This window comes from Pristiophorus japonicus, chromosome 4 (genome assembly GCF_044704955.1).
Source record: "Pristiophorus japonicus isolate sPriJap1 chromosome 4, sPriJap1.hap1, whole genome shotgun sequence".
NCBI lineage: Eukaryota > Metazoa > Chordata > Chondrichthyes > Pristiophoridae > Pristiophorus > Pristiophorus japonicus.
This window is the reverse complement of record NC_091980.1, coordinates 255,893,669-256,470,384: the sequence shown is the minus strand read 5'-3', so window position 1 is coordinate 256,470,384 and position 576,716 is coordinate 255,893,669. Positions and strand designations below refer to the sequence as shown.

Genomic DNA, 576,716 nt, shown 5'->3' with positions numbered 1-576,716 from the left:
ACGTTAAAACAAAATCAATGTTGGCCTCACTATTTCATCATTTACCTCATCTTTTCTCTTAATCGTTTCAAACTTGATCGTGTTCTGCACTACGGGCCTTTCACCTTTTAAATAAAGTGTCACTGAGTGGAAACACAGCGTGGTGTAGATTTCCAACTTGCTGCCTGGGCGTAAACCTGAAATTAAAATCATGCCGCTCCAAAACGGGTGCTTAATCTGCATCGCCTGTTTATATTCAGGTGGCAAGTTGAAAATCCACCTCATGTTTCGTTCACCAATGAGTGACTCACATGGTAGCTGAGAACTGATGAAATTTATCCTAATAACACAGAAGTGTGGACTTCAATTCATAGTTATCCAGTTAAGTAGACATCTGCAACTGTTAGGGCACTAGGCTACTTATCGAAAAAACAACTGCTATATTGCCATTTCAAACAATATTATAAAATCATGTTAAGTCCTTTTTCAAACATTATTTTATAGATGATACACGGTCAGCTACTTTAAGATTACAAAATAAATCTGAAAGGACTGTACACAAGAAACCGTTAACCTTTACTGTGTTGATAGTTGCTAACTGTCACTTAGGCCGGGATTTTACTAACGGCGGGTCCGTGATGGGCGACGTTGGTGGTGGATCTTGACCCTGCTGCTGTCTCCACCCCGGTCTCTGAAATGAATTTCCATTGATAGGGCTTGTTAAGCCCGCCAGTGCGTTTCCCGGGCCAATTAGAGGAAGCGGGTCTGGCGATGTCTTTTGATGACATGTCATCAGCCAGTTTACTTAAAGGGACTATGGTCAACTTTAATTTGACATTTGTGCTGTCAGTGTTCTACAGCATTGAGGTGCTGCAAACATTGACAATCACTGCAGAAAGGCACAGGACTGCACCCAAGCTCTCCCATGACTCCCTCAATATGATAATGGAGGGAATCACAGCATGCAGGAAGGTCCTCTTCCCTTCCCATGGGTGGAAGAGATCAACACAGCATGGTTGCACATTGCAGAGGAGGGCACAAGCACGGATATGATCAGGAGGACCTGGGTGCAGTGCTGCAAACATTTCAATGATCTCAGATCGTGAAATGTTAGTCCAAAGCCACACTCAACCTCATCCTGCTGTGCCTCTCATCACATCGCCATCACTCTGGGGAGCAGGTTGGTGGTGTTTTTGTTGGTGCTGCTGATGTGCCTGGTGCTGCTGGTGTTGGGGCTGATCGTGGTAGGATTCTGAGTATCAAGTTGAGGGAGTATAAAAGGCACTGATGTTGATGGAATAGATGGCAGGTGAAGTAGAGATGAAAGAAGCGATCTGTCAATGGTGAGAGAGGTAATGAGGTCAGACTGAATGGAGACTTGTGTAAAGACTTGTTGCATGGATGAATCATTTGTGGAAATGCAGTGAAGAAGAACTTATGCCTGAGGGAAGATATCTCTGTAAGATGGGAACTTTTACTTTACATTTGTAGCTGTTAACTTAACAGCTGATTCAATGGCCACTGATCTCCCGCCTCAGCTTTACAGACATGGTTCATGGCCGCGTGGACCTCATGGGTGAGCACATAAAACCAAAAGGTGAACTCAAATGTATTCTTAATGATCTCTAAACAAGGTCATAATGACTTGAATTGGGTCCTCTGCCACAACATGTTGGGGCTGTTTATGCATGGTGGTGGTTTCACAGCGGGGAAATAAAACACTTTCCAACCCGACCCGCCACCGATCGTGCCGGTGACTCCCCACAAAATAGTAATTCTTGTTTTGTATTGCTAGACAATTGAGTGATATATTTGATTAATATGGCACCCAACCAGATAGCACCTACTAACATGTGACACTTCTTTCTAAAGAGCAGGTGGATAACCTTGAAATAGGTGAGAGGATGTAATGTCTGTAAGCTTGTAATGTTTGTAGTTCCACACTGTGGATGTTGACGTATTGTGTACTGCAACTGCAGAGTTAATAATTAAACAGAACCAGGCAGATTCCGGAGGCTTCCGAGAGAGCTGCCTGCCAGGTAGGAAGCTGTGTGTGCTGTGCTCTGTAAATATATCACATTTGGCGATGAGATGGGATTTTTCGGATGATTTAAAGCTTAAATTTTGTTGGGGAAGGATTCAGCCAGCCGACAGAGAGACTTTGGAAGTTTCTGTCTTTGGAAAAAACCTACAAAATCCGAGATATAATACAGCACACGATGTGAACAGCTAGAGATTAAAATGGCAGGTGTAATCAGACATTTGGGGGAATATAGACACGACCGGGAATGTTTTAAAGCGTATGTGGATCGGCTAGAAATAAATGATGCGATCAGAAGGAAGTTATTGACGATGGATGACTTGACTTTTGAGATTACTTGTCAGACAGCGAGGTCGATGGGCATAGCCGAACAATATTCCCGAGAATTAAATAATGATTCCGATCGTCAGTCAACCGAGGTAAATCACCTGCAGGTTCAAAGTAAAACATGGTGGGGGCCCAAAGTCTCAGAAATTAGAAATTCTACCAGAGCGTTGAATCGTGCTATAGGTGCCTGGGACAACACATTGCTCAAAGTTGTCCATACGTGAAGGCAGAGTGTTTCTTCTGCAGAAAGGCTGGGCATCTTGCGAAGGCATGCCGACTGAAGGGTAAACCAGCTTTCAAAGCTATGAGTCCAGCGTTCAAAGCTATGAGTAGAAATCCCAAGAGACTACATAGCATGGAAGAACAACAACAGGACGAGGAGATGTTAGAGTTACACGTCATCAGGAGCATGAGGTTAACGGACAGCGATTCGGAAAGCATCAAAATCCACATAGATGTTGCGGGATTCAAGAAACCAATGGAAATCGACACGGGTGCATCCGTGAGTGTAGTACCGGAGTCATTATACCGCGACAAATTGCGTGATTTTCACCTGAAGAAATCTAAGATAGAGCTGCGAGGCTACTCGGGAGAGAAAGTTCCTGTGGTAGATCGTATCACCGTACCGGTGAAATATAAAGATCAATTTCAGAACTTGCATCTAATAGTAGTGAAAGGAGACAAGTCTGCCTTGCTAGGAAGAAATTGGTTGAGCTCACTGAAGCTGGATTGGAGTAAGATTTTCTGTGTGAAAGCGAGATTTTCATCAACGGATGAGGTTATCAAGAAGTATCCGAAGGTGTTCTGCGAAACAGGCAGTCCGATCCAAGGCTTCAAGGCGAGTGTCAGGGTACAGAAGGACACTAGATTAGTTTACTACAAGCCACGTTCCATACCATATGCACTCAAGGAGAAAGTTGAGCAAGAACTCAAAAGACTAGAGACTGAGAACATTATTTGTAAGATAGATCGATGTAATTGGGCTACACCCATTGTTGTTGTACCTAAGTCCGATGGTAAGGTAAGATTGTGTGGTGATTATAAAGTAACCGTAAACTAAGTTCCAGAGGGTAATGTCCCCAATACATTGCCGAATATAGAAGATTTGTTCACAACACTGACAGGTGGTCAGATCTTCTCAAAACTGGATCTTACGAATGCCTACTTACAGCTTGAATTAGATGAAGAGTCCAAGTCATGTTTGACTATAAACACTCATCTAGACCTATATCAATTTAATAGGCTACCGTTTGGAGTGTCTTCCGCCTCTGCCATATTCCAAGGGGTGATGAACCAGATTTTGCAAGGTATTGAAGGGGTAGTATGTTATTTGGAAGACATACTAATTCAGCACCAAATAGGCAAATTCATAATAACATTTTGAATGAAGTCCTCAAACGGCTAGAGAAGCACAGAGTACGAGTGTCTGCTCGTAAGTGTGAGTTATTTAAAAACTCAGTGGAGTACTTAGGGTACAGAGTAGACAAAGATGGTTTACATCCAACCGTGGAAAAATTGGATGCAATTAGAAATGCACCCACTCCCAGGAATGTCACTGAACTTCGTTCATTCTTGGGTCTTTTGAACTATTATGGAAAGTGCCTACCAAATTCCTACATCCACTGACTGAACTTTTGAAAAGACAGGTCCATTGGAAGTGGTCAAAAGAATGCGATACAGCATTCAAGGAGTGTAAAAGCAAATTGGTAGAGAGCACCATGTTAGTTCACTATGACATATCTAAGGAGATTAAGCTAGCATGTGATGCCTCTCCGTATGGAGTTGGGACAGTGATCTCTCATGTATCACGTAGTGGGGAGGAGAGACCAATTGCTTTTGCTTCACGCACTCTCAGTGCCAGTGAGAGTAATTATGCGCAAATTGAAAGGGAAGCTTTGGTATTAATTTTTGGGGTCAAGAAGTTTCACAAATACTTGTATGGTCGTAAGTTGACCATCGTTGCAGACCATAAGCCCCTGACAGTAATCCTCCATCCAAAGTCCCCAGTTCCAACATTAGCTGCAGCCCGAATGCAGAGATGGGCTTTGATTTTGTCAGCATATACATATGTTATTGAATACAGATGATCAGCTGATCACAGTAATGCTGATGCAATGTTTAAATTGCCTTCCCCATCACAAGTTCCACCCGATAGGGAAGAAGTGTTTTATTTTTCATACATTGATGAACTGCCAGTCACAGCTGAAGAGATTGGTAGAGCAACCAAACGTGACCCAGTGATGTCAAAGGTGTATGAGTATATTGCAAATGGATGGCCAAACCAGGTAACATTCTTCATTCGTAGGAATGAATTATCAGTCGATAAAGATTGTATCATGTGGGCTGCAAGAGTGGTTATACCAAATAAATTCAGGTCCAAATTATTAGGAGAACTCCATGACCAGCATCTGGGAATGTGCTTGACCAAGAGTTTTGCACGCAGTTATTTATGGTGGCCAGGTCTTGATAAAGATATAGAGTACATCGTGAGTCAGTGTACGACATGACAATCGGTAAGCAAGCAACCACCGTCAGTACTATTACAGCCATGGAAATGGCCTCCCAGGGTGTGGCAAAGGCTACATATTGATTTTGCTGAGTTGGAAGGACAACAATTGTTCATTGTGATTGATAGCCATTCGAAGTGGGTTGAGGTGTTTCCAATGTGGAAAATAACAACAAGTAAAACATTGGACATTTTACGAAAATTATTTTCTTCATTTGGCCTCCCTGAAGAAATTGTTTCGGATAACGGACCACAATTTCGTTCAGAAGAATTTTCACAATTCACGAGCAAAAATGGTGTGAAACATACCAAGGTTCCACCATACCATCCTGCTTCGAATGGTGCAGCAGAGCGCACTGTACAAATTGTAAAACGTGCCCTCATAAAACAAATGTTAAATCCAAATCCAAGGAAATGACAGTTGTCATTGGATCACAAATTGGCTAATTTTTTGATTACATATCGAAATACTCCTCATACAACTACAGGTAGAACACCAGCAGAGTTGTTTCTCAAACGACAGCCACGAACTAGATTCTCATGGTTAAAGTCAAATTTGGCACAGTCCGTAGAAGAGACACAATTAAGACAGAAAGAGAATCATGATAGAGGTAGAGTAAAAGAGAGAAGTGTGAAATTAAACCAGGAGGTGAAAGTGAAGAACCATCACCATAAATGGGTAAAGTGGTTACCAGGAAGAGTGATGAAGATACGTGGTCCTCGCACATATTTGGCAAAGATGTTTGATAATGGATAGATTAGATTTGTTCATATTGATCATATTTTACCTACAGACATGGAAGGAGTTGAATGTGGGAATGATTCAATTATTTCTGACTCATCAGATAGTTTTGATACACCAGTAGCAAATCCTAAATCCAAAGTACTGGAAACAAATCCAGGAGAGAATCAGAATGAAAGTCTGAGTCCGAGTCAGGAAAGCAAAGAGCCTGAAGTTAGAGTGAGTTCAAATGAGAATCAGGGAAATTCCGTGGAGGATAACGTTCCTCAGGATGAGCCTCGAATGAGTTTAGATTCGACACCAAGTTTGGAAGATTCTGTTCGAGAGCGAAGATATCTTCATTGAAACAGAAAACAAGTGGTTAAGTTAAATTTGTAAATATGGAAAAAAATAAGTCTATATCCTGTGTTATGTATAAAAATGAAAGTTATGTATGATGTTTGTTATAATAACTTCTTCATTAAGGAGGGAGAAGTGTAATGTCTGTAAGCCTATAATGTTTGTAGCTCCACACTGTGGATGTGGACGTATTGTGTACTGCAACTGCAGAGTAAATAATAAACAAACCAGGCAGATTCCGGAGGCTTCTGAGAGAGCTGCCTGTCATGTAGGAAGGTGTTTATGCTGTGCTCTGTGAATATATCACAGAGGACAAAAGTGGCAAATTTATCAAACAGTTCGTCAGCACTGAGCTATATTGCCCTGCTGGTCTGTAATTAAATGACATGAGCCATAATTAGAGCTATTGGTCAAACTGTGGAATCAGTTACCATTCACTACATGACAAATAATAGTTTAATTCAGACAAGGTTAGAAATTCTTAATAATTTAAGAAGTTTTGAATGAAAGTCTTTGCAAGAAAAATATAGGATTTGCTATTTAATTTTACTGGATAATCATTCTAAAGATACACCAATGTGTTAATAGTCTGTGGACCAGGTAATAGTTATATTCTCAGTCAGAAGGTTACGAGTTCGAGTCTCACTCCAGAGACTTCGGCACATAATTTAGGCTGACACTAATTTTAATTAACAATTGACCCAGCATCAACCGCCGTTCGCAAAAGAGAGCACCAAACTTCTACCATCCTTTGTGTATAGAAATGTTTCCTAATTTCACCCCTGAAAGGTCTGGCTCTAACTTTTAGACTATGCCCCCCAATCCTAGACTCCTCAACCAGCGGAAATAGTTTCTCTCCATCTACCCTATCTGTTCCTCTTAATCTTGAAAACTTTGATCAAATCACCCCTTAACCTTCTAAATTCCAGGGAATACAACCATAGTTTGTGTAATCTCTCCTTTTAATTTAACCCTTGGAGTCCGGCTATCATTCTGGTAAACCTACACTCCACTCCCTCCAAGACCAATATATCCTTTCTAAGGTGTGGTGACCAGAACTGCTCACAGTACTCCAGGGTGCTGAAATTCACCGTCCCCGAAGGCCATCGATTGGCCACCGCGGTCGGATGATTTTCCCTGCCCGAGCCATATTCAGCTCGGAGGAGGTGGATTTGAGCAGTGTGCATTTCCGCCAGAAACGGCGTGGTGAAGCCACTGTAAAGGAGACATTTCAGCGGAGAGCTCTGCAGCATGCAGGCCGCTGGATAGCCACCAGGACCGGGATTTTCATCCGCAAAAAGGTGAGGCTTTTCCCAACAGTGCCCCCGCGAGGTATTCGAGTCGGTGCTCGAACGGGACACCGCTGGAGTGTTGCCGCGATCGGGAAATAGTTTTTCCCTTTGGTAGGGAAATAGTTTTATTAATTTTAGTATTTTTATTTAAGATTACAGCAACCATTGTATTTATCTTTTAATAGTTTTATTAATTGTTTTGGCTCCATTTAACCTGCTGAGTACTGCTCAGAGGTTTTCACATACTCTTGTACAACTTTCAGGTCTGACTCTTTAGTGAAGTCCTGTGGGCTGCAGCGACCTGCTTGGCAGGGTTCACCCTGAGGATGGCAGGAGTGTTGGGAGGGAAATGCCTGGTACACCTGCTCAGAAGCAGGGCGGCACACAGGAGAAGGCGTCGCTGTCAGCACCATACAGAGACAGGGAGCCATGATTCGTTCATTCTGCGCCAGACCAGTGTGCCCGCCGTCTTCACCTGCTTGAATCAGGATTGCGGTTGGCTGCTTGGGACAAGGGATATCCCCTGTCCACTTGGCTGCTCACTCCACTGCGGAACCCCAGGACAGCACCAGAGCATGCATACAATGCCGCTCATTGTGTCACCGGGTGCACCATCAAGCAGTGCATAGGCATCCTTAAACAGAGGTTCTGGACCACTCTGGTAGCACCTCACAGTACTCTCCTCAATGGGTCTCCATCATCCTCGTGATCTGCTGCATGCTGCACAACCTGGCCATCATGAGGGGACAGCCGCTGGAGGTCAAGCCAGCAGTACCACCTGAGGAAGAGGAGGCAGCGCAGGAGGAGGAGGAGGGGCAGGTGCAGGAGGAGGAGGAGGAGGGGCAGGTGCAGGAGGAGGAGGAGGAGGAGGAGGAGGGGCAGGTGCAGGAGGAGGGGCAGGTGGAGGAGGAGGAGGGGCAGGTGCAGGAGGAGGAGGAGGAGGGGCAGGTGCAGGAGGAGGAGGAGGCAGCGCAGGAGGAGGAGGAGGAGGAGGGGCAGGAGGAGGAGGAAGAGGAGGAGGCAGCACAGGAGGAGGAGGAGGAGGAGGGGCAGGTGCAGGTGCAGGAGGAGGAGGGGCAGGTGCAGGAGGAGGAGGAAGAGGGGCAGGTGCAGGAGGAGGAGGAGGAGGGGCAGGTGCAGGAGGAGGAGGGGCAGGTGCAGGAGGAGGAGGAGGAGGGGCAGGTGCAGGAGGAGGAGGAAGAGGAGGAGGCAGCACAGGAGGAGGAGGAGGAGGAGGGGCAGGTGCAGGAGGAGGAGGAGGAGGGGCAGGTGCAAGAGGAGGAGGAGGGGCAGGTGCAGGAGGAGGAGGAGGAGGAGGGGCAGGTGCAGGAGGAGGAGGAGGAGGGGCAGGTGCAGGAGGAGGAGGAAGAGGAGGAGGCAGCACAGGAGGAGGAGGAGGAGGAGGGGCAGGTGCAGGAGGAGGAGGAGGAGGGGCAGGTGCAGGAGGAGGAGGAGGAGGAGGGGCAGGTGCAGCAGGAGGAGGAGGAGGAGGGGCAGGTGCAGGAGGAGGAGGAGGAGGGGCAGGTGCAGGAGGAGGAGGAGGAGGGGCAGGTGCAGGAGGAGGAGGAGGAGGGGCAGGTGCAGGAGGAGGAGGAAGAGGAGGAGGCAGCACAGGAGGAGGTGCAGGAGAAGGAGGGGCAGGTGCAGGTGCAGGAGGAGGAGGGGCAGGTGCAGGAGGAGGAGGAGGAGGAGGAGGGGCAGGTGCAGGAGGAGGAGGGGCAGGTGCAGGAGGAGGAGGAGGAGGGGCAGGTGCAGGAGGAGGAGGAGGAGGAGGAGGGGCAGGTGCAGGAGGAGGAGGAGGAGGAGGGGCAGGTGCAGGTGCAGGAGGAGGAGGGGCAGGTGCAGGAGGAGGAGGAGGAGGAGGAGGGGCAGATGCAGGAGGAGGAGGAGGAGGAGGGGCAGGTGCAGGTGCAGGAGGAGGAGGGGCAGGTGCAGGAGGAGGAGGAGGAGGAGGAGGGGCAGGTGCAGGAGGAGGAGGAGGAGGAGGAGGGGCAGGTGCAGGAGGAGGAGGAGGAGGAGGGGCAGGTGCAGGTGCAGGAGGAGGAGGGGCAGGTGCAGGAGGAGGAGGAGGAGGAGGAGGGGCAGGTGCAGGAGGAGGAGGGGCAGGTGCAGGAGGAGGAGGAGGAGGAGGAGGGGCAGGTGCAGGAGGAGGAGGAGGAGTCAGCAGCAGCACCTGAGGAGGATCCCCGTCGCCCCAGAGCTAGGAGACGTCGACCCATCGCCACACTGGAAGGGCCGGGTACAAACTGGCCAGCACCCTCCTGGGAGGGCATGATCTTCCTCCATGCATTATGTACTGGCAGTCTGCCGGGTCTCCCCACGTAAGGAAACAATATTCTATTTCTGTCCTCCACACCGTCCATCAGTGTCTCCAGCTCCATATCAGTGAACCTGTTAGCTCTCCTTGCACTTCTTACACCAGCCATCCTTCCAACCTCCTTCCCCCCTCAGTGTCTTGCTGCAAATCCTGGCCTTTAAAAAGGCCAGGCAGCAGCTGACTCTTTAGAAACTCTTACCTGCATGCTGAATTTCTCAGTGGTGATAACTTTCAAATGAAGACAGCCACACCGCTGAAAAATCCACTTTGGAAGGGTTCATTAGCGCAGTAACCCATTTTTTCACTTTTGGAGCTGAATATGGGGTGGCCCAGCCCTGAAAATTTCAGTGCTAATGGCCACAAAAAGGTGGGGGGAACACTAGCTTTCCAGCGGTACTGAATTTCGGGCCCCAGATCTGCCTACTATTCATTTCAGTAACTATTGGAGCCTCACTATAATACTTGGTGGTACTGCTGTCCAATACTGAGCTGAATATGATTCTTTGATGGTGAGTCAGTGGCCGCATTCACACCTTGAGACAAATTTTATCTATTTTATTGTTTTGTGCTGCCAAATAAATATTCATGACAATGTTTTGAATATTTTTACCTAATTCTACGGCACCTTTGTACTGTTGTCCTGGGATTTTGTTAGAGAAGAAATTATGTGTAGAATATAATACATTTGGAATCCATTTCCTCTCTAAGATGGATGAATACATTTAGAAGTTTGGGAGAAAATAAATCACTCATCACTCTTTCACAACTTACTCTTTGGACACTTGGCTCATTGAAACAGGCATAAGTTGTTCAGTTATCCACACCTTGAGTACTGTGTGCAGGTCTGGTAGCTGTAAAACAAGGGAGACAGTCAAGCCCAGTAGGTAGTGCCACAAGGATGATCTCTAGTTTCTGAATTATGATGAAAGGCTAGAGACACTCGGGTTTTTTAATCTGGTAAGGAAATGTCAGAGAGGTGACAGTATAAAGGTATATCAGCTAGATATAGACATGGAAAAGTGTAATCCAAATACTACTTGAAATTAACTGTGTAGGACAAGAGGACACAGTTTCAAACCAGTAAAAGGTAAATTTAGGGCTGATGTCAGGAAGTTCTTCTTCACTCAGAGAGTGACAACACTTGGAATAGATTTCCAGGTAGAATAATGGAGGCAAAAACCCTGGGATCATTTAAGAAACAATTTGATGCAGCAAAGGTGAGGGGTGGGTGTAGGGTCTTTCTGGATGGGTAAATTAAGACGGGCTGAATGGCTTTCCTTATCCACAAGTATCACCACAGATCATCTTCTCCTCTGTGGCAAGGGAGTCAAATGAAATTCTGTAAGATGTGGTGTCAGTACTCCGGGGGAGTGTATTTGCTTTGCTCTCCCCCTCCCTCCAATGTTGCTCTGTAAATGAAGTGCACCTTGATAGAAACATAGAAACATAGAAAGTAGGTGCAGGAGTAGGCCATAAGGCCCTTCGAGCCTGCACCACCATTCAATATGATCATGGCCGATCCTGCAACTTCAGTACCCCATTCCTGCTTTTTCTCCATACACCTTGATCCTTTTAGCCGTAGGGATCACATCTAACTCCCTTTTGAATATATCTAACGAACTGGCCTCAACAACTTTCTGTGGTAGAGAATTCCACAGGTTCACAATTCTCTGAGTGAAGAAGTTTCTCCTCATCTCTGTCCTAAATAGCTTACCCCTTATCCTTAGACTGTGACCCCTGGTTCTGCACTTCCCCAACATTGGGAACATTCTTCCTGCATCTAACCTGTCCAATCCCATCAGAATTTTATATGTTTCTATGAGATCCCCTCTCATTCTTCTAAATTCCAGTGAATATAAGCCTAGACGATCCAGTCTTTCTTCATATGTCAATCCTGCCATCCCGGGAATCAGTCTGGTGAACCTTCGCTGCACTCCCTCGATAGCAAGAATGTACTTCCTCAGATTAGGAGACCAAAACTGCACACAATACTCAAGGTGTGGTCTCACCAAGGCCCTGTACAACTGCAGTAAGACCTCCCTGCTCCTATACTCAAATCCCCTCGCTATGAAGGCCAGCATGCCATTTGCCTTCTTTACTGCCTGCTGTACTTGCATGCCTACCTTCAAGGACTGATGTACCATGACACCCAGGTCTCGTTGTATCTCCCCTTTTACTAATCTTTCACCATTCAGATAATAATCTGCCTTCCTGTTTTTGCAATCAAAATGGATAACCTCACATTTATCCACATTATATTGCATCTGCCACGCATTTGCCCATTCACCTAACCTGTCCAAGTCCCCCTACAGCCTCCTAGCATCCTCCTCGCAGCTCGCACTGCCACCCAGCTTAGTGTCATCAGCAAACTTGGAGCTATTACATTCAATTCATTCGTCTAAATCATTAATGTATATTGTAAATAGCTGAGGTCCCAACACTGAATCCTGCGGCACCCCACTAGTCACTGCTTGCCATTCTGAAAAGGACCTGTTTATTCCCACTCTTTGCTTCCTGTCTGGCAACCAGTTCTCTATCCATTACCCCCAATACCATGTGCTTTAATTTTGAACATCAATCTTTTGTGTGGGACCTTGTCAAAAGCCTTTTGAAAGTCCAAATACACCACATCCATTGGTTCTCCCTTATCCATTCTACTAGTTACATCCTCAAAAAATTTCTGATCCTGTCACTGATTTCCAAATGAGCTGCTATTACATCTTTAATAATTGATTCCAATATTTTCCCCACTACCGATGTCAGGCTAACCAGTCTATAATTCCCTGTTTTCTCTCTTCCTCCTTTCTTAAAAAGTGGAGTTACATTAGCTATCCTCCAAACCATAGGAACTGAACCAGAGTCTATAGAATGTTGGAAAATGATTACCAATGCATCCACTATTTCTAAGGCCACTTCCTTCAGTACTCTGGGATGCAGACTATCGGGCCCTAGGGATTTATCGGTCTTCAGTATCTTCAATTTCCCTAACACCATTTCCTGACTAATAAGGATAAATGTGAGAGGGCACGTTGTCATCTTAATCTTAGACACAGGCAAAAGAAAATTTGTGCTATAAAATAAAAAGGAAACATATTTTGCCACAAAATAAATTCAGTAGAATCCAAGCCATTGATTGTCCCTTTTCTACAATAGAGAACCCACATAAAATTCCACTTTATCGTGGTTTGGTATGAGACTCCTAAATAGTGTTACTGAGAAAATCTCCGTTGTATTAAATCTCCTCAAATCATTAATTTTGTAAGCAAAGCAAATGCTGTTTTTTTACAAGATACAACCGAACCTTGTGAAAACAAAAATCATTTTGAATAAGTTTGTAGCATGCATTTACAGTGTTCCTTAATGATACTAAACACAAGCAAGAAAGCCTTTATTGAACTATATATAGCATAGTGTTCCCATGAGTCAGTCCATAAAGGGTAAACCACACCAAAGCAGAAATTGTTTAAAGTCTTATTTGATGTCATGTATAATTATTACTAAAGAAGATAAACTGTTAGGTTAGTTTAACTTTATCTTTTGGATGAGTTCAAGTTTCCGGATGGTGCAACGTGTGAGGCTGGCCAGGAGAGCATGGGAATAATTGAGTCTAGACGTAATAAAGGCATGGAGGGTTTCACAGCAGGTGAGCTGAGGGAGGGGCAGAGATGGAGGATTTTACAGTGATGGAGAGGATATGGCGTTGGAAGCTCAGCATGGGGTCACATAGGTTATGAATAGTCCGATTCAGCCTTAGACAGTGGCCAGGGAGAGGGATGAAGTTGGTACCTAGGGAATGGATTTCATGGCGGGGATCAAAGACGTTGGTTGAAATTTTCTGAGGGAAATTTGAAATATCTTGCAGCGGGTCGGGAACCCACCTTCATCCCACGCGCCTTTCCCTTGGGCAATTTGCCAGCACGGCAGCGACCCGAACGGCAGAGGTGGGCGAGCTAACTTAAATCATTATGAGGTACTTGTCAGAAGCTTAAGCACCTTTTTCACCCTACCTTTCTAATTTCACTGGATGAGCATGAGAACCACGCAGCTCGGGAGCCAAGTCGGTGAACCTGAGGAGGAAGTTGAGTGGCCATTGATCCGCTCAGAATGAAAAGTACAATAAATACTCCCACCTCACAGGTGGTCAATTTCATAAGGCAGACGCTGTTGCTGAATGCATTGCCAGCACAAATTTAGCTTTCTAGAGGTTGCAAGTGTTTCCAGCAAAGTCGGCATCCACTGACACCTCATTGGTAGAACCAATTACACCATTGACATATCTACTTGACCTGCCATCTATTTCATCAGCATGGGTGCTGTTTATACTGTCTCACCTTGGTCCTCCAATTCGGACCACGATGAGCCCTAACACCAGCAGCAGTAGGCACACCAGCAGCACCAACAACAATACCAACAGAGAGTATCTGCACTGGTGCTGGTAGTGCTTATGTCTGGTGATGAGGCTGGAGGCTCCTCTGAGAAGTCGTCTTCCTCTTCCTCCTGGACAGTGTGGGGGGGGGGGGTCTCTTGATGGACCTGTGGGAGATTAAAGTTAGATATGTTATATGAAGAATGGGTATCAATACCATTATGCACATGATGAACGTTCACTGGCTGCTGAATCAGTCCCCATATGAGTGACTGCTGTATGTCATGTGGCAGTATGATATGTAATTCTGTCACCAGCTTGCTGAGATGTCTCCCTCTCTCTGTCTCCCGCCACCAACTCCTCTGTGACTCCTGAGACTTCCAAGGCAGCCTCCTTTGCTTAAATTAGGGTGGCCAATGATGGAGGGCCACATCTGGTTATCTCCCTCTCCCTCTCCCTCTTATTGTGCGCTCTCTTCTCCTGCAAGGAGGAAAGAAGAGAAGGTTGAGTGAGAATGATGCAAAGAGTTTCAGGAACAAATTGGTTACATCTGTAGAGGGTGACTATGATGGAGTGTGGTGGCAATGCTAAGTGGCCTGTGTGTTGTTAATTGGTATAATTGCATTAGGATGAGGATGAGTGTGAGGGGTGGCTAGTTAGATGGGGATGTGATAATGTAGATAGAGAGAGGGATGGGTTGACATGCAAGGTATGTAATGTAAGTGTGAGTAATGATGTGCAGAAGCAGGTTTGGGAAAGCAGACTGGTGGGGATGTGATGACAGGCACAGCAGGATGAAGTTGAGTGTGACTTTGAACTCACCTTTCCTGAATCCTAATGAGATCATTGAAGCGCTTCCGGCACTGAACCCAGGTCCTCCTGACCATATCCTGCTGTTGACCTCCTCTGCTATTTGGAACCAGGCTAGTTTTATCTTCTGGCGAGGTCTCTTCCACCCATTAGAAGGGAAGAGGACCTCCCTGCGTGCTCTCACTCCCTCCGCAAGCATATGGAGGGATTCATCTGAGAACCTGGGTGCAGCCGTCTGTCTTAGTGCACTCATGTTTGGCACTCTTTGTAGCAGTCCAATTGTGCAGTGTGCTGCCTGCACACTCCTAGATGAACCTTCAAATGCAATGTGGCCATGGCTCGTTTAAATATCCCGGCTGAAAGCGTGTCATTGATGACATCATCAGACCCGCACCATTTAATAGGGCTGGGTAACACGCAGGACGGTCTTAATAGGCCCATTAACGGAAAGTCAATCTCAGGAGCGGCATGGTATGAAGAACGGGATCGCGACCTGCCACGGCAACCGCCCGCACCTGACCTGCCCAGGTTCAGAAAATTCTGGCCAATGGGCTTCGGTCCTCCCAATATTTAATTGGAGGAAATTTCTGCTTATCCAATACTGGATGCCAGACAAGCGTGACAAATCCTCAGGATATCTCAAACTGCGAAACAACCACTTTTAAAGTGCAGTAACTGTTACTATGTAGGCAACTTAGCAAGCTGTATTATGTTTACCTTCGCTGAGCTTGATAGAGTTCTATAGCTGCATGTATAGAATGAGCCCAGGATTTATTTTCTAAACTATTTATTACTGACAAAGGCAGCGTACACAGGGTACATGCATTGGCTTGCCTAGACACACTGATCTAGTGGATGGTATCATGCCTCGCTCTCTACCAGTAGGTTTGCTGTTTATGATAAATATGCTTATCTGCTTGATTTGTGTCACCAAGTTCTAGCAAACATTGACCATATTCCTAGACTGGGATTGATTCCAAACATTTCAAAGGGCTATATTTAGTGGAAATTTAATTAATGCTAATTTGATGTGAGTTGTCAAGCTGGAGTAATTATTTCCTAGAAAGAGGCTTTTGTTTAAGTGACTGAATAAAACATTGTGATATAAAGTTGCTGATCGTTAACTATCTGCGCAAGTATGGTTGCTACAGCACAGTATGAAGTATCTGGTACACATTCAATGGTCTGTAACAAGAAATTACCTTGTCTATCAAGTTGCAAGTTTCCAGAACCCTTCCACACTCCCACCACAGTCCAAGTTGGAGTGATTTTAAATTGCAGTGTTTATCATCAATAAAGAAGTGAAAGTTTCAGGGAAATTTTAATCCCCCAAAGAGTGGGCTTGGGTTGGGTAGGAAATTAAAATCTTAAAAAACTCAAAAGTGACCCCAACCTGCCTTGAACCCGGCCACTTCTGGTTTTAACAGAGGTGGAACGGGGCGGGGGACGGGGGTGGGGGACAACCAACCTACTCCCAGGAGGCGGATTGGGCATTTAAATATTATAATGAGGTTGCATGCCTCAGATTTAATCTCCATTTTAAATTTCACACTGGCCGGCCGGGTTTCCCTTTCCACTTACCTGCTGGATCCGGACTACCTGATTTCCCCCGATTGGACTGGAAGTGGGCGGGTTCGAGGCGAGTTGGTGTTATGGTTGAGTTTTTAAAGATTTTATTTTCCCACCCAACCCAAACACCGCCCCCCCGCCCCCCCGGAGCCATAACTTCCCAACTTCCCCTTCCCCTCCCCCGCCCCCCCTTCCCCCCCACCCCCTGGTCTTTCCAATCCCACCCTCCTCTTAGCTTACCTTGCTGCAGCCTCCGATCTCCCCACGACCCTTCCGATCTCCCCCCCGACCCTTCTGATCTCCATCTCCGACCCTTTCAATATCCCCCCCTCCGACCCTTCCGATCTCCCCCCGCAACCGTCCCCCTTCCACCCTTCCGATCTCCCCTCATCGACCTCCCCCCTCTGACCCTTTTAATCTCCCCCGCCTCCCCAATGCTTCCTATCTGCCCTCCGGCCTCCGATCTCCCCCGCCTTTCTGCTCCCCGGCTGCGGCCTGGTGCCAAAGGCTTTCACGCATGATAGCCGGCCAGCCTCTCAATCTGGTTGGCTGCGGCCAGGAAACAGAGAAAAAAAATGTTAATTAGGTCCTGCCATTAAATTTGGCAGGAACTGAGGGAAATGGGTTTCTCGAACACAAAACAGCACCCCCGCTCCCTCACCAATTCCAAGCTGAATGTGGGGAATATATGAAATAAAGTAATATGCTTGGAGTAAAAAGCAGGAGGAAAAGGAAAATAGTCCCTGCATTTGAAACTCAAAAAACAGAGAGGGAAGACCAACTGAGAATCTTTTAGTCATTCCTACATTTTTAGGTTTAACAACTTCATTTCCACAAATTACTAATTGACTACAAATAATTTTATATAAAGTATATGAAATAATTAGACACTAGAAAACTTCTTACAATTCTTTTTAAAACTGTGTATGTGTGAGCACACCATATTCATCTACATTTAGCACATGTGCAATTAAAAACAAAATTAAAAAAAATATATATTTTATAGCCCCAAATTTAAATAACTAATGAGAGGAACCATAACACCTGGAAGTGACCGTAAAACCTCTTCATTTGCAGTACTGGGAGAACCTTGGGAAATCAGTATGGCCACAGCCAGAGGTATTTGTTTGCCCAGACACACTAATCTGGTGGATGGTATCATACCTTTCCTGTACCTGGCAGCATTTACTTCCAGGTTTATCTGCCAGTGCGTTTGCTGTTCAATGATAAACACGCTTATTTGCTCGATTTGTGTAGCTCAGGTTTCACCTAGAGTACTGCGTATAGTTTTGGTCTCCTTATTTAAGGAAGGATATACTTGCATTGGAGGCAGTTCAGAGAAGGTTCACTAGGTTGATTCCTGGGATGAAGGGGTTGTCTTATGAGGAAAGGTTGAGCAGGCTGGGCCTATACTCATTGGCGTTTAGAAAAATGTGAGGTGATCTTATTGAAACATATAAGATTCTGAGGGGACTGGACAGGATAGATGCAGAGAGGATGTTTCCCCTCAAGGGGGAATCTCAAACTAGGCGGCATAGTTTTAGAATAAGTGGTTGCCCATTTAAGAAAGAGATGAGGAGGAATTTCTTCACTCAGAGGGTCATGAATCTTTAGAATTCTGTACCCCAGAAAGCTGTGGAGCCTGAGTCATTGAATATGTTCAAGGCTGAGATAGACAGATTCTTGAATTATAGAGGAGTCAATGGTTATGGGGAACAGGCAGGAAAGTGGAGTTGAGACCAAGATCAGATCAGCCATGATCTTATTGAATGGCAGAGCAGGCTCGAGGGGCCATATAGCTTACTTCTGCACCTATTTCTTATGTTCTTATTTCACCCTCCTGCTGGTGAAATATTCCTGTACTAGGTTTTGTCAGATGATTATAAATAAAAATTGTATTCATTGACTTGTCAGCTTGGTGTAGATTCAAAGCCAGGCCCCAAGGATGTAAGATGTTCCAATTAACAACATCGCTGAGACCTCCAATTGCATAATGGTTTGAATATCACATTTTTTTGATAACTTTTTTAAAGCAATTACAAGAAATATAAAAAATAAAAGCCCCAATTTTTGTAAATGGATTTATGGATTAATTAAAGCAACACATAGAGGAAACTATTGGCAGTATTGTAACACAAAACACTGAAGCAAACTGTGGATAAAGAGAAATAGCAATGACAGAGATTTCCCGCAACATGCAATCAAGAAGTAATAAGTCAGAACTAAGATCATAGAAGAATGTGAACACTTCAGTAAACTCCAGGGATTGCAAATTCATTGACCATAATTATACATCTTGAACCAGTACATGGTCAGACACTGAGAAGAATCACACCCAATCTGACTGTGACTATGAATATCTATATATGTACATTATGTGAGTGTGTCACAGGAAGAATTTGTTCGATTAAATGGTTCCGCTATTTTGCCGAGAGTTAGAAACAAGAAACAGTTTGTCTCAATGAATGTAATTGCAATATCTTTTTCATAAAATTAGTAATAACATATTACATGGAGTTGTCATGTTACAAAGGTGATATCATTCATCATAAAGGGTGGAAGACCCGGCACCAAGCTCATGGTCTACAGAGCAGTAGTGATACCCGCCCTCCTATATGCTTCAGAGACGTGGACTATGTACAGCAGGCACCTCAAAGCACTGGAGAAGTACCACCAATGCAGCCTCTGCAAGATCCTACAAATCGATTGGCAGGATAGATGCACCAACGTCAGTGTTCTCGCTCAGGCCAACATCCCCAGCATCAAAGAAATATAGAAACGTAGAAAATGGGTGCAGAAGTACGCTATTTGGCCCTTCGAGCCTGCACCACCATTCAATAAGATCATTCATCTCAGTACCCCTTTCCTGCTTTCTCTCCATACCCTTTGATCCCTTTAGCTGTAAGAACCATATCTAACTCCCTCTTGAATATATCTAACGAACTGGCATCAACAACATTCTGCGGTAGAGAATTCCACAGGTGAACAACTCTGTGAGTGAAGAAGTTTCTCCTCATCTCGGTCCTAAATGGCTTACTCCTTATCCTTAGACTGTGACCCCTGGTTCTGCACTTTCCCAGTATCGGGAACATTCTTCCTGCCTCTAACCTGTCCAGTCCCGTCAGAATTTTATGTTTCCATGAGATCCCTTCTCATTCTTTTAAACTCCAGTGAGTACAGGTCCAGTCGATACAGTCTCTCCTCGTATGTCAGTCCTGCCATCCCGGAAATCAGTCTGGTGAACCTTCGCTGCACTCCCTCAATAGCAAGAATGTTCTTCCTCAGATTAGGAGACCAAAACTGTACACAATATTCCAGGTGAGGCCTCATCCTGTACAACTGCAGTAAGACCTTCCTGCTCCTGTACTCAAATCTCCTCGCTATGAAGGCCAACATGCCATTTGCCTTCTTCATCGCATGCTGTACCTGCATGCTAACTTTCAATGACTGATGTATCATGACACCCAGGTCTCGTTGCACCTACCCTTTTCCTAATCTGTCGCCATTCAGATAATATTCTGCCTTCCTGTTTTTGCCACCAAAGTGGATAACCTCACATTTATCCACATTAAATTGCATCTGCCATGCATTTGCCCACTCACCTAACCTATCCAAGTCCCCCTGCAGCCTCTTAGCATCCTCCTCACAGCTCACACTGCCACCCAGCTTAATGTCATCTGCAAACTTGGAGATATTACACTCAATTCTTTCATTTAAATCATTAATGTATATTGTAAATAGCTGGGGTCCAAGCACTGAACCCTGCAGCACCCCACTAGTCACTGCCTGCCATTCTGAAAAGGACCCGTTTATCCCGACTCTCTGCTTCCTGTCTGCCAACCAGTTCTCTATCCACGTCAGTATATTACCCTCAGTACCATGTGCTTTGATTTTGCACACCAATCTCTTGTGTGGGACCTTGTCAAAAGCCTTTTGAAAATCCAAATACACCACATCCACTGGTTCTCCTTTGTCTACTCGACTAGTTACATCCTTAAAAAATTCTAGAAGATTTGTCAAGCATGATTTGCCTTTCATAAATCCATGCTGACTTGGACCGATCCTGTCACTGCTTTTCAAATGCGCTGCTATTTCATCTTTAATAATTGATTCCAACATTTTCCCCACTATCAATGTCAGGCCAATCAGCCTATACTTCCCTGTTTTCTCTCTCCCTCCTTTTTAAAAAAGTGGTGTTACATTAGCTACCCTCCAGTCCATAGGAACCGATCCAGAATCGATTGACTGTTGGAAAATGATCACCAATGCATCCACTATTTCTAGGGCCACTTCCTTAAGTACTCTGGGATACAGACTATCAGGCCCTGGGGATTTATTGGCCTTCAATCCCATCAATTTCCCTAACACAATTTCCTGACTAATAAGGATTTCCTTCAGTTCCTCCTTCTCGCTAGACCCTCGGTCCCCTAGTATTTCCGGAAGGTTATTTGTGTCTTCCTTCGTGAAGACAGAACCAAAGTATTTGTTCAATTGGTCTGCCATTTCTTTGTTCCCCATTATAAATTCACCTGATCCTGACTGCAAGGGACCTACGTTTGTCTTCACTAATCTTTTTCTCTTCACATATCTATAGAAGCTTTTGCAGTCAGTTTTTATGTTCCCAGCAAGCTTCCTCTCATACTCTATTTTCCCTTCCTAATTAAACCCTTTGTCCTCCTCTGCTGAATTCTAAGTTTCTCCCAGTCCTCAGGTTTGTTCCTTTATCTGGCCAATTTATATGCCTCTTCCTTGGATTGACCACGCTCGATCAGCTCCGATGGACGGGCCACATCGTCCGCATGCCTGATACTAGACTCCCAAAACAAATGCTGTACTCAGAGCTCTGACATGCCAAGCGAGTCCTATGTGGGGAGATAAAAGGCTTCAAGGATACCCTCAAAGCCTCCTTGATAAAGTGCAACATTCCTACCGACACGTGGGAATCCCTGGTCCAAGACTGCTCAAAGTGGAGGAGAAGCATCCAGGAAGGCGCCGAACACCCTGAGTCTCTTCGCAGGGAGCAAGTGAAATCCAAGTGCAAACAGCAGAAGGAGGGCACGACAACCCAAGCACCCCACCAACCTGTCCCTTCAAGCATCGTCTGCCCCACCTGTGACAGAGACTGTAGGTCCCGTATTGGACTCATCAGTCACCTGAGAATTCACATTAGTGTGGAAGCAAGTCATCTTCGACTCCGAGAGACTGCCTAAGAGAGAGAGATCATCCATCATATATCTCCATTGGATAGCTAGTTGGCTTCAAGACAGAAAGCAAAGAGTTGGAGTAAATGGTAGCTATTCACAGTGGCAGAAGGTGGGTAGTGGTGTTCCATAAGGATCAGTGCTGGGATCACTGTTGTTCACAATTTATATGAACAATTTTGAATTTAGAATCAAAAATCAATTTCTAAATTTGCAGATGACACCAAATTGGGGGGGGGGGGGCAATAATGAATACTGAGGAAGAATGTAACAAATTACAGGAGGACATTAATAAACTTGCATAATAGGCATATAATTGGCAAATGAAGTTCAACAGAGATAAATGTGAGGTATTACATTTTGGTAGGAAGAATAAGGAGGTCACTTGTTACTTGGAGAGCATGCGTCTAGGTGGGGTAGAGAAATAAAGGGATCTTGGAGTACAAATACATAAATCAATAAAAATTGGGACACAGGTTAACAAGGCCATAAAAAAGCAAACCAAGCACTAGGGTTTATTTCAAGAGGTATAGAATTGAAAAGTTGGGAAATTATGCTAAACCTGTATTGAACCTTGGTTAGACCACACTTCGAGTACTGTGTACAGTTCTGGTCGCCATATTCTAAAAAGGATATAGAGGCTCTGGAGAGGGTGCAGAGAAGACTTTCAAAGATGATACCAGAAATGCGAGGGTATACACATCAGGAAAGGATAAACAGGCTGGGTCTCTATTCTCTTGAAAAAAGAAGACTGAAGGATGACCTAATAGAGCTCTTTAAAATTATGAAAGCTTTTAATAGTCGATACAGGGAGAGGGGCCGAAATTGCCCTCCGCCCAAAATGGGGCGCACCTACTGATTTCGAAGGGTTCCGTCTGCCTCAATGCATGGGGCGGACAATCCGGAGAAATTCAGTTTTGTGGGGTTTTTTTGAGCAGGGCGGAATTGATCTCATCATCAGGGCAGATTGGAACGGCCGTCGCTCTGAGTCAACAGCGTCGCGCTGATGACATCGCTGACATGTCACAACGTCCTTCCCCTTTAGTGGCAAATACTGGGCCAACATGGAGGGTTTCGGCCAGGCCAGCGGTCTGGCACCCAAAAGGGGATGCCGGGCTGCCTGTTGGCAGTCTGGCCGACCCCATGGCCAGTATTGTTGGGCCGACCTAGCAGTCGGCCAACAATTAAAATAAAATGGCGGCCGTGGCATTGCGCCCTGCCCTTTAAGGGTGGACACGTCACCCAGCCACAAGAACTTCCCACAGGGAAAAGCTGTCAGTGGCAATTTCTCCCGAGGGGCAATTTCTCGCGAGGCAATTTCCCACGCGGGGCGGAAAGGGGGTGGCCGATGGTCAGTAAGGGGTCGACGGAGCAGCAATATGGGTGGAGCGGGGACATTCTCTGCCAGGAAAAGCAGAGAGGGGGCAATTTACAAAATGGCGGCCCTTCCGTGCCGACCGAGCAGGGAATGCTTACCGACCCATGGTCATCGCTTTCAGGCAGGCAGTCATGGCTTTTATAGAAAGGGTCAATTTTGGCCCCAGAATGTTTCCACTTTTGTGGAAGAGCATAACTAGAGGCCGTCAGTATAAGATAGTCACCAAGAAATTCAGTAGGGAATTCATAAGAAAATTCTTTACCCAAAGAGCAGTAAGAATGTGGAACTCACTACCACAGGGACTAGTTGAACTGAATAGATGCATTTAAGGGGAGACTAGACAAGCATATGAGGGAGAAGGGAATAGAGGGCTATGCTGATAGATTTAGATGAGGAAAGACGGGAGGAGGCTCGAGTGGAGCATAAACGCCAGCATGGACTGGTTGGGCCGAATGGCCTGTTTCTGTATCGCATGACTAAAAAAATGATTAAGAAAGGGAAGATAGACTATGAAAGTAAACTAGCACAAAATATAAAAACAGATAGCAAGAGTTTCTATAGGTATATAAAAAGGAAAAGAGTGGCTAAAGTAAATGTTGGTCCCTTAGAGGACGAGAACAGGGAATTAGTAATGGGGAACATGGAGATGGCAGAAACTCTAAACAAATATTTAGCATCAGTCTTTACAGTAGAGGACACTAACAATATCCCACACTGGATAGTCAAGGGGCTATAGGGAGGGAGGAACTTAACACAATCACAATCACTAAGGAGGTGGTACTCAGTAACATAATGGGACTAAAGGCAGATAAATCCCCTGGACCTGATGGCTTGCATCCTAGGGTCTTAAGAGAAGTAGCAGCAGGGATAGTGGTGCATTGGTTGTAATTTACCAAAATTCCCTAGATTCTGGGGAGGTCCCAGCAGATTGGAAAACTGCAAATGTAACGCCCTGATTTAAAAAAGGAGGCAGACAAAAAGCAGGAAACTATAGACCAGTTAGCCTCACATCTGTGGTTGGGAAAATGTTGGAGTCCATTATTAAAGAAGCAGTAAGCAGGACATTTGGAAAAGCATAATTCGGTCAGACAGAGTCAGCATGGATTTATGAAGGGGAAGTCATGTTTGACAAATTTGCTGGAATTCTTTGAGGATGTAACGAACAGGGTGGATAAAGGGGAACCAGTGGATGTGGTGTATTTGGACTTCCAGAAGGCATTTGACAAGGTGCCACATAAAAGGTTACTGCACAAGATAAAAGTTCACAAGGTTGGGGGTAATATATGAGTATGGATAGAGGATTGGCTAACTAACAGAGAACAGAGAGTTGGGTTAAATGGGTCATTCTTGGGTTGGCAATCAGTAACTAGTGGGGTGCCGCAGGGATCAGTGCTGGAACCCCAACTATTTACAATCTATATTAACGACTTGGAAGAAAGGACCGAGTGTAATGTAGCCAAATTTGCTGACAATACAAAGATGGGAGGAAAAGCTATGTGTGAGGAGGACACAAAAAATCTTCAAAAGGACATAGACTAAGTGAGTGGGCAAAAATTTGGCAGGTGGAATATAATGTTGGAAAGTATGAGGTCATGCACTTTGGCAGAAAAAAATTAAAGAGCAAGTTATTATTTAAATGGAGAAAAATTACAAAGTGCTGCAGTACAGTGGGAGCTGGGGGCACTTGTGCATGAAACACAAAAGGTTAGCATGCAGGTACAGCAAGTGATCAGGACTCCAATGGAATCATGGTCTTTATTGCAAAGGGGATGGAGTATAAAAGCAGTGAAGTCTTGCTACAGTTCTACAGGGTATTGGTGAGGCCACACCTGGAATACTGCGTGCAGTTTTGGTTTCCATATTTACGAAAGGATATACTTGCTTTGGAGGCAGTTCAGAGAAGGTTCACTTGGTTGATTCCAGGGATGAAGGGTTGACTTATGAGGAAAGGTTGAGGAGGTTGGGCCTCTACTCATTGGAATTCAGAAGAATGAGAGGTGATCTTATCAAAACGTATAAGATTATGAGGGGGTTTGACAAGGTGGATGCAGAGAGGATGTTTCCACTGATAGGGGAGACTAGAACTAGGGGGCATAATCTTAGAATAAAGGGCCGCCCATTTAAAACTGAGATGAGGAGGAATTTTTTCTCTGAGGGTTGTGAATCTGTGGAATTCGCTGCCTCAGTGAGCTGTGGAAACTGGGACATTGAATAAATTTAAGACAGAGATAGACAGTTTCTTAACGGATAAGGGATTAAGGGGTTATGGGGAGCGAGCAGGGAAGTGGACCTGAGTCCATGATCGGATCAGCCATGATCGTATTAAATGGCGGAGCAGGCTCGAGGGGCCAAATTTGCCTACTCCTGCTCCTATTTCTTATGTTCTTATATCCTATGTCATCCTATGTAACATTTCTGGAACTATGGACTGCAGTGTGAATAATACCAAGTGGCAGTTTGTTAATGAATTGGTTAGCAGATTCAACACAAGCTAAAATAAGAGATTTTGCATGTAGAATTGCAGCATATCGATGGGTCAAGCATGAACAGAACTCTTGTTTGCTTTTTGAAATCTTTGAATATTTAAACAGTTCTGTATTTCCCTTCCCGTTCCCTTTGTTTTGTTTCTTTTTAAATGCTGTTCATCTGTAATATCTTCCAGTTTTGACAAAGGATTTGCACCTGATACATGAAGCTGACTGACTGTGTTTCCAGCATAATTCTTAGATTTCCAGCATATGTTTATTTTTTGCTTTTTGTTTAATTACCGTTGCTATGCTGCTGTACGTGGGTTACACAGCCTTATGTTTTCTAATTTAATCATTGTGCTTAAACAGGGACTGTCCTTTTGCTCTGTACTTTCTTTCCATTACCAGTCTGTGCAATGTAGTCCATCAGAAAATTGATTAGATTCAACTAAACTTTGATATATTCCATAATTGAGACATAACTCTACTGTATATATGATTACAACATTTCATATGTTCATAGATTTACTCAGTCGATGTTATCCAGTATCACACGGGAGAAATGTAGTTATTATCTCTTGAGAGTAGACTTTTCAATAAAATCTTACCTTTAACTGAAGTCACAATAATCAGTATTTCGTAATTGTTTCTAATCAGTCCTACTATTCTGTTTTCTTTTGCTATTTCTCCTTTTCACAGAGGGAAAAATACAGTGGGTGCATGGGGTGAGTCACATGATCAGATCTCCTTCTACCTTCTCTGACCTTTGCACCGTCTGCAGGTTATTTCATTAGGTGTTGGCTGGGCTCCTTGCCCTCTCGTCTTTGTGATGTTTTCTTTTTTAAAAAACTGGTGAACACTTGTATAGTGTTCTGGCTGGCATGGCTCTGCTTCTCCTGTCAAATATGGCTCATGGACAAATACAGAGCTGACTCTGCTTTTGCTTAACTATTGTAAACTATAATGTAGATTGCTTACATGGGTCAGTCTGTAAAATACATGACAGTTACTTTTTAAACACAAACACATCTTATTTGTTGGATCTCTGATTTCACCAGCATGGACGTCTGTGCTGCAATTATAAACATACATCCTCTTACTATGAACTTTTTAAGATGAGACGATAATACAGTAAGGCTTCAGTGATTATGGATGATTAATGGGTGATTAATGAGCCAGTTTATGAAACAAACGGGTGCCCAGGACCTAGGTCATTGAGATCCACTGCCTGATAACAAGGGTGCATATATATAACTAAGCAAAGCTCTTCGCACTAGACAAAGTGGAGAGACGCAAAACAGGCTGAGCCTAGAACAATCTGCACATGACTAAATCTGACTGCGAAGTGGAGCAGGCTCTTCATGGATTCCCTCTTCAGGGCAACAGACTGTGTTTGTTATTGCTCTTTCTGTCACCCTATTAAGACATAAGCAAATGCAGCAGCTCATTACTTTTCACAGGTTATTCATTAAACACAAAACATTGTCGGTGCTGATCTAGTTCTGACCAGTTTCACCAGCTCCAGCTGGTGACATTGAAAATGGTCACATTACTGTCCTTACCGAATTGAATAATGCACCAAGAAACTAACTCCAGCCATGAGGTTCAGCCAAGTGAAGGATCTTCCCTCCCCTCAAACATTTAAAATCAATTGTAAAAAAACAAAATCCTAAATGAAACTGTTTGGTTTCTACCTCTGAAAATGAATTAACAATATAGAATGTAGTTTGGGCATTACATTTACCTTCACAACATGTAGCTTGACATACATTGACAAGCTGTTTCCACCACTCGTTTTCACTTCCCATATAGGCCTACAAAAAACGACCAACAAGTTCAAGAATAGTTAATACAGCCACAAAATGCTAACAACTCAAAACAACCCTAAATCTAGGCCATCATGTGAAAACAAGCAGTTACTTGGCCCCGATTTTAACACCAGGTGTACTCCCCGATCAGGCAGTTGGGTCTCAATGATGTCATTGGGCCGCAACATGCATATGTAAAGAAGGACCCTGTTGGCTCCGGGCGTGTATCTGTTCTGCCTGCTCAGGAGAGCACGTTAAAATTGCAGATGTTGCGATCATGGCGGCTTTCGGGCAGGTTAGAGCCAGGGTGATTTTAACTGCCCACCTGCCAGGCTTTTGCTGAGCGAGTAGGATTAAAATCAACCTCATGCCAAAGGGCCACAGGCTTGAAACATAAGCTGAGGGCTGTACCCAATAGATTTTTTTGCTAATATTGCAGGAAAGATAAAATGACAGTACACAAAAACACAGTTTGCATCAGTGATGGAATTTGATATTTTTGAAGGGCCTGTGAATGCTGAAAGGATGAGATTTATCTTTTGCGGGGATGAGGGTGTGAGAATATTCCCTCCCACCCCAGAAAATGTGGCTTTTTGACCGTTTACTTTGTGGAATTTTTAGTATTTGGAGTTTGGCGTAATTCTTCTTTTCAGCTAAAAATGATTGATCTTGGAAGGGTTACTGTTTTTTCAGTATGAAAATAAATGATGACCAAAGCAACAACCTTCACCCTCCCATGGCCAATGACAGTGCCTATTTAACAGGGTTAATGGTAGCATGGATCATCACACTATATACAGCAGAATGACTAACATGTCAACAGTAGTAAGTTACCAACATCAAAGCCAAGATTAAAGCGATCACAGTAAGATGACAAGCTCATGTAAATTAAGATATTACGGTCAGAGTCTTGAAAATCAATAAGCCGGAGAGACGCATAGGAAACTTATTCAGATTGTCAGGGGTGGTTGGAACCATGATAGAAAATTGTGGAATTTGCATGAGAAGAGCTTTCAGACATGATTTTTAGGTCTCCAAAGGACTGAGTGAGTAATTAGGGCCGAGAAGTCAATATCTTCACTGTAGGAGGATAGAAATGAGAGATAAATGGACGACTAGTAACATGGGGATGATAAGGCACAGTCGCAGATGAAGCAATGCTTGGGCCAGGGGCCTAACTCCCATATGGTGAGATGGGGGAGGTGCAGAAAAACAGAGATCTTCAGAACCTCACACTCACAAGTCAAATTGCAGAGTAAACCCAAGATTCAACTGAGAACACCAGGAAGAGGACAAAACCCACCTCCCCTTCCTTGAGCATAATACTTCAAAATGGGAGACCTTAGACAAGTAAAAGTAGTCTTGGATAGATGAAAGGATCGTATCATTTTCCCCCAAGTCAGCCATCTTTGGATTTTGTAGCAATAATAAAATCTCATTTATGTACAAGCAAATTGTACATTCTTTATCTTTTAATCTTAGATCCTGGATGGGGGAGTTTGCCCTTAAATGTTTCAAAGCCATTACAAAAAGTAATATTTTGCCTCAAGTAAGCATTTCCTCATGCCTCGCCCAATTCAAAAGTAGGGGAAATCATACTATTCAATTTAACTGAGATGAAAGGAGCTCGATTCAGCATTTTAACCCACTGAATAAAGTCAGGACTAAAATCAACCAAGTGATTCCACTCAACTCTGCTGAAGGTTTTCCAAGCATTTGTTATGAGACATCGCTAGGCAATAAAAAGGGAATACATTTTCTAAGAATATCTGAAGCATAGCAGTTCATTGGTGCTTCCGTCCAGATTGAAGCAGCTCAAACCTGCGGGTAAAGGTGAAGGGGTGGTATCTTGGCAACAATGGAAAGAAACCATAAACAGTCAATTTATTTCCCTCTCAAGCCCTGTTTAATCAAAATGTATAATGGTTTCACAAAGAATATATGTGAGTAAATGTATGCAATAAACTGCTATCTAACACGAATGCAGCATGTTTTTTTCTTTGTTTCCAAATGAGCCCTGTCATACTACATGGTGTTGACGGTGAACTTCTTTGCTCAGGGACATGCTACTGCTACAGGCAACATTGATTGAAGTCCAACCTTTAAAACTGCTTTCCACTATGCATGTTCCAGGTGCAGAGTGAATTCCTGCTGGTTACTGAGGATCAAAAAACAATGTGCATGCAGGAGTTGTTTCTGAAGTAAACTTTATTGTGTGTAAAGTATACACAATTAAAAGCTGCCTGAATAGACAAAGTAAGATGTGCTTAGGTCAGACCTGCCAACTTGCCTTAATTTCCATAATAATCACCTGCATTTTTAAATATCAAGCCACTTATTTCATTATTTAGTTTACTGGTATATTTTGCATCACATAGAATACATGAAGGAAAAAAGAAAAAAAAAAGATGCAGATACTGGAAATCGGAAACACAAATAGAAAATGCTGCAAACACTGAGCAGGTCAGGTAGCAACTGCGGAAAGGACAGAGGACTTAACCTTTGAGTGTAGCCCCTTCGTTAGAACTCAATAATGTATTACGGGTTTGTGATAACACAAAGAAACCAGGCGGGTAGTTAAAATTGTCCATGGGACATGCCTGCTGAGATCCCATTCTCTTCCCACAGGTTCCAATTTTAACCTGCTCTTCTGAGAGGCAGGGAAGGACACCAGCTGGAAACCGGCAGAGTTCTTCTTTAAATATGCAGATCAGGCTTCATCGGGGCCTGACTGCTACTTTAACTGGGGCAGCCATTGTGGCTTTTGCCAAGAGGAGTCGGGGCCAGAGGGGGTCCAAGAAGGCAAATCATTTAACTTTTTTTTTTACTTTCCTGGAGGAGTAGGACTGCTTATTCAGGCATCATAAGGGTCTTCCCTGGGTCTTCCCTGCCCCCCTACCTCCCCCCCCACCCACCGACTGATCGTGGGGCCCTCTCAACCCCCTCCCACAACTTACCCAAGTGCCAGGACTGTTCCTCGGCCTCCTGCTGCCCAATATTGTGCTCCTGCCACTTCCTGCCAGATTCAGGTGGGAGGCTGACTAATTGTATGCAGAGTTAAAATCTCCCTGATATCACGCCAGCCAGATCAGGGCAATTTGCTGCCTGACTCGCCCCTCACCCATAGTCAAAATTGGATTTAAAGTTTCTAATAGTCCGAGCTAATTTGTTTACACTTCATTTTCACAGTAGAAATATGACACCAGTGTTATTAGATGACACCGCTAAAAATTTAATTACACCACTATTGTCACCAAAAATCCAATGGGGAATTCAGAAAAAACTTCTTTACCCAGAGAGTGGTTGTAATGTGGAACTCGCTACCGCAGGGAATGGTTGGAGCACGGGTGTTCATTCCGAGGACCTTATTAATATTGGCTCAATGTTGTAAAAGACACTTTATTCCAGCATATGTAGTCAGTGTTGGGCATTTAAACTGTTGTGTTCATAAACACAATAAAAAAAAATAAGTCTGACAACTAAAGGAATGGCCTTTTGTTTGGTGCCTTATATAGAATCATAGATAGAATGATATGGCACAGAAGGAGACCATTCAGCCCAACGTGTCTGTGCCACTCACCTGCTCTTTGCCATAGCCCTGTGAATTTGTTCCCATCAAGTATATATTCAATTCCCTTTTGAAAATTAAATCTGCTTCCACCACCCTTTCAGGCAGTGCATTCTAGATCACTGTCGCATGTTGTCATTTGCCTTTTGGGTCTTTTCCCAATCACCTTCAATCTGTGTCCTCTGATTACCGACCCTTTTGCCACTAGAAACAACTTCTGCTTATTTACTTTTTCAAAATTGTTCATGATTTTGAACACCACTATCAAATTTCCTCTTAACCTTATCTGCTCTTTGTAGAATAACTCAGCTTATCCAGTCTCTCCACATATCTGATACCATTCCAGTAAATCTCTTCTGCACCCTTTCTAAGGCCTTGACATCCTTCCAAAAATGTGGTGCCCATTGGCATAACCGGTATTTTGTAAAGGTTTAGCATAACTTCCTTGCTTTTGTACTCTATTCCTCTATCAATATAGCCAAGAAGCCCATGTGCTTTTTAACAGCCTTCTCTTCTTGTCCTGCCATCTTCAAAGATTTGTGTACATGCATCCCCAGGTCACTCTGTTCCTGCACCCCCTTTAAAATTGCACCATTTAGTTCATGATGCCTCTCTTCATTCTTCCTACCAAAATTAATCACTTCATACTTCTCTGCATTAAATTGCATCTGACACGTGTCTACCCATTTCACCAGACTGTCTACGTCCTCCTTAAGTCTGTTACTATTCTTTTCATTGTTTACTGCATTTCCAAGTTTTGGGTCATCTGCAAACTTTGAAATGATACCCAAGTCTAGGTCATTAATATATATCAAAAAGAGCAGTGGTCCTAATACCATTGTATACCTCCCTCCTGTCTGTTTTTCATCCCTTAGCCAATTTTGTATCCATGCTGCCATTCTCCTTTTAATTCCATGGGCTTTAATTTTGCTGACAAGTCTATTATGTGGTACTTTGTCAAACGCCTTTTGAAAGTCTGCATACACAATATCAACCGTGCTCCCCTTATCAACCTCTCCTCTCCTTTATTTCATCAAAAAACTCGATCAAGTTAGTTAAACATGATTTGCCTTTAACAAATCTGTGCTAACTTTCAATTATTAGCTCATACTTTTCCAAGTGTCAATTAATTTTGTCCCGGATTATTGTCTCTAAAAGTTTCCCCACCACTGACATTAGGCTGATTGGTATGTAGTTGCTGGGTTTATTCCTTTTTTTATACAGGGCTGTAACATTTGCAATCCTCCAGTCCTCTGGCACCACCCCAATATCCAAGGAGGATTGAAAGATTGTGGCCAGAGCCTCTGCAATTTCCACCCTTACTTCCCTCAATAACCTAGAATGCATCCCATCCAAACCATGTGACTTTTCTACTTTGAGGACTGGCAACCGTTTAAGTATTTTGGTTATCTATTCATGGGATGTGAGCATCACTGGCAAGGCCGGCATTTATTGCCCATCCCTAATTGCCCTTGAGAAGGTGGTAGTGAGCCATCTTCTTGAACTGCTGCAGTCTATGTGTTGAAGGTACTCCCACAGTGCTGTATGTAGGGACTTCCAGGATTTTGATGAAGGAACTGCAATATATTTCCAAGTCAGGATGGTGTGTAACTTGGAGGGGAACCTGGAGGTGATGGTGTTCCCATGCGCCTGCTGCCCTTGTCCTTCTAGGTGGTAAAGTTTGCGGGTTTGGGAGGTGCTGTCGAAAAAGCCTTGGCTTTTGACTAGAGATAATAAGGGTCCTGGCTTGTCCAGGTTTTGATCTGCCGGGCAGTGACGGGTGATTGCTCACTCTCAAATGCTTCCATAACCATGGCTAGATTTGCGGGCTGCGCCATTTCCACCCTCGTGGTGGGCAATGGCAGCCTATTGAGAGCATCGGTGCAGTTTTCTGTGCTTGGCCTGTGGCGGATGGCGTAGTTGTATGCGGACAACGTGAGTGCCCATCTCTGTATGCAGGCCGATGCGTTGGTATTTATCCCTTTACTCTCGGAGAACAGGGATATAAGTGGCTTATGGTCAGTTTCCAATTCGAATTTTAGCCCAAACAGGTATTGATGCATTTTCTTAACCACGTAGACTCATGCTAACGCTTCTTTTTCAATCATGCTGTAGGCTCTCTCAGCCTTAGACAGACTCCTGGATGCATAAGCAACCGGTTGCAGCTTCCCGAAATCATTAGCTTGTTGCAATACACACCCGACGCCATATGATGACGCATCACATGCTGGTACCAAACGCTTACATGGATCATACAACACAAGCAATTTGTTTGAGCATAACAATTTTCTCGCTTTTACAAAGGCATTTTCTTGGCTTTTGCCCCAAACCCATTTGCCCCCTTTTCGTAGTAAGACATGTAGTGGTTCTAGCAGTCTGCAGAGACCTGGTAAGAAGTTACCAAAGTAGTTCAAGAGTCCCAGAAACAACCGCAGCTCCGTCACGTTCTGTGGCCTCGATACGTTCTCGATTGCCTCCGTCTTCGAGTTGGTGGGCCTGATGCCGTCCGCCACAATCCTCCTCCCCAGGAACTCTACTTCAGGCACCAAGAAAATGCACTTCGAGCGTTTTAACCTGAGCCCCACGTGGTTGAGTCGACTAAGAACCTCCTCCAGGTTCTGTAGGTGCTCGACTGTGTTCCGACCTGTGACCACGATGTTGTCCTGGAAGACCACTGTGTGCGGGACCGATTTCAGTAAACTTTCCATGTTTCTCTGGAGTATCGGCGCAGCTGATCGGATTCCAAACGGGCATCTGTTATAAACAAAAAAGGCTCTTGCGCATGTTGATGCAGGTGAGAGCCTGCGATGATTCCTCCAGTTCCTGCGTCATGTAGGCTGAAGTCAGATCCAGCGTCGTGAACGTCTTTCCTCCCGCCAGCATTGCAAAGAGGTCGTCGGTCTTTGGTAGTGGGTATTGGTTCTGCAGGGAGAAACGATTGATAGTTACTTTGTAATCGCCACAGATTCTGATGGTGCCATCTCCCTTGAGGACTGGGACAATAGGACTGGCCCACTTGCTGAACTCAATCGGTGAAATGATGCCCTCTCTTTGCAGCCAGTCTAGCTCAATCTCTACCCTTTCTCTCATCATGTACAGTACTGCTCTTGCCTTGTGATGGATGGGTTGCGCTCCCGGAATTAGGTGGATCTGCACTTTTGCTCCTTGGAATTTCCCGATGCCGGGTTCGAACAGCGAAGGAAATTTGTTTAAGATCTAGGCACACGAAGTGTCATCAGCGGGCGATAGTGCTCGGACATCGTCCCAGTTCCAGCGTATCTTTCCCAGCCAGCTGCTGCCGAGCAGCATGGACCCATTGCCTGATACCACCCAGAGTGGTAGCTTGTGCACCGCTCCATCGTAGGAGACCTTTACAGTAGTACTGCCGATTACAGGAATCAGTTCTTTCGTGTAAGTTCTTAGTTTCATGCAAACTGGAGTTAAGACTGGCCTTGAGGCCTTTGTTGCACCACAACCTTTCGAAAGTCTTTTTGCCCATGATGGACTGGCACCCGTGTCCAGCTCCATTGACACCGCGAGTCCATTTAGTTCAACATTCAGCATTATCGGAGGACAATTCGTGGTGAATGTGTGCACCCCATGTACCTCTGCCTCCTCTATCTGAGGCTCTGGTTCGTCGTAATCCTCCGTGGATCTGTCCTCCTCTACAACATGGTGGTTTGCATGTTTAACAGGCTTAGCAGCTCGCCTGCACATTCGTTGGAGGTGTCCCATTGTTCCACAGCCCTTGCAAACGTACTCTTTGAATTGGCATGAATGGAAACAATGATGACCCCTGCAGCGCCAACAAGGTTTTAATGGCCTTGCATTCATCACCCTTGATGGTGGACTCAGTCATCTGTGGACGTGCAGCTTCAGGTATGTGTGACCTGCCCTGTATGTTACGATTCGAAAACAACATCACTTTGTTCACAGTAATTGTAGCAGCACTTGTGTGCTGAAAGATTTGCATCGTATTGTCACTGGTGGCAATGAACGCCTGGGCAATCGCTATGGCCTTACTCAAGGTTGAGGTCTCTACAGTCAAAAGTTTGAGAAGTATGGTTTTGTGGCCAATGCCAAGTACGAAAAAGTCTCTGAGCATGTGTTCCAAATGTCTTTGAAATTCGCAATGTCCTGCAAGGCGTCCTAGCTCGGCAACATAACTCGTCACTTCCTGGCTTTCAGACCTTTTGTAGGTGTAGAACCGGTACCTCGCCATCAGAACGCTTTCCTTCGGGTTCAAATGCTCTCGGACCAGTGTGCACAAATCATCATATGATTCCTCCGTGGGTTTCGTTGGAGTGAGCAGATTCTTCATGAGGCCATACATTGGTGCCCCACAGATGATGAGGAGGATCGCCCTTCGTTTGGCAGTGCTCTCTTCCCCAGCTAGCTCATTGGCCATGAAGCATTGGTCGAGTCGCTCCACAAAGGTTTCCCAATTATCTCCCTCCGAAAATTTCTCCACTGTTCTCTGCATCTTTGGGTTCGCTATCTGTATCTCATCGGCAGTTGTTGTGTATGGAGAAAGTCAGACTGAACACTGTGAGCTCAAAGTAAAGTGTGAAAATCTTTTATTGCAGGTCTCCATCGTGCCTCTCCAACCTGTGAAGCCTCCTTAAATACCTGTGCTCCCAAGGGATTATGGGATCCCTTGGGACTCCATGGGATGAGCCCTCTGGTGGCTGTACAGAGTAAATAAAAGTCCACATATATAACAGAGCTAATACTGGACACATTATGTGCCCCCATAAAGGCACATCTCCAGTGAATGTTGAAATGATGCACAAGACACCAATGGCAAATGTTGTGTCATAAATTTTACTGCAACAAAGTCACAAAAACACCTCCACCAAAATAAAACAATATAATATACGTTATGTTGCAGGGCACTAAATAACAATGAAACTTTTTTACTGCTGCAAGTTTCGGCTCGGGCACACAAAACCCGTTGTGTAACACCTGACTTAACGCCAATGTTCCTCCAACTTACATTTTCACTGAAACTTGCAGTTAGTGACACAAATTATTTTCAGGCACTAACTTTAACGCGCCACCGCGATTAATGTCCCGAAATCCAAAAAGTCCCAAATCCAGCCAAAAGGGTTGTAAAATAACCAAGAAAGTGGGAGGCCTAGAGAATTGCAAGAAAATGGGAGAGCTGGAAATCCTGGTAGTTGGGTGTGGCATTAAAGTAGATTCGAAGATCAAGATATAGCTGAAGTCCAATCGTGTCCTTGTAGCTGCTTCAGTACATACCATGGAGTCTCAGGAGACATATCTGGACTGTACAGCCACCTAAGAACTCATGTTAAGAGTAGAAGCAAGTCTTCTTCGATTCCGAGGGACTGTCTCTGATGATGATGATCTAGGAGGAGAAATTCGGTCCCGTCTCTGTGGCGGCGTTAATCAAGGCGGAGCGGTACTTTTAGCGCCATGAAAATGTTTGCACCTCCCGTCCAGAAATTCGTCAGAATCAATCGAAGAGCTGACAGGGGCACTAAATCAGCCCTTGCACACCAGAGCTGAGGGGACGCTAATGAAAATGTTGGCGCTAAATTGCGTCTGCGTCGAACTCCGATTCAGATCCCGGGAAAAGCCGAGTCTTAAAGGCACGGCATAGTAATACACACATTTCAAGTTTTCAAAATCACTTTTTCTTAAGCTGAACTCTTATTTCTGTCCGCCGCTGCAAACTCAGAGGCTCACCACCGTGTTCTGTGTAAACATTGCACTGTCTGTGACCTCGTCCCTTTAAGTAGCCATCAGGTAACAACTCTGCAGGCCTGCACCAACTGTTTTTCCAGATGTTATTTTTGACAGCTGCTAAATGAGGCGGCCGCACCTAATTTTACGACCGGGGCGCAACCTGGGGCATTGCACCAGGAATACGTCATGATCGGAGTGATCATCAGCAGACAGGCGCTAATGGTTTGCGCCCCCTTTGAGCCTCTAATGAATTTTCGGTCGGGGCATTAAACGCTGCGCTCCCGGTCGGTAAACTCTTATGCTCCCATTAACACCCCCTCTGGCCACTAGCTGAGGCGTGAGGCAACCGAAAATCCAGCCCCTCATGTTTAAATGAGTGTTTGCATTAATCTACATATATCTCAAGGTATGGTTCTAACAGATTCAGCTGTTCTGATGTAGAGTTTATTCAATGAGGCAGCAGCACTAACAGCTCTTTCCAAACCCATTGAAACAGGGCAAACTAGCATATAAGTTACAGAAACACAAATAGAACTGAGTTGCCTGGGTTTTGTGGGTTGGATTGCTAGAGATTTGAGGACTGGAAATGGACCATGGACTGTAGTTTTCTGTGGAATGTTTTTACCAGAATTCTTGGGTATGGTCAATGTGACTTTTTAAGTGGTGTTCCAACATTTTTTGGAATGTGAATTATTATTAAGGGAAGCTAGATAAGAACGTGAGGGAGAAAGGAATAGAAGGACAAGTTGATAGGGTGAGATGAAGTAAGGTGGGTGGAGGCTCACATGGAGCATAAACATTGACATTTATTCCAAATTCCAGCATCCACAGTATTTTGCTTTTGTACTGACATAGATCTGTTGGGCCGAATGGCCTGCTACTGTGCTGTAAAATTCTATGTAATTTTATAAAAAATAAAAATATAAATTGGTAATTTGATACTACTAATTATTGTGAAAAATACCTATAATAAAGTGCCACTTACTTAGTTTCAGGTAATGAAGGTACAATTCTCTTTCTGTTGGCTGGAGTACATAGCAAAGTTAGCCAAGTATACACAAGAATAAGCTGAACAATACATTTCTAACTCCCATTATTTACTTGGCCTGCAGTCAGCGAGGCATAGCCAAGGTTTAGGCCAGTAGAGGACAAATAATCAGTGCTCAGTTACACAAAATCAAACACTCATTCTTCTTTGCTTCATATTCTCCACACGCCATAGGAGTCTGGCTTCTTTCCAATAGGATTGGGAATGTGTGTTTGACACGTATAAACTGCCACTGTACTGGTGCTGACACATGCCCAGCTGTTCCTGCTCCTTACAGAGGCAGGCCCTGCAGTCTGGGTCAGTTCAGTTTTCCCCAACTCCAACAATGGATCCATTGCTACCAACACCATTTACGTCTTGGACCTGGCTGCAGAGTGTCGGCTTTCTCCCGTCGGTGAATCATTGAGTTTCAATGGAAATCCTGCTTAGCCTGTCCTTTTCATTGTGTGCTTTTAAAAAAAAAAAAATTTTTTTTAAAGGAAGGGAAACCCTCTTCAGTCCCAGATTTTTGAATGGATACTGTAGCTGGATAAAGGCCTCTGAAGGATTTCAAGCACTGTAGAATTTGTAACAGCATGTTCTTCATTATATAGATGCTGGCAGAAGTTTGGTGTTTTAGATTAGGAGGCCTCAATAGCTGTTTAAAAAACCATAAAACCGGGACATCGTGTTGGTCTGTGCCTGCAATTTACTGATAATGAGTAAATAAAGGACTGGAAAATTCACTTGAAAAACTTGTTCCACATTGTTTTACCGGCTGTAAACCAGTCACTGGTTTTGCCAACTGAACGTATTTTTGCAGAAGGGACTTCGAACTTTTGCATTTTGCTTATTCTGATTTTCAATCATTCTAGTCAGCTGATTGTGTATTGAATTACAAGTGCCTATTCTGAAAATTTGCAGAAGGTATTTAGTATGGAAAGGATTGCGGTTACCTACTCATGGTCACTGATTACTAACCGCTAAAGGGGAAGGTTTCCATTTTTCACTAAATCTAACAAAGTCATAACCCCTTTTGTAATGACAGATTTATAATTTTGATACACAGAGAGAAAATGTTCCCTCTAAATTGAGACATGCACCAATAAATAATATAGATTATTGATCCATTTAAACTGACTCAACAACATATACCAACTACTAACTTTGATAAACGTTAAGTTTCCATCTTGAACTTTGTGAACCTTGTCATTGATTTTTTTTCCCCTTTAGGTGAAGGTGATCGCTCCCGAGTACTATGACAATCTGCCCCAGCACTCTTCCTGGGTTCGTGTGCTGTGGGACTTTGTTTTTGATGACAGCATTGGCCCTTACTCCAGGATTAAGAGGGAGTGCAAGCTGGTGAAAGATGACTGAATGACTGAGAGAAAATGAAAAAAAAAGAAAATCCTAGGATTCCTGGAAACCAGAAATAAAACCAAAACCGCTGAAAAAAAAACACACCAGGTTCATCAACATCTGTAAAGAGAAAAGACAAGTCAACAATTTGATTCAAAATGTTTATCAGACCCGACAGATCCACTGTGCATTTCCAGCATTTTTTGTTTATATGCAAGACAACTGATCTGTGCCCACAATGCCAAGAAAAATAGATCGGCATTATATAAGATCGATAACAAAACAAATTACATCAATTTGAGCACATTTGTAAAATAATTCTGATTCTATTGTTGACCCTGTGTTTTTTTACCACACAGAATATAATTAGATTTTCACAGGATGGTCCATTTTTAGTTTGGGTTGAATTTACTGGCTTCACACTGACATTAAACTTGTGTATAAATTGGGTGTCAAGACATGAAGTGACTCTGAAATGAAGCAGAGTGAGTCTCCCTCCTCTTGGGGTCTCACTATGGTGAATGTCGGATCCCGACTCTGGAGTCAGGCTGTATTTACACTGTAGCGTTGGTGTGAAGCAGCACCATTTAGTAGCAGCACTAGTGTTGTGCGAATGTACCTTTAGACTGTAGGCAGGTCCAGGAAAATGACAATTGTTTATGGGAAACCACTTTCTTAAGTTTTAGGCTCATGGAAAGGCACAAACAGATGCTAATGTTGTTGGAATAAAGTTAGCCAAGTGTCCAATGTTGTGACATTAAAGGCATCTTTTTCCCTCATTTGAAAACTCCAAGTCTGCAGAATCACATAATATGCTCAGATCAACTTGTTATATATATAAAAATGCATCAAGATGGGAATAAGTACATTCTGTGGGGTCCCTGGAGCCCAGAAATATCTGGAAAAGTAAACCCTACCACAGTGCTGTAAGATTTAACATCAGGGTTTGCAGTTAGGCTTCAGAAATCAGCTGCATTTTCTAGCACCAGTCTTGTGTGCCCTGCTGGAAAATCCATTTGATTGTAGTCAAAATGGCTTGCATGTGTTTTGTGCTGGAAAAATATAGCTAAAACATAATGGTTAGTTACCCCATCAGGCACAATGCACTTACAGTATCGCTGCCAAAGGTGGGCTGATTAATCTGCCATGCCTCCCCTGCCATATGTTCTTTTTGCATTAAAAAAAAACCTGTCCCATTAACACATAGTGAGGATCCAAACTTTACTACTGCTCTGTGTGCTGCGACTAACAAAACAAAATCAAAATGGCATTTTTGCTGTCATTAAACCTCCAATTTTTGCACACATCAGCACCTACTAACTGAAACTAATTTATCCACTATCCACTCCCACGCAAAACAAACCCTTTTGTCTCTGCACCACCCCAGGTTTTCTGACGAGTCACAGGCTTGTGTGTGAGTATGGAGGTTGTGATGCAGCTGTTCTTCACAGGCCCCATACAACCTAGCAGAAAACATACATCATAGAAGAAGAAATCTGAAAGTTAATTGCAACATCAGCTCATTGGAAGAGTTATCACAAAACACATGATCAGAATTAGCTAAAGCCTCATGCCTTTTGCTCTCATCAGCCAATGAGAATTGTCCTGATAACCCTTTGTTACAGACTGCTTTGACCAAATCATTTTTCAATGAAGCAATTGGTTTATTTCACTGACTAATGGAAGTATGGATGTAGATTATATGCTGACATTTGCTTTCAGAGGTATTTGAATATGCCTGCATACACATATATATGGTTTGTAGATCAAAAGAATTGAACTGACTCACTTGTGTATGTCATATTATCTTACATTTCACTCATCATTCAGTACTTTTTGTTGAGAAAATTCTATTAGCAGCTGTAGCATCGACAGGTATAGTTTGAATGACAATGCTTCAACCACCAGCTTGTTTTGGATGCATTTTGTTTTTTTTCCAATAGTGACTACATTACATCAGTGACTACACTTCAAAAGTACGTCATTGGCTTTAAAGCGCTTTGGGACATCCTGAGGTTGTGAAAGGCGCTGTATTAATGCAAGTCTTTCTTTTCTTTTACTACATTACTTCTCTGTCTCGATTCATACAGACTGTGAACGCTGTCTATTGCCTTAAATCAAGTGCAAAAAATGTAATTTGTGGGCATCGCCCTTTATGCTCTGCATGTCACATAAGTTAAATCAAGTGTAAGGTCTAAATTGCCTTTGATTTTACTTACATATTTATAATTTTATTTGGTATATATTTATTTAGCAGACCCTGGTGAATGGTTTCTACCATTTACTGCACCAAAGAGGGCGAACTAAAAGTGGTAAAGTCTGTCATGAGTAATGAGAATGCAAAGCATCAAATCTAGAAGGATTATTTCACAAATTACTGCTCCAGGGCCAAGAGAAAGTAGTCAGCTAGAATTTTTCAAGATGTTCTTATTAATATTTGATGTGGCTATTAGACTTGCCTGCAGCCTGCTAGAGGACTGTCTTGGTAGTTCTGGCTATACCAGGCTGGTCTTAAGTTTAAATCCAAGGCTTGACTGATGCTTTAATTAGAGGTTTTGCCAGTATCCAGGTGAACGGCTGTGCAGACAGATAATACACAGCACTTTTTACAAGAGAAGGAAACTTGCCCTGTAAGAAATGACTCCTGTCAGGTGATATCGAGCAGCATCAACCGCAGCCATATAATCTGTGACCTAGACCATGCTGACCCCATGGAAGTGAGAAAGCACCAAGGGTACAAAATAAAGAGTCTCTCCTACTGAAAATGGAACTATGCTATTTTGAGTATACAGGATGTTTGTATTCACACCCTCTGTTCTATTTTAATGCAACCATTAAACCATTTAAATGAAACAGGTTAACAACTGTTAAAATAGCACTGACATGGGATTAATACAAATACAATAACTAGTGTACTAAAAACAGTACAGGAGTGAGAAAATTAAACCCCTATGGGTAAATTCTGACTAATTATGTAATAAATAGAGAATAATTATCCTCTGATATAAGGCCATTTGAATATTGTTTGCGTTAAGTATTTCAAATTCCTATGAGGTATTCACTTATTACAATGACGGTCAGGGCTGGGAACTAAATATAAAAGGTTTCAAGGTCTACAGGAAAGATAGGAAAAATGGTAGAGAGGGAGGAGTTGCCTTAGTGATTGAGGATGAAATCGCTTCAATGATAAGAGAGGATATCACGAGAGGTAGCTGGCAGTGGAGACTTTATGGGTAGAATTAAGAACTAGGAAAGGATTTAAGACTGTAGTGGGAGTTGTGTACAGGCCCCCTGGTAGCAGCTGTGCAGTGGTAGATTGTATAAATGCAGAAATTAGACAAGCATGTAGAAAGACAAAGTGGTTTTAATGGGGGATTTTAACTTTCATATAGATTGGGATAAGCAGACTAGCACATATCAGAAAGGTAGTGAGTTTTTTGAGTGTGTCCGGGATAGTTTTCTGCAACAGTCCTAGAACCATCAAGAAGAATGCTATATTACATTTAGTAATGAGTAGTCAGCCAGATGTAGTTGACTGCCTAATGGTGTGTGAACATTTATCTAGTAGCGATCATAACATTATCATGTTCAAAGTAGTGTTTGAAAGTGAAAACGTGAAACAGCTATTAAGATTCTAGATTTAGGTAAGGCTGACTTCAATGCGATGAGACAGAGACAGTCCTCAGTAAACTAGGCAAATCAGTTAATGGGTAAAATGACAGAAGATCATTGGGAGGTGTTCAAAAAAGTTTTTAACGTGGTACAGAATCACTTTACACCCCTAAGGGACAAGAGCACTACTTGCCAAAAAACAGCCATGGATGACTAAAGAGGTAAGGGACAAAAATGCAACAAATAGCACAGATTCTGGTGAATGGGAAAGATACAAAGCACAGCAAAGGGTGAAAAAACAGATGGAGCGACAAAAGGGAGCATGAAAAGAAACTAGCAAGAGATATCAAAATCAACACAACAATTTTTACAGTTATATTAGGAAAAAGAGGGTGGCCAGGAGCAATTTTGGCCCGTTGAAAACTGATAATGGTGATATTGTCAATTAAAGTAAGTAAATGGCGGACATGTTGAATAATTACTTTGTGCTGGTATTTACAGTAGAGGAAGAGGTCAGCTTGCCGGAAATCCCAAGGAAACTAAGAATGAATCAGGATCAGGGACACACCAAAATTAACATTAAAAAATTAACAGTAATGAAGAAAATAATGGCACTAAAATGTGACAAATCTCCAGGACCAGGGTTTTAAAGGAAGTAGATGAGCACATTTCAGATGTACTAACTATAATCTTTCAAAGTTCTCTCGATTCGGGCACTGTTCCTTTAGATTGAAAAATTGCACATGTCACTCTGCTATTTAAGAAAGGTGCAAAGGGAAAGCAAAGGATTATAGACCAGTTAGCCTACCATCAGTTGTTGGGAAATTACTAGAGTCTATAATTAAGGATAAGGTCACTGAACACCTTGAAAATTCTCAGCTGGTCAGAGAGAGCCAGCATAGATTTGTAATGGGTAGGTCATGCCTGACAAACCTGATTGAATTTTTTGAAGAGGTGACTAAAGTAGTGGACAGGGGAATGAATGTCTATGGATGTTATTTACATGGACTTCCAGAAGGTATTTGATAAAGTCCCTCATAATACATTGTTAACTAAAGTTTAAGCCCATGGAACTGAGGGCAAATTATTGACCTAGTTAGGAAACTGGCTGAGCGGCAGGAGACAGAGAGTAGGGATAATGGGCAGGTACATTAATTGGCAGGATATGACTAGTGGTGTCCTGCAAGGATTTTGTTGCGGTCTCAACTATTCACCGTATTTATAACGTCTTAGATGATGGGATAGAAAGCCACATATCCAAATTTGCTGATGACACAAAGATAGGTGGCATTATAAGATGAATGCATAACATTACAAAGAGGTATTGATAGATTAAGCGGATGGGCTGTCAGCATTGAATCCCCAAGGATTTGTTGGACATTATCTGGACATTGCATTTTAATCCCCAAGGATTTGTTGGACATACCTTTCTCACCGCAGAAAAAGCTGGAAGCTGTTTGCCAACATTCTAAGTCATGTTGGACTTAGAATGATGGCAAATGGAATGATGGAATGATTGTAAATATGGACCTAAAAAGGATAGAACAGGATACTTTCTAAATGGTGAAAAGCTAAAAACAGTGGCAGTCCAAATAGACTTTGGGTTCCATGTACATAGATCATTCAAATGTCATGAACAGGTACAGAAAATAACCAAAAAGGTTAATAGAATGCTGGCCTTTATATCAAGAGGATGAGAATATAAGGGGGTAGAAGTTATGCTTCAGCTATACAAAGCCCTGTTTAGACCACACCTGGAGTACTGTGAGCAGTTCTGGGCTCCACACCTTAGGAAGGATATATTGACCTTGGAGGGATGCAGCGTAGATTTGCCAGAATGATAGCCGGACTCCAAGGGTTAAATTATGAGGAGAGATTACACAAACTAGGGTTGTATTCCCTGGAATTTAGAAGGTTAAGGGGTGATTTGATCAAAATTTCCGAAGTATTAAGGGGAACAGATAGAAACTACTTCCGCTGGTTGATGTGTCTGACAAGGGGACGTAGTATAAAAATTTTCAGCAGACCTTTCAGGAGTGAAATTAGGAAACATTTCGACACACAAAGGATGGTAGAAGTTTGGAACTCTCTTCTGCAAATGGAAATTGATGCTAGACCATTTGTTAATTTTAAATCTGAGATTGATAGATTGTTGTTAACCAAAGATATTAAGGGATATGGGCCAAAGGCAGGTATATGGAGTTTGGTCGCAGATCAGCCATAATTTCATTGAATGGAGGAACAGGCTTGAGGCTAAATGGCCCACTCCTGTTCCTATGTTCTATGTGGAGTAGATTAAATCCTGATGATTTTAAAGGGGCCTTGTGGTGCATTGAGTTAGCAATGGAACCGATTTCAAATATTATCCAGATAGGTGGAATGAAAGGGACCTTTTCCCTGTCAATTTTAAGGTCTTTGGTGAAGTGCGTTGGAACAGTCTCTATCCAGTTCCTAGCCGGAAACTGCCATAAATTAGCACAATTTGATGATGAACTGGCAATCTCAGTCAGAAAAGTCACCAGTCCTATTATAAGAAGTGAAAAAATCAAACTGGTACAATAGAAAGTGCTCTTTTGAGGTTAGCGGTTAAAGTGGATTATTGGAGCACAACAAAGGTAGCTTCATTCCGCATCTGAACCTGGGAATGTTTCATGTGAAGACTGGTGCCTAAGGTGGAAAATATGTTCCATTGCAAAGCATTGGTGTCCTTCAGTTGGAATGAGCACATCCATTTAGCACATTAGAAACAACATTTTCCACACATCAACAATAGGTTAGATACTTATTTGTAAAATACAGTAATTTAAAAATAGCACCAGCATCAATATTACAGTAAATATTGGGTATATGAGAATGCCTACAGTCAAATTAATCTCACCTGGAGATTCAGTTTACAATGGGCTAGCTGAGTTTTGATTTCAATTATATCTGCACCATCTCAACTTCTCAATCAGATTATTTGATTCCAATCTCCCCCACTGATCCACCTATACAACTCTTTTTGTTGGAAAATAAATAAACAGTTAAATCAAGTGCCCCTTGATCTGGGGGACACTCCAAACATTTTTCCAGGCCCTTTTTTTTTGTTGTTGTATTTTTTGTAGTTTTTTGGGGGGGCGCTAAAACACATATATATATACACAAGTTCCCCCTATAAAAGGGGAGGGGGACACTAAAACCCGGCAATTAAAACAAATTAAACTTTAAAACATATAAAATCAAATTAAAATTTGGTTGCCGGGGGTGACTATGCACTCCAGTCCCTCTGGCGCCCACCTCTCGCGGAAGGCCGCGAGCGTACCGGTGGACACCGCGTGCTCCATCTCCAAGGACACCCTGGCGTGGATGTACGCGCGGAAGAGAGGCAGGCAGTCAGGTTGAACGACCCCCTCGACTGCCCGCTGCCTGGGCCGGCTGATGACACCCTTGGCCGTGCCCAGGAGCAGTCCTACGAGGAGGCCCTCGGACCGACCCGCTCCCCTCCGCACAGGGTGCCCAAAGATCAGGAGTGTGGGACTGAAGTGCAGCCAGAAATTGAGGAGCAGCCCCTTTAAATAATGGAATAGTTTCCATACTCCATAATACTTCATATAAACATGGAACACGGACTCTTCCAGACTGCAGAAATTGCAGGCGGGCTGGTCCACCTATACAACTCTTTTAGGGGGGGGGACAAAATAAACATTAGATTGAGTGCCCCCCAATCTGGGGGACACTCCAGACACTTTTAACTGCCCTCTTTTTTCTTTTTTTTGTTTTTTTTTTATTTTTTTGGGGGGCATTAAAATTACATATTTTACAAGTGCCCCCTATAAAAGGGAGGGGAACACTAAAAACCCGGCAATTAAAACAAATTAAACTTTAAAACATGTAAAATCAAATTAAAATTTGGTTGCCGGGGGTGATAATGCACTCCAGTCCCTCCGGTGCCCACCTCTCATGGAAGGCCACGAGCGTACCGGTGGACACTGCGTGCTCCATCTCCAAGGACACCCGGATGTAGGCGCGGAAGAGAGGCAGGCAGTCAGGCTGAACGACCCCCTCGACCGCCCGCTGCCTGGACCGGCTGATGGCACCCTTGACCGTGCCCAGGAGCAGTCCTACGAGGAGGCCCTCGGACCTACCCGCTCCCCTCCGCACAGGGTGCTCAAAGATCAGGAGTGTGGGACTGAAGTGCAACCAGAAATTGAGGAGCAGCCCCTTTAAATAACGGAATAGGGGCTGCAACCTCGCACATTCGATCCCCTAAACATCTATGGGAAGGAGCATATCAATTTTAAGATTCTACAACATTTTGGCTGCGAAAAAGAGTTACCGAATACAGGAGGTGGGGCTAATCTCTGTGAAGCAAATTTGTGTATTAAGTATCCCAGACTGTCTGGGGGAACTATGCAGCACCAATTCACCCCCTAAGAGATAATCAAATTACCAGCCATTATCTAAACTACAGAACTCATCCAAATTATGCAAGAAGCCAATTACCCAATCAACCACTATGGAAATCATAGGCCCAACTAGATGGCCAGGAAACTGGACAATCCTAAAACAATGCAAAACCAGTGATAGCTCATAATCACACCCAAATCGAGTTACTGCTGACTAGCCCACCAAAAACACTGACAAAGGAGACATTTGAAAATCAATGGACAGAACAGTTTAAACAAAGCCCAAGAACTGATTTGGCGTGAAGATAAGGAAGCCTGTTTTAGTATAATTGAAGGCCTGTTCTGGCAGTTAGGGGTGCTTCTAGAGACACTATTGAGATAGCAATCTTGTTGCATAAGGTTAACACCAGCCTTGAAAAGTGGGACCCCAAAACATCGGCGAAAGGAATCTCTAAAACCCAGAAGGACAGTACCATGACAGCAAACAGGCTTTCAAAACGACTATCGGAAAGTTTCGGACCATCGCGACCAATCAAACAGTCAACCGGAACCAACCCGACAAAACCAAAGAAAAAACGAAGATGTTTCCACTCTACAAGCTGGTCCAATGCTACCAAGGGGTAAAACATTACCTAATGGAACTTTTAAGACTACCCTGACCAAGGAAAAGTGAATACTCACCCCACAGGTCCAATATGCACCTTACCACATCAGCGGACTCAGCCCAACTGAAGAAGTGATGCAGGTTGAAGTCCACAACAAGGTCCGGGGTACAGACTACAGAACCCGAACAACTAAGGCGAACTCCAGAGTTTGGAACAGGACCAGGACAACTAAGGCGAACCCCGGAGTTGGAACTGTCAAAAGGGAATTGGTGAGCATGGTCCCTGAAACCCCAGAGTTCTAACCTAGCTAGATAGTGAGTCTGGGAGGTTGGGTTTTTCTTACTGTTCCTACCTGTTGATGTTCTTGTGTGTTTTCCCCTTCCAGGTTTAGTGTATAAGTATTTTGGGAGGTGGGAGGACTGTGTTCTTTTAATCTGTTATATGTGTTATGTGTTCTTCCCAAATATAGAGCATTTGAGTTGCCATTTCTCCCCATTTGTACCTGATTACTGTGATTATTAAAAACGTGCTTTTTTACTCTGTTTGAACACAATAAAACCAGTTTTGCATCCTACCCAACTGACTCTGTCTCAGTTTCTCACAACCCCCAAATCAGTCCGCAGTCTAGAATCCAGGGTGTGGGGTGCCTCGAAAACGCCAAGGAGTCAGAGAAACCTGACCAAAACACCACCCCCTACAATTGTTTATTTGTCTATTTATAGAGGGGATTTTTTTTATCCAGTAGCTTTGTCTGAATAGAGGTGGGCAAGCTTGAGTCTATTCCTTGACATGGTTGTGCTGAGTTGTGTGAATCTCAGCCAAGCCATTAAGTGGAGCATTTCGTATTAGTGAGCTCAAATGAGCCCTGTTGGCCAGTCTTGGAGCAGTAAGGCTGTGAAAGGAGTGTTTGCTCCTCCAACTGAAGCAGATACTGACAAAAATCCTACTTAGAGAGGAAATGTTTTATTGTTCTGTTAACTAAATAAATATTTAAATATTTTCAGATGCATGTTAGCACTATATGTCTATAAACTATTCTGTTAAGATTAAGATGTGTTTTTTTAGTTAATGTAATGTCATGCCATCATTCCAATGTTTCTTATGGAAATGATATGGTTTAATGTTTGCTGTGCTTTTGTGTTTTTTATGCAAATTTTAAAATGGAAATTACATTTGAAATAAAATTGGTTGAGCACAAATTACTTGTGAAATGAATTGGCTTGGTTATTAAATATGGAGTGTACACAAATGGGAAAGAATCCTGGGGTACTCGGTGTTCACAAACAACAGGAGCCGACTCCCTTAACCTTAAACGAAAGAGTACTACTATTTCTCTGCAGTTGCATAACTGAAGATCGACATCGTATATAATTTACATGTGCCTTTTTTGTACTCTACCAACTACTCAATGCTCTTTGTTCAATATTCAAATGGTGCAGACTTCTAATTGTGCTCATTCTTTTATTTCCTTCATTTTGCCCTAAACAACGTTTCTGGAGATGGAACTTTCCACATCCTGAAATAGAATGACTTCCTGCGGCTATGTAGCACTGTTCTGGTTCCTTGTAGTTCACTGTCTGGCAGAACAGGAATGAGCTAATTATCTCTAAACAATTTAAAACAACTTGTAATGGGACAATGCGTCTAGATTGCCTCAGACATAAACCGTTCCCTAGTGGAGAGGACAAGAAGGTGATCAGTTCCTCGGCCTTTGGTCAATGTTGCTCTATAATAACCACCCGGTGTGTAAAAGCTGCCCAGAGAGTACTGCCTATCTATTTCCTATCCTCACCCATCAGGAGATAATCTGCCTCTCTCTGGTCTCCTGACCTGAAGTCGATGTCACAATGTGAGCAACAGTAGGTACAGACTTGCATTCCACCATTTCACAGGCAGTGTGTTTCTGCATTAAAAGATTTATCATTATGAGGTGAATTTGGATCGTGGCGGCCAATCAACTGCAACGTGCCGGTCACTTGATTCCGCTGCATGGCCGCCGCAAAACGGCAGTAACGGACTTTATCCGGACCCTGAATTTTGGCCCCAATGACTCTATTTACTCTATTTGAAGGGATAGCCACTAACTAAAACTAGGCAACAATGCCTTATATTTGTCATGCAGAGTCTATTCCTGAGGATCTCCTCATTATTTAAAGCGCCTCACTTCACAGCATCGTTGTGAGGTAACATTATAACTATACATAACCAGTACCAGCCAAATGAGAATCTGGAGCGGAATCAAATCTTATTTATTCTGTGACTATTCCTCCACAAACAGCAATCTTGTTACTCTCATTAAACCAATTGTGAATATAGGTCTAATGGATATAGATTGTGATCTGTTATAACTTTATTGGTATAAAAGAGAGCATTGATTAGCCAGTGTTTATGTAAACAGTTTCTATCCTAATAATAGTTGAAACTGGAAAAGAACCCTGTCCATTTTGCTTTACTTCCTGTCTCAGATTCATGTGGTGATGTTAACACAGAAGATTCGGCTTTTGGGTGTTATGTATAAATAAAGAGTCTGACTGGATACTGTGAGCTCAAAGTAAAGTGTGACATTAGTCTTTTATTGCAGGTCTCCAGAGTGCCTCTCCAGCCTGTGAGGCCTCCTTAAGTACAGGTGCTCCCAAGAGATTGTGGGACCCCGTGGGACTCCAGGGGATGAGCCCTCTGGTGGCTACACAAGGTATATACAGGTTTACATATATAACAGGTTTTGCCGAGCGGATAAATCCCTTTTATCTTGTACTAAAATAAATCCCCAGCAGCCCATTCAGAGTATAGGTGAGGCTCTGGATCCTTACCTTGGCAGCCCTGAGTATGACTGGCACCCAAGCTCAGACATCAGTTGTGAGTGAGCTTTTATTAGTTGTGAGTGGGCCAGGGAAGTGCACCATGACAGCAGGGCAGATGCTCAGGTCGTTAGTTCTGTGCTGGCCCTCACAGTGGCCTCAATTTTCCCCAGTATTTGCATCATTTCTTTTGGAGCAGGCTGCTTTTTCTGGCCTAACTTAAAAATCCCCAGTTTCCCCAATCAATTTGCACCAGCGTAACTCAGTTAGTTACGAATTTTTTAAGTCCGTTTTTTTTTCAGACAAATGGGGCGTAACCAGTCACCTATGCCACTTTCAGCCATTTAGTGAAGTTTGGCCAGCTGAGAGTTACTCCAGTTCTGATTAGGCCAATGTATGTGCCTGTCTTGAAAATTCTTCCCCGGAGTTGAGGAAATCGGCACAGGTAAGGAAAGCAGCGCAGCAGATGCTCGGACACACTAAAAGAATTGAAAAACACATAGCAGCAACTTACCTCCAACCCCACCCAAAGGCTCTCCGGTCCCATTCTCGTTCGCTGGTTCACACACACAGTCCGGTCCCATTCTCGGTCAGAGTAAGAGAGAGTGACAAACCGGTGACCGAGAAGACCAGACAGTTGGAGGTAAGTTGCTGCTGTGTTTTTCAATTCTTTTAATGTGTTGGGAGCTGGCTGTATGCTTCACTTTGCAGCCTCAGCTTGCATTGTGTCCTGATTACCATGGCAGCCTGATCTTTTTGGTGCAGGCCAAGGCTCCACCCCCAAAACTAAAGATCAGATTAGGCCAAGCCAAAATGAAGAGATCCAACGGGGAAACTTACTGTTGTGTATCTGTAAAGCATGCACTCCCATATTCCGTCACCAGGGAGTGCATCCCCTGAAGTCCCAAGGGATCTCAGCATCCCTTGGGAGCACTCTATATAAGCCAGCCCCTAAGGCCTGTTCCTCATTCTGGAGTGTCTTAATAAAGACTGAGGTCACTGTTACTTTAACCTCCCTGTGTGCAGTCTCATCTGTGTTAGGAACACAACAACTGGCGACGAGTATACGAATCCAACACAAAGATGCAGCAAACTGTGGGCATTCTGGAGAAGTTCTCGGAGGGTGAGGACTGGGAAGCCTATGTCGAATGGCTAGACCAGTACTTTGTAACCAATGAGCTGGACGGAGAAGGAAGCGCTGCAAAAAGGAGAGCGGTCCTCCTCACGGTCTGCGGGGCACCGACCTACAGCCTCATGAAGAATCTTCTGGCTCTGGTGAAACCCACAGATAAGTCATATGAGGAGCTGCATACACTGGTTCAAGAGCATCTTAACCCGAGGGAGAGCGTGCTGATGGCGAGGTATCGGTTCTACACATGCCAGCGATCTGAAGGTCAGGAATTGGCGAGCTATGTCGCTGAGCTAAGGTGACTTGCAGGACAATGTGAGTTTGATGGCTACCCGGAGCAAATGCTCAGAGACTTTTTTTTGCTGGGCATTGGCCACGAGACCATCATATGAAAACATGAGACACTGACCCTCAATAGGCCATTGCGATAGCACAGGCGTTTATGTCCACCAGTGATAACACCAAATAAATCTCTCAGCACACAAGTGCTAGCAATGTTCATAAATTAACTGGAACTGTGTTTGCGAGCAGAAATGTACAGGGCAGAAATCGCGAGTCTGCAACTGCCAGCAGGCCTCAGGTGACCCAGATGACTCAGAGTCCGCAACAAAGGATGAAAGCAAGGCAATTCACACCTTGCTGGTGTTGTGGAGGCTTCCATTCAGCCTATTCATGCCGCTTCAAAGGGTATGCTTGCAAGAGCTGTGGAACAATGGGGCACCTCCAATGAGCTTACAGACGAGCTGCTAGCTCTGCAAAACCTGTTAACCACCACGTGGCAGAGGAAGATCGGTTCATGGTGGATCAAAGCCTCAGAGAGAGGAGGCAGATGCTGAAGTACACAGAGTGCACACATTTTCGACGAAGTGTCCACTTATAATGCTAAATGTAAAATTCAATGTTTTACCCGTAGCCATGGAACTGGACACTGGCGCTAGGCAATCCATCATGAGTAAAAAGATGTTTGAGAGACTGTGGTGCAACAAGGCACCCAGACCAGCCCTGAGCCCCATCCACATGAAACTGAGAATGTACACCAAAGAGCTTATCACTGTCCTGGGTAGCGCCATGGTCAAGGTCACCTACAAAGGCATGGTGCACAAACTGCCACTCTGGATTGTCCCGGGCGATGGCCCCACACTGCTTGGAAGGAGCTGGCTGGGCAAAATCCGCTGGAACTGGGATGACATCCGAGCGCTATTACATGTCGATGAGGCCTCATGTACCCAGGTTCTTAACAAATTTCCTTCCCTTTTTGAGCCAGGCATTGGAAACTTTTCCGGGGCGAAGGTGCGGATCCATTTCGTCCCAGAGGCATGACCCATTCACCACAAGGCGTGAGCGGTACCTCACATGATGAGGGAGAGAGTGGAAATCGAGTTGGACAGGCTGCAACACGAGGGCATCATCTCCCCAGTGGAATTCAGCGAGTGGGCCAGCCCGATTGTTCCAGTACTCAAAGGTGATGGCAGGGTCAGGATTTGCGGCGATTATAAAGTAACTATTAATCGTTTCTCGCTACAGGACCAATACCCGCTACCTAAGGCAGATGACCTATTTGCGACGCTAGCAGGAGGCAAGATGTTCACCAAGCTCGACCTGACTTCGGCCTACATGACGCAGGAGCTGGAGGAGTCTTCGAAGGGCCTCATCTGCATCAACACGCACAAGGGACTGTTCATCTACAACAGATGCCCATTTGGAATTCGGTCGGCTGCAGCGATCTTCCAGAGAAACATGGAGAGCCTACTCAAGTCGGTACCACACATGGTGGTTTTTCAGGACGGCATATTGGTCACGGGTCAGGACACCGTCAAGCACCTACAAAACCTGGAGGAGGTCCTCCAGTGACTGGATCGCATAGGGTTGCGGCTGAAGAGGTCGAAATGCGTCTTAATGCAACAGAAGTGGAGTTTTTGGGGAGAAAGATCGCAGCGGACGGCATTCGGCCCACAGATGCCAAGGCAGAGGCTATCAGGAACACGCCCAGGCCACAGAACGTCACAGAGCTGTGGTCGTTCCTGGGACTCCTCAACTATTTTGGTAACTTCCTACCGGGGCTAAGCACCTTCTTAGAGTCCCTACATGTGTTATTGCGCAAAGGTGAGAACTGGGTATGGGGAAAAAAATGAAGTAATTGCTTTTGAGAAAGCCAGGAACATTTTATGCTCCAACAAGCTGCTTGTATTGTATAACCTGTGTAAAAGACTTGTGCTAGCATGTGATGCATCGCCGTGCGGAGTCGGGTGTGTATTACAACAAGCTAACGTTGCGGGGAAGTTGCAATCTGTCGCCGATGCCTCCAGGAGCTTGTCTAAGGCTGAGAGGGTCTACATTATGATTGAGAAAGAGGCTTTAGCGTGTGTGTTCGGGGTAAAGAAAATGCATCAGTGTCTGTTTGGCCTCAAATTTGAGCTGGAAACCGATCACAAGCCCCTCATATCCCTGTTAGCTGAAAACAGGGGGATAAATACTAATGCCTCAGCCCGCATACAAAGGTGGGCACTCGTGCCATCCGCTACAGGCCAGGCGCCGAGAACTGTGCGGATGCTCTCAGTCGGCTACCATTGCCCACCATGGGAGTGGAAATTGCGCAGCCTGCAAACCTGTTGATGGTGGCGCAGCCCGCAGACTTGTTGATGGTCATGGAAGTGTTTGAAAATAATAAATCACCTGTCATGGCCCGCCAGATTAGGACTTGGACCAGCCAAGATCCTCTGCTGTCCCTAGTAAAAAACTGTGTACTGCATGGGAGCTGGGCCAGCATCCCCGTTGAAATGCAAGAGCTAATCAAGCCGTTCCATTCAGGCAGACTGCTTGTTGTGGGGTAACTGTGTAGTGCTACCCAAAAAGGGCAGGGATCTCCACAGCACACACCCGGGTATAGTAATGATGAAAGCGATAGCCAGATCCCACATGTGGTGGCCCGGTATCGACTCTGACTTAGAGTCCTGTGTACGGCAATGCAGCATGTGTGCCCAGTTGAGCAAACCACCCAGAGAGGCACCACTAAGTTTGTGGTCCTGGCCCTCCAGACCATGGTCCAGGACCTATGTCGACTATGCGGGCCCGTTTCTCGGTAAAATGTTCCTGGTGGTGGTGGATGCTTTTTCAAAATGGATTGAATGTGAAATAATGTTGGGAAGCACCGCCACCACCACCATTGAAAGCCTGAGGGCCATGTTTGCCACCCATGGCCTGCCTGATATACTGGTCAGTGACAATGGGCCATGTTTCACCAGTGCCGAATTTAAAGAATTCATGACCCGCAATGGGATCAAACATGTCAACTCGGCCCCGTTTAAACCAGCCTCCAATGGGCAGACAGAGCGGGCAGTACAAACAATCAAACAGAGCCTTAAACGAGTCACAGAAGGCTCACTCCAAACCCGCCTGTCCTGAGTACTGCTCAACTACCGCACGAGACCCCACTCGCTCACAGGGGTGTCCCCGGCTGAACTACTCATGAAAAGGACACTTAAAACCAGACTCTCGCTGGTTCACCCCAACCTGCATGATCACGTAGAGAGCAGGCGGCAGCAACAAAATGTAAATGATTGTCGCGCCACTGTGTCACGGGAAATTGATCTGAATGACCCTGTGTATGTGCTAAACTATGGACATGGTCCCAAGTGGATCGCGGGCACGGTGATAGCTAAAGAAGGGAGTAGGGTGTTTGTCGTCAAACTAGACAATGGACAAATTTGCAGAAAGCACCTGGACCAAACGAGGCTGCGGTTCACAGACTACCCTGAACAACCCACAGCAGACACCACCTTTTTCGAGCCCACAACACACACTCAAAGGATCAACGACACCACACCGGACCAGGAAATCGAACCCATCACGCCAAACAGCCCAGCAAGGGCAGGCTCACCCAGCAGCCCTGCAGGGCCAACAACACGCCAGTCCAGCGAGGACACAGCCAACACACCAGAACAGACATTTGTACTGAGGCGGTCCACCAGGGAAAGAAAGGCTCCCGACCGCCTCACCTTGTAAATAGTTTTCACTTTGACTTTGGGGGGCAGAGTGATGTGTATCTGTAAAGCATGCACTCCCATGTTCCGCCACTAGGGAGTGCATCTCAGCATCCCTTGGGAGCACTGCATATAAACCAGCCCCTAAGGCCTGTTCCTCACTCTGGAGTGTCTTAACAAAGACTGAGGTCACTGTTACTTTAACTTCCTTGTGTGCAGCCTCATCTGTGTTAGGAACACAATACTTACAACACTTTTTTTTTGGCGTAATTGGGCCGCAAAAAATCGGGCGTAACTCTTCAAGTACGGCAAAAAAATGCTTTGGGGAAAATTGAGCCCTGTGTCACTGGAAGTAGCGAGGGGAGAAGACCTGCCCCGCTTGCTGCAACAGGACAGCATAGTGGGAGAAAGATACTGAAAGTGGATGAACTGGGGGAAGGACATTAGGAAATTTTAATCCAAAAATTCCCTCAAACAACAACACACAGTAGTTTTTCAAAGTTTACTTAACCCAATTTGTGCTCAACAATGAACAATTTTCTTACAATCATTGTTGAAATGGCTTGGTTTCATTCAACATTTGTCACCCCAATCAAAGATTTAATTTATCAAACATTAACCATTGTTTTCATTTATAAAGTGAAGTAATCTGAAGTGACAAGCATTCCTTGAACTCTTGACCTTCTGGGTGGGAGTCTAGCTTTTTTACTGTGACAACTCTTCATCTGTTTAGTACCTTTGATATTTTACTTTTATTCTCATATAAATTCTCTACATTACATTGGCGCTCTTAGGCTGAAAGAGCACAGAGACAACCCTTTGCACTCATTGCAAGTGTCAAGATGTGGGAGAGAAAGCCAGGGTGACTCACTCTCTGATGTTCCTCTACCACCAGAGGAGGAGGGTAATGCCCAATTGCAGCGTTGTACTTAATCCTGATTGTACAAAGCCAGAGATTGGGAACTCACCATGTGGAGAATTACGACACAAACAAATAAATCTGCATGCTGCTATCCATGACACAGCACACTAAAGCAACAAACTTCCCTACCACCACTTTCTCTCCGTTTTAGAACAATGAAATAGTAATTTTTTTGAGTAAGGCTCCTCACTGGAAAATGGACTAGTAAAAAATAATGTCATTAAATTAAAGAGCACACATAACTCAATTAAATGTTCCCCAAATGGAGACTTTCTATATGCAGTCTGTATATAGGAACATTTGAACAGGAGTATGCCATTAACCCCCTTGAGCCTGTTCCATCATTCAATCAGATCATGGCTGATCTGTACCTCAATTCCATAAAAAAAAATTATATTAATTCACAGGATGTGGGCATCGCTGGCAAGGCCAGCATTTATTGCCCATCCCTATTTGCCCTTGAGAAGGTGGTGGTGAGCTACCTTCTTGAACCACTGCAGTCCACGTGGCAAAGGTACACATTTATGTGCGTTTGCTCTAAATCCCTTGATACCCTTACCTAACAAAAATCTACTGAACTTAGTTTTAAACTTTTTATTGACAAAGCTTTTTGGGGAACGAGAGTTCCAGATTTTCACTACCCTTTGTGTCAAAAAATACTGATTTCACTCCTGAATGGCATAACTCTAATTTTAATATTATTCTCCCTTGTTCTTGATTCATCCATCCGAGGAAATAGTTTCTCTGTATCTACCCTATCATTTTAAATACTTCAATTAGATCACCCCTCAACCTTCTAAAGTCAAGGGAATACAAACCCAGTTTATGCAACCTGTCATCATAACTTAACCTTTTACGGCCCTTGTGAATTTGCACTGTACCTCCTCCAAGGTCAATATATCTTTTGAGATTTGATGCCCAAAACTGAACCAGGCGAGGTCTGACCAAGGCTCCATACCACTGAAGCACAACTTCCTCCCCTTTGTATTCCAACCCCCTTGAGATAAAGGCTAACAATCCATTAGCCTTTTTCATAATTTTTTGTACCAGAGCATAAGCTTTTCGAGATCTGTGTACATGGACACATAAATCTCTTTGTTCCTCCACAGCTCTTAATTGCTCACCATTAAGAAAATATTCTAGAGAAATTTGGAAAATTATGACTCGCCCATAAGCAATTTCTTCCCTATTTAATTTAATGCCCTGAGGTGGAAACCATCAGGTCCTAGAGATTTATTTATCTTAAGTCACATTATTTTCTCCATAACCCCTTTACCCATTATGTTATATAAAACCTTCAAATTCCTAACTTTGACATATTTTTAGGTTCCCATGTATCATTGGCATTTTAACCTCTTCCTCCACTGTGAAAAAAATACAAAGGCCGGAATTTTTCCAGTGCGGATTTGGGGGCGAGTCAGCAGTTAAAATCGCCAAAATTGCCAGCGCGTCGGGAACCTGCTGTCATCCCGCCAACTTCTGCATTTAACGAGAGCACGTTCCCTAGCGCACCACGGACCCACTTGGGCGAGGCTGGCGACCTCATTGAAGTACTTAAATGCTTGTTGAGATACCCTTAAGTCGCTTATTAATATCAGATTTTGGCTTTAACTTCTTGAGCATGGGATTCGCACACCTCTGGAACTTCGCCTGTGAAGGGGAGGCACAAGCTCAGTAGCCAATGTGTAATTCACAGCTGGAAAAAACACAAGGGGCTGGATTTTCAGTATGTTCATAGAATCATAAGGGCCGAAATTCATCACCTCACCGCCCGCTGCCGCCGACATTGCTCTTCTTGATCCGCCCAGTGCCACTTTCGGGGTGGCCTGGAGCAGGCGGGAAGGGAGAACCGCCAGGAGCTAACATCAGCGGACGGCCGGGTGGTACAACTGAGCTCCCGCCCGCCGAGCTCCCAGATTCCAGCGGGCGGGAGTCGGTGGGACTCGGCAGCAGTACAGGATGGACCACTGCATGGAGGCTGGTCTGTACCCAACGGTGAGTATGAAGAACCTGAAAAAAAGGTAAGTGAACACTTAAAACTTTTTTTCTCACAGCGACTTACCTGTATGGGGTCCCCTGGAGGTCTTCCACTAGTCTTTTAATTTTTTACTGCTGCATTTTTTTTTTCAGGTCTTTGACCCTCCATGGGCCCGACTCCATCCTCGGCAGCACTTGGTCAGCAAGCAACTCTGCCACCGAGAATGAGACCTCCTGCCCGCTGCCACCCAGATTGGTGGCATACATCATCCATTTGCCGTCCACCGACCTTCGAGGGACCTTGGCGATGAACATCCTGCTGAAAGCACCATTCGGTACCCCGGCGGCCATCGGCAGCACTTTGGGCGGCACTTGGGCGGGCAGAGGCCTTGATGAAAATTGGCCCCATAGAATCATAGAAATTTACAACACGGAAAGAAGCCATTTCGGTCCATCGTTTCTGCACCGGCTGACCAAGAGCTATCCAGCCGAATTCCACTTTCCAGCTCTTGGTCCGTAGCCCTGTAAGTGCACATCCAAGTATTTTTTAAATGTGGTGAGGGTTTCTGCCTCTACCACCCTTTCAGGCAGTGAGTTCCAGACCCCCAGTGCCCTCTGAGTGAAGACATTTCTCGTCATATCTCTTCTAAACTTCCCCCCAATTAATTTAAATTTATGCCCCCTGGTTGTTGACCCCATTGCCAAGGGAAACAGGTCCTTCCTATCCACTCTATCCAGGCCCCTCATAATTTTATACACCTCAATCAGGTCTCCCCTCAGCCTTCTCTGTTACAAAGAAAACAGATCCAGCATCTCCAATTTTTCCTCAAAGCCAAAATTCTCCAGTCCTGGCAACATTCTTGTAAATCTCCTCTGCACCCTTTCCTGCAATCACATCTTTCCTGTAATGTGGTGACCAGAACTGCACACAGTATTCCAGCTGCAGCCTAAACAGTGTTTTATACAGTTTAAGCATAATGTCCTTGCTCTTGTATTCCATGCCTCGACTAATAAAGGCAAGTATTCCATATGCCTTCTTAACCACCTTATCTACCTGGCCTGCTACCTTCAGGGATCTGTGGACCTGCACTCCAAGGTCCCTTTGTTCCTCCACACTTTTCAATGTTGTAGCATTTAATGTGTATTCCCTTGCCTTGTTAGACCTCACCAGATGCTTTACCTCACACTTATCTGGATTGAATTCCATTTGCCACTGCTCTGCCCACCTGACCCAGTACATTAATATCTTCCTGCAGTCCGCAGCTTTCTTCTTCATTATCAACCACACAGCCTATTTTAGTGTCATCTGCAAACTTCTTAATCATGCCCCAACATTCAACTCTAAATCATTGATATATACCACAAAAAGCAATGGAACCAGCACTGAGTCCTGCAGAACCCCACTGGATACAGCCTTCCAGTCACAAAAACACCATTAACCATTGCCTTTGCTTCTTGCCTCCGAGCCAATTTTGGATTCAACTTGCCACTTTGTCCTGGATCCCATGGGCTTTTACTTTTGTGACCAGTCTGCCATATGGGACATTATTAAAAGCTTTGCTAAAATCCATATACACTACATCCTACGCACTACCCCCATCGACCCTCCTGGTTACCTCCTCCAGAAATTCAATCAAGTTAGTCAGACACGACCTTCCCCTAACAAATCCATGCTGACTTGATTAATCCATGTCTTTCCAAATGAAGATTTATCCTGTCCCTCAAGAATTTTTCCAATAATTTTCCCACCATTGAGGTTAGGCTGACTGACCTGTAATTACTCGGTCTGTCCCTTTCTCCCTTTTTAAACAAAGTTACAACATTAGCAGTCCTCCAGTTCTCTGGCACTACACCTGTAGCCATAGAGATTTGGAAATGTTGCCGTCTCTGTTCGTGTCCCGGAGGGGTGGTAATGGTAGCGGAATGGTTTCTGGGCAGACGGCCAGCTTCCAGTGTCCTGCCGGGAAATAAGTTGCTGGTTTTGTGGGGGCGCTGAGCAGCACCGCCCGGGAGCTGACCCTCTAGTGCCCCATACCGTGCCGTAGTGGGACCAGAGCTGTCCCAGCAGCAGTGAGTGAAGTAATTAATGAATGAGGTAAGTTTGATTGTTTTGTTCATTTTTATTTTTGCGATTTATCCTAATGTGGGATGTTCAAGGTATTGGGAATGTTTTTGCGTGTTTTGTGGTGTTTTTTTTCCCAGGGAGGCCTCTCTTCGGGTGCTCTGAGACCTGCTCTTTGGCAACGGATTTTCATTTGCTCAGCCGACCTTGCGCCCTAAAAGAGGTGTAGAATGCCTCCCTTAGCGCTCCGCTTCACATTCAGGGGCCAGCTGCTAGATTTTGACGCTGCAGACGCAAACCATTTCCTGCTGCAAACTTTACCAACCCGCAGCCATTACCACCAGAAAAATCCTCTGTCTGAAAATCCAGCCCATAAGTACTGCCACATTACACCTGCTTCCTTGCCTAATGGCAGGCTCTTGCTGACAACATTTTGTGCAAAGATTTAGCTGTCAGGAGATTGCAGGTAATTTCTGCAACCTCGGAAGCCACTCTCACCACATTGCTAGTCACTATCAGAACATTGAAGGATTGTGCCTCTGATCTCTTCACCTGTCATCTATTTCATGGGTGCTGCTTATGCTATCTCACCTTGGACCTTAGAATCGGACCAAGATGAACCCCAGCACCAACAACACCAGCCACAACTGCAGCAGCAGCAACAACCACAACAATAGCCTTCTTCTCAACGACCTGATGCTTCACAGGAGAGAGGGAGTCAGCACAGGGGTGCACCGCACTGGAGGTGACACCCTCAACACAGGGTATACAAGCAGAGGATGAGCTTCCACAACATGACTGAGCAGCAGTGCTTCAGGAGGCTCAGACTATCTCGCGCAGATTGCTGGAACAAGTCACCTGGCCAAGAGGATCTGGTGGACATGCCTTACCAGTGGCTGTCAAAGTCACCACCGCCCTCAACAACTTTGCCTCAGGCTCCTTTCAGGGATCTGCAGCAGACATTTGCAGGATCTCTCAGTTGGCCGGCCACAGATACACCATCCAGGTGACCGGTGCCATGTTTCACAAGTCAGCCACTTATGTAAACTTTGCCACTGATGAAGCCAGTGTAAGTGAATGGGTGCTCGGCTTTGCAGCTCTGGCTGGCTTCCCACAGGTGCAGAACATCATCAACCAGGAGTGTTTGTGAACCACAAGGGCTGCCACTCCCTCAATGTGCAGCTTGTCTGCAAACATAAAAAGATCATCATGTATGTGTACACTAGATTCCCTGGCAACTGTCACGATTCTTTCGTGCTGCGCCAGTCCATCCTCCCTCAGCTCTTCGTACCTTCAAACAGACTTACCGGCTGGCTGCTTGGAGACCAGGGCTATCCACTGGACACGTGGCTGATGACACCCTTGAGGCGACCAAGTAATGAGGCCAAGGAGTGTTATAATGGCAGCCACATGTCCACCAGACGTGTCATAGAGCAAGCAATTGGCGTGACGAAGATGCGACTCAGATGTTTTGACAGACCTGGAGAAATCCTTCAGTATGCACCAGCCAGGGTCTCCAGAATCATCGTCATATGTTGCATGCTGCACAACATAGCACAGCGGCGAGGATTGGAGCTGCAGGAGCAGCAAGGCGCAGAGGATAAGGAACAAGTGGAAGACAAGGAGGAGGGTGAATCAGATGAGGAGATGGCTCCAGCAGCGGCGCATATTGCTGCCCAGGAGGCCCAGGATGGCTTCATAATAGCCAGATATACTTAACTAGCTCTAGTGAACCCATAGGGTTCCCAAATGCTGGACTAACTTCCCCCCACCACGCCCAACAACACTATGGGCTAGATTTTCCATTATTTTTGCATGCATACCGCCCATTTAACGTCCATTTTAATGCTGAAATGTGGTGTAACACCCATATAGCACCCATTTAGCCACAAAATGGAAAGTAACGGCTATTTCTCGGTCACTTATCGGCAAGCATTACATTCGGCATGTACGTAACGTAACGCCGCTAAAAAATAATACCGCCCGCCCACTTTTTTGGGCGGAAAGATCAGAATGGGTGAAACCAACGCCCAAAATATCGCCCAGTGTTACTTTTGGCACGCAATTAATGCTGATATTTAATAATACCACCCGGCCACTGTTTTTTGTCGTAAAGATCACATTTGCCGAAAGTAACGCTGAGAAAATCGGGCAGCGTTACTTTTAGCACCTCGCATACATCTCACCGACAATATCGCTCGCTGAAAAAACCGTTGTGAAAAAGATTCTCTGATCTGAACTAATCACAGCGGTATGGACGCCATTTTCTAAACCGCAAGTCGCTTCATTTAAAAGGCTGCTCTGCTTCAACTTCGGGGGAGTTTGGATGTACTCTGGAGGTCTTTTAATATGATGTGAACATCTGAACAAACAATTATCATACTGTGGACAATTGGAATTTACTTTAGGTATCTTAGTGAGAACATTTATTGTTTGTGAACAATTGGTGTAATACTGATAGTTATTGGAATGGGGCCTGTCATTTCTCAGCCTGTCTTGATGAGTATGCACATGCTGCAGAAGATATATTTGACAGCATTACGTGCCCAATGTAAGACGTGCCAGACTGATAAGGAGGCGAGACCTTACATCCCCTGCACTTACAGGGAGAAGCGGTCTTACCTCAACTTGTCTGATAACAACTGCGCTTTCACAAGGAGGTTATCAGTGAGATATGCCAGCTCATCAGGGAAGATCTGCAGCCTGCCAGCACCATCAGGACCACACTGCCATTCGAGGTCAAGGTCACTGCGGCACTTTCGTTCTATGCGTCAGGTTCCTTTCAGATCTCAGCTGGCGACATTTGCGCTATATCTCAGCATGCCACACATTGCTGCATTAGACTGGTCACTGAAGCCCTTTATGCACGCAGCATGGTCTTTATCAGCTTCCCCATGACCAGGGAGGCTCAGACTGAGATGGCTTTAGGATTTTACCAAATTGCTAACTTCCCCAATGTGCATCATCAAAACCATCATAGGCAGTCCCTCAAATCGAGGATGACTTGCTTCCATGCCAAAAAGTTCACAGGTGTTTCAATGAAGGACCTAAAATTCCATGCCCCGAACTAAATCTTGAAAGGTGGAATATAAAATTCTGACGGGATTGGACAGATTAGAGGCAGGAAGAATGTTTCCATCGCTGGGGAGTTCCAGAACCAGGGGTCACAGTCTAAGAATAAGGGGTAAGCCATTTAGGACCGAGATGAGGAGAAACTTCTTCACTCAGAGAGTGGTGAACCTGTGGAATTCCCTACCGCAGAGAGTTGTTGAGGCCAGTTCGTTAGATATATTCAAAAGGGAGTTAGATATGGCTCTTACGGCCAAAGGGATCAAGGGGTTTGGAGGGAAAGCAGGAAAGGGGTACTGAGGTTGAATGATCAGACATGATCTTTTTGAATGGCTATGCAGGCTCGAAGGGCTGAATGGCCTGTTCCTGCACCTAATTTCTATGATTCTATGTTTCTATGATGCTTGTGTGTGGAAGTTTTTAACGTGTGGTGGCCGTTGCACACCAGCCACCACATGGGGTTGACAAAGATAGGTCTTGGTCCAGTGGCAAGGATTAACCAAGATGAATGGAGACCAGCTTTGCTGCACGAACCTAGTGCGCACACATATCATAGTGTGGGCAGGCCCGTGCTGCCCCTGGGCCCTCGCCTCTTCTGGGCCCCGAACTCACGCCTCTCCTGGGCCCCGATCACATCTCTCTACAATCTCTCACCGCTCGTTCGCCCCAACCTCGCTGCTCCTGCTTTACCTGCCTACGCTCCAATCACCAACCTGGATATTGGTGGCGTCCCTCTTCGCTGCCGTCACTCTCCTGCTCCAGCACGTGCTGCTCCCTGGAGTGGTTTGCCGCCACGCTGCTCCTTCCGCTCCTCAGCCTGCTCTGATGGTGCTCACAGGACAGGGTCCACTCAGCCTGCTGGGCCAGGCCGCTATGCTGCTCTTTCCGCTCCCTGGCCTGTTCCGATGGTGCTCGCAGGCCGAGGGCCGCTCAGGGAGCAATGGACTGTACGCACATTGTGATGCCCGCACCTTTTCAAGATGCAGAGGTTTTTAGGAACCACAAGGGATTCCACTCCCTGAATGTGCAGCTCATTGTCAACCACCAGCAAAATTTCAAATGCCAAATTTCCGGGCAGCATCTATGATGCTCACATCTTGTGTAACAGCGCTGTATCTGACATGTTTACCAGTCAGCTACAAGGTCAATGCTGGATGCTTGGTGACAAAGGATATGGCCTTGTCACCTGGCTGATGACCCCCCTGCGTGACACCCACACTGAAACCGAGAAGCGATACAATGAGAGCCACAGAGCAACTCGCAATATCGTCGAGAAAATCATTGGAGTGCTTAAGCAGCGCTTTAGATGCCTGGACCACTCAGGAGGTGAGCTCCAATACCACCCTGAACAGGTAGCTCAATTTGTGTGGTGTGGTCAATGCTGCACAACTTGGCTATCAGGAAGGAACAAGAATTGCCAGAAGGGATTGACAGTCAATCTCAGGAGAGAGAGGAAGAGGAGGATGAGGAAGTGGACGCTAACCTCGGGCCAGACAATCAGGCTGATGCTGAAACCATGCCATCGCCCCCCTCTAGTCTGCAGGAAAGGGCCTGTGGTGGCTACATAGATGTAAGACTCTTATGTCAGCAGTTCATAAATGAGCGCTTTGCTTGAAAGAACTTTGTTGTTACTTACAAAGCTGCAACACTGCTGGGTGTGCAGGTCATACATCAATGATGTGCATCACCTTGGTGACTATTATGTCTGTAATGCACTTATGAATGACTCCACGAGGCAATGTGTTGTACTCAAACTGTAGAGACCTTGGTCCTTTATTTGTTACTGCAGAGTGAGGCACAAGCATGGTGAGCAACCTTTTATACTGGGCCCTGCACATCTATGCAGGTGACCCTCAGGTCTCCTACTGCAGTGCCCTCTGGTGGATAACCTCTGTCACAGGGGCAGGAAACCCCGGTCTCCACCAGTTGCATCCTCTAGTGGTGCCAGCATAGTATATACACAGTGTAAACCTTATTGAAAGTACATCAGGTAACAAGTCTCCATCTTATGCAACTATACAGTGACTACATTGAGAGTATATCTATAGTCTGCATATATAACAGTGACAGTTAAAGTTTAAGTTGATTCAAGTTAAGTGTAATTATACCCTTTCATGTTAAGGAATCACCCGTGTGTAACAGTGCAGCTATCTGAGACAAAGGTTGTGTTAAATAAAAAACATTCAATCCAATCATTTGTGTGAAATCATAATTATAACTGTAAAAAAACACCCCACCCTACCCCTGCCCCACCCCACAACAAATCTATAACATTTACATCATTCAATTGGTCAACATTTCCAGCAACACGGAACACAAATGCAAACCAGCAAGGCAGCCCCCTTGCCCATTCTCCTGACTCTCCCACCAAAATAGCACCAACAACATAAAAATATGCCCAAGACAACACCTGTGGCCATGTACCTCACAGTCCTTCCCCCTCCGCCCCCCCCACCCTGCTTCTCCTCCCCACCTCTACCTCTTCCCCTTCCCCTCCTGACTCCAAGCTGCCTGGCTGAGAAGCTCCTCAGGCGCTGTTTCATTGGAGGGGATAACGGCAGAACTGCTGCTTGGACGTATACGGGAGAGGACGGTCCCGAGGTGGGAACATGCTCCTAATCAGAAGCAAGATCTTCCTCCTGGCTCTCATGTGTCATTGGCAATGGGGGTGCGGCACCTTGGGGTGCAGTGTCGCGCTCCGGGACCACTGGGAGGCCTCTGCCACCAGTATTCCTGGCTATCAGCTCCAGGGCCTCCTCCATCCGCGGAACGTACTCTGCAATGGTGGTGGACATGTTGGCCAGCTGGAGGGATATGGTCCCCATTATCTGTTGGATCTGCTGACCTATGTCAACACTTCTCCTGGACAAGTGTACCATGTCCCTGCTCAGATCTGCCGCTCGTGGAGCAGACCTGCCACGTCAAACCAACCTCCGCTTGGTCGGCGCCGTCCTGGAGACACCTGGGGTGCCCTGTGGCAAGGTGCTTGGGCCCATTACCTCCACGGTGGATGTGGGAATGGCCTCAGGAGCACGAGATGTCATCGGTGTTGAATGGATTATGGAGGTTGGGTTGCAGGCTCCTCGAAGTCAGCACTGTCATCCTTTGAGAAGGGACCCAGCAGATGCACGGGCAAGAATCGGTGCTCCTCAGCACCAGATGGAGGAGAGTCCGGCAAGTCCATCCCCGCGTCCCCAGCTTCTGGGCTCGGTGTTCTTGCATGGGGCCGTGCTGCTGGCTGAGCTGCAAAACATAATTTAGGTTATTAGAGGAGAAGGGGCTGCTCGGGTCGCAAGGTGAGTTCCGCGCTACACACAGCATATGCACGACAAAAACAACACCGCTATCAAGATCATCACAGACATCACATTTCATGACCATTACCAAATTCTGCATTTCAATGATTCTCATGAGGACATCATTATTTAGAGAAGAATTTTATGATTCATCTATCATGTAATATTGGTCGGATGTGAGTGGGTGTGGCATCTATTGACTTTACAACACACAGTGGTGTATACGTTACTCACGTGGCATCACATCAGGCTCTGCTGCTGCTTGCGTGGCTGACCAGGGGTGGGTCCCCACTAGTGCCAGCACCCGCTCCTCGATGTCGGTGAGCTCGATGATGACTGGTGACCCCCCAACCATTCGCCTCTGCTCGGCCCTATTCCTCGAAAGCTTCTTCTGTAAAAGCAAACAACAGCACGACATGGCATGAGATCATTGCATGACATAATTGCTAGGTACTGTCACAGAGACTGATACAACACATAACCGACAGATGTAATCATGATTATAATGAAAATGATCATTCTTTACCTAAAGACGTGACCGCAGGCTTTGAGTACAACCTTCCCGGTATAAGTGCAAGATATCACATCTGATTTTAATCACTCATTACACTTACAATTTCAATTATATAAATATATAAGTACATGTAGATACATGTAATACTTTCTCTGGCAGATCCGACAAGGTCGTTCCATCGCTTGTGGCATTGGTTGCCCTCACGCACCTCGTTGGTTGCCGACGAAACCACCTCGGCTATCTCGGCCCATATCTTCTGGTAGGCCTTTGGGGTGGGCTTCCCACGCCCGCCCTGGGTCAATTGACCCCAGTGTGACTCGACTTGCTGCATGAGGGAGGTATTTGCCTTGTCCGAGAACATCCTTGCTCTTTTGCGTCCTCTCAATTGTTCCTCTCCCAGCTCACTGCTTTGGCCAGTGTCCTCAGTCTCCACAGCATGCTGGGTCGCCTCCTCCATCCCTTCCATGTTAAATATTATTTTTTCCACAAAAACTCGGTGCCAACTAACTTATTTGTGCTTGGTAGGCTTTTTGCTGCTGGTAAATCTCCCTCGTGCCTCCCACAACAGCCAAAGAAGCACACACCACACCCACACACATGTTCAGTCCCTCCCTGCTCCCTCTCTCTCTGTCTCTTATGCGCATGTAATGATGACCCCTGACCTCCTGAAAATTGGGAAATGAGCGTTGCCATGCCATTGCTATGGTCAGCAACACTTTACAGCAGAAAATCAAAAAAATGAAATGCTAACGCCCATTTCAGATCGCTTGCGGTAACGTCCATTTTCAAAAATGGAAAGTTAGGGTTTTGAAAATGGGCGATACTCCGGCGATCTCAAGACCCATTTTTACCACCCACGCTGCAAATAATGCCCATTTTTGGCTGATCTGCACAAAAGTGGAAAGTCTAGCCCTATAAAGCAGTCCTACCATGACCAAGCCATTCCTCTCACCCAAACCCCCATACTCGAGGTTAAGTAATGTCTCACCATTCACTCCAAGTGACAAAGCCACTTCCCAGTAGTAGGCAAAAATGAGCAAGATGGGAATGTTCCACCAAGAAATATATTTATGTGCGTCATAAATATAACTGAAACTTAAGATTAACAATTTTTCATCCAGGCATCTAGGATTGTGCCTTTTTTCTTTTCCGCGTGTTTCTACGAGGTGCAACCCCTGTGGCTTTAGCAGAGGTAGAGGCAGGCTGCGCACTTCCCTGCTGTGACTGCTTTGACACTTTTTGTAGTGTTTCTGCACCTTGTTACAAACTCACACGAGGCATGTATATATCAGACACAATCATTCTGTGACCTTCACTTTATTCCCAGGACCAAGGAGTGCTGACCCTGGGTGGGACCTCCCCTTTTATACCTGGAAACTCAGGTGAGGAGTATCTCCCACAAGCTCAAACCCTGTGGAAAGGGTGTGCATTTCAAGGGTACAGGTACAGTGTGCATGAGTTACAGTTACATAACTATTGTCATTGCAAGATGATGAAATACATGACATCACCTCCCCTCTTAAGTCTTTTAGTTTCAGAGGTTAAGTCTATCGGGTGGTCGACGCTCTCTCGTGGAGCGCCGCAGTTGTGGCTCTGTTGGCTGAGCCTCAGCATACGTCTCTGTCACTTGAGGTGATTCCGGCCTGTCCGGGCTGGCCGCCGGGACTGTGCATGCTGAGGGCTGTCTTTGTTGCTCATGCGCTGGCAGTGGTGTGGGTGCTATCTCATCATGCTTTTCTTCCTGTTCCTCCGTGTCTATGCTGAACCTTGTTTTTACTTGGTCCAAGTGTTTGCGGCATATCTGCCCACTGTTTAGTCTGACCACCATGACCCTGTTTCCTTCTTTGCCAATTACGGTGCCCTCAAGGCATTTGGGTCCCAAAGCATGGTTAAGAACAAATACCGGGTCATCTATTTCTATACACCTCCCCCTTGAGCCTCGATCATGGAGCTCGGTTTGGGACTGGCGCTTGCCCTCAACAATGTCTGCCAGGTCTGGGTGAATGAGGGACAGCCAAGTCTTGAGCTTCATGAGGAGTTCCGCTGGCGGGACTCCCGTGAGTGAGTGCGGCCGGGACCTGCAGGAGGCACGATAGGCAGTACTGAAGGGAGGATCGTTGGATGCGTAGCATGCCCTGCTTTATGACTTGGACCACCCGTTCCGCCTGGCCATTGGAAGCCGGCTTGATCTCATTGCCCGACATAAACTCATGGAATTCATGGCTGGTAAAACACGGGCCATTGTCGCTGACCAGGATGTCCGGCAAGCCGTGGGTCGCGAAAACCGTACGCAGACTCTCAACAGTGATGGATGTCGTGCACGAGTTCAATATGATGCACTCGATCCACTTCGAGCATGCATCGACAACGATCAGGAACATTTTCCCCATGAGTGGGCCCGCATAGTCTACATGAATGCGTGACCATGGCCCGGTGGACCAGGCCCACGGGCTGAATGGAGCCTCCCTGGGGGCATTGCCCAGCTGGGCACACATTGTGCACCTGCGAACCCAGTGTTCCAGGTCTGAGTCAATCCCCGGCCACCATACATGTGACCGGGCAATGGCCTTCGTTAACACGATGCCAGGATGCTCGCTGTGGAGTTCTCTGATGAACGCTTCCCTTCCTTTCTGGGGCATGACTACCCGGCTACCCCATAGCAGGCAGTTGGCTTGGATGGAGAGCTCATCCATCCGTCTCTGAACCGGCCTGACTTCCTCAGGGCACGCCCTGTGTGCGGGCGCCCAATTCCCAGTCAGGACACATTTCTTTGTCATGGATAGGAGGGAGTCCCTGTTGGTCCAGAGTTTGATCTGTCGGGCTGTGACGGGGGAGCCGGCAGTGTCAGAAGCCTCAACGGCCATGACCATCTCGGCGCTCTGCTCCGACACCCCCTCGGTGGTGGCCAGTGGGAGCCTGCTGAGTGTGTCAGCGCAAATTTCGGTGCCTGGCCGGTGCCGTATGGTGTAGTCATACGCAGCCAGCATGAGGGCCCATCGCTGTATGCGAGCTGACGTGTTAGCGTTGACAGCCTTGCTGTCGGACAACAGGGATGTTAACGGCTTGTGGTCCGTCTCTAGCTCGAACTGTCTACCGAAAAGGTACTGGTGCATCTTTTTCACATCGTACACACACGTGAGTGCCTCCTTCTCGACCATGCCGTATCCACGCTCTGCCTGGGAGAGCGACCTGGAGGCGTAAGCCACCGGTTGGAGTCGGCCGTCATCGTTACCCTGCTGCAACGCACACCCAACCCCGTAGGATGACGCATCGCATGTTAAAACCAGTCTTTTACAGGGGTCATACAAAGTCAACAGTTTGTTGGAACACAGCAGGTTCCTCGCCTTATTGAAAGCCCATTCTTGACAATCCCCCCAAAACCATTCACACCCTTTATGGAGGAGCATGTGTAACGGCTCCAACAATGTGCTTAAGTTTGGCAGAAAGTTCCCAAAATAGTTCAAAAGTCCCGGGAATGATTGCAACTCCGACGTGTTGCCGGGCCTGGGCGCCCGGCGAATCGCCTCAGTTTTCGATTCAGTGAGGTCAACAAGCATGTGCCATCTGTTGTTCATGGCAAGCATGTTCTCGTTAGACTGGTGCATTTGCTGCCCCATGTAGGTGGCCATCCTTTCCATGGAACACATTGTCGCCATCGCCTGCGAGATGGTGGTGTTCATGTTGGAGATGGAAGCCACCATTCTCTGAATATTTTCACAGATCACAGCTGCAAAAGCTGCCAGAGCCTCATGCAATTGTTGCTGGCCCTGCAAGATCACCCTCTTTCTCGATGGCCCCCGAGGTTTAGCATCTGCATGCAGCTCCGCAGAACAGGGAGCGTCCTGCACCCTCCGGAGAGGACTCTCCACTGCTGTCCCTGTCTACACCATTGGCTCCTGCTCACTTTTAGAGTGTGAAACACCAGGTGACAACACCTATCTATCTCACACAGGACCCACCAAGGTGTGCGTACCTGCGCTGGTGTTGGTTGCAAATGGGTCTGCTGACGGTGCACCCTCAGAGAATGGAGCTTCCTTCTGAGGAGTCATCTTCCTCCACTAGCTGGACAGTGGGAGGTGGGGGAGTGGCCGGGGGGGGGGGGGGACACTTGATGGATCTGTGGGAGAGTAAAGAGCTGAATTAGAAGTGTTATGATAAAAATGGGTAACGTTAGCATTCTGCACATGATGAAATTTCAATGGCTGCTGTGACCAGTCACAATGGGCTCAATTTTCCCAGGTCATTTGCGCTGTTTTTTTGATGTATTTATTTTTTTCAAAGTTTCCCCCTGCGATCTGCGCCGGCGTAACTGACTTAGTTATGATTTTTCTAGGCCAATTTTTTTTTATGTCATAGCGGACGTTCCCTCATGTCAGCGCCGGTTTTTGTAATTTTTTGCAGTTTGGCCAAAATGTTTTCCTCCTAGGTCAGCGTATCTGGCTACTCCCGAAAAACCTTCTGGGCATTTAAGAAAACCAGCGCACATTGACAAATCGGCGCTGAAAGACTCCATTGTTTTTAATCGAAGATTTTGGAGGGAGTCAAAAACACTGTCAAAATCAATAATAAAGTTCAACTTTTTTTTTACCTGTCAACGTAGTAAATGGAAGTTTGTTGGATTTCAGAAGTTTTCTCTTTTTTTACTCACTCACACGCTACCACCGAATGTCTTGAAGCAGGGCTGGCAGGTTGTAGCTTTGGCTGGAAGAATCGGCCCTGCGCCCGGACATAAGGGCTCGGGGCTCGGCTGGAAATCAAGCCCGGGGGGGGGAGGGGGGTGGCGGGGATGTGGGGCGGGGTGGGGGAAGAGAGTGAGAGTGAGGTTCCAATTGGAAGGCTTCTGCAGACAGAGCCCGGGGAGCGAGATGCCAATCGGAAGGCTTCTGCAGGTAGAGCCCGGGGAGCAAGGTGCCAATCGAAAGGCTTCTGCAGACTGAGCCTGCGGAGCGAGGAACTGATCAGAAGGCTTCTGAAAACTGCAATGAGTAGGGGAGTGGGGTGGGGGAAAGAGAGAAGAGGAGACGTCACAAGACTGCAATTAGTTAAGTGGGGTGGGGGCAGAGAGAGGAGAAGTCAAAAGACCTTGGGTGTGGTCCATCCATCCAGACCTTGGGGAGAGAGAGCTGTGAACCTGTCCTGCCTGTTTTCCTGCCGTTTTGAGTTTCTTTCAAAGGTAAACTTTAAGTATGGGGGCAATACTGACAATGCCATACCTTGTGCGAGCTTTCTGCATCAAGGTGCTACGTAGGAGACAATTGATTCAACGTCATCACATCAGGAACATCAGAGCCCATAGGGTGCTGGGCAGGAGGCCTTACCCATCTCGCATATACCGAGACAGGAGTTCGTACCTCCACCTGAGTGATGAAGACTGTGTTAGAAGGTTGTGTTTCCGCAAAGAAGTTGTAACTGAGATCTGTGAGTTGGTCAAAGCAGACCTGCAACCTAGAAGCATCAGGAGGATTGCTTTGTCAGTTAAAGTGAAGGTTACAGCTGCACTTTCATTCTATGCCTCCGGCTCATTTCAAGCTACAACTGGGGATGTGTGCGCCATCTCTCAACATGCAACACATGTCTGCATTCGCCAGGTGACAGCTGCACTGTATGCATGGAGGAATGACTTCATAAAATTCCCCATGACCGGCCAAGCAATGCATGACAGGGCTGTGGGCTTCTCCAGGGTTGCTGGCTTCCCAAAGGTACAGGGCTGCATTGATTGTACCCACATCAACTTGCGAGCATCTTTGGAGGATTCCAAGATGTACAGGAACAGAAAAAGCTTCCACTCCATTAATGTACAGCTCGTGTGTGACGACGTGCATCATATCATGTCAGTCGATGCAAGCTACCCTGGGAGCACCCATGATGCCAGAAGGGCAGAGCTGACTACTGGGAGACAAAGGGTACGGCCTCCCCACCAGGCTCATGACGCCCCTAGGTGTAAACCCAGATGGAAGCTGACCATGAATACATGTCGCACATTGTCATTTTTTATATCGGGATTTTGAAAAAGATGACATATACCAGTAGTTTGTAGTTTATTACAGGCATTATATCATTAAGGTAGTAAAGACACCCAAAAACTCAGGCAGCGCCAAAATGGTACTGAAGTAAAGTTTCTAAAATGAAAATACAGCTTCAGAGTAAAATTCTCACTGCTGCACACAAATAATCTCAGGGACGATTTAAACCTTCCATTTTACAATTTTTCCTCTCATTAGTTAAATTTTGTTGACTTTGGTTCTAAAAACAAAATAAGGTGATTGTAACTACAATTACATTGTACCAGATGGGCTGCAGCTTTGGAAAGCAGATTCTGTTCGGTACAAATGGCTGGTGGCTGAATAAATGATCAGCACATCTGGATTCCACTCTAATTGTTTTCACCACTGCAGCAAACCAATAAATCAGCATTAGACATCAATAGGTTTTATAAATATAGTAAGAGAAAGAGAGTGGTAATAAAGAATATGGCCCCATTAAAGACAGATGCAGGTGAGATTATAATAGACAATGAGGATATGGCAGACTTGTTAGCTGAGTACTTTAGCCGGAATCTTTACCTTGGAGTCAGATCAGGTGCATGCAGGCTGCATAGCGAGTCGGGAATCTGAAGATTTTAACAGCGCGTTTTGCACTGCGCATTTAACTTAATGGCCCCAATTAAAACAGTCATGCGAGTTTCCTGGTCTAATTAAATGGAGCGGGTCTGATGAAATCACCAATGACTTGCTTCCAGTGTGGATATTTAAAGCAGTCTTGCACACTTCTCATTTGAAGGTTGATTTAAGAGTGTAGAATGTGGTTTCGAGAGCTCTAAATTATGCAATAAGACTGACAAATCAGTGGGGCATGGAGACAAGGCAGAGGGCAGTGCCAGATTTCACCAATGCCTCCTTGGAAGTGCTGGTGCGGGCAGTAAGAGCACATAGGGAGATCCTCTTCCCTGGGGATGGACGAAAACGACCATCCAAAGATTGCAGAGGAGGTCAGTGCAATCCTGATGTGTGCGTCACCCCAACTCCATCACTCTGCCTTCCCAAGCCTACTCCTGCACATCACTCCTCACAACAACCTACCTTGCAGGTGCACCCATCCCGCTCTGTCTCATCATCATAGACGGTCCCTCGAACGAGGATGACTTGCTTCCACATGTGTTTCAATGAAGGACCTGATGTTCCAGTCCTGAACTCCAATTGAGGGGGTGGAAGATGCCTGTGCGTGGATTTTTTTAACGTGCGGTGACCATTGCACACCAGCCACCACACGGGCTTGACAGAGCTAGGCCTTTATCCAGTGACAAGGGTAAACCAGGACGACTGGAGACCTGCTCTGCTGCACGGACCTAGTGCGCACACATATCGCAGTGTGGGCTGGCCCGTGCTGCCCCTGGGCCCTCAGCTTTTCTGGGCCCTGTACCTTCACTTGCTGCACCTCCGCCACGATCTCTTGCCGCTCCTCCGCCACAAACATTCGCTGCACCTCTGCCGCGATCTCACTCCGCTCCTCCGCCACGATCTCTCGCCGCTACTCTAACACAAAAACATTCACCGCACTTTTGCCACGATCTCTCATCACTCCTACGCCACAATCTCTCGCAACTCCTCCTCTCTGTCTATTTACCTACTCACATCCCCATCTGACTAACCACCACTGTCACTCACCCTCATCCTAATGCAATCACAGCAAGTAACATCACAGAAGGCAACCATTTGGCAATGCCATGCTACTCCCTCATAGTCACTCTGTCCAGATGTAGCCCATCCATTCCTTACCCTCAATCCATCAGTCTCACTCAAAGGTCCCTCTTTTCCCTCCTTGCAGGAGAAGAGAGTGCACAACAAGAGGGAGAGGCAGAGAACCATTGGTGGCCCTTCAGTCTTCAGTAATTTGACACCAGCAGAGGAGCACGCCCTTGAAATCTCTGGAGTTGCAGAGCTGGTGGTGGGAGACGGAAAGAGGGGGACATCTCAGCAACCTGGTGACAGAATTACATGTCGTACAGCCACATGGCATACAACAGTTACTCATATGGGGCTCAATTTTGCACAAGCCTGTTTTCTGGCGTATTGCCAGAGTTACGCCTGTTTTTCTAGGGCAGAATTTGTCAAAGTTTCCCCGATCTATAATTCGAATTTGGCACCACGCAGCGTGTCCAGTCACCTCGGGGAGAGGAGCCTGCTGTCTGCGTCAAAAAACGAGGCCGCATCTTCTACGCATGCACGGGGGGAAAAAGTTACGTTTCTGACGTCGTTGCAATGGACATGCATGCGTAGTGCAGCGCTGAGTTGGCAGTCGGCCATTTTTAAAGAGCCAGTTGTGTGTGTTACAAGTGCTGCGTGAGAGCATTGGAAAAATCGCAACTGCAGCAGTACAAGATGTAACGTGGTGCAAGGACCAAGAATTTCTTACAGGATGAAGTGGAGGCATTAGTTATTGTGATTGAGAACAGATGGCAGGAGCTGGACACCAGCAAAGGTCACATAAATATTTCACCCAAAGAAATGAAGAAACGCTGGAACCAAGTTGCAGAAGATTACTGTGCAATGGTGAACACCCCGAGGTCTGGAGGCCAGTGCAAAAAGAAGTGGCAGGACCTTGGTCAAGTAATTAGTGAAAGTAATATTTTCATTTATTCAATGCAATTACAATTGTAAATGTGGCCATCTGTATATCTGTATGTCCCATCCAGTAGAAAGACACCCTCTCTAAAAAGTTATGTTTTCATCTTTGCAGAGGAAAGTGGCACACAACAAACAAAAAAGAACCCGAACAGGAAGAGGCCCAGCAAATCTGCACCCACTGACAGCCTTGGCAGAGAGGATCACTGCTTTGATGGCTCCTGCCTGGAGAAAAGCAACCACCATTGCATAAGCTGGGCCTCGAGGGAGAGGGTAAGTCCTGCAAATTCCACAGTCTGACTTTGCTATGTGTTAAGTACTACGCGGGCGAGCTATGCTTTGGTTCCTGGGGATGCCTCCATCAGCTACACTTCGATTGATGCAATGTGCTATCATTCATCATGGTCCTTCAAATCAGCCTGCTGCCTGGCCTGCACTGTGTGAGCTACTCATGTCACCCACCCCCTGCCCCCTCCTCTGCTGCTAACCATTTGTCTGTGTTCTGTTATATTTTGCAGAACTTGAGGCCAACCCCGACGATGTAGAAGAAAATTCAGACGAGGACCAGCCTGAACAGGATAACATCTTCGAATCCAACCCTCCAGACCAAGAACATGTGGGTGAGGGAGAGAGCTGGAGGAAGCCCCCACTGTTTTACTGATTTGGAGGAGGTGCCGCTCATTGCGGCGACAGCCCCTTCCATGATGAGTGGTTTGAGTGCTGGTGGGACATTCCATGGTTTCTCACCTTCTGAGGTTGCGGGTCCTAGTGGTGGGGTGCAGTGAGGAACACCCAGGGCCCCACCTACTGAGGTTGCAGGTCCCAGTGGTGGGGTGCAGTGAGGCACACCCAGAGCCCCACCTTCCAAGGTTGCGGGTCCCAGTGGTGTGGTGCAGTGAGGAACACCCAGGGCCCCACCTTCCGAGGTTGCAGGTCCCAGTGGTGGGATGCAGCGAGGCACACCCAGGGCCCCACCTTCCGAGGTTGTGGGTCCCAGTGGTGGGGTGCGAGCCGCGCTTTCCTGAAGTGCAGGATGTAACAGATGTGGTTCAGATGATGTCATTGAGTGCGGAGAACATTGAGCTTACCCGATCACTCCTGGACGCCATCAGTGGGGTGAGTGATGAGATAGTGGGACTGTCGGAGAAGTAACAGCAATAACACGAGAAATGGGAACGATGTCCGGGATCATCAGTGAGGGAATAATGACCATGAGGGAGGGAATGTCAGAGGTAGCTAATGCACTGTCAGTGACCATCAGGGAGGGAATGTCAGAGATAGTGCAAACAGTGTCACTGATCATGAGGGAGGGAATGTTGCAGGTAGTTGGGACAGATTTGCTCAACATGAGGGAGGGAATGTTGCAGGTAGTTGAGACACTGTCAGGGCGCATGAGGGACGGCATGTTGGAGTTAGCTGCTGCAATAAGGGAACATGCCCAGACCCCGCACCCATTGACAGAATCAACTATCACTCCCACTCCAATCCTCACACCAGCCTCTGAAGTGCCCAAAGCCAGGCCCTCCAACTTGCTGCCTGGGCCCTCCAACATTCCGCTTGGGCCCTCCAACATTCCGCCTGGGCCCTCCAACATTCCTACAGGCAGGGGTGGTGGTGTGTCCAAGACCAAGCGCAGCGGGCGGTCTTAGAATAAGGTGGAGGAGAGATGGGTGCAGCCTGTGCTGCTGCTGCTGTTGTTGTTATTATTATTATGCGTGTTACTGTTGTAACTGTTCTCAAATTAAAAGTTTTTTGTAAATTATGTAAATGTACAAGTTTAAAAGTTTGTAAGTGATCTTAAAGTTTTTAAGTGATCGTAAAGAGTGATCTTAAAGTAAAGTTTGATACAAGAATAATTTTATTAAACTTAAGTTAAGTACAAAAGAACTGTTTGTTAAACTTTTGAATAAAATATATTTTACATTAAAACTGAATCATTTCCATTATTTTTTCCATTCTTAACACAACTTTTGGAACTCATGAAGAATTAAAACAACTTTTGAAGTAAACAAGAATAATTTCCATCATTTGTTCCATTAACACAACACAATATTACGGAACAGCTCCAAGCAGTAAACATGTCCATGTGGAATAGTTGTCGCTGAGCCTTCAGGCAGCAGTAAAGTGTTCACGGATGAGCTGCTGGCGCAAGGCTCGAGCATCGTTAAAGGGGCCCTCCCTCCTCCACTGTCATGCTCCATCCTCAGGCACTTGCATGGCTTCCTCGTCCTCATCGTCCTCCTCCTGCTCGTCATCTGCATCTTCCGCATCATTATCATCAGCCACTCATCGCAGCTGGTTCTTCCACTACCAGGTGCTGCTGCCTCATGATGGCTAAGTTATGCAGCATGCAGCTCACAACAGTGAACTGACTGACAATCTCAGGGGAATACAGCAAGTAGCCTCCAGAATAGTCCAGGCATCGGAACCGCTGTATCAAGATGCCAATGGTTCTCTCAACCCAACCCTTCTGACTAAGAAGTGGGTATACAACCATGAGCCAGTCATCATTCCATAAAGATGCAAGTGCCCTGCTGGAAGTCAACCCAGTACATAGCAAGCATATACTAGTCTCCACGCTAAGATCATGCGTAACTGACCTGACAGGGGAGTAACCACCATAACCCCAAGGTGGTTCTCCCTGGATCAGGAAGGTATATGCTTGCTTTTTTGGAAATAGGAGGTGGGTGGGGTGGCTTGACCCATCCACCTCCACGGAGGTGTGTGGGGGACCTGACCCATCCACCTCCATGGCACGAACCTGGTATTGCAGTACTTCCAGGAACAGTGCATTGGCTCTAGGCCTTTTGGCTAAGAGCATTGGCGCAGAGTGATCCTTGGCGTGTGCAAGGTGACCTCTGGCGTTTGTGATTTGACAAAGAATTGGAACGATTGGCTACGAATTTCAAAAAAAAAAAAAAAAAAAATACTAGTCTCCACTGGGATTGCCTGAAGTGGAGCTTGAGCCCCTCACCTTCTGACTCAGAGGCGAGAGATCTACCACTAAGTCACAGACTCACTCCTCTCAAATATGGTAGTGCAGCCTAATTCCAGCTCACCATATTCTCCAAACATTGGTAGCATCATCTCATTGCAGAACCATCATACAACAAAATTACAAGGAATCTTTTAGTTTAAAGCCCAAATAATCTCAAATTAACCAATGTTACTATTTGTACAGTGATGGTACTTCATGTCACCAGTTTTTCACATACAAATGATTTACTTGAATTTAAAGAACCCAACAGAGTAGAGCCACTTTACCAGTGATTTATCGCCTCAGTGGATGGATAAACGATTCTCTGCACAGAAACTCAGTAGAAATGCTCTCATTAATCAAATTTACCTGTCAAGCGACAGCAGCAGTGCTAATGAGCTGTGAAGGGACATGACTGATCCAAGTCATCAGCCTCGTATTTTGAAACACAGAAATAGAATCATAGAAACTTACAGCACAGAAGGAGGCCATTCGGCCCATCGTGCCTGTGTCCACACTTCGAAAGAGCAGTCATGCTTAGTCCCACATCCCCACATTTTGTCCGTAACCTTGTCAGTTTCTCATCCTCAAGTACTTGTTCAACTCTCTTTTAAAATTATTTACGGAATCAGCTTCCACCACCTTTTCAGGGAGAGCATTCCAGATCCCGACAACTCTCTGAGTGAAAATACATTCTTTTCAACTCCCCGCGAGATCTTTTGCCAATTATTTTGAACCAATGACCTTTGATTATTGACCCACTTGCCAGAGGGAATAGCTTTTTTCTATCTACTCTATCAAAGCCTCTCATCATCTTGAAAACCTCTATTAGGTCATCGTCACCTCTTGTGTATTAAATAGTTAATGCATTTTCTTTATGGTTGACAAATTTTTACTACTTGAAGTTGAATATGGTAACAAGATATATGGCCTGAAATTGTGCTCCCTGATGTTGCTGTTGCAGTTGTGACACAAAGAAAGTGGAAGATCTGGAATTTCATCCTGCACTGATTCTGTGCCAGCATTGGACTTTCTCTTGATCCTGTGCCAGAAGTCTATGGCGCAAAGATCATTAAAATATGCACCGTAAGAGAATGTCCAGGCCTCTCCAAAGATTGGCTTTGTTTCATTGGCACAGTGCTAATCTGGTGTGCCAAAAAAGCTGAAACAGGGTCTAGTTGCTGGCACAGTAGCCCCCAGAATCTTATAGAGGCTGAAATTCCACTGGTATCCCACCTTAACTCAAGCAAACCAGCAGAACCCTGAAGGAAATGGCGGAAACACAGTTCAAATAAATTCTCTCAGAACAGTTAGCCAAATCTCTACCACTATGAAACATATAAGCCCTTGCTTCTCTGCAGGTCCAGTGGTTTTAATTTTAAAATTCTTACTCAGCTCCTCAGCCCCATCATTTAGATGGAGCACTAGGTTAAGTAACAGAAGACAGGCACCATACACTTTTATAAAGAGGAAGCACTGAGATAAGACATACTGACCACAGGTGCACTCGCTGTACTTGGAGATTACAATGGGTAGATTTTAGTTTAAGTGTATCTTGAGAGTTCACTTGGGCTATGTAGCGGCAGAGGAATGGATTGGCACCCATGATAATTACATAAGAAATAGGAGCAGGAGTAGACCATTTGGCCCCTCGAGCCTGCTCCGTCATTCAATAAGATCATAGCTGATCTGATCTAGGCTTCAACTCCACTTCCTGCCCACTCCCCGTAACCCTTGACTCCTTTATCCTCCAAAAATCTGTCTATCTCCACCTTAAATATATTCAATGACCCAGCCTCCACACCTCTCTGGAGTAGCGAAGTCCACAGATTCATGACCCTCTGAGAGAAGAAATTCCTCCTCATCTCTGTTTTAAATGGGCATCCCTTATTCTGAAACTATGTCCCCTAGTTCTAGATTCCACCATGAGGGGAAACATCCTCTCTGCATCTACCCTGTCAAGCCCCCTCATAATCTTATACGTTTCAGCAAGATTACCTCCCATTCTTCTAAACTCCAATGAGTACAGGTCTAACCTGCTCAACCTTTCTTCATACAACAACCCCTTTATCTAGTGAACCTTCTCTGAACTGCATCCAATGCAAGTAAAGCCTTCCTTAAATAAGGAGACCAAAACTGTACGCGGTACTCCAGGTGTGGTCTCACCAATGCCCTGTACAGTTGTAGTAGGACTTCCCTGCTTTTATGCTCCATACCCCTTGCAATAAAGGCCAACATTCCATTTGCCTTCCTAATTATTTGCTGTACCTGCATGCTAACATTTTGTGTTTCATGTACAAGGACCCCCAGATCCCTCTGTACCTCAGCATTTTGTAATCTCTCCCCATTTAAATACTAATTTGCTTTGTTATTTTTCCTTCCAATTATACTCCATCTGCCAAATTTTTGCCCACTTACTTAACCTATCTATATCCCTTTGCAGATTCTTTGTGTCTTCCTCACACTTACTTTCCCACCTATCTTTGTATCATCAGTAAATTTGGCTACATTACACTCGATCCCTTCATCCAAATCATTAATATAGATTGTAAATAGTTGAGGCCCCAGCACTGATCCCTGCGACACCCCACTAGTTACAATTTGCCAACCAGAAAATCACCTATCTATCCCGACTGTTTTCTGTTAGTTAGCCTATTAGTCTGTTAGTCTATCTATGCTAATATATTGCCCCCAACCCCGTGAGCTCTTATCTTGTGCAGTAATCTTTTTATGTGGCACCTTATCGAATGCCTTCTGGAAATCCAAATACACTACATCTATTAGTTCCCCTTTATCCACCCTGCTCATTACATCCTCAAAGAACTCCAGCAAATTTGTCAAACATGATTTCCCTTTCATAAAACCATGCTGACTCTGCCTGACTGTATTATGATTTTCCAAATGCCCTGCTACTGCTTCCTTAATAATAGACTCCAGCATTTTCCCGAAGACAGATGTTAGGCTAACTGGTCTATAGTTTCCTGCTCTCTGTCTCCCTCCTTTCTTAAATAGGGGCATTATATTTGTGGTTTTCCAATCCGCTGGGAACTCTCCAGAATCCAGGGAATTTTGGTAGATTAAGGGCAGACAGCAATGGTGGGGATAATGTTTTGGTTTACTTTATTGGACACGTGAGAACATAACTGGTTGTGCATTAGCTGGTACACATATTTAAATAAAAGGTCTTATTGATTAGAGCCTACATTAAGGCAATTGCCGTCAGCAACAGGCATGTCTTCCAGCTGTGTCTCAATGTCTTCTTCTGACAATAGTTGCATCTGGATCCTTTCTTCCACCTGTTCCATGACAACAGAATACAATGACCTTAGTGACCTTGGTATGGTTATAATACCATTCACTTCTTGATATGTCGAAGTTCCTGAACCCTGTTTTGACATTCTGATGGTATGTTGAACCAGAATCCTGGTGGCCACGTGTACTCACTGTATTGCTTTTCTGTTCTTGTCTGTGACTCTCTCTAGGGAATTAAGGGTCAGGGCTGTAGAGAATATCATCTGGGCCCCAAGTAGCCACCACCCAGTCTTTCTGCTTCTTGAAATAATGATGGCAACATAGATTGCTGCAAAGTGAAGAAGTCATGACTGGTTCTAACATAGGGAGCATTTACTTACTAAACTCTACATATATATTCATAGATCAGCTGCACATTAATGCGCTGAAATGCTTTTCTGTGTATGACGGCTGTGGAATTTGCGGATAGGGACCTGTAGGCCCCCTTCACTTTAGGAAACCTGCAACATGGAAAAATGACAGTGCTCTCTTGTGTTGTTGGATGTTTTCCACAGGGAAATTGATGAAGGAGTTAATCCTGACAAATAAAGTTCCTGTCACTTGTCACCTGCTTTATGGATCGGTGCACCGCTGGCTGAAAAATGTGGCATAAATCCCTTGCCGTTGCTCAAAAAGATTCAGTATTATAGAATTTTAAAGCTTTGCCCAACTTGACAGCTACTGGCAGTTCCATTAGCTGGATTCTATCTGAAGGTTTGACTCATGGAGATGGCACATTCCCATGACTGCCTCCCCAGTGAAGTGTAAGCAATGAAGGCAGATTTCCTGAGACATGCCCAGTTAGTTGGGTGAAGGTGAGTGCAGAAAGGTTATGTCAGACGTAAACACACCTCCTTACATTTTTTTCTACCTCTCTCAAACAAGCAAATAAGAAGTATACTTATCTGGATGCCCAGTTTAACAATTGTACTTGTGGTAATTTAAATAATAGCTGCCAAAAACTTACAGATGGAAAATCGAGGACTGCAAATACATGCATGAAATGAGTAAGTCACAACCAAAAGCAGAAACAAACTCCATCAAGAATTGCATTGAATAATGCAGCAAAGCACACTTCTACAGCTAAATGGCACATCCAAAGAATGCAAAATTCAAAATGGCTAACAGGGCCTTCTACGCAGCATCAATTTTAATGAGTACCCAGCGACCTCAGAAAATTGCCTATGCTGAATATGGGCAATGGTGACGTGAGAGATTGCATAGAAAATGCAATCACTGTCTGTTCTTAAATCGCTGCCCCGGTCCTATAGGGCCCAAGACCTGCTTGCCCAACAATACTCTTTGGTCACTGCTATACATCTGACTGCATAAGCAACCACTTGGTTCATTCAGTACATTTCTAAGTCCTCTTTTTATTCAAGTAAAGAGCTTGCATTTATATAGTGCCTCTCACAACCTTCGGATGTTCCAAAGTGCTTTACAGCCAACAAAGTGCTTTTGAAATGTAGTCACTGTTGTAATGTAGAGAAACGAGGCAGCCAATTTGCAAACCACTAGCTCCCACAAACAACAGAGGTAAATGATTAGATAATCTGCTTTTGTGGTGTTCATTGAGGGATAAATATTGCCAGTGTCATGTATGTAGACCATGTATACTAACTGTATAGTCACATAAGGTGTGCCACCAGAAGGCACTGCGATGGGAGACCTGAGTGTCACCTGCATAGGTGTGCAGGGCCCAGTATAAAAGGCTGCCTACCAGGCTTGTGCCTCACTCTGTAGTTACAATAAATGGGACTAAGGTCACAACAGCTCAAGTACAATACCAGACCTCGTGGAGTCATTCATAAGAGTATTAAAGACATAACAACTGGTGATGAGATTACGTACTTTCACGCAAAAATGACTAACGGTGCATTCGAAAAGTTCTCAGAGGGTGAAGATTGGGACGCCTTTACGGAGCGGCTCGACCAATATTTCGTAGCAAACGACCTGGCAGGCGATGATCCGGCCACGCTGGCAGATAAGTGCAGAGCTATCCTGTTGACCAGTTGTGGGCCCGCAGTCTATGGCCTCGTCAGGGACTTGCTTGCATCAGAGAAAACAACGACCAAGTCATACGAGGAGCTGAAAGTGCTAATTCGGGACCAACTCAAACCGAAGGAGAGCATCCTCATGGCCAGGCATCGATTTTATACACACCACCATCCCGAGGGCCAGGAAATGGCGAAGTACGTTGAAACGCTAGTTGAAAGAAGATGGATGGGGAAGGTTCATTGGAACTGGGAAGACTTCATCCCTCCAGCGATCGATGTCCCCCGTGCTCAGAGGCAGAGCAAGCCCCCACCTTCGGTTGGATCAGGCACCAGAGAGCAGATCCACGCAGCCCCCGAGGCACAGACCGCTCATCACGACTGTGCGGCGATGATCCGACCGAGACGACCCGAAAGCACCTTTCCGATTTCAATGGCAGGACTCCTGGGGAGGAAGATTGGATCCGAAGGCGCCCTCCCAGCTTCAGTGGCAGAATCCGTGGGAAAGAAGATCGCGATAGTCGACATAATGGACAGGGAAAAGATGGCGTCCAAACCACGAGATGCAGCGCTAATGGAACGACACGTGGTTCTACGCAAGGAAGACGATTGGGGTAAAAGTAGTAAGGCCAATTTAAAGGAGGCCAGAAACCCGCCATTTTTGAATGAACTGCTTGAAATTGGTAATCAATGTAAAAGTCCAGCTGCAACGAGCAAAATGTTGAGCGATGTCGGGTGCAAATTGCAATTAGCCAATGTAGCGGGCGAACACCTAACGGTCGTATACAGGTCCAGCGGGCTACCCAGTGCTGTAGCCTGCGTCCCCGGGACCAGAACGATGTATCATAAAGTGTCCCCACAGCTGACAGAAATAGACAAGCCACAGAGTAAACGATCCCCGGAGAGCAGAGGCACCGGTAGCGATACCCTGACTCAGATCGGTTTAACATTGCAGGCACCTGATGGCATGAACCGCCATGGGCCAGAAACAGTAAACTGCACCTATGCTCGCAGTTGGCAACTGTCGCCTACCACCCAAGTGGAAAAGGCGCAGCCCACAAATCCACTCGCCACCAGGGCAATGCCGGAGAGCGAAGGGTCACCCGCAACGGCTCCTCCGAACAGGACCTGGACCAGCCAGGATCCCAAACTAGAGAGTGCTCACAACCATGCCCTCAAAGAAAGCGAGTCAGCAGTCCCCTGCAAATTGCTAGACAAGACGAGGCAGCCCCACCGTCGCTTAGACGAAACGCTCACTCGCTCAGACCGCTTCCCAGGGACCAGCAGCGACACTGTGCAAATGAAAAGGACAGGGAGGTCACAGACACATCAGCTGTCTTTGGGCCTGCCCGACACTAGGAGTAACGGCAAGAGCCCTGAGCTCCGGCAACTCGAGCAAAATGAGCTTACCTCGCCCACAGACCCACTAACATGGGGCACTGTGCCGCCACCAGGCAACCTGGATCTCATCCGGCCGTGCTGGAACTAGACTGTCCTTGTGTACCTGTACTGATAGAGGTATACTGATGGATGTGGTGTATTTAGATTTCCAAAAGGCATTCGATGAGGTGCCACACAAAAGGTTACTACAGAAGATAAAGGTACGCGGAGTCAGTGGAAATGTATTAGCATGGATAGAGAATTGGCTGGCGAACAGAAAGCAGAGAGTCGGGATAAATGGGTCCTTTTCGGGTTGGAAATCAGTGGTTAGTGGTGTGCCACAGGGATCAGTGCTGGGACCACAACTGTTTACAATATACATAGATGACCTAGAAGAGGGGACAGAGTGTAGTGCAACAAAATTTGCAGATGACACTAAGATTAGTGGGAAAGCGGGTTGTGTAGAGGACTCAGAGAGACTGCAAGGAGATTTGGATAGGTTAAGCGAATAGGCTAAGGTTTGGCAGATGGAATACAATGTCAGAAAGTGTGAGGTCATCCACCTTGGGAAAAAAAACAGTAAAAGGGAATATTATTTGAATGGGGAGAAATTACAACATGCTGTGGTGCAAAGGGACCTGCGGGTCCTTGTGCATGAATCCCAAAAGGTTAGTTTGCAGGTGCAGCAGGTAATCAGGAAGGCAAATGGAATATTGGCCTTCATTGCGAAAGGGATGGAGTACAAAAGCAGGGAGGTGTTGCTGCAACTGTATAAGGTATTGGTAAGGTCGCACCTGGAGTACTGCATGCAGTTTTGGTCACCTTACTTAAGGAAGGATATACTAGCTTTGGAAGGGGTACAGAGACGATTCATTAGGCTGATTCCAGAAATGAGGGGGTTACCTTATGATGATTGATTGAGTAGACTGGGTCTTTATTCCTTGGAGTTCAGAAAGATGAGGGGTGATCTTATAGAAACATTTAAAATCATGAAAGGGATAGACAAGATAGAGGCAGAGAGGTTGTTTCCATTGGTGGGGGAGACTAGAACTAGGGGGCACAGCCTCAAAATACGAAGGAGCAAATTTCAAACCGAGTTGAGAAAAAATTTCTTCTCCCAGAGGGTTGTGAATCTGTGGAATTCTCTGCCCAAGGAAGCAGTTGAGGCTAGCTCATTGAATGTTTTCAAGTCAAAGATAGATAGATTTTTAACCAATAAGGGAATTAAGGGTTACGGGGAGAGGGCGGGTAAGTGGAGCTGAGTCCACGACCAGATCAGCCATGATCTTATTGAATGGCGGGGCAGGCTCGAGGGGCTAGATGGCCTACTCCTGTTCCTAATTCTTATGTTCTTATGTTCTTATGTTGATATACCTGTACTGATCATGTAAATGTACCACACAAAAAGAAACACAACTGTAATCCACCCAACAAATGTATCAAGATGTAAATGTAAAATCCATGTGATGAACTTGAATGTAACTTGCATGTAACGGGCCATTAGCATGATCTCTGTGTTCGGGGACCTCCACTGGCAACAAATCTCACTATCAACCCATCCAAGCTAGAAGCGACCCTCCAATGGTCAACCAGGAAGAGCAAAGCCCAGGTCACCGTCAATGTATGAGTCAATTTGCATTAAAGACTTGGAGGGAAGTGATGTCATGTTTGTAGACCATGTATACTAACTGTATAGTCACATAAGGTATGCCACCAGAGGGCACTGCAGTGGGAGACCTGAGGTTCACCTGCATAGGTGTGCAGGGCCCAGTATAAAAGGCTGCCCACCACGCTTGTGCCTCACTCTGGAGTTACAATAAATGGGACTAACGTCACAACAGCTCAAGTACAATACTAGACCTCGTGGAGTCATTCATAACAGTCAGGATACTAGAAGAACATCCCTGCTCTTCTTCAAACAGTGCCACAGGATCTTTTACAGTCATCTGAGAGGGCAGATGGGACCTCGGTTTAAAATCACATCCGAAAGATGGTAGAACAGTGCAGTCATCCCTCAGTACTGCGCTAAGGTGTTGAGCCTAGATTATGTGCTCAACTCCCTGGAATGATTTTTGAACCCATGACGTTCTGACTCAGAAGCGAGAGTGTTACCATTGAGCCAAGGCTGAAACCTTAAGTATAATCCAGTGTGCGTGTGTGTGTGTGTGTGTGTGTGTGTGGGGGGGGGGGGGGGGGCGGGGGAGGCAGCTTTCCCTGCTAAGTGCTGTTCTCAACCATCGTTCTGAGACTCACACACTTCCAACAGGGTTGATTAAACTTGCAACGCTGACTAATATTCCACTCCTTAACCCTACGACACTGAAGCCAATTGTAATGGGCCTATCCCAGGTCAGCTAACAATACAGACTAGGATAGAATCATAGAAAATTACAACATAGAAGGAGTCTGTCATGTATCCTACATGGTTACTGTTTGTATGATTACAAGGTGTGCCACCAGAGGGCACCGCAGTGGAAGACTTGTAGGTTACCTGTACAGGTGTGCCTGGCCTAGTATAAAAGGTGTGATCTTCACTCTGGAGTTATCAATAAAAGACTAAGGTCACTACAGTTCAAATAAAACACATTGCCTCTTGGAGTCATTATCAGAGCATCTAAAGACATAACAATTGGCGACGAGATTACGGACTTTCACGCGAAAATAGCTACCCTGGGTACGTTGCAGCAATTCGCCAATGGTGACAATTGGGACGCAATTGTGGAGAGGCTCGACCATTTCTTCACAGCAAACGACCTGGCAGGTGACACTGGCTGATAAGCGCAGAGCTATCCTGCTAACCAGTTGTGGGCCCACTGGCTATGGCCTCGTCAGGAACTTGCTGGCACTAGCGAAGACAACGACCAAGACTTATGAGGAGCTTATAACGCTGATCCAAGAGCAACTCAATCCCACTTAGAGCATGATCACAGCCAGACACCCTGTTTTACACCCACCGACAGCCCGAAGGCCAGGAAATCGCGAAATATGCTGCAGACCTCAGGAGGCTGGCGGCACTGTGTGATTTCAATAACCACCTCACCAAAGCGCTGCGGGACATTTTCGTTATTGGAATCAGCAATGAGGACTTTCTTCACAAGCTACTGTCTGCAGATACCACAGTCATACTGCAGAAGGCCATCTCTGTGAGCCAGGCATTCATGATCTCGACCTGCGGCTCTAGGCAGATGACTCATCCTCAGGATTCAAACCCGGTAAGTACTGTGCACAGAGTGGCGCCTTTTAGAGGCTGGACTGTAGAACGTGAACCTTCTCAAGGAAGAGAGAACAGGTCCTCGAGTCCCTTAACTCAGAGTCCGCCGAGGGGGGCTAACCGAGTAGCTCCATGCTGGCGTTGTGGAGGGAATCACAGGGCTCACCAGTGCCGTTTTAAAGACTATGTGTGTAAAGGCTGCAGCACAAAGGGCCACCTCCAGCGAATGTGTAAGAGAAATATGACTCACTGTGTTGATGAAGAGTCTGCAGATGGCCACAAATCCAGCGCGGATTATGAAACGATAGGCAGAGAGGCAGCCCAGTCTCACGGGGAGGTATATAGCATGTTTACCTGCACCATCGCGTATTCCCCGTTGAGGATGGAAGTCGGGATAAATGGCGTTCCAGTCTTCATGGAAGTGGACACGGGGGCAAGCCAGTCAGTAATGAATCAAGAAGCCTTTGAGAGGCTATGGGACAATCAAGCTGAACGACCCAACTTGGTCCCGGTTCAGGCAAAGCTGCGCACCTGCACCGATTAACTTATCCCAGTCATTGGTATTGCAGATGTTAAGGTACTCCATGATGGTGCAGTGCACAATTTACCTCTGTGGATTGTTGCAGGTGATGGACCAACGCTACTCAGACGAAGGTGGATGGAGAAGATCCATTGGAGTTGGGAAGACTTCACCCCTCCAGCGATCGATGTCCTCCGTGCTCAGAGGCAAAACAAGCCCTCACCTGAGGGTGGACACGGCCCCAGAGAGCAGACCAGCACGGCACCCGAGGCACAGACCACCCAGCACGACTGCGCGGAGATGATCCAGCTGAGACAACCCAAACGCACCTTCCAGGCTCCAGTGGCAGGACTCCGGAGGAAGAAAATCGGATCCAAAGGCGACTTCCCAGCTTCGGTGGCAGAACCCGTGGAAAAGAGGATCACCGCAGTCGACATCGTGGATGGAGGAAAGATGGCGCCCAAACCACGAGGTGATGCGCTGAAGAAAAAGATGGCCACGGCCAGACCACAAGGTGCAGCGCTGATGGAGCAACACGTGGCATCAAATGGAGAAGAGGATTGGGGTAAAGATAGAAAAGACCTGCAACCCACCACATTTAAAGGGACAGTTCCACATTTTCAAACAATGTAAGAGCAACTGTGAGTTAAATTTAAAATGTGCAATTGATGACCAGAATTGTGTACATGCAAAAAGCAAAGAGTCGTCTCAATGTAATAGCAACTGTGAGTTCGATGTAAGATGTGTAATTGATGATTAGTGTTGTGAACATGCAATAAACAAAGAAAAGGCATATGATCGGAGCTACAGGTTATTTACAATGAGTAATGAAACATTGTGCAATGCAAGGATTTCAACTGTATTCAGTCAATGCAGCGGGCAGGCACCCATCGGGAGCATACAGGTCCAGCGAGCTACTCAATGTAGTAGCCTGCATCCCTGGGACCAGAGTTTTGCACCATGGAGTGTGGCCACAAGCAGCCAATACATACGAGCTGCAGAGCAAGCGATCTCAGGAGGGCAACGGCACCGGTATCGATACCCTGCCCCTGATTAGCTACACCTCTTAGGCACCCGATGGCACCAACCACCACAAACCTGAAAGAGCAAACTGTACTAAGGGGCAGCCCCCAGACCCCATCGCCACCAAGATCAGACCTGGGAACGAAGGGTCACCCGTAACAGTTCTCTCAAATGGGACCGGGACCAGCCAGGATCCGAAACCAAACAACGCCCAGGCAAGCGAGTCAGCAGTTCCCTGTGCACTGCTAGATGACTGCTCCTCAGGGAGCAGCAGCGACCCAGGGCACAAAGAAAGGACAGGGAGGTCACAGGCATCGGTGAACCTGCCCGACGCTAGGAGCAACGGCAAAAGCCCCGAAAGCAGGCAACTTGAGCCAATTGGGTTCCCACTGCCAGCACTGGGCACCGCGCCACCACCAGGCTACCTGGACACCATCCAGCAGTTCTGGAACTAGCTTTTCCTTACGCACCTGTTACTGATCCCTAGTACAAATGAAGAATGTATCTCACCAGTCGAATGTACTTGCCTCACAACTGAACCACAAATGTAATGCTGTTAATGCAAACTTTTTTTTCTGGACTTGAATGTATATATATATGTAATGAGCCTGCGGCATGATCTCTATGTGGGGGGGCGGGGGTAGAGAATGGAGTGGTCATGGACACACAAACAGAAGCCACCAGCACCTCTGCCAACGAACATCAACCACTCACCCAAGATAGAAACGACCTGCCAAGTGTCAACCAGATAGAGCTAAGCCCAGAGCACAGTCAATGCAGAGGCGATTTGCACTAAAGGCTTGGGGGAGAGTGATGTCATGTACCCTACATGGCTACTGTTGGTACTATTATAAGATGTGCCACCAGAGGGCACCGCAGTGGGAGACTTGCAGGTTACCTGTACAGGTGTGCCTGGCCTAGTATAAAAGGCAGGCCACCATGTGTGATCCTTACTCTGGAGTTATCTATAAAGGACTAAGGTTAGTACAGTTCAAGTACAACACATTCCCTCGGGGAGTCATTATCAGAGCAACTAAAGACATAACAGAGTCCATGCGGCCCATCGTTTCTGTGCTGGTCAAAAAAGAGTTACCCAGCCTAATCCCATCTTCCAGCGCTAGGTCCGTAGCCCTGTAGGTTATGGCTCTTTAAGTGCACATCCAAGTACCTTTTAAATGTGATGAGGATTTTTGCCTCTACCGCCCTTTCAGGCAGTGAGTTCCAGCCTCCCACCACCCTCTGGGTGAAGAAGCTATGAACTGCTTAGTCGATATGACTCAGCTACTCGCTGGACAAACCGGTTGAGCAATCAGGAAAGCCGCACTTTATTTCTAATAAATAGTTGTATTTACCAATGCTACTGGTACAATGTCCACCAGCAACACTGAGTCAATCCTTTTTATGTTGTAGATATTAAAGGAACACAAGTTTCCTGTAAATAAATCCTCTTTTGTTGATAGCGAAACAGTTCCTATTTGCTTGTGAGAAACCTGTGTGACATTTGTAGACGCCAGAAAAACAAAGTGCAAAACAAAACAAAGCAAAGCCTGTTGTTGAGTGATAAGAAATAGTTCCATGGTCCCGAAAAAAGTAAAGCGATCCTTGCTGGATTCTGCTCGACAATGTAACCGTACACAAAGAGACAGGTCAAAGATTTAATGATAAGAATCAAATGTTAAAACTACAGGTTGGTTTACAAAACATAAAGGAAAGAAAAAATGATGTTTTAATTGAACTGCATCAAAGTTCATAAAAAGATTTCCATCACCAGAAAATAAGACGCAGCTGAAGATCTGAAAATAAACAATGGTCGTCAGGTGTTGTCACCTGCTTATTGTGTCAGCTGATCTCTCGTGACCTGGAGAAGGATTTATAACAGCAGGTAAGCACCTGAGTCATAGTCAACATCAACCTAAGCAACTCTAGTGATTATTACTTATTGGAAATGTTCACTAGTTCGTCTACTGAGCTCTGTAGCAGTTGCAGGTTCCTGGGGTGTTATGAAGTACAGTTATTGGTTATTCACATGCCAGGCATGATCAGCTATCTTCAGTCACTGTGGGTGCAACATTTGGATATGACTTTATTAAAATGCTATAAAATAGGAAAAGCAATTCTTCAGGCTGAAATGATACTGCACTATTGGTCTGAGACCCACCTGGAGAGAATTGTGCAAATGTGTGCAGAGCTCCATTCTTTAACTGGTATTTTTCCAGAGTTTGGTGGGAATAATTTAACATGTAAAGGACTCTGCATTAAGTTCATAAAATGTTCATGAAGTGTGACAGAGCACTTAGAATCTAGCAATACACTGCACTGGGGTTATATGTCACATGAGGAAAAGCCCGAGTGGTCTGAAATGATATCTCCGAAGGGTTCTGGTGCATTCTGAGTCAGATTGAAAACTGACTCTGGATTTATGCTGCCGTTTTCACATCAGTGCACACCTGAAACTATTAATGTGACAGTGGCTGCATTAGGCCAAGACAAATACAGAGCTTCACTCAAGCTGACATCATTAGTAACAAAAAAGGAAATCATGAACTACACTTCTCTTCAAAAAAAAAATCATTTTCTACATTCACAAAACTTACTTAAAAATAGCCTAAAGAAATATGACGTCCATATACATATCGTTTTCTTTAACAACTACTTTTGCTGCCATCAACAAAAGTTGTGATTCCCATGTGTGCAGTTTAAAGTAATGAGCTGGAATTGAGGGTAGCAGCTGTTGTTTTTGTGGTTCTAGTTTTCTGAATCTTTGAGTTCATCACACCGAAAACAATAGATGTTCTCATTGTTAATTAAACAGTTTTACTTTACCCTCTATCCACTACTGCAAGGATGTGTGAGAAAGTCAGAGATACAGGCTATTAACATTTATGGGAAAGTTGTGTCAGCTATCAACATCCATCTCTAAATATGTTCATAATCATATCAAGAACTCCTAATCCTTTTAATTCAGAAATGCTTATATTAGAAAATCATTGGAATTGATTGAAAGTGAGACTGCTTAGCAGTTTTCAGAGTTATCTGCAATTGATGAATGTCAGATCTTCACATATTCATTTAATGCTGTAGTGAGGTTTTCTAGTATAATAGACTGATTCAAAGTACATATACCATGGAGCTTTATACAAGACTGTGAATTGGAAGTGGTAAAATCGGTAAGACTAGAGGGTGACAAGGTGGGTTACTTATTGGAGAATCTAAATTAACATGTCAATTTATTTTTTAATGAGTTTTCTGCTTGGCTCAGATAAGGCAGAATTGCAAACACATTCCACTGAAGTCTGTTTTTTAAATTCTTCCAGCAAAGATAACTTTTACTGTACTTGATAGTCAATTTCATTTGTGAACGTAAAAGCCCGGATTTTGCAGTGGTATTGACGGTGAAACTGTCAGCGTTCGCTGTCATTAGTCTTCTGAAACTGGCCATAACTTCAGGCTTTAGTGCATGCAGAGATAAACATGAAAATCCTGAACTGCTCCACCACAGGCTGCACGGTGGAACACCCCACAGCTGACAATCAGTGAAATCACTTGGAACTGATGAAAACTTTCCCTTTTACATGCTAAAATCGCTGTTAAACATCCCATAAAAAGTTAAGCCTTGTTGAAAGAGCTGTAACTGGGGTTTTAATGGTGTATTGACTGATGGACAACCGTTCTGGCTTTGAAAAATTAATTTTATATTTGTGAAATGTCAAATTTCTCCATTATGATAAAAATGATTGGATTTAAAAAATATATTTTTGTTTATTTTTTAAGTTTGTTTATGATATCTCAGCTTTTACTTTAACTCCATGTGCATGTTCCAATCTTTATTTCACGCTCTATGATTTTTTAAAAGTGAGGATAAAAGCGACTTTTTATTTCCTGGTTTGCTATCTATGAGAATTCTTCAATACAGTTGGCTGCTTGGACAGTTTGATGACATTACTGCTGCTATATGCTGGAGATCCGCTTTTGAGAGCACGACAATGAAATTATAGTTGAGAAATTTTATATTTTCGCCACAGTGATTGCAAGATCTTTGTGGGTAGCTTTCTTCAAGGTCAACCTTCATCCCAGAAACTTTGGGGTCGATTTTCAGCAAGGCCTCCACCTGCCCAAGTGCCGCCCAAAGTGCCAGCGATGTACTAGACGGTACTTTGGGTGGGATATTCAGGAAGAAGGTCCCTCGAAGATCGGCGGGTGGCAAATGGAAGACGTACGCCGTCAATCTGGGTGGCAGCGGGCGGGAGGTCGCATTCTCGGCGGCAGAGGCGTTTGCCACCCAAGTGCCACCGAGGATGGACTCGGGTCCATGGAGGATCGAAGACCTGAAAAAAAACAAGAGCAAAAAATAAAAAAAGTATCCGAAGACCTTCAAGGGACCCCATACAGGTCAGTCGCTGTTGAAAAAAAGTATTAAAATGTTCACTTACCTTTTTTTCAGGTTCTTCATTCTCACCATCGGGGACAGACCAGCCTCCAGCCAGTGGTCCACACCCATTCTGCCGCTGAGTCTCGCTGACTCCCGCCCACAGGAATCTGGGAGCTCGTCGGGCGGGAGCTCAGTTGCGCCACTTGGCCGTACGCTGATGTCAGCAGGCGATTCCCGGCGCCTCTCCCCTCCTGCCCACTCCAGGCCACCCCAAAAGTGACACTGGGTGGATCGTCAGGAGGAATGTCAGAGGGAGTGGGCGGCAGTTGGCGGCAGCAGGCGGTGAGGTGCTGAAAATTGGCCCCTTTGTGATTCTCTCTTGGTCTTAAATTGATTATAGTCTCTGTTCTCCTTTCTCTTCTGCACCCATCATGATCCTGTCTGTTTTCCTTGTGATGACAATAGCTCAAAATCCCTTTATTCCATCATGATCAAACCTCAACTATACCATCCTACCATGATCCAATAAAACAAAGGTGGTCATCACTGGTATTCTGTTCAATCACCAAATATCATTTGAGCCATATTCTATTCTCAAGACCTTGCTTGCTTTTTGAACTAGACACAGAAAGAATTCAAGGTTATTACTGACATAATTTGTTTTTTTTATGACCATGGCGACTTTGAAATCATTGAATTGTCACACTTTAAATATGACTTCAATCTATTTAAATATCTTTGTAAATTTAATATGGGTGCCCAAAGCACATTTTTAAAGATATTTGTCTAGGATCTCTCAGATTTAACTATTTATTACTATGCTGCTGCTTTACGTGCCACCCTATATTAATGGTACATTTCAATAGCATAACCATACTGGTCAAAAGCAACTCAAGTAAATTCCCATCTGAGTGCTGTAGTTGACTACTTACTCAGAATTTAGAAACTATATTGGTTATAGAGACTCTGTTTTATACAGACACTTTGTGGTGTTTAATAAAGCCATCAGAGCAAAACTTAAAACATTTTTGAACATAATCTAAACCCATTCATTCATGAATTTTCTATCATTTGGTTGTTGTTTTCCATATGGACTATAGCCTCAATAAAATGAGATCACAGCTGTACTAAAATGACTGGCTGAAGACTTATTCTGCAGTGGAGCTAGCACAACGGTGCTAACGCAGCTAGTTTCACAGGGTAGTGCAGTAATACAATTACTTTGCAGTCAGCAAGGAAACTCGTGGGACTACGCCCGAATTTAATCGCTCCACCATTGGTGGTTGTGCCACCAGCTGCTTGGACCCTAAGCTCTGGAATTTCCACTTTAAGCTTCTCTGCATCTCTCTCCACCTTTAAGACACTCCTTAAAATCTACCTTTTCCTGTCCCAATATCTTCTTATGTGGCTCGGTGTTTGATAGCGTTCCTGTGAAGCGCCTTAGCACATTTTACTACATTAAAGCCATTATATATCACAAAGTCTGAGATCACAGTACATGGTGCAATAGCGTTTTATTATGCATTGCCTTTGCTACTGATGGTGGTATCTTAAACTCTTTAATAAAGGGGTGAGTTTTTAAATTGCAGGCCAGACTGACATTTAAACTCACTCAGCCAATTTTATTAAAGGTTGTTAATCCTCAGCTTGTCTATTACTTAGGATTACATAGGATATACATCACAGAAATAGGCCATTTGGCCCAACCAGTCCATGCTGCCATTTATGCTCCACTTGACCCTCCTCCCATCGTTCCTCATCTAACCCTATGAGCATAACCCTCTATTCCCTTCCCCCTCATATGCTTGTCTAGCCTCCCCTTAAATGCATCTATCCTATTCGCTTCAACCACTCCTTGTGGTAGCGAGTTCCACATTATCACCATTCTTTGGGTAAAGAAGTTTTTTCTGAATTCCCTATTTGGTTTCTTGGTGACTATCTTATATTGATGGCCTCTAGTTATGCTCTTCTCCACAAGTGAAAACACTCTCTCTGTATCTTTTATAATTTTAAAAACCTCTATTAGGTCACTCCTCAGCCTTCTCTTTTCAAGAGAAAAGAGACCAAGCCTGTTCATCCTTTCCTGATAGGTATACCCTCGTATTTCTGATATCATCCTCGTAAATCTTCTCTGCACTCTCTCCAGTGCCTCGACATCCTTTTTATAATATGGCGACCAGAACTGTACGCATTGTGACCAAACCAAGGTTCGATACAAGTTTAGCATAACTTCACTACTTTTCAATTCTATCCCTCTAGAAATAAACCCTAGAGCTTGGTTTGCTTTTTTATGGCCTTGCTAATCTGTGTCACTACTTTTAGTGAGTTTGTCATTACTTTTAGTGATTTAGAGCTCTGTGCAGCAGCAGTGGTCTTGGCTGATTGAGCAGTTAAACCGGCAGCACTCACTCCACATCACAGAAGTAGTACCTCACTCAAATGGATTGGCAGCAACTACGAAGTACACAGCCCACATCATTCCACCCTTTAAACCAAATGAGGCAATGTGGCACTGGAGGGAACAGTGGGCAAGCTAGAAGATGAAAGGAGCAGGAAATTAAGGAAACAATGCAACAACTTGCATTTATATTGCGCCTTTAATGTAGAAAAACATCCCATAGTGCTTCACAGGAGCGTAATCAGACAGAATTGACATCTAACTAAAGGATGTATTAGGAGGAAAAACTAAAAGCTTGTCAATAACAATTGAGAAAAGTTTCCTTTAAATAAATCTAGTGTAGTGCGTATGGAAAATGCTGTTTTGAGAACCATATGCTGGATAATCCCGAACCCAATGACAGCACTCAGTTAGTAACAGACTGTGAAGAAAATGAAAACTTGAATATTTCATTGTGTGTAAATTCTGTGGAAGAATGGTACCATAGTCCTGTAATGATTACATTACATAGGATATACGTCACAGAAACAGACCATTTGGCCCAACCAGTCCATGCCGGCGTTTATGCTCCACTTGAGCCTCCTCCTGTCTTTCCTTATCTAAATCTATCCACATAATCCTCTATTCCCTTCTCCCTCATATGCTTGTCTAGCCTCCCCTTAAATGCATCTATGCTATTCACTTCAACCGCTCCCTGTGGTAGCGAGTTCCACATTCTCACCACTCTTTGGGTAATGAAGTTTCTTTTGAATTCCCTATTTGATTTCTTGGTGACTCTTATGTTGATGGCCTCTAGTTATGCTCTTCCCCACAAGTGGAAGCACTCTCTCTATATCCACTCTATCAAAAACTTTCATAATTTTAAAGATCTTTATTGGGTCACCTCTCAACCTTCTTTTTCAAGAGAAAAGAGACCCAGCTTGTTCATCCTTTCCTGATATGTATATCCTCGCATTTCTGGTATCATCCTTGTAAATGTTCTCTGCACCCTCTCCAGTGCCTCTACATCCTTTTTATAATATGATGGCCAGAACAGTATCCAGTACTCTAAGTGTGGTCTAACCAAGGTTCGATACAGGTTTAGCATAACTTCCGTACTTTTCAATTCTATACTTCTAGAAATAAACCCTAGTGCTTGGTTTGCTTTTTTTTATGTCCTTGCTAACCTGCATCGCATCTTTTAGCGATTTGTGTATTTTTACTCTGAGATCCCTTTGTTCCTCTACCCCACCTTAACTCTGACCCTCCAAATCATAAGTGACCTCCCTATTCTTCCTACAAAAATGTAATACCTCACATTTATCTGTGTTGAACTTAATCTGCCAATTATATGCCCATTCTGCAAGTTTATTAATGTCCTCCTGTAATTTGTTGCATTCCTCCTCAGTATTGACTATCGCCTCCAATTTGGTGTTTTCCGCAAGTTTAGAAATTGTGTTTGAGTCCAAAGTCTAAATCGTTAATATAAATTCTGAACAGTGATCTCAGCACTGATCCTTGTTGAACACCACTACCCACTTTCTGCCACTGTGAATAGCTACCTTTTACCCCTACTCTCTGCTTTCTGTCTTGAAGCCAGCTAGCTGTTCATTCTGCTACTTGTCCCCTGACTTCGCATTCTCTGACCTTGTTCATCAGTCTATTATGGGGTACCTTATCGCATGCCCGATACAAGACTCCCAAAGCAAGCGCTCTACTCAGAACTCCTACACGGCAAGTGAGTCCCAGGTGGGCAGAGGAAACATTTCAAGAATACACTCAAAGCCTCCTTGATAACTAGTGGGGTGCCGCAGGGATCAGTGCTGGGACCCCAACTATTTACAATCTATATTAACTACTTGGAAGAAGGGTCCGAGTGTAATGTAGCCAAGTTTGCTGACAATACAAAGATGGGAGGAAAAGCAACGTGTGAGGAGGACACAAACAATCTGCAAAAGGACGTATACAGTCTAAGTGAGTGGGCAAAAATTTGGCAGATGGAGTATAATGTTGGAAAGTGTGAGGTCATGCACTTTGGCAGAAAAAATCAAAGAACAAGTTATTATTTAAATGGAGAAAGATTGCAAAATGCTGCAGTACAGCGAGACCTGGGGGTACTTGTGCATGAAACACAAAAGGATGGTATGCAGGTACAGCAAGTGATCAGGAAGGCCAATGGAATCTTGGCCTTTATTGCAAAGGGGTTGGAGTAGAAAAGCAGGGAAGTCTTACTACAGCTATATAAGGTATTGGTGAGGCCACACCTGGAATACTGCGTGCAGTTTTGGTTTCCATATTTATGAAAGGATATACTTGCTTTGGAGGCAGTTCAGAGAAGGTTCACTCGGTTAATTCCGGGGATGAGGGGGGTTTACTTATGAGGAAAGGTTGAGGAGGTTGGGCCTCTACTCATTGGAATTCAGAAGAATGAGAGGTGATCTTATCGAAAAGTATAAGTTTATGAGGGGGCTTGACAAGGTGGATGCAGAGAGGATGTTTCCACTGATGGGGGAGACTAGAACCAGAGGGCACAATCTTAGATTAAGGGGCCGCTCATTTAAAACAGAGATGAGGAGAAATTTCTTCTCTCAGAGGGTTGTAAATCTGTGGAATTCGCTACCTACAAGAGCTGTGGAAGTTGGGACATGGAATAAATTTATGACAGAATTCGACAGTTTCTTAAACAATAAGGGGATAAGGGGTTATGGGGAGCGGGCGGGGAAGTGGAGCTGACTCCATGATCAGATCAGCCATGATATTGAATGGCGGTGCAGGCTCGATGGCCTACTCCTGTTCCTATTTCTTATGTTATGTTCTTATAGTGTGCAACATCCCCACCGACACCTGGCCAAAGAACACTAAGTGGAGGAAGAGCATCCGAGAGGGCACTGAGTACCTCGAGTCTCATCGCTGAGAGCATGCAGAAAACAAGCGCAGACAGCGGAAGGAGCGTGAGGTAAACCAGATTCCCCACCCACCCTTTCCTTCAACGACTGTCTGTCCCACCTGCGACAGAGACTGTAATTCCAGAATTCGAGTGTTCAGTCACCTGAGAACTCACTTTTGGAGTGGAAGCAAATCTTCCTCGATTTCGAGGGACTGCCTATGATGATGACATTATCGAAGTCCTTTTTGAAAATCTAGATAAATTACATCTACTGCATTACCAGTGTCTACTCTCTCTGTTACCTGTTCAAAAAATTCAATGAAATTAGTCAAGCAAGACTTTCCCTTTTGAAATCCATGTTGACTATTCATTATTATATTTTTGGTTTCTAGATGTTCTTCTATTTTCTCCTTTAGTAGGGATTCCATTATTTTTCCTACCACCAATGTTAAACTGACTGGTCTATAATTCCCTGGACATGTTCTAACCCCCTTCTTAAATATAGGTATTACGTTAGCTCTCCGCCAGTTCCCTGGCACTACACCTTTTTCTAACGAATTATTAAATATGCGTAGTAAGTCCTCTGCTATCATTTCCCTAAATTATTTTAAAATGCGGGGATGGAATCTATCCGGACAAGAGGTTTTATCCTCTTTGAGTTTGATTAGTTTATTTAATATATCCCCTCTTTTTATTTTAAATGTACTTATCTCATTACTAATCTCATGATCCAATGTCATGTCCGCCTGTTCTAGCTCCCTGGTAAATAATGACGCAAAATAATTTAATATTTCTACCATCTCTCTATCGTTACCTGTGGTATTATCCTGTCGATCCCTTAATGGCCCTATTCCCATCCCAAACTTCCTCTTTTTAAATTGATGTGCCTCTAAAATATTTTACTATTTTGCTTTATATTCCTTGATAACTTAATTTCATAATTCCTCTTTGCCTTCCTAATTGTTTTTTTGACTTCTCTCCTAATCTTTTCATGTTCTCTCTTATCATGCGCTCCCCTGTTGTCGATGTACTTATTGTATGGGGCCGAAATTGCCCCTTTCCTTAAGGCCTGTTACCACCATAAATTGGTGGGCACGCTGCAGAGTGGAGTGACCACCGACAATTCATGGAATGGCCGCTGATAGCCCAATTGCCCTTCTGGGTTTCCCGGCGGTGCCCTGATCTACCCCCGACTGCTCCGCTGCTGCCAATCCGTGTTAAGTGCGTCATCACAGTGTGCACCGCCGATCTACCCCCCCCGGCCCCCGACGGCAAAATTCCACTCTGAAAATCTTCGACGTGCCTGGCGGTGCCAAAACAAGCTTTTTCTCAGTGGCCCAGTGGCCTTCTGCAATGGCGGTGCGGCTTCTCTTAAAGGGGAGGATGCACTGCTGCTGCCGTCATGTTTTTTTTTGTCGACCGACTGCCATGTCGGCCCAACAATTATGCCCCTGGGTATGGCCAGGCAGCCAACAGGCAGCCTGGCACCCCCTCTTGGGATTGGGGGTAGTGTGCTGACGTGGTTTGAGAACTGGTTGTCAGACAGGAAGCAAAGAGTAGGAGTAAATGGGTACTTTTCAGAATGGTAGGCAGTGACTAGTGGGGTACCGCAAGGTTCTGTGCTGGGGCCCCAGCTGTTTACATTGTACATTAATGATTTAGGTGAGGGGATTAAATGTAGTATCTCCAAATTTGCGGATGACACTAAGCTGGGTGGCAGTGTGAGCTGCGAGGAGGATGCTATGAGGCTGCAGAGTGACTTGGATAGGTTAGGTGAGTGGGCAAATGCATGGCAGATGAAGTATAATGTGGATAAATGTGAGGTTATCCACTTTGGTGGTAAAAACAGAGAGACAGACTATTATCTGAATGGTGACAGATTAGGAAAAGGGGAGGTGCAGCGAGACCTGGGTGTCATGGTACATCAGTCATTGAAGGTTGGCATGCAGTTACAGCAGACGGTTAAGAAAGTAAATGGTATGTTGGCCTTCATAGCGAGGGGATTTGAGTACAGGGGCAGGGAGGTGTTGCTACAGTTGTACAGGGCCTTGGTGAGGCCACACCTGGAGTATTGTGTACAGTTTTGGTCTCCTAACTTGAGGAAGGACATTCTTGCTATTGAGGGAGTGCAGCGAAGATTCACCAGACTGATTCCTGGGATTACGGGACTGACCTATCAAGAAAGACTGGATCAACTGGGCTTGTATTCACTGGAGTTCAGAAGAATGAGAGGGGACCTCATAGAAACATTTAAAATTCTGACGGGTTTAGACAGGTTAGATGCAGGAAGAATGTTCCCAATGTTGTGGAAGTCCAGAACCAGGGATCACAGTCTGAGGATAAGGGGTAAGCCATTTAGGACCGAGATGAGGAGAAACTTCTTCACCCAGAGAGTGGTGAACCTGTGGAATTCTCTACCACAGAAAGTAGTTGAGGCCAATTCACTAAATATATTCAAAAGGGAGCTAGATGAAGTCCTTACTACTAGGGGGATCAAGGGGTATGGCGAGAAAGCAGGAAGGGGGTACTGAAGTTGCATGTTCAGCCATGAACTCATTGAATGGCGGTGCAGGCTAGAAGGGCTGAATGGCCTACTCCTGCACCTATTTTCTATGTTTCTATGCATTGAGGCACAGAGCCTTCAGGCTTCTCTTTTTAACACACTTTGCTGTAATGTGGCCCTTTTTGTTTTTGCCTTGGGTTTCTCTGCACTCCACTTTTACTTTTCTTCTTTCTATCTTTTGCTTCTGTCCCTATTCTACTTCCCTCTGTCTCCCATCCCCCTGCCCTATTAGTTTATCCCCTCCCCAACAGCACTAGCAAACACTCCCCCTAGGACATTGGTTCTGGTCCTGCCCACTTGCAGATCGTCCGGTTTGTACTGGTCCCAGAACCAGTTCCAATGCCCCAGGAATTTGAATCCCTCCCTTCTGCACCACTCCTCAAGCCACATATTCATCTGAGCTATCCTGCGATTCCTACTCTGACTAGCATGTGGCACTGGTAACAATCCTGAGATTACTACTTTTGAGGTCCTACTTTTTAATTTAGCTCCTAGCTCCTTAAATTTGTCTTGTAGGACCTCATCCCATTTTTTACCGATATCGTTGGTACTTATATACACCACAACAACTGGCTGTTCACCCTCCCTCTTCAAAATGTCCTGCACCCGCTCCGAGACATCCTTGACCCTTGCACCAGGGAGGCAACATACCATCCTGGAGTCTCGGATGCGGCCGCAGAAATGTCTATCTATTCCCCTTACAATTGAATCCCCTATCACTATAGCTCTCCCACTCTTTTTCCTGCCCTCCTGTGCAGCAGAGCCACCCACGGTGACGCCGTGATGACATAATCGCAGCGGTCACTCTGCACCCCTCCACCACCGTATATCCGCCTCTCCAGTGTACTCACCGCCCCCATTAAAAGCGACTTGCGGATGCAAGTAAAAAAAAACAAAGAGCGGAATTTTGCTTAAGAGGCGACCTCAACCACCGTGGCGGTGAAAACACACAAGACGGGTGGAAGCACCCCGTTTCGGTCAGGGGGCAATTTCAGCCCCATGCCTCTTTCCTTATCCTCAATTGTTCTCTTTTAACTTTATTCATCCATGGCGTCTCATTAGTGTTTAGTTTATTCTTTCCTTTTAGTGGAATATATTGTTCCTGCACACTATTGAACATTGTTTTAAATGTTCCCCATTGCTGCTCTACATCATATTTTGCCAATATTGTTGCCCATTTTATTATCTTAAGTTCTACTGTTAGCCCTTCAAAATCAGCTTTTCTCCAATCTATTACCCTCTTTTTTGTCATAGTTATGTCCTTCTCTATTATCATCGTAAAGCATATTATATTATGGTCACTAATGCCAAGACGTTCCCCTACTTCTACTTCTCCTATCTGCTCTGGTTCATTCCGCATTACTAGATCCAATAGCGAATCCTCCCTTGTTGGGCTTTTCACATATTGGTTTAGAAAGGAGTCCTATAAACATTGTAGGGACTCCATTCCTTTATTCCGTCCAATTAATATCGGGGTATTTGAAATCCCCCATGATTATTATTCTATGTTTTTAACTCATTTCCGTAATTTGACTGCTTATTTCTTCCTCTACCTCTCTTCCACTATTCGGTGGTCTGTAGACTATACCTATTAGTGTGATTGATTCTTTATTATCTTTTATCTTTATCCACATGGATTCTATTTTTGTCTTGCTGAAAGCTGCGTCACATTTTTCTACTGCCATTGTTATCCCTAATAAGTACAGCTACTCCACCTCCCCTTTTTCCCTCTCTATCTTTTCTAAATATGTTATATGCTGCAATGTTTAATTCCCAGTCCTGATTTTTCTTTTGCCATGTCTCAGTAAGCTCTACTATGTCTGGTTCCTCGCAATGCATGATTACCTCCAGCTCCCCTATTTTATTATGGACACTGTGTACATTGCTTTACAGACAGTTGAATTCATTTTTAATAGGATTACCTCTCACTATATGTACAACCATCTTTTTAGACTCCTGTTCTATAACTCTATTTATTCCCTTGCCCTTATTTTATTTTTTCTATGCTCTCTTTGCCCATTTTGTTTATATTTAGACTGGTTTCATGTAGATCCCTCCCCCCTCCCCCATCTTACTAGTTTAAATCTGTTGATGGAGGCAATCGAGAACGCACCGAGGCCACAGAACGTGATGGAGCTGCGGTCGTTTCTGGGACTTCTGAACTATTTTGGTAACTTCTTCGCATCTACAACCACAAGGAACATTTTACCCAAGAACGGGCCTGCATAGTCGACATGGACCCTGGACCACGGTTTGGAGGGCCAATACCATAAACTTAGTGGCGCCTCCTTGGGTGCATTACTTAACTGCGAGCATGTGTTACATCTGTGCACGCAGGACTCTAAGTCCGCATCGATACCGGGCCACCACATGTGGGATCTGGCTATCGCTTTCATCATTACGATGCCTGGATGTGTACTGTAGAGGTCACTGATGAAGGTGTCTCTGCCCTTCTTGGGAACCACTACCCGATTACCCCACAGAAGGCAGTCTACCTGTACAGACATTTCATCTTGGCGACGCTGGAACGGCTTTATCTCTTCCTGCATTTCCAATGGGACACTGGACCTGCTCCCGTGAAGCACACAGCTTTTAACTAGGGACAATAAGGGGTCCTGGCTTGTCCATGTTCTTACCTGTCGGGCTGTGAAAGGTGATTGCTCACTCTCAAATGCTTCCATAACCATGACTAAATCTGCGGGCTGCGCCATTTCCACCCCCGTGGTGGGCAATGGCAGCCTACTGAGAGCATCGGCACAGTTTTCTGTTCCTGGCCTGTGGCGGATGGCATAGCTGTATGCAGACAATGTGAGCGCCCATCTCTAGATGTGGGCTGATGCATTAATATTTATCCCCTTACTCTCGGAAAACAGGGATATCAGTGGCTTATGGTCAGTTTCCAATTCAAATTTTAACCCAAACAGATATTGATGCATTTTCTTTACCCCATATACACACACTAACGCTTCTTTTTCAATCATACTGTAGACTCTCTCAGCCTTAGATAGACTCCTGGATGCATAAGCAACCGGTTGCAATTTCCTAAAATCATTAGCTTGTTGCAATACACACCCAACGCCATACGATGATGCATCACATGCTAGTACCAAACGCTTACATGGATCATACAACACAAGCAATTTGTTTGAGCATAACAATTTTGTAGCTTTTACAAAGGCATTTTCTTGGCTTTTGCCCCATACCCATTCATCTCCTTTATGCAGTAAGACTGCAGTGGTTCTAACAGTGTGCTGAGACCCGGGAAGAAGTTACCAAAATAGTTCAGGAGTCCTAGAAACGACCACAGTTCCGTCACGTTCTGTGGCCTCGGTGCGTTCTCGATTGCCTCCGTCTTTGAATCGGTGGGCCTGATGCCGTCCGCCATGATTCTTCTTCCCAGGAACTCCACTTCAGATACCAGGAAAACGCACTTCGAATGTTTTAACCTGAGCCCCACACGGTTGAGTCGTCTAAGAACCTCCTCCAGGTTCTGCAGACGCTCGCTTGTGTCCCGACCTGTAACCAAGATGTCCTGGAAGACCACCGTGCAAGGGATCGACTTCAGTAAGTTTTCCATGTTTCTCTGGAATATCGCTGCCGCTGATCGAATTCCAAATGGGCATCTGTTATAAATGAAGAGACCTTTGTGCAGGTTGATGCAAGTGAGGGCCTTCGATGATTCCTCCAGCTCTTGCATCATGTAGGCCAAGGTCAAATCCAGCTTCGTGAATGTCTTTCCTCCTGCCAGCGTAGCAAAAAGGTCGTCGGCTTTTGGTAGTGGGTATTGGTCTTGCAGGGAGAAATGGTTGATAGTTACTTTGTAATCACCACAGATTCTGACAGTGCCATCGCCCTTGAGGACAGGAATGATCGGACTGGCCCACTCGTTGAATTCGATCGGCGAAATGATGCCCTCTCATTGCAACCAGTCTAGCTCAATCTCTACTCTTTCTCTCATCATGTACGATACAGCTCTCGCCTTGTGATGGATGGGTCGCACCCCCGGAATTAGGTGGATCTGCACTTTTGCTCCTTGGAACTTCCTGATGCCTGGTTCGAACAGCAAAGGGAACTTGTTTAAGACCTGGGCACACAAAGTGTCATCAGCGGATGAGAGCGCTCGGACGTCATCCCAGTTCCAGCGTATCTTTCCCAGCTAGCACCTACTGAGCAGCGTGGAACCATCGCCTGGTACCACCCAGAGTGGTTGCTTGTGCACCGCTCCATCGTAGGAGACTTTTACAGTAGCACTGCTGATTACGAGAATCAGTTCCTTTATGTAAATTCTCAGTTTTGTGCGAATTGGAGTCAAGACTGGCCTTGAAGCCTTGCTGCACCACAATTTTTCAAAAGTCTTTTTTGCTCATAATGGACTGGCTCGCGCCCGTATCCAGTTCCATTGACACTGGGAATCCATTTAGTTCAACCTTCAGCATTATCGGGGGACAGTTTGGGGTGAATGTGTGCACGCCATATACCTCTGCCTCATCAGTCTGAGGCTCTGGTTTGTTGTGATCTGCCTTGCATCTGTCCTCCCCTGCAACATGGTGGTTTGCAGGATTTGCAGCTCGCCTGCATATACGTTGGAGGTGTCCCATTGTTCCACAGCCCTTGCAAACGTACCCTTTGAAGCAGCATGAATGGAAATGATGATCACCCCCGCAGCGCCAACAAGGTGTTAATGGCCTTGCATTCATCATCCTTGATGGTGGACATCTGCGGACGTGCAGCTGCAGGCATGTGGGGCCTGCCCTGTACGTTGCAATTTGAAAACATCACTTTGTTCACAGTACGTGTAGCAGCACTCATGTGCTGAGAGATTTGCTTAGTATTGTCACTGGTGGCAATGAACTCCTGGGCTATCACTACGGCCTTACTCAAAGTTGGGTTCTCTACAGTCAAAAGTTTGCGAAGTATCATTTCATGGCCAATACCAAGTACGAAAAAGTCTCTGAGCATGTGCTCCAAATGTCCTTCAAATTCGCAATGTCCTGCAAGGCATCTTAGCTCGGCGACATAGCTCACCACTTCCTGGCCTTCAGACCTTTTGTAGGTGTAGAACCGGTACCTCGCCATCAGAATGCTTTCCTTTGGGTTCAGATGCTCCCGGACCAGTGTGCACAAATCATCGTATGACTTCTCTCTGGGTTTCGCTGGAGCAAGCAGGTTTTTCATGAGGCCATATGTTGGTGCCCCACAGATGGTGAGGAGAATCGCCCTTCGTTTGGCTTCGTTTGCTTCTCCTTGCAGCTCGTTGGCCACGAAGTATTGGTTGAGGCACTCCACGAAGGTTTCCCAATCATCTCCCTCCGAGAATTTCTCCAGGATGCCCACTGTTCTTTGCATTGCTGGGTTCATCATTTGTATCTCATCGCCAGTTGTTATGTATGAATAAAGAGTCTGACTGGATACTGTGAGCTCAAAGTAAAGTGTGACCGTAGTCTTTTATTGCAGGTCTCCAAAGTGCCTCTCCAGCCTGTGAGCCCTCCTTAAGTACCTGTGCTCCCAAGGGATTATGGGATCTCTTGGGACTCCAGGGGATGAACCCTCCGGTTGCTGTACAAGGTAAATAAGAGTTTACATATATAACAAAATCCTTTGCCACCTCTCCATTTACCCTTTCCGCTAGGACACAGGTCCCATCCCGGTATAGCTAGAGCCCATTCTATCGGTACAGCTCCCATAAAAAGGAATCCCTCTTTCCCACAACAACCCTTTAGCCACGTGTTAATTCTCCTGATCTGTCTGCTTGTATGCTAATTTGCATGTGGCTGAGGCAATAACCCAGAGTTTATTACCCTCGAGGTCTTGCTTTTTAATTTAGAGCTTAACTTCTGATACTCTTTCAGCAGGACCTCCTTCTTGTTCTTACCTACGCTGTTTGTTCCAGCATGGATCACGACAATAGCCACCATGAGATGTCCCTTACCCTGGCACCAGGTAGGCAACACACCCTTCGGGATTCTCTTTCCTTTTCTGTCTGCAGAGGACACATTCTATCCCCCTAATTATAGAGTTCCCTATCACTACCACATTTCTATTCTGCCCCACCCCAACCCCCCTTGGATAGCCTTCTGAGCCATGGTGCCTTGGTCTGCATTGTGGCTATCCTCCTTGCATCTTTCTCTTTGACTTCACAGATAGCGAGTACATCGTACCTGTTGGACAGGACCAGTGTCTGCGGTACCTCCTTCTCAACCCTCTCCTAAATTCTCGCTACCCGGCTCCCTAACAGTCACACCCTCTCTTTCCTGAACCTGTGCTTTCCTCTGGGGTGTGATTGTAATCTGGATAAAACAGTCCTGAAATTCCTTCTTCTCCCTTATGTGTCGAGTGTTTCCAACTCACACTCCAGCTCAATGACTCTGAGTCGGATAGAGTCGAGATGGAGACATCTCCTGCAGACATGTTTGCTCGAGACAGTCTCGTTGTCCACAAACTCCCACATACTGCAGTCCGGACACACAATCTGCCCTGCCATATCTCTGTCTAGCCTTATTTTATTTATTGAATTTGTTAAAGTCTTTATTCAATGATTATTTGCAGTTATATTAATTAGTTCAGCTATAACTTTAATACAATAGTTTATAGTTTCTCACACCTAGTTTAAACCACAGACCTCGGTTAGTGAGAAAAGTGAGAAAAAAACATTAATACTCACCTATCACCTACCTGCTGTCCTTGTTTCTTTTGGAAATTGTTGAAGGTTTTGCCGCCATTGATACCTCCTCCAATTAGATCCTTCCCCCTCTTCACCGAATTCCCACTCTTTCCAAATTCCCAAATAAACCACTCTGTTTACATCCACTCCAGTAAAAACAAATAAATCAACAGTCATTTTGAAAATACAGGGCCAAATGTCCAGATGTCAGATGTGGAACATGTTAAAATCCAATGGGAAGATGTTTCACATGGAGAGTTCTCTGGCTGGAACGTCATCTGCGCACATGCTATGGTTTCTGGCTTTTGAACATTTATTCTTCTTTATTTTTATGTAATTTACCTTTTGTTGTAAATTATTCCGGATCTTTGGATCATCTGGTGTTGAAAGGGCAGTGGACAACCTGCTCACAGGGAATTGCCACAGCCCTTGGCGCAGTTCAGAGTGCAGAGGAGCAGAGCAGAGATGGAACCTATATTCATCCTCCTACTCCATGGCTCTGAACACTTGCTCTAAAGATCAGTGCATCAGCACCCACTCCCTCGTCCCTGCAGATCCCAGTATGTACAAAATGTGTTTACTATTCCAAAAAAACAAATTAGTTTCCAGTTGTTAGTCGACTAGGTAAGACATTGTGATGAGGACTTAGCATACCAAATATGGCAGATAATATGAGCCAGGAGTTGGGCTCGGGCTTTAAACAAAAAGGACAGAACCAGAACTAGAACTAGAAATCAAACCCAGGGTTTCAGCAAACCCCATGGGACACAATAAAAAAACTTTAAGGAAATAGATCTTTTATTCCTCATTTCACTTTAATTTCCACCTTTATTTTTAACTTGCCTGTTTCCTTCTCCAATTCATGGCTGTATCCATTCAATCACCTACTCTGCTCTGGCTGCTCATCTGTCAATTATTCTTGATCTCCCGCCAGCTCTCTACTGACTCTGTTGTTCTTCAGCTCACCAACGGACACACGTACATTGCTGCCATTAATGTGAGATTACAGGAGTTATTGCTGCTCGTATAACATTAGCTAAATTTTAACAGGAGTCAGGGATTTGCAGAATAACACACTACCTTTTCATACATTGATGTATGTGAGACTAACAACAGGACCATCCACACCTATACAGTTTGTTTGGCATATTTAATTTAAAGTAGCGAGGGATTATTAAAACACTAATCTAGAAAAACGCACAACATTAAACAGGTTCAATTATGAGCTTAAATGGGATCAATTTTAAAGATGGTGTTTTGGAATTCCAGCATGTTATGTAGATAAAGTATGATGAGTTTGTTTGAAATACAATAGATCGCGCAACTTTTCCAGTTGCATTACATGGCACCATCTGGTGTGTACTTTTTAAAGTGCAGTTGAATCTTTCTACTCACTTCTTCTGTAATGTAATTGATACATTATTTGAAAGAAGCAATGCTTTACTTAGAATATGGCTGAGTTTTTTTTTTACAAACTTCATGGTAATGTGGTCGAATACAGAGTCTTTCTAGCCATATGAAGATCATCTGCATCTTCTTCATTTAAAAAGCCTTTGTTTAACGCTGGCCCAGTGCCCAGTATGACAGAGATGTTGGCAATAAACACAAGCTCCAATTAGTTTCAGCAGACATGTACACAGTTTCACTGAAGTGTTTGCTTTTTATGACACAGAACCAAGTTGACACAAAACTCAGTGGAGTAAAAGAGACACTTAACAGTTCCAGCTGCACCTAGAACTCGGTTGAGCTAATTCTATCCAGATAACAAGTTTGTGAGGCGTTGCTTACATGGACATGCTGTTGGTAGTTCCAAACTCACTGAGTCATCGCTGTAGATCATAAGGTTGCTACATTGAATAACATCATTCTGATTAACTATATGTCAATAATATTCAAGTGTAATTTACATAGTTATGTACCATCTGTATTCTAACATGAACACAGAGACTGTTTTGCATTGATGTACCTTGTTTTAATAAGGTTTGCAAGATTCGTTGAGAAATCAGTTACCTTTGTCATATCACAACTTTTACAAGTTTCTGCCTTTTCAGTGATGCTACAAGGATCTCTTTGTTGGCAAAGAATTTTCAATACAGAGTCAAAAATACTGTGGTAACGTCTACTGGTAGAAATAACGGAAATTATTTACCTACAAAAAGCAAAAGGTATGTGTTTGTGTGTGTGTGTTTGTGTGTCTGTGTGTGTGTAAGCTCTTATCTATAAACATAATCTAGAAGTAATGTAAATCTTTAAATAAGCTAATAAAAAATTACAAAGGCTAACATAAAACAGATGTGCAATTTTTTTTGTAAAACCTAGAAAATAAGATTCACAAGTTGTATTAAAATCATTGAAAGTTTTTTTTGTTGTTTTGGAGAATTATTAAGACTTTTCATGTGAAGCAGATCCAAGGCAGCAAGCAGCAGAGCATGTTGAGTCTGCTAATCAATGAAGGGTTTAAAAGCGACCGTGACCATTCAGTGCATAGCTTCTTTCTTAGTCATCTTCCACACTATCCTCCACACAGCGGTCTCTCATCTTCCCAAATCCCTTTGAATACTTCCCACATTCCCGAGTGCAAAATTCATTACGTTGTACTGATTCTGCTCAATTCTTGTCTAATGGCTGAAAAACAATGAAAGCTGATATTAATGGGAAAGCTAATATACCATTTTACTGTTCTACAGCTATAGACAAGGAAATAGTCATTGATATTATTATTCAATATACTTCAGCAGCTGAGACCAATATTCAAGCCTCTAAGGTCACAAAGAAGTGACCAGTACATTATTGTTTGAAATATGTTCTGCAATACTAAGATTGAATTTTGAAAAAGTTGAAAGGAACCTTTAATTTTATGTAGTTTGAACTTAAAAATACTTAACACATCTGTCATGTGAACTTGATAAAATAGCTATTGTGATGGCAGGTAGTGCTTTGAAATTTGGACAACAGCAGGAGAGGAGATCCAGTTCTTCGTTGTTCCATTAAAGGGCAGCAATGAATCCCTGGAATTTTTTTCAAAGCTATGTTGCTGGCAATAGTGTTATCAAAATATAATAACGGCACAATTTAAAAAAAAAAAGAATGTATTCAAATCCTTGTTGAGGACCAGCCAAGAATTTATCATCAAGAATGTAACTAGTATAATGGACAAGGGAGAACCAGTGAATGTGGTGTATTTGGACTTTCAAAAGGCTTTTGACAAGGTCCCACATAAGAGATTGGTGTGCAAAATTAAAGCACATGGTATTGAGGGTAATGTACTGACGTGGATAGAGAACTGGTTGGCAGACAGGAAGCAGAGAGTCGGGATAAATGGGTCCTTCTCAGAATGGCAGTCAGTGACTAGTGGGGTGCTACAGGGCTCAGTGCTGGGACTCCAGCTCTTTACAATATACATCAATGATTTAGATGAAGGAATTGAGTGTAATATCTCCAAGTTTGCAGACGACACTAAGCTGGGTGGCGGTGTGAGCTGTGAGGAGGATGCTAAGAGGCTGCAGGGTGACTTGGACAGGTTAGGTGAGTAGGCAAATGCATGGCAGATGCAGTATAATGTGGATAAATGTGAGGTTATCCACTTTGGTGGCAAAAACATGAAGGCAAAATATTATCTGAATGGCGTAATCTATCTTTCCTTTCTTTATTTCTTTCTTAGTCATTCTTTGCTGTCGTTTAAAATTTTCCCAATCTTCTAGTTTCTCACTAACCTTGGCCACCTTATACGCATTGGTTTTTAATTTGATACTCTCCTTTATTCACACTACTGTATATAACTATCTTATCATGCTATACATGACTGTAACTAGATATGACCTGTAACCACAAGCATACTTTATCACCAGGGGTGCACTTGCAGGAGACACTGCATACCTGTTCCACACAGGTATATAAAGGCAGGTCTCAGGCAAGTGTGGCACTCGAGAGCTGTGAAATAAAGGTGCAGGTCCAGAGTGACCTTGACTTCAGAATGTGCCTCCAAATAATAACTTCACGGTGGGGCGGACAATAATCAAGGGAATAATGGAGGCATGTGAAAAAGGAACGGCAGTAATCATGGGGGATTTTAACCTACATATCGATTGGTCAAATCAAATCGCACGGGGTAGCCTGGAGGAGGAATTCATAGAATGCATACGGGATTGTTTCTTAGAACAGTATGTTACAGAACCTACAAGGGAGCAAGTTATCTTAGATCTGGTCCTGTGTAATGAGTCAGGAATAATAAACCACCTCCGAGTAAAAGATCCTCTCGGAATGAGTGATCACAGTATGGTTGAATTTGTAATACAGATTGAGGGTGAGGAAGTAGTGTCTCAAATGAGCATACTATGGCTTAAACAAAGGGGACTACAGTGGGATGAGGGCAGAGTTGGCTAAAGTAGACTGGGAACACAGACTAAACGGTGGCACAATTGAGGAACAGTGGAGGACTTTTAAGGAGCTCTTTCATAGTGCTCAACAAAAATATATTCCAGTGAAAAAGAAGGGCGGAAAGAGAAGGGATAACCAGCCGTGGATAACCAAGGAAATAAAGGAGAGTATCAAATTAAAAACCAATGCGTATAAGGTGGCCAAGGTTAGTGAGAAACTAGAAGATTGGGAAAATTTTAAACGACAGCAAAGAATGACTAAGAAAGAAATAAAGAAAGGAAAGATTGATTACGAAAGTAAACTTGCGCAAAACATAAAAACAGATAGTAAAAGCTTTTACCGATATATAAAACGGAAGAGAGTGACTAAAGTAAATGTTGGTCCCTTAGAAGATGAGAAGGGGGATTTAATAATGGGAAATGTGGAAATGGCTGAGACCTTAAACAATTATTTTGCTTCGGTCTTCACAGTGGAAGACACAAAAACCATGCCAAAAATTGCTGGTCACGGGAATGTGGGAAGGGAGGACGTTGAGACAATCACTATCACTAGGGGAGTAGTGCTGGTCAGGCTAATGGGACTCAAGGTAGACAAGTCCCCTGGTCCTGATGAAATGCATCCCAGGGTATTAAAAGAGATGGCGGAAGTTATAGCACATGAATTCGTTATAATCTACCAAAATTCTCTGGACTCTGGGGAGGTACCAGCGGATTGGAAAGCAGCTAATGTAACGCCTCTGTTTAAAAAAGGGGGCAGGCAAAAGGCAGGTAACTATAGGCCGGTTAGTTTAACATCTGTAGTGGGGAAAATGCTTGAAGCTATCATTAAGGAAGAAATCGCGGGACATCTAGATAGGAATAGTGCAATCAAGCAGACGCAACATGGATTCATGAAGGGGAAATCATGTTTAACCAATTTACTGGAATTCTTTGAGGATATAACGAGCATGGTGGATAGAGGTGTACCGATGGATGTGGTGTATTTAGATTTCCAAAAGGCACTCGATGAGGTGCCACATTACTGCAGAAGATAAAGATACGTGGAGTCAGAGGAAATGTATTAGCATGGATAGAGAATTGGCTGGCTAACAGAAAGCAGAGAGTCGGGATAAATGGGTCCTTTTCGGGTTGGAAATCGGTGGTTAGTGGTGCGCCACAGGGATCGGTGCTGGGACCACAACTGTTTACAATATACATAGATGACCTGGAAGAGGGGACAGAGTGTAGTGTAACAAAATTTGCAGATAACACAAAGATTAGTGGGAAAGCAGGTTGTGTAGAGGACACAGAGAGGCTGCAAAGAGATTTAGATAGGTTAAGTGAATGGGCTAAGGTTTGGCAGATGGAATACAATGTCGGAAAATGTGAGGTCATCCACCTTGGGAAAAAAAACAGTAAAAGGGAATATTATTTGAATGGGGAGAAATTACAACATGCTGCGGTGCAGAGGGACCTGGGGGTCCTTGTGCATGAATCCCAAAAAGTTAGTTTGCAGGTGCAGCAGATAATCAGGAAGGCGAATGGAATGTTGGCCTTCATTGCGAGAGGGATAGAGTACAAAAGCAGAGAGGTCCTGCTGCAACTATACAGGGTATTGGTGAGGCCGCACCTGGAGTACTGCGTGCAGTTTTGGTCACCTTACTTGAGGAAGGATATACCAGCTTTGGAGGGGATACAGAGACGATTCACTAGGCTGATTCCGGAGATGAGGGGGTTAACTTATGATGATAGATTGAGTAGACTGGGTCTTTACTCGTTGGAGTTCCGAAGGATGAGGGGTGATCTTATAGAAACATTTAAAATAAGAAAGGGATAGACAAGATAGAGGCAGGGAGGTTGTTTCCACTGGTCGGGGAGACTAGAACTAGGGGGCACAGCCTCAAAATACGGGGGAGCCAATTTAAAACCGAGTTGAGAAGGAATTTCTTCTCCCCGAGGGTTGTGAATCTGTGGAATTCTCTGCCCAAGGAAGCAGTTGAGGCTAGCTCATTGAATGTATTCAAATCACAGATAGATAGATTTTTAACCAATAAGGGAATTAAGGGTTATGGGGAGCGGGCGGGAAAGTGGAGCTGAGTCCACGGCCAGATCAGCCATGATCTTTTTGAATGGCGGAGCAGGCTCGAGGGGTTAGATGACCTACTCCTGTTCCTAATTCTTATGTTCTTTTGTTCGTGTAAGTCTGTACTGCAGAGTCAGGACTTTACAGTGCAATGAGTTACGGGATCACAGAATCCATAGAATGGCTACCAACGGCTCAGATGAGAAATATAATGCTGGAGACAATTGGGAGGACTTTATAGAAAGGCTGCAGCAAAGCTTTGTAATTAAAGACTGGTTGGGCGATGATAAGGCAGACAAGAGAAGAGCCCATCTCTTGACCAGCTGTGGCTCGAAAACATACGCCTTAATGAAAGACCTGCTGGCACCTGAGAAACCAGCAAGCAAGTCGTTTGAGGAGTTGAGTACACTGGTGAGAGTCCACCTGAAGCCAGCGAGCAGCCTACACATGGCCAGACACAGGTTCTACAACTACAGACGCTGTGTGTGGGCCAGAGCATACCCGACTTTGTGGCGGAACTTCGAAGGTTGGCTAGTTTATGTGAGTTCTCCGATGAACTAAGGAGAGAAGTACTGAGATACTTTTTTATTGAAGGAATTGGCCACGCAGGCATATTCCAAAAGCTTTTAGAGACCAAGAACTTGACCCTAGAGGCAGCAACACTGGTCGCACAGATAATCTTGGCAGAAGAAGAAACGAGGTTGATCTATACTGTGGGTACGACAACTAACGAAACATCGGAACAAGGGGTTCACAGCGTGAAACGAGCCGCTACCCCCACACACAAAGGCAGGAGAGCAGGCCTTTAACAGCAGGCAGTGGCGCCAGAAGCCATCAAGGGCCACATGAACGGCCGTTCACACCTCATCAACCCACAATGCGAGCAATCAACTACAGAGTGAGAGAAGCTCAAGAGAGATCAGCCAGACACAGCTCATCCTTCAGAAACAATGGAAGCGGTCTGTGCTGGTGATGTGTGGGAAGGCACTCAACAAGGGGGTGTTGATTTCAGCATGCTGTTTGCAGAAACTGTAACTATACAGGGCATCTGGCTCGCATGTGCAGAAAAACAGCAGCTCGGCTGGTATACGAATTGGAAGGGTCGGAAAGCGGACCAGAAGACGGTGGGGACAGTGCCCGGAACGCCGGGGTACAGTGGGTCAACACGATCAATGTCCACTGTTCTTACAACAAGACACCTCCAATAATGATGAGAGTCCTACTCAACGGGATACCCGTCAACATGGAACTGGATACGGGAGCTAGTCAATCTCTCATGAGCGTCCAACAATTTGAACAGCTGTGGCCGCACAAAAGCAACAGACCAAAACTCACAAGGATCGACACCAAACTAAGGACCTATACCAAAGAAATCATCCCAGTCCTTGGCAGCGCCATGCTCTCAGTCACACACAAAGGGACGATGAACCGACTTCCCCTGTGGATTGTCCCTGAAGATCTCCCAGCACTGTTGGGGAGAAGCTGGCTGGCAAAACTAAATTGGAAATGGGATGATGTTCACGCCATGTTGTCAGAGGAACGGACCTCCTGCTCAACAGTTCTAAGTCATTTTGAACATCTCTTTCAGCCAGGTGTGGGCACCTTCAAAGGGGCTAAAGTTAAAATCTACATCACACAGGATGCCAGACAGGTCCATCACAAGGCTAGAGCTGTACCTTATGTGATGAGGGAAAAGATTGAACACGAACTGGACCGGCTTCTGCGGGAAGGCATTATCTCACCCGTGGAATTTAGCGACTGGGTAAGTCCCATCGTTCCCGTCATGAAGCCTGATGGATCCGTACGAATCTGTGGGGATTACAAGTCTACCATAAACAGAGTCTCCCTGCAGGACCAATTACCGCTGCCCAGAGCGGAGGACCTATTTGCCACATTGGCTGGAGGTAAACTTTTCTCAAAACTAGATCTCACATCTGCATATATGACGCAAGAACTGACCAATGAGTCTAAGCTACTCATCACCATCAACACACATCAAGGCCTTTTTATGTACAATCGATGCCCATTCGGCATCAGGTCGGCAGCTGCTATATTCCAGCACAATATGGAGAGTCTGCTCAAGTCCATCCCAGGGACGGTTGTGTTTCAAGATGACATACTCATCACGGGCAGGGACACCGACTCCCATCTCCGCAATTTGAAGGAAGTACTAAGTCGATTGGATTGGGTAGGCCTAAGAGTTAAGAAATCCAAGTGTCTGTTTCTCGTGCCCGAGGTTGAATTTTTGGGCAGAAGGATTGCCGCTGATGGAATCCGCCCAACTGAATCCAAAACCGAAGCGATTCATCTGGCACCCAGGCCCCGGAATGTCTCGGAACTGCGCGCCTTTCTTGGGCTACTCAATTACTTTGGGAACTTTATGCAGAACTTGAGCACGCTGCTGGAGCCTCTCCACGTGCTACTCAGAAAGGGGTGCGATTGGTTTTGGGGGGATGCCCAAGAACGCGCTTTCAATAAGGCACGCAACCTTCTATGTTCCAACAGTGTTTTAGCCTTTTTTGACCCAGGTAAAAAGCTAGTTCTTACATGTGATGTGTCAGCGTACGGGGTCGGGTGCGTTTTACAGCATGTCAATGATGCGGGTAAATTACAACCCATTGCTTATGCCTCCAGGTCACTTTCGCGGGCGGAGCACGGGTACGGTATGGTTGAGAAAGAGGCGGTCGTGTGCATGTACGGCGTCAAAAAGATGCACCAATACCTTTTCGGGGCCAAGTTTGCGTTAGAAACCAACCACAAACCCCTCACGCCCCTACTATCTGAGTGCAAGCGAATAATCGGCAGCGCCTCGGCGCGCATTCAACGGTGGGCACTCATACTGGCATCTTACGATTACACCATAAGGCACAGACCAGGCACAGACAACTGTGCCGACGCGCTTAGCAGGCTACCCCTGGCGACCACGGAAGGGTCTGACGAACAGGACTGTGAGATGGTCATGGCAATCAATGCCTTTGAATTCACAGGTTCACCCATGACGGCTCGCCAAATCAGAGCCTGGACGACCAGCGACTCCACGTTATCCTTAGTCAAAAGATGTGTTTTAACTGGTGACTGGGCAGAGACCCGCGATGCCTGCCCCGAGGAGATCAAACCTTTCCATAGGCGCATGCATGAACTATCACTACAGGCAGACTGCCTGATGTGGGGCAGCCGAGTAGTTATGCCCTTACGAGGCAGAGAGGCGTTTGTCCGGGAGCTCCACCGCGAGCACCCGAGGATCATCCTTATGAAGGCCATAGCCAGATCCCACATCTGGTGGCATGGCATTGACGCGGACTTGGAGCTCTGCATCCGGCGGTGCACCATTTGTGCCCAACTCAGTAATGCCCCCAGGGAGGCCCCCCTAAGCCCCTGGCCCACCAAACCGTGGTCGCGGGTGCATGTCGACTATGCGGGCCAATTCATGGGCACAATGTTCCTCGTAGTCGGCGACGCATTTTCAAAGTGGATCGAATGCACCATTTTAAACTCGAGCACCACCTCCACCACTGTGGAGAGCCTGAGAACCATGTTTGCAACGCACGGAATTCCTGACATACTGGTCAGTGATAATGGTCCGTGCTTCACCAGCGCAGAATTTCAAGATTTTATAGTTGACCATGGCATAAATCACGTTAAGACGGCACCGTTCAAGCCGGCCTCCAATGGCCAGGCGGAGCGAGCAGTGCAAATCGTTAAACAAGGCATGCTAAAAATCCAAGGTCCCACACTGCAGAGCCGCCTGTCGCGACTGCTGCTGGCATACAGATCTCGTCCGCATTCGTTGACTGGGGTTTCCCCTGCACAACTATTGATCAAATGGACCTTAAAGACTGGGCTCTCATTAATCCTCCCAGACATGCATGAAATTGTTGAGGCAAAGTGCCGGAAGCTAACTGAGTACCATGACCGAAATTCGAGGGGGGAGGTGGAATGAGATAGGGGACAAAGTGTTTGTGCTAAACTATGGCAGGGGTCCCAAATGGCTTGCAGGGTCAGTAAAAGGCAAGGAAGGAAACAGGCTACTGGTTGTACAAATGGGCAATGGCCAAACCTGCCGGAGGCATGTAGACCAAGTAAAAAGTAGATTCACCAACAACACTGCAGAACCAGAGGCAGACTACAATGTGGAACTCACACCACACCTGGTGGACAGACAGAGGGAACAACCTGAGGAAAGGGCAGTCTCAACAGACAGCCCAGGCGAGATACCAGCAATCATACTGAATGAAACAGACAGCCCAGGCGAGATACCAGCAATCACACCGAAAGAAAAACAGGCACCAAGGCAAACAACTGAACCACAACTAAGACGCTCCACGCGAGAGCGTAGACCTCCTGAGAGACTGAATCTATAAAGACAATAAGACCTTGGGGGAGGGTGATGTCATGTATCTCACACTACTGTATATAACTGTATCTTAGCATGCTATACATGACTGTAACTAGATATGACCTGTAACCACAAGCATACTTTACCACCAGGGGTGCAATTGCAGGAGACACTGCATACCTGTTCCACACAGGTATATAAAAGCAGGTCTCAGGCAAATGTTGCACTCTAGAGCTGTGAAATAAAGGTGCAGGTCCAGAGTGACCTTGACTTCAGCATGTGCCTCATGTAAGTCTGTACTGCAGGGTCAGGACTTTACAGTAGCAGACTAGGAAAAGGAGAGGTGCAATGAGACCTGGGTGTCATGATACATCAATCATTGAAAGATGGCATGCAGGTACAGCAGGCGGTGAAGAAGGCAAATGGCTTCATAGGAGCAGGGAGGTCTTAATGCAGTTGTACAGGGCCTTGGTGAGGCCTCACCTGGAATATTGTGTTCAGTTTTGGTCTAATCTGAGGAAGGGTGTTCTTGCTATTGAGGGAATGCAGCAAAGGTTCACCAGACTGATTCCCGGGATGGCGGAACTGACGTATGAGAAGAGACTGGATCAACTGGGCCTGTATTCACTGGAGTTTAGAAGAATGAGAGGGGATCTCATAGAAACATATAAAATTCTGACGGGACTGGATAGGTTAAATGTAGGAAGAATGTTCCCAATGTTCGGGAAGTCCAGAACCAGGGGATACAGTCTAAGGATAAGGGGTAAGCCAGTTGGGACTGAGATGAGGAGAAACTTTTTCACTCAGAGAGTTGTTAACCTCTGGAATTCTGTACCGCAGAGAGTTGTTGATGCCAGTTCGTTAGATATATTCAAGAGGGAGTTAGATATGGCCCTGATGGCTAAAGGGATCAAGGGATATGGAGAGAAAGCAGAAAAGGGGTACTGAGGTGAATGATCAGCCATGATCTTATTGAATGGTGGTGTAGGCTCGAAGGGCTGAATGGCCTACTCCTGCACCTATTTTCTATGTTTCTAAGTACGAGAATTTCAGCTATGTTTTGTAAATTATGGGAAAACTGATCAAGTTTGGAGTCAGGAGCACAAATTTGCAAGCTGCAAGGGCCTATTAATACATCTTAAAGAAATAGATCATGACATGGAACCTAGCTAGGCCTCATGCTTGATGGCACCTTATTGTATATTACGGTCAACAACAAATATAATGCCTACCATCAATAATCTCTTCCTTCACCTTGTGCAACTCCTTTACGACTTCCTCCAGTATTTCCTGTGAGTTTAAGTTATAAAAATGCAAACTGATTTATACAAAGTGCCGGAAAGGTTCCTATCGGTACATCTTAACAGGGCAGTTCAAAATAAGATTTGTTATTATTCTGAACATTAAAATGTGAAATTATACTACAGGAAACTTGTTTTGTAGCCTCTTCAATATAAGTAGCCAGGGTACATACCTGCTTCAATCGATCAAAATCTAAGGCATCTGTGGCCACATCGTTACTGGTGCTGCCTCCTGCTTTCAGTCTACAGGATAGAGAACAAATAAAACACAGAAATTAAGTCTGGGTTCCAGTGCTAGTCAGATTTCAGTTACTGCAAGTCTGTGCAGCAGCAAGAGGCACCGGATTAGCATTCTCACAGGGAAGGCAAGGCAGTTATGATAAAGCCACATGGCTCGATGTCCTGTGCTATTGTGTAGGCTTCTGCAGTTGCAGACTAACCTGGGACTGGAGGGATCATCTTTGCACAAAATCTTTCCATCTATCCTACAAAAAGAGAGTGAATACAGTTCTGTTCAACCACCCCTCCCCGAAAGCCAAAAGAGTAGAATTCTGTAATTAACTGCTGCATGTAAAGGCTTCTTTTCTATCCATCTGTTCAATATGTATGTTTAGGTTTGAATACATTTCATATATTCCATTATCAAAGGAGAGTGATAGAAATAGGGGGCGGGGGGAGAAAAATGGCTGAATGTGAAAAATATACCAAGGAGATTGAAAGTAGTTGGTTTGTATCAGTGCTCCAGTTTCATTTGCTTTCAGCCCAAATATAAATGGGTTCAATTTTCCCCAATTATCTGCGCCATTTTTTTGGCATGCACAGTTATTTTTTGGAGTAAATTAAAATCTCCAAGTTTCCCCATGAATAATAAATCCCGAAGGATGAAGTTGATATTATACTTTCTCTCCATATTTCCATTATCAATTTTTATGATCACATATATAATGGGAGCTGCCTATGTGCACTTGTCACACTATAATTACACTCTTCCCCCAGTGGAGTGGCGACAGTGGCACTGCTGGCGGGAGGGTATAATTACAGCGTGACAAGTTTAAATAGCCAGTTTCCATTATAAATTTGAACATAGGAATTTATAACAGAAATAGAAGAATAAAGACAGAATGCTTTCATTTAAAAGAGGGACTGAATTATGTCTGTGCACCCTGGTCTAATTATTCCCCATCCTCTATCCCTGTTTCACCTGGACTACACTTGCTCTTTAGCCCAGATGTAATGCCATGGGTGATCAACTAATATAAAATAAATTACATCGGGAACTTTTCTGTATACTGGATTACATCTGGAATCAGGCACCAATGCCATCCCTTTTTAAAACAATAAAAATGTTAATCTTTCTCTAACTCAGTCACTTTATAAACACTAGGCAGCAGTGTGACTCAACTCTCCCTGCAATATTATCCAACTCTGGGTAAATGCCTCACCTCTGCTTGGCAGTTTCCCAGATGATCTGATTGAAACTGGAACTGTGTGTGTGTGTGTGTGTGTGTGTGTGTGTGTGTGTGAGTGTGTGTAGTAATAAGAGAGGCTATGTTCTCCGGTTGCAAAAGCACATCAGTGTAATAGTAGCACCGGGTCGCTTCAGCGTCAAGCACAAGTAACAATCTTTACATAGCGGCGAGCACAGACTGTCCTACTGGTCGCATCAACCGCGAGTAATGCACAGTTGTAAAGTTAGCATTTTGTACAGCGGGATTTACGGTACTAACAAGAATGTTAAACGATTTTCAATTGGACCATCCTCTAGAGTGGAGCTGGGAGCTGCAGAGTACCTGGAGAAGCTAATGAATTCATGTCAATGGAGTCATTTCTGCTGTACATATATATTGACGCCTTCTGGAAATTACTGAAATGCTATTTGGAACAAAGGGCTTACAGGAGTGATGACAGGAACAACTATGGTCCTCAAGTTCCTCACAAGTGTTAAAACTTCATGAATACTCAGTTGGGGTTGATGGAGCAACAACACCTGGTGCCACTGCTCAACATGCTTCTTACCAACAAATTCTTAAGCCTCAGCAAATTGTTGAAGTGAAAATAAATAGTTTTAATTGTGAGGGGGATATTTCTTTAATGCACAGATTATTTTGAATGTAGGAATAGGTTCTCAAATAGGGACTACACTGATCTTTGAAATATGAACTAATGGAATTTGCCAGTCAGGAGAGAGATGTCACATTTGGCTTATAAACCAGCTGAGCATAGGGCTAAGTGATTCAGGTGGCTGGATTATATACATTTTAGTTCTCTATAGCTGTATACATGTGCCTGCTATTTTCAACATGGTCTGGAGTTTTAAATAAGTGTTAATTATTTAATTTCATAGTCCTTTTAGTATAACTTCATTACTAAACAGGTCTTTGAATCCATATGAAACAGGGCATAATCTTCAGGTTGAATGCACACATGAAATAGCACATTGACGAACATTTGCATTGTCAGGGAAGAGCAAGTTGAAGCAAGCTGTTAAATAATGCAGTAGGCGTCAGTTCTGGATATCCAGCCTGCAGTTGGCAAGGAGATGTGCATCCATGAATGGATAAGCTGAAAAAGGAGTGAAACTGTTGCTTTTATTTATACCTAGAGGATGAAAGATGAGACTGCACAACATTCGTAGCTTCAGGACTCTTCGTCATTAATGCATTTCTAAAACAATAGAATGGAATTGGAAAAAGAATGAATGCAATATTCTTCTAACATCGAAATGCAAGAAGTATCATGTTCTTGAACTTAAAGACCAGCGACTATAAATGAATTTAAAGACCAGTAACTATAAACAACCAAAATGTGAAGCATCTACCCTGCTACATGCCTTAGATTTTCAGGCAGTGTGGGCACCGTAACTACTCAACCACTGAAATGCATCTGTACAGGAAACCACTTCAGTTAGTGTGAACACATGGATTGCCTGGCCATTGCACTGCGGCTAATATTAGGGGGGAGAAAAGAACAGAGACAACAAAGAACTTAAAGTACTTGGTTATGACTGTAATGAATTAAAAAAATACAGTAACTCTTCATCACTTCTCATTGAAACTTAAGTCTGGTAAAATTTGAATTCTGGAAATATTTGTTAATCTTTTCACCAGCACAAACCTTTAGAGGCTTCTTCACTTAAGAGAAAATTTATCCAAGTGCATTTTTCTTACTAATTCCTCAGTACTACCATTCTGTCGACAGTAGGTTTCTATTAACAGGGCATTTTTGTTTATAGTTGAGCTATCTCTGTGTAACTGCAGATAACTATGTACCTTTTTTGTCCATATTTCAGCAGTTACATATCCAATAAATACTTATGAATTTTACAAGTCCACTCAGTCTACACACAGATATTGCTGTAGTTATACAGTTGGAATCAATAAATACTCATACCATTTATGCACAGTGCAAAGATGCTTTGGGCTGGAAATTCGGCGAGTTTGCAATTGGGTCAGCGGAAATTTCGGTGACGTTTTGCGGCGGTGGTTTTCAAATACAGCTGGAGAGAGGACCACCACCGTGCAAGACCCGAAATAGCGGTTTTGCCAAAAATTTGGCTCTGTGCGCACCCTAATTATGCGCGAAAAATATCAACATGTAAAAAGCTGTGTTGCAGTCCTTGGAATAGCGGTAAGAATGAAGAACTGCAAAAAATGCAAGTTAAAGTTTTTATTTTTTTTAATTCTTTTGCAGCGATTCGATAGTTGTAAATGTTTTGTGAATTTTTGTTTGTTTGTTTTTTCCAATTTATTTTTAGGTGTTTTTCCGCCCTCCCAAGGCCCAACTCGCAGCGGTATCGGCCTCGTGCAACATCGATTTTTACCGCTGCGCAAATTAAAGCTTCCATTTACGGCCTGATAGCGATAACGAAGCGATAACGGTAATTTTGGCAAAAAAATACAGTTATCGCTGAGAACCAAATTTCTAGTCCTTTGTCTGCTGACTCCACTTGGGGTGGGAAAGAGTGCAAATTTGGGAGTCCAGTGGATGCACCACACACTGATGCATGTATCTGACATTGATGTGTGGTACATGGTAAACTATGGAACAATTGTTGAGACTAGCTGTGTGAAATCACCTTTTCCCGAAGACCTTGCTACCTGCATCATTTTTTGCCCTGATATGAAGTTTGTTGTTGCATACTGCACATGTGATGTTGGTGCAGTGCACAAAACAGCATGGCACCACAGCCTAAAACGCAGTCGAGCTATAGCATAATGCCGCCATCACCTCACCACGCAAACAACCAACTGTAGCCCCGCTTTGCCAGCAGCGCAGCTGGAAATGGCGCAGCATTGCTGCCCCTGGCAGCTCTCATACCTACGTACAGAGGTGGCTTTGATTGGTGTCTCTGCAGGCAAATCTGCCCCCAACTCTGGGTGAAAGTATAAACTTGCTGCTGGAGCCCAGAAATGTAATTTGTCACTCATTGGCCTCTGCATAGCTTCTGCAGCTGTTAGGGAGCGTCTAGCAGTCAGAAACAAAGCTGTGAACTGCAATGTTAACTGTGAATCCACCCTTCCATAAAGATAGGGTAAACTCCACAGCATCAGGAGCCTCAGGCTTCAAGAAGCAGTTCTGAAATATAAATGGGCCAGAAGACCCGAGAATAGTTGCCACAGTCTACCCAGTTGACGAGTAGTTCCAAAGCTAGAACAAGAGTAATTGTTTTTTATGCATGGAAAATCTTTCTTGCTCTTAACTGAAAATGATAACAACACCAAAAGAATCGTCATCACTTGTGTGAAGTGTGGTAGTGCTCATTATGGTGAGGGATACCAGTGCTGAGAAAATTGAATGTTTTCTCTTTTTCACAGTATTAGGCATTTGCAGTACAGGTGCACAGAGTATACTCTGCAAAGTGACCCTGATGCGCAATATCATAAGTTATACCCCATTTCTACAGGAAATATACAACAATTACATGAATCATGTATGTTGTTATTTTTGTTATGGTACCTGTCTGAAATACTGGACAAGTAAAGAAAGATGAAAGAACTTGCATTTATACATCACCTTTCACAACCTTGGGACGTCTCAAAATGCTTTACAGCCAATGAAGTACTTTTGAAGTGTAGTCACTGTGCAATGTTGGGAAGCATGGCAACCAATTTGTACACAGCAAAGTCCCAGAAACAATAATGAGATAATGACTCGATAACTTGTTTTTCTTAGTGACGTTGGTTGAGGGATAAATATTGGCCAGGACACCGGGAGAACCTTGCTGCTCTTCTATGAATAGTGCACTGGGACATTCACTTGAGAGGGCAGAGGGGACTCGGTTTAACGTCTCATCTGAAAGGCAGCACATCCAACAGTGCAGAGCTCCCTCAGTACTGCACTGAAATGCCAGCCTAGATTATGTGCTCAAGTCTCAGGAGTGGGACTTGAACCTATAACCTCTGACTCAGAGGCGAGAGCACTACCACTGAGCCAAGGCTGACACCAAATCTTGTTACTAGGATCACTAAGCTTTCCCTGCTCTCAAATGTCAGATTGTGAGCACATAATGTACCCGCTTAACACTACAAAGCAGGCATACAATGCCAGATAAGAGTGAGTTTCGTACCACTCCATGGGTCAGCTGTAAAACAGAATTTCATCTGCATTACCTTTAACCCATTCAAGCTCAGAGTTGCATAGTTGAATACTATTTCACATCAGCATGATGTCTGTCTTTATTTTCCAAAAGGTCAAAGTACAGTGTTTACACTCACGCGTGGGCCCAAGTTTCGAGCCGCGCCTAGAACGGCGCAATCCCGACCTGGACGCCCGTTTTTCGCGCCACAAAGTGCGCCGAAAAAAACCCTCCGTATTCTCCACCTCCCTGCAGGTCCTCTGGCCCTCGACGCAGCGCAGCACGAACTGTAGGGGGTGGAGCCAGGTCCCTGCGCTGAAAACAGTGCCGGGACCTCTGCACATGCACTTGCGTGCCCACTGTAGCGCGCAGTAGCTTCAGGCGCCCGAAACTGTGTGGGAGGGGCCCGAAGCACGCAGCCCCTAGCCCTGGCCGAATGGCCTCACTGGGGCTGCGTGAATAAGGCTCCTCCCACGGCCAGGTCCTGCTTCCTCCCGACCCGACTCGACACCCGCTTCCCGCCCCCTGCCCCCGGACCGGACCCGGCACCCACTCCCCCCACCCCCCATCCCCGGACCGGACCCGACACCCGCTCCCCCCCGCCCCCCCCCGCCTCCGGACTGGATCCGACCTGACCTCCCTCCCTCCCCCCGACCTGACCTCCCTCTCCCTCCCTCCCTCCCCCCGACCCGAACCGAACCGACCTCCCTCCCACCACCCCCCTGACCCGACCCAACGCCACCTACCTGTAAATCTGGTGCTGGGGACGGGCCCTGCCCGAAGTCTCGGGCCCGGCCCATTCAGCCTCCCTCCCCCTCCCCAATCTCCTTCTCCTCCCCTCCTCAATCTCCTTCTCCCCCCTGCAATCTCCATCTCCTTTCCCCCCCATCTCCCCTTTATCCCCTTCTCCCCCCCTCCCCCCTCCCTTCCCCTTCTCCCCCATCCCTCCCCCTTCTCCCCCATCCCTCCCCCTTCTCCCCCATCCCTCCCCCTGCTCCCCCCCTCTCTCCCTCCGCTCGCTGTCAGAAACACAGACACTGACAGACAGAGAATGAGAGACACATAGACAGACAGAGAGATAGAGACACTGACAGAGACACACTGAGGGGGGCATCCCAGCACGCTGTTGGAGGGCTCCCGGTGCTGCAGTCGGTAAGTAGAAAATGTTTTATTTATTGATTTAAAAAAATATATATTTCTTATTAATTTTTTTGATTGATTTATTGGTTGATTTATTGATGTATTTATCATTTATTATTGATGATGGCTCTTTATTTGTAAAACTGAAGTGTTTAATGTTTGTAAACTTCCCTTTAAACCCCCCCCCACCATTCCCTACGCCTGATTTGTAACCTACGCCTGATTTTCTAAAGTGTTGCCAAGGTTTTTTCGAGCGTACAAAAATCTTCACTTACTCCATTCTAAGTTAGTTTGGAGTAAGTTTTCACTCACAAAACTTTGAAATCAGGCGTAAGTGGCCGGACACGCCCCCTTTTGAAAAATAAATTCTGTTCCAAAGTGAAACTGTTCTAACTGACTAGAACTGGAGCAAACTAAATGACGAGAATTCCGATTTCTAAGATACTCCGTTCTACACCAGTTGCTCCTAAAAATCAGGAGCAAATCATGTGGAAACTTGGGGCCACTGTACCAACATATCTCCTCCAAAAATAACTTTTGATCGAATTCAGACAGCTTGCCAGGTGCAATTAACATCATTCCACAAACGTTAGATAGGGCCTCTCTGTATTTTTCCAAAATGGATACATATAGATGATAGTTCAGTTCTAACTGTGTATGCATACTCTGTATTATACAACATTTGTAATATTAAACCATTAAAAATGAACCTGCAGTCAAAATCTCAAAATTACATCTATCCCTTAAACTGCTCACCTTGAGATAGTTCCTGGCCTTTCGACAGAGTTGGCCCTTTCCCATGGCTTTTTACCAGCATCTGTTGAGAAACATTCACCTGAATTTAACAAATTTGTAGGACAGTCTGGATTGATGTTTTCAAGTCAAAGGTGCCGACGACAGAACTCCCTTAATTCAAAGAATCTGCTCAGTTACTGTAGATTTCTCAATAGAAATAAATGACTGGACATTTGTGCATTTTGTTTTAAAGAGCGCATCTTACTTTTGGCTTGTTGCTCTCCTTATGCAGAGCTGCTGCAACAAATGTTATTTTTCAGGAACTAAGAGGCTCACACCGTATTTTTCTTTCTATCCTGCTGACAGCCTCCAAAGCTGCCAGGTTCGAAGCATATGGTAACAGTGGGACAGCTGTCTATCAGGTGCTGATCCAGCCCAAACATGGGATTTGCATTGTGATAGATACAAATTCTGTGATCTCTATTTGCAGAAATATCAGAGCAATGTCTGCCAGAGTTCCAATAACAGTTTCATACACACTCAGCATTTCTACTGGGTAGATAAAACCCTGGGTCAAGTAGGTATTCAACCCCTAGTTACATAGGGCCCAATTTTGGCCATGACTTGCATCAATTTTTTTGGAGTAAGTTGTTTTTTCTGGCGTAAGTTAAAAAATGCCATTTTCCCCCCGAAAAATTGCTCCAGAGTAAGTCAGTTAGGTACGATTTTTTTTAAGTTCAGTTTTTTTTTCAAAAGGGGGTGTTCCCAGACACTTATGCCAGTTTTGGCCATTTATGTCACTTTGGCCAGCTAAAACTTACTCCAAATCGACTTAGGTCAGCGTAAAAACGTTGCGGGCAGTTAAGAAATCGGCACAGGTAAGTAAGGACCTGCACCCAAGCACCAAACATTCCAAATAAAAGTTAAAATAACTAAATAAAAATAAAGAATTCAGGTAAACAATTGATTCACAATTAAATATTTTAAGTAAATCCTACCTTGGGCCGGGGAAGGCAGCGGGCCGGCCTGTATGGGAGGCCATTCAGCGTGGGATAGGGGCAGCCGGCAAAGACGCATCGGGAGGCTGGTGGTGGGGGGGGGGGGGGGGGGTTGGAGGGAGGGAGGGAGAGGAAAGGCTGGGCTCCACGGCATCGGGAGGCAGGGAAAGGAAAGGCTGGGCTCGACGACATCTCGGGTGGGGTTCTGGCAGCCTGGGCTGCACTCAGACGCGGGCGACCATTCGGCCACGGCTAGGGGCGGCGAACATCGGGTCTTGCTGACAGCTTGCAGGACACGTTGAGAGAGCTAGGAGCATGCGCGTAGACTCCACTGCACATGCGGACAGCCGCTGGCAGTGTCTTCAGCGCAGGGCTGTAGCTTCGCCACCCCACTCCACCATGGACACCGCGCCAGGACCCGGGACACTCGGCAGAGGCACCAGGATATTAAGAAAGTTTTTTGGTGCTCTTTCCAGCGCACAAAGTCGGTGCAAAAAGGATCAGAGACCCAAAAAAACAGGTTGGCCAAAATTGGGCCCATAGAATTGCTCCATCATATTTATGTCAGTGTGGCCTCAAACCTGGCTTCATTCCAAAAGAGGTTTGGGCATGTGAAGAGCTTTTTTGTCCTCTGTACAAGTATACCAAGCTGCATTTTCCGAAAGGCATCATTTTAGCATTTATTCCTTGCCACCACTCAATACTGTTTCACGATCAAATATCAAAATATGCAACATTTTAAAAATAAATTATAACATCAAGCAACTTAACTCTTTTCATATCATTTTCTCCCTTTCTCTTGTTAGGGTTTTGATTCTCACTGGGGTACGGTTCAAAAATCTAGCCCACAAAACCTCGCTCAAGTGGCCATTTTTCATGTGTCTGCCCAGACGGTATGTTGAAAGGTTATTCAACCGTAGATGGCATCATAGCCAAACCCAATCCTATTCTCACCGATGCCCACACATATGCACATTCCAGCAATGGTCACTGGACAGTGATCAGGAGTGGGGAATCCTGGCTGATTATTCTCGTCTCTGTTGCAGGGAAACAGAGGTGAACTGTAACATTCTAACTGTTGCCATTGCTGAAATCAGCTCACTCAGCACAGGTGAGGAATTAAACGTACTTTTCAATGCACTGCACCACATGGTGCATTTACTCACTGGCCGTCAAGGGAGCTTCATTCCTTTGACCTTTCATAAATAAATACTAAAACTTGCCCTCCTTATGGCAGACAGACTCTATTAGATTAATGATTACGATCAGATCATGGACCATAAGATTCTGAGGCTCCACAATCACATCATAGTAATAATACTTTCATAAGACCTCCTGTTATATTTTCATTGTCAGTAATTTCTAAATTTTAACTAACTTTCAAAAACCTCACTAAACACTGAGGTGCACAGATGCCGAAGAATTTGATACTGTCAGAAATACATTAAAAGGGTTACATCCTCATTAGGAGTTGTGAATATTGTTTAAAAAATAAATAGGCAGCCATGGATGAGCTCGACTCTAGAAAGAGTCATGTGATCCTACCTCTAAAACAAGCAGAGTTATGGCATGACCAGGTAAGATTCAATAAAGGTACATATTGAGGGAATGTTAGAAAGGATGCAGAAGGGGACAAGAAGGGCCACAGTGGTGATAGTCCAAATAAGGAAAATAATAATAGGCCTTGAAAGTCATATACATGACAATTATCTTCAAACTCAAAGATAGGGGATGATGCTAAATGTTTCCTGCTATACTTCCAGTGTGTTTGGGAAAGGGGGGGGGGGGGCGAGCTCACCAAGGATGTAAATGAGAATATGGTGTGAAAATAACAATACTGCCCTCGTAAATACTTTCAGAACAAAAATTACTGGTACAGGAGAGACTGTCCGCAACTAAACCAAGTAGGAATAAAGAGACTTGCAAAGAACATAGAGGCAGCATTCAAAAGTCACTTAAACTTGATAGATGGGGTGGGGAAGGTGTACAGGGAGAAAAGTAAGCTTCAGATGAGACAGATAGCAAGGTAGACGAGGTTGCCAACACGTGGATAAAAATAACAATATCCAGAGTGACTTACACGAACTAGAGACCTGGAATAGGCAGACACTGGGAGAACATGAAAGGAGGTAAATTTGTAAGATGTATTGATAGGAATGCTAGAAGTATTAGAAATCAGATGACAGAAATGGAGGCTCTGGTGGCATTAGAGAACTACAATGTAGTGGTAATGATAGAAACATGGCCACGTCCAAAAGATGGGAACAAATTTAACATTCAAGCATATAGAATGTTCAGAAAGAGGTGGACAGAATGGAGGTGCTGTAGCTCTATACATTAGGAAGACCTGGAACGCAAATTAAGTTGATTCTGTGGGAGAGGGCAAGCTATAAAGTGAACTACTCTGGTTGGATACCTAAGTAATAAGATAAAAATCCAAGCTAACTCCAGGGGTATGATACCTAAGAAGGAGCATAATTTGTTGTATGAAGAGACAGGAAGGATATGCAAGAACAGCAAAGTAATTTTAATGGTAACCTTAATGGGAAAACGCAAGTGGATTAGAGTCAGAGTTGGTAAATGTAATGCATCACTGGTTCATGAATCTGTGTCAAAAGAAGCTACCAGAGGCAGAAGTTGCCACCCTGCAACACAAGAGTGTACAGGCAGCGAGGGAATGGGTGACCACCAGACAGACAAGGAAACATAGAACATAGAAACATAGAAAATAGGTGCAGGAGTAGGCCATTCGGCCCTTCGAGCCTGCACCACTATTCAATAAGATCATGGCTGATCGTTCCTTCAGTACCCCTTTCCTGCTTTCTCTCCATACCCCTTGATCCCTTTAGCCTTAAAGGCCATATCTAACTCCTTCTTGAATATATCCAATGAACTCGCATCAACAACTCTCTGTGGCAGGGAATTCCACAGGTTAACAACTCTCTGAGTGAAGAAGTTTCTCCTCATCTCAGTCATAAATGGTCTGCTCCTTATCCTAAGACTGTGTCCCTTGGTTCTGGACTTCCCCAACATCGGGAACATTCTTCCTGCATCTAACCTGTCCAGTCCCATCAGAATTTTAGATGTTTCTATGAGATCCCCTCTCATCCTTCTAAACTCTAGTGTATAAAGGCCCAGTTGCTCCAGTTTCTCCTCATATGTCAGTCCTGCCATCCCTGGAATCAGTCTGGTGAACCTTCGCTGCACTCCCTCAATAGCAAGAACGTCCTTCCTCAGGTTAGGAGACCAAAACTGAACAATATTTCAGGTGGGGCCTCACTAAGGCTCTGTACAACTGCAGTTAAACTTCCCTGCTCCTATACTCAAATCCCCTTGCTATGAAGGCCAACATACCATTTGCCTTCTTCGCCGCCTGCTGTACCTGCACGCCAACTTTCAAGGACTGATGAACCATGGCACCCAGGTACCGCTGCACCTCTCCTTTTCCTAATCTGCTGCTATTCAGATAATATTCTGCCTTCGTGTTTTTGCCCCCAAAGTGAATAACCTCACATTTATCCACATTATACTGCATCTGCCATGTATTTGCCCATTCGCCTAACCTGTCTAAGTCACCCTGCAGCCTCTTAGCGTCCTCCTCACAACTCACACCGCCACCCAGTTTAGTGTCATCTGCAAACTTGGAGATATTACACTCAATTCCATCATCGAAATCATTAATATATATTGTAAAGATTTGGGGTCCCAGCACTGAGCCCTGTGGCACTCCACTAGTCACTGCCTGCCATTCTGAAAAGGACCCGTTTATCCCGACTCTCTGCTTCCTGTCTGCCAGCCAGTTCTCTATCCATGTCAGTATATTACCCCCAATACCATGTGCTCTGATTTTGCACACCAATCTCTTGTGTGGGACCTTGTCAAAAGCCTTTTGAAAGTCCAAATACACCACATCCACTGGTTCTCCCTTGTCCACTCTACTAGTTACATTCTCAAAAAATTCCAGAAGATTTGTCAAGCATGATTTCCCTTTCATAAATCCATGCTGACTTGGAACAATCCTATCACTGCTTTCCAAATGTGCTGTTATTTCATCCTTAATGATTGATTCCAACATTTTCTCCACTACTGATGTCAGGCTAACCGGTCTATAATTACTAGCCTTGGAGGGGGTACAGAGACGATTCACTCGGCTGATTCTGGATATGAGGGGGTTACCTTATGATGATAGATTGAGTAGACTGGGTCTTTACTCGTTGGAGTTCAGAAGGATGAGGGGTGATCTTATAGAAACATTTAAAATAATGAAAGGGATAGACAAGATAGAGGCAGAGAGGTTGTTTCCATTGGTCGGGGAGACTAGAACTAGGGGGCACAGCCTCAAAATACGGGGAAGCCAATTTAAAACCGAGCCGAGAAGGAATTTCTTCTCCCAGAGGGTTGCGAATTTGTGGAATTCTCTGCCCAGGGAAGCAGTTGAGGCTAGTTCATTGAATGTATTCAAATCACAGATAGATAGATTTTTAACCAATAAGGCAATTAAGGATTATGGGGAGCGGGCGGGTAAGTGGAGCTGAGTCCACGGCCAGATCAGCCATGATCTTTTTAAATGGCGGAGCAGGCTCGAGGGACTAGATGGCCTACTCCTGTTCCTAATTCTTATGTTCTTATATTCTTATGTTATTACCCGTTTTCTCTCTCCCTCCTTTTTTAAAAAGTGATGTTACATTAGCAACCCTCCAGTCCATGGGAACTGATCCAGAGTCGATAGACTGCTGGAAAATGATCACCAATGCATCCACTATTTCTAGGGCCACTTCCTTAAGTACCCTGGGATGTAGACTATCAAACCCTGGGGATTTATTGGCCTTCAATCCCATCAATTTCACTAACACAATTTCCCGCCTAATAAGGATATCCTTCAGTTCCTCCTTCTCACTAAACCCTCGGTCCCTTAGTACATCCGGAAGGTTATTTGTGTCTTCCTTTGTGAAGACAGAACCAAAGTACTTGTTCAATTGGTCTGCCATTTCTTTGTTCCCCATTATAAATTCACCCGAATCCGACTGCAAGGGACCTATGTTTGTCTTCACTAATCTTTTTCTCTTCACATATCTATAGAAGCTTTTGCAGTCAGTTTTTATGTTTCCAGCAAGCTTCCCCCTCTTAATTAAACCCTTTGTCCTCCCCTGCTGAATCCTAAATTTCTCCCAGTCCTCCGGTTTGCTGCTTTTTCTGGCTAATTTGTATGCCTCTTCCTTGGATTTGACACTATCCTTAATTTCCTTTGTTAGCCATGGCTGAGCCACCTTTCCCGTTTTATTTTTACTCCAGACAGGGATGTACAATTGTTGAAGTTCGTCCATATGATCTTTAAAGGTTTGCCATTGGATTCATTGCACTAGTAGGTCCTGCAGGCAGATTTTATGGAGCTAGGAAAGAGATTAAAAAGCTGGACCTCAAAGGTAGTATTCTTCGGATTACTTCTGGTGGCACGAGCTATAGAATTAGTAGAATAGAACAGATGAATGAAAACCAGGCAGGTAGTGCAGGAGTCCCCTGAATGCATCTCACTCTCTAATTGGTGAGTACTGGTGAGTACAGCCAGAGCCAAGTCCACAGCACCACAGGTGGTTCAGCTGTACAGGCGGAAAAGGGAGGAGGAAGATCGGGAAAGCAATAGTGATAGGGGATTCAATAGTTGGGGGAACAGACAGGTGTTTCTGTGGTCACAGACGTGATTCCAGGATGGTATATTGTCTCCCTCGTGCCAGGGTCAAGGATATCACTGAGCGGCTGCAGAACATTCTGAGGGGAGAGGGTGACTAGCCAGAGGTTGTGGTCCATATCGGTATCAATGGCATAGGTAGAAAGAGGGATGAAGTCCTGCAGGCAGATTTTATGGACCTAGGAAAGAGCTTAAAAAGCTGGACCTCAAAAGGTAGTATTCTTCGGATTATTTCTGGTGGCACGAGCTACAGAATTAGTAGAATAGAACAGATGAATGCATGGCTGGAGAGATGGTTCAGGAGGGATGGATTTAGATACCTGGGACATTGGGACTGGTTCTGGGGAGGTGAGACATGTACAGGCCATTGCACCTCAACAGAGCTGGGACCAATGTCCTCGCGGAAGAATTCGCTAATGCTGTTGGGGAGGTATTAAACTAATTTGGCAGGGGGGTGACCAGGATGTCGCATTAAAAAGGAGAAACAAGGTGCACAAAGGATTGGGAGAGACAGATAGCACGAGAGTAAGAAATAGGTGGGGTCAGACCAAGAGAGAATACAAAAAGGTCTAAGATATGTTTGCAGTGCATGTGTATGAATGCATGAAGTGTGGTAAATAAAGTTGGTGAGTTGCAGGAGCAAATAGACGTATGGGAATATGATGTCGTAGCGATAACGGAGACCAGGCTCAAAAAAGGGCTGGATTGGATATAAGGTGTTCAGGAAAGATAGGGAAAGAAGGGAAGGAAAGAAAGGAGGTGGGGTGGCAGTATTGATTAAGGAGAAATTAACAGTGTTGGAGAGAGAGGATGGCCTGAAGGGTTGCATGACAGAATCTGTTTGGTTAGAGTTAAGAAACAATAAAAGTGCCATTACACTACTAGGTGTATTCTATAGGCCACCAACTAGTAGGAAGGATATAGTGGAGCAAATTTGCAGGAAAATTACAGGGAGGTGTAAGAACTATGGAGTAGTGATAATGGGGGACTTCAATTATCCTAATATAGACTGGGATAATAACAGTGTGAAGAGCAGAGAGGGGAAGAATTTCTGAAGTATGCCCAAGAGTTCTTTCTTGTACAGTATGTTTCTGACCCAACAATGAAAGAGGCATTGCTGGATCTGGTTCTGGGGAATGAGGTGGGTCAAGTGGAGCAAGTGTCAATAGGTGAACATTTCGGGAACAGTGATCACAGTATCATAAGGTTTAGATTAGCTATGGAAAAGGACAGGATGCAATCCAGAGTAAAAATACTTAATTGGAGGAAGGTCAATTTCAGTGGGTTGAGAGCGGATCTGGCCCGGGTAAATTGGAATCAGAGATTGGCAGGCTAAACTGTAATTGAACAATGGGCTGCCTTTAAAGTGGAGATGGTTCGGGTACAGTTAAGGTACATTTCCATGAGGGGGAAAGGTAGGGCACCTAAAGTCAGAGCTCACTGGATGATGAAAAAGACAGAGAGTAAGATGAAGCAGGAAAAGGGGGCTTATGACAGCTGTCAGGTTCAGATTACAAGTGAGAACCAGGTTGAATATAGAAAGTTCAGAGGGGAAGTGAAAAAGGAAATGAGAGGCAAAGAAAGATTATGAAAATAGATTGGCAACTAACATAAAAGGGAATCCAAAAGTCTTCTACAGGCTTATAAATAGTAAATGGGTAGTAAGAGAATGGGTGGGGCAGATTAAGGACCAAAAAGGAGACCTGTGCATGGAGGCAGAGGGCATGGCTAAGGTACTAAATGAGTACTTTGCATCTGTCTTTACCAAGGAAGATGCTGCCAAAGTCATAGTGAAAGAGGAGGTAGTTGAGATACTGGATGGGCTAAAATTGATAAGGAGGAGGTACTAGAAAGGCTGGTTGTACTTAAAGTAGATAAGTTACCAGGCCCAGATGGGATGCATACTAGGATGCTGCGGAAAGTAAAGGTGGAAATTGCAGAGGTACTGGCCATAATCTTCCAATCCTCTTTAAATACGGGGGTGGTGCCAGAGGACTAGAGAATTGCAAATGTTACACCCTTGTTCAAAAAAGGGTGTCAGGATAAACCCAGCAACTACAGGACAGCTAGTTTAGCCTCGGTAGCGGGGAAGCTTTTAGAAATGATAATCCAAGACAAAATTAACAGTCACTTGGACAAGTGTGGATTAATTAAGGAAAGCCAGCATGGAATTGTAAAGGTAAACCGTGTTTCACTAACTTGATTGGGTTTTTTGATGAGGTAACAGAGAGGGTTGATGAGGACAATACGGTTGACATGGTGTACATGGACTTTCAAAAGGCATCTGATAAAGTGCCACATAATAGGCTTGCCAGCAATGTTGAAGCCCATGGAATAAAAGGGACAGTGGCAATCATGAGGGGTCTAGACAGAGTAGATACAGAGAAGCTGTTCCAATTGGCAGAAGGGTTGAGAACCAGAGGGCACAGATTTAAGGTGATTGGCAGAAGCAGCAAAGGCAACATGAGGAAAAACTTTTTTATGCAGCGAGTGGTTAGGATCTGGAATTCACTGCCTGCAAGGGTGGTGGAGGCACATTCAATCGTGGCTTTCAAAAGGAAATTGGATAAGTACCTGAAAGGAAATTTTTTGCAGGGCTACAGGGAAAGAGTTGGGGTGTGGGAATAGCTGAAGTGCTATTACAGAGAGCCGGCAAGAGCTCATCGGGCTGAATAGCCTCCTTCTGTGCTGTAACCATTCTATGATTCTAGGCAGTGCTCATCTTGACCTGGTATTTGTAAATGACTCAGACAATGTACAAGAAATGTAACTCGTAGCACCCCGGGGGAATAGTGACCACAGAATGATCAAGTTCAATATGGTCTGAGAGTTATATTGAAGACCAGAAATCAGGTATATAACTTCAAAAAGGGTAAATTCAAAGAAATAAGTGAACAAATTACCAGCATGGATGGTGGAACAAGAAACCTTAATAGGTTTCAAAGAGAAACCAGAGACGTCCTCGTCATCAAATGAGATTCAGTGTTACCAGAAATGCACCAAGAGAATACTGTGGATAAGTTTTCTGCCTGAAACAGTTCCGAAGGCCGCGATTTTGCCTACTGGGTCAGGAGCGAGGTGGCCGACGTGGGATGGGTTCCAACCCCACTGCTGTCTCCTTGCTGGCTTCCCCCATGACTTTACCCTGATTGGGCTTGTTAAGCCCACCCAGCAAGGGTCTTGGCCAATTATAATGAAGTGGGTCTGATGTCATCATTTGATGATGCGTCAACAGCTAGTTTCTTTAAAGGGACCATAGCCAACTTTATTTTGACAGTTGTGCTGCTAGTGTTCTACAGCATTGAGCTGCTACAAACACTGACAATGACTGCACAAAGATACACGGCTGCATCCAGGCTCTCCCATGACTCATCACAGCACGTAGGGAGGTTCTCTTCCCTTCGAATTGGCGGCAGTGATCTCCACAGGAGACCAATGCAGCCTGGTTACACATTGTACAGGAGGGCACAAGCAGGGATGTCATCAGGAGGATCAGGCTGCAGTGACGGAAACCTTTCAATGATCTCAGTAGATCATGAAATGTTACTGCAAAGCCACACTCAACCTCATCCTGCTCTGCCACTCATCACATCCCCATCACTCTGCCTTCCCTACCCTACTCCTGCACATCCTTACTCACACCAACTTACCTTGCACCTCCACCCATCCCTCTCTCTCACTATCTACATTATTGCATCCCCGTCTCACTAGCCACCTTTCACACTCACCCGCGTCCTAGTCCAATCATACCAATTAACAACACACTTGGGTCTTTTAGCCAAAGTTCATGGAAAGTTTCTGGGCTAGAAATTGTGTAGCACCCCGTTTGGGGCGATAATATTTGCTGAAGTCGATGCGAACTTCTGGTTTAGTGCTCCAGGAAGGAGCGCTAAAGCCGGCAAGTGGGCTGGTAGCGGTGTTGCACTGCACAATGTCGAGTGCAGCGCTGCTGGATGACGTCATGATCTCCGGGACACAGGAGATTGTGGCGTGAGGGGTCATCGCTGCTGCAAAGCTCCACAGCAAATTCGCAGACATTTCACCATGCCTGGTCGCAGAGCTGGTTGCAACTTGTTATCGCCCCCTGGAGGCGCTAATGGGAGGTACCAATGGATTGAAACCTGAATAATATCATGCCCATATTCAGAAAGGGTGACAAAACAGACACAGACAACTGAAGACTCATTAGTCTAACTTCCATTCCATGCAAAACAATGGAATCGATAATGAGGAGTAAACTTGCAGATTATCACTGTAACAATAACCTAAGTAACAATAGTCAGCATGGATTCAGCAGGGAAGAATATTACCTGACCAACCTCCTTGACCTTTTTAGGAAATGACAACCCCAGTAGATCTAAGTAAGCCCTAAGACATGGTGTACCTAGATTTCAAGAAGGCATTTGGCAAAGTTCCAATGAATGGTTATTAGCTAAGCTCAAAGCATTCTTCTCTCGTTCAGTGTTCTTGCTCAGGCCAACATTCCCAGCATCGAAGCATTGATCACACTCGATCAGCTCCACTGGATGGGCCACATTGTCTGCATGCCTGATGCGAGGCTCCCAAAACAAGCGCTCTACTCAGAGCTCCGACACCTCAAGCGAGCCCAAGGTTGGCAGAGGAAACACTTCAAGGACACCCTCAAAGTCTCCCTAAGAAAGTGCAACATCCCCATCGACACCGGGGAATCCCAAGACCACCCAAAAATGGAGGAAAAGTATCCGGGAAGGCGCTGAACACCTCGAGTCTCTTTGCCGAGAGCAAGCTGAAGCCAAGCGTCGGCAGTGGAAGGAGCACGTGGCAATCCAGGCACTTCACACACCCGTTCCTTCAACCACTGTCTGCCCCACCTGTGACAGAGACTATAGGTCCCACATTGGACTCTTCAGTCACCTGAGAACTCATTTTTAGTGTGGAAGCAAGTCATCCTTGACTCCAAGGGACTGCCTAAGAAGATGATTAGAGATTCAGGATAAACTGACTGAATGGATAAGGAAACAATAAGTTAAATGAGTGATATCTGTGTCGGGTGGAATTATTGAGTGAGTGCCAAGGGCTCAGTGCTCGGACCACTGCTGTTTCTAATTTGCATAAATGATCTGGTTCTGAAACTCAATGCAAAGTGGTCAAATTTGTAGATGATACTAAAGTAGGTGGGGCAGTGTAGGTGACAACTCAGAAATGACAGTGTGAGTTGGATAGATTATGGATTTGGGCTGAAATTGGCTAATGAAACACAATATAGACAAATGCAAAGTACTGCACATAGAAAGAAACTTTAGATGACACATGTGCTGTATAAATGGTGTTGAGATAACTAAGGAAAAAGCTGAAAGAGACACAGGATTCATACTCAACTCAACACTTACTATGTCTAACCAAGGCTGCGCAGAAATCAACAAAGCCAGTAGAATGTTAAACTGTATAGAAAAAACAGTAAAACAGGTCAAAGTCAGAACCAAACTGTATATTGCTTGGTCAGAATGCACTTTGTGTACTGCGGCTATCTCTGGTCGCTGAGACACAAGGGCGATATTCAGGTGCTGCACGCAGTGTAGAGAAGAGCCACAAGACTGATGAAAGGTCTAATTTATGAAGAAAGATGGAAAAACCTTTGGCTTTTCAGCCTGTAGAAGAGGCATCCAAGAAGTTATCTTGTAGAGGGTTATAAGATAGTTAAGAGAATGGAAAAAGTACATTGTTAAATAGCAAGAGTTGAACAAGGGGGCATAGATTCAAACTGGTAAATGGGAAAACTAGGACAAATGTCAGGAAGTTCTGTTTTACACAAAGAACAATCAACTATGGAGCAGATGCCCAGAAAGTATCATGGAGCCAAAACCCATGGAATATTTTAGAAAACAATTGGATGCTGATATGGGGGGAACTTTAGGATCTTTCTGGATGGACGAATTAAGATGCAGCAGTTATAATGGGTGACTTTAATATGCACATAGATTGGGCGAGCCAAACTGGAAGCAATACGGTGGAGGAGGATTTCCTGGAGTGCATAAGGGATGGTTTTCTAGACCAATATGTCGAGGAACCAACTAGGGGGGAGGCCATCTTAGACTGGGTGTTGTGTAATGAGAGAGAATTAATTAGCAATCTCATTGTGCGAGGCCCCTTGGGGAAGAGTGACCATAATATGGTGGAATTCTGCATTAGGATGGAGAATGAAACAGTTAATTCAGAGACCATGGTCCAGAACTTAAAGAAGGGTAACTTTGAAGGTATGAGGCGTGAATTGGCTAGGATAGATTGGCGAATGATACTTAAGGGGTTGACTGTGGATGGGCAATGGCAGACATTTAGAGACCGCATGGATGAACTACAACAATTGTACATTCCTGTCTGGCGTAAAAATAAAAAAGGGAAGGTGGCTCAACCGTGGCTATCAAGAAAAATCAGGGATAGTATTAAAGCCAAGGAAGTGGCATACAAATTGGCCAGAAATAGCAGCGAACCCGGGGACTGGGAGAAATTTAGAACTCAGCAGAGGAGGACAAAGGGTTTGATTAGGGCAGGGAAAATGGAGTACGAGAAGAAGCTTGCAGGGAACATTAAGGCGGATTGCAAAAGTTTCTATAGGTATGTAAAGAGAAAAAGGTTAGTAAAGACAAACGTAGGTCCCCTGCAGTCAGAATCAGGGGACGTCATAACGGGGAACAAAGAAATGGCAGACCAATTGAACAAGTACTTTGGTTCGGTATTCACTAAGGAGGACACCAACAACCTTCCGGATATAAAAGGGGTCGGAGGGTCTAGTAAGGAGGAGGAACTGAGGGAAATCTTTATTAGTCGTGAAATTGTGTTGGGGAAATTGATGGGATTGAAGGCTGATAAATCCCCAGGGCATGATGGACTGCATCCCAGAGTACTTAAGGAGGTGATCTTGGAAATAGCGGATGCATTGACAGTCATTTTCCAACATTCCATTGACTCTGGATCAGTTCCTATCGAGTGGAGGGTAGCCAATGTAACCCCACTTTTTAAAAAAGGAGGGAGAGAAAAAACAGGGAATTATAGACCGGTCAGCCTGACCTCAGTAGTGGGTAAAATGATGGAATCAATTATTAAGGATGTCATAGCAGCGCATTTGGAAAATGGTGACATGATAGGTCCAAGTCAGCATGGATTTGTGAAAGGGAAATCATGCTTGACAAATCTTCTGGCATTTTTTGAGGATGCTTCCAGTAAAGTGGACAAAGGAGAACCAGTTGATGTGGTATATTTGGACTTTCAGAAGGCTTTCGACAAGGTCCCACACAAGAGATTAATGTGCAAAGTTAAAGCACATGGGATTGGGGGTAGTGTGCTGACATGGATTGAGAACTGGTTGTCAGACAGGAAGCAAAGAGTAGGAGTAAATGGGTACTTTTCAGAATGGCAGGCAGTGACTAGTGGGGTACCGCAAGGTTCTGTGCTGGGGCACCAGCTGTTTACATTGTACATTAATGATTTAGACGAGGGGATTAAATGTAGTATCTCCAAATTTGCAGATGTCACTAAGTTGGGTGGCAGTGTGAGCTGCGAGGAGGATGCTATGAGGCTGCAGAGTGACTTGGATAGGTTAGGTGAGTGGGCAAATGCATGGCAGATGAAGTATAATGTGGATAAATGTGAGGTTATCCACTTTGGTGGTAAAAACAGAGACACAGACTATTATCTGAATGGTGACAGATTAGGAAAAGGGGAGGTGCAACGAGACCTGGGTGTCATGGTACATCAGTCATTGAAGGTTGGCATGCAGGTACAGCAGGCGGTTAAGAAAGCAAATGGCATGTTGGCCTTCATAGCGAGGGGATTTGAGTACAGGGGCAGGGAGGTGTTACTACAGTTGTACAGGGCCTTGCTGAGGCCACACCTGCAGTATTGTGTAGAGTTTTGGTCTCCTAACTTGAGGAAGGACATTCTTGCTATTGAGGGAGTGCAGCGAAGATTCACCAGACTGATTCCCGGGATGGTGGGACTGACCTATCAAGAAAGACTGGATCAACTGGGCTTGTATTCACTGGAGTTCAGAAGAATGAGAGGAGACCTCATAGAAATGTTTAAAATTCTGACGGGTTTAGACAGGTTAGATGCAGGAAGAATGTTCCCGATGTTGGGGAAGTCCAGAACCAGGGATCATAGTCTAAGGATAAGGGGTAAGCCATTTAGGACCGAGATGAGGAGAAACTTCTTCACCCAGAGAGTGGTGAACCTGTGGAATTCTCTACCACAGAAAGTAGTTGAGGCCAATTCACTAAATATATTCAAAAGGGAGTTAGATGAAGTCCTTACTACTCGGGGGATCAAGGGGTATGGCGAGAAAGCAGGAAGGGGGTACTGAAGTTGCATGTTCAGCCATGAACTCATTGAATGGCGGTGCAGGCTAGAAGGGCTGAATGGCCTACTCCTGCACCTATTTTCTATGTTTCTATGTTTCTAAGATGGGTTAAATAGTCGTCCTCATGCATATGATCTTTGTGATCCTCCTCCACAGAACACAGCTTCCTTAAACAGTCACAACCCTGCCCCCACTTACAGACACAGTCTGTGTGGAATTAACACATGTAACATTTCCGAAAGGTCTGTGACCTCCTGCCCTTCAAATTATCTGCATATTCATATTTCCACAAAGAATAGATTACAGACTTCACCTGTTGAATTCTGCAAACCAAGACCTCGTGAACTGGGTGAAGGTGAAGAGCTTGCATCCTCCTGATTAAAATAATAATAGTAATAATACTAATTATTATGACTTCTCTCGTAAAAAAAATACAGTGTTCTATTATTCCTTTTTTGTTAACTTATGCAAATGGTGATTCAGAGTATTCTACCGTGTAGTTACGCATGTCCTTTTGTCAATTAGATACAACACTGCTTTCTGGAACATGTCAGTGATACAATTGCCTGCATATTTGCAGCATTAGCTTGCTTAAATACAATTATTTAAATCTGACTTGGAAGTTATTACAAGCTTATGAATGCAATCAATCTAAAAGCTGATTACACACATTCTGGCTTTCCTCCTCTTTTTTGTCACTTGGTTTATCTGTTTGTAGGGCAGCTTTCCTCCTGAAAAAAGAAAAAAAAACACACACACTTTAGTCTTGTGTTGTAGTTAACAATAATTAGTCTAGTTGAAATATACACGTTCATGCAACTTTTGGGAGCTTTTTTTTGCTCAAAGATGATAGTGCTGGTGAACTGAAATTTTCCCCATTTTTTGCAACAAGTACAATCCTTACCTACATGATGGAAACCATTCTAATTTTGTTGGCATGTGCGGTTTGTCGACAAAAGCACGAATAGTCGGCAGATTTTGGTTTCAGTTCTGCCGCACCTCTCCTTTTCAGGGTTGTTTCAATCTTTTTCCCCATATTGATAGTCACACTTGGAATCTGCTCGACCAATTTGTCAGCTTTTTGTGGCTTCTCAAACCAACATTGAAATAAAATTTATAAGAAACTATTTTTGTTTGCCCGAAGCTACTACTCACCAACTAGATAGAGTCAATCAAACCAGGAAATAGCAATGCCTCGGGGGGTGGGGGGAGGGGGGAAGTCACAACAATCCTCAAGTGTAGCCGAAGCCATACAGAATCCTCAGAGCTGTAGATAGATGGCATCATCCGCCTCTTCTCAAAGGACAACTGAAGACGAAAAGACTCCAATCCCACAAGATAACGCATGTGCAATGCCACTCTTCGGTCTGTCCTCCGCACTATTTCAGCAGATTTACCCTCACTGCAACGTGAAGATAAGGGCCTGGCGACATACGTGGTAATGAAGGAAGGTCTTCAATTCAGTTAGGGACTTCAAATAACTTGTCAAATTAAGCTCGTCGGAGTTTCTGTTGACATCGATATAAAAGGTAAGTACTTGGTATTAATGTGCAGAGAAGGGACTGGGACTTGACTTTTTTGTCGATATAAGCGAGATGTCGACATTTTGGCCTGTAATTTGCGGTCAGCGGCGAAGCATAGGCATTCACCGCTGGCCCCGAAGTAAGCTTCCCACAAAGATCTCACGATCTCTGTGGTGAGAAGTTTGGCTTTTCCAACGTGCAGTCGAAATCAACGTAGTATAGTCAGAATCCCATAGTGATGTCAACAAGCTGTCTAAGCAGCCAATCACAATGCAGAATTCCCACAGACAGAGAACCAGGAAATAGAAATCACTAATAATCAATCACTCTTTAAAACATTTGCAGAGAGCAAAATAAAGATTGGGATAGATAAATTTTTGGACTCTAGGGAAATCAAGAGATGCGGAGATTGGGTGGGAAAATGGAGTTGAGGTTGATGATCAGCCATGATCTTATTGAATGGCAGAGCAGGCTTGAGGGGCCGTATGGCCTATTCTTGCTCCTATTTCTTATGTTCTTATGTACACATTGGGTAAAGGTAGAAGCTGAAATATTAAAAACAAACTTTTTAAAAAAGTTTTAAATTAATTTTAAAATGAATCATTTTTAACTTAATGGACAAATTTGACAATACACCAATATAAAATTAATTTTTCAGGGTCAGAACGGCTGTTTATCAGTAGTTATTACTCAGATCGCCATTAAAAGCCCAGTTACACCTCGTTTAAATGGGTCTAACTTTTTAATGGGGTTTCCAACAGTGATTTTTTTGGGAAATGGGGAAGTTTTCGTCAGATCAGCCATTTCACTTTTTTTTTGGAGGGGAAGGGGGCGGGGGAAGGGGGCAGTGCACAGCGCAGCCTGTCAAGGAGCAGTGAATGACAGACCACAACGTCAGGATTTCCGCCTTCGGCTGTGCAAGTGCTAAATCCTGAAGTTGCGGTCAATTTCAAAGTCGAAATGACAGCGGATGCTGCCAGTTTGCCATCATTAGGACTGCAAGTTCCGGGCCAATGGGTTGGACTATATCCACATCAAATTGTTCTAACTCAGAAACTGAATGCAATAATCCACTTGTAGACAGATTTGTGTGCTCCTTTGGAAGGGGCTTAGTGAGTTGCAGTGAATGGTGAGACATAAGGGTACCCCTGCAATGGTGATGAGTGTGAAAGGAATGGCTTGGGCATTGTAAGGATGCTTTATGGTGTTGGTGTGGGGTCGTGCCAACTTGGCGCATTATGTGGCAGCCAGGGTGTACAGCATCAAGTCAAGTAAATCTGGCCATGGAGAGGCCACACCTGGCCTCCCAGGCAGAAATGTGGTCGGGTGCTCTCTGTCCTGTGCAGCATCAGTTGATTTCGGAGAAGATTGGTGTTGTTGTTGGTGCTGCTGGCGTGCCTGGTGCTGCTGGTGTTGGACTTGATCGTGGTGGGATTCTGAGGACCAAGGTAAGAGAGTATAAAGGGCACTCATGCTGATGGAATAGATGGCAGGTGAAGTAGAGATGACAGATGCAATCTGTCAATGGTGAGAGAGGTCATGAGGTCAGACTGGATGGAGACTTGTGTAAAGACTTGTAGCATGGTGAATTGTTTATGGAAATGTGGCTGAGGGAAGATATCTCTGTAAGGTGGAGGCTTTTACTTTACATTTGAAGCTGTCAACTCAACATCTGGTTCAATCACCACTGAACTGCCGTCTCAGCTTGACAGACCAGCGCGGACCCAATGGGCGAGCTGTCAAATGCAAAAGGTAAGCAGAAAATCATTCTTACGTGGCTCTAAACAAGCCACTAATTATATGAATTTGGTCGCCCACTGCGGCCTGTCGGATCTGCTCAGCGCTGACAGACCTGACATTGGGAAAGGGGTGTGGTGGTGGGTCAACAGCGAATTCCCGACCCACTGTCAAAAATATCAAATTTCCCACCGACCTGCCACCAATTCAGCCCGCTGACCCCCCGGAAAATTCCGGCCTTTGTGTTTGTTAATTGCATCCTGTATTATGGACTCTAGACAGTCACCCACAACGAAGGTAAGACTAACTGGCCAATCGTTTCCTGGCCTATCTCCGCCCTTCCTTGAATAGGGGTGTAACATTTTCCACTCTCCAGTGCTTTCACTCAATTCACTTTCAAAAGACACTTTGGAAATTATGAATTGTGCTTCTGTTCCCTCCTCCCTAACCTCCTTCAATATTCTCGGCTGCATACAATCTGGCCCTGGGGACCTCCCATTAACTTTTTCCATCCAGTTTTCTTTTGAACAGTGATCTTCAGTACCCTTTGTCAGGCACTCCTAAAGTCCTACTTTCACTTTCTGCGGTAAAATAAGAGACAAAATATTTATTATCATCCCCACCATCCCTTTACACCCACATCAAGATGGCACTCTTCATAAGAACATAAGAAATAGGACCAGGACTAGGCCATTTGGCTCCTCAAGCCTGCTCCACCATTTAATAAGATCATAGCTGATCTGATCATGGACTCAGCTCGACTTCCCTGCCTGCTCCCCATAACCTTTTATTCCCTTTTCGCTCAAAAATCTGTCTATCTCCGCCTTAAATATATTCAATGACCCAGCCTTCACAGCTCTCTGGGGCAGAGAATTCCATAGATTTACAACTCTCGGAGAAGAAATTCCTTCTCATCTCAGTTTTAAATGGGCGGCCCTTTATTCTGAGACCATGTCCCCTAGTTTTAGTTTCCCCTATGAGTGGAAATATCCTCTGCATTGTCGAGCCCCCTCATTATCTTATGTTTCAATAAGATCACCTGAACTCCAATGAGTATAGGGCCAAACTACTCAACCTATCTTCATAATTCAACCCCCTCATCTTCAGAATCAACCTAGTGAACCTTCTCTGAACAGCCTCCAATGCAAGTATATCCTTCCTTAAATACGGAGACCAAAACTGTCGCAGTACTCCAGGTGTGGCCTCACCAATAATCTGTACACTTGTAGCAGTACATCTCTGCTTTTATACTCTATCCCCTTTGCAATAAAGGTCAACATTCCATTTGCCTTCCTGATCACTTGCTGTACCTGCATACTAACCTTTTGTATTTCATGCACAATGACCTCCAGGTCCCTCTGTACTGCAGCACTTTGCAATTTTTCTCCATTTAAATTATAATTTGCTTTTCTATTTTTTCTGCCAAAGTGGATAATCTCACATTTTCCCACATTATATTCCATCTGCCAAATTTTTGCCCACTCACTTAGCTTGTCTATATCCCTTTGCAGATTTTTTTGTGTCCTCCTCACAATTTGCTTTCCCACCCATCTTTGTATCATCAGCAAACTTGGTTACATTACACTCGGTCCCTTCATCCAAGTCATTAATATAGATTGTAAATAATTGAGGCCCCAGCACCGATCCCTGCAGCACCTCACTAGTTACCGTTTGCCAACTGGAAAATGACCCATTTATCCCCACTCTCTGTTTTCTGTTAGTTAGCCAATCCTTTAACCATGCTAATATATTACCCCAACCCCATGAACTTTTATCTTGTGCAGTAACCTTTTCTGTGGCACCTTATCGAATGTCTTCTGGAAATCCAAATACACCACATCCACTGGTTCCCCCTTATCCACCCTGCTTGTTACAATCCTCAAAGAACTCCAGCAAATTTGTCAAACATGATTTCCCTTTCATAAAACCAGGCTGACTCTGCTTGATTGAATTATGCTTTTCCAAATGGCCTGCTACTGCTTCCTTCATAATGGACTCCAGCATTTTCCCAATGACAGATGTTAGGCTAACTGGTCTATAGTTTCCTGCTTTCTGTCTGCCTCCTTTTTAAATATGGGTGTTACATTTGCAGTTTTCCAATCCACTGGGACCTCCCCAGAATCTAGGGAATTTTGGTAGATTACAACCAATGCATCCACTATCTCTGCAGCCACTTCTTTTAAGACCCTAGGATGTTAGCCATCAGGTCTAGTCTGCCTTTAGTCCCATTTACCGAGTACCACTTCTTTAGTGATAGTGATTCTATTAAATTCCTCCTTTCCTATAGCCCCTTGATTATCCACTATTGGGATGTTTTTAGTGTCTTCTACTGTGAAGACCGATGCAAAAATATTTATTCAACGTCTCTGGCATTTCCCTGTTCACCATTATTAATTCCCCAGTCTCATCCTCCAGGGAACCAACATTTACTTTAGCCACTCGTTTCCTTTTTACGTACCTGCAGAAACTCTTACTATCTGTTTTTATATTTCGTGCTAGTTTACTTTCATAATCTATCTTCCCTCTCTTTATTATTTTTTTAGTCGTTCTTTACTGGCTTTTAAAAGTTTCCCAATCCTCTGGTCTCCCACTAGTTTTGGCCATATTGTGCGCCCTTGTTTTCAATTTGATACCATCCCTTATTTCCTTAGTTAGCCACGGATGGTTATCCTATTTCTTACAGTCTTTCCTTCTCATTGGGATATATTTTTGTTGCGAGTTATGAAATATCTCCTTAAATCTCTGCCACTCTAAATGGTCCCACACTTCTTTGGCTATCTTTTTTTGTGTGCTTGTAAACACCTGTCCTATTTTCTTTTACGTTAATTGCCTGCTTTATTTCATGCTCCTTCTTAACCATCCTAACGATCCTAATCTCTCTTTTTGCCACATTTCTACACTTCTCATAATTTGTTTCGACCCCATTTTTATTCTACTGTCTCTATTTATCCTTGGAATCTCAGTCTTCCATGCATGCTTGTTACTCCTAGTCATATTGTATTTTACCTGTACCTTATAAAACTTATATTTAAATATCTCCCACCATTAGCCGACATTTTTTCGAACCAATTAATTCCAGCAGGATTCACTTTCATAACATGATGGACCACATGATATTTTACTGCTATATATTTATTTTTTAAATTGTCTAGTCTATAGCACATTGGTTTAGGACATACCGTCACTGGCCTAGCACATACCGTCTTGCTAGCAGTTTATTCATTTCATCCATCAGTCCTCCTCCTCCCCCGGATGCTGCTGCCCCACAGCTGTTTCGATTGGCCTCACTCTTTGAAGCTCCCCCAGGACTGGAACTTCCTGAACCGTCATCAGGCTGCAGAGAAGTTTAAAAATGAAGATCAATTCTTCAAATTTTGGAATAATCTGCATTTATTACACAAATTGAATATTAACTCTTCATTTTACAAAATATTATTGCCTCAAGGTACGAAGAAAGAAAGCTGAGATTTTAATTTTCAATAGATCTCAGGTTAGTACAGAATTGTCGTCATTCTTTTAGCCAACCATGGCTTGAAATCATATTTGCAGAGCTGAAAGTGCAAACTCTGTCCAGTATCCAACATGTTAACATTCCAGTATCTTCAACATTTTTGGCCTGGATAAGAACAGTGAGTTTTTACCAAAAGTAAATCCTTGTTCTTAATTGCACAGGTACTTTCAACATAATGTACAGACTCAGGAAAGAAAGGCTGCTGGAGGACTGGAGGGTTGCTAATGCTATACCAGTATTCAAGAAAGGGGAGAGAAATAAATCAGAAAACTACAGCCTAACATTGGTGGTGGGGAAGTTATTGGAAATCATTATCAGGGACAAAATAAAATTTAATTTGGAAAGGCATGGGTTAATCAAGGAGAGCCAGCATGAATTTGTTAAAGGCAAATCATGTATGACTAACTTGACTGAATTTTCTGATGAAGCAACAGATGAGATTGATCAAGGAAGTGCAGTAGACCTTGTATATATGGACTTTCGGAAGGCATTCGACAAAGTGCCACACAGAAGGGTTATTAAGAAGGTGGAAGCCAATGGAATTAAGGGGAAAGTGGCAGTATGGATAAAAAAAACTGGCTCAGTGACAGGAAGCAAAGGGTGGTGGTGGATGGATATCTTTCAGACTGGGAGGTGGTTTACAATGGTGTTCAAGAGTCCATTACTCTTTGCAATTTTTATAAATGACCTAGACTCGGGTGTAGGGAGCAGCATATTAAAGTTGGCAGATAATGCGAAACTTGGTAAAGTAGTAGATCATTTTGAGGATAGTTATAGACCAGGATGACATAGACAGAATGGTGAAATAGGCAGGAGCATGGCAAATGTAGTTCAATGTGGAGAAGTGTGAAGTGATGCACTTTGGGAGGACTAATATGGAAAGACAGTATATTATGAATGGCATGATTTTGAAATGTGTCGATGAGCAGAGACCTTGACGTCCATATACACAAATCCTTAAAGATGGCAGAGCAAGTTGATAAGATGGTTAAAAAGCATTTGGGTTACTTGCGTTTATAAATACAGGAACATAATATAAAAGCAAAGGGATCATGCTGCAACTTTATAAATCACTGGTTAGACCTCAGCTGGAGTACAGTGGACAATTCTGGGCACCACACTTCAGGAAAGATGTAAAGGCCTTAGAAAGGGTACAGAGGTTTACCAGGATGTTACCAGGGATGAGGGACTTTAGTTATAAGGAGAAGTTGAAAAAGTTAGGATATTTCTCCTTGGAACAGAGAAGGTTAAGAGGTGACCTTATAGAGGTTTTCAAAATGATGCAAGGTTTCGATAGAAAAGATAGAGAAAAATTATTCCTTCTGGTGAATGATCAATAACTAGAGGTGATAGATTCAAAATCATTGGCAAAAGATCTAGAGGGGAGACGAGGAGAAATTTTTTCACAGAGAATTTTCGGGATCTGATGGAAGTTCATAAATTTGTGCACAGCAAGCTCCCACAAGCAGCAATGTGATAATGATCAGATAATCTGTTTTTGTTATGTTGATTAGGGAAGGCAGACAACCTTATGACTAATAATGCCTGTTACACAAGATCTGTCAATTAGTTTAGAGACTTGCTTCCATGAATTGTAGGCACCATGTAAATGCAAACTTTTAGTCACGAACACTATATTATTAACAAAAAATATTTACAGATTTCCCTTTCTAAGAGACTAAATGGCATTGCACTGAATTTGTCATTCTTGGGGCTAGAATTTCAGGTTTTAGCAATTTCGCCCGTTTTTGGGCGATAATCGCGGCAAAACATTTTTTTGTAGCGCTGGGGTACCGTTACTGCCAGAGCTCGCAAAATTTGCCAAATGGTGAAGAGCGATAGCGATAGCAATAAATCCAGCGTTGCACTACAGAATTTGCGACTGAAAAAAAACTGGACCTTCTGCACATGCGGGAATTTTTGGGGGGTTTTTGTTGCCATTTTTTTCTTCTTTCCATGCTTCTGGTCAGCTGTCAGGGATTGCCCTTGCATGCGCAGTATACCCAGGGCTGAATCAGCTATTTTTAGATTGCATTCCTGATGGAAGGAGATGGGAGCAGGCAGCAAGCCAGAAAGTTTAACAATGAGGCCAATGAGGCCCTTGTCACTGCTGTGTAGAGGAGATGGGCGGAATTAAACAGGAGGGGTGCAAGTAAACCCTCTCAGTGGTTTTTTGTCACATTTGGATCAGCATCGCTGAGGAGGTATCTTGTATCGCCGACATCCGACGGACCTACACCCAGTGCTGCAAGAGGTTCAATGACCATTGCAGGGTCGTCAGAGTAATATTTTTATTGATGCACTCCTTCATTACTTAATTATAAATCTGACACATGTTGGTATAGGTAGGCTTAGTGTTGCACCTTATTTGCCACGAATGATCTTTACACATTATTAAGATTCCTTTCTGAGATCTTAAAAGATGTTTCTGGACTTCAATGTTTTTCTCACGAACCACGTGCAACTTCCAGGACCATTAAAAAACGGACTGTATTAAATGCACATAATATGGTATAAGTGCTTTGATGGCTATGTGTGTGTGCCACAAGAGCAGATGGGCTATCTGGTAACCATTCACATTGTCATTTTTGCAGGGAAAGATGTCCCACAACTGCTGGGAGCAGCGATGGACAGGCGGCGGTCCACAGAGAACCATGCCTCCGACAGACCTCGAGGAGCGAGTGGCCAGTCTGATGGCCTCAGAGAGGGCAACTGCCCATGGGGGTGCTGAGCCCCCATTCGAAAGTGAGGGTAAGTCCTGCAAAATCCTTGGGCTGGGTTGGGGCAATGTGATGTAGCGTCCCTGGACTAGGATTGGGGCAATGTGATGAAGTGTCTGTGGACTAGGGTTGGGACAATGTAATGCAGTGTCTCTGGACTACATGTAATGGAGTAGCGGCAGTCCTTCAAATGAGCCTGTGCTATGTGACCTTACTCATGTCACCCTGCCGCCTCCTCTGCTGCTGTCTGTTGTTTTCTATTTCCAGATGAGGAGTCGCATGCGCCACATCCTCCAATGGAAGCCTCCACCTCAGGCCATCATGTGGGGGACGAGACAGATGAGGATGAGGACTTTAAGGAGAGGAGCAGACTGCGCAGGCTATTCCGGGGGTGGGGGGGTGTGCCCAAGCACTCGTGTAGGGGAGGACGAAAACCCCTCATTTTACCCAGAAGGAAAAGAGCTGTGGGATCTGTCTGTGCTGCAGCAGGCCAGTGTCCTGGAAGGAACAGGGAACCCAGAACCAGATGTGGATTGAAACCGAGATGGTGTGGCCTTGGCAGGGCAGTGATTGGACGGGGGAGGACACCAGTGGAACAGAGTCACTCGAAAACTCGGGACTGACTCATCACTGATAACGGGGCTATTGTCTCCCCCACGTTTACACTATGGAGGGATATTAGGCTGGCCTTAAGAAAACTAGGGAACCCAAAACAAACCAAAGGACTACACAATAGCTACAGGAGGCCCACACGCTGCCAACCCAATTAACACCTACTCAACCCTTGATTAGGTTAACATCAGGGATGGCCAGTGGAAAAACACCCGCGAAATCCAACACTGCTGCATTTTTCAAAAATCACAAGCCCGTCAATGGGAAGGATTTATTTCAGCATGAAAGTCTGGCTGGATAACTGGATATAAGAAGGGGTTTCTGCCCCGACAAGTTGTTCCGTTCTCGTGTTCCAGCAAGCAGTCAGCCTTTTGACACAGAAGGAAGACCAGTGTCCAAAGACACCGAAGACAGAAGAAGCAAACCACCATCCCGAGACGGCATTAGTTCAGCCTCCTTTCGCTACTGGAGACTGAACCTTTTCTTTTTCCACAAGGATCTTCCCCTGAGAGCTGGACTCAGGTAGATCCACAGCAACAACAAGACGCAACAACAACCAAGTTTCCAAGAAAATCACAACCGAAAAAGTAACTTCAAGATCCTGAAGATAGCACAAAGAGAACCCCGAAACCGCGTTTTGACCTGGAAAGACTGTAGAGGCTGTGGTGAGTATAATCTCTGGTCCCCAGAACTCCCTACTCAGTTAGGTCAGGAAGGTGGGAGGTTGGGCATTGCACTGCTGTTAAACTTGTGTAAAAATTTTTGTTGTGTCCGTTTAGTGGGATTTAGGGGGATTGTTTTGTTGGTGTATTGCTGTTTATTGAGATACACCTTGTCAAATAAATTGGAAGCTTAAAGTTCCTCTTGGAATCGCCTCATCTCGGTTCTGTTGTATCCTGATCGTGAGTCTTGTGTCAGAACAGTGTAAGCGAAGCCAGGAGTGCCTCGAAAACACTCAACTGTGTGCCACAGGCTAGGGAAGAAAGGGGTTAGGAGCATTTGACACTCACAGGTGCCTCACAGGCTAGTCATAAGCTGTGGGGACGCACGAGTCTCAAAACCTGCTTCATAAGCTGTGGACACAGCCCCTTCAGGAGTGTTCTTGCAGCACTCAGGGTACCTCTCAGGCCAGGCATAAGCTGTGAGGGCAGAAGCCCAGAGAGAAACACCCAAGGCACAACACTCTCCAGAACCCCTTGCAACTCGACACCTCTTTTTCCTCTGGACAGCACCTCATCCGAGGAAGAGACATTCTCGGGCTTTCAGCCATCCAAGGCCCAGAGTACAAGTGGTGTGCAACAATGCACTACCGGGGTTGAAACCCGTATGTCGTCTCTCCGGAGAATGAGTTGGCAAAGCCGGTCTGCTGACAGGCAGGCAGACACACACCTGGACATAGTGGGACTGTCCAGGGAGAGCGTCCAGCTCACTCAACAGCTCCTCGAGGTTTTGGGTAGGATTCCTGCAGCATCGTGGCACTGTCTGCGACCATCACGGAGGTCGGGTCACAGATTGTCCATGCGAGCCGCGAAACCAGCGAAGCTGTCAATGCCCACGCGCAATTGATGTCCTCCATCTTTAACACTGCAGTTCCCAGTGTCACACCCAGATCCACATCACCTGTGAGTGGCGAGGCCGAGCAAGAGGCTCGCCACTCAGAGGGGGGGGAGGGGGGGGCGGGAGGAGCTGTAGGTAAAAGACGTTCGGTGCAGGGGTTGTTGTTTCGTTGTTGTTGCTATTTTGTAAAAGTTTTAAAAGTTTCCCAATTCTGTTAAGTTATAAAAGTTCACAATAATGTTTAATAAATGTTATTCCAGTTTCCCAATTACATTTACAATGTTTATTAAATTCTTTTGTTCACTTTAACCATTCCTGTGTTGTGTCTGATTTGCAGAATAAGCGGAGGAATCGTCAACATGGTGGGATAGAGTGGCCAGGCAACGACCAAATGTGCCGTCCACTCTTCAAGCAAAGCACTGAATTATGAGCTGCTGACGTAAAGCTTTTGCAGTGGCGAAAGCTCCACGAGACCGCCCCTGTGGTAGTGGCATGGGTTTCTCATCAGGCTCCTCGTCCTTGTGCTCCTCCTCCTCCTCCTCTCTCTCCTGAGGTGGTCCTGCAGTCCCCATAGCAAATCTTGTTCCCTCATGATGGCTAAATTGTGTAGCATGCAGCACACCACAATGTGATGCATGATACAGAGGCCTGCTGAGGGGAGTATTGCAGGCTGCCTTCAGAGCGGTCCAGACATCGGAAGTGCTGCTTGAGCACGCCAATTGTCTGTTCGATGATGTTGCATGTGGCTGCATGGCTCTCATTATAGCGATGCTCGGCTTCTGTCTGAGGGTTCCGGAGGGGGGGGGTCATGAACCAGGTGGCGAGGCCGCAACCTTTGTACCCGAGCATCCAGCTCTGGCCTTGTGGTTGATGCTCGAACAGGCATGAGACACTGCTCTCACGCAAGATGAAAGCATCATGAATGCTCCCTGGATATTGGGCATTGACTGCCATGATACATTGAGTATGGTCGCAGACAATCTGTACGTTCATGGAGTGGAATTCCTTTCAATTTTGGTAAACCTTTGGATTGTGTAAAGGTGCTCGCAGGGTGATGTGCGTAGTCAATAGCATCCTGAACCTTGGGGAAGCCAGCAATTCATCCAAAACCTACAACCCTCTTATTCTGGGCCTCCTTGGTCATTGGGAAGTTTATGAAGTCTATCCTGTGTGCGTAAATGCAATAGTCACCAGGTGAATGCAGCAATGTGTAGCATACTGCCAGATGGAGCATATGTCCCCTGTTGGTGCCTGAAAGGAGCCAGAGGCATAGAAGGCAAGTGCGGTGTAGTCCTGTTGCCGCTGGTAGGCTGTAGGTCTGCTTTTATGAGCTGGCATAGCTCTGTGACCACCTCTTTTCAGAAGCGCAGCCTTCTAATACACTGTGCCTCAGAGAGCTGCAGGTATGAGCGCTGTTCCCTGTAAACTCGTGGAGGGTAAGGCCTCCTCCCCATACGTCTGCGACCTCTTCGATTACGCTTAAAATGATCATCAATAAGCCTTCTGCCAGCTCGACGCTACACAGAAAAAGCAGCTAGGAATAATGGCTGACATAGTACAGTCCCCATTTAAAAAAAAAATGTCCTTAAATATCATTAAAATGAACAATAATCTCACATAAAACTTCACGGTGTAAAATGAGCCAAGTCCTTTTATGCACTGAACTTCTGCTCCGTTTTCAAGATGGTGCGGTTAGTGCCGGGTGCACCCTGGGTCCTACTGCTTTTTTCTGCCCGGGGCGATAGCGCAGCGTTGCATGCCGATTGACGTCATCCAAACGCTGAAAATATCGGGCGGGCGCTAAGTTTTAATGCTGCTGCAAAACCACTGCCGATATTTCTGCCCGGGCGCAAAATGTTGTGCAACTCGTTTAGCGCCAAAAAAAGTAGTTTTTGCACTTCGCCCAGGCGGAAAACCGTCGCAAACCTGTTGAAAATTGAGCCCAAAGAGTTATTCATTAACAAAAAAAAACTAATCAACTACAAATTTTATCACCTCACAATTACTTCAACAGGCACATCCTGTATATAATATGCATTACACTTTAAGTATAATATTCATTACACTTTCCCTGAAAATTTACTTAAGTTACTGGTTAGTCTTTCAGCATAAATTAAATATTGGTTAAAATAAATGAAGTTGAATAGAGTTTAATTCCATTATTTAATATAATTGGTTTGAATATTTTCCATTGACAAAGGTGGTCAGTCAAGTATAGACTGACAGGTTTCCTGTCCATTTCTATTGGAGGGACACAAGAGTCTAGTCTCCTTTTTGGCACTACAAATTCACTCAAAATGCACCATGAGGACATTTTCAAAGAGAATGATGTGACTGCATCACCCGTTCATCAGCACAGCTCAAAAGATTCCTAGTAGTTTTACGCAGCACAAAAGTGTATATAAGAAAAGTAAGACTCCTACCCGACTAGTTTTCCTCAGTTTGGCTCCAGCGAGTGCTGCTGCTAGTCCTGAAGCTGAGAGTCCATCATCACCTCTAGCTCCAGGGCTTCCACAAGCTGGCAATGGAGGAGGAGGAGGAGGGGGTGGTCCACCTCCAGAAGGTGGTGGAGGCCCTGGTGGCGGTGGAGGTGGTGGGGGACCACCAGCAGGAGGTGGCGGGGGGCATGGAGGTTGTGTTGGGGATCCTCCAGGAGGAACGGAGGGAACTGAAATAAAAGCAAAAATAAATTCAAGCACAGGGTTAGTCCACTTCAAGAACATCACCGATGTGAAAAAAGGTCAGAATGTTATCAAACGCTGTTAAAACAAGTAAATGTTTAATTAGATCGATACATTAAAAATGTTAATGTTTCATTACACTTTCCCTGAAAATTTACTTAAGTTACTGGTTAGTCTTTCAGCATAAATTAAATATTGGTTAAAATAAATGAAGTTGAATAGAGTTTAATTCCATTATTTAATCTAATTGGTTTGAATATTTTCCATTGACAAAGGTGGTTAGTTTATGTACTTTCCCTTCTAGTAAGGGCCATTTTAAAGGACTAACATAATAGATTTTTAAAAAACCATTTGCTTGCTTTATGTTCGCACCTTAAAATACTCTCTTTCCCTCTCTATCACCATTTAAATAAAGAATAAAGCAAAATAGAATGTCATCTTCAGGTACAAAACAAGCCCTACTGAGTGAAATCTGCCAAGTTCTGATAATTATAAAACAAACCTGCTTGTCTGACTTTGCATTAGACTTTATAATAACCTGCAATTCAGATTTCAGATGTTTTATTAGAAGGACAACAGGGAGAAAGCAGGCAACATATGTACTGAGTGACACCCCAAAATTAAAATGATCTTTTTAAATAAACTTTTAACATATATGTATCTTCTATTAAACTAGTCCTTTAAAATTTTGTACACGTCAACAGGCATCTAAAAATGAAATATTTCTACATTCAAACCAAGCAAAGAAAGGATAGAAAATAAAGCTAGAGATGCTATCAGCAAAAATACACACACATGTCGCATGATGCCAGCACGACATCACTTACCCGACTGGGTAATGGCAGTTGAAATAACTGATGTCATGGGAGATGGGGTCTTCTTGGACACTGCTGCCTCAGAGAAAGCAGCATAAAATGGAGGAGACGTAACGAAGTGTGAGGTGGACTTGTAAAGCTGCTGTGCAGGGAGTGGAGATGAAGGTGGTAGCTGAGGGTGGATTTGGGAACTGGAAGGACTACTCAAGACTGACACGTGAGATACAGGGGTAGTTTCTAAACAGAATGTGAAAGAACCCTCGGTACTTTTTATTGGAGGCCTAGAGGAGGCCAGGTTAGTTGTTGCTAGAAAATGATCTTCCTCTTGACCATTCTGGATTGCATCAGCTGGAGTTACCCGGACCACAGAATCCATAGGTCTTTTAATCTTGCCATCACGCACATGAATTACAGGAAGAGCAACCGGAATTATAGGCTGAGGTCCACCAGCCCTGTGGGGAGGAGAGGTGATCATCACAGGAGGAGATGGAGGAAGAGGAGAAAATGTAGTTGATGAATGACAGACAGGTTTAGGATGCAAAGGTGGAGGGTGAGAAGGTGCAGGAGGAGGGGATAATGGCATCTGCTTAGCACGTTGACTCATGGACCCACGGTTTGGTTGCACAGGAGAGAAAGCAGAACTGAGGGAAGCAGATAATTGCGATGCAGAGGGTCTAAGAGGAGGAGATTGAGTGTCTGTACTGCTGGATGGTAACTGGCAGGGATCATCGGCAAGCACTGCTTTAGGAGAAGCTGTGGAATCGAAGGACGTGGCTCTGGCATAAGACGGAGGAGGGGCAGCACCAGCAGATACGGTCACACTGTAGTTACTATATTCAGGTGGAGGAGATTGGCTATGGGAAGGGGAGGGAGCAACTTTGATCTGAAGGGTAGAAACTAAGCAACAGAAGAAAAAGAGAAGAAACAGTAAGTAGAATATATTATCAAAAAAGTGAAGCACAACTGAAGTTTAATGTATTCTATAATAATTATGTTGATGAAAATCATGCTGCCAGAGAGAGATGGAAATATTGCTTTTCCCACAATATTTTCACTGTAAAATATTTACTTTTTGTGGGAAATTATGCTCTCAAATGAAAAATGTTGTTGAAAAATTAAACTGTTTAGTGTTAATGGGTAGAGAATAAAACAATAGCATGTATTCAATACAAAGTATATTCCATTTTGTTGGTTAAGAATGGCCTAATTATGTAGCAGTTAAGATGCACACTTCACACTGACATGTGGACCATGACTTTGGGCTCCGGTTGAGGAGAATACTTAAACTTGTCTAAAATGAATGAGAAGAATTCCATCGGCTGTTTTTAGGTGGGTATCTGAACATACAGGAAAGTGGACTCTGCATCTGCCTTGATCCATGGTGTTCACTGTTATCATTTTATTTATGGTAAATGCTGATATTAGAAGCTTTGACAGAATCCATTATCATATTATCCATTCTCTCAGTGAGAGGAAAATGGCAAGGATGCGAATGGCTGCTAAAAGTGACAGGAAATAAAGTGGGATGGGATTGAGGGGTGGGAGAGATCCTAAACTGGGCCCCCCACCAGAACATATTGAGGACTGTATGAGTTACACTGCATCACATGTAGTGGGAGAGCCTGAAGGATATAGTGCCTGTATTCTCTGGACTTGTATGACACAAACACATTTTAACATGATACAAGTACACAACTCTTCGTTCCATCTCTCACAGACCCATTTACCATGGTGCAGTTCTTTGATAATGGTCTGGTGGATGAGTTTATACTAATGTAGTGTCAAGTGTTGCCTCATATTATTATATTTTACATTACACCCTACTTCCCTCCCATAATTACCCCCCAGTCCTCTGCAACATAGTTCCCCCACATCTTTGTCGTTCAGATGTAGTAGCAAAATTGGTGAATAGACTTTGTGACAAAAATCATGTTGCGAATTCACTCTGATTTGTTGTATGCACCAACAGAGATACCTAATACGTATAGTCAAATCTTTCCTGATTATTTTGACTTTTCCTTCGCTGGCAGGAGTGGACAGCAGATTTTCCTATAAATCACCACATGTTCTCTGACCCTGCAGACTGTCAACTAGGATTCAACTGACCATATGGTAATTGGATACTTATCAATCACTTTTGAACTGGATACGCCTTTGTGATGATGACAAATGTCCTTGCAGTCAAATATAAACCATGTCCTATGCTGTTGAATCATGCCAAATAACTAAACTATCTGGTGGCCTACATGCTTTGCATGCTGGTGATGACAATCCTCTAAAGTGGCTGGAATTATATCATTCCTGCCATGATCAGCAATTGGTGCGATACTCCACAGAGCAGTGCAGTACAGGTGACATGTCCTTGAATATTTTTTGTTTTGTTTTGAATAAACTAATGAACCATGTGTCAAAAACCCTTAATTTAAAAAAAATGATAAGCAAAAGAACATAGATCCAAAAGTTGCATTCTTAGGGAGGAAAGGGCCTTTGGACTTGTTTTCAGTTTCAATCACAAACACATGGACAGACAGACCATTTGCATTTCAAGCTTCAGAGGAAGTACTTGCACCAGTAGTTTTTGCATATGGTACCATGTACCATTAGTTATATCTTTTAAGGGAAATGTGGATTAACATTTAAATCAGAGGAAAATTAAGGGCGACAGGGAAAGAGTAGGGCAGTGAGATTAGTTTAGGATTGCTGCAGCAAAAAGCCAGCACAAGCATGATGGACCCAATGACCTTCTCTGTGCTGCAAATTTCTATGGTTCTATGTATACTAGGAACCAGATTAGTAGAAACATTCAAGTAGCACAAGTTGAATCTTGATAATTGCATAACTATTTTGCTTGGAAAGCAATGCATTAATAAAGATCATATTCAGATAAAGACTGAAGCATTGATCTGTTTGCATTTATCCAGTTTGAACTGTATAATTCACATTGTCCAAACATCTCTTCTCAGTGCATGCAATCACAATCAGATTGCAAGTTCCAGTGATGTGTTGGCTATTTGCCATCTTTGTTTAATGAAATCTTCTCAGGACCATGGCAGGGTAAGAGTATCACGCACAAAATCAAACACATTCTTATTTATTTGGGAGGTACATGAGGAGGAGGAGAAGACTCTTTCCTATTCAAGATGTTGTGCAGGGTGACCTGCTCTAAGGTCTCTGTCAGTGCTGTCCTACAAAAGGCATCTGGCTGTATTTGGGGTGACATCTTTCAATCCTTTATTCATTCCTCTGTGTATCTCACTGAATGATTCAAAAATGATTTGCATGTTTCCTTTGGATGGAAGGAATGTAATAAAATACAATTTTTTTAATTCTCACCCGTTTGCAGATATACAATAACTACCTTTGCCATAGGCCTATCCATTATAAGTTTAAATATATGCAAGCCAGCTGTGCTTTTGTGGGATGTGAACACTTGTTAAAATCATTCACAGGGCAACTTTAGCATAATATGGAAGATGCCAAGAAATAGGTTCATTAGGTCATTATCAATTGGACATAATATTCAATAATGCGGTTGCTGAATATAGTAGCACTTCAAAGAACGTATAGTGACGAGAAAATTAACTCTCCAAATTAAAAAAACCTATCATTTTTGAAGGTGTTGATTGACCTGCTATAACGCAGTAACATTGATAGCACAACTTATTGGTTTACGTACACACTGACGGTTGTACAGATATTCTATTATTAGTGTTCTCTCACCGACAGTGATATCTCCCTCCCAATGCCAATGTTCGAACACTGAATTTAGTGGTACTCTATGCTGTCATGTAGTAACACTAACTCTTCTGCTGTGTACTAGCATAGACAGTAACACTGCCATCTGCTGCCACATGCTAAGACTGACAGTAATATAACCCTACTGGTATAGAAACATAGAAACATTGAAAATAGGTGCAGGATAGGCCATTCAGCCCTTCGAGCCTGCACCACCATTCAATAAGATCATGGCTGATCATTCCCTCAGTACCCCTTTCCTGCTTTCTCTCCATACCCCTTGATCCCTTTAGCCATAAGGGCCATATCTAACTCCCTCTTGAATATATCCAATGAACTGGCATCAACAACTCTCTGCGGCAGGGAATTCCGTAGGTTAACAACTTTCTGAGCGAAGAAGTTTCTCCTCATCTCAGTCCTAAATGGCCTGCCCCTTATCCTAAGACTATGTCCCCTGGTTCTGGACTTCCCCCAACATCAGGAACACTCTTCCCGCATCTAACCTGTCCAGTTCCATCAGAATCTTATACGTTTCTATGAGATCCCCTCTCATCCTTTTAAACTCCAGTGAATAAAGGCCCAGTTGATCCAGTCTCTCCTCATATGACAGTCCAGCCATCCATGGAATCAGTCTGGTGAACCTTCGTTGCACTCCCTCAATAGCAAGAACATCCTTCCTTAGATTAGGAGACCAAAACTGTACAAAATATTCCAGGTGAGGCCTCACTAAGGCCCTGTACAACTGCAGTAAGACCTCCCTGCTCCTCTACTCAAATCCCCTAGCTATGAAGGCCAACATACCATTTGTCTTCTTCACCGCCTGCTGTACCTGCATGCCCATTTTCAGTGACTGATGAACCATGACACTCAGGTCTCATTGCACCTCCCCTTTTCCTAATCTGCCACCATCCAGATAATATTCTGCCTTTGTGTTTTTGCCCCCAAAATGGATAACCTCACATTTATCCACATTATACTGCATCTGCCATGCATTTGCCCACTCACCTAACCTGTCTAAGTCACCCTGCAACCTCTTAGCGTCCTCCTTGCAGCTCACACTGCCACCCAGTTTAGTGTTATCCGTAAATTTGGAGATATTACACTCAATTCCTTCATCTAAATCGTTAATGTATATTGTAAAGAGCTGGGGTCCCAGCACTGAGCTCTGCGGCACTCCACTAGTCACTGCCTGCCATTTGAAAAGGACCCGTTTACCCCGACTCTCTGCTTCCTGTCTGCTAACCAGTTCTCTATCCATGTCAGTACATTACCTCCAATACCACGAGCTTTGATTTTGCACACCAATCTCTTGTGCGGGACCTTGTCAAAAGTCCAAATACACCACATCCACTGGTTCTCCCTTGTCCACTCTACCAGTTACATCCTCAAAAAATTCCAGAAGATTCGTCAAGCATGATTTCCCTTTCATAAATCCATGCTGACTTGGTCCAATCCTGTCACTGCTGTCCAAATGCGCTGCTATTTCATCCTCAATGATTGATTCCAACATTTTCCCCACTACTGATGTCAGGCTAACCAGTTTATAATTACACGTTTTCTCTCCCTCCTTTTTTTTTAAAAAAGTGGTGTTACATTAGCTACCCTCCAGTCCATAGGAACTGATCCAAAGTTGATAGATTGCTGGAAAATGATCACCAATGCATCCACTATTTCTAGGGCCACTTCCTTAAGTACTCTGGGATGCAGACTATCAGGTCCCGGGGATTTATCGACCTTCAATCCCATCAATTTCCCTAACACAATTTCCCGCCTAATAAGGATATCCTTCAGTTCCTCCTTCTCACTAGACCTACTGTCCTCTAGTACAATCGGGAGGTTATTTGTGTCTTCCTTCCTAGAACCGAAGTATTTGTTCAATTGGTCTGCCATTTCTTTGTTCCCCATTATAAATTCACCTAAATCCGACTGCAAGGGACCTACGTTTGTCTTCACTAATCTTTTTCTCTTCACATATTTATAGAAGCTTTTGCAGTCAGTTTTTATGTTCCCTGCAAGCTTCCTCTCGTACTCTATTTTCCTCCTCTTAATTAAACCCTTAGTCTTCCTCTGTTGAATTCAAAATTTCTCCCAGTCCTCAGGTTTATTACTTTTTCTAGCCAAATTATATGCCTCTTTCTTGGCTTTAACACTATTCTTAATTTCCCTTGTTAGCCATGGTTGAGCCACCTTCCCATTTTTATTTTTACTCCTGACAGGGATGTACAATTGCTGAAGTTCATCCATGTGATCTTTAAAGGTTTGCCATTGCTTATCCACTGTCAACCCTTTAAGTATCCTTTGCCAGTCTATTCTAGCCAATTCATGCCTCATACCGTCGAAGTTACCTTTCCTTAAGTTCAGGACCCTAGGTTCTGAATTAACTGTGTCACTCTCCATCTTAATAAAGATTTCTAACATATTATGGTCACTCTTCCCCAAGGGGCCTCGCACAAGATTGCTAATTAGACCCTTCTCATTACACATCACCCAGTCTAGGGTGGCCAGCTCTCTAGTTGGTTCCTCGACATATTAGTCTAGAAAACCATCCCTAATACACTCCAGGAAATCCTCCTCCATCGCATTGCTACCAGTTTGGTTAGCCCAATCAATATGTAGATTAAAGTCGCCCATGATAACTGCTGTACCTTTATTGGACACATCTCTTATTTCTTGTTTGATGCTGTCCCCAACCTCACTACTACTGTTTGGTGGTCTGTACACAACTCCCACTAGCGTTTTCTGCCCTTTGGAATTCCGCAGCTCCACCCATACCGATTCCACATCATCCAGGCTAATGTCCCTCCTTACTATTGCATTCATTTCCTCTTTAACCAGCATGCCACCCCACCTCCTTTTCCTTTCTGTCTAGCCTTTCTAAATGTTGAATACCCCTGGATGTTGAGTTCCCAGCCTTGGTCACCCTGGAGCCATGTCTCCGTGATGCCAATACCCATTAACTGTTATCTGCACAGTTAATTCGTCCACCTTATTCCAAATACTCCTCGCATTGAGGCACAGAGCCTTCAGGATTGTCTTTTTAACACACTTTGCCCCTTTAGAATTTTGCTGTAATGTGGCCCTTTTTGTTTTTTGCCTTGGGTTTCTCTGCCCTCCAATTTTACTATTCTCCTTTCTATCTTTTGCTTCTGACTCCATTTTATTTCCCTCTGTCTCCCTGCATAGATTCCCATCCCCCTGCCATATTAGTTTAACTCCTCCCCAACAGCACTAGCAAACATTCCCCCTAGGACATTGGTTCCGGTCCTTCCTGTATGACCAATGCTGATAGTAATATAACACTGACAGTAACATTACCATGTTCATGCGCACTAACACGAATAGCTTTACTGCCCAATTGGTGCACAGAAACACTGACAGTAATAATATTTGTATTGGTATTTGTATCCCGCACCGTTACCTCTGGTGACCCCAAGGATCTATCCTGAGCCCTCTCCTATTTCTCATCTACATGCTGCTCCTCGGCACCATCATCCGAAAACACAGCGTCAGTTTCCACATGTACGCTGACGACACCCAGCTCTACCTCACCATCACATCTCTTGACCCCTCCACTGTCTCTAAATTGTCACACAGCTTGTTTGATATCCAGTACTGAATGAGCAGAAATTTCCTCCAACTAAATATTGGGAAGACTGAAGATATTGGCCTAGATTTTCGCCGACTTTGTAACCAGGTTTTCGCCGCGACTTGACCCTCGGCGGCGAAAACCCGGTCGGCGGGATCCTCGGTGACTTCTTGGCGGCGGCGCTTTCACGTACCGCCGGGGAGAGGAGCGCCAACGTGCAATGCCGCAGATTGCGTTTGTATCGCACTTTCGGCTCTCTTGGGACCCATACACCACACCCAGAATACCGACAGGTGCAGCCCTGCCAGCAGCGGTAAGTAAGACCTGCAAAAAAGTAAGTTAAAGTTTTTATTTTTAAATTATTTCTCAGCGATTTAGTAGTTAAGGGTTTTTTGAATGTTCTGTGAATGTTTATTGAAGGATTTTTGCAATTTTTCCCCCCCTCTCCCAAGGCCTCTCTCGCAGCGCTACCAGCCCCAGACTAACATTGTCGAAACTCGCGGTTTGCGCCGCGAATCCTCGTGCAACGCCAACTTTACCGGCGCAGATGTAAAGGCCGAAAGTTAGGCCTAAAAACGGTAGCACAGTGAAAACGGTAATTTTGGCGTAAAACGACTGTAAACCGAAAATCTAGCCCAATGTCTTCAGTCCCCACCATAAACTCCGTTCCCTAGCCACTGTCTCCATCCCTCTCCCTGGCAACTGTCTGAGGATGAATCAGACTGTTTGCAACCTTGGTGTCATATTTGACCCTGAGATGAGCTTCTGACCACATATCCGCGCCATCACCAAGACCACCTATTTCCACCTCTAGAACATCGTCCCACTCCGCCCCTGCCTCAGCTCATCTGCTGCTGACACTCTCATCCAAGCCTTTGTTATCGCTAGACCTGGCTATTCCAATGCACTCCTGGCAGGAATCCCATCTTCCACCCTACGTAAACTTGAGGTCATCCAAAACTCTGCTGCCCGTGTCCTAACTGATGACATGTCCTGTTCAACTGTCACCCCTACATTGGCTCCCAGTTAAGCAATGCCTCAATTTTAAAATTCTCATCTTTGTTTTCAAATCGCTTCAAAGCCTCACCCCTCCCTATCTGTGTAACTTCCTCCAGCCCTTCAACCCTCAGAGATATCTGCACTCCTCCAATTCTGGCTTCTTGAGCATTCCTGATTTTAATCGCTCCACTATGAGTGACCATGTCTTCAGCTGCCTAGGCCCTAAAGCTCTGGAATTCCTTCCCTAAATCTCTCCACCTCTCTCCTTAAAACCTACCTCTTTGCAGCCCTAATATCTCCATATGTGGCACGGTGTCAAATTTTGTTTGATAATGCTCCTGTGAAACGTCTTGGGATACTTTACTATGTTAAAGGCGCTATATAAATACAATTTGTTATTGTTATATGCCCATTAACAGTCCTAAAAACACACAGTAATATTGCTCCACTGTAGTATAAAGATAGCAATATTGGGGGTGAAATTCAGCTTTGGCAGATGCACAATACGGGCGGTAACTGATTGGCCCTCGTTCTATACTCTACCCAATTTTCCTTTACAATGACCATAGTAAGCTGCTCCACTGGTGTCTGTTTTGCACCCCAACCATAGTTGAAATTTTCCCTCTCTGGTTACGAAATTTGACTTGGGTGGAATTATTTTGTGGGCCCAGGAGATGCATTCCTATTCCTCCTCAATCCACAAAAATAAAAGTTTAAAAATGTCTTCAGCATTTTTCTGAGCAGCCTCCAGCGGTCCTTTAAAGGATGGCTGGTCAGGCTGCTCAATGTGTGATACAACTGGGCCGAGCATGCACACCACAAGCTCCGCCCATTTGTACCTGAATTTCAATCAGGGTCCTACAGCTGGCATAGAAACCAAGTTTGCATCTTGAAGCAGCAGTACCAGCAGTACTCCCGATTCTGGCGGCTGGGCTGGTCACCCATTTACAAGCCTGCCTGAGCATTGCATCAGGTGGGCCTTGGGCATCAAAGGGGGGGCTGAAATGACACTCCGTCCCCCCACACCACACCCCTGCAATTTGAACTGCTGGCTGCTCGATTTTCAGGAGGAAGAGTGGGTGGCCATTAATTGAATTTCTCCCCCCTTGCCTCTATTAACAGTCCTGTCTATGTGAACATATATTATTTGAACTCAATATAATTCTGACCCAAAACTTTAGAATACATTCTCCTTGAGGTTTACCATTTTAACATTGCTCCATAAAGGTTCTTTAAGGAAGTTGGCTAAAAGTGTTGAAGCTCAGGATTGGCACCATGCCCGAATCTGTCACTAAAAAACTCACCAGACATGGATGTTCGTCGCTCTCTCTCCATCTGCTCATGTCGTTGTTCCATTAGTTGCCTAAAGAAGTTTTTCAAAACAGTTACTGCAATACTTCATTTTAATATTCATGTGAGTCAAACCTCTTCATTTTTTTAAAGAATAAAGAAATTTTAGCTCATCATTGAAACGAGACAGATAACATTAATCACAAAATGAAAATCTGAACATATATTATTCAAGAGTGTTATAAGTGGTAGATGAATATTTTATATTACCACTTAAACTCACTGCCTTGAGAATTATCAAAGAGAGAAAAATTCAACTTTTCAACTCATAATAAAAGCTGTTAGAGATTGTTTCCATTTAAAATCATGGGGAAATGATGGTAACACCATATTGTACTTCAAAGCTAAGATAGTTCTATTTTGTTCTTTATACCCATTTTGAGGAAGATACAAATGTTGTGTCTACAATTCCAGTCATGTGGCTAACAGCACAGGCTAGATTTCCATCTTCAGTGTTTGGGCGATAATCTGGTGAAGCAGATCGCCCACTTGGTGTAGAATCTGCCCGATTTTCAATCAATTGAAAACAAAATGGGTGGAATTTTCATTACCTTGGCGGGTCTGGTGTGGGCAGTGGCCATGTCGGATGCTGACCCTGTTGCTGGCTCTATCCCACTGTTGAAATGAACTTACCTTAACAGGGCCTATTAAGCCCATCCAGCATGTTACGCAGCCCAATGAGATGGAGCAGGTCTGGGGACATAATCCATGATGGGTTTTCAGCCTGGATCTTTAAAGGAACTATGACGACATTAGATTTGAAGTTCCATCTAACATAGTGCTGTCAGTGCACTACAGCATTAGATTGCTGCAAACACTGACAATGACTGCACAGAGGCAGAGGGCTGCACCCAGGTTCTCTGATGGCTCCCTCAATATGCTTATGGAGAGAGTCAGAGCACACAGGGAAATCCTCTTCCCTTCCGATGGACGGAAGAGACCTCCCCAGAAGACCAAGACAGCCTGGTTGCAGATTGCGGAGGAGTTCACAAGGAGAGATATGTTCAGGAGGAACTGGGTGCAGTGGGCAAATGTTTCAATTATCTCCTTAGATCAGGAAATGTTAGTACAAAGCCACACAACCTCATCCTGCTGAGCCTCTCATCACATCCCCATCACTCTGCCTTCCCTACCCTACTCCTGCAAATCCTTACTCACACCAACATACCATGCATCTCCACCCATCCCTCTTGTCCTATATGCACTATCACATACCCATCTCACCAGCCACCCCTCACACTCACCCTCATCCTAGTGCAATCATACCAATGAACAACACACAAGGGTAGCCACTTGGGAGTTTTATCCAATGTTTATGTAAAGTTTCTGTTAATGTGGTGTCAAATATAAAAATCTTTCATTTCTACACTTTCCGGTCATGGGCAATTTGTGTGCATCTTTGGAAGTGGCCAGTGAATGGTGAGACAGAACGGTATTGAGTGATATTGAGTGTGAAAGGAATGGCTTGGTCATTGTAGGGATGCTTTATGGTGTTGGTGTGGGGTGGTGCCAACCTGGCACATCATGTGGCTGCCAGAGTGTACAGTGTCAAGTGAAGTAAATCTGGCGGTGGTGAGGCCATCCTGGCCTCCTGGGCAGCAATGTGGTTAGGTACTGATGCCCTGTGTCCTGTATAGCATCAGATGATTGTCGGTAAGGTTGGTGGTGTTGTTGTTGGTGCTGCTGGTGTGCCTGGTGCTGCTGGTGTTGAGGCTGATCATGGTAGGATTCTGAGGACCAAGGTGAGAGAGTATAAAGGACACCCATGCTGATGGTGTAGATGGCAGGTGAAGTAGAGTTGACAGAAAAGATCTGTCAATTGAGAGAGAGGCAATGAGGTCAGGCTGGATGGAGACTTGTGTAAAGACTTGTAGCATGGTGAATATGTTGTGTAGATGCAGTGAGGTAGAATTTGTGGCTAAGGAAAGATGTCTCCAAGGTGGGAGCTTTTACTGAACATTTGAAGCTGTCAACTCAACAACTGATTCAATGGCCACTGAACTCCTGCCACAGCTTGACAGATGTGGTTCACGATCAGCCTGGACCCCATGGCGAGCAGTCAAATGCAGAAGGTGAGTTGAAATTCATTCTTAAATGGCTCTAAACAAGCCACTAGTTACCTGAATTGGGTCCCCGCTGTGAACCTGTCGCTGCGTGCTGAGTCTGCTCAGGGCTGACAGACCCGACATTGGGGAAAGGGGTGTGGTGGCGGATTCCTGACCCACTGTGGAAAAAAAAAAAATTTTCCCACCTCATCTGCCGCTTCTGCTGATACCTCGCAAAATCCAGCACCTAGTTTTCAGTGCGTTAGGAATTCACAACAGCAAAACTGACCATAATTTAGCACACATGTGTCTCACTTATAGTTCACCAGGGCAGATGGTGAGAAAAATGGAAATAGTAAACTGCTGTAGTCATAGATTTCTCTTCTGGGTTTGGATTAAGGCATGTGATTACAGCATAGTGTCGGGAACTTTGCTCTGCAGTTAATCACTAGCCAACCTGGGAATGCTGCACGGTGCACTGGGCATAAAAAGTTGACAAATGCTCCGTTTTCCAACACAGAATCCTCAGGTTGATCATCAGAAAATTAACCATAAATAATACTTTAAAATACACAGTAGTGTCAGGTTGTTAGCAGTAAAGTCATGATGTTAGTTATTCTCGAACTCGAGTCTAAGGGAAGTTTTTTGTAGATCAGGTGGGATAACAAGTGCAGCCAAAGACAATTGTAACAAGGACATACATTTCACATCTCCATACTATTGCTGGAGCACAGAAAGACTGAGAAATTATACTTGGGTGACAACAGGCAAGTCATAGATTTTCTATACCTCTAACCATGGGCTAGTAGACCTGGTTCAACATGTGAGGCAGATGCTGCATTTGAATTTCTGCATTTAACGTTGAACGATTATTCTTTGAAAATTAAATACTGGAAATGTTTTTATAATATTTATCAACATGAGTAAATATTTATGGATACATTTTAAAAATTGTATTGTTGTTAATGCTGACAATATGTAATATATTATCAAATATTTTCCACCCCAGCATGTTTGTTGTTAAATCACTTTACTTATTTCCACTTTCCTGCAGCTGTATCATATTACATCGGATTACTTAGGAAATACGACACAGAAACAGGCCATTCGGCCCAACCAGTCCATGTCGGCGTTTACGCTCTACTCGGGCCTCCTCCTGTCTTTCCTCATCTAAATCTATCAGCATAGTCCTCTATTCCCTTCTCCCTCATATACTTGTCTAGCCTCCCCTTAAATGCATCTATACTATTCGCTTCAACCACTCCCTGTGGTAGTGAGTTCCACATTCTCACCACTCTTTGGGTATCAGCCATTTTCTAAACTACAATCTAACCTTGGCTGCCAAATAGTTTGGGACTGTTCTATTGCTACTGTACAAGGATTTATTTCAGCTTCTTCTCTGCAGTCTGCATCTTTTAAATGTAGAAAGTACAAAACAAGACTTTCAGTAAGTATTTCGTAAACTCTAACACCCTGAATGAATAGATTTTAATTGCAAAATCACTTATTTCTGTTAAGACTTACTATTTTGTGGTCACATTGCTCATGCAATGAAAAATACTGAGGTTTAAAGCACAGCTAAATACAGCAGGAATTTTTTAAACCAATTAGAATATTTAAAAGCAATTGATGTGGTGCAGCAGCTCATCTTGCTTCAATGTGCTGTGCCACCAAGTGGAAATATATCAGTTTGAAACTGCAATCTAGTGACCTCCTAATCTTATGTTGTTGGGGGAAAGTGCCATCGTGGGGAGCAGGTGCAGTCATGCTCTGTGTTACTGAGGGATAAAGTCACTATCACTGAGCCAGAGAGGCCAGAAAGGTTTTAGGAAGCGAAAAGCTCCTCATGCGCCTGATCACAATCCAGTCACCCATGACTGAAGTTAAGCCAGCAAGTGAGGGGAGGATCGAGTTCAGCTGGGAGCTTTACCACAAATCAGATAACCTTCCACACTTACTGCCAAGGCTCGCACACGAATAATGGCTCCTGGGGTGGGATGCTGCTGCCCCTGAAATCATACCCTAGCAAGGGAGATAGTGCCTTCAGGAGAACATGAATCGGGGAAAATTGAGAAGATCAGAGAGAAAATAAATAATTAAAAAGGGAGTAATGCCTGAGGATTGGAAAGCACTTAATGTAATGCTAATCTTTAAAAAGGGGCATAAGAGTATTGCATTCTTGGATCTCCTTATTGTTTTCATTCTAGATATTTTGTTCCATGTTTCAGACTCCTCTGTTAACTGAGCTTAGTTCCTTCTGGCCAGAATTAATGTTTTAATTTACTTAGATAGTTGAATAAATTTGTTATATTCTCAGGGAATGAATGAAGAACCTACTTAAGGTTATTTCATTTCCTGGTTTTATCCAATGCTTTTGAATGATTCAAGGATGTAGGCTACGCTGACCAGGTTACATTTATTGCCCATCCCTAGAAACGCTGACAAGATGGATTTTCTGCCTGAACTTGTGGTGATGGTACTTCCACGATGGTGTCTGGTAGGGGAGTGGTGATGATGGACCGACTTATCGGGGAATGGGTGGAAATGTTGCAACAATATTGTTGCTCTTCTCGGTGGTAAAGGTTGCAGGGAGGGAGGTGCTATCAAAGTATCCTTGGTGAGTTGCTGCAGTGCATCCTGTGGATTATACATACAGCAGCCACAGTGCGCTGTTGATAGAGGAGGTGGATAGCAGCAGGAGTGGAGAAGGCTCAAGCGAGATATTATTCAAATGTTCAAAATCATTAAGGAACAGATAAATTAAATCCTGATATGTTCTGGATTGCCATAAACTCTAGAACCATGGGACATGTGTCTGTGTATCTTTGAATGTTAAGGTTATATGGCTGTTGGCGCAGTTTTCTGTTTGTTGTTATGTGAAGTTTAGAATGTTTTTCTTGATGATGTTTTAGTTATTTGTCTTGGGTGGCCAAGACAACAGGCCCAAGCAAGAGAGGGTAGCAGATGGGAGTGAGAAACCAATGAATAAGGATGGAGCCTAACTAACAGGCCTAAGCAAGAGCTGGAGTAGGCAAGTAAAAGAGCAGCAATGGTAGAGCTGAGCCAAAGTGTACAGAAATACTGTAATAAATGTTTTTGAAATAGTTTGTACGTTTTAAAATTAGTTTGTAGCATACAGTTCTGTGAAGTTACAAGTTCTCTGCTCAGTAAAGGAGATGTTTCAGCCAACAGGAGTCAGGGTAAAACCACAACAGCACCACCCAGTGGCTGGAGAGCTGTAACTAGACCGTATGATATGAGTTTTCTCCATTATAAATATGGACTGACTTTTTGTACTGCCCTTTTTCTGTCTTTCTACACCTGCATCCTCTCGACACCATCCCCGATGCCTCCCGCCCAAAACCGGAAGCGGAAGTGGGCCCTGGACCGGAAGTGGGACCCGCAACCAGTCTGACCATGTTGTTCCTCAGTCTGTGGGCAGCAAGGAGAGAAGCGGTGGGGCGGGGCAGGAAGAGAGATAGCTGAGCCGCAAACCACTGAGCCCCGAGCCTTCGACCGGGCCCCGAGCCTCCCGTTGAGCTGTGGTGAGGGAGAACAGTGGCGGTGGCAGCAGGGGAAAAGAGAGAGAGCCTGGGAGTGGGGGGGGATCAGAGTGGAGAGAGGTTCTTTCAACCCCCTTCACACCCGATTTCTTGGAAAGCTCGGTGCGCGTGTTACAAGGGACATCATTGGAGTGGATGAAATCCAAAAGTCACAACACTGTCACTATTCACTTCATATCCAATAAACCTGTTAACAATCTGCACACAATGCCCCATCTATGGCGGGGGTGGGAGGGTAAGGTCACACACCTATGCTGGGGTAAGGGATTTCAGCTGGCGGAGGCAGCACTTGCGCTGGTGTAAGATACTTCGGCTGGGGGAGGGATGCACTTGCGCTCGTGCACGGGACTTCGGCTGGAACTTGGTGGCTTTTGGGGAGATCTATCCTCTTTGGCTTCTGAAGTCAAAATGGATTGAATTACAAATTGGAAAATCAGTCAGAACTTGGGCTGGGCAGTTCCAGTTATACATACCAGAGGAACTTCAGCGTGTGGCTTATCCACCAAGGGGATAAATCAGCAATAGGTCATGTTGGTCCCTTAGAAGATGAGAAGGGGGATTTAATAATGGGAAATGTGGAAATGGCTGAGATCCTAAACAATTATTTTGCTTCGGTCTTCACAGTGGAAGACACAGAAACCATGCCAGAAATTGCTGGTCACAGGAATGTGGGAAGGGAGGACCTGGAGACAATCACTATCACTAGGGGGGTAGTGCTGGACAGGCTAATGGGACTCAAGGTAGACAAGTCCCCTGGTCCTGATGAAATGCATCCCAGGGTATTAAAAGAGATGGTGGAAGTTATAGCAGATGCATTCGTTATAATCTACCAAAATTCTCTGGACTCTGGGGAGGTACCAGCGGATTGGAAAGCAGCTAATGTAACGCCTCTGTTTAAAAAAGGAGGCAGACAAAAGGCAGGTAACTATAGGCCGGTTAGTTTAACATCTGTAGTGGGGAAAATGCTTGAAGCTATCATTAAGGAAGAAATAGCGGGACATCTAGATAGGAATAGTGTAATCAAGCAGACGCAACATGGATTCATGAAGGGGAAATCATGTTTAACTAATTTACTGAAATTCTTTGAGGATATAACGAGCATGGTGGATAGAGGTGTACCGATGGATGTGGTGTATTTAGATTTTCAAAAGGCATTCGATAAGGTGCCACACAAAAGGTTACTGCAGAAGATAAAGGTACGCGGGGTCAGTGGAAATGTATTAGCATGGATAGAGAATTGGCTGGCTAACAGAAAGCAGAGAGTCAGGATAAATGGGTCCTTTTCGGGTTGGAAATCGGTGGGTCGTGGTGTGCCACAGGGATCGGTGCTGGGACCACAACTGTTTACAATATACATAGATGACCTGGAAGAGGGGACAGAGTGTATTGTAACAAAATTTGCAGATGACACAAAGATTAGTGGGAAAGCGGGTTGTGTAGAGGACACAGAGAGGCTGCAAAGAGATTTAGATAGGTTAAGCGAATGGGCTAAGGTTTGGCAGATGGAATACAATGTCAGAAAGTGTGAGGTCATCCACCTTGGGGAAAAAAAGCAAAAAAAGGGAATACTATTTGAATGGGGAGAAATTACAACATGCTGCAGTGAAGAGGGACCTGGGGGTCCTTGTGCATGAATCCCAAAAAGTTAGTTTGCAGGTGCAGCAGGTAATCAGGAAGGCGAATGGAATGTTGGCCTTCATTGCGAGAGGGATGGAGTACAAAAGCAGGGAGATCCTTCTGCAACTGTATAGGGTATTGGTGAGGCCGCACCTGGAGTACTGTGTGCAGTTTTGGTCGCCTTACTTAAGGAAGGATATACTGGCTTTGGAGGGGGTACAGAGACGATTCACTAGGCTGATTCCGGAGATGAGGGGGTTACCTTATGATGATAGATTGAGTAGACTGGGTCTTTACTCGTTGGAGTTCAGAAGGATGAGCGGTGATCTTCTAGAAACATTTAAAATAATGAAAGGGATAGACAAGATAGAGGCAGAGAGGTTGTTTCCACTGGTCGGGGAGACTAGAACTAGGGGGCACAGCCTCAAAATACGGGGGAGCCAATTTAAAACCGAGTTGAGAAGGAATTTCTTCTCCCAGAGGGTTGTGAATCTGTGGAATTCTCTGCTCAAGGAAGCAGTTGAGGCTAGCTCATTGAATGTATTCAAGTCACAGATAGATAGATTTTTAACTAATAGGGAATTAAGGGTTATGGGGAGCGGGCGGGTAAGTGGAGCCGAGTCCACGGTCAGATCAGCCATGATCTTGTTGAATGGCGGAGCAGGCTCGAGGGGCTAGATGGCCTATTTCCTGTTCCTAATTCTTATGTTCTTATGTTCATGTGATAATGGAGAGCCATTCAGAGGCAAGGCAGCCATTTTGGCAGTACAAATAAATGCATCCTTATAAACTTATAAATACTGACAGATAAAAGGCAAGATAATCCCGACAACAGCAGGAAACTATAGACCAGTTAGCCTAACATCTGTGGTTGGGAAGATGTTGGAGTCCATTATTAAAAAAGTAGCAGGACATTTGGAAAAGCAAAATTCGGTCAGGCAGAGTCAGCATGGATTTATGAAGGGGAAGTCATGTTTGACAAATTTGTTAGAATTCTTTGAGGATGTAATGAACAGAGTGGATAAAGGGGAACCACTGGATGTGGTGTATTTGGACTTCCAGAAGGCATTTGACAAGGTGCCACATAAAAGGTTACTGCACGATAAAAGTTCACGGGGTTGGGGGTAATATATTAGCATGGAGAGAGGATTGGCTAACGAACAGAAAACAGAGAGTAGGGATAAATGGTTCATTCTCGGGTTGGTAATCAGTAATAAGTGGGGTGCCGCAGGGATTAGTGCTGGGACCCCAACTATTTACAAACTATATTAACGACTTGGAGGAAGGGACCGAGTGTAACATAGCCAAGTTTGCTGACGATACAAAGATGGGAGAAAAAGCAATGTGTGAGGAGGACACAAAAAAATCTTCAAAAGAACATCGACAGGCTAAGTGAGTGGGTAAAAATTTGGCAGATGGAGTATAATGTTGGAAAGTGTGAGGTCATGCACTTTGGCAGAAAAAAATCAAAGAGCAAGTTATTATTTAAATGGAGAAAGATTGCAAAGTGCCGCAGTACAGCGGGACCTGGGGGTACTTGTGCATGAAACACAAAAGAAGGTTAGTATGCAGGTACAGCAAGTGATCAGGAAGGCCAATGGAATCTTGGCCTTTATTGCAAAGGGGATAGAGTATAAAAGCAGGGAAGTCTTGCTACAGCTATACAGGGTATTGGTGAGGCCACACCTGGAATAATGCATGCAGTTTTGGTTTCCATATTTACGAAAGGATATACTTGCTTTGGAGGCAGTTCAGAGAAGGTTCACAAGGTTGATTCCGGAGATGAGGGGGTTGACTTATGAGGAAAGGTTGAGTAGGTTGGGCCTCTACTCATTGGAATTCAGAAGAATGAGAGGTGATCTTATCGAAGCGTCTAAGATTTTGAGGGGGCTTGACAGGGTGGATGCAGAGAGGATGTTTCCACTGATAGGGGAGACTAGAACTAGAGGACATAATCTTAAAACTGAGATGAGGAGAAGTTTCTTCTCTCAAAGGATTGTGGATCTGTAGAATTCACTGCCTCAGAGAGCTGTGGAAGCTGGGGCATCGAATAAATTTAAGACAGAAATGGACAGGTTCTTAAATGATAAGGGAATAAGGGGTTATGGAGAGCAGGCAGGGAAGTGGACCCGAGTCCATGATCGGATCAGCCATGATCGTATTAAATGGCGGAGCCTTATGGCCTACTCCTGTTCCTATTTCTTATGTTCTTATTTGTGGACAGGACATGCGCAGCATTCACAAGATATTTAATATAATAAACCGCTTTGGGACATTTTACTACGTTAAAGGTACTATTTAAATGCAAGTTGTTGTTGTTATAATACATGTAGCATGCTGATCCACTTATACAATGGGCCCAAGTTTTCCACATGATTTGCGCCTGATTTTTAGGAGCAACTGGTAGAGAACGGACTATCTTAGAATTCGCAATTCTCCACATTTTTTTTTCTGCAGTTCTAGTCAGGTAGAACAGTTCTACTTTGGAACAGAATTTTTTCTTCAAAAGGGGGCGTGTCCGGCCACTGACGCCTGATTTGAAAGTTTCCACAGTGAAAATGTACTCCAAACTAAAGTAGAATGGAGCAAGTGAAGATTTTTGTAGAACTGAAAAAACCTGTTCTACACATTAAAAAATCAGGCGCAGGTTACAAATCAGGTGTCCAGAACGAGGTGGGGGGAGAGGGGGGGGAAGGGAACTCATTAAATTCTACAATCAATCCTTATTTATACTTATATAAATATTATACAAATAAATCCAACCTGAATAAACATTTATAAGCAAAGAAAAGATTAAATAAATCATCTTCCTACCTGTGTGAAAGTGCTTCAGCCAGGAAGAATGGTGCAACAAGCCTCACAAAACGAGGCAGCCGACCGAACGCGGGCAGGGGCAGGGGAGGAGGGAGCCGACCGAACGCGGGCGAGCGGGGGGTGGGGGGGTGGAGGGAAGGGAAGGGAGCCGACGTACGCGGGGGGGGGGAGGGAGCCGACCGAACGCGGGCGGGCGGGGGGTGGGGGGGTGGAGGGAAGGGAAGGGAGCCGACGTACGCAGGGGGGGGGGGCGGAGGGAGGGAGCCGACCGAACACGGGCGGGAGGGAGGGAGCCGACCGAACGCGGGGAGGGGGGGGAAGGGAATGGAGCCGTTCCAGACGGCTGGCGGGAAAGAGAGAAGGCTGCAGGAAGCCTCAGAAATTGAGGAGCCATTTCCCGACGACAAAAGGGGGAGGTCGTCGGGAAACGGCTGCCTCAACTTTCTGAGGCTTCCTGCACCCTTCTCACTGCTACAAGAAGCCTCTGTGCTGATGGCAATGTACTTTTATTAAAAAATGTTCCAAAACTAAACAGCTACAAAGAACTACAAAAATGGCCGAGTGCCAATGTTTTTTTTCACACTGAGCAGGCGCGAACGCTCCAACGCGCACGTGCAGCATTGCCGGCAGGAAAAAAAACTAATTTAAATAGTACCCGCCCCCTCCCACTTACAAAATCGGCGCGAGTGTAGGCTCCGCCCCCCTGGGCGCCACGCCAAGTAGACAAGAAGCTGCAAAGCGCTCCAGAATCGCTCGTTTTTTTTCCGGCGCCGTTTTAGGCGCGAAAAACGGATGCCCAGCTCAGAGGGGCGCCCGTTTTTTATCATGTGGAAACTTGGGCCCATAGGTCTGTATTTACTAAATGTTAATCCAGTGATGTGCTCAAAATAGGATTTGTACTAGTCTTAGTGTTAAAAATGAAATTAAGGTATGTGGTATTACAGAGAACATTGACTATGTCCCATTAGGATGAATATGGAACCTCTTACCCCTGTCTTTGGTGTGATTTGGAACTCTCCAAGAACATTTTGACTCACTGTCTCCAGTTACCATTTAGGTAGGTGTTTTGTATGTAGCTATGGAGGTATCTAGGTATTTATGCATGAAAATGGATGCATATGTAAGTTGATTTCTCAGACATTATTTATACATTCAACAAATTTACAGGACAACAGCAGAATTGACAGGCTGATCATATTCGTACTTTATTTTTCTGTTCTTTCAGCTAGAGTTTTGTGAAAAGACTAAGATGTAACATTATCTTTATAATGGAATATTTAAAAAAATAGTACCAATGTCATTAAAGTGCCTAGTGTTCTATGTTCACTAGCCGAAAGGCGAGAGATTTCCATTCTGTATGCTCTAGTTTTGTGATTTGATTGCAACAGAGCAAGATTTTCCCTTCTGTGAAGTTATGTCATATAATGGGTTGTGGCTACAGGAAGAATTTTCTAAACTAATTTTAATAAAGATGAAGCAAAACAAAAAGAATTGTATTAAATTCCACCCTTCTCCCATGCTTTGTACTGTTGCATCCGTGTGGCTGACACCATAAGGAGTGAGATATTACAGTTAAATAAATGCCTAAAGGCAACAAAATTTATTTGTGATAAACAGAAAAAAAAAAGACGGCAAAAAATTCTAAACAATTATCTCCGAGAGAATAATATCCCATTCTGCACAAATTGGACTTCTCATCCAAATGAAGAAAGACTGGATCGACTAGGCTTATATTCACGGGAATTTAGAAGAATGAGAGGGGATCTCATAGAAGCATATAAAATTCTGACGGGATTGGACAGGTTAGATGCAGGAAGAATGTTCCCGATGTTAGGGAAGTCCAGAACCAGGGGTCACAGTCTAAGGATAAGGGGTAAGCCATATAGGACCGAGATGAGGAGAAACTTCTTCACTCAGAGAATTGTGAACCTGTGGAATTCTCTACCACAGAAAGTTGTTGAGTCCAGTTTGTTGGATATATTCAAAAGGGAATTAGATGTGGCCCTTACGGCTAAAGGGATCAGGGGGTATGCTCCTGCACCTATTTTCTTTGTTTCTATGTTTCTAAAAGGGAAAATCTCATTCTTGCTAAGCTCCCTCCAGTAAAACAGATTTCAACTGTACTAAATTTGAGATTGCAACATGCATTATTTTTTAAACCAACGTTTGTGCTGCTGAAATTCAAAAACATTCTAATATTGGCTGCACTTACAAAATGATTTCCTCAACTCTGGGTCCCATCTTGGTGCTCTCTTCCCTCCCTCTGTTAGGGTAAGGAAGGGCTGAAGCTTCTACAAATACTTTTTATGTGCCAGATAAGGTTGGTATTTGGTCTAATAATAGAAATCTTACTACTAGTCTCAACTAAAAGTGCAGCTTGCATCGCAGTCATAGGAATGTCACCATTTGGCTCGCATAAACTATCAGCTGTTTTGAAGATGTCATTAGTAATGGCCACACAGTGTGTCATCAGCTGCCTAATCTCACAGTGAATGCCAAACAGCGGGCCTTTTTACTAGGGAGAGATGAGGGGAGAATATTCCCTGGCACAGTCTTTTTGCCTTCAGTAATCATGGGCTCAACCTGATAATGTTATTTGCACAGGCTGTACTTGTGTTATCTATACTAACATACATCTGAAAATGACTGTTGGCATGCTGTAGTACCAAAGCCAGTTTATATTTGAGAGAGTAATGACTTAAAGGAATACCCCACAATAAATCCCTGTAATGGTATTAGCATTTAATATTTGTTTGTAAAATACGTATTACCATCTCAGGTGGCTGGCTTCTCAATTCTGCTGCCATGACCAGCAGATTTCTGAATCAAAGCGCTTGCTTTGGGACCCAACAAGCCGTGCTGCTCACGGAAAATAATGATTAGCACAACAGTGGGGGGCTGGGAGCTGAAGCAAAGTGAAAAATGCCACAGTTAGTGTCAGCTATGGCAGCGTTCTCGTCTCTGAGTCAGAAGGTTGTGGGTTCAAGTCCACTCCAGAGACTTGAGCACAAAAATCTAGGCTGACACTCCAGTGCAGTGCTGAGGGAGTGCTGCATTGTCAGACGTGCCGTTTTTCGGATGAGACATTAAACCGATCTGCCCCATCTGCTCTCTCGGGTGGACATGAAAGATATCATGGCACTACTTTGAAGAATAGCAGGGAAGATATACCCGGTGTCCTGGCCAATATTTATCCCTCAATCAACATAACAAAAAAAATATTATCTGGTCATTATCACATTACTGTTTGTGGGAGCTTGATGTGCACAAATTAGCTGCCATGCTTCCTACATTACAACAGTGATACTTCAAAAGTACTTAATTGTAAAAGTAAAAGCACTTTGGGACGTCTGATTGTTGTGAAAGGCACTATATAAATGCAAGTTTTTCTATTTATTTTTAGCCTTCAAATATAGTAGAATTGGTCCTGATTAGTAGAGTGAATAAGTGATTAAACATTTTGAAAATTACATATAGAGCTGTATTTTACTGCTGAAGATTCAAGGAAAAGCCCATTGCAGGATTGAAGAACCTGAGATAATCATTTTAGATTATAGAGCAGGATGTACAAAGGAGAAGATAGTGCCCGCAATATGGGAAAGTCAGAAAGCCTTTTCCCAAAAAGAACATTAAATCAATCCTATATTGGCCAGGGTGAGCTACAGACCTTTAAGATAATTTAGAAATTGTTTTATTTGTAAAATTTAGATTTATAAATTCTCATCTTTTATTTTAAGTTGTGCAATTCTCAATTTGCAGCAGTGTTAAATTTCCTTATTGGTAACATGAGTGATGCGTTGCTTGTTTAAATATATCTTTTGCAGAAACTTGAACTATTTTCCACATGGGCACAAGGTTACTTAAGCATCACTGTTTATTACAAAATAGGCAAATCACGTGAACAGTGATATTTTAGAAAATGTCTAAAATGCCTTTTACCTTCTCTGTACTTCCTGATCTTCTGGGGGAGGCCCATTCTGGACCTGAACTTGGCGTTGCACTGTGGGACCTAGAAGATCAGATCAAGATGTTAATCTCTATCTTCAGTTCTACACTTCACCGTAACCCTACAGAAACGTAAAACAAGTTTGCAAATCTTTTAATATTCCATTTTCAAAATACCATAGCCCCGATTTTAAAAGGAGCACACGAGCCCCAAAGCAGTTGGCACACCCGTGGAGACCCTGCTGATCTTAATGACAATGCCTCGCTTGCTAAAAGTTCCCATAGCCTTGCCCAACATCCGGCTAGATCCGCTATCTGGCTGATGGTCAGCAGCGGGCCGTAGCCAAGGTGGCCCCTGGCAGTCAGTGAGAGGAGTTGTTCCGGGGCGATCAGGGGTGTCCAATGAGATAGGGGCAGGCTGGAGTTAGGGAGCCCCAAGGACTTCCTGCAGGGCCTGGGGGAGCACTCCTGCTCCTTCTGGACCACAAGGAGTTCTAAACTTACCTTGGCTGCTTCTGGCCAATCGTCCCCTCACACCGTGTTCTGCTGCCGGGCTGCAGACAATGCGAAACACCCCCTGATATGAGTTAAACTTACAATGTGCCGCCGATTACGTCATCGGGCCGTGACTTTTAGATATTAAGTAGGGCTCCACCTTCCTTTAGCAGAAGTCTTGTCAATTGCATGATTCACCATTATAAAAGTTATGGCTGGTCGGAGCCAGGAGCTAAATTTAAAAATGTTCATCTCTCCAATGCACCAATTTCACTGGGTGATGGAGCTTAAAATTCTGGCCCATTAATTAAGACCAATTCTTAGGTTTGGTCCATCTCTGAAATTAAAAGCAGTACTAACCCATAAACAGAGGTATTGCTTGAAACTGACATTGGCCCATCAGGACAAAAGCTATCGGTTTAACAGTCAACTAATAACATATCATGACTGGTCTGAAGTAAGATTCAATACATTTCAATGCCAATGGGCTGGATTTTTCGGTGAGGTCCGCCTCTGTTTTCATCCCAAGTGAGCTCTTCTGGGTGGGCGGTCAGCTTCCAGCGCCCCGCAAGGGTTTTCGGGGCTGGTTTTGCGGGGGCCCGGAGCAGTACCGCCCGGAAGAGTTGAGCTGGTGTGCAATGCCCCTGGTTACGACATCAGCTTACTTTTGGACACCCGCTTGACCCGTACGTCCCACAGCGTGTCCTGCTAGGACCGCCTGAAAAAGCGGGCGGTCCAACCTATACCGGCTGCAGTGAGGTAACTAATGTCCACCTCAGGTAAATGTGTTTGTTTTTTCTTTTTTTATTTGCGATTTATGTTGTGCTGGCGAGGGCTATGGATTGGGAATGTTTTTGCTGGGTTTTTTTCAAGTTTTTTTTCTCCCCAGGCCTCTCTTAGAGCGCTCCCAGGCTGGCTCTTTAGCTCGGGATTTTCCCATGCTCAACCGGCCTAGTGCCCGAAGAGAGGTATACAACACCTCCCTTAGCGCTCCGCCCCACACTCAGGGCTCAGCTGCCCAATTTTGATGACTGAGGTGCAAATTGTTCCAGTGCGCAAACTTTACCGCCCCGAAATCAGCAAAGCCGAAAATCTAACGCAAATGTGTTAACATTTCCGAGGTTCAAAATGTAGGAAAGATTCTTTAACAATCTATCTAACTTCTCATCTTGAATTAGAAACCTACAATCAGTCTCAGTTTAAAAAATACAATAACAACCCTTGCATTCACATAGATTATGAAAATATAACATACTCTATGGAAAATTTATGTATTCATAGTCAGTGCTGGGGAATTTTTTTCATACAGTTTTAACATGAAACACAGTCAGGTCAGGTACAGCATGGATCAAATACAGAGTAAGGTTTTCCCTACTCTGCACCAACCTTTACACAAACCGGAGAAGAACACCTCCTATTACACTAACATGAATCTTAACGATATCCCACACTAACTATCCTTGTAGTCTCTGAATGAGATTGCCAATTTAGTGCTGGATTGTGGGCCCTTCAGTGCTGAGGATTCACATCTAGCAGGAATTGCATTGAGACTACCCAAACGCATTTTATATAAGGTGCTGACAGCTGGCAAAGAGAGAAGATGTTCATCATATCACTGTGGGGTGGATTCCAACCAAGGTCCCAGACAGGAATGGATAAGGAGCCAACCACTACTCAATTCTGTCCCCAGCACTATATTGTTAAATTACACACCAGTGATTTACAACTGATGTTTTTATTGTAATTCTAAAGCCTGTGGATTTTAATCTTTCAGGAAAATTGCAGATTCTGAAAATGTCTTTCAATATTTGAAAAAGTAAAATGATTAAAACGCATTTAAACATCAGAAAACTGGCCAGTATTTTCAAACACTATCCAGGTTTTACCTTCATCACAACATTCTAGTGTTTTTCAGATTTCTGTCTTCATTTTGATCTTGATTCTATGCAGAAAGATATTAGCATTTAGACCTAGCAATTGGATTTGAAACTGACTATGGCTATGCCAATCGAACACAATGACAAAGGAATAATCTGCTTTAATGGAAAATCTAAAAGCTATCCATTAAGTTGCAATCCCATGCTCTTTCCCCATACCCTGCATTGTTTTTCTTTTTCAACTGTTTATACACTTCCATTTGGAAAGCTTTTATGGATTCTGTTCCACCACTGTTTCGGGTAGGATTTTCCATGTCCTCACAACCCTCTGTGTAAACAAAAAGTAATATTCTCCCTTTGTTCTCTCCACGATGATCTTAAATTTACCTTGCTGACTCATTGACAGGGGAAATAGTTTTTCCCTATTTACCTGATCAAAACCTTTCAAAATTTTGAACACTTCTATCACATCTTATTTATTTTGATGAAATAACCTCACTTCCTCTAGTCTCTCCTCACAACCAAAGCCTCTCATCCCTGGTACCATTTAGGCAAATCTCCATCCAAATCACCCCCTCCATGGTCATCACATCCTAAAGTAGACTGATAAAAAAACTGTACAAAATATTCTAACTGTGGCCTAACTAATGAGTTGTACAGGTTTAGTATTATCTCTTTTCTTTTGTACTCAATGCTGCTATTTATAAAACATGCGATTCCATATGCTTTAAAAAAAAACAGCTTTTTGAACTTATCCTCCCACTTTTAAAGATTGGTGTATCTGAATCCTTGAGCCTCACAGCTCTCTTACTCATTTTAAGGTTTTCATGTTCTCTTAAAATCACGAGCAGTCACTGACACAGTGAGCCACAGTTCCTATTTTTTTATGCTATATATAAATTTTGATATTATGCCCACTATATCCAAATTCAAAACATTTATATAAAAGAGCAATAGGCGTAACATTGACCGCTGGGTTTATTTATATTTAAATTAAACTGCTATTTACCTCTGGCCAATGTGAAAAGATAATCCATTAACCACTACTCTCCATTTTCTGGACTTCCAGAAAGCATTTGATAAGGTTCCACATAAGAGACTGTTAGCTAAAATTAAAGCGCATGGAATTGAAGGCAAATTATTGATCTAATTATGCGGTGGAAGACAGAGAGTAGGGATAATGGACATGTACTGGAATTGGAAGTGACTAATGGTGCCCCACAATGATTTCTGCTGAGGCCTTAACTATTCACTATATTTGGAGCCATATGTCCAAGTTTGCTGATGACACGAAAATTGGTAATATTGGGCTCAATTTGTCCCAATTATGCGTGCCGCTTTTTTGGGGTGCACCGTTTTTTTTGGAGTAACTTAAAATCTCTAAGTTTCCCCAAAGTTTCTGTGCTAGCGTAATTCACTTAGGTAGGATTTTTTTAGGCTACGATTTTTTTACCTCATTGGGGACGTAACCTGCTGCCCGCACCAATTCTGGCCATTTAAGCAAGTTTGGCCAGCTCCGATTTACTCCAATTTTTCTGGAAAACCTTTCTGGGCAGTTGACAAAATCGGCGTAGGTAAGTGAATCACCACAGCAGATGCAGTTCCATGGCCGGGACAGCAGCAGTAGAGAGGGAGAGAGAGGGGGAGAGGGGAGACGGGGGAAAGGAGAGAGAGGAGTTGGGGGGGGGGGGAAGGAGGGGGGGTTAGGAGTGGCAACCGGCACCGGCAAGGAAGGGAAGGGAAGCCTTTTGGCCAGAGTTAGGAGAGGCACTGGCATCGGGAGGAGGGAGGCCTTCCAGCCAGGGTTAGGAGCAGCACCGGGCACCAGGGGGGAGAGACTTTTGGCATAAACTCTTTAATAATTTAATGCTGGAATGCTGCTGCAATGTGCAAGGTGCTTGCGCAGGTTGCTGTGAGCTGGCCAGAATGTGTTGTTTCACTTTCCAGCCTCAGCCCGTAGTGCGTTCCTCGTTACCCTGGCAACCTGATCTTTTTGGCGCAGATCTTAGGCTCCACCCCCAAAGCTAAAGGACAAGCTATGTGGCGCTAAAATGAACAATCCAAATGGGGAAAGTTGGATGATTTTTTTTTTGACGTAGTTGGCCCCCCAAAAAACAGGTGTAACTCTTCAAGTACGCCAAAAAATGGCATTGGGGAAAATTGAGCCCATAGTATATAGTGTAGACAGGAGCATAAAATTATAAAGAGACATTGATAGATTAAGTGAGTGAGCAAAACTGTGGCAAATGGACTTCAATGCAGGAAGTGTGAGGTTATCCATTTTGGAGCAAAAAAGGATGGATTGATTACTTTTTAAATGGTGAAAAGCTATGAACAGTAGAGGTTCTAAGAGATTTAGGAGACCATGTACACAGACCACTAAAATGTAATAGTCAGGTACAAAAAAATAAATCATGAAGGCTAACGGAATGTTAGTCTTTTTAATGAGAGGGCTAGAATATAAAGGGAGGGAAAGTTTTGTTACAGCTATACCAAGCCCTGGTTAGACCACATCTGGAGCACTGTGTACAGTTTTGGGCACCACACCTTAGAAAGGATATATTGATCTTGGAAGGAGCACAGTGCAGATTCACGAGAACATAAAATAGGTTTGTATTCCCTGGAATACAGAAGGTTAAGACATGATTTGAATTGAGGTGTTTAGGATTTGGAAAATAATTGAAAGGGTAGATAGAGAGAAACTTTTTCCACTGATGGCGAGTCTAGGGCAAGGGAATATAATGTTAAAATCAGAGTCAAGCCTTTCAGGAGAAATGTTCAGAAACACTTCACGCAAATGTTAGAAGTGTGGAACTCTCTCCCACAAAAAGCAGCAGATGCTAGATCAATTAATAATTTTAAAGCTGAGTTTTGCTAGCCAAGGGTATAAAAGCATATGGAGCCAAGGAAAGTGGTGAAGTTAAAGTACAGATCAACATGATCTCAATGAATGGTGGAACAGGCCCGAGGGGCTAAATGGTCTACTCCTGTTCCTATGTTCTGTCCTTTAACCAAATTCCTATTCATATCACCGCATTCCCTTTAGTACACAGTGCATTAATTTTTATCAATGAGCCTTCAAAAGTCTCTTCATTAAACCATATACACTGCAGTCAAATGTTAGTAACAATGAGACTCTTATAACCTATTACTGACTGCATTTAATTCAGCAAATAGTCTTTTTGATATGTGCATATGTCCTTCTCATTTTCTCACTCCAGACTTGAGCACATAATCTAGACTAACATTTCAGTGCAGACTGAAGGTAAGGTGCATTGCTGGAGGTGTCGTCTTTAAACAGAGATTCTGTCTGTTGGCTCAGGTGGACATAAAAAAATCCCATTGCAATATTCAAAGGGAAAGGAAGTACTCCACGTGTCCTTGCCAACATTTATCCCTCCAACAACATCACCGAAACAGATTAACTGTCATTTAGCCCATTGGCGTGTGTGCTTGGTTGCCTCATGCAAATTGGCTGCCATGTTTGCGTGCATAAGAGTGATGACACATTCTTTCTATCTTATATAATGTAAAAATGTTATACTTACATGATATTTGCACAGAGAGGAGTCACGGTTTGCTATAAATAACAGGTACACGTGTTTGTTGGATGGATCAGTATGAAATAAGTAACAAGCTGACAATAAGTGGAATATTACTTGACAGTTTAATTTATGCCCAGAGTTATTAGTAACATTACCTGATCATGTCCTTTGACCAGCAGCCCAATTATTATAATGGCCCGGATTTTGCAGTTGTAATGAAGGCAGCATTCGCCATCATTACTCTGTGAAATTGACAGCAACTTCTGGCGTCTGCAGATGCACAGTAATACGTCCTTACTATACAGTATAAATGCACACAAGGCCCATACTTGAGAGAAGGTCAGTCTGTGACCTGTCCTTTATTTCATAGCAGTCAAGTGCAGGAAGTGGGTGGAGCTTCCCCTTTTCTATCTGAAGGTCTAGGTTAGGAGTGTCTCCCACAAGTTCAACATCTAGTGGTCATTGTTCTCAGTGTACAACTTAGGTCGGTTTATACATGGGTTACAATGCTGGTTGAATACATGACACACAGCTAAATGCGGAAATTCATAAGTTACTGTCAGTGATTCCCTGCTCCTGCACAGGGTGCGTTATTGCAGTCTTCGCAGATGGAAATCTTACAAATCACCTGAATTGACACAAACTTCCACTTTTAACGCTCTAATCTCGCTGTGAAAATCACCAAAAAAGTTATCATAAAAGCAAAACACTGCGGATGCTGGAAATCTGAAATAAAAACAGAAATGCTGGAAATACTCAGGCAGCAATGTTTCGGATCGCAAGGGTCATCGACCTAAAAAGTTAACTCTGTTTCTCTCTCCACAGATACTGCCTGACCTGTGGAGTATTTCTAGCATTTTCTGTTTTTATTCCCGAAAAAGTTAAGCCTTGTTGAATGAGGTGTAACTCGCATTTTTACGGCAAACTGTCATAAGTCATAACAACAACCTCTCTGGCCCTGAAAAACTAATTTTACATTTGTGGAATGTTAATATTTCTCCATTATGATTTTTTAACGTTTGTTTATAATATTTCAGCTTATAGAAACATAGAAACATAGAAAATAGGTGCAGGAGTAGGCCATTCGGCCCTTCTAGCCTGCACCGCCATTCAATGAGTTCATGGCTGAACATTCAACTTCAGTACCCCATTCCTGCTTTCTCGCCATACCCCTTGATCCCCCTAGCAGTAAGGACCTCATCTAACTCCTTTTTGAATATATTTAGTGAATTGGCCTCAACAACTTTCTGTGGTAGAGAATTCCACAGGTTCACCACTCTCTGGGTGAAGAAGTTCCTCCGCATCTCGGTCCTAAATGGCTTACCCCTTATCCTTAGACTGTGACCCCTGGTTCTGGACTTCCCCAACATTGGGAACATTCTTCCTGCATCTAACCTGTCTAACCCCGTCAGAATTTTATATGTTTCTATGAGGTCCCCTCTCATTCTTCTGAACTCCAGTGAATACAAGCCCAGTTGATCCAGTCTTTCTTGATAGGTCAGTCCCGCCATCCCGGGAATCAGTCTGGTGAACCTTCGCTGCACTCCCTCAATAGCAAGAATGTCCTTCCTCAGGTTAGGAGACCAAAACTGTACACAATACTCCAGGTGTGGCCTCACCAATGCCCTGTACAACTGTAGCAACACCTCCCTGCCCCTGTACTCAAATCCCCTTCCTGGTTTGCTGTCTGTGAGAATTCTTCAATGTGTTTGGCTGCTTAGCCAGTGTCATGACATTACTGTTGCTAGACCCTGGAGATCCGCTATAGTTGGCACCAGAATTAAATTAACGCTGAGAAAAATGAAATCCATGCCACAGAAATTACTGGATCTTTGCAAGCAGCTCTCTTCAAGGTCAGTGGTAAATGCCGTCACTTTGAGTCAATGCAGATGCACCGCGAGCTAATGGGTGCATTGGCGAGGATTCCGCCGAGCATGGATGCACTTGCTTTGCATGTGGTGGAGGCCGCCTCAACATTTGCATTTGGAATGGGCAATAAATGCTGGCCTTGCCAGCAATGCCCACATCCCATGAATGGCAATCGCTGTTGCTTAAACTCTCATTCATCATTATCTCTGGACGAGTTTGTGCCATTACACCTCTCATCAAAAAACACTTTGGCTTGCTGCTTCTGCCTTTTCTCTTCACCCCACCACCTTCCCCCTCCCCGCCCCCCTCCCCTGCCCCCACTCAATCCTTCCCCTCTCCTGCTCAAGCCCTTTTAAAGGACTCTGGTAAAGTCTACTGCTATACCAAAGCTCATCGGGAAGGTAATGAAGTCCATTCTGCATGTGTAGAGAGCCTGTGTGATGTCACGGATGCAGCGATGTGCTGTGAATTGTGAGACGCAGCGTATGTCCCCTGATGCAGCTGAGAAGCAGCTGGAGGCATAGAAGGTGAGTGCTACCGTGACCTTCACTGTAACGGACAGCGCAGTCCTGGTGCCGATGTGAGGTTGCAGTTCTTCCTGCAGGAGATGGCCTAGCTCTATAACGACCTCCTTTTGGAAGTGCAGTGTTCTGACGCACTGTTCGTCGGACATGTCCAGGTATGAGCGTTGCCGCTAGTAAAGCAGTGGGGGTAAGGCCTCCTGTCCCGACATCTAGCAGCTCTCCTCCTTTTGCCGCCAACATGTCCAACAGCCCTTCTCTCTTCACACCGCCTTGCGAGAGCGTATTGAATGTGCGCTGGCAAGCAAGTAATGCCTCCATTAAAGTTTCACAAATAAGTTTCTCTCAAGCTGATCTGGTATGTCTGTCTGCCGCTACAAACTTGGAGGCTCACCACCATGCTGTGTGTAAACGTTGCACTGACTGTGACCCCTGAGGGAAGCACTTCCTCATCCCTTTAAGTAGCAACCAGTTAACGACTCTGAAAGCCTGTACCGACTGTTTTTCCAGACGTTGCACTTGGAAGCCATTAATTTTCCGACGCAAGCGTGGGTGTGCATCAGGAATACGTCATGATCGGAGTGATTGTCAGCAGGCAGATGCTACTGGTTTGCTCCCCCAGTGAGCCTCTAATTAATTTTCTGTCGGGGCACTAAACGCTGCGCTCCCAGTTGGTAACCTCTTACGCTCCCATTAACACTCCCTCTGGCCGCTAACTGAGGCGTTAGGCAACTGAAAATCCAACCGATTGAATTTGCAGAGCTATGCTAATTGATACTTGCTCATCATCTGCTCAATCACCATGACAACAACAACTTGCTTTCGTATAGCAGTAGACTTTATCAGAGTCCTTTACAAGGGCTTGAGCAGGAAAGGGGAAGGATTGTGTGGCACACGAGTGGCGGGGGGGGGGGGGAGGTGGTGGGGTGAAGAGAAAAGGCAGAAGCAGCAAGCCAAAGTCTTTTTTGATGAGAGGTGTAATGGCACAAACTCATCCAGAGATAACGATGAGTGAGAGTTTAAGCAACAGCGGTTGCCATTCATGGGATGTGGGTGTTGCTGGCAAGGCCAGCATTTATTGCCCATTCCTAATTGCCCTTTGGAAGGTTGTGGTGAGCTGCCTTCTTGAATCGCTGCAGTCTGTGTGGTGACAGTTCTCCCACTGTGCTGTTAGGGAGAGAGTTCCAGGATATTGACCCAGTGACGATGAAGGAATAGCAATATATTTCCAATTCAGGATGGTGTGTGACTTGGAGGGCAACTTGCAGGTGATGGTGTTCACATGCGCCTGCAGCCCTTGTCCCCCTAGGTAGTAGACGTTGCAGGTTTGGCAGGTGCTGTTGAAGAGCCTTGGCAAGTCACTGCTGTGCATCTTATAGATGGTACACACTGCAGTCACGGTGCGCCGGTGGTTTAAGGAGTGAATGTTTAAGGTGGTGGATGGGATGCCAATCAAGCGGATTATTTTGTCCTGGATGTTATTGGAGCTTCTTAGAATCATAGAAGTTTACGGCACAGAAGGAGGCCATTCAGCCCAGTGTCTGTGCCGTGTCTTGAGTGTTGTTGTTGGAGTTGCACTCATCCAGGCAAGTGGAGAGTATTCCATCACACTCCTGACTTGTGCCTTGTAGATGGCGGAAAGGCTTTAAGGAGTCATGAGTTGAGACACTCGTGGTAGAATACCCAGCGTCTGATCTGTTCTTATAGCCAGAGTACTTATGTGGCTGGTCCAGTTCTGGTCAATGTTGAGCCCAGGATGTTGATGGTGGGGAATTCAATGAGGGTAATATTGTTGAGCATCAAGAGAAGGTGGTTAGACTCTCTGTTGTTGGAAATGGTCATTGCCTGACACTTGTGTGGCGCAAATGTTACTTGCCACTTATCAGCCCAAGTTTGAATGTTGTCCAGGTCTTGCTGCATGTGGGCACGGACTGCATCCTTATCTGAGGAGTTGTGAATGGTACTGAACACTGTGCAATCATCAGCAAAAATCCCCACTTTTGAACTTATATTGGTGGGATGGTCATTGATGAAGCAGCTGAAGATAGTTAGGCCTAATACACTGCCCTGAAGAACACCTGCAGCAATGTCCTGGGACTGTGATGATTGGCCAAAAAAAGGGCATTTGAAAAGTGTCTGGAGTGTCCCCCAGATTGGGGGGCACTTGATCTAACTGTCTATTTTGTCCCCCCCCCCAAAAGAGTTGTGATGATTGGCCTCCAACAACTACAACCATCTTCCTTTGTGCTAGGTATAACTCCAGCCAGTGGAGAGTTTTCCCCGATTCCCATTGACTTCAGATTTAGTAGGGCTGCTTGATCAAATGCTGCCTTGGTGTTTAGGACAGCCACTCTCACCTCAACTTTGGAATTCAGCTCTTTTGTTTATGTTTGAACCAAGGTTGTAATGATGTCAGAGTCAAGCGGACCTGGCAGAACCCAAACTGAGCACCAGTGAGCAAGTTATTGATGAGTAAGTGCCGCTTTATAGCACTGCCGACAACACCTTCCATCACTTTGCTTTTGATTGCGAGTAGGCTGATGGGCTGGTAATTGGCCGGATTGGATTTGTCCTGCTTTTTGTGGATAGGACGTACCTGGGTAATGTTCCACTTTGTTGTGAAAATACCAGTGTTGCAGCTGTACTGGATTGGCCTGGCTAGAAAACAGTTACAGGCGCCGCTAGTTCTGGAGAACAAGTCTTCAGCATTACAGCTGGGATGTTGTTGGAGCCCATAGCCTTTGTTGGGATATATAGCTGGATAATTTGGCTCAGATAAGATAGGCCAAAAATTTTGAGGAGTTTGAAAATGAGGACAAGAACCTTCAACTCAATATGTTGGAATTAGGGGGTTATTGCAGCTCAAGCTGTAATGGGTGGGATCTTGTGTGTTGCGGGACCTGAATGTGGAGTTCTGGATTAAATAGGCTTTATGTAAGATGTAAAGAGGAGACTGGAGGTGAAAAAGGTGGGGTTGAAGACTTTAGCCATGGAGGGAGAAAAATACAGATGCAAGTAGTCAATGTTCCAGGAGATTGAAAAATGCGGTCTTGGTCACTGATTGGATGTGAGGTAGGAATTTCAGCTCAGCGTTGAGCAGAAATCTAAGGATGACCACCTGATTGAGACGCAGTGAGTAGCAGGGTAGTTCATGAAGCTGGGGCCAGAGGCATGTTATGTTGGAGAAACCTAAAAGAGCCCCTTCAATAGTGCCCATGTTGCAATGAAGAAAATTCTGTCAGATTCATGCCCTGATTTCAGAAAGACAATTAGATTGTATGTGAAACAATCAATTCAACGAGAACACTTTTATTTCCTTTTCCAAGTTGACCGTGGTTCCCGTTTTGTTTTATTCCCTATTTTTAATTATTTCTTTTCATTTTTGTTCTTAGTATTTCTTAAATTTAATTTTTTTTAATTATTTGCTTTTAAACAAGTTACTTTCTTCTTTTTTGGGATAAGAACATAAGAACATAAGAAATAGGAACAGGAGTAGGCCATACAGCCTCTCGAGTCTGCTCCGCCATTCAATAAGATCATCGCTGATCTGATCATGGACTCGGCTCCACTTCCCTGCCCGTGCCCCATAACCCCTTATCCCCTTATTGTTTAAGAAACTGTCTATTTCTGTCTTAAATTTATTCAATGTCCCGGCTTCCACAGCTCCGTGAAGCAGCGAATTCCACAGATTTACAACCCACTGAGAGAAGAAATTTCTCCTCGTCTCAGTTTTAAATGGGCAGCCCCTTATTCCAAGATCATGCCCTCTAGTTCTAGTCTCCCCATCAGTGGAAACTCTGAATCCATCTTGTCAAATCCCCTCATAATCTTATACGTTTCGATTCGATCACCTCTCATTCTTCTGAATTCTAATGAGTAGAGGCCCAAACTACTCAACCTTTTCTCATAAGTCAAAACCCCTCATCCCCGGAATCAACCTAGTGAACCTTCTCTGAACTGCCTCCAAAGCAAGTATATCCTTTCGTAAATATGGAAACCAAAACTGCACGCAGTATTCTAGGTGTGGCCTCAGCAATACCCTGTATAGCTGTTGCAAGACTTCCCTGCTTTTATACTCCATCCCCTTTGCAACAAAGACCAAGATTCCATTGGCCTTCCTGATCACTTGCTGTACCTGCATACTATCCTTTTGCGTTTCATGCACAAGTAACCCCAGGTCCTGCTGTACTGCAGCACTTTGCAATTTTTCTCCATTTAAATAATAACTTGCTCTTTGGCAGAAAAAAATCAAAGTGCATGACCTCACACTTTCCAACATTATACTCCATCTGCCAAATTTTTGCCCACTCACTTAGCCTGTCTATGTCCTTTTGCAGATTTTTTGTGTCCTCCTCACACATTGCTTTTCCTCCCATTTTTGTATCATCAGCAAACTTGGCTATGTTACACTCAGTCCCTTCTTCCAAGTCAATAATATAGATTGTAAATAGTTGGGGTCCCAGCACTGATCCCTGCGGCACCCCACTGGTTACTGATTGCCAACCCGAGGATGAACTGTTTATCCCGATTCTCTGTTTTCTGTTTGTTAGCCAATCCTCTATCCATGCTCATATATTACCCTCAACCCCGTGAACTTTTATCTTGTACAGTAGCCTTTTATGTGGCACCTTGTCAAATGCCTTCTGGAAGTCCAAATACACCACATCCACTGGTTCCCTTTTATCCACCTTGTTCGTTACATCCTCAAATAATTCCAGCAAATTTATCAAATATGACTTCCCCTTCATAAATCCATGCTGACTCTGCCTAACTGAATTTTGTTTTTCCAAATGTCCTGCTACTGCTTCTTTAATAATGGACTCCAACATTTTCCCAACCACAGATGTTAGGCTAACTAGTCTATATAGTTTCCTGCTTTTTGTCTGCCTCCTTTTTTAAATAGGGGCATTACATTTGCAGTTTTCCAATCTGCTGGGACTGCCCCAGAATCCAGGGCATTTTGGTAAATTACAAGCAATGCAGCCACAATCCCTGCCGCTACTTCTCTTAAGACCTTAGGATGCAAGGAATCAGGTCCAGGGGATTTATCTGCCTTTAGTCCCATTCTCTTACTGAGTACCACCTCCTTAGCGATTGTGATTGTGTTAAGTTCCGCCCCCCCCCTAGAGCCCCTTGACTATCCACTGTTGGAATATTGTTAGTGTCCTCTACCGTAAAGACTGATACAAAATATTTGTTCAGAGCTTCTGCCAACTCCATGTTCCCCATTACTAATTCCCTGGTCTCGTCCTCTAAGGGACCAACATTTACTTTAACCACTCTTTTCCTTTTTATATACCTATAGAAATTCTTGCTATCTGTTTTTATATTTCCTGCTAGTTTACTTTCATAGTCTATTCTCTACTTAATCATTTTCTGCTGGCTTTTAAAAGCTTCTCAATCTTCTGTCCTCCCACTAGTTTTGGCCACTTTGTATGCCCTTGTTTTTAATTGGATACCGTCCTTTATTTCTTTAGGTGGTGGGACAGGACTCCCATCTGCCGTACCTGGCCCTCACCCTCACAGATTTGAAAGGGTCAAACTAATTAGAATATTATTGATGGAGTGGTATTCCTACCTGCCTTAGAGAGCCGAATTTTGCAACTACTGCACGATTTGCCTGCAGACAGCAGCTTGAACGGGCAGTCTGCTTCTCTTTGTAAATAATATTGAGGGCCATTTCTGAACCCAAAGATTATGTTGGTGTCTGGTGGTCAATCTATTGCCTGGTGATTAAATGCACTCGCTAGGGGGAGGGATGGAATTTTGAAAACCCATGCTGCCTGCCTTAGTAAGGCTGTTCTGCGTTAACATGATGGCGTTGCTTGTGTGAAGTATTGCTATGGCAGTAAAAATGGAGTGACATCATAGATCAGATTTGTAACTTATGATGTCACTCTGTCGTTACTGCCTAGTTATTATATGCTCGCCCATATTTGGGTGGGTGCTTCTGCAGTCTATGGGATGGTAGGTGCAAGTGCACAATGGAGTATGGATCTAGCAAAGTGGCCCCACCAGTGATTCCGCCCTTGCTCGCTGCATATTTGCTGGTAAACCAGCAGATTGCAATGGATAATTCACCCTCGTGTTTTACAATCAGATAGAGAGAGAGAGAGAGCGAGAGAGAGAGAGCAAGAGAGAGTAGAAAATAAACAGAAATAAAGAGAGGGAATCACAAAGAATTAGATGAGTGGAAGGCAAACAATTAGAAAGTGGGACGAAATCAGAGACACACAAGAAAACAAGGTAATAGAATTTAATTTTTAGTTATATTCATGAGCAATATCATAGGAAATCAACTACAGATAGTAACTTCCAAAAATGGATGAGGAGGGGATGAAGATCAGTCTGACTAAAAAGTAATGAATTTGTCATCAAAAGTTTTTAAGAATATTTACATATCTTCATAGAATCATACAACACAGAAGGAGGCCATTCAACCCGTTGTTCCTGTGCCAGAGCTTTGAAAGACCTATCCAATTAGTCCCACTCCTCCGCTCTTTAACCATAGCCCTGCAAAATTTTCCATGAAATTCTAAATATATATCCAATTCTCTTTTTTGAAAGTTACTATTGAATCGACTTCCATGACCCTTCCAGGCAATGCATTCTGGATTACAACAACTTGCTGCATAAAAAAAATTCTTCTCATCTCCCCCTGGCTTTTTTACCAATGATCTTAAATCTGTGTTTTCTGGTTACCAACCCTCCTGCCAGTGGAAACAGTTCCTCTCCATCGACTATCAAAACCCTTTATAATTTTGAACACCTTTATTAAATCTCCTCTTAACCTTCTCTGCTCTAAGGAGAACAATTCCAGCTTCTCTAGTCTATCCACATAACTGAAGTCCCTCATCCCCGATACCATTCTGGTAAATCTCCTCTGCACCCTCTACAAGGCCTTGACATCCTTCCTAAAGTTTGGTGCCCAGAATCGGACGCAATTACTCCAGCTGAGGTCTAACCAGTGATTTATAAAAGATTTACCATAACTTCCTTGCTTTTGTACTCTACACCACTATTTTTAAAGCCAAGGATCTCAAGTTTGGTGTGCAAAATCAAAGTGCATGTTATTGGGGGTAATGTACTGACGTGGTTAGAGAATTGGTTGGCAGACAGGAAGCAGAGAGTCGGGATAAACAGGTCCTTTTCAGAATGGCAGGCATGACAAGTGGAGTGCCGCAGGGCTCAGTGCTGGGACCCCAGCTCTTTACAATATACATTAACGATTTAGATGAAGGAATTGAGTGTAATATCTCCAAGTTTGCGGATGACACTAAACTGGGTGGCGGTGTGAGCTGTGAGGAGGATGCTAAGAGGCTATAGGGTGACTTGGACAGATTAGGTGAGTGGGCAAATGCAGTATAATATGGATAAATGTGAGGTTATCCATTTTGGGGGCAAAAACACAAAGGCAGAATATTATCTAGATGGCGGCAGATTAGGAAAAGGGGAGGTGCAATGAGACCTGGGTGTCATGATTCATCAGTCACTGAAAGTGGGCATGCAGGTACAGCAGGCGGTGAAGAAGGCAAAAGGTATGTTGGCCTTCATAGCTAGGGGATTTGAGTATAGGAGCAGGGAGGTCTTATTGAAGTTGTACAGGGTCTTAGTGAGGCCTCACCTGGAATATTGTGTTCAGTTTTGGTCTTCTAATCTGAGGAAGGACGTTCTTGCTATTGAGGGAGTGCAGCGAAGGTTCACCAGACTGATTTCAGGGATGGTTGGACTATCATATGAGGAGAGACTGGATCAACTGGGCCTTTATACACTGGAGTTTAGAAGAATGAGAGGGGATATCACAGAAACGTATAAGTTTCTGACGGGACTGGACCAGGTCAGATGAGGGAAGAATGTTCCCGATGTTGGGGAAGTCTTAGGATAAGGGGTCGGCCATTTAGGACTGAGATGAGGAGAAACGTCTTCACTCAGAGAGTTGTTAACCTATGGAATTCCCTGCCGCAGAGAGTTGTTGATGCCAGTTCATTGGATATATTTGAGGGGGAGTTAGATATGGCCTTTACGGCTAAGGGGATCAAGGGGTATGGAGAGAAAGCAGGAAAGGGGTACTGAGGGAATGATCAGCCATGATCTTATTGAATGGCGGTGCAGACTCGAAGGGCCGAATGGCCTACACCTGCATGTATTTTCTATGTTTCTAAGGGCTAGATTTTCCACTTTTTTTGCATGAATAACGCCCACTTAACGTCCATTTTACCGCTGTAATGTCTTTCAAGCCCAGATATCGCCCATTTAGCCACAAAATGGAAACTGACGCCCATTTTTCAGACACTTATCGCCGAGCGTTACTTTCCCCATGTGTGTAACGCCAGGAAAAAATAATACTGCCCGCCCACTTTTTTTGGGTGAATCATCAGAATGGGCGAAACCAGCCATAATATCGCCCAGCGTTAGTTTCCGCACGTAATTAACGCCGAGATTCAATAATACTGCCCACCCACTTTATTTTGTCGTAAAGATCACATTTGCCGAAACTAACGCCCAGGAGATCGCCCAGCATCACTTTCACCACCTCGCACACATCTCGCCCACAATATCGCTCACCCAAAAAAACATCGGGAAAAAATGGAACTAACCGGAATTACTCACAGCGGTATGGACGCCATGTTCTAAATCATGTCGCATCATTTAAAAGGCTGCTCTGCTTCAACCTTGGGGGAGTTCGGATGTACTCTGGAGGTCTTTGGAGATGATGTAAACATCTGAACAAACATCTTTATCATACTGTGAACGATTGGAATTTAATAGGTGTCTTCGTCGGGACATTTATTCTTTGTGACCAATCGGTGGAAAACAGATAGCTATTGGAATGAGGCCTGTCCTTTCTCACCCTCTCGTGATGACCAATTGCATACTGCAGACTCGAGATGGCAGAAGGTATGTTCCACAACATTATGTGCCCAATGTAAAACTTGCCAGACTGATGAGGAGGACCAGACGTTACACCACCCACAAGTACAGGAAGAAGCAGTCTTACCTCAACTTGTCCGATAACACCTGCCTTCGGAGACTGCACTTCCACAAAGAGGCTATCACTGAGGTATGCCAGCTCATAAGGGGAGATCTGCAGCCTGCCAGCACCATCAGTATTGCACTGTCCGTCGAGGCCAAAGTCACCGCGACACTGTCGTTCTATGTGTCGGGTTATATTCAGACCTCAGCTGGCAACATTTGCGGTCTGTCTCAGCATGCCACACATTGCTGCATTAGGCAGGTCACTGAAGTCCTGTACGCACACAGGATGGACTTGATCAGTTTCCCTATGACCAAGGAGGCTCAGAATGAGAGGGCTATAGGATTCTACCAAATTAATAACTTCCCCCAAGGTGCAGGGAGCAATAGACTGTACGCACATCGCAATGCGGGCACCTTTTCAAGATGCAGAGGTTATCAGGAATCGCAAGGGATTCTACTCCCTGAATGTGCAACTCGTTGTCGACCAACAGCAAATTATTATGGCAGTGAATGCTAAATTTCCGGACAGCATCCATGATGCTCACATCCTGAGGAGAGCACTGTGTCTAACTTGTTTAACAATCAGTCACAAGGTCAATGCTGGATGCTTGGTGACAAAGGATATGGCCTCGCCACCTGGCTGATGACCCACCTACGTGACACCCACACCAAAGCCGAGAACCATTGGAGTGCTTAAGCAGTGCTTTAGATGCCTGGACCACTCAGGAGGCGAGCTCCAATACCACCCTGAGCAGGTAGCTCAATTTGTGGTGATGTGCTTCATGCTGCACAACTTGGCTATCAGGAGGGGACAAGAATTGCCAGAAGAGTCTGACAGTCCACCTCAGCAGAGAGAGGAAGAGGAGGATGCTGACATCGGCGCAGACAATCAGGCTGACGCTGAAGCCATACCCCCACCCCCCTGTAGACCGCATGAAAGGGCCCGTGGTGGCATGATAGCTGCAAGACTCTTATGGCAGGAGCTCATAAATGAGCGCTTTGCCTGAAAGAACAATGGTATTTATAAGGCTGTCACACTGCTGGGTGTGCAGGTCATACATCAATGGTGGGCATCACCTTGGTGACAGTTAAAGTTTTTGATTGAAGTTAAGTGTAATTATACCTTTTGATGTTAAGGAGTCACCAGCATGTAAAAGTGCAGCTATCTGAGCCAATGCGCAACAAAGTTTTGTTAAATTAAAAACATTTAAACTGAACATTTGTCTGAACTCATAAGTATTTCTGTAAAAACCAACACTTCCCCCACCCCCTGCTCTCCCCCGCTTCTCCTCCCCACCTCTACCCCTTCCCCTTCCCCTTCTGACTCCAAGCCACCTGGCCGAGGAACTCCTCAGGCGATGCTTCATTGGTGGGGGGGGGGGCAGGGTTGATGACGGTCAAACTGCTGCTTGGACGGATACGGAAGAGGATGGTACCAAGGTGGGAACTTGTTCCGAGGCAGAAGCAAGATGTTGCTCCTAGCTCTCGTGTCGTTGGCAATGGGGGTGCGTCACCTTGGGGTGCAGTGCCGTGCTCCGGGACCACTGGGAGCCCTCTGCCACCAGTTCCTAGCTACCAGCTCCAAAGCCTCCACCATCCCTTCCATGTTATATCTTATTTGTTGGACAAAATCTCGGTGCCAACTATGTTCTTGGTGCTTAGTAGGCTTTTTGCTGCTGGTGAATCTCCCCCGTGCCTCCAACAGCCAAACAAGCACACACCACAGCCACACACGTTTTCAGTCCCTCTCAGCTCCCTCTCTCTCTGTCTTTTCTTCTGCGCATGTCATGATGATCCTTGACCTCCTGAATTGCGGGAATCGAGCATTGCCATGCCATTGCTAAGGACAGCGACACTTTACGGCACAAGGTCAAAGAGATTTAACGCTAACACCCATTTCATATCGCTCGTGGTAACACCTAATTTCAAAAATGGAAACTAGTGGCTTTGAGAATGGGCGACAAGCCGGTGATCTGAAAACCCATTTTTACCGCCCATGCTGGAAATACCGCCCATTCTTGGGCGATCTGCACGAAAGTGTAAAATCTTGCCCCATGGGCTAGAACCTCCACTTTTATGCTTATTGCCCAAAAATGGCCGTTATTTCCGGCGTGGGTGATAAAAAAGTGTTTTCAAATCGCCGGCTTCTCGCCCATTCTCAAAACACCAAGTTTACATTTTTGGAAATGGGCGTTACCGTGAGCGATATCAAATGGGCAATAGCGTTAAATTTCTTTGACCTTCTGCCGTAAAGTGTCGCCGTCCTTAGCAACGGCATGGCAACGCTCGATTCCCGCGATTCTGGAGATCAAGGGTCACCATGACATGCGCAGAATAGGCGACAAAGCGAGAGGGAGCTCAGAGGGACTGAAGATGTGGCTGGGTGTGGTGTGGCTGCTTTGGGAGGAAGGAGGGAGACTTTAGAGCTTCACAGCAAGTAGGCAAACAAAAAGTAGCTGTTACCAGCCACATATTTGACCGAATTTGCCCTATAATGGAGTGAGAGGAGGAGGCATCACAGCACGCTGTGGAGACTGATGCTGGAGAGCAGTGAGGTGGGAGATGAGCACGTTGGCGGCCGCAAAAGAGCTGCAAAGGAGATTCTCCCTCCTGCAGGCGGTCGAGTCACACTGGGTTGATTTGACACAGGGAGAGCGTGGGAAGCCCACCCCAAAGGCCTACCAGAGGATATGGACCGAGATAGCAGAGGTGGACTCGTCGGCGACCAACGAGGTGCATGAGGGCAACCAATGCTGCAAATGATGGACCGACCTTGTGGGATCCGCAAGAGTATTACAATGATTTACATATACTTATGTATTTATACAATTTGATTTGTAACAGTCATGAGTGACTATCAGCAGATGTGAGGTCTTGCACTTTTACCGGGAATATTTTACACAAAGCCTGCGGTCACGGTGTACGTCTTTAGGTGAAGAATGATAATAATTATTGTTGTGTATGGGGAAAGAGTCAGACTGAACACTGAGCTCAAAGTAAAGTGTGACCTTAGTCTTTTATTGCAGCTCTCCAACCTGTGAAGCCTCCTTAAATACCTGTGCTCCCAAGGGATTATGGGATCCCTTGGGACTCCAGGGGATGAGCCCTCTAGTGGCTGTACAGAGTAAATACAAGTTTACATATATAACAACACTCCCCCCTCCAAAGTCAACAGTGTAACTATTTACAATGTGAGTCGATCTGGGGCCCTTCTTGCTCTGGTTGATCGTCTCGGTGTGAAAGCTGGTGTTTTTGAATCATTTGTTGGGCCTTCGCTGGGCTGCTGTGCAGCGGGCCTTGCTTGGCTACCTCGTGTGTTGGGCCCTGCAGGGCTGCTGTGGATGATGGGTTCTGCTTCGTGATCAACCGTGGTGCTGGTTGCCACTGGTGTGTATGTTGGGGGATCAAAAAAGGTAGGGTCCAAGGTGGGTTGCTTAGGATAGTCCGTGAATCTGAGTTTGATTTGGTCCAAGTGTTTCCGGTGAATGAGTCCATTTGAAAGTTTGACCCGAAACACCCTGCTCCCCTCTTTGGCCACGACAATGCCGGGAAGCCACTTGGGACCCTGTCCATAATTCAATACAAATACAGGATAATTGATTTCAATCTCGCGTGACACATTTGCGCTATCATGGTATGCACTTTGTTGAAGCCGCCTGCTCTCTACCTAATCATGTAGATCAGGGTGAACTAACGAGAGCCTTGTCTTAAGTGATCTTTTCATCAGCAGTTCAGCAGGTGGGATCCCAGTGAGTGAGTGGGGTCTCGTGCGGTAGCTAAGCAGGACTTGGGATAGGCGAGTCTGTAGTGAACCTTCAGTTACCCTCTTCAAGTCTTGCTTGATGGTTTGCACTGCTCTCTCTGCCTGACCATTGAACGCTGGTTTAAACAGGGCAGATGTGACATGTTTGATCCCGTTATGGGTAATGAATTAATTGAACTCAGCACTGGTAAAACATGGCCTGTTGTTGCTCACCAGGACATCGGGTAGGCCGTGTGTGGCAAACATGGCCCGCAGGTTTTCAGTAGTGGCAGCGGATGTGCTAGTCGACATTATCTCACATTCAATCCACTTGGAGTACGCGTCAACAACCACAAGGAACATTTTACCCAAGAACGGGCCTGCATAGTCGACGTGTATCCTAGACCACGGTTTGGAAAGCCAAGACCATAAACTTACCGGCGCCTCCCTGGGTACATTGCTTAACTGCAAGCATGTATTACATCTGTGAACGCAGGACTCTAAGTCCGCATCGATACCAGGCCACCACACGTGGGATCTGGCTATCGCTTTCATCATTACGATTCCTGGGTGGGTACTGTAGAGGTCATTGATGAAGGTGTCTCTGCCCTTCTTGGGGACCACTACTCGATTGCCCCGCAGAAGGCAGTCTGCCTGTACAGACATTTCAACTTTGCGCTGCTGGAACGGCTTTACCTCTTCCTGCATTTCCACTGGGACGCTGCACTAACTCCCGTGAAGCACATAGCTTCTGACTAGAGATAATAAGGGGTCCTGGCTTGTCCAGGTTTTGATCTGCCGGGCAGTGACGGGTGATTGCTCACTTTCAAATGTTTCCATAACCATGGCTAAATCTGCAGGCTGCACTATTTCCACCCCCGTGGTGGGCAATGGTAGCTTACTGAGAACACCTGTGCAGTTTTCTGTGCCTGGCCTATGGCGGATGGCATAGTTTTATGCGGACAACGTGGGCGCCCATCTCTGGATGTGGGCCGATTCGTTGGTATTTATCCCTTTACTCTCGGAGAACAGGGATATAAATGGCTTATGGTCAGTTTCCAATTCAAATTTTAGCCCAAACAAGTGCTGGTGCATTTTCTTTACCCCATAGACACACGCTAACGCTTCTTTCTCAATCGTGATGTAGACTCTCTCAGCCTTGGACAGACTCCTGGATGCATAAGCAACCGGTTGCAGTTTCCCGAAATCATTAGCTTGTTGCAATACACACCCAACGCCATATGACGACGCATCAAATGCTAGTATCAAACGTTTACATGGATCATACAACACAAGCAATTTGTTTGTAAAAGCGAGAAAATTGTTATGCTCAAAGGCATTTTCTTGGCTTTTGCCCCAAACCCATTCATCCCCTTTTCGTAGTAAAACATGCAGTGGTTCTAACAGTGTGCTGAGACCCGGTAAGAAGATACCAAAGTAGCTCAGGGGTTTCAGAAACTATCGCAGCTCCGTCACATTCTGTGGCCTCGGTGCGTTCTCGATTGCCTCCGTCTTCGCGTTGGTGGGCCTGATGCCATCTGCCGCAATCCTCCTTCCCAGGAACTCCACTTCAGGCGACAGGAAAATGGACTTCGAGCGTTTTAACCTGAACCCCATGCGGTTGAGTCGACTAAGAACCTCCTCCAGGTTCTGCAGATGCTCGACTGTGTTCAGACCTGTGACAAAGATGTTGTCTTGGAAGACCTCGGTGTGCGGGACCAACTTCAATAAGCTTTCCATGTTTCTCCAGAATATCGCCGCCTCTGATTGGATTCCAAACAGGCATCTGTTATAAACAAAAAGACGTTTGTGTGTGTTGATACAGGTGAGGGCCTTCGCTGATTCCTCCAGTTCCTGCGTCATGTAGGCTGAAGTCAGATCCAGCTTCGTGAATGTCTTTCCTCCCGCCAGCGTTGCAAAGAGGTCGTCGGCCTTTGGTAGTGGGTATTGGTCCTGCAGGGAGAAACGATTGATAGTTACTTTGTAATCGTCACAGATTCTGACGATGCCATCTCCCTTGAGGACTGGGATGAAAGGACTGGCCCACTCATTGAACTCGATCGGGGAAATGATGCCCTCTCTTTGCAGCTGGTCGAGCTCAATCTCTACGCTTTCTCTCATCATGCATGGTACTGCTCTCGCCTTGTGATGGATGGGTCGCGCCCCCGGAATTAGGTGGATCTGCACTTTTGCTCCTTGGAATTTCCCGATGCCTGGTTCGAACAGTGAAGGAAATTTGTTTAATACCTGGGCACACGAAGTGTCGTCAGCAGGCGATAGTGCACGGACGTCGTCCCAGTTCCAGCGTATCTTTCCCGGCCAGCTCCTGCCGAGCAACGTTGGACCATCGTAACCGGTTCCACCAAGAGCATTCTTAGTTTCATGCGAATAGGGGTTAAGACTGGCCTTGAGGCCTTGTTGCACCACAACCTTTCGAAAGTCTTTTTGCCCATGATGGACTGGCTCGCGCCGGTGTCCAGCTCCATTGACGCCGGGAGTCCATTTAGTTCAACATTCAGCATTATCGGGGGACAATTCGTGGTGAATGTTTACACCCCATGTACCTCTGCCTCCTCGATCTGAGGCTCTGGTTCATCGTGATCCTCCATTGGTTTTGTCCTCCTCTGCAACATGGTGGTATGCAGGTTTAACAGGCTTTGCAGCTCGCCTGCACACTCGTTGGAGGTGTCCCATTGTTCCACAGCCCTTGCAAACGTACTCTTTGAATCGGCATGAATGGAAATGATGATCACTCCCGCAGTGCCAACAAGGTGTTGATGGCCTTGCATTCATCACCCTTGATCGTGGACTCTGAGACATCTGCAGACGTGTAGCTGCAGGTAGGTGTGACCTGCCCTGTACGTTACGATTCGAAAACAACATCAGTTTGTTCACAGTACTTGTAGCAGCACTTGTGTGCTGAGAGATTTGCCTCATATTGTCACTGGTGGCAATGAATGCCTGGGTTATCGCTACGGCCTTACTCAAGGTTGGGGTCTCTACAGTCAAAAGTTTGCAAAGTATGATTTTGTGGCCAATGCCAAGTATGAAAAAGTCTCCGAGCATGTGCTCCAAATGTCCTTCAAATTCGCAATGTCCTGCAAGGCGTCTTAGCTCGGCGACATAACTTGCCACTTCCTGGCCTTAAGACCTTTTGTAGGTATAGAACCGGTACCTTGCCATCAGAACGCTTTCCTTTGGGTTCAAATGCTTTCGGACCAGTGTGCACACATCATCGTACGATTTCTCCTTGGGTTTCGCTGGAGTGAGCAGATTCTTAATGAGGCCATACGTCGGTGCCCCACAGACGGTGAGGAGGATCACCCTTCGTTTGGCAGCGCTCTCTTCCCCATCTAGCTCGTTGGCCACGATGTATTGGTCGAGTCGTTCCACAAAAGTTTCCCAATCATCTCCCTCCGAGAATTTCTCCAAGATGCCCACTGTTCTCTGCATCTTTGGGCTCACTATCTGTATCTTATCGCCAGTTGTTGTGTATGGAGAAAAAGTCAGACTGAACACTGTGAACTCAAAGTAAAGTGTGACCTTAATCTTTTACTGCAGGTCTCGAGTGCCTCTCCAACGTGTGAAGCCTCCTTAAATTCCTGTGCTCCCAAGGGATTATGTGATCTCTTGGGACTCCAGGGGATGAGCCCTCTGGTGGCTGTACAGAGTAAATACAAGTATACATATATAACAATTTTAATAATCATGATTACATCTATCGGTTATGTGTTGTATCAGTCTCTGTGACAGTACCTAGCAATGATATCACGCAATGATCTCATGCCATGTTGTCCTGTCATCTTTTACAGAAGAAGCCATCGACGATGAGGTCCTTACAGATGCGAATTGTTGGGGGGCCACCAGTCCCCAGTGACATCACAGAGATGGAGGAACGAGTGCTAACACTCGTGGGGAAGCATCCCGGACACCCGTGGATGCATCTGCAGACCCTGAAGTGATGCCGCGTGAGTAAAGCTTACACCACTGCATGATGTAGTCAATAGATGACACACCAACTCATATCCGAACAATCATATATGATAGATGATTTCTAAAACTGTCATAGAAATAATGCTGGCCTAATGAAAATCACTGCAATGCACAATGTGTTGATGGTCATGAAATGTGATGTCTGCGATGATTTTGACAGCGGTGGTGCTTTAGTCGTGCATATGCTGTGTGTAGTGCTGGACTCACCTTGTTACCCTGGCACCCCCTTCTCCTCTAATAACCTCAAAAGTGTCTTGCAGCTCAGCCAGCAGCGCGGCGCCAGGCAAGGCCACAGAGGCCAGAAGGTGGGGGTGCGGGGCAGGAGTCGGCGGACGATCCTACTACATCTGGTGCTGAGGAGCTCCGATTCTCGCCCGTCAATCCGCTGCATCTGTTCTCAACGGTTGAGAGCGCGGATTTTGAAGAACCTTCTTCGCCATATTACCCCAAGGCCATCTAGTGGTCCTCTGGTCATTCCCGCCTCCACTCTGGAGGTGCCGGCCCCAAGCACCTTTCCACAGAGCACCCCATTTGTCTCCAGGACAGTGCCGACCCCACAGAGGCCTTGTGGACGCAGCAGGTCGGTTCCACGAGCGCGACATGACAGCGGAGAGATGGTACAGTTTTCCAGGAGGACTGTAGACATTGGTGATCAGCTCATCGAAGCATTGAGGGGCATATCCCAACACCTGGCCCCCATAACCGAGTACATTCTGTGGATGGCGGAGTCCCTAGATGCAATAATCAGGAACACTGCTGCCACAGGCCTCCCAGCGGACCCCGAGCGCGACAATCCACTCATAGGTTCTGCACCACCACTGCGAACGACAGATGAGAGCAAGGACCAAGATCCTGCTTCTGCATCAGAGAATGTTGCCCCCTCGGCACCCTCCGCTCCCGTACCTGTGTAACCAACGCATCTGCCTTCATCCCCCTCCGAATGAGGCACCGCCTGCGGAGCTCCATGGCCAGGCACTGTGGAGCAACGAGGGGAAGGTGTAGAGGTGGGGAGGAGGAGGTGAGGGGGGGGAAAGAAAGTGAGGTGCATGTGCGCAGGTGATGGCTGTGTTATATCTCCATCTGGGTGTATGCAATTTGATGCAATGTATGGGGGCTGGGGACCACGCTCCTGCTTTGCCTTTGTATTGTGTGTTGATGGACATGTTAAGCATGTGATTTATGTCAATGGTGGAAAAAGTGGGTTGTGGGCAGGGGGGTTGGGTGTTATTGGCTGTGATACTTATGATTTCAGACCAATGTCGGTATTAAACTTTTGTTATTGAACATAACCTTGTTGCGCATTGTCTCAGATAGCTGGACCGTTACATACTGGTGATTCCTGACCATGAAAGGGTTAAATACAACTGAACATCAATCAACGTAAACTTTAACTGACACCAAGATGATGGGCACCATTGATGTCTGAGCTGCACACACAGCAGTGTGTCAGCATTGTCACTCACATCACTGTTCTTTCAGGCAAATCGTTCCGATATCAGCTCCTCACGTAAGAGTGGGATTTAACAAATGCCAGCCACACCGCTGATGTTCCTTCTGGTTAGTTCCACTTTTTCTGGGCGTTTTTTTGAGCGAGCGATATTGTGGGCGATATGTGTGCAAGGTGGTGAAATTGAAGATAGGCGATCTCCGTGGCCGCTAGTTTGGGTAAATATGCTCTTTACGACAAAAAACAGTGGGCGGGCGTTAATATTGAATCTCGGTGTTAATTCCGTGCGGAAAGTAACGCTGGGCAATATTATGGCCATTGAATTCGCCCATTCTGCTGATTCCGCCCAAAAAAAGTGTTTTGTCTCAGTGTTAAGCACATTGGGAAAGTAACGCTCGTCAGTTTCCACTTTGTGTCAGAATGGGCGATATAAGGGCTTTATACGTCATTAGCGGTAAAATGGGTGTTAAGTGGGCGTTAAGCATGCAAAAAAAGTGGAGGTTCTTGCCCCATATGTTTTAAACAACTTTGATTTAATTTTTTTGTAGAGAAGTAGAAAAAATCTCAAATTAGACAATCGTGATATGATCAATACTACTATTTTCTTAATTTCTGCATTTCTGCTCCAATAAAGCAACCAGGACTCAAAGCATTATGCTGCAGTTGTTCAATCTTTAACCGTGCAACGTATGAATTCTAAAAAAAACACTCAGTAAAACAAAACAGAGTAAAGGAAGTATGGAACACCTACAGTAATTGATACAGAAATTAGAAATCCAAGTACTATTTATCTCTAATCTGAAGATTTCCCAAAGCACTAATATTGCTTTTGTAATGTTCCTCAGAATTCATAATGACTTAACTAGGAGCATCTAATTTCCTCATCAATCATTCTCAAGTTTCCTGGAGACTCCAATGAGTAAACAATTTAGGTTCAATTACACCATGGATGCATGGATTCAGTAAGAGTATTCTTGACAAGCCTTCTAGAATTTTTTGAGGATGTAACTAGTAGAGTGGACAAGGGAGAACCAGTGGATGTGGTGTATTTGGACTTTGAAAAGGCTTTTGACAAGGTCCCACACAAGAGATTAGTGTGCAAAATTAAAACACATGGTATTGGCGGTAATGTATTGACGTTGATAGAGAACTGGTTGGTAGACAGGAAGCAGAGAGTAGGGATAAACGGGTCCTTTTCAGAATGGCAGGCAGTGACTAGTGGGGTTCAGTGCTGAGACCCCAGCTATTTACAATATATATTAATGATTTGGACGAAGGAATTGAATGTAATATCTCCAAGTTTGCAGATGACACTAAGCTGGGTGGCAGTGAGCAGGATGCTAAGAGGCTGCAAGGTGATTTGGGCAGGTTAGGTGAGTTGGCAAATGCATGGCAGATGCAGTATAATGTAGATAAATGTGAGGTTATCCACTTTGGTGGCAAAAACAGGGAGGCAGAATATTATCTGAATGGTGACAGATTAGGAAAAGGGGAGGTGCAACGAGACCTGGGGGTCATGCTACATCAGTCATTGAAAGTTGGCATGCAGGTACAGCAGGCAGTGAAGAAGGCAAATGGCATGTTGGCCTTCATAGCGAGAGGATTTGAGTATAGGAGCAGGGAGGTCTTACTACAGTTGTACAGGGACTTGGTGAGGCCTCACTTGGAATATTGTGTACAGTTTTGGTCTCCTAATCTGAGGAAGGACATTCTTGCTATTGAGGGAGTGCAGCGTAGGTTCACCAGACTGATTTCCGGGATGGCAGGACTGACATATGAGAAGAGGCTGGATCGACTAGGCTTATATTCACTAGAATTTAGAAGAATGAGAGGGGATCTCATAGAAACATATAAAATTCTGATGGGACTGGACATGTTAGATGCAGGAAGAATGTTCCCGATGTTAGGGAAGTCCAGGACCAGGGGTCACAGTCTAAGGATATTTAGGACCGCAATGAGGAGAAACTTCTTCACTCAGAGAATTGTGAACCTGTGGAATTCTCTACCACAGAAAATTGTTGAGGCCAGTTTGTTAGATATATTCAAAAGGGAGTTAGATGTGGCCCTTACGGCTAATGGGATCAAGTGGTATGGAGAGAAAGCAGGAATGGGGTACTGAAGTTGCATGATCAGCCATGATCATATTAAATGGTGGTGCAGGCTCGAAGGGGTGAATGGCCTACTCCTGCACCTATTTTCTATGTTTCTATGTATTCCACTATCTGTGGTCCAGTTAGTTTAAGAGACAGTAACCATGTAAAATAATTGCGAAAAATAATATTTTGTTAGTTTCATTTTCTTCAACAACCCCTTTCAATAGTCCACCATATACTCCTCACATAGTGAAAGCAGATAAACAATTATATCCAGTTGCATGATAACATGCAGATGGAAATAGCTTGGAAATCCAAGATGAATTTATCTCAAATCATACTGGGATTATTCACATATTTTTCAAATAAATTTTATGCATTTTCTAAATAATGAAGTAAAGATACAGACAATGCGGGATAGGTATATAGTATAATGATGAATCCTGTTAACTCCTGTATCTCTTTTTCATACAATTACCTATAGCTACATAATTCAAGTGCTGTGCGCAACATTCACATTTTGGATATCACAAACACCAGCTATTATGTTTTTCCTTTCATACTGATTGCTGGTATATTTTACTCATTCCTCTTCTCTTCAGACTCTCATTTTAACAGCTGAACCTGGACTTGACTTTTCTCTCACTTTTTGTTTGGGTCTGGGTTCCCCCACTCTTCATTCTCTCCAAGGTTAGTCTAAGTAAAACCAGTAGGAGTAAGAGTAGTAATAGGAATAGGAGTAGGAGTAGTAATAGGAGAAGTTGATTAAAAAGGTAGACATTAAAACCAAAATGAGGACAAATGCATAGAGTATGAGAGGAAGCTTACAGGGAACATAAAAACTGACTGCAATAGCTTCTACAGATATGTGAAGAGAAAAAGATTAGCGAAGACTAATGTAGATCCCTTGCAGTCAGAATCAGGGGAATTAATAATGGGCAGACCAATTGAACAAATACTTTGGTTCTGTCTTCACTAAGGTAGACACGAATAACCTCCCGAAAATACAAGGGGACCGAGGGTCGAGCGAGAAGGGGGAACTGAGGGAAATCCTTAAGAGTCAGGAAATGGTTTTAAGGAAATTGAAGGGACTGAAGGTCGATAAATCCCTAGGGCCTGATAGTCTGCATCCCAGAGTATTTAAGGAAGTGGCCTTAGAAATAGTAGATAGAAACATAGAAACATAGAAAATAGGTGCAGGAGTAGGCCATTCGGCCCTTCGAGCCTGCACCACCATTCAATAAGATCATGGCTGATCATTCCCTCAGTACCCCTTTCCTGCTTTCTCTCCATACACCTTGATCCTCTTCGCTGTAAGGGCCATATCTAACTCCCTCTTGAATATATCCAATGAACTGGCATCAACAACTCTCTGTGGCAGGGAATTCCACAGATTAACAACTCTCTGAGTGAAGCATTTCTCCTCAACTCAGTCCTAAATGGCCTACCACTTATCCTAAGACTGTGTCCCCTGGTTCTGGACTTCCCCAACATCGGGAACATTCTACCCGCATCTAACCTGTCCCGTCCCGTCCGAATCTTATATGTTACTATGAGATCCCCTCTTATCCTTCTAAACTCCAATTTATAAAGGCCCAGTTAGTACAGTCTCTCCTAATATGTCAGTCCTGCCATCTCGGGTATCAGTCTGGTGAACCTTCGCTGCAGTCCCTCAATAGCAAGAACGTCCTTCCTCAGATTAGGAGACCAAAACTGAACACAATATTCCAGGTGGGGCCTCACCAAGGCCCTGTACAACTGCAGTAGGGCCTCCCTGCTCCTATACTTAAATCCCCTAGCTATGAAGGCCAACATACCATTTGCCTTCACCGCCTGCTGTACCTGTATGCCAACTTTCAATGACTGATGAACCATGACACCCAGGTCTCGTTGCACCTCCCCTTTTCCTAATCTGCCACCATCCAGATAATATTCTGTCTTCGCGTTTTTGCCCCCAAATTGGATAACCTCACATTTATCCGCATTATACTGCATCTGCCATTCATTTGCCCACTCACCTAACCTGTCCACGTCACCCTGCAGCCTCCTAGCGTCCCCTCACAGCTCACACCGCCACCCAGTTTAGTGTCATCTGCAAACTTGGAGATATTACACTCAATTCCTTCATCCAAATCATTGATGTATATTATAAAGAGCTGGGGTCCCAGCATTGAGCCCTGCAGCACTCCACTAGTCACTGCCTGCCATTTTGAAAATAACCCGTTTATCCCGACTCTCTGCTTCCTGTCTGTCAACCAGTTCTCTATCCACGTTAGTATATTACCCCCAGTACCATGTGCTTTGATTTTGCACACAAATCCCTTGTGTGGGACCTTGTCAAAAGAGTTTTGAAAGTCCAAATACACCACATCCACTGGTTCTCCCTTGTCCACTCTACTAGTTACATCCTCAAAAAATTCCAGAAGATTTGTCAAGCATGATTTCCCTTTCATAAATCCATGCTGACTTGGATCGATCCTGTTACTGCTTTCCAAATGCGCTGCTATTTCATCCTTAATAATTGATTCCAACGTTTTCCCCACTACTGATGTCAGGCGAACCGGTCTATAATTACCCGCTTTCTCTCTCCCTCCCTTTTTAAAAAGTGGTGTTACATTAGCTACCCTCCAGTCCATAGGAACTGATCCAGAGTCGATAGACTGTTGGAAAATGATCACCAATGCATTCACTGCTTCTAGGGCCACTTCCTTAAGTACTTTGGGATGCAGACTATTAGGTCCCGGGGATTTATCAGCCTTCAATCCCATCAATTTCACTAACACAATTTCCCGCCTAGTAAGGATATCCTTCAGTTCCTCCTTCTCACGAGACCCTCGGTCCTCTAATACTTCCAGAAGGTTATTTGTGTTTTCCTTCGTGAAGACAGAACCAAAGTATTTGTTCAATTGGTCTGCCATTTCTTTGTTCCCCATTATAAATTCACCTGAATCCAACTGCAAGGGACCAATGTTTGTCTTCACTAATCTTTTTCTCTTCACATATCTATAGAATCTTTTGCAGTCAGTTTTTATGTTCCCAGCAAGCTTCTTCTCGTACTCTATTTCCCCCTTCTTAATTAAACCCTTTGTCCTCCTCTGCTGAATTCTAAATTTCTCCCAGTCCTCAGGTTTGTTGCTTTTTCTGGCCAATTTATATATATGCCTCTTCCTTGGATTGAACACTATCCTTAATTTCCCTTGTTAGCCACGGTTGAGCCACCTTCCCCGTTTTATTTTTACTCCAGACAGAGATGTACAATTGCTGCAGTTCATCCATGTGATCTTTAAATGTTTTCCATTGCCTATCCACCATCAACCCTTTAAGTATCATTTGCCAGTCTATTCTAGCCAATTCATGCCTCAAACCATCGAAGTTACCTTCCTAGTTTCTGAATTAACTGTGTCACTCTCCATCTTAATAAAGAATTCTACCAAATAAAGAACTCTTCCCAAAGGGGCCTCGCACAACAAGATTGCTAATTAGTCCTTTCTCATTACATATCACCCAGTCTAGGATGGCCAGCTCCCTTGCTGGTTCATTGACATATTGGTCTAGAAAACCATCCCAATACACTCCAGGAAATCCTCCTCCACCGCATTTCTACCAGTTTGGTTAGCCCAATCAATATCTCGATTAAAGTCACCCATGATAACTCCTGTAACTTTATTGCATGCATCCCTAATTTCTTGTTTGATGCTGTCCCCAACCTTACTACTACTGTTTGGTGGTCTGTACACAACTCCCATCAGTGTTTTCTGCCCTTTGGTATTCTGTAGCTCCACCCATACCGATTCCATATCATCCAAGGTAATGTCCTTTCCTACTATTGCATTAATTTCCTCTTTAAGCAGCAATGCCACCCTGCCTCCTTTTCCTTTCTGTCTATCCTTCATAAATGTTGAATACCCCTGGATGTTGAGTTCCCAACCTTGGTCACCCTGGAGCCATGTCTCCATGATGTCAATTACATCATACCCATTAACTGCTATCTGCGCAGTTAATTTGTCCACCTTATTCCGAATATTCCTCGCATTGAGGCACAGAGCCTTCAGGCTTGTCTTTCGAATATACTGTGCCCTTTTAGAATTTTGGTATAATGTGTCCCTTGTTGCTTTTTGCCTTAGGTTTCTCTGCCCTCCACTTTTACTTTTCTTCTTTCTAACTTGATGCATTGGCGGTCATTTTCCAATATTCCATGGAGTCTGGTTCAGTTCCTATGGATTGGAGGGTAACTAATATAACCCCACTTTTTAAAAAAGGAGGGAGAGAAAACAAGGAATTATAGACCGGTTAGCCTAACATCGGTGGTGAGGAAAATGCTGGAATCAATTATTAAAGATGTAATAGCAGCACATTTGGAAAGCAGTGACAGGATCAATCCAAGTCAGCATGGATTTATGAAAGGGAAATCATGCTTGACAAATCTAGAGCTTTTTGAGGATGTAACTAGTAGAGTGGATAAGGGAGAACCAGTGGATGTGGTGTATTTGAGCTTTCAAAAGGCTTTTGACAAGGTCCCACACAAGAGATTGGTGTGCAAAATTAAGGCACATGGTATTGGATGTAATGTATTGACGTAGATAGAGAACTGGTTGGCAGACAGGACGCAAAGAGTGGGAATAAACGGGTCCTTTTCAGAATGACTAGTGGGGTGCTGCAGGGTTCAGTGCTGGGACCCCAGCTATTTATAACACACATTAATGATTAGGCGAAGGAATTGAACGTAATATCTCCAAGTTTGCAGATGACACTAAGCTGGGTAGCAGTGCGAGCTGCGAGGACTGGATTGACTAGGCTTATATTCACTGGAATTTAGAAGAATGAGTGGGGATCTCATAGAAACATATAAAATTCTGACGGGATTGGACAGGTTGTATAAGAACATAAGAACATAAGAATTAGGAACAGGAGTAGGCCATCTTGCTCCTCGAGCCTGCTCCGCCATTCAACAAGATCATGGCTGATCTGGCTGTGGACTCAGCTCCATATACCCGCCCGCTCCTCATAACCCTTAATTCCCATATTGGTTAAAAATCTATCTATCTATGATTTGAATGCATTCAATGAGCTAGCCTCAACTGCTTTCCTGGGCATAGAATTCCACAGATTCTCAACCCTCTGGGAGAAGAAATTCCTTCTCAATTCGGTTTTAAATTGACTCCCCCGTATTTTGAGGCTGTGCCCCCTAGTTCTAGTCTCCCCGACCAGTGGAAACAACCTCACTGCCTCTATCTTGTCTATCCCTTTCATTATTTTAAATGTTTCTATAAGATCACCCCTCATCCTTCTGAACTCCAACGAGTAAAGACCCAGTCTACTCAATCTATCATCATAAGGTAACCCCTTCATCTCCGGAATCAGCCTAGTGAATCGTCTCTGTACCCCCTCCAAAGCTAGTATATCCTTCCTTAAGTAAGGTGAGCAAAACTGCACGCAGTACTCCAGGTGCGGCCTCACCAAGAGGTACAGTTGCAGCAGGACCTCCCTGCTTTTGTACTCCATCCCTCTCGCAATGAAGGCCAACATTCCATTCGCCTTCCTGATTACCTGCTGCACCTGCAAACTAACTTTTTGGGATTCATGCACAAGGAACTCAAAAGAGTTTCATGCACAAGGACTCCCAGGTCCCTCTGCACCGCAGCATGTTGTAATTTCTCCCCATTCAAATAATATTCCCTTTTAGTGTTTTTTTTTTCCAAGGTGGATGACCTCACATTTTCCGACATTGTATTCCATCTGCCAAACCTTAGCCCATTTGCTTAACCTATCTAAATCTCTTTGCAGCCTCCTCTCTGTGTCCTCTACACAATCCACTTTCCCACTAATCTTTGTGTCATCTGCAAATTTTGTTACACTTCACTCTGTCCCCTCTTCCAGGTCATCTATGTATATTGTAAACAGTTGTGGTCCCAGCACCGATCCCTGTGGCACACCACTAACCACCGATTTCCAACCCAAAAAGGACCCATTTATCCCGACTCTCTGCTTTCTGTTAGCCAGCCAATTCTCTATCCATGCTAATACATTTCCTCTGACTCCGCGTACCTTTATCTTCTGCAGTAACCTTTTGCGTGGCACCTTATCAAATGCCTTTTGGAAATCTAAATACACCACATCCATCGGTACACCTCTATCCACCATGCTCGTTATATCCTCAAAGAATTCCAGTAAATTAGTTAAACATGATTTCCCCTTCATGAATCCATGTTGCGTCTGCTTGATTGCACTATTCCTATCTAGATGTCCCGCTATTTCTTCCTTCATGATAGCTTCAAGCATTTTCCCCACTACAGATGTTAAACTAACCAGCCTTTTGTCTGCCCCTACCTGCCTTTTGTCTGCCTCTACCTGCCTTTTGTCTGCAGGATGCAGGATGCAGGAAGAATATTCCCGATGTTGGGGAAGTCCAGAACCAGGGGTCACAGTCTAAGTATAAGGGGTAAGCCATTTAGGACCGAGATGAGGAGAAGCTTCTTCACTCAGAGAATTGTGAACCTGTGGAATTCTCTACCACAGAAAGTTGTTGAGGCCAGTTCGTTAGATATATTCAAAAAGGAGTTAGATATGGCCCTTACGGCTAAATGGATCAAGGGGTATGGAGAGAAAGCAGGAATGGGGTACTGACGTTGCATTAACACCTATGATCATATTGAATGGTGGTGCAGGCTCGAAGGGCTGAATGGCCTACTCCTGTACCTACTTTCTATGTTTCTGCGTCCTATCCTATAATCCCCCATTCTCCACTACTTTATTGTTCCCCAAGGGAATAATACTTACATATTAAATAAAATGCACTATTTTAACAATCAATTTTGACATTTTTAAAACCAAATAGGGCCAATTTTAGAGGTGGCAGGGATAATATTCTAAACATCCCGCACTCCCTGGGGCCTCGCCTCCTCTCAATTTGTTTAGAGCTAAATACAGTCCACAGAACATATCTTTCAGAATTGTACTCCCATTTGACTGTTCCACTTAACTCTAACATTAGTCAAAAAAGACCCAAGCTTCTCTGTGTTTTCTACAGGATCCATAATTGCACCCCCTTCTTGTGACAAATGGTTTCCTTTTACAACAGTGACTGCAGTTCTCCCTGGCTTTCCCAGATAAAAGAACAATTGCCATGCATTATGCATAATACGCAGCCAAACTCTCTGTGATCCCAGATTAGAATCAGACATTACTGGGTCAAAATTCTGGAACTCACTACCTAACAGCATTGTGGGAGTACATTCAGCACATGGACATCAGCAGTTCAAGAAGGCGCATCACCACTTCATCATGGGCAACAAGGGATGGACAACAAAATGCCGGCCTTGCCAGCGAAGCCCATATATGCTGAGAATTAAAGAAAAATGCTATTCTGGTGATGCCTGGTCTCCATAGAGAATCCCTGTTCTGCTTCATACACACTGCAAAGTCCTAATTTTAAATGTGTTAATGAGCTGTTACCAGAGAAATCTAGAAGGGTGACTAAGCCGAGTATCATGGACCAAATGCAGTCCCGGAATCCCAGCAACTCAAGCCTCGATACCCCAGTCAGTCAGTCACAGTTGCCCTGATATTTCTTACTTGTTGGTTTATCCTGATTGAATTTTCTGAGCTGGAGGGTTGGAAAAGGCTGTTCTTAGCAGTTGCCTCATGATAGATCTGAACACCAAAATCTGTTTACATCAATGGCTTAAGATATAAACAAATTAATGGACATGCAGCCCTGAGGTTCCATGGCACACACTATGCGGCCAACAAAGAAAACAGCTTGGAAACCCTAGTGTAGATCACCAACGTTCCTCATTTTCCTTCTAGAAATGATTTATTTTTGGCTTCCCATCTTCTATCTACATAAACTCAAGTTGTTCCAAAGCTCTGCCACCTGCAGCTAATCCTGCATTCCAGTCATCCCCATCTTTGCTGACCTACATTGGCTCTGTGACCCCCAACATACCGAATTTATGATTCTTGTCCTCATCTTCAAAACCATCCATGGCCTCAATTCACTTCGTCTTTGCAAGCATGTGTTCTCTCCTGGACACTTCAGCCTTCTGTCACTGGTCTCACATGCACATCCCCTCCCTTTCGCCCACTATTGGTGACACAGCCTTCAGCTGGAACCCCTTTGCTTCTGCACTTGCCTCTCTCTCAAGCTATCGGTTACCTTTTCCAAATCTGCTACTATAGCTTGGCAACTGTTCTTTATCGTCCCCTCTGTAAAATGCCTTGAGATGCTTTCCTACTTAAAAAATGCTATTATTAAAGTTGCTTTTGTTGTGTACATCAATTGTCCATGTAAACAACAGAAATTCCCATCGATATTGGAATACTGATCTGTCTTCAGGGAATTTTGTCTGGCTGATTGATGCTAATGTTTGGCTCTAGCATTTTTCTATGACTTCTCTTCACATTGTTTTTACCTCTCTACCTTTTCTCTTCCTTTCCTGAAGGTAGTGGTTCATGCTGGATCGCTGACAACCTTCTGGTACCACATTCAACTGCAATATTTTCATGCATGAACCTAAATACAAATGGATTGGAGTATAAGAGTAAAGACATCTTACTGCAATTATATAGGGCTTTGGTGAGGCCTTACCTGGAGTACTGTGTACTGTTTTGGTCTCCTTACTTAAGGAAGGATATACTTGCCTTGGAGGGAGAACAACAAAGGTTCACTCAATTGATTCCTGGGATGAGAGGATTGTCCTAGGAGGAGAGAATGCATAGACTAGGCCTATATTCCCTGGAGTTTAGAAGAATGAGAGGAAATCTCATTGAAACATATAAGGGGCTTACAGGGTAGATGCTGGGAGGATATTTCCCCTGGCTGGGGAGTCTAACACTAGGAGTTCAGTCTCAGAATAAGGAGTCAGCCATTTAGGACTGAGATGAGGAGAAATGTCTTCACTCAAAGGGTTGTGAACCTTTGGAACTCTCTACCCCAGAGGGCTGTGGATGCTCAGTCGTTGAGTATATTCAAACAGCGATTGATAGATTTTGCGATACTAAGGGAATCAAGAGATATGGGGATAGTGTGGGAAGGTAGAGTTGAGGTAGAAGATCAGCCATGATCTTATTGAATGGTGGTGCAGGCTCGAAGGGCAGAATGGCCCTCTCCTGTTCCTATTTCTTACGTTTGGGGGAAAATTGTGGTCGGAGGCTTTCTTCGTGTGAATGTCTCAGACCTGAAAAAAAATCTACAAAAGTACCTGGTGGTCCCCGGAAGAACGTAGGATTGTGGTCGGAGACCTAGATTCGCTGCGCAGCGCATGGGAAGGTGTCTTTCGGGTACATGCTGGAGTTACCAATCACTAAGTAGTATTCTCATTGATAAAAATGGGAACTCCGTTTGTATGAGTTCCCATTACTATCAATGAGAATAACCCCCTAAAACACCGAAACACAGGATAATAAATAAATAAAACACCTTACATATTTCAAATGAATTAAAATTAAATGTAATTCAATCTTTTAGAAAAAAATATTTTAGGGATTTTTTTTAACGTGTTTTAATAGAGATAAAAATAAACTTACCTTAATAGACACGGTTTTTAATGTAAAAATGTTTAAATTTAATATTTATATATTTTAAAAATGTTACGCTGGTAAAAGTAAGCTATGCACCTGCTTTTACCAGGCATAAAACTTTGAAGGACATTCACTGGGCATGAGTTGGGCAAATAGCACAATTTCTCCCGCGCGGGTTTCTTTCTCCCATGGATGTGGAGGATCTGTCTAGAGAAATCTTAACAGATCAGAAAAGCTGGTTTTCGGCACATGCGCACTGCGCCCCAAAAAACGACTTTTGTGAGGTCTCGCCGCGTCCGTTATATCTCCAAGTTTGCAGATGACACTAAACTGGGTGGTGGTGTGAGCTGTGAGGAGGATGCTAAGAGACTACAGGGTGACTTGGACAGGTTAGGTGAGTGGGCAAATGCATGGCAGATGCAGTATAATGTGGATAAATGTGAGGTTATCCACTTTGGGGGCAAAAACACGAAGGCAGAATTTTATGAATGGCGGCAGATTAGGAAATGGGGAGGTGCAACGAGACCTGGGTGTCATGGTTCATCAGTCATTGAAAGTTGGCATGCAGATACAGCAGGCGGTGAAGAAGGCGAATGGTATGTTGGCCTTCATAGCTAGGGGATTTGAATATAGGAGCAGGGAGATCTTACTGCAGTTGTACAGGGCCTTAGTGAGGCCTCACCTGGAATATTGTGTTCAGTTTTGGTCTCCTAATCTGAGTAAGGACGTTCTTGCTATTGAGGGAGTGCAGCGAAGGTTCACCAGACTGATTCCCGGGATGGCTGGACTGACATAGGAGGAGAGACTGGATCAACTGGGCCCTTATACACTGGAGGTTAGAAGGATGAGAGGGGATCTCATAGAAACGTATAAGATTCTGATGGGACGGGACAGGTTAGATGCGGGAAGAATGTTCCCGATGTTGGGGAAGTCCATAACCAGTGGACACAGTCTTCAGATAAGGGGTAGGCCATTTAGGACTGAGATGAGAAGAAACTTCTTCACTCAGAGTTGTTAACCTGTGGAATTCCCTACTGCAGTGAGTTGTTGATGTGAGTTCATTGGATATATTCAAGAAGGAGTTTGATATGGCCCTTACAGCTAAAGGGATCAAGGGGTATGGAGAGAAAGCAGGAAAGGGGTACTGATCAGCCATGATCTTATTGAATGGTGGTGCAGGCTCGAAGGGCCGAATGGCCTACTTCTGCACCTATTTTCTATGTTTCTATGTGAGCACTTTGTACGGACCCAGCGAGGCCGGAATTTTCGGCCCATTATGTTCTTATGAAGACAGTAAGTGCTGGCAGTCTTCTTGACAGTGGGCAGCATCACAACTGAGCCTGATCGTGAGCTTACCTAATGCCCATGCACATACTTTCTACCAGGAGCCACTGGATAGTCAGGAGCAGACTGATTTTTTTCCAATGACACAAGTTGCCCCACCACTTGTGCACAAAAATCTAGGCTGACACTCCAGTGCAGTAGTGAGGGAATGTTGCACTGAGACATTAAACCGAGGCCCCGTCTGCTCTCTGAGGTGGATGTAAAAATCCCATGGCAGTCTTTCAAAGAAGAGCAGGGACGTTAATATTTATCCCTCGATCAACATCACTAAAAACAGATTATCTGGTCTTTATCATATTGCTGTTTGTGGGAGCTTGCTGTGCGCAAATTGGTTGCCGCGTTTCCTACACTACAACAGTGACTACACTCCAAAAGGTACTTAATTGGCTATTAATCACTTTGGGATGTCTGGTGGTTGTGCAAGACGCTATATAAATGCAAGAATGTTGGACTGAAAAGCTCTGTACTACACAATATGTTGCATTAACCCACTGGATGCCAGGACCAAGATTAGATCTTGGATTTCATCTTATTAAAAACTCATACAAATCAGGTCCTTTTCAATTTTTACCCAGTTTATAAAATAACCACAGAGTGTGAGTGTACTATTATCAATGAGCCAACACTAAAGTTTACCAGTAATCACATAAACCATTTTATTTGTATCAATTCAGCAGCATGAAGTGGTGCTTACTCAAATCTCTAACAGAATCCAGAGGCACCAGGAGGTACCCATGCCAACACACTTATAAAAACTTGAATTGCCATAACTGATAAGGCTACGGACCAAGAGCTGGCAAGTAGGATTAGGCTGGATAGCTTTGTCAGCCGGCACGGATACGATGGGCCGAATGAACTCCTTCAATTTCTATGATCCTATGATTCTATGATAAAACGCAGAATTCTGCCTGGGACATCTGTTTTAATCCCTCTTTAGCCAGGCGGACACTGAAAGATCAGGAAGCTGCACCGGAGAGGACTGAAAATGGGAATGATCACATCGGATATGTCAACCAAGTTGGAATATTTTAGCAAGAGTCATACGGTAAAAGTGGAGGTTATGTTCGTGATATGAACTTACCCAACAACACAATGGAAGTATACCCTGTACTGCTGCCTGCCTTGCTCTAAAGTGGATTCACTGACATGGAGCAATTCTTGCAGCTGTCATCAGATTCTGTATACTTTACTGTGTAGTTTCACTCGGGTACAACTAAGGGACTATCACTGCTGAAAGCACTACAATTGTCACTGAATCTTGGTTGACGTTGGGATTTTTTTCTCAGCTTTTAAAACAGCCAAGAAATGGCGACATATAAATGAGGCCACATAAATCATTTTAAACTAATCTTTACTTTATAAAGCTCATCCTTCAAGATGCATATATCCCATAAAATAACAGATTTTTCTTATTAAAAGTATTTGTAAAAGTTGATGGCATTGGTGAATGATCATTTAAATTCACAGACACTCTCGCTATTTCTTCCCAGGTACAGCAAAAGAAAACATAGCAGTCTTGGTGCCAATTAGTGGTTAAAGTGTGTTTAGTTATCCTGTTGTGCTCTTAAGATATTGCTGCATCACTGAAATGGCTTGGAAAATCTGGATGTGGTTTATTAACACTTGGTGTACTTTTAATAAGGATGTCCTTTCTTTATACTGCCATTACAGTAAGTTATTGGTATGAGTACAACTCCTAGCCAATTTCTGCACATGCATCTTTGCTTGATGTAGCCTAACAATAGACATCCAATGTGCTCTGGCTCTCTAGTACACCACCACCAAACGCACCACATAATACTGAACGTCATAGCAGCAAGTGTAGTGCAGTAAGTGATAATGCTCGGAATTTGAAAAGGGCCTAGAATAACTAAGATGCGCAGTCAGTATAATGATGGCTGTCTCAAGTAAAAGCTTATCCTCAGAATGGGGCTGGATTTTCGGCTGTTTGCGATTTTGCTGTTTCCGGGCACAAATCACGGCAAAATAAAAAATTTAGCAGCGGGTTAGCGTTAGCGCCAGTTCACGCAACTTTCGCCAAATGAAAGTTCACGATAGGTGTTAGGGCAAACTCTGGCGTTGCACCACAGAATTTGTTTGGCGGAGCCGAAAGTTCTGGCCTGAAAAAAAATCGCCCGTTCTGTGCATGCGCAAAGTTTTTTTCCCCACGCTTCTGGTCTGCTGTCCGATCGCATGCGCAGTACACCTGGGGCTGAATCAGCCATTTTATTATTTGATTTTGATGATGGAGGAGGAGGACAGCAGACAGCATGCCAGACGATTTTCACAAGAGGCTAACGAAGCTCTTGAGAGGGCTGTGGAGAGAAGATGGCAGGAATTACACAGTGATGGTGGATCTAGACCCCTGCCATCCATTTTTTACAGAATATGGAGGGAATTGCTGAGGATGTCTCTGCCTCAGACACAGTGGCCAGCAGTGGGAAGCAGTGCTGAAAAAAGTTTACTGATCTTTCGAGGGTTCTTAGAGTACAATTTTTATTGATGCACTCCTTTATTACTTAAATTATAAATTTGACACACTATTTGTTCTCATGCTGTTGTTGTCTCTCTGTGGGTTGCCTCCTAAAATGCATGACACATAGGTAGGCTTAGTGTGGCACCCTATTTGCCATGAATGATCTTTACACATTATTAAGATACCTTTCTGAGAACTCATAAGATGTTTCTGCACTTTGATGTCCTCCTGATGAACAAAATGCAACTTCCAATGCCAATAAACATAGGACTCTATTACATTCAGACAGTATGGTGTAAGTGCTTTGGTGGCTATCTGTGTGTGCCACAGAGCAGATAGACCCTCTGGTAACCATTCCCATTTTCATCTTTGTAGGCAAAGAAGTCCCATAATCGCCACGAGCAGGTGCGGACAGGCGGCGGCCCGCCTCAGACCCTGCCACTCACCGACATTGAGGAGAGAGTGACAGGCCTCATCGTCAACTCAGGTCGGGCAACTGCCACTGGGGACACTGATCCCTGCTCGGAAACTGAGGATAACTCCCTGGGCTGGGTTGGGGCAATGTGATGCAGTGTCTGTGGACTAGGGTTGGGGCAATGTAATGCAGTGTCTCTGGACTAGATATAATGGAGTAGCGGCAGTCCTTCAAATGACACTGTGCTATGTGACCTTACTCATGTCACCCTGCCCCCTCCCCTGTGGCTACCCACTCGTCCTACTTCCAGATGACCAGTCACAGGTGCCACATCCCTCGGATCAACCCTCCATGGCAGGCGATCATATGGAGGAGGAGGAGGAGGAAGAAGAAGAGGAGTTCACAGAGCAGCCAACTCTGGGGGGGCAGATGCACTCTACCCCTCTTTTTCCTCTGGCAATCGAGGATGATCTAACTTTCCCGGGCTTTGCGACCTCCGAGACTCCTGGGACTAGTGGCGTGAGTCAGCAAAGTCAGTCTGCTGACAGATAGGCAGACACAGAACTGGACATGGTGGGACTGTCCAGGGAGTGCATCCAACTCACTTATCAGCTCCTTGATGTCCAGGGTAAGATTCCCATGAGCATCGAGAGTCTCACTACGACCATAACAAGGTAGGGTCGCAGATTGTCGGTGCGAGCCGCGAAACCTGCGAGGCCATCCGTGCCCACACGAAGCTCGTGGCCTCCACCAGTGACAGTGGAGTCCTGGAGAGTGTAGCGAGCAGTCTTTCCAAGTTCCCCAGTGTGACACCCAGACACACCACCACACTACCTGTGACTGGCGATGCCGATGAAGAGGCTCACCAGTCAGAAGCCGGGCCTTCCAGGTCACGAGCTTGTCCAGTGTCTCCCCAGGCAGCGTCATCATTGTCTCTCTACCCCCAACACAGCAGCGCTCTGACAATGTTGCTGCACACCATCGTGGTGCCATTTTGGATATGAGGAGCAGGCAAGGGAGGTGGGTAAGGGTAAGGAGGGGGAAAGCTGGTGGTAAAAGAGTGTGACAGGGGTGTTGGTTATAATGTTGTTGTTGTTGTTTTTTACTCACACTGCTGGATCTGTGTTCCCCATCAGGCCAACATACCCAGCATCTAAGCACTGACCACACTCGACCAGCTCTGTTGGGCAGGCCACATTGTCCACATGCCCAAAACGAGACTCCCAAAGCAAGCACTCTACTCGGAACTCCTACACGGCAAGCGAGCCCCAGGTGGGCAGAGGAAACATTTCAAGGACACTCTCAAAGCCTGCTTAATAAAGTGCAACATCCCCACTGACACCTGGAAATCCCTGGCCCAAGACCACCCTAAGTGAAGGAAGAGCATCCGGGAGGGCGCTGAGCACCTCGAGTCTCGTCGCCGAGAGCATGCAGAAACCAAGCGCAGGCAGCGGAAGGAGCATGCGGCAAACCAGACTCCCCGCCCACCCTTTCCTTCAACGACTGTCTGTCCCACCTGCGACAGAGACTATAATTCCGGTATTGGACTGTACAGTCACCTAAGAACGCACTTTTAGAGTGGAAACGAATCTTCCTCGATTTTGAGGGACTGCCTGTGATGATGATGGATGCAAATAATTATATTATTTTATTTAAATTTCAACATTTGAAAATGATGCTAACAAAGTTATAAAAGTTTACAATGTTTGATAAATTCTTTTGTTCACCTTAACCATTCTTGTGTAGTGCCTCATCTACAGAATAAGAGGGGGAATAATCAACATGGATGGGATAGAGTGGCCAGGCAATGTCAAACGTGCCGTTCACTCGTCAAGCAAAGTGTTCAATTATGAACAGCTGACGTAAGCCTTTTGCAGCGACAAAATCTCCACGATGCCTCTCCTGTGGTGGTGGTGACATGGGTTCCTCACCAGGCTCCTCTTCCTTTTCTTCCTGCTCCTCTTGCTCCTTCCTGCTCCCCCCCATTTCTGAGGTGGTCCTGCAATCCCCATTGACAAATCCTGTCCCCTCATGATGGCTAAGTTGTGTAGCATGCAGCACACTACAATCAACTCAGAGACCTGCTGAGGGGAGTATTGCAGGCAGCCTCCAGAGCGGTCCAGGCATTGAAAGCGCTGCTTGAGCACGCCAATTGTCTGTTCGATGATGTTGCGTATGGCTGCATGGCTCTCATTATAGCGATGCTCGGCTTCTATCTGAGGGTTCCGGAGGGGGATCATGAGCCAATGGCGAGGCCGTAACCTTTGTCCCTGAGCATTCAGCTCTGGCCTTGTGGTTGATGCTGGAACAGGCATGAGACACTGCTCTCAGGCAAGATGAAAGCATCATGGATGCTCCCTGGATATTGGGCATTGACTGCCATGATGTGCTGAGTATGGTCATAGACAAGCTGTATGTTCATGGAGTAGAATCCCTTTTGGTTTCGGTAAACCACAGCATTCTCTAAAGTTGCTCGCAGGGCGATGTACATACAGTCAAGGGCAGCCTGAACCTTGGGGAAGCTAGCAAATTATCCAAAATCTACAGCCCTCTCATTTTGGGTCTCCTTGGTCATTGGGAAGTTTATGAAGTCCATTCTGCGTGCGTACAGTGCAGTTGTCACCTGGCAAATGCAGCAATATGTAGTGTGCTGCGGGATGGAGCATATGTCCCCCGCTGATACCTGAAAGGTGCTGGAGGCATAGAAGGCAAGTGCCACAGTCACCTTCACCTCGACGGGCAGTGTAGTCCTGTTGCTGCTGGCAGGCTGTAGGACTGCCTGTATGAGCTGACATATCTCTGTCAGCACTTCTTTCCAGAAGCGCAGGCTGCTAACCCACTATGCCTCAGGGAGCTGCAGGTATGAGTGCTGTTCCCTGTAAACTCATTGGAGGTAAGGCCTCCTCCCCATACGTCTGCGAGCTCTTCCATTACATTGAAAATAATCATCAATAAGCCTTCTTCCAGCTTGATGCCCGGGGTGCTAAGCGCAGCAATGCACGACAATTTACGTCTTCCAAACACTCAAAACAGCGGGCAGGGCAGTAAGTTTAAGTGCCGCCACAAAACCATTGCCCAAAGCTCTGCCCGGGCGCAAAATCTTGTGTGCCTTGTTTCACCAAAAAAAAAATCATTTTTGTGCCCCGCCCAGGCACTAAACGGGGCGCACTTAGCTGAAAATCCAGCCCCAGGAGTCCATCTCATGATAGTAAATGTGTGCCATGGCACACAAGTAGTTGGTGTGTGTCAGGGCACACAATGATATTTGGAGTATTGTGCCAGCTTTCATGTAGTTCTGGAGGCAATGCAACAATTTCATCAGAAGTCTACTATAGTTCTCATAGGACCAGCACAGTATGGGTGAACGGGGGTCCCTATACTCATATTTTTAATGCAGTATTATTTGTAGTCACAGCGAAAAGAATATGGCATTAAAATCTAAACATGATGGATAAAAGCTATAAGAATGACTAAGAAAGTTGAACATTTTACAATGTACTGTACGGTGATGCAACTCACGTTTCTTCCTCATCAGATTAAAATGATATGAAAAAAATTGAATTTGTACTCTATTATTAATTTTAATAAACTGCATAGGCAAAGATGCAAAGACATTTTCTGGCACTGAATTTATGTAAAAAAGAACAGGCAACATACATTAATGTAACCAAAAGCACAGTCACTCACTGGTGAAATGATAGTTGCTAAATTCCAAACACAATTCTATTTCAGTTGTGTTCACATTAAGCAAAGCATCAGAAAGGATTGTGGCTTTAACTCAAGCTGTCTATAATTAATTTCACAAACTTCCACCTACATTTGAGCAAAGTACTTCTAGGACATCAGTCGTTACTCTTCAAACAATCAATTTTCTGAGCAATCAAGGAAATGTGCAGCTTTCAAGCAATGAAACAGTCATGAAAAGATATGCAAACCAGTAAGAACGTCCTTTTGAACAATGAGAAGTGCAAATGAAAACATAACTTCACAACCATCAGAACTCATTCTCACCCAGAATACACATGCAGTCCACAGCAATACTTCCTCAAGTGTACCTTCACTGCTGGATGCAATCTCTTGCGCTGTTGATTTTAATTGGATGTAGACCACAAACATCAGGTATGAGGACCATCTTTAGAAACAGATCCACTACATGAAGTACATTATAAGAAACACTGCAATACCAAAGCAGCTGAGTGTTCAATGTACATTGGAGTTGCAAGATCTGGTATCTCCCAGTTCTGTCATTTTCTAGACACTTTGTGCAGCAATTAAAACTGAACACTCAAAATTAAGAAGTCATAGCGACAAAATGGTTTAAGTTGCAATTCCTGCATCGGTTACCTACAGAATATTCTGCAGAAAAGGACACGACTACAGTGGCAGGAACAGGAACAGAAGCAATGGCAGATGCACTCCCTGCTAAGCATGGTGTGACCAGGTAGGCTTTTCTTACCAATGTCTCCAGTACACCTGACACATTACACAGCATCTAATATGCCACAATACGTCAAACATATGCCATCAATGTAACTGACACTCCGCAGCAGAAAAAAAAAGTCCACTGTGTACTGTCAATAATTAAATAGAAGTTAAAAAAAATACATCTAATATCCTAATTGTCTTATCTTAATTACTCAACATAAAGCTTTCTAGTGGGCAAAGCTGCATGGATTGTCAGCTGTAGACAAGAGCTGGTAGGCACAATTGAGGCTTATTAAATAATTCCACTTAATAACTTGTAACAAAGCAGATCCCACAAGAAGTAGAGCAGGTAAAGTTATCAAGTGATATCATTTCAAGGACAGAAATCATCATCAATCTATCTGTGTAAGATGAGCAAACATTCAGCGAGACAATTCGTCAAGTCCAAATTACGAAATGGAAGTCAGACACTGAAGAACAAAGTTACAATTATTCTAACATACACCAGCTGGACCATGCCTTAACAAGTTCAGAAACTTATTGCCATTTCCATTAAATCCAAATATATAGAATTTGAGACTTATAAACTGCTGGTATACCTCTCCCAGCAACATTTAAACAAAATTATATTATCCAAGTTGTATGTCTACTTCAACAATTTCTCCTGGCTTTATGCAATTACAGTCACTTGTACCTTTGTATTCCCAACTCCTTGACAAAGTCTAAATGTTAGTTAATATTTGGATTTATGGAAATCTTGGATGCACAAATAAATCCTCTTCCTCCTCCCCTCACCCCCAATTGTCTACTGTTTGGAAATGGAAGTCAGTCTTTACTGCTTCACTTCCATGGAGCAGCGAGGAACTCAGTACCACTGGGAGAAGAGTAAGGAATAGTTATTACACAAATAGGATATATTTGGATCACACTCACCTGTAATAATGGGTTTATTACAGAGAAAATATTAAAATGTATGTTGTATAACTGCTTTTATTATTTGTTGTTAGTGATTCAAAATGGAACTGTTGATTTCTCCTAGATTACTGGTGTTAACGGAGTGCCTAAACGAAAGTAAAGGTTAAGGCAGGGTCTTGATGAAGACACAAACATCCACTGCCATCTTCCATGGAAAGGGAAATGAACACTAGAGTTCTGTCAGGATAATCAGCAACTTCTTTCTAAAATTATTAGACTGAATCAATTGGTGTAGCATCTTCCAGAAATGAGAGAGAAATGGCCAGTACAAAGTTCAAATTCCAAGGTATGTTAGTATTGGCAAAACCTGTACTCTGGTGCTATTCCAGTCTGCATCACACAAGGAGGCTAGTTTTCTTTTACAAACAGGGTTATTTTAGGATTAGCCAACTATCGATTCCCACTTCCCACTTACCTGTAAACTGATCCGAAATACAAGCCAGACTGACAGTCTTCTGCTGGCAATAAGAACAATCTGCTGACCAAAGTCTCACAAGTTGAGAATCCTCCCTTATTTAAAGGGGTTTTGTTGCCATACTGGGAAGTTACCATGCAGGCACAGTCCCTCGAACAGCAGGCTTTGAAAGCTCGGTTTACACTCTAGAGTGTTGGTTGAGTTGGAAACTTTGCGACATAGAAGATGTGCTAAAACATCATCTTTAAGTTTTCCAATTTGTATTCTAGCTTTCAATCAAATTGTTCTTAATCTTTTCTAATTTCAATGGTAGACACATTTGGTTAGTTGATGGGGTCAATGCATCATTTCACATCTTCCAGGACACAGATATGGTAAAGCATCACATAAATTACTTTACCAGGGGACAAGGCCCCTTTAAATCCAACTAGAAAAGCATGATGAGTCATCTCCGTCACCTTCACTTGAACCAAGGAGTCCAGCAACTACTTTCGTCTCTAATGTCACTACCCATTCTCAGTACTACATTTCATAATTTACCTGGTGAATGTCATTGCGAAAATATGACTAAAGTAAACCTTAAAAGGCCCTTGAAAAACAAGATAGCCTTAAATATGAGTTCTTGTGGCAATACAGCTTTGTGATACCATGCTGAACTAGGCAGATAAGGGAATAGCTTCAGTAACAAGTCCTTTGGTATCTAATATTCTCAGTTAATATGATATCTGCAGTGAATGAAATGTTTATAATTCAGCAATCAACTGGGTAGCATAGAAGGTATTTCTCACAGAAATATTTTTGCTGGATTCCTTTCACCACATAATGACACCACTTTCTATGAAAACCAGCCACTTGCTAAATACTGCATTTAGTAAACCAAGCAAAACAATCCCAAAAGGCTCCTAAAGTTCAGATTTATAACACAATTTTTGATTTAATTACATTCCTTTACTATAAATCTCCATCTACTCCATTGAGCCATTTGTGGTATACAGGAGACTTTCTCCACTTACTAGTTAAGGTAATAGTCGTCCGACTAACCCTCCGATTATGGTCCTGCTGAGCTTGCTGGACTGGCATTTTGTGTGAAAAGCTTCCTCTCTGATTTTCAACATTAACAGCACAGATTGTTTTTTAAGAAGACTTTCCTTATTTTGTTCTGAGCACCTGTTATTTACAAGGCACACAGCTGAAGTACAGTCCACAAGGAACCACAGTGCAAGCACTAAAATTAAGCACGGACAGGGAAATCCCATGCTAGGCAGCCTCCTTCTCCGTACCCGCCCCTTCCTCACTGCCCCCACCCCCAAGAAAATGGCTCGGAATGGCTTCATTACAGTTAAGGATCGTCAAGCTGTTTGGATATTTTGGAACAGCATCCTTCCAATCAGATTGTCAGTGACAGGAAAAGCTGACATCTATCCTCGTAGACCATATATGCATTACACTGGGCAGTCTACAGATGGTAAGAAACCGGAGAAGGGGCTCACAAGTCAGACCCTGCTCGAAAAGCATCAGCATCACATGTCACTTGTCAGGGTAAAATGTGGCAGAGTTCAAAAGTCAAGTTGTAAAGCAGAGAAAATGTGTGAAGAATCATGGGGGATGTGATAGAATTTAAATGGGAGTGTAGAGAAGCAGAAGGCGATGGTACCACAAAGCAGGCAGCAAATCTGGGATCAAAGAAAACATATTTAAATGTTTTCTACCACAAAGCAAAGTCTTTTGATTTTGTCAGAGAATGCTGCAGCTGAGCAGTAGTTGGTATTTTATAGGATCTTCCAATTCTGTTTTATAATAATCAGGATGAATTCCCAGAATATTAGTTTCCTAAGGCACAAATTTAAGAATACAAGTGTAGACTTCAATGCAAGGGTGTGGTACATACCAATATAGATAATTATGGGATTTGAGCTTGTGTAGACAAGCTGGTCACTGGGCCTAGAATTAATAATATGGCAATCTAGAAGTGCAGATGCCAATGCCAGCAATGGAAATAGCCACATTTTTTATTGTGTAGAATCATAGAAGTTTACGGCACAGAAGGAGGCCATTCGGCCCATTGTGTCCGTGCCATCCGAAAAGTAGCTATCCAGCCTAATCCCATTTTCCAGTTCTTGGTCCATAGCCTGTATGTTACAGCACTTCAAGTGCATATCCAAGTACTTTTTAAATGCCATGAGGGCTTCTGCCTCTAACACCCTTTCAGGCAGTGAGTTCCAGACCCACACCACCCGCTTGGTGAAAGAAGGACTCCTCAACTCCCCTCTAATGCTTCTACCAATTACTTTAAATCTATGCCCCCTGGTTATTGACCTCTCTGCTAAAGGAAACAGGTCGTTCCTATCCACTCTATCTAGGCTGCTCACAATTTTATACACCTCAATTAAGTCTCCTTTCAGCCTCCACTGTCCCAAAGAAAATTGTTGTAGAGCCACCTAATGGACTACTGATGTAATAAAGCCATGTGCTCTCAGTTGTATCCGGAAGCCATGTTGTGAAAATGTGTGTGTTTACTGTGTCTCAAGAGATCATAGATTGGCGACGAGGATGCAATTTTCGGATTCCTTAGCTGAAATTTTTGTTGAAGGATAATCCTGCCAACCGACAGAGAGACTGTTTGAGGTTCTTTGTTTTGCAGAGATGCTTAAAAATCCAAGGTAAATTTTGAGCACACATGGCTGACCTGTCGACGTTGCTAGAGTCCAGATGGCTGCGCCTATAAGAATAATAGGGCACTTGGGTGAGTTCCATCGCAACTGAGAGACTTTCGGAACGTATGTGGAATGGCTAGAAATGTATTTCACCGTGAATAGCATCGTTAAAGTCCCTGATGATGTACACCGTTACCGGGCGGTTTTAGAAAGGAAACGGGCTATTTTCTTGCATGAAGCACACCCAAAGATGTATGAAACCATGAAAAATGTGCTTGTTCCAGCCAAGCCGAAGGACATGCCACTGAAGGAGATTCTAACCAAGTTAGAACACCATTACAGTCCTGAGCCCTGGGAAATTTCTGATAGTTATCATTTTGGAACATGTGATCAATTAAATAATGAGGGTATCATTGAGTACATTGTTGTTTTCAGGATCGAGCTTTGCGTGACTGCTTTGTTTGTGGGTTGAAGAATGAACGAGTCAGAAGTAAATTGTTGACAACCCCTAACTTGATTTTTGACTTAGCTTGTCAGACAGCTATATTGATGGACATGGCTGATGGATATTCCCGAGAATTTCACACCTTTTTCAGTCGTCAGACAACCGAGGTGAATCGGCTGCAGGCTAAAAGTAAAAGCAACTGACTAAGGTAACAGTGCATTGAAGTCGTTGCCTGGGACAACACATTGCTTAAAGCTGTCAATATGTGAAGACAGAGTGTTTCTACTGCAAGAAAGCTGGGCATCTTGCGAAGGCATGCCAATAGAAGAGTAAACAGACTGGCAATGTTCGAAGTAGAAATCGCCAGACACTACATTGTATTGAAGAGAAGCAGCAGGTTGAGGAGTTTCTGGAGATTCACGTCATAAGAAGCATGAAGGTATCTAACAGCGATTCGCAAAGTATTGTCATCCAAGTAGATGTCGCAGGAACCAAGATATCCATGGAAATCGGCACTGGTGCATCCATGATCGTAGTACCAGAATCACTATAACGTGACAAGTCGCTTGATTAATGACTAGAGAAATCAAAGATAGAGCTGGGAGGTTACTCAGGAGAGCAAATCCCTGCAGTAGGAAGTGCCACCATACCAGTGAAATACAAGGATCAGTATCAGAGCTTGCCTCTCATAATAGCAGCAGGAGACAAGACTGCCTTGACAGGTAGAAATTGGTTGGAATCACTGAAGCTGGATTGGAATGAGATTTTTTGCGTGGAAGCAAAATTTGCATTGAAAGATGATCAAAGGTGTTCCATGAAACAGGCAATCCAATCCAAGACTTCAAGGCAAGTGTCAGAGTGCAGAAGGACGCAAAGCCAATTTACTGCAAGCCACGTCCCGTACCATACGGACTCAAGGAGAAAGTTTAACAAGAACTCAAAAGACAGAAAATGAGAACATTATCTCTAAGGTAGATCTGAGTAGTTGGGCTACATCCATTGTTGTTGTACCTAAGTAAGATGGTAAGGTAAGGTTGTATGGTGATTATAAGGTAACCGTAAACCAGGTTCTAGAGGGTAATCTACCCAAATGTGGAATATTTGTTTACAACGCGGACAGGTGGCCAGATCTTTTCAAAGTTAGATCTTACAAATACCTACCTACAACTTGTGTTATATGAAGTGTCCAAGTCATGCTTGACTATAAATACTCACCTAGGCCTATATCAGTTCAATAGGCTACCATTTGGAGTGTCTTCCACCCCCCCAACATATTCCAGCGAGGTGATGAACCGAATTTTGCAAGGGATTGAAGGGGTAGTGTGTTATTTAGATGACACACTTATTTCAGCACCAAACAGGCAAATCCATAATGAGATGTTGAATGAAGTACCCAAACGGCTGGAGGAGCACGGAGTATGAGTTACTGCTCACAAGTGCGAAATGTTTCAAAACTCAGTGGAGTTCTTAGGGCACAGAGTAGACAAAGATGGTTTACATCCAACCACGGGAAAGCTGGATGCAATCAGAAATGCACACCACTCCCAAGAATATCTCTGAACTTCGATAATTTTTGGGTCTTTTGAATTATTGCAGGAAGTTCCTCCCAAATTTGACTACAGTGTTACATCCAGCTGTTGAGAAAACAGATCCCTTGGAAGTGGTGAAAAGAATGTGACACAGCATTCAAAGAGTGTTAAAGCCAGTTAGCAGAGAATACCATGTTAGTTCACTATGACATAATCTAAGGAGATCAAGCTAGCATGTGACGCCTCTCCATACAGAGTTGGGGCAGTGATCGCTCATGTAATAGATAGTGGGGAGAAGATACCAATTGCTTTTGCTTCATGCACTCTCAGTGCCAGTGAGCGTAATTATGCGCTGATCAAAAGGGAAGCTTTGGCATTGATTTTTGGGGTCAAAAAGTTTCAGAAATACTTTTTTGGTCATAAGTTTGCCATAGTTACTGACCATAAGCCCCTGACAACCATCCTCCATCCAAAGCCCCCAGTTCCAACCTTAGTTGCAGCTCAAATGCAGAGATGGGCTTTGATTTTGTCAGCACATACATATGACATTGAGTACAGACGATCAGCTGATCACAGTAATGCTGATACTATATCCAGGTTGCCATCCACATCACAAATTACATCTAATAGGGAAGAAGTGTTCTATTTCTCATACATTGATGAACTGCCAGTCACAGCTGAAGAGATTGGTAAGGCAACAAAATGTGACCCAGTTATGTCAAAGGTGTATGATTCATCATCATCATAGGTAGTTCCTCGGAATCAAGGAAGACTTGCTTCCACCCATAGCATGAGTTCTTAGGTGGCTGTTGTTGTGTATCTGTAAAGCATGCACTCCCATGTTCCACCACCAGGGAACTCATCCCCTGAAGTCCCAAGGGATCCCAGCATCTGTATATAAGCCGGCCCCCTAAGGCCTGTTGCTCACTCTGGAGTGTCTTATTAAAGACTGAGGTCACTGTTACTTTAACCTCCCTGTGTGCAAGTCTCATCTGTGTTAGGAACACTCCCCCCGCCAAAGGCAAAGTGAAATCTATTTACAAGGTGAGGCGGTCGGGAGCCTTTCTTTCCCTGGTGGACCGCCTCGGTACAAATGTCTATTCTGGTGTGTTGGCTGTGCCCTCGCTGGGCTGGCGTGTTGTTGGCCCTGCAGGGCTGCTAGGTGAGCCTGGCCTTGCTGGGCTGTTGGGCGTGATTGGTTCGATTTCCTGGTCCAGCGTGGTGTCGTTGATCCTTTGGGTGTGTGTTGTGGGCTCGGAAAAGGTGGTGTCTGCTGTGGGTTGTTCAGGGCTGTCTGTGAACCGCAGCCTTGTTTGGTCCAGGTGCTTTCTGCAAATTTGTCCATTGTCTAGTTTGACTACAAACACCCTATTCCCTTCTTTAGCTATCACTGTGCCCGCGATCCACTTGGGACCGTGTCCATAGTTTAGCACATACACAGGGTCATTCAGATCAATTTCCTGTGACACAGTGGCGCGACCATCGTTTACATTTTGTTGCTGCCGCCTGCTCTCTACCTGATCATGCAGGTTGGGGTGAACCAGCAAGAGTCTGGTTTTAAGTGTCCTTTTCATGAATAGCTCAGCTGGGGGCACCCCTGTGAGCGAGTGGGGTCTCGTGCAGTAGCTGAGCAGTACTCGGGACAGGCGGGTTTGGAGTGAGCCTTCTGTGACTCGTTAAGGCTCTGTTTGATGGTTTGTACTGCCCGCTCTGCCTGCCCATTGGAGGCTGGTTTGAATGGGGCCGAGGTGACATGTTTGATCCCATTGTGGGTCATGAATTCTTTAAATTCGGCACTGGTGAAACATGGCCCGTTGTCACTGGCCAGTATGTCAGGCAGGCCGTGAGTGGCAAACATGGCCCTCAGGCTTTCAATGGTGGCAGTGGCAGTGCTTCCCGACATTATTTCACATTCAATCCATTTTGAAAAAGCATCCACCACCACCAGGAATATTTTACCGAGAAACGGGCCCGCATAGTCAACATGGATCCTCGACCATGGTCTGGAGGGCCAGGACCACAAACTTAGTGGTGCCTCTCTGGGCGCGTTGCTCAACTGAGCACATATGCTGCATTGCCATACACAGGACTCTAAGTCAGAGTCGATACCGGGCCACCACACGTTGGATCTGGCTATCGCTTTCACCATTACTATACCCGGCTGTGTGCTGTGGAGATCCGAGATGAACGTCTCCCTGCCCTTTTTGGGTAGCACTACGCGGTTACCCCACAACAGGCAGTCTGCCTGAATAGGACAGCTTGTCCTTTCGCAGCTAGAGCGGCTTTATTGGCTCTTGCATTTCAACAGGGATGCTGGCCCAGCTCCCATGCAGTACACAGTTTTGGCTGGTCCAAGTCCTAATCTGGTGGGCCGTGACAGGTGATTTATCATTTTCAAACGCTTCCAAGTCTGCGGGCTGCGTCACCATCAACAAGTTTGCAGGCTGCACCATTTCCACCCTCGTGGTGGGCAATGGTAGCTGACTGAGAGCATCCGCACAGTTCTCGGTGCCTGGCCTGTGGCGGGTGTTTTAGTTATAGGCTTATAGCACGAGTGCCCACCTTTGTATGCAGGCTGAGGCATTAGTATTTATCCCCTTGTTTTCAGTGAACAGGGATGTGAGGGGCTTGTGATCGGTTTCCAGCTCAAATTTGAGGCCAAACAGGAACTGATGCACTTTTACCCCGAACACACACACTAATGCTTCTTTCTCAATCATGCTCCAGGCCCTCTCGGCCTTAGACAAGCTCCTGGAAGCATAGGTGACAGGTTGCAACTACTCCGCAACGTTAGCTTGTTGTAATACACACCCGACTCCGTATGACGACGTGTCACATGCTAGCACAAGTCTTTTACACGGGTTATACAATACAAGCAGCTTGTTGGAGCATAAAATGTTTCTGGCTTTCTCAAAAGCAATTACTTGTTTTTTTCCCCATATCCAGTTCTCACCTTAGAGCCCCTACATGTGTTATTGCACAAAGAGAGTGCTTAACCCCGGTAGGAAGTTACCAAAATAGTTGAGGAGTCCCAGGAACGACCGCAGCTCCGTGACGTTCTGTGGCCTGGGCACATTCCTGATAGCCTCTGTCTTGGTGTCTGTCGGCCGAATGCCGTCAGCCGTGATCTTTCTCCCCAAAAACTCCACTTCTGTTGCCACGAAAACGCATTTCGACCTCTTCAGCCGCAGCCCTACGCGATCCAGTTGCTGGAGGACCTCCTCCAGGTTTTGTAGGTGCTCGGCGGTGTCCCGACCCATGACTAATATGTCGTCCTGAAAGACCACCGTGTGTGGTGCCGACTTGAGTAGGCTCTCCATGTTTCTCTGGAAGATCGCTGCAGCCGACCGAATTCCAAACGGGCATCTGTTGTAGATGAACAGTCCCTTGTGCGTGTTGATGCAGGTGAGGCACTTCGAAGACTCCTACAGCTCCTGCGTCATGTAGGCCGAAGTCAGGTCGAGCTTGGTGAAGGTCTTGCCTCCTGCCAGCGTCGCAAATAGGTCATCTGCCTTAGGTAGCGGGTATTAGTCCTGTAGCGAGAAACGATTAATAGTTACTTTATAATCGCCGCAAATCCTGACCGTGCCATCACTTTTGAGTACTGGAACAATCAGGCTGGCCCACTCACTGAATTCCACTGGGGAGATGATGCCCTCGAGTTGCTGCCTGTCCAGTTCGATTTCCACTCTTTCCCTCATCATGTGAGGTACCGCTCGCACATTGTGGTGAATGCGTTGTGCCTCTGGGACCAAGTGGATCCGCACCTTCGCCCCGGAAAAGTTTCCAACGCCTAGCTCAAAAAGGGAAGGAAATTTGTTAAGAACCTGGCTACATGAGGCCTCATCGACATGTGATAGCGCTCAGATGTCATTCCAGTTCCAGCGGATTTTGCCCAGCCAGCTCCTTCCAAGCAGTGTGGGGCCATCGCCCGGGACAATCCAGAGTGGCAGTTCGTGCACCGTGCCCTCGTAGGTGACCTTGACCATGGCGCTGCCCAGGACAGTGATAAGCTCTTTTGTGTACGTTCTCAGTTTCGTGTGGATGGGGCTCACAGCTGGTCTGAATGCCTTGTTGCACCACAGTCCCTCAAACATTTTTTTTACTCATGATGGATTGGCTAGCGCCAGTGTACAGTCCCATGGCTATGGATAAGCCATTCAATTTTACGTTTAGCATTATAGGTGGACATTTCGTCGAAAATGTGTGCGCCCCGTGTACTTCAGCATCTGCCTCCTCTCTCCGAGGCTCGAAATTGCTTTGATCCACCATGGACCGATCTTCCTCTGCCACGTGGTGGTTAGCAGGTTTTGCAGAGCTTGCAGCTCATTTGCAAGCTCGTTGGAGGTGCCCAATTGTTCCACAGCTCTTGCAAACATACCCTTTGAAGCGGCATGAATAGGCTGAATGGAAGCCTCCACAATGCCAACAAGGTGTGAATTGCTTTGCATTCATCCTTTGTTGGGGACTCTGAGTCATCTGGGTCATCTGAGGCCGGCTGGCAGTTGCAGACTTGTGGGTTCTGTCCTGTACATTTCTGCTCGCAAACACAGTTCCAGTTAATTTATGAACATTGCTAGCACTTGTGTGCTGAGAGATTCGTTTGGTGTTATCACTGGTGGACATAAACGCCTGTGCTATCGCAATGGCCTTACTGAGGGTCGGTGTCTCTACAGTCAAAAGTTTTTGTAGGATGGTCTCGTGGCCAATGCCCAGTACAAAAAATGCTCTGAGCATTTGCTCCAGGTAGCCATCAAACTCACATTGTCCTGCAACTCACCTTAGCTCGACGACGTAGCTCGTCACTTCCTGACCTTCAGATCGCAGGCACGTGTAGAACCGATACCTCGCCATCAGCACGCTCTCCCTCGGGTTAAGATGCTCCTGAACCAGTGTACACAGCTCCTCATACGACTTTTTTCTGTGGGTTTCACCGGAGCCAGAAGATTCTTCATGAGGCTGTAGATGGGTGCCCCACAGACTGTGAGGAGGACCGCTCTCCTTTTTGCAGCGCTTCCTTCTCCGTCCAGCTCGTTGGCTACAAAGTACTGGTCTAGCTGTTCGACATAGGCTTCCCAGTCCTCACCCTCCGAGAACTTCTCCAGGATGCCCACAGTTTGCTGCATCATTGCGTTGTATTCGTATTCTCGTCGCCAGTTATTGTGTCCCTAACACAGATGAGGCTGCACTCAGGGAGATTAAAGTAACAGTGACCTCAGTCTTTAATAAGACACTCCAAAGTGAGCAACAGGCCTTCAGGGCCGGCTTATATACAGTGCTCCCAAGGGATGCTGGGATCCCTTGGGACTTCAGGAGATGAGCCCCCTGGTGCTGCAACATGGGAGTGCATGCTTTACAGATACACAACAGCTGTACAGTTCAATACGAGAACCCACAGTCTCTGTCACAGGTGGGACAGATAGTGGTTGAAGGAAAGGGTGGGCAGGGAGTCTGGTTTTCCGTAAGCTCCTTCCGCTTGATTTCTGCATGCTCTTGGCTACGAGACTCGAGGAGCTCAGTGCCCTCCCGGATGCACTTCCTCCCTTAGGACGGTCTTTGGCCAGGGACTCCCAGGTGTCAATGGGGATGTTGCACTTATCAGGGAGGCTTTGAGGGTGTCCTTGTAACATTTCCACTGCCCACCTTTGGCTCGTTTGCGGTGGACGAGTTCAGAGTAGAGCGCTTGCTTTGAGAATCTCGTGTCTGGCATGCCAACTATGCGGCCTGCCCAGCAGAGCTGATCAAGTGTGGCCAGTGCTTCAATGCTGGGGATGTTAGCCTGGACGAGGACGCTAATGTTGGTGCGTCTGTCCTCCCAGGGGATTTGTAGGATCTTGCAGAGACATCGTTGGTGGTATTTCTCCAGCGACTTGAGGTATCTATTGTACATGGTCCATGTCTCTGAGCCATACAGAAGGGCAGGTATTGCTACGGCCCTGTAGACCATGAGCTTGGTGACAGTTTTGAGGGCCTGGTCTTCAAACACTCTTTTCCTCAGACAGTCGAAGGCTGCACTGGTATAGTGGAGGCGGTGTTGGATCTCATCGTCAATGTCTGCTCTTGTTGATAGGAGGCTCCCGAGATAAGGGAAGTGGTCCACAGTGTCCAGGGCCACGCCGTGGATCTTGATGTCTGGGAGGCTGAGCGGCGAGGACAGGCTGCTGGAGGAACTTTGTCTTACTGATGTTTAGCGTAAGGCCCATGCTTTCAAATGCCTCAGTAAATACGTTGACTGTAACCTGGAGTGCAGCCTCTGTGTGTGCACAGACGCAGGCATCGTCCGCGTACTGTAGCTTGATGACAGAGGTTGGGGTGGTCTTGGACCTGGCCTGGAGATGCTGAAGGTTGAATAGCTTCCCACTGGTTCTGTAGTTTAGCTCCACTCCAATGGGGAGCTTGTCAACTGTGAGTTGGAGCATGGCAGCGAGGAAGATTGAGAAGAGGGTTGGGGCGATGACGCAGCCCTGCTTGACCCTGGTCCGGATGTGGATTGGGTCAGTGATGTATCTGTTGGTAAGGATCTCGGCCTGCATGTCGTCGTGGAACAGGCGGCGGATGGTGACACCAGGTATCAGAGGAAGATATTCATCCGTACTTCGTTTGTAGGAATGAATTGTCAGTGGATAAAGATTGTATCATGTGGGGAGCAAGAGTGGTTATCACAAATAGGTTCAGGTGCAAATTGTTAGGAGATCTTCATGACCAGCATCTGGGAATGTCCTTGACCAAGAGTTCTGCACACAGTTACTTATGGTAGCCAGGTTTAAATAAAGAGATAGAGTACATCATCAGTCAGTGTACAACATGTCAATCGGTGAGCAAGAAACCACCATCAATGCCATTACAGCCATAGAAATGGCCTCCCAGAGTGTGGCAAAGGTTACATGTAGATCTTGCTGAGCTAGAAGGACAGCAATTGTTCATCGTGAGAGATAATCATTTGAAGTGGATAGAAGGTGTTTCTGATGCGGATAATAACAACAAGGAAAACACTAGACAATTTACAAAGATTGTTTTCTTCATATGGCCTCCCAGAAGAAATTATTTCTGATAATGGGCCACAATTTTGTTCATAAGAATTTACACAGTTCATGACCAGAAACAATGTGAAACATACCAAAGTTCCACTGTACAATCCTGCTTCAAATGGAGCAGCAGAGCAAATTGTCAAATGCGCCCTCATCAAACAAATGTTGAATCCAAATCCAAAGAAAGGTCAGTTGTCGTTGGACCACAAACTGGAAAATTATCTGATTACTTATAGGAACACCAGCAGAGTTTTTTCTAAACAACAGCCACGAACCAGATTCTCATTGTTAAAACCAAACTTGGCACAGTCAGTAGAAGAGAAGCAGTCAAGGCAGAAAGAGAGTCATGATAAAGGAGAGAGAGAGAGAGAGAGAGAGAGAGAGAGAGAGAGAGAGAGAGAGAGAGAGAGAGAGAGAGAGAGAGAAGTGTGAGGTTGAACCAGAAGGGTAGAGTGAAGAACCATCACCATAAATGGTTAAAGTGATTACCAGGAAGAGTAGTGACGATATGTGGCCCTTGCACATATTTGGTCAAAATGTGTGATCGTGGCAAGGTTAGGTTTGTTCACAATGATCATATCTTACCTACAGATGCGGAAGGAGTTGAAAGTTGGGATGATTCAATTTATTCTGCTGAGTCAGATAGTCTTGTTCGATCTACATCAGATGTACCAGAAACAAGTCCAAGAGAAAGTCAGAATTTAAGTCTGAGTTAGGCAGACAAACAGTCTGAAAGTGTAGAGAGTCCAAATGTAGATCAAGGTCAGCCCTTGGACAAAAACTTTCCTCAGGCTCAGCGTAGAATGAGTGAAAGTCCTCCAGCAAGATTGGAAAGCTCTGTTCAAGAAAGAAGGTATTCTCTTTGAAAAAGAAAACCAGTGGTTAAGTTTAATCTGCAAATATGGAAAATAAGTTAATATCTTTTGTTTGTCTTGCAGAATTCTGTAGTAGAATTTGGAAACATAAAATGAGTTCCCATTTGAGAAATGTATATCAAGAGTTGTGTATACCATGCAAATCATGTACAATGATTATTTGTTATGATCAATTTCTTCAATAAGGAGGGAGAAGTATTATAGAGTCACCTAGTGGACTACTGATGTAATAACAACAAAGCCATGCATTCTCAGTTCTATCAGGAAGCCATGTTGATCAAGTGTGTGTGTTTACTGTGTTCAAGATATCACAAAAATGACCCAAGCCTATCCAATTTTTCCTCATAGCTAAAATTCTCTAGTCTTGCAACATCTTCGTAAATCTCTCCTGTGCCCTCTCTAGTCTTTTGCTGAGGCTTATTCTCCCATCTCATCTTATCTCATTGCCCTCCCCCCTTAATGGTTCCCCTTTCATGCTATTCCCCATCCCATCTTGTAGTCCATACTCTCATTGTCCCTCGCTTGCGGGAGAGGACCAAAATTGAGGTCCTGGGAGGCCTGAGTCGGCCAAATGGAGGCATGGGCAGGAAATAGTGCCCAAATATAAGCTAAAGGGGGAAAAGTTGAATATCTTTCAAATAATTTAATTTTAAGAAGTTTTTAATAAGGCAGCATATATCTGCATTATTACCTCACATGGGGAAATGCAACACGGCTGACAAATAAAAATTGTTCCACAGCACCTTCAGTGGCCAGACCCTGCAACCACATGAAGAATGAAAGCAGCACCTTTATACCTCGGTCCAACCAGTCCATGTTGGCTTTTACTCTGCACGCAAGCAGATAATTCTAATCATATATAACCACCCTGTTTCCATATCCTTTCAACCCCTTTTCATTCATCCACCTCTTCAATCTAATCTTCAATGTTGACATAGTTTCTGCCTCAATCATTAACTGAGAAATTGAATTCCACAGTCTCATAACTCTCTGTGAAGAAATTTCTTCTGCCCTCTGATTTAAATCTTTCACATTTAATCTAGTATCTACGGTTTATGTCAATGTCACAGACTGTCATATTAAATGAAAAATCCTTTTAAATTCCAGAGAGGTACTTACACAGGGGTTCTTAGTAGGGATTATGTAGAAGGACTGAATTTAATAGTATGCTGGCCTATTCGGGTGGCATTGAACATGGGGCAATAGTAGTGGTGGGGGAAATTCGATTTTGTTTCACCTGTTTTATGTTTGTCAAATGAATGATAAGGGGCCGAATTTTGGGTCGCGACCTCCTGCCTCCGATCTGCCCTGCAAATGTGCCAGTTATGAATTTGGAAGCAGGTGCCTTTAGGTTTCCAGGGCGCTTGGCTGAAATAGGCATTAGGTGCCTCGCATATGCATATCGGGCTCCGAATGCTGTTTGTAGGAACCAGATGTAAAATTTGGGTACAAATTGTGCAAATTTGAGTGCAAGCTCAGCCTAGTTGTAGCAGATTTTCAGGGGCCTAATCAGTGGTCCTTAAAGGACCCCATCTCTTCTCTCCCCCAATCACTGTGCATGTCCTACCCCGAGCTTCCATCATTCCATACGCTCCTGATTCTTCCCACTACCCATTCTCCTCCCTACCACATTCCCTCTTCTATCATCCCTATGTCTTCCCTCTGAACTATGTGCTCAATCCCTTTGATCCAGTTACTCATCTCAGCCACAATGCTTCATTAATTCCTCCCACTTCCACTTACTCTCCCCAAGGGCAGGCAGTGAGTGGCAAGAGACTCCAGTCTTCACCCATAGCCAGTTTCCATCCTTCTCCATTCCCCATTTAAACTCCATTCCTATCTGTGGCTCTCACAGTGACATTGCTAGTTATGAATTAAGATGATGAAAAAACCTACCCATCCCAGCTTATGTGTCTTTCTCTCAGTCACTCTCACCCTCATAGGTGTTAGATACTAGAACCTTTGTCTCATCGGTGTAAGTCTGTAGCATTGACCTCTCTAATGCAAAAAAAAACCCAGCTGAGGTAATTAACTGACTTCAGAATTCAACGTGTTTGCAAATTAAAGTAACATTACGTGAATGTACATAATGCACACCTTTCTCTCATTTACCGCTCTCACTTTCTGCAGAACACAAAACAAAGGCTACAATAGGTGTATAATCAGAACACTGCCACCAGAAATCACCCTCAGTGCCCTTCTCGTGTATCTTCTCTGGAGCCACAATGTCCTGTTGAGGTGGTTGGGCCAAAATTGTGTGCAATTTAAAAAGAAATAGTACAGTATTTTACAAACACATAAATAATAAAAGAAAAATCAGGATAGGGGTAGGATCACCAAGGGGTACATGCGATAAACAGATAATGACAACAAAATGGCAGAAATATTAAATAATTACTTTGCCTCGGTATTTTCCAGAGGGTCGACTAACATGGTGAACATGACATTAGAAGACAAGATCAAAACAGGTATAAAGATATTTAAGATAGAAAGGGGGATAAACTAACAAAACTTAGAGAGTCTAAAAACCCTGGTCTGGCTGCACCACATCTGTGCATATTAAAAATTAAGAGATAGCAGAACACATGGGCTGAAATTACCCTGCACCCCAATTGGGACTTTTAGCCCAAAATTGCCCTTATCGCCCCTGAAAGGAAGCGGCGTGCAATCTCCCAGGGTGGTACCGGTGCACTACTGGGGTGGGGAGTCATAGCTCACATGCTTCAACGCTCCTCCCATTCAATTAAAGGGGAAGGCCGCTGCGCACTCTGCACGGCCTCTGAAGGCCTCCACTGGGCCACCACAGCAGCGTGCGACTGGGCCAGCAGCCTGGCACCCAAGATGGAGTGCCGGGCTGCACGATGGCTACTAGGGCCGCTATCGCTGAGCCGACCCGAGAATTGGTCGCCAAAAAAAGATGGCAGCCCATGGCACTGGCGCCCTCCCCTTTAAGCACTGCACCATGAGCGGATGTTGGCCAGCTTCGTGACCCGCGAAACTGCCATTGACATCCGCTCGCGCCAGCCTCGCGGTCTACGGGGCAATTTCCCCCACGGGGCATTAAGGGGTCAGCGTGGGGCAGTGAGGGGTCGCCATGCACGCAATGACATCGTCGTTGGTTGCGCGGCAGCCCGGGGCACTAACCGCAGGGCACGGCACTGCCATGGCAGAGTCTCCACAAACTCCCATGCAATTTCCCGGGAGGCGGTAGCGTCCCCCCCTCCCCCGGGTGAAAGCTGTCTTCCCGGGAGGTTCTAATGAAGCTATAAAATGGGGCAATTTCCCCCTCTCTAAGTTTTATCGCAATAAAATATCTGAAATATGTCTTTCAGCTTTGACATATTTTAAACAGAAACCGCTGGAAACTAAAAAAATATATTCCTCAATATTGATGACTGAACAAAACTAACCTAAGCTGGGAAATTAGGGACAGCGTGTGCTCAGTCTGCACAATCCAAGTTTAGCATATAGCGGCCCCGAAATTCGCGGTCCCGGGAAGGTCCGTTACTGCCCGTTTGCGGCGGCCATTCATCAAAATCGAATGGCCGCAGCTTTGGGCTCAACTGGCCGCCTTGACGTAAATTTGGCCCAGGATGTTTTGCAGCATTGTTGGCCACCACCGGGATCGACCGGCTCTCGTGGCAGTGTGGGGCTTGCGGCAGTAACGATGCGGTAAAAGCGTGCACCATTGTTGCTCCGTTCCCAGACCCATTTTCACCATTAAGAAGCCGGCCCTTTAGCTGACAGTGCCCTCGCCAGCTTTTAGGGCCAGTGCAGAGTGGCAGATATTTCGTAGCCGGTTTGGCTCGACGATACCAGCTGAGTTGGCAACAGAGAAGTCCAGTAAGCGATCATCTGGGGGAGATCAGCGAGCTCCGGACGGGGTGAGATCCCGGAATCAGCTCCGTATTGCTCAGCAACAAGTCCAGGAGCCTCTTCAATGGACCGGAGGAGTTCAGCACAGAATCTGCACTCAGGAGGAGGGAGAAAGCGAGAGAGAGAGGGAGAGAGAGAGGGTGAGAGAGAGAGAGAGAGAGAGGGGGAGAGAGAGAGGGGAGAGAGAGAGGGAATGGGTGAGGGTGGGTGAGAGAGAGGGTGAGAGAGAGGGAGAGGGAAAGAGAGAGAGAGAGAGAGAGAGAGAGAGAGAGGGAAGGGTGCAAAAGAGAAAGGAGAAAGAGATAGAAGTGAGGAAAGGGAGTGAGAAACAGAAAGAGAAAATTTGATTGGGAGAGAGAGAGAAATAGAAAAATAGGAATAGAGAAAGAGAAAAGGGGGGGAAAAAACTAGAGAGAGAGAGAAATAGAGATTGCGAGATTCACAGAGAGAAAATGGAAATCTCAATTCAAAGGCTCAGACTGGAAACTTCGCCCCAGCTCAGCATTCCGAACGGTAACAAATGGGAAACTGTTCCACCTCCGCCATCTCCAGGCTAAATCTAAGGTCGTCCCTGTTATGTATGTGAACCTCACGTATGTGGAAGACTTGCCACCAGGAGGCACACCTATGGGAGACCTATGGGTCACCTGTGTACCCTGGAGCAAGCAGGCATAAAAGGTAGTCCACCATGCTGCTGCCTCACTTTGGAGTTATAGTAAAGAGACTAAGGTCACAATGGTTTGAGCTTACAACACAGTTTCGTGGAGTCATTCTGAACTTAACAACTGGCGACGAGTTACAGATCACGAACTTTCACATGGAAATGGCTGCCATTGGTATTCTTGAGAAATTTGTTGAGGGTGATGATTGGGAAGCCTTCGTTGAGCGTCTCGACCAGTACTTGTGGCCAACGAGCTGGACACGGCTGAGATGGTGATCAAGCGCAGGGCGATTCTCCTCACCGTGTGTGGGTCTTCGATATATGGCCTCCTCAAAAATCTGCTGGCACCAGACAAACTAACAGACAAGACTTATAGAGGAACACCTCCAGCCGAAAGAGAGCATTTTAATGGCCAGATATCGCTTTTACACGCACCATCGCTCCGAGGGCCAGAACGTGGCGAGCTTCGTCGCCGACCTATGACGCCTCGCGGGACAGTGCGAATTTGCAGGATCTTTGGGGGAAATGTTGCGGGACTTTTTCGTGCTTGGAATCGGCCACGAGGTCATTCTTCACAAACTTCTGTCTGCCGAATCCTTAGATCTGAGCAAGGCCATCACGATAGCCCAGGCCTTCATATCCACAAGCGACAACACAAAACAGATATTTTCACAGCATCGTAGCTCATCGGCAAGTACTGTGCATAAAATAATGCCTTCAGCAGGCAGAACTGGTAGGGCCCACATGACCGCAGAGGCCAGGCCTAGGGTGACTCAGAGGCCGCTGTGGAGTGCTAATGCGAATCCATTAACACCATGTTGGTGCTGCGGGGGCAGTCATAGAGCCCATCAATGTCGATTCAAGCACTATGTGTGCAAGGGCTGTGGAACAATGGGGCACCTCCAGCGAATGTGCAAGCGACCTCTGACTCACCACGGGGCAGAGTCAGCAGAGGACGACCGATCCAGCGCGGATCACGCTGAACGAGCAGGAGAGGCAACTCAACCTGAGGATGAAGAGGAAGTGTATGGGGTGCACACCTTCACCACTAAAAGCCCTCCGATAATGTTAAAAGTTAAACTTAACGGCATTCCAGTCTCCATGGAATTGGACACGGGGGTGAGTCAATCAATTATGAGCCAGAAGGTTTTTGAGAAACTGTGGGGCAACAAGGCACAGAGGCCAAAACTGAGCCCGATTCACACAACACTACGCACTTACACCAAAGAACTCATACCTGTTATCGGCAATGCGGCAGTGAAAGTATCGTACGGTGGAATGGTGCATGATTTACCACTATGGATTGTGCCAGGCGATGGTCCAACGCTGTTCGGCAGAAGCTGGCTAAGCAAGATCCGATGGAACTGGGACGACATCAAAGCACTGTCTTTGGTGGATGACGCCCCGTGTGCCCAGGTGCTAAACAAATTCCCAGCATTATTCGAGCCAGGTATCGGCAACTTCACAGGCACCAAGGTGCAGATCCATCTTGTTCCTGAGTCACGGCCCGTTCATCATAAGGCCCGAGCAGTCCCATATATGATGCAAGAGAAAGTAGAGATCGAGCTGGACAGACTTCAACGCGAGGGCCAGTCCAATCGTGCTGGTGCTAAACGGCGATGGGACGGTCAGAATCTGCGGGGACTACAAGGTGACGGTCAACTGAGTCTCGTTACAAGATCAGTACCCACTACCCAAAGGGGAGGACTTACTCGCAACGCTAGCAGGGGGAAAGTCATTCACCAAGCTAGACGTAACCTCGGCTTACATGACTCAGGAGCTGGCTGAACTGTCAAAGAAGTTGACGTGCATCAACACGCAGGAAGAACTGTTCATGTACCATAGATGCCCCTTTTGGATTCGCTTGGCTGTGGCCATCTTCCAGAGGAATATGGAGAGTCTGCTGAAATCGGTTCCCTGCACCATGGTTTTCCAAGATGACATCTTGATCACTGGTCGCAACACCACTGAACACTGAACATCTGGAAGAGGTTCTAAAGTGACTGAACAGTGTGGGACTCAGGCTGAAACGCTCCAATTGTGTTTTCCTGGCGCCAGAGGTCGAATTTCTGGGGAGAAAGATTGCGGCAGATGGCATCAGACCCACGGACTCCAAGACGGAGACCATCAAGAATGCACCCAGAGCACAGAATGTGACGGAGCTGCGTTCGTTCCTGGGACTCCTCAACTATTTTGGTAACTTTCTACTGAGGCTGAGTACTTTGCTGGAACCCTTGCATTTATTGCTACGCAAGGGTGACGACTGGGTTTGGGGTAAATCTCAAGAGACAGCCTTTAATAAGGCCCGAAACCTGCTATCCCCTAACAAGTTACTTGTATTGTATGACCCATGTAAATATTTAGTACTAGCTTGTGATGCGTCATCGTACGGGGTCGGTTGTGTGTTACAGCAAGCAAATGTGTCAGGCAAACTGCAACTGGTTGCATATGCATCCAGAAGTTTATCCAAGACTGAAAGAGCCTGCAATATGGTTGAGAAAGAAGCATTGGCATGTGTTTAGGGGGTTAAGAAAATGCACCAATATCTATTTGGTCTCCGGTTCGAACTCGAACCGACCACAAACCACTTACTTCACTGCTCTCAGAAAGCAAAGGTATCAACACCAATGCTTTGTCCCGCATCCAAAGATGGGCATTAACGTTGTCTGCATATGACTATGTAATCCGCCACAGACCAGGCACTGAGAATTGCGCTGATGCCCTCAGTCGGCTGCCATTGCCCACCATTGGGGTGGAAATGGCGCAACCCGCAGACTTGCTTCTGGTAATGGATGCTTTTGAGAGCGAGGGGTCACCCATCATGGCTCGCCAGATCAGGACTAGCCAAGACCCTGTGCTATCACTAGTAAAATGCTGCATCCTCAAAAGGGAGCTGGTCGGCGGTTCCCAGGGAAATGCAAGATGAAATTAAACCGTTTCACTGATGTAAGGACGAATTGTTCATCCAATCAGATTGTCTGCTATGGGGGGGAATGGTATGATTTTGCCAAAAAAGGCAGGGAAACGATTATACGCAACCTACACAGTACCCACCACATAATCATGATGAAGGCTATCGCCAAGTCGCATGTTTGGTAGCCCGGCATTGACTCCGAATTGGAGTCAAGCGTACACCAATGCAACACTTGCTCACAGTTGAGAAACACACCTAGGGAGGCCCCCCTGAGCCTGTGGTCATGGCTCTCCAAACCGCAGTCCAGGGTACACGTAGATTTTGCTGGCCCTTTTCTAGGGAAGATGTTTCTAGTAGCAGTGGACGCTTATTCTAAATGGATTGAATGTATAATAATGTCATCATGTACATCCACTGCCACCATTGAAAGCCTCAAGGTCATGTTCGCCACCCATGGTTTGCCCATCGTCCTTGTCAGTGACAATGGACCATGTTTCACCAGCTCGGAATTCAACAAATTCATGACCCGTAATGGCATTAAGCATGTCAGGTCTGCTCCATTTAAGCCCGCATCCAATGGTCAAGCGGAACGGGCAGTCCAAACCATCAAGCAGAGCTTGAAATGCATAACGGACTGCTCCTTGCAGACCCGGTTATCTTGGGTCCTGCTCAGCTACTGGACGTGCCTCCACTCGCTCATCGGGGATTCCCCTGCAGAATTGTTAATGAAAAGAGCACTCAAAACCAGGCTCTCCTTAGTCCATCCGGATCTCAATGATCACGGAGAAACCCGGCGGCACCGGCATAACGGGTACCACGATCATGTGGTGGTATCGCGTGACATTGAGGTTAATGATCCAGTGTTTGTTCTAAATTACGGTCAAGGTCCCAAGTGGATTGCTGGCACTGTCTTAGCCAAGGAGGGGAATAGAGTGTTTGTTGTGAAATTGTTGAATGGGCAAACGTGCAGAAAGCACTTGGATCAGACCAAACTGCAATTCATGGACAACCAAGAACAGTTTGAAGAAGACTTTACCATCTATGATCCACCAACACACACCCAACCAGCAATTGAGCTCGTTGTCAACCACGAGGATGAACCCACCATGCCCAGCAGTCCGATCAGACCAGCCGCGCTGCCGTGCAGCAATGATCTGACCAACTCACCCATGCCAGGACTTCAACTCAGGCAATCGACCCGGGAAAGCAGAGCGCCAGATCGCCTCAACCTGTAAATAACTTGTACTTTAGACATTGGGGGGGGAAGTGATGCTCTGTATGTGAACCTCACCTATGTGTAAGACTTGCCACTTGGGGGCACACCTGTGGGAGACCTATGGGTCACCTGTGTACCCTGGAGCAAGCAGGTATAAAAGGCAGTCCACCATGCTGCTACCTCACTTTGGAGTTATATTAAAGAGACCCAAGGTCACAATGGTTTGAGCTTACAACACAGTCTCGTGGATTCATTCTGAACTTAACAGTCCCATCCTCTGTCATTGAACTACAGTACACAGACGACGCTTGCGTCTGCACGCATTCGGAGGCGAAACTTCAAGCCATCGTCAACACCTTCACCGAGGTGTATGAAAGCATAGCCCTTAACTAAACATCCGTAAGACAAAGGTCCTCTACCAACCTGACACTGCCCCCCCCCCCCACCCCCGGTTATCAAAATCTACGATGAGGTCTTGGACAACGTGGACCATTTTCCATACCTCAGGTTCCTACTGTCAGCAAGGACAGGCATCAATGACGAGGTCCAACACTGCCTTCAGTGTGCTAGCGCAGCCTTCAGGTGCCTGAGGAATAGAGTGTTTGAAGACAAGGACCTCAAATCTGGCACCACGCTTATGGTCTACAGGGCAGTAGTGATACCTGCCCTCCTATATGGCTCACAGACGTGGATTATATACAGCAGACATCTCAAAGCACTGGAGAAGTTCCACCACTGCTGCCTCTGCAAGATCCTGCAAATCCAATGGAAGGACAGACACACCAACATCAGTGTTCTCGCCCAGGCGAACATCCCCTGCACCGAAGCATTGACCACGCTCAATCGGCTCCACTGGGCGGGCTACATCATCCTCATGCCCAACACGAGACTCCCAAAGCAAGCACTCTTCTCGGAGCCTCGACACGGCAAACGAACCCCAGGTGGGCAGAGGAAATGCTTCAAGGACACCCTCAAAGCCTCCTTGACAAAGTGCAGCATCCCCACCGGCACCTGGGAATCCCTGGCCCAAGAACACCCAAAGTGGAGGAAGAGCATCCGGGAGGGCGCTTAGCATCTCGAGTCTCATCGCCCAAGAGCAACCAGAAACCAAGCGCAGACAGCGGAAGGAGTGTGCGTCAACCCAGGCTCCCCACCCACCCTTTCCTTCAACCACTGTCTGCCCCACCTGTGACAGAGACTACAGGTCCCACATTGGACTCTTCAGTCACCTGAGAACTCACTTTTAGAGTGGAAGCAAGTCTTCCTCGACTCCCTATGATGATGATGATGCTCACCTCACATTATACAGCAGCCCAGATATAGGTGCGAAAAATAAAGATTTAATGCATAATCAATATAGCTACAAACAACTATCAGAACAATAAACAGTGCAGAAAAATAACATTATCATTTACCACCTTTGTGCATTTCCTTATAACCCTCTTACACATGCCTAACCTGTGACTTCACCTCAGTGTCGCCCCTGTGGCTGCCTCATGGGTCTGGGAAAGCTGCTGTGTTCCCTGTGTGGAAGCTGCAGATGTCCTTCTAGGATGCCCTCGAGCAGCTTTGGGCCTGTAAGGGCCGGCTGGAGACTGGTCAACACCCTCCTGGGAGGGTTCAGTCTGACTTGGCTCAGGCGAGGCCATGCGTGGAGGTACTGGTGGAGTGACAGGTCTGGGGCCAGGAATGCTGCGAGTCGGAGGGAGCGCATCATCCATATCCTGGGCCGAGGAATAACTCATCAGGGGCGGCACAATACCACCACCACCAATCTGAGGGAGCTCGGGTCAGTGCTGTGGCACCACACGGGAGGGTCCCCCGTGGCCCGTGGTGAACCCAGCTGTGAAAACAACACCGAGGTCTCGGGGGGCATCCAGCTGAGACTGCATGCGAGCAGCCACAGTCTGAAAGCCACCAGATATGACAGCACTTAAACGCTCCGTCCACTCTTGCATAGCCACGGCCATCCTCTCCAAAGTAGCACCAATACGCTCGTTCCCTCGCGCCTGTGCTGCAATGGCAGCTGCCACATCACCCTAAGGGTGAATTTCCCGTGGGAATAACAGCCCAATTAAGACTGCAAATTTTAGCTTTGCAGGGCTAATAAGACTGGAGCACTTTGTGGGGTCAAAAAGCTAAATTTGGATCCAATGGCCACCGCAAACTTTGCAGCGCTAATCGGGGAAAAAAGGTCTTAACACCACCAGCTTTCTGGCTGCACTGAATTTCGGCCCCAGCATCACAGCTCTGGGCAAAAGCATCAACTCCAAACCCAGGCTTTTGGAAGAGTCTGACTCTTTCAAGTAAAAATTTTAACGATGACACTAAAAACACACAAAAAAAATCCATAAATAACATGTATTTTTTTTTAATGTGATTAAACCTTCATTTTAGGGCTGTTAGAAATGTTTGTTATTGAGGTAAAAAAATGACAAATGAAAACCAATTCAAAAAGCATTTTGAGAAAATTATTAGAACCAAGTGGTCAGATTGTGCAATCTGGATGATAAATTTCCATAATAATTTTCCATTACAAATGTGGACACAGGAATTTACACAGAAAAAAGTTGACACCAAAAATATAACAAAAACTTGACAAATGGAAGTCATGCAGCGCAAACAGAGAGTGCATGCAGATGTACGGTTTTTATATATATATATATATATGTACACATATATATATGTAAAATATAGATACACACACACACACATAGCTATACTGCATTGAGATCATTCTTGTACATCTGGTCATTGATAAATTCCCTGGGATAATGTGAAACAGAACAAGCTTCAATTTTCATCTGCGGGATCCTTCGTGATGGGAAAATGCAGTGTATTGAGATTGACATGCAATATCATTTAATTTTAAATAAGTGAAATGTTCTAAACGTTTACTGTACACATTATGCTCAATCCACCCCTGATATAAGCACAAATGAATAATTTAATCTTCCTCTGTATAAAGCAACCATTAATCTGGGAGGGCAATGTCCTAGATAAAATAGGGCAGTACTAAGGGCAGTACTGATTCTCTTGTTCTTCTGGTGGATTAAAAGAATGAACTGGGTGCTGTGTGGGTTTAGATGTTCATTTTTCATTTCTAGGAACTCAAGCTGAATTCATCCCAAACTGGTTTTCTTTCTCTGCTAGGTTCTTGAAATGAGTTGAAGTACTGCTGATTCACTTTGTAATGGACATAAGCTTATTGAGGCATCTGCTAATGAAGCAGAAATCTGCCCATGAATTGACACTTATTGGTACTAACATAATAAATTCACTCAGAGACCATAAGAATGGCTGGTGTTGGAAATTAACAAAAACTAGATTGGTTTAATATTCTGATCCAGGGTTTCAAACACATTGTTTACTCACTATTCCCGCCTTGGGAGTGCTTGATGTCGAAATGTAATGCTCAGAGTGAAAATGTGCCAGCACTGTTGTCCCTCATCTTGATCAGGAGAAAATTTAATGAACAAATACAAAAAATAGCAAAGACTCAAATGAACAATTTAACACTTCAGAAAATCTTTCCAATAAAAATTTGAGCCCATATAATTAGAAAGAAAAATTACTAATCTTATATTGTCAAATAAAAACAAAACTAAAATGAAACTACCTTACAGGTTTAGAGATGTAGGCCTGGAATTTGTGGTCGGGATGATGACGAACTGGCAGCGTTCGCCATCATTTCGCTTCTGAAACTGACCGCAACTTTTCAATGTGACATTGACCATAACTTTGGGATTTGGCACAAGCGCATGCGGAAATCCCGAAGTTGCGATCTGTCAATGGCAGCTCCGAAACGGGCTGTGCTGTGCCCCCCGCCTCTGCCCCCACCCCAGAGCTGGCAATCAGTGAAATCTCGTAAATCACTGAAACTGACAAAAACTTTGATTCTTCCGCAATGAGTATGCTATTAAATTCCTCACTAAAAGACCCAAAGGGATTAGGTGTAACTGGGCTTTTAATGGCGTATTGACTGCTAAACAAATGTTAAGGGCCTGGAAAATGAATTTAAATTTTGCGTGGTGTGAAATTTGTCCATTTTAATAAAAAGTAAAAATGTCAAGAAACTTTTTGAAAAATGTTTTTTGAAGTTTGTGCATCTTTATTTTAGGTTTGCCTTCCCCCAGGTGAGAACACCAATCTATCTTTTGCTCACTCTAACTATTTAAAAAAGTTAGAATTTTAATTTACACACTTCCTTCTTTGCTGTCTGTGAAAATTCTGCTTTTTGATTGGCTGCTTAGACAGCCTGTTGACGTCACAACTGTTCGAACAAGAGCATCCCCATTAAGTTCTGTTGAATTGAATTCAAGGTCGGAAAACCCAAAGTTCTCGACATAGGGATTGCGAGATCCTTGTGCGGAGCATACATCAGGGCCAGCAGCGACTGCCTTCACGTCGCTGCTGACCGCAAATTCTGGGCCAAAATAAAACATCTTTAAAAAGGGGTGTATGTTCAATGTTGATAAGAGGCTCCCGAGATATGGGAAGTGGTCCATGGTGTCCAGGGCTGCGCCGCGGATCTTGATGACTAGGGGGCAGTGCTGTGCGGTGAGGACAGGCTGGTGGAGGAACTTTGTTTTACGGATGATTAGCATAGAAACATAGAAACATAGAAAATAGGTGCAGGAGTAGGCCATTCGGCCCTTCTAGCCTGCACCGCCATTCAATGAGTTCATGGCTGAACATGCAACTTCAGTACCCCATTCCTGCTTTCTCGCCATACCCCTAGATCCCCCTAGTAGTAAGGACTTGATCTAACTCCTTTTTGAATATATTTAGTGAATTGGCCTCAACAACTTTCTGTGGTAGAGAATTCCACAGGTTCACCACTCTCTGGGTGAAGAAGTTTCTCCTCATCTCGGTCCTAAATGCCTTACCCCTTATCCTTAGACTGTGACCCCTGGTTCTGGACTTCCCCAACATTGGGAACATTCTTCCTGCATCTAACCTGTCTGAACCCGTCAGAATTTTAAACATTTCTATGAGATCCCCTCTCATTCGTCTGAACTCCAGTGAATACAAGCCCAGTTGATCCAGTCTTTCTTGATAGGTCAGTCCCGCCATCCCGGGAATCAGTCTGGTGAACCTTCGCTGCACTCCCTCAATAGCAAGAATGTCCTTCCTCAAGTTAGGAGACCAAAACTGTACACAATACTCCAAGTGTGGCCTCACCAAGGCCCTGTACAACTGTAGCAACACCTCCCTGCCCCTGTACTCAAATCCCCTCGCTATGAAGGCCATCATGCCATTTGCTTTCTTAACCACCTGCTGTACCTGCATGCCAACTTTCAATGACTGATGTACCATGACACCCAGGTCTCGTTGCACCTCTCCTTTTCCTAATCTGTCACCATTCAGATAATAGTCTGTCTCTCTGTTTTTACCACCAAAGTGGATAACCTCACATTTATCCACATTATACTTCATCTGCCATGCATTTGCCCACTCACCTAACCTATCCAAGTCACTCTGCAGCCTCATAGCATCCTCCTCGCAGCTCACACTGCCACCCAACTTAGTGTCATCCGCAAATTTGGAGATACTACATTTAATCCCCTCGTCTAAATCATTAATGTACAGTGTAAACAGCTAGGGCCCCAGCACAGAACCTTGCGGTACCCCACTAGTCACTGCCTGCCATTCTGAAAAGTACCCATTTACTCCTATTCTTTGCTTCCTGTCTGACAACCAGTTCTCAATCCATGTCAGCACACTACCCCCAATCCCATGTGCTTTAACTTTGCATAAGGCATAAGGTACATGCTTTCGTAGGCCTCAGTAAATACGTCGACTATGTCCTGGAGTTCAGCCTCTGTATGTGTGCAGACGCAGGCGTCATCCGCGTAATATAGCTTGACGACAGAGGTTAGGGTGGTGTTGGACCTGGCCTGGAGACGGTGCAGGTTGAACAGGTTCCCACTGATTCTGTAGTTTAATTCCACTCCAGCCGGGAGCTTGTTGACTGTGAGGTGGAGTATGGCGGCGAGAAAGATAGAGAAGAGGGTTGGGGCAATGATGCAGCCCTGTTTGACCCCGGTCCGGACGTGGATCTGGTCTGTAATATCAACAAGAGCAGGCATTGACAACGAGATCCAACACTGCCTCCAGTGCACCAGTGCAGCCTTAGGAAAAGAGTGTTTGAAGACCAGGCCCCTCAAAACTGCCACCAAGTTCATGGTCTACAGGGCTGTAGTAATACCCGCCCTCCTGTATGGCTCAGAGACATGGACCATGTACAGCAGACACCTCAAGTCGCTGGAGAAATATCACCAACGATGGTTCTGCAAGATCCTACAAATCCCCTGGGAGGACAGGCACACCAACATCAGCGTCCTCGTCCAGGCTAACATCTCCAGCATTGAAGCACTGACCACACTCGATCAGCTCCGCTGGGCAGGCCACATAGTTCGCATACCTGACACGAGTCTCCCAAAGCAAGTGCTCTACCCGGAGCTGCTTCACGGCAAACGAGCCAAAGGTGGGCATCGGAAACGTTACAAGGACACCCTCAAAGCCTCCTTGATAAAGTGCGACATCCCCACTGACACCTGGGAGTCTCTGGCCAAAGACCGCCCTATGTGGAGGAAGTGCATCCGGGAGGGCGCTGAGCACCTCGAGTCTCAACACCGAGAGCATGCAGAAATCAAGTGCAGACAGCGGCAAACCGGTCCCACCCACCCCTTCCCTCAACAACTATCTGTCCCACCTGTGACAGAGTCTGTGCCTCTCATATTGGATTGTTCAGCCACCAAATAACTCACTTCAGGAGTGAAAGCAAGTCTTTCTCGATTCCGAGGGACTGCTTATGATGATGATGATGGTGTTCAATGTTTAACCATCAGGTGGCAGTGGTCAACTGCTCTCTAAGATTACTAACAGCAGAGAATTATCAACATTATGGGCTGAACTTTCAACTTCATTGTGACGTAAAATGGGTGATATGGGCTCGGCCGGCCACTATACACTATACCTGATTTACCTTACCATTGAAATTAAAAGTTCCGGAGTACGACTCCTTAGTTCTGCTAAGGGTTGAAACATGTGAAATTATATGTTGGCCCAGGTTTTGCAGCAGGTATGACAGCCTTTGAAATGGATAGCAAGTTCGGGATTTCCACATGCGCTTGCGACTTGACAGATAATCCACACAGAAATGGAAACCCCAATTGCTGGCAGAGAGTTGGGCTAATTGCCCACCTACTGCCCAGCAATTACACCTGCCAATTGTATGGCTGGTGAAAAATACGTGCAGCAGCCTGATTGCACAGCGCAAGAGGATAACCTTTTGGAAGTCCAAGTATATATTTAATTTAATATGCTTAAACTACATGCCAGTTTTTCAAACTTACCGTCAGCCCCATCGGAGTAGAAAACTCTTTGCAATAATATACAAAATAACATGCCACTGTTGCCTGGCATAGATCCTCTATTTTTATTTCTGGATGCAAATAGAAAATTGCTGCATTTTACTTGAATGTTGCAAGCATTTACATACAAGTAATTTCTCCCGATAAAAATTTGGTTAACTTGTGAAGGCGAGACTTAGAGAATGAGAAATCTTGTGTTTCCTAATTGGAGCACACACTGTGCCCCTGGGATCCATGGGCCATTGCACTGCACTCTACTATGCAGTGTCTGCCAGCAAGTTCTCGAAGGAAGGTCCCCATCAGGTAAGTGCACACTCCATTCGGATGTTGGCAACATAATCCTTAATTAAGCCACCGACTGTAAAACCCGGGCATTACTCCTTTCTAATTTGAAGGAATTCCATTAATTTATAATCTTTATTTATGCTTCATTGACTTACTGAAATAGAAGAAACCAGTTTTCAAAAACAAAATTCTGCTTATACATTTTTGCTCCGTACATCCAAATACCCCTGGTATCTTGCCGGATCCGAGTGCTCCACTAATCCTGCTTTGTAATAGGAGGCACAGAACGAGCATCTGGGGTGTAACAAAACAGTGAAACCCCCACCATCCCCTGCATGCATATAAAACTGGTTTGCGCAAAATAGTGCAGATACATTTTGAAAATAAATGGTCTTGGTGAACTTGTGGGAGTGGGACTAGCTGAGGTGTTCTTGCAGAGAGCTGGCATGGGCTCGACGGGTTGAATGGCTTCCTTCTGCACTGTAACCTGTTCTATGGGCCCAAATTTGGCCCACTCGTTTTTTCGATTCACTTAAGTGAGATGCGCCGACTTTCTAGGATAAAGACGACGCCAAAAAGTTGTCCCCGGATTCTGGCCGCTCTGTGGCTTAGCGTGTGGCATGGAAATTCAATTAGGGGGTGGAGCTAGGGCTCTGTGCTTAAAAGAGTGGCAGTAGCTCAACGCATGCGCACTGGAGGTTTTGCGCACGTGCAGTAGCTCCTCTGTCCCGCCCTTATCCCAGGCTGAGTGGCCTCACAACATACGCCGGGCTGCTGCACGTCACAGAGAGAGTCCCGCACCGATCCCCAGCCGAGTGGCCTCCCGCATCGGCTGGCCCGCTGACTTCCTGGGCTGAGTTAGGAAGGTAGGACTTAAGTTTTATTTGTTATTTATTATTGATGGTTGTGCTTTGTTTAGTGAGGAGAGTTTTGATGGGGGGGGGGGGGGCGGTGGAGGAGGAGAGTTTTGATGGGGGAGGGGGGAGTTTTGATGGGGGGAGGGGGAGTTTTGACGGGGGGAGGGGGGTGATAACAGTGTGGTCAGTAATTTTAATGAGCTTACTCAATACTTTCCTTAACCCTGTTGATGAAAATAATTTCCTACATAAGAACATAAGAATTACGAGCAGGAGGTACTTCTATTTTTTATTTGGATATTTTGAAAAATTATGTAAATATGTTTTGTCTCTTTACTTCTTTTATTTTTGTATTTAAGCTTCCATGAATGCTTCTGTTGTATGGTAAATTAACTTTGCGAAGTTTGTCATATGTCCTGTATAGCTGTTTGATCCTATTCACATTCTTTAGTCAAGTCATTAAGAACTTACCTGCACTGATTTCTTAACTCTCCACAAGGGTTTTCTGTGCGGCCACAAGTGGCCACATATGCTGGCCTAAGTTAGTTTGGAGCAACTTTTAGCTGTGCAAAATGGCTTAAATGGCCAAAACGGGCATAGGTGGCTGGTAACGCCCCCTTTTGAACAAAATGAAACTAAACTAAAAAAATCCTAACTAACTCACTTACACTGGCGCAAATTGAATGTGCAAAATGGGGATTTTTAAGATACTCCAGAAAAATCAAGTTGCTCCAAAGAAAACGGAGCAACCCCTGGCCAAATTTGGGCCCAAAGATTCTAATTTGTGAATAATGATCACACGGTATTGGTAAGAAGCTCTAATATTTGTGAGGCTTTTTAAACTTTATGTTTTGCAAGTATGGCAATGAAGTGCCTAGGAAATACCTCAGAATGATGGATTGACAGTCGTGTTCATGGTAAAACAATTAAAAGTCCATTTGGATTTATCAGTGAAAGCAGATTTACATTTATTTGCATTTCTAATCATGCTGTGCTGTTATTTTAAGATGCCGTGATGTATTATAATGAGTTAAGCTACCCATCTGATTCTTCTATTTACTCATTCAATGGCCTACTGTTAGCAGTGTTGCACGTAGTTTCTACCCAACTCTAAAAGAAAATAAACATGTTACTTTGGATTGTGATCATTGTATCTCAGATTTCTATTAGATTTTTTAGTTTAGACTGATTTGAAAAGCAACTCACTGTAACATGCTGCACTTGGTTCTTTCAAAATCCCAACACAGTCTTGCTCAGCATTTTGGACTTCACGTTCTAACAGCTATTGCTTAATTGCATAAAACAATCATAGGAACAAAAAATTCTTCACATGTTAGGGGATCCCAAAAATGAACCCTGCACCTCAGCCTCCAAGAGGCCTGAGGTGACTGACCCACTAATGTTCTCTTTCCTCCTATGGGGAAGTACCAAGCTTCAGCTCAAGACCTCCTCGTGATGAATTTTGGAGGGATATGGGGACATGACCCCGCCTGTCCTCTCCCTCTGATTGCACCTTTTGAAAAGTATCACCACATTTTCCCTGCAACTTCAAGGATTTTCTCCCCCTATTTTCTTTCCATTTCCTGATTCCATTCTTTTTACCTTTTTATTCTTTTTTAAAATTATCCCATCTCTTAGCCTTTACTCGTTTCTTTTATGGGGCAAATATTTAGAGTGTTTCTAATTTTACTTCCAGGCAGAATATTGTGTTCCAAGCAATAAGAGTTCTTCAATCTGCATATTTTGATGTAGATGTAGCTGTAAATGATTACATTCGGGAAATTCAAAACATGGGGTATGGACAGAACTAAGGACATATGTTTGAGGCAATTCTTTTTTACATATGTGACAACATTTCTAATATAAAATAACTGTTTAAACCTAATTGATATGGTATGAAGCATCCTGAAGCAATAGTAATCATTGTTCTCAATGAGGCATTACTGCTTCGTCTAAAATATGCAAAATTCTATTTGCATCACATCCTATGGGCCCAAGTTTCCACAAGAAAAAAAACGGGCGCCCCTCCGAGCTGGGCGCCCATTTTACGCGCCTAAAACGGCGCCTAAAAAAATCCTCGGTATTCTCCGCCAACTTACAGGTCCTCTAGCTCTCGGCGCAGCCAGCACGAGCTGTGCGGAGGCAGAGCCAGGTCCCGGCGCTGAAAACAGAGTCAGGACCTCTGCACATGCGCGCTATAGTGGGCACGCAAGTGCAGTAGCTCCAGGCGCCGAACTGTGTGGGAGGGGCCCGAAGCACGCAGCCCCTAGCCCTGGCTGAATGGCCTCACTGGGGCTGCGTGAATGAGGCTCCTCCCACGGCCAGCTCCTGCTTCCTCCCGACCCGACCCGACCCGACACCCGCTCCCCCCCCGCCGACCAGACACGCCCCGACACCCGCTCCCCCCCCCCGCCCCGACCCGACACCCGCTCCCCCCCCCGCCCCGACACCCGCTCCCCCCCCCCCCGCCCCGACCCGACACCCGCTCCCCCCCCCGCCCCGACACCCGAGATCCGCTTCCCCCCCCCCCGCCCCGACCCGACACCCGCTCCCCCCCCGCCCCGACCCGAGACCCGAGACCCGCTCCCCCCCCCCGCCCCGACCCAACACCCGCTCCCCCCCGCCCCGACCCGACACCCGCTCCCCCCCCGCCCCGACCCGAGACCCGACACCCGCTCCCCCGCCCCGACCCGCTTCCCCCCCCCCACACCGACCCGAGACCCGCTCCCCCCCCGCCCCGAGACCCGACACCCGCTCCCTCCCCCACCCCGAGACCCGACACCCGCTCCCACCCCCGAGACCCGCTCCCCCCCCCCCGACTGACCTGACCCGCGCTCCTGTTCCCCTCTCTCCCCCCCTCTCTCTCCCCCCCTCTCTCCCTCTCTACCCCCCCCTTCTCCCTCTCCCTCTCTCTCCCCCCCTCTCTCTTTCTCTCTCCCTCTCTCTCTCTCTCCCTCCCTCTCTCTCTCTCTCTCCCGCTCAGCGGCACGAACGGCTGCAGAATTCTCCCTGGCTGAAGCACTTTCACACAGGTAGGAAGATGATTTATTTAATCTTTTCTTGGCTTATAAATGTTTATTCAGGTTGGATTTATTTGTATAATAATTGTAGAAGTATAAATAAGGATTTATTGTCGAATTTAATGAGTTCCGTTCCCCCCCACCTCGTTCTGGACGCCTAATTTGTAACCTGCGGCTGATTTTTTAATGTGTAGAACAGGTTTTTTCAGTTCTACAAAAATCTTCACTGGCTCCATTCTACTTTAGTTTGGAGTACGTTTTCACTGTGGAAAATTTCAAATCAGGTGTCAGTGGCCGGACACGCCCCCTTTTGAAGAAAAAATTCTGTTCTAAACTAGAACTGTTCTACCTGACTAGAACTGCAGAAAAAAAAAAGTGGAGAATTGCGATTTCTAAAATAATCCGTTCTCCACCAGTTGCTCCTAAAAATCAGGCGCGAATCATGTGGAAACTTGATTAATAAGTGCATTGTTCTGAACAGACACAGAAAAGTTTTCAATTGCAAATGACTATTTAAAATCTCACACTCCTAATAGTGTATAATGTGCTCACTGATACATTTATCTCTCTTTCTATATATATATAAATGTAAATTCTTGCATCTGTGTGTGCTTCCTATTTATCAAACTGCCCGAAGTTTCCACTTTCCGACTACCTCCTGTAATTGTTAACAGCAGATGGAGACTTCAGGCAATTGATATGTTCAATGTGACATCAGGTCGATCTTTGCTAGTGTCTTGGTTCCTTCGGACGAATTTACTGTCCACTGTGAACAGTGGGCAAATTGTGTTAGCATGAACATGTCTGCTACATGCATTGGGGACTGTAGCACGTGCTTCTTGTTTGTGCAAGAGTCAGGACTGTAGAGGATGCTCGACTACTACAGGCAGATCTTGATATGCTGGGGAATTGGACTTGTGACTGGCAAATAATGTTTAACTTAAAAAAGTGCGGTGTTTTGCATCTGAGCAGGGCGTTTGCTGAACATACATACACCGTTCAGGTAAAAGAACTAAAGCCAGTGGAGAAAGAAAGAGGTCTGGCTGTTCTGGTGCATAGATCTCTATAGGCTCATAACCAAATGCCGTGAAGCAACAGCTAGAGCGAATATCGTGCACGGCTGTATTTACAGAAGAATTCGCTATAAGGCAAATGCATACTATTTTGTCCTTGAACGGGACCTTGGTTAAGCTTCGGTTAGGATACTGTGTTCAGTTTCGGTCTCCTCACATGGTGGGTGCTATTGAGGCTTTGGAGAGGGTGTAGAGGAGGGCCACAAGATTAATTCCCAGTTTGAAGTCTCTTAGTTACCAAAATAGGCTCAAAGAGCTGGGACTTTACACTTTAAATATGTGTAGATTTAGGAGTGATGTAGGGAATAGATTGTGTTTGTGTAGACAGTTGTTTAAATAGGTTAGGGAGGACCATGGGGTCACAAACTTGAGTTCTGCAAGCCCAGATCCAGGTTAGATGTTAGGAGGTGATTCTGTTAGCAGAGAATAATGGACCTGTGGAACAAGCTGCCAGCTTGTGCGATGAATGCTGACTCACTGAATTCCTTCAAGCGAGAGTTGGACTCGTTTCTAGCTGAGGTGGAAATCGCCTCATACAAAGGTAGGTACTGCATAGAATTCTCAGGGCCGGAGTGATTTCCTGGACTAGATTCGACTATCGAAGAAGATTGGAGTGGAATTTTTTGATTTTTTTCCTCCTTAATTGGCCTGGATTTGATCTGGTTTTTCGCCTTGCCTAGGATGGCTTTTAGATGGGGTAGGGAGGATTTGTATTGTGATGCACAAGGTATCATAGATGTGTGGGACACGCTGGATGGACCAGTGGGTCTTCTCATTGTCTTTCATTGCTCGAATGTTGAAAGGACTAAAAACCAAACCCGTGCACTCTGAGCAGGCAAAGTTTGTAAAACTTCCCAGCATACACCAAGAGGTTTCTCGGAGTTGAAACAGAAAGATGGATACTGTTATGTATTGTCCAGGTACATTAAATGTATAAGTACAATGGTGCGCCACAAGGGTGCTGTGGTGGGAGACCTGAAAGTACCTGCAAGACAGAGTATAAAAGGCTGCCCACCACACTGGAGAGGCACTCTGGAGTTGCACAATAAAGGACTAAGGTCACAGCAGTTACTACAACACGAGACCGTGTGGAGTCAGTGATTTGTGTGCTACATACATTACATTGGTGACAAGGACATGGACGAACTTCATGCAACCATGGCTACTCTGGGCTCCTTAAAGGATTTTACGGTGGGCAATGACTGGGAGGCCTTCACGGAAAGGCTTGAGTACTACTTCACAGCAAACGACCTGACGGGGATCACGGACGCAGTGAGAGAGATGCGTAAGGCGATATTGCTTTCCAGTTGTGGCGATGAGGTTTACTGTCTTGTCAGGGATTTGCTGGCACCCAAGAGCGCCAGGGACAAGTCATATGAGGAGCTGATCGCACTCATTCGTGACCAACTGAAAGCGAAGGAGAGCATCCTCACGGCCCAGCACAAATTCTACCACCACTGCAGACCTGAGGGCCAGGATGTCACCAAATATGCTGCGGACCTCAAGAGACTCGCGGCGCCGTGTGATTTTGGCACACACCTTGACGAGTGCGGGATGTTTTTGTTATGGGGATTGGCCATGAGGGTCTCCTTCACAGGCTGCTATCCATTGAACCGACAGTCACCCTGAAGCAAGCCATCACCATTAGCAGGGTATTCATGACCTCGACTTGCAGCACCAAGCAGATGATCCACAGTCTCGAACCCGGCAGACACTATCCACAGAATAGCACCCACCATGGACAAAACTGCAGAACGTGGCTCTGCCCAGGGCAGAGAGCACGGACCTCGGGGTCCTGGAACTCAGAGTCCGCAGAGGGGGGCTAATCGAGTAGCACCATGCTGGCGCTGCGGAGGAAGCCATGGGGCTCACCGGTGCAGGTTTGCGGAGTATACGTGCAATACCTGCCACACGAAAGGCCACTTTCAGCATATGTGCAAAAGAAACCTGACTCACCGTGTGGCTGAGGAGATGGTAGATGATCCACTATACAGCGAGGAGCAGGCAGAAGAAGATGAGGTGCTTGGACTATATATGTGTACCGACGATGCGGCTCCAGTGATTATGGAGGTCAAGATTAACGGAGTCCCAGTGAGTATGGAAGTGGACACGGGGTCGGGTCCGTCGTTGATGAGTCAGAGAACTTTTGATAAACTGTGGGTCAACCCAGCTGCACGACCCAAGCTCGTCCCGGTCTCGACAAAGCTGCGTACCTACACCAAGGAACTGACACCTGTTCTTGGCAGAGCAGATGTGCAGGTATCTCACGGGGGCGAGACGCACGGTTTACCTTTGCGGGTCATTGCAGGCGATGGGCCGACGCTACTAGGCAGGAGATGGATGGGGAAGGTCTGTAGGAGCTGGGAAGACTTCATTCCTCCACAGACCGCTGTCCCCCCGTGTTCCCAAAGAGCAGCGCCGACCGAGCTGGAATAGAAAGAAGCCACACACAGAGAAGCAGAACCTGGAAGAGCAGGCGTTGAATGGCAAACCCAAACCCATCGACGGCCGACAAATCGAGGGGGGCCGTGTGGAGAAAAAGTCGGGCGGCGGTGGTGGCGGCTACGGCGGCCGCAGGAGAGGCGGCAGTTACTGGGACAACAGCGGCAGAGGAGGCCACGGTGGCAGAGGAGGCTACAGCGGCAGAGGAGGCAACGGAGGCGGCTGGCATAACTCGGGAGAATGCGACAGCTACTCGGGTGGGCATAAGAGCCAGAGCGGCGGAAATAGCAGCAGTTACGGCAGTTACGGAGGCCACAGGGACTATGACTGATCGAATCGTTCTTGGCTGCTGCTTTTGTCGCTGGAGATTTCTTGGCTGCTGGCTTCTTCACCTTCTTTCCACTGGGGATCCGTCGTAGCAATTTTGAAGGAGTCCGAAGCGCCCGTGCCCTTGATCTGCTTCAGGGAGCCATTCATCACATTCCTCTTCTTGCTGGGAGAAACATACAGACATAGAAACATAGAAAATAGGTGCAGGAGTAGGCCATTCGGCCCTTCGTGCCTGCACCGCCATTCAATGAGTTCATGGCTGAACATGCAACTTCAGTACCCCATTCCTGCTTTCTCGCCATACCCCTTGATCCCCCTAGTAGTAAGGACTACATCTAACTCCTTTTTGAATATATTTAGTGAATTGGCCTCAACAACTTTCTGTGGTAGAGAATTCCACAGGTTCACCACTCTCTGGGTGAAGAAGTTTCTCCTCATCTCGGTCCTAAATGGCTCACCCCTTATCCTTAGACTGTGACCCCTGGTTCTGGACATCCCCAACATTGGGAAAATTCTTCTTGCATCTAACCTTTCTAAACCCGTCAGAATTTTAAACGTTTCTATGAGATCCCATTCTTCTGAACTCCAGTGAATACAAGCCCAGTTGATCCAGTCTTTCTTGATATGTCAGTCCCGCCATCCCAGGAATCAGTCTGGTGAACCTTTGCTCTGCACTCCCTCAATAGCAAGAATGTCCTTCCTCAAGTTAGGAGACCAAAACTGTACACAATACTCCAGCTGTGGCCTCACCAAGGCCCTGTACAACTGTAGTAACACCTCCCTGCCCCTGTACTCAAATCCCCTCGCTATGAAGGCCAACATGCCATTTGCTTTCTTAACCGCCTGCTGTACCTGCATGCCAACCTTCAATGACTGATATACCATGACACCCAGGTCTCGTTGCACCTCCCCTTTTCCTAATCTGTCACCATTCAGATAATAGTCTATCTCTCTGTTTTTACAACCAAAGTGGATAACCTCACATTTATCCACATTATACTTCATCTGCCATGCATTTGCCCACTCACCTAACTTATCCAAGTCACTCTGCAGCCTCATAGCATCCTCCTCGCAGCTCACACTGCCACCCAACTTAGTGTCATCCGCAAATTTGGAGATACTACATTTAATCCCCTCGTCTAAATCATTAATGTACAATGTAAACAGCTGGGGTCCCAGCACAGAACCTTGCGGTACCCCACTAGTCACTGCCTGCCATTCTGAAAAGTACCCATTTACTCCTACTCTTTGCTTCCTGTCTGCCAACCAGTTCTCAATCTACGTCAGCACACTATCCCCAATCCCATGTGCTTTAACTTTGCACATTAATCTCTTGTGTGGGACCTTGTCGAAAGCCTTCTGAAAGTCCAAATACACCACATCAACTGGTTCCCCCTTGTCCACTCTACTGGAAACATCCTCAAAAAATTCCAGAAGATTTGTCAAGCATGATTTCCCGTTCACAAATCCATGCTTACTTGGACCTATTTCCAAATGTGCTGTTATGACATCCTTAATAATTGATTCCATCATTTTACCCACTACCGATGTCAGGCTGACCGGTCTATAATTCCCTGTTTTCTCTCTCCCTCCTTTTTTAAAAAGTGCGGTTACATTGGCTACCTTCCACTCCATAGGAACTGATCCAGAGTCTATGCAATGTTGGAAAATGACTGTCAATGCATCCGCTATTTCCAAGGCCACCTCCTTAAGTACTCTGGAATGCAGACCGTCAGGCTCTGGCGATTTATCGGCCTTCAATCCCATCAATTTCCCCAACACAATTTCCCGACTAATAAGGATTTCCCTCAGTTCCTCCTTCTTACTAGACCCTCTGATCCCTTTTATATCCGGAAGGTTGTTTGTGTCCTCCTCAGTGAATATCGAACCAAAGTACTTGTTCAATTGGTCTGCCATTTCTTTGTTCCCAGTTATGACTTCCCCTGATTCTGACTGCAGGGGACCTACATTTGTCCTTACTAATCTTTTTCTCTTTACATATCTATAGAAGGTTTTGCAGTCCATTTTAATGTTCCCTGCAAGCTTCCTCTCGTACTCTATTTTCCCTGCCCTAATCAAACCCTTTGTCCTCCTCTGCTGAGTTCTAAATTTCTCCCAGTCCCCGGGTTCACTGCTATTGCTGGCCAATTTGTATGCCACTTCCTTGGCTTTAGTACTATCACTGATTTCCCTTGATAGCCACGGTTGAGCCACCTTCCCTTTTTTATTTTTACGCCAGACAGGGATGTACAATTGTTGTAGTTCATCCATGCGGTCTCTAAATGTCTGCCATTGCCCATCCACTGTCAACCCCTTAAGTATCATTCGCCAATCTATCCTAGCCAATTCACGCCTCATACCTTCTAAGTTATCCTTCTTTATGTTCTGGACTATGGTCTCTGAATTAACTGTTTCATTCTCCATCCTAATGTAGAATTCCACCATATTATGATCACTCTTCCCCAAGGGGCCTCGCACAACAAGATTGCTAATTAATCCTCTCTCATTACACAACACCCAGTCTAAGATACCCTCCCCCCTAGTTGGTTCCTCGACATATTGGTCTAGAAAACCATCCCTTATGCACTCCAGGAAATCCTCCTCCACCGTATTGTTTCCAGTTTGGCTAGCCCAATCTATATGCCTATTAAAGTCACCCATGATAACTGCTGCACCTTTATTGCATGCACCCCTAATTTCATGTTTGATGCCCTCCCCAACATCACTACTACTGTTTGGAGGTCTGTACACAACTCCCACTAGCGTTTTCTGTCCTTTGGTATTCCGTAGCTCCACCCATACTGATTCCACATCATCCAAGCTAATGTCTTTCCTTACAATTGCATTAATTTCCTCTTTAACCAGCAACGCCACCCCGCCTCCTTTTCCTTTCTGTCTATCCTTCCTAAATGTTGAATACCCTTGGATGTTGAGTTCCCAGCCTTGGTCATCCTGGAGCCATGTCTCCGTGATGCCAACCACATCGTATCCGTTAACTGCTATCTACACAGTTAATTCGTCCACCTTATTCCGAATACTCCTCGTATTGAGGCACAGAACCTTCAGGCTTGCCTTTTTAACACACTTTGACCGTTTAGAATTTTGCTGCAAAGTGGTCCTTTTTGTTTTTTGCCTTGGGTTTCTCTGCCCTCCACTTTTACTCATCTCCTTTCTATCTTTTGCTTCTGTCTCCATTTTGTTTCCCTCTGTCTCCCTGCATTGGTTCCCATTCCCCTGCCATATTAGTTTAACTCCTCCCCAACAGCACTAGCGAACACTCCTCCTAGGACATTGGTTCCGGTCCTGCCTAGGGGCAGACCGTCCGGTTTGTACTGGTCCCACCTCTCCCAGAACCAGCTCCAATGCCCCAGGAATTTGAATCCCTCCCTGCTGCACCACTGCTCAAGCCACGTATTCAGCTGAGCTATCCTGCGATTCCTACTCTGACTAGCACGTGGCACTGGTAGCAATCCTGAGATTACTACTTTTGAGGTCCTACTTTTTAATTTAGCTCCTAGCTCCTGAAATTTGTCTCGTAGGACCTCATCCCGTTTTTTACCTATATCGTTGGTACCAATGTGCACCACGACAACTGGCTGTTCACCCTCCCTTTTCAGAATGTCCTGCACCCGCTCCGAGACATTCTTGACCCTTGCAGTCGCAGAAACGCCTATCTATTCCCCTTACAATTGAATCCCCTATCACTATCGCTCTCCCACTCTTTTTCCTGCCCTCCTGTGCAGCAGAGCCAGCCATGGTGCCATGAACTTGGCTGCTGATGCCCACCACAGATGAGTCATCCCCCTCAACAGTACTCAAAGCGGTGTTTTGCACGGGGATGACCGCAGGGGACCTCTGCACTACCTTCCTTGCACTGCTCTTCCTGTTGGTCTTCCATTCCCTATTTGGCTGTCGATCCTTTACCTGCGGTAAGACCAACTCGCTATATGTGCTACTCACGTCATTCTCAACATCGTGGATGCTCCAGAGTGAATCCACCTTCAGCTCCAATTCTGCAACGCCGTCCGTCAGGAGCTGGATGCGGATACACTTCCCGCAGGTGTAGTTGTCAGGGACACCAGAAGTGTCCCTGAGTTCCCACATAGTACAGGAGGAGCATATCACGTGTCTGATCTCTCCTGCCATGCCTTGGTTTGAGTGGCATCGGCAGGAGGAGCCGTTCTGGCGGCTGCAGTATCAGTCAGGTCCGCGACTCATTCTTGGCCGTTTTTCTTTTTTCTTCTCTCTTCTTTATCCCCTCTATCCCTTCTTAACTGCAGCAAAACTTCAGGCCGGCGAGCTCAAGATGGTGGAAAGCAGTGACAGGATCGGTCCAAGTCAGCATGGATTTATGAAGGGGAAATCATACTTGACAAATCTTCTGGAATTTTTTGAGAATGTAACTAGTAGAGTGGACAAGGGAGAACCAATGGATGTGGTGTATTTGGACTTTCAAAAGGCCTTTGACAAGGTCCCTCATAAGAGATTGGTGTGCAAAATCAAAGCACATGGTATTGGTGGTAATGTATTGGCATGGATAGAGAATTGGTTGGCAGACAGGAAGCAGAGAGTTGGGATAAACGGGTTCTTTTCGGAATGGGAGGCAGTGATTAGTGGAGTGCCGCAAGGCTCAGTGCTGGGACCCCAGCTCTTTACAATATACATTAATGATTTGGATGAAGGAATTGAGTGTAATATCTCCAAGTTTGCAGATTACACTAAACTGGGTGGCAGTGTGAGCTGTGAGGAGAATGCTAAGAGGCTGCAGAGTGATTTGAACAGGTTAGGTGAGTGGGGAAATGCATGGCAGATGCAGTATAATGTGGATAAATGTGAGGTTACTCACTTTGGTGGCAAAAACACAAAGGCATAATATTATCTGAATGGCGGCAGATTAGGAAAAGGGGAGGTGCAACGGGACCTGGGTGTCATTGAAAGTTGGCATGCAGGTATAGCAGGCAGTGAAGGGGCAAATGGTATGTTGGCCTTCATAGCTAGGGGATTTGAGTATAGGAGCAGGGATGTCTTACTGCAATTGTACAGGGCCTTGGTGAGGCCTCACCTGGAATATTGTGTTCAGTTTTGGTCTCCCAATCTGAGGAAGGACGTTCTTGCTATCGAGGGAGTGCAGCGAAGGTTCACCAGACTGATTCCAGGGATGGCTGGACTGACATATGAGGAGAGACTGGATCAACTGGGACTTTTTACATGGAGTTTAGAAGGATGAGAGTGGATCTCATAGAAATGTATAAGATTCTGACGGAACGGGACAGGTTAGATGCGGGAAGAATGTTCCTGATGTTGGGGAAGTCCAGAACCAGGGAACACAGTCTTAGGATAAGGGGCAGGCCATTTAGGACTGAAATGAGGAGAAACTTCTTCACTCAGAGAGTTGTTAACCTGTGGAATTCCCTGCCGCAGAAAGTTGTTGATGCCAGTTCATTGGATATATTCAAGAGGGAGTTAGATATGGCCCTTGCGGCTAAAGGGATCAAGGGGTATGGAGAGAAAGCACGAAAGGGGTACTGAGGTGAATGACCAGCCATGATCTTATTGAATGGTGGTGCAGGCTCGAAGGGCCGAATGGCCTACTCCTGCACCTATTTTCTACGTTTCTATGTTTTGAGCCTCGTGGCTGCAAAGAACAAAAGCAAGCAGTACAACTAAAATGGCGGCGCCCAAGGGAAGCCTCGTGGGACCCACAAGATGGCGTCTTAAAAGGGAAATGCACACGGGAGCCTTAAAAGGGCCTTACACTGTTGGCGGTCCCCACAAAAAGACTTTTGTAAGGCAAGAGCGAGTCTAAATGTGTAATGTGATTTGCATGATGTAGTGATTTAGGATAAGAGTTGATACTTTGATGCTGAATGGTTATTGTGTTTAAAATGATGGATATGAATGATTTACGAAAAGAGTTAATACCACAAGGCACAAGTAGAAGGGTTAATGGGTCCGTGACTAACATGCCTAAGGGGCCAATGTGATTTCCAAATTTTACGTGATTCATGCAATGGTTCAGCAGCTGCAGATGAGCCACTAAGGCGACTCCTGAGAACAGAGGCAACGCACTAGTTGCGATACCCTGTCTCAGCACAGCCACCACCTCGGGCAAAAAGGGACAGTATACTGCCACCGTACCACATCCAGTAGAGCTGGGATTAAATAACTGTTCAGTGCATCTGCAACCTTTTGACATAACATCTGTACCATATATCATACGTACCATACAAATGTACTGTCTATGTATACCTGCTTTCTGTTGGAGGTTATACTCGTGTACTTCATCACCCATGTAAGGACTGCAAATACCACATGCTTGCACCAGATCGCAAGCATAATCTCTACATTGAGGGGGGGGCGGGAAGTGGATGGTCATGAACTCACAGTCACAAACCAACCAGGACGAACAAGGCCGAGGTTACCGGCAATGGCTTTTGGAACTGGGGGAGGGGAGTGAGATGTTATGTATTGTCCAGGTACATTAAATGTATACGTACAATGGTGTGCCACAGAGGGCGCTGTGGTGGGAGACCTGAAAGTACCTCCAAGACAGAGTATAAAAGGCTGCCCACCACACTTGAGAGGCAATCTGGAGTTGCACAATAAAGGACTAAGGTCACAGCAGTTATTACAACTCGAGACCGTGTAGAGTCAGTGATTTGAGTGCTACATACATTACAGATTCGCTCATCCTGGGATGATCTGAGAGTTTCTTTGCTTTTTCCAAAACACTTCAAAACAAAGTGGAGATTGAATTCTCAAAGTTTTATTTCAGCAAGTTTCAAGTTTTAAATATTTAACACTGATCCCCTTCTATTATGAACTATTCAATTTTATGTTACAGTCAGACAATGCATACACTAAGCATCCACTGTGAAATATTTGGGAATATTGATATCCAAGGTTTCAGTTTCAAACAGCTCTGGAGAGCTGGCCTGCGTAAAAATGGACCTCTTAGGGCTGAAATATCACATCGATTAACAGCATCTGTAATTTCTTTTGTTGCCAAAGGAAAATAGATTATTTATCAAGAATAGATTTATTTTTCACAATGGAAAATGTTAACAACACTTCAGTTTGTTCTTCCAAGTGATGTAAACCCAGCTGGAAGATGTATTTAAATGATTGCTCCCTTCTGATTGGTTGCTGTCAATCATGGCAAACTCACCTCTTCATTCTGGCTCCAAATTCAGTGCTTCTTTTCTTTAATGAAAGACCATGGGCCCAAGTTTGGCCGACTCACCGCCGGCTGCTGCTGAGTTTTCTCGGCGGTCTTGATGGTTTCTTGGGCGCTCTCCCCTCCTAGTGAGGTCCTCACGCCGGCGCGGAGAGAAGATCGCTGGGGAGCGACCGCTGGTGCCTGCTGGCGTGCAATGCCCACAAGAATCCTCCTGCCTGCTCACTCCCCAGATTGGTCTGGGCAGTCCTCCGCTCCAGCAGCAGAAGAGACCACCCGTGGAGGCAGATCTTACCTGAACGGTAAGTATGAAGACCTGCAAAAAAAGGTTAGTGCACTTCTTTTCTTTATTTCTTTTGCAGGGATTTAGGTTGATGGGGAGCTCCAACGGATTTCTGGTGTTTTTTTTCATTGTTTTGAAAATTTTAAATTTTATCCATTCCACCCTCCCTGGGCCCGACTCTATCCTCGGCGTTACTTTGCTGAGGATCGCATTTGCTGCCCAGAATGGGACCTACCGCCCACTATCGGCGTGCAGGGGCCATTTTTGCCGCCGGGCGGTTTTTCCCACGAAACTTCCGCCCAAAGTACTTTCAGGATCTTAGCGGTCCTTTCGACGGCACTTGGGCGGAACTTAGATTTCACCAAACTCGGGCCCCATGAACCATTTTTGGGGCTTATCTTTTTTTGACTGTTTGAAAACATGGAAACTGCACAAAGAATATTTGAACATTTTATGAGAAGGTTTTTGTTTGTTTGTTAAAAAAATCTGTTTATTAAAGACTATGGGTAGAGTTTCAGCTCCTTTACAACATGCCGAGATGCAGAGGAACCTGGGGGTCCTTGTGCATGAATCCCAAAAGGTTAGTTTGCAGGTGCAGCAGGTAATCAGGAAGGCGAATGGAATGTTGGCCTTCATTGCGAGAGGGATGGAGTACAAAAGCAGGGAGGTCCTGCTGCAACTGTATAGAGTATTGGTAAGGCCGCACCTGGAGTACTGCGTGCAGTTTTGGTCACCTTACTTAAGGAAGGATATACTGGCTTGGGAGGGGGTACAGAGACGATTCACTAGGCTGATACTGGAGATGAGGGGGTTACCTTATGATTATAGATTGAGTAGACTGGGTCTTTACTCGTTGGAGTTCAGAAGGATGAGGGGTGATCTTATAGAAACATTTAAAATAATGAAAGGGATAGACAAGATAGAGGCAGAGAGATTGTTTCCACTGGTAGGGGAGACTAGAACTAGGGGGCACAGCCTCAAAATACAGGGGAGACAATTTAAAACCGAGTTGAGAAGGAATTTCTTCTCCCAGAGGGTTGTGAATCTGTGGAATTCTCTGCCCAAGGAAGCAGTTGAGGCTAGCTCATTGAATGTATTCAAGTCACAGATAGATAGATTTTTAACCAATAAGGGAATTAAGGGTTACGGGGAGAGGGCAGGTAGGTGGAGCTGAGTCTACGGCCAGATCAGCCATGATCTTATTGAATGGCGGAGCAGGCTCGAGGGGCTAGATGGTCTACTCCTGTTCCTAATTCTTATGTTCTTATGTTCTTATGTTCTTTACGCCAGTAATATGTGCACAAATGGTGGAATCAGCCCAACCAGCACTAAAGATCAGGAAATTTTAAATGTAAGTGAATTACGCCCAAAACCATTCACGCTTGAGTTTCCGCCATCTTTTATGCTGTTTCAAGATCAGTTCAGCCAGATCAGGCCTTGCCCACAAAAGTGACCACGATCCCAGGTCGACATTGTGAGTTTCCGCCAATTGCACTGATTAGGGCAGAGATTTTGCATCATGCTACTCACAGGTGGAAGACTGGACACTCTTATTAAAAATGCTTATTTTTTTGTGATAAACCCATTTTCAGCTGAATTAATAAAACTACACCAGGTTACCACTTTTAAATACATCAATGAATACTTTTTAATGGAAGCAAAAAATAAACGATTACGTTCTTTTACACTGCCCAATTGGGCTGGTTCATATAAGATTTAACATTTGTGATTATACAAATGATTTTTTATTGGAAACTTAGAGTAATTTCAAGTGCATTTTGGATGCAATTTCCCAATTGCGCCCAAAGCGGAAATCTACCCCAATGTTAGTTGACAAACTCTAATAATGCACTTAATGCTTTAAGGCAGAAACCCGCTGACAGCAAGGATCCACTGGTCTTTCACTTTAACTTTGGTGAAATCACAGCAGAATTCCAGCCGCCTTGTGGTTTACATCAGTGGTGAGACCAGTGGTCCAGTAATCGGTTAAATGTATCACTCGAGATGGCATCAAAAGTGTATCCATTAAATGGTGAACATTGAATATTATAGAAGATTTTGACATAAAATTAATCAATATAATGATGTTTAACTACATTAATCAACAGATGCAGACAAATGTATCATAGAAAGTTTGATGAAATCGAAGTTTGAACCTCTTTGCCAGGACAATGATTATTAGCCAATACAAGACAGCTGATTACTAGGGGAGACCTAACTATCAGTTTGTTTCTTGTTCCTGACGTTTAACTTGTGTTCCTCAACACAGCTCATCTGCAGAGTGGATTCAGTGACTGTTCCTTGCCTTTTTTGTGAAGCACCTTGGGATTTTTCTTATATTAAAGGTTCTATATGAATGAAAGTTATTGTTGGACAAGAATGGACAAGACTCATCCATAGGAGGCTGCAAGATTAAAGTGATGCACTGTGTAGAAGGGTGAAGTGAAAATGTTACTTCCTATATAACCATTCCATTTGATTTAAAATGAGTCAGTAAAAAACATACATGATTCAAAATAGTCTGTTTTCAATAAGAATACTTTCCAACAGCATAAAGAATTGCCTCGGATTTCCAAATAGAGCATTCTACCCAATCATTTGTTCCAGAAACACTGCAAATATCGCTATCTGACCATCAGGATCTCTGAAAAAATATCAACATTCCAGTTGATTTCATTCTAGATTTTTGCTTATAGAGTGATTACATTGGGGAAGCAGTTTGAGGAAGTTACTGAACCTTGACTAACACACATATTCAGACGCTTGCGCATACATGCAAACACATGTGCCGTACACACACACGGACACGCACATACATACAAAACTGAAGGCGAAATAACCTGGGTGAATGGTGGCATCAACTCGTGTTAATTCAGCTTACACTAACAGAATCAGAAAGTATTCTGAGCTAGCACCTCTGATGATGTTATCAGGATTTACTATTCAAACAATAATCAAAATGGGTAGAAACAAATCAATAAAGAAATAAAACAAATATATCCAAATTCAGAATCCTTGCAATATTTTAATTTTTAAAAACAATTCTGATGGTCAGATTGAGGCATAAGTTGCGCTGTTTATTTTCAACGCAATTCGCCCGCAATCGACCAGACCAACGCTAAAGATTGCGGAATTTCAAGCGCAAATTATGTCCAGCACAAATTAAGTTTCCGCGATCTTTTGCACTAGTTTAAAAAACAACTGGCCACACCCTCAAATCAAATGAATTACCATTACGAGTTTCCGCTAATTTTGCCTGATTGTGGGCCTTTGAGGTAAAATTAAGCTGTTTTTTTTTAGGTGCAACGACACTAATAGGCACATTTTAAAAGCTTTGGAATATATTTATTTTTAATTTACTAAGAAAATAATAGACTAATATAACTAGTAAATGGTTCTGTTTAGTTTTTAAAGTCATTTTCTGTTATTACCAGCTGCCCGATTGCTCTGGATCACGGCAGATTTCACGTTCGGCGATATGCAAATGATTTTGAGCTGAAACTTGAGGGGAAATAAAACACTTCTCCAAAATTACACAATTTGTGTCCGGATCACCGATTCCGCCCAAAGTGGAAACTATTAGGCCTGAGTGTTTAATTTCCATCCTTCAGTAAATCCAATATTAAATGTTTAGTTTTTCTGAATGTACAAGGTAGAACTGCAGCTAAAGAAGACAGCAGAATCATCGCAAGTACAAAATATGCATGGCTGGGGTCGCTAAAAGTAGCCAGGGTCTCAGAGCTTCTGCAAGGTCCACTCTTTGTATGAGCCTAACAGCAAGAACAGTAGATGGCACTGCAGGGAACCTGTGTGTGATTGCAAAAAAGAGCAAACAGTACATACCTCCATCTTGTGAGTTCAGCACATTCAAAGCATACACCATTGCATTTGAAAAGGTTGTGGCTTCCTCCTTGCTTGCAAAGTTCAACCCGTAGACCTGTCGGGCATCACGCCATTGGTGGAATGTAGGTGTAGCCTGATTGTATTTCAGTCCCTTCACAATGGAATAGTTTATGACTACCTGTGAACAAAATGAAAATCAGATCATGAGAAAACCATTTTCCTTTGTAATTGTAAACATAATGCATTGCTTAGTTTTCTCTATAACATTGAAAACATATGCTGTAAACTAAATTAATAAGTTCTTTAAAAGTAACATATTGATGTCTCAAGAGTATTAAAGGAGAAGTTAACTCTGTGATGAATATTTACCATCAGGTATGTCCCAGATAGGTAGACAGTTTTGCTGTGCACAAAATTATAGATATTGACAAGAGTGTATTAGGGAGTGCAGTAGATACAATCCAGGAAGGCAAGTTGGAGAATCCTATTTCCTAACACTGTTGTCCCTCTGCTAAGCCACTTTCAAACCCATCATGAGTTTTTTTTTAAAGTTAGTCTGGACCGAATGCTTAGAAAATCATCACATTAAAAATCTTATATGCAAAGATTTGAGTTGAATAAAAATGTGGATTGTCAAAGCTCCAAAATAGGTCAGCTTTAAGGCTGCTCATGAAACCAAACAAAACTTTCAGTTCCATGATTGAATAATACTTTTCAAAGTTATTCTTGGTTAAATCAGTTCTTTATTTCAGATGCAGAGCAAAAATGCTATTAAAAGCAATTTATCTAAACACAGAACTGAATGTTTAAATGTGATTAAATCACGAGCTGAACTTTTATCAGCTCAATGAGAAGAGAAAATTGTGCATTCTCTGTGGAATATAACAGCACATTGTTTAACGTAAACTCCTGCTTAGCAGATTGTCAATATAACAGCCAGTGACTTGCTTTTTTTTGTTTGGTCTATTCTTGCACCCTGCCACAATATTCAGCATCAAAAAAGTGAGATCATATTGACAGTAATTGGACGATAATTGGAAATGGTCAGTGATCAAAAGTTTAAGTTATAAGATCATCCACTGCCCAACTTATACTCTACATGGTGATGTCGATGATGGATCGGATTAGGCGGTGGTCCGTCCAGCAGTCATCAGCTCCTGTCATGGCGTGGGTGATGCGCACATCCTTGCGATCCTTGGCTCGGACGATAACATAGTCGAGCAGGTGCCAGTGCTTGGAGCGAGTGTGTTGCCACGATGCCTTGTATTTGTCCCTCTAGCAGAACAAGGTGTTGGTGATGAAAAGTTCGTGCTCTAGACATTTTGTCAGGAGCAGGGTACCACTGGAGTTGACTTTCCCGACCCCATCTCTGCCAATCATGCTTCCCCCAGAGGTCTGTGTCCTTGCCAACCCTGGCGTTGAGATCACCAAGGAGGATCAGTTTATTGCCCGTGAGGATGCAGGACATGGATTTTTCGAGGTTGGTGTAAAAACCCTCTTTGGTCTCATCATTTGCATCGAGTGTTGGAGTGTATGCACTGATGATTGTGGCGCACTGGTTCCGGGATAGGGTGAGTCGAAGAGTCACGAGGCGTTCGTTAGCCCCGCAGGGGGAGTTCTTGAGGCGGTCAAACAGCTCGTTTTTGATGGCAAAGCCGACTCCGTGGAGGCGGCGTTCTTCCTCTGGTTTCCCTTTCCAGAAGAAGGTGTAACCTCCACCTTGTTCCTTGAGCGGGCCTCCCCCTGCCTGCCGGGTCTCGCTTAGGGCTGTGGTGTTGATATCAAAGCGTCTAAGTTCCCCGGGCAACTATGGCGGTGCGGCGTTCCGGTCTGCCGCTGTTGGGGTTGTCCATGAGGGTCCTGACGTTCCAGGTCCCGAACTTCATGTTAACAGAGTGGAAGATGCCTGTGCGTGAGAGGTGGGGTGGTCGCTGCACACCGGCTACCACACGGGCTTAGCTGAGCGAGGTCTTGATCCAGCGGCAAGGAGGTTCAAGACGACTGGAGACCAGGCCGTTTCGGATGCTCCCAAATGTTCGTCACCATCCTCCACCTGCTCCACGATGACACGCAGGCTGCGATCCTTACCAACGGATCCACCACAGACCCAATCCACATCCGGACCAGGGTCAAACAGGGCTCCATCATCGCCCCAACCCTCTTCTCAATCTTTCTCGCTGCCATGCTCCACCTCAGTCAACAAGCTCCCCGCTGGAGTGGAACTAAACTACAGAACCAGTGGAAATCTGTTCAACCTGCGCCGTCTCCAGGCCAGAACCAAGACCACCCCAACCTCAGTCGCTGAACTACAGTACGCAGACGACGCCTGCGTCTGCGCGCACACAGAGGCTGAACTCCAGGACATAGTTGACGTATTTACCGAGGCATATGAAAGCATGGGCCTTACGCTAAACATCCGTAAGACAAAGGTCCTCCACCAGCCTGTCCTCACAGCACAACACTGCCCCCCCAGTCATCAAGATCCACTGCGTGGCCCTGGACACCGTGGACCATTTCCTATATTTTGGGATCTTCCTATCAACAAGAGCAGGCATCGACGATGAGAGCCAAAACTGCCTCCAGTATGCCAGTGCAACCTTCGGCCGCCTAAGTAAAAGAGTGTTTGAAGACCAGGCCCTCAAAACTGCCACCAAACTCATGGTCTACAGGGCTGTAGTAATACCTGCCCTCCTGTATGGCTCAGAGACTTGGACCATGTACAGCAGACACCTCAAGTTGCTGGAGAAATATCACCAACGATGTCTGTGCAAGATCCTACAAATCCTCTGGGAGGACAGGCACACCAACATCAGCGAGTTCATTCAGGCTAACATCCCCAGCATTGAAGCACTGACTACACTCGATCATCTCCGCTGGGCAGGCCACATAGTTCGCATGCCAGACACGAGACTCCCAAAGCAAGTGCTCTACGTGGAGCTTCTTCACGGCAAACAAGCCAAAGGTGGGCAGCGGAAACGTTACAAGGACACCCTCAAAGCCTCCCTGATAAAGTGCGACATCCTCATTGACACCTGGGAGTCCCTGGCATAAGACCGCCCTAAGTGGAGGAAGTGCATCCGAGAGGGCGTTGAGCACCTCGAGTCTCAACGCCGAGAGCGTGCAGAAATCAAGTGCAGGCAGCGGAAGGAGCGTGCAGCAAATTGGTCCCACCCACCCCTTCCCTCAACGACTATCTGTCCCACCTGTGACAGAGTCTGTGGCTCTCATATTGGACTGTTCAGTCATCAAAGAACTCACTTCAGGAGTGGAAGCAAGTCTTCCTCGATTCCGAGGGACTGCCTATGATGATGATGATGATGACAACTCTACATTCTTCAAAATTCCTGAATAGGACATTTTTGGTCTCACTTTGTTAATATTTGAAGACATTTTATAATTTAACATGTGACAGGATAAAATCATGGCTGTCCAACTAATTACCTTGTTACACTGGAGGCATCAGTTTGATATCTATACCTTTAAACTGTTGGCTCCATATAGTCCTCAGGTCAGGCAAAGCGAACTTCAGCACATGCAGAACTCTCACATTGGTGTCATAAATGACAGTCAAATTTTGCTAAGAGCCTTTTCTGAATGGTTACACTGAATTTTTTGCTTTTTCCCTGTGAAACATTCAGCATAAACTTATTGACCAGATGGCTGTGGGTACTGCAAAAATGTAGTTAAAAAAATCTAATAACCAAGTGTTTTTGCCAGGAATGCAGAAATAGCATAATTCATAGAAGTTTTTGTACAATCGCGAATGTAACATTGTGAAAACATCATTGAATCTTTTCAGAATTATTAAATTAAATACGGCAAGTTTGGAACAGACACCAGGACACATCTCTTTATATAGAGCAGCAGCTAAAAAGGTTTGCCAGGAATGAGGCCAGGACAATGGACTCATTTAGGACGCAGCTAGATACTGTAATGGGAAGACAGTAGGGTTGGTATTCTGAAAGAATGAGATTAAATGGGCTGAAGAACCTTCTTAAATTGAACCGGTCTTGTGATTTCACTGTCTTGTCTGACCTTTCCATGATTTTTCTTTGTTCATATAAAGTCACTAAATGAAGCTGAATTCAAGCAAGTTCTGTTTAGCAGTAAACTTGATTCATGGAGAATTTTTTCCATTAATTTCTGGAGCAGTAACTTCCTTTTAAGTACACGTAGTTTTGCTTTTACTGTGAACACTTAAAAAAAAAAGCTATGTTGCACTTGGATGATTTAATATGACCTTTTGTTTTATAGCCTGTGACATTAATCATCCATGACTGACTCATATTCACATAGCAAAAGCTTTAAAATATATTCACAGCTTGACATACCATCCACGCTTCAACAGCACAGCTATTCTTAGGATTCATCCAATCAAATGGCTGTCAGCCATTAAATAGTTTTCTTCAATGTTTAAATATTTCCTCTTGTCAACATGTCCTGCCCCTTAAATAGATGTTTTACAGTACTTACCAATGCCCAGTGCTTTTTATACATCAACGTACAGTGGCATGGGATGGTAGAATAGAGTTGGTCAATTCGCAGTTCTGTACACAGTGAGTTCCCAATCCTAGCCCTTTCCCACAGGGAGAAAGAGAAGGATTACAAAAGCAGTTCGAAAGAAAGATCATTGATCAGAAACGTTAACTCGGTTTCTCTCGCCACAGATGCTGCCTGACCTGCTGACCACTTCCAGCATTTTCTGTTTTTATTTAAGGGAAGGATTTTATAGTGAATTAATCTTGTCTGCTCTTGTATACTTCCCAGAGGCTGGTTACATTGCCGAATTAGCAGAATGTCGGGAGCAGATCACTCACACACTTTCACAACCAGGGAATATTGGGTGGCATTGGAGGACTTTAAACAGCTGTATACATGTTTAATGTGAAATTAATGTACTCTCATTTCTCATGAGGGTACCATTTATTAAAGATATATTATTTTATATTTTATCAGTAAAGAAATCAATTTCTTGATATAAATGAATAAGCCTATAACATTTATCAGCTAAGGGTGGTAATCAGCAGAGGGTTTCCCAGACAGAGCACCAGTTCTTTGGGATGTATGGTAGTATAGTGGTGCTGTTACTGGACTAGTAATCCAGAGGCCTGGATTAATAATCCAGATCCACCATGGCAGTTTGAGTATTTGAATTCAGTTCAATTAAGTCATACTCACAGAATTATAGCTATCAGCCAATGTCTCAGACTCCTCTATCACCTCCCACTGGCAGGGGGATGGGAACCAATGCAGGGAGACAGAGGGAAACAAAAAGGAGACAAAAGCAAAAGACAGAAAGGAGATGAGTAAAAGTGGAGGGCAGAGAAACCCAAGGCAAAAAACAAAAAGGGCCACTGAATATAAAGGGGCTGCAGGAGGGGTCAAAACTAAAAATCATGGTTTAAAAACTAGGATTTTAAACACTCTACCTAAACGCACGCAGCATTCGAAATAAAGTAAATGAGTTGACGGCACAAATCATTACAAATGGGTATGATTTGGTGGCCATTACAGAAACATGGTTGCAGGGTGGCCAAGACTGGGAATTAAACATACAGGGGTATCTGATGATTCAGAAAGATAGACAAGAAGGGAAAGGAAGTGGGGTAGCTCTGTTAATAAAGGATGATATCAGGGCAGTTATGAGAGACGATATTGGCTCTAATGAACAAAATGTTGAATCATTATGGGTGGAGATTAGAGATAGTAAGGGAAAAAGTCACTGGTGGGCGTAGTTTATAGGCCCCCAAATAATAACTTCACGGTGGGGTGGGCAATAATCAAGGGAATAATGGAGGCATGTGAAAAAGGAACGGCAGTAGTCATGGGGGATTTTAACCTACATATCGATTGGTCAAATCAAATCGCACGGGGTAGCTGGAGGAGGAATTCATAGAATGCATACGGGATTGTTTCTTAGAACAGTATGTTACAGAACCTACAAGGGAGCAAGCTATCTTAGATCTGGTCCTGTGTAATGAGACAGGAAAAATAAACGATTTCCTAGTAAAGATCCTCTCGGAATGAGTGATCACAGTATGGTTGAATTTGTAATACAGATTGAGGGTGAGGAAGTTGTGTCAGAAACGAGCGTACTATGCTTAAACAAAGGGGACTACAGTGGGATGAGGGCAGAGTTGGCTAAAGTAGACTGGAAACACAGACTAAACGGTGGCACAATTGAGGAACAGTGGAGGACTTTTAAGGAGCTCTTTCATAGTGCGCAACAAAAATATATTCCAGTGAAAAAGAAGGGCGGTAAGAGAAGGGATAACCAGCCGTGGATAACCAAAGAAATAAAGGAGAGTATCAAATTAAAGACCAATGCGTATAAGGTGGCCAAGGTTAGTGGGAAAATAGAAGATTGGGAAAATTTTAAACAACAGCAAAGAATGACTAAGAAAGAAATAAAGAAAGGAAAGATAGATTACGAATGTAAACTTGCACAAAACATAAAAACAGATAGTAAAAGCTTTTACAGATATATAAAACGGAAAAGAGTGACTAAAGTAAATGTTGGTCTCTTAGAAGATGAGAAGGGGGATTTAATAATGGGAAATGTGGAAATGGCTGAGACCTTAAACAATTATTTTGCTTCGGTCTTCACAGTGGAAGACACAAAAACCATGTCAAAAATTGCTGGTTACAGGAATGTGGGAAGGGAGGACCTTGAGACAATCACTATCACTAGGGGGGTAGTGCTGGACAGGCTAATGGGACTCAAGGTAGACAAGTCCCCTGGTCCTGATGAAATGCATCCCAGGGCATTAAAAGAGAAGAATGAAAGTTATAGCAGATGCATTCGTTATAATCTACCAAAATTCTCTGGACTCTGGGGAGGTACCAGCAGATTGGAAAGCAGCTAATGTAACGCCTCTGTTTAAAAAAGGGGGCAGACAAAAGGCAGGTAACTATAGCTTGGTTAGTTTAACATCTGTAGTGGGGAAAATGCTTGAAACTATCATTAATGAAGAAACAGCGGGACATCTAGATAGGAATAGTACAATCAAGCAGACGCAACATGGATTCATGAAGGGGAAATCATGTTTAACTAACTTACTGGAATTCTTTGAGGATATAATGAGCATGGTGGATAGAGGTGTACCGATGGATGTGGTGTATTTAGATTTCCAAAAGGCATTCGATAAGGTGCCACACAAACGATTACTGCAGAAGATAGAGGTACGCGGAGTCAGAGGAAATGTATTAGCATGGATAGAGAATTGGCTGGCGAACAGAAAGCAGAGAGTTGGGATAAATGGGTCCTTTTCAGGTTGGAAATCGGTGGTTAGTGGTGTGCCACAGGGATCGGTGCTGGGATCACAACTGTTTACAATATACATCGATGACCTGGAATAGGGGACAGAGTGTAGTGTAACAAAATTTGCAGATGACACTAAGATTAGTGGGAAAGCGGGTTGTGTAGAGGACACAGAGAGGCTGCAAAGAGATTGGATAGGTTAAGCGACTGGGCTAAGGTTTGGCAGATGGAATACAATGTCGGAAAGTGTGAGGTCATCCACCTTGGGAAAAAAAAACAGTAAAAGGGAATATTATTTGAATGGGGAGAAATTACAACATGCTGCATGAAGAGGGACCTGGGGATCCTTGTGCATGAATCCCAAAAAGTTAGTTTGCAGGTGCAGCAGGTAATCAGGAAGGCGAATGGAAAGTTGGCCTTCATTGCGAGAGGGATGGAGTACAAAAGCAGGGAGGTCCTGCTGCAGCTGTATAGGGTATGGGTGAGGCCGCACCTGGAGTACTGCGTGCAGTTGTGGTCACCTTACTTAAGGAAGGATATACTGGCTTTGGAGGGGGTACAGAGACGATTCACTAGGCTGATTCCGGAGATGAGGGGGTTACCTTATGATGATAGATTGAGTAGACTGGGTCTTTACTCGGTGGAGTTCAGAAGGATGAGGGGTGATCTTATAGAAGCATTTAAAATAATGAAAGGGATAGACAAGATAGAGGCAGAGAGATTGTTTCCACTGGCAGGGGAGACTAGAACTAGGGGGCACAGCCTCAAAATACGGGGGAGCCAATTTAAAACTGAGTTGAGAAGGAATTTCTTCTCCCAGAGGGTTGTGAATCTGTGGAATTCTCTGCCTAAGGAAGCAGTTGAGGATAGCTCATTGAATGTATTCAAGTTACAGATAGATTGATTTTTAACCAATAAGGGAATTAAGGGTTACGGGGAGCGGGCAGGTAAGTGGAGCTGAGTCCACGGCCAGATCAGCCATGATTTTGTTGAATGGCGGAGCAGGCTCGAGGGGCTAGATGGCCTACTCCTGTTCCTAATTCTTATGTTATAATGTTCTTATGTAGGATAAAAACACCAGAGGTGGTGGCACAGTGGTATACAGTCTGGTGGGAGTGGCCCTGGGAGTCCTCAACAATGATTCCATACCCCATGACGTTTCATGGCTTCAGGTCAAACATGGGCTCGGAAATCCTCTGCTGATTACCACCTAACTCCCTCCCTTAGCTGATGAATGAGCACTGCTCCATGTTGACAACCACTTGGAGGAAGCATTGAGGGTAGCATGGGGACAGAATATATTATGGGTGAGGGACTTCAATGTTCATCACCAAGAGTGGCTCAGTAGTACCACCTTTGACCAAGCTGGCCAAGTCCTGAAGGACATAGGTGCTACACAGGGATTGTGGTAAGTGGCTAGAGAATCAACAGGAGGGTATAACCTATTGCTGTTGCAGATGTATCTGTTCATGACTGTATTAATAGGAGTGACTGCCGCAGAGTCCACCTGAAGACCAAGTCCTGTCTTAACACTCCATCGTATTATGTGGCACTCTCACCATGTCAAGTGGGATCGTTAAGACAAGATCTCGCAGCTCAAATGTGGGAATTCATGAAGCGCTGTGGGCCATCAGCAGCAGCAGATTTGTATTTCACCACAATATCATCTGACTTCTCCATCACCATCATGCCAGACGATCAACCCTTGTTCAATGAGGATAGAAGAGCATGCTGGAAGCAGCACCAAGTGTATCTGAAAATTATGGTTTTGGGTGTTGAAGGCCAATCATCTCAGCTCCAGGACATCACTGCAGGAGTTCCTCAGGGCACCGTCCTTGGCCCAACAATGACCTTCCCTCCATAATAAGATCAGAAATGGGACTGTTCACTGATGATTGCACAGTGCTAAGCTCTATTTGCAATTCCTCAGATCATGAAGCAGTCCATGTCTGAATGAAGCAAGATCTGGACAACAGGTTTGGGCTGTTAAGTGGCAGGTAGCTTTCCTGCCATACAAGAGCTTAAACATGCCCACCCTTAATATTCAATAGCATTACCATTGCTGAAACCCCACCATCAACATCCTGGGGTGTCACCATTGATCAGAAACTCAACGAGACCAGCCAAATAAATGCCATGGCTATGAGAGCAGGTTAAGAGGCTGGGTATTCTATGGTGAGTGGCTCACGTCCTGACTCCTCAAAGCCTCCTCACCACCGACATGGACTACTCTCCACTCGCCTGGATAAGTGTCGCTACAAGAACACTCAAGAAGCTCGGCACCAACCAGGACAATCCAGTCCACTAAAAAGGCCCCCCCTCCATCAACTTAACCATCCACCTCCTCCATCACTGGCATACTGTGGCTGCAGTGTGTAATATCTATAGGATGTACTGCAACACAATTCGCCAAGGCTTCTTTGGCAGCACCTCCAAATCCACAATCTCCACAGAATTTTTGCAGATCGTGCGAGACAAATCGGTGCTGCCAGTATTTAGTTTGTCCTTCACTCATCTCCATCATTCTACTCCTTCAACAATGTAAGTGGATTTTAGAGCAGTTGAACATCTGGCTCAAAGCTTCCCTACACACCTTTCCTGATGCCAACTATTGTTCTCCCAATTACAGAAATGAACACTAGAGACAGTGCGCACTCACTCCCATGAATCCCGTTGAGAGTCGCAACAACACCCATTTTAAAATCGATATACAGTCCTCCGATTTAAATGTGCTCTTGTTCTGAGGCGGAGCAGCGAGCGGTGAGAGGTGAGAGGCCTACTAAAGGCCCAACAGCGTCGGGAGCAGCAGTCGGGAGGCGGAGCAGCGAACGGCGCGAGGTGAGAGGCCTACTAAAGGCCCAACAGCGTCGGGAGCTGCAGTCGGGAGGCGGAGCAGCAAGTGGCGAGAGGTGAGAGGCCGACTAAAGGCACAGCAGCGTCGGGAGCTGCAGTCTGGAGGCAGAGCAGCAAGTGGCGAGAGGTGAGAGGCCGACTAAAGGTCCAGCAGCAAGCTACTGCAGGGAGAAAGGGCAAAAAAGAAGTAAAAAGAAATCGAAAGGTGATGTCACAGCCAAGGAGGTAAGTGATTGGCTCGTGATTGGTGAGTAGTTTTTCCTTATCTTTATCTTTATCTTTATCTTATCAGTAAGTAACCTTTGGCATAGTTGCCAAATTAAATTAATTTAAGGTTAAGGCATGGCAGGAGAGCCCAGTCCCAAATCATGCTCCTCCTGTGCTTTGTGGGAAATCAGGGACAGTGTCCCTGACGACTATGTATGCAGGATGTGTATCCGGTTGCAGCTCCTGTCAGACCGCATGACGGCGCTGGAGCTGCACATGGATTCACTCTGGAGCATCCGCGATGCTGAGGATGTCATGAATAGCACATTTAGTGAGTTGGTCACACCGCAGGTAAAGGTTACTAAGGCACATAGGGAATGGGTGACCATCAAGCAGAACAGAAATAGGAAAGCAGTGCAGGAGTCCCCTGCGGTCATCTCCCTCCAAAGCAGATATACCGTTTTGGATATTGTTGGGGGAGATGGCTCATCAGGGGAAGGCAGCAGCATCCAAGTTCATGGGACCGTGGGTGGCTCTGCTGCACAGGAGGGCAGGAAAAAGAATGGGACAGCTATAGTGGGAGGGGATTCTATTGTAAGGAGAAGAGATAGGTGTTTCTGCGGTCGTAATCCAGACTCCAGGATTGTATGTTGCCACCCTGGTGCAAAGGTCAAGGATGTCTCGGAGCGGCTGCAGAGCATTCTGGAGGGGGAGGGCGAGCAGCCAGTTGTCGTGGTGCATATAGGTACCAACAATATAGGTAAAAAATGGGATGAGGTCCTACAAGCTGAATTTAGGGAGCTAGGAGTTAAATTAAAAAGTAGGAACTCAAGGATAGTAATCTCAGGATTGCTGCCAGTGCAATGTGCAAGTCAGAGTAGAAATAGCAGGATAGTTAAGATGAATACGTGGCTTGAGGAGTTGGTGCAGGAGGGACGGATTCAAATTCCTGGGACATTGGAACCGGTTCTGGGGGAGGTGGGACCAGTACAAACCGGACGGTCTGCACCTGAGCAGGACCGGAACCAATGTCCTCGGGGGAGTGTTTGTTAGTGCTGTTGGGGAGGGGTTAAACTAATATGGCAGGAGGGTGGGAACCTTTGCAGGGAGACAGAGGGAAGTAAAATGGGGGCAGAAGCAAAAGATAGAAAGAAGAAAAGTAAAAGTGGAGGGCAGAGAAATCCAAGGCAAAAATCAAAAAGGGCCACTTAACAGCAAAATTCTAAAGGGACAAAGTGTGTTAAAAAGACAAGCCTGAAGGATCTGTGCCTTAATGCGAGGAGTATTCGGAATAAGGTGGACAAATTAACTGCGCAAGCAGTTATTAACGAATATGATATAGTTGGGATTACAGAGACATGGCTCCAGGGTGACCAAGGCTGGGAACTCAACATCCAGGGGTAGTCAACATTTAGGAAGGAAAGACAGAAAGGAAAAGGAGGTGGGGTAGCGTTGCTGGTTAAAGAGGAAATTAACACAATAGTAAGGAAGGACATTAGCTTGGATGATGTGGAAACTGTATGGATAGAGCTGTGGAATACCAAAGAGCAGAAAATGCTAGTGGGAGTTGTGTACAGACCACCAAAGAGTAGTAGAGAGAGAGGGGACAGCATCAAACAAGAAATTAGGGATGCGTGCAATAAAGGTACGGCAGTTTTCATGGGCGACTTTAATCTACTTATAGATTGGGCTAACCAAACTGGTAGCAATATGGTGGAGGAGGATTTCCTGGAGTGTATTAGGGATGGTTTACTTGACCAATATATCGAGGAACCAACTAGAGGACTAGCCATCCTAGACTGGGTGATGTGTAATAGAAACATAGAAACATAGAAAATAGGTGCAGGAGTAGGCCATTCGGCCCTTCGACCCTGCACCGCCATTCAATGAGTTCATGGCTGAACATGCAACTTCAGTACCCAATTCCTGCTTTCTCGCCATACCCCTTGATCCCCCTAGTAGTAAGGACTACATCCAACTCCTTTTTGAATATATTTAGTGAATTGGCCTCAACAACTTTCTGTGGTAGAGAATTCCACAGGTTCACCACTCTCTGGGTGAAGAAGTTTCTCCTCATCTCGGTCCTAAATGGCTTACCCCTTATCCTTAGACTGTGACCCCTGGTTCTGGACTTCCCCAACATTAATAAGAACATAAGAACAGAAGAACATAAGAATTAGAAACAGGAGTAGGCCATCTAGCCCCTCGAGCCTGCTCCGCCACCCAACAAGATCACGGCTGATCTGGCCGTGGACTCAGCTCCACTTACCCGCCCGCTCCCCATAACCATTAATTTCCTTATTGGTTAAAAATCTATTTCTCTGTAATTTGAATACATTCAATGAGCTAGCCTCAACTGCTTCCTTGGGCAGAGAATTCCACAGATTCACAACCCTCTGGGAGAAGAAATTCCTTCTCAACTCGGTTTTAAATTGGCTCCCCCGTATTTTGAGGCTGTGCCCCCTAGTTCTAGTCTCCCCGACCAGTGGAAACAACCTCTCTGCCTCTATCTTGTCTATCCCTTTCATTATTTTAAATGTTTCTATAAGATCACCCCTCATCCTTCTGAACTCCAACGAGTAAAGACCCAGTCTACTCAATCAATCATCATAAGGTAACCCCCTCATCTCCGGAATCAGCCTAGTGAATCGTCTCTGTACCCCCTCCAAGGCTAGTATATCCTTCCTTAAGTAAGGTGACCAAAGCTGCACGCAGTACTCCAGGTGCAGCCTCACCAATACCCTGTACAGTTGCAGCAGGACCTCCCTGCTTTTGTACTCCATCCCTCTCGCAATGAAGGCCAACTTTCCATTCGCCTTCCTGATTACCTGCTGCACCTGCAAACTAACTTTTTGGGATTCATGCACAAGGAGGCACTCTACGCAGGGGTCCTCTCACTATTCATCGGGGACTTGGCCTGGAGGGTGGTGCACGGAGCAGTGCCGTGCAATAAATTTTTAAGCCGGTTCACGCCTGCAATTTCTGCGGTCTGGAGGAGTCCGTGTTCCATGTTTTTATTGAGTGCACGAGGTTGCAGCCCCCTGTTCCATTATTTGAAGGGGCTGCTCCTGAAATTCTGGCTGCACTTCAGTCCCACTCTCCTAATCTTTGGGCACCCTGTGCGGAGGGGAGCGAGTAGGTCCGAAGGCCTCCTCGTAGGACTGCTCCTGGGCACGGCCAAGGGTGCCATCAGCCGGTCCAGGCAGCGGGCGGTCGGGGGGGTCGTTCAACCTGACTGCCTGCCTCTCTTCCGCTCTTACATCCGGTCCAGGGTGTCCTTGGAGATGGAGCACGCGGTGTCCACCGGTACGCTCGCGGCCTTCCGCGAGAGGTGGGCACCGGAGGGCCTGGAGTGCATCATCACGCCCGGCAACCAAATTTTAATTTGATTTTACGTTTTAAAGTTTAATTTGTTTTAATTGCCGGTGCTTTTAGTGTCCCCCTTCCCTTTTATAGGGGACACTGGGGAAAAATTGTGATTTTAGTGCCCCAAAAAAAAAAAAAAAAAAAAGAAAAACACAAAAAAAAAACAAAAAAAGGAAAAAAAAAGGGCCTTGTAAATGTCTGGTGTGTCACCCAGGTAGGGTGGCACGGTTTAATGTCTTTTGTTTTTGCAGATAAACTCCAAAAAGAGTTTCATGCACAAGGACCCCCAGGTCCCTCTGCATGCAGCATGTTGTAATTTCTCCCCATTCAAATAATATTCCCTTTTACTGTTTTTTTCCCCAAGGTGGATGACCTCACATTTTCCGACATTGTATTTCATCTGCCAAACCTTAGCCCATTCGCTTAACCTATCTAAATCTATTTGCAGCCTCTCTGTGTCCTCTACACAACCCGCTTTCCCACTAATCTTAGTGTCATCTGCAAATTTTGTTACACTACACTCCGTCCCCTCTTCCAGGTCATCGATGTATATTGTAAACAGTTGTGGTCCCAGCACCGATCCCTGTGGCACACCACTAACCACCGATTTCCAACCCGAAAAGGACCCATTTATCCCGACTCTCTGCTTTCTGTTCGCCAGCCAATTCTCTATCCATGCTAATACATTTCCTCTGACTCCGCGTACCTCTATCTTCTGCAGTAACCTTTTGTGTGGCACCTTATCGAATGCCTTTTGGAAATCTAAATACACCACATCCATCGGTACACCTCTATCCACTATGCTCGTTATATCCTCAAAGAATTCCAGTAAATTAGTTACACATGATTTCCCCTTCATGAATCCATGTTGCGTCTGCTTGATTGCACTATTCCTATCTAGATGTCCCGCTGTTTCTTCCTTAATGATAGCTTCAAGCATTTTCCCCACTACAGATGTTAAACTAACCGGCCTATAGTTACCTGCCTTTTGTCTGCCCCCTTTTTTAAACAGAGGCGTTACATTAGCTGCTTTCCAATCCGCTGGTACCTCCCCAGAGTCCAGAGAATTTTGGTAGATTATAAAGAATGCATCTGCTATAACTTCCGCCATCTCTTTTAATACCCTGGGATGCATTTTATCAGGACCAGGGGACTTGTCTACCTTGAGTCCCATTAGCCTGTCCAGCACTAACCCCCTAGTGATAGTGATTGTCTCAAGGTCCTCCCTTCCCACATTCCTGTGACCAGCAATTTTTGACATGGTTTTTGTGTCTTCCACTGTGAAGACCGAAGCAAAATAATTGTTTAAGGTCTCAGCCATTTCCACATTTCCCATTATTAAATCCCCTTTCTCATCTTCTAAGGGACCAACATTTACTTTAGTCACTCTTTTCCGTTTTATATATCGGTAAAAGCTTTTACTATCTGTTTTTATGTTTTGCGCAAGTTTACATTCGTAATCTATCTTTCCTTTCTTTATTGCTTTCTTAGTCATTCTTTGCTGTCGTTTAAAATTTTCCCAATCTTCTATTTTCCCACTAACCTTGGCCACCTTATACGCATTGGTCTTTAATTTGATACCATCCTTTATTTCCTTGGTTATCCATGGCTGGTTATCCCTTCTCTTTTTCACTGGAATATATTTTTGTTGAGCACTATGAAAGAGCTCCTTAAAAGTCCTCCACTGTTCCTCAATTGTGCCACCGTTTAGTCTGTGTTCCCAGTCTACTTTAGCCAACTCTGCCCTCATCCCACTGTAGTCCCCTTTGTTTAAGCCATAGTATGCTCATTTGAGACACTACTTCCTCACCCTCAATCTGTATTACAAATTCAACCATACTGTGATCACTCATTCCGAGAGGATCTTTTACTCGGAGGTGGTTTATTATTCCTGACTCATTACACAGGACCAGATCTAAGATAACTTGCTCCCTTGTAGGTTCTGTAACATACTGTTCTAAGAAACAATCCCGTATGCATTCTATGAATTCCTCCTCCAGGCTACCCCGTGCGATTTGATTTGACCAATCGATATGTAGGTTAAAGTCCCCCATGATTACTGCCGTTCCTTTTTCACATGCCTCCATTATTCCCTTGATTATTGCCCGCCCCACCGTGAAGTTATTATTTGGGGGCCTATAAACTACGCCCACCAGTGACTTTTTCCCCTTACTATCTCTAATCTCCACCCACAATGTTTGAACATTTTGTTCATTAGAGCCAATATCGTCTCTCACAACTGCCCTGATATCATCCTTTATTAACAGAGCTACGCCACCTCCTTTCCCTTCTTGTCTATCTTTCCGAATTGCCAGATACCCCTGTATGTTTAATTCCCAGTCTTGGCCACCCTGCAACCACGTTTCTGTAATGGCCACCAAATCATACCCATTTGTAATGATTTGTGCCGTCAACTCATTTACTTTATTTCGAATGCTGCGTGCGTTTAATACTAGTTTTTAAACCATGATTTTTAGTTTTGACCCCTCCTGCAGCCCCTTTATATTCATACTTATTGTCCCTTCCTGTCACCTTTTGGTTTACACTTACCCCAGTGCTACTCTGCTCTGTTGCCTCCCGCCTTTTGCATTCTTTCTTGGGGTCCAGTTCATCTGAGCTCTCACCCACTCTAACTAGCTCAGGGCTCTCCCTTGGGTTCCCATCCCCCTGCCAAGCTAGTTTAAAGCCCTCCCAACCGTACTATCAGAACCACCTGCGAGAACATTGGTTCCATCTCTGTTGAGGTGTAACCTGTCCGAATTGTACAGGTCGCACCTTCCCCAGAAGCGGTCCTAATTGTTCAGGAAACTAAAGCCCTCCCTCCTACACCAACGGGAGAGTGGAGAGCACCAGTTCCAACTGTCACAGGATGGGAGAGTGGAGAGCACCAGTTCCAACTGTCACAGGACGGGAGAGTGGAGAGCACCAGTTCCAACTGTCACAGGACGGGAGAGTGGAGAGCACCAGTTCCAACTGTCACAGGACGGGAGAGTGGAGAGCACCAGTTCCAACTGTCACAGGACGGGAGAGTGGAGAGCACCAGCTCCAACTGTCACAGGACGGGAGAGTGGAGAGCACCAGTTCCAACTGTCACAGGACGGGAGAGTGGAGAGCACCAGTTCCAACTGTCACAGGAAGAGAGAGTGGAGAGCACCAGTTCCAACTATCACAGGACGAGAGAGTGGAGAGCACCAGTTCCAACTGTCACAGGACGGGAGAGTGGAGAGCACCAGTTCCAACTGTCACAGGAAGAGAGAGTGGAGAGCACCAGTTCCAACTGTCGCAGGAGAGAGAGTGGAGAGCACCAGTTCAAACTCTCACAGGACGGGATAGTGGAGAGCACCAGTTCCAACTGTCACAGGACGAGAGAGTGGAGAGCACCAGTTCCAACTGTCACAGGACGAGAGAGAGTGGAGAGCACCAGCTCCAACTGTCGCAGGAGAGAGAGTTGAGAGCACCAGTTCCAACTGTCGCAGGACGGGAGAGTGGAGAGCACCAGTTCAAACTGTCACAGGACAGAGAGTGGAGAGCACCAGTTCCAACTGTCACAGGACAGAGAGTGGAGAGCACCAGTTCCAACTGTCACAGGACGGGAGAGTGGAGAGCACCAGTTCAAACTGTCACAGGACAGAGAGTGGAGAGCACCAGTTCCAACTGTCACAGGACAGAGAGTGGAGAGCACCAGCTCCAACTGTCACAGGACAGAGAGTGGAGAGCACCAGTTCCAACTGTCACAGGACGGGAGAGTGGAGAGCACCAGTTCCAACTGTCACAGGAGAGAGAGTTGAGAGCACCAGTTCCAACTGTCGCAGAACGGGAGAGTGGAGAGCACCAGCTCCAACTGTCACAGGACGGGAGAATGGAGAGCACCAGTTCCAACTGTCACAGGACGAGAGAGTGGAGAGCACCAGCTCCAACTGTCGCAGGAGAGAGAGTTGAGAGCACCAGTTCCAACTGTCACAGGACGGGAGAGTGGAGAGCACCAGTTCAAACTGTCACAGGACAGAGAGTGGAGAGCACCAGTTCCAACTGTCACAGGACAGAGAGTGGAGAGCACCAGCTCCAACTGTCACAGGACAGAGAGTGGAGAGCACCAGTTCCAACTGTCGCAGGACGGGAGAGTGGAGAGCACCAGTTCAAACTGTCACAGGACAGAGAGTGGAGAGCACCAGTTCCAACTGTCACAGGACAGAGAGTGGAGAGCACCAGCTCCAACTGTCACAGGACAGAGAGTGGAGAGCACCAGTTCCAACTGTCACACGACAGAGAGTGGAGAGCACCAGCTCCAACTGTCACAGGACAGAGAGTGGAGAGCACCAGTTCCAACTGTCGCAGGACGGGAGAGTGGAGAGCACCAGTTCAAACTGTCACAGGACAGAGAGTGGAGGGCACCAGCTCCAACTGTCACAGGACAGAGAGTGGAGAGCACCAGTTCAAACTGTCACAGGACAGAGAGTGGAGAGCACCAGTTCCAACTGTCACAGGACAGAGTGGAGAGCACCAGTTCCAACTGTCACAGGACGGGAGAGTGGAGAGCACCAGTTCAAACTGTCACAGGACAGAGAGTGGAGAGCACCAGTTCCAACTGTCACAGGACAGAGAGTGGAGAGCACCAGTTCCAACTGTCGCAGGAGAGAGAGTTGAGAGCACCAGTTCAAACTGTCACAGGACAGAGAGTGGAGAGCACCAGTTCAAACTGTCACAGGACAAGAGAGTGGAGAGCACCAGCTCCAACTGTCGCAGGAGAGAGAGTGGAGAGCACCAGCTCCAACTGTCACAGGACAGAGAGTGGAGAGCACTAGTGTGTGCAAAATTAAAGCATATGGTATTGGGGGTAATGTATTGACGTGGATAGAGAGCTGGTTGGCAGACAGGAAGCAGAGAATTGGGATAAACGGGTCCTTTTCAGAATGGCAGGCAGTGACCAGTGGGGTGCTGCAGGGTTCAGTGCTGGGATCCCAGCTATTTACAAGATACATTAATGATTTAGATGAAGGAATTGAGTGTAATATCTCCAAGTTTACAGATGACACTAAGCTGGGTGGCGGTGTGAGCTGTGAGGAGGATGCTAAGAGGCTGCAGGGTGAGTTGGACAGGTTAGGTGAGTGGACAAATGCATGGCAGATGCAATATAATGTGGATAAATGTGAGGTTATCCACTTTAGTGGCAAAAACAGGAAGGCAGAATATTATCTGAATGGTGACAGATTAGGAAAAGGGGAGGTGCAACGAGACCTGGGTGTCATGGTACATCAGTCATTGAAAGTTGGCATGCAGGTACAGCAGGCGGTGGAGGCGGCAAATGGTATGTTGGCCTTCATAGCTCGGGGATTTGAGTATAGGAGAAGGGAGGTCTTACTGGAGTTGTACATGGCCTTGGTGAGGCCTCACCTGGAGTATTGTGTTCAGTTTTAGTCTCCTAATCTGAGGAAGGACATTCTTGCTATTGAGGGAGTGAAGCGATGGTTCACCAGACTGATTCCAGGGATGGCAGGACTGACATATGAGGAGAGACTGGATCGACTGGGCCTGTATTCACTGGAGTTTAGAAGAATGAGAGGGGATCTCATAGAAATATATAACATTCTGACAGGATTGGACAGGTTAGAGGCAGGAAGAATGTTCCCGATGCTGGCGAAGTCCAGAACCAGGGGTCACAGTCTAAGGATAAGGGGTAAGTCATTTAGGACCGAGATGAGGAGAAACCTCTTCATTCAGAGAGTTGTTAACCTGTGGAATTCTCTACCGCAGAAAGTTGTTGAGGCCAGTTTGTTAGATATATTCAAGAGGGAATTAGATATGGCCCTTACAGCTAAAGGGATCAAGGGGTATGGAGAGAAAGCAGGAAAGGAGTACTGAGGTGGATGATCAGCCATGATCTTACTGAATGGTAGTGCAGGCTCGAAGGGCAAAATGGCCTACTCCTGCACCTATTTTCTATGTTTCTATGATGAGGAAAAAGCATGATGAATATAACAAAAGCTGGTACAGTAGCCAGTCCCTCTCTGGAATGGTGTACACTGAAACTGGCACACTATATTGATTTTAAAATTGGCAGCACCTCACTGATCATTCCCAAAAGGATAGCATGAGCAAAGGCTGAGAGGAGAGGAGAGTTCAGCTGGGCAGGATTGAGGCAAGAAGCATTCCAAATACAGAGCAGTAATTAGCAATGTCATTTGTTGACCCTCGATTATCTACTATTAGGACTTTAAATTATATCTTCCTTTATTGTGGAATATTGCGGTTTTATTGCATAATTTACTCTTAAAATCTACAGTAGAATTTTGAGATAAATCATGAAGAAAAATCCAAAACCCCAACTTGAACCTTTGTCTCCTCCCTTACTTCTGAAATAGCTGATTATACTTGTGAAATACTCGAATCAACTTGAGAAATAGTCTATTAAATTGTATTTTACAAAATACCTTTTAGTTAAACTTACTGTGCATCTATAAACAGAAATACAGTGGCAACCTGTTAACATGACCTTTGCCAATCCATAGGCCTAAATAATGCTGCCCCATGTTACAAATAATATCTACATTTGTTTTGTGAAAAAATGACTTTCAGTCCAGAAAATCCACATTAAATCAAGAACTGTTCTACTCAATTAATCAACACACAGTGTATTTACACAGACAATTAGAGATAAACTATCAAGCACATATATTTAAAAGGGTAGGCCATGGCAAGCATTCCAACAACATTATGACAACATAGTCAAAGAATGTGAAGGCTCCCCATTATTTGTTTGGAGATGTCCTTATTGTAATTTACAGCAGACAGAAGACAGTAAATCATTGTTTGCAGTTGAACCACTACCAGACAGTCCCCTATAAATATTTTAGAAAATGCCTCCAAAATTGTTAGTGCAGAGGCTATGTTTATAGTCATTACAGAGAAAATTATGCATCTATGATTTATGAAATAAGAGAGGCTGAAGAACACTTATGGATCATCAGCATAATTCTCTCTGGTCCTGAAAGTCTTCTGGCTATGAACACAGGAATTCCACTGAATTCATTCCACTGACCCTGCCACTGCACACATGGATATGGCATTGTTTGAGTGAAAATGATACACTGCTTTTCAGGCTGGATTACCGTCCCATACTGGAAAACAACAAGACCCTGAAATTCCACAGGGCCAACTGTGATGTGCTCCTGAGCTAGGAACAATTTAAATATCTATTGGGCGTTGAGTAGCATAATTCTCTAGGTAGTAGGGTGGAGGGCTTGAATGCAACCTTTAAAAAGCCAGATATGTCTGAAGATTGTTAACCAGGTGGGAACACTTCAGTGGTGGAGAGTGAATAATCCTTGCAGCTGAGGTGCAAGTGACGGCCCTCCTGATGTGCTATTCCATTATGTTCTGCCTCCAAAGCAGCTGAGGCCACATTTCTTCAGCAAGTTCCATGTTCAGACTTTATTGGATGGAAAAAATGCAGGGCACAGTAAATGATCACAATGCAGAATACTCGATCTGGAGCATAATGCAAAGCCCCTCCTGATCTATCTAGGCAGTGAAAGCACCGCATTAAGAGTCTGATGGTTTTCTCAATGGTAGTGGTGTGTATTTTATTGCAGTGTTCCTCATTTGCTGTTCTTGCAACTCTTTGAGGGGTCTCCCCAACTCCTGTCTGAAGCTGAACCAGACTGTTCGACACCTTGGTATCATATTTGACCCTGAAATGAGCTTTCGACCACATATACGCAACATAACTAAGATCGCCTATTTCCACCTCCGTAACATCGCCCGTCTCCACCCTTGCCTCAGCTCCTCCGCTGCTGAAGCCCTCATCCATGCCTTTGTTAGCTCTAGACTTGACTGTTCCAAAGCACTCCTGGCTGGCCTCCCACATTCTACCCTACGTAAACTAGAGGTGATCCAAAACTTGGCTGCCATGTCCTAACTCACATCAAGTCCCATTCACCCATCATCTATGTGCTCACTGAACTACATTGTCTTCCGGTTAAGCAACGCCTCGATTAAAAAATTCTCATCTTTATTTTCAAATCCATCCATGGCCTCGCCCCTCTCTATCTCTGTAATCTCCTCCAGCCCCACAACCCTCCAAGATGTCTGTGCTCCTCTAATTCTGCCCTCCTCAGCATCGCTGATTGTAATCGCTCAACCATTGGTGGCCGCGCCTTCTGTTGCCTAGGCCCCAAGCTTTGGAACTCCCTGCCTAAACATCTCCGCCTCTCTTTCCTCCTTCAAGATGCTCCTTCAAACATACCTCTTTGACCAAGTTTTTGGTCACCAGCGCTAATTTCTACTTATGCGGCTCGGTGTCATATTTTTATTGCATATTTTTATTCTCCTAAAAAGTGTATTAGTTACCTGACCAATACATGCCTGAGTGGTACCTGGGTGATACTGCACAGATCCCCGAAGGCCGCTTCAAATGAGCCTGTTGCATAAAGTGTGATTGTCACTGATTCAGGTTGCAGATCTTCATGTAGTATCTGGATCGTGCCCCAGATTGAATTTTTTGGTGAAGTGTATTCTTCTAACGCAGAACTCCTCACGAAGGCTTTCATAGAATCTGTGAGATGGGATAATATCTTGTACAGTTCCAAAAAGTGCTGCCTTGCTCTTTTCCCCCATCCTGCACCACTCCTCTTAACCATAAGAAATAGGAGCAGGAGTAGGCCATCTGGCCCCTCGAGCCTACTCCGCCATTCAATGCGATCATGGCTCCACTCCAACTCCACTTCCCTGCCCGCTCCCTATAATCCTTGACTTCCATATCCTTCAAAAATCTGTCTTTCTCTACCTTAAAATTATTTAATGACCCAGCCTCCACAACTCTCTGGGGTAGAGAATTCCAAAGATTCACGACCCTCAGAGAAGAAATTCTTCTTCATTTCTGTTTTAAATGGGAGACCCCTTATTCTGAGACTATGCCCCCTACTTCTAGATTCCCCCACAAGAGGAAACATCCTCTCTGCATCCAACCTGTCAAGCCCCCTCAGAATCTTATATGTTCTAGTAAGATCACCTATAATTTTTCTAAACTTCAATGAGTATAGACCCAACCTGCTCAACCTTTCTTCATATGACAACCCCTTCATCTCAGGAATCAACCCCGTGAACCTTCTCTGAACTGCCTCCAATGCAAGTATATCCCTCCTTAAATCAGGAGATCAAAACTGTACGCAATACTCCAGATGTGGTCTCACCAATGCCCTGTACAGTTGCAGCAGGACTTCCTTACTTTTATACTCCATCCCCCTTGCAATAAAGGCCAACCTAATTACTTGCTGTACCTGCACGCTAACTTTTTGAGTTTAATGTACAAGGACTCCTAGATCCCTCTGTACCGCAGCATTTTGGAATCTCTCTCCATTTAAATAATAATTTGCTTTTTTATTTTTCCTACCAAAGTGGATAATCTCACATTTTCACACATTATACTCCATCTGCCAAATTTTTGCCCACTCACTTAGTCTATCTATATCCCTTCGCAGATTCTTTGTGTCCTCCTCACAACTTGCTTTCCCACCTATCTTTGTATCATCAGCAAATTTGGCTACATTACACTCGGTCCCTTCATCCAAGTCATTTATATAGATTGTAAATAGTTGAGGCCCCAGCACTGATCCCTGTGGCACCCCACTAGTTACGGTCTGTCAACCTGAAAATGACCCATTTATCCCAACTCTCTGTTTTCTGTTAGTTTGCCAATCCTCTATCCACATTAATATATTACCCCCAACCTCATGAGCTCTTATCTTGTGCAGTAACCTTTTATATGGCACCTTATCGAATGCCTTCTGGAAATCCAAATACACAACATCTACTGGTTCCTCTTTATCCACCCTGCTCATTACATCCTCAAAGAACTCTAGAAACTTTGTCAAACTTGATTTCGCATTCATAAAACCATGCTGACTCTGCTTGACCTGCATTATGATTTTCTAAATGTCCTGCTACTACTTCCTTAATAATGGACTCCAGCATTTTCCCAATGACAGATGGTAAGCTAACTGGTCTATAGTTTCCTGCTTTCTGTCTGCCTCCTTTCTTAAATAGGGGCCTTACATTTGCAGTTTTCCAATTCGCTGGGACATCTCCAGAATCCAGGGAATTTTGGTAGATTACAACCAATATCTCTGCAGCCACTTCTTCTTCCATTATTATTACATACAAAGGACTGACCATTGGGAATCCCATACCTGGTACTCAGAACTTGCTGTGGGTGGGGTAAAAAAATCCCAGTGGATTCCTAAGCCAGAAATCTCTCCTGAAAGTGTCTTCAGTCTCCAAAGTAAAGCACTTGGGCCTGTAGCAACTGATACTGACAAGTATACCTCTTCTACTGCATTCTATATTATCCTTGGTGCAGTGGGAGTGCAGGTCATGGGATTTTGTGATTCCAACATTGTTGCTGCTCATTTTAATATACGATAATGAGCTTCCAGCAGCATTGGCTATCACATACATGAAAAGGCTCGGATCAGGATGGAAATGACAGTGCAGCCATTATGGGGCAGAAACAGTACCATCCCAGAATCCACTTACAAAATTCCAGGATCGCTGGTCTTATGCCGGAATCTTGTCAAACGTAGCGTGTAACTTCAGGGCCAAACAATTTTTTATGAAGATAACAGCTGTCCCAAACTATCCACCAAATTATTAGCCTGACATTTTTCAAACATTTGGGAGGACTTTAAATGGAAGATTATAATTTGTCTGCTCTCCAGTAAATAAAATTAATTATTTTATTAAATACTTTAAAATCTTTACAATATTGCACAAGTACCTGCAGTGGGATTGATGTGTTGGCCTGTGGTAAAGTAGAGGTTCCATTATTTGGGATGAGAATCATCTGTTGATGCTCGAGGTTTCCCCCAGGATCACACACAACTCACCATTCTAGATGTGCATTTCATATCAGTTTGTACAGCGTAAGTACTGCCCAAGTATAACTTTGAATTGCACCATTTATCTTTATGCAGTAAGGGACCAAATACTGTGTTGTATCTCAGTTATACATCATAACCATCGTCGACACCTTCACCGAAGTGTACAAGTGTATGGGCCTTAAACCAAACATCCGTAGGACAAAGGTCCTATGCCACCCTGCCCCCGCCACACAGTACTGCCCCCCGATTATCAAAATCCACGACGAGGCCCCAACGTCGACCATTTTCCATACCTCGGGAGCCTACTGTCAACAAGGGCAGGTGTCAATGACGAAGTCCAACACCGCCTTCAGTGTGCCAGTGCAGCCTTCGGTCGCCTGAGGAAGAGAGTTTTTGAAGACCAGGACATCAAACCAGGCACTAAGCTCATGGTCTACAGAGCAGCAGTGATATCTGCCCTCCTATATGCTTCAGAGACGTGGACCATGCACAGCAGGCACCTCAAAGCACTGGAGAGGTACCACCCACGCTGCCTCCGCAAGATCCTGCAAATCTATTAGCAGGATAGGCGCACCAATATCAGAGTTCTCGCTCAGGCCAATATTCCCAGCATTGAAGCATTGACCACACTCGATCAGCTCCATTGGTTGGGCCACATCATCTGCATGCCCGATACGAGACTCCCAAAACAAGTGCTCTACTCGGAGCTCCGACATGGCAAGAGAGTCCCAGGTGGGCAGAGGAAATGCTTCAAGGGCACCCTCAAAGCCTCCTTGATAAAGTGCAACATCCCCACCGACACCTGGGAATCCTTGGCCCAGGACCACTCAAAGTGGAGGAGAAGCATCCAGGAAGGCGCCAAACACCTCGAGTCTCTTCGCCAGGAGCAAGCGGAAGCCAAACATAAACATCAGAAGGTAGCGCACGACAACCCAAGCAGTCCACCAACCCGTCCCTTCAACCACTATCTGCTCCACCTGTGACAGGGACTGTAGGCCCCATATTGGACTCATCAATCACATGAGAACTCATTTTTAGTCTGGAAGCAAGTCATCCTCGATTCCGAGGGACTGCCTCAGAAGAATACATCATATTGATAAGGCTACATTTGGAATGCTATGTGCCATTTTGTGTACCCTATCAAAAGGAACATGATATATTGGATTCAGTTCAGGGAAGAGGGTAAAGGATAATTCCAGGGTTTAAAACTCTAAGCCATGAAGTGAGCCTCGCAGAACTGAGCTTGTTTTCAGCAGAGGAAAGAAGATTGAAAAGGGACACGAAAAAAACTTTCTCCTCATAAAGTACTGAGTATGTGGAATAAATCCCAATAAAAGTAATTAATGATGTTTTAATCCAGAAAGGAACAGGATGAATATCTGGTTATGAATGGAACTAAATGGGGAGAGAAGAGGGCGGTAGGATTAGTTTTGGATGGCTTTAGTAGAGTGTTGTCTGTACATTAGTCACTAGGCCACATGTTGCTAAATTGGAATCCAGAGGTGACTAATTGCACTTTTGATTCGTAAGTTAAAAAATGAGTAACAGACACAGTTGTTAGGCATGTGATCTCACTATTCATACCCACAGTATGCTTGTGTACGTTAACCTATTTGTACGTTTGATGATAAAATGCTTAGATGAAAAGCAGAGTGTGCGAGTATTCTTTAAATATTGTGCGTGCTTTACTTCCCAGGTTACTACTTATTGGTTATCTGCTAAAATTGTGTGAAACATGGGTGAAAATGCTGGATTTCAGCACCATGGAAACACCAGCAACACTTCCTGGAACTTTCAACTTCAGCGGGACTGTAAAATGCGCAAGATCAGCCGCCTGTTATACACCCCGCTCAATCATCCTTTCCAGTGGAAAGTGGAAGAGAGGGGAGCTGTCACTGTGATTAATAACTGCTCCAGGACAACAGAAGAAAGCAAACCCAACCAATAACGAGCATCTGCAAAAGGGCAGATCATGGCAAAGGACCAGCAGCATCCAACCACATTCTGGATGGAGAGCAGGGGCAGGTCTGACACATCTCGTTGTGTGAATCAACATTCTCAGCAATCACTCTAATGAAGGAAAAGAACCGCTCGCAACTGCTGAATAAAAACCTAGAAGATGCACTAAGATGTGCTGTGTCTGATAAATTCACGGCAGAATTCCGAACTTTGCTAAAAGAGAAAGGGGCTGAATTTGCCCCTCGCTAGGGCATAATTTGAATTAGCTTATTTATTTTTGTTGGCACAGAAAACGCCAGCACCGGCGTGGATTTGTGCTCTTGGAGTTAAAAAAAACTTGCTGCTGCGGTAACGGAACATTCTCGCGGCGCTCTCGCAGCATTCGTGGGACGCAACGCTCACCGTCTCGCTCAGCACATCAGTGGGACGCTGATGGGGTCAGCGCGAGGCGGATGTGCCGCATCACGTTGCTGCCTCACAACGTCTCTCTTCGTCTTTTAAAGGGGAGCGCTGTTGTGAACTCTGCAGCCTCTTTAGTGGTGCCCACTGGGCCACCAGGGAGGGTGTGGGCCGGGCCAATGGCCTGGCACCCAAGAGCTGGTACTGGGCTGCATGTTGGCGGCTTGGCCACACCAGCGACCGCCAGCGTCGGGCCGACTAAAAAGTTGGTCAACAGAAAAAAGATGGCAGCCGCCGCGCTACCATCTCCCCTTTAAGGGCGGCCGGCCGCCACATTCACCACAGCTTCTCGCACCCAGAAGCTGCCGTTGGCATCGCCCCACGCTAACCTCGAGTCCGTGAGGCAATTTCCCCCAAAGGGGACAAAGGGGTAGGCGCGGGGTGATAAGAGGTCAGCGCGCACGCTGATGATGTCATCATCGTGCATGCGCTATGGCGGCATGCTGATCGTGGAGCGGGCTGCAAACCACATTTCGATGCGCGGTGCCCCGGGGCAAATCCGCACGCACTCGTTCGCTAACTCATTAGTGCACCATTAACACTGGCTGGCGGCACTAACTGACACTGTGCAAAGGTGCAATTTCAGCCCCAAAGGTGGTGAAATGAGTCGGAGGCATTTTCTATTAAAATTAGTGAATGTGGCTATAACGGTTTCACCACAGCCACACCTATGGCTAATCAGTGATTTCTATTGGACAACACTGTGCTAGCAAAATAGAATGGACTGAGATGCCTCTTTCTATGCTGTAAACGTCTATGATTCTGAAGTCATAGAAGTTTACAGCATAGAAAGAGGCATATCCTTTGTCACCAAGCATCCAGCTTTGACCTTGTGGCTCATTGTTAAACAAGTCAGATACAGTGCTCTCACGCAGGATGTGCAAATCATGGATGCTGCCCAGAAATTGAGCATTCACTGCCAGTATAATTTGTTGGTGGTTGACAACCAGTTGGACATTCAGGGAGTGGAATCCCTTGGGGTTCCTGAAAACCACAGCATCCTGAAAAGGTACCCGCATCGCGATGTGAGTACAGTCTATTGCTCCCTGCACCTTGGGGAAGTTTGCAATTCTGGAGAAACCTAGAGCCCTCTCACTCTGTGCCGCCCTGGTCATAGGAAAGCTGATCAAGTCCTTCCTGCATGCGTACAGGGCTTCAGTGACCTGTCTAATGCAGTGATGTGTGGCATGCTGAGAAAGTCCGCAAATGTCGCCAGCTGTGGCCTGAAAAGAACACGAGGCATAGAATGACAGTGCCGTGGTGACTTTGACCTCGACGGAGAGTGCAGTTCTGATGGTGCTGGTAGGTTGCAGGTCTGCCCTTATCAGCTGGCATACCTCAGTGATAACCTCCTTGTGGAAGCACAGTCTCTGATGGCAGGTGGTGTCGGGCAAGTCGAGGTAAGAATGCTTCTCCTTGTATTTGTGGGGGGGTGTAACGTCTGGCCCTCCTCATCTGTCTGTCACTTCTTACATTGGGCACATAATGCAGTGCAGCATTCCTTCGGCGATGTCGAGTCTGCTGCAAGTATTTGGTCACCAAGAGAGGGTGAGAAAGGACAGGCCCCATTGCAGTGGCTCTCTGTTTTCCACCGACTGCACACAAACAAGGAATGTCCCGACGAACACAGCTCTTCAATTCCAATCGGTCAAGTGTGGTCAAGATGGTTTTAGAGATGTTCACATCAACTCCAGCGACCTGCAGAGTACATCTGAACTCCACCGAGGTTGAAGGACAGCAGCCTCGGACACGACATGTGATCTACAACATGGCGTCCATAACACTCTGATTCGTTTTTGTGGGCGGTTTTTTGAGCGAGAAATATTGTGGGCGAAATGTGTGCGAGGTGGTGAAATTGATGATGGGCGATCTCCATGGCCGCTAGTTTGGGTAAATATGCTCTTTACGACAAAAAAGTCGCTGGCCGTTAATATTGAATCTCGGCATTAATTCCATGCGGAAAGTAACCCTGGGCGATATTATGGGCGTTGAATTTGCCCATCCAAAAAAGTGGGCGGTACGATAATATTTTTTCTCGCCGTTAAGCACATGGGGAAAATAACGCTTGGTGATAAGTTTCTGAAAAATGCCCAGCAGTTTCCATTTTGTGCCAAAATGGGCAATATATGGGCATCATTTCAGCGGTTAAATGAGCGTTAAGTGGGCGTTAAGCATGCAAAAATGTGGAGGTTCTAGCCCCATGACACTGCAGGTTGTGAATGGTCTGTTGGAAGGAAGGATCTGCACTGAGTTCTGGAATATTCAAAGAACACAATCACGATTGTTGCATCTTAACTCATTTGAACTTCAGTCCTCACCATACCTACAAAGTGGTTGGCAAGGCTAAGTTTATTCTTTCTACTCACTTGCTGGTCCTGTAGTTTCATTCCAACGACTCTGAAGGTGTTACTGGAGTTGTTGTGATAGATGTTGACTCTGCTGAATCCTTGTTGTCCAGGTTTGGCTGGGATCCACTTTTTGCTTGAATCATCATAGACCATAACTGAGGCCCGTGCTTGGCAGATGCTCTGTTCACTGCAAAGGAGAATGACAATTAACCATATAAGGAAGCAACACCCCTGCAAATATCAATATGAAAGCCTAGATACCATTGGAACAAGGCATTTTCTACATAAGCTACAAAAGATGACAACTATGTTAGGACTGTAGTGTCACTGTTGAACTGTGAAAAGAATAAATAGATTTCACAGTAAACTATTTTGGAATGGTCAGCATATCAGACTTCTTTATTCTTGATTGTACAAATCTAACATCAATATGCTTCTCTGCTACTTTTAGAGGATCCTTCCACTTGTGTGGTGAATTTCTCGAAGAGGATGTTCATTGGTAAATATTTAAACAGTAGAATGCATTAAGTTTCTGCAAAGTCTAATAGTCACTGCAATGGTTGTCACATCAAGATAAAATGGAGCAACAGCCTATGAAAAATATCCCATGGGTTCTCCAGGCTTAGAATATCACGTCAATATAAATCCACACATCGCTTTATGCCATTTCACATAACTTCATAACCTACAGCATTTTAAATCGGTTCTTAATTGAACCGCATCCAGTCAATATGTATAGCACTTGCCATAAACTCATGACAGTTGAAGTCCTGCCTTTTAATTGTTTCTCACAGAAGCTGCACCTTTAGTCAGAAACAATCTGTAGCATGGAATTCGTGGTCTCCATTACTCATTTCTTCACAACAGATATATGTTTACAGTCAAAGTGCAGATTATATGGTAATTTCACCAATCCCATGCTCCCAAAGCAGAGCTCCACCCAAAGGGAATGGGGGGGATGGGGGTCAGTGAAATGGCATTGCAGTGATAGAGCCCTATGTCTGATCTGCACTCCCCTTGGGCATGGCTTCCCACTGAGAACATGAGATCAGTGAATTTAACCTCGTGTACCTTACTGGCCTTATCCAGAACCCCGGTGAAGAACTGAGACATTTGTTCGCGGCTGTGACAGTGGCTTTGGACTCAAACTCAAGACCATTGGTTGGGAAGTAAGTCACCGTGCAGCTTGTAGAACAAGCCAATCCTCCCACTCCATTGTAATTGCACACTATTCCTTTCAGAATTTGGAGTTGCAGCAGGAGCTTTTGCACGAACAGGTTAGGCCTGGAGAGTCAGTGAACTTGGGCAGATCCCTGAAATTCTACAAAAAATGCAAATTTCACCAGTTAGGGATAGAGTATAATGTACACACATGTTTAAAAACCTGACACTAGTACTTGGAAGTAGAGTAATGAACACTTTGAAACCAGCATCATTGAGGCGAAGCACTGGTGATGAATATGGTGACATGATGGTGGGATGTGGGTTCATGCTTGTGTGTCCCACAGCAGGGAGTTGTCTACCTTAATTGGATTGTTATGGAAAAATATTTAATAGTGCTTTAGGAAAATGAGAAATAAGTGCAACCCAAGGCAATTTTGGTAAAGACCTGGATGCATGTCACTGCCCACTATCTCAACTAGGAAAGGTATGTGACGTGGCAAGATTCAGTTGAAAAAAGAGCAAGGGCGATTGAGAGAAAGAGAGAGGGAGGGAGGGAGGGAGATAACATTTACTTTGCACCTCATCACCTCTCTCAGAATAATCCAAAGCGCTTTACATAAAATGAATTTCTTTTGAAGTGTATTCACTGTTAAATATACGGGGGAAATGTTTGCTGTGACCTCAGGAGAACTCGTTACGGTTATTGAAAGATTGTCATGGGATATTTAACATCTATCCAAACTAGCAGAACAGTCAGATGCGGCTTCAGTGTAATGTCTCATTAAAAGCATAGCAGCTAACCATGCAGCACTCCTTCAGTAATGTATTTAAGCGTCAACTTAGATTATCTGCTCAAGAACTGGACTGGAGCTTGAACCCACAACTCTCTGACTCAGAGATGTGAGTGCTACCAACTCAGCCAAGCAAACACTAAAAAAAAGTAGGACTCACAAAAACGCAGACATGCCAGTATCATTGAATACACTGTGATCGACTTATTAAGTGCTCAAGCTGTTCTTTGTCTGAACAATAATAATTCTGTCATCTGGCCTCCAAATAGAAATAAAATATTGCCTTTATTCACCATAAAGAGGAACAGAAATGGTTACAGCATCACATAATTCTGTTCTATTTCAGGATTCAGAAGTCTAGGCTTTGCACTGAGCATATCATTTTCATCAAATCACCAGTGTATAGAATTTCAGGAGGGAAAGTGAACAGCTGAAATAGCCTGTACTTCAGATATCAAAGATAACATCATATCATGCTCGATCAACCGTTTCTGAGGAACTCTCCCTAGACAATCGTGGGAATGGGTTTGAAAGCTGAAAATGTTGGAAATTAGCAGTGGGTCCATTTGAACAAAAAAAAATGAAATTTTAAAAAAAGTGACAAAAAGTTAAAATGTCAGGAAATACTACAAAAACAGCAAGTTGTGAAAGCAGAGTAAACACCATTAACAAAAATAGGTTCAACTTTCCATCAGAACTATTTAATAATGAAAACAATATTCACATCATAACATTAAGAAAAGCAGAAGATTTTTCTGCACTGCAGTATGAATGTGACAGTAGTGCTTGTCCTGTTTCCTCCCTCATTACAACTGTTTTATATGGTTTGTGTTCATAAATGCAGAAGATTCAATCAGACAATGCCGGGCTTCATGTGTTTTTCTGACTTCTTCTATTTATATCTAAATAATTTATTTAAATTGTAATGTATGTACAGGATACAGAGTCCCTCTACATCTTCGGAAAATATGCATCTTGCACATTGAGGTTCGAATGTTCACATCTTTCTATATTTTTATATCTCTAGAATCATACCTTACAGCCATTTCTGTACCTACGATGCCTTGTGGCAATTACGTACCTTCTCACTTGTAGTCAACTGACTCCAAAGTAAACTTTAAATGATATAGATGGCCTTTCAATTTTTGAAACATATTCATTTTTAATTCAGTGGCATATTTAGCAGTTACAGAAGCAGCTAAGGATCATCAAAAGGGGATAAAGTTTTGAAAAGCTAGCAATTTTTTGGGGGGGATTGTCATTTCCCTTCAGATACTAAAGTGCATTGCTTTACACTGGGGGGCTGGGTGAAATACAGCGAAGAGGGGACCAAATCTATTTGAGTGCATCAGGCTCTGTATTATCGGCCACAGAGACCTGAGCTTTGCAATGTGTCCAAGGTGCCCAACACACCTCAATATGGCCGGCCTGTGTGAAGGGCATGGGGAGCCTGCACAGAAACTGTGCACAAGGCTCGTTTAATTTGGAGGCTTCTCAAAGTTATGAAAGGTATTATGCCTGAAACATCAGCTGTTTCATGTTTTCTCCACGGATGATGCCTGACCACTGAGTATCACGAGCATTTCCAGTTTTTGTTTCAGATTTCCAGCATCTGCAGTAGTTTGCTTTTTTTTACCCATACATTTCTTTTTATTGAATAGATCTATCAATACTGTGGAGATATAATTTTAAAAGAATATTATATGTAATGAATTGCAGTTTTTCATTCCAGTTTGGGGCATTTTACTTTCTATTCTCTCTACCCAACTTTTAAAAATTATTTTAAGCTTCACTTTCAAACTTAATGACATGGTTCAAGCTAATCACCCATAACGATATTTATGAGACCAAGTTATTTTCACTTCCTGAGTCGTCGGGTATTACAAGAACTGAAAGTCTCCATAAAGTGAAAGAATCTAAAACACGCTCAGTTTGTTCACACAGGACATCACAGCAACAACTAATATAGAACAGTGCACTGCATACAAAGGTGGGGAGATTCCACCTAGCAGCTTACATTTGCATGTACTAAAATGCCCCTAGGTGCTACATTGGAGGGGTTGAGCAGTGGGCAGGAAGTGGAACACAAGTTAGCAGAAGTGACCAAAAGCAATAGGGTAAGTTTTGAGGAGGATTTTGAAGGTGGGGAGCTTCGTAGTGAAGTGGAGTAAGCTAAAGTTGTACCTTTATTATTTGTTTTCAATATTAAACATTATTAAACAGTTTCCTGGTAATTTTTCCTGAGCTAAATTTATAAAAGAGAGACATATTGATCAAATTGCCTTTCACCACTGCTACTAGATTTCTGAAGTTAATCTTATGTTGTCGATTCATGTACTGACTGAAATGCTGAGTGGTGGTGGGGAGCAGGGTCTGATTATATGACCCAGCCGTGTGACTTCAATTCACCTTTCTCAAAAGCAATCCCCAACATCAGGCAGTGACTGATTTTAAGTTATGTCGGCCTTTTGGAGCAGGGACCAAATAATTAGGGAACATCATGATCTGATGACAAATGTCTTAATGACCCATGTAAAGTAGCTAATGGCTGTTAACAGCTCAGTGGGATATTTATCCTTATTACACTGGTGAAACAGCTGTCAGGAACTAGATATGGGTGTTTGGTGGATCAAACAGATGTGGTCTAGAATCTGAGGATTTATTTTTATAGCCAATGTTCTGTTCAGACCTCTAGTTAAAGAGGTCAGCAGTACAATTGGTCTGTATCCCAGTCCTGAATGCAGTTTTTGTGGAATAAAGTCCAATTGATTATGCTCTACTAAGGGGTTGAAATGCTTTCTTTAACCAAAAAAAAGGGAAGAATGTATTTTTTCCCCATGATTCGTAACCAGTCACCAAAATTGCATCCACAGAAATTATGGACTGGATTTTCCGGTCCTTTGCGCTCCGGGTTTCGCCCTGGAGCAGCGTGAAAGTTGGCGTTCAGGTCTGCTGTGCCCTGTCACGATCCTGCGGTCCGGCTTTGCGGTGTCGCTGAGTAGCACCGACGGGAAAAGCTGCTCCGGGTGTGCAACACCGCTCGTTGCGACACCGTCAGTAGTTTGGCCTTTTGCCCGATCTGTCCGACCGGAAGTACGCCTGCGATGACTGCCTGGGAAATCAGTGCGATCCAGCCATGCCAGCAGCGGTGAGGAAGATAAAGTACTCCGAAGGTAAGTGCGAGTGTTTGCTCTTTTAATTTTTTTTAGCGATTTGTGTTGTGGTGGTGTGGGCAATGTTTTGGGAATATTTTTGTGTTTTTTTTGTAAGGTTTTTTCCCTTACCCCCAGGCCTCTCTTGGAGCACACATAGCCCAGCAGTTTAGTTTGAGAGGTTATATATGTAAACCTGTAACTACCTTGTGTAGCCACCAGAGGGCTCATCCCCTGGAGTCCAAAGGGATCCCACAATCCCTTGGGAGCACCTGTACTTAAGGAGGCCTCACAGGTTGGAGAGGCACTCTGGAGACCTGCAATAAAAGGACTAAGGTCACACTTTACTTTGAGCTCACAGTATCTAGTCAGATTCTTTATTCATACATAACAACTGGCGACGAGATACAGATGACGAACCCAACGATGCAGAGAACAGTGGGCATCCTGGGAGAAATTTTCGGAGGGAGAGTGACTCGACCAATACTTCGTGGCCAACGAGCTGAAAGGAGAAGCGAACACTGCCAAACGAAGGGCTATTCTCCTCACCGACTACGGGGCACCAACATATGGCCTCATGAAAAGGCTTGCTCCAGCGAAACCCACAGAGAAATGGTATGATGATTTGTGCACACGGGTCTGGGAGCATCTGAACCCGAAGGAAAGCGTTCTGATGGCGAGGTACTGGTTCTACACCTACAAAAGGTCTGAAGGCCAGGAAGTGGGGAGCTATGTTGCCGAGCTGAGACGCCTTGCAGGACATTGCGAATTTGAAGGACATTTGGAGCACATGCTCAGGGACTTCTTCGTACTTGGCATTGGCCATGAAGTGATACTTTGCAAACTTTTGACTGTAGAGACCCCAAACTTGAGTAAAGCCATAGCGATAGCCCAGGCGTTCATTGCCCCTAGTGACAATACAAAGCAAATCTCTCAGCACACGATTGCTGCTACAAGTACTGCGAACAAAGTGATGTTGTTTTCAAATCACAACGTACAGGGGCAGGCCCCACATGCCTGCAGCTGCATGTCCGCAGATGTCTCAGAGTCCACCATCAAAAGTGATGAATGCAAGGCCATTAACACCTTGTTGGTGCTGCCGGGGAGATCATTGTTTCCATTCATGCCGCTTTAAAGGGTACATTTTCAAGGGATGTGGAATAATGGGACACCTCCATCGTATGTGCAGGCGAAGCTGCAAACCCTGCTAATCCTGAAAACCACCATGTTGCAGAGGAGGACAGATCCACGGTGGATCACGACGAACCAGGGCCTCAGACCGAAGAGGCAGAGGTATATAGGGTGCACACATTTACCACAAAGTGTCTCCTGATAATGCTGAAGGTTGAATTAAATGGACGCCCGGTGTCAATGGAGCTGGACACGGGCACGAGCCAGTCCATTATGAGCAAAAAGACTTTCGATAAATTGTGGTGCAGCAAGGCCTCAAGGCCAGTCCTGACTCCCATTCGCACTAAACTGAGAACTTACACAAAGGAACTGATTCCCATAATCGGTAGTGCTACTGTAAAGGTCTCCTACGATGGAGCGGTGCACAAGCTACCACTCTGGGTGGTACCGGGCGATGGTCCCACACTGCTCAGAGGGAGCTGGTTGGGAAAGATACGCTGGAACTGGGACGACGTCCGAGCGCTCTCGTCCACTGACGACACTTCGTGTGCCCAGGTCTTAAATAAGTTCCCCTCGCTGTTCGAACCAGGCATCGAGAAGTTCCAAGGAGCAAAAGTGCAGATCCATTTGATTCCGGGGGCACGACCCATCCATCACAAGGCGAGAGCAGTACCGTACATGATGAGAGAGAGGGTGGAGATCGAGCTGGACCGACTGCAATGAGAGGGCATCATTTCGCCGATCGAATTCAAGGAGGGGCCAGTCCAACTGTTCTAGTCCTCAAGGGAGATGGCACCGTCAGAATCTGTGGTGATTACAAAGTAACTATCAATCATTTCTCCCTGCAGGATCAATACCCACTACCAAAGGCAGACGACCTTTTTGCGACGCTGGCGGGAGGAAAGACGATCACAAAGCTGGACTTGACCTCAGCCTACATGACGCAGGAGCTGGAGGATTCATCAAAGGGCCTCATCTGCATCAACACGCACAAAGGTCTCTTCATTTACAACAGATGCCCGTTTGGGATTCGGTCATCCACGGCGATATTCCAGAGAAATATGGAAAGCTTACTGAAGTCGGTCCCGTGCACGATGGTCTTCCAGGATGACATCTTGGTTACAGGTTGGGACACAGTTGAGCATCTGAAGAACCTGGAGGAGGTTCTTAGTCGACTCAACCGCGTGGGGCTCAGGTTAAAATGCTCGAAGTGCATTTTCCTGGTGCCTGAAGTGGAGTTCCTGGGGAAAAGAACTGCCGAGGATGACATCAGGCCCACCGATTCAAAGACGGAGGCAATCGAGAATGCACCAAGGCCACAGAACATGATGGAGCTGCAGTCATTTCTAGGACTCCTGAACTATGTTGGTAACTTCTTACCGGGTCTCAGCACACTGTTAGAACCACTGCATGTCTTACTGTGTAAAGGAGATGAATGGGTATGGGGTAAAAGCCAAGAAAATGCCTTTGTAATAGCTGGAAAATTGTTATGCTCAAACAAATTGCTCGTGTTGTATGATCCATATAAGCGTTTGGTACGAGCATGTGATGCGCCGTCGTATGGGGTCGGGTGTGTATTGCAACAAGCTGATGAATCTGAGAAATTGCAACCGGTTGCTTATGCATCCAGAAGTCTGTCTAAGGCTGAGAGAACCTACAGCATGATTGAAAAAGAAGCGTTAGCGTGTGTTTATGCGGTAAAGAAAATGCATCAATATCTGTTTGGGCTCAAATTTGAATTGGAAACTGACCATAAGCCACTGATATCTCTTTTTTCCACAAGTAAGGGGATAAATACGAATGCATCCAGAGATGAGTGCTCACGTTGTCCACATACAACTACGCCATCCATCACAGGCCAGGGACAGAAAACTGTGCTGATACTCTCAGTAGGCTGCCGTTGCCCACCACGGGGGTGGAAATGGCATAGCCCGCAGATTTAGTCATGGTAATGGAAGCATTCAAGAGTGAGCATTCACCCATCACAGCCCGACAGATTAGAACCAGGACGAGCCAGGACCCCTTACTGTCCCTAGTAAAAAATTGTGCTTCACGGGAGCTGGTCCAGTGTCCCATTGGAAATGCAGGAAGAGATAAAGCAGAGTGGCACAGAGATGAAATGTCTATACAGGCAGAATGCCTTCTGCAGGGTAATCGGGTAGTGGTCCCCAAGAAGGGCAGGGACACTTTCATCAGTGATCTCCACAGTACTCACAAGGTGAGTTAATCTGGGTAATAGCCAGATCCCACATGTGGTGGCCCGGTATCGATGTGGACCTAGAGTCCTGCGTGCACAAATGTAACACATGCCTACAGTTAAGCAACGCACCCAGGAAAGAGCCACTAAGTTTATGGTCTTGGCCCTCCAAACCATGGTCCAGGGTCCATGTTGACTATGCAGGCCCGTTTTTGGATAAAATGTTCCTGGTGGTTGTAGATGCGTACTCCAAATGGATTGAATGTGAGATAATGTCGACAAGCACTGAAAGCCTGCGGGCTATGTTTGCCACGCACGGCCTGCCTGATGTCCTTGTGAGCGACAACGGGCCATGTTTCACCAGTGCCAAGTTCAAAGAGTTCATGACCCGTAATTGGATCAAACATGTTACATCTGCCCCGTTCAAACCAGCATGGTCAGGCAGAGAGAGCAGTGCAAACCATCAAGCAGAGCTCACTGAAGGCTCACTGCAGACTCGTCTATCCCGAGTCCTGCTTAGCTACTGCACGAGACCCCACTCGCTCACTGGGATTCCACCTGCTGAACTGCTTATGAAAAGGGCACTGAAGACAAGGCTCTCGTTAGTCCACCCTGATCTACATGAACAGGTAGAGAGCAGGTGGCTTCAACAAAGTACATATCATGATAGCGCAAATGTGTCACGTGAAATTGAAATCAATGATCCTGTATTTGTGTTAAACTGTGGACAAGGTCCCAAGTGGCTTCCTGGCATTGTTATGGCCAAAGAGGGGAGTAGGGTGTTTCGGGTCAAACTTTCAAATGGACTCATTCACCGGAAACACTTGGACCAAATCAAACTCAGATTCACGGACTATCAAGAGCAACCCACATTAGACCCTACCTTCTTAACCCCCCAACATACACACCAGTGGCAACCAACACTGCGGTTGACCATGAAGCAGAACCCATCACCCGAAGCAGCCCAGCAAGGCTAGCTGCACGGCAGCCCAGCAAGGGCCCAACAAACGATTCACCAAAACCAATATTTGCACCGAGACGATCAACCAGGAAGAGAAAGGCCCCAGATTAACTCACCTTGTAAATAGTTACACTACTGACATTGTGGTGGGAGTGGGGGAAGTGTTGTTATATATGTAAACCTGTAAATACCTTGTGTAGCCACCAAAGGGCTCATCCCCTGGAGTCCCAAGGGATCCCACCAATCCCTTGGGAGCACCTGGACTTAAGGCAGCCTCACAGGCTGGAGAGGTACTCTGGAGACCTGCAATAAAAGACTACAGTCACATTTTACTTTGAGCTCACAGTATCTAGTCAGACTCTTTATTCATACATAACATTGAGTTTCCCACTTTTGCACCTCCCTTAGCGCTGCGCCCCCTGACGCAGAGCCCAGATGCCAAAACTTCCTTACCAAAGTGAAAACTATTCCCAGCCGGTTACCTTCCCGCCCCGCCTCCATTTTCGCCCCGTAAACAGAAAAGCCTAAAATCCAGCCCCATACATTTCAAAGCTGTGCAATCCTGTCGTTTCATTAGAATGTTGTAAATTACACAGAAAATCAAGCAGTCCAATTTTTTGTTTCACAAGAAATTTCAGGCCCCTAGCATTTCTGCAACATGTTGATGCCAGTTTGAAGCTTCTTAGTATAAACATCTAAAATGTGACCTACGTTTTTAAATGGTGCCCAAAATTGTTGTGTTCCAGGCAGTTTCTTCTGGATAGTGTCGTAGTTTTAGAAAGTAATCCCTTCCTTGAGTTAATTGATGATTTGTCATGCATTTCTCATCAAGCAACATGATCCCAGAGAAATTCAATTTTTGAGATTGCAAAAAATCTGCAAATGGATATAGACAGGCTAAATGAGTGGGCAAATGGTGTATAATGTGGGACAATGTGAGGTTATCCACTTTGGCAGAAAAAAATAGAAAAACAAATTACTATTTAAATGGAGAAAAATTGCAATGTGCTGCAGTACAAAGGGACCTAGGGCTCCTGGTGCATGAGACAGAAAAAGTTAGTATGCAGGTACAACAAGTAATCAGGAAGGCAAATGGAATGTTGACCTTTATTGCAAGGGGTTGGAGTATAAAAGCAGAGAAGTCCTGCTTCAACTGTACAGGGTATTGGTAAGGCCATACCTAGAGTATTGCATTCAGTTTTGGTCTCCGTATTAAAGGAAGGATATATTTGCATTAGAGGCAGTTCAGAGAAGGTTCACTAGGTTGATTCCGGAGATGAGGGGATTGACTTATAAAGAAAGGTTGAGTAGGCTGGGCCTGTACTCATTGGAGTTCAGAAGGTGATCTTATCGAAACATATAAGATAATGAGAGGTCTCGACAAGGTGGATGCAGAGAGGATATTTCCACTCATAGGGAAAACTAGAACTAGGGGGCATAGACTCCGAATAAGGAGCCGCCCATTTAAAACTGAGATGAGGAGAAATTTATTTTCTCAGAGGGTTGTAAATCTATGGAATTCTCTGCCCCAGAGAGCTGTGGAGGCTGGGTCATTGAATATATTTAAGGCGGGGATAGACAGATTTTTGAATGATAAGGGAATAAAGGGTTATGGGGAGCGGACAGGGAAGTGGAGCTGAGTTCATGATCAGATCAGCCATGATCTTATTAAATGGCGGAGCAGACTCGAGGGGCCAAGTGGCCTACTCCTGCAACTATTTCTTATGTTATGTTCTTATGAGATAACTGTTATAATAAATTACTTTAAATGATTCACTACAATCAAAATTAAAGGGTAGCACAGAACATCTAGAAGTATCTGTACAAAACGTATTTAAAAGATGTCTAATATTAACTACATTAACTTTGATTTACTGATAACTACAACACAAAGAGTTGTTAAAACAGCAAGTTCAATTCATTTTGGGCTCCTCCATTTATGCATAATTTCCATAGTACAGTACAGGCATATGCATCAGAACATAGTGAAATACACATATTTTATTCACAATTACTTTAGTAATTTTCAAAGTCAGATACGAGTTTTTGAGGATTAAATTCAGTAGAATATAACAACATTTACAGTTTGGAGGAGACTAATCACTGTTCACCTTAGAAATGTCTCAATTGTTATGTGATAGCTGCATCCAACAGTGTCCAACTTCAAGTTTCAATGCCATTATTTTTGAAGTATTTAACAGCACATTAATATGTGTTGTTTGAACTAAAGAACTAAAGTAAATACTTCCAGGTATAAACCAGTCAGAAAGAACTTGCATTTATATAGCAACTTATCATGTCCTCGGGACGTCCCAAAGCACTTTGCAACCTATGCTTTACTTTTGAAGTACAATTGCTGTTATGCAGGCAAGCATGCAGTAAATTTGCACACAGTAAGGTCCCACAAACATCAAGTGAATGGATAACCAGAAAGTTTGCTTTTGGTGCTGTTGGTTGAAGGAGGAATGTTGACCAGGGCACCAGAACTCCATGGCCTTGATGTTAACTTCTCTCGTCTGGCATGGGGCAGTTAAAAGGGAGCGAAGCACTAACCAGCTCTTTCCGTCATCCCCAATATGGTCGACTGCAATTTTAAATTGCAGGCGGCAAGGACACTTGCCCCAAGCTAGTGGGGTCCTCTTTAAATATAGAGAGCTGGCTCCAATGATGTCACTGGGGCCTGATCTGTGATTTTAAGTGACGCCTAAGTGGGTGAACAGGGCAGGCTTCCTCACCAGGCCAAACCTGCGGGAGCTAGATTGAGGGCCATGAGAGGCCCAGTAAGGTAGGTTATTCATTTATTTATTTTGTTTCCTTATGGGGCTCGGAGGACTCCTGCTCCTCTTGGTCCGCAAGGAAACTAAAAATAGCAGGGCCTCAACTGCTTCGAGATTTCCCCCCCCAACCAGGAGCCCACACTTCCCTTTCCAGGCAGCTGCCTCCTGCTGAGCTCCTGGCCATTTTGGTCAGGTAGGTGACAAGCGGCATGTTATTGTGGCTTTGAGGTGTTCCTGCCTGGGAGTAGAAATTCAGGCCCCTTCCTTCTTCAAACAGTGCTATGGACTCTTTTACAGTCATCTATTAACAAAAATGATGCAAGATGGAAGCTTGAGGCTGTGCAATAATTTTGAAAAGATCTTTTGTTATTTGCACCTGCTTGGATCAATCTCAAGATTCAAAACTGCAGTTGGAGTCTTGTGAATTTACAGGCACTCAGAAGACAGACTATCAATCATTTTACCTTCTGAACCGAATACCTTTTGTTGCTATTATTAAAGATTTGCAGAGCCTATTTTAAAATGTATTATTTATGCAGGTGCAGTATTAATTTAAACTTTGTGGCCTAGAAATTGGTCCGTGCAGTGCCTGTTTTTGGGAGCTGCTCGAACTAAGGCCCCAATGTGGCGGGCAGAAAGTGTGTGCACATTTCCGGCCGTAAGTGCGCCACCTGCCATATTGGGTAAGGACGAAAATATGCATCCTTTATCCACACCCAAAACAGGTTAAGCACTTTGCGTTTGCAAATGAGGTCTCCAAACCCTGTTTAAGGCTCCTCTCCAAGATTGGTTTACCTTGAGGTTGCTGGTGCCAGCTGGAAACCAGGCCTGGGGATTGTCTGCTAATCCCAACCAAGAAGGTAACTAACTTACCAGAATTTGGAGCTGGGAGGCAGGTGGGGGAGGACCCCACATCACCGCCACTCCCAGCCACAACCGGCAATCTCTTTCCCCTGACCTCTGGACCCACTCACCTAAATCTCGTTGCAATGCTAGCAGCGGTCCGATCTTGCAGGCAGGCTCTCATCGCCACAGTGGCTCCATTATAATGAGGCCCAATATCTGACATTCGAGCAAAGAGAATGATCCCTGGGTGCCCAACTTCCCCCCCGCCCCCCCCCCCCCCCCCCATGTCCAACTGCCTGAATTCCTGGGCCTGTGTATTTTTGTGAGTTGATGGGAATATTTCAATGATTATGGAGCAAAAATGTACTCAGCTACTTTATAAGCCCGCTTCTATAGGGGAACAGGAATCACTTCCAGAGTGAGGGTATTACAAAAGGCAAACTAAGTGAAAATAGACCACTTACTGTATTGCTATTTCATCAGTTCACAGGGTTATAATTGTTTCAGATCTGCAGCCAGTGAACAAGTCCTTTGATCAGTAACAAGAAATGACCCAGCCGAATGACATCAACCTCAGCAACAAGTAAAAAGCATGCAAGGAAAATAATGCCAGATTACCTCAGGGAGTTGCTTTTTATTGTCATGTGACCTTTAGAGTTGCAAATTTGCAATGCCGAAGCCACCGCAGGCTCAAGCTTTTCTTTAGCGGCTGACAATGGCACCAGTTTTATTGAATAAACTAAAAATAACTCTAACTAAGATGACGCTAACACACTAACCATTTGCCGAGTACTTGCACAACAGATTTGATCGTATTCCTATAGTCTGGGATGGACGGGGTGGTGGGGCAGGGAAATAAAGCTTTTACAGTTAGCACAGCCTCACTTAATCTACCATTCCTTGTATAACTTGTACATGAGAGTCCATCCTCTGCTGTGATAATTCCCACCAGTGACTCCCTTCTGAAGACATGTGGGTCACACACTCCCTGCTGCAGGGTATGTCATTGCTCGTGGGCTTGCCCAGTCTGACTTTCATGTGGGAATACTTTTGGTTTAAAAATTTCAAAGCAGCCATGGACATATTCTCGAGTTATAACATGTGCAGTAGATTTAGTGCACAAATACAATTAAGAAATAAATGGCAAGGGTATTTCCGATAGGTCGAATTAGACTGTAATGGAAAATAGTGCCGCATATACAGCTTTTAAATATAACAGAAATTGTTCTTTTAAGGCCTGCTTTAAACTAGTTGAGCTGGAGCGGATTAGAATGCATCAAGTAATTGCTACATGTCAGCTTTTCGTGTTACCGATGATTGGCAGCAGTTTGAAACACTATTGTACAGTAACACCTTCAAACAATGGATTTAAACATCATCACAAAGCGAGACAGTGGCAAGCAGCTGGTCAATGGTTAGCAATAGTTGTACTGTACCAATGTACAACCGTCATTGCCGCCACTTTCATCAAACATCTGCATCCTGTTTCTATTTACTTTCTGTAATTATTAGGGAAGGGATCGTGGAATGCAAAAAATAAATAAATTTTTATTGTTCATCTGGTGACAGTATCAGTCACCAGCAGAGTAGACGCAACTCATACTGCTTTAATAATCTGGCATGAACTCCATTCTCTAGGAGGTTGCCTATGGTATAACAAGTGACAATTTCCGTAGCGTATTTGTTCAGCAGAATCCTTTCAGAGAGAGGAGTCTTGATAAAGGAACAGCTTAGCCCTTGTTGGAGAGTGTGGCACCAATTGTGTGGCCAACTGTTCTCCGAGAAGCTGAGGCAGATCAAGAATCTGAACAAACTCAGAGGCTTGGACTAATGATCCAGAGACTTGAGTTCAAATCTCACCACGGCAGCTGGGGAATTTAAATCTGGAATAAAAAGCTAGTATCAGTAATAGTGACCATGAAACTACCGGATTGTTGTAAAAATCATCTGGTTCACTAATATCCTTTAGGGAAGGAAATATGCCATCCCTGGCCTATACGTGACTCCAGACCCACAGCAATGTGATTGACTCTTAACTGCCCTCTGAAATGGCTGAGCAAACATCTCAGTTGTACACCGCCACCTTCTCGAGGGCAATTAGGGATGGGCAATAAATGCTGGCCCTGCCGGTGATGCCCACATCCCATGAATGAATAAAAAAATATATAAAGCAGAGTTAGTAGTGAGCAACTCAGTGTAAAACTGTCTAGCATGATGTTATTACCACTCGGTGTCTTCAAAAGCCACCTGTTGAATTTGTACATACCAGTAAACAACCAAAACCAATCTTTTTGTTCATTGATCCTGCTCTTCCCACTCAAGTCACACCTTTAGTGACTAATAATAAAATAAACCTGTCTGCGCTGCATGTGTCACAGCATGTGGCTGCTTAGATGTTTGGACTAAAGACTGGGTACAGCACAATGGGCCCAAGTTTCCACATGATTTGCGTCTGATTTTTAGGAGCAACTGGTGAAGAACGGACTATCTTAGAAATCGCAATTCTCCACATTTTTTTTTCTGCAGTTCTAGTCAGGTAGAACAGTTCCACTTTGAACAGAATTTTTTCTTCAAAAGGGGGCGTGTCCGGCCACTGACGCCTGATTTGAAAGTTTCCACAGTGAAAACGTACTCCAAACTAACTTAGAATGGAGCCAGTGAAGATTTTTGTAGAACTGAAAAAACCTGTTCTACACATTAAACAATCAGGCGCAGGTTACAAATTAGGCGTCCAGAACGAGGTGGGGGGGGGGGAGGGGGGGGAAGTCATTAAATTCTACAATAAATCCTTATTTATACTTCTACAAATATTATACAAATAAATCCAAACTGAATAAAAATTTATAAGCAAAGAAAAGATTAAATAAACCATCTTCCTATCTGTGTGAAAGTGCTTCAGCCAGCCTCACAAGTTCGTTCGTTTGTTCCCGACCGCAGCGGGGGGGGGGAGGAAGCCATTCCAGATGGCGGGCGGGTGGGAGTGCGGGCCCGACCGACCGCAGCGAGGGAGGAGGAAGCCGTTCCAGACGGCAGGCGGGCGGGAGTGCGGGACCGATCGACCGAACGCAGCGGGGGGGGGGGGGGGGGGGGGGAGGAAGCCGTTCCAGACGGCGGGAGTGTGGGCCCGACCGACCGAACGCAGCGGGGGGGGGGGGGGGGGAAGCCGTTCCAGACGGCGGGCGGGAAGGAGACAGTGAGAAGGCTGCAGGAAGCCTCAGAAGTTGAACAGCCAGAATGGCTGCTCAACTTCTGAGGCTTCCTGCAGCCTTCTCACTGCTGGAAGAAGCCTCAGTGCTGATGTGCTGATGGCAATGTGCTTTTATTAAAAAATGTTCAAAAATTAAACAGCTACAAAGAACTACAAAAATGGCCGAGTGCCAATGTTTCCTTCACACTGCGCGTGCACGAACGCTCCAACGCGCACGCGCAGGGTTGCCGGCAGGAAAAAAACTAATTTAAATAGTACCCGCCCCCTCCCACTTACAAAATCGGCGCAAGTGGTAGGCTCCGCCCCCTGCACGCCGCGCCAGGCAGACATGGAGCTGCAAGGCGCTCGAGAATAGCGCGTTTTAGGCGCGAAAAACAGGCGCCCAGCTCGGAGAGGCGCTTGTTTTTTATCGTGTGGAAACTTGGGCCCATTAATTCTACGCAATGCCTTCACGCAGTTTGGCCAATTGCAAGCTTTTGAAGCTAGGATTTTCCGATTGGTGTTATTTTAATGTGAGTGGTAACCCACACTCCGGTACTAAAATAACACCAATCACAACATACAGCATCTTAGTCTAATGAAGGGATTTCTTTTGGGAAAATATTGTTTACATTTTTTGGATAAGTGTTTAAACTTGTGTTCCAGGCAGGATTGTGCAATGGACATTCTTTTTACTCAGAGGGAGAAAACGACATCTCTCAGGAAGGTGGTCATCCTCCTCAGAGGTGTTGGCACATTTTCTCATTTTATTTCACAACATTTACATTTTTCTTTTCATCAGTTCTTTATAACTTCCACAGGAATAGTTTTTAAATACAATCATGTTTGCAAGTGTTCGCATCATATTACAAGGGAAACTTGCATTTTTGCTGTCTTTCAGAAAGTAAAGTCAGGTTTAAAAAAAAGCAATGGTGCTGAAATTCCGATGTCCCGGGCCCGTACGAAGTTTCTACGGACCCGGGAAGGCATCGGCAAAGCCGGTTTTCAGCGCGCAATGCGCATGCACTGAAAACCAGCTTTTCCGATCTGTCAAGTTTCTAGCTTGACAGATCATCCGCAGATCGGGAGCGAGGACATTTGCAGGGCAAGATTTCCGATATTTACGGATATCTTGCCCAGCAAATGTCCTCAAAAATCTTGCACCTGAAAAAGCAGGCGTATAGCCTACTTTTACAGGCGCAAGTGTTTAAAAATACACAAAAACATTTTAAAATAAAGTTATAAAAACACCTTTTATTCTTAAAAACTCTCCCCACTATGGTAAGTTTATTTTTAACCATAATTAAAAAAACTTTTTTTTTTTTAAATCGGGAAAATATTTTATTTTTATAAGACATAATAACTTTAATTTCAATTAATTTTAAATATGTGTGGTCTGTTTTATTTTTTATTATTTTGTGTGATTGCTTTTGTTCCCATTAATAGCATTGAGAACTCGTAGTTAAACGAGTCTCAGTGCTATTAATGGGAACCTGTGAAATACTTAACTGATTGGCTGAACAGTCACACATGACTGCAGCTTCTGTGTCGGGACCCTCTGCACGGGAGTGCGCTTCGCAACGCGGGAGGAGAAGGCCTTCCCATCGGAAATCAGGGCGCCTCCTAGACCACCAGGTAAATTTGTAAAAAATATCCAGTGAGGAGGCAATTGCCCGCGGGAAGACCCCCCAGAGGAATTTCTGGGCCAATAAGTATAGACACTTTCAAATAATTATTGCATAAGTATCAAAATTTGAGTGTCATAAAATGTGCAGTACTGAGAGAAATCTTACTTGCAAATATTATATGGCACCACTGTGAGAAAATATGTAGTTTCATTAAAACATAAGAACATAAAAAATAGGAACAGGAGTAGGCCATATGGCACCTTGAGCCTGTTCCGCCGTTCAATAAGATGATAGCTGATCTTCGACCTCAACTTTACTTTCCCATCCAATCTCGATATTCCTCGATTCCTCCAGAGTCCAAAAATCTATCTGTCTCAACCTCGAATATATTCAATGACTCAGAATCCACAGACCTTTTGGGTAGCAAATTCCAAAGATTCACAACTCTCTGAGTGAAGAAATTTCTTATCTCAGTCTTAAATGGCCGACCCCTTATCCTATGGCCCCTCATTCTAGCCTCTCCAGCCAGGGGAAACAACCTCTCAGCATCTAGAAACATAGAAACATAGAAAATAGGTGCAGGAGTAGGCCATTCGGCCCTTCGAGCCTGCACCATTCAATAAGATCATGGCTGATCGTTCACCTCAGTATCCCTTTCCTGCTTTCTCTCCATACCACTTGATCCCTTTAGCTGTAAGGACCATATCTAACTCTCTCTTGAATATATCCAATGAACTGGCATCAACAACTCTCTGCGGTAGGTAATTCCACAGGTTAACAACTCTCTGAGTGAAGAAGTTTCTTCTCATCTCAGTCCTAAATGGCTTACCCCTTATCCTTAGACTGTGTCCCCTGGTTCTGGACTTCCCCAGCATCGGGAACATTCTTCTGCATCTAACCTGTCCAGTCCCATCAAAATTTTATATGTTTCTATGAGATTCCCTCTCATCCTTCTAGACTCCAATGAATACAGGCCCAGTTGATCCAGTCTCTCCCCACATGTCAGTCCTACCATCCCAAGAATCAGCCTGGTGAATCTTCGCTGCACTCCCTCAATAGCAAGAACGTCCAATATAGGATAGTCACCAAGAAATCCAATAGGGAATTCAAAAGAAATTTCTTTATCCAAAGACTGGTGAGAATGTGGAACTCGCTAGCACAGGTTGAAGAGTATAGTATAGATGCTCTTAAGGGGAGATTAGATACATATATGAGGGAGAAGGGTATAGAGGGTTATGCTGATAGATTGAGATGAGGAAAGACGAGAGGAGGTTCGAGTGGAGCATAAACGTCGGCATGGACTGGGAGGGCCAAATGGCCTGTGTCTGTGTCATATATGGGTGGGGAAATTATTGGAAAAAAAATTCTGAGGGACAGGATAAATCTTCATTTAGAAAGACACGGATCAAGGACAGTCAGCATGGATTTGTTAAGGGAAGGTTGTGTCTGACTAACTTGATTGAATTTTTTGAGGAGGTAACAAGGAGGGTCGATGAGGGTATTGCATTGGATGCAGTACAGATGGATTTTAGCAAGGTTTTTGATAAGGTCCCACATGGCAGATTGGTCATGAAAGTAAAAGCCCATGGGATCCAAGGCAAAGTGGCAAGTTGGTTCCAAATTGGCTCAGAGGCAGGAAGCAAAGGGTAGTAGTCAATGGATGTTTTTGTGATTGGAAGGTTGTTTCCAGTGAGGTTCCACAGGGCTCAGTCCTAGGTCCCTTGTTTTTTGTGGTATATATCAATGATTTAGACTTGAATGTAGGGGGTATGATTAAGAAGTTTGCAAATGACATTAAAATCGGCCATGTGGTTGATAGCTGTGGAAGAAAGCTGTAGACTGCAGGAAGGTATCAATGAACTGGTCAGGTGGGCAGAACAGTGGCAAATGGAATTCAATCCGGAGAAGTGTGAGGTAATGCATTTGGGGAGGGCTAACAAGGCAAAGGAATGCACAATGAATGGTAGGACACTGAGAAGTGTAGAGGAGCAGAGGGACTTTGGAGTGCATGTCCACAGTATCTACCCTGTCAATCCCCCTCAGAATCTTATAAGTTTCTCATTCTTCTAAACTCGAGAGAGTATAGGCCCAATCTACTCAATCTCTCCTCATAGGACAACCCTTATCCCAGGGATCAATCCAGTGAACCTTCGTTGCACTGCCTTTAAGGCATGTGTGTCCTTTCTCAGAAAAGGAGACAAGACTGTGCACAGTAGTCCAGGTGTGGTCTCACAAAAGCCCTGTACAGTTGTAGCAATACTTCCTTACTCTTGTACTCCAACCCTCTTGCAATAAAGGCCAGCATGCCATTAACCTTCCGAATTGCTTACTGTACCTGCACGCTAACTTTCTGTGTTTCCTGTATGAGGCCATCTAAATCTCTCTGAACACCAACATTTAATAATTTCTCACCATTTAAAAAATATTCTGTTTTTCTATTTTAACTTCCAAAGTGAATAACCTCACATTTCCCCACATTATACTCCATCTGCCACCTTATTGCCCACACAGTATTCAAGGTGCGAGTCTGACCAGAACTGGACACAGTACTCAAGGAGTGGGTCTGACCAGAACTGGACACAGTACTCAAGGAGTGGGTCTGATCAGAACTGGACACAGTACTCAAGGTGCGAGTCTGACCAGAACTGGACACAATACTCAAGGTGTGTGTCTGACCAGTTCACCGCTCAGTTTGATCATGACTTCCCCTGTTGTACTTTACTGTTTTGGTTGTGTAGTTCAACATTCTACTGCCTTTATTCAATGCTGTTTTGTAGTGGTTGGACATGTTGATCATTGAATCTACAAAGACTCCCAAGACTCTTTCAACTTCATTCGTAGCTACTTCAGGATCATTCATGTAGTACCTGTTTGACCCATTTTTCCTTTCTATTGCAGTACTTTACAACTGTCTACTTCACATTTCATCTGCCATTGTGAGCACTTTCATATTTCATTATCAGTCAGGTATTTCAGAATTATTCATGAAAAACTGGCAAATTCTTGTTTGGGGAAGCAGTTGAGTAATACACCATTTTAATTGTAGTGATATGTCTCAACATAAATTATATGATTGTGCTGTGTGCTTGCAAAGTAATAGAAAATGTTACCTGAATACTTTTAAAAGGAATTTACCTTTATGAAAGTGATTATTGAATATTTTTGTATTATGCATAATTATATACTAGCTTTTTGTAAGTTTTAAAATGGATATAAGTTTTCTTGATGTTTTCTTTTTCAATAAGGATAATGCTATAAATGGGTATATTTCACATTTGGTATAATTTAAGCAACTGACCCCCTTAAACATAGTTGCTAATGAATTTGAGCACCACTAACCAACAGAATACATTCTCATTTTGATCCTATACATCAAGGGCATCAAACTACAAAAGGACATTACCAAAAAAACTGTACACACATTGGACTTAGTTAGAGCACATAGAACTGAAAGCATTCTCCCATTTATTGAAAAAGAAAGTATGTTGCTAAATTATGTAGGTCTGCTTAACTTACACGTGCCAATAGTTTAAAAAATACTTTGTGGAACTCAAGTGATGTGAAATACAGCAGAAGTGTATTTACAGCACTATTCTAGTTGATAAGTCATCATATGAAAACTTCAACTTATAGGTATCACATTCTAAATAGAACTGCTAGGACAATCTGAACCACACCTGTCCCAGCTCAATGAGTTGGTGCCATTTATAAATCCAGTTGAATCCATGCATATATAATCCTGAGATAAGCAGATTCAGACAATATCCTGATAGATTCATATATCTTTGAACATTCTACTTGTCTCCAAGTTTCATTTTTGCTCATAACATTTCTCATTCCTTCCAGGTTTATAGCCATGACTGACTAATATATTATAGTTGTCTGATAACTAAACTTTTTTTATGTAACTAGTTTTATTCCTTACAATCAATCACATAAAACGGGACTTTAAATGCGTGTCAGACAATGCAAACATACATCACTCATCAGCACTGTATGAAATGCAATGGTAGTTTCAGAAAACAAAGTATAAAGTACTGTACAGAACTTCCTGAGAAACAAAATGCAGTAACAACAACAACTTGTATTTATATAGCGCCTTAAATGTAGTGAAACATCCCAAGGCGATTTACGGGAGTATTATGAGACAAAAAAAAATTGACACCAAGCCACATAAGGAGAAATTAGGGCAGGTGACCAAAAGTTTGGTCGAAGAGGTAAGTTTTAAGGAGCATCTTAAAGGAGGAAAGAGATAGAGAGGTTTAGGCAGGGAATTCCAGAGCTTAGGACCTAGGCAAAAGAAGGCACGGCCACCAATGGTTGCGGGATTATAATCAGGGATGCTCAAGAGGGCAGAATTAGAGGAGCACCGATATCTCAGGGTGTTGTGGGGCTGAAGGAGATTACAGAGATAGGGAGGTGCAAGGCCATGGAGGGATTTGAAAATAAGGATGAGAATTTTGAAATCGAGGCGTTGCTTGACTGGGAGCCAATGTAGGTCAGCGAGCACAGGGGTGATAGGCGAGCGGGACTTGGTGCGAGTTAGGACACGGGCAGCCGAGTTTTGGGTCACCTCAAGTTTACGTAGGGTAGAATGTGGGAAGTGAGCCAGGAGTACGTTGGAATAGTCAAGTCTAGAGGTAACAAAGGCATGGATGAGGGTTTCAGCAGTGGATGAGCTGAGACAAAATTGGAGACGGGCGATGTTAGAGGTGGAAATAGACAGTCTTAGTTATGCTGCGGAGATGTGGTCGAAAGCTCATTTCAGGGTCAAATATGACACCAATTAGAATGACAGCTTAGGAGACTGCAATAAAGGTACCATATAACCATACTTGGACATTACAGGAGTCTCTATACTGGCATTAACTACATCACCACCAAACTATGACTTTTTAATAACTTGCATTTATAGATCAGGAGCTTATTTATACAGTATCAGAATATATTAGTGAACTTCAATGTATATGGTGTAAAGCACCTTGCTGAAGTCAACATTTTAGCACAATTATAACTATTCAAACTGATAATGTAAGGCAGCATTACTTCATCAAGTTACTTCAGACATCTTCCAAATACAGACATCATAGCAGAAAATATCCCAATCCTTTTTTGTTATAGATAGCATTTCTTATCTTTCCTTGGTGTATTAAATTTTATTCTTTGTTTCTTACAGGAACTAAACCTAGCCATTGGTTTCATTAAAATGAACACCCCAGGGGATTTATCCTTGGAGCAACACACACACTGCAGTACGCAAATGAGCCTTTTCTACACAATCTTTAAGCTACAGTTTTAAACTATGGTGAGAACTTGGGGGTTATTTACAGTTTTCATTCCTCATAATTACAGTATTAATAATTCATTCTATCCCAGTCCAGCACAAAAATCTAGGCTGACACTTCAGTGCAGTGCTGAGGGAATGCTGCACTGTCAGAGGTACTATCTTTCGGATGAGACGTTAAACCGAGGCCCCGTTTGCTCTTTCAGGTGGAGGTAAACGATCCCATGGCATTATATCAAAGAAGAGCAGGGGAGTTCCCCCTGGTGTCCTGGCCAATATTTATCAATCAATTAACATCACTGAAACATATTTTCTGGTCATTATCATGTTGCTGTTTGTGGGACCTTGCTGTGTGCAAATTGGCTGCCGTGTTTCCTACATTACAACAGTGACTACACTTCCAAAGTATTTAATTGGCTGTGAAGCGCTTGAGGACGTCTTGAGATTGTGAAAGGTGCTATATAAAATGCAAATTCTTTCTTTATTATTGGTTTGAATCAAGCCTAAACTGAAGGGATGAAGGGATGAAGCCTTCAGGATGATCAGGGCTGGGAACTCAACATCCAGGGGTATTCAACATTCAGGAAAGATAGAATAAAAGGAAAAGGAGGTGGGGTAGCATTGCTGGTTAAGGAGCAAATTAAGGCAATAGTTCGGAAAGACATTAGCTTGGATGATGTGGAATCTATATGGGTAGAGCTGCAGAATACCAAAGGGCAAAAAACGTTAGTGGGAGTTGTGTACAGACCTCCAAACAGTAGTAGTGATGTTGGGGAGGGCATCAAACATGAAATTAGGGGTGCGTGCAATAAAGGTGCAGCAGTTATAATGGGTGACTTTAATATGCACATAGATTGGGTTAACCAAACTGGAAGCAATACGGTAGAGGAGGATTTCCTGGAGTGCATAAGGGATGGTTTTTTAGACCAATATGTCGAGGAACCAACTAGGGGGGAGGCCATCTTAGACTGGGTGTTGTGTAATGAGAGAGGATTAATTAGCAATCTCATTGTGCGAGGCCCCTTGGGGAAGAGTGACCATAATATGGTGGAATTCTGCATTAGGATGGAGAATGAAACAGTTAATTCAGAGACCATGGTCCAGAACTTAAAGAAGGGTAACTTTGAAGGTATGAGGCGTGAATTGGTTAGGATAGATTGGCGAATGATACTGAAGGGGTTGACTGTGGATGGGCAATGGCAGACATTTAGAGACCGCATGGATGAACTACAACAATTGTACATTCCTGTGTGTCATAAAAATAAAAAAGGGAAGGTGGCTCAACCGTGGCTATCAAGGGAAATCAGGGATAGCATTAAAGCCAAGGAAGTGGCATACAAATTGGCCAGAAATAGCAGCGAACCCGGGGACTGGGAGAAATTTAGAACTCAGCAGAGGAGGATGAAGGGTTTGATTAGGGCAGGGAAAATGGAGTACGAGAAGAAGCTTGCAGGGAACATTAAGACGGATTGCAAAAGTTTCTATAGATATGTAAAGAGAAAAAGGTTAGTAAAGACAAACGTAGGTCCCCTGCAGTCAGAATCAGGGGAAGTCATAACGGGGAACAAAGAAATGGCGGACCAATTGAACAAGTACTTTGGTTCGGTATTCACTGAGGAGGACACAAACAACCTTCCGGATATAAAAGGGGTCGGAGGGTCTAGTAAGGAGGAGGAACTGAGGGAAATCCTTATTAGTCGGGAAATTGTGTTGAGGAAATTGATGGGATTGAAGGCCGATAAATCCCCAGGGCCTGATGGACTGCATCCCAGAGTACTTAAGGAGGTGGCCTTGGAAATAGTGGATGCATTGACAGTCATTTTCCAACATTCCATTGACTCTGGATCAGTTCCTATGGAGTGGAGGGTAGCCAATGTAACCCCACTTTTTAAAAAAGGAGGGAGAGAGAAAACAGGGAATTATAGACCGGTCAGCCTGACATCGGTAGTGGGTAAAATGATGGAATCAATTATTAAGGATGTCATAGCAGTGCATTTGGAAAGAGGTAATATGATAGGTCCAAGTCAGCATGGATTTGTGAAAGGGAAATCATGCTTGACAAATCTTCTGGAATTTTTTGAGGATGTTTCCAGTAGAGTGGACAAGGGAGAACCAGTTGATGTGGTATATTTGGACTTTCAGAAGGCTTTCGACAAGGTCCCACACAAGAGATTAATGTGCAAAGTTAAAGCACATGGGATTGGGGGTAGTGTGCTGACATGGATTGAGAACTGGTTGTCAGACAGGAAGCAAAGAGTAGGAGTAAATGGGGACTTTTCAGAATGGCAGGCAGTGACTAGTGGGGTACCGCAAGGTTCTGTGCTGGGGCCCCAGCTGTTTACACTGTACATTAATGATTTAGACGAGGGGATTAAATGTAGTATCTCCAAATTTGCGGATGACACTAAGTTGGGTGGCAGTGTGAGCTGCAAGGAGGATGCTATGAGGCTGCAGAGCGACTTGGATAGGTTAGGTGAGTGGGCAAATGCATGGCAGATGAAGTATAATGTGGATAAATGTGAGGTTATCCACTTTGGTGGTAAAAACAGAGAGACAGACTATTATCTGAATGGTGACAGATTAGGAAAAGGGGAGGTGCAAAGAGACCTGGGTGTCATGGTACATCAGTCATTGAAGGTTGGCATGCAGGTACAACAGGCGGTTAAGAAAGCAAATGGCATGTTGGCCTTCATAGCGAGGGGATTTGAGTACAGGGGCAGGGAGGTGTTGCTACAATTGTACAGGGCCTTGGTGAGGCCACACCTGGAGTATTGTGTACAGTTTTGGTCTCCTAACCTGAGGAAGGACATTCTTGCTATTGAGGGAGTGCAGCGAAGGTTCACCAGACTGATTCCCGGGATGGCGGGACTGACCTATCAAGAAAGACTGGATCAACTGGGCTTGTATTCACTGGAGTTCAGAAGAATGAGAGGGGACCTCATAGAAACGTTTAAAATTCTGACGGGGTTAGACAGGTTAGATGCAGGAAGAATGTTCCCAATGTTGGGGAAGTCCAGAACCAGGGGACACAGTCTAAGGATAAGGGGGAAGCCATTTAGGCCCGAGATGAGGAGGAATTTCTTCACCCAGAGAGTGGTGAACCTGTGGAATTCTCTACCACCGAAAGTTGTTGAGGCCACTTCACTAAATATATTCAAAAAGGAGTTAGATGAAGTCCTTACTACTAGGGGGATCAAGGGGTATGGTGAGAAAGCAGGAATGGGGTACTGAAGTTGCATGTTCAGCCATAAACTCATTGAATGGCGGTGCAGGCTAGAAGGGCCGAATGGCCTACTCCTGCACCTATTTTCTATGTTTCTATGTTTCCGTTCTCTGCTAACTTTAAGGGTTCAACGTGATATCAGTTTCTGCAGCCCCTCAGATCAAATTGCACTAAACAGACAGCCTCATGCTGAGATACCACAATGGAAATTTTATACTGGCCGGTGATGGTGAGCTCTGTGTTAAGGTACACTATTGGGGCAGCACAGAGGAAGTATTGTTCTGCTTCTGACCAAAGCTACAACTGACATGGACGTGCTTCCTGCTGAGGTTGTGGATTCGTCTTTCATTAACCAAGATCACTCCCTTGGTGAGCAGAAAACCTCACAACAATAAATCAAGAATTGTTTTTAATGCTGCTTGTTATGAAAAACAGCCCGATTTATTTTTGGAAAGTTCGGTTTTCAAAAAAAAAATTTGACCAAGACTGGAAAAGAATCATTTTATAAAATACTGATTTTTTTTTTTTGAAGAGGATTCATTTAGTACCCTGCAAAGGTTGAAGCAGATTAAATGCTACTTGTGCATAAATTAAATATGGACAACTTGCTTCTAGTTTGCTGGTTGAAGCCAGTGGCTGGCGGGAGGGGGCGGATTACAATGAATATGACTTTACAAATGTGTAAAAAAATGACCTTCAGTCAGCAGTATCAGTAAGGGAAGTTCATGGTCTCCATAGCATGAGAATCAGTCAGGTAGACTGGACATAAAGTTCCAGTAGCTATTGCACTCAGGTTAATCAAATTATTGATTCTTTGAAGGACAATGGGCATTTCATTTGTTGCCTCCAATCAGACAGGAGAATGGTTTCAATTGCTGCCAAGTGTAAAAAAATGCAAGCTCACACACAAATTCATTGGGGATAGAAATTGGACCTTGTTACATAAGAACATAAGAAATAGGAGCAGGAGTAGGCCATTTGGCCCCTCAAGCCTGCTCCGCCATTCAATAAGATCATGACTGATCAGACCTTGGCCTCAACTCCACATTCCTGCCCACTCCCCATAACTCTCGACTGCCCCATCATTCAAAAATCTGTCCATCTCCATCTTAAATATATTCAATGACCCAGTCTCTACAGTTCTCTGGGGAAGAGAATTCCAAACATTCATGACCTTCTAAGTGAAGAAATTCCTCCTCATCTCCATTTTAAATGGGTGACGCCTCATTCTGAAACTATGCCCCCAGTTCTAGAATCCCCCATGAGAGGAAACATCCTCTCTGCATCATCTTCTTCTTCTTAGGCAGCCCCTCGAATCGAGGATGACTTGCTTCCACGCCAAAATGGGATGAGTTCAATGAGTTCTCAGGTGTTTCAATGAAGGACCTAATATTCTAGGTCCCGAACTGCATATTGAAGGGTGGAAGATGCCTGTGCGTGGATTTTTTTTAATATGTGGTGGCCGTTGCACACCAGCCACCACACAGGCTTGACAGAGCTTGGTCTTGGTCCAGTGGTAAGGATTGACCAAGACGACTGGAGACCAGCTCTGCTGCACGGACCTAGTGCGCACACATATCACAGTGTGGGCTGGCCCGTGCTGCCCCTGGGCCATTGCCTCTCCTGGGCCCCGATCACATTACTCTGCAATCTCTTGCCGCTCCTGCTGCATCTTCCCACACTCCAATCACAGACCTGGGTTATGGTGACATCCAATCCAGTCACTCTCTTCACAGCCGTCACCCTCCTACATGAGCTCACGCTGTTCCCTTGAGTGGTATGCCACCACGCTGCACTAGGGCCTGCAATCTCTGTATCTACCCTGACAAGCTCCCTCAAATCTTATATGTTTCAATAAGATCACCTCTCATTCTTCTAACCTCAAATGAGTATAGGCCTAACCTGCTCAATCTTTCTTCATAAGACAACCCTTTCATCTCAGGAATCAACCTCGTGAACCTTCTCTGAAATGTGTCCAATGCAAATATATCCCTCCTGAAATAAGGAGCCCAAAATTGTATGCAGTACTCAAGGTGTGGTCTCGCCAACGCCCTGTACAGTTGTAGCAAGACTTCCCTACTTTTGTACTCCATCCCCCTTGCAATAAAGGCCAACATTCCATTGACTTTCCTAGTTACTTACTGTACATGCATGCTGACTTTTTGTTTCATGCACAATGACCCCCAGATCCCTCTGTACTGCAGTACTTTGTAATCTCTACTTAAATAATAATTAGCTTTTTTATTCTTCCTACCAATGTGGATAACCTCACACTTTCCCATATTATACTCCATCTGCCAAATTTTTGTCCACTCACTTAACCTATCTCTATCCCTTTGCAGATACTTTGTGTCCTCTTTACAACTTGCTTTCCCACTTATCTTTGTAGCACAGGTTTTCTAGGGGTAAAAAGGAAACCAATGTCCTGTGCCCCAAGGATGCCTGAATGACATCTTGGGTCGGATTATTTTTCCAGGCGTCACTGGCGGTTTCCAAAAACAGGCAATATGCTCCTTACATTTGTAGATGAAGGGCCCCAACGCCTCACCCGAGGAGCATCTGTTCCACTTTGGGTACTGTTGAGGGGGATGACTCATCAGGGGAGGGCAGCAGCAGCCAAGTTCATGGCACCGTGGGTGGCTCTGCTGCACAGGAGGGCAGGAAGAAGAGTGGGAGAGCTATAGTGATAGGGGATTCAATTGTAAGGGGAATAGACAGATGTTTCTGCGGCCGTATTCGAGACTCCAGGATGGTATGGTGCCTCCCTGGTGCAAGGGTCAAGGATGTCTTGGAGCGGGTGCAGGACATTCTGAAAAGGGAGGGTGAACAGCCAGTTGTCGTGGTGCATATAGGTACCAACGATATAGGTATGAAATGGGATGAGGTCCTACAAGACAAATTTAGGGAGCTAGGAGCTAAGTTATAAAGTAGGACCTCAAAAGTAGTAATCTCAGGATTGCTACCAGTGCCACGTGCTAGTCAAAGTAGGAATCGCAGGATAGCTCAGATGAATACATGGCTTGAGGAGTGGTGCACAAGGGAAGGATTCAAATTCCTGGGACACTGGAACCGGTTCTGGGGGAGGTGGGACCAGTACAAACCGGATGGTCTGCACATGGGCAGGACCGGAACCAATGTCCTAGGGGGAGCTTTTCCTAGTGCTGTTGGGGAGGAGTTAATCTAATATGGCAGGGGGATAGGAACCTATGCAGGGAGACAAAGTGAAGTAGAATGGGGGCAGAAGCAAAAGATATAAAGAAGAAAAGTAAAAGTGGAGGGCAGAGAAACCTAAGGCAAAAAGCAAAAAGGGCCACATTGCACCAAACTTCTAAAGGGGCAAAGTGTGTTAGAAAGGCAAGTCTGAAGGCTCTGTGCCTCAATGCGAGCAGTATTCGGAATAAGATGGACAAATTAACAGTGCACATAGCAGTTAACGGTTATGATGTAATTGGCATCACGGAGACATGGCTCCAGGATGACCAAGGCTGGGAACTCAACATCCAGAGGTATTCAACATTTAGGAAGGATAGACAGAAAGGAAAAGGAGGTGGGGTTGTATTGCTGGTTAAAGAGGAAATTAATGCAATAGTAAGAAAGGACATTAGCTTGGATGATGTGGAATCGGTATGGGTGGAGCTACGGAATACCAAGGGGCAGAAAACGCTGATGGGAGTTGTGTACAGACCACCAAACAGTATTAGTAAGGTTGGGGACAGCAACAGTCAAGAAATTAGGCATGCATACAATAAAGGTACAGCAGTTATCATGGGTGACTTTAATCAACATATTGATTCGGCTAACCAAACTGGTAGCAATGCGGTGGAGGGGGATTTCCTGGAGTGTATTAGGGATGGTTTTCTGGATCAATATGTCGAGGAACCAACTAGGGAGCTGGCCATCCTAGACTGGGTGATGTGTAATGATAAAGGACTAATTAGAAATCTTGTTGTGCGAGGCCCCTTGGGGAAGAGTGACCATAACATGGTAGAATTCTTTATTAAGAGGGAGAGTAACACAGTCAATTCAGAAACTAGGGTCCTGAACTTAAGGAAAGGTAACTTCGATGGTTTGAGGTGTGAATTGGCTAGAATAGACTGGCAAATGATACTTAAAGGGTTGACAGTGGATAGGCAATGGCAAACATTTAAAGATCACATGGATGAACTTCAGCAATTGTACATCCCTGTCTGGAGTAAAAATAAAACAGGGAAGGTGGCTCAACTGTGGCTAACAAGGGAAATTAAGGATAGTGTTAAATCCAAGGAAGAGGCATATAAATTGGCCAGAAAAAGCAACAAACCTGAGGACTGGGAGAAATTTAGAATTCAGCAGAGGACGACAAAGGGTTTAATTAAGAGGGGGAAAATAGAATACGAGAAGAAGCTTGCCGGGAACATAAAAACTGAGAGCAAAAGCTTCTATAGATATGTGAAGAGAAAAAGATTAATGAAGACAAACATAGGCCCCTTGCAATCGGATTCAGGTGAATTTATAATGGGGAACAAAGAAATGGCAGACCAATTGAACAAATACTTTGGTTCTGTCTTCACGAAGAAAGACACAAATAACCTTCCGTAAGTACTAGGGGACCGAGTGTCTAGTGAGAAGGAGGAACTGAAGGATATCCTTATTAGGTGGGAAATTGTGTTGGAGAAATTGATGGGATTGAAGGCTGATAAATCCCCGGGGCCTGATAGTCTGCATCCCAGAGTACTTAAGGAAGTGGCCCCCAGAAACAGTGGATGCATTGGTGATAATTTTCCAGCAATCCATCGACTCTGTTCCTATGGACTGGAGCGTAGCTAATATAACATCACTTTTTAAAAAGGGAGGGAGAGAGAAAGCGGGTTAGCCTGATATCAGTAGTGGGGAAAATGTTGGAATCAATTATTAAGGATGAAATAGCAGGGCATTTGGAAAGCAGTGACAGGATCGGTCCAAGTCAGCATGGATTTATGAAAGGGAAATCATGCTTGACAAATTTTCTGGAATTTTTTGAGGATGTAACTAGTAGAGTGGACAAGGGAGAACCAGTGGATGTGGTGTATTTGGACTTTCAAAGGGCTTTTGACAAGGTCCCACACAAGAGATTGGTGTGCAAAATCAAAGCACATTGTATTGGGGGTAATATAGACATCGAGAGAGAACTGGTTGGCAGACAGGAAGCAGAGAGTCGGGATAAACGGGTCCTTTTCAGAATGGCAGGCAGTGACTAGTGGGGTGCCGCAGGGCTCAGTGCTGGGACCCCAGCTCTTTACAATATACATCAATGATTTAGATGAAGGAATTGGGTGTAATATCTCCAACTTTGCAGATGACACTAAACTGGGTGGCGGTGTGAGCTGTGAGGGGGATGCTAGGAGGCTGCAGGGTGACTTGGACAGGTTAGGTGAGTGGGCAAATGCATGGCTGATGCAGTATAATGTGGATAAGTGTGAGGTTATCCACTTTGGGGGCAAAAACGTGAAGACAGAATATTTTCTGAATGGCGGCAGATTAGGAAAAGGGGAGGTGCAACGAGACCTGGGTGTCATGGTTCATCAGTCATTGAAAGTTGGCAAACAGGTACAGCAGGAGGTGAAGAAGGGAAATGGTATGTTGGCCTTCATAGCTAGGGGATTTGAGTATATGAGCAGGGAGGTCTTACTGCAGTTGTACAGGGCTTTGGTGAGGCCTCACTTGGAATATTATGTTCAGTTTTGATCTCCTAATCTGAGGAAGGACTTTTTTGCTATTGAGGGAATGCAGTGAAGGTGCACCAGACTGATTCCCGGGATGGCAGGTCTGACATATGAGGAGAGACTGGGTCAACTGGGCCTTTATACATTGGAGTTTAGAAGGATGAGAGGGGATCTCATAGAAATATATAAGATTCTGACAGGACGGGACAGGTTAGATGCGGGTAGAATGTTCCCGATGTTGGGGAAATCCAGAACCAGGGGACACAGTCTTAGGATAAGGGGTAGTTCATTTAGGACTGAGATGAGGAGAAATGTCTTCACTCAGAGAGTTGTTAACCTGTGGAATTCCCTGCCACAGAATTTGTTGATGCCAGTTCATTGGATATATTCAAGAGGGAGTTAGATATGGCCCTTACGGCTTAGGGGATCAAGGGGTATGGAGAGAAAGCAGGAAAGTGGTACTGAGGGAATGATCAGCCATGAACTCATTGAATGGCGGTGCAGGCTCGAAGGGCTGAATGGCCTACTCCTGCACCTATTTTCTATGTTTCAATCGGTTTCACCTGCCGTGGATGCGGCCTAATCATTTAAAAAAATTCCGCGGAGAAAATGTTGCTGCCAACGGTGCCACTGATAGTGCACCAAAAGAACAAACTATGTTTACAGTGTGTTTAAAATGGTGGTGCGGCTGCCATTAAATGGGAGGGCGCATTGCCGCGGCCGGGTTTGGCCGGGCCATCAACAGGCAGCCTGGCACCCCCTCTTGGGTGCCAGGCCGCTGGTCCTGCCGAAACCCTCCTTGGTGGCCCAGTGAACCTAAGTAAAAGAATCGCAGAGCTCACGGCAGCTCTCCCCTTTAAATGAAGGGGAGAGAGGTGATGACATGCCAGTCTGATGACGTCATCAGCAGCGGACACTCCGCCCGTCCCCCCGTCACTTCCGTCCCGCTAGTGTGCGAACTTCTGCTCTCCACCTCACTTCCGCCCCCATTGTGACGGGCTTCTGGGTCACTTGAAAAAAAGCCAAAAAGCGGAATTATGCACAAGTGGCCACCACATCCACCGCAACGGAGAAAACAGCTCAAACACGGTAAGTGCGCCACGTTTCCGGCAGGGGGCAATTTCGGCCCCAAATTGTTGTGAGGAAGCCTGAATTGTAACAGACGACATTGAAATACCTTGAGAAGTACAGATAATAACTGTTTAGAACCAGAGATGAGGAAATTTCAAAATACAGTACAGAATAGAATTTAACAAACTGTAGAAAAGGGACATATTGATTAGCTTAATACCCCAGGGTGAATTGATAAAATAACCACAATATTAATGGCAACAATAATATGCGAGAAAAGGAAATTGCACAAATTGTGGTTAATTAACAGAGGTCTGGAGCACTCCCTGTAATAGGCAGACAAACTAAAAAATAGTTCTTGTTATTCCGTGCAAACAGCGATGTTTTAGGTTTTATTATAGGAAAGTAATGTAACTTTCTTATGGAATTTGGAAATAAACACAGCAGGCAAATCTTCTTTAATGGGATGAAATGGCTGATCAAGGCACCGAATTCAGTCTACATGTTTGGATAATAGCAAGCACACTCTTAAAATACTCTTAATTCAATAAAGAAAGGCTCTTTGTCAATCTAAATCTCGAATTCAATACTATTTGATCCATGCATGAAATTATATTAATTCCACTCCATAAACAATAATGTTTTTCCAGTTACGCCTCACATCAGTCATAAACATCTTTTTTCTCAAGCTCCTCATTGTGTATTTTTCCACAAAAAATAGTAAACCTATTGAAATGACTTTGTTGTGGTGGGTGCTATCAGTAATTCAAGATGTGCTAATGTACCCCATTAAGCCTTGTGAGCTAACCCTGGCTTCTCTCCAGACATGATTTTCTATATTCTTGAATATATAATCCATAGCAGAGATGAAACACTAACTGAATTATTTAAGATCTTCCCAGTGTTGAGGATTGCCTTTTGAGGAGTGCACTTTGTTGGGCTGTTTTAAAGCTGGGACAGCAGAGTTACATTATTCTAAATAGCTGCAGTGCTCACCCATTCTCTTCAGAAAACATAATAATCTACTCTACAACCTTATAAAAAGTTTCATCATGGCAAAGGAGTATAAACAAGAACCACAGGACTGATCCAAACAAGCTCACTTGTATAGAATTTTTATTTCTTGCAGAGGAGGGAAAGTGAATTGATGTTTCCCAGGCTGGCTTCACTGTAGGCTATGCCTCATAGCTTGTGTCAAAAGGCAGTAATGATACACTAGCAATTTACAGCTTTAGTATGTGGTAAGTGACATGAGTACTGAAGATAGAGGAGTAGGGGATATGAGAGAAAATTCTGTGACACCTCAGGTTCTGGGTTGCCATTGCAATGCAGCACTGGAACAATCACACTCTGCAATGCAGAATTGCAGGGCTTGGTTCACTGCTCAGATATACACACAGTGAGCTCGAGCCCTTGGCTGCACTGTTGTGGGGAAGTGCAGAGTGATAGCCAGCATAAGAACATAAGAAATAGGAGCAGAAGCAGGTCATTTGGCCCTTTCAGCCTGCTCTAACATTCAATAAGATCATTCTGATCTCCTACCTCAATTCCAGCTTCCCGTACTATCCCCATATCCCTTGATTCCCTTAGTATCCAAAAATCTAGCGATCTCGGTCTTGAATGTACTCAATGACTGAGGGTAGAGAATTCCAAAGATTCACAATGCTTTGAGTGAAGTAATTTCTTCTCATCTCAGTCCAAAATGGCTGATTCCTTATTCTGGGATTGTGACCCCCTAGATCTAGACTCCCTAGCCAGGGGAAACATCCTCCCAGAATCTACTGTGTCAAACCCCTTAAGAATATTATATGTTTCAATGAGATCACCTCTCATTCTTCTAAACTCTAGGGAATATAGGCCTAGTCTACGTAATCTCTCTCATAGGACAATCCCCTCGTCCCAGGAATCAATCTGGTGAACCTTCGTTGCACTCCCTCTGAGGCAAGTATATCCTTCCTTTGGTTAGGAGACCAAAACTGTACACAATACTCCAGCTGTGGTCTCACCAGGGCCCTATATAATTGTAGTAAGACTTCTTTATTCTTGAAGTCCAATCCCTTTGTAATAAAAACTAACATACCTCTGAATATCAACATTTCCCAGACTCTCAACAAATAGAAAATATTCTGCTTTTCTATCTCCGCAGGGCAGAAGGTAAAGTTAATGGGAGGTTGACCCCAGGCAACTCTCGCAGTCCTATCAACAGCTGTTGAGTGCCATAAACAGAACACAGTGCGCAGGCTGTTTGCCAGACATTGTGACTGCAGGCGATGCATGACCTGGAGAAAGTACAGATATGAGAGGGGAAGGAAAACAATAAACACTTTAAATTTCAATATTAGGTTTAACATTTCTTTCAACTCACTGCTGAAATTCCACTGTACTGTATCTCCTGCTGTATAGAATTCAATAGGCTCATCAGTCTTCATAATCTGGAAGGATGTTTCCTCCTTTGACAGTTTTAAAAATATAATCTCCTTTCTTTGTTACATTTTCTGCTTCTTTCTTTCCATCAGTTTGGTTTAATGTCATCGTATTCTCCCATTTATTTTTCTGATATTCCTGGAAGGAGGCTCAGGTTGCAGCAAATTTATTTTATCCTTTGCTTACTGAGCAAATGATGTGCTTGAGAGGGTGTTTGGTCAGACTGCCTCATATATCTAACTTCTTCTCCCCTTCCCTGGGGGTGGGAGGAGCCACTACTTTATCTTCCCTCAATTCGGCCTCCACCATCTTAACAATTTCATTGGGTGGTTCGTCTTCTCTACTCAATGATGAAGAGAGCTACATGTCCCATCAGAAAATTAGACTCGTACCAACTGTAGTTTACACTCTGCACTTCTTTGAACGGTTCTGATACTGTAGAATTCTCCTATCCAAATATTGCATTCAATTTCAACATTCTTGAGACATGGAATTTATGATGGAGTGAAAAGAGAGAAACCACTGCACTATGCATCAACTTTGTTTCTTGTCAGCCGTGGCTCAGTTGTTGGCACTCACTCTGAGTCAGAAGGTCGTGGGTTCAAGTCCCACTCCAGAGACTTGAGCACAAAAATCTAGGCTGACACTCCAGTGCAGTATTGAGGGAGTGCTGTACTGTCTTTCGGATGAGACATTAAACCAAGGCCCCGTCTGCTCTCTCAGGTGGATGTAAAAGATCCCATGGCACTATATTGAAGAAGAGCAAGGGAGTTAGCCCTGGAGTTCTGGTCAATATTTATCCCTCAATCAACATCACAAAAACAGATTTTCTGGTCATTATCACATTGCTGTTTGTGGGAGCTTGCTGTGCACAATATGGCTGCCACACTTCCTATCTTACAGCAGTGATTACACTTAAAAAAAAACTTCATTGGGTATAAAGCACTTTGGGGGTTCCTGAACGGTGCTCTAGAAATGCATGTCTTTTTTTTCTTTTCTGAGACAAAAGATTATGGGCTCAAGCTCTGTTCCAGGCTTTGAGCATATAATTCCAGGCTAACACTCCAGTTCAGTATTGAAGAAGTACTCTATTGACAGGGATGCTGTGCTTTGGATGAGATTTTAAATCCAGGTCTCACGTACCTTTTTTTATTCATTTACGGGATGTAAGCATCGCTGGCAAGGCCAGCTTTTATTTCCCATCCCAAGTTACCCTTAATGGAGTGGCTTGCTCAGCCATTTCAGAGGGCAGTTAAGAGTCACCCATGTTGCTGAGTCTGGAGTCACATATAGGCCAGACCAGATAAGGACGGCAGATTTCCTTCCCTAAAGGACATTAGTGAACCAGATGTTTTTTTTAAAACAATCCGGTAGTTTCATTGCTTTTTATTCCAGATTTATTTAATTAACTGAATTTAAACTCCCCAGCTGGGATTTGAACTCCTGTCTCTGGATCATTAGTCCACTATGCTATCATCTGCACTAAATGTTAAACAATCCCAAGGCATCATTCAAAGAAGAGGAGTGTGTTATCCTAGTGTTCTGAAAAATATTCCTCTCAACTAATGCCACAAAAAACAGATTAACTAGTTAGTAGAATTTTCAGTGTGTAAAATAGCAGTTGCATTTGTCTAATAAGAGTCACTTCACTTCAAAGTAATTCAGTGTACGTGCAGTGCTTCAAGACTTTCCGAGAGGCGTAATAAGTCACTATATAAATGCAAGTCCTTTTTTTCATGCGATCACTTCATGATACGTTCAGGAATCATGAATGACCATTGTCCCTGGCAATAAAAAGGGGGATGGTTGTAAGTATGTCACCATTGCTTTCTTAATGTCTCTATTGTTCAAATTGATGCACCAACTGAAGCAGCACCAGACAATAAAATAAGCAACTCCCCAAAAGACGTGAAAGAGATTTTCCATACGATTCTATGGCAGGGACTAAATGATCATTTTTGGTCTCTGAAGGTTTTCACACTAAATTTGGAAGACATGTGAAATAAAAGTGGCCTCCATTCACTGTGCAGTCAAGTTTGAAGAGTTGAATGATTTACCTAGCTCTGCAATGAAAATGTTTGAGTGACAACTTGCACAATGTTTGAACATCACAACCACCAAAAACAAACACTGAAAGCACCAGACTGAAATGTACCCGATCAATTACATTCCAGTGAGAAAATAGTCTGAAGGAAGTGCCAGAAATTACAGTGTATACCCAGAGGCAGACTAAAGGGTGGATTCAGAACATGACCGTTTGCATGTGATAAATTATGACTGAAAAAAAACCACAATCCACAAAGCTGATTCCGGTACCTAAAAAATAACCAGGTGGCAAAACAAAAGCAAAAGGCGAAAAATTAGCTCTGGTGATTGAAAGACTTTCTGAAAACTAACGAATGAAAACCAAAAGAATTGAGTAAAAGACCAGCTCTAAAAATAACGCGAGAATAAGGAACAACAGAGCCGTAGCTCTTTGTTAAGCTGCTTTGCTTAAATAACCTTTCCTCTCAAAAAACAAAAATGAATTCTACACACCAACTTCAGTGAACAATGGCAGAAATGCAACAAATATAAGAAAAACTGAATAGACCACGTGTATACTGTCACAGAAATAAGGTGCGGCTGTGTAACTGCAAGCAGATATTTAAAGCTGGTAAAGCTATTAGGACAACCTTGCTTAAATCGTATAATACAGAATAGATTGAGGTACATAATAGACAGAGGTACCAAGTAGCGAGGTACAGAATAGAATAGAGTTACAGAATAGACAGAGGTACAGAATTGGCTGAGGTATGGAATAGATAGACAAGAGGTACAAAATAGACAGATGGATGCACAGAATAGACAGAGTTACAGAATAGATTAAGGAAATAGATTAGAAAAAAGCAAATTATCAGGAAATGAGGGAGGAACTAAAGAAGGTAAACTGGGAGAAAATCTTGAAAAACAAAGGTGAAAAAACAGTAGGAGATCTTTAAAAGGGTAATCAAGAGTTCAAGAGAAATGTATTCTAATAATAGCCAAAAACAAGCAAACTAATTATGGAGCATCATAGATGAATAAACAACTAAACAGAAATTTGAATCTAAAAAAAATTATATACAGAAGTACTTAGATACTAAAGGAGAGAAGGATAAAAACAAACACGAAGAACTTTGGGGAGAAGTTTAAAAAACCGTGAGGAAGACAAAGAGAAATTACAAAATAAAATTATCAAGGTATAGAAAAAAAAAGGTGTTCTATAGACATATAAATAACAAAAGGATAATTAAAGTAGGGATAGAGCCACTAAAGGATGAGCAAGATAAACTTACAGGCAATGACAGAAGTATTGAATAAATACTTCACTTCAGTTTTTACTACAGAAGATAACAAAATAGACACTTCACTAGAGGATGAGCTTATAAAACACATTAATACAGTTGGGATAGAAAGGGAGAAAATAATTGACAAACTAGCAAAACTAAAAGAGCAAAAAACCCCAGGTATGCACCCACACATATTCAAGGAATATATAGTTCCATAAAAGAGGACTAGTGGACAGCTAAATGTTGTTCCTATATACAAAAAGGGAGATAGAACAAAACCTGAGAACTATAGACCACTCAACTTAACGTCAGGAAAGATACTGGAATATATTCTAAAAGAAGTGATAGATGAGCATCTGGAGACAGAAAATATAACAAAAATAATCAGCATGGAATCTGACAGGCTAAGTCATGCCTAAATAATCTGATGTAATCCTTTGAGGAGGTAATGGAAGGAGTAGACAAAGGTAATAGAGTAGATGTCATATACTTGGATTTTCAAAAGGCTTTCGATAAGGTACCACACAGTAAGCTCATGAAAAAAGGTTAAGTCGTGTGGAGTCAGAGGACAAATAGATGAATGGATAACAAATTGGCAAAAAAATAGAAAGCAGAGAGTACGGGTAAAGGGTAGTTATTCAGATTGGAGGAAGGTAGAAAGCTGTGTTCCATAAGGATCATTGCTGATTCAGCTATTCATAATTTACATTAATGATTAGGGGCTAGAGTGTCCTCGATTTTTGCATGCTTAATGCCCATTTTACCACTGAAATGATGTATAATGCCCATATATCACCAATTTAGCCACAAAATGGAAACTGACGGGCATTTTCGGAAACTTATCGCCGAGCGTTAATTTCCCCATGTGCGTAACACTGAGAAAAAATAATACCGCCCGCCCACTTTTTTGGGGCGGAATCATCAGAATGGGTGAAATCAACACTCATAATATTGCCTAACATTACGTTCCGCACGGAATTAACGCCGAGATTCAATAATACTGCCCACCCACTTTTTTTTTGTCGTAAAGATCACATTTGCCGAAACTAGCGGCCATGAGATCGCCCAGCGTCACTTTCACCACCTCGCACACATATCGCCCACAATATCGCTCACCCCAAAAGACCCCAGAAAAAGTGGAACTAACCGGAACTAATCACAGCGTTATGGACGCCATGTTCTACATCACATGTCGCATCCTTTAAAAGGCTGCTGTGCTTCAACCTCGGGGGAGTTCGGATATACTCTGGAAGTCATTGGAGGTGATGTGAACATTTGTACAAACATCTTTATCATACTGTGACCAATTGGAATTGAATAGGTGTCTTCGTTGGGACATTCATTGTTTGTGACTAATCGGTGGAAAACAGAGAGCTATTGCAATGGGGCCTGTCCTTTCTCACCCTCTCTCGATGACCAATTATATGCTGCAGACTCGAGATGGCCGAAGGTACGCTCCACAGCATTATGTGCCCAATGTAAGACATGCCGGACTGATGAGGAGGACCAAACGTTACACCCCCCGCAAGTACAGGGGGAAGCAGTCTTATCTCGACTTGCCCAACACCACCTGCCTTCGGAGACTGCGCTTCCACAAAAAGGTTATTACTGAGGTATGTCAGCTCATAAGGGTAGATCTGCAGCCTGCCAGCACCATCAGTACTGCACTGTCCGTCGAGGTCAAAGACACCACGACACTGTCGTTCTACGCCTCGGGTTCTTTTCAGGCCTCAGCTGGCGACATTTGTGGTCTGTCTCAGCATGCCACACATTGCTGCATTAGACAGGTCACTGAAGCCCTGTACGCACACAGGAGGAACTTGATCAGCTTCCCTATGACCAGGGAGGCACAGACTGAGAGGGCTCTAGGATTCTCCAGAATTGCAAACTTCCCCAAGGTGCAGGGAGCAATAGACTGTACGCACATCGTTGTGCAGGCACTTTTTCAGGATGCAGAGGTTTTCAGGAACCACAAGGGATTCCACTCCCTGAATGTCCAACTTGTTGTCGACCACCAGCAAATTATAATGGCAGTGAATGATAAATTTCCGGGCAGCATCCATGATGCTCACATTCTGCGTGAGAACACTGTATCTGACTTGTTTAACAATCAGCCACAAGGTCAATGCTGGATGCTTGGTGACAAAAGATATGGCCTCGCCACCTGGCTGATGACCCCCCTGCATGACACCCACACCGAAGCCGAGGCGCGATACAATGAGAGCCACAGAGCCACTCGCAATATCGTGGAGAAAACCATTGGAGTGCTTAAGCAGTGCTTCAGATGCCTGGTACATGCAGGAGGCGAGCTCCAATACCACCCTGAGCAGGTAGCTCAATTCGTGGTGGTGTGCTCCATGCTACACAAATTGGCTATCAGGAGGGGACAAGAATTGCCTGATGAGTCTGACAGTCCACCTCACCAGAGAGAGGAAGAGGAGGATGAGGAGGACGAGGAGGCGGATGCTGACATCGGGCCAGAAAATCAGGCTGACACTGAAGCCATGCCCCCGCCCCCCCTATAGACTGCATGAAAGGGCCCGTGGTGGCATGATAGCTGCAAGAGCCTTATGTCAGGAGCTCATCAATGAGCGCTTTGTCTGAAAGAACGTTGGTGGTATTTACAAAGCTGACACACTGCTGGGTGTGCAGGTTGTACATCAATGGTGGGCATCACCTTGGTGACAGTTAAAGTTTAAGTTGATTGAAGTTAAGTGTAATTATACCCTTTGATGTTAAGGAGTCACCAGCGTGTAATGGTGCAGCTATCTGAGCCAACGCAGATAGGTTTTATTAAATTAAAAACATTTAAACTGAACATTTGTTTGAAATCATAAGTATTTCTGTAAAAACCAACCCTTCCCCCCCCACCAACCTCTACCCCTTCTTCTTCCCCTCCTGACTGCAAACCGCCTGGCTGAGGAGCTCCTCAGGCGAAGCTTCATTGGGGGGGGCAGGGGGCGGGGGGTATGATGGCTGACCTACTGCTTGGACAGATACGGGAGAGGACGGTACCAAGGTGGGAACGTGCTCCGAGCCAGAAGCAAGATGTTGCTCCTGGCTCTCACGTGTTGTTGGAAATGGGGGTGCAGCACCTTGGGAAGCAGTATGGCGCTCCGGGACCACTGTGAGCCATCTGCCACCAGTGTTCCTGGCTACCAGCTCCAGGGACTCCACCATCCCTTCCATGTTATATATTATTATTTGTTGGACAAAAACTCGGTGCCAACTATGTTCTTGGTGCTTGATAGGCTTTTTGCTGCTGGTGAATCTCCCTTGTGCCTGCCTCCCACAGCAGCCAGACAAGCACATACCACAGCCACACATACCTTCAGTCTCTCTCAGCTCCCTCTCTCTCTGTCTCCTCTCCTGCGCATGTCATAATGACCCTTGACCTCCTGAATCATGGGAATCGAGCATTGCCATGTCGTTGCTAAGGACAGCGACACTACAGCAGGTGGTCAGTGAGATTTAACGCAACCGCCCATTTCATATTGCTCGCGGTAATGCTCAATTTAAAAAATGGAGACTAGGTGCTTTGAGAATGGGCGAGAAGCTGGCGATCTGAAAACCCATTTTTACCACCCATGCCAGAAATAATGGCCATTTTGGGGCGAAAAGCACAAAAGTGTAAAATCTAGCCCCTGGATTTAGGAACAAGTAACTCAATATCAAAATTTGCAGATGGCACCAAACTGGGTTTATAGCTAACACTCAGGAAGAATGCAATATAATGGAATACATTAGAAAACTTGCAGACTGGGCAGTTAAGTGGGAAATGAACTGTAATATTGATAAATGTGAAGTTATACACTTTGGTAGGAAAAATAGAAATATCAGCTTTGAAAATAAGAAACTGAATGGGGCAGAAGAGCAAAGGGATCTAGGGATACAGGTGAACAAATCATTAAAAGCAGCAGCGCAGGTCAGCAAAGCAATTAAAATGCTAACAAACCGCTGGGATTTATTTCTAGGGGTTTAGAATTCAAAAGTAGTGAATTTATGTGAAATTTGTATCGGACCCTGGTCAGGCTGCACTTAAGATTACTGTGCACAGTTTTGGTCTCCATATTATAAAAAGGACAGAAGCACTGGAGAAAGTGTACAAAAGATTTACAACGATGTTACCAGAACTGAGAGATTACAGCCACCTGGAAAGATTGAACAGGTTGGCACTTTTTTCCTTTAGAAAAGAGAAGACTTGGAGCTGACCCGATAGAGGTCTTTAAAGTTATGGATGGGTTGGACAGGGTCAATGTGGAGAAGATGTTTTCACTTGTGGGAGAATCCAAAACTAGGGGTCATAAATACAAGATAGTTGCTAATACATCCAAAAGGAAAATAAGGGGAAATGTCTGTATTCAGAGTATTCAGAATGTGGAACTTGCTACTACAGGATGGAGTTGAGACAAATAGGTTCGATGTTTTCAAAAGGAAATTAGATGAGTACATGAGAGAAAAGAGACTAGAAAAATATGCTGAAAGGCTCAGATGAGGTAGCTGGAATGGGAGGAGACTAGTGTGGAGTATAAACACCAGCACAGACTCGTTGGGCCAAATGTCCTGTTTCTGTGTTGTATATTCTATACAACAACAAATGACAAGATCTGGACAACAAATTCATGGTAATATTGTGGCCCAATGAAAGCAATACAGTGAATTATAGTAGAAGGTAATTAATGAACCATCCTATGAAAGTCTAAACAAAAGTCATCAGGAAAGTATATTCTTCAATTTGTTTCATAGCTATGTACCATTTTTTTTTACTTATTCATTCACAGGATGTGGGTGTCGCTGGCAAGACCAGCATTTATTGGCCATCGTAATTGACCTCGAGAAGGTGGTCGTGAACTGCCTTCTTGAACCGTTGCAGTCTTTGTGGTGAAGTTACTCACACTGTGCTGTTAGTTAGAGAGTTCCAGGATTTTGACCCAGCGATGAAGGAACGGTGATATATTTCCAAGTCAGGATGGTGTGTGACTTGAAAGGAACTTGCAGGTGGTGGTGCTCCCATGCGCCTGCTGCCCTTGTCCTTCTAGATGGTAGAGGTCACGGGTTTGGGAGGTGCTGTCAAAGAAGCCTTGGTGAGTCTTGCAGGTGATGTACACTGCAGCCACGTTGTGCCAGAGTTGGAGGGAGTGAATGTTTAAGGTGGTGGATGAGGTGCCGATCATATGGACTGCTTTATCCTGGATGGTGTCGAAATTCTTTAGTGTTGTTGGAGCTGCGCTCATCCAGGTAAGTGGAGAGTATTACATCACATTCCTGACTTGTGCCTTGTAGATGGTGGAAAGACTTTGGGGTGTGAGGGAGTGAGTCACTCACTGCAGAATACCCAGCCTCTGACCTGCTCTTCTAGCCGCAGTATTTATGTGGCTGGTCCAGTTACGTTTCTGGTCAATGGTGACCCCGGGGATATTGATGGTGGGGGATTTGATGATGGTAATGCCGTGGAATGTCAAGAGGAGGTGGTTAGGCTCTCTAATTGGAGATAGTCATTGCCTTGTACTTGTGTGGCACAAATGTTACTTATCAGCCCAAACCTGGATGTTGTCCAGGTCTTGATGCATATAAGCATGGACTGCTTCATTATCTGAGGAATTACGAATGGAACCAATCACTTTGCAATCATCAGCGAACTTCCCTATTTCTGACCTTATGATGGAGGAAATGTCATTGATGAAGCAGCTGAAGATGGTTGGGCCGATGACACTTCCCTGAGAAGCTCCTGCAGTGACATCCTGAGGCCACAAGCATCTTCCTTTGTGCTATGACTCCAGCCAGTGGAAAGTTTTCCCCCTGATTCCCATTGACTTCAGTTTTACTAGGGCTCCTTGGTGCCACACTCGATCAAATGCTGCCTTGATGTCAAAGGTAGTCATTCTCATCTCACCTGTGGAATTCAGCCCTTTTGTCCATGTTTGGACCAAGACCGTCACGAAGTCTGGAGCCGAGTGGTCCTACCAGAACCTAAACTGAGCATTGTTGGGTAGGTTGTTGGTGAGTAAGTGCCACTTGATAGCACTATTGACGACACCTTCCATCACTTTGCTAATAATTGAAAGTAGGCTGATGGGCTGGTAATTAGCCGGATTGGATTTGTCCTGCTTTTTGTGGACAGGACATACCTGGGAAATTTTCCGCTTTGTCTTGAACCACAAAGGTGCCAGGTGAGGAGCTGGAGGAGATCTGAGCAGAGTTGATCACAATAGGAGGTAAATGCTTTCTGCTATTTGTCCTCAGCTGGTGTAACCTCATTTGGACTGAATGTCTGAAGTCAATACTCAATTAAACACTAAAAATGATAGACATACAACAATTATCATGCTACTAACATGTTTAACCATCCAAGCAAAATTATACTCTTGGTGATAGCATTACAAATCAAAGTAAATGCAGATTCAGAGTTAATTGAAGAGAAAGGAGCCTGCTGACAGGAAAGGGATGTTAAAGAACTGTTGCAATGTAGCATGGAAGAGGCACTAACACTTCATTTTAAGTGTCCGTAATAAATTGGTACCTAAAATGAGCTTTGTCAGCCTGGCAAAATTATAGGGATATCATTCCATCAGGAATTGGTAAACAATTTCAAATGATGCACCACTGATCGTGTCTGTAATTTAAAAGTTTGCTAAAAATGGACCTAGAAAAAAAACATACATTTTGTGATGGTTTCAATGTCACATCTATTGTGGTGTGAATTTTTCAAGTACCCAGTATAGTGGCAGATTGTTCCTGGCTGTTCTAAGAACTGAATGGGTCTGTCTCACCCCCACTTCCTCCTGAAGAGAGATAATGTCCCTTCAATCTTTAAGCTAACAATGCAAAAAAAAGGCATCGACTTCAATGGAAACGTAAGTTAGGAGAGATAATATAATGGGTGGTTGATCCGACATCTCCCATTTTACATTATCGCCCAAAGTCAAAATGACCCCCATGCTCTGGTTATCAATGAGCTACCAACTGATCCATGGTTTATCACTTAGTAAACAAGCTCCAAGCGGATTTAACTGGTTTTATATATGAAAAAAAAGGAATGATTATTTCTGAAAAAAGCTTCCCAGATACTTTACAAATTAATCAATTATCCAACGGATCTGAATCATCAATAAAACAGAAAAACATGTATCTGGCTGGGATTACTCTTTGTGGTGCTAGTACCTCTGTCCAACATCTGGAAGGACAAGTGCTGCAAAGCATAAAGGGAATGTATTTTCCCCCACAGTTACTAGAATTTGGAATGCATTACTGTAAGTGGCTACTGAAGTCGAGTCAATCACTACATTTAAGAAGGAAATAAACATGTGAAAAGGAATATTAAAGGATATGAGAAAAGAGCAGGGAAATGGGATTAGAGTAGGTATTTTCTGACGAAAGGTCATCGTCCTGAAACGTTAACTCGGTTTCTCTCTCCACAGATGCTGCTGAGTATTTCCAGCATTTTCTGTTTTTATTTTATATTAGAGTAGATATCTTCAGTTTGGAGCAGGCAGCAGCACAGGTACGATGGATTGAAGCGCCCCTATCTGTGCTGATATTTCTCCAATTCTATGATTGTCCCAAACACCAACTTCCACCTGCTCACAGCATTACCCTTCTGAAACACAACACTGTGAGCTATGAGATGCTGCTATCCAGTGGTGACAGTTTTGATTTATGTCTTGCCTTGACATTTTTTCACGTAGGTTATTTGTGACAGTCACTTCATTAGTGGGTCTGTGAGGAAATTGCACAAGCTCTTTCTTGTAAGCTAGTGTGGCTCATCTGCCCAGAGACAAGAGTCATAGACAACATCAAACTGCAATTGGATGATTGGAACTAAGTTAACCAGTTCATCCAAAAGGCTGCCTGTCGAAGGCTATCCAGTACAAGCTTGTTTCTGTGGCCTCAATTTTCCCCAATTATCTGCGCCGCTTTTTTGGCCTGCACATTTTTTTTGCAGTAAATTCAAATCTCCAAGTTTCCCCAAAGTTTTTGCGCTAGCGTAATTCACTTAGGTTGGATTTTTTTAGACTATGATTTTTTTACCTCATTGGGGACGTAATCTGCCACCCGCACCAATTTTGGCCATTTAAGCAAGTTTAGCCAGTTCCAATTTACTCCAATTTTTCTTAGGACGGCATATGTGACCACTCTGGAAAAACCTTCTGGGCAGTTAACAAAATCGGCGCAGGTAAGAGAATCAGCGCAGCAGATGCAGTTCCACGGCCGGGACAGCAGCAGCAGAGAGGGGGAGAGGAGAGAGGGGAGGTGGGGGGGAGGCCTTTCGGCCAGGGTTAGGAGTGATACCCGGCATCGGGAGAAGGGAGGCCTTTCGGCCAGAGTTAGGAGCAGCATCGGGAGGGGGTGGAGGCAGGAGGGGGATAGACTTTTGGCATAAACTCTTCAATAATTTAATGATGGAATGCTGCTTCAATGTGCAATGTGCTTGTGCACATAAGAACATAAGAATTAGGAACAGGAGTAGGCCATCTAGCCCCTTGAGCCTGCTCCGCCATTCAAAAAGATCACGGCTGATCTGGCCGTGGACTCAGCTTCACTTACCCACCCATTCCCCATAACCCTTAATTCCCTTATTGGTTAAAAATTTATCTATCTGTGATTTGAATACATTCAATGAGCTAGCCTCAACTGCTTCCTTGGGCAGAGAATTCCACAGATTCACAACCCTCTGGGAGAAGAAATTCCTTCTCAACTCGGTTTTAAATTGGCTCCCCCGTATTTTGAGGCTGTGTCCCCTAGTTCTAGTCTCCCCGACCAGTGGAAACAACCTCTCTGCCTCTATCTTGTCTATCCCTTTCATGATTTTAAATGTTTCTATAAGATCACCCCTCATCCTTCTGAACTCCAATGAGTAAAGACCCAGTCTACTCAATCTATCATCATAAGGTAACCCCCTCATCTCCGGAATCAGTCTAGTGAATCGTCTCTGTACCCCCTCCAAGGCTAGTATATATTTCCTGTGAGCTGGCCAGAATGTGTTGTATGTTTCACTTTCCAGCCTCAGCCCACAGTGTGTCCCTTGTTACCTTGGCAACCCAATCTTTTTGGCGCAGATTTTAGGCTTCATCCCCAAAGCTAAAGGAAAGGCTACGCGGCGGCAAAATCAACAATTCAAACGGGGAAAGTTGGATGATTTTTTTTGGTGTACTTGGGCCCCAAAAAAACGGGTATAACTCTTCAAGTACGCCAAAAAACAGCTTTGGGGTAAATTAAGCCCTTATGTTATTTCAAGACCATAGAATAATATTTTTCCTGTATGCTTGTATGTATATAAAAATACTTAACACTGTGAAAACCTATTTTGAGAAATGTAGTCAAATATTGATTCTCCAACATACTCTGCCTGTTATAAACAACAGTTGCATAACTAACTGAGTTTCTTAAACTTTGATTACGGAAAATAAACAACTAATCTTTCTCGATGATTCTATTGCCTACTGTGTCTTTACACTATGGGGTTCATTATGGTGTTCCATTGCAAAGCTGCTTTGGGTGCATGATCACATTGAGCAACAATAGCTGACCTCGCCCGAGTTTGATAAATAAATTGACTGTATTTCCTGTGGACAATGGTCTCGGTGCAGGGAGCAGATTTGATAGACGAGATATCACTTCTAAGGACTGGTGGAAAATTTAAAGGGATGTAGGCATTTAAAGTTAAGTGGCAGTATGGTGCAGCAAAAATTCTTAAGATTCTTTAGAAAGGCTCAAAATAGTGTTTCAATATTTTCAGCCTTTCTATAGGCTGCATGGGGAGAAAGTAACTAGCAAAAGCAAGTGAAAACAAAGCCAATGTGGAGATGTGAAACAGAGTCTATGGGCAAGGAGCAAAGCGTCACAGCAGCCAACTCTCTGTTTGTTGGCTGGTGAAGTCAATACGCTATTGCATGAAATTAATGTGAGGATGGTCGCCTTCCTTTGCATTCCACGCTACCTTGCCCAAAAGACAGTTGTGCCCCATCCTTGGCAGGAAGTGGCAGTCAAGCTGAATGCAGCAAGGCCGAGGAACAGATGTGGAAGAAGATGGCAATACTTTAAAGAACCTGCCACGCCAAGATAATCTAACAGCTCCTGTACAAGGTAGCTGTCCCAAGATTGCATGTGTTGCCTGACCAAACTATTTCACATTTACATTTTACCCATGCCAAGCCCGAGTACAACCTTACAGCTCTTTCATAATATCTCATGCATACCTATAATTCAGTAGGACAGACATTCCACTTACAATTGAAAGCCTTGGCACTCTAATGTCTTCCAAAAGCTGTAGAAATTATTGCAACACAAACTAGCTGTATGATACAGGGTCACTTTCTGACACCCAGGATGACATCAGGTTGGCCAAGTTTGCTTCTGTAACCCTGCAATTTACAACTTCTCAAGAATTCTTCTCTGCTTGCATAACACAAGGGAACAGACCAAAAATGCAGACGGGTTCAGGAATCACAAGCTCACAACTCTCGTAGAGGAGGCCACCCGACATATCCTTGCCTAAAGGAGCATGCGGGCCTTAGAGGAAGGTCACAGACCTCCCCAAGCCCAAGGCAAGTACCATGTCACAACCATATACACCCAACTATCATGTGCAGTATATTGCAAGACAAGCTTTGTTTGAAGGTGCACCAGGGACCCAGCATCTAACATTTGTTGCATTGCTGTCACTGCAGTCCTTGCAGAGCAGCCCACCAATTCCCCAGAGCAAGACAGCACTAAACAATCTCCTTTGACCCCCCCACTCACCCCCCATCAACATTTGCTACACACAGCCCAAAGTTAATGAACTTGACGAGGTAGCACAGGGTCTAGCACAGGGTGAATCACAGTGTACCGGTGAGGAAGAACAAGTGGTGGTGGCAGAGAAATAACAGGATACAGAGGTCAAAAGACCACATGCGTGCCATCAATATCTTGCACTTTGGGGAAAGTGACATGTGGTAAGAGTGCAGTGCTCTCTCGTGCTATTGGCTGCGGTACATATGGAAACTAATGAAGGAGTTAGCCGTTACAAATGAGGTGTCTGTCGGTGGATTTAAACTGCTGCTTGTGATTATCCCTCATTGTTGCTGAAGGATACAAATACAAAGCAGGAGTTACCTTGACAGCTACTGGCAGAGTTACTTCTGTCCTGGAACTTGTCTGAAAATCTGGTTCCAGGTCCCGATAAATTTCTCTGACTGCCTCCCTACTGCATCGTAGGTAGTTAAATCAGCATGTCTAGTGTACCTTTGTCTTTATTTGTAGCTTGGTGTGCAAGGATGGATCTGGCCAGACTGCCTCAGGTGTAAACGCACCCCTTTCTCTATAACCAGAAGTGTACCCAGCTGGATGCCCAGTTTTGGAATTACAGCTAGCAACAAGCCACAGATGAAAAATAGGGGCCACGAAATTGCAAAATGATGGACCAAAAGTGAAACAAGCAGCAAATGTTGTGGGGAAAAAAAGTAAAGCAACAGCGAGCGCAGTAGCAGAGAAAAATTGTAAAGCTAATAGCGAAACTCCCCTTTCAGACTTCAATGTCTAAAATGGATGACGGCACTTTCACTGCAGCATTCATTCCAATGGGTGCCCAATGACTGCAACACATTTCTGACAAAAATAATGGGGAATGCTGCCACAAGGTTGTCAACAATTTTTTTAAGGCCTTAATATTGATAACGCACAAAAAGTGCGATGAAAGGCAAAGCGGCTGCTCAATGACATGTGATATGAATCGAGTAAATCACAGGGCTAAGATCCGCTTGCTGGCTTCCGAGCTTGCTCAACTAACAAATTGGTGCACCCAATCAAATAATCAGTCCTTAATCAGACGGACTGAATTCATCTTTTCCGGTCCTGTACATTCCTGTGTTCCCACACAAATATTTCCTGTATGCACTTGCAATAACAGCATAAATAAACATAATGCTTGCCGACGGTCTGGAGTGCTTTTGGAGCATTAACATTCAAATTGGAGTAACTTACTCAAGCAGCACAAATCTCTGCCGACACTATCAGGGCAGTCCTAAAGATACTAACATATTGGAAGGAAACAGCAGCAGCTTTTAGAAAAATATGAATTCAGGGTGATAGAAACATTTGACAATTCCTTTTCTTTTCAAGCTGATAAATCCACCCATCAGCACAGTGGCACAGCACATCAGAGCACCAATAGCCAGTACCACATAGCACCAGGATATGGGTTGGTACTCTCACTCTGGGTCCCCTGTCTCAGTTGTGTTGCAACACAGAGATGTTGAGCCCCAGATGTTGAAGGACCATTGCTGCCCCTGTAGCCCTATTGGAAAAACCTTTGAGCTTAAATTTGTCAAAACAATGACGCGATGGCATAATTCACGTCATCGTAATATTTGTGCGATGTCACAATGAATTAGCAAAAACAAATTGACGATTGACTTTTGTAGAACTGAACAATTCAATTCCTTCCCCTGAGCACTGATTCAAATATGCCCGAAACCAGGTCTACTTTATTCAGCTACCAGCCTAACTTTGCTTCAACAAATGTTGCACATCATTTCTGCAGTTCACTATGGACTGAGGTTTATTAACTCCTGCATTTCAACCATTGTTATTATTGCTTGTCTCATTAAAGAAAATTATCTCAAGGAACATTAGACAAGTTGTTCAGTTATGCACTGAACAGTTTTGACTGAAACAATCCTTTATCAACTACTTAACCGCTGTAATTGCTTAACCACTGTACCAGCATCTCAAGGCTGCAAAGCAGACACATCATGAACCTAAATTTACATAGGCCCAGATTTGCAGTCAGCGGCGAAGGAACGGCGCTCACCATTCACTATGCTGATGGAGTTTTCGCAGGCCTTTGAGCAGAGACTTGCTAAAATCTGGCGTCTGATCCAGCGCAGCGCCCTCTACAGGGCATCTGTCAGCGGGTCCAGCAAGAGTGAAGCTCTTCAACCAATCAGACTGAAGAATCCTCACTAAGTCACGCAGAGTCTAAACCAGGAAGTATAAATTAGATTTAAATCATGTACAGAAAGTGAAATAAAGATTGGGAAAGATAGATAGGGGGTATGATTAAGAAGTTTGCAGATGACACTAAAATTGGCTGTGTGATTGATACTGAAGAGGAAAGTCAGGAGGATATCAATCTACTGGTCAGGTGGGCAGAACAGTGGCAAATGGAATTTAATTCGGAGACGTGTGAGATAATGCACTTTGGGAGGGCTAATAAGGAATATGCCGAGGCATAGAATACAAGAGCAAGGAGGTTATGCTTAAATTGTATAATACACTGTTTGGGCCACAGCTGGAATACGGCGTGCAGTTCTGGTCGCCGTATTATAGGAAGGACGTGACTGCACTGGAGAGGCACAGAGGAGATTTACAAGGACACTGCCTGGAATGGAGAATCTTAGCTATGAGGAGAGATTGAATAGGTTGGGTTTGTTCTCCTTGGAACAGAGGAGGCTGAGAGGGGACCTCACTGAGGTGTATAAAATTTGAGGGGCCTGGATATAATGGATAGCAAGGGCCTATTTCCCTTGATGGAAGGGTCAATTATGAGTGGGCATAGGTTTAAGGTGATTGGTGCAAGGTTTAGAGGGGAAGCTTCTTCACGCAGAGGGCTGTGGGGGCTCTGGAACTCGCAGCCTGGAAAGGTGGTAGAGGCAGAAGCCCTCACCACATTTAAAAAGTGCTTGGATGGGCACTTGAAGTGCCGTAACCTGCAGTGTTACGGACCTAGAGCTGGTAAATGGGATTAGACTGGATAACCGCTTGTTGGCTGGCGCAGATATGATGGTAAGTACTTCAGGGAATCTAATACGGTCAGAGTGATCTCCTGGATTAGTTTCGATTGCCTGGATGGGATGGAGAGGAATTTTCCCAGATTTTTTTCCCCAATTGGCCTGGGTTTTTATGGTTTTTTTGCCTCTCCCAGGAGATTGTATGGCTCCGGGTGGGGTGGAGTGTAAAATGTTGTGATACATGGTGTATCATAGTTGTGGGGGGCGGACTGGTTGGGCCGGATGCTCTTTACCTGTCCGCCATTATTCATAGGTTTATATGTAACCTTCAGGGCTGCTGACTGAGGGCCGTGTGGCTCTTTTTCGGCCGGCGTGGACACGATGTGCCGAAATGGTTTCCTTCTGCGCTGTAAATTTCTATGTTTCTATGTTTCTATAGGATTAAGAGATAGGGATAAAAGAGACAGACAGAAAAAGTTAAAAAATATTGTTATACTTTATATTTTGTTTAAATCTCCAACACAAATTAACTTCTGAAGGAATGAGACGCCACATTTTTAATGCCAGAGACATTGTTTGGCAGTAATTATCACTTATCACATCATTAAAAATGTAATGGGTGTCTAGTGGGCAAGTACCACAACTTAATGACATTGCATGCATTTCAATGCCGAGTCTATCGGCAAGATTTTGTTATAGCGCACCCTGTGGAGGAGCAGGGTAACTTGGACTGCAACTTCAGGGTTTCTGCGTTTAACTGCGCACGTGCGTAATCCAGAAGTTGCTGTCCGATTTACTCCATAATAACGGTGAGCGTTGGCAGCCTGACCGTTATTCTCGATGCAAAATCTGGGCTATTGTGTATTACCCACTTCATGATGAAACTGTAATAGTTCAGAAAATCTAATTCACTACCTCTGACAAACTATAGATTTGACACGTCACAAACTTGAAATGCATACGAAAATAAATTATTTATTATAAGACAAAGCTGTCAACTAACAATGACAGAATTTAGGAACAGGAAAAGGTAATTAGGTCCATTATGCGGATCCCTTTCTGATGGATCAAACCCACCAACTCATTTTCTCATCATGCCCATTCTCTCGTCATAAATTACCTTTTGAATCCATTTATAACTTATTCCATAATTGTCCTGACTTCCCTTCTTACTCCTCATTTCCTCATTTTTAAACTCGTAGCCTCTGCGATGTGAACCCTTCGCCACAGTGAATGATCTGTCTGGATCAACTTTGTTAATTCCCTTCATAATCTTTAAAACATTAATTAGATTATCTTGAAGTCTCCTTTTTCCAAAGAAAACAAGGTCAGCTTCTTAACCTTTACACATAACTGAGATTCTTGCTGAATGTCAAATGTTGTCTAGAATGAGCACGTTTCACGTTTCGAAATATAAACATGACCGAAAACAACATTTTCCAGTTGCATGAGGAGCCCTACTTTAGTGCTGTTTTCAGTTTAATAATGAGTAATGAGCCAGACTTAATTAATAACCTAACAGTAAGGAAACATTTATCCAACAGTGATCAGAATATGATCAAATTTAATGTTAGGTTTGAAAAGGAGAAACACAATACAGTTACTAAGATTCTAGGTTTTGGTAAGGTTAACGTTAACGGGATGAGACAGAGACTGACGACAGCAAATTGGCCAAAACTGTTACCGGATAAAACTATGGATAAGGGATATCCCTTATCGATAAGGGAGTGAAGGGTTGTGGGGAGCGGGCAGGGAAGTGGAGCTGAGTCCATGATTAGATCAGCCAAGATTTTATTAATTGGCGGAGCAGGCTTGAGGGGCTAAATAGCCTACTCCTGCTCCTATTTCTTAGGTTCTTATGGATGAACAGTGCGAGGTATTCAATACAGGACCATTATATATCCCTAAGGGGAAAGAGCCCTACTTACCAATTAAAACAGACATGGTTGACAAAAGATGTGAGAGAGCACAGAAAACTAAAGGAAAGAGCATATAAAAGTGCAAAGAACAGTATAGATCGAACGGACTGGGATGGATATAAATAACAGCAAAGGAAGACAAATAAAAAATAGTAAGAGCTGCAAAATGGGAATATGAAAATAAAACTGTGAGAGATACTAACACAAAAAGGGGGAGAAATTCGCATTGTTTGCGCCTCCCATTAGCGTCCCTGAGGGCGGGGGGGGGGGGTTTTCTCCCTGGGCGGGGGAACTGGAGGGGGATGCCTCCACTGATTCCCGCAAAATTGTGCGGGAGCCAGCGGAGGCATAAACTAGCAGCGCCCCGCTCCCGCCAGTAGCGCCCCTGGCCGCATGGCCGGCGATGCTGATGTAATTGCCGTGTGCAGGGACCTGTTTCCGCCCCGGAGCGGAAATTGGGCAGTGCCCCTTGAGGCCGCCGCGGATGATGTCCAGGCCAGCTTCGCGGGTCACAAACCAGGCTGTACTCTGCTCACGGGGCAAAAAGTAAAGGGGAGGTGTGCGCCGCCATTTTTTAAAAATTGCCGACATCGGTCAGGCCTTCCACTGACGATTTCTGGGGTGAAAGGGGTTTGGGAGATGTTGCAAAAGAAGCCTTGGCGAGTTGCTGCAGTGCATCTTGTAGATGGTACACACTGCAGACATGGTGCACTGGTGGTGGAGGGAGTGACTGTTTAAGGTGGCAGATAGGGTGCCAATCAAGCGGGCTGCTTTGTCTTGGTTGGTGTTGAGCTTCTTGAGTAGTGTTGGAGTTGCACTCATCCAGGCAAATGGAGAATATTCCATCACACTCTTGACTTGTGCTTCGTAGATAGTGGAAAGGCTTTGGGGAGTCAGGAAGTGAGGCACTCGCCCGGAATATCCAGCCTCTGACCTGCTCTTGTGGCCACATTATTTATGTTGCTGGTCCAGTTATGTTTAAGAACATAAGAACATAAGAAATAGGAACAGGAGTAGGCCATACGGCCCCTCGAGCCTGCTCCGCCATTCAATAAGATCATGGCTGATCTAATCATGGACTCAGCTCCACTTCCTTGCCCGCTGCCCATAACTCCTTATCCCCCTATCTTTTAAGAAACTGTTTATTTCTGTCTATTTCTGGTCAATCGTGACCCCAGGATGTTGATGGTGGGGGATTCGGTGATGGTAATGTCATTGAATGTCAAGTGGTGGTGGTTAGATTCTCGCTTTTTGGAGATAGTCATTGCCTGGCACTTGTGTGGCATGAATGTTACTTGCCACTTTCAGTCCAAGCCTGAATGTTGTCCAGGTCTTGCTGCATGCGGGCACAGACTGCTTCATTTTCTTAGGAGATGCGAATGGCACTATCATCAAGGAATATCCCCACTTCTGACCTTATGATGGAGGGAATGTCCTTGACGGAGCAACTGAAAATGGTTGGGCCTAGGGCACTGTACTGAGGAACTCCTGCAGCAATTTCCTGAGGCTGAGATGATTGTCTTCCAACCACCACAACCATCTTCCTTTATGCTAGGTATGACTCCAGTCAGTGGAGAGTTTTCCCCTGATTTCCATTGACTTCAGTTTTACTAGGGCTCCTTGTTGCCACACTCGGTCAAATGCTGCCTTGATGTCAAGGACAGTCACTCTCACCTCACCTCTGGAATTCAGCTCTTTTATCCATGTTTGGACCAAGGTTGTAATGAGGTCGGAAGCTGAGTGATCCTGGCAGAACCCAAACTGAGCATTGGTGAACAGGTTATTGGTGAGTAAGTGCTGCTTGATAACACTGTCTATGACACCTTTCATCACTTTGCTGCTAATTGAGAGTAGACTGATAGGGCAGTAACTGGATGGATTGGATTTGTCCTGCTTTTTGTGGACAGGACAGACCTGTGCAGTTTTCCACTGTCGGATAGATGCCAGTGTTGTAGCTGTACAGCTAGGCTAGAGGCGCGGCTAGTTCTGATGTACAAGTCTTCAGCACGATAGCCGGGATGTAGCCTTGGCTGTATCGAGTCCGCTCAGCAGTTTTTTGATATCATGTAGAGTGAATCAAATTGGCTGAAGACTGGTTTCTGTGATGGTGGGGATCTCAGGAAGAGGCCGAGATGGATCATCCACTTAGCAATTCTGGCTGAAGATGGTTGCAAACGTTTCAGCCTTGTCTTTTGCACTCACGTGCTGGGCTCCGCCATCGTGGAGGATGGGATATTGATGGAGCCTCCTCCTCCTGTTAATTGTTTAATGGTCCACCATCATTCACGACTGTGGCACGACTGCAGAGCTTTGATCTTATTCGTTGACTGTGGGATCCCTTAGCCTTGTCTATAGCATGCTGCTTCTGCTGGTTAGCATGCATGTGTGTGGCAGCTTCCCCAGGTTAACACCTCATTTTTGCATGGTGCTGCTTCTACACTCCTTGTTGAACCAGGATTGGTCCCCTGGCTTGATGGTAATGGTAGAGTGAGGGATATGCTGGGCCATGAGGTTACAGATTGTGGTGGAATACCATTCTGCTGCTGCTGATGGCCCACAGCACCTCATGGATGCCCAGGTTTGAGCTGCTAGAATGATCTGAATCTATCCCATTTAGCATGGTGGCAGTGCCACACAACACAATGGAGGGTATTCCTCAGTGTAAAGATGGGACTTCGTCTCCACAATGACTGTGCGGTGGTCACCCGACTAATGCTGTCATGGACAGATGCAGCTGCGATAGGTAGATTGGTGAGGACAAAGTCAAGTAGGTTTTTCCCTCGTGCTGGTTCTCTCATCGCCTGCTGTAGGCCCAGTCTGGCAGCTATATACTTCAGGACTTGGCCAGCTCGGTCAGCAGTGGTGCTACCAAGCCACTTCCATGGTGGACATGGAAGTCCCTCACCTAGTGCTCTTGCTACCCTCAGTGTCTGTGCGGCTCCCGGCCCGCGAGGACCATTGGAGTAGGCCGGGGAGCGGAAGGAGCAGTGTGGAAGCCTGGCCCAGAAGTCTGCATGACCCCCGGCCTGCAAGCACCATCAGAGCAGGCCAGGGAGCAGAAGGAGCAGCGTAGCGGCATACCACTCCAGGGAGCAGCACATGCTGGAGCAGGAGAGTGACGGCAGCGAAGAGGGTGACTGGATTGGACATCATCAAGATTCAGGTCGGTGATTGGAGCGTGGTGCAGGTACAGCAAAAACGGCGAAGTCGGGGCGCAGGGAGCGGCGAGTGATCGTGGAGCGATTGATCGGGGCCCAGGAGAGGCGTGAGTTCAGGGCTCAGAAGAGGCGTGGGCCCAGGGGTAGCACGGGCCAGCCCACACTGCGATATGTGTGTGCACTAGGTCCATGCAACAAAGCTAGTTTCCAGTCGTCTTGGTCAATCCTTGCCGCTGGACCAGACCTAGCTCTGTCAAGCCCGTGTGGTGGCTGGTGTGCAACGGCCACCACACGTTAAAGAAATCCACGCACAGGCATCTTCCACCCTTCAAGAATTAGTTCGGGACCTGGAATATTAGGTCCTTCATTGAAACACCTGTGAACTTTTTGAGGGACTGCCTATGATGATGATAGCTTCTTCCAAATGATGTTCAACATGGAGCATTACTTGAATTGGAAGGAAGTGATAATGATCTGTGCTGGGGCTTCAACTATTCATTGGCCCAGAAATTCCGCTTTCTCCATCCCGCAGACATTCGACTAGATTTTAGAGAAAAAATACGCACCTACCTGAAGATGCTGCGCCTGCTCGACTTTCCGATGCACAGGCCTCCTCTTGCTGGGCATCGCAGCGCGTGCACGTTGGGACGTGCGCAGGCCTGGAGCTGGAGTCACATGGCTCTGGGCAGCCAATCAGGTATAGTATATTCTCATTCATAGTAATAGGAGTTTCGTAAATCTGAAATGCCTACTACTATGAATGAGAACCCCCCCCAAACACTCAAAACACCAATAAAAAATAGAAAATATACACTACATATTTAAGATGCATTTAAATTAAAGTTATTAATGTCTTTTTTTAAAAATCAGGAAAATATTTTTTTATATAAGTTTTTTTAAATTATGCCTTAAAATAAACTTACCGTTGTGGGGAGGGTTTTTAGCAATAAAATATATTTTCATAACTTTATTTTTATATGTTTTTGTGTGTTTTAAAACACTTGTGCCTGTAAAAGTAGGCTATGCGCCTGCTTTTTCAGGCGCAAGATTTTTGAGGACCATTGTATGCGTAAATATCACAAATTTGCACGTACAAATGTCCTCACTCCCGATCTGGCTACGATCTGCACAGATCAGAAAAGCCGGTTTTCGGTGCATGCGCATTGCGCGCTGAAAACTGCCTTTTCCGATGCCTTCCTGGGTCCCTAGAAACTTCATACGGACCCGGGAAATCGGAATTTCAGGACCATTGTATTTATTGATGACTTAGATAACAATATAGAGACATATATCCAAGTTTGCTGATGACACAAAGATTGGTGGCATAGTAAATTACAAAGAGACATTGATAGATTAAGTGAGTGGGCAAATCTGTGGCAGATGGATTTCAACGCTAGTAAATATGAGGTCATCTATTTTGGACCAAAAAATGGATAAATCCGAGTATTTTTTTAAACGATGTAACTATTTGTACTGTACTTTTTTTTGACAGACAGGCGTCTTCCCCCCACCCGTATCTCTCCCCCCACCCCCCCTCACCACCCATCCGTGTCTCTCTCTTTCCCCCCCACCCCCGCAGTCTCTTCACCCTCAGCCTCTCTCTCTCCTCCCCCACCCCCCAGTCTCTCTCTCCCTCTCTCCCTCCCCCTCAGCCTCTCCATCTCTCCCTCTCCCCCCCACCTCTCTCTCTCTCTCCCCCAGCCTTTCTTTCCCCCAACCCCCACTCCCCAACCCCATCCTCTCTCGCTCTCTCTCTCTCCTCGCCCCTGTTAAGCTCCGTCCCCTTCCCGGCCCGAATCATTCCATGCACAAGAAACAGGACCACTCTTCCCCCCCGGCTAGCGTGGGCCCGAGAGTGAGAGAGGGGCTGGGGGAAGAGAGAGAGAGGCTGGGGGGCGGAGAAGAGAGAGGCTGGGGGAAGAGAGAGAGAGAGGCTGGGGGGCGGGGAAGAGAGAGGCTGGTGGAAGAGAGAGAGAGGCTGGGGGAAGAGAGAGAGAGAGAGAGGCTGGGAGAAGAGAGAGAGAGGCTCGGGGGCAGGGAAGAGAGAGAGAGGATGGGGGGCAGGGAAGATAGAGAGGCTGGGGGGCAGAGAAGCGAGAGAGAGGCTGGGGGGCAGAGAAGAGAGAGAGAGGCTGGGGGAAGAGAGAGAGAGAGAGAGGTTGGGGGAAGAGAGAGAGAGAGAGGCTGGGGAAGAGAGAGAGAGAGAGGCTGGGGGAAGAGAGAGACAGAGAGGCTGGGGGAAGATAGAGAGAGAGAGGCTGGGGGAGCGAGAAAGGCTGTGGGGGAAGAGAGGCTGGGGGGGGGAAGAGAGGCTGGGGGGGGGAAGAGAGGCTGGGGGGGGAAGAGAGGCTGGGGGGGGGGAAGAGAGGCTGGGGGGGGGGAAGAGAGGCTGGGGGGGAAGAGAGGCTGGGGGGGGAAGAGAGGCTGGGGGGGGGAAGAGAGGCTGGGGGGGGAAGAGAGGCTGGGGGGGGAAGAGAGGCTGGGGGGGAAGAGAGGCTGGGGGGGGAAGAGAGGCTGGGGGGGGAAGAGAGGCTGGGGGGGGAAGAGAGGCTGGGGGGGGAAAGAGAGGCTGGGGGGGGAAAGAGAGGCTGGGGGGGGAAAGAGAGGCTGGGGGGGGAAAGAGAGGCTGGGGGGGGAAAGAGAGGCTGGGGGGGGAAAGAGAGGCTGGGGGGGGGAAAGAGAGGCTGGGGGGGGGAAAGAGAGGCTGGGGGGGGAAAGAGAGGCTGGGGGGGGAAAGAGAGGCTGGGGGGGAAGAGAGGCTGTGGGGGGGAAAGAGAGGCTGGGGGGGGAAAGAGAGGCTGGGGGGGGGAAAGAGAGGCTGGGGGGGGAAAGAAAGGCTGGGGGGGGAAAGAAAGGCTGGGGGGGGGAAGAGAGGCTGGGGGGGGGAAGAGAGGTTGGGGGGGAAGAGAGGCTGGGGGGGGGAAGAGAGGCTGGGGGGGGAAGAGAGGCTGGGGGGGAAGAGAGGCTGGGGGGGGGAAAGAGAGGCTGGGGGGGAAGAGAGGCTGGGGGGGGAAGAGAGGCTGGGGGGGAAGAGAAGCTGGGGGGGAAGAGAGGCTGGGGGGGAAGAGAAGCTGGGGGGGAAGAGAAGCTGGGGGGGGGGGGGAAGAGAGGCTGAGGGGGGAAGAGAGGCTGGGGGGGGGAGAGAGGCTGAGGGGGGAAGAGAGGCTGGGAGGGAAGAGAGGCTGGGGGGGAAGAGAGGCTGGGGGGGAAGAGAGGCTGGGGGGGAAGAGAGGCTGGGGGGGAAGAGAGGCTGGGGGGGGAAGAGAAGCTGGGGGGGGGGGAAGAGAGGCTGAGGGGGGAAGAGAAGCTGGGGGGGGGGGGAAGAGAGGCTGAGGGGGGAAGAGAGGCTGGGAGGGAAGAGAGGCTGGGGGGGAAGAGAGGCTGGGAGGGAAGAGAGGCTGGGGGGGGAAGAGAGGCTGGGGGGGGAAGAGAGGCTGGGGGGGGAAGAGAGGCTGGGGGGGGAAGAGAGGCTGGGGGGGAAGAGAGGCTGGGAGGGAAGAGAGGCTGGGGGGGGAAGAGAGGCTGGGGGGGGAAGAGAGGCTGGGGGGGGAAGAGAGGCTGGGGGGGGAAGAGAGGCTGGGGGGGGAAGAGAGGCTGGGGGGGAAGAGAGGCTGGGGGGGAAGAGAGGCTGGGGGGGAAGAGAGGCTGGGGGGAGAAGAGAGGCTGGGGGGGAGAAGAGAGGCTGGGGGGGAGAAGAGAGGCTGGGGGGGGAAGAGAGGCTGGGGGGGGGAAGAGAGGCTGAGGGGGGGAAGAGAGGCTGGGGGGGAAGAGAGGTGGGGGGGGGGGAAAGAGGCTGAGGGGGGAAGAGAGGCTGGGGGGGAAGAGAGGCTGGGGGGGGAAGAGAGGCTGCGGGGGGAAGAGAGGCTGGGGGGGGAAGAGAGGCTGGGGGGGGAAGAGAGGCTGGGGGGGAGAAGAGAGGCTGGGGGGGAAGAAGAGAGGCTGGGGGGGAAGAGAGGCTGGGGGGGGAAGAGAGGCTGGGGGGGGGAAGAGAGGCTGGGGGGGGAAGAGAGGCTGGGGGGGGAAGAGAGGCTGGGGGGGGAAGAGAGGCTGGGGGGGGAAGAGAGGCTGGGGGGGGAAGAGAGGCTGGGGGGAAGAGAGGCTGGGGGGGAAGAGAGGCTGGGGGGGAGCGAGAGAGAGAGAGAGTGAGAGAGAGAGGATGGGGAGGAAAGAAAGGCTGGGGAGAGAGAGAGAGAAAGAGGCTGAGGGAGAGAGAGACAGGGGGCGGGGAAGAGAGAGGCTGAGGGTGAAGAGACTGAGTGGGTGGTGGGGGGGAAGAGAGAGACACGGGTGGGTGGTGGGTGGTGGGGGGGGGAGAGATATGGGTGGGGGGAAGACGGATCATGTTCTTCCAAACCCCTCCAAGAGAGATCGTTGGAGTGGATGATATCCAGAAGTCACGATACTGTCACTATTCATTTCATACCCAATAAAGCTGTTAACAATCCGTACACAATGCCTGCCACATCTATAGTGGGTGAGGGGAGGGGGAGGGGGGAAGGATGCACCTGCGCTGGGATAAGGCACTTCAGCTGGGGGAGGGATGTACTTGGACTGGCGTAAGGCACTTCGGCTGGAGGCATGCAATTGGACTGAGGTATGGCATTTCTGCTGGGGAGGGATGTACTTGGACTGGCGTAAGGCACTTTGGCTAGGGGAGGAATGGACTGGGGTAAGGCACTTCAGCTGGGGGAGGGATGTACTTGGACTGGCATAAGGCACTTTGGCTAGGGGAGGCATGCAATTGGACTGAGGTATGGCACTTCAGCTGGGGGAGGGATGTACTTAGACTGGGGTAAGGCACTTCGGCTAGGGGAGGAATGGACTGGGGTAAGGCACTTCGGCTGGCCCTTGCTGTCTTCTGGGGAGCTCTGTCCTCTGTCGCTTCAGGAAGTCAAAGTGGATTGAGTTACAATTTGCAAAGTCAATGAGACTTTGGGATGGGCGGTTCCAGTTACACATTCCTGTGACACTTCAGGGTGTAGCTTATCCTCCAAGGGGACCAATCAGAAACAAAGGAGGGTGGAGCATGTTGGCCATTTTTGCAGTACAAATAAGCACGTCCTTTTTTAAATTGTGAAAAGCTAGGACCAGTGGAAGTCCAAAGAGGCTTAGGGGTCCATGTGCACAGATCACTAAAATATCGTGGTCAGGTACAAAAATATAATCAGAAAGGCTAATGGCATGTTAGCTTTTATATCTAGAGGGCTAGAATATAAAGGGGAAGAGGCTTTTATACAGCTATACAAAGCCCCGGTTAGACCACATCTGGAGCTCAGGGCACCGCACCTTAGAAAGGATATATTGGCCTTGGAAGGAGTGGAGCGCAGATCCACCAGAATGTAATCAGGACTCCATGGGTTAAGTTATGAGGAGAGATTACATAAACTAGGCTTGCATTCCCTGGAATATAGAAAGTTAAGGGGTCATTTGATTCAGGTGTTTAGAATTTTGAAAGGAACTAATAGAGTAAATAGAGACAAACTGTCACCCCTAGTGGGGGACCCTAAGACAAGGGGACATGACCTTAAAATTAGAGTCAGGCCATTCAGGAGAGGTTAGGAAACACTTCTTCATGCTTGCTTCATGGGTTCTTTGCTTAAGAATTCATAGCAACACTGCTATTAAGAACTAGTTGGTTTATTAACAAAGGTTTAACAATCACACTGCACATTACTGGTTCATCCACTAGGCTCACAACTGCATGCCTCATCGTAGATGACCTGTACCCAACTTTATTGAGTCTTGTGAACATCACGTGACTGGCTAAGCCACTCACAATGTAACAGCTCTACTCACAGGTGCATACATTACACATGCAAAGAGTAGTAGAAGTGTGGAACTCTCTCCCACAAAACCCAGTAGACGTTAGCTCAATTAATAATTTAAAATCTGAGGTCAAAATATTTTTGCTAGCCAAGTGTATTAACGGATATGGAGCCAAGGCGGGTGGATGGAGTTAGTATACAAATTAGCCATGATCTCATTGAATTGTGGAACAGGCTCAAGGGGCTGAATGGCCTACTCCTTTTCGAATGTTCAGGACATTAGCCATATGTTGTTAAGTGGGAATCCAGAGGCAGTTGATTGTTTTTTTACTAATCAAAAATGCAATGAGTAATAGACACCGTTGTTGAGCATGTGATCTCAATACTCATATTCGTATGGTATTTGCAGGTGTACTTCAACCTTTGTTGGGAAAATGGCAAGACGAAAAGAAGAGTGCAGCTGTTTTTTGATCATTGTGTGGGTTTTATTTCCTTTGTTACTGCTTATGGGCTGGATTTTAGGCTTTTCTGCTTTCGGGGCGAAAACGGAGGCGGGGTGGGAAAGTTATCGGCCGGAAATAGGTTGCGCTTTTGTAAGGAATTTTCGCCATCTGGACCCTGCGCCAGGGGGCGCAATGCAAAGGGAGAAGTCGTACAACTTTTGAGGTACAGAAATGGGAAATGCCTGGCCGTGTGCACTCTGAGAGTAGCCTTGGGGGGAACCTTAAAAAAACCCACAAAAGTATTATAAAAACATTGCCCACGCCACCACAACACAAATCGCTAAAAAAATTAAAAGAACACTTACACTTACCTTTACAGCACTTTACCTTCATCACCATCGCCGACATGGCTGCACCACTCTGGTTTCCCAGGCGATCATTGCGAGGCACGATTTCAGACATACAGGTCGGATTCGAGTCAAAACTCGGACGTGTCGCAACGAGAGGTGGTGCACACCCGGCGCAGCTCTTCCCGCAGTGCTGCTAAGCACCGCCACAAAACCCAACCCAAAGCTCACGACAGGACGCAGGAGACCTTGCTGCCCCATTTCATGCCATTCCGGGGCGAGACCCAGACGCAAAGGAGCGGAAAATCCAATGTTATCTGCTAAAATGGTGTGTAACAGGGATGAAAATGCCAGACTTCAGTAGCATGGAAACACCAGCATCATTCGGCACAAACTTTCAGCTTTGGTAGAGGGCATAAAACACATGAGATTGGATTGACCTCCCATTATGCACCTGCCCAATTATCCTTGAAAGAAGAATTGGGCGCAATGTATAACGGGCGGCCAGTCTCACCAGTTTTGTGCCCCACTGAAACTAAAATTTGCACCCATTGTATGCAGAGGGGAGCTGTCATCGTGATCAGCTTGTTTGATCGGAACAACTCCTCCAGGGCAACAGAAGAAAGCAAACCCAACCAATAACGAACAACTCCAACTGGACATGTCCTAGCAAAGGGCCAGCAACATCCAACCATGCTGTGGATGGAGAGCAGGGACAGCTCTGATGCACCTCATTGTATGAGTCAACATTCTCAACAATTACTCTGATGAAGTTTTAAGTACTGCTCATAATTGTTGGATTCAAAATCTGGATGCTGCACTACGATGTACTGTGTCCGATAAACACATGCCAGAATTCCAAACTTTTGTGAAAGAGAAAGACTGCAAAGTATCACACTGAATTGTGGTAGATGTTTGTTAACTAAATATACATGTGAAGGACCTGTATTGTGTCTTAGATTTTTTCTACTAAAATTAGTAGATTTTAAACTAAAACAGTGTTGCCACACCCGGAGCTAATCAGCGATATCTATTGGACAACACTGACTTACTCCACCATGCTATTGTGGTTAACTCTTGGACCGCTGTGTGTCCCAGTTTTGTGTGTGTTTAACAACAGTTATAGAATTTTGTCACAATGTGATTAAGGTTTACTGTGATGGTAAATGGGACATACTTAATTTGAACAAATGCTAATCTATTCTACCAGCTGGCTCATCTTCTGAGACAGAAGTTTTGTTTAAGGCAAAGAACTATATTCTTTCTGAGCTCTATACATTTGCAATTGGGGCTGGATTTTAGGCTTCTGGCTGCCTCTGTTTTCGCCCTGGAGTTTCCAATGCCCTGCCGGGGTTTTTGGGGCCGGTTTCGGTAGGGTGCGGAGCATTCAAGAAGGAGTTAGATGAAGTCCTTACTACTAGGGGGATCAAGGGGTATGGCGAGAAAGCAGGAATGGGGTACTGAAGTTGCATGTTCAGCCATGAACTCATTGAATGGCGGTGCAGGCTCGAAGGGCCGAATGGCCTACTCCTGCACCTATTTTCTATGTTTCTATTACCACCCGGAAGAGGCGTAGCTGGTTGCGACACTGGCTCGATTTTTGGCTCCCACCTGACCCGTAGCGCAGCGTATATCGCCTGCTTAAAACCTGTTATATCTCTCTAATGTTTTCCAGTTCTGATGAAAGGTCATCAACCTGAAATATTAACTCTGTTTCCCTCTCCACCAATGCTGCCCACCTGCTGAGTATTTCCATCATTTTCTGTTTGTATTTTGTACTATCAAGTTGAACGATGTTGGTGCTGAGTAACAAAGATTCTGGTCATCAAGGTAAAGGTGATTACTGCTCAGAAATGGAATTTTTCACATTATTGACACCCAGTGTCAGCAACAAGCACTTCTAGGCCAGGTTCAGCACAGCCAAATGCAAAGCAACACTCCTCCTACTCTGTACCAACAAAATGTTTCCCAACTTCAGAAAATCACCTCATACTGCACCGTGTGACATTTTTCCATTTCCCACACCTTATGGCCTCATTGAGTGAGACTGTCAATTAGTGTTGAATCAGAAACACTTTGTGCTATCGGCCCATGCCCACCAGGAAATGGATCAAGATCATCAAATCCATATACAGTTGGTTGTAATGGTGTAATGGACCTGATGCCTTACATCCTAGGGTCTTAAGAGAAGTAGCTGCTGGGACAGTGGATGCATTGGTTGTAATCTACCAAAATTCCCTGGATTCTGGGGCGGTCCCAGCAGATTGGAAAACTGCAAATGTAATGTCCCTATTTAAAAAAGGAGGCAGACAAAAAGCAGGAAACTATAGACCAGTTAGCCGAACATCTGTGGTTGGGAAAATGCTGGAGTCCATTATTAAAGAAGCAGTAGCGGGACATTTGGAAAAGCATGATTCAATCAAGCAGAGTCAGCATGTTTTTATGAAAGGGAAATCATGTTTGACAAATTTGCTGGAGTTCTTGGAGGATGTAGCGAGCAGGGTGGATAAGGGAGAACCAGTGGATGTGGTGTATTTGGATTTCCAAATACACCACATCTACTGGTTCGATAAGGTGCCACATAAGAGGTTACTGCATAAGATAAAAGCTCATGAGATGGGGGGGTAATATATTAGCATAGATAGAGAATTGGTTAACTAACAGAAAACAGAGAGTCAGGATAAATGGGTCATAAATGGCAAACAGTGACTAGTGGGGTGCCGCAGGGATCAGTGCTGGGGCCTCAACTATTTACAATCTATATTAATGACTTGGATGAAGGGACCGAGTGTAATGTTGCCAAGTTTACTGATGATACAAAGGTGGGTGGGAACACAAATTGTGAGGAGGGCACAAACAATCTGCAAAGGGATATAGACAGACTAAGTGAGTGGGCAAAAATTTGGCAGATGGAGTATAATGTGGGGAAATGTGAGGTTATCTACTTTGGCAGAAATAATAGAAAAGCAAATTATAATTTAAGTGGAGAAAAATTGCAAAGTGCTGCAGTATAGGGAGACCTGGGGGTCCTTGTGCATGAAACACAAAAAGTTAATATGCAGGTACAGCAAGTGATCAGGAAGGCCAATGGTATCTTGGCCTTTATTGCAAGGAGGATAGAGTATAAAAGCAGAGATGTCCTGCTACAACTGTACAGGGTATTGGTGAGGCCACACCTGGAGTACTGCATACAGTTTTGGGTCTCTGTATTTAAGGAAGGATATACTTGCATTGGAGGCTGTTCAGAGAGGGTTCACTAGGTTGATTCCGGAGATGAGGGGGTTGACTTATGAGGATAGGTTGAGTAGGTAGGGCCTATACACATTGGAGTTCAGAAGAATGAGAGGTGATCTTATTGAAACTTATAAGATAATAAGGGGGTTCAACAAGGTATATGCAGAGAGGATATTTCCACTCATAGGGGAAACTAAAACTAGGGGAGATAGTCTCAGAATAAGGGGCCGCCCATTTAAAACTGAGATGAGGAGAAATTTCTTCCTCAGAGGGTTGTAAATCTATGGAATTCTCTGCCCCAGAGAGCTGTGGAGGCTGGGTCATTGAATATATTTAAGGCGGAGATAGACAGATTTTTGAGTGATAAGGAAGTAAAGGGTTATGGGGAGCGGGCAGCGAAGTGGATCCATGATCAGATCAGCCATGATCTTATTAAATGGTGGAGCAGGCTCAAGGGGCCAAATAGCCTATTCCTGCTCCTATTTCTTATGTTCTTATGACTAATCCATGGTGAATTGTGAACTTGGTGATGATATTTGGAGTGATATTCAGGTAAATGTTAGACTCTTACAGCCAACAGAAAGACGACATTTTCATTCCATTAGTCTGGGAGGGATTTGAATTCAGATCCCAGAGATAGGAGGCCAATGTTTAAACTACTGACCATAAGGCAATGTTTGAAAGCACAATAACGTTCAATCCTCTTGAAAATGTTCTTCCAAACGATACATAGTCGACATATTTACTGAGGCATACAAAAGCATGGGCCTTACGCTAAACATCAGCAAGACAAAGGTCCTCCACTAGCCTGTTCTTACCGCACAGCACTGTCCCCCAGTCATCAAGATCCACGGCGCGGCCCTGGACAACGTGGACCACTTCCCATATCTCGGGACCCTCCTATCAACAAGAGAGGCATTGACGACGAGATCCAGCACCGCCTCCAGTGCGCCAGTGCAGCCTTCGGCCGCCTGAGGAAAAGAGTGTTTGAAGACCAGGCCCTCAAAATTGCCACCAAGCTCATGGTCTACAGGGCTGTAGTAATACCCACCCTCCTGTATGGCTCAGAAACATGGACCATGTACAGTAGATACCTCAAGTCGCTGGAGAAATACCACCAATGATGTCTCTGCAAGATCCTACAAATCCCCTGGGAGGACAGATGCACCAACATTAGCATCCTCGACCAGGCCAACATCCCCAGCATCGAAGCACGGACCACACTTGATCAGCTCCGCTGGGCAGGCCACATAGTTCGCTTGTCAGACACGAGACTCCCAAAGCAAGTGCTCTACTCGGAACTCCTTCACCACAAATGAGCCAAAGGTGGGGAGAGAGAACGTTACAAGGACACCCTCAAAGCCTTCCTGATAAAGTGCAACATCCCCACTGACACCTGGGAGTCCCTGGCCAAAGACTGTCCTAAAGTGGAGAAAGTGTATCCGGGAGGGCGCTGAGCACCTCGAGTCTCGTCGCCGAGAGCGTGCAAAAATCAAGCGCAGGCAGCAGAAAGAGCGTGTGGCAAACCAGTCCCACCCACCACTTCCCTCAACGACTATCTGCCCCACTGTGACAGAGACTATGGTTGTCATATTGGACTGTTCAGCCACCTAAGAACTCATGTTAAGAGTGGAAGCAAGTTTTGCTCGATTCTGAGGGACTGCCTCAAAGCTATTCCATTCTCCCAATTTTTCTGTTTGTGTCACATCTATTTCGACGATGCCACCTTCTACACCAGTGGTTCTGATAAGTCTTCCTTTTTCCTCAACTGAGGATTTCCTTCCCCGTGATTGACAGGGGCCTCGACCGTGTTCTCCCATTTTCCGCAATTCTGCCGTCTCTCCTTCCCTTCCCTTCCAGAACCATGATAAGGTTTCACTTGTCTTCATCTTCCACCCAACCAGACTCCACATTCAACAGATCATTCTCTGCCATTTCCCGCATCTTCAGCGTGATGCTACCACCAAACACAGCTTCTCCACCCCTCCCCTTTCAGCATTCCGATGGAACCCCTGGTCCACACTTCCATCATTCCCAACATCTTTTGCCCTTCCCCGAGTACCTTCCCATGCAGGAGATGCAATGCCTTCCCTTTCACCTCATCCAGGGCCCCAAACACTCCTTCCAGGTAAAACAGTAATTTACTTGTACATTTTCCAATTTAGTATACTGCATTCGCTGCTCACAATGTGGTCCCCTACACTGGGGAGCCCAAACACAGATGGGATGATCGCTCTATGATCACCTGCGTTCCGCTTGCCACTTTAATTCTGCATCCCACTCCCACTCTGATCTCTTAGTCCTCGGCCTTACACTGTTCCAATGAAGCTCAACGCAAGCTCGAGGAACAGAACCTCATCATTCGATTCGGCACTTTACAGTCTTCTTGCCTCAACATTGAGTTCAACAATTTCAGATCATAACCACAGCTCCCATTTTCTCAGACAGCAGGTGCTAGTAATGGTTCTGCTGTTACCATTTACAGCTCCTCTCGACCCATCTTTTGTTTCTTTACTTTTACCTTGCACAATTATCCCTTTTGTCATTTAACCACTCCTGCTCTCCACTTTATCACAGACCTTCCCTTTTGTTCTTCAGTTCCGCCCCTCCACCCTTTCCTTGTTAAATCTCTAATTTCTTCCAGTTCTGATGACCTGAAACGTTAATTCTGTTTCTCTCTCCACAGATGTGACCTGACATGCTGAGTGTTTCCAGTATTTATTGTTTTATTTCATATATTTGTACAGTTTCTTATAATAAATTGCACACAATTTTCAAAAACATTTTAGCATGGTCTGTGGGGTTAGGGTTCTTATCTTCATGTTGAGACTGCACGTATTCAACTCCCTCTCACAGCTAGTCTGCACCAGTGAACTCTGAAAGGTGATGATTTCATGTAAGATAATTGTTTACATCTCGTTCTCTCGTATCAGAAAAATAGTCATAATTGTAGGGGATGTACAAAAATATATTTTTTTAAATATGCTAAGCTGTGAATTACCAACTGTATGATCTACAGCAATACAATAACCAGGAGTCGCACAGTGGTCCAGGCATTTCTTACTGGTTTGCTTAATCTTCTCACAGTACTTCAATTGATTCACCAGGTTGCATTACGTTACTGCAAAGATTAACCACTCGCATCGGCCCAGAGTTTGCTGCAAAGGCGATATGGCTAACGAATGCCCCAAGTTACATAGAATTACATAGATTATACAGCACAGAAATAAGCCATTCGGCCCAACCAGTTCATGTCGGCATAAAGATGTTCCTTCTGAATTCTCTATTTGATTTCTTGGTGACTATCTTATATTGATGGCCTCTAGTTTTGATCTTCCCCACAAGTGTGTCTACTTTATCAAAACCTTTCATAATTTTAAAGACCTCTTTTAGGTCACCCCTCAGCCTTTCCTTTTTAAGAGAACAGAGACACAGCTTGTTCATCCTTTCCTGCTAGGTATAATCTTGCAGTTCTGGTATCATCCTTGTAAAACTTTTTTGCATCCTCTCTAGTGCCTCTATGTCCTCTTAATAATATGGTAACCAGAACTGTACACTGTACTTCAAGTGTGGTCTAACCAAGGTCCAATACAAGGTTAACATAACTTCTTTACTTTTCAATTCTATCCCTCTCGAAGTGGTTTGCTTTTATGTGACCTTAATAACCTACCTTAGTGATTTGTGTATTTGTCCTCAAAGATCACTTTGCTCTTCTACACCATTTAAATTCTTATTTTCTAAGTAATAAGTGACCTCCCTATTCTTCCTACTAAAATGTAATACCTCACAATTATGTGTTAGACTATTATGCTCTCTGATCTTTCAGTGGCGAATTTATGCCAAAATCTGCCTCAAAACTGATTAGAATACAGCACAGCGGGCTTAGCAGCGAGTTAGAAGTGGTGCAGCCAATGTCCGATGCACATCAAACGTGCCAAGACCGGACACAGAAAGGAACAACAGGTTATTTAACAGTCCCATAAAAGTCACAATTGCCCGCGCTGGGTTTGGGGCAGTCACTTCGCTCTACGTGATTTGTTTGTGCCGGTGCGATAAGTGCCAGCCCTGGTGCAGAATTGACCTCTAAGTAAATAAAATGTTGCTTGCGGTAATGGAGTGGTGGCCTGGCGCTCGCGGGGTGTGACGCTCAGTGCCGCGCTCAGTACATCAGCGCCACGCTGACGATGTCAGCACCATGTGGATATGTTGCGTTGCACTGACGCGTCACAACATCCCTCCCCTTCCAAGGAGCGGGCCGCTGCGAACTGTGCAGCCTCTTTAGTGGTGCCCACTGGGCCACTAGGGATGGTATCGGCCGGGCCAATAGCCTAGCACCCAAGATGGGGCGCCGCTCTGCATGTTGGTGGCCCGGCCACATCAGAGACCGCCATTGTCGGGCAGACTGAAAAGTTGGCCGACGGAAAAAAGATGGCAGCCGCCCGCTGCCACCTCCCTTTTAAGGACGGCTGGGGCACCACAGCCACCGCTGCTTTGCGACATACAAAGTTGTTGGTGGCATTGCCCCTTGCCGACCGAGTCCTGCGGGGCAATTTCCCCCGAGGGGCGCAAAGGGGTCGGCGTGCAAGGCAATTATATCATTGCCGTGCGTGCGCCATGTCGATGCACTAATCGCGGAGCACGGAGCAAACCACACACAGACGAAAACCCTTTAGTGCTCCATTAGCACATCCCATAGGCATTAATGGGCCTTTGTGAGTGGGACAATTTCAGCCCCATGTCTTCAACTGGCTTTAACTCTGAAGATTATTGTCTTTTCAGTTGCTTATTTAGTAATTGTCCCTCAAATACTGTGATCCCTAGCCATATTTCATTACCGATTGCAATTCACACCAGTTTAATAAATATTGGGCCTGAATTTGCTGCGAACTTGTGCCACAACTTTATTGGAAAATGAAGACCTTCCTCAGTGTGTAGTGATAGTCATAACTAGTATGCATTATAACTGATTAAGATTACAATCAAGATAATGATATGTTAAATAGTTATCTTTGATATCTGCAACCTGCTGAGCAATTGAATACTTTACTGAGTCTGAGCTCTCCAGAGCCATTCTGTGATGCTCTAAGTGTCTGTGATGATCACAGCGGCGTTAATTCAATCTCGCCATTTATTTTAATGGGGAGGGGAGTTTTGATAATTGCTGTTCAACTTTTTCGGTAAGGATCTTTGTGGAACAAAAGTCCCAGGAAATTATGGGTGTGACATAAGTAATGGCAAAAGTCACTCATACCTAATTTCTTGGAATTTGTGTACCATAATAATGGCGTAGATGAGGCACAAGTTTTCAGCAAGTTCCAGGTCATCATTCTCATCACCACAAGGAAAACCAAAAGTGACTAACAAGTAGCACAGGCAAGCGGACTCAGCAACATGGAAAATTCTATTTTTGGCATCTCAAGAGAATGTGGAGCTAGGGCACAGATTTTGAAAAATTGCAGTGATTGATTTTTTTAAAAAAAAGAGTATTTTGGTATTTATCAGACACTTCAGAAAGCAAAGTGCCACAGACTAGAGGTTGTGGAGTCCAACCACTTTTAAAAGACTCCTTTCTCCACTTCCTAATCCTTTGGCTCTGAAACTCATCCTTCTTAACATCCACTTACAGAATTGCTATCACTAAACTCACACAGCCTTGTCTGAAAATAACTCACACTGGTACAGGTTGTGATGCATTCGAGTACATATTCCCAGTAGCACTTTATTTTCAAAGTGACTCAATGGACTCAATTTTCCCCAATGCTGTTTTTTGGCATATTTGAAGAGTTACACCCGTTTTTTTTTGGGCCTAACTACGCCAAAAAAAAACTTGAAAGTTTCCCCGTTATAATTTTTGAAATTGGCACTGCGCAACCTGTCCTTTAGTTTCGGGGGGAGGGCGGGGGTGGAGCCTAAGGTCTGTGCTGAAAAAAGGATGCCCCCCCCTTCTACGCATGCGTGAAAAAAAAAGACGTTTTCTATGTGACTGGTATGGGCGCGCATGCCCAGTACACCTCCCAGTCTGCATTCAGCCATTTTTAAAGAGAAATTTGAGTGCTGTATGAGAACTTTTCTTCTGAGTGGAAAAAAATCGGAGCTGCAATATGTAACGCGGCTCAAGGACCAAGAATTTCTCACAGGACAAAGTGGAGGCCCTGGTAACTGTAATTGAGGCCAGATGGCACGAGCTGGACACTAGCAGAGGTCAAATAAAAGTTACACCAAAAGAAATGAAGAAACGCTAGAACCAACTTGCACAAGATTACTGTGCAATGGTGACCACCCAGAGGTCTGGCGGCCAGTGCAAACAGAAGTGGCAGGACCTTGGTCAAGTAGTTAGTGTAAGTAATATTTTCAGTTATTCACTGGAATTGCAATTGTAAATGTGACCATCTGTATGTTCCATCCAGCAGAAAGACACCCTCTCTAAAAAGTTATATTTTCATCTTTGCAGGGGAAGGTGGCCCACAACAAAAGAGAGAGAACTCGAACAGGAGGGGGCCCGGCAAAACTGCACCCACTGACACCCATGGAAGAGAGGATCGCTGCTTTGATGGGTTCTGCCTGGAGAAAAGCAACCACCACTGCACAACTGGGCCTACACTCGAGGGAGAGGGTAAGTCCTGCAAATTCCACAGTCTGGCTTTGCTAAATGTTAAGTACTACGCGGGCTAACCATGCTTCGGTTCATGGGGATGTCTCTGTCAGTTACGCTTCAGTTGATGCAATGTGCTATCATTCATCATGGTCCTTCAAATGAGCCTGCTGCCTGCGCTGTGTGAGCCTACTCATGCCACCCACCCTGCCCCCTCCTCTGCTGCTAACCATTTGTCTGTTCTGTTATATTTTGCAGAACTTGAGGCCAACCCTGATGAGGCTGAAGCCGATGCAGAAGAAGATTCCGACGCGGACGAGTCTGAAGAGGAGAACATCTTCCAATCCCACCTTCCAGACCAAGAGCATGGAGGTGAGGAGGAAGGGAAGGTGGAAGATGAAGCCACCACTGTTGTACTCACTCTGGAGGAGGTGCTGGTGCCGCTCATGGAGGTGCCAGCCTTTTTCCTGAGTGGTGCGCGTGTTGGGACATTTCCTTGTTTCACACTTCCGAGGCTGCGGGTCCCAGTGGGGTGCAGCGAGTCACACCCAGGGTGAGGAAGGGAAGGAGAGCTCTACAGCACTCTCCTAAGATGCAGGATGTAACTGAAGTGGTTCAGATGATGACAATGAGTGGGATGAGCATTGACCTTACGCGATCATTCCTGGACACCATCGGTGGGGTGGGTGATGAGGTATCGGGCTGGTCGGGAGAAATAACAACACTCTCACAAGAAATGGGAACACTGTTGGTGCACATGAGGGAGGGAATATCACATGCAGCTGAGATGCTGTCGGGGCACATGAGGGAGGGAATGTTGGAGGTAGCTGCTGCAATAAGGGAACACGCCCAGACCCCGCGACGATTGACTGAATCAACTGCCAGTCCCACTCCAATCCCCAGACCAACCTTTGAAGAGGCCCAAGCCGGGCCTTCCACAATGTCGCCCGTTCACGCCCCCCAACAAGAAGTGCACGTTACCCAAGATGTTTGAAAGAATAAGCTTGGTACCAACCCGAGAAACGCTGCACCACCGCCAATGGGCAGGGGTGGAGTCATCAAGACCAAGCACAGTGGGTGGTCTTAGAATAAGTTGGAGGAGAGATGGGTGCAGCCTTTCTTTGCTGCTGCTGTTGTTGTTGTTATTGTTATTATTATTGTTGTTACTGTTGTAACTGTTGTAACTGTTCTCAAATTTAAAGTTTTTTGTAAGTGATGTAAATTTACAAGTTTAAAAGTTTGTAAGTGATCTTAAAATTTATAAGTGATCTTAACGGAATAGTTTAAAGTTTAATACAAGAATATTTTTATTAAAGTTAAGTACAAACAAGTATTAAAATTTTGAATAAAATATATATTTTAAATTATAACTGAATCATTATATGTACCATTATTAACAAAATTTTGTGAACTAAAGAGAATCATTTTCATTATTTGTTCCATTATTAACACAACACAACATTACGGAAGAGGTCCAAACAGTAAACATGGTCCATTTTGAATAGTTGCCACTGAGCCTTCAGCCAGCAAAGCATTCACGGATGAGCTGCTGGCGCAAGGCTCGAACAATCATTAAAGGGGCATGACAGCCCACCCTCCTCTGCTGTTGTGCTCCGGGTTCCGGTAGTTGCTTGGCTTACTCGTCCTCCTCCTCGTCATCTGCATCTTCCTCCTCATCATCAGCCACTATCACTTCAGTTGGGTCTTCTGCTACCAGCTGCCGTTGCCTCATGATGGCTAAGTTGTGCAGCATGCAGCAGGCAACAGTGAACTGACCGACAATCTCAGGGGAGTATTGCAAGTAGCCTCCGGAATGGTCCAGGCATTGGAAACGCTGCTTCAAGATGCCAATGGTATTCTCTATTGTGCTGCACGTCGCAATATACGACATGTTGTATTCCCGCTCTGCTTCCGTCCGGGTTACCTGTAGGGGCATCATGAGCCAGGTGGCGAGGCCCTACGCTTTGTCTTCCCTTCTGACTGCTGTTGAAACATGGCAGATAGAGCACTCTCGCATAGAATGAAAGCATCGTGGGTGCTCCCAGGGTATCTTGCATCAACTGCCATAATGCGATGCATGTCGTCACAGACGAGCTGCACGTTCACAGAGTGGAAGCCTTTTCTGTTCCTGTACGTCTCGGAATCCTCCAAAGGTGCTCGCAAGAAGATGTGGGTACAATCAATGCAGCCCTGTACCTTGGGGAAGCCAGCAATCCTGCAGAAGCCCACAGGTCCCTCGCCCGGACACAGGGGCTCGACTTCCAACGCCCCCCCCCCACCGGGCTTCTTGTGAAGCCGAGCCCCGAGGTCCTGTGTCCGGGTGAGGGAGCGATTCTGCCGGCCGATGCTCCGACCCTCGAGCCTGGTGAGGAGAGGTTCAGTGGTGGGGTGGTACTTTGAAAAAAATCAAAAAATCAAGAATTGCATTACACTTCCAATTTCTCCCTTTGGACTTTCAAAAAATGAAGATTTATGATGCATATTCTCTGCCTTCTTCACTCCCTCCAAAACTTCAGCTAAAAACAATGGCGTCTTTCTGCGCCAATTTTGTAATATGATTTTTGTTAAGTGCCCAGGAGGTTTTTTGGGAGTGGTCACGCCATCGTAAAAAAAATGTAAGTTGGCCAAATTTGCTTAAATGTCAAAAGCTGGCGCAGACATCAGGTTACGCCACTATGACGCAAAAAAATCCTAACCTAAAAAAATCGTGCCTCAGTGAATTACGCTGGCGCAGAAACTTTGAGGAAATTTGGAGATTTTTATTTACTCCAAAAAAAAACAGTGCACACCCAAAAAAAGCACAGATAATTGGGGAAAATTGAGCCCAATATCTGCAGGGAAATGGAATGGAACTAAATAGTCACAGTTAAGAGTTAGCACCAGTATAAGTATGATAGGATGAATGGTCTCCTTTCTATGCTGTCACTTCTATTTTCAATGATTATACCACTCTATAAACATCCACAGCACAGTAATAATTTTAAACCCAGTTTTACAATATTTTATGAATACACAAAGATGGGATACTGGATGTACACTGCCAGATTGTTGCAAAAACCCAACAGCTTCCCTAATGATCATCAAGGAAGGGAACCTGCCATCCCTACCCTGTCTGGCCTACCTGTGACTTCAGTCGCACATGTCATGGTTAGCTCTCAACACCATCTGAAGTGGCCTACAAGCCACTCAGATATTAAAAGAAATAGCTTACAAAATTAAGTTGTTTCAGGGCAATTAGAGACAGGCAATAAATACTGTCATGCCAGTGTTACCCACATCAAGAGAACAAATAAAACATGCACAGAAACCACCAGTGGAATGCTGATACCAGTATACCATTAGTGAAAGTATAAAACTATACATTGACTTCCTCACCACTGAACTACAGGTTATACCATGCAAAACCATGGAAGAGAAGGATACAAATCAGAACAGCACCAGAAAATACTAATCTGCCTGCATTTCTGCCAGAAATTACACTTCCATTGAGTGAGGTTGGTGATGTGGGAAGAAGTCTCATCAAAACAAGATTGCCAATGCGTGTTCTGAGTCCATGTTCACTGGGAATTAAATAAAGACTTCCCAAACTCACTCCACAAAGGACTTGTTCAGGCGAAACAGAGATATGAAATGTTCATCTTTTCAGGCCAGGCTTAAATGGGATGCTGTGCTAAGCCACCATGCCATGTAGACCATTGGTAAATTAATTAATAACATAACATTTAATATTAATTCACATGATTGTATCTACCTCTCATCATTTTTCAATGGTATCCAGAAAACCAGAAATGTAACCAGCATTTCACACCATGAAACACAATGGTAGTGTATGTAGATGACCATCTGGTTGTGGATCTAATGTATGATTATTCAAATCCTCAGAAAACAGTGTCATCATATGTAAAAAGGCTAAAGGAAACCACACCATTGTGGTTGGGTTCTTTGTATGGCAGCAAGTAATTGAATTACAATTAATGCAACATTTCCGAGATCTGCAGAAAAGCAACATGAAAACATTATCTGCATCACAGTACATTCAACTGTGCAATGCATTTCCTTTTAAATGAAATATAAGTTTACTTTCTACCGGAGCAGACTGAAATATTGAAGTATGAATTGGTATACTTCCAGCTATTATTTGACAAATTCATCTTTTACTTTAATTTATTTTCAGTTTGAAATATTTTTCTGCAGTGAAATTATTTACAAAAAGCTTTCTCCAACAAAAAATCACATCAGAATTCAGATTCTCCAGGGAAGCCCAAGCACTGTTTGACAAGAGCCAAGGTTTGGGGCCAGCTTGCACCCTTGCGTCGCCCATGGAAAGTCAGGACAAATTTCCCTCAGTGTGCATTCATTATGCTGTTGGTACAGGTTTGGGGATCTGCAGCTTCTGGAGCTCATGAAATTCCAGCTAGTGATAAAAGTGTGTAGCTGCAAAATGGGATCATTTTAATTAGAAATTACCTAGAAGAAGAACAGAATGGTGATACCCAAATAAGGAGTGTGGGATATACATAGCAAACAAAATAGACAGATGATTTGGGCTTGGACATAGGAACCATAATATTGAAATTAGCAGATAATGCAAAAGTAGGGGGTTTGGCAAATGGGACATACTTAGAGGAAAAACAAGGATGGGAGTATACACTCTGAGAAACACTGAAGGGTGTAGAGGGACCAAGATCTAGCAGGTAAATAAAAGCCATAAGACAAGCCCATGGTATTTTGGGTTTTCCTTAAAGATACATGGGAAGAATCTTCCCAGCCCTGCGAGTGTGGGTTTGGAGGTGGGCCTGCTGTTAAAATGGCCCTGATTGGCAGCGGGTTGGGATCCTGCTTTGAACCCGCCTCCATGCGAGTTTCTCAGTAGTCAGGTGTGTGTTCGGATAGCAGACCCAACAGCAAGTGGCGGGACAGGCAATTAACATCATTAAAAGGTATTTAAATGCTAGTTAAGAGGCTTAAAAGCAGGTACTTACAATTTTACCAAGCTTTTGACGGGTTTGTCGTGCCTCGGGTTTTACGTCAGGTAAGTAGAGTCAGGTTCTCAGTGACTCGCTACTGCTTTGGTTAGTTGACAGCTGCAGAAGTGGTATAAAAGCTACCATTTCACAGCTGTTTACTTTCCAATGTCAGAAATTGAAGCCTTCAGGATTTGGAAGAGTATTTGAGCTGTATGCACCATGAAAGTGTTTGCATTGAACTCTCTATTCACTGTCACTTCCTTCTAGTAACCTCTCTCACCAATAGTGCAAATCAAGAGAATTCTCTCCTTGTAGAATTATTCCTCGATCTTTCATTCATCTGTTCACACCCATATCTGATAGTTTGATCAAAAATGAGGTGCTCAGAAAACATTCCACTGGACAGTCATATCCTTTCCTGCTCTGAAGTTTTTTTTTCATAAAATCACTGTTAGGGAACATTTCTGTTTATAGGAGGGAGGCAGAAGCTACATGAAGCCTATTCCACTTCTATGTTTCGTAATCTAAGGTTTCGCAAGCAATAATCTAAGAAATGTGATTTTTATGCCATTTGGTAAAAAATGTGGAACAGTCTCATAAATCCTTGATAACACTGGAAGATTTGGCTTTGTTTCTGCTCAAACTTTAATACATCCATAATAAAATTAAAATCGGCAGTAATCCATCAGACTGCATCAGTGTGGGGATGTGGGGAGAAACAATGAGGAGCCAGAGGGGGGAGAGCAGTGAGGAGACGGAGGGGGAGGCAGGGAGGAGTCGGAGGGGGGAGAGCAGTGAGGAGTTGGAGGGGGGAGAACAGGGAGGAGATGGAGGGGGGAGAGCAGTGAGGAGACGGAGGAAGGAGAACAGGGTGGAGTCGGAGGGAGAGGCAGTGAGGAGATGGAGGGGAGAGCAGTGAGGAGATGGAGGGGGTGAGCAGGGAGGAAACGGAGAGGGGAAAGCAGTGAGGAGATGGAGGGGGAAAGCAGTGAGGAGTCGGAGGGACAGAGCAGGGAGTCGTCGAAGGGGGAGGCAGCAAGGGCTCGGAGGGGGGAGAGCAGGGAGGAGTCAGAAGGCCAGAACAGTGAGGAGTCGGAGGGCCAGAGCAGTGGGCACTAGGGATGCAATCCTGCGATAGGCAATTGCACAGTGTCAGCCAGCAGAGCGGTGAAGGCACTGACAGAGCAGCAGTAAAGTTCTGTGGATAGCTATGATTGGTAGGAAATGGGGTAGAGCCCTATGCGAGCACAGAAGATGAGGGCTTTTGTCTGTAATTCTGTCTCTGGATTTGTCATGTATGTAGACCATGTATACCAACTGTATAGTCACATAAGGTGTGCCATCAGAGGGCACTGCGGTGGGAGACCTGAGGGTCACCCTGCATAGGTGTGCAGGGCCCAGTATAAAAAGCTGCCCACCATGCTTGTGCCTCACTCTGAGTTACAATAAATGGGACTCAGGTCACAACAGCTCAAGTACAAAACTAGACCTCGTGGAGTCATTCATAGGAGTATTAAAGACATAACAACTGGCGACGAGATTACGAACTTTCACGCAAAAATGAGTAATGTTGGTGCCTTAGAAAAGTTCTCAGAGGGTGAAGATTGGGAAGCCTTTACGGAGCGGCTTGATCAATATTTCGTAGCAAACGACCTGGTTGGCGATGATCCGGCCACGCTGGCAGATAAGCGCAGAGCTATCCGGTTGACCAGTTGTGGGCCCACGGTCTACGGCCTCATCAGGGACTTGCTTGCACCAGAGAAACAACCAAGTCATATGAGGAGCTGAAAGTGCTAATTTGGGACCAACTCAAACCGAAGGAGAGCATCCTCATGGCCAGGCATCGATTTTATACACACCGCCACCCCGAGGGCTAGGAAATTGCGAAGTACACTGCCAACCTCAGGAGGCTGGCAGGACCGTGTGAATTCGGCGCATCCCTCGCCGATGCGTTGCGGGACGTCTTATAATCGGCATCGGTTATGAGGCCCTTCTTCACAGGCTACTGTCTGCCGAAACCACCGTCACTCTGCAGAAGGCCATCAGCATCAGCCAGGTGTTCATGACCTCAAGCTGCAGCTCCAAGCAGATGATGACTCACTCTCAGGATTCAAACCCGGCAAGTACTGTAAATAGAATGGCACCTTTCACAGGCAGAACTGTTGAACGTGAATCTGCCCAGGGCAGAGCGTACAGGCCCCCGAGTTCTCTAACTCAGAGTCCGCCGAGGAATGCAAACGTAAGTCGAGTAGCACCATGCTGGCGTTGCGGAGGTAATCACAGGGCTCATCAGTGTCGGTTCAGAGACTATGTGTGCAATGGCTGCAGCACAAAGGGCCACCTCCAGCGAATGTGCAAAAGAGCTGTCAGCAGATGGCTGAGAATCCAGCGCAGATTACGAGGAGATAGCTAGAGACGCAGCTCAGTCCCAGGACGAAGTGTATGGAGTATATACTTGCACCACAGATTGTCCTCGAGTGATAATGGAAGTCGAGATAAATGGCGTTCCAGTCTTCATGGAAGTGGGCACGGGGGCGAGTCAGTCAGTAATGAGCCAGGAAGCCTTTGAGAGGCTATGGAACAATCAAGCTGAACGACTCAAGCTGGTCCCGGTTCAGGCAAAGCTGCACACCTACATCAAGGAACTGATATCAGTTGTTGGTAGTGTGGATGTAAGTGCATCCCATGATGGCGTGTGCACAATTTATCATTGTGGATTGTTTCAGGTGATGGACCAACGCTACTTGGAAGAAGATGGATGGGGAAGATTCATTGGAACTGGGAAGACTTCATCCTTCCAGCAATCGACGTCCCCCATACTCAGAGGCAGAGCAAGCCCCCGCCTTCAGTTGGACCGGGCATCGGAGAGGAGATCCGCGCAGCCCCCGAGGCACAGACCGCTCATCACGACTGCGTGGCGATGATCCGGCCGAGACGACCTGAACGCCTTCCCAGCTTCAGTGGCAGAATCCCTGGGAAAGAAGATCGTGAGAGTCGACATCATGGACAGGGAAAAGAAGGCATCCAAACCACGAGATTCAGTGAGAATGGAGCAATGACACATGATTCCACGCAAGGAAGACGATTGGGGTAAAAGTAGTAAGGCCATTTTAAAGGAGGCCAGCAACCTGCCATTTTTGAATTAACTGCTTGAAATTGGTAACGAATGTAAAAGTCAAGCTATAACGAGCAAAATGTTGTTGAGCAATGTCGGGTGCAAACTGCAATCAGCCAAAGTCGAACACCTAACAGTCATATACAGGTCCAGCAGGCTACCCAATGCTGTAGCCTGCGTCCCCGAGACCAGAATGATGTATCATAAAGTGTCCCCACAGCTGACAGGAGTAGGCAAGCCGCAGAGTAAGCGATCCCTGGAGAGTAGAGGCACCGATAGCGATACCCTGACTCAGATCGGTTTAACATTGCAGGCACCCAATGATATGAACCACCACGGGACAGAAACAGTAAACCACGCCTCTGCTCGCAATCAGCTACCATCGCCCACTACCCGGGTGAAAAAGGCGCAGCCCACAAACCCACTCGCCACCACGGCAATGCCCAAGAGCGAAGGGTCACTCGCAACGGCTCCTCCGAACGGGACCTGGACCAGCCAGGATCCCAAACTAGAGTGTGCTCACAATGGTGCCCTCAAGGAAAGTGAGTCAGTAGTCCCCTGCAAACTGCTAGACAAGACGAGACAGCCCCACCGTCGCTTAGACGAAATGCTCACTCGCTCAGACCACTTCCCAGGGAGCAACAGCAACATTGTGCAAATGAAAAGGACAGGGAGGTCACAGACACATCAGCTGTCTTTGGGCCTGCCCGACACTAGGGATAACAGCAAAAGCCCTGAGCTCCTGCAACTTGAGCAAAATGAGCTCACCTCGCCCACAGACCCACTAGCATGGGGCACTGTGCCGCCACCAGACGACCCGGATCTCATCCGGCCGTGCTGGAACTAGACTGTCCTTGTGTACCTGTTCTGATATACCTGTACTGATCATGTAAATGTACTACACAAAAAGAAACACAACTGTAATCCACCCAACAAATGTACCAAGATGTAAATGTGAAACCCATGTGATGAACTTGAATGCAACTTGCATGTAACGGGCCATTAGCATGATCTCTGTGTGGGGAGGAGGATGGAGTAGTCATGGATTCACAACCAGAAACCACGGGGAGCTCGACTGGCAACAAATCACACAACCAACCCAAGCTAGAAGCGATCCTCCAATGGTCAACCAGGAAGAGCAAAACCCAGGTCACCGTCAATGTATGAGTCAATTTGCATTAAAGACTTGGGGGGAAGTGATGTCATGTATGTAGACCACGTATACTAACTGTATAGTCACATAAGGTGTGCCAACAGAGGGCACTGCAGTGGGAGACCGGAGGGTCACCTGCATAGGTGTGCAGGGCCCAGTATAAAAGGCTGCCCACCATGCTTGTGCCTCACTCTGAGTTACAATAAATGGGAGTAAGGTCACAACAGCTCAAGTACAATACTAGACCTCGTGGAGTCATTCATAAGAATATTAAAGACATAACAGGATTGAATCCCAAGTTTGGCTGGGCTGCGGATCGGTGGTGCTCAACCGCTCACCTGAGGTCCCTGCTGAGAAGCCCGAGCTATTTATAGGCCCAGGCCTCATTGCTTTAGACTCATCCAACTCCCAGTCCCCTCGGCACCCAGTGATCAGTGAGCAATATTCAAACATCACAGGCAGCTTCCTGTTGGGGCGTGGGGGAATGCTGGAATTCTGGCGGCTCCGACACAGAGTTGCATCCGAAATTTTATCTGGGGGTGTGGTGAGCTGGAGGGCAGAGGGGCAGCAGGTCAAAACATTTTTTAATGGGATCAGGAGGAGCATTCTGACCCCACAATTTAAAAGTAAACTTACCTTTTCCCAATCAGCCTTTAGAGGACTAATGTTTAGGGAGCTCAATGGCTGTGATTAATGGGCAGAGTACGCACTCCACCCACTGATAGCTTCAAATTTATTTGTGCTTCTACGTACATTGTAGGACCCCAATTTGTACACGGTAATGAGTCTCCCGTCAGAAACAGGCAGGTGCCTGGGCCACCCATCTCAAGATCCAATACAAGATGTGGCTGGAAATTGTGGTCAGAGGCTTACCGCGGGTGAATGCCTCCGATCCGCAAAAAAAGTCCGCACCTACCTGGTGCCTCCGTATCTTCGAACTCTTGCTGACCTGGACCTGCAGGCCTACGCCTGCGTAAAGGCCCACGTATCCCAGGGGCGCATGCCGTGTGTAAGTGTCCCTGGGATCACGTAGGCTGGCCCAACACATCACAAAGGGGGATTCCCATTACGCTTATGGGGATTCCATTTATGTACGGAATTCCCAGGAGTATAATAGAAACAGAGTGACTGCTGCCAATGAACCGGAAGCTGCGCAGAAATGTACTGCGCACTCCAACAACCGAAGCATGAAGTTTCTACTTTTTAAAAACGATCACGCTAATGAGCCCGCTTCTTTCCTGGCTTTTTCTCACCAGTCCACTCCCTTCCCCGCTTTTAAAAATTTTCGTTAAAGAACCGCTCCCGTAACGAACCAGCAGCGCATCCGAATAGAAATCACCTAAAAAACAGTTTCACCCCACTTAAATAAAAATAAATCATCATGTTAAAAATATATTAAAATACTATTTACTTAAATATTTAGAACAAATATTTAACTTTTTGAAAAAAAAATGTAAATATTTTTAAAAGGGCAAAAAAAAACCTAAACTAATTTTAAAGGTTTTTCTTTATTTAAATGATTTTAAAAAATGTATTTCAAAATGTATTTAAACCCTTATGCTGGTAAAAGCAGGCCTTACACCTGCAAATAGCCCAACCCTGCGGCAGCAAATATCCATTTCTTTTTGGATTCGTCAGAGCTGAAACTTGACAGATCGCAAGTTCCGGGTTTCCACGGATGCGCATCGCATGCAAAAACCCAGAACTTACGGGGCACTTGTGACCGCAGATGTGGGACATGGGGCAAGGCTGAGGGAGACAAATCCGAGCCACGGTATTTCTTTGGAAGCAGGAAGAGCTCTCTGGCTCCTCTTGGCACCGCAGAAACATCACAGGGATCAGTGCTGGGACCCTAACTATTTACAATCTACATTAACGACTTGGAAGAAGGGACTGAGTGTAACGTAGCCAAGTTTGTTGACGATACAAAGATGGGAGGAAAAGCAAAGTGTGAGGAGGACACAAAAAATCTGCAAAAGGACATAAACAGGCTAAGTGAGTGGGCAAAAGTTTGGCAGATGGAGTATAATGTTGGAAAGTGTGAGGTCATGCACTTTGGCAGAAAAAAATCAAAGAGCAAGTTATTATTTAAATGGAGAAAGATTGCAAAGTGCTGTAGTACAGTGGGACCTGGGGATACTTATGCATGAAACACAAAAGGATGGTATGCAGGTACAGCAAGTGATCAGGAAGGCCAATGGAATCTTGGCCTTTATTGCAAAGGGGATGGAGTATAAAAGCTGGGAAGTCTTGCTACAGCTATACAAGGTATTGGTGAGGCCACACCTGGAACACTGCGTGCAGTTTTGGTTTCCATATTTACGAAAGGCTATACTTGCTTTGGAGGCAGTTCAGAGAAAGCTCACTAGGATGATTCCGGGGATGAGGGGGGTTGACTAATGAGGAAAGGTTGAGTAGGTTGGGCCACACTCATTGGAATTCAGAAAAATGAGAGGTGATCTTGTCAAAAAATATAAGATTATGAGGGGGCTTGACAAGATGCAGAGAGGATGTTTCCACTGATGGGAGAGACTAGAACTAGAGGGCATGATCTTAGAATAAGGGGCCGTCCATTTAAAAGAGATGAGGAAGAATTTCTTCAATCAGAGGGTTGTAAATCTGTAGAATTCGCTGTCTCACAGAGCTGTGGAAGCTGGGACATTGAATAAATTTAAGACAGAAATAGACAGTTTCTTAAACGATAAGGGGATAAGGAGTTATGGGGAGTGGGCGGGGAAGTGGAGCAGAGTCCATGATCAGATCAGCCATGATCTTATTGAATGGCGGAGCAGGCTCGAGGAGCTGCATGGCCTACTCCTGTTCCTACTTCTTATGTTTTTGTGTTCTTATGATACTTTAAAAATGTGCTGCGCCCATTCCTTAAGTGGCTTGCATCTGTCCCTTTAAGGCTCACTAATTAGGCCGCCCAAGATCTGCTACAAGTAGGTAGAGCTTGTACAGTGCAAGCTCCGCCCACCTGTACACAAATTTGCATCGTGGTCCTACAACTAGCGTTAAGATGCTGAGTTTCACATGCATGCACCACGACGCCTGTTTCAGGCCGGCGCCCTGGACACCTAAAAGTCGCCGGCATCCAATTTGACGGCCAGCGCACTTCCAGGGGAGATCGCAAATCAAAATTCACCCCCTTAATCTTCATTTTAAGCCCAAAAAACATACAAGATGATGTTGAATTTCTCGCCATTTGTGTACAACATGATTTGCTCCCCAAATAATGCAATTAAACATTAAAGTCCTGGAAGTGGTGAAAATACTGGTTTCTCAGTAAATCTTTATGGTAACAAATCACTTCCCAATAATGATATTATTACCAGTGGAAGCCCACTGCAACATTGACAAATAATTATATACAGCACATTAATTTAGATTTTCATCCCACAAAATATTCCATTTAAGCAAAATGTATGAATTACAGCATTTTTTTTCTGCAATATAAAGCATCCTGGGGCCAATGACATTAATACATCAGGTCTAGTTAAGGACAGAGGACTAACCCATCAGTGGAAATGAAATATTGGCATTTATAGTTTGCGTTTTACATGTTACTGCACCCAGTAAAGAACTGTGCACGCATCTGGTTGTCTGACAATCGGCATCAGCCATAAGCCTTCTATTGCTGCAGTCTCAGCATGGTGAAGCAATGTTCAGAAACTGATCTGCAGAGACAAGCAATGTCTGCAGCAAATTCTACAGTTGCAGGGTAGTGGAGTCCCAGGGGCCCTGACTAGTAGAAGACAGGAATCATTTCTAGCCTCGGTTTTAACTGTGTATTTAAACACTCTAAAGCATTACTTCCCTCCAGCACTATGCTACTTTCATTGATCCTAAAAATCTAAAGGAATAGAGGATTCACTCAACACTAATAGAGGATTCTCTCAACACTAATGTGTGTGTAATTGAACAGTGTTTTTCACTTTCATTCATTTCCGTGCCTTCCTGATGAATTCTGTCCCTTAGGGAGCGCAATTATTTTATCCAGCTCACTAAATGTTTCTTGTGTGTGCATTCATTTTGGCACTGGACTAACTGTCCACAGTTATTGCAGCCACATGACAGCAATCTGGAAGGTCCTTATTCCTTACAAAGTTCATTGTTTTTAAAAAGATATGGCAAAATCAGATACACACACAAACATACACACACACACACACACACACACACACACACACACAAAAAGGGATTCACACAAGTACTTAGAAGACTATTTAAAGTTAATTTAAAAATAACCAGAAATTAGTTTACCAAAGTAAAGTTTATAAACTCAATAATATACCCAATAGCAGCCAAAATAATGCAAACAGTAGATTAATATTCATAGAACAATTCTGAATGTTAGCATCATATATGTGTTCCAATTCATGTTAGAGTCTTACATTAATTATTTCCACTTTTCTAATTAGTGACTCTCTATAGCCTTCGGCCCCTCCACATTGATAAAATAATAATTTTAAAATCGGGGAAACCCCGATACATAGCCAGTATTCACAAATCGACAGAATGTAGCCAGAATAGATGACAGATTGGTAAAGACATGGAAAGTAGAGAATCAAACAGCTGATTAACCTGCTACTATTCATTTATACTGAATCTGGGGCAACAAAGGATTTGCATTCTGAAGGCTTAAATAATTTTAGTCCTAAAAAATAAATAAATATTTAAATATTTACTTACCCAGCCAATATCATCTGTGCAGTTAAGTTTTTCTTTTGTATTGGTAGTAGCTGTCAATAGGACCTAACTGATATCACACACAACATCCAGAGAAATATTGTACTTATTTATTTCCAGCTAAGAGGCACGATTTTTCAGCTTTTACAAGTTCATACAAGCAAATAGGAAAAGGAAGTATGAGAAAAAGTTAACAGGAAATAAGACTTGGTTAAAAAGCCAAAACCTCATTTAGACAAAAGAGAAGAGAAACTCTTCAGATCCTTTGTTAGTTTAAGTAACCATGGGCTGGAACCTCCACTTTTGTGCTTATCGCCCAAAAATGGGAGTTATTTCCGGTGTGGGCGGTAAAAAAGGGTTCTCAGATTGCCGGCTTCTCGCCCATTCTCAAAACACCTAGTTTACATTTTTGAAAATGGGCGTTACCGCGAGCGATATGAAATGGACGGTAGCATTACATTTTTTTTACCTACCGTAAAGTGTGGCCTCCTTAGCAACGGCATGGCAACGCCCGATTCCCGTGATTCGGGAGGTCAAGGGTCATCATGACATGCGCAGAAGAGGAGACAGAGAGAGAGGGAGCTCAGAGGCACTGAAAGCATGTGTGGCTGTGATGTCTGGCTGTTGTGGGAGGCACATGGGCCTACATACAATGCACATGGGATGTATGATATCTGGCATTCTGCAGCCAGGAAATCAGATGACTAGGTCCCAGACTTCACCAGAATGTCTGGTGACAATACCATCCATGGGCAGCTGTATCTGCATCAAATGTAAGACTGATGACAGATCAGATTTTTCACCTTCACTCTACTTCTGGGAGTCACTCCAAACAGAAAAAACTATTGAAGTTTATCTCAGTATGTTTTGTTATTTTGGTATTTTTAGATTAATTTCCTCTTCTGTGCGAGTGCCAACTCCCGTTACTATCCAGTCCTACCACAGACAGACCTTCCAACAATGGTGAAAACTGCCAATTGCTTAAGGCATGAGATCTTTCAGTGCAGTTAATTTCCATATGGCAATGGACTGGTTCTTGCTGAGGAGCAAAGTGCAGTTTCAGCACAAAGTGACTGGATCATCAGCAATGGCATATGGGCAATGTGATGTAGGCAACCCTTGGATATCGAACAAAAACAGAAAGTGCTGGAAATACTCAGCAGATCTGTCAGCATCTGTGAAAATAACAGGCATGTTAAGATTTCAGGTATATCCTTTCGTCAGAACTGGAAAAAATTACACATGAACAACAATTTAAAAAGGAAATGAACAAAGAGAAGAAAAATACACACACACACTCACACATGAAAGAGAGGAAAGAGTAAAACACTTAAAAGTGAAACAGAAGGTTAAACGGCTACAGTGATATTAATAGACGATAGGAAGAAACATAATGAAAGGCATTTAATAGACACAGAATAGCTGAGCCAGGGAAGGGACGGTTGGTAGGGTAACTCTGAAATGAAAACCTCTATGGGTCCTATTAAGATGACGACCATTCTTTATTCTAGTCCTATTCAAGCCCTCTTCCTAAGACCTTTTTCTGTTACATTGATGATTGTATCAGTGCTGCTGCTTGCTCTCGCTCCAAACTAGAGAATGTTGTTAAGTCAGCTTAAGTGACTGCTTTGCCAAGCACCTCCATTGTGTCTGCAGGTGCAACCCTGAGCTCCCCATTGCTTGCCACTTCCATTCTGACCTCTCTGTCTCTGTTCCAATGAAACTCAATGTAGGTTTGAGGAACAATAACTTATCTTTCTATTAGGCACTTGGAGCCCTCTAGTCTTAATATTGACTTTAGTAACTTCAGAACTTAACTTTAGCTCCACTTCCTTGAAGGCAGGAGATGCTGCTGTGGGATGGCATGGGGTGAGAGGGCGTTGGTCTGTGGGAAGGGAAGGCATTTGGGGTGGAAACCTTCCCTCAAAAGACCTTGCTGGTAGGATAGACTACACCCTTGGTGCCGACCCGCTTCTCAGGCAACTGGATTCCACTTTGATTTGTTTTATTACGCTTTGTTCTATTGTCGTATTTTAATATTTCTACAGCCATTTAACTCCTGTTTTTCTTTTAAATTCGTTACAGGTGCTGTAGCCAATTGTTATGGTACTAGACTTGCAACTCAGAAGTGGAGAGTTCAAATCCCACCATGGCAGGCTGTGAAATTGGATTCAATAAGTTTGGTAATTTGTGGTCAAGCATCAGGAAAATAACCATGCTAGCTGCCAGATTATCATAAAAAGCTAATTGGTTCAGGGAAGGGAACTTGCCACCCCTATGCAGACTGACCTGCATGTGATTCTAGTCCTACACTACATGGTTTAGTATTAATGCCCTCATGGCAGCTTGGGATGGACAATAATTACTGTTGGCGACATCCCAAGAATAAATTAAGATGTCAATCTACTATCCTTTCTTATATGTGTGCATGTTGTTTCCTCTACCTTCCTGTTGTTTTCTTGTTAAAAGTTGTTCATCTGTAATTTTTTTCAGTTCTGACAAAGGGTTACACCTGAAATATTAATGTTTCTGTTCTTTCCACAGAACATAAGAATTAGGAGCAGGAGTAGGCCATATGGCCCTTCGAGCCTGCTCCACCATTCAATAAGATCATGGTTGATCTGATCTTGGCCTCAACTCCACTTTTCACAACCCTCTGAGAGAAGAAATTCCTCCTCATCTCTGTCTTAAATGAATGACCTCTTATTCTGAAACTATGTCCCCCAGTTCTAGATTCCACCACGAGGGGAAACATCCTCTCAGCATCTGCCCTGTCAGATGCTGATTGACCTGTTGAGTGTTTTAACATAGATTTCCAGCATTTGCAATTTTTGCTTTTTATTTTCCCTGGAATTTGGAATCAGTTGGATCGGATCCAACATAGACAGGTACTTTCATAGTATTGTGTGTGTTGAAGTACTGGCAAACAGGTTTTAAAGTCAACTTTTCAGTTCTTCTTTTGTAAAATGATTTTTTTTTTCCCCAGGAGGAAGCTGGCTGAGCTAAAGAAGGAAAATATGGTTCATGCATAGAGGGTTGTTACCAGAAAAGTACTGGAGGCATGTTATCATGTTTTAATGTATCCAGACCCACAAAAATGTGGTTGACTCTTAACTGCCCTCGGAAATGACCTAGCAAGATACTTATTCAAGAAGACGGCTCACCACCACCTTCTCTAGGGTTAAATAGGGATGGGCAATCAATGCCGGCCTTGTTGGCGATGCTCACATCCAGTGAAGGAATTTTAAAAAAAATGCTAGGGAGAAAACAGCAAAGCAGCTAGATTTGATCCAACTTTCCAGTGATATTCACCCACCTTACTGAGGATATGAGAGATCACCCACCTTACTGAGGATATGGGAGATCACCTACCTTACTGAGGATATGGGAGATCACCAACCTTACTGAGGATATGGGAGGCCACCCACCTTACTGAAGATATGGGAGATCACCCACCTTACTGAAGATATGGGAGATCACCCACCTTACTGAAGATATGGGAGATCACCCACCTTACTGAGGATATGGGAGATCACCAACCTTACTGAAGATATGGGAGGCCACCCACCTTACTGAAGATATGGGAGATTACCCACCTTACTGAAGATATGGGAGATCACCCACCTTACTGAGGATATGGGAGATCACCCACCTTACTGAAGATATGGGAGATCACCCACCTTACTGAGGATATGGGAGATCACCTACCTTACTGAGGATATGGGAGATCATCAACCTTACTGAAGATATGGGAGGCCACCCACCTTACTGAAGATATGGGAGATCACCCACCTTACTGAAGATATGGGAGATCACCCACCTTACTGAAGATATGGGAGGTCACCCACCTTACTGAGGATATGGGAGATCACTCACCTTATTGAGGATATGGAAGATCACCCACCTTACTGAGGATATGGGAGATCACCCACCTTACTGAAGATTTGAGTACAGGGGCAGGGAGGTGTTGCTACAGTTGTACAGGGCATTGGTGAGGCCACACCTGGAGTATTGTGTACAGTTTTGGTCTCCTAACCTGAGGAAGGACATTCTTGCTATTGAGGGAGTGCAGCGAAGGTTCACCAGACTGATTCCCGGGATGGCGGGACTGACCTATCAAGAAAGACTGGATCAACTGGGCTTGTATTCACTGGAGTTCAGAAGAATGAGAGGGGACCTCATAGAAACATTTAAAATTCTGACGGGGTTAGACAGGTTAGATGCAGGAAGAATGTTCCCAATGTTGGGGAAGTCCAGAACCAGAGGTCACAGTCTAAGGATAAGGGGTAAGCCATTTAGGACCGAGATGCGGAGGAACTTCTTCACCCAGAGAGTGGTGAACCTGTGGAATTCTCTACCACCGAAAGTTGTTGAGGCCAATTCACTAAATATATTCAAAAAGGAGTTAGATGAGGTCCTTACTACTAGGGGGATCAAGGGGTATGGCGAGAAAGCAGGAATGGGGTACTGAAGTTGCATGTTCAGCCATGAACTCATTGAATGGCGGTGCAGGCTAGAAGGGCCGAATGGCCTACTCCTGCACCTATTTTCTATGTTTCTATGTTTCTATGTTTCTATATGGGAGATCACCCACCTTACTGAAGATATGGGAGATCACCCACCTTACTGAAGATATGGGAGATCACCCACCTTACTGAGGATATGGGAGATCACCCATCTTACTGAAGATATGGGAGATCACCCACCTTACTGAGGATACGGGAGATCACCCACCTTACTGAGGATATGGGAGATCACCCACCTTACTGAAGATATGGGAGATCACCCACCTTACTGAGGATACGGGAGATCACCCACCTTACTGAGGATATGGGAGATCACCCACCTTACTGAAGATATGGGAGGCCACCCACCTTACTGAGGATATGGGAGATCACCCACCTTACTGAGGATATGGGAGATCACCCACCTTACTGAGGATACGGGAGGTCACTCATCTTATTGGCATCCCAAAGTCAGTTGACATTCCAATGCTGCTTGGCTGCTCCTGTACATTCAATATGCTGCAGGGACAGAAGTGAAAGAAGAAATCCTTTTCCATCAACCTCGACATACCTGTTCACATATGAGGAACTGTTTCACCTGTTGGATAATTGTATCCAATAAGAGACTCAGCTGAAGTTGTTGTGTTGGAATTTGTAAAGATGAAGCCCAGTCCATGACAGGAAGACTTGATGGCTGTGACAATGGTGCAGACTTTGGCCATCAAAGTTGTCTGCATAATTCAAAGAAAAACACACATAGCCTGGAAGATGCTCCATGATGTCCTCAACAGTGAAGTTCAAACTGAGAATTTCATCATTTGCTTTCAAGTGGACGACTGAAGAATGAGGAAAAGAAGGGGTGTATAGCTAAAAGAGAATGTTGAACATTCAGTGTTAGCAGCTGTAGTTGGAAAAGCTAACTTACAACCTTTTGCCATGTTACGTGAAGAGATGGATGAACCATCTCCAGTTGTTGCTGTACACAAAGGAACCAGGGAGGAAGTTTCAACTCACTTCTATGAAGTAGATGAGAAAGTCTGCAGTTTTCTTTCAGGCAAAATCTCCTCTCTTGTTCACTCTTTTGAAAATCCTTGCTGGATTGTTTTATTAGGATATTTGGCTGACAAGTTTGAACATCTGAATTAACTCTACATGTTTTTCAGGGAAGAGATCAATAGTTTCACTGTTAAAGATCAATTTAAGGCATTCATTCAAAAATTTGCCATGTTATCTCAACAAATGGAGAAGCAACATCTGTGTTTTTTTAAGACACTGGAAGACTTCATGCAAGCATCATCTGAAAGCAATCTAACCTGTGATTGTTCAACCCTTGACAGGTTACAGGCCCCTTGTCTAAGAACTGGCTAGAATGTTGGCAGTTGGGTCAGGAATTCCTTCTTCACCAAGCTAATCACCTGCAATTAATTTCTTACTGAAAACAAAAGCTTCAAACAAGTAATCAAGTAAGGCAAGTAATCAAACACTGAGGCACTTTTTTCCCCAGAAGCCACTGACCAATTTTTGTTTGTCCATGCAACACAAATTGTTCCTTTCTTGAATTAGCATAATCACTGGACTGTCAGTGCTAGCTGGGTTCAAGACAAAGCCTGGGCTCAAAGCAAAGTACCAACGCTTAAAATTGGACAGTGACAAAGACGGTACCCATCGGTCCAGCAACTCTGAATAGAAAAAGGAAGCAACTCTCCAGTAACTAATCACACGTAATGTTTTGCACAATTAATCTCATTTATATTGTTGGAACCCATCACAGCAATACTTAACATTCTGTTTATATTTTTAATGATATTATTTGTTTTTGATTTGTGGTTTAAAAAAGAAAAACTGTTGTTGTAATTAATCTTCTTGGTAAATGCAGTATTTTTACATTTCCTTTATCTGGTTGTTGAGTAACTGGGGAAAGATCACTGTTTTTCTCAGTGCTGGAGTAATCTCTTCTGGAACGTTTTAATTAATTTTAAATTAAATTAAATAAAGCAGGAGATTAAAAGCTATACACATGTAGCAAATACATTTCCGACATTATGGGGTAAAAAAAATGGCAAACAAAATATCCAACATGAATTTGAAGTCCACCAGGAAGGTTGACAGAAATCCTGTACCTTAAGACCATGTGATAATCTCAGCAAACTTCCTCACTATTAAAATGCAAACTTTGGTGACTATACAAAACCAGCAGAAAGTCACCAGAGACAACAGCACAGACCTGAAGCTGCAGACACTGTTCCTTCCTGATGCTTTTTTTCCCACTTTCTCCTGCCTACCTTTTATGTGAAAAATACCACTCTCAATATACTGTCAGGCACCTTTTACAAGATTGTTACCATGGCAATTCTGTGCAGCCGACACTACAAGGCTACCATTCCAACTTCATAACCAAGTCAGAGGTGGAAAGTTGGTAGCAGTCATATTTCATCAAGGAACGTTGGCCCAAAATTAAACTGCAATTGGAATCCACACAGAGCACTAGCTTGGCTCAACTGGTAACACTCTTGCTTCAGAGTCAGTACCTCAGAGTCAGTAGGTTGAAGGTTGAAACGCCACTCCAGGACTTGAGCACATAATATAGGCCAGCACTCCAGTGTAGTACTGAGGGAGTGCTGCATTTTTAAAGATGCCGCCTTTCAGATGATGCATTAAAGCAAGGATTTGCCTGTTCAGTATTAAAAGATCCCATAGCACTATTCAAGGAACAACAGGAGGTTTTCCTAATGCCCTGGTCAACAGCTGTCCCTTAACCAACATCATTAAAACAGATACATTAATAATTTATTGATTGTAAAGTGTTTAGAGACATCCCGAAGATGCTTATAAGGTGCTTATAAATTCAAGGTATTTTATGTAGGAGCTTTTATACATATACAATATTTTTGCCACATTTTAGATGGCATAAAGCTAGGTGCAATCTGAACAGCCTTTAACAAGGACTACTGTCTCATAACTTTGATTTTGACAGTTGTTGTATGCACAGAAAGCTATACTGAGTTACCATTTGGCAAGTTACAGATTGCCCAAATGCTACAGCATTCCCCAGAAACCCTAGTGGTTAACTGTGCACCTGAACTCCCGTTTTCAAGTGACAGAGTTAAGATGATAGTGCTGTCTTGGAGAGAGTTCAATGGCGAAACGAAAAAAGTGTGAATTATTTTGCATGGCTGTTTTAAATTAGTGCATGTTGAAGTGCAGATGCAATAGTGATAATTTGGAAAAATGCTATTAATTCTGGGGTGCTACTCTGATTGAAGTCTTGCAGAAAATTCATGGAATATGCACATCTGTCTAATACGCAGGGCATAAAATGCAGTTGGCCAGCCTTAAAGCCCACAATCTGAATGGCTTTCGTTTTGGAGCAAGAAAGTAGTCGTTCTGCACCTTGACAAACAGGCTATAATATTCTATCACACGGTAAACCCGGGTTTTGTAGAACAACCGCCCTTTCACCGGCTCTTCAAGCTGCTTTGCTCCAGCGAGGATTAGATGTTGTTACTGTTATAGTTTCCATTCGACCTCACAAATACACAGGCTCTAAGATGGCTGATAACTTCAGGAACTTGTCAGGTGACCTGTTCCCTCTTTATTATTGTAAACAGCAATGGCTACATTACCACAGTAGTCCACTGGGTGGAGCTATATATATTACACTTCTCCCTCCTCAATGAACAATCATCATACATACATTGTATGGTTATACATAACAAAGGATATGGACTTATTTTGCCATATTTACAAATCGAGTTTAACCACTTGTTTTCTGTTAGGAAGAGGATACCTTCACTCTCGAACAGAACTTCCCAAACATGGTGTCGAACTTAGACTCATTCTAGGCTGATCCTGAGGAAAGTTTTCCTCCAAGGAATGTCCTTGATTTACATTTGAACTCTCTACAACTTCAGACTGTTTGTCTGCCTGACTCCAACTCAGACTTAAATTCTGACTTTCTCTTGGACTTGTTTCTAGTGCATTTGATGTAGGATATGCTACTGGTACTTTACTTGTAATAAGACTATCTGATGAGTCAGAAATAATCGAATCATTTCAACTTTCAACTCCTTCCACATCTATAGGTGAAATCTGATCCATGTGAACAAACCTAACCTGTCCATGATCAAACATCTTGACCAAATATGTGCGAGGATCACTTATCTTCACCACTCTTCCTGGTAACCACTTTAACCATTTATGGTGATGGTTCTTCACTCTTACCTTCTGATTTAATTTCACACTTCTCTCTTTTACTCTACCTCTATCATGATTCTCTTTCTGTCTTAATTGTTTCTCTTCTACGGACTGTGCCAAGTTTGGTTTTAACAATGAAAATCTCGTTCATGGCTGTCATTTGAGAAACAACTCTGCTGGTGTTCTACCAGTAGTTGTATCAGGACTATTGTGGCGAGAGATCATGGCAGAGATGCGGCAAATGATCGAGGCGGAGGAGCAGTGAGAGATCGTGGCAAACATTCGGCAAGTGATCGTGGCGGAGATGCGGCGAATGTTTGGTGCGGAGGTGCGGTGAAAGATCGTGGCGAAGGTGCGACGAATGTTTGGGGCAGAGGAATGACGAGAGATTGTGGCGGAGTAGCGTTGAGAGATTGTGGTGGAGATGCAGTGAATGTTTGGGGCGGAGGAGTGGTGAGAGATCATGGCGGAGGTGCAGCATATGAGGGTACAGGACCCAGAAGAGCAGAGGGCCCAGGGGCAGCATGGGCCATCCCACACTGCGATATGTGTGCGCACTTGGTCCATGCAGCAGAGCAGGTCTCCAGTCGTCCTGGTTAACCCTTGTCACTGGAGAAGGCCTGGCTCTGTCAAGCCCGTGTGGTGGCTGATGTGCAATGGCCACCACACATTAAAAAAATCCACGCCACATTAAAAAAATTCACGCGCAAGCATCTTCCACCCCTGGAGTTCAGGACTGCAATATCGGGTCCTTCATTGAAACATCTGCGAACTCATCCCTTTTGGTGTGGAAGCAAGTCATCCTCATTCGAGGGACCACCTATGATGATAATGATTATGATATGTTATTAGAAAATTAGCCGATTTGTAGTCAAATGACAATTGTCGTTTCTTTGGATTTGGATCCAACATCTGTTTGATGAGGGCACATTTTACAATTTGTACTGGGCGCCCTGCTGCACCATTTGAAGCAGGGTGGTATGGTGGAACCTTGGTATGTTTCACATCATTTTTGCTCATGAACTGCGCAAATTATTCTTAACAAAATTGTGGTCCATTATCGGAAACAATTTCTTCTGGGAGGCCAAATGAAGAAAATAATCATCGCAAAATGTCCAATGTTACAGTTGTTGTTATTTTCCATATGGAAACACCTCGATCCACTTCAAATCACAATGAACAAGTGCTGTCCTTCTAGCTCAGCAAAATCGATATGTAACTTTTGCCATACCCTGCGAGGCCATTTCCATGGCTGTGATGGTACTGATGGTGGTTACTTGCTTACCGATTGACATGTAGTACACTGACTAACGATGTACTCTATGGCCCAGAATTGATGGCCTTACTGCACACAGCCGACGATATTCCTCTTGAAGTTGCGCCCAGTGCTACTTTCCATTTAGTATGGAGTGGGCGGGAGGGGAGAACCGCTGGAAACCGCCCGCTAATTTCAGCGGACTGCCGAGTGGCACAATTGACCTCCCACCCGCCGAGATGCCAGATTGATACAGGCGGGAGTCAGCAGCAGAATGGGGAAGGACAGCTGGCTGGAGGCTGTTCTAACCCCAACAGTGTGTATGAAGAGCTGAAAAAAAAGGTTAATAAACATTTTTAAAAATTTTTCTTTGCAGCCACTTACCTGAATGGGGTCCTTTGAAGGTGTTCCTATGGTTTTTTTTTGATGATTTTCATTTTCAGGTCTTCGACCCTCTGTGGGCCCGACTCCATCCTCGGCGGCACTTGCCGGCGAGATTGGGAGCTTCTGCCGGCTACTGCTGTGATTTGCGATGTAAGTCCCTCTTTTGCCGTCCTTTCAAGTACCTTTTTGATGAAAACCCTACCCAAAGTACCGTCAGATATCTCAGCAGCCATCGGCGGTCCTTTGGGTGACACTTATTTTGGCCCCTATATCTTTATCTAGACCTGACCACCATAAGTAACTGTGTGCAAAACTCTTGGTCAAGCACATTCGCAGGTGCTGCTCATGAAGATCTCCTAATAATTTGGACCTGAATTTATTTGGTATAACCACTCTTGCACCCCACATGATACAATCTTTATCGATTGATAATTCATTCCTACGAATGAAGAATGGATGAATATCTTTCTTTGATACCTGGTTTGGTCAGCCATTTGTGATGTAATCACACACCTTTGACATAACTGGGTCACGTTTGGTTGCTCTACCAATCTCTTCAACTATGACTGGCAGTTCATCAATGTATGAAAAATAGAACACTTCTTCCCTATTGTGTGTAACTTGAAATGGGGAAGGCAATCTACACATAGCATCAGCATTACTGTGATCAGCTGATCATCTGTCTTCAATATCATATGTATATGCTGACAAAATCAAAGCCCATCTCTGCATTCGGGCTGCAGCTAAGGTTGGAACTGGGGACTTTGGATGTAGGATTGCTGTCAGGGGCTTATGGTCTGTAATGATGGTAAACTTATACCCATACAAATATATATGGAACTTCTTGACCCCAAAGATTAATGCCAAAGCTTCCCTTTCGATTTGCGCACAATTACACTTACTGGCACTGAGAGTGTGTGAAGCAAAAGCAATTGGTCTCTCCTTCCCATTAACTGGTACATGGGAGATCACTGCTCCAACTCCATACGGAGAGGCATCACATGCTAGCTTGATCTCCTTAGATACGTCATAGTGAACTAACTGTGCTCTCTACCAATTGGCTTTTACACTCCTTGAATGCTGCGTTGCATTCTTCTGACCACTTCCAATGGACCTGTTTTTTCAACAGTTCATTCAGTGGATGTAACACTGTAACTAAATTTGGTAGGAACTTCCCATAATAGTTCAAAAGACCCAAAAATGATCGAAGTTCAGTGACATTCTTGGGAGTGGGTGCATTTGTGATTCCATCCAGCTTTCCCCTAGTTCATTCATCTTTGTCTATTCTGTGCCCCAAGTACTCCACTGAGTTTTGAAATAACTTACACTTGTGAGCAGTCACTTGTACTCTGTGTTTCACTGGCCGTTTGAGCACTTCATTCAATATATTATTATAGATTTGTCTGGTTGGTGCCGAAATCATCATCATAGGCAGTCCCTCGGAATCGAGAAAGACTTGCTTCCACTCGTGAAGGGAGTTCCTTGGTAGGTGAACAGTCCAATACGAGAGCCACAAACTCTGTCACAGGCGGGACAGATAGTCGTTGAGGGAAGGGGTGGGTGGGACTGGTTTGCCGCACGCTCCTTCTGCTGCCTGTGCCTGATTTCTACATGCTCTCAGCGCTGAGACTCGAAGTGTTCAGCGCCCTCCCGGATGCACTTTCTCCACCTAGGGCGGTCTTTGGCCAGGGACACCCAGGTGTCAGTGGGGATGTCGAACTTTATCAGGGAGGTTTGAGGGTGTCCTTGTAATGTTTCCGCTGCCCTCCTTTGGCTCATTTGCTGTGAAGGAGCTCCGAGTAGAGCACTTGCTTTGGGAGTCTCATGTCTGGCATGCGAACTATGTGGCCTGCCCAGCGGAGCTGATCGAGTATGGTCAATGCTTCAACACTAGGGATGTTAGCCTGGACAAGGATGCTGATGTTGGTGCGTCTGTCCTCCCAGGGGATTTGTAGGATCTTGCAGAGATATCGTTGGTGATATATCTCCAGCGACTTGAGGTGTCTACTGTAGATGGTCCATGCCTCAGAGCCATAAAGGAGGGCAGGTATTACTACAGCCCTGAAGACCATGAGCTGAAATTAGTATATCATCTAAATAACATACTACCCCTTCAATACCTTGTAAAATCTGGTTCACTACCCCTTGGAATATAACGGGGACGGAAGACACTCCAAATGTTAGCCTATTAAATTGATATCGGCCTAGATGAGTATTTATAGTCAAGCATGACTTGGACTCCTCCTCTAGTTCAAGCTGTCAGTAGGCTTTTGTGAGATCTAACTTTGAGAAGATCTGACCGCCTGTCAGCGTTGTGAACAAATCTTCTATATTTGGCAATGTATTGGGAGATTCCCTCTAGAACCTGGTTTGCGGTTACTTTATAATCACCACACAACCTTACCTTACTATCGGATTTGGGTACAACAACAATGGGTGTAGCCCAATTATATAGACCTATCTTAGAGATAATGTTCTCAGTCTCGAGTCTTTTGAGTTCTTACTCAACTTTCTCCTTGGGTGCATATGGAACAGGACATGGCTTGCAGTATACTGGTCTAGCGTCCTTCTGTACCCTGACCCTCGCCTTGAAGCCTTGGATAGGACTGTCTGTTTCGCAGAACACCTTCAGATATTTCCTGATGACATCATCCTTTGATGAAAATCTCATTTCAACACGAAAAATTTCACTCCAATCCAGCTTCAGTGAACCCAACCAATTTCTTCCTAGTAAGACAGGCTTGTCTCCTGCCACTACTAAGAGGCAAGCTCTGAAATTGATCTTTGTATTTTACCGGTATGGTGATTCGACCTACCACAGGAATGTTCTCTCCCGAGTAGCCTCGCAGCTCTATCTTGGATTTCTCCAATGGGTATTCACACAATTTGTCACGATATAGCAATTTCGGTCATCATAGGCAGTCCTTCGGAATCGAGGAAGACTTGCTTCCATTCTAATGGGTAAGTTCTTAGGTGACTGAACAGTCCAATATGGGAATTACAGTCTCTGTCACAGGTGGGACAGACAGTCGTTGAAGGAAAGGGTAGGTGGGAGTGGTTTGCCGCTGCCTGCGTTTGGTTTCTGCATGCTCTCGGCGACGAGACTCGAGGTGCTCAGTGCCCTCCCGGATGCACTTCCTCCACTTAGGGCGGTTTTTAGCCAGGGACTCCCAGGTGTCGGTGGGGATGTTACATTTTATCAAGGAGGCTTTGAGGGTGTCCTTGAAACATTTCCTCTGCCCACCTTTGGCTCGCTTGCCGTGTAGGAGTTCCGAGTAGAGCGCTTGCTTTGGGAGTCTTATGTCAGGCATGCGAACAACGTGGCCTGCCCAATGGAGCTGGTCGAGTGTGGTCAGTGCTTCGATGCTGGGATGTTGGCCTGATCGAGGACGCTAAAGTTGGTCCGTCGGTCCTCCCAGGGGATTTGCAGGATCTTGCGGAGACATCATTGGTGGTATTTCTCCAGCGAATTGAGGTGTCTACTGTATATGGTCCACGTCTCTGAGCCATACAGGAGGGCAGGTATCACTACAGCCCTGTAGACCATGAGCTTGGTGGCAGATTTGAGGGCTTGATCCACGAACACTCTTTTCCTCAGGCGGTCGAAGGAGTCGTCGATGTCTGCCCTTGCTGATAATAAGCTCCCGATTCCGGTACTATGCTCACTGATGCTCCAGTGTCAATTTCCATGGGTATCTTGGTTTCTGCAACATCTACGTGGATGATATTTTTTGAATCGCTGTTAGATACCCTCGTGCTCCTGATAATGTGTATCTCTTCATCCTGTTGCTTTTCTTCCATGCTATCTAGTCTCTGAGGATTTCTACTTGTAGTCTTGAAAGTTGGTTTACTCTTCAGTCGGCATGCCTTCGCAAGATGCCCAGTTTTCCTGCAGAAGAAACACTCTGCCTTCACATATGGACAACTTTGAGTAATGTGCTATCCCAGGCACCGATACCATGACTTCAATGCGCTGTTACCTTGGCCAGTTTCTGAGGCCTTGGGGCCCAACTGCCTTTTGCTTTTAACCTGCAGGCGATTCATCTCGGTTGTCTGACGACACAAAATGGTGCAAAATTCTTGGGAATATTGGTTGGCCATATCAATTGACTTAGCTGTCTGACGAGCTCAATCAAAAGTCAAGTTAGGAGTTGTCAACAACTTTCTTCTGAGTGCTTCATTTTTTCCATCCCACAAACAAAGCGGTCACACAATGCTCGGTCCTGAAAGATTCCGAAATGACAGTGAATAGATAGCTTGTTTAATACTACATTGTACTCACTGATACTTTTGACGGTTAACTGATCTCATATTCCAAAATGATAACTTTCAGCAATATCCAGGGGCTCAGGACTGTAGTGCTGTTCTAACTTTGTTAGAATTTGCTTAAGTGATGCATCCTTTGGCTTGACAGGCACAAGCAACATTTTCAGGGTTTCATACACCTTGAGACCTGTGTCAGTTAAGAAAATAGCCCATTTTCTTTCCAACACCACCCGGTTACGGTTTTCATCATCGGGGACTTCGGTGATACTATTCACGATGAAAAACATTTCTAGCCGCTCCATATACATTCCGAAAGTTTTACAGTGACGTTGAAACTAACCCACGCGCCCTATAGGCGCAGCCATCTGGATTCTGGCAGTTCAGCCAAATATGCCTGTAATTTACCTTGGATTTTTAGCTGTTAATCAAAACAAAGAAGCCCTCAAAGTCTCTCTGTTCGTTGGCTGAATCATACACCAACAAAAATTTCAGCTAGGTTATCCAGAAGTCCTATCCTTGTTGCCAATGTTATATCTTCTGTACGTCCTCACAAACACACAGGCTCTAAGATGACTGATAACTTCAGGAACCTGTCAGGTGACCTGTTTCCTCTTTATTGTTGTAAATAGCAATGGCTGCATTACCACAGTAGTCCACTTGGTGGAGTTATATATAGTTACCATTCCAAGAAGCTGAACATTCGTAACTTGAGAGTTTTCTGCCCCTATAGAATAAAAGTGGGTGGGTAACAACTGGGCGAATCATGCCATCCATGTTGTTGGTGATGTGCACAATATATTGAAGCTCCAACCAGCGGCGACCCCCTTTCTGAAATTGCCCCACGGGAGCAGCACCGCCTGTCGGTGCCACTGACAGCTTTTGCTGTTGGTACCCTTTCTGTGGTTGGGCAGCGCGGCTGCCCTTAAGGGGAGGTGGCACTGCAGGCAACTCCATTTTATTTTTTGTCAGCCGACTGCCAGGTCGGACCGACAATTATGGCCGCGGGATCGGCCGGGCCGCTAACAGGCAGCCTGGCACCCCCTCTTGGGTGTCAGGCTGCTGGCCCGACTGAAACCTTCCATGGTGGCCCAGTGTTTGCCTCTAAAGTGGCTGCAGATTTCGCAGCGGCCCTCCCCTTTAACCGAAGGGGACACCAGCACGATGACGTCATCAGCACGGCGCTGATGACATGGGAGTGTCGGCCACTCTGACCCGACCCCATTTCCGTCCCTCTCCCTATACCAACACTGCTCTGACCGGAAACATTAGCCAAAGAGCTGAAAATTGCCGGATTGTCCGCCCCATGCATTGGGACGGACGGAACACTTGAAAAGTGGTAGGTGCGACCCTTTTCGGATGGAGGGCAATTTCGGCCCCATAGTGTGGTGGAGTGGCACTCGAGTACAAACATGTCCTTCGCATGCAGGACCGAGAATTGATATGAGGAACCCAGATACCCAAATGGGCGCCATCTCTGACACCTTGCACTCAAAGGAAGTCTACCTTTGCAAGCTTTGTCTAGCTGATGTCACTTGATGAAAACATGGCCCCTTGTAAAAACAGCTTCTGTCACTTGCAGATTAATTGAATAGACACGTGTTACTGGAGAGGCTTAGATCGATCTGGTAGTATGAAAGCTTCATGTTGTGGCAACCTTCACTTTTACAGGAAGAGCAGTCTTTGTAGTCTGCACATCATCTTCCAACAGATGGTACAACAATGTGGCAGGTCTTCTCAGACATATCCAGATAAATGTGGTAAATGTCTGTAATCATGGGACTCAGGGCAGTGATGAGGGCGAATAAAACACTTCAGGTGTCATTGTACCTGCATTTGGTGGTCCCTCATTAACTCCTCTTTCTCATCTAAATATCCAGTATGTTCATAAACCAGCAAGGACTGTCCATCCTCATCACTTTGTATAATGCTATTTAAATGCCTGCAGCAACTACGAATAACAAAGGAAAGCATTTGCAGCAGAAAAATACAAAATGCAAAAGTTCCCACCAAAAGCAATTAATGCAAGGGGCAAAATCAGTAGAAGTCATTAGAAAACAATAAAGAAAAACAGAAATTTAGGATGACAGTGATTTCTGCCTAACTTTAAGAGGCCTATTTGAACAGGGCAGGAACCAGGATCCCTGGTTCAGCTATGTCAACTTGAAATCAGCATGTTGCAAGTTTGGATGAGGAACACAATTTCTCAAATTATTTAATTTAAATGAGACTTTCTGGCAGTGTGGCCTCATTTTCATTGCAAAAATAGACAATCGGTAAATTGTGCATTCTGCAATTTAGGTACTTGTGGCTGAAGGCACAATTTCCTGTCCTTGTGTGGGGCCACAGTAAATCTATCCTCACATGCCTAAATTCAGAATTTGTACACACTTTACATAAATAATTTTACAGGACTTTTCTCAGGTCAGCTGCTTTGATGCTGGGTTTGTGTTTTCTCTCAGGTACACATAAATGAGATTGTCAACTGACGCCCCCCGCCCCCCCCCAGCCACTCTCAGTCTGTTACACAATGAAGCAGTAATGAAAATTTCAACTGCAATTTTATTTTGTCACACAAGATTATTACAACAGGAAAAGGTGGTTTTGCAACCAATGTGTTAAATGTAACTTTTGATCTAACACTAAAATATATCTGGAAGCCGAGAGATGTAAATGCTGAAATGGAAATTACAGGGTGTGTAACTACAATAACCTGAATAAGCATTCAAACACACAATCGTAGGTTTGCATAAAGTGGGCAAGAGGATGTTTGCAATATTTTTATGAGAACACTGCATCCATTTTTTACAGTTTTTTCAAAGCTATTAAGTGCTATGTAGTGAATTTGAAGGAGGTGTTCATATTTATTAGTAATGTTGTTAGTAATTTCACAATGTAGTTTCACTGCAGGACCTGTTGCCTCATGTATTATGTAAAACTCTTTTGTACAAAGGGATAAGTTTGAACTTAAATCAACATTTTCAAATTTATTCCGCCAACATAGTAGCATTAATAATTACAGGTTGAGCGTCCGAAATCTGGAAACCTCGGGACCGAGGATGTTCCGGATTCCGGGTATTTCCAGATTTTGGAACGTATTTGCCTGGACCGAGGTAGGTGGAGTTGGGCAGCCAAGGTAAGGGGGCGAGGTCGGCCCGCTAAGGTAAAGGTAAGGGAAAGGAGGAGGCGGGGGGGGAGCCAGGGCAAAGTTGGGCCGGGGCGAGGTCGGGCCGCCGAGGGCCGGGGCAAGGTTGGGCCGGGGCGAGGTCGGGCTGCCGGGGCGGGGGGGGAGGGGGGAGTCCGGATTCCAGAATTCTGGATTTTGGACGCTGCACCTGTATAACATTTCAATGAATAGCTACTCAGTGTGGTCAAACATTACTTAGATCAGAAAGTTTTTCATGTGTCAGCTTAGCACAAGGTTAAAAGTTGTGGTTGTATTTCTTATGGATGGAGTGGGTGATACTATTTGGTTTGGCATTGGTGCTTATGGCCTAGCACTGCTGAATTCAGTCAGGGAATAATTCCATTTGAACATGCCTGGTTGTACTAAGAGGTGCCAAATGATTTACCTCAGTTTGAACAAGATTAGTTCCCCAGGCCCCACTGCCCATAAAATTTTAAAAAATTGAATATTCACAGGGGGTTATGGTAGCATAGAGGTTACGCTACTGGGCTAGTAATCCAGAGGCCTGGACTAATGATCTGGAGACACGACTTCAAATCCCACTACAGCAACTGGGGAATTTAAATTCAATAAATCTAGTATCAGTAATGGTGACCATGGACCCAAGTTTCGAGTCGCGCCTAGAACGGCGCAGTCCCGACCTGGACGCCCGTTTTTCGCGCCAAAGTGCGCCTAAAAAACCCTCCAGATTCTCCACCTCCCTGCAGGTCCTCTGGCCCTCGGCGCGGCGCAGCAGGAGCTATAGGGGGCGGAGCCAGGTCCCTGCGCTGAAAACAGTGCCGGGACCTCTGCACATGCGCGCTACAGTGGGCACGCAAGTGCAGTAGCTCCAGGCACCCGAAACTGTGTGGGAGGGGCCCGAAGCACGCAGCCCCTAGCCCTGGCCGAATGGCCTCACTGGGGCTGCGTGAATAAGGCTCCTCCCAAGGCCAACTCCTGCTTCCTCCCGACCCGACTCCGGACCGGACCCGACACCCGCTACCCCCTCCCCCGGACCGGACACCTGCTCCCACCACCGCCCCCCCCCGCCCCCGGACCCGACACCCGCGCCCCCCCCCCCCCCCCCCCCCACACCGGACCCGACACCCGCTCTCCCCCCTCGCCCCCAGACCGGACCCGACACCCGCTCCCCCCCCACCGCCCCCGGACCGGACCCGACCTGACTTCCCTCCCCCCGACCTGACCTCCCTCTCCCTCCCCCCGAACCGACCTCCCTCTCCCTCCCCCCGAACCGACCTCCCTCCCACCACCCCCCCCGACCCGACCCCCCTCCCACCACCCCCCCCGACCCGACCCAATGCCACCTACCTGTAAATCTGGTGCTGGGGATGGGCCCTGCCCAAAGTCTCGGGCCCGGCCCGTTCAGCCTCCCTCCCCCTTCTCCTTCCCCCCCCCCAATCACCTTCACTTCCCCCCTTCTCCCCCCCTCCCCCCTCTCTCCCTCTACCCCCCTCCCCTCGCTGTCAGAAACACAGACACTGACAGACAGAGAATGAGAAACACACAGACAGAGAGATAGAGACACTGAGGGGGGCATCCCAGCACGCTGTTGGAGGGCTCCCGGTGCTGCAGTCGGTAAGTAGAAAATGTTTTTTTTTTTTTTTGATTGATTTATTGGTTGATTTATTGATGTATTTATCATTTATTATTGATGATGGCTCTTTATTTGTAAAACTGAAGTGTTTAATGTTTGTAAACTTCCCTTTAAACACCCCCCCCCCCCACCATTCCCTACGTCTGATTTGTAACCTACGCCTGATTTTCTAAAGTGTAGACAAGGTTTTTTCGAGCGTACAAAAATCTTTACTTACTCCATTCTAAGTTGGTTTGGAGTAAGTTTTCACTGACGAAACTTTGAAAACAGGCGCAAGTGGCCGGACACGCCCCCTTTTGAAAAAAAAATTCTGTTCCAAAGTGAAACTGTTCTAACTGGAGCAAACTAAATGACGAGAATTTCGATTTCTAAGATACTCCGTTCTACACCAGTTGCTCCTAAAAATCAGGAGCAAATCATGTGGAAACTTGGGGCCCATGTAACTACCAGATTGTTGAAAAAATCCAATAATATCCTTTAGGGAAGGAAATCTGCTGTCCTTACCTGGTCTGGCCTATATGTGACTCCCGTCTCACAGCAATGTGGTTGACTCTTAACTGCCCTCTGAAATTATCTAGCAAGCCACTCTGCACAACCACCTTCTCAAGGGTAACAAATGCTGGCCACATACCATGAATTAATTTTTTTTAAAAGCCACAATAAATATTTCTTCTGCAAGTTATAGGTTATTTCTCTGTTCATGCCACTAGAGACATAAAACCAACTTGCTTTCCTCCTGCGCAAAATTCCAGTACTTTTCAAGAGAGAGGACATTTTAGGAATTTTAGAAATTGGACCCCTATACACACTGGGTTCCAATGAAAAATAATTGAGGAATTGGGAAGTGGAATTTCACCCTTTGTCTTATAGTTTTGTGGAAGTTCAGGATAAAATATTTTAAGTTGAAATGATATTATTCTCAGATACATGTATATGGAATGCTGTGTAGGTACAATTGCGATTTGGTGAAGGGTAGAAGCGAATTACAACAGTTTTGAGATTAGTTGAATAAAAATCCAAATATATGTGCTCAAACAGAACTAAAACATGTAAAGTGTACTGATCTCTGGTTTGGGGCTAAGATTGTTGTTATTGTAAAAAAAAATCTTGCTGGCACCATTATCTCAGTGCAGTGCAGTCTATTAGGTCCCTTTCACAGGAATATCAAAAGCACAACTGCTTTAAACTACTGCTGTTGAATGGCAGTTAGACGCCTGCGTCTGCACACATACAGAGGCTGAACTCCAGGACAGTCGACGTATTTACTGAGTCGTACGAAAGCATGGGTCTTACGCTAAACATCCGTAAGACAAAGATCCTCCACCAGCCTGTCCTCATTGCACAGCACTGCCCCCCAGTCATCAAGATCCACGGCGCGGCCCTGGACACCATGGACCACTTCCCATATCTCGGGAGCCTCCTATCAACAAGAGCAGGCATGAACGACGAGATCCAACACCGCCTCCAGTGCAGCTTTCGGCCGCCTGAGGAAAAGAGTGTTTGAAGACCAGGCCCGCAAAATTGCCACCAAGCTCATGGTCTACAGAGCTGTAGTAATACCTGCCCTCCTGTATGGCTCAGAAACATGGACCATGTACAGCAGTCACCTCAAGTCGCTGGAGAAATATCACCAACGATGTCTCCGCAATTTCCTACAAATCCCCTGGGAGGACAGGCACACCAACATCAGCGTCCTTGTCCAGGCTAACATCCCCAGCATTGAAGCACTGACCACACTCGATCAGCACCGCTGGGCAAGCCACATAGTTCGCATGCCAGACACGAGACTCCCAAAGCAAGTGCTCTACTCAGAGATCCTTCACGGCAAATGAGCCAAAGGTGGGCAGTGGAAATGCTACACGGACACTCTCAAAGCCTCCCTGATACAGTGCGACATCCCCACTGACACCTGGGAGTCCCTGGCTAAAGACCACCCTAAGCGGAGGAAGTGCATCTGGGAGGGCACTGAGCACCTAGAGTCTTAACGTCGAGAGCGTGCAAAAAACAAGCGCAGGCAGCGGAAAGAGCGTGCGGCAAACCAGTCCCAGCCACCCTTTCCCTCAACGACTATCTGTCCCACCTGTGACAGAGTCTGTGGCTCTCGTATTGGACTGTTCAGCCACCAGAGAACTCACTTCAGGAGTGGAAGCAAGTCTTCCTCGATTCCCAGGGACTGCCTATGATGATGACTGTGGTAACAACTTTCTATAACTGTGTTTTCACAAGTACATTGTGCAGGCTCAAAACATCAAGAGTGGCATCACTTCATATCTCATCAGCATAATTTTGTGGTTCTCACCAGGTTTTCAGGGTCAGTCCCTCCTACTAATTTTAATAAGCTCCTTGTGCATGGGAACTGAGTGCAGGGAGCCTATGGCACAATATGCTTAGATGGTGGGGGAGGGGGGCGGAGTCTATTGAGTCAGAAACTCTTCAAAGAACTGATACTCATCACTAAAAGGAAGATGATGGCTTTGTGTGTCAAAACTGTTTGTTCAAACCATAATTACTGCTTGCTGGGTCAGAACTGTATTTACATTTTGTATAAACATCATATTAAAATGGAAAGTAAGATATGGGGCAAACTTCCCCTTTTGATGATGACACATTGGAGGTCCGGCTTCTGGAAAGAAGGGTGCCAATCTTAAGAGCAAGTTGTCCTCTATTATAGCAGAGGTGCAAGCTGTCTGGATCAGTGTGGGAGAGACACAATTGGGAATCTACAGATCTGAGAGAATACACAAAAAAAGTTTTAAGAGGGGTAATCTTGTAACCTGATCCAGCACTGCCACCAGAATCTACATCCATGTTACACTGCAATGAACTCACACAAGGGGTTTAGGCTAGCTTTCTAGTCACACTTCCAAATCCCAATACCTTCAAGAATTGTGTGTGTTTTCAGGAGAAAACTGCACCAAACCATGGTCCTAAGTCTGTGGCAGGAGTACGGGACAGACAGTTGGAAGACCGAGTGCCATCACACAGCAGTATCGTCCTTTCATCAGCTCACTGTTACCTTGACCTACTAAATCACTTAGTAACTTAGAGGATTACACCTCACAGCAACAGCAACATACTGACGATAATTTTGACTGTGCGATAATGTAAAACGGGTGACAGCAAATAGTCAGCCCATTTTAAATTTTTCACAATTTTTATTTCCATTGAAGTCATAAAAATAAAAATTGAGAGAGATGTAAAATGAGCTGCCAATTCATTAAGAGCAATTTTACACTATTGCATAAAGTCAAAATTAGCCTCAATATTAATTTTGGTCACACATTGATGGAAATTTAGCCAAAATCCAGATTTCAACTTAAAATTTTCCACCAGATGACACAGTTATCCCTCCCTGAATATCAACACTATGTGTGAACCAGGTGACATATATCTCAGAATCCTTAAGAAAATGAGCTGTGCAAGGCTTTGGTTAATTTTTGAAGCTCCATAAATACAGGCATAGCCCCAAAGACAAGAGGACAGCAATGTTAAACTATTACTCAAAAAAGGAGTGAGACATGAACCTGAAAAATACAGACTACTTTACTTAACATCTGTTGATGGTCATCTAAAGTGCATTGAGCCCATGAAGAGTAATTAGCATGATTAAAGAAGTAATAAGCAATGAATCTACTGGAATTCTTGGAGAAGATAAGTAAATTAACAGATAACGACCATCCAGTGCATAAAATTTATTTGGATTTATCAGGAGGCATTTGATAAAGTTTTAATTGCGAAGCTTTTAATGCTTTTTAAAGTTCAGGGAATTAATGACAAATGGAACAGACTTGGATTCAGTAACCAGTGGAGTTCCATTGGGGTCTCCTGCTGTTTACACAATCCAGAAATGATCTAACTTTTACATTTATTATAATATTTATTGATGACACTAAGCTATGTGATGAAGGGCCTTGTGTAAAGGAGATTGATTGCATTAAAATGGATCTGGGTCAATTAAGTGGATGGTAAAAGGCGATAATTGGATTTTAATGTGAATAAATGTTCGGTAATTTCTAAAGTTACTTTAAACAGGAAAGATGATGGATGTCCATTAGTAAAGATAAATTTTTTAAAAGCATGTGGGCATAATTATTGAAATTGTATAAGCAATGTAAAGTTGTTATCAATAAAGCTAATCCAGTAGTGAAAAGCATCTTTCGGGTATTTATTTATTTATCAAAACAAAATACTTTAACCACTCATAGCCTATTTTAAGCCCATGTTAAATAAAGTACAATCTTGGGCACTTCCCTCTAAATAGGCAACAAAGATGATTCCAGAACTTGGTAGACTGAATTTATTTTCATTTCTTACAAAGCATGACACAGTTTGTATTTTAAAATAGTCACAGGTAATGTGGATATTAAAAAAAATCCTATTTAATTTATGAACTTCACAACATGAATAAGAAATCAACAAGCATCAACTGAGACCAGAGATTAAAAATACATTTTTCCTCCCCAGACAGGTGGATATATGGAACAACGTCCCAATAAAATCAATTAATGTTTTGAGATCAATTTTAAATGGGGCTATAGGAACATCAGATTATGAACAGGAATGAATGTTAGAAGTATAGACCGAGTTAATCAAACTACTCTGTGGAGCTTGATAGAAATTCTATCTCTGGTCAGAATTGAATAATGTATGTTGCAAGGTTTGACTGATATTATGAATTTTTGCTTAATTACTTCAGGGAACTTTTTCCCACGAGATTCCATAAAATGGGTAAACTCCAAAACATGGTAAAAATTTGTACATGGTATGAAGCAGTCTAGATGGTCATTCTTTTGTATGTTCTCATAAACTGCACAGCTGTGGTGCACAGATGTTGAATAAATGGAAGGATTTTCAGCTGACCTTTAGCATTAAATATCTAAACTGGGATTGAAGAGTCGGATGTTGTGAACTTATTATCTGGACTAAATACAAACTGGGTTTACTTAATATAATTTACTGTATAGATACACAGAAACATAGAAAATAGGTGCAGGAGTAGGCCATTCGGCCCTGCGAGCCTGCACCGCCATTCAATGAGTTCATGGCTGAACATGCAACTTCAGTACCCCATTCCCGCTTTCTCGCCATACCCCTTGATCCCCCTAGTAGTAAGGAGCTAAATTCTGATATTAATGAGTCAGCCAAGATATATTTGTGTATAATAATGCACATGCGCATACACAATGATATACCTATTTTGGTATTTCTACACTCAAACTGATGGATAATAATCCCGGATATGAAACACTGCTAGTTAACATACATTAAAACCATTTCAGCTCGGGTTTAGCTCAGACCACATACAGATTTAGCAATCTCATATGTGTGGTTCTTAATAATTTATTTTAACCTTTAGTTTCAACGACAACAACTTGCATTTATATAGCACTTTTAACGTTGGAAAATGTCCTAAGGTGCTTTACAGGACCGTAACAAGACGAAAATGGACATTGAGCCAAATAAGAAGATAGATTGAGCAGACTGGGTCTTTACTCATTGGAGTTCAGAAGGATGAGGGGTGATCTTATAGAAACATTTAAAATAATGAAAGGGATAGATAAGATAGAGGCAGAGAGGTTGTTTCCACTGGGAGGGGAGACTAGAACTAGGGAGCACAGCCTCAAAATTCGGGGGAGACAATTTAAAACCGAGTTGAGAAGGAATTTCTTCTCCCAGAGGGTTGTGAATCTGTGGAATTCTCTGCCCAAGGAAGCAGTTGAGGCTAGCTCATTGAATGTATTCAAATCACAGATAGATAGATTTTTAACCAATAAGGGAATTAAGGGTTACGGGGAGCGGGCGGGTAAGTGGAGCTGAGTCCACAGCCAGATCAGCCATGATCTTGTTGAATGGCGGAGCAGGCTCGAGGGGCTAGATGGCCTACTCCTGTTCCTAATTCTTATGTTCTTATGTTCTTATTAGGAAAGGTGGCTAAATGCTTGGTCAAAGAGGAGTTTTAAGGAGAGAGCTGTAGAGAGACAAAGAAGTTTAGGGAGGAAATTCCAGCACTTTGGGCCGAGACGTCTGAAGGCACGACCGCCAATGGTGGGCCAAAGGGAGTGTGGAATGCACAAGAGTCCAGTGTTGGAGGAATGCAGAATACTTGGGGAGGTTGTAGGGCTGAAAGTTACAGAGATAGGGAGGGGCGAGGAAATGGAAGGATTTGAACATGAAAACGAGAATTTTAAAATTGAAGCATGGGTGGACCAGGAGCAGAAGTAGGCCATTGAGCATAGGGTCGATGGGTAAGTGGGACTTGGTGTGGGTTAGATTACGGGCAGTAGAGCTTTGGATGAGCTTCAGTTTATGGAGTGTCAGTGAGGAGAGGGGAGCTTTGGAATAGTCGAGTCTGAAGGTAACAAAAGCATGCCTGAGAGTTTTAGCAGTAAATAAACTGATGACCCGCAACCTTCTAACTCAGAGGCGAGGTTGCTATCAACTGAGCCACGGCTGACAGGCTTGGAGTAGTGAGCAGTTTTAGCAGAGGAGGGCAGGGCCAGACAGTGCTTGATGTGGTCAAGCCAGATCTGGCGGTGAATGGATTAATACAGGAAAGGGTTCAGAGATGGCCTTGGCTGCGATTGAGATGATGAGAATAGAGAGGCACTTGAGATGGCAAGGTTGAGGGGGCGGTTTTATTATTGGGATAGTTCTGTTAACTGCTCTGAGTGAAAGTACCCATTTAACATGAACTTTTGATCATTTGGTACATTTTAGTTAAAGCTCTCAGTAGACTCTTACCTGCAAGGGAAAAAGTGATAGAGAAGACATTCTACCATTTGGAATTGTAAGAAATATATAATTGTAAGATATATATGTTTGTATGTATCTTTGCTGTTTGTAGCACCTTACCGTGTACAAAATGGTTGCTGCAATAGTCTATATAATATTCGTTGAACTTCAAAATTAACTTATTGCATGTGAAGTAATTTGAGACATCAGTAATGTAATCAGGTGCTATTATGATAGTGTTAATTGTATGCATATTTTTCTTTCAAATATCTCAATTCTTTTCCAAATATTCAGCATTGTTGTGACACATGATGTATATATTTTTTAGAATTAATATTTATTTCAAAACAGGGGCTAGGTAACTTGGAGTAGTAACATTGCGGGTCTCAGATAAGTAACACATGCTGCACAGAAACATACAGTCCAACGTCAGACAGGGTACAATGCTGGGTGATCAGTGCTGTACTAAAAGTGGTCTTTTATTTCTTCTACTAATGGAGGCATCTAAGTACATTAGTTACTGTCTTACCTAATTTAAATAAACCGCTACTTAATATGTTTCTCCCAATCAAAAAGCAGTCATGTGGTGGTTAGATTTGCTTTTTAAAATTCATGATTTTCAGTGCAGAACATGCAACAAAATAAAAATTATTTAATACACAACTTTTATCCCGATTTTAGGCTTTTATTTTCCCCACAAATGTTTCTGCCACTACCTGACCTGAACTGCATGTGTTGGAATGGTTTTCACACTGCAACCCTTTTGTCTCCTTATTTCACATATATCATGTTTCTTTTGATATACATTTTATGACCAAATAGTGCAACCACCTGTAGTGAAATCTAAAAATGAGGGTAATATTTCCATGAGTTACTGCAGTGACCATGACAGAGATAATGCTTAAAGCCAAACACAGGTAACAGAAGTACTTATATTGAACGTGATCTGCAAGCACACTGCTGCACTTTTACTAGTTTTTTTAATACACTTCAAATGGAAGCTTAATTATGGTTTTGGTCCTACGTGTTTAGATACCCCCGCACTTCTGTGCTCATCACTATTCTGAGAATAATAAACAGTTTGCAAAAAATGTGGTTGACCTCTAGAGGCTTCCTGCAACCTGCCACTGGGGCCCACAGGATAAGCTTTTCTTGGTTCTGCTAACTCAAATCTATTGGTCATGGTCTGTTGCTCATATCCTCAATAACTGTTGTAATACAAGGTTTACCCAAGCCCATTTGTTCCTTAGCCAGAAAGTTGTTTTGGAAAAAATACATGAAAAAAAGATTAGTTCTTATCAGAACACAATTAGCCCACAGCGAAAGTGTTTATTTTAACTGGCAATTAGTTGCACAAAGGCTCATACAAAATGGAGCTGCATCTAAGCAGTAACAGAACATAGCACTTTGATACAGCCTGACAGACAATACATTCATTATAAGTCAATTAAAAAATGAATTACCCTCAAAGAACAAGTTCAAACTATAAATTGAATAAAATGCATCAATGTCCCTCCTTACACGTATTAAATAGTCTTTGGCATTTTTGTTTCCATCTGTTAGGGACAGCATCAGAAGTGATAACTTAATAAATTTGGTACTTAGTAGTGATCGTGAGACAATATCTAATTGCTGATGTGAGGGAGCACCTGGCCAATAGTCAACCTTTTATTGCTAGATTTCAGCTTCACAGGTGACTTGATGTAACTGATATTTTGACGTTAGTGCCTCATTGCAGGAGAGTTCAATATTCATTTATGAGGAACAATTTGGGGAAGGTACACTGGGGTTGGCTGTTAGTTAATAATATTTGTGATAGAAATCATATATAGGTTAGTTTCAAGCTGAGGATGAAGGACAAAGAAACCTTGTATGTTCCTGGGGGAGGAAAGAGCTCAGGTAAGGTGAGGCCTCAATGGATAAAACTGGGGCATTTATAGAAAAATTAACATTAGAAAATGTTATTTTCACTAATTACAAAATGTTTTATTGTGGAGACAATTATAAAAAATAGCTGAGATTGACTAATATTACAAATGCTAAAGTTGAATTACGAAAAATAAAAGGACATTTGCAGTCATGATGGCATTGCTTTTTTCTCAGTATTTTAGCAGGCAGAGAACAGATAACATTATAATTGGTTCTTTGAATGGCTATCTAAGGCAGTTTATGTGATGATAAGGAAACGGCTGATGAACTAAATAGAGATTTTTTTATTTGTTTAAATTTATGAAGATCCATGGTCTCAGGATTACAAGATAGTCATTTAGCTAAAATTGCTTCAGTAGAAGTGAACATGGAAATAGTTTCAGCTAAGATTAATACTCTCAAGACTAATAGTGCTGCAGGAACTGATATAATTTATCCCAGAGTGCTAAGGGAAACAGACAGACAGTCACACTGTGCTCACACATTAAATAGCTAATTTGTGTCCAGGTCGGTTTCTGCGAATTAGAAGATGGCCATCTGGGACCTTTATTTAAAAACGGGAACAAAACATACTTGCCAATTATAGGCCTGTGAGAACGAATTTGGTCATAAGGAAACTGTTGAGAAGCATTTTGCGCAATGCAACATATGATAATTTGAAGAATACAGCATTTATTGTGGCTTTAGGAAGCACAGGTCCTGTCTCACTACTATTTGAGTTCTTTGAAGAATGACCAGAATGGTGGATGAAAGTAGTCACTGCAGATTACTCAGACCATTGAATACAAAATGAAGAGCAGAGGGAGGTGACCACGCTGATTCCAGACTTTGCAGCTCTGATTTAGGATTATTTATTTTGGGGAAGTGCAGGTGTCGAGGGTATTAGGTAATATTTTTTAAATAACAAAGGTATTGGATACAGTCCAGTTAGATAGACTATTTGAAGTGAATAGGGACATCAGACAATAGGTTTTCCTGTAAAATCCATAGGCAATAGTTAGGTTAGATGTGAGGAAGTATTACTTTTCATGCCGAGTCTTCGCCCCCTGAACAAACTTCCTGACAAGCGGTGAATACGGAGTCGATACAGACCTGTAAAAAGGAATTTGACAAGTACCTGAGGGAAGAGGACAGTGGCAGTTATAGGAGATATATGGTTTGGATTGGGATGTGGCATGGCCAACTGTAATCTTGTCATTTACATTAGGAATTGGGGGAGGAATTTCACAGAGGTTGTCCCTGAATGGCCACAGGCTCTTTTTTCTGCTTTTGCCTCTCCCAACAGAAAGCATTGCTGTGAGCGAGAGGATGGTGAACATGGTTACACCTTTTCTCATCCATCTTTTCATATGTTGGGAAAGCGGGTTGTGTAGAGGACACAGAAAGGTTGCAAAGAGATTTAGATAGGTTAAGCGAATGGGCTAAGGTTTGGCAGATGGAATATAATGTCGGAAAGTGTGAAGTCATCCACCTTGGGAAAAAAAACAGTAAAAGGGAATATTATTTGAATGGGGAGAAATTACAACATGCTGTGGTGCAGAGGGACCTGGGGATCCTTGTGCATGAATCCCAAAAAGTTAGTTTGCAGGTGCAGCAGGTAATCAGGAAGGCGAATGGAATGTTGGCCTTCATAGCGGGAGGGATGGAGTACAAAAGCAGGGAGGTCCTTCTGCAACTGTATAGGGTATTGGTGAGGCCGCACCTGGAATATTGCGTGCAGTTTTGGTCACTTTACTTAAGGAAGGATATATTAGCTTTGGATACGGTACAGAGACGATTCACGAGGCTGATTCCGGAGATGAGGGGGTTACCTTATGATGATAGATTGAGTAGACTGGGTCTTTACTTGTTGGAGTTCAGAAGGATGAGGGGTGATCTTATAGAAACATTTAAAATAATGAAAGGGATAGACAAGATCGAGGCAGAGAGGTTGTTTCCACTGGGAGGGGAGACTAGAACTAGGGGGCACAGCCTCAAAATACGGGGGAGCCAATTTAAAACCGAGTTGAGAAGGAATTTCTTCCCCCAGAGGGTTGTGAATCTGTGGAATTCTCTGCCCAAGGAAGCAGTTGAGGCTAGCTCATTGAATGTATTCAAGTCACAGATAGATAGATTTTTAACCAATAAGGGAATTAAGGGTTACGGGGAGCGGGCGGGTAAATGGAGCTGAGTCCACGGCCAGATCAACCATGATCTTGTTGAATGGCGGAGCAGGCTCGAGGGGCTAGATGGCCTACTCCTGTTCCTAATTCTTATGTTCTTATGTTTGTATGTCAATTCTATACTAACTGATCAGTAATCATAATCCTGTTGCTACCTCATGTTACTTCTATGGCAAATTTCACATTCTCTGCAACTGCACTTCAAAAATAAATTCTCACTTATAAAGCATTTTAGGATATCTTAAGGCTTCAAAGTCCCACGTAAATAGGAGTTTTTTATTTTTCTTTCCAGATGCTTACCACAAATTCATTAGCTATCAATGACAGTATTCAAGGTACAATATTATAGCCATATTGAAAAGCTAAATGCTTGTATATCTGCTAAGATGTTTCAATGAAGTTATTTATCCAGTGTAAGAATATAAAGAACAAATAAGGAAAGGCCATTCAATCTATCAGCACTTTTCCTCTCCACTCCATTGCCCATGGATAGTCTGGTCTGTTATGGACACCACTACATTTATTTCATCTCCCAGGAAAAGTTCTACAAAAATTGACTCCTAGCTAGAAACAAATCAGAACAAAAAGAGAGAAAGAAAATGCACCAATGCACTTGGCTGACTCCAAAATCCAGGTTTTTAGCATAATTATGCTTTTAGCTCAAGTACATATATCCTTAGGCTTACAATACCTCACACCTACAATTTGTCCAGTGTTGACAGGTTACCACTTCCTCTCTTAACCAGGGAATGATATGTGGTGTGGGGGAAGCAGTAAAAAACGAAGAGGAGAAGCCACAAAATAACTGCTTGAACAAAGAGGCACTTCCTTACATTACACTGAGGATAATGAGGCCGCTGAGGAGTTTTATGTTACCTAAATTAGAACTTGGAAGGGCGAAAATGAGATCATGTGTGTGCGGCTGACATTTTTTTCTCGGGATTGTAGAGCCATATTAAACTGATATATTTAGAATGGTCCTTAATGGAAATAAACAACAACAAAACATTCTATCTCTAAAACTGTGAGATACCTATCCAAAATTATAAACAGGAAAGAGGTTTAAGAAAGAACCAGGAGGTCATGTACAGTGTTTAAACCACAGAGAGAACATCGAAAAGCAAGCTGTGAAAATGTAACAAAAGGCCTAACTTCACGATGAGGATTCAGTTTTCCCTTTAGTCTCTGCTTTAGTATAAGATTTTTAAACCCAAATTTTTATTATTGACAATGTAATGCCTAAATTTTAAATTGAATCTTACAGACCTGTTTTATCATCATTATCATCATCATAGACAGTCCCTCAGGGTCAAGGATGTCTTGTTTCCACACTAAAAATGAGTACTCAGGTGACTGATGAACTCATTTTAAATGGTGGAAGGTGCCTGTGCGTGAATTCTTTTAACACCAGCCACCACACGGGCTTGAGTGAACACGGTCTTGGTTCAGTGGCAAGGGGATCCAAGATGACTGGAGAACAGGCTCTGCCGCATGTGCCAATACATACACACAAACTCAAACATACTCCTACTGTCCTCCTTCCTTCCTCCTTCCCACAGGACCTCTCTCTACGTGGAATTCATTAGTATGCAATGTGAGCCTCATGACCTCACAGCCTCGCTATTGGCCCGTGCTGCACCTTCCCTTAGTCTTGTCCACGCTGCTCCACCTCTGGGCTCCGACCTCTCCACTCCTCCGTGCCTAGTCTGTCCTCTCTTCTCCGCTCCCAACCTCTGGACCTCGCCGGTCCCTCCCTGCACTCCACGCCGTTTCCGACCTCTGCTCCACATTGCTTCCGACTCCCGCTCCTCGCCGATTCCGACCCCCGCTCCTCGCCGATTCCGACCCCCGCTCCTCACCGATTCCGACCCTCGCTCCTCGCCGATTCCGACCCCCGCTCCTCGCCGATTCCGACCCCCGCTCCTCGCCGATTCCGACCCCCGCTCCTCGCCGATTCCGATCCCCGCTCCTCGCCGATTCCGACCCCCGCTCCTCCCCGATTCCGACCTCCGCTCCTCCCCGATTCCGACCCCCGCTCCTCGCCGATTCCGACGCCCGCTCCTCCCCAATTCCGACCCCCGCTCCTCCCCGATTCCGACCTCCGCTCCTCCCCGATTCCGACCCCCGCTCCTCCCCGATTCCGACCTCCGCTCCTCCCCGATTCCGACCCCCGCTCCTCCCCGATTCCGACCCCCGCTCCTCCCCGATTCCGACCCCCGCTCCTCCCCGATTCTGACCTCCGCTCCTCCCCGATTCCGACCTCCGCTCCTCCCCGATTCCGACCTCCGCTCCTCCCCGATTCCGACCTCCGCTCCTCGCCGATTCCGACCTCCGCTCCTCGCCGATTCCGACCTCCGCTCCTCGCCGATTCCGACCCCCGCTCCTCCCCGATTCCGACCTCCGCTCCTCCCCGATTCCGACCCCCGCTCCTCCCCGATTCCGACCTCCGCTCCTCCCCGATTCCGACCGCCGCATTGTTGATTCTGCTGCTGCGGTGGGCAGCTTTTTTTGATTTGCCCTGCTTTATACTAATTAATCAGTAGCTTGGGCCTGTATGTTGGAACTCAAGGGCGTGATGGAAGCTAGATACAAGAACATAAGAAAAGTCAAAACTAAAAAGGTCATTGGGCAGTCAAAGCCAATCCATCCAGTACCCCAACTCTCTACTTAAGGGCTCAAAATTGGTCTGGAGTTGCTCCATTTTTTTGGAGCAACTTGATTTTTCTGGAGTATCTTAAAAATCCTCATTTTGCACATTCAATTTGTGCCAGTGTAAGTGAGTTCGTTACGATTTTTTTTAGTTTACTTTAGTTTTTCTCAGCCACCTACGCCAGTTTTGGCCATTTAGGCCACTTTGGCCAGCTAATAGTTACTCCAAATTTATTTAGGCCAGCATATGTGGCAACTTCAGAAAACCCTTGCGGAAAGTTAAGAAATCAGCGCAGGTAGGTACATCGGAGGCCAGCAGAACTTAATGACTTGACTAAAGAATGTGAATAGGATAAAACAGCTATACAGGACATCATAGGACAAACTTCGCAAAGTTAAATTACTATACAACGGAAGCTTAAACTACAAAAATAAAAGTAAAAGATAGTTGAATTAAATTGCCCTAATCTCACAACTAATTTAAACAACTATTTGTTTGCAATGATTATACTGGGCCAAAATTGAGCCCATATTATCTAAATAAAGTCTATGTCAATAAATAAGATATTCTCTCAGTGTTCCTCCATCACTTATGTTCTTCTTTCACAATAACACCAGGTGAAGAGGCTTGACAAATGGTCACCACTATTCACAAGAGATAAAACATATTTACATAATTTTTTCAAAATATCCAAATAAAAAATAGAAGTAAGTCAGTCCTACCCTATCTTCATCTTCAGCCCGGGAAAATAGCGGGCCGGCCTGTGCAGTAGGCCACTCGGCCTGGGATAGGGGCGGGATGCACCAGTAGCCGGTATGATGAAGATGATGATGATGATGATGATGGGGTCCCACGCTGCAGCAACACACAGAGGCTGGGGGTGAGGAGCTACTGCGCATGCGCGCACACTCCAACACGCATGTGCAGACGTCCCGGCACTATTTTCAGCGCAGTATGCTGGCTCCGCCCCCGACCCGACTGGTTGCGCAAAGACCCAGGTGAGGCTGGACAGCAGCCAAAGTGGGGAGCGATTTTTTAAGAGCACTTTTCAACGCAGAAAAGCGGCGCATCTCCGGTGAGTGTGCCGAAAAAAGGGGTGGGACAATTTTGAGCCCTTATTATCTAACTGTAACCAAAAAATAAACAGATTAACTGATCGTTTATTACTCAGCTGTTGCTGGTGCAGCAGGTAGTAACGGTTACAAGACTTTATCAATACAATGGAAATGGTGGGAGATGTTTTAACTTGATAAGGTGTTACATAAGTAGTGAAACTAGAAATTGCTATTGATTTGGCTATTGGGGCTTAACTGTTTGATACTAAAAGTTTGTGGGAGAATTTATGCATGTTTTTATTTCTGTCAGCTTTTTCTCTTGCACATTGGGTCAAACCAATTAAAATGATGCAACACTGATTCTCTAAATCAACAGTGAACTGCAAACAGGAGGCAATTGAGCAAAGAGGAACAGTGACATCAGGAGTACAACACACTGCTGGCTCAGCCCTCGTTTTCTGACACGAATGAAATTGCTGGAGACCAGAAATGGAGTGGTTAAGCAGTCAGATTAGATATTTATTGATCCACATTGCTACAGTCATGGGTTACCCACATGGGATTGGTGTTCAAAGGGAGACTGACTGAGAAAGCGCCCGAAAGAGTTCTGTTAAAAGCAATGCCCGCAGTTTACTCCTGAAACTGCTATAGAATTAAGCTTTACTGGCTGATATTACTAGTTTTACTGGCTAGGAGCTATAAGGCTTTCTGAAAGGATTCAGACAAGGCATACAATTTAAGGGACTGGAGGCCTCAGACAGAAATACCTGGTGTATTAGTGGTGGAAAGAGGTAGATTACAACAAGTAACACCAATCAGATACCACAGTCTTTGACATGGGCGACTCTCATACTCTCAGAGAGTCGGGATAAATGGGTCATTTTCAGGTTGGCAAACTATAACTAGTGGGGTGCCACAGGGATCAGTGCTGGGGCTTCAACTATTTAAAATCTATATTAATGACTTGGATGAAGGGACCAAGTGTAATGTAGCCAAATTTGCTGATGATACAAAGATAGGTGGGAAAGCAAGTTGTGAGGAGGACGCAAATAATCTGCAAAGTGATATAGATAGGCTAAGCGAGTGGGCAAAAAATGTGAGGTTATCCACTTTGGTAGGAAAAATAAAAAAACAAATTATTATTTAAATGGGGAGAGATTACAAAATGCTGCAGTACAGAGGGAACGGGGGTCCTCGTATATGAAACACAAAACGTTAGCATGCAGGTGCAGCAAGTAATTAGGAAGGCAAATGGAATGTTGGCCTTTATTGCAAGGGGGATGGAATATAAAAGTAGGGAGATCCTGCTTCAACTGTACAGGTCATTGGTGAGACCACACCTGGAGCACTGGGTACAGTTTTGGTCTCCTTGTTTAAGGAATTATATATTTACATTGGAGGCAGTTCAGAGAAGGGTCACGAGGTTGATTCCTGAGATGAAGGGGTTGTCTTATGAAGAAAGGTTGAGCAGGTTGGGCCTATACTCATTGGAGCTTAGAAGAATGAGAGGTGATCTTATTGAAATGTATAAGATTCTGAGGGGGCTTGAAAGGGTAGAGAAGATATTTCCCCTGTGGGGGAATCTAGAACTAGGAGGCATAGATTCAGAATAAGGGGTGGCACATTTAAAACAGAAATGAGGAGGAATTTCTTCTCTCAGAGGGTCGTGAATCTTTGGAATTCTCTACCCCAGAGAGCTATGGAGGCTGGGTCATTGAATATATTTAAGGTGGAGATAGACAGATTTTTGAACGATAAGGCAGTCAAGGGTTATGGGAAACGGGCAGGGAGATGGAGTTGAGGCCAAGATCAGATCAGCCATGACCTTATTGAATGGCAGGTCAGGCTCAAGGGGCAAAATGGCTTACTCCTGTTCCTATTTCTTATATTTTTATGTTCATACAGGATCCTCACAATGCATAGTCTAAGGTCCACCAAAATCCCAGCAAATGGCCAGTAAAACACTGCAGCCAACCAGCACACAAGAGGATCACCAAATCTCCATTGTCATATTGACCCTCTTTTCAGGGGAATGTTATGGAGAATGCAGCAGGTGACAATTATTCAGAAAACGGAAGAGAAGTTGGGCTGGAATTTGCATTAAGACCGCCACTGCCGAATCTTAGCAGTAGAACCGCCGGAATACCGCTGAGATCCGTTCCCCCAAGTTTTGCCTATTTAATCTCGGCGGAGGTGGGAGCGGATGGTAGCATTGCTCCCCTGGCGGCAGTGATCCTCCTCTTTTAGTAAGGTTGGTGCGTCCATAGCAACGAGCATCTGCGCATGCGCAGACATTTTCCCATGATTTCGGGAGTCAAAGGTGAACCTGCGCATGCGCAGAAGAGCGGAGACAGAGAGAGGAGAGAGAGAAGTTTGGAAAGAGGGAGACAGAGAAGGCATTTGGAGGATCAATATACAAAAATTTAAAATATATAATATAAAATAAAGTATAGTAATAAATAAATGAAATATAAATCAATTAATAGATATATATATAATTTATACACTATATAATAATACATATATATAATGCAAAGAGAAGAGATGGGAGATGGAGAGAGAGCTAGGGGGGAGGAGGAGGGCTGTGCGGTTCTTGGAGGAGGCACAAGAAGCACTAGTGCACGAGGTCGAGGCTCGATGGGAGCAATTGACCCACCCCTATTGTATATCAGAGAATCTGGTGAGAGATCGCAGAGGCGGTGTCATCTGCTGCGCCAGTCAGGTGGGGGCAAACCAGTGCCACAAACGGTGGAACGATATCGTTGGGTCAGCGAGAGTAAGTAATAACCTTTATCATGCATTGACTAATTACTCTTAATGTAATGCCATGTTTTATTATGTTGTAAAGCTTGGTGTCATGCATTATTTCCGATCATCGATCTCATTGCGTTAGTCTTCTGTACTTTGGTGTGTTCCTCATGTACCACTTGTGTCCTAATGGTACATAAATGGTCCATTCATTGAGGAAAGGAGGGGGGATGGTTAATTGGGGCTGTCTATCTATGTGTTCTGTAATAGTAGCTGTGAAATTTGTTTACACATAGCTTTTGGCACCTTTGCAGAAAAAAATTAGCCAGCAATAGGGCGGAGCTCCGTAAGACAGGCAGCAGTCCACTGAAGACGGTTGAACTGACAGACCTTGAGGAGCGCGCTGCAGCACACATGATCATACGGCCACGCGTGTTGGTGCTGAACCGGTGCTCGTGAAGGGCAAGTAATCCCTGGGCTGTGCTACGGTCATGTAATTCAATATTATGTCAATATAATGTAGAATGTAATGCTGGGAACACGAAATGTTGTTAGTTCTGACATAAACCATAACTTTTGGCTGATCTCACTCTGCCACTTGGAAAGCAACATATTGTTTGGGACTTCAAGTCTTTATGTCATGCAGTTTCTGTCTACTCTGCTTATGATAGTTTCATGTAATGATTCTCGGTAATATATGATGCAGTGGTGTTGGTCCTCTACATAAGCCTGTGCAACGTGAGTGTACTCATGTCACCTCTGACCCCCCCCCTCCCCTCCTCTGCCGCTAACCATTAATATTATGTTTTACAGTTGCACAGGAGAAGGAGGAGCAACAGCAGCCGCCTGCACCAACTGCCCCTCCCAGGGAGGACTTAGCCGAGGAGGAGACGGTGGAAGAGGAGGACGTACATCACGTCGACACTCCTCAAACTTTTGTGACGGTGGTGGTGAAGGGGAGGGGGGCGGGGGGGGTTGCGGTGGCAGGATTTGAAGGGTCCTCTCTACCTGTGGCCACTGGTTCCTCATCTGAATCCAATTTTCCTGGATTCCGATCCGATGAAGCGGGATCAAGTGGCATGCAGCGTGATCCGACCCCCTTGCTGAATCCACCGGTGGCTGATCCGGCAAGGTGGGAATACTACAAGACAGGCGGATGCGAACCTGGACATGGTGGGAATGTCTCGGGTGAGCATCGACATGGGTCAAGAGCTCCTCCAGGCCATTGGTGGGTTGTCCGTCAACATCGCCACTTTAGCAGCCCGTCAATTGGAGGATATGGTGGAGCTGATTGCGGTGATGAGGAAGAATAACGAGTCTGTCAATAACATGAGACAATTGATGGTCCTGGGATATGGTACTGCACCCCAAGGTGCCATACCACCAATGGTGACAGCACCTGATCGTCGGGAGGAAGTAATTTCTTCCGACTTTGAAGACGGGTCCTCAACACCCTCCACACATAGCACTGCCATTGTCGCCCCCCCCCTCGGCAGCTGCGTTCAAGGTGCTCTGCTGCATGACGTCCTGGTCCTGGCGTGGGCAGGGCCAGGGGTATTAATAGCAGGAGGAGGGCAGGGCCAGAGGGGGATTGGGGAGGAAAGGTGTTGGGAAAAGTGGCCGCAGGTAGAATCCTAGGAGGGTGGGGGGTGGGGGTGGGGAGGTGTTGTTTTGCTGCTTGTTGTTGACATTAATGTTGTTAATGTTTTCTATTTAATTGAAAAATATTTATTATTTTTGATTTTATTTAAACTTGTTAAATTTCAAATTTTTACATTTATAAAAAATTATTATTCAACAGAACCATTGTTGTGCAGTGTCTCACTCATTTTTGGAAAATGAGGGGTAACAATCATTGTAAGGGTTACATACAATGGCCATATACAAGGGTGAAACGTAACTCTCAACGTTCAAGCAAAGCGTTCATTTATGAGCTGCTGACGTATCAGTTTTGCAATTGCTAAAGCACCACGAGGCTTCCCCTGTGATGTCGGGGCGGGGGTGGGGGGGGGGGGGTGGTGGCATGGGTTCATCGCCAGGCTCCTCGACCTCATCCTCCTCGATGTCCCTGTCTTCCTTCTCTTCCTCCACCCCTCTCTCCTGAGGTGGTCCGGCAATTCCTGTCCCCTTTTAACGGCTAAGTTGTGCAACATGCAACACACCACAATGAACTCAGCGACCTGCTCAGGATGGTATTGCAGGCTGCCTCCAGAGTGGTCCAGACATCGGAAACATTGCTTCAGCACTCCAATTGTCTTTTTGACGATATTTCGTGTGGCTATATGGCTTTCGTTGTAGCGCTTCTTGGCTTCTGTCTGAAGTCTTCTGCAGGAGGGTCATGAGCCAGCTGGCAAGTTCATATTTTTTTTCCCCCAGCATCCAACCGTTACCTTGTGGCTGACTCTTAAACAAGTCAGACAGTGCTCTCACGGAAGATGGATGCTCCCTGGAAAATTTGCATTTACTGCCATGATTATTTGATTGTGGTCGACAACGAGCTGCACGTTCAGAGAGTAGAATCCCTTGCGGTTTCGGTACACCTCCACTTCCTCTAAAGGTGCTCGCAGGGCGATGTGAATACAGTCTATTGCACCCTTTACCTTGGGGAAGTTTGCTATTCTCGAAAGACCTAAAGCACTTTCAATCTGTGCCTCCCTGGTCATTGGAAAGTTAATAAAATCCATCCTGTGTGCAGAAAGCACATCAGTTAGCTGCCGAATGCAGCGATGTGTGGCATATTGAGAGATTCCGCATATGTCACCAGCTGATGTCTGAAATGAGCTGGATGCATAGAAAGAAAGTGCCGCAGTCACCTTCACATCGACAGGCAGTGCGGTGCTGATGGTGCTGGTAGGTTGCACGTCTGCCTTAATAGGCTGACATATCTCAGTGATGACCTCTTTTCAGAAGCTCAGCCTTCTACTGCACTGCGTATCGGTCAGGTGCAGGTACGAGCGGTGCTCCCTGTAATTTCATTGAGGATAAGGCCTTCTCCTCAAGAGTCTGCGTCCGATTTGATTGGGTACATAGTGCTCTTCAATTAACCTTCTTCCAGCTCCAATCTGCATCATGTAAGTAGTTAGCAATATTGGCACTGAAAGTACAGGCCCCATTTCTTTTTAAGTACTCAAAAATTTTCCGATGTCCACAACAATTTTTGAATTAAAGTCAATGCTATTATAATCCTAAATATAATCAAAACTCCTTATAAACGACTCCAGAAATCACTCACAAATCAATTTTAGGCTGCTGGCAACTTGACACAGCCTTTTCCTCAAAGAAAGATCGATTTTCAAAAGTGGAGTCATAACGCTGATAAAGCCAAATGGACGGTACGTTTCTCCAGCGGTAGCATGGGGTAAAAATTGCCGTTTAGCTAAATTTCACGCTGGGGTGAATTTTGGGCGGGCAGTTTTCTTCAACGCCAGCGGTAATTGACTGCCGAAATTACCGCTGGCGATATTCGGCAGTAACGGGCGGTAGTTTGCACATTTGTCATTTTGGGCAGTAAATGGGCGGTCTTCATGCAAATTCCATTCCATTGTCTCTTATCAGTCCAGACCTGTGCAGAGCTGCTACGAGATACTAATATACATGTTTGATAATTCTGGTTTTAGCATGAGATTCATTGTCCCTGCAATCTTCTCCTTTGGTTGGTGCAAGAGTATCAGCAGCCAAAGGTGTGTGGCCAGCTTTGACCTCTCGTGTGCCATCCTTCCACTCTGCATTATCCTTCAACAAATAAAAAGGTAGTGCAAATGATAGATTAAAAATGAAAGCAATGCAAGAGCTTCCAGGGAATCACCTGTGTGATTCTAGTCATATACCATGTCTACATTGAGGATAAAAAAAAGATTATTTCAGGTCATATAGGGCCCAGCATTGCGCATAGAGGCCTGGATGGCAACACAGAGTGTGGGAAAGCCAGTAGTTCCCTCGAATTGTGTTGCTCTCTCACGTTACTGCCACTGGTGTCTGCGACTTCCTCGATACATCTGTGGACAGACAGCAAGCTGGCTGATATCGCAGATGTTCTTGGCACTAGCTTGGAAGGAGCCCAATACATAAAAAGTGAGAGTCACAGTCAGCTTGATAACCAATGTTTTCACCGGTGTTGTACCAATGTTACATGTTGTACAAAGGTTTTCCTTTGAGCGCAGCATTATCACAGCTTCCCTGTTAGACCTTAGCCTCCTTAGTCACATCTATACATTCATTAGTTGCACCTGGTACAGAATACCTGCTGTTTAACAGCAGTGGTACTTGACTGTAACCCATATGCTACCTGACATCATGGGTAGTCCTTTCCTGTTCTGACTCAGCATCCTCTGCCTTGCCCTGTGCGCGTATGGTACTGAATGCAGTCTTGATATTGCAGAAAGATCTATAATGTGGAAAGAAAAGTTGAATCTATGCATCTTTAAGTGAAAATTCCAGCTTTCTCAGTGCGGCATCTTCTTAAAGTCTGTTCCCTTTGGGTAAGGTTAGTGCATTGCACCAGTGATGTGATGTGTTACTCAGAAATGTGGCTGAGACCCTCTTAAGTATCCAATTTGACTCCTTAATTCCCGAACTGCATGATTTGAGCACCATGCACTTTCGCCCTCCAGCAATTTCCTTAGTCAGGAAATATATGTTAAGCAAGCACTGAACCACATTCCTGACTTTACAGTCCCATATTGCTCAATGGCAATATCAGTTAAACACTGGGCAGACTGAAGCCATCGTCTTTGGACCCAGCTACAAACTCCATATCTTTACCATCAATTCCATCCTCCATTCTGGCCATCATCTCTGGTTCAACCAGACTGTTCGCAACCTCAACGTCCTTTTTCACTCAAGGGTTAAGCTTCCAACTCCATATCCTTTCCATCTGATGTCCCCCAAGGATCGATCCTTGGCCCCTCCTATTTCTTATCTATATGCTGCCCCTTGGCGACATCATCTGAAAACACAGCGTCAATTTCCACATATACACTGACGATACACAGCTCTACCTCACTCAACCCCTCCTCAGTCTCTAAATTGTCAGACTGCTTGTCTGACATCCAGAACTGGATGAGCAGAAATGTTCTCCAATTAAATATTGGGAAGACCGAAGCCATTGCCTTCAGTCCCCGCCACTAATTCCGTTCCCTAGCCGCCAACTATATCCCTCTCCCTAGCATCTGTCGGAGACTGAACCAGACTATTAGCAACCTCGGTGTCATATTTGACCCTGAAATAACCTTCCAACCACATATCCGTGCCATAACCAAGACCGCCTATTTCCATCTCCATAACATCGCCCGTCTCCCCCCTTGCCTCAGCTCATCTGCTGCTGAAACCCTCATCCATCCCTTTTTTGCCTCCAGTCTTGACTATTCCAACGTACTCCTGGCTAGCCTCCCATATTCTACCCTAGGTAAACTTGAGGTGATCCAAAACTCACCTGCCCGTGTCCTGACTCGCACCAAGCCCTACTCACCCATCACACCTGTGCTCTCTGATCTACATTGGCTCCCGTTTAAGCAACGCCTTGATTTTAAAATTTTCATCCTTGTTTTCAAATCCCTCCATGGCCTCACCCCTCCCTATCTCTGTAATCTCTTCCAGTCCCACAACCCGCCCCACTCCAGAAATATGTGCGCTCCTTTAATTCTGCCCTCGAGCACCCCTGATTATAATTGCTTAACCATTGGTGGCCATGCCTTCCGCTGCCTAGGTCCTAAGCTCTGGAATTCCTTCCCTAAAACTCTCTTTCCTCCTTTAAGACACTCCTTAAAACCTACCTCTTTGACCAAGCTTTTGTTCATCTGCCCTAATTTCTCCATATGTGGCTTGGTGTCAAATTGTTTTCTTACAATACTCCTGAAAAGTGCCTTTGGACATTTTACTATGTTAAAGGTGCTATATAAATACAAGCTGTTGTTATTACTAAGTTCCACCTTCATAACATTGCCCATCTCCACTCCTACCCTTGTTGTTGAAACCCTCATCCATGCCTTTTGTTTGTCACCTCAAGACTCGCTCTCCTGGCCAGTCTCCCATTTTCCACCCTCCATAAACTTGAGCCCATCCAAAGCTCTGTGTTGGATAAGCCTTCCCCTTTTAATAACAGATTCATGAAAGCTAGAGACAGTACTATTTCGGACTATTAACTTCATTTATTATTGATTCAAAACATTAATCTTAAGACCACATACAGAGTAGTACACGGCAGTCCTACTTCTCAAAACTCACATTAAAGAACTTTCCAGGAATCTTGGTAGCTCTCCTTGAAGGTAGCTAAAGTTGTTAACTGAGTTTTTTATATCCTTTTAAAACAAGCACATGATGTCTAATTCTTGCTGAGTTTAACTTTGTTGGAAATGTTATGCTCCTTAGGTCATCAAACAGATTGTTGAATACAAAACCATATCAATGTCCGATTCCATTGACTAAAGTTTCATCCTTCTCCAATGTTATCTCAGTGTCACAGTATAAGTTTAAAACAATTCTGCCAACATTTGTTTTTTAAATTTTGTTTGATAACACTCCTGTGAAGCGCTTTGGGACATTTTTCAACATGAAATGAAAGTTGTTGTTGTTCAGTCTACTGCCTGTGTTCTAACCCACACTGACAGGATTTGGGCTCATAATATGGGTTTACACTCCAATGTAGCACCTTCTTCTGAGGCCCGCACCTGCTCGATCAGATGAATGTTAAAAAGACCTATGATATTTATCATAGACGAGCAGGGAGGTTTCCTGGTGCCCTGGCCAACATTCTGCACTCAACCACCGGCACCAAAAAAAGAGCAGATTAACGAATCATTCATTTCACTGCTGTCTCCAGGACATTGTGCGAGAAGACCAGCTGCCACATGTGTCTCTATAGCAACAGGAACTACATTTTAAAAAGTAATTTAAGGCATTTTTCAAAGATATTACAAGTCACTATATTAATATGCACCATATAAATGAAAGTTTCTTTTGTTTTTAAAAGCAATTTGGACATGTTCAAGTCTTATAGTACTTTTTTCATAGAAACATAGAAACATAGAAAATAGGTGCAGGAGTAGGCCATTCGGCCCTTCTAGCCTGCACCGCCATTCAATGAGTTCATGGCTGAACATGCAACTTCAGTACCCCATTCCTGCTTTCTCACCATACCCCTTGATCCCCCTAGTAGTAAGGACTTCATCTAACTCCTTTTTGAATATATTTAGCGAAGTGGCCTCAACAACTTTCTGTGGTAGAGAATTCCACAGGTTCACCACTCTCTGGGTGAAGAAATTCTTCCTCATCTCGGTCCTAAATGGCTTACCCCTTATCCTTAGACTGTGTCCCCTGGTTCTGGACTTCCCCAACATTGGGAACATTCTTCCTGCATCTAACCTGTCTAACCCCGTCAGAATTTTAAACGTTTCTATGAGGTCCCCCCTCATTCTTCTGAACTCCAGTGAATACAAGCCCAGTTGATCCAGTCTTTCTTGATAGGTCAGCCCCGCCATCCCGGGAATCAGTCTGGTGAACCTTCGCTGCACTCCCTCAATAGCAAGAATGTCCTTCCTCAGGTTAGGAGACCAAAACTGTACACAATACTCCAGGTGTGGCCTCACCAAGGCCCTGTACAACTGTAGCAACACCTCCCTGCCCCTGTACTCAAATCCCCTCGCTATGAAGGCCAACATGCCATTTGCTTTCTTAACCGCCTGCTGTACCTGCATGCCAACCTTCAATGACTGATGTACCATGACACCCAGGTCTCGTTGCACCTCCCCTTTTCCTAATCTGTCACCATTCAGATAATAGTCTGTCTCTCTGTTTTTACCACCAAAGTGGAAAACCTCACATTTATCCACATTATACTTCATCTGCCATGCATTTGCCCACTCATCTAACCTATCCAAGTCGCTCTGCAGCCTCATAGCATCCTCCTCGCAGCTCACACTGCCACCCAACTTAGTGTCATCCGCAAATTTGGAGATACTACATTGAATCCCCTCGTCTAAATCATTAATGTACAGTGTAAACAGCTGGGGCCCCAGCACAGAACCTTGCGGTACCCCACTAGTCACTGCCTGCCATTCTGAAAAGTCCCCATTTACTCCTACTCTTTGCTTCCTGTCTGACAACCAGTTCTCAATCCATGTCAGCACACTACCCCCAATCCCATGTGCTTTAACTTTGCACATTAATCTCTTGTGTGGGACCTTGTCGAAAGCCTTCTGAAAGTCCAAATATACCACTTCAACTGGTTCTCCCTTGTCCACTCTACTGGAAACATCCTCAAAAAATTCCAGAAGATTTGTCAAGCATGATTTCCCCTTCACAAATCCATGCTGACTTGGACCTATCATATCACCTCTTTCCAAATGCACTGCTATGACATCCTTAATAATTGATTCCATCATTTTACCCACTACCGATGTCAGGCTGACCGGTCTATAATTCCCTGTTATCTCTCTCCCTCCTTTTTTAAAAAGTGGGGTTACATTGGCTACCCTCCACTCGATAGGAACTGATCCAGAGTCAATGGAATGTTGGAAAATGACTGTCAATGCATCCACTATTTCCAAGGCCACCCCCTTAAGTACTCTGGGATGCAGTCCATCAGGCCCTGGGGATTTATCGGCCTTCAATCCCATCAATTTCCCCAATACAATTTCCCGACTAATACGGATTTCCCTCAGTTCCTCCTCCTTACTAGACCCTCCGACCCCTTTTATATCCGGAAGGTTGTTTGTGTTCTCCTTAGTGAATACCGAACCAAAGTACTTGTTCAATTGGTCCGCCATTTCTTTGTTCCCCGTTATGACTTCCCCTGATTCTGACTGCAGGGGACCTACGTTTGTCTTTACTAACCTTTTTCTCTTTACATATCTACAGAAACTTTTGCAATCCGTCTTAATGTTCCCTGCAAGCTTCTTCTCGTACTCCATTTTCCTACCCTAATCAAACCCTTTGTCCTCCTCTGCTGAGTTCTAAATTTCTCCAAGTCCCCGGGTTCGCTGCTATTTCTGGCCAATTTGTATGCCACTTCCTTGGCTTTAATACTATCCCTGATTTCCCTTGATAGCCATGGTTGAGCCACCTTCCCTTTTTTATTTTTACGCCAGACAGGAATGTACAATTGTTGTAGTTCATCCATGCGGTCTCTAAATGTCTGCCATTGCCCATCCACAGTCAACCCCTTCAGTATCATTCGCCAATCTATCCTAGCCAATTCACGCCTCATACCTTCAAAGTTACCCTTTTTTAAGTTCTGGACCATGGTCTCTGAATTAACTGTTTCATTCTCTATCCTAATGCAGAATTCCACCATATTATGGTCACTCTTCCCCAAGGGGCCTCGCACAACGAGATTGCTAATTAATCCTTTCTCATTACACAACACCCAGTCTAAGATGGCCTCCCCCCTAGTTGGTTCCTCGACATATTGGTCTAAAAAACCATCCCTTATGCACTCCAAGAAATCCTCCTCCACCGTATTGCTTCCAGTTTGGCTAGCCCAATCTATGTGCATATTAAAGTCACCCATTATAACTGCTGCACCTTTATTGCACGCACCCCTAATTTCATGTTTGATGCCCTCCCCAACATCACTACTACTGTTTGGAGGTCTGTACACAACTCCCACTAACGTTTTTTGCCCTTTGGTGTTCTGCAGCTCTACCCATATAGATTCCACATCATCCAAGCTAATGTCCTTCCGAACTATTGCCTTAATTTCCTCCTTAACCAGCAATGCTACCCCACCTCCTTTTCCTTTTATTCTATCTTTCCTGACTGTTGAATACCCCTGGATGTTGAGTTCCCAGCCCTGATCATCCTGGAGCCACGTCTCCGTAATCCCAATCACATCATATTTGTTAACATCTATTTGCACAGTTAATTCATCCACCTTATTGCGGATACTCCTTGCATTAAGATACAAAGCCTTCAGGCTTGTTTTTTGAACACCCTTTGTCCTTTTAGAATTTTGCTGTACAATGGCCCTTTTTGTTCTTTGCCTTGGGTTTCTCTGCCCTCCACTTTTCCTCATCTCCTTTCTGTCTTTTGCTTTTGCCTCCTTTTTGTTTCCCTCTGTCTCCCTGCATTGGTTCCCATCCCCCTGCCATATTAGTTTAACTCCTCCCCAACAGCACTAGCAAACACTCCCCCTAGGACATTGGTTCCGGTCTTGCCCAGGTGCAGACCGTCCGGTTTGTACTGGTCCCACCTCCCCCCTTCAGCACAGGAATGATATGCTCCTGTCTCCTCAGACTGATACTGCTTCACTGTTACCGGAGTCCTAACACCCACATATTGGCCTAGAAATCCCGGCTTCCCCGGGAAGGCATCGCAAAAGCCGGTTTTCAGAGCACAATGTGCATGCGCTGAAAACCAGCTTTTTCGCTCTGTCAAGCTCTGGCTCAACAGATCCAACGCATCTCAGCATCCAGGACATTCGCATGGGCAAGATTGCGGTATTTACCCATTTCTTGCCCAGCGGATGTCCTGAAAACTCTTGCGCCTGGTTCTGGACTTACCCAACATCGGGATCATTCTTTCTGCATCTAACCTGTCCAGTCCAGTCAGAATTTTATATGTTTCTATGAGATCCCCTCTCATCCTTCTAAACTCCAGTAAATACAGGCCCAGTCAATCCAGTCTCTCCTCATATGTCAGTCCTGCCATCCCGGTAATCAGTCTGGTGAACCTTCGCTGCACTCCCTCAATAGCAAGAACGTCCTTCCTCAGATTAAGAGACCAAAACTGAACACATTATTCCAGGTGAGGCCTCACCAAGGCCCTGTACAACTGCAGCAAGACCTCCCTGCTCCTATACTCAAATCCCCTTGTTATGAAGGCCAACATACCATTTGCCTTCTTCACCACCTGTTGTACCTGCATGCCAACTTTCAATGACTGATGTACCATGACACCCAGGTCTCATTGCACCTCCCCTTTTCCTAATCTGCCACCATTCAGATAATATTCTGCCCATGTTTTTGCCAGCAAAGTGGATAACCTCACATTTATCCACATTATACTGCATTTGCCACTCGTTTGCCCACTCACCTAACCTGTCCAAGTCACCCTGCAGCCTTTTAGCGTCCTCATCACAGCTCACACCACCACCCAGCTTAGTGTCATCTGCAAACTTGGAGATATTACACCCAATTCCCTCATCCAAATCATTAATGTATATTGTAAATAGCTGGGGTCCCAGCACTGAGCCCTGCGCGGCACCCCACTAGTCACTGTCTGCCATTCTGAAAAGGACCCGTTTATCCCGACTCATTGCTTCCTGTCTGCCAACCAGTTCTCTATCCACATCAGTACATTATCCCCAATACCACGTGCTTTAATTTTGCACACCAATCTCTTGTGTGGGACCTTGTCAAAAGCTTTTTGAAAGTCCAAATACACCACATCCAATGGTTCTCCCTTGTCCACTCTACCAGTTACATCCTCAAAAAATTCTAGAAGATTTGTCAAGCAGGATTTCCTTTTCATAAATCCATGCTGACTTGGACCGATCCCGTCACTGCATTCTAAATGTGCTGCTATTTCATCTTTAATAATTGATTCCAACTTTTTCCCCACTACTGATGTCAAGCTAACCGGTCTATAATTACCCGCCTTCTCTCTCCCTCCCTTCTTAAAGAGTGGTGTTACATTAGCTACCCTCCAGTCCATAGGAACCGATTCAGAGTCGATAGACTGTTGGAAAATGATCACCAATGCTGCCACTATTTCTAGGGCTACTTCCTTAAGTGCAGACTATCAGGCCCTGGGGATTTATCGGCCTTCAATCCCATCAATTTCCCGAACACAATTTCCCACCTAATAAGGATTTCCATCAGTTTCTCCTTCTCACTAGACCCTCGGTCCCTATGTATTTCCGGAAGGTTATTTGTATCTTCCTTCGTGAAGACAGAACCCAAGTATTTGTTTAACTGGGCCGCCACTTCTTTGTTCCCCATTATAAATTCACCTCACTATGACTGCAAGGGACCTACGTTTGTCTTCACTAATCTTTTTCTCTTCAAATGTCTATTGAAGCTTTTGCAGTCAGTTTTTATGTTCCCAGCAAGCTTCCTCTCATACTCTATTTTCGTCCTCCTAATTAAAACCTTTGTCCTCCTCTACTGTATTATAAAATTCTCCCAGTCCTCAGGTTTGCTGCTTTTTCTGGCCAATTTGTATGCCTCTTCCTTGGAATTAACACTATCCTTAATTTCCCTTGTTAGACATGGATGAGCCACCTTTCCCGTTTTATTTTTATTCCAGACAGGGATGTACAATTGCTGAAGTTCATCCAGGTGATCTTTAAATGTTTGCTATTGCCTATCCACCGTCAACCCTTTAAGTATAATTCGCCAGTCTATTCTAGCCAATTCACGTCTCATACCATCAAAGTTACCTTTCCTTAAATTCAGGACCCTAGTCTCTGAATTAACTGTGTCACTCTCCATCTTAATAAAGAATTCTACCATATTATGGTCACTCTTCCCCAAGGGGCCTCACACAACAAGATTGCTAATTAGTCCCTTCTCATTACACATCACCCAGTCTAGGATTGCCAGCCCTCCAGTTGGCTCCTCGACATATTGGTCTAGAAAACCATCTCTAATACACTCCAGGAAATCTTCCTCCACCACATTGCTACCAGTTTGGTTAGCCCAGTCAATATGTAGATTAAAGTCACCCATGATAACTGCTGTACCTTTATTGCACGCATCCCTAATTTCTTGTTTGATGCTGTCGTCAACCTCACTACTACTGTTTGGTGGTCTGTACACAACTCCCACTAGCGTTTTCTACCGTTTGGTATTCTGTAGCTCCACCCATACTGATTCCACATCATCCAAGTTAATGTCCTTACTTACTATTGCATTAATTTCCTCTTTAACCAGCAACGCCACCCCACCTCCTTTTCCTTTCTGAGTATCCTTCCTGAATGTTGAATACCCCTGGATGTTGAGTTCCTAGCCTTGGTCACCCTGGAGCCATGTTTAAAAGTTTTAAATCATACAAAAACATATAAAAATAACATTTTAAAAAACATATTTTAATGTTAAAAACCCTGCCCACTAAGGTAAGTTTATTTGAACCATAATTAAAAAACATTTTTAAAAATCGGAAAAATATATATATATTTTTAATAGGACATTAATTTATTTAAAAATATATATATTTATTAACTTTATAAAGAAATATTTATTAACTTTAGTTTAAATTAATCTTAAATATGTGGTGTATTTTTTCTATTTTTTATTTGTGTTTGGGTGTTGGTGGGGGGGGGGGGGAGGGGTTGTTTCTCAATGATAATAATGAGAACTCCGACTTACAGAGTTCCCATTATTATGAATGAGAAAATACTGTACCTGGATTGGCTGCCCATGCGACTCCAACTCCAGCATACAGACGTCCTGACATACAGACTCCGATGCGCAGGGAGAGGAGGCCTCAGGACCGGGATCGCTGGTGGGCACAGCAGGAACAGGTAGGTGCACATCTTTTTTTACCTTTTTCTGTCGAGCGCCCACGGGAACCAGAGGATTGGGATTTCTAGGCCAGCCTTGTTAACTTGGGCATCAGCAGGTAAGTTGAAAACTATTTTGCTAACCACAACACAGCCCCACTGGCAGCTCGGAAAGAGACAAAAGGGTCAAAAATTGAGGTCGGCGACATAAGTCCGGACCGTACACCGCCAACTTGCGAAAGGAATACATATCTACTTGTTGCCGGCCCTCCTGCATAAATTTGCACTCTGACACTGCGAGTAGGAGGGCAGCGTAATGGCCCACGGATCCCAGGGGCAAGTGTCATCCAGGAATGAAAGCCTGTGCGTACCTGGGATCACGTGGGCCTGGTCCTCCAATCAGAAAACAGATTGTCTCTCAATTATTTAAACTACATTTCTTCATTAATACAACCTTTAAAATACATACATATTTAGCTTTTATCGTGGGAATCCAATTCATTACTCATAATTCCCACTCATAATTCCCAAATACAGTGCACTGTGCAGAAAGTTATGAAATGGAATTTTTTTTTTTTTTAAACTGCAGCTTTAACATACACCAGGACTGCTTCTCATTAAAACTTTTAATGTTCCTGGATGTCACTTAGTTTTAAAAAAAAAACTTTTTTTTTTCATGTTGGGTATCTCCTTACGCTATGGAAACAGGCTCTGTGCCTGTTTGCACCAGCCATAACATTTCCTTACGTAATTGCTGGGCAGGTGGTGAGCAAATACCCTAACTCTGCACCAGCAATGAGGTTTTCGGTGGCGGAGCGGGTGGCCTGTCAACGCGCATGTTGACCGCAAGTTCGGGATTTAACACATGCGCAAGTGCCTGCCGAAATCCCGAACTTGCGGTAGATTTCAATGGCGGTATGCTGCTAACTCCAGGCCAGTATTTTAAACCCCAGGAAGTTGTGGGAACAAGTGTCATCCAGGAAAGAAAGTGTGATATAAAGTATAAATATATCATAAATACGATTACTGGACTTCTAAATAATGCAGTAGTGTACTTCATTCTTTCTTTGCAACAGAATTTGGAATCAGCTGCTTTTCTGTGCCTTACAGAATGTAGATATAGTAGCAGACCTTTGTAATTCACTCCTGTACATTATTCTGTTCTTCACTCATGCTCACTGCAAGTCAACATCCACAGGCAGGCCAAGGAACCAAAACTTGACCTCATATGTTTTGTATTTGGGAAAGCACGCCACAAGATAATAAGAAATAGGAAATAGGAGCAGGAGAAGGCCACATGGCCCCTCGAGCCTGCTCCGCCATTTAATACGATCATGGCTGATCCAATCATGGACTCAGGTCCACTTCCCTGCCCGCTCTCCATAACCCCTTATCGTTTAAGAAACTGTCTATTTCTGTCTTAAATTTATTCAATATTCCAGCTTCCACAGCTCTCTGAAGCAGCGAATTCCACAGATCCACAACCTTCTGAGAGAAGAAATTCCTCTTCATCTCAGTTTTAAATATGCGGCCCCTTATTCTAAGATTATGCCCTCTAATTCTAGTATCCCCTATCAGCGGAAACATCCTCTCTGCATCCACCTTGTCAAGCCACCACATAATCTTATACGTTTCGATACGATCACCTCTCATTCTTCTGAATGCCATCCGACTCAACCTTTCCTCATAAGTCAACCTCCTTAACTCTGGAATCATCCTTGTGAACCTTCGCTGAACTGTCTCCAAAGCACGTATATCCTTTCTTAAATATGGAAACCAAAACTGCACACAATATTCCAGGTGTGGCCTCACCAATACCCTGTACAACTGTAGCAAAACTTCCCTGCTTTTATACTCCATCCCCTTTGCAATAAAGGCCAAGATTCCATTGGTCTTCCTGATCACTTGCTGTACCTATATACTAACCTTTTGTGTTTCATGCACAAGATACCCAGGTCCCGCTGTACTGCAGCACTTTGCAATCTTTCTCCATTTAAATAATAACTTGCTCTTTGATTTTTTTTCTGATAAACATATGAGGCTTATAACGCAGTGTTACACACCAGAAATCATACAGGATGCCACTCTGTACTCCTGATCTACTAGGTGGAAAAGCACCAATCTGACTGACTATTTATTTCAAGCTAACCTACAAATTGTTTACTACAAAATTAGCAGGGTAAAACAGCATAGATTTCACAGGTATCTTAAACTATTTCAAAACTATTTCAAAACAATAACACATCCAAATTTATAGCAACTCTCTGCAGCAAATTTTGAAGATGGGTTCATGATGAAAAGCTTTACACAAGGAATGAATCCTCACAGAGACTCCATTAGCTCTCATCATACAACATCAGAATAGGAAAACGAGAGAGCATGGCATAATAAAAGATACAAAAACAGTATTCTTCACAATCAATCAAAATTGGCCCACTTCAAAATTACTTCCTGTAGCAACAGATCTAAGACAAAATGAACTCACTGTAAATATCTTCAGCATTCAAAGCCTAACCAAACAAGAATTGTCTTGCAACTAGATGAATCCTGTCATGTATTTCACCATCTTGCAATGACAATAGTAATGCAGCTGTAACTCATGCACACTGTACCTGTACCCTTGAAATGCACACACTAACCACAGGGGGTGAGCTTGTGGGAGACACTCCTCACCTGGGTTTCCAGGTATAAAAGGGGAGGTCCCACCAAGGGTCAGCACTCCTTGGTCCAGGGAAAAAAGTGAAGGTCACAGAGTGACCGTGTCTGATATATACATGCCTCGTGTGAGTTTATAACAAGGTGCAGAGACACTACATTTGGCGACGAGAAACGGGAATCACCGAACCACGAGGATGGCCACTGGTGGCACAGAGGAACGCTACTGTGTGGGTGAGGACTGGTACGACTTTGTGGAAAGACTCCAGCAGAGCTTTGTCACAAAGAACTGGCTGGAAGAGACAGCGGCTGACAAGCGGAGGGCGCATCTACTGACCAGCTGTGGTCCACAGACGTATGCGCTGATGAAAGACCTGCTCGCACCGCAAAAGCCAGTGGACAAGTCCTTCGAAGAGCTCAGCCAGCTGATGAGTGAGCAGCTCAAGCCGGCAAGTAGCGTACAGATGGCCCGGCACCGGTTCTACTCTCACCGGCGTCGGGAGGGCCAAAACGTCTCGGACTTCATGGCAGAATTGCGGCGTTTGGCCAGTCTCTGTAAGTTCTCCGATGCCTGCAGGGGGAAATGTTAAGGGACTTTTTCATCGAGGGCATTAATCATGCCGGCATTTTCAGGAAGCTCATAAAGACTAAGGACTTGACTTTAGAAGGGGCGGCACTGATAGCTCAGACCTTTATGGCAGGGGAAGAGGAGACCAAGCTAATTTACGCACACAGCCCTGGTTTTAACATTGCGATGAACCAGGGAGTTAATGTTGTAAAAGTGATACAGAACCCCGCAGGCAGGCAAGGGCAATTTGACAGCGCACAGGCAGGCAGGCAAGGGCAATTCGACACCACCCAGGCAGCAACAAGCTCCAGGGTGGGCCCGCAACAGGGACAATAGAGGTGATCGGCAATTCACGCCATCACGAGGAACAATTCATCCCGTGATGGGACCAATAACGCCCTCCATCAGAGTGCTTAGAAACAGCCAAATGGGCCATCAGCGAGGAATGCCTGGGAATAGTCCCTTTGTTAAGAACAATCTCAGTTCATGCTGGAGGTGTGGGGGTAGACACACTGCCAAAAGCTGCAGGTTCCAGCTTTACACCTGTGGGATTTGTAATATCAGTGGACACTTGGCCAGGATGTGCAAAAAGGCAGTAGCGAGGCTAGTCTGCGAGATAGAGGAACCAGACGAGGGGTCTGCAATGCAGGATGAGGCCTGGGGAACAACCATGGATGCTGAAGTTCAGAGAGTTCATGTGGCTGACGTCCACAGCTCATAGACTAAAACGCCACCCATGATGATGAAAGTCTTACTGAATGGCATCCCGGTGCACATGGAGCTGGATACAGGAGTTAGCCAGTCACTCATGAGTGCCCAACAATTTGAGAGACTATGGCCACACAGAGCTAGCAGGCCCAAACTGGAACGCATTGAGACGCAGCAACGTACATACACCAAAGAAATAATCCCAGTGCTGGGCAGTGCAAACTTGGTGGTAACGCACAATGGATTACAGAACCGGCTGCCACTCTGGATTGTTACGGGAAATGGCCCCGCGCTTTTGGGGAGGAGTTGGCTAGCTGAGATGAATTGGAAATGGGGGGATGTGCACGCCATTTCATCCGTGGAGCGAAATTCATGCTCGCAGGTATTGCAAAAATTCGAGTCACTCTTTCAACCCGGTGTCGGAACGTTCAAGGGCACTAAAGTAGTGATAAGCATTACTCCGAATGCCAGATCAGTGCACCACAAAGCCAGAGCGGTGCCGTATGTGATGCGTGAGAAAATTGAAAGTGAACGGGACAGGCTGCTCAGAGAGGGCATAATTTCGGCCGTTGAATTCAGCAACTGGGCAAGTCCCATCGTTCCCGTCCTCAAAGCAGATGGCTCGGTTAGGATTTGTGGCGACTACAAAGCCACCATCAACCGAGTGTCGCTGCAAGACCAATACCCGCTTCAGAGAGCAGAGAACCTCTTTGCCATGCTGGCAGGTGGAAAGCTGTTCACGAAGCTGGACCTCACTTCGGCCTACGTGACAAATCCTATCCCCTCACAGCTCTATTAGCTTTATAGCTCCAAGGAGGTATAGAAACATAGAAACATAGAAAATAGGTGCAGGAGTCGGCCATTCGGCCCTTCTAGCCTGCACCGCCATTCAATGAGTTCATGACTTTTTCAAATCCTTTTGCAATACTACAAGATAATTAAAAAAACTTTCTGAAATACAAGGTCTTTTAATCTATGGATATCTTAACATGCATGGACTGTCATTAGAGTTAGTTACTTGCTATTTGTTATACTGATGATTTTGCAATCATGGTAAGTTATATGTATGTCAAAGGATTACCTTAGAAATGGCCAGACTGCAGTACCTGATTGATCACTCAAACGCTTTGAATCTTCAATGCAGTTCCAGGATTTAGATACATAAAAAGGGTTCACAATCCAAGATATGTTAAAATCGTATACAAGCTGACATATTGAGCCAATATTTTAGTTTCCAATGGTGTAAGCTCAATTTTGAATATTTGAATATCTCCCACGAGCCTTCTCTGCTCCGCAGTAATCAATCCCAAGCTCTTCAACCTCTCCTCACAGGTCAGATACTTTAGGTTAGGTATCAGTTAGGTTGACTTTTTCTGTCCTGCTTCCAGTGCCTTTATATCCCTGCTGTAGTACAGTGACCAGAATAGGAGACAGTACTCCAGATGTGGTCGTACAAGTGCCTTATACAAACTCAACTTCACCTCTAAGATTTATACTCTATCCCTCTTCTTCTACCATATTTCCTCCGTCTCCCTGCCCACCAAGCCAAATCTCTCCCCTTCATAGCCCTGAGCCAGTGTTTTTCTACAGCCTATGTCCTATCTCCCCTCATATCCTCTCTGAGCTCATCCTGTCCATGAGACCTACCTCCTGCCCTACTGACCACATTCCCACTAAACTGCTGACCACCCAATTTCCCTTCCTGACCCACTTGCTAGATAATATTGTAAATGTTTTCCTCTGCTCAGGTACTTGTTCCCCTCTCTTTCAAACCAATGTTAGCATCCCCTCATCACAAAACTCATCCTCGACCCCTCTTTTCCTTGTAAGCTACTGCAAAGTCCTTGAATGTGTAAGCGTCCCCCATCTTTCCTGCAACTCCATGTTTCAACCTCTCGAATCGGCTTTCCACCCCAGCCACAGCACTGAAACCGCTCGAATCAAAGATGGAAATTACATCCCCTGTGACCATAGTACACTAACTCTCCTCGTCTTTTTTTACCTCTTTGCAATCTTTAACATGGTCAGCCACACCATCCTCCTCCAATGCCTCTCTGTTGTCCAGCTCAGTGAGATTGTCTTCATTTGACTGTAATTTAGGAGTATATACATCCACAATTCATGACTGCGTTTAGTTATTTTGTTCAGAAATCTCTCAATAATTTTTTTTTCATTTTTCTAATCTACAAAATTTAGAAATCAGAATGAGTCATGGCTTTTGTTTTAGAAGAACACTATTTCTGTGTATTATTACCCAACTGTACATGACAGTCTAGCTGTCTCTCCATGTGTATCTGTAAAAAAAAAATCTTAATGACAGTGAAATTATATAGATCCATATTAACAATTCATTTTCTTATGCTGAATATGTAAACCGATGAACTGGATTACAGCAATTTCAAATATAAGTAGCATTAAAATTTCACAAAAGGCTATTAATGAAACACAAAGCTACCGGGATTCGGGGAATGGATAAAAAACTGGCTGAAGAGTAGGAAATGGGTTCTTGTTAAAGGAGTATGTCAGTGTGCGGAGACCCAGGGCTCGTTATTGGAACCAATACTTTTCTAATTTACATAAATGTCTTAGATTCAGAAGTGGTCACATTTGGAGAGGTAGTGGAACAGCTGAAGGCAGCTCAGAAATAATGAAGGAGCTTTACAAAAATACAAATGGTAGAACAGTAGCAAATGATATTTAATGCAGACAAGTGTAAAGTGCTGCACATGGAAAATAAAACTAGACACACAATTCATGATTGGTGTTGAAATAGTTAATAATGAAGTTGAAAAATACTCAATATTAAACATGTCCAACCAACGGAGTGCCACAATCAACACAGCCAATAGGATGATAAAGAAAGACTTGCAGTTATATAGCACCTGTTACGACCTCAGGACGTCCCAAAGCGTTTTACAGCCAATGAAGTGTAGTCACTGTTGTAACGTAGGAAACACAGCAGTCAATTTGCGCACAAGCTCCCACAGAGAGCAATATGATAATGACCAGATAATCTGTTTTTAGTGATGTAGACTGGAGGATAAATATTAGCCAGGACATTTGGGATAACACCCCTGCTCTTCTTCGATCTTTTACATTCACCTGAGAGAGCAGACAGGACCTGGTTTAATGTCTCTTCTGGAAGACAGCACCCCTAATAATGCAGCACTCCCTCAGTACTGCACTGGAGTGTCAGCCTAAATTATGTGCTTAAGTCCCTGGAGTAAGACTTGAACCCACAACCTTCTGACTCAGAGGCGAGAGTGCTACCCACTGAGGCATGGCTCTGGTCAGGTCGCACTTTGAATAGTGCAGCTTGTTCTGGTCACCAAGACGAAAGGGAGATATTTAAGAGCTGGAGGCAGTGCAAAGAGCCACAAGACTGATCGCAGTATTGGGGTCTGAGTTATGAGGAAAGACCGATGTTTTTCAGCTAGGAAAAGAGGCATCTGAGAGGTGATCATTTTGAGGCATATAAAATTCTTAAGCATACAGAAAAAATTAACCCAGCATATTATTTAATATTGACTTGCAGGACAAGTACTAAGGGACACAGGATCAAACTAATAAAAGGTCATTTTAGGACTAATATCATATAATTCTCCTTCACACAAAGAAAAAAAGAGTTGCATTTATCCAGCGCCTTTCACAACCACCGGATGTCTCAAAGCGTTTTACAGCCAATTAAGTGCTTTTGAAGTGTAGTCACTGTTGTAATGTGGGAGTAAACAATGTGTGGAACAAATTTCCAGATAGAGTAGTGGAGGCAAAAAATCTTGGAATTATTTAAGAAACAATTGGATGCTGCAATGGGGGGAATGTTAGGATTTTGCTCGATCAATGAATTAAGATGGGCCAAATGGCCTTCCTCATCTGTAATTATCGTGAATTTATTTAGTCACCTTGAAGCAGTGGCGTTGCTCTTCGGTTGTTTTTCAGTTGTCATCTTTTGTGGGGTTGCGTCAGTTTATTTTGAAGCTTTTCATCAGCTTTTCTAAGTTTTATAGATTGGCATCAATAAATCAGGATAGAAAAGTGAACAAGAAACAGAACGAATAAAAGAAAGGTGATGGAGATTTTATTTTAATTAAAATTGTTGAGAAGGAACGATATTGTGTGCAAGTTTTTTTAGTAGGATTAGGACTGCTTATTTAAAAAAAAAGTTAAATTGTGGTAAGGAATCTATTTTATCCAAATATCTTTCCACTGCACCCTGCCACCCCCCACCCCCCCCAACTCCCCCCCCCCACTCAATGTGATGGTATCAATAGGTAAGAAATTGAATGAGAGCCTGTGTTGTCCCTTATAACACTTGAAGAGTCGTCCCTGCAGAAAATGAAGCTACTGTACCTGTAAATAAAGCAAGGTATAAATGAATGTGTATTTATATAGTGCCTCTCACAACGTCAGGACATCCCAAAGCACTTCACAGCCAATAAAGTACTTTTTAAAGTGTAGTCACTGTTGTAATGTAAGAAATGTGGCAGCCAATTTGCATATCAGTTTTACTGATGTTGGTTAAGGAATAAATATTGGCCAGGACACTGGGGAGAATGCCCCTGCTCTTATTTGAAATAGTGCTGTGGGATCTTTTATATCCACCTGAAAGGGCAGACTTGCTTCAATATCTCATCTGAAAGATGGCACCTCAGACAGTGCAGCACTCTTTCTGTGTGTCAGCCAATGGCTCAATTGGTAGCACCCTTGCCTCTGAGCCAGAAGGTTGTGGGTTCAAGTCCCACTCCAGGGACTTGAGGAAAAAACATTTAGGTTGACATTCCAGTGCAGTACTGAGGGAGCGCTGCACTGTCGGAGATGCCGATGTTCAGATGAGAGATTAAACTGAGGCCCCATCAGGTGGATGTAAAAGATCCTATGGCACTATTTTGAAGAAAAGCAGTTATCCCCTATTCCTGAACAATATTTATCCCACAATCTACGTCACAAAAACTGATTATCTGGTCATTGTTTGTGGGAGCTTGCTGTGCGCAAATTGGCTGCCGCGTTTGCTACATTACAACTTGAAAAAAGTAGTTAATTGATTGTAAAGTGCTTTGGGATGTCCGGTGATCGTGAATGTCACTATATAAATACATCTTTCTTTCTTTCACACTAGAATTGCAGCCTCGTTTTTGTGCTCTAGTCCCTAGAGTAGAGCTTGAACTCACAATCTCTTAACTCAGGCAACTGAGCCACAACTGACCCCATACCACATTGTGTTTCAGTTCACACTATATTTGATTACATTAGCAATGCTCTCGTCAATAATCACGGCATTAAGGAAGGATAGATAGGAGGTGGTGTGGCAGTATTGGTTAAGGCAAATATTACAGTGCTGGAGAGAGAGGATGTCAAGGACAGAATCCATATGGCTAGAGTTAATAAAGAATAGAGTTGGCATACTTGGTGTATTCTATAGGTCACCAAATAGTGGGAACGATATTGAGGAGCAAATTTGCAGAGAAATTACAGAGAGGTCCAAGAACTATAGAGTAGTGATAATGGGGAACTTCAACTATCCTAATATAGACTGAGATAATAATAGTGTAAAGGGCAGAGAAGGGGAAACATTTCTGAAGCATGTTCAGGAGAACTTTCTTGATCAATATATTTCCGGCCCGACGAGGGAGGAGGCATTGTTGGATCTAGTTCTGGGAAATGAGGTAGGTCAAGTGGAGCAAGTGTCAGTAGGTGAACATTTAGGGAACATTGATCATAGTATTATAAGGTTCAGATTAGCTAGGGAAAAGGACAGGGAGCAATCTAGAGTAAAAATGTTTAACTGGGGGAAGGCCAATTTCAGTGGAATGAGAACAGATCTGGCCCAAGTAAACTGGAATCAAAGATAGATGGGCAAATCTGTAATGGAACAATGGGCTACCTGTAAAGAGGAAATAGTTCAGGTACAGTTGAGGTACATTCCCACTGGGGGGAAAGTCAGGGTAACTAAAGTCAGGGCTCCCTGGATGACGAAAGAGATAGAGAATATGATGATGCAGAAAAAGAAAGATCAGAGGAGAAGTGAAAAAGAAAATAAGAGGAGCAAAGAGAGGATATGGGAATAGAATGACAGCCAACATAAAAGGTAATCCAAACGTCTTCGATAGGCATATAAATAGTAAACAGGTAGTAAGAGGAGGGACGGGGCTGATTAGGGACCAAAAAGGAGACCTATGCATGGAGGCAGAGGAGCATGGCTGAGGTATTAAACGAGTACTTTGCATTTGTCTTCAGTAAGGAAGAGGATGCTGCCATAGACATAGTGAAGGAGGAGGTAATGGAGATAGTTGATAGGATAAAAATGGATAAAGAAGAGGTGTTAGAAAGGCTGGCTTTTCTTTAAAGTAGATAAATCACCAGGAGCGGATGGGTTGCATCCTCGGATGTTGAGGGAATTGAAGGAGGAAATTGCGGAGGTACTGGCCATAATATTCCAATCCTTCTTGGATACGGGGGTGATGCCAGAGGACTGGAGAATTGCAAATGTTACACCATTGTTCAAAAAAGGGTGTAAAGTTAAACCCAGCAACTACAGACCAGTCAGTTTAACCTCGGTAGTGGAGAAGCTTTTAGAAACTGTAATCAGGGACAAAATTAACAGTCACTTGGATAGGTGTGGATTAATTAAGAAAAGTCAGCACGGATTTGTTAAAGGTAATTCGTGTTTAACTAACTTGATTGAGTTTTTTTGATGAAGTAACAGAGAGGGTTGATGAGAGTAATGCGGTTGACGTGCTGTACATGGATTTCCAAAAGGCGTTCGACAAAATGACATATAATAGGTTCGCCAGCAAAGTTGAAGCCCATGGAATAAAAGAGACAGAGGCAGCATGGATACAGAATTGGTTAAGTGATAGGAAACAGAGAGTAGTGGTGAGTGGTTGTTTTTCAGACTGAAGGAAGGTATACAGTGGTGTTCCTCAGGGGTCGGTTCTGGAACTTTAAAGTAGATCGATCACCAGGAGCGGATGGGTTGCATTTTAGGATGCTGAGGGAGTTGAAGGAGGAAATTGCAGAGGTACTGACCATAATATTCCATGTGTTTCCTGATATATATTAATGACTTGTTCATGGGTGTACAGGGCATAATTTCAAAATTTGCAGATGATAACAAACTTGGAAGTATAGTGAACAGTTAGGAGGAGAGAGATAGACTTCAGGAAGACACAGACAGACTGGTGAAATGGGCGAACACGTGGCAGATGAAATTTAACGCAGAAAAGTGCGAAGTGATACATTTTGGTAGAAAGAATGAGAGGACATATAAATTAAATGGTACAATCCTGAAATGGATGCACAAACAGAGTGACCTGGGTGTATGTGTGCACAAATCGTTGAAGGTGGCAGGGCAGGTTGAGAAAGCGGTTAAAAAAGCTTACGGGATCCGAGCGCTTCAAAAACAGAGGCATAGAGTACAATAATGTGGAAATTATGATTAACGTGTGAAAACACTGGTTCAGCCCCAATTGGAGTACTGTTTCCAATTCTGGGAAGGATGTGAAGGCCTTAAGAGAGGGTGCAGAAAAGATTTACGAGAATGATTCCAGGAATGAGAGACTTCAGTTATGTTGATAAGACTAGAGAAGCTGGGGTTGTTCTCTTTGGAGCAGAGAAGATGGAGAGGAAATTTGATAGAAGTGTTCAAAATCATGAGGGGTCTAGACAGAGTAGATAGAGAAACTGTTCCCATTGGCAGTAGGATCGAGGACTTACGCAGCGAGTGGTTAAGATCTGGAATGCATTGCCTGAAAGGGTGGTGGAGGCAGACTCAATCTTATCTTGCAATAAGTATCTGAAGGAAAAACAATTGCAGGACTACGGGGAAAGGGCAGGGGAATGGGACTAGCTGAGAGTCGGCACAGGCTCGATGGGCCGAATAGCCTTCTTCTGTGCTGTGACCATTCTATGATTCACTGTAATCCCCCAGAATACTCAAATGTGCATTTCATCTTTTAATTGTCTCCTCTGACAGCATGACCTTTTTCAGTTTTAAATCATGCTTACTTTTTTAAAATAAATGTCAAACCAAAATATTAATGAGAGGACTAAATGTTGAATATCAACAATGAACTCTAAACTGGTGTTTATGCCTGGCAATTTAGCATGTCAGTGATTGTGTTGGAACTTAGCTTTATCGCATGGGAAAACAATCCCCAGTGTGCTACCTGAAACATGCATGATATGTCATTCACTATTGTCCAAATATAACTTAGGTTGCTATTGCAGGGCTCTGTAAAGAGCACAGTTTGAAGGAAAGGAATGTGTACTGTACTACTGGAATTCATCTCAGTGTAAAAAATGAAGCAGGATTGCCATATAGCCATATTTTAGCAGATACTTATCATTACCATTTTCACAGATGACAGCACGAACTACAAATATTATTCTATATGTGCTAAATGATGATATTTCTGATAATAGCTCACACTGGATGCATTGATATATGACTAAAAATGACTAAATGATGATAAATATTAACCACAGTCCCAATCTCCCAAGATTAGAAATGTTTAAGAAATGAAAATGTAACTGCTCAATTTATCTGGATTTCCTAAAATACTTTATTGTATCTGTGGAGTTCTTTGATTATTGTAGCTTGCATTAAACATTTCAATTTGTGAACATTACTTCTCTTTAATATGATATCCATGATCTGATCAGCCATGATCATATTAAATGGCGGAGCAGGCTTGAGTGGTTGTATGGCCTACTCCTGCTCCTATTTCTTATGTTCTTTCGTTGCATGTATAGCTAAGTTTCTTCAAATTCCAGCAACGCCGAGCATCTGTATGCAAAAGCCTCACTTTTGTTTACAATATTTTTTTACGGTTTGAAATTAAAATCAAGGCACATAATTCTTACTTTAATGTTACTTAAATTTGGAATTGGTACAATACAATTTACTGTCCCCTTGAGATAAAGGTACAGGGCTCTGGTGAGATCACACCTGGAGTACTGTGCACAGTTTTGGTCTCCTTATTTAAGGCAGGAGATACTTGCCTTGGAGACGGAGCAATGAAGGTTCAATAGATTGATTCCTGGGATGAGAGGGTGTCCTATGAGGAGAGATTGAGTAGATTGGGCCTATACTTTCTGGAGTTAAGAAGAATGAGGTGTGATCTAAATGAAACATATAAAATTCTGAGGGGGATGGACAGGGTAGATGATGAGAGGTTGTTTCCCTTGGCTGGAGAGTCTGGAACTAGGAGGCATAGTCTCAGGATAAGGGCCTGACCTTTTGAGACTGAGATGAGGAGGAATTTCTTCACTCAGAGGGTTGTAAATCTTTGGAATTCTCTGCCCCAAATTGCTGTAGATGCTCAGTGGTTGAATGTATTTAAGGCTGAGATAGATAGATTTTTGGACTCCAGAGGAATTAAGGGATATGGGAATAGGACAGGAAAGTGAAGCTGAAGTCGAAGATCAGCCATGATCTTATTGAATGGAGTAGTAGACTAGAGGGGCCAATGGCTTACTCCTGCTCCTAATTCTTGTGTTCTTATAGGCCAACATACCATTAGCTTTTTTTTTAATTACTTTTTGTATCTGTGCACGAACTTTTAATGATTTGCATATGTGGACACTCAAATGTAGCCATCATAATGTGACATCATAAGAATAAGACGATTACAGCCTCAGATTATAACCCTAGCGAACTTTTATCCTCTGTATTCCACACATTATATTAATTAATTAATTAAATGTCTCATGCAATAAAGAAATGGTTATTTTTATTTAATATTAGACCTGTAATTTTAAGATTTAGGGCTAGACTTTCCAGAAAGCGTCTCAATGCCCGATTGCCTGCCCAGATAAACCGCTAATGCTTGGTAAGTAACGCTGGCGAAAATTTTCACTTTTAAGTTAAAACTAATTAAAACTAATCGCCCGGTGAGAAAATGGGTCTTGCACCATTATTCTCAGCGGTTTTCTCGGCAGTTAAGGGGAAACTAAGTAAAACGGTAGTTTTTTAAAAAATTTAGTTAGCGGTTGCAGTTGGGCCTAAGGAGGGGAAAGGCTTTAAAAAAAAAAAATTTTCACTAAAAAAAGTTAAAAAAACATCCCCAAGACACTTTTACACATAATTGACATTTAAAATGTTTTAAAAAATAAAGAAAGAACCTTTAACTTACCTATCTTTGCAGACTACTCACCTACCACCCTGTTTAAGCAGCTTTCACAGGGCGGTTCCCTCGGCGATCAGGACGGGCTTCTGTTGAGACAAAACTTACGCCCTTCCGATTTTCTTGGTGGTGCACGTCGGTGGTTTGGTCCTGGCAGGCGTTTTCAGATTTGGCCGATAACATTGAAAAACAAAAAGAGGAAACTTTTGCCGGGCGGACAAACAGCTGTACCGCCGAGAAAATCGCCAAGAACCCATCGAAAATGAAAGGAAAGTTTAGCCCTATGTGTTAAAAAAGAAAACTGCAATGAAGAATGTGATCCCAGCAGCTGGTTGGTGTGGAGTGGCAGTCCAATAAAGTTTCTCTGATCTTTGATGTTAGAGGTTACAACCTACAAGGCTTTCCAGGAATTAATTTCACTTCATGTTTCACCAAATTAAAACAAACAACAGTTCTAAATCCTCTTGTAGCGAAATGACCAGTATATTGTAGATGCCAGTTTTGATTGCCATCATCTTCAAAGATAATCCATTACTTACCAATTACTGAGGCACATCTAATTTTTTTTAAATACTCAAAGCTACAATAACTTAAACCTTTTGAGAATTTTTATCGCATTTTTACACATTGGCATATATGTAACATGGTTTAGGTATCAGAATTTATTCAGAGAATACTGAAGATTTTATTCAAAATTGTGCTGCATTGTTTAATATTATAAAGCATTATAAAAGTGACCTATTTTGAATGCAGCTAATGAAGATTTAGTACAGAAAAGTTTACATACTATTTGTGGACTAACAACTTTACTTCTCATTAAATATTCCATATAGGTATGAAATATAGCAAATAATAGATATATTCATATAAAAATGCTATGCATCATACTTTAAGGTCATAGATCTTTTCTATAAAATAATGACAGCAGAATTGAGAATTATATTTAACTAAGTAAATGGGAGAATTTGTTTAGATGGATGGTAAAGGCTATTTGTCTGGAAGATAAAAATGAGTTCTTTATGGGTTGCTACAAATAAAATATTAAGATCTGGTGTTCATCTTCAGCTGGACACAAGGCTCGTCCGTACTTGCCTTATAGTGATTTATGGTGCCAATTTGCAGCATGTCGATACACAGGAGCTGTCAGTGGTATTAACTTGACAATGTCATTATGATAAACATGCTATCCCGTTCTTCAAAATTGACAACTCTACATAACTGAACTCATTACTATTTGGATTGAATTCAAACATACAATATGTCGCAGTGTTGAGGCAAGAATCCATTTATCATTGATCCTCTCCTGCAGCAGATAAACCAGCCTTTCCTGATTTTTTTTCCCCTAATTAATTACATTTTCAGTGTAGCCACATGTGGGCAATCTTAATGAGAAACACACTAAAGGACAAAGAAAAAAAAATGTTTTAAATGTAAAAATCTTACTTAAACCTACTTGCAGCAAATGAATCAAATATTCAACGTAGAATCAATTCTAATCCATTACACAACATGAGGTTTCAATTCAGCTCATCAACTTTAAATATAAATGAGAAAGATCTGACATTCTGCTTGCTTTGTATAAAATACTAGACATACCTCTCAGCAGTTCAATAAAAAAAAATAAAGCATTGACACAGCAGGATTCCTACCTGAATTCTTCAGTTGGATACATGGCCTAATATCCTTTTGAAGAATCCAAAAAAAAAGAACCACCGATCAGCATAAATACATGTCTGCAACATTTAGAAGTGACTGAACCATAAATATGGATAAAAAGCATTTAGATAATCAATGATGCTTTTCAGTAAGGTACACAAGTGCATGCCTGCAGTCTTCGTGCCAGAATGCTGCACAGTATGACTAGCTTGTAAGGAGTAAAGCACTGAACCATGTGACTATTCTAGCAAGTTTCATTAATGTGACAGCTGTTCATTCACTGAAACAATCTTTAATGAGTTCCTCCATGTTTATCATCCATTTTATAATTTACAAATTTAAAATGGTAGCTGTGACAGGTTAAACAATACATTATCCTAAGCATTTATTTTAACCATTTCACACAGTACTGCAGAAGACAGAAATTTATGCAGCACAGTTCTGTATCAGAATGATTAGCTACTCCTCAGGGAGAGAGCTGGAAAATAGATTTGGTGTGCAGGCCCAATTGAAGAGCAGCAGAGGACAAATGGCGTTTTTCTCTGCTGTAATTTCTATCATTCCTCGTTTTCACATCAATAAACAAATCAATGCTGACATTTTTTTTTACTGTGTTGCTAAATTTAACCAGGTTCAGAATTTTATATGGTAGACAATTCAGATTTGGGGTAAGGGAAAGTATTTGAAATGATGTTAGAGTGAGTAAAAACCAACTTGTTAAAAGAAGAATCGTTGTGAATCCAAGAAAGGTCCTATTTAAATAAACTGCTAGAGCTTTACAATCACATTAATTACTTGGTGGACAAGAGAAATGCAGTTAATATACACTTAGATTTTCAGAAAGTTTTGGACAATGACAATTAATTAAAGAAGTGGGTTACAGAATGGAAGATGAAGTATATACCTGGATTTAAAAAACATTGGCTTAAAAGCAGGTGTGTTTGTCTTTATAAACACTGATTAGTTATTTGCAGAAAGTCCTAAATTGCTACAAATGTTATAATCACAGCATGGCTTTTGCTCCAACTGAAAACACCTAGTTAACCCTCTAGTGTCTGGATGAATACACTGCAACCTGTCATTCAGGTTCTTTTTACTTTCCTTGTGGCCCAGTGGACCAAATTTTAAAAATCACGCCGGCTCTCCCCTTTAAGTGATAGGGAGAGCCATGGTGATGCGGTGCCATGATGACGTCATCAGCACTATGCTGATAACTGACAGCGGCGGCCACTAAGCTTCCCCCCCCGCAATTTTCACCCCTCTTTTGTGCTCACCGCCGCATATCCGCCCCTATTAGTTGAGTGGACAGCACAAATAGAAATAAATGGGTATGATCGAATAGCCCTTACAGAGACATGATTGCAAAATGACCAAAGTTGGGAACTGAATATTCAGTGGTATTTGCAATTTCAGAAGGAAAAACAGAAAGGAAAAGGAGGTGGGGCAGCTCTGTTAATAAAGGATGAGATCAGTGCAGTAGTGAGAAATGATATTGGCTCAGAAGATCAAGATGTAGAATCAGTTTGGGTGGAGATAAGAAATAAGAAGGGAAAGAAGTCACTAATGGGAGTGGACACAGGCCCTAACAGTAGCCACACTGTAGGACAGAGTATAAATCAAGAAATAACAGGGACTTGTAAGAAAGGTACGGCAATAATCATGGGTGATTTTAATCTTCATATTGATTGGACAAATCAAATTGGCAAAGGTAGCCTTGAGGAAGAGTTCATAGAGTGTATGCGGGATGGTTTCTTAGAATAATACGTTGTGGAACCAACCAGGGAGCAGGCTATTTTAGATCTGATAATGTGTAATGAGATGTGATTAATGAATGATCTCATAGTAAAGGATCCTCTTGGGAAAAGTGATCATAGCATGGTAGAATTTCAAATTCAGTTTGAGGGTGAGAAAGCTAGGTCTCAAATTAGTGTCCTGAACTTAAATAAAGGCAATTACAAAAGGTATGAAGGCAGAGTTGGCTAAAGTGGACTGGGAAAATAAATTAAATGGTAAGATGGTAGATGAACAGTGGCAAACATTTAAGGAGATATTTCATAACTCTCAGCAAAGATATATTCTAGTGAAAAAGAAAGACACAAAGAGAAGAATGAGCCATCCGTGGATAACTAAGGAAGTAAAGGATGGTATCAAATTGTAAACAAAGGCATACAATGTAGTGAAGAATAGTGGAAGTATAGAGGATTAGGACATTTTTAGAAACCAGCAAAGGACGACTAAAAAAATGGTAAAGAGAGAAGATAGTTTGAGAGTAAACTAGCAAGACATATAAAAACGGGCTGTAAGAGCTTCTACATGTATATAAAAAGAGTAGCTAAAGTAAACATTGGTCCCTTAGAGAATGAGACTGGTGAATTAATAATAGGAAACAGGGAAATGGCAGAGACTTTGAACAAATATTTTGTATCAGTCTTCATGGTAGAAGACATTAAAAGCATCCCAAAAATTGATAATCAAGGGGCCATTGTGGTGTGTGCGTGGGGGGGGGGGGGGGGGGGGTGCAGAACGTCAAACAATTACTATCACTACAGAAAAAGTACTCGGCAAACTAATTGGACTAAAGTTGGACAAGTTCCCTAGGCCTGATGGCCTGCATTCTAGGGTCTTAAAAGAAGTGGCTGCAGAGATAGTGGATGCATTGATTGTAAGCTACCAAAATTCCCTGGAGATTGGAAAACCGCTATTGTAACCCCCCTATTTAAGAAAGGAGGGAGACGGAAGGCAGGAAACTATAGACCAGTTACCCTAACATCTGTCATTGGAAAAATGCAGAGTCCATTATTAAGGAAGTAGTAGCAGATCATTTAGAAAATAATAATGCAGTCAAAAAGAGTTAGCATGGTTTTATGAAAGAGAAATCATATTTGACAAACTTGCTGGAGTCCTTTGAGGATGTAACGAGCAGGATTGATAAAGGGGAACCAAAATGTCGTCATGTATTTGAATTTCCAGAAGGCATTAGATAAGGTGCCACATAAAAGGTTGCTGTACAAGATAAGAGCTCACGGGGTTGAGGGTAATATATTAGCATGAATAGAGGATTGGTTAACTAACAGAAAACAGAGAGTCGGGATAAATGGGTCATTTTCAGGTTGGCAAACAATAACTTGTGGGGTGCCACAAGGATCAGTGCTGGGATCTCAACTATTTACAATCTATATTAATGACTTGGATGAAGGGACCGAGTGTATTGTTGCCAAGTTTGCTGATGATACAAAGATAGATGGGAAAGCAAGTTGTGAGGAGGACGCAAAGAATCTGCATGGGATATAGATAGGCTAAGTGAGTGGGCAAAAATTTGGCAGATGGAGTATAATGTGGGAAACTGTGAGGTTATCTACTTTGGACGGAAAAATAAAAAAGCAAATTATTATTTAAATGGGGAGAGATTAAAAAATGCTGCGGTACAGAGGGATCTTGGGGTCCTTGTACATGAAACTCAAAAAGTTAGCATGCAGGTACAGCAATTATTTAGGAAAGCAAATTGAATGTTGCCCTCTATTGCAAAAAGGATGGAGTATAAAAGTAAAGAATGCTTGTTACAACTGTACAGGGTGTTGTTGAGACCACACCTGCGTACAGTATTGGTCTCCTTATTTAAAGAGGGATATACTTGCATTGGAGGCAGTTCAGAGAGGGTTCACGAGGTTGATTCCTGAGATGAAGGGTTTGTCATATGAAGAAAGGTTGAGCAGGTTGGGCCTATACTCATTAGAGTTTAGAAGACTGAGAGGTGATCTTATTGAGATGTATAGGATTCTGAGGAGGCTTGACAGGGTAGATGCAGAGAGGATGTTTTCTCTTGTGGGGGAATCTAGAATTAGGGGTATAGTCTCAGAATAAGGGGTCGCCCATTTAAAATGGAAATGATGAGGAATTTCATCTCTCAGAGAGTTGTGAATCTTTGAAATTCTCTACCCCAGAGAGCTGAGGAGGCTGGATCATTGAAAGTATTTAAGTTGGAGATAAACACATTTTTGAAAGATAAGGAAGTCAAGGGTTATGGGGAGAGGGCAGAGAAGTGGAGTTGAGGCCAGGATCGGATCAGCCATGGTCTTATTGAATGGCGGAGCAGGCTCGAGGGGCCAGATGGCCTACTTCTGCTCCTATTTCTTATGTTCTGATTGATTTCCGGCCTGCCGAAAAAAAGCCAAAGAGCGGAATTTTGCTCAAGAGTCCACCGCATGCACTGCGGCGGTGAAAACTCTAGAAACGGGGTACATGCGCCCTGTTTCCATTGGTGGGCCATTTCGGTCCCAGGCAGTTATGCTAAACCTATATAAAACACTAGTTCGGCCCCAGCTGGAGTAATGAGTGCAATTCTGGGCACCACAATTTCGGGAAGATGTGAAGGCTTTGAAGAGGGTGCAGAAGTGATTTACTAGAATGGTTCTAGGGGTGAGGGATTACAATTATGTGGAGAGACTGGAGAAGCTGGAGTTGTTTTCCTTGGAGCAGTGAAAGCCAAGAGGAGATTTGATAGAGGTGTTTAAAATCATGAAGGGTTTAGACAGAGAAACTGTTTCCAATGTGTGAAAGGTCAATAACCAGAGTGTATAGATTTAAGGTACAAGAACCAGAGATGACATGAGGAAAAACTTTTTTACACAACGAGTAGTTGGGATGTGTAGGGTGATGATAGGGTGGTGGATACAGATTCAATAGTAGTCTTCAAATGGGAATTGGACAAATGCTTGAAGGAGAAAAAATTGCAGGGATATGGAGAAAGGTCCGGGGAGCGGGACTAACTGGATTGCTCTTCGAAAGAGCTAGCACAGACTCAATGGGCCGAATGGCCTCCTTCTATGCTGCATTATTCTATGATTCTATGAAAGGGATATGGGAACAGGGCAAGCACTTGGTATTAGGACGACAGTTCACGTGGAGGATAAACACGAACACGGAATGGTTTAGCTGAATTGTCTATTTCTGTGTTATATTTTTTATTCAATTCCATTATGTAACTACTTTTCCAGCTATCTACTTCATAAATCCACTAATATGTGGAGAAATAAAAACTTCGGATCTCGCCTTGCTTGAGGTTTAAGAATTTTGTAATTTTTGTCCTCGTGTTCTGTGCTTCTTGAACGAGATAACTGTTGACCTCTACCTTATATCTTTGATTATTCTAACGGCCTATATTATTGTTGCCTGAGTATTTCTTCATAAATTAAACCTAAATTGATAATGATAACTCTTCTCTGAACTGTTTCCATATGCTTTTTTTAAAAAACTTTATTTTCCAGAAATGGTCTCAGTACTGATCTATACACTGCAATTATAACTTGTTCAAACCCTTTGGACTGATGCCAGCTGACGCCAAGGAGAGGGTTCTAATTAGCTAATATCTTGTGCTGTGTAATAATCTACACTTATTCTGCTTTGTTGAGCTGGTGTCACTAAATTTAATATAACCCTACATTAGTTTTGAACAATGAAAGTTGATTGATGCATTATAATGATGGGCAATGCCAGTAATACTTTAGCAGATGACGTTTACCTGCCTTTTGATGAATTCACGATGAAGAATTCCTGACACAGGCGAACACAACAAAACACATCATTCATAATTTTTTTGATAAAGGCAGGCATTGTTTGTAAGCTGGCCTACAGGATGCAAGTTATTTTTGATTAATATGCCTGTGCACATGGCTATAGTATATCCAGCTTCATAATATGCTTCCAGTGGACAATAAATTTCAAGGACGAGAATTTCTGTTCATCAGAATGAAAAGGTTCAATAACAGTTGTAGTAGACTAAAAATTAGCAGCATCTTTATTATGTAACATTAACAAAAAATGTATTCTTGGTAGATAAATAAAAGAATTAAAGCTTTTTTTGAAGGATGATAAGCCTGTGTAGTTCAAAATGGATGTATTTTAACCTGCGAGAGGACGCCACCGCAGGTCAGGAAGATAAAAGAGCAGTGCTGGCCCCTGGAACATCGCGAGCCACCCCGACCTGCGAGAGGATGCCACCGTAGGTCGGGAGGATAAAAAAAGCATGCCACTGCAGCTTCCAGTGCGAGCTGCTACAAGTGTGCAACGGCTTCAAAGTGGGCAACTGGGTGACGTCATCAAAACCCAGGTTGCCGTTTGGAGCGTGGGCAGGAACATCAGCAGGACCCAGGTACTGCGGAGGAGCGGGAAGGTTTGGATGAGCGGTGAGAGATCATGGTGGAGCTGCGGCTAATGTTTTTTTGGCAGAGGAGCAGCGAGAGATTGTGGCAGAGGAATGGTGAGAGATCGTGACGGAGTTGCGGTGAATGTTTTTTGGTGGAGTAATGGTGAGAGATCGTGGCGGAGGAACGGTGAGAGATCGTGGCAGAGATGCGGCGAATGTTTGTGGCTGGAGGAGCGGCGAGAGATTGTGATGGAGGAGTGGTGAAAGATTGTGGCGGAGATGCAGCGAATGTTTGCAGCGGAGGAGCGGCGAGAGATTGTGGCGGAGGTACAGCAAATGAGGGTATGAGGCCCAGAAGAGCCGAGGGCCCGGGGCCCAGAAGAGCCGAGGGCCCAGGGGCAGCATGGGCCAGCCCACACTGTGATATGTGTGCGCACTAGGTCAGTGCAGCAGAGCAGGTCTCCAGTCGTTCTGGTTAACCCTTGCCAATGGATAAAGGCCTAGCTCTGTCAAGCCCGTGTGGTGGCTGATGTGCAACGGTCACCACACGTTAAACAAATCCACCCACAGGCATCTTCCACCCCTTCAATTGGAATTCAGGACTGGAAGATCGAGTCCTTCATTGAAACCTCTGTGAACCCATGTGGAAGCAAGTCATCCTCATTCGAGGGACCACCTATGATGACTCCATTGATCATGATGTGGGTATTGCTGGGAAGGCCAGAATTCATTGCCCATCCCAAGTTACCATCAACGAGGTGGTGGTGGGTCTTCTTGAACTACTGCAATCCGTGTGATGAAGGTGCTCCCACAAAGCTGTGTAAGGTAGAGAGTTCTAAGATTTTGACCAAACGACAATTAAGGAACAGCAATATATTTCAAAGTCAGGATAGTATATGACTTGGAGGTGATAGTGATACCAAGCACCTGCTGCCTTTGTCCTTCTAGGTGATGGAGGTCCTGGGTTTGGAAGGTGCTATGGGAGAAGACTTGGTAACTTGGTACAGTGCATCCTGTAGATAGCACACACTTGAGCCATGGATGAAGGGCCGCTCAAGAAGATTGCTTTGTCCTGGATAATGTCAAGCATTGTTGCAGTTGCACCCATTCAGGAAAGTGAAAAGTATTGCATCCTAACGTGTGCCTTGTTGTTGGTGGAGATGCTTTAGAGAATCAGGAAGTTAGCTACTTGCCATCGAATATCCTACCTCTAACCTAGTCTAGTAGCCACAGAATTTATGTGGCTAGTCCGGTTGAGTTTCTGGTCAATGATGACCCCCCAGGATGTTGGGGATTCCAGATAATAATGCCAGTGGTTAAGCTCTCCCTTGTTGGAGAGGATTATTGCCTTGCACTTGTGTGGCATGGATGTTACTTGCCCCCATCAAGTGGCAAGTAACATCCGCGTCACACGAGTGTCAGCCAAGCTTGGATGTTGTCCATGCCTTGCTGCAGGCTGGCATGGTCTGCTTCATTATCTGAGGAATTGCAAAGGAGCAATCATCAGCGAGCAGCCCCATGACCTTATGTTAGAGGGAAGGTCATTGATGAAACAACGTAGTTGGGCCTAAGACACTGTTGTAAGGAACCCCTGCAGTGATGTCCTGGGGCTGAACTGAGTGGGATCTAATGACCACAACCATTTAAATTTGCACCAAGTATGCCTTCAGCCACTGGAGAGTTTCCCCCCACCCCCACCTCTCCCCCCTCACCCCCAGATTCCCATTGACTTCAGTTTTACTAGGGCTCCTTGGTGTCACACTTTCGGACGCAGCCTTGAAATCAAGAGCAGTCACTATCACTTCACCTCTGGAATTCAGATTGTGTCCATGTTTGGACCAAGGCTGCAATGAGATCTGGAGCAGTGTGGTCCTGGCAGAACCCAAATTGAGCATTGGTGAGCAGGTTATTGGTGAGTAAGTTCCACATGATAGGACTGTTGACGACGCTATCTGATTTTGCTGAAGGGGTGATAATTGGCTGGTTTAGATTTGACCCACTTTTTGTGGACAGGAAATACCTGGGCAATTTTCCACATTGGCGGGTAGATGCCAGTGTTGTAGCTGTACTGCAACAAATTAGCTAGGGGCTAGTTTTGGAGCACAGGTCTTCACCAATACAGCCGATATGCTGTCAGGGCCTGTAGCCTTTGCTGCGTCCAGAGTATTCAGCCATTTCTTGGTGTTACATGGAGTAATTGGCTGAAGGCTGGCATTTGTTATGCTGGGGACCTCAAAGGAGGACGAGAGGATCATCTACTTGGCCCTCTGAACTAATTATGGTTGCAAACGCTTCAGTTTTGTCTTTTGTACTCACATTCTGGAATCCACCATTGTTGAGGATGGGCTGTTCATGGAGCCTCCTCCTCCCATTAAGTTGCTTAACTTTCCACCAGTCACGACTGATGTGGCAGAGTTGCAGAGCTTTACCAGATTTTTTGGTTGTTTTAAAAAACAAATAACCAGAATTTATGAAATACCATGCAAACTGTTAAAGAAAATAGTCCTTCAGGTACGATTGAGGGTCTCCTGCTTCTGTAAGGGAGAATGCCTCCAGATCTGGGTTATTTGATATGTAGTCAGCAGAATTATCAGATCCAGAATATTAATTGGCGGTGATGTCATAAAACTGGACTTTCAGTAACTAGTGCTGGATTCTAGAAGGTTAGCATCTGGCTTGGAGAATATGGGGATCAAAGGCTCGTGAACTGTAAACATTGGCAACTATAAATTTATAAATGGAATCATTGTACAACCTCTACAATTGCCAGTGTTTAGTGCACAATCTGGCTGGAATGTTGGTCTGTAGTACAGGTACTGAGCGAATGATGGAAAGAAGGTCATTGATGAAGGGGCTAAAGAAAGTTGGGCCAAAAAGGAACTGTCTTAAGGAACTCCTGCAGCAATGTCCTGGGCTTACAATTTCTAGTATTTACCCCTATACCATAGTTCCCTTTTAAAGGAGTCGATTGTTTTCTTACTTATCTATCTAATTTGTGTGGCACTAATTCCATCAATTAGAATGGATGGGAACGGGTATGCTGCAATAGCACACCTCTTTTCCAAATCTCAGATCAGTACCTCCCTCCCATTTGCACCAGTAACAACTTTCTTTTTACATTCTCCATGCCTGTTGCTGGTCTGAAAATAAATTACTAACTTAATCCCAGTTAAGAAAAAAAAGACCAAAACCCATTATAGCTTCAGACTGCCACAACTCCCTACACTTCTACACCACCCACACTATACTCAGCTCACTGATCATTGATTCTCTTCGTTTTAAGTCTGTGCTTGATGTAATAACAGTAATCTTCAGGTTCAGATTTCAGGAATGAGTGTATTCATTACAAAAACAGCTTTCAGTGAGGTGTGGAAAAAGTCATGGTATATTTGGTTGAAATATGTGACTGTATTTCACATCCAATAGTTTATGAAATGTTAATGGACCTGTTGCAACATTGTGCCATTACGCAATGCATTTCTTTTCTCCATGTGTGTTGGGAAATATTCAGAGTAATATCTCAATATGATGCATATGTCAATAAAAAATATTTTTTGAGTACAGCAATTCGGAAATCTTGGTTTATGGAATGAATGTTGGGAGCTATTCAGATTTCTTTGGCACTGTCACATCAATATTATTGGGGGTCAGCAGTCACAGAATATTATGTAACAATATCAGACCTTAGAAACATTCTAAAACTTCAATACAAGATTGTTTTGATAACCTGGAAAAGCATTCTGCAGAGTTTGAGGAAGTGGCTTGAACTTCCCCTTGTTTACCTTCATCTGTGAAGTATCATATGATTTTTTTTTGGATTTAAATAAATGCAAAATAGTAATGGTGTTATTACTGTACTTTAGGCATCACTTCTCTTTACATTTATAAAACACACCTGTATCTGCAATGAAGTATTTGAAATCTGCATTTACTATTGCAGTATATATAATCTGACAAAGAAAACAGGATAACTAGTCATAGACTCATGAATAATACAATGTAAGTACTCCTGGGTCTGAGGGTCAAACCCCAAACACTGATCCACAACTATGCTTCATTTAGACATTCTAAAATACAGAATTTCCCAATTATTTTGGTATTTTGTACTCATGATGGTCAAATGTTGAGCAATAAAACATGTTTTGCACTGATATCCCTGTCAGTATCAAATACTCCCAAGTCAGGAATAGTGCATCCAAATGCAGGGAAAGTGCCAATTTCAATAGCTGAAACAGTATGACTGAGGGCTAATACTGAAGAAATCTTCAGTTAAGGTTAAATGGAATACCTTTAAATGACAGACTACTAAATTTACAAGATGTGAGTATATACACCAAGGAAAAATATGTGCAGAATTAAACAAATGTGACCAATCCTCCTCCCCAATAGGATTAAGAAAGAAAAGTAACTAAGGTGTTGTTAAAAATGCAAAATATTTCATAAATGTGACTTTATCAATAAACTATACAAGGCTAAAATAACTTGTTTCAATTTATTCTCTAATCCTCTTCATATATATCCCAATATAATAATTAACTTTGTCCATAACACCTTCAACAACGACACATTAGACCTCTTCCTGACTTCACTCCACCTTCTGTTATTACTGAGGATTATGTTCAACTACCAATGTTTTATCACCAAGCAACCTCTCCTCTGCCCGCTGCCCACCCTGTTCCAGTGTATGGATTCAGGGAATGAATCTTTGTACCATATCAGCCGGGACATGGCCTTCTCCACAGTGACAACAACATCCTGGTCAATGAAGTGCGTCATTCTGCTTTTTATGATGTAAATTTCTAATCAGCTATATTCATGTAATTCCCACTTAGTGATTTATGGGGGTCAAATATTGAATTTGCTGCATTAAGATGTAAAACTATGATTACTGTAGTTTTGCTGATTGGGTGTCTTAATTTCAGCACTACATTAAAATACTACATGTTGGCATTTACAATGATTGTGCATTGTGATAAATCAGGACACTTACTCCTGCATAATTGTCTAAAGTGCTTTAATCTCCTCAAATCAGGCGATTGGTCCCACAACTTTGAAAGAGCATATCCTTACCATACTTGAGTATCTAATTTCAGTACTTATTTTGGATTAGAGTCAATTTGCTAAAAGGGCTGGCACTTCATGAGCATCTGTGCGATTTTTATTTTTTATTTTTATTTTTTTGAAATTCGTAGCCAATCTTTCCAATTCTTTGTCAAATCACAAACGCCAGAGGTCACCTTGCACACATCAAGGATCACTCTGCGCCAATGCTCTTAGCCAAAAGGCCTAGAGCCACTGCACCGTTCCTGGAAGTACTGCAATACCAGGTTCGTGCCATGGAGGTGGATGGGTCAGGCCCCCCACACACCTCCGTGGAGGTGGATGGGTCAAGCCAACCCACCCACCTCCTCATGCACTCAGCTCAGCTGAAAATACTAAAGATAAGACACACTATTTCTTTTGCCTCCCAAGATTCAAGGGTTTTCATGAAAAAAAAAGAATGGATTTTCATTCCCGAGAAATATGCAAAGGAACGTTACTACTTTAGGAATTTGGGGATAATGTTATTTCTTTAGAATTTCATTGAAACACAATGCAATGCCTTATAACAATGATTACAGGTATTAGATATACCCTGTACTGTAATAGCAAATAACAGATTTCAAGAAGAGAATCTGCAAGGGAAAAATTTGCAAAGTTCTCCGCAGTCCTATTTTGTTGATAAAGGGACCTTAGTGACAGAACTACATACGTATCTGTCAACTCAGCAAACACCATGAAGGATAACGAAATGCTGAGTTCAAAAATTCCCAGTGGCCTCAGACTTGCAGAAGCAGTGAGAAGCAATTGCAACTTTGTGTCGGCAGAATGGGGAAAAAAAACACTCCAAAAAGTTCTTAGCTGCAGTATTCGCAACTGAAACGCCACACTCTTCAGCCTCAGAAACTGGTCACTTTCGCCAGTCTCAACTGATCCTGACAACAGCTTCACCTTACTGCTCTCATTCTGACTTACCCCTAGTGCATCTTGAGTGTAAAACTAAGAGATATGAAGCTGCAGTAGCACGAGCTCTCACTAGCATATATTATAATGAGCTCACTCGGGAGTTAGCAGGCGAATTCCGAGAAGAGCTACTCTAGGAAGCCCATTTTGGGGCAGAAGTGGCTTCTGCCTCATTTTACTGGCCAAAACAAAAAAAATTTTGCACAGAAAAAAATACTGAAAACGGCTTTGAAATTTCCGACGTTTTTAATTGCAGTTCAAAGGGTTTTGAATATCCCGCTAACCAGTATGCAAAGATATGCAACAATGGTAATATCTTTGACCGTAGACTATGAACAAAATAGCAATGTGGCTGTGGACTCTGATTCTATCTTTAGAAGTGTTGAAAATAATATGATATTCACAAAGGCTGCTGCATGGACACCACACTGTATAAACTCTTCAAAAATATCATAAATACTTCAGTCCACTCCCTATGGCTGTATAGAACGTCACCAGAATGTTATTTACATCTACGTTGCTCATATCTAGAATTTCTGCCTTCAAAAGCCAGAAATTTCTGATGTGAATATTATGTTAATAAAGAAATGGTATTTTTTAAACAAAGTATAAGTTCTGTCTTCTGATTATACTTCCACTAACCAAACAAAACTAAGACAGTTACATGATACCATTTGGCTTGTGCCATGATTCAAATAAGGTGGAACAAAGCATTTCACCAGTTACCAAAGTCAAATGTTATGTTTGGTAAACAGAATTAAAAAAAATATTTTAAAAATTCATAAAAACATTTAAAAGATTGTGGGCTAGATTTTACACTTTTGCAGATCGCCCAAAAATGGGCGGTATTTTCGGCGTGGGCTGTAAAAATGGGTTTTCAGATCGCCGGCTTGTTGCCCTTTCTCAAAGCCCCTAGTCTCCATTTTTGAAATTGGGCGTTACCGTGAGTGAAATGAAATGGGCGTTAGCGTTAAATCTCTCTGACCTTCTGCCATAAAGTGTCGCCGCCCTTAGCAATGGCATGACAACGCTCAATCCCCGCGATTCAGGAGCTCAAGGGTCATCATGACATGCGCAGAAGAGGAGACAGAGAAGAGGGAGCTGAGAGGGACTGAAAGAGTGTGTGGCTGTGGTGTGTGCTTGTTTGGCTATTGTGGGAGGCACGAGGGAGATTCACCAGCAGCAAAAAGCCTACTATGCACCAAGAACATAGTTGGCACCGAGTTTTTTGTCCAACAAATAAGATATAACATGGAAGGGATGGAGGAGGCCCTGGAGCTGGTAGCCACGAACACTGGTGGCAGAGGGCTCCCAGTGGTCCTGGGGCACGGCACTGCACCCCAAGATGCCGCACCCCCATTGTCAATGACACGAGAGCCAGGAGCAACATCTTGCTTCTGGTTCGGAGCACGTTCCCACCTCGGGACCGTCCTCTCCCGTATCCGTTCAAGCAGCGGTTCGGTTGTCATCCCCCCGCCTCCCAAAGAAGCATTGCCTGAGGAGCTCCTCGGCCAGGCGGCTTGGAGTCAGGAGGGGAAGGGGAAGGGGTAGAGGTGGGGAGGAGAAGCGGGGTTGGGGGGGGGGGGGGAGGGTCACCGCCAATTAATATTCTGGATCTGATAATTCTGCTGACTACATATCAAATAACCCAGATCTGGAGGCATTCTCCCTTACAGAAGCAGGAGACCCTCAATCGTACCTGAAGGACTATTTTCTTTAACAGTTTGCATGGTATTTCATAAATTCTGGTTATTTGTTTTTTTTACAGAAATACTTATGATTTCAGACCAATGTTCGGTTTAAATGTTTTTTATTTAATAAAACCTTGTTGCGCATTGGCTCAGATAGCTGCACCGTTACACGCTGGTGATTCCTTATTAAAGGGTATAATTACAGTTAACTTCAATCAACTTATACTTTAACTGTCACCAAGGTGATGCCAACCATTGATGTATGACCTGCACACCCAGCAGCATGACAGCCTTGTAAATACCACCAACGTTCTTTCAGGCAAAGTGCTCATTTATGAGCTCCTGACAGAAGAGTCTTGCAGCTATTATGCCACCATGGGCCCTTTCATGCGGTGTACAGTGGGGTGGGGGCAAGGTTTCAGCATTAGCCTGATTGTCTGGGCCGATGTCAGCATCCACCTCCTCATCCTTCTCTTCCTCTCTCTGCTGAGGTGGACTGTCAGACTCTTCTAGCAATTCTTTCCCCCTCCTGATAGCCAAGTTGTGCAGCATGGAACACACCACCACAAATTGAGCTACCTGCTCAGGGTGGTATTGGAGTTCGCCTCCTGAGTGGTCCAGGCATCTAAAGCACTCCTTAAGCACTCCAATGATTTTCTCCACAATATTGCGAGTGGCTCTGTGGCTCTCGTTGCATCGCTTCTCGGCTTCAGTGTGTGTGTCACGCAGTAGGGGGTCATCAGCCAGGTGGCGAGGCCATATCCTTTGTCACCAAGCATCCAGCCTTGACCTTGTGGCTGATTGTTAAACAAGTCAGGTACAGTGCTCTCACGCAGGATGTGAGCATCATGGATGCTGCCCGGAAATTGAGCATTCACTGCCAGTATAATTTGCTGGTGGTCGACAACGAGTTTCACATTCAGGGAGGGGAATCTGTTGCTCCCTGCACCTTGGGGAAGTTAGCAATTTGGTAGAATCCTAAAGCCTTCTCAGTCTGAGTCTCCCTGGTCATAGGGAAGCTGATAAAGTCCATCCTGCTTGTTTATAGGGCTTCAGTGACCTGTCTAATGCAACAATGTGTGGCATGCTGAGACAGACCGCAAATGTCGCCGGCTGAGGCCTGAAAAGAACGACAGTGCCACGGTAACTTTGACCTCGACCTCGACGGACAGTGCAGTACTGATGGTGCTGACAGGCTGCAGATCTCCCCTTATGAGCTGGCATACCTCAGTGATAACCTCTTTGTCGAAGCGTTGTCTCCGAAGGCAGGTGGTGTCGGGCAAGTTGAGGTAAGACTGCTTCTCCCTGTACTTGCGGGGGGTGTAACGCTTGGTCCTCCTCATCAGTCTGGCACGTCTTGCATTGGGCACATAATGCTGTGGAGCGTACCTTCTGCCATCTCGAGTCTGCAGCATATAATTGGTCATCAAGAGAGGGTGAGAAAGGACAGGCCCCATTCCAATAGCTATCTGATTTCTACCGATTGGTCACCAAGAATGAATGTCCCGACGAAAACACCTATTAAATTCCAATCATCCACAGTATGATAAAGATGTTTGTTCAGGTGTTCACCTCACCTCCAAAGACCTCGAGTACATCCGAACTCCCCCAAGGTTGAAGCAGAGCAGCCTTTTAAATGATGCGACATGTGATTTAGAACATGGCGTCCGTACCGCTGTGATTCGTTCAGAATAGTTCCACTTTTTCTGAGCGGTGTTTTAGGCGAGTGATATTGTGGTCGAGATGTGTGCGAGGTGGTGAAAGTGACACTGGGCAATCTCCTGGACGTTAGTTTTGGCAAATGTGATCAATAAAGTGGGCGGTCGGTATTATTGAATCTCGGCGTTAATTATGTGCGGAAAGTAACGCTGGGCGATATTATGGGCGTTGGTTTCGCCCATTCTGATGATTCCGACCAAAAAAAAGTGGGCGGGCAGTATTATTTTTTCCCGCCATTACACACATGGGGAAAGTAACGCTCGACAATAATTGTCCGAAAAATGGGCGTCAGTTTCCATTTTGTGGCTAAATGGGCTTATCTGGGCGTTACACGTCATTTCAGCGGTAAAATGGACTTTAAGTGGGCGTTATGCATGTAAAAAAAAAAGTGGAAAATCTAGCCCATAGACATTTGTTGAGAAATCAAAATCTGATCATATATTCAGGTATGTGCTAAAAAAAAGAAATTGCATAGTTTGGACATCTGAAAGCTGTGTGTCTTTCTAAATGATTCATGTGGACAATTCCAAACTCAATTGTTTTGAATGAGAGAACATCAACAGGATATACTGTATAATATTTACAAGGTTGAATTTTTTTGTAATCCAGTCAATAATAACTTGCTAATGCTGGCAGTTCACAAAACCAACCTTCCTTGTTTTTATTTCAACTTTCCGTGGGGTCTTGCATATGGCCTGTCACAGCACAGTACTTACTCATTAATGATAACAGAAAGCATGAGTGCAGCTCAATGTAACAACATTTCACTTCTAGAAATACTACACAGTATCTCTTGAACTTAAAAGGGAAAATAACAACCCTCATTTTTTTCCCTTTTGGGTTCCTTTTTGAGGATCATATTACTTTCAAATTTTTTTTAAATTCTTTCATTTACACGGCTTTGCCATTTACAGATTGAAGTAAGGTAGGCAGAGGAACATGCTGAGAACATCTGTTCAACATTATGGGGATGTGTCCATTCTCTATTATAGACCTGCAGGGGTTAGGTTCTGTTTATTTTCAAGTTCTGCCAAATATTAGCCAAGACTTGCTGGAAACTTTATGAATGGGACAGGAAAGGGGAGGCATTTCATCAGTCTGTAATGAGACTATAAATAAACATTTCACACTACGGGGTGGATAGTTGAAGGGAATTCCCCATCTACACGTCGCTGCAACACATTTGCGTTCCACTGTACTGCTGTAAACAGAGTTTCATGAATAAGGGATCTGTACATGGAAAAAAATGTAAACAGCTAAGAAAGACTTCCATTTATATAGCGCCTTTCACGACCACCGGACGTCTCAAAGTGCTTTGCAGCCAATTTTTGGAGTGTAATCACTATTGTAATGTTGGAAACGTGACAGCAAACTTGCGCACAGCAAACTGATGCAAACAGCAATGATCAGATAATCTGTTTTTGTTATGTTGATTGAGGGATAAATATTAGCCAGGACACCAGGGATAACTGCCCTGCTCTTCTTCCAAATAGTGCCATGGGATCTTTTACATCCACCTGAGATGGCAGACAGGACCTCAGTTTAATGTCTCATCCGAAAGACAGTACAACACTCCCTCAGCACTGCACGTGGAGAGTCAGCTTAGATTTACGTGCTCAAGTTCCTGGAGTAGGACTTGAACCCACAACCTTCTGACTCAGAGCCACGTATGCTACCCACTGAGCCACAGCTGACACTGCAATAGCATAAGACCAGAAAGGAACTCCATCAATGAGGAGCTCGGTTTTCATATCACAAACATAAAGGGCTCAATTTTGCCCATAGCCGGTTTTTGGCATATTGCCAGAATTACGCCGATTTTTCGACAACAGAACTATTCCAAAAATAAATGTGCCAAGTTCCCACTCTATTTTTCAAAATTGGCACTGCGCAGCCTGTCCTGTAGCCTCGGGGGGTGGAGCCAACTGTCTGCACCGAATAAACAATGCCACCTCTTCTGCGCAGACGCGAAAACCCCCCCGGCGTTTTTGACGTGATTCCTATGGGGGCGCATGCGAAATACAGCTCCTGGTCTGCAATCGGCCATTTTTAAAGAACAAGTTGTGTGTGTGAACTTCGAATCTCATAGGAAAATTCGGAACTGCAATACCAAATGCAACGCGGCTCAAGGACCAAGAATTTCTTACAGGATGAAGTGAATTCACTAGTTACTGTGAATGAGGCCAGATGGCAGGAGCTGGACACATGCAGAAGTCACATAAAAGTTCCACCAAAAGAAATGAAGAAATGCTGGAACCAACTTGAAAATTACTGTGCAATGATGACCACATGGAGATCTGGAGGCCAGTGCAAAAATAAGTGGCAGGACCTTGGGCAAGTAGTTAGTGTAAGTAATATTTTCATTTTTCAATGGAATTGCAATTGTAAATGTGACCATCTCTATGTCCCACCCAGCAGAAAGACACCCTTTCTAAAAAGTTATATTTTCATCTTTGCAGAGGAAAGTGGCACACAACAAACGAGAAAGAACTTGAACAGGAGGAGGTCCGGCAAATCTGCACCCACTGACACCCTTGGAAGAGAGGGTCGCTGCTTTGATGGGGTATCATCTTAGAATAAGGGGCCACCCATTTAAAACTGAGATGAGGAGGAATTTCTTCTCCCTGAGGGTTGTAAATCTGTGGAATTCGCTGCCTCGGAGATCTGTGGCAGCTGGGGCATTGAATACATTTAAGACAGAGATAGACAGTTGTTAACCGATAAGGGAATAAGGGCTTATGGGGAGTGAGCAGGGAAGTGGACCTGAGTCCATGATCAGATCAGCCATGATCGTATTAAATGGCAGAGCAGGCTCGAGGAGCCGTATAGCCTACTCCTGCTCCTATTTCTTATGTTCTTAGTTCTTATCTTCTTATGCCTGGAGAAAAGCAACCACCACTGCACAAGCTGGGCCCACACTCGAGAGAGAGGGTAAATCCTGCAAATTCCACAGTCTGGTTTTCCTAAATGTTAAGTACTGTGCGGGCTAGCCATGCTTTGGTTCATGGGGATGTCTCCCTCAGCTACATTTCGTTGATGCAATGTGATATCATTCAGCGTGGTCCTTCAAATCAGACTTCTGTCTGTGCTGTGTGAGCCTATTCATGCCACCTACCCTGCCCCCTCCTCTGCTGATAACCATTTGTCTGTTCTGTTATATTTTGCATAACTTGAGGCCAACCCTGACAATGCAGAAGATTATTCAGACGAGGATGAGCCTGAAGAGAAGAACATCTTCCAATCCCACCTTCCAGACCAAGAGCATGGGGGTGAGGGTGAGGGGGAGGGGATGGATCAAGTCCCCACTGTTGTACTCACTTTGGAGGTGCAGGTGCTGCCCATTGAGGTGCCAGCCCCTTCCCTGAGTAGTGGTTTGAGTGTTGGTGGGACATTCCATGGGTTCCCACCGTCCGAAGCTGGGGAGTCCAGTGGGTTCAGCGAAGAACACCCAGGGCCCCATCGTCCGCGGCTGCGGGTCCCAGTGGGATGCTGTGAGCCACACCCAGGGTGAGGAGGGGAAGGAGAGCTCGACCGAGCTCTCCTGAGATGCAGGATTTAACAGATGTGGTTCAGATGATGGCAATGAGTGCGGAGAGCATTGACTTTACGCAATCACTCCTGGACACCATCAGTGGGTTGGGTGATGAGTTATCGGAGCTGTCGGGAGAAGTAACAATACTCTCACGAGAAATGGTACCGCTGTCCGGGAACATGAGAGAGGGACTATCTCAGTCAGCTGAAATCATGTCGGTGCACAGGAGGGAGGGAATGTCACAGGTAGCTGATGCGCTGTCAGTGAACATGAGGGAGGAAATGTTGCAGGTAGTTCAAACACTGTTGGTGAACATGATGGAGGGCATGTCACAGGTAGCTGAGACACTGGCGATGCACATGAGGGAGGGAATGTTGGAGGTAGTTGAGACACTGTCAGGGCACATGAGGGGTGGAATTTTGGAGTTAGCTGCTGCAATAAGGGATCATGTCCAGACAACACGCCCATTGACAGAATCAACTGCCACTCCTATTCCAATCCCCAGACCGGCCTCTGAAGAGGCCCAAGTTGGGCCTTCCACATTACCGCCTGCCGCTGCCACCGCCCCCCCGCCCCCACCACCATCAAGAAGTGCATATTACCCAAGATGTTCGAAAGAATAGGCTTGGTACCAACCCGAGAAACGCTGCGGCACCACCTGTGGGCAGAGGTGGAGTCATCAAGACCAAACGCAGCGGGCGGTCTTAGAATAAGGTGGAGGAGAGATGGGTGCAGCCTTTCTTTGCTGCTGTTGTTGTTGTTATTATTATTGTTGTTGTTACTGTTCCCAAATTAAAAGTTTTTTGTAAGTTATGTAAATTTACAAGTTTAAAAGTTCGTAAGTGATCTTAAGTGAAAACTTTAAAGTTTGATACTAGAATATGTTTATTAAAGTTAAGAACAAATATTTGTTAAACTTTTGAATAAAATAAATTTAAATTATAACTGAATCATTTCCATTATTTGTTCGATTATTAACACTTTTGAAGGAAACAAGAATAATTTCCATTATTTGTTCGATTATTAACACAACACATTACGGAACAGGTCCAAACAGTAAACATGGCCCATGTGGAATAGTTGCCGCTGAGTCTTCAGGCAGCAAAGCGTTCACGGATGAGCTGCTGGCTCAAGGGCGAGCAATCGTTAGAGGCGTGATGGCCTATCCTCCTTCACCGTCGTGCTCCGGGTTCAGGTAGTTGTATGGCTTCCTCGTCCTCCTCCTCCTCATCATCTGCATCTTCCTCATCATTATCATCAGCCACTCTCACCTCAGGTGGGTCTTCCACTACGATCTGCTGCTTCCTTATGATGGCTAAGTTATGCAGCCTGCAGCACACAACAGTGAACTGACCGACAATCTCAGGGGAGTATTGCAAGTAGCCTCCGGAATGGTCCAGGCATCGGACACGCTGTTTCAAGATGTCAATGGTCCTCTCTATTATGCTGTGCGTCGCAATGTGCGACATGTTGTATTCCCGGTCAGCTGTTGTCCGGGTTACGCGTAGGGGTATCCTGAGCCAGGTGGCGAGGCTGTATCCTTTGTCTCCCAGTAGCCAGCTCTGCCCTTCTGGCTGCTGCTGAAATATGGCAGATATAATGCTTTTGCGTAGTATGAAGGCATCATGGGTGCTCCCAGGGTATCTTGCATCTACTGACATGATGCGATGCATGTCATCACACACGAGCTGCACATTAATGGAGTGGAAGCCTTTTCATCTCGGAATCCTCCAAAGGTGCTCGCAAGATGATGTGGGTACAATCAATGCAGCCCTGTACCTTTGGGAAGCCAGCAATCCTCGAGAGGCCGATAGCCCCATCACGCATTGCCTGGGCGTTCATGGTGAACTTTATGTAGTCATTCCTTCGGACATATAGTGCAGCAGTCACCTGCCAAATGCAGACATGTGTTGCATGTTGAGAAATGGCGCACACATTCCCAGTTGTAGCTTGGAACAATTCGGATGTATCGAAAGAAAGTGCAGCTGTAACTGTCACTTCACCTGACAAAGCAGTCCCTCTAACGCTTCTAGGTTGCAGGTCTGCTTTTACCAACTCACAGATCTGTGTTACAATGTCTTTGCGGAAACACAGACTTCTGACACAGTCTGCATCACTCAGGTGCAGGTACGAGTGACAGTCTCGATATAACTGATGTGGGTAAGGCCTCCTGCCCATCACCCTATGGGTTCTGAGGTTGGTCATGTGATGTCATCAAATTAATTGTCTCCTCCGCAGCGCCATCATGCAAAAGGCTTGCACAAGGCATGGCATTGTCAGTATTGCCCCCATGCTTACATTTTACCTTTGCAAGAAGCTCAAAATGGCAGGCAGGCAGGACTAGGTACTTTGTTCCCTCTCCCCACAGGTCTGTAGGGACCACACCCAGTTCAGAGCAGGCACAGTGATCAGGAACCCCACCCCCCCCCCATCCCCCGAGGCCCCCCACAACCCGTCGGGCTACATTTGATGCGTAGTGCAGTCTTCTGATGCCTTCCTATGCCTTCAACAGCTCCCCACCTACCTGGGCTATATTTGATGGATAATGCAGTCTTGTGATGCCTTCTGATCACCTTCCACAGCCCCCAACATTTCCCGCCCCCCCCGGGCTTCTTTTACAGCCGAGCCCCGAGCCCCTGTATCCGGGTGCGGGACTGATTCTACCAATGCTCCGACCCTCCAGCCCTGCTTGCAGATGTTTGGTGGTGACATGTCAATTGAAAAAATATGAAAACTTACAGAATTCCATCAAACTTCCATTTACTCCGTTATAAGGTAAAACAATTTAATCTTTATTATGCATATTTAAGTCTTCTTGACTCCCTTCAAAACTTCACTGAAAAACAATGGCGTCTTTCTGCGCCGATTTTTCATGCGCACTGCTTTTTCTTAACTCACCAGAAGGTTTTTCAGGGGTGTTCACATACACCGACCTAGGAGAATTTTTTTGGGGGGTAAACTTACATAATTGACAAAAACTGGCGCAGACATCAGGTTGCGCCCCTTATGAAGCAAAAAAAAATTAACCTAAAAAAATCATAACTAACTGAGTTACGCTGGCACACATTCCTTGGGCCCGAGGTTTCCTCTAGGTTGCGCTGTTTTTCAGTGCAATTCGCCCAAAAGCGTCCAACATGGCACAAAACATTGTGGAATTTTAAGAGCAAGTTACATCCAGCGCAAATCGAGTTTCTGCAATCTTCTGCGCTAGTTTAAAATACATCACGTTAGATATTGCCACCGCCCACAAAACTGGCTACGCCCCCCAATCGAATGAATCATATTGTGCATTTCCACCTTCAAGGTCCTTCGGGCCTTCAAGGAGGCTCTTTAAATTAAGCTGGCTTTTTGGAGGCAAGGACACAAATAGGAACATATTAAAAGCTTTTGAACATAATTTTTTAACATATACTAAGAAACTGACGACTGTGCACCTGTATAACTAGCAAATGGTTCTGTATAGTTTAAAAAAATCTTTGTCAGTTATTTAAAGTCAGGTTACTCACAGGTGATGGATTAGACACTGATTAAAAATGCATATTTTTTGTGATAAAGCCATTTTCAGTTGTATTACTAAAGCTGTACCAGGTTACCACTCTTAAATATATCATGGAATATTTTTTAAAGCAAAACATTTTTTAAAGTTACGATCTAAAATGCTGCACAATCGTAGTGGTTCAGGCCAGAGTTTACATTCAGCAATATGCAAATGAGCTTGAGAAGAAACTTGAGAGAAAAATCACTTAAGAACAAAAGAACATAAAAAATAGGGACAGGAGTAAGCCATCCGGCCCCTCGAGCCTGCTCCGCCATTCAATAAGATCATGGCTGATCTGATCATGGACTCAGCTCCACTTCCCTGCCCGCTCCCCATAACCCCTTATCCCATTATTGTTTAAGAAACTGTCTATTTCTGTCTTAAATTTATTCAATGTCCCAGCTTCCACAGCTCTCTGAGGCAGCGAATTCCACAGATTTACAACCCTCTGAGAGAAGAAATTTCTCCTCATCTCAGTTCTAAATGGGCGGCCCCTTATTCTAAGATCATGCCTTCTAGTTCTAGTCTTCCCCATCAGTGGAAACATCCTCTCTGCATCCATCTTGTCTAGTCCCCTCATAATCTTATATGTTTCGATAAGATCACCTCTCGTTCTTCTGAATTCCAATGAGTAGAAACCCAACCTACTCAACCTTTCCTCATAAGTCAACTCTCTCATCCCCGGGATCAACCTAGTGAACCTTCGCTGAACTGCCTCCAAAGCAAGTATATCCTTTCGTAAATATGGAAACCAAAACTGCACGCAGTATTCCAGGTGCGGCCTCACCAATACCTTATATAGCTGTAGCAAGATTTCCCTGCTTTTATACTCCATCCCCTTTGCAATAAAGGCCAAGATTCCATTGGCCTTCTTGATCACTTGCTGTACCTGCAGACAATCCTTTTGTGTTTCATGCACAAGTACTCCCAGATCTCTGGGAGCATTGTACTGCAGCATTTTGCAATCTTTCTCCATTTAAATAATAACTTGCTCTTTGATTTTTTTCTGCCAAAGTGCATGACCTCACGCTTCCCAACATTATACTCATCTGCCAAATTTTTGCCCACTCGCTTAGCCTGTCTATGTCCTTTTGCAGATTTTTTGTGTCCTCCTCACTCATTGCTTTTCCTCCCATCTTTGTATCGTCAGCAAACTTGGCTACATTACACTCAGTCCCTTCTTCCAAGTCGTTAATATAGATTGTAAATAGTTGGGGTCCCAACACTGATCCCTGCGGCACCCCACTAGTTACTGGTTTCCAACCAGAGAATAAACCCTTTATCCCGACTCTCTGTTAGTTAGCCAATCCTCTATCCATGCTAATATCTTACCCCCAACCCTGTGAACTTTTATCCTGTACAGTAACCTTTTATGCGGCACCTTGTCCAATGCCTTGTCAAACTTCTTAAAACTCGCGCAATTTTGGGTGCAATTTGCGCAGGGATCACAGATTGCACCCAAAGTGCAAACTCTTTGGGCTGGATTTTCAGCTTTTCTGTTTTCCGGGCAACAATGGCGGCGGCGCGGGAAAGTTAGCGGCCAGGAATAGTTTGCTTTTTTAAGTTTGGGCATCTGGGCCCTGCGTCAGGGGGTGCAGCGTTAAGGGAGGCGTTGTACACCTCTCGTGGCACAAGGATGAGAAACCCCCGCGCTAAAGAGCCGGGCCGTGAGCATGGGGAGAGAGGTTTGGGGGGGGTTGAAAAAAAAACAAACAAAACCCCCACAAAAACATTCCTAAAACATTGCCCACGCCATCGCAACACAAATCGCACAAAAATTTTAAACGAGAAACACTCGCACTTACTTTAGTAGCACTTTACCTTTCTCTCCGCCGCCGGCATGGCTGGACCTCTCTGATTTCCCAGGCGCACTTCTGGACGGGCGGGTCGGGAGGAGCTCAAACGGCAACCGGGGCATTGCACACCCGGCACAGCTCTTCCCGGCGGTGCTGTTTAGCGCCACTTCAAAACCCGACCGGAGGATCGCGGCGAGGCGCTGGATACCTCACCACAGCCTTTCCCGCCGCTCCGGGGGGAAACCTGGAGCGCCATAACCAGAAAATCCAGCCACATAATCTTCACTATGATATTATGCAGTCATATTAATTCCTCAACTGCATTATAGTTTTGTAATATGAGATTTACGTTACTCTCTATATATATATGGAAAACAGCTAATGTAACGCCGGTTAGTTTAACATCTGTAGTGGGGAAAATGCTCGAAGCTATGATTAAGGAAGAAATAGCGGGACACCTAGATAGGAATAGTGCAATCAAGCAGATGCAACATGGATTCATGAAGGGGAAATCATGTTTAACTAATTTACTGGAATTCTTTGAGGATATAACAAGCATGGTGGATAGAGGTGTACCGATGGATGTGGTGTATTTAGATTTCCAAAAGGCATTCGATAAGGTGCCACACAAAAGATTACTGCAGAAGATAAAGGTACGCGGAGTCAGAGGAAATGTATTAGCATGGATAGAGAATTGGCTGGCGAATAGAAAGCAGAGAGTTGGGATAAATGGGTCCTTTTCGGGTTGGAAATCGGTGGTTAGTGGTGTGCCACAGGGATCGGTGCTGGGACCACAACTGTTTACAATATACATAGATGACCTGGAAGAGGGAACAGAGTGTAGTGTAACAAAATTTGCAGATGATACAAAGATTAGTGGGAAAGCGGATTGTGTAGAGGACACACAGAGGCTGCAAAGAGATTTGGATAGGTTAAGCGAATGGGCTAAGGTTTGGCAGATGGAATACAATGTCGGAAAGTGTGAGGTCATCCACCTTGGGAAAAAAAACAGTAATAGGGAATATTATTTGAATGGGGAGAAATTACAACATGCTGAGATGCAGAGGGACCTGGGGGTCCTTGTGCATGAATCCCAAAAAGTTAGTTTGCAGGTACAGCAGGTAATCAGGAAGGCGAATGGAATGTTGGCCTTCATTGCGAGAGGGATGGAGTACAAAAGCAGGGAGGTCCTGCTGCAACTGTATAGGGTATTGGTGAGGCCGCACCTGGAGTACTGCATGCAGTTTTGGTCACCTTACTTAAGGAAGGATATACTGGCTCTGGAGGGGGTACAGAGATGATTCACTAGGCTGATTCCGGAGATGAGGGGGTTACCTTATGATGATAGATTGAGTAGACTGGGTCTTTACTCGTTGGAGTTCGGAAGGATGAGGGGTGATCTTATAGAAACATTTAAAATAATGAAAGGGATAGACAAGATAGAGGCAAAGAGTTGTTTCCACTGGTAGGGGAGACTAGAACTAGGGGGCACAGCCTCAAAATACGGGGGAGCCAATTTAAAACAGAGTTGAGAAGGAATTTCTTCTCCCAGAGGGTTGTGAATCTCTGGAATTCTCTGCCCAAGGAAGCAGTTGAGGCTAGCTCATTGAATATATTCAAGTCACAGATAGATAGATTTTTAACCAATAAGGGAATTAAGGGTTACGGGGAGCGGGCGGGTAAGTGGAGCTGAGTCCACGGCCAGATCAGCCATGATCTTGTTGAATGGCGGAGCAGGCTCGAGGGACTAGATGTTCTTATGTTCTTATATTTAATAAATTGCTAATAACAAACATTTGAAATACCAAGCACTGCAACTTAGAAATCTTGTTCTCAGATATTTTGAAACCATAAATTGATGCCAGTCTTCCTACTAATTGTACCTTATACTTAGTAAAATCTAGCAAGGCTAAAACTGACAGCAGTAAAGCAACACTATTGGTTTTAGTAAATGCATAACCATAGCCCCAGTCATAGAACATTGCACCATTTTGCTACAGGAACGCATTCATACGATCATGATTAGAATTCACATTGCCATAATCTGCATTGTTTAAGAACAAATAATGACACAGTGCTTAGGCTCAAGTGCATTTGGCATTTTAAAGAAGCGCGTGCGCTTTCAATTTCCTATATCTCAACAGCGACGACACATTAAAAATTATTAATTGGCTGTAAAGCGTTTTGCCACATCCTGAAGTTGTGAAAGGCTTTATATAAATGCAAGTTTTTTTCCTTCTTTAATATATTTACAAGTAATTTGTAATTAATTAATGCGAAAGTGTCATTATCTGCCTTGAGTCTGGCTTTCCTTGTTCTTGGAATGTAGTTAATCATTTCCAAATGAGGAAAATCAAAGGATTTCTGCAAGGCACCAAACACTTTTTTTCCATCTTCACCTAAACCATGTGATCTTCCCTAACCTTCATTGACTGCAAAATTTCATTGTGGATTCACATCTCAGTACTTTTAGTAGAAATGAGAGAAGAGATTGGGCTGATTAGGAAAGTATATAGACAAAAATGTAAGTATCCTCCCAGTCCTGTCCTCCCAGTACCCCCCGCCCCACCCCACCAGCACTCTAGGCTGAAGCAAGAATAGAGGGAAATTAAAATGAGGACATTTTGGGAAGTTTAAAATGTGGAACTACATTCAGAGATTGTGGAATACTAGACCAAAAGTAGGTAAACTTACGATATTACGGAAGCAGTAGCGGGACATTTAGAAAAGCATAATTCAATCGAGCAGAGTCAGCATGATTTTATGAAAGGGAAATCATGTTTCACAAATTTGCTGGAGTTCTTTGAGGATGTAATGAACAGGGTGGATAAGGGGGAACCAGTGGATGTGGTGTATTTGGATTTCAGAAGGCATTTGATAAGGTGCCACATAAAAGGTTATTGCACAAGATAAAAGCTCACGGATTTGGTGGTAATATATTAGCATGGATAGAGGATTTGCTAACTAACAGAAAACAGAGAGTCGGGATAAATGGGTCATTTTCCAGTTGACAAGGGATTGGTGCTGGGGCCTCAACTATTTACGATCTATATTAATGACTTGGATGAAGGGACCGAGTGTAATGTTGTCAAGTTTGCTGCTGATACAAAAATGGGTGGGAAAGCAAATTGTGAGAAGGACACAACAAATCTGCAATGGGATATAGACAGGCTAAGTGAGTGGGCAAAAATTTGACAGATGGAGTATAATGTGGGAAAATATGAGGTTATCCACTTTGGCAGAAAAAACAGAAAAGCAAATTATAATTTAAATGGAGAAAAATTGCAACGTAATGCAGTACAGAGGCACCTGGGAGTCCTTGTGTATAAAACACAAAAAGTGAGTATGCAGGTACAGCAAGTATTCGGGAAGGCAAATGGAATGTTAGCTTTTATTGCAAGGGGGATAGAGTATAAAAGCAGAGAAGTCCTGCTACAATTGTACAGGCTATTGTTGAGGCCACACCTGGAGTACTGCATAAAGTTTTGGTCTCCGTATTTAAGGAAGGATATACTTGCATTAGGGGCTGTTCAGAGAAGGTTCACTAGGTTGATTCCGGAGATGAGGAGGTTGACTTATGAAGATAGATTGAGTAGGTTGGGCCTATACTCATGGGAGTTCAGAAGAATGAGAGGTGATCTTATCGAAACATATAAGATAATGTGGGGGCTCGACAAGCTGGATGCAGAGAGGATATTTCCACTCATAGGGGAAACTAAAACTAAGGGAGATAGTCTCAGGGGCTGCCCATTTAAAACTGAGAAGAGAAGGAATTTCTTCTCTCAGAGGATTGTAAATTTATGGAATTCTCTGCCCCAGAGAGCTGTGTAGGCTAGGTCATTGAATATATTTAAGGCGGAGATAGACAGATTTTTGAGCGATAAAGGAATAAAGGGTTATGGGCAGATAAGTGGAACTGAATCCATGATCAGATCAGCCATGATCTTATTAAATGGCGGAGCAGGCTCGAGGGGCCAAATGGCCTACTCCTGCTCCTATTTCTTATTCCTCATTCCTTCATTTCCACATTCAAATAAATGGTACTGAAGTAATACAGTAACAGAAATAATTTTGAGATAACCTTGAAGCACAAAAGCACCAAACAGTTTTCATCTTGAGCTATTACTAAGAAAGTAATGTTTACTAAGGGCTTACAGATTAATCCACATAGCTGCTTGTTCCACTTGGTTGTCATAGTTTGAGTAGAATGAACATTTACTTTGCTGGGCATGTCTCGATTAGCTACAGTAGAACACAAATAAATACATTCTAGTCTCTTTTTGCCCATTATGTTGCTTGGTAATGGATTTATTTAAAGGTTCAGTTACCAAGAGGAGCAAATAACTACTTTGGCCATTAGACATATTTCGTACAAAAGCAAAATACTGTGGATGCTGGAATCTGAAATAAAAACAGAGAATGCTGGAAATCTCAGCGGGTCAGGCCGCTTTCTGTGTAATTCAAATCTCATGTCAGCTGATATCTCTAGGCAATAACTCCAAACAGATGAAACTTCTAAGACCTGGATATTACTGACCTCCACAGATGTATTTAGTGACAAGCAGCTGCAGCAGAGGCTGTGAACATACAGGGTTGCTTGGTTCCATTGATGTCAGTTAGGCAGTAATGGCTCCTATACAGGTTTCAGAGTGTGTTAACAGACATCTCTCTGACTGACCTTAGAAGGAGACTAAGATGAGGGCCTCAACTGAGCTCCATAGGATTTCTACGGTTGCTATGGTACTGAAGCTGCCTAGTAATACCAAGGTCTGAGCGTAACATCCATAAAAAAAAACAGTAAACAGAATTTCCATCAAGGGATCTATCAGTGAGATCCTGTTATTCACTAAGTAGTTGTGCAAACATCTATAGTGATTCACACTTTTTTCCCCTTCCCTTCCTGTGTGGGATGTGCTTAGTGTCCACCAGGCACCCAATTCTATCAGAAATCAAGAACTTGCCACATCTAGAATTTTTTTTGAGTGGAAATGTAAATGGTAATGAAAACTGCTAAACGAAAAACACTCTAATTATAGCATTAATGAGTCACACTAAATCACTAAATTCAAACAAAGCTGCTATTTTAAGATTAAAATAATGGAAATTAGCTGTCATTGATGTGTGAGGATCTGTATGCAGTAAATTGCTCTGTTAGATTAAAAAAAACGAAATAAAAAATAACAGATTAACATATGTTCACAACATTTGTATTTTGATTGTTTTGAGTCTGAACAAGCTTTCAATGAAGGTAGACTTTGTAAGTGGCATTTTTAACTTAATTCTTATTTTTAAATTTAGAATGGGATGTTCATAGAAAAAGTGTGCCAGAAATCTTTCACATTGTTTGATGATTTTAATTTTGAAGCCTGTGTCTCATCCCACAGGAGTGCAGGGATACATAAAAGTTTAGAACAGCATGTTTGGGAGTGGAAGGGGCTACAAATTAAAGATTATGGTAGAAACAGAAATCCACTGTATCTCTCCAATTAAACATGACTTGAGTTTTGAAATCTGATCTCACAAGTTAGTATACTAAGCACATTTTCAAACTCCCCAAAAGTGTCATCACTAAAGAGGTGCAAGTAGTATTTCTGTTTGCACTTTTCATATGATACTCAAAATTATCTGCTAATTACTAAAATAATTTTTTCTTTACAATTGTAGATAGCCAAAGTTGTGAATTCCATGCTGGTTTACATCACTCTATATGTAGAGATTGATGATAGGTAGAAACAGGAACAAGGGAAATCGAAGACCACATATTCAATCCTGATTAAAGATTTAATTGGTGTATTTATACAAGCAAAATACTGACAAGGGTGGCGTTGTTGTTGTTTGGTGAACCGACCTCTACCTTCCAGAGGCTGATCACCAACTCTCTGACACCTCCTCCTACTACCCCCTGGACCATGATCCCACTACTGAACACCAAACCATATAATTTTCCAGACCGTCACTGACCTCATCCCCGCTGGAGATCTTCCCTCCACAGCCACCAACCTCATAGTTCCCCAACCCCGTACAGCCCACTTCTACCTCCTTCACAAAATCTACAAATAGGACTGCCCCGGTAGACCCATCGTTTCAGCCTGTTCTTGCCCCACAGAACTTATTTCTGCCTATCTCGACTCTATTTTTTCTCCCCTTGTCTACTCTCTTCCCACCTACATCCGCGACTCCTCTGGCGCCCTCCGTCACTTTAACAGTTTTCAGTTTCCCGGCCCCAACCATCTCCTTTTCACCATGGACGTCCAATCCCTCTATACTTCCATCCCCCACCAGGATGGCCTGAGGGTGCTCTGCTTCTTTCTCGAGCAGAGGCCCAACCAGTCCCCATCCACCACCACCCTGCTCTGTCTGACTGAACTTGTTCTCACATTGAACAACTTCTCCTTTAACTCCACTCACTTCATACAAATTAAAAATTTAGCTATGGGAACCCACATGGGTCCTAGCTATGTCTTTTCGTGGGATATGTGGAACATTCTTTCTTCCATTCCTATTCGGGGCCCCTGCCTCACCTCTTTTTCTGGTACATTGATGACTGTATCGGTGCCGTTTCCTGCTCTCACCCTGAACCAGTGTCCTGATCTTAAATAAAGGCGATTACAAAGGTATGAAAGCAGAGTTCGCTAAAGTGGACTGGGAAATTAGATTAAAGTGCAAGATGATTGATAAGCGGTGGCAGACATTTAAGGAGATATTTTATAACTTTCAACAAAAATATATTCCAGTAAGAAGGAAAGACTTTAAAAGAAGAGAATACCATCCATGGTTAACTAAGGAAGTAAAGGATGGTATCAAACTGAAAACAATGACATACGAAGTGGCCAAGATTAGTAGGAGGCCAGAGGATTGGGACATTTTTAAAAATCCAGCAAAGGATGACTAATAAAATAATACAGAGAGGGAAACATAGAAAATAGGTGCAAGAGTAGGCCATTCAGCCCTTTGAGCCTGCACCACCATTCAATATGATCATGGCTGATCATGCAACTTTAGTACCCCATTCCTGCTTTCTCTCCATACCCCTTGATCCCTTTAGCTGTAAGGCCCACATCTAACACCCTTTTGATATATCGGACGGACTGGCCTCAACAACTTTCTGTGATAGAGAATTCCACATATTCACAATTCTCTGAGTGAAGAAGTTTCTCCTCATCTCGGTCCTAAATGGCATACCCCTTATCCTTAGACTGTGACCCCTGGTTCTGGACTTCCCCAACATCGGGAACATCCTTCCTGCATCTAACATGTCCAACCCAGTCAGAATTTTATATGTTTCGATGAGATCCCATATCATTCTTCTAAATTCCAGTGAATATAAGCCTAGTCGATCCAGTCTTTCTTCATATATCAGTTCTGCCATCCCAGGAATCAGTCTGGCGAACCTTCGCTGCACTCCCTCAATAGCAAGAACATCCTTCCTCAGATTAGGAGACCAAAACTGTACACAATATTCAAGGTGTGGCCTCACCAAGGCCCTGTACAACTGCAGTAAGATCTCCCTGCTCCTATACTCAAATCCTCTCGCTATGAAGGCCAACATGCCATTTGCCTTCTTCACCGCCTGCTGTACCTGCATGCCAGCTTTCAATGACAGATGTACCATGACACCCAGGTCTCGTTGCACCTCCCCTTTTCCTAATCTTTCACTATTCAGATAATATTCTGCCTTCCTGTTTTTGCCACCAAAGTGGATAACCTCACATTTATCTATGTGTCATCTGCAAACTTGGAGATATTACATTCAATTCCTTCATCTAAATCATTAATGTATCTTGTAAATAGCTGGGGTCCCAGTACTGAACCTTGCGGTACCCCACTAGTCACTGCCTGCCATTCTGAAGAGGACCCGTTTATTCCTACTTTTTGCTTCCTGTCTGCCAACCAGTTCGCTATCCAAGTCAATTCATTATCCCCAGTACCATGTGCTTTAATTTTGCACACTAATCTCTTGTGTGGGACCTTGTCAAAAGCCTTTTGAAAGTCCAAATACACCACATCCACTGGTTCTCCCTTGTCCACTCTACAAGTTACAGCCTCAAAAAATTCTAGAAGATTTGTCAAGCAGGATTTCCCTTTCATAAATCCATGCTGACTAGACCGATCCTGTCACTGCTTTCCAAATGCGCTGCTATTACATCTTTTATAACTGATTCCAACATTTTCCCCACTACCGATGTCAGGTAACCGGTCTATAATTCCCTGTTTTCTCTCTCCCTCCTTTTTTAAAAAGTGGGGTTACATTAGCTACCCTCCAATCCATAGGAACTGATCCAGAGTCTATAGAATGTTGGAAAATGATCACCAATGCATCCAATATTTCTAGGGCCACTTCCTTAAGTACTCTGGGATGCAGACTATGAGGCCCTGGGGATTTATCGGCCTTCAATCCCATCAATTTCCCTTATACAGTTTCCTGACTAATAAGGATTTCCTTCAGTTCCTTCTTCTCACTAGACCCTCGGTCCACTAGTATTTCCGGAAGGTTATTTATGTATTCCTTATTGAAGACAGAAACAAAGTATTTGTTCAATTGGTCTGCCATTTCTTTGTTCCCCATTATAAATTCACCTGATTCTGACTGCAGGGCACCTACATTTGTCTTTAATAATCTTTTTCTCTTCACATATCTATAGAAGCTTTTGCAGTCAGTTTTTATGTTCCCTGCAAGCTTACTCTCATACTCTATTTTTCTCCTCCTAATTAAACCTTTGTCCTCCTCTGCTGAATTCTAAATTTCTCCAAGTCCTCCAAGTGCTTTTCTGGCCAATTTATATGCCTCTTCCTTGGATTTAACACAATTCCAAATTTTCCTAGTTAACCACGGTTGAGCCACCTTCCCCCTTTTATTTTTATGCCAGACAGGGATGTACAATTGTTGAAGTTCATCCATGTGATCCTTAAATGTCTGCCATTGCCTATTCACTATCAACCCTTTCAGTATAATTTGCCAGACTATCCTAGCCAATGCACGTCTCATACCATTGAAGTTACCTTTTCTTAAGTTCAGGACCCTAATCTCTGAATTAACTGTGTCACTTTCCATTGTAATGAAGAATTCTACCATATCTGTGGCCGCAACCGAGACTCCAGGATGGTATGTTGCCTCCCTGGTGCAAGGGTCAAGGATGTCTCGGAGCGGGTGCAGGACATTCTGAAAAGGGAGGGTGAACAGCCAGTTGTCGTGGTGCACATTGGTACCAACGATATAGGTAAAAAACGGGATGAGGTCCTACAAGATGAATTTAAGGAGCTAGGAGCTAAATTAAAAAGTAGGACCTCAAAAGTAGTAATCTCGGGATTGCTACCAGTGCCATGTGCTAGTCAGAGTAGGAATTGCAGGATAGCGCAGATGAATACGTGGCTTGAGCAGTGGTGCAGCAGGGAGCGATTCAAATTCCTGGGGCATTGGAACCGGTTCTGGGGGAGGTGGGACCAGTACAAACCGGACGGTCTGTACCTGGGCAGGACCGGAACCAATGTCCTAGGGGGAGTGTTTGCTCGTGCTGTTGGGGAGGAGTTAAACTAATATGGCAGGGGGATGGGAACCAATGCAGGGAGACAGGAGGAAACAAAATGGAGACAGAAGCAAAAGACAGAAAGGTGTTGAGTAAAAGTGGAGGGCATGGAAACCCAAGGCAAAAAACAAAAAGGGCCACTGTACACCAAAATTCTAAAGGGTCAAAGTGTAATAAAAAGGCAAGCCTGAAAGCTCGGTGCCTCAAAGCGAGGAGTATTCAGAACTCAGGAGAGGGCTCTCAGCAAGTTAGAGTGGGTGAGAGCGCAGATGAATAGGACCCCAAGAAAGAATGCAAAAGGCAGGAGGGAACAGAGCAGAGTAGCACTGGGGTAAGTGTAAACCACAAGGTGATAGGAAGGGACAATGTGTATGAATATAAAGGGGCTGCAGGAGGGGTCAAAACTAAAAATCATGGTTTAAAAACTAGTATTAAAACACTCTATCTAAACGTACGCAGCATTTGAAATAAAGTAAATGAGTTGACGGCACAAATCATTACAAATGGGTATGATTTGGTGGCTATTACAGAAACATGGTTGCAGGGTGGCCAAGACTGGGAATTAAACATACAGGGGTATCTGACAATTCGGAAGGATAGACAAAAAGGGAAAGGAGGTGGGGTAGCTCTGTTAATAAAGGATGATATCAAGGCAGTTGTGAGAGATGATATTGGCTCTAATGAACAAAATGTTGAATCATTGTGGGTGGAGATTAGAGATAGTAAAGGGAAAAAGTCACTGGTAGGTGTAGTTTATAGGCCCCCAAATAATAACTTCACGGTGGGGCGGACAATAATCAAGGGAATAATGGAGGCATGTGAAAAAGGAACGGCAGTAATCATGGGGGATTTTAATCTACATATCGATTGGTCAAATCAAATCGCGCGGGGTAGCCTGGAGGAGGAATTCATAGAATGCATATGGAATTGTTTCTCAGAACAGTATGTTACAGAACCTAAAAGGGAGCAAGCTATCTTAGATCTGGTCCTGTGTAATGAGACAGGAATAATAAACGATCTCCTGGTAAAAGATCCTCTCGGAATGAGTGATCACAGTATGGTTGAATTTGTAATACAGATTGAGGGTGAGGAAGTAGTGTCTCAAACGAGCATACTATGCTTAAACAAAGGGGACTACAGTGGGATGAGGGCAGAGTTGGCTAAAGTAGACTAAACAGTGGCACAATTGAGGAACAGTGGAGGACTTTTAAGGAGCTCTTTCATAGTGCTCAACAAAAATATATTCCAGTGAAAAAGAAGGGCGGTAAGAGAAGGGATAACCAGCCGTGGATAACCAAGGTAATAAAGGAGAGTATCAAATTAAAAACCAATGCATATAAGGTGGCCAAGGTTAGTGGGAAACTAGAAGATTGGGACAATTTTAAACGACAGCAAAGAATGACTAAAAAAGCAATAAAGAAAGGAAAGATAGATTACGAAAGTAAACTTGCGCAAAACATAAAAACAGATAGTAAAAGCTTTTACTGATATATAAAATGGAAGAGAGTGACTAAAGTAAATACTGGTCTCTTAGAAGATGAGAAGGGGGATTTAATAATGGGAAATGTGGAAATGGCTGAGACCTTAAACAATTATTTTGCTTCGGTCTTCACAGTGGAAGACACAAAAACCATGCCAAAAATTGCTGGTCACGGGAATGTGGGAAGGGAGGACCTTGAGACAATCACTATCACGAGGGGGGTAGTGCTGGACAGGCTAATGGGACTCAAGGTAGACAAGTCCCCTGGTCCTGATGAAATGCATCCCAGGGTATTAAAAGAGATGGCAGAAGTTATAGCAGATGCATTCGTTATAATCGACCAAAATTCTCTGGACTCTGGGGAGGTACCAGTGAATTGGAAAGCAGCTAATGTAATGCCTCTGTTTAAAAAAGGGGGCAGACAAGAGGCAGGTAACTATAGGCCGGTTAGTTTAACATCTGTAGTGGGGAAAATGCTTGAAGCTATCATTAAGGAAGAAATAGCGGGACATCTAGATAGGAATAGTGCAATCAAGCAGATGCAACATGGATTCATGAAGGGGAAATCATGTTTAACTAATTTACTGGAATTCTTTGAGGATATAACGAGCATGGTGGATAGAGGTGTACCGATGGATGTGGTGTATTTAGATTTCCAAAAGGCATTCGATAAGGTGCCACGCAAAAGGTTACTGCAGAAGATATAGCTACGCGGAGTCAGAGGAAATGTATTAGCATGGATAGAGAATTGGCTGGCTAACAGAAAGCAGAGAGTCGGGATAAATGGGTCCTTTTCGGGTTGGAAATTGGTGGTTAGTGGTGTGCCACAGGGATCGGTGCTGGGACCACAACTGTTTACAATATACATAGATGACCTGGAAGAGGGGACGGAGTGTAGTGTAACAAAATTTGCAGATGACACAAAGATTAGTGGGAAAGCGAGTTGTGTAGAGGACACAAAGGGGCTACAAAGGGATTTAGATAGGTTAAGCGAATGGGCAAAGGTTTGGCAGATGGAATACAATGTCGGAAAATGTGAGGTCATCCACCTTGGAAAAAAAACAGTAAAAGGGAATATTATTTGAATGTGCATGAATCCCAAAAAGTTAGTTTGCAGGTGCAGCAGGTAATCAGGAAGGCGAATGGAATGTTGGCCTTCATTGCGAGAGGGATGGAGTACAAAAGCAGGGAGGTCCTGCTGCAACTGTACAGGGTATTGGTGAAGCCGCACCTGGAGTACTGCATGCAGTTTTGGTCACCTGACTTAAGGAAGGATATACTAGCCTTGGAGGGGGTACAGAGACGGTTCACTAGGCTGATTCCGGAGATGAGGGGGTTACCTTATGATGATAGATTCTTTACTCGTTGGAGTTCAGAAGGATGAGGGGTGATCTTATAGAAACATTCAAAATAATGAAAGGGATAGGCAAGATAGAGGCAGAGAGGTTGTTTTCACTGGTCGGGGAGACTAGAACTAGGGGGCACAGCCTCAAAATACGGGGGAGCCAATTTAAAACCGAGCTGAGAAGGAATTTCTTCTCCCAGAGGGTTGTGAATCTGTGGAATTCTCTGCCCAAGGAAGCAGTTGAGGCTAGCTCATTGAATGTATTCAAAGCAGAGATAGATAGATTTTTATCCAATAAGGGAATTAAGGGTTATGGGGAGCGGGCGGGTAAGTGGAGCTGAGTCCACGGCCAGATCAGCCATGATCTTTTTGAATGGCGGAGCAGGCTCGAGGGGCTAGATGGCCTACTCCTGTTTCTAATTCTTATGTTCTTATATTCTTATGGTCACTCTTCCCCAAGGGGCCTCGCACAACAAGATTGCTAATTAATCCTTTCTCATTGCACAACACCCAGTCTAGGATAGCCAGCTCTCTAGTTGGTTGCTTGACATATTGGTCTCGAAAACCATCCCTTATACACTCCAGGAAATCCTCCTCTACCGTATTGCTACCAGTTTGGTTAGCCCAATCTGTACGTAGATTAAAGTCTCCATGATAACTGCTGTACCTTTATTGCAAGCATCCCTAATTTCTTGTTTGATGCCATCCCCAACCTCACTACTACTGTTTAGCTGATGAGAGTAAATTAGCAAGAAATATAAAAACAGCTAGTAAGAGCTTCTACTGGTATATAAAAAGGAAGAGAGTAGTTAGAGTAAATGTTGGTCCCTTAGAGGATGAGACTGGAGAGTTAATAATGGGGAACAGGGAAATGGCAGAGACTTTGAACAAATATTTTGTATCGGTCTTCATGGTAGAAGACACTAAAAACATCCCAATAATGGATAATCAAGGGGTTATAGGAAGGGAGGAACTTAAAACAAACACTATCACTAAAGAAAAAGTACAAAATGTTGCAATACAGAGGAACCGAGGGGTCCTTGTGCATGAAACACAAAAAGTTAGTATGCAGGTCCAGCAAGTAATCAGGAAGGCAAATGGAATGTTGGCCTTTATTGCAAGGGGGATGGAGTATAAAAGTAGAGAAGTCCTGTTGCAACAGTACAGGATATTGGTGAGGCCACACCTCGAGTACTGCATACAGTTTTGGTCTCCTGATTTGAGGAGCGATATACTTGCATTAGAGGCAGTTCAGAGAAAGTTCACTTGGTTAATTCCGGAGATGAAGGGGTTGACTTATGAAGAAAGATTGAGCAGGTTGGGCCTATACGCATTGGAGTTTAGAAGAATGAGAGGTGACCTTATTGAAACGTTTAAGATTCTGAGGAGGCTTGACAAGGTAGATGCAGAGAGAATGTTTCGCCACGTGGGTAAATATAGAACTAGGGGGCATAGTTTCAGAATAAGGGGTCGCCCATTTAGAATGGAGATGAGGAGGAATTGCTTCTCTCAGAGGGTCGTAAATCTGTGGAATTCTCTGCCCCAGTGAGCTGTGGAGGCTGGGTCATTGAATATATTTAAGGTGGAGATAGACAGATTTTGAAAGATAAGGGAGTGAAGGGTTATGGGGAATGGGTAGGGAAGTGGAGCTGAGCCCAAGATCAGATCAGCTATAATCTTATTAAAATGGCGGAGCAGGCTCAAGGGGCCAAATGACAAATGTTCCTAAACCTACAACAGTACCATGCTGGAAAGGTGCAGTGACCAACACGGAAGATGAGAAGCTCAGAAATGAAAGCAGCATGCCAAACAGCATCAGGTCCAATGTTCTTGTTAATTTAGCCTGCAAATTCTGTTGCTATTGAAAATGGTGGTCATAATTTTCTATTCAATGTTCTTTAAATTTTTGATAATTGTTTTCAACAGCAGTCAGCAGCCCTTCCATTTGTGAACACTATGTTCAGTCTCATTTTCGTTGGCTGATTTTAACACTCGATTTATTTCAGGTAACTGAATCTGGAATGAAACGCTAGTATGAGTAATGGTGACCAAGAAGCTATCAGATTGTTGTAAAAACCTAACAGCTTCAGGAATGTCCCTTAGGGAAGGAGACCTGCTGTCCTTACCTGGTCTGCCCTACATGTGATTCCAGACACACAGCAATGTGGTTGATTCTTAACAAGCCACTCAGTCGTATCAAACCACCTACAAAAACATACAAGAATAAAACCGGACGGATCATCCGGCATCAACCTCGAGATCGACTCAGACATGACAAAGGCACACCCAGCCCAGTCAGCCTTGCAAAGTCCTGCTTACTAACATCTGGGGACTTGGGAGAGCTGTCCCGCAGACTAGTTAAGTAATAGCCTGACATGGTCATAGTCACAGAATCATACCCAGGGATGGTGATGGAGGAGTCTACGACGTTGGCTGAAAGGTATATCCTGTCCCACTGGCAGCACAGTGGTATACAGTCAGGAGGCAGTGGCCCTGTGAGTCCTCAACACTGACTATGGATCCTATGAAGTCTAATGGCTTCAGGTCAAGCACGGGTAAGTAAACCTCCTGCTGATTACCACCTACCGCCCTCTCTCAGCTGATTAATCAGTACTCCTCCATGTTGAATACTACTTGGAAGAAGCACTGAGGGTAGTAAGGGTACAGAATGTGCTCTGGGTGGGGGACTTCAATGTCCATCACCAAGAGTGGCTCGGTAGCACCACTACTAACGAGCTGGCTGAGTCCTGAAGGACATTGTTACTGGGCTAGTGGCAGGTAGTGAGAGAACCAACACGAGGGAAAGATCTACTTGACCTCGTCCTCATCAATCTACCTGTCGCAGGTGCATCTGTCCATCACAGTATTGGTAGCCATGACCACCGAATAGTCCTTGTGGAGACAACGTTCCATCTTCACACTGAGGACGCCCTCCATCGTGTTGTGTGGCACTACCACCGTACAAATGGGATAGATTCAGAACAGATCTAGCAGCTCAAAACTGGGCATCCATGAGATGCTGTGGCCATCAGCAGCAGCAGAATTGTCTTCCACCACAATCTGTAACATCATGGCCCAGCATATCCCTCACCATCAAGCCAGGAAACCAATCCTGATTCAATGAGGAATGCTGAAGAGCATGCCAGGAACAGGACCAGGCATACCTAAAAAGGTGACAACCTGGGGAAGCTGCAACACAGGACTACATGCATGCTAAACATTGGAAGCAGCATACTATTGACAGAGCTAAGCTATCCCACAACCAAGGGATCAGATCAAAGCTCTGCAATCCTGCCACATCCAGTCGTGAAGGGTGTTGGACAAATAAACAATGAATGGGATGAGGAGGCTCCACGAGCATTCTCATCTTCAACGACGGCGGAGCCTAGCACACGAGTGCAAAAGATGAGGCTGAAATGTTCGCAAACATCTTCAGCCAGAAGTGCCGAATGGATGATCTATCTCGGCCTCTGCCTGAGGTCCCCACCATCGCAGGTGCCAGTCTTCAGCCAATTCGCTTCACTCCATGTGATATTAAGAAACAGCTGAGTGCACTGGATACAGCAAAGGCTCTGGGATCCGACAGCATCCCGGCTGTCGTGCTGAAGACTTATTCCCCAGAACTAGCTGTGCCTCTAACTGTTCCAGTACAGCTGCAACACTGGCATCTACCCGGCAAAGTGGAAATTAACCAGGTATGCCTTGTTCACAAAAAGCAGGACAAATCCAATCCGGCCAATTTCCGCTCCATCATTCTACTCTCAATCATCAGCAAAGTGATGGAAGGTGTCATCAGCAGTGCTGTCAAGCGGCACTTACTCATCAATAACTGTTCACCGATGCTCAGTTTGGGTTCCGCCAGGACCACATGGCTCCAGATCTCATTACAGCCTTTGCCCAAACATGGACAAAAGAACTGAATACCAGAGGTGAGGTGAGAGTGGCTGCCCTCAACATCAAGGCAGCATTTGACCGAGTGTGGCACCAAGGAACCCTAGTAAAATTGAAGACAATTGGAATCAGGGAGAAACTCTCCACTGGTGGAGTCATAACCAGCACAAAAGGAAGATGGTAATGGTTGTTGGATACCAATAATCTCAGCCTCAGGTCATGGTTGCAGGAGTTCCTCAGGGCAGTGTCCTAGGCCTAAGCATCTTCAGCTGCTTCATCAAAGACCTTCGCTCCATTATAAGATCAGAAGTGGGGATACTTGCTGAGGATACCAGTGTTCACTTCCATTCGTAACTCCTCAGATAATGATGCAGTCCATGCCTCCATGCAGCAAGACCTGGACAGCAACCAGGCTTGGGTGATAAGTGATAAGTAACATTCATGACACACAAGTGCCAGGAAATGACGAGTTCCAAAAAAGAGAGTCTAACCATCTCCTCTTGACATTCAACGGCATTACTATCATCAACTTCCCCATCATTAACATCCTGGGGGTCACAATTGACCAGAAACTTAACTGGACCAGCCATATAAATAGCGTGGCTGCAGTGGTTCAAGGCGGCAGCGCACCATCACCTTCTCAAAGGTAATTAGGGATGGGCAATAAATGCTGGCCTTGCCAGTGACACTCACATTCTGTGGATTAATTTTTTTTTTTTTTAAAAGTCAGAGGCTGGGTATTCTATGGCGAGTGACTCATCTCCTGATTCCCCTCCTATTTCTGTGCTGTATATTTTATATATATATATATAAATAAACCTACAAGGTGCACGTCAGGAGTGTGATGGAATACTCTCCAGTTGCCCGGATGAGTGCAGCTCAAATAACACTCAAGAAGCTCGACACCATCCATGACAAAGCAGCCTGCTTGATCAGCACTCCATCCGCCACCTTTAAAATTTGTTCCCTCCACCACTGACGCAACATGGCTGCAGTGTGTACCATCTACAAGATGCAGGCACATGGGAACATAACCACTTTCAAGTTCCCCTCCAAGTTACACACCATCCTGACTTGGAAATATATCACCATTCCTTCCTCATTGCTGGGACAAAATCCTGGAACTCCCTCCCCAACAGCACTGTGGGAGTACCTTCACCACATGGACTGCGGCAGTGCAAGAAAGTGGCTCACCACCACTTTCTCGAAAGCAATTATGCAATAAATTAGGCCTTGCCATCGACGCCTACATCCTGTGAACGAATAAATAAAAATTTCTGACCTACAACACTCCTGGCCATTATTCACTCACATTCAAGATCTCATCTACAAACTAAGATTTGAAAGTTTCAAATAAGTCAACTGCAGCAAGCTCCCTGGGAAAAGAGAATCTAATTTTATCCTTTGGTATAACTAAATACATTTATGGTAGCCTTTTTCATGATTTTGACCTGCATAGCTAACATTTATTTTTGTTTCTCAATTTATTTCCTTACCCCGTTTCAATTATCCTCACTTTCCAAGTACTGGACCAACTGTGGACAAGAGTTCTCAGGCAACTATCAATGCTGCTCTGATCCGGTCACCAGGAGATGTGCAAACATGGTTTGATGATGATCCAGTCATTGATTTTACCTCCTGTCTGCAGGGAGGTTCCCAACAATAACAGTGCTGAGATTAGCAGCTCAGTGATATGGACAATGTATTAACCTATACAACTGGCTTTAAGCCCTATATAATTATTTACTCTTATACTCCAATTCTTTTATAATAAAAGGCAAACATACCATTTGCTTTCCAAATTGCTTGCTGTACCTGCAAGTTAACTTTGAGATTCGTGTACAAGGATACCCAGGTCCCTCTGAATATCAACACTTGCCAGTCCCTCATCATATAAAAAAATATTTTATTTTTCCTATCGAAGTGGATAAGTTCACACTTCTACACATTATCTTCCATCTACCATGATCTTGCCCACTCACTTAACCTGCCTATATCCCTTTGCAGCTTCTATTCGTTCTCCTCACAGCTTACTTTCCCACCAAACCCAGATACATTACAGTCAGTCCCTTTATCTAAATCATTAATATAGATTGTAAATAGTTGGGGCCCAAGCACCGATCCTTGTGACACCCCACTAGTTACAGCCTGCCAACCCGAAAATGTCCCGTTTATTCCTACTCTCTGTCCGTTAACCAATCTTCAGTTCATGCTAATATATTACCCCCAATTCCACGAGCCCTGATTTTGTGTAATTACCTCCTCTGTGGCAACTTATTGAATGCTTTTTGAAAATCCGAAGACACTACATCCACTGGTTCCCCTTACCTACCCTGCTAGTTACAACTACAAGACAGTAACAAATGTCAAATTTATGATTTCCCTTTCATAAATCAGTGTTGACTCTGTCCAATCATAATGGGCCTGAAATTCCGCTAGAGGTCTTCCCGTGGGCAAACGAAAGAAAAAAGGTAAAAAAACTGCGCACTTACCGGTTGCTGCTGCGCCCGCTCGAACTTCGGAACCTGAGGCCTTCACTCCTACGCATTGGAGCGCGTGCACTCAGGACGTGCGCAGGGCTGGAGCTGTAGTCACATGGCTCTGGGCAGCCAATCAAGGTACAGTATTTTCCCATTCATAATAATGGGAAATCCTTAAGTTGGAGTTCCCATTATTATGAATGAGAACCCCCCCACCGCCGCAAACACACAAAAAAAAATCCATAAAAAATAGAAAAATACACAACATATTTAAGAATCATTTAAATTAAAGTTCTTATAAAAAATAATATTTTCTCGACTTTTTTTTAAAAGATGCCTTAAAATAAACTTACCATAGTGAGGAGGGTTTTTAACAATAAAGTATGTTTTCATATGTGTTTATTTTATTTAATTTTAATGTTTTATGTATTTTTAAATTCTTGCGCCTGTAAAAGTAGGCTATACGCCTGCTTTTTCAGGTACAAGATTTTAAAGGACATTTGCAGGGCAAGATATTCGTAAATATCGGAAATCTTGCCCTGCAAGTGTCCTCGCTCCCGATATGTGTGAGATCTGTCAAGCCAGAAACTTGACAGATCGGAAAAGCCGGTTTTCAGCTCATGCGCATTGCATGCTGAAATCCGGCTTTTCTGATGCCTTCCCGGGTCCGTAGGAACTTCGTACGGACCCGGGACATCAGAATTTCAGGGCCATTATGATTTTCTAAGTGCCCTGTTACCGCGTCCCAAGTAATAGATTCTAGCATTTTCTCCACTTCTGATTTCAGGCTAACTGGCCTATAGTTCCCAGTTATTTCTCTCCCTCCTTTCTTGAATAGCGTGATTACATTTGCTAGCTTCTAATCCACGGGTACCGTTCTCGAATCGAGGGAATTCTGGAAGATCAAAACCAAAGCATCCATTATCTCTGTAGCCACTTCTTAAAACCCTAGGATGTAGGCCATCAGATTCAGCGGATATGTAAACTTTTATTCCCATTAATTTCTCCAGTATTATTTCTTTACTTCGACTAATTTTTTTAAGTTCCTCATTCTCACTAGACCCTTGGTTCCCCACTATTCACAGAGGGCTAGACTTTCCATTATCATGGCTATTGCCCAAAAATGTGCGATATTTCCGGCTCGCCAGAATGTCACGCATTTTAAAAACCCACTAATTTCACCTTTTTAATTTGGGCGATAGCCGTAGCAATGTGAAATGGGCGATAGCGATGTACTGTATCGTGCAGGGTTGGCATCCATACAACGGCCGCTCTGCGCATGCGTGTTTCTTTTAGGTAATTAACTTTTCCTGCGATTCAGGAGGTCAGGGGTCATCTGCACATGCTCAGAAGACTGAAAGAGAGGGAGACCGCATTATTGTTGAAGCAAGCAGAGAGAAATGATAAAAACCTGATACTAGAATGGAGATGGATTATGAGGAGTCGGGAGTGAGTGATGTTGGTGAGGTGGCAGAGGTGGGTGAGGGGACTGATTTGGTGGAGAAAGGGAGAGCCAAAAGATTTTCTGACTGAGCGAATACTGCCCTTGTCCACGAGTTAGAAACTCGGTGAGGCCAATTAACCTGGGGTGGTCGTGAGAACCCCACCCCCGTTTCCCCCCCCCACTGCCCCACACCCTGCATATACCAAAGAATCTGGGTGGAGATCACCAAAGTTCTATTATCGGCAGCCCACAATGTCAGAGAGCCAAACCAGTGCCGCAAGCGCTGGAACGACCTGGTTGGGTCTGCAAGAGTAAATACTAAATTATTACATTTATAATTATAATGATGCAATGACTCATTAATTAAAATGTAAATCTGCCAGATTGTAATTAAGCTGGTAATCTTGGTGTCATGCATTAGTTCCTAATCACGATCTTATTAAATTTATTTTCCGACCGTAGATATAACCATGCATCAATTGCATACAAAGCGTATTAGCATATAACGTTAATGATGAATAGCATAGGTGATGAGTGATTGTGTGTTGTGTGTGTTGTGTAATAATATCTAGTAATATCTGTAATAGTACCTAGATAATTAGCTTATGCCATACTCTTGTCACCTTTGCAGAGGAAGAAATCTAAGAATAGCGCTGAGCGCAGGCACACAGGAGGAGGGCCTGCTGACCTATACCAATTAACCGACCTGGAGGAGCAGGTCTCAGCACTTGTTGATGTGCATAATTGTTCAGCCACCCATGGTGGTGCCGATCCCGTTGTTGCGCCATGTGAGTAATGTATGAACCATTGGTGATTTTAACTAATTTAATAACATTTGAGCATAATATATGAATGATGTAATGTTATGCAATTAATGATGGGGTCATGAAATCTCATTGTAATGCCATGCAGCTTCTGACTCTCACGATGTTAATTATATATGATGTCTGTTGATATTTATTGCAGTAGTGTTGCTTCTCGTACATATGCCTGCACAGCGTAAGCATTCTCCTGTCACCCTGGCCTCCCCCTCTCTTCCACTAACCTCAATTATGTTTTCTAGCTCCTCAGAAGCAAGTCAGGAATGTGGTGCAGGCTGTGCTGATCACGGAGACTGGTGAGGAGGATGATGAGCCTCAAGCGTGCTGCTCTAATATTCCTGCGGCCACGTCCTCGTCAACTGAGAAAGTAGCGGGGCCAAGCCTCTTGCAGCAGGGTACCCTGAGTGGTCCAGTGCCTACGCTGACCCTGTGGAGGTTGGTTCGGTGAGGTAGGATTGTGCAACGACAGGCAGATGTCAACCTTGACATGGTTGCACTGTCGAGGATGAGCGTTGACATTGGTCAAAAGCACCTCCAGCCAATGGGTGAATTGACCGGTAAAATTGCCGCACTGACTACGCGTAATTCGGAGGAAATGGCACAGATGGTTGCGGCAATACGGAGAATGGCCGATTCCATCAATGCCATGCGGCAGGCGGTGGTCTCAGGACACGACACCACCCATGCCGACAGATGTGAGTCAGGAGGAAGCAGTTACTTCTAACTCTGAAGATGTTTCTTTGGAAACATCTTCTGCAGCTTCACCAGAGAATGTGACTCTGCCACCGTCACCCCACCCCACCACCATCCCACCCCCCACAGCAGCAACGCTCAAGATGCCCTGCTGCAAACAGTTTGGTGTCAAAGCGGATAGAAGGGGGGTGTAAGTGGGAAAGGTGGGGGGCGGGGGATTCAGTCGAGCGGGGGTAGAGGCAAAGGAAAGCGTGGCTGCAGATGTGGGGGGGTGGGGGGGGAACATTATTCTTGTTCTCGTATTGTTGACTGTTGGGGTTGTTGTTGTTGTTGTTATTGTTATCAAACATTTGTTGACTGTTGGGTGGGTGGGTGTTTGTGTTTTGTTATATATTAATTGTTATTGAAAAATTGTTATTAAAAATTTGTTGACTGTTGGGGTGGAGGGGCGAGATGGGTGTTTATATTCAATTATTTATTGAATGTATATGTTTGTTTTTTCACTTTAGTTTGTTTAAAATAATTTTTTTTAAATGTGTAATTATTAAATATTTTTATTTAACTTAATACTGTTGTGCAGTATCTTCTAATAACAGAAAGGTTAAACATCAATACAAAGGTTGCAAATGATGGCAAGGCCAGGCCAGACATAACGTAACGCAACGATAACTGTCACCAACATAATTTCACGCAAAACGGTAATTTAGGAACTGTCGATGCAACAGTCTTGCAGCTATGTAACTAACACGGGGCTTTTCCTGCGGTGTCGGGTCGGGTGGGGGCATGGGTTTAACGCCAGACTGACTGCCCTCTCTGAGGTCCTCGTCCTCCTCCTTCTCCTGCTCTACCTCCCCTCTCTCGATGGACCGGCAGTCTCATCTGACAGTTCTTGTCCCCTCCCGATTACCAAGTTATGCAACATGCAGCACATAGAAACATAGAAAATAGGTGCAGGAGTAGGCCATTCGGTCCTTTGAGCCTGCACCGCCATTCAATAAGATCATGGCTGATCATTCCCTCAGTAACCCGTTCCTGTTTTCTCTCCATGCCCCTTGAATCTCTTTAGCCTAAGGGCCATATCTAACTCCCTCTTGAATATATCCAATGAGCTGGCCTCAATAACTCCCTGCGGCAGGGAATTCCACAGGTTAACAACTCTCTGAGTGAAGTAGTTTCTCCTCATCTCAGTCCTAAATGGCATACCCCTTATCCTAAGACTATGTCCCCTGATTCTGGACTTCCCCAACATCGGGAACATTCTTCCCGCGTCTAACCTGTCTAGTCCCTTCAGAATCTAATACGTTTCTATGATCCCCTCTCATCCTTCTAAACTCCAGTGAATACAGGCCCAGTCGATCCAGTCTCTCCTCATATGTCAGTCCAGCCATCCCTGGAATCAGTCTGGTGAAACTTCGCTGCACTCCCTCAATAGCAAGAACGTCCTTCCTCACAGTAGGAGACCAAAACTGAACACCATATTCCAGGTGAGGCCTCACCAAGGCCCTGTACAACTGCAGTAAGACCTCCCTGCTCCTATACTCAAATCCCCTAGCTATGAAGGCCAACATACCATTTGCCTTCTTCACCGCCTGCTGTACCTGTATGCCAACTTTCAATGACTGATGAACCATGACACCCAGGTCTAGTTGTACCTCCCCTTTTCCTAATCTGCCACCATTCAGATAATAGTCTGCCTTTGTGTTTTTGCCCCAAAATGGATAACCTCACATTTATCCACATTATACTGCATCTACCATGCATTTGCCCACTCACCTAACCTGTCCAAGCCACCCTGCAGCCTCTTAGCGTCCTCCTCACAGCTCACACCGCCACCCAGTTTAGTGTCATCTGCAAACTTGGAGATATTACACTCAATTCGTTAATGTATATTGTAAAGAGCTGGGGTCCCAGCACTGAGCCCTGCGGCACTCCATTAGTCACTGCCTGCCATTCTGAAAAGGACCCGTTTATCCCAACTCTCTGCTTCCTGAGTGCCAACCAGTTCTCTATCCACATCAGTACATTATCCCAAATACCATGTGCTTTGATTTTGCACACCAATCTCTTGTGGGACCATGTCAAAAGCCTTTTCAAAGTCCAAATACACCACATCCACTGATTCTCCCTTGTCCACTCTGCTTGTTACATTCTCAAAAAGTTCCAGAAGATTCGTCAAGCATGATTTCCCCTTCATAAATCCATGCTGACTTGGACCGATCCTGTCACTGCTTTCCAGATGCGCTGCTATTTCATGTTTAATGATTGATTCCATCATTTTTCCCACTAGTGATGTCAGGCTAACTGGTATATAATTACCCATTTTCTCTCTCCCTCCTTTTTTAAAAAGTGGTGTTACATTAGCTACCCTCCAATCCATAGGAACTGATCCAGAGTCGATAGACTGTTGGAAAATGATCACCAATGCATCCACCATTTCTAGGGCCACTTCCTTAAGTACTCTGGGATGCAGACTATGAGGCCCCAGGGATTTATTAGCCTTCAATCCCATCAATTTCCCGAACACAATTTCCCATTTTATAAGGATATCCTTCAGTTCCTCCTTCTCAGTAGACCCACTGTCCCCTAGTACATTCGGAAAGTTGTTTGTGTCTTCCTTTGTGAAGACAGAACCAAAGTAGTTGTTCAATTGGTCTGCCATTTCTTTGTTCCCCATTATAAATTCACCTAAATCCGACTGCAAGGGACTTACATTTGTCTTCACTAATCTTTTTCTCTTCACATATTTATAAAAGCTTTAGCAGTCAGTTTTTATGTCCCCTGCAAGCTTCCTCTCGTACTCTAATTTCCCCCTCTTAATTAAACCCTTAGTCCTCCTCTGTTGAATTCTAAATTTCTCCCAGTCCTCAGCTTTGTTGCTTTTTCTAGCCAATTTATATGCCTCTTCCTTTGTTTTAACACTATCCTTAATTTCCCTTGTTAGCCACGGTTGAGCCACCTTCCCTGTTTTATTTTTACTCCAGACAGGGATGTACAATTGCTGAAGTTCATCCAGGTGATCGTTAAATGTTTGCCATTGCTTATCCACCATCAACCCTTTAAGTATCCTTTGCCAGTCTATTCTTGCCAATTCACACCTCATACCATTGAAGTTACCTTTCCTTAAGTTCAGGACCCTAGTTTCCGAATTAACTGTGTCACTCTCCATCTTAATAAAGAATTCTACCATATTATGGTCATTCTTCCCCAAGGGGCCTCGCACAACAAGATTGCTAATTAGTCCCTTCTCATTACACATCACCCAGTCTAGGATGGCCAGCTCTCTAGTTGGTTCCTCGACATATTGGTCTAGAAAACCATCCCGAATACACTCCAGGAAATCCGCATTGCTACCAGTTTGGTTAGCCCAATCAATATGTAGATTAAAGTCGCGCATGATAACTGCTGTATCTTTATTGCACACATTCCTTATTTCTTGTTCTATGCTGTCCCCAACCTCACTACTACTGTTTGGTGGTCTGTACACAACTCCCACTAGCGTTTTCTGCCTTTGGTATTCCGCAGCTCCACCCATATCGATTCCACATCATCCAGGCTAATGTCCCTCCTTACTATTGCATTAATTTCCTCTTTAACCAGCAGCGCCACCCCACCTCCTTTTTCTCTCTGTCCATCCTTCTTAAATGTTGAATACCCCTGGATGTTGAGTTTCCAGCCTTGATCACCTTGGAGCCATGTCTCCGTGATGCCAATTACATCATATCCGTTAACTGCTATCTGCGCAGTTAATTCGTCCACCTTATTCCGAATACTCCTCGCATTCAGGCACAGAGCCTTCAGGCTTGTCTTTTTAACACCATTTGCCCCTTTAGAATTTTGCTGTAATGTGGCCCTTTTTGTTTTTTTGCCTTGGGTTTCTCTGCCCTCCACTTTTACTATTCTCCTTTCTATCTTTTGCTTCTTCCTCCATTTTATTTCCCTCTATCCCCCTCCATTGCTTCCCATCCCCCTGCCATGTTAATTTAACCCCTCCCCAACAGCACTAGCAAACACTCCCCCTAGGACATTGGTTCCGGCCCTGCCCAGGTGCAGACCGTCCGGTTTGTACTGGTCCCACCTTCCACAGAACCGGTTCCAATGTTCCAGGAATTTGAACCCCTTCCTCTTGCACCACTCCTCAAGCCACGTATTCATCTGAGCTATCCTGCGATTCCTACTCTGACTAGCATGTGGCACTGGTAGCAATCCTGAGATTACTACTTTTGAGGTCCTACTTTTTAAATTTAGCTCCTAGCTCCTTAAATTCATCTCGTAGAACCTCATCCCGTTTTTTACCGATGTCGTTGGTACCTATATGCACCACGACAACTGGCTGTTCACCCTCCATTTTCAGAATGTCCTGCACCCACTCCGAGACATCCTTGACCCTTGCACCAGGGAGGCAACATACCATCCTGGAGTTTCGGTTGCGGCCGCAGAAACGCCTATCTATTCTCCTTACAATCTAATCCCCTATTACTATAGCTCTCCCACCCCTTTTCCTGCCCTCCTGTGCAGCAGAGCCAGCCACGGTGCCATGAACTTGGCTGCTGCTGCTCTCCCCTGATGAGTCATCCCCCTCAACAGTACCCAAAGCGGTGTATCTGTTTTGCAGAGGGATGACCGCAGGGACCCATGCACTACCTTCCTTGCACCGCTCGTCCTGTTGGTCACCCATCCCCTATCTGGCTGTATAATCATTAACTGCAGTAAGACCAACTCGCTAAACGTGCTCTTCACGTCATTCTCAGCATCGTGGATGCTCCAGAGTTCATCCACTCACAGCTCCAGTGCCGCAATGCAGTCCGTCAGGAGCTGGAGGCGGATACACTTCCCGCACACGTAGTCGTCAGGGACACCTGAAGCGTCCCTGAGTTCCCACATGGTACAGGAGGAGCATAACACGTGTCCGAGCTTTCCTGCCATGACTTAACCCTTAGATTAATTTAATTTGGCAACAACAATGCTAAAGGTTACTTACTGATATAGAAAAGAAAAAGAAAAACTACTTACCAATCACCAGCCAATCACTTATCCCCTTGGCTGTGACATCACCTTTGGATTTTTTTCTACTTTTTTGCCTCCCTGCTGCAGCTGCACCGGCTGGCCTCTCGCCAACAATGAACTCCCGAGCCTCTCCTCGATGCTGGGCCTTAAGTAGGCCGCCTCTATCTCCCCGCTCCGCCTCTCGCAGACAACGAACTCCACACCACAATGAACTCAGCGACCTGCTCAGGGTGGTATTGTAGGTCACCTCCCGAGTGGTCCAGGCATCTGAAGCACTCCAATTGTCTTTTTGACAATATTGCATGTGGCTGTATGGCTTTCGTTGTCGCGCTTCTTGGCTTCCGTCTGGGAATTATGCAGGGGAGTCATGAGCCAGCTGGCAAGGCCATGGGCTAGAACCTCCACTTTTTTTGCCCGCTTTATCATGTATTTCACCATCTTGCAATGACAATAGTTATGTAACTGTAACTCATGCACACTGTACCTGTACCCTTCAAATGCACACCCTGACCACAGGGGGGTGAGCTTGCGGGAGACACTCCTCACCTGGGTTTCCAGGTATAAAAGGGGAGGTTCCACCCAGGGTCAGCACTCCTTACTACTCAGGGGATCAAGGGGTATGGTGAGAAAGCAGGAAGGGGGTACTGAAGTTTCATGTTCAGCCATGAACTCATTGAATGGCGGTGCAGGCTAGAAGGGCTGAATGGCCTGCTCCTGCACCTATTTTCTATGTTTCTATGTTTCTATGTTTCCTTGGTTCTGGGAATAAAGTGAAGGTCACAGAGTGACCGTGTCTGATATATACATGCCTCATGTGAGATTGTAACAAGGTGCAGAGACACTACATTTGGCAACGAGAAACGGGAATCACTGAACCATGAGGATGGCCACCGGTGGCACAGAGGAACGCTACTGTGTGAGTGAGGACTGGGACGACTTTGGGAACGATTCCAGCAGAGCTTTGTCACAAAGGACTGGCTGGAAAAGACAGCGGCTGACAAGCGGAGGGCGGATCTACTGTCCAGCTGTGGTCCACAGACGTATGCGCTGATGAAAGACCTGCTCGCACCCCAAAAGCCAGTGGACAAGTCCTTCGAAGAGCTCAGCCAGCTGATCAGTGAGAATCTCAAGCCGGCAAGTAGCGTACACATAGCCCGGCACCGGTTCTACTCTCACCGGCGTCGGGAGGGCCAAAACGTCTCGGTCTCCGTGGCGGAACTGCGGCGTTTGGCCAGTCTCTGTAAGTTCTCCGATGCCTGCAGGAGAGAGATGTTAAAGGACTTTTTCATTGAGGGCATTAATCATGCCGGCATTTTCAGGAAGCTCATAAAGACTAAGGACTTGACTTTAGAAGAGGCGGCGTTGATAGCTCAGATCTTTATGGCAGGAGAAGAGACCAAGCTAATTTACGCACGCAGCCCTGGTTTTAACGTTGCGATGAACCAGGGAGTTAATGTTGTAAAAGTGATACAGAACCCCGCAGGCAGGCAAGGGCAATTCGACACCGCCCAGGAAAGCAGGCAAGGGCAATTCAACACCGCCCAGGCAGCAACAAGCTCCAGGGTGGGCCGCAACAGGGACAATGGAAAGGGGATCGGCAATTCATGCCATCACGAGGAACAATGCATCCCGTGATGGGACCATTAACACCCTCCATCAGAGTGCTTAGAAACAGACAAACGGGCCATCAGAGAGGAATGCGTGGGAATAGTCCTTTTGTTAACAGCAATCTCAGCTCATGCTGGAGGTGTGGGGGTAGACACACTGCCAAAAGCTGCAGGTACCAGCTTTATATTTGTAGGATTTGTAATGTCAGTGGACTCTTGGCCAGGATGTGCAAAAAGGCAGTAGCGAGGCTAGTCTGCGAGATAGAGGAACCAGATGAGGGGTCTGCAATGCAGGATGAGGCCTGGGGAACAACCATGGATGCTGAAGTTCAGAGAGCTCATGTGGCTGACGTCCACAGCTCATAGACTAAAACGCCACCCATTATGATGAAAGTCTTACTGAATGACATCCCGGTGCACATGGAGCTAGATACAGGAGCTAGCCAGTCACTCATGAGTGCCCAACAATTTGAGAGACTATGCCCACACAGAGCTAGCAGGCCCAAACTGGAACGCATTGAGACGCAGCTATGTACGTACACCAAAGAGATCATCCCAGTGCTGGGCAGTGCAAACTTGGTGGTAACGCATAATGGATTACAGAACTGGCTGCCACTCTGGATTGTTACGGGAAATGGCCCCGCACTTTTGGGGAGGAGTTGGCTAGCTGAGATGAATTAGAAATGAAGGGATGTGCACGCCATTTCATCCGTGGAGCGAAGGTCATGCTCGCAGGTATTGCAAAAATTCGAGTCACTCCTTCAACCCGGTGTCGGAACGTTCAAGGGCACTAAAGTAATGATACACATCACTCCGGACGCCAGACCAGTGCACCACAAAGCCAGAGCGGTGCCGTACGTGATGCGTGAGAAAATTGAAAGTGAACTGGACAGGCTGCTCAGAGAGGGCATAAATTCGGCCGTTGAATTCAGCGACTGGGCAATTCCCATCGTTCCCATCCTCAAAGCAGATGGCTCGGTTAGGATTTGTGGCGACTACAAAGCCACCATCAACCGAGTGTCGCTGCAAGACCAATACCCGCTTCCGAGAGCGGAGGATCTCTTTGCCACGCTGGCAGGTGGAAAGCTGTTCACGAAGCTGGACCTCACTTCGGCCTACATGACTCAGGAACTAGCTGAAGAATCCAAGTTTCTGACCACCAGCACGACACACAAAGGATTATTTGTTTACAACAGGTGCCCGTTTGGCATTCGTTCGGCAGCGGCTATCTTTCAGCGAAACATGGAAAGCTTGCTCAAGTTCATCCCTGGAACGGTCGTACTCCAAGACGACATCCTTATAACGGGTCGAGACACCGAGGAACACCTCCGCAACCTGGAGGAGGTGCTACGCTGATTGGATCGGGTAGGCTTGCGGCTTAAAAAGGTCAAGTGCATGTTTTTGGCCCCAGAGGTCGAGTTCCTGGGCAGGAGGGTTGCCGGAGACGGGATCCAGCCCACTGAATCAAAAACTGAGGCGATTCGCCGGGCGCCCAGGCCCGGCAACACGTCGGAGTCGCGATCATTCCTGGAACTTCTGAACTATTTTGGGAACTTTCTGCCGAACTAAAGCACATTGTTGGAGCCGTTACACATGCTCCTCCGTAAAGGTTGTGAATGGTTTTGGGGGTATTGTCAAGAACGGGCTTTCAATAAGGTGAGGAACCTGCTCTGTTCCAACAAACTGTTGACTTTGTATGACCCCAGTAAAAAACTGCTTTTAACATGCGATGCGTCATCCTACGGGGTTGGGTGTGTATTGCAGCAGGGTAACAATGACGGCCGACTCCAACCGGTGGCTTATGGCTCCAGGTCGCTCTCCCAGGCAGAGCGTGGATACGGCTTGGTCGAGAAGGAGGCACACGCGTGTGTGTACGGTGTGAAAAAGATGCAGCAGTACATTTTCGGTAGACAATTCGAGCTAGAGACGGACCACAAGCCATTAGCATCCCTGTTGTCCGACAGCAAGGCTGTCAATGCTAACGCGTCAGCTCGCATACAGCGATGGGCCCTCATGCTGGCTGCGTGGGCGCCGAAAATTGTGCTGACACACTCAGCAAGCTCCCACTGGCCACCACCGAGAGGGCGTCGGAGCAGAGCGCCGAGATGGTCATGGCCGTTGAGGCTTTTGACACTGCGGGCTCCCTCTTCACAGCCCGACAGATCAAACTCTGGACCAACAGGGACGCCCTCCTATCCATGATAAAGAAATGTGTTCTGACTGGGAATTGGGCGCCCGCACACAGGGAATGCCCCGAGGAAGTCAGGCCGTTTCAGAGACAGATGGATGAACTCTCCATCCAAGCCGACTGCCTGTTATGGGGCAGCCGGGTAGTCATGCCCCAGAAAGGAAGGGAAGCGTTCATCAGGGAACTCCACAGCAAGCACCCTAGCATTGTGTTAATGAAGGCCATTGCCCGGTCACATGTATGGTGGCCGGGGATTGACTCAGACCTGGAACACTGGGTTCGCAGGTGCACGACGTGTGCCCAGCTGGGCAATGACCCCAGGGAGGCTCCACTCAGCCCGTGGCCCTGGCCCACCAGGCTATGTTCACGTATTTCCGTAGACTATGCGGGCCCGTTCATGGGGAAAATGTTCCTGATCGCAGTCGATGCATGCTCGAAGTGGATCGAGTGCATCATATTGAACTCGTGCGCGACATCCATCACAGTGGAGAGTCTGCATACAGTTTTCGCGACCCACGGCTTGCCGGACATCCTGGTCAGCGACAATGGCCTGTCTGGCTGGTTTTACCAGCCATGAATTCCAGGAGTTTATGTCGGGCAATGGGATCAAGCACATCCGGACAGCGCCGTTCAAGCTGGCTTCCAATGGACAGGCGGAACGGGCGGTCCAAGTCATAAAGCAGGGCATGCTACGCATCCAAGGACCCTCCCTTCAGTACCGCCTACTGCGCCTCCTGCTGGCCTACAGGTCCCGGCCGCACTCGCTCATGGGAGTCCCGCCAGCGGAACTCCTCGTGAAACGCACGCTCAAGATGCGGCTGTCCCTCTTTCACCCAGACCTGGCAGACATTGTTGAGGGCAAGCGCCAGTCCCAAACTGAGTTTCACGATCGAGGCTCAAGGGGGAGGTGTATAGAAATAGATGACCCGATATTTGTTCTTAACCATGCTTTGGGACCCAAATGCCTTGAGGGCACCGTAATTGGCAAAGAAGGAAATAGGGTCATGGTGGTCAGACTAAACAGTGGGCAGATATGCCGCAAACACTTGGACCAAGTAAAGACAAGGTTCAGCATAGACACGGAGGAACCAGAAGAAGAGCATGATAAGATAGCACCCACACCACTGCCAGCATACAGATGCACACTGTATCTGTACCCTTGAAATGCACACCCTGACCACAGGGGATGAGCTTGCGGGAGATACGCCTCACCTGGGTTTCCAGGTATAAAAGGGGAGGTCCCACCCAGGGTCAGCACTCCTTGGTCCTGGGAATAAAGTGAAGGTCACAGAGTGTCCGTATCTGATATATACATGCCTCGTGTGAGTTTGTAACAAGGTGCAGAGACACTACATGCTTTAATGCCCACTTAACACCCATTTTACCGCTGAAATTATGTATAATGTCCAGATATCGCCCATTTTGGCACAAAATGGAAACTGACGGGTTTTTTTTTTTAAGGAGACTTAGCGTCAAGCGTTATTTTGCTAATGGGCTTAACGACGAGAAAAAATATTACCGCCTTCCTACTTTTTGGGGGCGGAATCAGCAGGATGAGCGTATTCAACACCCTTAATATCGCCCAGCATTACTTTCTGCACAGAATTAACGCCGAGATTCAACATTAGCGCCCGCCGACTGTTTTTTTGTCATAAAGAGCATTTTTACCAAAACTAGCGGTCATGGAAATCGCCCATCGTCAATTTCACCACCTCGCACACATATCACCCACAATATCGCTCACTCAAAAACCCGCCCACAAAAAGTGGAACTAATCGGGACGAATCACAGCGTTATGGATGCCATGTTGTAGATCACATGTCGCGTCCTTTAAAAGGCTGTTGTGCTTCAACCTCGGCAGAGTTCGGATGTACTCTGCAGGTCGTTGGAGTTGATGTGAACAACTCTGAAAACATCTTGACCACACTGTGTATTGTGTTCCTAACACAAATGAGGCTGCACACAGGGAGGTTAAAGTAACAGTGACCTCAATCTTTAATAAGACACTTCAGACTGAGGAACAGGCCTTAGCAGCCGGCTTATATACAGTGCTTCCAAAGGATGCTGGGATCCCTTGGGACTTCAGGGGATGCGCTCCCTGGTGATGGAACATGGGAGTGCATGCTTTACAGATACACATCACTCTACCCCCAAAGTCAAAGTAAAAACTATTTACAAGGTGAGGAGGTCGGGAGCCTGGTGGACCGCCTCGGTACAAATGTCTGTTCTGGTGTGTTGGCTGTGCCCTCGCTGGGCTGGCGTGTTGTTGGTACTGCAAGGCTGCTAGGTGAGTCTGGCCTTGCTGGGCTGTTGGGCATGATGGGTTTGATTTCCTGGTCCGCCGGGGTATCGTTGATCCTTTGGGTGTGTGTTGTGGGCTCGAAAAGGTGGTGGCTGCTGTGGGTTGTTCAGGGCAGTCTGTGAACCACAGCCTCGTTTGGTCCAGGTGCTTTCTGCAAATTTGTCCTTTGTCTAGTTTGACTACAAACATCCTATTCCCTTCTTTAGCTATCACCGTGCCCACGATAGTTTAGCACATATACAGGGTCATTCAGATCAATTTCCCGTGACACAGTGGCACGACCATCGTTTACATTTTATTGCTGCCGCCTGCTCTCTACCTGATCATGCAGGTTGGGGTGAACCAGCGAGAGTCTGGTTTTAAGTGTCCTTTTCATGAGTAGCTCAGCCGGGGGCACCCCTGTTAGCGAGTTGCGTCTCGTGCGGTAGCTGAGCAGTACTCGGGACAGGCGGGTTTGGAGTGAGCCTTCTGTGACTCGTTTAAGGCTCTGTTTGATGGATTGTACTGCCCGCTCTGCCTGCCCATTGGAGGCTGGTTTAAACAGGGCCGAGGTGACATGTTTGATCCCATTGCGGGTCATGAATTCTTTAAATACGGCACTGGTGAAACATGGCCCGTTGTCACTGACCAGTATATCAGGCAGGCCGTGGGTGGCAAACATGGTCCTCAGGCTTTCAATGGTGGTGGTGGCGCTGCTTCCCGACATTATTTCACATTCAATCCATTTTGAAAAAGCATACACCACCACCAGGAACATTTTACCGAGAAATGGGCCCGCATCGTCGACATGGATCCTTGACCATGGTCTGGAGAGCCAGGACCACAAACAGGGCCAGGACCTCTCTGGGCGCGTTGCTCAACTGAGCACATACGCTGCATTGCCGTACACAGGACTCGAAGTCAGAGTCGAGACCAGGCCACTACACGTGGGATCTGGCTATCGCTTTCATCATTATTATACCCGGGTGTGTGCTGTGGAGATCCGAGATGAAAGTTTCCTTGCCCTTTTTGGGTAGCACTACGCAGTTACCCCACAACAGGCAAGTCTGCCTGAATTGGACAGCTCGTCCTTTCGCAGCTGAAACGGCTTGATTGGCTCTTGCATTTCAACGGGGATGCTGGCCCAGCTCACATGCAGTACATAGTTTTTTACTAGGGACAGCAGAGGATCTTGGCTAGTCCAAGTCCTGATCTGGCAGGCCGTGAAAGGTGATTTATTATTTTCAAATGCTTTCATGACCATCAACAAGTCTGTGGGCTACGCCACCATCAACAAGTTTGCAGGCTGCGCCATTTCCACCCCCGTGGTGGGCAATGGTAGCCAACTGAGAGCATCCGCACAGTTCTCGGTGCCTGGCCTGTGGCGGATGGTATAGTTAAATGCTGATAGCGCGAGTGCCCACCTTTGTATGCGGCTGAGGCAATAGTATTTATCCCCTTGTTTTCAGCGAACAGGGATATGAGGGGCTTGTGATCGGTTTCCAGCTCAAATTTAAAGCCAAACAGGTATCAATGCATTTTCTTTACCCCGAACACACACGCTAATGCCTCTTTCTCAATCATGCTGTAGGCCCTCTCGGCCTTAGACAAGCTCCTGGAAGCATAGGCGACAGGTTACAACTTCCCCGCAATGTTAGCTTGTTGTAATACACACCCGACTCCGTACGACGACACATCACATGCTAGCACAAGTCTTTTACACAGATTATACAATACAAGCAGCTTGTTGGAGCATAAAATGTTTCTTGCTTTCTCAAAAGCAATTACTTGGTTTTTTCCCCATACCCAGTTCTCACTTTGCGCAATAACACATGTAGGGGCTCTAAAAGGGTGCTTAACCCCGGTAGGAAGTTACCAAAATAGTTGAGGACTCCCAGGAACGACCGCAGCTCCGTGATGTTTGTGGCCTGGCCGCGTTCCTGATAGCCTCTGTCTTGGCGTCTGTGGGCCGAATGTCATCCGCCGCAATCTTTCTCCCCAAAAACTCCACTTCTGTTGCCACGAAGACCATTTCAACCTCTTCAGCCGCAGCCCTACGCGATCCAGTCGCTGGAGGACCTCCTCCAGGTTTTGTAGGTGCTCGGTGGTGTCCCAACCTGTGACCAATATGTCGTCCTGAAAGACCACGGTGTGTGGTACCGACTTGAGTAGGCTCTCCATGTTTCTCTGGAAGATCGCTGCAGCCGACCCAATTCCAAACGGGCATCTGTTGTAGCTGAACAGTCCCTTGTGCGTGTTGATGCAGGTGAGGCCCTTCGAAGAGTCCTCCAGCTCCTGCGTCATGTAGGCCGAAGTCAGGTCAAGCTTGGTGAACGACTTGCCTCCTGCCAGGGTTGAAAATAGGTCGTCTGCCTTAGGTAGCGGGTATTGGTCCTGTAGCGAGAAACGATTAATAGTTACTTTATAATCGCCGTAAATCCTGACCGTGCCATCACTTTTGAGTACTGGAACAATCGGACTGACCCACTCGCTGAATTCCACTGGAGAGATGATGCCCTCGCGTTGCAGCCTGTCCAGCTCGATTTCCACTCTCTCCCTCATCATGTGAGGTACCGCTCGCGCCTTGTGGTGAATGGGTCGTGCCTCTGGGACCAAGTGGATCCGCACCTTTGCCCCGGAAAAGTTTCCAATGCCTGGCTCAAAAAGGAAAGGAAATTTGTTAAGAGCCTGGGTACATGAGGCCTCATCGACATGTGATAATGCTCGGATGTCATCCCAGTTCCAGTGGATTTTGCCCAGCCAGCTCCTTCCAAGCAGTGTGGGGCCATCGCCCGGGACAATCCAGAGTGGCAGTTTGTGCACCGTGCCCTCGTGGGTGACCTCGACCATGGCGCTGCCCAGGACAGTAATAAGCTCTTTGGTGTATGTTCTCAGTTTCATGTGGATGGGGCTCAGGGCTGGTCTGAATGCCTTGTTGCACCACAGTCTCTCAAACATCTTTTTACTCATGATGGATTGGCTAGCGCCAGTGTCCAGTTCCATGGCTATGGGTAAGCCATTCAATTTTACATTTAGCATTATAGGTGGACATTTCGTCGAAAATGTATGCACCCCGTGTACTTCAGCATCTGCCTCCTCTCTCTGAGGCTCAAAATTGCTTTGATCCACCATGGACCGATCTTCCTCTGCCATGTGGTGGTTAGCAGGTTTTGCAGAGCTTGCAAGCTCGTTTGCATGCTTGTTGGAGGTTCCCCATTGTTCCACAGCTCTTGCAAACTTACCCTTTGAAGCGGCATGAATAGGCTGAATGGAAGCCTCCACAACGCCAACAAGATGTGAATTGCCTTGTATTCATCCTTTGTTGGGGACTCTGAGTCACCTGGGTCACCTGAGGCCTGCTGGCAGTTGCAGACTCGTGGGTTCTCCCCTGTACATTTCTGCTCGCAAACACAGTTCCAGTTAATTTATGAACATTGCTAGCACTTGTGTGCTGAAAGATTTGTTTGGTGTAATCACTGGTGGACATAAACGCCTGTGCTATCGCAATGGCCTTACTGAGGGTCGGTGTCTCTACAGTCTGTAGGATGGTCTCGTGGCCAATGCCCAGTACAAAAAAGTCTCTCAGCATTTGCTCCAGGTAGCCATCAAACTCACATTGTCCTGCAAGTCGCCTTAGCTCGGCAACGTAGCTCGCCACTTCCTGACCTTCAGCTCTCTGGCACGTGTAGAACTGATACCTCGCCATCAGCACGCTCTCCCTCGGGTTAAGATGCTCCCGAACCAGTGTACACAACTCCTCATACGACTTATCTGTGGGTTTCACCGGAGCCAGTATATTCTTCATGAGGCTGTAGGTTGGTGCCCCGCAGTCTGTGAGGAGGACCACTCTCCTTTTTGCAGCACTTCCTTCTCCGTCTAGCTCGTTGGCTACAAAGTACTGGTCTAGCCGTTCGACATAGACCTCCCAGTCCTCACCCTCCGAGAACTTCTCCAGGATGCCCACAGTTTGCTGCATCTTTGCGTTGGATTCGTATACTCATCGCCAGTTATTGTGTTCCTAACACAGATGAGGCTGCACACAGGGAGGTTAAAGTAACAATGACCTCAGTCTTTAATAAGACACTCCAGAGTGAGGAACAGGCCTTAGTGGCCGGCTTATGTACAGTGCCTCTGTGCTCCCACCCTCTCTGTCTCCTCTTCTGTGGTTGTCATGATGACCTTTGACCTTCTGAATCGTGGGAATCGAGCGTTGCCATGCCATTGCTAAGGACGGCCACACTTTACCGCAGAAGGTCATAAAAATTTAACGCTACCGCCCATTTGATATTGCTCACGGTAACGCCCTTTTTCAAAAATGTATATGGGTGTTTTGAGAGAGAGCGAGAAGCCAGCGATCTGAAAACCCTTTTTTACCACCCATGCTGGAAATAATGCCCATTTTTGGGTGATAAGCACAAAAGTGGGGGTTCTAGCCCCAGATCCTTTATCCCTTAGCAGCCAACCGTGACCTTGTGGCTGACTCTTAAACAGGTTAGAGACAGTGCTCTAATGCAACATCTGCGCATCATGGATGCTCCCTGGAAAATTTGCATTTATTGCCATGATTATTTGCTTGTGGTCGATAACGAGCTGCACAATCAGGGAGTGGAATCACTTTCGGTTCCGAAAAACCTCTACAGCCTGTAAAGTTGCTCGCAGGGCGATGTGCATACAGTCTATTGCTCCCTGCACCTTGGGGGAAGTTTGCTATTCTCGGGAACCCCAAAGCCCTCTCACTCTGTGCCTCCCTGGTCATAGGGAAGTTAATAAAGTCCATCCTGCGAGCATAAAGGGCTTCAGTCACCTGTTGAATGCAGCAATGTGTGGCGTGCTGAGAGATACTGCAAATGTTGCCAGCTGAGGCCTGAAAGGAGCCCGATGCATAGAAGGAAAGTGCCGCAGTAACCTTAATCTCAATGAGCAGTGCGGTCCTGATGGTGCTGGTAGGCTGCAGATCTCCCTTAATTAGCTGGCATATCTCACTGAGGACCTCCTTTTGAAAGTGCTGCCTCCTAACACACGTGTTATCGGACTAGTCCAGGTATGATCGTTTATCCCTGTAAATGCGTTGGGTGTAAGGTCTCCTCCTCCTCAGTAATCTGCCAGCTCTTTGATTGGGCACATAATGCTCTTCCATGAACCATCTCCCACCTCTATTCTGCAGCATTCATCAATACTGAGAATTTACAGGCCTCCATTACTATAAATTCCCTAATATGTCTTCAAAATTATTAAATTTTCCTCTCATCATCATCATAGGCAGTCTCTAGAAATCAAGGAAGATTTGCTTCCACTCCAAAAGTGAATTCTCAGATGACTGTACAGTCCAATACAGGAATTACAATCTCTGTCACAGGTGGGACAGACACTCGTTGAAGGAAAGGGTGGGTGGGGAGTCTGGTTTGCCGCATGCTCCTTCCGCTGCCTGCGCTTGTTTTCTGCATGCTCTCGGCGACGAGACTCGAGGTGCTCAGAACTCTCCCGGATGCTCTTCCTCCACTTCGGGCAGTCTTTGGCCAGGGACTTCCAGGTGTCGGTGGGGATGTTGCACTTTATCAAGGAGGCTTTGAGGGTGTTCTTGAAACGTTTCCTTTGCCCACCTGGGGCTCGCTTGCCGTGTAAGAGTTCCGAGTCGAGCGTTTGCTTTGGGAGTCTCGTGTCAGGCATGCGAACAATGTGGCCCGCCCAACAGAGCTGGTAGAGTGTGGTCAGTGCTTCGATGCTGGGGATGTTGGCCTGATGAGAACGGTGACATTGATGCATCTATCCTCCCAGGGGATTTGCAGGATATTGTGCAGACATCGTTGGTGGTATTTCTCCAGCGATTTGAGGTGTCTACTGTAAATGGTCCATGTCTCTGAACCATACATGGCTTTACAATTTTGTCCTCTACAAAAGCAATATAAACTCAAAATTCATCACAATGTGATTAGATGATTGTCATGATTTTAAAACGACCTTAAAATCGCTCATGAATGACTTCCTCCGATTTACAAAATGGCATCCATACCGCCGGGTTAACTCAGGTGAGTGCAGTTTTTCTTAAGCGTCTTTTTGGGCAAGCGATCATTTGGGTGGTATATGGGCGAAATGCTGAAAGTAGCGCTCGGCGATAATCTGGGCGGTATTTGGGCGTTAGCTTCCATTATAAACAGTCTTCTGGGTGGCGCACGAATGATGATGTCAGATTTCATTAAAAAAAATATGAGCAGGCGGTTCAGCTAATTCCCGCCGGTAATTGTATGCCGAAAGTCCTGCTGGCGATAAATGGGCGATAATTGGGCACTAGCTTCCATTTATAATCAAATATGGGCGGTAAACTGAATCTCGGCGGTTATATGGGCGATGAATGGGCAGATATATGCTGAAAGTCTAGCCCAGAATGTTTTTTGTGTCTTCTTCTGTGAAGACAGATACAAAGTATCTGTTTAATGTCTCTGCCATTTCCTTATTCCCTGTTTTAATTTCTCCTGTCTCTGCCTTCAAGGACCCACATTTATTTTCACTAATCTCTTCCTTTTTACATACCGACAATCTGTTTTACAGTCTGTTTATATGTCACTCACTCGTTCCCTCTCATATTCTGTTTTCTATTTCTTTATCAATTTCTTGGTCATCCTACGCTAAATTCTGAAATCCTCCCAATCCTGAGGCTGACTACTCTTTGTGGCAATATTATAAGCCTCTTCCTTTGATCTAATACCGTTTTTACCTTCTCTTGTTAGCCACAGTTGGACTAATTTAACCGTGGGTTTTTTTTTTCCCTTAGGGGAATGTATATTCGTTGTAAGTTATGAATTGTTTCTTTAAATGTTTGTCATTGCTTATCTACCGTTATATATTTTAATCTAGTTTCCCAATTTACGTTAGCCAATTCGTCCCTCATACCTACGAAGTGTGCTTTGTTCGGATTTAAGACCCTAGTTTCATTCTTAATTAAATCACTCTGAAACTCAATATAAAATTCTATCAAATTATGATCATGCTTCCTCAGAGGCTCCTTTACTACAAGATTATTAAGTAGCCCTTTCTCATTGCACAATACTAGACCTAAAATTGTCTGTTCTCTTATTGGTTCCCCAACATACTGATCTAGAAAACGATCTTGTAAAGGGAATGCTGCACTGTCGGAGGTGCCGTCTTTCAGATTAGATGTTAAACATTGGCCCCCAAGATTGACATAAAAGATCTTATGGCACTATTTAGAAAAGGAGCACAGGAACTCTCCTTGGTGTCCTGACCAATGTTTATCCCTCAACCAACATCACTAAAACAGATTATCTAATCATCACGTCAGAATCTGTGGCGATTACAAAGTAACTATCAATCGTTTCTCCCTGCAGGACCAATACCCACTGCCATGAGCCGACGACCTTTTTGCAACGCTGGCGGGAGGAAAGATGTTCACGAAGCTGGTCTGACTTCAGTCTACATGAAGCAGCAACTGGAGGAATCATCGAAGGCCCTCACCTGCATCAACATGCAGATGCCCGTTTGGAATATCGCCACCACTGACCAGATTCCAGAGAAACATGGAAAGTTTACTGAAATTGGACGACATCTTGGTCACAGGTCAAAACACAGTCAAGCACCTGCAGAATCTGGAGGAGGTTCTTAGTCGACTCAACCACATAGGGCTCAGGTTAAAACGCTCGAAGTGCGTTTTCCTGGCGCCTGAAGTGGAGTTCCTGGGAAGGAGGATTGCGGCAGACGGCATCAGGCCCACCAACGCGAAGACGGAGGCAATCGAGAACGCACCGAGGCCACAGAACGTGACGGAGTTGCGGTCGTTTCTGGGACTCTTGAACTACTTTGGTAACTTCTTACCGGGTCTCAGCACCCTGCTAGAACCACTACATGTCTTACTATGAAAAGGGGGCGAATGGGTTTGGGGCAAAAGCCAAGAAAATGCCTTTGTAAAAGTGAGACAATTGTTATGCTCAAACAAATTGCTTGTGTTGTATGATCCATGTAAGCGTTTGGTACTAGCATGTGATGCATCGTCATATGGCGTCAGGTGTGTATTGCAACAAGCTAATGATTTCAGGAAATTGCAATCAGTTGCTTATGTATCCAGAAGTCTGTCTAAGGCCGAGAGAGCCTACAGCATGATTGAAAAAGAAACGTTAGCGTGTGTCTATGGGGCAAAGAAAATGCATCAATACCTGTTTTGGACTAAAATTCAAATTGGAAACTGACCATAAGCCACTTATATCCCTGTTTTCCGAGAGTAAAGGGATAAATACCAACGCATCGGCCCGCATGCAGAGATGGACGCTCACGTTTTTTTTTTTGAAATTCGTAGCCAATCGTTCCAATTCTTTGTCAAATCACAAATGCCAGAGGTCACCTTGGGCCCATTCAAGGATCACTCTGCGCCAATCTCTTAGCCAAAAGGCCTAGAGCCACTGCACCATTCCTGGAAGTACTGCAATATCAGGTTCGTGCCATGGAGGTGGATGGGTCAGGTCCCCCACACACCTCCGTGGAGGTGGATGGGTCAAGCCATCCCACCCACCTCCTATTTCCAAAAAAGCAAGCATATACCTTCCTGATCCAGGGAGAACCACCTTGGGGTTATGGTGGTTACTCCCCTGTCAGGTCAGTTACGCATGATCTTAGCCAAAAGGCCGAGAAGCGCTGGACGCTCACGTTGTCCGCATACAACTACACCATCCGCCACAGGCCAGGCACAGAAAACTGCGCTGATGCTCTCAGTAGGCTGCCATTGCCCACCACTGGGGTGGAAATGGCGCAGCCCGCAGATCTAGCCATGGTTATGGAAACATTTGAGCGTGAGCAATCACCGTCCGGCAGATCAAAACCTGGACAAGCCAGGACCCCTTATTATCTCTAGTCAAAAGCTGCGTGCTTCATGGGAGCTGGTCCAGTATCCCAGTGGAAATGCAGGAACAGATAAAGCTGTTCCAGTGTCGCAAAGATGAAATGTCTATACAGGCAGACTGCCTTCTGTGGGGCAATCGAGTAGTGGTCCCCAAGAAGGGCGAAGGCACCTTCATCAGTGACCTCCACAGTACCCACCCAGGCATCGTAATGATGAAAGCGATAGCCAGATCCCACGTGTGGTAGCCTGGTATCGATGCAGACTTAGAGTCCTGCATTCACAGATGTAATGCATGCTTGCAGTTAAGCAATGTACCCAGGGAGGCGCCGCTAAGTTTATGGTCTTGGCCCTCCAAACCGTGGTCTAGGGTACACATCGACTATGCAGGCCCGCTCTTGGGTAAAATGTTCCTTGTGGTTGTAGACGCGTATTCCAAGTGGATTGAATGTGAGATAATGTTGGCTAATACGTCCGCTGCCACCACTGAAACCCTGCAGGCCATGTTTGCCACACACGGCTTACCCGATGTCCTGGTGAGCCACAACAGGCCATGTTTTACCAGTGCTGAGTTCAAAGAATTCATGACTCATAATGGGATCAAACATGTCACATCTGCCCCATTTAAACCAGCAATGGTCAGGCAGAGAGAGTAGTGCAAACCATCAAGCAAGGCTTGAAGAGGGTAACTGAAGGCTCACTGCAAACTCGCCTATCCAGAGTCCTGCTTAGCTACCGCACGAGACCACACTCACTCGCTGGGATCCCACCTGCTGAACTGCTCATGAAAAGAGCACTCAAGACAAGGCCTCGTTAGTTCACCCTGATCTACATGAACAGGTAGAGAGCAGGCAGCTTCAACAAAGTGCATACCATGATAGCGCAAATGTGTCACGCGAGATTGAAATCAATGATCCTGTATTTGTGTTAAATTATGGCTAAGGTCCCAAGTGGCTTCCCGGCACTGTTGGGGCCAAAGAGGGGAGCAGGATGTTTCGGGTCAAACTTTCAAATGGACACATTCACCAGAAACACTTGGACCAAATCAAACTCAGATTCACGGACTACCCTGAGCAACCCACCTTGGACCCTACCTTTTTTGATCCCCCAACACACACACCAGTGGCAACCGACACCATGGTTGACCACGAAGCAGAACCCATCATCCACAGCAGCCCTGCGGGACCCTTCACACCAGGCAGCCCAGCAAGGCCAGCTGCACAGCAGCCCAGCGAGGGCCCAACAAATGATTCAACAACACCAGCTTTCACACCGAGACGATCAACCAGGGCAAGAAGGGCCCCAGGTCGACTCACATTGTAAATAGTTACACTATTGACTTTTGGGGAGAACGTTGTTATATATGTCGACTTGTATTTACTCTGTACAGCCACCAGAGGGCTCATTCCCCGGAGTCCCACGGGATTCCATAATCCCTTGGGAGCACAGGTATTTAAGAAGGCTTCACAGGTTGGAGACACACTCTGGAGACCTGCAATAAAAGACTACGGTCACACTTTACTTTGAGCTCACAGTGTTCAGTCTGACTCTTTCTCCATACACAACACTTTTATTATAGAGTTTTTGGACTCTTATATACAAGTAACAGTTCCAGACTATGATTGCTGGGAAACTGTTCGACCAACAACTGAAGTATTCGGTTCTATATAGATTTTTGGTCTAAAGCAGAATGTTGACATTTGCCTTTCTGATGTAAACACCTTTTGGCCTCAATGCTAGTGACTCTTCTGGTACCCTTTCAGTCATGATCTTCTAAAGTATCAACAGAATGGACTGCAGTGAGTACAGGAGTAAGCATATGGAGTTTTGCTTTAGCCTGTTGTTGTGTATGTAAATAAACAGACAAACTGAAATAGGAGTAGTATAATGATGATGAGTGTAACTAACTGTTTTCTTTATAGCAACTCTCAAAATGGCATCCAAAACCAGCACGTTTACAGCAGGCTCATGCCTGTCTAGTAAGGGTTTGTGTAACCAACAAATAGAGCATGAACACAACCCCTTCTGAAAAACACAGTCTATGAACATTCAAAGTCCTTGAGATAGCCAGGCCGTGTTCTGATACGCTGAGACTGGCGTGGAGCTTGCGGTGTTTGATCGAGGTTTTCGGTTGGGAAAGAGAATGGTGCCTCTGTTCCATCCTGCTGGTCTGTTGGCCTGTGAGTTGGGATCAGTCTACGAGTGTTCCATCGAGTTACATCATTGAGCTCGTAGGTGTGAGGGCTGAACTTTCGCCCAATGTGTTTTGGAGGCGAAAGTGAAGATGCGAGCTTATGACTACAGTTTGGTGCTTAACTCTGACCCAATCTCCGTTCTTCAGTTGGGGCTTTTGAGCGCGTCGTTTGTGTCAATGTACGACTTCGCTTTTCGTTGGCGTTCTAAAATCTGGGATGCAAGTGTGGATATCTTCGTGCTAGGTTTGGCTGGGGGTTTGAGAATGTCCAGTTATAAGCGAAGATTCTGCCCAATCATGAGCTCAGCGGGGGTCTTCCCCGTTAGCGAGTGCTTTGTCGAATGGTATGTGTGGAGAATGGTTTGAACCACTTTGGCTTTCAAACCCTCTTTGATGATGCGGTTAAAGTGCTCAACACCTCTGTCGCTTTGAGGATTGTACCGAGCAGTAAGGCAATGTTCGATAGCATGACGAGTGAGGAAATCCGCAAACTGGTCGGACACAAACTGTGATCCATTGTCAGTGATTATGACCTCTGGCAGGCCTCACTTTGTGAACATATGCTGCAGAATATTAACGATAGTTGATGAGGTCACTGAACTTGTAGCGATTTCTGGCCATTTGGAAAGCAGGTCATGTACTACAACAAGGAAACACTGGTGCTGTGAAGCTGCTTCAACTGGACCGAAAATATCCAACTGAAGTTGTTGACATGGTCTTTGTGGCCATGGAATGGGCTTCATTGGTGCTGGTCGGATGTTTGTGGCTTTTTCGCTCAGATTGCATGCTTCGCAGTGTGAGACAAACTCCTCAATACGAGTGTCAATCCCAGGCCACCATACTGAATCACAACATCTCTGCTTCATGTGGGCAATGCCAGGGTGTCCATTGTGTGCCAATGAGAGAACGCGCTGTTGAAGTGACTTGGGACTTACTGCTCTATCACCACAAGCTTGGCAGCCATCGTTCCAAATGGAAAATTCATCTCGAAGTCTATTGAAGGTTTTCAGCTCTTCTGAAATTTGCTTAGGCCACTCATTCTGGAGAAAGTGCCACATGTGCTGGAGCATAGCATCACTCTGTGATTCGGTTTTGAGTTTGTCGCAGGAGACAAGGTTTCTGATGGACTGAGTGATGATCGATGTGACATATGTGTAGTCATTCTGTGAACAAGTCAGCACCAGAGTCTGAAACAGGTGTCGAGCAGCTGAGCATGTCAGCTACATGGTTGCGACTGCTAGCAATGTACTGTACATCAAAGTTATACTGATGAAGGTGATCTGACTATTGGCTGATTCGTACTGGTCTGTGCCCAGATCTAGTTGTAGCGACTAGCATAGTTAGCGTTTGGTAATCCGTATGGAAGATAAATTTCCTGCCATAGAGGTAGATGTTGGTTGCTGTGTTCACATGCGTAGATGCAAGTTCCCCTGTAGAGTATTTACGTTCTGCAGATGAGAGCGTGTGAGAAGCGAAGGCTACTGGGCGTCCAGGCCATCAATCCATTGTGAGAGCACAGCACCCGTGGCAGTGCCTGATGCATCCGTGGTGACGTACGCAGTGGCATTCGCATCAAAGTGAGCGAGGATAGGGGGGGAGGTGTGATTTTCTCCTTAAGCATGGTGAATGCCTTAGCAGTTTTTTGGGCGAAAATCAGGCGCTGGCGGGCTTTGGGGAAATTCTAGCCCTATATGTCTTGGGCCTGGATTGCACTAATCCCAATATTGGGAACAAAGATAGCTAAATAAACAGTGGTCTGAAACAGTTTTTCCTCCACATATAATTTAATGGACAACATGGAAGAAATAGCTGTAACAGTAAAAATACGGTTTTACAATACTTTATCAAACTTTCTGAAATTACAAAAGGAAAGCTTTTTAATCCTGAAAACCCATTTTGTTTGGCCTATTTAACAAGTTTAGTCCATCTCCTCCTCTGCAGCATCAAAAAATTAAGAGCAACTGCAAACAATTATGACTCCTCATTCTAATTTTAAAAAATTGAACCCAAAATTTTGATTAGTTTTCATTGTAGGGTCATCTTTGTAAATCATGTTTAAACTGACTACGAGCCTGATATTAAATATGGCGAAAAATATTTCCCAAAGTTCAAGTCTGATTTTTTTCTTTATTTAAAGTTGAATTATGGCAGTAAAAGGGGGCCTGACTTTATGGTAGATTTTCTGGCAGGATCTGTTGCCAATGCTGTAAAAGGTCTTATCTGGACCCGATAACTAAATATGTGAACCAGCCAAATTGTTACATTGCTGTATTTGATTTCAGACTCATACACTGTAAGCTTGTAAAAAGCACATTTATATTTATCCAAAGCCTTATAAAGTTATATTTGTAGAGGCAAAGGAATTTGTATGATCAATTACTGTACCTGATTGTTTTTGTTCTCTCACTTATCTGAAGTATACTTTTGCAGCATGATTCCACAAGTACTGGCAGTCCTGGATTACCTTGTCCAAGTGGTCATTCTTCACAAGGGAGTCTAAGGAGGGAAGTTTGGAAGGCTATTCGACCATACGGCAATCACAGTTGAGCACAAAAAGTGATCCCAATGCCTTCAAACTGATGCCAAAAAGCTATTTGTTTTAATTCACTTCAAATACTATCTACCAATCAAGCCCATTAGAAAAGAGTCATTATCAATAGACTGCTAAATAGACTGATCAAAAAGATTATTTGTTCAATATATTTTGCGATGAAAAGATATTACTCAACTGTATTATAAATCATAAGCAAAAGATGGCGATTGTTCAGATTAAATCAAGTTTTATTCTTTTCACTTCAAATGGAGAAAACTGTTAGTTTTAATCTGTTCAATGAATCCTTGCTAATAACAATACATTCATTCCAATGGAACCGTTTTGAATTGCACACCAATATTTATATGTCAGAGAAAATTACCAGAGAATAAGAGAGACCTATTTCCAATTATTTCCTTTTGCACAAATTCTGCATTATTATTTTCCTGTTAAAGATAAATGCCTTTAAGAAGTTATTACAGCTGGCTCATAACTATACTACAGTTATCAACTCACTCTCCATTCCTCACTAAGCCATCAATTTCAGCTTTTTTAAATTAAAATTTCCAGGAAATTTTCAGACTTTAATTTCAGAAATGCAAGTCCAGGAGACAAATGCAGGGCAAGGCGCAAGTATCACATTGTGTATCTCTGTGTCTTTTCTTTGGGGGGCAGGCAATTTTCAGCAAAACTACTCAGTTAATCCCTTTACCACTTCTATTGTTTTTTAAAATGCTTTTACCTAGTTTTGTTCCTTTATGATATTAATTTATACCGTGGGAGGGGAGGATCATCAGGATGTCCATTCCTTAAAGACATTTTTCTTAAGGTGGAACTATGCAATTGTCTCCTTCCCACATTATATAAGGGCACCCCCAAGTGGTCACCATCAGCACTTTTTCTTTCAGTCATTTCATAGAATCATAGAATCATAGAAATTAACAACATGGAAGGAGCACATTTCGGCCCATCGTGTATGCGCCGGCCAACCAAGAGCTATTCAGCCTAATCCCACTTTCCAGCTCTTGGTCCATAGCCCTGTAGGTTATATTTGTATCAATACTGTCCCTTAACCACAACTTAAGCACGTCAGCGATTTGCATTGCGGTATCAGAGATGGTCATCTGGTATCCAAATAAGAGACAGCAGAAACTAAAGTTGTCAAAGCAATTCAATCAACTGAACCATGATCAAAGCCTCTTTCTCACTCCTGATAAGAAAGGCTCCATTGAAGAACCAGCTTTCAGCATTATGTTCCAATCTATCTTAACCTAGCACTAAAGTCCAAATTGATGGAAAGTGGGCCTCTAAGCACTCGATAAATCTTTGTCCCTTTTGAGTGCGACATATTTATAAACAATACAAGACCACTAGACTGAACATGCCCTTTGCTTTTTCCCCAGAGATCAGCCTAATCTATTTGCCTTCTCACCATATCTCTCAATCCTTTCTTTCTCTAGAAATGGATCTCTGGTGCTACTTAAACCATTTGCTTCACTGGTAGCTTATTCTAATACCCTTTAGGTTCAGTAAAAACTGCCCGACTTCCCTTTTCACTCTAAACTTCCGAATGTTTTAAACTCTTACCCCTTGGCATTTGTATCATTCACCACAGTGAATGTGGGTGAATCCATGTGGCCAATACCTTCATAATCTCCAAATTAAAATTGGATCTCTTGAAGTCATCACTTTTCCAAAAAATAAACTCCAAAAGAAGCCACTTTAATCAACCATTCCTCATAATTTATATACCTACTAATGGGAATCATAGTCATTGCCTCTGTACACTGTCTAGGGGCAACAATATCCTTGTATGATTTAATGACCTATTTGGGATCTCACTAACATCTTAAATGGTAGCAATACAATCTCATTTGAGTTGTATACTATTTATCTGCTGATTCAAGTGGCATTCCTGCCTCACTGAAGTCAAATCATGCAAAATCACTACTGATGGGTCTGTGCCACTCCAGTGTATGGGGGAGGACCATCTCCCACCACGCAGTAGATGCTACAGAACCACTGGCAATACATTTTACCTGACTTGTTATCTTGAGGCAACAGCTTACTTTAAGTCAGCTTCAAATGTTTCTATTCTGATTCAAGCTTAACTTATAAGAAAGCTTCAACAGTGCTGCCTGCATTTCTACAGCCCCTACACAGTTACAGTGCCACTATCATGCATGTCTACGGTGTCACAACATTTATATTCACAATCAACAATCAGCAATAAGATACTAGTCCAAGGTACTCAGAACAAAATAAAAACCTAGGAATATCTTCATTATCAATGAAACCATTGCAACTGAGCTGCCACAAAAAAAAAAATCACTGAAGGACTTACCTTCCCACCATTAAATACAAGATTTGGCCGAATCTAGATGATCGTGGGATATTTGAGAACAGACTTCTGGAGTATCTTCTGTCCCACCACAATCCTTTGGTCAATGCTTACCTCTCACATTGGAATCCAGGTATGGCCAAAGTACCAGGACACACAAATACGCAACCAGATGGAACATATTGCGGTTACAGGTAGTAGTCCTGGCACTAAATTTCTGCCAGCTGTTGTGTACAGTTGAGTTCAAGACACAGAAAATCTAGAACATTATGCCATGTGCATTGGAGGCAGAAAATTAGTGGAGGAGACACATGGTCTGACAGACTCTCCAACATGCAGCTGAAACAGAATGCAAACCAGTAGTGCCAATAAACAGATGCACAGTCCTAAATTGTGTATGAAGCAATAATATAAAATGGTATAATGGCTTGTAAATAATACACAAACGTTCCTGGATCAAAATAATCTACGACCCTGTCAGTTTTCTAGTAAGGATATTTTCTTTATTCAATTTCTCTATTTCTTGTGATTCCCAGAATCGTTCTCAAAACCAGAAGGAACGGAGATGAATTCCTCGTGTTTTGTTGGCTTTGGAAACCAGAGCACTATGGCTTTCAAACCTTGTAGAAACATTTCATTTCATTACAGAGAGAGTGGACCTCTTGTCTCAAGAGCTTTAGGAAATTGCAGAAACCAAGTACCTGGTTACTTCACAGGCCAGTCAAGGATCTCATGTTAAGGTCTTAATGCATAAGCCATTACACTGCCAAATTAAAAATTTTAACAGAAAGATACTGCAGGAAATGGTTTTAATTACCTCAGACTAATAAGTAATTTTAACAGTTTTTTTGTAAAATGTACAAACGTTGATGAACAGATCAGCTCAAGTAAGCTTTTTTCAATCACCATATTTCAAAGGAAATTATAAAAATAATCCAAAATGATGTTGAAGTAAATTTTTAAAGCAGGTACTGATGAGAACTTTAGTTTTGCATTATTTAGGGGTAGGGCCTCTCTAATGCAATAGAATGGGCCAGATTTTGCGATAAGATTAATGGTGAGGCTCAGTTAAACGTAGAAATCTAGAAGTTGCTGTCAGAGATACCCCGTTCCTCCACAGGCTGTGCTGTTCAGCCCTCGTTGACAGACGTAGCATTGAAATGAATGGAATGGCGTGAACTTGGGGTACTTACCCACTAAAGCTAGGAAGGAAAGTAAGCTGTGAGGAGGATGTAAAGAGGCTGCAAACAGATATAGTTCTGACGAAGGGTTATCGACCTAAAATGTTAATTCTGTTTCTCTCTCCACAGATGCTGCCTGACTTGCTGAGTATTTCCAGCAATTTCTGTTTTTATTTCAGATTGCAGCATTCATAGTATTTTGCTTCTATGTTGAAATGGTAGGTTAGTCTTCATTATAAAGGGTTGAAGTATAAGAGTAAGAAAGTCTTGCTGCAATTATATAGGGCTTTGGCAAAACCACACCTGGGATAAGGATATATTTGCCTTTGAGGGGTTCAACAAAGGTTCACTAGATTGATTCATAAGATGAGGGAGTTGTCCCATGAGGAGACATCGAGTAGATTGGGCCGATATTCTCGGATTCTTAGCAGGCTTGGCAAGGTAGATGCTGAGAGACTTTTTTCCCCTGGCTGGAGTCTAGATCTAGGAGTCATAGGGCTAGAATTTCCACTTTTACCGCTACTGCCCAGATCTCGGCGGTATTCTGGAGGTATACATTTCGCGACTTTTCAATACCTCCGGAATACCGCTAAGATTGGCCTTTTTTCCCCGGCGGTAGCGGCAGTGGTTGGGCGAGAGCGGTATTTTTCCTCATGTAAGGCCGGCGTCCTTGGGTTTTTTTTGTTCTTTTTCCCGTGATTCGGGGGTCAGGGGTCAGCCCATGCATGCGCAAATGAGGAAGGGAGGGGGAGAGAAAAAGAGAGAGAGAGAGAGAGAGAGAGAGAGAGAGAGAGAGAGAGAGAGAGAGAGAGAAATGAAAGACTGCCTGCCTGTTCTGTACTCATCTCTGTTTCTGATTTTTTGGTGGGGAGGGGGGGTTTCTGATTCATAAAAAGAGATTATTATATATAATGGATAGTAGTGAGGATCAATTGATGGTGGAAGCCAAGGTAGGAGGGAGGAAGAGGGCAAAACATTTTACAATGGATGCCGAAGCTGCCTTGGTCCATGAAGTGGGGGCATGGTGGAACCAGTTGACCCGGGGTGGCCGTGGAAAATGCAGCCCACCTGTGTACCAACGAATATGGGCAGAGATTGACAAGGTGGTGTCCTCGGTTGCCCAGGTCCGTCTGGGACCAGTCCAGTGCTGCAAGTGCTGGAACCACCTTGTTTCTGCCGCGAGAGTAATAAGTTTAATAACTTTAATCATACACTGACTCATTACTTAAAATGTAAATCCACTATATTATGATGTTGTTAATCTTCAGTAATCTTGGTGTCCCGCATTATTTACTATCAATGATGTTATTATATTGTTTTCCTGTACTAAGGTGTGTTCATCATGCATCACTTGTATGCTAACGGTGCATTAATGGGACATTGTTTAAAAGCATTGGGTGTTGTTATATATGCAGACTATAGCTATATTCTCTGTGTAGTCACTATATAGTTGCATAAGATGGAGACTTGTTACCTGATGACTATCAATAAGGTTTACACTGTGTATATACTATGCTGGCACCACTAGAGGGTGCAACTGGTGGAGACCGGGGTTTCCTGCCCCTGTAGCAGAGGCTGTCCACCAGAGGGCACTGCAGTGGGAGACCTGAAGGTCACCTGCATAGGTGTACAGGGCCCAGTATAAAAGGCTGCCCACCATGCTTGTACCTCACTCTGGAGTTATGAATAAAGGACCAAGGTCACTACAGTTTGAGTACAACACATTGCCTCGTGGAGTTATTTGTAAGTGCATTACAGACATAACAGATGTGGGTAATTGTGGATGTCTATCTGTGTGCTGTGTACTAGTACCTTGGAAATTATCTTATACCATGCTATTGTCATCTTTTCAGAAAATAATTGCTTTCAATCACGGTGTTGGCGCACTGGAGGAGGGCCAGCAGAGCTGGAAGAGCTCACTGACCTTGAAGAGCGGGCCGCAGCCCTCACAGGGGCACATGATCGTACGGCCACCCGTGGGGGTGCAGATCCGGTGTTGGCACCATGTAAGTCACGCATAATCCCCAGGCCGTGCAGCATTCATGTAATATAGTCATGTGAACATAATGTATAAATGATGCTAAGTGATGTAATATAATGCTGGGACCATGAAATCTTATTATAATGCCATGCAGTCTCTGTAAATTCTGTTCATGTTCATTGCATGTGGCATCTCTCAGTGATATATAATGCAGTAGTGTTGCTCCTCTACATAGGTCTGCGCAATGTAAGCGATAAAATGTCACCCTGACCCTCCCTCCCTCCCTGCACCTTCTGTTTACCTCTTTTGTTATGGTCATGTGCCTGGGCAGCTGGAAAACATGCAGAGCCCCCTGGAGCACCAATTCTTGTACAATTGGTCTTGACTGGAGAGGACACCGAGGAGGATGATGATGATGACACCGTCTGACTTTCTGACCCCCCCCTCAAGATGTGCCATTGGATGTTGCGGTGGGGCGGGAGGGGCGGAGTGGGAACTGTAGGGTCCATTATACCTGCGACCATCTCATCCTCAGCCGAATCCATGTTTTATTGGATTCGGCTCCGAGGAAGTAGTGGGACCAAGCAGTATGCAGTAGGGCACACCAAGTGTTACAGTCCCTGTGCCAAATCCGCGAAGGCTGATTTGGCAGGGGAGGTGTGCTCGAAGACAGGCAGACGTTGACCTGGACATAGTTGCACTGTCTAGGGCGACCGTCGACATTGGTCAAGAGCTCCTCCAGGCTATTGGTGGCCGAGCTGGAAACATGTCCATGCAGTCAGCACGCCAATCGGAGGACATGTTGGTGCTGATTGCGGTGATGCGGCGAACCACCGATTCCATTGATGCCATGCGGCAGATGCTGGAATCGATCTATGGCACTGAACCCCAAGGTGTCATACAACCACTGCCGACAGCACCTGGGAGTCAGGAGCATAGTAACACTTCTGACTCTGAAGACGGGTCGTCAGACCCTCCCTCTTCTCCAGATTCCCCACACATGGCACTGCCACTGTCAGGCCCCCCCCCCCCCCCCCCACCCACTCCCCCTACAGCAGCAACACTAGGGGCACCCTGCTGCACAACGCACTGGTTCCAGGCTCGGGCAGGGGTAGGGGTGATGGCAAAAAACATTTGGGGGTAAGTTGGGTGGGGGGGAAGGCATTGGGAATGATGGCCGCAGGTAGATATTTTTTGGCGGGTTGCGGGGGGGGGGGAGAAAGAGGGGTGTTTATTCAAAAATTGTTGACTGCTTGGGGGGAGGGAGCATTGTGGGTGTTGTGGGTTTCATGTTTTCAATCTTGTTGCTTTGTTTACATTTTGTTCCACATTTACTTTAAAAATAATTATTTATTATTTAATAATTTATTTCAAAAGAATCATTTTTCAAAATGTATAAAATATTTTATTCAACTTACTAATGATTGTGCAGTGCCTCACTCACTTTTACAAAATGAGAGGTTAATAATCAATAAGAGAGTTGCAAACAATGGCCAGGCAAGGTTTAAACTTAACTCTCACCGTTCAAGCAAAGCGTTCATTTCTGAGCTGCTGACGTAACAGTTTTGCAACTGGGTAACTACCATGGAGCTTCTCCTGTGGTGTAGGGGTGGGTGGTGTTATGGGTTCCACGCCAGACTCCTCCTCGTCCTCCACAACCTCCCCTTCCTCTTCAGCTTCTTCCTCTGCCTTGTCCCCTCTATCCTGAGGTGGTCCTGCAGTCCTCTGTGGCAATTCCTGTCCCCTTCTGATAGCCAAGTTGTGCAACATGCAACACACCACAATGAACTCTGCTCAGGGTAGTATTGTAGGTTGCCTCCAGAATGGTCCAGGCATCTGAAGCGCTGCTTCAGCACTCCAATTGTCTTTTCAACTGCATTGCATGTGGCTATGTGGCTGTTATTGTATCGATGCTCCGCATCTGTCTGAGGCTTACGGAGAGGGGTCAAGAGCCAGGTGGTGAGGCCGTATCCTTTGTCACTTAGCATCCAGCATTGACCTTGTGGCTGACTCTTCGAGGTCGGAGACAATGCTCTCACGCAAGATGTGCCCATCATGAATGCTCCCTGGAAAATTAGCATTTACTGCCATGATTTGCTTGTGGTCAACAACGAGCTGCACGTTCAGGGAGTGGAATCACTTTCAGTTCTGAAACACCTTTGCACCCTCTGAAGGTGCTCGCAGGGCGATATGCATAGTCTATTGCTCCCTGCATCTTGGGGAAGTTTGCTATTCTCGAAAGCCCTCTCACTTTGTGCCTCCCTGGTCATTGGGAAATTTATAAAGTCAAACCTTCATCTGTAAAGCGCTTCTCACATCTGCCGAATGCAGCAATGTATTGAGAAATGTCGCCAGCTGATGTCTGAAAGGAGCCAGTGCATAGAATGAAAGTGCGGCAGTAACCTTAACCTCATGGGCAGTGCGGTCCTGATGGTGCTGATAGGCTGCAGGTCTCCCTTAATGAGCTGACATATCTCATTGATGACCTCCTTTCGGAAGCGCAGCATTCTAAAGTACGCTGTATCGGACAAGTCAAGGTATGACCGCTTATCCTTATAAATGCGTTGGGGGCGAGGTCTCCTCCTCATCAGCAGTCTACCACCTCTTTGATTAGGCACATAATGCTCTTCGATGAACCTTCTTCTAGCTCTATTCCGCAGTATGTATTTAGTCAGCAATATTGGCACAGAAAGGCCCCATTCCTTTAAAAGTCCTTTAAACTGTCATATAAATTATTCAATTTTCCTTAAGCAGCCAAAAATTTAATCCAGGTAGACTGCAATACCCTCAGATCATGAGCATTGATTTCAAACACCCTTAACATCCATTCACAAATGATTTTAATGCTCCCACCAACTTGAAGCAGCCTTTTCTTCAAGTTCATCAGTTTTAAAACATAGCGCCAATACCACTGGGTTAAGGTCAGGTGAGTGCAGCTTTTTCAGGGTGGTACTTTATTCTGGCGGCAATTTGTACGATATTTGGGCGAATTGCCGAATTTAGTGCCCGGCGATAATGTGGACGCTATTTAGGCAGTGCACGTTGAAGTGCTGGGAAAATCAGCAAAAACAAATGGACAGGCAGTACCGTTTACCACCAGAGGTAGACTGCCGAACTTACTGCCGGCGATATATGAGCGGTAACTGGGCGTTAGTTTCCAGTTTATGCATGAAATGGGCGGTAATGACTTCCTTAATGATAAATGGGTGGTAATATGGATGGTAAATGGGCGGAATGCTGCCGAAAGTCTAGCCCATAGGCTCAAGATAAGGGGTCGGCCATTGAGGACAGAGATGAGCAGAAGTTTCTTCAAAAGGGCTGTGACTCTTTGATAATTCTCTGCCCTCGAGGGCCGTGGATGCTCAGTCGTTGAGTACATTCAAGACGGAGATTGTAGATTTTTGGGCACTAAGGGAATCAAGGGATAAGGGGATAGGGCAGGAAAGTAGAGTTGATGTAAAAGTTCAGCCATGATCTTATCGAATGGCGGAGCAGACTCAAGGGGTCGAATGACCTACTCCTGCTCCTAATTCTTATTTTCATATGTTAAAAATGGCTGAAAAACTTAGTGCTGGTGCATTCATGAGTAAGTGAGTTTTTAAATGGCATGATAAATGATAGCTACTGCCGAACTTTTCTGGCCCTGAAAAATGAAATCTTCAAATTAATTAGTTGAAGAGCCTCGCTGTTTTTTTACCCGTCTCAAAGGCGCCACAGATTCTCTGTAGAGGGCGCCATGTTGGATCAGACACCAGGTGGGAGCAAGTCTCCATTCTAAAGCCCACAAAAACTAAGCAGGCATCTGTCAGAGAGCACTGTTCCATCAGCGCTGACTGCAAAATCCAGGCCATGGTGTCAGATAGCTGAAGATTTGTAATTGATCTTGCAACTATTATGGAGTGAACATAGGAAGGCAACATCGCAATCCAACTTCTCCAACCTTACTTTCGTCTCCAAAGTTCTGGAACGTATTGTTGCCTCCCAAATCTTTGTCCATTTCTCCTGAATCTCCCTAGCTGGATCTGTCCAATAAGGTTTCCACCTCACGCACAGCGCTAGAACAGTTCCAGCTAAAGTCATGAACAACATTTTCTGTGTCTGTGACCATGGTGGATTATTCTTCCTTGACCTCTCTGCTGCCATCTAACCAATTGTAGCCAGAACACCTCCATTAATGACTTCTCTTACAGCCGTTGCACCTTTACCTTGACAATGACCCCAAATTATCCCTGTCCCTGTCTTCTTTCTCTTTTACATGCTGTCCTTCATAATATGTCCTTACTAAACAGTACAAATGCACACGAAGCCCATACTAGAGAGAAGGTCACTCTGTGACCAGTAACCTTTATTTGCCAGCACTGAAGTGGAGAAGATGGGTGGAGCTTCCCCTTTTATACCTAAAAGTCCAGGTTAGGAGTGTCTCCCACAAGTTCACCACCTAGTGGTCAGTGTTCTCACGGTGTACAAATTAGGTCAGTTGAATACATGACATCACCTCCCCCCCCACCAAAAGTCTTATTGGAATCACAGGTTAAGTCTCTCTGGTGGTTTACATTCCCTTGTAGAGTGCCTGAGTTGGGGCTCCGGTTGTTGGGCGCTGGCCTGAGTGTCTGCTGTTTGCGGTGCCTCAGGCCTGACCGGACTTCCCACAGTGACTGGGCTCTCCTCCACTTGGTTCCGGTGTTCGGTCACCTGTGGTGGAGTGACCTCTACATCGTGTTCTTCCTCTGCTTCTTCTATGGGGTTGCTGAACCTCCTTTTGTTTGATCCACGTGTTTGCGGCAGATTTGTCCATTGGTAAGTTTAACTACCAGAATCCTATTCCCCTCTTTGGCAATCACAGTGCCTGCAAGTCATTTGGGCCCTGCAGCATAGTTGAGGACAAAGACAGGGTCATTGACAGCGGAACCAAATGTCCTAGGGGGGTGTTTGCTAGTGCTGTTGGGGAGGAGTTAAACTAATATGGCAGGGGGATGGGAACCAATGCAGGGAGACAGAGGGAGACAAAAGGGAGGCAGAGGCAGGAGACGGAGGGGAGATGGGGGTGGGGGGCGGAGAGGCCCGGGGCGGGGAACAGGAAGGGCCACTGTGCGGCAGAATTCTAAAAGGACAAAGGGTGTTAAAAAAACAAGTCTGAAGGCTTTGTGTCTTAATGCAAGGAGTATCCGCAATAAGGTGGATGAATTAACTGTGCAAATAGATGTTAACAAATATGATGTGATTGGGATTATGGAGACGTTGCTCCAGGATGATCAGGGCTGGGAACTCAACATCCAGGGGTATTCAACATTCAGGAAAGATAGAATAAAAGGAAAAGGAGGTGGGGTAGCATTGCTGGTTAAGGAGGAAATTAAGGCAATAGTTCGGAAGGACATTAGCTTGGTTGATGTGGAATCTATATGGGTAGAGCTGCAGAACACCAAAGGGCAAAAAACGTTAGTGGGAGTTGTGTACAGACCTCCAAACAGTAGTAGTGATGTTGGGGAGGGCATCAAACATGAAATTAGGGGTGCGTGCAATAAAGGTGCAGCAGTTATAATGGGTGACTTTAATATGCACATAGATTGGGCTAGCCAAACTGGAAGCAATACGGTGGAGGAGGATTTCTTGGAGTGCATAAGGGATGGTTTTTTAGACCAATATGTCGAGGAACCAACTAGGGGGGAGGCCATCTTAGACTGGGTGTTGTGTAATGAGAAAGGATTAATTAGCAATCTCGTTGTGCGAGGCCCCTTGGGGAAGAGTGACCATAATATGGTGGAATTCTGCATTAGGATGGAGAATGAAACAGTTAATTCAGAGACCATGGTCCAGAACTTAAAAAAGGGTAACTTTGAAGGTATGAAGCGTGAATTGGCTAGGATAGATTGGCGAATGATACTTAAGGGGTTGACTGTGGATGGGCAATGGCAGACATTTAGAGACCGCATGGATGAATTACAACAATTGTACATTCCTGTCTGGCGTAAAAATAAAAAAGGGAAGGTGGCTCAACCGTGGCTATCTAGGGAAATCAGGGATAGTATTAAAACCAAGGAAGTGGCATACAAATTGGCCAGAAATAGCAGCGAACCTGGGGACTGGGAGAAATTTAGAACTCAGCAGAGGAGGACAAAGAGTTTGATTAGGACAGGGAAAATGGAGTACGAGAAGAAGCTTGCAGGGAACATTAAGGCAGATTGCAAAAGTTTCTATAGGTATGTAAAGAGAAAAAGGTTAGTAAAGACAAACGTAGGTCCCCTGCAGTCAGAATCAGGGGAAGTCATAACGGGGAACAAAGAAATGGCAGAACAATTGAACAAGTACTTTGGTTCAGTATTCACTAAGGAGGACACAAACAACCTTCCGGATATAAAAGGGGTCAGAGGGTCTAGTAGGGAGGGAGAACTGAGGGAAATCTTTATTAGTCGGGAAATTGTGTTGGGGAAATTGATGGGATTGAAGGCCGATAAATCCCCAGGGCCTGATGGACTGCATCCCAGAGTACTTAAGGAGGTGGCCTTGGAAATAGCGGATGCATTGACAGTCATTTTCCAACATTCCATTGACTCTGGATCAGTTCCTATCGCGTGGAAGGTAGCCAATGTAACCCCACTTTTTAAAAAAGGAGAGACAAAACAGGGAATTATAGACTGGTCAGCCTGACCTCAGTAGTGGGTAAAATGATGGAATCAATTATTAAGGATGTCATAGCAGCGCATTTGGAAAATGGTGACATGATAGGTCCAAGTCAGCATGGATTTGTGAAAGGGAAATCATGCTTGACAAATCTTCTGGAATTTTTTGAGGATGTTTCCAGTAAAGTGGACAAAGGAGAACCAGTTGATGTGATATATTTGGACTTTCAGAATGCTTTCGACAAGGTCCCACACAAGAGAGACAGACTATTATCTGAATGGTGACAGATTAGGAAAAGGGAAGGTGCAACGAGACCTGGGTGTCATGGTACATCAGTCATTGAAGGTTGGCATGCAGGTACAGCAGGCGGTTAAGAAAGCAAATGGCATGTTGGCCTTCATAGCGAGGGGATTTGAATACAGGGGCAGGGAGGTGTTGCTACAGTTGTACAGGGCCTTGGTGAGGCCACACCTGGAGTATTGTGTACAGTTTTGGTCTCCTAACTTGAGGAAGGACATTCTTGCTATTGAGGGAGTGCAGCGAAGATTCACCAGACTGATTCCCGGGATGGTGGGACTGACCTATCAAGAAAGACTGGATCAACTGGGCTTGTATTCACTGGAGTTCAGGAGAATGAGAGGGGACCTCATAGAAACGTTTAAAATTCTGACGGGTTTAGACAGGTTAGATGCAGGAAGAATGTTCCCAATGTTGGGGAAGTCCAGAACCAGGGGTCACAGTCTAAGGATAAGGGGTAAGCCATTTAGGACCGAGATGAGGAGAGACTTCTTCACCCAGAGAGTGGTGAACCTGTGGAATTCTCTGCCACAGAAAGTGGTTGGGGCCAATTCACTAAATATATTCAAAAGGGAGTTAGATGAAGTCCTTACTACTCGGGGGATCAAGGGGTATGGCGAGAAAGCAGGAATGGGGTACTGAAGTTTCATGTTCAGCCATGAGCTCATTGAATGGTGGTGCAGGCTAGAAGGGCTAAATGGCCTGCTCCTGCACCTATTTTCTATGTTTCTATATTTCTATGATACATCGCGCCCTCACATTCCCGTCATGGTAGTCACATTGTGACCGACGCCTGCTCTCAACAATTTCTTTCATGGTGGGGTGTATAAGGGATAACCTGGTTTTGAGTGTCCTTTTCATTAGCAGCTCTGCAGGTGGAACCCCTGTGAGCGAGTGTGGTCGGGATCTATTGGCCAACAGGAGGCGTGATAAGCGGCTTTGTAGGGAACCCCCTTGGATTCTGAGCATCCCCTATTTGATTATCTGAACTGCCCGTTCCGCCTGGCCATTTGAGGCCGGCTTGAACAGTGCCGTTCTGACATGGTTGATACCATTTCCTGCCATGAAGTCCTCGAATTCAATGCTTGTAAAGCATGGGCCATTGTCACTGACCAAGACGTCCAGTAGACCATGGGCGGTGAACATTGCCCGTAGATGTTCTACCGTGGCAGAAGATGTGCTTGAATTGAGAATGTCACACTCGATCCATTTGGAGTAGTCGTCTACTACAACCAAAAACATTTTTCCCATGAAAGGACCTGCGTAGTCCACATGGGTGTGTGACCATGGCTTGGCGGGCCAGGACCAGGGTCTAAGGGGGGCTTCCCTGGGCGCATTGCCCAGCTGGGCACACGTGTTGCACCTGCAAACACAAAGTTCCAGGTCTGCATCTATCCCTGGCCACCAAACGTGTGACCTGGCAATTGCCTTCATCATGACAATGCCTGGGTGCTCATTGTGGAGTTCTCGGATGAACGCCTCTTTGTCCATCTGGGACATGACTACTCGGTTTCCCCATAGCAGGCAATCGGCCTGAATTGAGAGTTCATCCTTGCGCCTGTGAAATGGTTTAAATTCCTCAGGGCATGCCCCGTACGTGGCTGCCCAGTCCCCATTCAGGATACATTTCTGGACTAAAGACAATAGCGGGTCTCTATTTGTCCCGACTTTGATCTGACGGGCTGTCATGGGTGAGCCTTCGCTTTCGAAAGCTTCAACAGCCATGACCATCTCAGCAGCATGCTCGGTTGCCCCCTCGGTGGTAGCCAGTGGGAGCCTGCTGAGTGCATCGGCGTAGTTTTCAGTGCCCGGTCTGTGCCGAATTGTATAGACATAGGCGGCTAACGTGAGTGCCCACCTCTGTATGCGGGCCGACGCATTTGCATTTATGGCCCTGTTGTAGGCCAAAAGAGACGTTAGGGGTTTGTGATCTGTCTCCAGCTCAAATTTCCTGCCAAACAGGTATTGGTGCATTTTTTTTTACTGCTTATACACATGCAAGCGCTTCCTTTTCTACCATCCCGTAGCCCCTTTCTGCCTGGGACAGACTTCTGGAGGCATAAGCTACCGGCTGTAACTGACCCTTGGCATTAACATGATGCAACACACACCCGACCCTATAGGACGACGCATCACACGTTAAAACAAGTTTCTTACATGGGTCATATAGGGTTAACAGATTGTTGGAGCGTAACAAATTGCGTGCTCTATCAAAAGCCCTTTCCTGGCTGTCCCTCCAGACCCATTCGTGATCTTTGCATAGGAGCACGTGTAGCGGCTCTAGCAGCGTGCTCAATTTGGGAAGAAAGTTACCAAAATATTCAGGCGCCTCAGGAATGAACGCAGCTCCGTCGTGTTACGGGGTCTGGGTGCTCTCTGGATCACTTCCATTTTGGACGCAGTAGGTCTGATCCCATCTGCTGCTACCCTCATCCCCAGGAATTCTACCTCTGAAGCTAGGAAGACGCACTTCGCCTTTTTCAGTCGCCGACCTACCCGGTCCAGTCTGCGTAGCACCTCCTCCAGGTTGTGGATGTATTCTTCAGCATCGCAACCCGTGATGAGGATGTCGTCTTGAAAGACCACCGTCCTTGGAATCAACTTGGAGACTTTCACTGTTTCGTTGAAAGATTGCGGCGGCCGAGCAAATCCCGAACGGACATTTGTTGTACTCAAACAACCCCTTGTGTGTCGTGATGGTGGTCAGCTTCTATGACTCACTCACCAGCTCCTGGGTCATGTAAGCTGAGGTCAAGTCCAATTTTGAAAAATGTTTGCCAACGGTTAGCGTCGCAAAGAGGTCCTCCGCTCTCGGTAGTGGGTACTGGTCTTGGAGTGACACCAGATTGATGGTGGCCTTGTAATCGCCACATATCCTGACCGACCCATCCGCCTTGAGGACCGGCACGATCGGGCTCGCCCAGTCACTGAATTCGACTGGCGAGATGATACCTTCCCTCAGCAGGCGGTCCAATTCGCATTCTATCTTTTCCCACATCACGTACGGCACCGCTCTGGCCTGGCGTCCAGGTTTATGTGAATCACTACCTTGGTCCCCATGAAAGTGCCAATGCTGGGTTGAAATAGTGAGTCAAATTTGTCCAGGACCCGTGAGCATGATATTCACTCCACAGAAGAGATTGCATTGACATCGCCCCATTTCCAGTTCATGACAGCAAGCCAACTCCTCCCCAGCAGTGCGGGACCGTCCCCCGGGACAATCCAGAGTGGCAACCTGTTCTCCGAATCTTTGTGGGTCACGACTACCGTGGCGCTGCCTAGCACGGAATGATCTCCTTTGTATATGTCCGTAGCTGTGCGTCAATCGGCAATAATTTTCGCCTCCTGGCCTTGGACGCCCACAACTTGTCGAACTGTTTAATACTCATCAGGGACTGGCTGGCCCCCGTGTCTAGCTCCATTGATACTGGGATGCAATTGAGGAGCACTTTCATCATTATCGGTAGCCTCCTGGTGTATGAACTGTATATGTGCTCCACATGAACTTGCTGAATTTCAGCTTCCAGCAATTTCCCCCAGTGTCCATTTGGCCTCGTAGGGCTTACATCGGGCCTGTCCTCCTCATACATCAACCTGGCTGCAGGCTTCCTGCACATACGTGCCAAGTGACCGCTGACGTTGCAATTTCTGCAGGTATACTGCTGATACCTGCAAGCTCTGGCTGTGTGTTTGCCTCCACACCTCCAACATGAACCATTGTTGGAAACAAAAGGTCCATTACCAATCGATCGTTTCTGACTGTCTCCGTAACTGTCCTTAAACGCACCATTGACAGGTGCTGATGGCCCCATTACTGGCCGCATTGTCCATTGCGATGGCATGAATCGTCGTTCAGCTAGCCATTGTCTCTGTTAAATTCCCCCTTTGGGTTCGACTACATGCTCAGGCATGTCCGATTGCCCCTGTCTGCCTGGAGATCTGTGTGCAGCGTTAACAATGTTGACTCCCTGTCCATTTGCTGCATTTAAGCCAAGATTTTTGTCCAACATCATTCTGGTCTCTTCCTCCCCTGAGATAAATGTCTGGGCCATCAAAGCCGCTGTTTCCAGGGTCAAATCTTTGGTCTCAATCAGTTTCCTGAAAACCCCAGCGTGCCCAATGCCCTCAATAAAAAAGTCTCGCAGCATCTCCGCTCAGTATGCATCTGGGAACTTACATAGGCTTGCCAGTCGCCGGAGATCTGCCACGAAGTCTGGAATGCTTTGCCCTTCTCGCCGCCGGTGCATGTAAAACTGGTGTCTCGCCATGTGCATGCTGCTCGCCGGTTTAAAGTGTTTCCCGATCAATTTACTGAGCTCTTCAAAAGTCTTGTCTGCTGGCTTCTCTGGCGCTAGAGTACATCCTGGATCCTCAAACCGTCAGGAGATGAGCCCTGCCGAATCCTGTCCCAGCCATTCCTTGGTGACGAAACTTTGCTGTACCCTCTCAATAAAATCGTTCCAATCATCACCAACACAGTACCTCTCGTCTGTGCTGCTAGTGGCCATGCTCACCTGGTTTAAATCCCAGTTTCTCATCGCCAATAATACGTCCTTGCTATACAGTACAAATGCACACGAGGCCCATACTAGAGAGAAGGTCACTCTGTGACCAGTAATCTTTATTTGCCAGCACTGAAGTGGAGAAGGTGGGTGGAGCTTCCCCTTTTATACATGAAAGTCCAGGTTAGGAGTGTCTCCCACAAGTTCACCACCTAGTGGTCAGTGTTCTCACGGTGTACAACTTAGGTCAGTTTATACATGGATTATAATGACAGTTGAATACATGACACTTCAGCAACTTCATCCACAGACAAGGAGTCAGCTGCCCCACTTACATTTACAATTCTCATCTCTAACTCTACATTATCACTGCCTCTGGGCTGTTAGCCTGCATGCCAACCTCCAGTCTTAAATGAGTTACAATTTCCTCCAGTTAAACATTTGGAAGACTAAAATTGTTGCCTTCAGCCTCTGCCAAAAACTCTACCTTTGCCAACAACTCCATTCCCCCTCCCTGGCCACTAATGCAGGACTTTTTATATAGACCTCCACTCCTTGCTCAAACAATAATAGCCTTTCCAGGATTTTCCTCATTGAAGTTATCTTTTCGCTGCTATTTTTATTCCCTATCTTAGATATGCCTGAAAGAAAGAGATTCAACCATCCCCAACCTCAGAGCACATTACAAAATAAACAAGCAATGCAAAATTTCAAGTTTCATTTATCTCATGGGGGTTTCTAAATAAGAGAAACTTGATAGCAAACATTTCAATTTCCTTTTATTTATACTCCAAAACTTTCCAGTTCACAATGTCAGAATGTAATGGCCTGGAATTTGCAGTCAGCAGCAAGCAAAGGCATTCGCCATTGAACGCAAGAACATAGGAACAGAAGAATTAGGAGCAGGAGTAGGCCATACGGCCCTTCGAGCCTGCTCCACCATTCGAAAAGATCATGGCTGATCTTTGACCTCAACTGCACTTTCCCGCCTGATCCCCATATGTTTCATTTGCCCCGAAGAAAATTGTCCACGAAGATCTTGAGACCTCTGTAGTGAGAAGTTTGCTTTTTTTGGGGTGCAAGTGATTTCAGTGTAATATAATGGGGATTCCCTAGTGCGATTTGCTGTGATGTCAACAAGCCGTCTGAGCAACCAATCACAATGCAGAATTCTCACAGACAAGGAACCAGGAAGTGAAGCAGTTGCTTTTTTTTAAAAAAAGAGAGAAAAACAAAGATTGAGACTCTTACCTGAAATAAATATGAACAAACATTTCAAAAATATTTGTTTTAATTTTAAGTTCCTTAAAAATTGTAATGTTGATCATAATGGAGAAATTTGACACTCCACAAAATTAAAATTAGTTTTTCAGGTCCATAACGTTTGTTTAGCAGTCAATACACTATTAAAACTCCAGTTACACCTAATCCAACAAGGCCTAACTGTTCATGGGGTATTTAATGACGATATTACCAGGGAAAAGCCCAGGTTTCCTCAGTTTCACTGATTTCACTGATTGCTGGCTGTGGGGGTCCACAGTGCAGACAGCGTTGGAGCAGTGAATGACTGACCGCAACTTCAGGATTTTCGCGTTAGGATGTGCATGCGCTGCATCCTGAAGTTTCGGTCAGTTTCTAAGGGGTAATAACAGCGAACATATTAGTTTGCCGTTATTATTCACTGCCATTCTCCCCTTGTTGTTATTATATAGGCAGCATGATTTGTAAGTGCTACTACATAAGCAGTTTAATTTCTGTAATGCACTGCTACATAATCTGCAGTCTTGATTTATGAGCATATTTTGCTGTTTCTAAATGTCAAAGCTGAATTTATCGGTGCGACATGCTAGCCTGGATTTTAAAATAAATGGGTTAACGTGGTGTTAAAATCATGCTGATCAGAAAGTCTAGGTAGTTCGGTTAATTAGCTGCTATGCAATTATTGCTCTGCACTGAACATGTCCCAGAATTTATAACAATGCATTTCTGTTTTCTTAAATTCAAGGTTATTGAAAGGAACAATATCATGTTTTGAGAGTTTTCTGCCTCGTCTGAGCTAACTTTTTGCTTTGCATAATAAAATGCATGTTTAGACAGCACGTGAAAATGCACAAGTAATTTTTTTTTTTAAATGTGGTCTTCAGAGGAGATACAGGTATTCTGACAAAAGTAGAGGAGGTCAGTTTGCATCATGTGATAGGATGTTATAACTGTTATTTTTTTTCCAATCTGATACCACGTTAGTTACTATACGAAGTTCTAAATCAAACCAAAGTTCAATGTATCTACCAGCAATCATCCACAAACAATATGTACATTCAAAATACAGTCAAATTAGCTCAGATTGGCCTTCAGCCAATTTGCAAGTATAAAAGTAGTACAATAGCCAACAGAAAAAAACATTCAAGATGTGTTTACTAGTTTATATCTTGGAATGGACTTGACAGCTGCGTGACCAGCAAAAGTGTTTTTAATATTACCGGAGACTATTGTTTACAGCAATTGAGGAGGTTGTTGCATTTTAAGTTTCACAAACATGTTGCACCAGCTCACATCTTTGAGACTTCGTACACTTAATTCCCAGTGCTGGCTAGGTCCTTCAGGATGAGCACCAAGTAGAGTCCAAGCACTGCCTAATGAGGAGGAAGGAGGGGACAAAGAAGTAAAACAATCAGGGTACGAGCCACCCACCTTTTCTTGCACTGGTTGCAAAGCAACACAGGTCCTGGGAAGGAGTTTCCTACCAGAACTCTCACCCTATGCAATGTGTGTGGTGCAGGGGTGTTGGCCAAAACAAAATCTAGCTAGAACAATGATTGCAAGTAGTTATCAAGGAATGCACTAGTCAGGAGTTGTTTTATTGATAGGAGTGAGCTGTTGCTGGGAACACATTTTCTGCCCCTCTATCTATCTGGATCCTGAACATGAATCTTAAAAACTATAGAAAATGGCTTGAAAGTTAGTGTGGTAGCTGGTAACTAATTATACAGGGTGTTTAGAACACAAAATTACTAAGTATAGTGTCTGTACACATTTAGTTGCAGCGTTCATATTCCACTGTGTTATTCTCTTTTTCCTAATAGGGCCAGCAGCCACAGTTAAACTTCCAGCTGAAAGCTTTAAGTCTTACTCGGACAATAAAAGGAGTCATTTTCAAATTCACAAAGTTTAAAGTTTTCTTAATTAACTTTTACAGAAGAACTACAACTTGCACTTATATAGCGCCTTTCACGGCCTCAGGGTGTGCCAAAGCACTTTACAGCCAATGAAGTACTTTTGAAGTGCAGTCACTGTTCTAATGTGAGAATATATAATTCAATATAAACCTGTAGCTTTCTTGTAAAACTCAATTAAATCATTTTTAGCTCAAAAGTTTAAATTACTTTTAAAATAACAGCTTTAAAATTAAAATACTCCAGATCACATTGTCTCGCATGCACAATATGTTTTTTGGAGTCAGCACATGAGCATCCAAATGCAAAGCATAGGTGGAATTAATTGTATTCAGGATTCACACAATCCCTAACAATTAACTGACTATACCTCCATGCAGAATAACACCTCTCCCTCATTCATACTGTTGTAAATGTACTATCAGGAATTTGTCCTGTTTAGATCCAGCCTGCCCTTCTTCAAGTACTTCCAGTAAAATGGCAGATGTTTCCTCAGCCAATTCCACTACTGCATCATTGCTGGTCTTACTGAGAGGACACCAACAGTCTCTGTTGAAGGAACTGTGATTGTAGACTTCCAAAGTGTCAGATAAAATTCTACACAAAGTGCTGTAGCTTAATTCTCATAAAGCAGTGAAAATTCTAGATAAAGCATGAGAATTAATAAGAAATTGGCTAAAGAGTAGGAAATAATAGGCACGGATTCACACAAAGTTAAAAATAGTGTTTCTGGGACTTGTATGGTTTCTAATTTACATTAACAACTTAGATTAAGAAGTGCAATGAAACTGGTCAAATTTACAGATGATACCAACTGGGGTTAGTCAAATATGAAGAGGCAGCCAAGGAATTACAAAACTAGTTAGGTACAATGTATGTGGGTGGCACCGCCTCCATTGCGCCAGCGCAGCCTTCGGTCGCCTGAGGAAGAGAGTGACTATGACTTCAAATCTGGCACCAAGCTTGTGGTCTACAGGGCTGTAGTGATACCCATCCTCCTATATGGTTCAGAGACATGGACCATATACAGTAGGCACCTCAAATCGCTGGAGAAATACCACCAACGCAGTCTCCGCAAGATCCTGCAAATCCCCTGGGAGGATAGACGCACCAACATCAGTGTTCTCGATCAGGCCAGCATCCCCAGCATCGAAGCACTGACCACACTTCACCAGCTCCGTTGGGCGGGCCACATCGACCGCATGCCCGACACAAAACTCCCAAAGCAAGCGCTCTACTCGGAATTCCTACACAGCAAGCGATCCCCAGGTGAGCAGAGGAAACATTTCAAGGACACCCTCAAAGCCTCCTTGATAAAGTGCAACATCCCCACTGACACCTAGGAATCCCTGGCCAAAGACAGCCCTAAATGGAGGAAGAGCAACCGGGAGGGCGCTCAGCACCTCGAGTCTTGTCGCCGAGGGCATGCAGAAAACAAGCGGAAGCAGCGGAAGGGGCGTGCGGCAAACCAGACTCCCCAACCACCCTTTCCTTCAACGACTGTCTGTCCCATCTGTGACAGAGACCTGAGAGCTCACTTTTAGAGTGGAAGCAAGTCTTCCTCGCTTTCGAGGGACTGCCTATGATGATGTGGGTGGATTGGCAGATGAAATTGAATATGGTTAAGTGCAAATTATTGCACTGAAGAACAAACACACGCCATGAATTGTATCAAACTAGTCCAAGGATGAAATGAGAGTGTTCTAAGTATTAATAGATTCGACACTTATCTGGATACTCTGGAACAACAATCAACAAAGCAACAGGAATGCTGAACTATAGACCAAAATAATAGAATACAAGCCAGAGAATGTCATGCAAAACTGAATAGCACTCGATTACACCACATTTGAGTTTTGGTCACTGAACTTCAATGGAGATAGTACAGCAAAGAGCCACAAGACAGATAAGAGGACAGAGTTATGTGAACAAGAAAATTAGGGCTTTTCAGTCATCAAAAGGTAGTGACTAAGAGGGGGATCTAAAGGAGGTATAAAAAAAGGTAGAGAAATGGTGAATTCACAATACAGGTACTAATTCAAGTTAATTTATGATAGTGGAACAAGAATGCACAAGTTCAAACTGGCAATAGACAAATTTAAGACCAACACAAGAACATTTTTAGACAAAGATTAATCAATACAAAACAAGCTTCTGCATATGGTAGTGAAGGCAAACAGCTTGAAATCTTTAAGGAACAGTTGGATGCTGTGATAGGAGGTTCTTTCTGGATGGAACAGGTGGGTGAAATGGTAATCCTCATTAATATCCATTGTGTAATATACTCTGATTGTTGCTCCAGAGTGTCCAGATAAGTGTCAATAGGCCGGACCATTTACTTTCTAATTAAAAGCTTGCTTAAAACTGGCTTCTTGGTCATCAGCTACACAATCCCTAAACTTCCTGCTTCTCGGGAGTGCTCTGCCTCATTCCCTATTCATACTCAATTGGCTTTTCAATATTCAAAACCGTTCATTAAAGCTGTAAAAATACTTCAAGATTATAACAGCTTACTGGAAGCAAAAATAATTTCAGGCACTTTGTCTCGAACTAACAAGAATTCCTGGTGTGGGAAATAAAAAACACTGGTGCAGTGGAATGTTCTTCTGAAGTTGGGGTTCAAGGTGGGTTGTTAGGATAAATTAGAGGGTGCTTTATTCTATATACCTGAATGGGGTGACAAAATGGGAAGGTATTTCAACAACAACTTGTATTTATATAGCGCCTATAATATTTTTAAATGTCCCAAGACGCTTCACAGGAGTGTTATAACACAAAATTTGACATTAAGCCACCTAAGGAGATATTAGGACAGATGACTAAAAGCTTGATGTCTTAAAGGAGGAACATAAGAAATAGGAGCAGGAGTAGGCCATTTGGCCCCTCGAGACTGCTCCGCCATTCAATAAGATCATGGCTGATCTGATCCTGGACTCAGCTCCACTTCCCACTCCCTTATCGCTCAAAAGTCTGTCTACCTCCGCCTTAAATATATTCAATGACCCAGCCTCCACTGCTCTCTGGGGCAGAGAATTCCAGAGATTTACAACCCTCAGAAGAAATTTCCCCTCATCTCAGTTTTAAATGGGCAGCCCCTTATTCTGAGACTGTCCCCTAAGTTTGTTTCCCCATGAGTGGAAATATCCTCTCTGCATCCACCTTGTCGAGCCCCCTCATTATCTTATGTTTTGATAAGATCACCTCATATTCTTCTGAACTCCAATGAGTATAGTCCCAACCTATCTTCATAAGTCAACCCCTCATCTCGGAATCAACCCAGTGAACTTTCTCTGAACAGCCTCCAATGCAAGTATATCCTTCCTTAAATACGGAGACCAAAACTGTACGCAGTACTCCAGGTGTGGCCTCACCAATACCCTGTACAGTTGTAGCAGGACTTCTCTGCGTTTATACTCTATTCCCCTTGCAATAAAGGCCAACATTCCATTTGCTTTCCTGATTACTTGCTGCACCTGCACACTAACTTTTTGTGTTTCATGCACAAGGAGGGGGCCTTGAAAATGTCTGCTGTGTCACCCAGGTCGGGTGGCATGGTTTTAATGTTTTATGTTTTTGCAGGTTAACTCAAAAGAGTTTCATGCACAAGGACTCCCAGGTCTCTCAGTACTGCAGCACTTTGCAAGAGAGGTCTAGAGGCAGAGAGGTTTAGGTGAAGCAATTAAAATTGGGCATGTTCAAGAGACCATTCCTTAAACAGAGGTATCTCCATCTCAATGAGCACAAATCAAGAAAACATAAAAATGTATGAAGTTGATTTTGACGATAAATGTGAACACTGTATAAAAATATACAGGTGCATACGAAGTGCGCACGCACCCAAATTGATCCCTCAAGTTCCGGGTTTAGGAACGCACTATTCATGTGCTGAAATACGGAATTTGCGATCTGTCAAGAATCCTCTTGCCAGATCGTACGAATCCAAAAGTAAAGGGCCTCTGCAGGCGGGGATTTGGGTTATCTGCCCAGCGAATGCTCTTGAAATTCTTACGCCTGGTAAAAGCAGGAGTAAGGCCTGCTTTTACCAGCAGAAGAGTTTTAAAAAATAGAAAAATAAAATCACTCATTTATACATTAAAAAAGTCTGCCAATAAAGTAAGTTTATTTTTAGCTCCGTTAAAACATACCAAAATTTTTTTTTTTATGTTTTTGTTAAAAATATTTAATTAAATGTCATTTAAATTAATTTTAAATATGTAATTTTTATTTATTTAATTTCATGTGTTGGTGTATTTTTTAAGTGATTCCTATAAGTATGAATGGAGATTCCCTTCTTTTTTCTAGTTGGGCAAACCCACGTGATCCCAGGGCGCTTGTGAACCACATGCGCCCCTGGAATACGTGGGCCTCTACCTGCAGCTACCCAGAGAGCACCAGGACCACGAATCTACGAACCTACCAGACCACCAGGAAAATTTGTAGATTTTTTGCAGGTCGGAAGCCTCCATCCGCAATTTCTACCCCAATGGGATCTTGACACTCACTTTACATTATGATTCCTGCTCAGCCAGTCACAAGACCATACGATATTTATAAATGGGGAGAGCCATTTGCTCCTATCTCAGCTGTCTATCCTGGAAGACCACTTGGTAGCCTCCAATTGTTTCTTAAATGATTCCAGGATGTTTTACCTCCATTACTCTATCCAGGTGTCTAGTATAGAGATCACTTTTTATGTTAAGGAATTCCTTATAATGGTCTAAAAAAAAATTCCATTTGAACCTGTGTTCCATGTCCTACTCTTGAAATTTAGTTTAAAATAATTTTCCAGACTAACCTTTTTCTGTATTATTTTCAATCTTATATAAAATCACTGCACAGTCAATTTCTTTCAAGGCTGAAAAGCAGAAGCTTCCCAATAACTTAAACCTCTAACATCAGAGATCAACCCTATGGTTCTTTTTTTGCGCTCTTTAGCACTTGAATGTCTCCCTTGTGACTCAGTGATCAGATCTGGAACAGTATTCAAAATGTAGTCTGAAAAGAGCACTGTACAGTTTGACTGCAAGTTTCTCAGATTTGCACTCTATTCTTTTGATTTTATAGTTCACCATTTTTTTTTGGCTTTGATTGTTGTTCTGCATTGATTGGACATATTCGGCTAGATTTTGGCAGACTTCACAACCGGGTTTTCATCGCGATTTGACCCTCTGAGGTGAAAACCCGCTCGGCGGGATCCTCGGCCCCCTCTTTGCGGCAGCGCTTTCACGTACCGCCGGGGAGAGAAGCGCCGATGTGAAACGATGTGCAACGCTGCAGATTGCATTGCCATTGTACTTTCGGCTATCTCGGGACCCGTACGACACACCCCAATACCAACAGGGTCAAAACTGTGGGTACAGCCCTTCGAGCAGCGATAAGTATGAAGACCTGCAAAAAGGTAAGTAAAAATTTTTATTTTTTAAATTATTTTGCAGCAATTTATTAGGCAAGTGTTTTTTTTGAATGTTTTGTGAATTTTTGTTTTTGTTTTTTGCAATTTTTTTCCCCCCTCCCAAGGCCTCTCTCACAGCTCTACCAGCCTCAGCCTAAAGTTGCTGAAACTTGCGGTTTGCGCCACGAATTCACGTGCAATGCTGATTTTACCGATGAGTAAAGGCTGAAAGTTAGGCCTGAATATGGTAACGCAGTGGAAACGGTAATTTTGGCGTAAAATTACCTTTTTCAATGAAAACCAAAAATCTAGCCCATTGAGCATCAAGTCTAAGGCTTCTTTCAACATCACCCATAATCATTTCAAGACCATTTAAAAAATATTTGTGCAGTCTATTTTTCCTTCCTACATGCTGTTAATACTTGCTTGCATTAAATTTTATCTTCCATTGTTCTGTCCAATTATATATTTTGCAAAATTATTTTGTAATTTCTGAGATGCTTCTTCCAAATCCATTGCCCCTCGTAGTTTGGGATCACCTCAATCGAGCTGGAGAATACAAACGTCACCGGGAAATGGGCCAACATCTTCAATTACTTGCCTCTAGATTTGATTGTGTTGAGACCATAATGAGAGAATACTTAAGGTCAATTTTAAAATGTTAAGCAAAGATGTGCACAGGTGGTTTCTTTTTTTAATAATAAAAGGATTGAATGACAGACAAATGATGAAGGTTATGTTTTATATTGGCTTCACTTTGAAAAGAAAAACATGTATCAACTTCTTTATTACTATTTACTCATACTTTCATTTTCCCTTTCATTTTCTCCTTCCTAAAATATATACTAAACAGCCCTCAATGTCCCTCCATTTTAAATCCACTATATTTCCAGTTTCTATTTTCAATATTTATTTGTAGCCAAATTTGAACCTTTGTTTTTTTTTAAACAAAATCATTCTTTTTAAATGTAAGCATTGTTGCTCTTAAAAATTGGGATAAATAACAGGGTTTAAAATGACCTGGAGTTGTGGCCTGAGCAACTGCTTGCGTCTAAAATGAAAAAATAATGATGGCATTGCAAGGCTTTTGGCTAAATACTCATTGTGTAGATTGCTCACTACGGCCCGTGCAGCACGCACATCAGCATTCAAATATACAGCAAGCTGAAAATCGATCATAATGAAGCACAGAATTTTTAGCTGAAAAGGCTAATTCTTGCAGCTATCAGTAATAGAATTTTCAACTGTTGATTTCAAAAAAGTTTTTAAAACATATCCCAGTGTTTTATTGGAGATTTTTTGTTTAAACTGAAATTTAATTGCAAAACTATTACATTAAGTAAATAAAAAGGTACATTATCATCATCATCATCATAGGCAGTCCCTCAAAATCGAGGAAGACTTGCTTCCACTTTAAAAGTGAGTTTGCAGGTGATGAATAGTCCAACACAGGAATTACAGTGTCTGTCACAGGTGGGGCAGTCATTGGAGGAAAGGTTGGGTGGGGTGTCTGGTTTGCCGCACACTCCTTCCGTTGCCTGAGCTTGTTTTCTGCATGCTCTTGGCGTGACTCGAGGTGCTTAGCGTCCTCCCGGATGCTCTTCCTCCACTTAGGGCGGTCTTTGGCCAGGGACTCCCAGGTGTCAGTGGGATGTTTCATTTTATCAAGGAGGCTTTGAGGGTGTCCTTGAAATGTTTCATCTGCTCGCTTGCCGTGAAGGAGTTTCAAATAGAGCACTTGCTTTGGGAGTCTTGTGTCGGGCATGCGAACAATGTGGCCCACCCAATGGAACTGGTCGAGTGTGGTCAGTGCTTTGATGCTGTCGATGTTGGCCTGATCAAGAACACTGACGTTGGTGCGTCTGTCCTCCCAGGGGATTTGCAGGATCTTGCGGAGACATCGCTGGTGGTATTTCTCCAACGATTTGAGGTGTCTACTGTATATGGTCCACGTCTCTGAGCCATACAGGAGGGCAGGTATCACTACAGCCCTGTAGACCACAAGCTTTGTGCCAGTTTTGAGGGCCTATATTTTGAACACTCTTCCTCAGGCAGTCGAAGGCTGCACTGGCACACAGGAGGCGGTGTTGAACCTCGACGTCGATGTCTGCCTTTGCTGATAATAGGCTCCTGAGGTATGGAAAGTGATCCACGTTGACCAGGGCCGCGCCATTATAATAAAAGGTACATTATATCAGAGAGACTGCACCTATTCTTTCTTTCGTTCAATACATACTGAATTTTATATACATGAAATATGAAAAAGGACAAGAAAAGACTAACAGATCAATCAAGCCTGTGCCATTCCACATGATGCAATCTACTAATATAATTAAATCCATCACTACACATGCCATGCATTTTCCTATGATAGATTTTTTTTCCTCTTGTTTTGCCTAATAACACTTCAGGAAAAGAAGAATTCTGGAAACTCCTCTCCAACCAAGTTCCAGGAAACCACGTTGATTGGTACTCGTAATGAGTATAGACGAGGACTCTTCAGTGCACTGTGAAATTGCTATTTATTCCTGAGGATTTTCGGAGTGTTGTCCCCCATTGTGAGACACAGTACTTGATTCATTGTGATCCACTTTAAAAAACATTCAGGACAAAGATATGCAGCCTTCATGTAGATGATTGTGGGTTCTTTCATTTATAGGGTGATGGAATCAGAGGTGGCAATGGTGGGGGGGTGCGGTAGAAAGGTAATCAGGGCCTATTTTTCCTCTCAATTAAAGATCTCTGCTCAGGTGAGGAAGAAATGTGCTGTTTCTACACATAGAAAAGTTCATATCTTTGAGATCATTGTTTTACCAAAAGTGTCTATTAATTTTCTAATGTGTTCACTCGAACATGACTGAATGTTACCTGATATATATACACACAAGTATAAATTTCTTCTAATGACATTTAGAAAGTTACAAACTTACAAATGAATTTAACTAAACACTTCACTGCCTTAACTAAAACTGTATTTCTCAGAACACAAAAATTCAACATGCACTGTAATGTAATGTACAGGGAATTCATCAGCACGGCATTTTCTACATATTTTCATTATTATCACATCCCATCTATGCAGGGTTTATACATAGTAAATCAATTTTAGTGTGCAAATGGAAACTAAGTTGATCAAAGCGAGCCATGACCACAAACAGGGTACTGGAGAGAGAAGAAATCCTGGACTGTAGATCAGAGTAAAGTCAAGGTCAGAGTAAAGGATTGGAATGTAGTCGATAATAGGAACTAGGTAGAGTCAAAGCCAAGCCCAAATTGATAAAACAGTATTTTATTGTTAAAGCAAGTCCAGGGATTCGAGATTGAGAGGGGCAGCAAAGATTGTGAGAAGGAACCTTTAAAGTAATTGCAAAGAGCAACTGCAAAGGACATCTGTCCTGTATCACTGTGTGCACTACATTATCAAATATATAACTAATTTGATACATTACCCTATCTTACAGTATCAAATGCTATCAATTTAGCACAGCAGTTTAACGATAATTAAGGTGTGCACAGTTAGCCTTCCAAAATTATTATTTTTTTTTTAAATGACTTGTTGATGAAATGAACACACAGACATTTCCATTTAAAGCTCTGTTCTGTAAACTTTTACAACCTGCAATGTTTAGACTTTGTTCCTTTTATGGTGCTCAACTGAAATAAACATTTCATTCCTTTTCCATTTGTCAAAGCTTGTTCCATTTTTGGAATGTTTTGTTCATCAGTTCACAGTTGGTTAATGGCTTTTTGATTGTTCTATGGCTGAATGGGACAGAGCTCAATTTGAATGCAGTTTGTTTGAGTGCGTTTGTGTCCAAAAGACCCTTTATACTGCTGTCTGTTTGGAGAATGTTCCTCCTCTTTACTATACATGGACTATTTGCATGTCTAACTAGGTGGAAAACCTCTGGTTGAACCTACTGGATTTTGAACGTTTTGTTCTGCTGACACGCACACGTTAATTTTTAACCATTTGAGTAACAAATGCCCTTTGTAGCTCTTTATTTTTAAAAAGCACCTCTACTATCTAATGATTTCCTGTACATTTTAAATCGATAAATATTATTGAGCAGAATTACAGACACACACAAAACAGATCTTTACATGAATCGCAATATTCTGCAAAAAAAACAGCTGGATGAATTTGTAATATTTTGGTGTCAAACTTGTCACAGCCCTCAAACATTAATAACTTTAAAGGTTTTAAAATAGTTCACTTTCTATCAAAAAAGCAAGTTGTTACTAAGTGTCATAAAGTAAATCCAAGAACCTGAAAGCACAGTATAAAATGTCTGCCACAGTAGATCATCATAATAATTGGAACTTATATTTAAAATCACTGCATTCTGTATTGGTGTATAAATACCCTCAAATGGAGAACTGAATTCTAGTTATTTTTAGTGCCTTGGTGTGGGTGTATTTAATGTGTCACTGCATTGAAACTACTGTCATTTGGTGGCATAATGAACCATTTCATGCTGCCACATAATTATAAGTGAGGTACCTAAAATATGCATCCAGCAAGCTTTTGCATCAGAATCTTGTCAGGGCACGAGGGCAGAAATTACCTCATAGAGCGCACATTAAAATTGCAAAGACTGCTTCCGCTCATTGAGGATCACAATGTGGTTTCAAAAAGGCACCAGGATGTTCTAAACACCTAAGCACTGTGTAAATAAGAATGAATATTTGCGCTTTAAAAATGAACATTTGGTCTGGTTGGAGGCAGTTGGCTGGTTTTTTGACTTTGCCGATTTCGCGGCGAAAACGGAGGCGGTGCAGGAAATTTACCACCCAATTAACGTTAGCGATTAATTGCTTAACTTTTGTCATTTGGGCTCTGTGCCAGGCGAGCAACGCAAAGGGAGGCAGTGAACTATTTTTGCGGTGCAAAAACGGGAACCTCACCAACTTTAGTGTGGGGCCGGGAGTGCTCCGAGAGAGGCCTTGGGAGGGGAAAAAAAACAATTCAAACATTCAGAAATACATTCAAAAAACATTGCCAACACCCTTACCTCACAAATCACTGCAAAAAGATAAAAAAATGAAAACTTTAACTTAGCTTTTTTGCTGTTTTTCCAATTCATCGCCGCCGGCAGGGTTGCACCGCTGTGTTTTCCCTGGCGGTCATCGCGGGGCGCGTTAAGCGCCGTATGGGTCGGGTGAGATTCAAAACTCGCAGCAGTGCCTATAAGCACCGCTGCAAAAAACAACCAGAGGATTGCAACTGGGCGAAAAACAGCTGACCGCCCCGTTTTTCATCGCGGAGGGTCAAAACACGCCAATAACCCGGTCGCAAATGACCCAAATATCCAGCCCATTTTACCTCATGGCAGTCCCACTAGATATGCCACCTTAAACTTAGTGAAATGTGACTTGTTGCTCTTCAGATGCCACATTAACACTGCCTCTTCAGTGGCACATTATAGGTTTAATACAACAGAGCAAACAAACATGGAATAGAATATCAGCCAATGTGCGGATCACAAGAAAACGCATCTCTATTACGAAATATGGAACAAGCATATTTTTCTCAAAACAGGTGAAGCAAAATTTTGTCACAGGTACAACACCACAGGTTTTACACCTATTTAGTTTGCTTTCCTTAATCCAAACAAGTTGGAGATAATGATGGTCTGCACAACTCCAACATTCATATGGTTCACTGGATCAAGATTAGTAAATCTAGTAACATGCCAGTAACAATGGGAGCTCAACTGTGCTGACAGACTAGTTTATGCATTCTGATGCTCAACCATGCTCCCTACAATGTTCTTGCATGTGCAAGTTTCAAATGGTCTCTCAGGCACTGTAAGCAAAGCAAGTGAACTTTAAAATCAGCCTGGTAATAATTTTCAGCTTCTGGTCCCAATCTATAGCTGGTGCGTAGTCTGATTTTTGAACACAAAGCAATCTGCCACTGTCGCATGTCATCCACATTTAGCATTGCATGTCTTCATGTCTATATAATCCATTTTTGGGTAGAACATTTCTGTATTAACAGGCAATATTACACAGATTTTGGGGTGAAGTATTAATCATTGGTTTTGGACTAAGTTCAGGTAGGTCCTCTGCACTATAACTAAGGTAACCACATACAGTACATTGCTGGCAATACTCCCGATATATGTTTTACATAAGGTACAATGTTTATTGAATGCAAGTCCTCAGCAATCCTAACCCAGATATTAATTCAAACTCAAATATATTATGTTTATTATAAATCCTATTTTGCATTCTTAACTATAGAAATATTAGTAATAACAAAGTTAAGGACATTGGAATTCAGAAGAATGAGAGGTGATCTTATCGAAACGTATAAGATTATGAGGGGGCTTGACAAGGTGGATGCAGAGAGGATGTTTCCACTGATGGGGGAGACTAGAGGACATGATCTTAGAATAAGGGGGCGCCCATTTAAAACAGAGATGGGGAGAAATTTCTTCTCTGTGGGTTGTAAATCTGTGGAATTCGCTGCCTCAAAGCGCTGTGGAAGCTGGGACATTGAATAAATTTAAGACAGAATTGGACAGTTTCTTAAACGATAAGGGGATAAGGGGTTATGGGGAGCGGGTGGAGAAGTGGAGTTGAGTCCATGATCAGATCAGCCATGATCTTATTGAATGGCGGGGCAGGCTCGAGGGGCCGTATGGCCTACTCCTGTTCCTATTTCTTATGTTCTTATGTTCTTCTTTCTATAAAATATTGTACAGTGCTGATGATTCTTCTTGTATGAAGTCCTCTGCATTTTAAATATATATACACATTAACTTCAAGGAGACTAGCCTCTCATTTTGACATTCCTGATGGAAATTATATTTTGTTGCTTTGCCACAGGGTTCCAGTACTCCCTGCTTCTCATCTCCTTTAATAATGGAAAACGCCTTCCATTGAAGGTGCTGGGTTCTGGGAAGCAGGAACCAAGATCAAATGACAACCTTCTACAACTAGGCTTGAAAACAGTGAAAAGACAGCTGCCCAGATTGGGAGGTCAGCTACCTTGCAATGAATGTATGCAAGGATATGTTTTTTTTTTAAAGATAGTCAAGACTACCACAAGACATTATCCCCCTACAGTGTTTGTTCCAAAAGATCTCTTGGGACGATGGCTCAGTGACAGTATGGTAGAAGATACGGTAGCAGTATACACCCTTAATTCCTACGTGATCAATTCCCATTTTAGCTCCATTGAGGCACTTTTCCCAAGAAGGAAAGAAAAATTAGAACGCAAATAAAACCTCAGCGCTCGCATGCACCTCCTAATTAGGAGTTACTGAGCAGCACTGACAGAGACTTGTAAAAAAAACACACCACTTTGCCCTCTTGATCACAGAAAGGCACAATATATGGATGTACCTAAAGAGGACAATAATTTAAAAATGTAGACACAAACTTGCCTGGTGCAATATTAGTGCCGAATGTATTAATGCATTAATATGAATTTTTTGTCCTATATTTTAACAAAGGAATGCAACCATTTAACACACTTTCTTAAAATAGCAGATATATTTATTACTAATAAATCACACACACACAAATTACTTTAGGGTTGCAATTGTGTAACAGTAAACTTAATCTCTTAAAATTACATTCTGTATTCTCCAATTGCTCAGCATCCAATACACTGAACCCCTGTATACCTGAACCATTCAGACTAGGAAGGTTTCAAATTCCATCTCTGGTCCGTTATGAGTTTGCTGATTTCAACTGGGGCAGCAGTGGAGGCCTTCAGTGAAGGCAACAAAAAAAAAAATCAAACCAAGATTTCTGTTGGTAATAGCTACCCAGTGATCCTCACTGGAAAGTGTCCATGTATGGATGTCAAGTGAGGACAGGATCAGACTTAGCTGTGATACAGTCAACATCAAATATCCTGCTGACACTATCTAGCCTCATGCAAGAATGGGTAATTGGGTGTGATACAAGAGGCTGCCAAATTCTCTGAAACTAAACCCAGCATGTCATTCTAAAGGGAGGGGAAAAAATACTGAGGCACGGAGGAGTTGGAAGCATTATTCAAAACTCTCTTCTGTCCACTTTGACTTGACTTGACTGTTAGATCTCTTGCTCTGCACTTTCCCCATCAGCTTCCACTCATTTGTTCTTTTCAAATACGTCCTCTTCTATTCATTTCCCTCTAAATGAGTTTCCGTTCGAGTCTCTCGTCACAACTAACTCTAGATCTATCCAGTCTTGTTGAAATTTTCACCCTTTGACCTCTTTCTACCTAAGTTGCTTCTCCCCAAATCCTCACACACTGCCCTTTGCCTCCTGGCCCCAGAATGAGTCTTAAACTCCAAGATTATCAGTCAAAAAAACTTTTGCAGATCTGACCCTGTATCCAATGGCAGTCAGATATCATTCATTGGCTGCTATTTATTGTAAATTATCCCATTTAAAAAATTGTTTTTCAAATCATTTAATATACTTTTAGTTCACTGGTAAACAGTAAGAGATGGGTATTAACATATATATGTTACATTATGTAAAATATAAATGGTATGATTTCACCTTTAAGGCTTGCGTTACTTCCTTTACCCATTGAGTTATATAGGAATGAGGTTACAATTGAAAGAGTAATGCCTTTTCACTTTTTTTTGTTTGTCAATTGAATTGTATATATGGTTGTGTTACAAAGTATATATTGCAATATGGCATTTAACTTAGTTTGCTAATCTATATTCCTTGAAAATCATTTATTTTAATAATTTGACTTGTAGAATCCCAGTGAAGTGCTTTTATCTGGTACACAACTTTTATAGCGACGCAAGTAACAATTTGCAAAATCAACAATTTCATACACACCCATAAGACTGATCTTTGACCTTAAAAAAATAATTCAATTACAACAAAATAGCAAAACCAAAAAAAAGGTAATAACGTTTTTTTTTTTAAATATATTTTTGGAATTTTCTAGTGTTGACACATATTCTGAAGCACAAGGAAGATCTTCAGCCACAGCCGTTTACTGGCAGATGGTGCTCATGTCAGAAAGCCTGTGCCAAGTCCACAACAGTATATCCGTAGATCAGCCTGCTAGCACTGGCATTCTTGCTTGGTATCAATCAATTTTAAATATTGATGTTTATCTGTGGAAATTAAAAACGACAAGACAGCTATGCCGCTGACTGGTATGATGTAGACTGAAGTTATGTCACTGCTACCTTCTGGCTCCTCCTTTGCAAAGCCAACACACTAACTGTCATTCCTTCCCCAAACCAACCACAGGAGTACCGTACCACTGCTTACTGCACGCCACATCTGACTTACAACTTCGTTAAAGTATGTCATTAAAAACAATCCCTTGCAAGGAAAGGCATGTATTTCACATTTAATTAATAACTATGTTGAATTTAAAAATCCAACCATTACTGGGTCAGTTGACACATTGCACGGAAAGGTTCTGGTGCTTGCTGGTTTGCGGGTGGTAGAATCTACTAATACAATAACACCGATAGCCAACTGTGCTGATTCCAAAAAAAAATCTGTGCAGTTTGTAGATACCAAATAGGACGATTGCTGTAGCAGCAGACTGGGGCTGAAGCAGCACCATCAGCCGGGAGACCAGGGGCAGCCGCTACTGTACAGAGCCGCCAGCCAGCCAACCTCTGGAGCTGTGACTGGAGAGCAGACCACAAATCTAAAAAAAAAACACTCTACTAACAACAACAAAAAACACCCTTTGAAAATTAGCCATTCTCCTCTCAGCAATTCCGAAGGAACCCGTTTGGAAAGCCCGCTGCTGAATCATTAAGGGTTTTACTTTTTTTTTGCTCTGCTACTTCAATATGAATCAACCATACGGGGTTTTGTTTAATACGATTAAATCTTACCTCATTTCCAGAAGAATAATATTCTATGTCTATATACAGTGTATATATATCTCTGTCTGTCCACCCACAGCGCTGGCACAGCCGGTTGCTCCGGTGGGAGAAGCGGCTCGGTGACTCCTCAGTGTTTACACAGCACAGCTGTCAGCTCCCGCCGCCGCGCACCCTCAGACTGCCCTGCAAAGGCTTGCTCTCCTCTAATTATTATTACTGCTATTTACTTCACGTTTTGCCCCCTCCCTCGCCTCACACAATTTTTTTTCTTTCTCTCTTGCACTGTTTTTCTTTTATTCGGCTGCTCTCTCGCTCTTCTTCCTCTTCGCCTATTGCTTTTCCTGACATCTTTGCATTGCCACATCTGCCGTCACCGGGCTCTGGCGGCTCCTCACGTTCCGCAGCTGCCGAGTTGCCATATTATTATTTTTTTTTCTTCCTCTCCTCCTCCAATCTGGGACTCGGCTCCACAATGCACCCGGCACACACTTCCGCCTGCAGACTGCCAGAGGTAGACACGGCCGTGGCTGGGAGACAGGGAGGGGGCTTCTGCTGCAGAAAGGGAGGAGGAGTGGGACATATATACACATACATACACACAGAGCAAGTACTAGTGCTGGCAAAACAGTGCACGAGCAGGGAGTACTGACATTACCTGCTACAGAGGGGAAAAAAAACAACAGTACTTCTTGTTCCAAGAAGGAAAAGCTCTAGCATGGGAACTAAAATGCACCTTCCGTTATCAGCCAGAGGGAAAAAAGGAATAGCTGCAACACTCAATAGAGAGTTGCCACCAACAAATGAGAGAAAGAAGGTGGGGAAGATCTGAAATTAAAAAAAAGATGTTATAAATACACAGCAGGTTTGACAGTATCTGAAAAGAGAAAAAAATAGACTTAGCATTTGGATATAGACCCAACAGGGCTTGGAGGTGTATCTGCCCCCAATTCTCTATCTTGACCTGAATAATATCATCAATAATTTAAGAGTACCGGTGTTTAGTTTTTGCTGATTCCCCTGATAAATTCCAAAATTTTAGCATAATTGCAAAATCAATTTTGAATGATGTTTGTTCAAAATTGCCAAACTTCCCAATTCATGCAGTTTTTCCTGATATCTTGCAATTTTAATGATCGTGGCAGCTTTGGTTCTACACACCTCTTTCAGCTGCACAAAGAAATACTGTTTGGTGTGGTCCAATGCATTTGTCTTCTCTCTTTTACAGCGCTCATTATGTACATAGACACCGCCTCAGTCCTTAGGGTGAGCATGTGGGTTGGTGGGATGGGGTGGGGCGGGAGATCGAGAGAGGACAGTCTTGGAGGTAAGGTAGAGATGCTGAAGAAGGGAGGTTCAGTAAACAGGGAAAAGAGGGTTGACGGAGCATCCACTGAGGGTGGAGCAGCGGTACGAGGGAACAAGAAGTAGGCCAGTGCTAGAAAAGCCAAGGATGCACACTGGGAATCGCACTGGAGGAGATCATGGACATAAGAAGATGTCATTGAGGGTAGCAACTTGAAGATGTAGGCAAGAATTCTAAGTCAATCTCTAGTATACAGGAATCCAGTAAAACTTGGCAAAGATTGGAGTGAAGGCGATGCCAGCCTTCGTGTGGGTGAGGAAATGGGCCACAATATTTTAGATGCAGGAGGGACAGAAAAGAAAGTACTGGAGAAGTCCACAAATTAATGTCACATGTCAAATAGTAGGCCATATATATTCGTTGGAATGTATTTATATTGGCTTGCAATTTTGGAATAAGTTTAACATGGTAGTTAAACCTTTTTCATCAGTGGAATTCAAATCTAAATGTGATTGATTATAGGGAGCAAATCCAATTAACTTTCAATTCCATGTCGTTGAGCGGTGTACGCTACTGGACTTATAAAGTCAGACCTGGACTAACCCGCAATCTATCCATCAGACTAAATTCAGTGGGCTAAAAATTCGATAGCTCGAAAACGGACTCGGATCACGATGCGTGATTAACCCATGCCTGTTCAAAGTAACGCAGGCAACACAAAAATTTGATGCCACCTGCTAATTTAAATGATTGCATCATGCAGCCCAACATTAAATGAGCTGCTGAGTGGCTGCATGCTCAGCAGGAGACCAAGTTCCTGCAAGACTAGCACCAATTAAAGCTAGTCTGTACCTCTTAAAGGGGAGATGCAGTTTGACAAGATCAACAACAACAACAACAACTTGTATTTATATAGCACCTTTAAAGTAATGAAACGTCCAAAGATGCTTCACAGGAGTATTATGATACAAAGAATTTGGCACCGAGACACATAAGGAGAAATTAGGGCAGGTGACCAAAGGCTTGGTCAAAGAGATAGGTTTTAAGAAGCGTCTTGAAGGAGGAAAGAGAGGTAGAGGCAGAAAGATTTAGGCAGGGAATTTCAGAACTTAGGGCCTAGGCAACAGAAGGCACGGCCACAAAATGGTTGAGTGATTAAAATCAAGGATGCTCAAGAGGGCAGAATTAGAGGAGCACAGACATCTTGGAGGGTTGTGGGCCTGAAGGAGATTACAGAGCTAGGAAGGGACGAGGCCATGGAGAATTTTGAAAACAAGGAAGAGAATTTTGAAATCGAGGTGTTGCTTAACTGGGAGCCAATCTATGTCAGTGATCACAGGGGTGATGGATGAACGAGACTTGGTACGAGTTAGGACACAGGCAGCCGAGTTTTGGATCACCTCTACGCTACGTAGGGTAGAATGTGGGAGGTCAGCCAAGAGTGTGTTGGAATAGTCAAGTCTAGAGGTAACAAAGGCATGGATAAGGGCTTCAGTAGCGGATGAGCTGAGGCAAGGGCGGAGACAGGCAATGTTAAGGAGGTGGAAATAAGCGGTCTTAGTTATGCTGCGTGTATGCCTGGGTTTACCTGCCACCAGAGGGAGCGACCGTCGGAGGTCATTGGGCCACAGACACACACATGCAGCCCTTGTATATAAAGAAAGCCTCCATGTTTAATCCTCACTTTGAGAGTAAATAAAGTAGAGTCAGGTTACACCTGATTGAGTTCAAGGTACTAAGCCTATTGAGTTATTACATATGCAACATTTGGCAATGAGGCACAATACGAATGTTCACACACAAAAAAAAGAGCACCGTTGGAACCCTGGAGCGATTCATGGAGGGAGAAGACTGGGAGGAGATCACCTCGACCAGTACTTCGTGGCCAATAAGATGGATGAAGATGCTGACGCAGTTAGGCGCACGGCGGTTTTCCTCATGGTTTGTGGTCCAAAAGTCTATGGCCTCATAAAGAATCTGCTCTTACCTGCACGTCCAACAGAAAAGACCTATGAGGAATTGTGTGCTCTGATTCGGACCATCTCAAACCTAAAGAAGGCATCATTATTTCGAGATATCGGTTTTACAAGCATGTTCATGCTGAGGGCCAGGACGTGGCGAAATTTGTTGCCGACCTGAGGCGTCTCGCAGGGCCGTGTAAGTTTGGAGCCGCATTGGAAGACAGGCTGCGCGACGTCTTTGTAATAGACACAAACCACGAGGTGATCCTGCGGAAGCTGCTGGCTGCGGAGATGCTGGATCTGAGCAGGGCCATCACGATCGCCCAGGCTTGCCTGACCATGGTCGATAGTACAAAGCAGATAGCCTCGCAGAGTCAGAACTCCATGGCAAGTACTGTGCACCAGATTGTGTCGTCGGTTGGCAGAGCTGCCCTTGGCAGGACCTACCCGACTCTGTTTGCGAAACCTGTAGCTGCTCGAAGTCCGCCATTGGGCACGAATCTGATTTCACCCTGTTGGCATTGTGGGGGCAATCATCAGTCTCATCAGTGCCGTTTCAGAGAGTATATTTGTAGAGGCTGTGTGAAAATTGGGCACCTTCAGCGGATGTGTCCGCAGCTCAGCCGCACCACGTGGATGATGCTGACCGATCCGGAGCAGTTCTGGCAATGCAACGCGAGATACCCGAGGAGGAAGTGTATCGTGTACATTCGTTCCTGACAAAGAGCCAACCAATAATGATTGAAGTAAAATTGAACGGTGTGCCGATATCTATGGAATTAGACACGGGTGCGAGTCAGTCAATTATGAGCCAGAGGACTTTCGAAAAGCTGTGGGACACCAAGGCTGTGAAACCCAAGCTGAGCCCAGTAAATGCAAATTTGCGTACCTACACCAAAGCGCTCATACCAATGATTGGCAGTGCAGCAGTCAAGGTGTCGTACGATGGGGCGGTTCATGATCTATCACTGTGGATCTTTCTAGGCAAGGGTCCAATGCTGTTCAGCAGGAGTTGGCTCGAAAAAATAAAGTGGAACTGGAACGATATTAAAGCTTTGTCATTGGTGGATGACGCTTCGTGTGCTCAAGTGCTGAGCAAATTTCCCTTGCAGTTTGAACAAGGCATCGGCAACTTCACGGGAGCCAAGTTGCAGATCCACCTGGACCCGGATGCAAGACCTGTTCATCACAAAGCCCGGGCAGTCTGAACATGATGAGGGAGAAGTTCGAAATCGAACTGGATAGACTCTAACGTGAAGGGGTCATTTCACCACTCAAATTTAACGAACATGCTAGTCCCATTGTTCCTGTGCTAAAGAGTGATGGCACTGTCAGGATTTGTGAAGACTACAAGGTTACAATCAACCAAGTTTCGAAACAGGATCAGTACCCGTTATCAAAGGCTGATGACCTGGGGAAAGTCGCTCACCAAATTGGATCTACGTCGGCCTATATGACACAGGAACTTGTCGAATCGTCGAAAAAACTTACGTGCATCAATACGCATAAAGGGCTGGTCATTTACAACAGGTGTCCTTTCGAAATTCGCTCGCCTGCAGCCATATTTCTGAGAAACATGGAGAGTTTACTGAAGTCCGTCCCTAGAACCGTGATGTTCCAAGACGACATTCTGGTCACAGGTCATGACACTGCTGAACACCTGCACAACCTGGAAGAGGTTCTCCGTCGTCTGGACAAAGTGGGGCTCAGGCTGAAACGTTTGAAGTGCGTCTTTATGGCACTGGAAGTCGAATTCCTGGGAAGGAAGATTGCTGCAGATGGCATCAAGCCTACGGACTCGAAAACAGAGGCCACCAAAAATGCACCCAGACCCCAGAATGTGACGGAGCTGCATTGGTTCCTTGATCTTCTCAACTACCTCGGTAATTTCTTACCTAAATTGAGCACATTATTAGAGCCACTGCACATGCTGCTCAGAAAAGGCAACATATGGGTTTGGGGTGTATCTCCAAGACAGGATCCTCGAGAAGGCTAGAAATCTGCTTTGTTCTAACAAATTGCTGGTACATTATGAACCGTGCAAGTGTTTAATATTGGCCTGTGACACTTCGTCACATGAGGTTGGTTGCATGCTCAAACAATCCAATGAGTCGGGCAAACTACAACCCGTTGCGTACGCATCGAGAAACATGTCTGAAGCGGAAAGAGCCTATGACATGGTAAAGAAAGAAGCTTTAGCCTGCATATATGGGGTTAAAAAGATGCACCCCCAGTATCTGTTTGGGCTTCGTTTCGAGCTTGAAATCGATCATAAACCGCTCATATCTTTGTTGTCAGAGCATAGAGGTATCATATCAACGCGTCGTCCCGCATCCAGAGATGGGCACTGACATTATCAGCCTATAATTATATCATTCGCCATAGACTTGGCACCGAGAATTGTGCCGATGCATTGAGCCATTTACCGTTGCCCACGCCGGAGATGAAAATGCCAAAGCCTGCAGACCTACTGTTGGTCATGGATGCCTTTGAGAGTGAAGGGTCGCCTGTCACTGCTCAACAAGTTAGGACCTGGACGAGTGAGGATCCGATCTTATCGGTTGTAAAATGTTGTGTCCTCAGTGGTGATTGGTCAGCCATTTCCAGGGAAGTGTGTGATGAGACCAAACCTTACAACCATCACAAAGACGAACTATTCATTCAATCTGACTGTTTGCTATGGGGTAATCGTGTTGTTATGCCCAAGAAAGGCAGGGAGAGATTTGTACGGGATTTACATAGAACCCATCCCAGTATTGTGATGATGAAGGCCATTGATAGGTCTCACGTTTGGTGGCCTGGCATTGAGTCTGATTTGGAGTTAGGTGTGCATCAGTGCAACACTTGCATGCAGTTAAACAATGCACCAGTGGAATCTCCGCTAAGTCTGTGGTCGTGGCCATCCTAACCATGATCGAGGATCCACATCGACTATGCGGGTCCTTTCCTGGGCAAAATGTTTTTGGTGGTGGTGGATGCGTATTCCAAATGGATATAATGTGTAATCATGTCATCCAGCACATCCCCAGCCATGATTGAGAGCCTTCGTGACATGTTCGCCACTCATGGTCTGACCGACCTCGTTGTGAGCGACAATGAATCGTGCTTCACGAGTTTGGAGTTTCAAGAGTTTATGAGACTCAATGGTATCAAGCACGTAAGGTCAGCCCCATTCAAACCCGCGCCCAATGGTCAAGCGGAGCGGACCGTCTAAACCATCAAGCAGAGCCTGAAACATGTAACTCACGTTCTTTGCAGACTCGCTTGTCACGCATACTGCTTAGTTAAAGGACGAGACCCCACATGCTTACCGGGGTCACCCCTGCTGAACAGTTGATGAAGAGAGATCTGAAGACCAGGCTCTCGCTTGTCCACCCTGATCTTAATGATTACGTCGAAAATAGACATCAACATCAGCAGTGGTATCTGGTGTATATGTGAACTTGTATTTACTCTGTACAGCCACCAGAGGGCTCATCCCCTGGAGTCCCAAGGGATCCCATAATCCCTTGGGAGCACAGGTATTTAAGGAGACCTCACAAGTTGGAGAGGCACTCTGGAGACCTGCAATAAAAGACTATGGTCACACTTTACTTTGAGAGTGTTCAGTCTGACTCTATCTCCATACATAACAACTGGCGATGAGATACAGATAGCGAACCCAAAGATGCAGACAACAGTGGGCATCCTGGAGAAATTCTCAGAGGGAGATGATTGGGAAACTTTTGTGGAGCGACTCGACCAATACTTCATGGCCAACGAGCTAGATGGGGAAGAGAACGCTGCCAAACGAAGGGCGATCCTCCTCACCATCTGTGGGGCACCAACGTATGGCTCATGAAGAATCTGCTCACTCCAGCGAAACCCACGGAGAAATTGTACGATGATTTGTGCACACTGGTCCGAGAGCATTTGAACCCGAAGGAAAGCGTTCTGATGGCGAGTTATCGGTTCTACACCTACAAAAGGTCTGAAGGCCAGGAAGTGGCGAGTTATGTCGCCAAGTTAAGACGCTTGCAGGACATTGCGAATTTGAAGGACATTTGGAGCACATGCTCTGATACTTTTTCGTACTTGGCATTGGCCACGAAACCATACTTATCAAACTTTTGACTGTAGAGACCCCAACCTTGAGTAAGGCCATAGCGATAGCCCAAGCGTTCATTGCCACCAGTGACAATACGAAGCAAATCTTTCAGCACACAAGTGCTGCTACAATTACTGTGAACAAAGTGATGTTGTTTTCGAATCATAACGTACAGGGCAGATCACGCATACCTGCAGCTGCACATCCACAGATGAATCAGAGTCCACCATCAATGGTGATGAATGCAAGGCCATTAACACCTTGTTGGCGCTGCAGGGGTGATCATCATTTCCATTAATGCCGATTCAAAGAGTATGTTTGCAAGGGCTGTGGAACAATGGGACACCTCCAATGAGTGTGCAGGCGAGCTGCTCAGCCTGTTAAACCTGCAAACCACCATGTTGTAGAGGAGGACAGATCCACGGAGGATCATGACGAACCAGAGCATCAGATAGAGGAGGCAGAGGTACATGGGGTGCACACATTCACCACGAATTGTCCCCGGATAATGCTGAATGTTGAACTAAATGGATTTGCGGTGTCAATGGAGCGGGACACGGGTGCCAGTCCATCATGGGCAAAAAGATTTTCAAAAGGTTGTGGTGCAACAAGGCCTCAAGGCCAGTCAACTCCAGTTTGCATGAAACTAAGAACTTACACAAAAGAACTGATTCCTGTAATCGGCAGTGCTACCGTAAAGGTCTCCTACGATGGAGCGGTGCACAAGCTACCACTCTGGGTGGTACCGGGCGATGGTCCCATGCTGCTCGGCAGGAGCTGGCTGGGAAAGATACGCTGGAATTGGGACGATGTCCGAGCGCTATCGCCCGCTGATGACACTTCGTGTGCCCAGGTCTTAAACAAATTTCCTTCGCTGTTCGAACCAGGCATCGGGAAATTCCAAGGAGCAAAAGTGCAAATCCACCTAATTCAGGGGGCGCGATCCATCCATCACAAGGCGAGAGCAGTATCGTACATGATGAAAGAAAGGGTAGAGATCGAGCTAGTCAGGCTGCAAAGAGAGGGCATCATTTCACCGATCGAGTTCAGCAAGTGGGCGAGTCCTATTGTCCCAGTCCTCAAGGGAGACGGCACCATCAGAATCTGTTGCTATTACAAAGTAACTAGCAATCGTTTCTCCCTGCAGGATCAATACACACTACCAAAGGCCGACGACCTCTTTGCAACGCTGGTGGGAGGAAAGACGTTCACGAAGCTGGACCTGACTTCAGACTACATGACGCAGGAACTGGAGGAATCATCGAAGGCTCTCACCTGCATCAACACGCACAAGAGCTTTTTTGTTTATAACAGATGCCCATTTGGAATCCGATCAGCTGCTGCGCTATTCCAGAGAAACATAGAAAGTTTACTGAAATCGGTCCCGAACACCGTGGTCTTCCAGGACGACATCTTGGTTACAGGCCGAAACACAGTCGAGCACCTGCAGAACCTGGAGGAGGTTCTTAGTCGACTCGACTGCCTGGGGCTCAGGTTAAAACGCTCGAAGTGCGTTTTCCTGGCACCTTAAGTGGAGTTCCTGGGAAGGAGGATTGCGGCGGACGGCATCAGGCCCACCAACTCAAAGACGGAGGCAATCGAGAATGCACCGAGGCCACAGAACATGACGGAGCTGCAGTCGTTTCTGGGACTCTTGAACTACTTTGGTAACTTCTTACCAGGTCTCAGCACACTGCTAGAACCACTACATGTCTTACTACGAAAAGGGGGCGAATGGGTTTTGGGGCAAAAGCCAAGAAAATGCCTTTGTAAAAGCGAGAAAATTGTTATGCTCAAACAAATTGCTTGTGTTGTATGATCCATGTAAGCGTTTGGTACTAGCATGTGATGTGTCATC

General features: G+C 44.6%; 2 protein-coding genes and 1 pseudogene across 5 annotated transcripts in view; 1 reads left to right on the top strand and 2 right to left on the bottom strand.

The window, feature by feature from the left end:
* The window catches only part of degs2 (delta(4)-desaturase, sphingolipid 2), a 106,645-nt gene extending 67,818 nt beyond the window's left edge, over nt 1–38,827 (top strand). The window contains exon 3 of the mRNA XM_070877526.1: nt 38,684–38,827. Within this exon, the coding sequence (XP_070733627.1) occupies nt 38,684–38,827 (144 nt within the window). The remainder of the gene's footprint in view (nt 1–38,683) is intronic.
* A 71,933-nt stretch (nt 38,828–110,760) lies between these two features.
* LOC139263371 (ena/VASP-like protein) lies at nt 110,761–567,936 on the bottom strand. 4 transcript variants are annotated; one of them, XM_070879361.1, is made up of 15 exons: nt 567,517–567,936; nt 307,743–307,911; nt 278,398–278,575; nt 182,378–182,447; nt 168,354–168,412; nt 158,742–159,626; nt 157,657–157,901; nt 150,034–150,167; nt 144,244–144,304; nt 143,887–143,947; nt 128,579–128,639; nt 123,706–123,771; nt 121,281–121,350; nt 121,039–121,096; nt 110,761–111,657 (listed from the first exon to the last, which is right to left on the bottom strand). In XM_070879361.1, exons 1-15 carry the CDS (start codon nt 567,519–567,521, stop codon nt 111,620–111,622), a joined length of 2,160 nt encoding a protein of 719 aa, XP_070735462.1. In that variant the 5' UTR covers nt 567,522–567,936; the 3' UTR covers nt 110,761–111,619. The 4 variants fall into 4 exon arrangements, with proteins under 4 accessions (XP_070735462.1, XP_070735460.1, XP_070735461.1 ...); XM_070879359.1 differs by lacking the exon at nt 567,517–567,936 and adding an exon at nt 461,444–461,504; XM_070879360.1 differs by lacking the exon at nt 567,517–567,936 and adding an exon at nt 395,647–395,675.
* LOC139263616 (U2 spliceosomal RNA) lies at nt 527,033–527,271 on the bottom strand (annotated as a pseudogene).
* Nucleotides 567,937–576,716: the final 8,780 nt, after the last annotated feature.

Bases quoted from the DNA above. Each gene is read 5' to 3' on its own strand.
- LOC139263371 (XM_070879359.1), bottom strand. From the start codon at position 461,466: ATGTATCCAACTGAAGAATTCAG. The intron at 159,627-168,353 runs GTGAGTTTTTTA...TCTGTTGCTTAG, and splicing joins GCGACGAACATCCATGTCTG to TTTCTACCCTTCAGATCAAA. The intron at 111,658-121,038 runs GTAGGCATTATA...ATTGTTTTTCAG, and splicing joins GAAGGAAGAGATTATTGATG to CCATTAGACAAGAATTGAGC.